The sequence below is a fragment of the Rhinatrema bivittatum genome, chromosome 13, assembly GCF_901001135.1.
Source record: "Rhinatrema bivittatum chromosome 13, aRhiBiv1.1, whole genome shotgun sequence".
Taxonomy (NCBI): Eukaryota; Metazoa; Chordata; class Amphibia; order Gymnophiona; family Rhinatrematidae; genus Rhinatrema; species Rhinatrema bivittatum.
In genome coordinates, this window is record NC_042627.1 from 2,733,756 (window position 1) to 3,310,471 (window position 576,716).

Consider the following 576,716-nt stretch of genomic DNA (forward strand, 5'->3'; position numbering starts at 1 on the left):
AGTAATTTTATTTGCGGGGGCAATGGAGGTGATACTTAGTTGAATACAAGCAGGGTCCAGGATGGTCTGTGGTGAGTCCTCCTCCTCCTCCGGCTGAGAAGTGCGAGAGAGGGCATCGGCCCGCACATTCTTCTCTGCTGGTCGAAACTTGAGGAGGAAATTAAAACGACTGAAGAAAAGTGACCATCTTGCTTGCCGCGGGTTTAGCCGTTGAGCTTGGGCTAAATACAATAAATTTTTGTGGTCCGTGTACACGGTTACCGGATGATTAGCCCCCTCTAGCCATTGCCTCCACTCCTCGAAGGCTAACTTGATGGCTAGGAGTTCTTTGTCCCCGATGCCGTAGTTACATTCGGCAGGTGAAAACTTTTTAGAAAAGTAGGAACATGGCATCAATTTGCCGGAAGCATCGTGTTGACTGAGAACGGCGCCGACAGCCAGGTTCGAGGCATCGACCTCCAAAATAAAGGGACGTTGTGGATCTGGGTGTCGTAGGCATGAGGCTGTTATGAAAGCTTGTTTTAACGCTTTAAAGGCCTCCGAGGCGGTAGTGGGCCAGTCATGAGCGTTAACTCCTTTGCGTGTAAGCGCAGTGAGGGGAGCTACCTTCTGGGAATAATGCGGTATGAAATGTCTGTAAAAGTTGGCAAAGCCAAGAAATCTTTGTAGAGCCTTCAGGCCAGACGGGCGAGGCCAGTTGGTAATGGCTGCCACCTTTTCTGGATCCATCTGGAAACCGGACGAGGAAACTATGTAACCCAAGAACGGAAGGGACTCACACTCAAACTGGCATTTTTCAAATTTAGCGTATAGATGATTGTCTCTTAACGCCTGCAAAACCCGTTTGACGTGTTGGCGATGGGAGGAGAGATCTTGGGAATAGATCAAGACATCATCGAGGTAAACAATGACAAAGGAATGAAGCATCTCCCGGAGAACCTCGTTCATAAGATTCTGGAAGACAGCTGGGGCATTACATAAGCCGAAAGGCATTACCAGATATTCGTAATGTCCATCTCGAGTGTTGAACGCTGTCTTCCATTCGTCACCCGGACGAATACGAACAAGGTTATAGGCCCCACGCAAGTCCAGCTTTGTAAAAATCTTAGCCCCTTGAAGTCTATCGAGTAACTCTGGGATTAGCGGCAAAGGATAGCGATCCTTCTTTGTGATGGAATTCAGGCCTCGATAGTCTATGCATGGCCTGAGGGAACCGTCTTTCTTGGATACAAAAAAGAACCCAGCTCCTGCAGGGGAATGTGAAGGGCGAATGAAGCCCTTAGCAAGGTTTTCCGTGATGTAATCCGACATTGCACGGGTCTCTGGCAGTGACAGAGGGTACACCCTACCCCGTGGTGGGGTGGAGCCTGGTAAGAGATCGATGGCACAGTCAAAAGGCCGATGGCATGGGAGGAGTTCGGCCTTTTGTTTAGAGAACACGTCAGAGTATTCTCGGTAAGGCTGAGGAAGTTCTAGGACTGAGTGAGAGAGTACTATCTCTGAACTTGGAAGAGGATCCAGGCAATTCTGGAAACAGTGAGAACTCCATTGCACAATCTGGAGGGAGTCCCAATGGATCACAGGAGCATGTTGTTGCAACCAGGGAAGTCCCAAGACCACAGGGTGCACAGATTTCTCAAGTAGTAAAAAAGAGATTGTCTCTGTGTGAAGCACACCAGTTCGTAAGGTGAGAGGCATCGTGATTTCAGAAATGTATCCCGGTAACGGGGTTCCCCGGATAGAGGTAACCCGTAATGGGGGTCTCCGGTGCTTAGTAGGTAGTCCGAGCTGGTGTACCAGTTCTTTCCAGATAAAATTCCCTCCGGCACCGGAATCAATCAAAGCTAGCGTCTGGAAGGAACCTCCAGGATACTCCAAGGTTATAGGAACTGTACATTGAGGAGCAGGATTAACACAGCCTAGGGGAATCTCCTCATTTCTCCCTAGACTCGACCATTTCCCGGTCTTGCAGGACATTGAGCAAGGAAATGACCCTTAGTACCGCAATATAGGCAAAGACCCTGGATGCGGCGTTGTTTCTTCTCTTCCTCGGTTAGAGGCGCCCTTCCAAGTTGCATAGGTTCCTCCGAGGAACTGCCGGTGGCCGATGATGTTTTGTGAGGTACTACCATAGACCTGGAGAAGGAAGGTGCCAAGGAAACGGGACGACGAAGCACTCGAGCCTCCTTGGTTCGTTGTTGCAAACGTCGGTCTATCCTCCCTGCTAAGTCTATTACCCCATTCAGGGTGAGGGGCAGGTCGCGAGCCATCAACTCGTCCTTGATACGACCTGCGAGTCCTTCCAGGAAAATACCCCGTAAGCAGTCATCCTGCCAACCGAGTTCCATTGCCAGAGTACGGAATTCAATAGCATATTCTGCTAGTGAGCGGGACCCTTGTCTTAGCTGCAGGATTTCAGTGGTAGCGGTAGCTGCACGAGCTGGCTCGTCAAATGTCTGTTTGAAATGAGTCACGAAATCCTGTAAGTTGTGCAGCATGGCGTCTTGTTTCTCCCACATGGGAGAGGCCCACAGCATGGCCCTCCCATCGAGTAAAGACAAAATGTAAGCTACCTTGACGGCATCGGACGGGAACTGCCCCGGTAATAAGGTGAAACGGATGAAGCATTGGTTCAAAAACGCCCTGCACGATCTGGCATCCCCGGAATAACGTGTAGGCGCTGGAAGCTGAGTCTGAGCGGGAATTTGAACTGCCGGTGGAGGCAGAGGTTGTGCCACCGATGGAGGATTGGCGTCCAAGCGGCTGGCTAAACGATCCACCGTAGCAGCCAAGACTTCTAGGCATTGCTGTTGCTGCTGGATTCTTTGAGCCATGCCAGGGATGGCCTGCACAGGAGAGGAGTCCGCCGAGTCCATGGCCTTTGCAAACTGTTATGTTGTGAAGAAAGTCAATAGTGGACCCTTGGGCCGGCTGATATGGACGACGTCCACAGTTGGTAATGAGCCGGGAGGCGGAGCTTAGCTGGAGCTGAAGGATGACGTCTTCACCCTGGAAACCCGAGACCCCCCCAGGAGGGGCCCGTAGGGGTCCGAGTCGCTGGGACTTAGGAGAATCGTGAAGAAATCCGAGGATCGTAGCTGGCTGAGGGTAAGGAGAATCGTGAAGAAGTCCGAGGATCGTGGCTGGCTGAAGGCAAGGAGAATCGTGAAGAAGTCCGAGGATCGTGGCTGGCTGAAGGCAAGGAGAATCGTGAAGAAGTCCGAGGGTCGTGGCTGGCTGAAGACAAGGAGAATCGTGAAGTCGGAGCTGGAGTCAAGGCGCAGCAGGAATGAGCTGGAACCTGAGCTGGAAGCAAGGCACGGCTGGAACAAGCAGGAACCAGAGCTGGAAGCAAGGCACGGCTGGAACAAGCAGGAACCAGAGCTGGAAGCAAGACACGGCTGGAACAAGCAGGAACCAGAGCTGGAAGCAAGGCACGGCTGGAACAAGCAGGAACCAGAGCTGGAAGCAAGGCACGGCTGGAACAAGCAGGAACAAGGCAACTAACCACTCAAAGAGCGACCACGTTGCAAAGGCAAGGTAAGGCAGTCAGACGCTGGTTTAAATAGCCAGCCAGCGTCTGACGTCAGGAACGGGGCGTTTCAGCACTTCCGGGTGCTGGACCTTTAAGAGCCCCCTCCTCGCGCGCGCGCGTGCCCAGGCAGTGGGAGGAGTCAGGCTCGGCCTTCGGCGGCGTCTCCACGTGGAGGGAGACGCTGCCATGCGGCCCTACAGGCCCCAGACGCGGCGGATCGCGGCAGCCCCGGGGGAGCCGGCAGAAAGGTAAGGACCCGGTCGCTAGCCTGGCGACCAGGACCGCAACAAGGGCTGCCAGACTGGAATTGGGACTTGGCTACAATGTCCCTGATAATCTCATCTATATTGCTGTCTGCCTCAGCTCCTCCAGGTCTGCCACTCTAGACTTCAGAGATCGGATTCATTCTCTGAGAGACAGAAGCTTTTTGCACCAGGTGCATGTATGCAATCTCTCACCAGTGGGTAAAAAATCATACATGTGATACTCAAGGCAAAAGACTGGAAGGCCCCCCTCTTGTTGCTGGACTATTGCCTTCATCTTAATTTTGTTCAGTTCCTAGTTAAGTTTAGGTTGCTATGGGAGTAGGAATGTGTACAATTAGAGTCTTGATAGTGACCTACAAGGGGATGATTAAACTCTTGCTAAGGCATGGGGAATTACTGAATTTAAGTTAAATGTTGATTAGTTTTTTTTTTAAAGTGTGAAAGTGGCACCTGCCTATAAATCAAAGGATGAGATAGGGGTGGGTGGGAGGGAGGGAAAGACAAATACACAAACTCCTGGTTTTAGCCTGCCCTGTGACTAGCTATTTAATACAGACACAAACACACCAAAATACCCATAAATATTTATGTTCTAACATTTCCCCAAGCCAGTACTTAGCGATTTTCTTCAGGTACCAGAAAGGTTATCCTCTCTTCTCAGTGCTCCCACTGGATTGTGGGATACTGAGCTCTCCCCCTGCAATATATATTGTGCTTCTAAGGTAAGTTAGTTCAAAACAATCCTTTTGGAGATTTTCATTACAGTTATCCTGAGTGACTCACTGCTGACAGGAAAGCCATAGTCAGTTTGTTCATTTTTAGATGTAAAGTGAAGATGTCATTCACAAAGTAGTAAAGAAAGCAAGAAGCATTGATCAAGATACTTTTTTTTTTAATTCATTTTGATAAATGCAGACTATATGGGCACAGGTTTTGTATACAGTCAAAAAATGATTATATAATTGTACCATGGGTCAAATTAATTTTTCAGGAGGTAATAAAACAAAGAAGTAAAATTAATTATTCATGATTTTCAGGATAAATGTATATATTACTATAGGATCAAGTAGCTCGACATACAAAAGATCATATACAAACTAACAAGTTGTTATGAGAACCTCCGTGCTCCAAGTTTAAGACCTTTACTGCAACAACAAATTGGAGAAGCCTGTAAAATGGCAACTAATGGACAGGATGTTTAGTGTTTATATCTGCCAGAAATCAGAATTTTCATAAACAGAGAATGTCCACAAATTCTTTAAAGGATGCAGAGTCTGTGAAGTGAAATTGGATTTAAAGTAAATGGAGGTTATACACAGCCTAGAGGCAAGATGACTGAAATCCAATAGAAGGTATTAAAATAGGACCTGTCAACTCATGGTCATCTTGTAAACCTGGTCCAAATCTTCTCTGGAGACACTCAAGCTTCTCCAGTGATCTGGATGAGTAACACCTCTCTCTGTACAGCCCAAACAAGCCTGCTACAAGTGCTAGTGGCAAGTGATGGTCACTACTGGGGCACAGGGAGGAACATTCTTGGTAATACAGTTCAAGAAGTTATTAGTTTAGTCTTAATTTAGCTTTAATTTTAACTTTACAGAAGTTTCATGATTTGGCATTGTCAGATTACATTTATAACTACTGTATTGTCATTACCTAGATCAGCCCACACCAAGAGAAAAACTAAAACCTGTACAGGCAGAGGGGGCTAGGGAGCAGGGAGACACCAGGAGAGCCTCAGGACTGTAAATAAAAACCTGGGGCACTGCATGCTCTGATACAGTCTTTCACCAGCTGATGGCCTCTTTATATGCAAACATAAAACTCCATGATCCTTGGTTTCAGATTTAGTCTAGATTTTGATTTGGGAAAACAGATTAGTTTAATTCTAATTGACTGATTACTAATGAATTCAAATCAGGCAGCATGTCTCCTCTGGTTCAGTGAGGCTGAAATGCAAACAGTCAATATAACATTTGTATCCTTGTCCTCTTCCTGATGGGAGGAGACTTTCTGGTCCATTTGGATCCACTTCATGGCAAGTTATGGGATGATACAAAGCTGTCCACTGTATCCCACTGGACACAGGCAGTTCCCCGAGGGCTGACAGGTCCCTCCATTCCTACACAGAGAGGTGCAGGTAGCTGTGAAGGGAGACAATGCAATTATATAGCCATATTTGAAAAGAAAGAGACTTCCTGAACTTAGAAAGTGTATCTGAAGCCCACACATTGATCACCTCTCACAGGAGCCTGGACATTCTGCTGATCTGCTATGATTCAAATTGATCACCTCTCACAGGAGCCTGGACATGCTGGTGATCTGCTATGATTCACTCCCAATACATGAGCCTGGGCTGGCATAGCTGCAGAGCTGTGTACTACCTGCAGGAAAACCCGGGTTTGATTGCTGGGCTCGGCTCCAGCTACTTTTACAACCACAGAGAAGGGAGTGGTAACCTTCACAAAACAGTGACACGGGCCATGGTCAAGGCCTTTCACTGCACTGGCTGAGTTGGGAGGGGAGGGGATAAAACTAGTGGAAAACCCCAGTTAGATGCAAATCAAGAGGCAATACACTGTAGCCCAATAGAGTCCAGTCCTGCTTCAGCGAGAAACCCAAAGAAGCAGGAGGGAACTGCTGGGCCCCCACTCCTTAATACATAGGTTTGTGTGTTTTGATATTATTTAGTTAGATGCTCCACAAGAAGATCACAACGCTTTACAGTAACAGCATATACTTTGCAAACTTGCAGGATGTGATGCTCTTACCGGATCTACATATGAATTATTCAGAGATGTTGCATAGTGCCAAATCAGTCTTTTCTTCAGATGTCAGTAAAGATGACGCTTCTGTATGGCAAAGCTCCTTCACATTGTTTGAATCCCGCAGTGTGACATTTTGGCATCCATATTTAAAATGGTGGCATATGTTGCTCTGAACTGTACAGGGCACAGCCTAATGCTTTCTACAGAATTCAAGGATGGTTAGCATCAGCCCCAGAAAAGGGTGGGACCACGGACCCTGAGCCGTCTGTCTTTGATAGTCTTCCAATCCATCAGGCTGGTGACAGTAGTCACTCCTATTCAATCTGGGATCTCTAACTCCACTCCTCACTCTAAATTGTCCTGAGAAAGCCATCATGAAAGACTGGACCTGACAATCTCTTGAAGCAGTAGCAAGAGCTAAAATTCCTCCAAGAGCGGATTCCAGTAAGACAAAAGAGCCCTTGGGAGAGACCTCATATATGCGAATAGAAGCCATAAGTGGCCAAGACCTGCAAATAATCCCACACTCTTGGTACCAAAAGGCACAAAAGACAATGGACCTGAGCCTACAACTTCGTCAACTTCTCCGCAGTGAGGAACACTCTTCTCAACCGGGTACCGAATGCGCCTCCAGATACTCCAGGGACTGAGAGGGAATAAGACTGCTCTTTGCTAGGTTTACCACCCAGTCTAGAGACTACAACTTCTGCATCTCCCACTGCACGGAATGATGAAACATGTTTCCTGGCTTTGCCTTCATGAATCAGTCATCCAGATAGGGGTGTACCAAGACCCCTTGTTTCTGCAAAGCCGCAGCTACCACTACCCATCACCTTTGGGAAGGTCCGAGGAGCCGTCGCCAACTCAAAGGTAAAGCCTGGAACAGTAAATACTTGCCTAGTATCTTAAATCATAGAGACTCCTGCCTGGCCTGATGGGTATATGCAGATAAGCCTCTGTCAAATCTAGCCAAGCCCAAAGATTCCCTTTTGTGAACCACTGCAATATTTCCAGGAGAAAGTGAGATATCCAGAGTGCCACATTGACCTTATTTAGATTCAGAATGGGGCGGAAAGTGCCTTCTTCCTATGGCACCCTGAGATAGCTTGAATATCTGCCTTTCCCCTGTTCTCCTGGAGAACAGGCACTATCGCTTCCAGACATTGTAAACACTCTACCATTTCGTGCATGGTGTCTCTTTACTCACAATGTTCAAGGGGAACTCCTGAAGACTTCTTGGACTGGATGAGCAAAATCAAAGACGTATCTATCTCTTATCCAATTCAGTACCCATTGGTCCAAAGCGACCTCGGACTACGCCTCGTAAACAAAGGGCCAATCTCCCTCCAACCACTTTTTGAGAAGAGTGGACCAGCCTCACTTCATTGTGAGGTCTTGCTGCCTCCGACCCCTTGACCTGAGCTATTCTGGGTGGATTTATGTGACTGCTGCCACCCTGATCCTTGCTTCTGAGATGAGAACGACCTTCTGTTTGAGTGATACCTTCTCATTTCTTGAAATCTAGATCAAGGTGGAAAACTCTTTCTGCTCCATTTTGGTTTATCTTCAGGCAACTCTAGCCCTTTGGTATTTCCCCAAAATGCTTTACTAGTTGCTCCAGATCTGCGCTGAACAATAACTGCCCCTTAAAGGAGAAATTACTGAGCTGGGACTTGGACCAGATGTCGACTGACCAATTGTGTAATCAGACAATACCACCGACACCATAATACTGGATGATGTCAGAATTGGATCATAGAGCGCGTCCACCACACAAGCCCTGGCTGTTTCCAGATGGAAAACCTGTCCTTTTGTCTGCAAGCTCTGCACCATCATAGATAGGCCCATTGCATACAACAGCTACAAACTGCTGCCCGTATGCTCAAGGCCAAAATCTCAAACATCCTTTTCAGGTGGATACTTCCGATCCTGAGCATCTGTTAGCAGAACTGAACCTGCCACCGGAATGGTAGCTTTCTTCAGTTCCACTTCTGGAGTATCCCACTCCCAGAGAACCAATTCTTTTTCTTTTGTTTTATTGTTCTATGGAAATTAAAGACTTAGGGCAGTCCTGCAGGCCTTCCATGACAGGGTCCACCCTTAATGGTTGGACCTCTCCTGAGAAATTTTTATTTCTAACTCTTCCAAACATGTGTGGGATCAAAGGCCACAGTCTGACCTTCCTGAACAACTTAATCACCTTAGGATTATCTTCGGCCACTGGAAGATCCTCCAGATCACAGACATCCTTATAAGTCCCCGAAGGGCTCTTCCAGGCCATCATCTAAACTCCCATCAGCAGCATCACTCATCCGATGAGCCCTAGGTCTATCAGAGAACATAAGAACATAAGAAAATGCCATACTGGGTCAGACCAAGGGTCCATCAAGCCCAGCATCCTGTTTCCAACAGAGGCCAATCCAGGCCATAAGAACCTGGCAAGTACCCAAAAACTAAGTCTATTCCATGTAACCATTGCTAATGGCAGTGGCTATTCTCTAAGTGAACTCAATAGCAGGTAATGGACTTCTCCTCCAAGAACTTATCCAATCCTTTTTTAAACACAGCTATACTAACTGCACTCACCACATCCTCTGGCAACAAATGCCAGAGTTTAATTGTGCGTTGAGATTGTGTCTTCTGTGGAAGAGCATGCTTGCCTACTGCTCCCCCCTTTTTTTGTTTGCTAAATAAACTTTATGCAATAATAGGACCAAGCCAGAGGAAAAACCTTCTAATCCTCTGGAATCTTTCCCATGGGCTCCTCAGCCTCATCACTGCTCTCTGGGTCCACAGGGAAATCACGAATGAGTGGCGATAAAGGGGGTGGGGAATCCCTCCCTTGCCCCTGTGCTTCCTGCTGTTTGCCACAAGGTAAGAAAATGAACGCTATTCCCGAGCTTGTCAATTGAGTTCTCTTGCCTGCTGCAATCGGCTGGGTAAACCTTTTGCCCCGTATTGCCTCAGCGGCTGTCCCTGGGCTTTCTTTTCCTCCCGAGGCACACTTGCCGCATAGCGCGTCTACTCTTAGGTGTGTACTCATCTCCCCACAGGCCTAGAAGCAGTAGCCGCATCTCACGGCCGCCGCTATTATGCACGCACCTCACGCTCGATAGGAACTTGCCTGCAAACAGCCCGCACTGAAGTCTCCCGACCCATGCACCCAGTGGGCCTCAACAGCTCGCTCTCTTTTTCCTCCCTCAGCTGCCTCAAGACCAGAATATCAGCAGCTGTCTCTTGTCGAATTTCTTTTTTTTTAATGACAACAGGCCTTCGAAAATACCCCCCAGAAAAAAGAAATGGAATACTTTCCCGATAGTGATTTTGACACCGGAGGGACAGAGAGAACTGTCCAAGGGGAAGAAAGGAGCCAGAGCACTGGCTTTCAGTCCCCTTGTTGACCTCAGGATGAGCCAAACCAGGGATACGAACCCCCTGCTCGCCCTGCTCCACACCTGAGGGATGGCCCATGCCTAACACTTCAGGGAGCTCACACAAGAACCATATTCTGTCTTTTTTTTTTTAAGAAATCTCCAGACTGCAGGTTTGCACTTCTACCACCTGCTGGAGACAGAGAAATACTGAGGGACTGCAAGTGGCATTGCGGCTTACATAGCAGTGTCAGAAAGGTTTTTTTGTTCATTGCCTCCATCTGCTGGTAGGGATGCAAAACCCACTTGTCTGGACTGATCTGGGATATGAACAAGAACTGCTCTTAAGTTGCTTAACCATGAACCCTTTGATGGTAATGGTAGCATAATCAAATTTCGGCTCACTACTCTGTAAAACTTACAGGTGCACGGCCCAATCAAATTGAATGTTTCAGATGTATAACACTGCTGCTCAATCCCATCAGCTGGAAGCAGAGAATCCTGCCTTTAGCTGTCACTGCAGCACACAAATGTAGTAATGATGGTACAGGATGAAAAAAATGTTCTCTGCCTCTGTCAATTGGATGAGGGACTAAACCCAATTGTTCTGGACTGGTGTAGCAGAAAAGCAAAAGAAGTTGCATTTTAACAGGAAAATGCTAAAAAGGAAACTAAGTGAAGAAGTAAAATATGAACTGGGAAACAGGTAAAATCCGTGGCCCCTTTATAGCTGCAAAAATTGGGGACATTGGTAGAATGATTAAAAGAACAAAAAGCTATTTATCCATTCACGCATCCTCCTGCTCCCTCACCTGTAGCGCAGTCTGCTCCCGTGTATCCGGTGTGGCAGGAGCACAGTCCCGGGGCGCTGCACCAGCCATTCCTGCAGGTTGTACTACACATTGCTGGGACAAAAGAAAACACAGCCAAGTTAGTCACTGTTAGTGCACACAATTAGCCTGCTGCCACACAATTTACAACCTCTCACTAGATCAACAAGCCTGTCCCCACCCTCTAATTAAACCATCTGAACACACACAGGTAAGGGGTTGAATTACCACAGGTTTGCAATGTGTGAGCAATAGCACCAAGGCCAAGGGTTTGAGCATCTGAAGAAAGCCACACCCTGCCTGTTTGCACTCTCTCTCGGCTCTCTGCTTCCTGCCCCAACCCTTTCCCTCACAGGCAATGTGCAGGGAAGGATGGGAGGGGATGAGGCTGAGGCCGGAGCAGACAGAGATGAGAAGAGCCACTCGGCTCCCTAATCCAGGCCCCATCCCCTCGTTTTTTCCTTTCCCTCCTACTGAATGGAATAGCAGGTGAAGAGGTGAAGCTGAGTGGACAGAGTGGTCAGCATGTTTGATCCCTCAAGATCTCTTAAGTCAAACCAAAGTCACTTTTGATATAATTCCTGGATAGAGTGATATCCCTTAAGATGTTACCTTTATACAAAAGGTTCTTGCACTTGAATGTCTGTAAAAGCCTCGAGAATGGCGCCACGCTCACAAGTTTCAGACCTGTGCTAATCCAACCCTTTTATATAAGAACATAAGAACCTGCCATACTGGGTCAGACCAAGGGTCCATCAAGCCCAGCATCCTGTTTCCAACAGTGGCCAATCCAGGCCATAAGAACCTGGCAAGTACCCAAAAACTAAGTCTATTCCATGTTACCATTGCTAATGGCAGTGGCTATTCTCTAAGTGAACTTAATAGCAGGTAATGGACTTCTCCTCCAAGAACTTATCCAATCCTTTTTTAAACACAGCTACACTAACTGCACTAACCACATCCTCTGGCAACAAATTCCAGAGTTTAATTGTGCGTTGAGTGAAAAAGAACTTTCTCCGATTAGTTTTAAATGTGCCCCATGCTAACTTCATGCCTCTCTGTTATCATGTATCCGATGATATATGCACACATACCATGCTGTGTCATTAATAGCATGGCACACTGCTGAAGCAGAGGGCATTTTCAGCCCACGTAAACTCATACATTCAGAAAGACATGGAGGACTTTCTCAAGAATGCATGAAAAAGGGTGGCTGCACTGTATTTCAAGGCAAAATAATAGTGACATTTCACAGTTAGGCAAATTTGGAAAGCTGTTACACATCGCAAAATTGCATATGTGTGTGTAACATGTAACATGTGTGTGGGTAACATGTAACGTGTGTGGGTAACATGTCGTAGAAAAAGATGGAAATATTATTGTAATTTGAAAAAATGCTCCAATGAAATAATTTTATAGCATTTGTTGTTTCATTGTCTATTTTTTATTTTTATTTTTTATTTTTTAATTTTTTGTTTTTAACTTATATTATAAATTTTTACTGTTTTTGTAATCTGAAGACAATAAAACTGCTTAATTATTATTGTGAAAGTGAACTGCATCAGCAAGCCAGTCGGCTTGCTGATGCAGTGGGTAACATGTAACATGTGTGTGGATAACATGTAATGGCGTACATGCTAGTTCTTAAACCTGGAAAGTATTTTCAGTTTTGGGCGCATATTTACTGGCACAAAAAAAAAGGCAGGCAAGGCGCGTTCTGGGACAGAGTCAAGAGGTATTTTATGAGATTTATGCGTTAGAGTATTTATTACCCGCCCCTCCAAAAAAGTCCAGGGCAAGGTACAAAACGCACATGCATAATAGAAATAAAAACAGAGAATTATAAAGACAAAATAAAATCCGCTCCGTGGGGTTTTGATAACGGAGCCCTCTACTTTTATATCTCAGTCTCTCCACCAGTTCGGGATGGCTTCATGGGATTAGGCTCTGATTAAACAGGAAATGGGAAGGGAAGAATTTGGGCAGCCTGAGGGGTGCTGAGGAGCTGGAGTTTTTATACCTGGCTGTTGAACTTCTTCACTTCCCGTTGTCCTGGAACATAATGGATACCCTCATCTAGGACTGGTGAAATTATACGATGATTTGCCAATAAGTAATCTGTCCTTACTTATTACGTCTTATGGCAAAAACGTGTCTCTCATACAGGGGATATCAGTACGGATCAAGTGCATCTGGTCTGACCAGCTGATAAGGACTGATCTCACACTACTGTGCACACCCAGGAATGCCTTATTGCAATTATTATTTTTGATTAATAAAGGTCCTTTTACAGCATTTGTATCCAACCTGCTGAGATATTGGTATAGGTCAGGAGCTTTTGCAGCCAAAATGCTTTGATTATAAAGATCCTAGCTGAAAGAGCTAATAAATGAAAGGCAGGTTAAGTGACGTGCTCGAGGTTGCACGATGAGTAGTATTAGGACATTGGAACCAATGTTCCCAGAATCCAAGCTCATTAACCACTATACTGCCCATCCCTTATTTACTTCTCATGAATGTCCTATGGATGCCCTTACGACCGTGCCCATTATCATCCACATATTAAGTAGGGTGATCAAGGGAATTTATTCATTCATGCTGGGAGTCCTCTGTTCTTCAATTCATTCTTTACAGCTATTGGGGGAATCTCAGAACTCACGGCTGTCGCAGAATCTCCCTGTGTAGCCCGCAGGGCACAGGCACTTTCCTGTGGATTGACAGGTCCCTCCATTCCTGCAGAGAGAGGCGCAGGTAGCTGCAAGAACAAACATAATTAGGTCCAGCGATGCGCATAAAGCCCCGGGATGCTCGTATGTCCCACATCTTCGAAAGAGGCGGGAAGGAGAGAGAGAGAGAGAGAGAGAGAGAGAGAGAGAGAGAGAGAGAGAGAGAGAGAGAGAGAGAGAGAGAGAGAGAGAGAGACTAGACATAATGCCATCACCCTAGATAAGTATTTATATCTCTGTGGGAGATCCACCTAGTAACTCAAGGTGAGGTTTAGGTATTAGTGTAGGGGGTTAGGGGCCACTTTCACATTCAATGTGAGACGTACAAACAGAACAGTGCTCTCTTGTGAAGATTTGATGACCCTCGGAGAGAGGAAACTCACCCAAAGCTGAGATTTGTGCAATGTTCTCTCAACCTAGCTTGATGTTATCAGGTAGAGAGTCCATCAAGCTAGGTTGAGAGAACAAGAACATTGCACAAATCTCTTTGCATAGGTATTAGTGCAAATTGCGATAAAGTGCCTATTACCATAAAACACGCCCCTTTTTCTATCGCAGGCGATATTTAGTGCATTTTGATAAATTCAGGCCTATAATAGTTATTAGTGGGGCGTGGGGGGAATATTTAAAGCAAAAGGATGACATTTCATAGTTAAATCACTTTTTAATATTTATTGAGTTGGCAAGGTCTTGCCAGTTAGTTACAGCAAGATAACTCTGCAACTCGTTTAACTGTTGGTCAACTTGTTTTCAACTGAACGGCTGATGCACTGACATTACATTTTAATGAAATCTTTACTATACATTCTTCCACTCTTTCTGTTGATGGAGAAAAGAAGGGATGAATCTTTGCTGTTATTGGAGAGAAGGATGGTAATGGGTGTAGGTATACAGGAAGAAGAAATCAAGTTACCCTACTAGCAGAGTAGGAGCAGGACGGTGTGGTGGAGGGGAACCGGTGAACTCACTTGTAGAGATAATGGGCAAATATTCAACAATGTTAAGCATGCAATTGGCCAAACTGTATTTGGTAATAGTCAACGGAGGAGTTTTGATCAGCAAACTAATAGGGGTATGCTCATGACTGCAAGCTGTTTAAGGTGCATCTTTCCTTGGCATTATATTGAGTACTATTATATTTGTGACTTACATTTTTCAAAATAAGTCTGAAATAAAGGAACATCTAAAATGAAATAGATGAGAAAGTATTGGGAGGGATTACTTGAGAGAGGTTTGGGGGCAGCATTTGTAGATGTTTTCAACATAGGATTATCTTTAAAGGGGCATCTACAAAGAATGATCAGTTTTAGTCCAACAACGTTTTTCTTTTCCTCTTAAATTATATATTTTAGATTGCAAAATGACCAATAGTGATTTAGATAAATGTAGAAGGGACACTGGCAGCAGGGTAGAAAGACACATCCCCTCTGCAGTCCACCACTAATAAAGAGAAGAAGAAATCTATAGTGTACGTGCTACCCCTACATTATGAAGACAGGATAACCAGGAGTCAGAATACAAAAGAGGCAAAGCTAAGGATTTGGCTTGACTTAGCAGCAGGGAGAGGAGGTGCTGTTTCTCTGGCTGACCTAGAGCTCAGGAACGTAGCTAAATGGGATGGTTCATAAAATACATACTTATTAGACTGACATTTAATCACATTCATAAGGGAAACTCAACCAAGATAACCCAGCAAGCTGCAGAGCCTTTAGTTAATGGCTGTTTATTTGTTGCATTTGCACCTGTTTTCATTTTTTTATATATGCGCTAATCTACTTTGTAATTATCCTTTACTTCCACCACTCTCCTTCCTTGGTTCTTCATGTAATGTGCTGGCAGTGCCCCTCTATACCTGGAATACATTTTTGACCACAGCGTTTTCAAGAACTCACGGCTGTCGCAGAACCTCCCCGTGTATCCTGCAGGACACAGGCAGCTCCCCCAGGACTGGCAGGTCCCGCCATTGTAACAGAGTGATGAGCACGTAGCTGTAAGCAGAAAGAAACGTTAAGCCTGCTTCATGATGAAGATGCTCGGTTTATTCTACATCTCAGAGTGCATTTCTTTCATTTGCCCGTGCACAGCTGTGGAATGGCAAAGAACTTGTGAGGTGACCCTTTATTTCTATCCATGAGAGCACAGCGTCTTAAAATATTTAAGGTTTAAAAGCTGAACGCGTGCCCATATCGGGAGAATGGAGCACATCCAGCAGCAGAGACCAGTTTCAATCCACTGAGCTGTGGGTTACGGGCACAGCTCACTCCCGCTGCACCATGCGAATACCTCGTATGGATTACATGTTTGTGCCTTTGTTTGTGGTGGTGCTTTTATTCATTTCAGAATGCACTAAAACAATGTAATACTTACTGAAATGATTTAGTGTGTGCTAAAACACCAGGCAACATGAAATTTCATGCGTCTTTTCCCTATAGTTTCATTTTCAAAATGACACAAAGCAATCATCATTAATGTTTCTGTTAAATAAAAGATGTAGAATGCTCTCACCTATACTTACTTAACTGTGATTATTCAAAATAATGTATCCAAGGAATAACGTAAGACCTAATGAAAACATTTCCACTGTATATATAGCGCATATTGCTTTAATCATAGATTATATTCTTTTTAAATAGACTTATCTTATGCAAGCATAAATGCTCGCTTGAATTCCCAGGACCGACTTAGGCCGTGTTTGGATGTTACCAAAAACATCTGCAATTTCATGCAGTTTACTTCAACAAATAAAAAAAATAAAAAAAACCCCCAGTGATTGATATTAAGAGATTTTCCACAAAGATTTTGTTTGTGTGACAAACAATATAAATGTTTCCACACACTTAGGTCTTAAGTTATTGTGCATTGATTGTACTATTTTACCTAAGCACAGTTAATAAGTTAGGCACAGTTGAGAACCAGCTTTTACTTACTTGTTTATATTAACATTTGTAATCTGCCTTTTCTGAATCAGCTCAGAGCACAACAGAAATAAATCATAATCATGGTAACAAAACAGTAAACCCAAGCTCATATAACATACACACAGTAAAATAAATAAGTAATAAAAACACCACAGTTATCCACCCAGCCAGTCCCTCCTGCTCCCTCACCTGTCCCACAGTCTGCTCCTGTGTATCCGGTGTAGCAGGAGCAGACTCCCGGGGAGCTGCACCAGCCATTCCTGCAGGACGGAGTGCAGATTGCTGGCATTGAAAAGACAAAAAGAAAAACAGACATAGTAACAGCCATCAGTGCATCTGTTTTTCTAATGAGCTTTGTTGACAGAACGCCATTCAAACAGAGCAGAATTCAGACCCCTTACCTCTTTCTGTCTGTATCAGTCATACACTAAGGACGTGCACTCATTTAAGAGGAGTTTGTTTGCATTGTGGATCTAGTCAGAGGGAACAATCTCCACACCCCCAAGCTGGCCTGCAGCTCCTCAGGATTCACTGCTTGCATAACTTCTAGAGGCAGCTCAGGCAAAAATGTCTTTCCTGCCAGTAGTCAGCACATAGCCTAGACGCATTCCCCATCACTACATTTTCCCACTCCAAGCCATTTCCATACTTGCTAAGATCCAGGCACTCACCAGTGTCACAGAATCTCCCCGTGTATCCTGCAGCACACAAGCAGTTTCCAGAGGACTGACAGGTCCCGCCATTCCTACAGAGGGATTCACAGGTAGCTGAAAAAATAAGTAAAAACACACAGCAAATATTAATTCCAAGACCTGAGGGGCATTTTCCTCATCTTAGACGAGAGTATGACTTATTGGTTATTGTTCCCCAAGATAACAATAGTCATCACCCTAATATGATCAGTTAGAAATATGAGGATTTCTTTTCTTTAAATTCTTTTAAAGAGAGGGAAAGCAATTTTCAAAGCTATGTGGGTAAAACGTGATTTGCCCGGGTTGACAGCCTCTGCAAATTGTCCACCTTGTAAAGGGGGGTGCAATCCCACACATGAGCGTTTACATGCATTTAACAGAGATATTCCAGGGACAGGGTTAGGTCAGGGGAGATGAAAATGCGTTTAGGGGGGAATTTTCAAAGGAGTTCTGCTCATAAAAGTAGCAATTTTCAAAAGCCCATTTACGCGCATAAATCTTTTTGAAAATTACCTCCTCAGCTTTCGATTTGTAAAACTCTGTATGCTGTTTTAATTGGAAAAAAAGTATTTTCAGAAGCAGCTGGTGCAACTCTCCCTGCAGGTGCTTTTTATCCAAGGCAATTCTCAAAGTAAAATGTCCTCACTTACTTTCCCTTTGAAAATTGGGGCAAAGACTGTGGGTAAAAGTAGCTTTGAACTTTACAGTAATGCAGGCAGTCAGAAAATTGCCCTCAGAATCCCTAAACTTTATTGTTTTTATTCTACAAGATTGTGTTCAATGAACGGTTTGATCCTTTCCCAAATACACAGAGCTCCATATTCAGAAAACCCGCTGACTGGGTACGGTATCCAGATAACTTTAGAACAGTTATTTGTCCAACTAGAGTTATTCGGTTAACTTTAGGATATCAGCGTTGACCAGTTAAAGTTTAACCATGTGCCAGGAATTCCCTCAGTGCCATCTCGTTTTATCTAGATACATTTTGTGTGGGCATCACTTTATTCAGACAAAATTTAGCCGTGAGCTGCAGGCACATTTGGGGGAGGCAAGGAACCGTCCAGTCTCCATAGCAGGCCCTATTTTATGGAACGCTAGGTCTCAACATCTATGCCTTAGAAGAGAGACAAAAGCATTTAAGAAAAATGTAAAGATATGGTTATTTAAAATGGTATTTGATGGTACAACATCTTAAGTTGCAGGGCAACCTTTCAAGACGGAAGCAGTCAGGTAAGATCATGTAGTCTCCTTTTAGTTTTTTTAGTCAATTAATTTTATTATGTTTTATATTTATATTTATTTCTATTCATTGTGCATTATTCATTCTCTGTAAAAAAAACTGTTTAGGGTTATGTTATTAGGTGCTTTTTGATTTTTATTGTGATAATTTGGTTGTTTTTTATTTTATAATGAGTTTGTGGTTTTATTGTGTTTGTCAATAACTTTATGAATGTTCAAATTGTAAACCACTATAACCTATGGAATAGCGGTTGAGAAATATTTTAACAAATAAATAAATTAAATAAAATAAATTAAATAATAAATAAATAAATAAATAATAAATAAAATAAATAAATAATAAATAAATAAATAATAAATAAATAAATAAATAATAAATAAATAATAAATAAATAAATAATAAATAAATAATAAATAATAAATAAATAATAAATAATAAATAAATAAATTAAATAAATAACAGGTTAAACCTAAAAGCATTCATAAATCAAACTACTAAGGACTGCTTCTATAAAATCCAAGTCTTAAAAAGAATAAGACCACTCTTCCATTTTCATGACTACAGAACTATTCTACAATCAATAATTTTTTCGAAACTAGATTACTGCAACTCTTTGCTATTAGGTCTTCCATCATCTCACACCAAACCCCTTCAGATGGTCCAAAACACGGCTGCTAGAATATTAACTAACACACGGAGAAGAGACCACATATCACCAATCCTCAAAGATCTGCACTGGCTGCCAATTCATTACAGAATCATATATAAGTCCATAACCATTATTTACAAAGCTATACATCTACACTCTCAGCTCACCCTTCAAATTCCTCTCAAAAAATTCACGTCCAAAAGACCAATCAGAGAATCCTATAGAGAAACCCTACAAGTACCACCCTCCAAATCTATGAGGCACATAACCGCCAGAGACAGGGCTTTCTCCACTGCAGGACCAACATTGTGGAACTCCATCCCACCAGATTTGCGACAGGAACCCTGCCTTCCTACATTTAGGAAAAGACTTAAAACGTGGCTATTCACGAAAGCCTTTCCGGAACTAAACTAAACCTATTCCATTATTACCTATTCGCTCAGACTTTGCCTTAATCATAATAATTAATATCCCTACCTCATAAGGGCAATTCTTCAACGCTATAAGCACATTGACTGACATATATGTTATATATATTTAAACCCCTGCTTCTTTTCTCTGATCCAAGTTATATTACTCCCTTGTTTTATTGTAACTGCATTCCTTAGCCTTCTCTTGTTTAACGTTTTTTACTACTATTACTATTATTTTATTATTATTATTACTTAGATCAATGTTATTTATTGCCTCTTGTTCCCTATCTACTTGTTAATTGTAAACCGACATGATGCGATTTTTATCGCGAATGCCGGTATAGAAAAACTTAAATTAAAAAAAAAAAAAAAAAGGGGAAAATTGTAAATGCTGAGGTTTGTCCAGGTAACTGCAAAAGGTAGCCCTCCACTCCTCATAAAAACAGACCAGTCTGCCCAAATGAGCCAGCCTACTGGTTTGTGGACTTGTGGGTCTGTGATGATCTCTCTCTCTCTCTGCCCTCCCCCCCCATTACTCTCCTGGAGATCTGTACCAGGTGCGCACCGCCCTCTCAGTGAGAGAGGATTTTCTCATGTTCCTCCCGAGCCTCCCTCCTGTCAGATTTTCAGAAGGCTCCCTTGCTCCTCGACTTTTCATTCTATTGGATGTGCTTCATTCTGCCACCTTATGAAGCAAACATTCACATATCTCCTCTTTCCTTTCTTTTTTAAAGAGAGGATGTGTTTACCTCCTTCAGTCAGATGGGCACTCTTTTACCTTCCCTGTGCATGACTAACAACACTGTGAGCCATACTCCATTCTGAGGCCTCCACCTTGTCAATGACCTTTTGTAGATGGGGTCTCTGGATCTGCACACAGAACTCAGTGTGGGGTCTCATCGTACATGGGTAATATTACTTCTCTCTTCTTACTACAAATATTTCTCATTATGCATTCAAGTGCATTATTAACTTTTCCGTAGGCACCGCCATGAAATCATCGGAGATGACCCCCAGGTGTCCCTTATATTTGGTGACTGCCAGCTTTTCCATCTTTTTGTCATTTTCAGAAATTATTCATTAGAATGAAAAGTGCTTAGATTTTTCGGCTTATCTGAAGTTTACTCCCTCTTCTGCTCCTCTCTAGTATATTAGCCATGGGACTTCCCTGGAATGGATCCGTCTTCTCAGCCCGCCCCAACCTCACCATCTTCTGCTGAGAGGGAGCAGCAGCAGTGAATTTAGCAAATTCCAGAACTCACCACTGACACAGAATCTCCCAGTGAAACCCACAGGACAAGAACAATTCCCCGAGGACTGGCAGGTCCCTCCATTCAAACACAGCGAGCTGCAGGCAACTTACAACAAAAAGAAGAACAATTGGTCATTTCTGTTTTCAGGGAAAAGCATTTCAGTTTTGTACCTCTGAACCCAAGATTATTTGGTTCAGGGAAGCGACTTAACAAGCTGTGCACAGAGAGTAAATTATTCCCAAACCACGATTTATCCAATAGAACTCCTCAGATTTGTATTCATCTTTTTTCTCTTTCTCCAATGAACGTATTCCCCCCTGCCCATCTCTTCTCTGATCTTACCTTTCTCGCAGTTTATTCCACTGTATCCATAATAGCAGGAACATATTTGTGGGGCACTGCACCATCCATTGACGCAGGACTTACTACAAGCAGCTGCAAAAAATAACACACGGATCTCACTTACAGCATCCATAATGTTCTGCCTGAGAAACAAATACCACACACAGCTGAAGGGAGTCCCTCTGCCAGACCAGACGCCACTTACAGTGGGAATAGAAATTACAAGGTGAGTTTTCAAAAGCCCGGAGCACGCCAGAACCAGGAGATGCGCAAATACGTCGGGCCGGCTCGGGCCGAGCAGATCTTAAAAGGCGGCCATGCACGCGTGCATCTCCCGCTACTGCACAAATGCAAAGCTCTGAGGAAGGGGCCTTCCTGGATTTCAACTTCCAATCTGTGTGTAAATGCCGACGCCCAGAGGAGCGAGACAGGGTCCCCTGCCCCGTAACTTTACTTCTGCTTTGCAGGACATGGAAGTAATAAAATAATGAAAAATAGTTCGGCAGGGTTTTAAAGGCAGGGGCTAAAAGGGGAAATGGGAGGTTATTAAACCAAGGAGGTTTGCAAGTCCTCTCCCGGGAAAACGCATGTCTGCTAAAATCCCCCCAACTTATGTGGTAGAAGTGGCATTTGCATGCACAGACGCTTGCCCATTTAAAACTGTGCGCACGCATGTGTGCAGCCAGGCTATTTTATATAGGTTAAGAAATGCCCACATCCCTGGACGCGGGCAGACGAACACCCGCACATGTGCACCCTTTTGCCAGTCTAAAAGTTACTGTCCTTTTGTCATATTTAAACCTAGTATACTAAAGGAAAATTGGTTCTTACCTGCTAATTTTCATTCCTGTAGTACCACAGATCAGTCCAGACACCTGGGTTTTGCCTCCCTGCCAGCAGATGGAGACAAAGTTTCACTGGCACTGTACATAACCCAGTGCGCCTCCTGTCGTCCCTCAGTACTGACCTGTACCCAAGCCAAGATGACAGAAACAACCATAAATTTCTAAGCAAACTCCTCCCCTCCAATGAGCTGGAAGAAGGTGAAGCTGCTCAAAAAGTCTATGGAAAACTCATTTCCCAAATTTAAGATAAGCAATCAGGATTGAAAACCTCCAACAACTCTGCACTATATACAAAGCAACAGTACGAGCAGCGGATTCTCCCCCCCAGAAAATGGGCGGGTCTCTGGATTGATCTGTGGTGCTACAGGATGAAAATTAGCAGGTAAGAACCAGTTTTCTTTTCCCTGTATGTACTCAGATCAGTGCAGACTCCTGGGATGGACCTAAGCTCCCATTAACTGAGGTGGGATGTGGAGAGTTCCGCTTGTAAAATCTCTCACTAAAGCACATGGAAGCTGGAGCCCTGTCATCCAAGCGATAATGTCTAGCAAAAGTGGGCAACGACTTCCCAGTGGCTGTGCACCAAATTTCATGGGGAGACACCTGCCATGACTCAGCCCAGGAAGTTGCCTGAGAATGCGTCAAGTGCACCCCTAAATTCCCTGGAAGTGGACGCCCTTTAGAAATGTAATTTGACTCGATCACTTCCTTCAGCCACCACACAATTGTAGCCTTAGATGACTTATTTCCCTTCTTTGGACCCCTCCACAGTACAAAGAGGCGATACAATCCACAAAGAGGTGATACGATCTATGGAAATCATAAGTGACCTTTAGATACCTCAGTAATGCATGCCTCCAATCTAGGAGCCTAAGCTCCCTGCATGAGGCATAGAGGAATCCAAATCCATTAAAGCTGGAAGCTCTACTGACTAAGTGTTATGCCCGTCAGTCGCAGACTGCTGCAACCTCTGTTGCTCACCTCCTTTTTGCTTGCACCAGAAATTCTCAGACAATTGGCGACCTCTGCCTCTGCATACCGCTCTCCTCAGTGTTCCTGGGACAGCGTGGGCAATCCCGTCCACCATCTTGAATCGGAGATTACCTAAGGCAAGCGTGCGCATGCCAGGCCCCATCTTATACACTTCATGGCGGGAACCTCGGGGGTGTCCCCTCCGCATGATGTCATCTGCCTGCGTGAATTTGAACCCGCTGGACTAAGCTACTTACAAGTTAGCAAGGACTTCCTTCCTGCTGAATTCCGCTCCTTTGGAGAAGCCTTTCTTTGCTATGCTGAACTCGTTCCTGACCCAGAGACTCGAATGCCTTAGGTACCCGCTCCTTGGGGGCCTTGTCACGTTCTGATTATCCACTCCTCGGAGGGCTTCCTGCCTGGAGTCTCTCTTCATTCTCTCTGGGCTTGTCTGGTTCAGCCTTGTGACTTCGCTACCTTCAGCTGACGGAACCTCCGGCGTACCCCGTGCTTCGGACCACTACCGTGTTCACCTCAGCAACCTTCCTTGCACACTTCAGAGTGAGTGTCATCTGCTATTCAGCTCTACTGACCTCCTGCTCTACTATCAACATTCTCCTATGATTCTTGGCATACCCTGCTCTGTGGGCCACTACCGGATCTAGACGGGTAGTGCCAGCAGGAGCCCTTCTGCTGGCAGCGTGGCCGAGCTCCGTGGAGTCAGCCACTTCTTATAAAGATGCAGCTGAGAAGCAGCAGGGAGGGTGAATTGGGATGCAGGGCCCACTTCTCCTTCTATTGGGTAGCAGGAAGCAGGGGAGGTGAGTTTAGGGCACTTTTTTCCCTGTCTATAGGAGGGTTCAGGGGAGGGATGCTGAGTGCCAGACTCAATGCTGCTATTGCAGGACCTAAAATGTGCCCAGCAAAGTTAGGTGATCAGCACACTGAAAATCAGCACTAGTCACTTAACTTAATCCCGCTCTTAGGGCCATCCTAGGAGCTAAATCTGTTTGCCTAGCACATTTAGGAAGTTAAAAATCGAGGAATTAGAGAGGATACCCCTGGTGGACAGAGCTATCCCTTCAGCTCCATAATACAGGCTCTGCCAGCAGCTCAGGCCACTGTTTTCTGATCATAATTAGTAGGATCTTTCTCCATACTCACCGATCTCGCAGAATCTCCCCGTGTATCCTGCAGGACACAGGCAGTTCCCCGAGGACTGGCACAGCCCTCCATTCCTGCAGAGAGAGCTGCAGGTTACTGTAAAACAAAGAAAACTGCAGCGTGAGAAAGGATCACGAGTGTAAGTTCTGCATCCCTCCATCTGCTTATTTAGGAAGTGAATATTCCCTCATTCGTTCTATGTGGTCAGACTAGAAGAATGCTCAGTCTTCATTCAAGTACCTGCGTCCCTCCGTCATTACAGGCAATTGTATATTTGAGCTTCTTAACCATGAGAGGTTATAGAAACATAGAAACATAGAAATGACGGCAGAAGAAGACCAAACGGCCCATCCAGTCTGCCCAGCAAGCTTCACACTTCTTTTTTCTCTCATACTTATCTGTTTCTCTTAGCTCTTGGTTCTATTTCCCTTCCACCCCCACCTTTAATGTAGAGAGCAGTGATGGAGCTGCATCCAAGTGAAATATCAAGCTTGATTAGTTAGGGGTAGTAGGGGTAGGTTAACCAGTTTAATTTCATTCGACAACTAAAACAGATCTCAGGGTAACTCTCCATCCTGTTTATTTCCCTCTGTCAGTGAAGACCCTGCAGGTACAAACGGGTGCTCCGGGTGCCCTGCGTGGCTCCTGTCTAACAGATTTATTATTCTAAATGGTCAATTTTCAGTAAACCGGCCAGCGACAAAGCTACGCAGATAACGTTAGCCAAATATTCAATGGGACAAGTCTCGCATCAATTACACTCGGCTAAAGTTGTTACCCAGATGAAGTTACCTGGGGAATTTTGATACTGAAAATTGGCTTAAAAATGTAAAAAGCAAGGGGCCGCCTCCCAATTCCCCCCCAAATAATTCCTTGCAGCAGGGCGAGCCAGCCCCCCCCCCCGCCCCCCAATCCACTCCCCGAACCTTCCAACCACTTCTCTTAACCCTGAAAAGTGCCTCTGAGGGACAGCGGCAGGAGGACCTGCTTTTTCCTTCTTCCACAGGCTGAGAGCCTCCTGCTCGCTCCCTTCACTCCCAGCTGTCAGAGAAGGGTGCGAGCCCCGTTGAGAACTCAAGTTCCCTGGGTAAGTTTAAGGCACATCCTCAGGACACCCTCAGGACGCTCCCATCCTGGTCCTTTTCCGTCCAGCTGAGTAATGACCCACACATGGCTAAAGCGTCCTTCTTCTGAAAACATGGGGTTTGTCCAGCTATGTCCTGAACTTAAGCTGCACAAAGCCCTTTGCATGTTGGCTTCTCTGTCTCTGCGTTTCCATAAACCGACTTCTACTCTCATCAAGAGCAACAAGTACCTAAGAATGTCAGAGGGACATTGTGCTCCTCCCGATCCCCTCAGGACTTACCACTGTCACAGAATCTCCCCGTGTAGCCGGCAGGACACAGGCAGTTCCCCGAGGACTGACACGTCCCGCCATTTTCACAGAGAGCGCTACAATTTGCTGCAAAAAAATTCACCCAAAAAAGTTTTAGGTTATTTCCAAAGGAAGAGCCATAGGCATAAGGGAAAAACCTGTTAGTACATCTGGCCAAGAGGCCTCCTTTAATACTGTGCCTCACCACGGTGAAATTTAATACTGTGCCTCACCACGTGAAATTTAATACTGTGCCTCACCACGTGTATTTTAATACTGTGCCTCACCACGTGAAATTTAATACTGTGCCTCACCACGTGTAATTTAATACTGTGCCTCACCACGTGAAATTTAATACTGTGCCTCACCACGTGACATTTAATACTGTGCCTCACCACGTGTAATTTAATACTGTGCCTCACCACGGTGAAATTTAATACTGTGCCTCACCACGTGAAATTTAATACTGTGCCTCACCACGTGTAATTTAATACTGTGCCTCACCACGTGACATTTAATACTGTGCCTCACCACGTGTAATTTAATACTGTGCCTCACCACGTGAAATTTAATACTGTGCCTCACCACGTGTATTTTAATACTGTACCTCACCACGTGTAATTTAATACTGTGCCTCACCACGTGACATTTAATACTGTGCCTCACCACGTGAAATTTAATACTGTGCCTCACCACGTGACATTTAATACTGTGCCTCACCACGTGAAATTTAATACTGTGCCTCACCACGTGACATTTAATACTGTGCCTCACCACGTGTAATTTAATACTGTGCCTCACCACGTGACATTTAATACTGTGCCTCACCACGTGTAATTTAATACTGTGCCTCACCACGTGAAATTTAATACTGTGCCTCACCACGTGTAATTTAATACTGTGCCTCACCACGTGACATTTAATACTGTGCCTCACCACGTGTAATTTAATACTGTGCCTCACCACGTGAAATTTAATACTGTGCCTCACCACCTGTAATTTAATACTGTGCCTCACCACGTGTAATTTAATACTGTGCCTCACCACGGTGAAATTTAATACTGTACCTCACCACGGTGAAATTTAATACTGTCCCTCACCACGTGTAATTTAATACTGTACCTCATCACCTGTAATTTAATACTGTGCCTCACCACGGTGAAATTTAATACTGTGCCTCACCACGGTGAAATTTAATACTGTACCTCACCACCTGTAATTTAATACTGTACCTCACCACGGTGAAATTTAATACTGTGCCTCACCACCTGTAATTTAATACTGTACCTCACCACGGTGAAATTTAATACTGTACCTCACCATGGTGAAATTTAATACCGTACCTCACCACGTGTAATTTAATACCGTGCCTCACCACGTGAAATTTAATACCGTACCTCACCACCTGTAATTTAATACCGTACCTCACCACGTGAAATTTAATACCGTACCTCACCACGGTGAAATTTAATACTGTACCTCATCACCTGTAATTTAATACTGTACCTCACCACGGTGAAATTTAATACTGTACCTCACCACCTGTAATTTAATACTGTGCCTCACCACGGTGAAATTTAATACTGTGCCTCACCACGTGTAATTTAATACTGTGTCTCACCACCTGTAATTTAATACTGTGCCTCACCACGTGAAATTTAATACTGTGCCTCACAACCTGTAATTTAATACTGTGCCTCACCACGTGAAATTTAATACTGTACCTCACCACGTGAAATTTAATACTGTGCCTCACCACCTGTAATTTAATACTGTGCCTCACCACGTGAAATTTAATACTGTTCCTCACCACCTGTAATTTAATACTGTACCTCACCACGTGTAATTTAATACTGTTCCTCACCACCTGTAATTTAACTGTTCCTCACCACGTGTAATTTAATACTGTACCTCACCACCTGTAATTTAATACTGTTCCTCACCACCTGTAATTTAATACTGTACCTCATCACGTGTAATTTAATACTGTGCCTCACCACCTGTAATTTAATACTGTACCTCACCATGTGTAATTTAATACTGTTCCTCACCACCTGTAATTTAATACTGTTCCTCACCACCTGTAATTTAATACTGTACCTCATCACGTGTAATTTAATACTGTGCCTCACCACCTGTAATTTAATACTGTACCTCACCATGTGTAATTTAATACTGTTCCTCACCACCTGTAATTTAATACTATGCCTCACCACCTGTAATTTAATACTATGCCTCACTATGTGTAATTTTCAGTGGCACACATGGCTGCAAAGTGTGGGTGCAAGCTTGAACTAAATTCTGACGGGAGAACTATGTGCTTAGTTTCCCTTATAAAACTGCCCACAAAAACAAAAGGATCCAAAGGCTTTGCACCTGCTTCTACTATGGGAATATTTAAATGGAAAACAACGTATACAGATCAGAAAATCCAATCTACATGCACTGTTTTCTAACCCTGCCCTAAACGCACCCCTCAATCCTGCTAAACAGACACCTGGCTGGATGCGCCTTCAGCGGGACTGAGTAAGGATAATTCTCAGACTGCCAGTTTATCCAGGGAAATGGCTTTGATAAAACTGTCTTCTGCATTTTTTCTTCTCTGTAAGGTGAAATGATGGTAACACTTTGGCCATATAAATTCATCATCAGTACAAGGCACATCCCTTGCTGCCGCCTCACCTGTCCCACAGTCTGCTCCGCTGTATCCTCTGTAGCAGGAGCACAGTCCTGGGGAGCCGCACCAGCCATTCAGACAGGTTTGGTTGCAGATCGCTAGGAAAAATAAACACAGCAGCCTTACGTCCTTGAGTGGTTAAAGACAATGTGACCATCAAAGAAGAGAGAGCTGGAGGAAGTGGTTTAGAGTAAGGGCTAGAGTTAAGTTATAGCCAAAAGATGTGAAACATCCCCTTCCCGTGCTCTTTCTGCAGTCTCACTATACTTTCCTGCTCGTTATAAAAGCACTGATACCAAAACAAATTCACCTTAGACAAGCACTGCCGTTCTCTATATTGTTGCTGCAAGCTATGTAAGAAAAACGTGCGAGATGACGCTTGCTTTGCTCTGCTTCTTTCACCTGCTCTCATTTATGCTCCACTGACGTTTCAAGCCGAGCACAGCAACCCTCATATCACATGGTTTTCTTATCAATACAGATGACTGCAATGGATTTCTAAGTATAGCATTGTTATAAAAGTGCAGCAGGGCTGCTTGATTTGCTGCTTCTGGGACATCTTCAGCTCTTCTTAACATGGCTGCCTCAGCCTGGTGTAGCCCTTTTTCAAAGAGAAGCTGGATCCCAAAGGGCCAGGAAAACATTTCTTAAATGGGGTTAGCTTCTCAGTTGCTTTCCCCTTCCTCTTGCCTCAAGGGGTGGATTCTTTCTGTTGGGGGGGGGGGGGGGGAGGATAACCTTCTAGGCCCAAGGCATAGATGAACTCGGGTGTGTGTGCGTGTGACAAAATAAGAACATAAGAAATTGCCATGCTGGGTCAGACCAAGGGTCCATCAAGCCCAGTATCCTGTTTCCAACAGTGGCCAATCCAGGCCATAAGAACCTGGCAAGTACCCAAACACTAAGAAGATCCCATGCTACTGATGCAATTAATAGCAGTGGCTATTCCCTAAGTATAATTGATTAATAGCCATTAATGGACTTCTCCTCCAAGAACTTATCCAAACCTTTTTTAAACCCAGCTACACTAACTGCACTAACCACATCCTCTGGCAACAAATTCCAAAGCTTTATTGTGCATTGAGTGAAAAAGAACTTTCTCCGATTAGTTTTAAATGTGCCCCATGCTAACTTCATGGAGTGCTCCCTAGTCTTTCTACTATCCGAAAGAGTAAATAACCGATTCACATCTACCCGTTCTAGACCTCTCATGATCTTAAACACCTCTATCATATCCCCCCTCAGTCGTCTCTTCTCCAAGCTGAAAAGTCCTAACCTCTTTAGTCTTTCCTCATAGGGGAGTTGTTCCATCCCCTTTATCATTTTGGTAGCCCTTCTCTGTACCTTCTCCATCGCAATTATATCTTTTTTGAGATGCGGCGACCAGAATTGTACACAGTATTCAAGGTGCGGTCTCACCATGGAGCGATACAGAGGCATTATGACATTTTCCGTTTTGTTCACCATTCCCTTCCTAATAATTCCTAACATTCTGTTTGCTTTTTTGACTGCCGCAGCACACTGAACCGACGATTTCAATGTGTTATCCACTATGACACCTAGATCTCTTTCTTGGGTTGTAGCACCTAATATGGAACCTAACATTGGGGCCGATGCAAAAACAAAAAACACAGAAAGCGGGCTCTAAAAGTCTTAACGCATGCATGGCACCTGCAAGGGGGTGCCATGCTATATTATAATTAGGGGGTCGCTTTAGCAAGGAAGCGATAGGGTTGCTTGGGCAACCCAAGTGCCTCCTTGTTAACGCGACCCCGCGGTTACCGGCGCTCTGCTGGTTATGAGCACCGAGCACATTGGCGTCGGTCTTCTTAATGCGGCCAGCTGAGTTTTTTTTTTTTACTTTTAAAAGAAGTACAGAAAAGCAGTTTTTTCTGCTTTTCTGTACTTCCTTTCAATGCGCTCAGCTATTAACACCTGCTCCAGGGATTCCCTTCCTAGCTGAAAACTAAAAGGCCATCTAGTACAGACTTCATAGCCTCAGACATGATTTTAAGAGCCGGTGGAGTACAGGGGAGGACGTCACTAATGAACAACAATTTCAAATCTACCCAGGTTTCTGGAATGCAGTTTTAGGGAACGGGACAGCAGAAGTGCTGCTTGTATCTCTGCCTTTCAGGAACGCTGTCCCCTGCTGGGAGTTTAACAGTGACTGGGCGGATTGGAGATTGGTGGGTGATTAACTCTAAGTCACCGGGAGACTCTACTCTCTGCTGAACCCATGTGCATGCTGCTGCCAGGTCCCTGGGATCTGAGAGTGGGGGGCGTTTGCTGCAGTCTACACATGGAAGACAAAGGTCCCACAGGGAAGCCCAGTATTTGGAGTTGTTTGGGGAGTGTGAGAAACACTTGCAGGGGAAGAGATCTGTATCTGGCTCCTGACCAATCAGTGAGGCATCAGCCTAACGCCCGTGAAATCCATCGCCATGTGAAAAACAGAGTTATTCCTCTGCACCAGGAACAAGCCCCTGGATGATAGTTACATCCAAGTTCTTTGTTGTTTATAATAATTTTAACCCTCTGCTGGTAGAGGGGCATAACCCACTGTTTCTGGATTCATCTGTCTGTCCTAAAGGAAAGGAAATTATCAGGTAAGTAGTAATTTCTCATTATTAAATTACCATCCCTAAGGCCCAAGGCAATGTATAGACACATTTTAAAACATGCATAGATATATATATATATATATATATATCAATAAAAACTGTTACTCTATTAATTATCTTAACGCCTATCAGACAAAATCTAAACAGCATAAAAGTTACATCGTGCTCCCAACCCTCTACACACAAAATATAAACAGTACAGTATTAGCCTTCCATCTCTTAAAAAGCTAAAGTTAACAGATAAGATTAGGGAGGATAATTTTCAAAGGCAATGAGCAGGCCAAAACACCATTTAACATGGCAGACAAATAATTTTAGCATTGGCACATGAAATGTCAGTCACACTACGTCAGAGGTAGCAGTGTGCATGGTAACCCCCACAAACCTGCCATGCATGAAACTACCATTTGATATCCCACTTGCTAACTACCTGAAGTAAATGGGCTTGTTAGCAGTGGCGATTTCTTCCTTCCTTCCTGAAACAAGATCAAGCCGCCATCCTCCTTCCTCCCACCATCATCAAGAAACCAACATCTCCCCCCCCCCCTCCCAATGTGATCACAGACTCCATCCTGGCAGAGAAAATGGCTACCAATGTCATCAAATTTCCTCCTCAATCTATCAACTCCCCATAGATGAACCCCGCAGAGTCATAAGCTCCACCCATAGCTGAAGGTCATTGGTCTTCATGGGCAGAAGGGACAGCAAGGCCTTCCTACCTGCAATGGTGAACTGCCCCTAGTGGCAACATTTGATATAGACTGGCACTGCAGGCGATTTGCCATCCATCCTGCCTGTAAGGGGCTCTCCAAAGTTCATCTTCCACAGGGGTACCAGAGAGGCTCGAGGTGTCAGAGAGGCTCGGGGCAGGGGCATTTCCTCTACTGCGGGTAATTGCCATGGGTGGATGGTTTCTTGCTGCGAGGGATTAGGGAGGGAATAACCCAGCAGGGGCTTGATCTTGCCATGGGAGAAAGGGAGGGAATCCCCACTGCTAACCGTCTCATTGAGTTTGGTATATTTAGCATGGGGGATTTTGAGTCTTGCTGTGCAGAGTAGCTAGTTAACACCAGATCCTAAATAGATATTAACTAGTGGTCAGTTACTAAGTGGAAGGTGAACATGCTTTATTTACCGAGCATTTAGTAAACCCCCAGCATATGACTCTCCATTTGCGTATGTTGGCTTGCAAATTTTAGTTTGTTCATACTATCTTCTTCTCATGACATGCACTGAGATCTATGCATGTGTGCACTGAGGTCTATGCATGTGTGCACTGAGGTCTATGCATGTGTGCACTGAGATCTATGCATGTGTGCACTGAGGTCTATGCATGTGTGCACTGAGATCTATGCATGTGTGCACTGAGGTCTATGCATGTGTGCACTGAGGTCTATGCATGTGTGCACTGAGGTCTATGCATGTGTGCACTGAGGACCTTAGCACACATGCATAGAACCTCTAAGAGGATTAAACGTTACTCCAATTATCTTAGTAGATTTGACTCAGATATTGTCAGATAGGAACTAGGTAAAAGGAGATTCATCTATCTGTAATACCAATAACACAAAATCAATATAGCAAAAGACAATAGTCATGAACGTTTTAAAGTCAAACATTGGAGGATATGGGGCTGATTTTGCTTCCTGTGTCACTTCCCTTCAATAAGTCGGTAAGCACATTACAGAATACAAAATAACCCTCTCTGTGTCATGTTTGGGACCTCAAGTCAGGAAAAAGATGCTTGAAAGGGGTAGCTAGAGTTGAAATGACAGTAATCTAATCCCTAACCAGTTCTAGATCTTGCCAAACTACTTTGCTGAATTGTCAGAACTCACGGCTGTCGCAGAATCTCCCCGTGTATCCTGCCGGACACAGGCAGTTCCCTGAGGACTGACACGTCCCGCCATTGTTACAGAGAGAGGCACAGGTAGCTGCAAAAGAAAGACAGAAACCAACGTGAGTCTACTCTGAGTCGCATCTTTGGGAATTATGCCAAAAAGATTTTCCAGTTCAGAGGGTTGAAAGTTTTTCCCCTAAGGTCAAAATGAGGTCAATAGTCATTGTTATTCCAATTACATTACAGGCCTACAGAAAATATAAGACTTTTAGGGAATACCAGAAGCAACTTGTACAGAAACAGGAAGCAATAAAATGTTTCAATGTTCCCAGGTCATTGAAAGCTTTAGTTGAAGAGAATCTTAAACAAATTATAAACTTGGCCCTTTCACATCCTTTTATACAACTTTCACGTGCAAATAGGTAAAGGTGTTGCATCCATCTCCTCAAGAAGGGAGAAGATGCCACATCCCAATCATATCAGTAAAACTGTTGGTTCTTAACATTGAATTTTCCTTTCATAACTTTTATTGCAGATGACATTCAGATAATAATCCCCTGGGTCTGGGAAAATAACAATGAGGTTGATATTCAAACGCGACTTAGCCGGGATAAGTAGGACTTATCAGGATAAGTGGCAGCCACTGGATATTTGTCTAAGTTCAGCAGCTGCCACTTAGCTGGATAAGTTTGGGCAGGCAGTGGAATAATGGGGTGGTGCTACTTAGCCAGATAAGTTTTGACACGTTACTCCCCATGCTTAAGCTGTATCCAAGTTTTTCTCTCCCCCTGTTCTATGTAAGACAACTTTGTCACTGTTTTTATGGTTGCAATGTAAACCGGAGTGATAATTAACTCTGTTATTTGAACTTCGGTATAGAAAAGTTATAATTAAATAAATAAGTTCTTGGTTAAGTAGTGATATTGAGACTTAGCTGGATAAGTTATTCATCTAGGTTAGTCGTGCTCAATAGCATTTGTAAACTTAAATGGATACAACTTATCCAGCTAAGTATTCAGATGTGCAGTTATCTGGCTAACTTGATATTCGACTAAGGAATTGATACAGGTTTACAAGTAATTCAAAATGCAGCAGTTTGTGTGATTTTTGGCCTTCGGCGGAATGACAGTGTTAATCTTCATTTGCAAGAGTTCACTGGCTACGTATTACTTGGAGAATAACATTTAAATCATTGCTTTTATTGCATAAGGCTATTTATGATGAAACCTTTTGCCTGCATGATAGAATCACTCGTTATGTTGCTAATCATCCGTTACGTTCTTCTAGGCAGTTAGTATTGTCTGTACCTTCAGTGAAGCTTTTTCTGTTATGGGCCCTGAGGTCTGGAATGCTGCCCCAGCTGAAATCCGTAGTGAAACCAATTATTTACGCTTTTGTAAAATGCTTAAAGCATTTCTTTTTATTCAAGCTTTTAATTCAATTTATGTAATTTTTAGGCTTTACAATCTTTTGTATTGTGTTGTTATATATGATTTATTATTTGCCTGTTGTTCTCTGCATTGAGCTTTGTCAGAATTGCGAATTATAAGATCTGTAAATAAAATATATATTTTGAATATTGACCCCATCGTTTACAATGAATCAGGGATGTGCATTTGTTTGAAACAAATTGGAAAATTTTAATGACATTTCCTGTTTCAATTAGTTTTTTGTGTTTAAACTTTTCAATCAAATACAATTTGACAAAGAACCCAAGAGCACATTTGTTTCTGATGCACTCTCGGTCTCTATAAACAGACATTTGGCATTGACAACATATTTCTTTTCTCCAACCCCCCCTCATTACAAACTTGAGCGATTAGAAAAGACAGAATGCCCCTAAAATCACAGATCCCCCTTTCTCCACACAATGTCTGTGTCATGGGTAGCAGGAACACTAACGTATTAGCATTCCGCTTATCTCAACTTTCCCTCTGCTCCTCAGAGATGGCCGACATACAACAAACCAACATTATTCTCCTCTCTTCACAGGGCAGGAGCAATCCCCTGCTGGGAGGTTTACCAGCCAAATCTATTCAGAGTATTCACCCGATTCCAAACCAGTGCAGTCAGGATTTTGAGTGGGTGTGGAAGGAGAGATGATATCGCCCTTGTTTGCTTTGATAGCCATTGGCTGCCTGGTTTGTGCCACACTCTGTAAAAATTTGATCCTGGCTTTTAAGGCCCTTTACATGAGGGGTCCAATGTATCTCCTTCACCTTTTGGTACTTTTACTCCCCTGCTAGACACATTAGGTCACCGCAGGCTGCTTCACCCAAGGCACACACTCTCGTCATCTACCTCTGGAATGGAAAAACTCTTCCTATAGAGAGGCCAAGCTTACAAGAAATTTTCATTTTAAGAAAATTGTCAAGACTTGGCTGTTTAAATCGGCCTTTGGGATATAAACTGTATAAATGAGATGATATGCTGTAGGGGTCAAAAGTTTCTTGTCTTGTTTGTAAGTGTGATATTACCATCTAAATTATCAGTAGTTTTGATTCATTTGCTGTTTGGCCAATTACATAGGTATGCACTAAATTTTATTTTTTCTATCTAATTTGTGATAAACTTATAGATAAATTAATGTTAGCTATGTTGGTGATTTTGACTGGTTGATATTTTGATGCAATATTTTATATTTATATTACTGTTGTTTTATTGACTGCATGAAATTTTGTTATTTTTCTACACTTGCTTTGTTTTGGTTTATATATTCTTTGTATTAATTTACTGATATTAGGTATTTTCCAGAATTTAACTTGTTGATTGCATTTTGTCTCTAGCATGAGTAGCGACTTGTTATGTAGTAATTAATAACTGCTAATATTCTCTTGTATTATTCATATTGTCCAGGTGAGCACCTTGCATTGGTAAGCAGTAATCCCGTCTCCTCCTTGCCTGGCGTTGTAATTACCACCAGTACTCAGTGGTGCTCTTCATTTCAGTGGCTCTCTCTGATGCCACAGACTGTTGGACGTTATGGACTCTCGGCGCTCTACCCCAGGACCATCCTGTATGATAACTGCTCTGGACACTTGATTATCTTATTTCATTTTTTCACTATAACTCAAAGCAGCAGTGATGCAAAAGGACTTTTTTTCCCCCCTAGGTAAATCAGTTTTCAGTTGATTTCAACTTTTCTTTCGTGAGGAGATCCTAGAACCCTATTGGTTCCTATTAAGAGGAATGTCCCATTACAGGGGGGACCACAAAAACAATAGTCTGTGTGTTTTAGCTTCCCCATGTGGAGGAGAGGAATGGCGGATCCCTGGCGTAAATAATCCCATGCTACCATTTTAGGTTGTGAACGTTTTAGTTATCCTTTGTTAGGACAACGTGTCTTTTGCTAGCTCCTTGTTTTCCTAAGGAAGGACCCTTGGGTCTCCAGAGTGGAGACTTGGGAACGAGAAAATAAAAAGGGAGCGGCAACAAATCTTATGAAGCTGCCCATCCTGTTCTGTAATTAGGGAAGTCGCTGGACTCGCTGCTCCTGGCCATAGCCAGAGATCTGTAGAACCTGCCCTTCTGCCTCTGTTGGGACCTTCCTGGCAATTTTCTAAACTTCTGGCTGCGCAGTGGAAAATCTGGCCTGGATTACCAGAGAAAGGGCTGTCATTTATTTTAACAGGTTTGCATCCTCTTACACCCTTTATAAGTATCTTTTATGAGGAGACTCCAGCAGGCATACGTACTGTGCTTTATTAAGTATGCATGCTTGTTTTATTGAATTATTTGTAAATGCATAAAATGATTTTATCATCTGTGTTGTATTTGTAAACCCCTGCGATCATCCTTTTAACGTAGTGATATGGTAGTAAACAAAAACATCCCCAGGTGTCACAGGAAACAGCACATCTTTCCATGGCACTGGCTGCCCGAGATTTCCACAGGAACCTGCAGCTTCTGAGTGGCCTTTGCGGAGCTTAAAAGCAGTCATACATTTGAGAATACACTCCCTGCTTACTCCTCTCCATACCATATTCTTATTTATTTATTTATTTATTTTTAGATTTTTATATACCGGTGTTCCTATATGAAATAAAGATCACATCGGTTTACATTGAAACAGAACATGAAAATTGCCAAAAGGCATTACATAGAACAAGGTTATGAAACTTGGAACAGTGTACATAAGTTCAAAATTTAACAATAACGTTGTAACATTGATGACCAAAAGATAAAGGATATTCTTAGGTTAGAAGATCACTACACCATGACTTACAGTTCTGACAAAATCTTCCACTGTAGCCCACAGAACAGGAGCAATTCCCAGAGGCCTGGCAGGTCCCTCCATTCATACAGAGAGAGGCACAGGTAGCTGCGAGGAAACAGAGAACAGACGAGCAGGTCACGTTTCCAAGAACAGGCAAAGCTTCTCCAAACATCTCAAAACAGATTTCTCAGCTCAAAGTCAAGGGTTTATCTTTGTGACTTACACCCTTCAGGTCACTGTAAGTGCACAACCAGATCCTCTGCAGATACCTGTACATCCCTTATTTATTTCACGTTCCTCTTTCTGTGTCTCTTAGTAGTTTTGCTCAGACTTTTTCCCTACTACTTTAGTAAACCATAGCGATCTCGTCATTTTCTTCCCGGCACAAAGATCTGTTGGCATTTCAATTCTCTTTTTCATTGCTGTCATTAAATAAAAACTTCTCTTTGGTTTTCCTCCTTTTTTTCTGTCTGTTTACATCTGTTCCCTCCCCGTCCCTAGCTCCTGTATGTTCTCTTTCACCCGTCTCAGGATCAATTGAGAAAAACTTCCTTTCTTGTTGCATCTCCTGCCTAGAATATCTTGGAATTTTCACTTCACAAATAACCTCCTCCTCCTGAAACCCCATCACAAAATGAGAATATTCTTCCTTAATTGTGAATGCTAGTTACGGAGTTAAATGCTTTTTTTTATTACATTGTCTTTTACAGTCTCTTTATTTGGGAATTAATATGTTTTCAAATAAATTTGTATGAATAATGCCAATGAGAATATATAACCCACCCACTGAAATCTCTGGTGCACAGGCAACGTCTGCCTCATGTTCATATTTTTGTATTGCATGTTAGGATGCCAGCCTGACATCTGTGCCCTGACCTGGGAGGGGTGTGACAGGAGATTTGTTTGCTCTTAGTAGAGTATATTTTATAATTCACTATTACCGTCACCGTTACCCCAGGGATGGTCATTTCTAGCCAAATCGGCGCATGGTCTGAAATTACCACATCTCCAATCCCCGCACCCATGATCTTAAAAAAACTATTAGTACTCACTAAGAAGTAATCTATTATATACCCTGGGGACTAATGCAGTAGGGACAGCAGCCAAGCTAAATGCAGCATTTGGCTAGGAAATGCTGGCGTTACCTGTTCTCTCCATCCATGCAGGTAATCTCACCTGTGCCACAGTTCGTTCCAGTGAATCCGGTATTACAGGCGCACACTCCGGGGCTTCTACACCAGCTGTTGATACAGCCTTGGTTGCAGATTGCTGAAACCACCCCCCCAAGGAACATAACAGTCTCAGTTATAAGCCTGACAGATTTCAGCAGAGAATCAGTACCATGAACTTCCAGAAAGAGGCGGCACTCAGTGTGGACTGAAGAACATTTCACTGCAGCTGCACCCAACCTTCGATGCAAGATTATATACTACACTGATCCTTCAAAACTGTCAACATTTTATATGATTACTTTCAGGTATTTATATATCAAATCCAGTGAAATTTGGAGATCGTATGTGTTAATAGGTTTGCATTATATTTTAAAGGGCATTTTTCCTATTCAGTTCAGCTTTTCTCAGTGAATGTCCTATGACAGCGGTTCTCAAACAGTGTGTCACCACACACCAGGGTGTCGCCAAGCACATGCAGGTGTGTCGCCAAGCACATGCAGGTGTGTCGCCACACATCAGGGTGTCACCACACACCAGGGTGTCGCCAAGCACATGCAGGTGTGTCGCCACACATCAGGGTGTCGCCAAGCACATGCAGGTGTGTCGCCAAGCACATGCAGGTGTGTCGCCAAGCACGTGCAGGTGTGTTGCCACACTTCCCAGTCCCCCGCTGGCCCAGGGGCTGCCCCTGCCCCAGCAAAATGGAAACTCTTCCTCTACCCGGGCGTACAGTGCTGATAGCCCAGGCGGAACGCAGCAGGAGAGCTGGAGCCAGCAACACCAGTGCGGTCTCGTCTTCCCGGCCCCACTGCCCGGAAGAGGACGTGGTGTGCAGCGGCTGTGCGCACGGGAAGAAGAGACCGTGCTGGTGAAGTGCGTGCAGCATCGGCCTGAAGAAGAGCAGTGCGGCCCGGAGCAGAAAGAGGAGCACTGCCAACCTCCGCGGCTGATGAGTAACCTTTCTCGAGGCTGCGAGGGCTGGAAGAGGAGGAGACTGTTGCTGCCTCTAGATATTCTTCGGGGGGGGGGGGTGTGGAGAGAGAGTGAGCGAGCATATGTGTTTGAGAGCGCATGCGTGTGTGTGAGACAGCATATATGTGAGTGATTGGGAACCTGTGTGTGACTGAGAAACAGCATGAATGTAAGTGTGTGATTGTAAACCTATGCGGTAGATTTTAAAAACATACGCACGTGTCCACGCCACCCGGTGCATGCATGCGTCGGCGCATGCATGTTATTAAATCCGTGGTAGCGCGCGTGAGGGGGGGGTAGAATTTTGCAAGTTTCACGCAGCGACGCATCACGGCCTTCCCCAGTTCCCTCCCTGTCCGCTCCAATTAAGGAGAGCCGGTGCCTCAAGCCCCGCCCCTTCCCACCCCTTTTCTTTGGCTTGTCACTTGTGCACATAACAAGGGTCACACGTGCGGCCAGGCATCTTCTAAAATGTGCGCAAGGCCTGGCTACACACGTAACCTGTTTTTTATGCGTGCCGGCCATTTAAAATCAGGCCGTATATGAGTGAGAGCGAGCATGTGTGTGAGAGAGAGAGAGCCTGTGTATAATTGTGTGATTGAGAGTCTGTGTGTGAGAGAGAGAGAGCCTGTGTATTATTGTGTGATTGAGAGTCTGTGTGTGAGAGAGAGAGAGCCTGTGTATAATTGTGTGATTGAGAGTCTGTGTGTGAGAGAGAGAGAGCCTGTGTATAATTGTGTGATTGAGAGTCTGTGTGTGAGAGAGAGAGCCTGTGTATAATTGTGTGATTGAGAGTCTGTGTGTGAGAGAGAGAGAGAGCCTGTGTATAATTGTGTGATTGAGAGTCTGTGTGTGAGAGAGAGAGAGCCTGTGTATAATTGTGTGATTGAGAGTTTGTGTGTGAGAGAGAGAGAGCCTGTGTATAATTGTGTGATTGAGAGCCTGTGTGTGAGAGAGAGAGAGCCTGTGTATAATTGTGTGATTGAGAGTCTGTGTGTGAGAGAGAGAGAGCCTGTGTATAATTGTGTGATTGAGAGCCTGTGTGTAATTGTGTGATTGAGAGTCTGTGTGTGTGAGAGAGAGAGAGCCTGTGTATAATTGTGTGATTGAGAGTCTGTGAGTGAGAGAGAGAGCGCCTGTGTATAATTGTGTGTTTGAGAGTCTGTGTGTGAGAGAGAGAGAGCCTGTGCGAGAGAGAGAGAGAGCCTGTGTATAATTGTGTGATTGAGAGCCTGTGTGTGAGAGAGAGAGAGCCTGTGTATAATTGTGTGATTGAGAGTCTGTGTGTGAGAGAGAGCCTGTGTATAATTGTGTGATTGAGAGCCTGTGTGTAATTGTGTGATTGAGAGTCTGTGTGTGTGAGAGAGAGAGAGCCTGTGTATAATTGTGTGATTGAGAGTCTGTGTGTGAGAGAGAGAGCGCTTGTGTATAATTGTGTGTTTGAGAGTCTGTGTGTGAGAGAGAGAGAGCCTGTGTATAATTGTGTGATTGAGAGCCTGTGTGAGAGAGCTTGTGTGTGACAGACAGAGAAGAAAGTTGCAAGCAAATGCCCTTCCTCCTCCTCCTAATTCACAACAATATCAGGGCACCTAGAAATCTAATGTTTCCAGGTATGGAGAGCAGAGCATTTTTTTATCCTTATTATTTTTAATTATTGAGTCTCTGTGTCGGCTGTTTTGAAATATTTTACTGGTGTTTAGAAATTATTTACATGGGTTTTTAATTATTGGATTTTCCATTCATCAGCTGTTTTGAAATAATCTGTTCCTTTTATTAGGGAAGAGTATAGTTTTACTGTTATCGATTTTATATTTCTTGCTTTACTTTATGAGGACTTGTGATTTCTCTTTTTCCTTTGTTGCACTGCATACAGAGTCTCTGGCTTGTTGCGGTTTCCAGTTCAGGTTTTGTCTGCATGTTTCTAATTATCCTTTATGGTCTCTTTATTCTTTGTTAGGAGTGGCTGTGCACGTGTGACTGAGGTGAGATTCTCTGCTGGCGTGTAGTTTCTGGGTAGGGCTCTATAGCAGTCTGGCTTGGTCCGTTTTCCTAATAGGAGATGTATTGGTGTCTTAAGGCTTTGTAATATTTTCAGAGTTGCCTTTTCTTAGTTAAGATGGTTACTGTTTGAGTGCTGGAAGTTGGTGATGTTCTGGTATGGGAGGTTTACCATTTATGTAATTTCTGTTCAGAGAGTGTACGCTTATCTTTCCCTTGTGTCATTATAAAAGTAATATGGGGCCTTATTTTATATTTCCACCGTAGACTGTAATAAGCAGTGTGTCATACATGTGAGCATTGTCCATCAGGTATGTCACGATGGGAAAAAGGTTGAGAACCACTGTCCTATGACATATAGTGCAGCTGCTATTCCCTGAGGTCAAGCAAGATGGCAGTCTTCACACATGGGTGACATCAATGGAGCCCGGCACAAACTTTTATGCCAAAGTTGCTAGAAGTTTGATTGTGGCTCACTGAGTGTGCCCGGTTGCCCACACATGCTAACATGTCATGGTTTATGTTTTTTATAAACCGTCACATCAGTAATAAAACCATCACAACGGTGTACAATTGGTAAAAAATAGAAATACAATAACATAATAAAATACAAATAGTAATAAGTTAATATCTACTAAAATAGATGTAGCTTAGATGGGCCTACAATAGCTCTGAAACATTAATAATAAAGATACAAATACAAGAGTCCACACAGGGACTCTTTCAATCTTTCTTTTTCCATGACAGCTCCGATCATGGTTTGTCTCAGTGCTCCTACTTTAGACCTCTTTATTTTATTTTATTTTTTTTAAAGCGGACCCTGCAGAACCGTTCCTGCCTTCTAATCCAGTAGTTTCCTTAGGTAGGTTTTTTGATCATTCTGTATTTTTCGTGGTTGACTCTGTGTCAGGTCAGTGTGAAGTTTGTGCCCAGAGTGCATCAATCGCTGAGATATCACAACTGCGCTACAATGATCTTAAAAGGACTATGGTCCTGACAGAAATCCAAAGTCCAAACAGCTGGAACAGCTCTCAGGTGGTAGATAGAGCTTCGCGCGGCAAGGGCAGTGAGCCCCTCCGCTGTCACCGCTAACTTTATAGTGAGTCGCCCTTAGTGCAATTGGCAATTATTGCCATCAGCAAGAAGGTAATCCCATCTCTGTACAGCTTTGATTGCCCAATTCATGCAGGGTTTGCATCATTCAAAGCCTCTCATTAGGCCTCCCATTGTCTTGGTACCTCAATGTGAATGATACTGACCAAGCTGATAAAAGCTCCCTTTGAGCCACTGCACTCCAGTGACCTAAAGTCCTTGATCTGGAAGGTCATATTTTTAGTGGTGGTCACTTCATCACGCAGGTACTATGAGCTCAAGGCTCTGGTAGCCTGTCCATTGTATACCAGATTTTATCATGATAGGGTGGTTCTGCACACCCATCCTAAGTTCTTGCCAGAATTCCATCTTAACCAGTCGATCATCCTAACATTTTTTCCCAGGCCACATGTCCACCAAGGTAAACAAGCATTGCACAGCTTAGACAGCAAAAGAGCTTTGGCCTTCCATCTGGAGTAGATTGATGCCCATAGAAAGTGCATTCAGCTTTTTGTTTCTTTTGATACCAACAAAGTGGGGATAGCCATTGCCAAACATTCTATCTCTAATTGGCTAGCAGACTGCATCTCCTTCTGTACGCCCAAGTGGGGCTGAATCTAGTGGGCCATGTCAAGGCTCACTCTGTGTAAGCCATGACAGTGCCAGTGGTTCATCTGCAATTGGTCCCTACGGAGGAGATCTGCAATGCTGCAACATAGCGCTCTCACCACATAGTCACATCCCATTACTGTTTGGATAGGGATGGCCAACATGCCAGCAGGTTTGAAGGGTCCCCGCATAGACGCAAGGCGTGTTAGCATGCACGGGCGGGCTCACGACTGAAGGGTCCCCGCATAGACGCAAGGCGTGTTGGCATGCACGGGCGGGCTCACGACTGAAGGGTCCCCCGCATAGACGCAAGGCGTGTTGGCATGCACGGGCGGGCTCACGACTGAAGGGTCCCCGCATAGACGCAAGGCGTGTTGGCATGCACGGGCGGGCTCACGACTGAAGGGTCCCCGCATAGACGCAAGGCGTGTTGGCATGCACGGGCGGGCTCACGACTGAAGGGTCCCCGCATAGACGCAAGGCGTGTTGGCATGCACGGGCGGGCTCACGACTGAAGGGTCCCGCATAGACGCAAGGCGTGTTGGCACGCACGGGCGGGCTCACGACTGAAGGGTCCCCGCATAGACGCAAGGCGTGTTGGCATGCACGGGCGGGCTCACGACTGAAGGGTCCCCGCATAGACGCAAGGCGTGTTGGCATGCACGGGCAGGCTCACGACTGAAGGGTCCCCGCATAGACGCAAGGCGTGTTGGCATGCATGGGTGGGCTCATGACTGAAGGGTCCCCGCATAGACGCAAGGCGTGTTAGCATGCATGGGTGGGCTCATGACTGAAGGGTCCCCGCATAGACGCAAGGCGTGTTAGCATGCATGGGCGGGCTCAGTGAGGCATGGTCAACGTTCTAGAAACTTTGACATAAATGTTCTGTGCCGGGTTCCATTGGATGATGTCATCCATGATTGAGGACTGCCATCCTGCTCTCCTTGGAGAGCATCTGTTACAACTAAGCAGCACTGCTATTCCTTTAGCTCCTGGCAGAGTGCCAGAAAGAGGAAATTGGATAATCCACCTTTTGGCTAGTTCTTCTGCGCAAAATACTGGATTTAGTACAGTAACATATTATCAGTCTTTGTACTCACGGCTGTCACAGAATCTCCCCGTGTATCCTGCAGGACACAGGCAGTTCCCTGAGGACTGACAGGTCCCTCCATTGCTACAGAGAGAGGTGCAGGTAGCTGCAAAGAAAGAAAAAAATAGCCCATAACTGGAGACCCAGACGATTGCTGAACAGTAGAATAGCATCTCCAACAATGGCAAACGTAAAGTTTTGAGAAGCAACCCAGCATACGCCAAACCCCCCTCCTCAGCTAAATGTCAATTGTAAACGGGGAGAAATTTCAAAAAAACACAGCGTATGCCCCTCATCTATACATCACCTGTGACTGACAGATATACAAAAGGCAAATGATATAATTGTAGCCCAGAATAAGGAGACTAAAGAAACATCAACTCAAAGATATCCTGATTTCCTTGCATAAGACAAGTCTAAATCTCCCCGTCATCATCCATATCTTCCTGTCTCAGATGGGGCCTACCTGGACCTGAGGGTAAGCATTATCTGTAAGAATAATCCAGAGATCTGTTTAACTTTGGGAAATTCTGTTTGAATGCATCTAACTAAATTGCAATAAAGATTGAGTTGTAATCTAGAGTTTTATTCTGTAATAAAACTTTAGTTTATTTAGATCATAAGAACATAAGAACATGCCATACTGGGTCAGACCAAGGGTCCATCAAGCCCAGCATCCTGTTTCCAACAGTGGCCAATCCAGGCCATAAGAACCTGGCAAGTACCCAAAAACTAAGTCTATTCCATGTAACCATTGCTAATGGCAGTGGCTATTCTCTAAGTGAACTTAATAGCAGGTAATGGACTTCTCCTCCAAGAACTTATCCAATCCTTTTTTAAACACAGCTATACTAACTGCATTAACCACATCCTCTGGCAACAAATTCCAGAGTTTAATTGTGCGTTGAGTGAAAAAGAACTTTCTCCGATTAGTTTTAAATGTGCCCCATGCTAACTTCATGGAGTGTCCCCTAGTCCTTCTACTATCCGAAAGAGTAAATAACCGATTCACATCTACCCGTTCTAGACCTCTCATGATTTTAAACACCTCTATCATATCCCCCCTCAGTCGTCCCCAACCCTGTCCTGGGGGCCCACCAGCCAGTCGGGTTTTCAGGATATCCACAATGAACATGCATGAGAGAAAATTTGCATGTAATTAGAAAACCATCTTTGGAGCTTACCAGTTTCACAGTATGTCCCCGTGTATCCTGCAGGACATGAACAGTTCCCTGACGACTGACACGTCCCGCCATTCTTACACAGAGAGGAACAAGGAGCTGTAACATACAACCATAACCAACAATTATATCCAAAGAAAAATTCACATTTATTATTGTAAGTTAGGAGTTGGAATAGGTTTATTCGTATTCCAACTACATGCCTTCCTAATCATGGGAACATAAGTGTCATGCTGGGTCAGATCATAGATCTATCAAAACTCAGCATCCGGTCTCTAACAGAGCTCAGGAACCCGGCAGATCCTAAAAAGTAAATCCATTCCTTGCTTACAAACCTCTATTATATCCCCTCTCAGTTGTCTTCTTGAAGATGAAGAGCTTAGCGGTTATTCTTACCTTATAGAGTCGTTCTATCCCCTTTATCATTTTTGTTGCCCTTGTCTGTACCTGTTCTATATCTGTTCTATATTATTTAAGATGGGGCAACCAGAACTGCACACAATCCTCAAGCTACGGTTGTACTATGGATCAGTACAAAGATAATACAATATTCTTAGTTTTGTTCTCTGTCTTTCTAAATAATTCCTAACATTCTATTTGCCTTTTTGGATGCCACCACACAATGAGTCGAAAATTTCAAGGTAGTATCCACACGGACTCTGAGCTCCTTTTCCTGAGTTGGGATTATTTTTCTCCATGCGCATTACTTCACCCATGACCACATTAAATTGCATCTACCCTTTAGAAGCCCAGTATCCTAGTCTCATAAGGCCCATCTGCAAAACATTTTGTGCCATCTGCAAATTTGGTTACCTCACTCGTTATTCCTTTCTCCAGATCATTTAAGAATATGCTAAATAGTTCAGGAGCCAATAGAGACCCCCTGGGGCATTCCACTAACAAATTTTCTCCATTTGGAAAACTGACCCCTGTCTTTCAATCAGTTCCCAAGTCACAGTAGGAAATTGCCTCCTAACCCGTCACTTTGTAATTTCCTAAGGCATCTCTCATGTGGGACTTTGTCGAATGCCTTCTGAAAATCCAAATACACTATGTCATCCATCTTATATTAATCTGCATACTTATTTATACCTTTAAAATAAAATCTAGTACATTAGCAAGGCAAGACTCCCCTTTGCACAAACCATGTTGACTCTCCTCCATTAAATCACATATATATGGTCAGTAATTTTGGTTTTGAAAATCGCTTCTACTATTTTGCCCAGCATCGATGTCAGCCTCATAAATCTATAGTTTCTTGGATCACTCCTAGGGCTCTTTTAAAAATAGGTGTCATATTGGCCACCCTCCAATCTTTAGGTACTGTGACTTTTAAACGATAAGTTTGCAAATCACCAGAAACAGGTCTGTAATTTCAAGGTCCATATTCAAAAGCCATGTTAAGTTATCTGTCTAAATGGCAAGATTTCAGATATTTAGTCTCTTATCTGGAGTGGATAGATAAGTAATTATCCAGCTAAAAATCTAGTGGGATGAAAAAGTGGCATTTCAGGAGCATTTCAGGGAGGAGTCAGGTTATCTGGCTAACCTAGCCAATTTTAAACTATAACTGGTTAGGTTAGTTGGATAACTTTAGACCTGATTCAGAGCTGGCCTAAAGTTATCTAGCCTCATGTAGCCAGATAACTAGCTACTTCATCGGATATGTTCAAAGATACACAAGTAGTACTATTTTTCCATTTTATACCTCTACTTAATTGGATATCTTTGAAGATATCCGATGAAGTAGCTAGTTATCTGATCACACTAGGCCAGATAACTTCACAATCTAACTAGCTACATTCAAACAGAGTGATTAGATTTTAAAGTTATCTGGCTACATGTAGTTGGATAACTTTAGGCAAGTATATTCAGCCGGATGTTTATCCCTTTGAATATACAGGGCAAGTATCCAGCTAACTGTAGTCTGATAACTTGTCCACGAACCGGCCTACTGAATATCGATCACTTTGTGTTAAATTCCTTCAGAATTCTGGGGTGAATACCATCCGGTTCTGGTGATTTGTTATTCTTTAGTCTTTATTACATCCTCCAGTTTCACAGCGATTTTGTTTAGTTGCTTAGAGTGATCACCATTAAAAATGTTTTTGGTGTGGGTAGCTCTCCAACATTCTCCTCAGTAAAGACAGAAGCAACAAACTAATTTTGTTTTTCTGCTATTTCTTTGTCATATAGGAGCACCCTTTTTACTCCCTCGATCATCTAGTGACCCCACTTACTTATAAGCTATTCAGAACAAAAGAACATAAGAAATTGCCATGCTGTATCAGAGCTAAGGTCTATCAAGCCCAGCATCCTGTTTCTAACAGTGGCCAATACAGGTCACAAGTACCTGGAAGGATTGCTATGTTTAATAGATTCCATGCTGCTTATCCCACGGACAAGCAGAGAATTTCCCCCAAGTCTACCTTAATGGTTTATGGACTTTTCTTCCAGGAACTTGTCCAAACCTTTCTTAAACCCAGCTTTTACTACATCCTCTTGTAATGAATTCTAGAGTTTAATTATATGTTTAACAAAAAAGTAAATGTATCACTAGTAACTTCATTGCATGCCCCCTAGCCTTTATACTTTTTTAAAGCATAAACAACCGATTCGCATTTACCCGTTCCCATCCACTCATTTTATAGACATCTATCATATCTCCCCTCAGCTGTCTCTTTTCCAAGCTGAAGAGCCATTCCCTCTTTAGCTTTTCTTCACAAGGGAATTATTCCATTTCCTTTATCATTTTGGTTGCCCTTCTCTGTACCTTTTCTAATTCTGCTATATCTTTTTTTGAAATGCAGGGACCAGAACTACACATAGTATTCAAGGTGTAACTGCACCCTAAAGCGATACAGAAGCATTATGTTACTATGTTTTATTCTCCACTCCTTCCCTAATAATTCCTAACTTCAAATGTATTTGAAAAAGTTAATTCTATTTGTTTTACTTCTATAGTAAGCTCCTTTTCAAATTCTCTCTGAGCATGTTTAATTACTTTTTTACATCTAACTTTTCAATGCTTACGCTCTTCCCTAATTTCCTCATTTAGGTCTGCTTTCTTTTTAAAGGTTGCCCTTGCAGCTTTAATTGCCTCTTTCACCTCACTATTAGACCACACTGGCAGTCATTTGGCTTTCTTTCAGCCATTTTTAATGCATGGAATACATTTTGTCTGGGCCTCAAGAATGGCAATTTTAAACAATGTCCATGTCTCCTTGTGAATTGCTCTTTTAAATTTTTTTCTAACAAATGTGCTCATTTTATCATAGTCTCTAATTTTTTATAGTTAAATGCTACTGCACTAGTTTACCTTAGTATTCGCTCTCCAGTGACTATGTCAAATTTAATTACATTATGATCACTGTTGTCAAGCATATCCAGTACCTTTATCTCTTCCACTAGATCTTGCATTCCTCTGAGAACTAGATCTAATATGGTTCCCCCTTTGGTTGGTTCCATGACCAACTACTGTATGAAACAGTCACTGATAGCATCTAGAAACTTTACCACCCTCGTATGTCCTGATGTGATATTTACTCAGTCAATACTCAGGTAACTTAAGTCTCCCATTATTATTGCATTGCCCATTTTACTAGCCAGTCTAATCTCTTTTAGCATTTTGAAGTCTGTTTCCTCATACTGCCCAGGCAGGCGGCAGTATATCCCATTATACTCTTTGCTTTTACCATTGGAATTTCTATCCATATGGACTCCAGAAAGCAGTTTGTTTCATGCACAAATTTTATCTTGCTTGACTCTATGCCATCCTTAACATATATTTCCACTCCTCCATCCATTGTTCCTGAAGACTGGAGGGTGGCCAATGTAACCCCAATATTTAAAAAGGGCTCCAGGGGCGATCTGGGAAGCTATAGACCAGTGAGCCTGACTTCAGTGCCAGGAAAAATAGTGGAAACTATTCTCAAGATCAAAATCACAGAACATATAGAAAGACATGGTTTAATGGGACACAGTCAGCATGGATAAAAAATCCCAGGTTGGCACTGCAAGAGGGGGTATAGTTAAGCAAATATGTGCAGCGACGCATCGGGGCCTTCCCCAGTTCCCAACCCCCTAGCATAACCTCCCTTCCCCTTCCCTGCCCTCCCCTTATACCTAAACTACCCCAGATTTTCTTGTTTTACATTTTGCTCCTGCTTTGAAGCAGGAGCAGGTTGTGTGCGCCAGCAGCCTGCCGGCCCGCGATCCCCTGGCACAGTGGCAAATGGTCGCTGTGCCAGGTGCCTCTAGCCCTGCCCTACCCCCAAGACCGTCACTTTTTTAAGCCCCAGGACTTACACGTGTCCCGGGGTTTATGCAGTGGCCTGGCAGTTTGAAAATTGGCCCGGCACGCGCAAGGCCCGACCATGCGCATAAATCCCGGGATTTACGCCGGGGTTTGAAAATCTACCCCTACAGTTCTTCCTGTCATTCTTCATAGGACAGTAAGTCCATTTGGGGATTCATTCTGTGTCCCACCCTACTCTCCAAAACAAAATTAGAAGAGCCATCCTGAGAACTTACCATTCTCACAGAACCTCCCCGTGTAACCCGCCGGACACAGGCAGCTCCCCCAGGACTGACAGGTCCCGCCATTCCTGCAGAGAGAGGCGCAGGTAGCTGCAAAGAAATTATCATGCCACGTTCGTTACGAAACATTGAGGAGCAAAGTGAGGAATTTCTGATTACGTTTATGAATCTTGATCAATGGACTGAGAAAAATCAACCTTATGTCATCCAGTTGAGCCCACACTAGCCTAGTGGTTAGAGCAGAAGGCTGCAAACCAGGGCTGAAATCTTGCTAACGCTCCTCGGTCACTTCACCCTCTACTGCCTCTGGTACAAGCTTTGAGGGTCATTTACTAAATCGTGGTATTTTTTCCCAGAGGAGAAAACCACCATGGGATTTGCTAAGATGCAATACTGAGTTGCTATAGCTTAGTAAACCCCGCGGTTGCTATCTGGTAAAAAGGGCACTAGTGGCCAGAATAATCTCCCCAGCCAGAAATGCCAGAATCCCTGGGAGCTTCTCAAGACCCCCTATACCCCCCTCCACCAGCACCACCACTACCATCATCATACCATGGGGTTTTAAATAGAATAAAGCCCTCGAGTGCAGGCTGCATCCCCTCCCCAAACCCTTCCGCTTTTATTAAAACCCTCCTTGGAGGTCACCCCAGTCAACCAACCCTCACAACGTCTCCCTGTCCTCCTTACCAACATATCCCTATTGTCCCCAAGGAAAAGGTCCTTGTGACAGCTGTGCCCAGAGCCATAGGGCGAGGTCCACAAGGGTTGCGCATCATTAAGGACTGAGGAAGTCAGGGGGTGGGTGAGCTCTGGGGGGAGGGGCTTGGAGAGGGGGTGTGGCCTGCACCTGGGGGATACTTCAGCTACCTCATGAGGTGGTGGTAGGGGAAGGACAGGAGGTTTTGAGGACTTAGTGGGCATTGTTTGGGTTTCTAGTTCCTTTAAATTACTGATTCGGGATGCGCATTCGAGTAAACGTTAGCTATAATCCCAGAGTTGTAGCTAACTCTCCAGAAAATAATATGGTTTGTGATTTTTCAGGCAAACTGTGTTTTAGTTATATGAAATTACCTAATAATGAGCTGCTTTGCATACAAAGCAGCTCATTTCCAGTTTTTGTATTATTAGGGGTATTTAAAATATCTCACATTATCACTGCATTAAGGCATTTACCATGTGGAAAATTCCTAATGCAGCTTATATCATTTTATATCTCTATTACAGATCTTGTTTCTTTATTCCTTTTTATATTTCATAATACAATATAAATTATCACGTCCATAAATTTTCTCATAAAAAAAGAAAGATAGAAGGAAAGAGAAGATGGGCTGTGGGGAGGGAGAAAAAGTTGTGGAGAAAGAGAAAAACGAGAGAGGGAAAAGCCATTAAGGTAGGGAGACAGGGCAGGAAAGAGGGAAAAAAGACGAATGAAATCATACAGACCAAAAAGGGAAGGCAGGAGAAAAAAAATCTGATACAGAAAGATTAGAAAATCCTTTTAGTTTGGTGACCTTATTTCTAAATTGCTACCTAGTGCTATACAAGTCTTGTCCTGTGGAGCAGCGAGTGCCACTCAGAACATCTGACAGAGAATATTTACCTCATTACAAAAAGGTAGAGGCCACAATATAAAAAAACACATTAAGAAATTAAAAAAAAATGTTAAAGTCTGGATTACACAAAAAAATCTAGAGAGAAACACAAGGTATCCGAGCATGAGTGCTCCACCTCTCCAAGCAGAAGAGCTAGGGAACAAAAGTATCAGTCACATTATATAAAACATGAAAGATCCTGCTCCTCAGAGTAAGGAAACCTTTGTAGCTTTAACAAAGCTGTGAGCAATGGAACCGAATGGATGGAATGCGGAACAAGATCTTTGTTTGTTTTTTTGTTAAATAATTTGACTGATAAAATTGTTTTCCTACCTCCGCTTGCTGATTGGCTGTTTTGCTGGCACTGGCAACCAATGAGTGAAGCAGCAGTGATGACCGTTTTCTCCCGTGGCTTTCACAATCAGTTAGTGATGTCCTCCCTGGATTCTCTGGGCATGCATTTTGAGAAGATGTGGACCTCGTGGCCACAGAAAGCTTGCTTTTTCCATTTGTGTTAGAAATCTTATGATTGTACCTTTAGCTTGCAGGCAGATTTTACCCCGACATAGCCAGATGCCGAAACAATAATCATCAATGTCAGGCTTGCAAATGAGCCTTTGAACGTTGAACATGGAGAGCTCTGAACTGCAAAGAGGGCCACGTGGAATAGCGTTCTCAACATTTGAAATGGACGTGTCCTGAGTTATGGTATTTCTGCTTGACCTTCCGGTTTGTTTACTTGAAGCTTCAAAATCACATTGATCAAGTTTATGAAGAGTGAGGTACTAGATATCAGTTACTGTGGAAGTTGGACTTTTAAGAGGGACCCACTGAAATGTATTGCACTGACATTTGCATTTTCCCATTTTGTAAATGAACATGAACTTTCAATAAAAGTATAAAAAATAGAAATAGAAATAAAAATCACGTGGGATAGATGGAGATATTAATGTCTGCCTCTCTCACATAAGGGAAAGGCCACTTCTGGATAAGATAGAACGCTGGTGCTCTGACACCCTGAGTTTTTCTTGTATTCTCTATTTTTACTTTTTTGCTTTAGTGCTGAGCGATTAAAAAAAAAAAAAAAATCTATTTCCTTCTTAGTGTTTTTTGATTTTGTCTTCCCTTCTTTTAATAATATTTTGATTCAGTTTCGAGTTTTGGACTTTAGTTATTTGATAAAACATTCCATGCTTGCGACTTATTTATACTCCATAAGTATCTCAATTGTTTCTCAAAACTAGCTGGATCAGACGTGAAACTCACCAGAGCTGCAGAATCTCCCCGTGTAGCCTGTTGGACACAGGCAGTTCCCTGAGGGCTGACAAGTCCCTCCGTAGTTACAGAGAGAGGTGCAATTAGCTGCAAAATAAGTGAGAATCTTAGTTCCAGGGTAATTTTTGTTCTGAATGTCACAGAATATATTTTTCACTCCATAAATGAAAGTATAATCCCACAGTTATCATTCCATAAAGTAATCTTAGCAGAACAGTCCATTTTATTTCAAGTATTGTCAATTTTCTGTTTTAAACTCTCCTCCTTATACAGATGCATGCATTCACAGCTCTCTCTTCCTTCAAGATTCGCACAAGTTATATAAGAACATAAGAATTTGCATTACTGTGTCAGATTGAGGGTTCATCTGTTTCCAACAGTGACCGATCCAGGTGACAAGTACCTGGCAGGATCCTAAGCAGCAGATAGATCCCATGCTGTAAACACCCAAGAGTAAGTAGTGGCTTTTCCCAAATCTATCTGCTTAACAACAGTTTATGGATTTCTCCTCCCGGAGCTTGTCTAAACTTTTTTTTTTAAACTCCGCTCTGCTAGCTCCTTTACTACAGTCATCCTGCTTACCTGTCCCGCAGTCTGCTCCTGTGTATCCAGTGTAACAGGAACAGACTCCCGGGGAGCTGCACCAGCCATTCCTGCAGGACGGAGTGCAGATTGCTAGGGGGGGAATCAGAACAGGCTTAATTAGCTGGTCATGTAACTTGTCTATATCGAACACAATATACTAGTGAAAAACAAAGCTGGTCCCTACCATCTATCCCACCACAGGGATTTTGCAATTTTCACACACCCCGCATAATGTTTGATGCAAATATGTACATAAGTCACACCAACTTTCAAAGCTGACTTATGTGCATGTTTGGCTATCCTCAAACCTTTGTGTACAGGAAGCAGTGACAGATGCAGTTATCTTCACAGCTCCAGCTTCCAGTCCCTATATACACAGCCAAGCCCATAGGGTGACACCATATATGTTCCGATCCAAAAGATAGGGATGAACACCTCAACGTTTACACAGAATCCTTCAAATAAAAAGGGTGCAACCTCAAAATCTTTTCAGGAAAGCGACATAAAACCTACAAGTCACCTCCCAGCACATTCCCAGGACCTTGCAGCTACTCCATTGGAAAGACATTCAATCTAAGGGGATCCTACCGTGACAAAGGTACCTGTCCACATGAGCATGTGTGTCTCTGGTGTGAGCAGCACAAGGACACTTGAGTGACGTAATGTTAATAATCTGCTTTTAAGTCCCAAACAAGGAAAATATCAATCAACTATGACAGCCCTTTACCGAGATAACTAGGATTAAAAGCAAATAAACCTGCAGAAAACTGCCTCCTCTCCCCTCCTGAGGACAGATGAGCTATGAAGCTGCAGGAAGTGTATTGGGACTTTAATTTCTGTGCTTCCTAAAATATACTCGTTAAGCATTCTCCATAATTATTACTCACGGCTGTCACAGAATCTCCCTGTGTAGCCCAGAGGACACAGGCAGTTGCCAGACGACTGACACGTCCCCCCATTCCTGCACAGAGAAGTGCAGTTAGCTGCAAATAAAGGATAAAAAGGAGTGTGAATGTTTTTTTCCTGACTTGTTATAGTACTTGTACTTTATCAGGTTTGCATCTTGGCTCAGCCTTTATAATGTCCCATATCCCATTCATACAGTTTATTGCATTGTGTGCACTGATGCCCAGGAACAATAAAGTTTACATACTACAGGTGCAGGATGTAATGATAATAAACCAGTAAAGTGAAGCTGCAATATCAAACAAGGAGCTCCAGTCCCACAAATCTTATAAATTACCGATGCAGGGTTACATATGGATAGGTCTTGATAAGAAGAATATGGACATTTATTTTATATATCTCTCTAAACATTTTCCAATATTGTATATGATTTATGCTACTGACATTTTTAGTGAAGATTTATATGCCATTTAGCCTATTATATGATGACTCCCATTTAAGATGAAGGAATATATACAATAAACTGTAGCATACTTATTAAGATCATCTTGTGCATGCTAAAAATGGCATGTTATGCAAGACGACCTTATTGTGCATGTTAAAGTGATCCTAGAAGACATTAGCAGGAGCACAGAAACATTTGTGAGCCCACGCATGCACGTGAAGGAATGCCACGTGCATGTTAGATCTTCCTCAGCTCACACTAAATAGCGTGGTATGCGCATCTTCCATGCTATTTTGTGAGTGCTTGGTAAATGGTTGCTATTTAAAACCTAACTCAAACTGCTATTAACTTGCTACGAGTGTTATTTATGGAGAGGGATCTAAATAGCGTTATCATGCTAAACTGAGCATGCTCAATTCTCTTTTCCTCTCGACTCCTCCTGCTGGCTGTCAAGGGGTATAACAAGTAAACCTGGAACATGGGGGATGCTTGTCAGTAAAGCGGGACGAAGTGGGAAACCTACTGCACCCGGGTGGGGTTCCCATGACAGCAGAGAGTTCCTGAAGAGGAAAATACTGCACCCGGCTGGGGATCCCATGACAGCAGAGAGTTCCTGAAGAGGAAAATCCAGAGCAAACACATACATGCCAAAGAGGTAAGAGAAGAGAAGGAAAGGGCAGCCCCTGAGAGAAACCTAGGTGCTAATTCTTCTTCTCCTCTTCCCTTTCTGTGCTTATCCTAGACCCACGCAACAAATGGGATGAATACATAGAATCTTTAGTTACAAAAAATAAAGAATTAGCAGCTGGGTCTCTCTAGCAGACTGCACTTCCTTCCTTTCCTCCTCTTTGAATTGAATACCGGTGCATGAGTATTTTGTTTTTTTTATTGGGAGGGGGCAGCCGACCTCTTGGCAAATCAGAAGTCAGGGGGCTTCCTCTCAGGGCTAGTGGCCAGCCATTGGGACACCCAGTCCTTCCTGTACTCTCCCTGCCCCCATCCAACGTGAAACAAGTTTTCACAGGGGGTAAGGAGAGAATGGAAGACAATTAATGGGGAGGAGGAGTATGACGGGGAAACACGCCGACACACAATTACGTCCAAAACAAAAGGCTAATGTATTTCCAAGCAAGAGGTTTTCAGAAGACAAAGGCCTTTGCTGATAGTAAAACTGTTATTGTAACTCAAGACCACTGTAAGTGTTCATTGACTGAGGCTGAAGAGTGACCCGAGCCTCATAAACTCTTCTGATCTGGATCACAAGAGGCTTTCCCACTTCTACCCTGATAAGGAAGCCTCGTGCACCAGGTCTAGTTGTAGACCCCTTGCAGGAATGAGAACTGAGCGTACCTTAATGTTTCATTTCATTTCAGATCTAATTTAGGATTTCTGTTCCATTTTTCATGGCTGGCCTTATTTCAAAGCAGCTCAGTGATTAATCTGGTTGGAAAGTATTACATGCAATTTACAGAACATAATAGGTCGCTACGTAACCTGCCAAAACATTGTTCACATTTGCATATTTTACAGGAAGTCTAATTTCTTAATTACGACATCTCCTAAGTACCGGACCCCATATTGCAGGGTTTTATATTACAGTATATTTCCGGCTGGTGCACAGCCATATTTTGGTTGGCACTGGAGGCAGGGAGGAAGGTGCCACACCTTTCAAAGCTCTATATTTTGCTTTTCTCATTTTGAGTGTTTTTAGGACTGGAGCACTCTGCTGTTTTTGACGATTGTAACCCCATCCTGAGGAGCTTACTATATGCAGATGGAGCATAAAAGATTTAGCAGTCTCTTTGGGGCTGGCGAGCTCTTACACAGTCTCTTTGGGGTTGGCGAGCTCTTACACAGTCTCTTTGGGGCTGGCGAGCTCTTACACAGTCTCTTTGGGGCTGGCGCGCTCTTACACAGTCTCTTTGGGGTTGGCGAGCTCTTATACAGTCTCTTTGGGGTTGGCGAGCTCCTCCATAGTCTCTTTGGGGTTGGCGAGCTCTTACACAGTCTCTTTGGGGCTGGCGAGCTCTTACACAGTCTCTTTGGGGTTGGTGAGCTCTTATACAGTCTCTTTGTGGTTGGTGAGCTCTTACACAGTCTCTTTGGGGCTGGCGAGCTCTTACACAGTCTCTTTGGGGCTGGCGAGCTCTTACACAGTCTCTTTGGGGTTGGCGAGCTCTTATACAGTCTCTTTGGGGTTGGCGAGCTCCTCCACAGTCTCTTTGGGGTTGGCGAGCTCTTACACAGTCTCTTTGGGGCTGGCGAGCTCTTACACAGTCTCTTTGGGGTTGGCGAGCTCTTACACAGTCTCTTTGGGGTTGGTGAGCTCCTCCACAGTCTCTTTGGGGTTGGCGAGCTCTTACACAGTCTCTTTGGGGCTGGCGAGCTCTTACACAGTCTCTTTCTCCCCCAGGGTCAGAATCCTTGTTGAGGGGGGGGGGGGGGAGATTTACTTTCAGGGACCCAGAATATTAGGAGTGACCTTTTCTTTGGAGTATTATCCATTGAGATTTGCTGTCGCCTTTTCTGACCCACGAAATTTGTGTGCTTCAGATCGCAAGGTGCAGAAACATAGCCAGGGAAAAAAGGACTTGGCCACAGGCATTTTCAGGGCAATTTTTGAAAATGTATTTAGCACTCACTGGGTAAACATATGCACACAGCTCTGGCCATACACCTGGCAGGCCATACACCTGGCAGGCCATACACCTGGCAGGCCGAAATCTAACCATTTACATTCAGATGATAAACTCGCCAGTTTGTTTTGCCTGAATATCTGGCTCCAGATAAGCAGCTACAATTTCTCCAGTATCTTACCCATTCAGCCGAGTTTTGAAAATACCTATAGTACCTGAAGGTAACTCGCCTTGAACAACCAATGAAAAGGCCTGAACTAAATCTAAAAATAAATAAATGGGCAGATGGGTCCCCATGATAGAGAATATGATGCACATAGTTACTGTTCCATGTAAAGGCAAGGCCTAAAAGTTCCAAGTTATTTGTAAACTGATACGATGTGCAAATGGATGTCGGTATATAAAAAATTTCTAAATAAAATAAAAAAAATAATGATGCAAGATGAGGATGAAAAGGCTCATCCCGTCTGCCCAATTTCATTCCTGCGGTAATGTTGTAGACCCTCAGCTGATCTCTGGCTTTGTCCTCACTCCCTGAAGAGAATCTAACTTTTTGTAGTCTAATTATCGGATTCCTGTTTAACTGTCTGCTTGTTTCTATGAAATGTTAATGAAATGTATTAGCCGGCTTTTGATTTGCATTATTTTACTCATGAAACAAAATCCATTTTGACATATTTTCTGATATTTATAATGCAACACTTTATGGCTTTATTCTTAGTCAATAATGTGAGAAAAGTCAGTCTTGTAAGTCCCTTTGGACTTCTCTTTTTACATTATTTGAATTTCCGACCTTTCCAGAAAGATTTGTCGGCTGCACACATTTCCCTCTTTTCCTCTGTTTGATAAAGGCCACTGCTCCCCACCCTGCCCCCTCACCTGTCCCGCAGTCGGCTCCTGTGTAGCCCCAGTAGCAGGAACAGACGCCCGGGGAGCTGCACCAGCCATTGACGCAGGCTGTGACACAGATTGCTGGAAAAGACAAACAAACAAAAAGGAGTTAGCAAGCTTCGTTACAAGGTCAGCAACGTTGACTGAGGGAAGCTAAATACCCCAGACAGATTCTCTCTCAACATCTGTGCTGTGCTCGGTGAGAAATACAGAGAGAGAGATTCCTTACTCAGGAAAAGAGAGGATGAACTGGGTCACTGTACCACTAACAACTGCATTAATACATACAAAGGGGACACTTTTTGGGAAACCTAAAGTAGCCACTTATCCGAGATTTCAACCTCATTTTCATCCAATACGAGCAACAAGTTATCTGTTAATATCCGTTAATGCATTGGTTTTCTGAGTTTTTTACATTCCATACATCAGACAGACCAATTAGAAAAATGCACCAGGCTAAGCTGTTCCAACGCTTAAACATATAAAATATGTCTCAACGAGAGAACGAACATTTACAATAGCTGGAATCAACCTGTGGAACAAAATACCCACTGATCTGCGCCAGGAACCCTGCCACAAGAAATTTAAACAGAACTTAAAAACATGGCTACAATTTGTGAACATTTCCCTTTAGATTAAAATATTTAATATGACATTTATATAATACTATCTATTCATACCAATCAGTTACTCTTCAATAGCGCTAAGCACACCATTGTGAACTATATACTTGCAATATTCTTAATATTGTAACTTATCTGTCAATTAATTCTGACCTTGTAAATATTTGTACTGTTAATATTGTACTATTAAATTAATCTTGATCCCCCGGCCCTATGCACCCCTGCTGAATTTAGTTTAGTATATATTAATTATTTTATAGTTTCATTGTTATCAGCTATGTATCATTATATAATTATGTTGGATTGTAAAGCTTGTTGCTAATTTAATGTTCATTGTAAACCGAGGTGATGTTTGCTAACGTGCCACGGTATATAAAAACCCTTAAATAAATAAATAAATAATATATAACAACTGCTTTACAGGGTAATTCTCAGAGGTAAAAGGGAGACTTTTGTTGTATAAAGCACACACAGACTTAACCCCAAATTTTCATAAAAGACTTATGTTCACTTTGAAAATTCCCTGCTGCGTATGTAATCCCGGGTTAGGGGCATTAGTCAGCTGTAAGGGGCCTTTTAGAGGCTAGGGGATGAGGGGGCCATGTTTCAAATGAGTAAAGGTTATGGGTGTTAGAGGGCAAGGGCGACATAAGAACAAAAGAACATGACTTGCCATACTGGGTCAGATCAAAGCTCCATCCTGCCCAATATTCTGTCAGTGGCCTATGCACTTCTTCTATCCTAAATTGATTACTGCAGCACCCTGTATCTGGGGTTATCAGGGAAACTGACACGGAAATGGCGGTCACTGGCAGGACTAGATGATCTCATGCGGGAATTTTATTGAAAAGCTTGCATTGGCTGCCAGTGTCGGCTCGTGGCAAATTCAAAAATTTGATTTTGGTTGGCCGATGTTTCCTACAAAGCCCAGTTGAGTTCTTTGCCTTTCAAAGGAAAGTTTCTCTTTGGAGAAGACTTGGAGCAGCTGATCAAGTCGCTGGGGGAGAACAAGGTTCACAAACTCCCTGAGGATAAACCTAAGTCTTCGAGAGGTTTCCCAAGCCTGGTCTCACTCCATTCAGGGCCATAGACCCTCTCGTGATGGCGGTCGGTTCTGCGCCCATTGGAGCCAAGTCCACTCAATGAGATGCGGTTGGCCTATTCCTCAGTTCCTCTGGTGGGCAGATGGCTGTCCAGTTTTTAAGACAAGTGGGTCAAGATAACCTCCGACCAGTGGGTTCTAAACATCATAGAACACAGCTATGCGATACAATTTGCTCGGCCTCTCCAAGTCCTCCACTAACTGCACTAACCACATTCTCTGGCAACAAATTCCAGAGTTTAATTGTGCGTTGAGTGAAAAAGAACTTTCTCCGATTGGTTTTAAATGTGCCACATGCTAACTTCATGGAGTGCCCCCTAGGTCTTTCTATTATCTGAAAGAGTAAATAACCGATTCACATCTACCTGTTCTAGACCTCTCATGATTTTAAACAGCTCTATCATATCCCCCCCCTCAGCCGTCTCTTCTCCAAGCCGAAAAGTCCTAACCTCTTCAGCCTTTCCTCATAGGGGAGCTGTTCCACCTCCTTTATCATTTTGGTCGCCCTTCTCTGTACCTTCTCCATCGCAGTTATATCTTTTTTGAGATGCAGCAACCAGAATTGTACACAGTATTCAAGGTGTGGTCTCACCATGGAGCAATACAGAGACATTATGACATTTTCCGTTTTATTCACCATTCCCTTTCTAATAATTCCCAACATTCTGTTTGCTTTTTTGACTGACGCAGCACACTGAACCGACGATTTCAATGTGTTATCCACTATGATGAGTAGATCTCTTTCTTGGGTGGTAACACCTAATATGGAACCCAACATTGTGTAATTATAGCATGGGTTATTTTTCCTCATGTGCATCACCTTGCACTTATCCACATTAAATTTCATCTGTCATTTGGATGCCCAATTTTCTAGTCTCACAAGGTCTTCCTGCAATTTATCACAAACCATATTTTTCATAAATAGCATGCTCATCCTCAGAACTTACGGCTGTCACAAAATCTCCCCGTGTAACCTGAAGGACACAGGCAGTTCCCTGAGGATTGACACGTCCCTCCGTTGTTACAGACAGCTGTACAGTTAGCTGAAAAACAGAAAATGAAAGGCAACATGAGTTTTATTGGCATGATATGTGTTTGTCATCATTCTGCACCTCATAAAATATAATCCTTTGAACAGAGTGTAGATTCATGTATAGTACCACCAACAGGAAGGCTAACAATCGTGGTCCATATTCAGCACATCCGTAGTGTCCTGTGTAATTTATTTGATTCACATCCATTTTTGCAGTAAATTGGCTGTTGTAGCCATATCATTCTCGATTTCACTCTCAACGAGCCATCTCCGGCAAGTCACTTAAAACCACTACAAGTACTGCAAAATGCCACAGCTAGACTATTGTCTGGAGTAAGGAAATATGAGCACATCACCCTTACAATAACGGCATTACATTGGCTCCCTCTACAACCAAGAATATATTATAAAGTTCTAACGAGAACATTCAATAATATTAACCCTCATGGGAACAACATTTAACCACACAATCCCCCACGAACTCTAAGATCAGAAAACAAAGGCCTCCTAGAAATACCCATTATAGGAAATTCTCATCTAACGCAAACTGGAGGCAGAGTGATATCAACTGCTGGCCCCAAACTATGGAGCTGCATGGCAGAGGAATCTCGAACTTTGTCAGACAAAAAGACATTTAAAAGTGGCTATTTAAAAATGCCTACTGCTTGACATAAACCTCCAGTTCACCATGTCCTGAAGAAGACCCGTCGCTCTCCACCCCCTATACTCCGGTTATGTTTCATTTTTGTACGTCTGCCAATGTATTACATCCTATAATTATGAATGTCTACCTTTTTTCATACTTGTATGTCTACCTTTGTAACATTATAAATCACCAGCCGAATTCTTTAACCTTTTCTTAACCTTTATGAGTCTCGCTACTTAATTGTTCTTGTTGATAACTATTCTCAGTACTCTCCAGTTATATTTTGATATCTTTCCTGTCTTCCAAAGCCCATGTTTTTGCTCCCTGTTTAATGTAACTTTATCTTCGATACAGTTGTTTAATGGTTTCCCCTTGTTCCATTGTAAACCGATACGATAAGACTTGGTCTTGAGCATCGGTATATTAAAAGAACTTAAATAAATAACTAAAATAAAATAAATATGGTATAATTATGAATGTTTAACCTGTAAACTGTTGTGTAACCTAGTGATTTTCACATGGAACGACAGTATCTAAACATCTAAATAAATAAATATCTTACTACAATCTTGCGTATGAAATCTCTCTCTCACCTGTCCCACAGTCCCCTCCAGTGTATCCTCTACTGCAGGAGCACAGTCCCGGGGAGCTGCACCAGCCATAGATACACGTCTGGTTGCAGATTGCTGGAAAAACACACAAAAGACAAAGTTTGAATCACAATATGAACACACGAGTATGAGACACTGTAAATACAAGTGGCAATCACAAAGATGCCCTGCAACTAATACTCTGCCTATCAGTCAAGGCTAACACACCTGATAATCCCATGTTACTGGCTGCAATTTATTCATGACTGCAGTTTTTCCCTTTGCATACTAAAGCCTGGATTTTCAAAGGCCTACGTGCGTAAAAACCGGGGTTTATGCCCGTGGCCGGGCCTTGCGCGCACCAGGTGCATTTTAAAGCCGGCCCAGACATGCGTGAAAATCCTGATAAACGTACAAGTTCCGGGCTTCTCCGAAGGGGCGGGACAGCGCCATCGTACGCTGTCCTGGGGAAGAGCGTGCCGACGCCTGCTGCTCCAGACGAGCAGTAAGTAATAAAATAAAAATTAAGGGAGGGGACGAGGAAGGAAGTTGAGGTAGGGGGGTAGGGAACTGGTGGAGGCTTGATTGCGTCACTGCGCACATTCAAGGAAAATTCGCGTGACCATCACATTTTCTAACATGCGTGCCAGCGCTGCGTGCTGTTTTTAAAACAGACCCTTTGATTGTTCATTACTGAATTTCTTTTATTACAGTAAAACAACTGACTAGTTTTTTATTTATTCTATTTTATCATTTCTCTTTGGGCTAAATTATATCTAAATTTTATTACTTATTTAACTGTTTAGATTAGGTATTACTTTATTTATATATTGTATTACCGTATTTGTTAGTTTTGTACACCACTTCGATGTTTTTAAAGGAACTATGATAACCAAGCAAGCAAACTGAACAAAACCATATCTGTGGTATCCTTACATGATTTAATCTATATAAATAAAAATGTAAATGTTCGTTTGTTCAAAATCTTAAATCTCTGAAAGTTCTTCACCGATTGCTTTGAAATTTTGACACAACAATGCATTCGAATACGCGTGTGTTTTTATATACCTATATTATATAGATGTCACACCTGGGAGACTGTCAGAACCTCTGCCGTTGAGAGTGACGTCTTTTTTTATAAACCTATAGAAAATTAAAGGAACAGAACCCCTTTAACTTCCTAACACCTCTAGCTTGACTCTATTTCCCTTCTCTTTTTATTTTTTTACACTCGGGTAATCAGAAGAGACTGTGGGTTTTGCACCTCCACCATCTGCTGGAGGCAAAGACTGATGGACTGTGGGTGGCACCTTGGTATATAGGGTAGGGTTGTTTGAAACTTCTCTGTCTCCATCTGCTGGAGGGGAGGCAAAACCCAGGTGTCTGGACTGATCCGGGTACGTACAGGGAAGCTATGTTTGATTTTAAACTGCTGTCATTTGTTTGTCATGGCGGTATACAAAATCTTATTAAACTTAAACTTATAGAGCAGACACTTAGGGACCTTTGACATAAACTTTCTTGCACACAGTAAGGCCAACAGCAGCAGCATGCAATGCAGGAAGGGTTTGCCAAGCGTATAACGGTGGTGCTAGGTGTTTGCACATGCTGTGAAAACGTTGTGTAAATACAGGCATGCCAGATAAAAATGAGGGCTTATGAGCTCATGCCAAATAGCACAGAGTGCTCACTGTCCACGCTGTTTAATGGTAGATCAGACGTTAAGGCCTAATTTAAGTACGCTACTTACAGACAGCAAGATAAATAGCCGGGCAGGCTACACGGCCTCCTTCTGGCTTGAAAGGGGAAAACACGTAAGCCTGGCATTTGGGACGGACTTGTCAGTGTAAAGGGAATTGGGAAAGCTGCTACAATCCAGGCAAGGAAGGCAATGGAAAGCAGAAAACCGACTCATAATCCTACATCGGACAGATACCGCTCTGTCGTTCATTAGAAGGACCAAAGAGGCAATCACTTCCCTGTCCAATCCTGCTTTTTGTGCATTTGGAAGAATGGTTTTCAGAACTCACGGCTGTCGCAGAACCTCCCCGTGTATCCTGCAGGACACAGGCAGTTCCCCGAGGACTGGCAGGTTCCTCCATTGTAACAGAGAGAGGCGCAGGTAGCTGCAAAACAAAACAAATCAAGCAGAGTGACCTTTATTGTCCTTTATGCAACTTACAAAATACGCTCTTGAAAGATGGCTTGAATTTTCACAAACTAAACTGAACTTTTTATTCTATTATATGGAGCACAGGTAAAATGTCCATGACCCAATCCAAAATCTCACAAACAACATAAATGGAAGAGAAAGAAAATTTCCAACAACACTAAAATTGCTAACAGGAGCAATATAAGACCAAGTTATTGCTGGGCATGAGCAGGAAAGTTGCTTTTCTTCGGGCATGATCTCAGTTTCAACCTCAATATCCTGAGCACTAGCTGTGGAGCAGCACTGCGCTTCTCTTCTTCGCTTCTAAACAGGCCTGAGCCTTCACTGGAGCTGAATAATGAACACAATTATGAAGACACATAGGGTCTCATTTACTAACCTTTTCCCCCATAGACACAGAATGGCAGGAAAGCCTTAGTAAATCAGGCTCAAAGTCTGTTGTATTGGTGAGATGCTGTTCTGTGCTGTTTACTCAGGCTAACAAAGAATAAGATATCTCCTACATGCAGACTGTCTATACATCTGGTGGAAAAAATATGGCAAGAAAGAATAGGAGCAAGAGCATCATGGAGGAATAGATTCAGATTCTCTAAAGGCAGATCAAGGAGACTTTCACTTGAATTCAAGCCACTGTGACAGAGTTGGAAGGTATTATATCCATCTTCAAATAAGTCAAAGAAGAGCCTTAGATCCATCTTCAAACAAATCAAAGAATATTAACCTCTGCAAACCATCATGTAACAAATAAGCAGCCGCTTTAAAAGAGAAAACAAATAAACTGAAAAAACAAGTCAACATTACCTACCCACATAAGACATCCAACAATACAATAAGTCCAACAGAAGAAACACATGGACATCATTTGAAAAAGTATCAAAATTGGAGATATGTAGAATCATCAACAAATTAAAACCTTCCATGCGTCCAAAAGACCCGATTCCAGCCAACTCCCTGAAGCAAATAAACCAAATAATTAACACGAACAATCACAAACCTAGTCCAGTCTCTCACTAACAGAAGGCCAGATACCTAAAGGATTAAAGCAAGCAGTTATAACACCAATAGTAAAAAAATAAAGATGGGAGAGTTGAAGACTGGGATAACTATCGACCAATATCAAACCTACCGTTCCTAGCAAAAATATTTGAAAAAACAGTACTCACCTAACTAGAGGAGCATTTAGATGATGATGAGATTCTATATCCAAATCAGTTCAGATACAGGAAAAAGCATTCAACAAAGACCCTTCTACTTTCATTAACTGACCCAATACTACGAGGTTTCGACTCTGGCAAATCATACTGCCTGGTACTCAAAGATCTTATAGCAGCATTCAACACAGTAGACCATAAACCATATGCCGACAGATAAAAAACTTTGGGATAGATGGAATGGTTTTAAAATGGTTCTCATTCATCCTAGATGAGAGAACATAGCAAGTAAAATTCGACAAACAGATATCTGACACCTTTTAATGTAACACTGGAGTGCCTCAGGCGATCAGCTCTATCGGCTACACTAATTAACATCTACATGCTACCTTTATGCGAGCTACTCTTAGTCCTTGTATTAAACTTCTTCCTCTATGTGGATGACCTACAATTTTATATTCCACTAACTGTTGCATGTGCTGGCCACTGTAGGCCCATGGCCAGGCCCTCTACCCTCTTCTGCCTGCTCCAGCATCTGACTCAACTTCCCTTGCAGCTGTGGGCCGCCATCTTAGACCTCGGCCCGTCCCCGGCACTCCTGTCTCCATGGCTGACTCCTGTGCTCCGCGGCGGGCCTCTCCGCGTGGTCCACGGAGAGACGCCACCATCCCATGCCACGTCCCTCCCTAGGCACGCACGCATGCATCTCTGTTCATTTTAAAGGGTCCGTGGCGGGAAGCCAACCTGCGGCCCCAGATGATGTCATCACTGAGCTCCGGTATATAAGGCCAGGCTCAGCTCCTGTTAGTCGTCTTTGCAACAGGTCTCCATGCTGGACATGTACTTCGCTGCCTCTTTGGTGATTTCCTCATGTTAATGGTTCCTGTTCCTTCCGTGTTCCTGATCCTGGTTTCGTCTTCTCCTGGTTCCTGTGCATCGTGCAACTCAGCTATTCCTATGGACTGATCATCTCCTAGTCCAGACCTCTGCTTTGCCTGACCATGCTCATCTCCTAGTCCAGACCTCTGCTTTACCTGACCACGCTACTGATCTTCTCCTAGTCCAGACCTCTGCTTTGCCTGACCACGCTACTGATCATCTCCTAGTCCAGACCTCTGCTTTGCCTGACCACGCTACTGATCATCTTCTAGTCCAGACCTCTGCTTTACCTGACCACGCTACTGATCATCTCCTAGTCCAGACCTCTGCTTTGCCTGACCACGCTACTGATCATCTCCTAGTCCAGACCTCTGCTTTGCCTGACCATGCTACTGATCATCTCCTAGTCCAGACCTCTGCTTTGCCTGACCACGCTACTGATCTTCTCCTAGTCCAGACCTCTGCTTTACCTGACCACGCTACCGATCATCTCCTAGTCCAGACCTCTGCTTTGCCTGACCACGCTACCGATCATCTCCTAGTCCAGACCTCTGCTTTGCCTGACCACGCTACTGATCATCTCCTAGTCCAGACCTCTGCTTTGCCTGACCACGCTACTGATCTTCTCCTAGTCCAGACCTCTGCTTTGCCTGACCACGCTACTGATCTTCTCCTAGTCCAGACCTCTGCTTTGCCTGACCACGCTACTGATCATCTCCTAGTCCAGACCTCTGCTTTGCCTGACCACGCTACTGATCATCTCCTAGTCCAGACCTCTGCTTTGCCTGACCACGCTACTGATCATCTCCTAGTCCAGACCTCTGCTTTGCCTGACCACGCTACTGATCATCTCCTAGTCCAGACCTCTGCTTTGCCTGACCACGCTACTGATCATCTCCTAGTCCAGACCTCTGCTTTGCCTGACCACGCTACTGATCATCTCCTAGTCCAGACCTCTGCTTTGCCTGACCACGCTACTGATCATCTCCTAGTCCAGACCTCTGCTTTGCCTGACCACGCTATTGATCATCTCCTAGTCCAGACCTCTGCTTTGCCTGACCACGCTACTGATCTTCTCCTAGCTCTGACCTCTGCTTTGCCTGACCACGCTACTGATCTTCTCCTAGCTCTGACCTCTGCTTTGTCTGACCACGCTACTGATCATCTCCTAGTCCAGACCTCTGCTTTGCCTGACCACGCTACTGATCTTCTCCTAGCTCTGACCTCTGCTTTGCCTGACCACGCTACTGATCTTCTCCTAGCTCTGACCTCTGCTTTGTCTGACCACGCTACTGATCATCTCCTAGTCCAGACCTCTGCTTTGCCTGACCACGCTACTGATCTTCTCCTAGCTCTGACCTCTGCTTTGCCTGACCACGCTACTGATCTTCTCCTAGCTCTGACCTCTGCTTTGTCTGACTATGCTTTTGGTTATCTCCTGGACCTGACCTCAGCCTTGCCACTGCTTCTTGCCAGCCACCTGCCCTGACTTCAGCCTGTTCCACGACGCTTCTACAGTCTTAGTCCTGGACTTGGCCTTTCAGGCTTTGGCCTGCTTACCCTCGGGCACCCCCTGTCTGACTCTTGTTCCTATTGGAGCCTGGGTCTCCGGGACTCCGCCTCGTCCAGTACAGACTCTCCAGTCCTGCTGTTGCTGTCCCCTGGCTGACCTCATCATCTTCTTGAAGACCTCGGATGGAGGGCCATCTAACTCCAGCCGGCCCCGGTACCCAAAGGCTCAACCCGCGGGGAACGAGGGCTGGTACTGGCGAAGCTCCAGCCGGCCTCCATCAGTCAGCCAGCTCCGCCTACCGGCGGTGGGGACCCATAGGGCCTCCCCTACAGGTAGCATCAACCCCACCTCAGCCCAAGGGTCCACCTCCTGCGCAACAGGTTGCAAAGGCCATGGACTCGGCGAAGCCGTGTGCCCTCCCGGCTATCCCTGGCCTGGCTTCTAAGGTACAAGAACAGCAATGCCTTTCTGACTACCTATTTAAAAGAAACACACATAAAATAAATAAAATAAAAAAATAAATAATATACCCCAATAGTTTACTTCTCCCCAATACTTTTAAGTTTTGAAAATGTCTCCGAGCAGTACTTACTGATACTTTCCAGCCACCAGCAAGGTGTTCCTCTCCTCTCAATGCTCCCACTGAGAGAAGAGGATCATTTACATTTCAGATTATAACTCTTAGTACACAGATGAGGACTAAACTTTGAGTTCATGAAATGAGAAACACGAACATTTCCAATTCTTAACTAGAGAAACACACCTGAAAGCTTCTTATTATTTCTAATTTACCAAACTACCTATCTCTTCCTCCATTCCTCCAACACTACCCACCCAGCCACTCCCTCCTGCTCCTCACCTGTCCCACAGTCAGCTCCCGTGTAGCCCCAGTTACAAGAGCAGATTCCCGGGGAGCTGCACCAGCCGTTCCTGCAGGAGGGAGTGCAGATTGCTGGAAAAGAGACACACAAAAGCTACTTCAGCCATTGCTTTCATAACTCTGCGTGAGATTAATGTGCAGTGCCCTTCCAAAACGTCCCCAGCTAATGCAATCAGGAAGCAAAGCCTTTGTGCTTGAAACGTTTTGCATTTCCAAACAGTTCATTTACTGGAAACGATTACATCAATTAATTCTACTAAGCAATGCAGAGCAGGGCTACGCATTCAATTTTAAACAAAATGAGAAAAATGCAGCAAAATATCTGTTTCATTTTATTTCATTGACTTATTTCAGAAAGTCAACAATGAAAGAAAAAATGGAGAGCTGTCAAGTCAGCAAACTTTACTGGGGCTTGCCCATAATCCTCCCGATCCACCCAGCGCTCTTACCCGCTCCCTGGGATCTGACAGCTCTGAGGCGGCTGGGCCCCCTTTTGTGATCCAAAGGCACCGAGGCTGCTATAACTTGGTTTACAGCCCTAAGCTTATACGGCTGCAAAACAAAATAGTACTGGCCTGAGGGCCTGCCGGAGCAGTCAGCGGGGAAGGACCCACACTGGATTGGTTCTGCCCCTTTCTGTTTCACAGACCCCAGGAAGGGGATAAGAGAACTTTCTGGGGTATGAACATGAGAAGTGCCATGCTCTGTCCATCATCCTGTCCCCAACAGTGCCATTCTGGATCTCTAGGAAGCACCTGGCATGTCCCCATTATTCATAGGGATAAGCCTTGGCTTTCCCCAGATCTATTTGCATATCAATTGCTTCTGGACTTTTCTTCCTGGAACTTGTCCAAACCCCTATGCTCGATACCTTCACCACTTTCTCTGACAAATTCCCTAAGCTCGATTGCACAGTGAGAGAAAAAACCTTTTCCCAGTTTGTTTTAAATCTGTTTCCCGGATAATTTCCTGGTGTTTGCAAAGCAGAGGGAGGCTTCTAGGGAAATCCCAGGAGGGGATTCATTTTAATGCTGAGCAGGTGGGGACAGGCAGCTTCTTTTTCATTTTTTGGATATTTTTTAGTTTAATGTTTATTTTGGTTCAGTAAATAAAAGGAACGGACTTAAACATTGCACAAATTGAAACACATTTAAAAACCACCAGAAATGTAATAATTTCCTCTGCGCACCCCAGACAAAGGCAGGGAAGCATCAAAATGGGATGAAATAAAATAGGCAGCACAATATATTCAAGATCTGTCTGAAGCCCAGCGATGTGAGGTTTCACGATTACCACATTAAATTTCCTAAGTTATCAATAAATTCAGTTTGACAAAGCAGAGAGCATTTAGATTCTAGAGAATTCCATCTACGTCGAGAAGACTGGAGACGGATTAATTGACCTTTAGGCCTGGCTCTTAACCTAGGCCTCTGGGTAGTTAGGGTCATAGAGGGAACACTTTCATTACGCATCTGAGCTCCAGGGACTTTGGATCAGTGCTGCATTTTTATGTAGGAGTTTTTAACAATTCTGTTCAGTTCTGTTCTGGGGAACATACGTTTTTGTGGTGTCATGGGCTTCTGTTCACTTTCCCTTGTGGTTTTTAGGATGTGATGAGATCCATTACTGCTTGATTTGTTTTGTCTGTAGTGAATTTTATAAGCATATTTATACTACTTATACTGCTTTGTAGTTAATCAAATTTAAATAAATAAAATTTGATGGCAATTTTGGATACCAATCCATGCAAAATAGGGGTAAACTCCCCATCATGATTTTCTAATATATTGCCCAAGACATCCTACATTGGACAGATACAGATCCCTTTCTATCATAATAAAGGGGAAATTGGGTTCAACTGGCAATCTCCTCCCTGTCTAGTGGTTCTTTTTGTGTAACCCACCCATCCCCAGTCCACCTGTTCATGGGGAAATCACCTTCAGAGGCTGCTGAGCACTAACCAACTCATTGCACCCCCTGGTAAATTGCACTGATGTATGAGGTGAGAGCAGGGTTCTTGCTGTGTGGCCCAGGGAATCACCAGAAACAAAACCAATCCACGCCAGGTGTCATATTCCAACCAGAAGTAAATTACTAAGGACAACAATGAAGTCAGCAGGTTCATACAAAGTAGGAAGACCCCACAAATTCAGTTCATGAAATAGCACAGGGCACAATCAGACGCTTCCCCAGATACCTCTCAGAGCTGAGGAACCTATTCCTCCATCTCAGTAAGATTTCTCAAATACCTTATTGATGAAAACTGCCCCCTGGATAAGCACCAATCCCGGGTTCTGGGGAAAGCAGATCCCACAGCCCCTCCTGGAGCTCCCTCCAATAACCAAGCAGATGGGAGAAACAATCTCCCAAGAGATAGGTAAGGTAAGGTCCTTTCCTTCACGTCCCCTCGCGTCTGCATTTAGAAAGATGGGATTCAGTACTCACGGCTGTCACAGAATCTCCCCGTGTAACCTGCCGGACACAGGCAGTTCCCTGAGGACTGACACGTCCCGCCATTGTAACAGAGAGAGGCACAAGTAGCTGTAAAACAAATCCAATTAAGCACAAGTAACCTTTATCAGCATTTCTGCAGCTGAAAAAGCAAATTCCTCACAGCTCAATATCATCTTCTGCCTCCTTATCCTGAGCACTAGCTGTGGAGTGGCGCTGTGATCCTTCTCTAATTCTCAACAGGCCCGAGCCATCCCTAGAGCTGAATAATAAAGGATTCTAACAAAACGTAGCCTGTTTATGTGAGATGAATTAATACCATCACTCTGTGCTGTTGCACACGCAATACGAAAGAGCAAGAGCTCCCATATGGAAGCTGCATCTTTATAGTAAAAGATACTGGCAGGCAAGGAAAGGCAGAAATGATTCCTGGAGGAGGGGATTCAGACTCCATAAACATAGGTTACGTTGGTTTCCCCACTTAGATTTGGAGGAACCTTAGAAGATCCAGATATTTTGGCCTGATAAATGCCTACTCCATGTATTTAATCCCAATCCTCCACTCCCTCCTGCCCCTCACCTGTCCCACAGTCCCCTCCAGTGTATCCAGTACTGCAGGAACATATTCCCGGGGAGCTGCACCAGCCATACACACAGGTTTGGTTGCAGATTGCTGGAAAATAGACAAACATACAGATACACACAAAATCACTTTTTGGTAAAGTTAATTAGAAACAATGGTAACTGCAATTACTGTGACCTTATTCTAAGGGGAAATATATTTTGTTTTTTCATTGCTGTGGTTTTGTTTTTCAAAAATGGATTTTATTTACATTGTTCTGTTTGAGTATTTTAAAGGTCTGCTTTAGGCTTTTTCCCTTCTGCTTTTAGATGTAGTAGATTAATGCAGGAGCAGAAAGCAGCGCATTCACTCTGTTAGTGTTAATTGTACCAGGCCCTGAGTTCTCCATACAGGTCAGACAACTAAAAGGAGCCATTACTAGAGAAGCTGAATTACATTTGGCCGCTGTTTGGCCTCTAAAATGTTCTAGAATGACCTCTTTGGCTTAAGACTGAGAATTCACAAAGGTTTCAGAAGTGTCCTCATGTGTTTATCTTAACATGGGGCTTCTTCTGGCATAGGAGGCTCTGAGAAAGTTCAAGCAGTGAATGTGAAATTCTGAGGGACAGGGTGACTCCTCCCAGAAAGGATTTGGAATATATAGGGAAGGATAAAATGTGCCTCCCGTTAGGCACAACCAGAGATGGAGGAGACTGAAGAAAGTTTACAGGTGGCTGAAGGAGTTTTTGCTGAAGAAGCTTGGAAGACCTGAGTATCTGTACTGGGAGACAGAGGAACAGCAAGGGGCTGGAGCCTGGCCTGGGTTTCCAGTTTATGGACTCAGTGGAAGACGAGCGAATACTTCTCCTGAGAGGTGAAGAAGGAACAGGGTCTCCATTTCACCAGCTGCTTGAGGTACAAGTACTTGGATATATTGCTGATATCAAGAGACTTATTTTGCATAAAACCAGAGCATTATTTATTTATTTTCTTTAAAGGCTTTTCTATACCGATGTTCATGTAATAGTACATATCGCGTCGGTTTACAGAGAACTCAAGTTAGAAATTACATCGAACATGAGAGATACATATAACGAGGCGTGCCTAAAAGCATTATAGATAAACCAAAAACTTAGTAATACATCTAATGTAGTAAGCATGAGAGATACATATAACAAGGTGAACGTAATAGGAATAATAGAATTAAACCACCAAGATTTTAACACAATTGTAAGAAAAATGTGATAATATAAGTGTATACCTGAAGAATAAAAGGACAAAAGTCCTAGTGATTTTTCTAGCCCTAGATCATGGTCCGGGAGTAGACTAGCACAGGATAAGGTTAAGGATGAGAGAAGAGCGACCAGAACAAAACTGATTTGATGGGGTTATTGAAGTCTTTAAGTGAAGGCTTTTGTGAATAGCCAAGTCTTAAGCTTTTTTTTAAAAGTTTGCCTACAAGTTTCTAGTCGAAGGTCCGTGGGGAGGGCATTCCAATGTGTGGGACCGGCTGTCGAGATAGCACGTTTCTTAAGCAATGACTTGGCTGGAGGTCTATAGAGTGTGCCTAAATAACTGGTTCTGATCGGTCTGGATGATGAGTGATGACGAACGGGGCAGTTTAGTTCTAGTGAGGTTTGGGAATGAATGGTCTTGTGGGTTATGGTTAGAACTTTGTACAAGATTCTGGATTTAATGGGGTGCCAATGTAGGTTTTTAAGGATTGGTGTGATGTGTTCTCCTCTGCTAGAATTGGTTAAGTTCCTGGCAGCGGAATTCTGTAACATTTGTTAGTGGTTTGGTGGTGATAGCTGGAATGCCGATTAGCAAAGAGTTGCAGTAATCAATTTTTGAGAATAAAATTGCTTGGAGAACTGTTCGAAAGTCCTGAAAATAGAGGAGAGGTTTCAGCTTTTTTAATATGTGAAGTTTATGAAAACATTCTTTTGTTGTATTGTTAACAAATTTTTTTAGGTTCAGCCTGTTGTCAATAATTACACCGAGGTCTCTTACGTGTGTTGAGGGGGTCGTTTAGGGTGTGTTGAGGTTGTTGACAACCTGCGTGTTGTCATCCTGAGTGATAATCATAAGTTCAGTTTTTGAAGTATTGAGTACTAAGTTAAGGCTGGTGAGGAAGGTGTTTATGGACTGTAGACAATTATTCCAGAAATTGATGGTGTTGGAGATTGAATCTGTGACTGGTATCAGGATCTGGACATCATCGGCGTAGATGAAGTGTGTAACCTTTAGACTTGTGAGAAGTTGACATAGGGGGAGTAGATAGATGTTAAATAAGGTGGGGGAGAGGGAGGATCCTTGAGGGACTCCATGTGTGGACTTGACTGGGTGAGACTCTTTGTTGCTTATTCTAACTTTGAAGCTCCTATTGTCAAGGAATGATTTGAACCAGTCAAGGGCCGTTCCTGAAATACCTATGTCTGAGAGCCGATTGATGAGGATGGAGTGCTTCACCGTGTCGAATGCTGCAGATATATCGAGACGTGCCAGAAGGCAGGGGGTCTTTTTCTCGAGGCCTGTGAGGATGTTGTCTGTCAGCGAGATTAGAAGGGATTCCGTATTGAGATGTTTGCGGAATCCGAATTGGGCAGGTGTTAAAATCTTGTGTTCCTCTAGGTATTCCGAGAGTTGTTTGTTAACTATCTTCTCCATGAGTTTGGCGACAAATGGTAGGTTGGCGATGGGGCGAAAATTGGCCAGGTATACAGGGTTCAGGTTGTATTTCTTGAGTAGAGGTTTGAGGGAGGCTAGTTTTAGCGAGACCGGTACTAATCCTTGCGTAAGTGAGCAATTGATGATCTCTGCTAATGGCTTAGTGATGGTGTTTGGGATGGTAAGCAGTAGTTTAGATGGAATGGAGTCCATCAGATGCATGGAGGGTTTCATCTTTTTGAGAATAGATTCAATTTCTAACGATGTGGTGGGTTCGAAGGATTCTAGGTTTCCTTTCTGGCTAGAGGGGGGAGTATAGTGTGATGAAGTTTCCATAATTGAGGTTGCCAGTGGAGCTATTAGTTTGTGGATTTTGTTTTCGAAGAATTGTGCAAGTTCTGAGCATTTGGATTGGGCTTGATCGTCAGGGATGACTGAACAAGTGGGTTTCATGAGCTCTGAGACATACGAGAACAGAGCTTTGGCATCGAAGGAGAAGTTGTGAATTTTGCTGACATAGAAATCTCTTTTAGTGTGAAGAATGATGTTTCCGTAACTGTGCATGAGGGTTTTGTACTCAGTTAATGTAGCATTGGAGGGTCTCTTTCGCCATATGTGTTCTGTGTGTCTCAATTCAAGTTTAAGGTTTTTTAGTTTTTGTGTGAACCAAGGTTTTTTGTGTTTCCTGGAAGGGTCTAGTTCTTTAGTTTTTAAGGGGCATATTTTTTCTGCGACCTTGTTTGTGATGTTGTGCCACGAAGTGAGGGCTGCCTCTGCATCGGAAAGATTAAGGTTAGCAAGTTCCGTTGATAGATGGGAGGTGAGGTCGTCCATGGAGCAGGAGTTCCTGTAGTGAATTGTGGTTTTGGCGATTGGTGTAACTGGGTTGTCCTTGACAGTTGTGATCATAAGAAGATCTGACCATGGGGTAGGGGAGCAATGAGGCGGGGAAGTTTGGGTGAGGCCTGAATTTATGAAAATAAGGTCCAAGGTATGCCCAGCTTTGTGCATGGGACTATTAATGATTTGTGTGAAGCCCATGGCCTTGAAGGAAGATAGCAGAGCTTCGCAGTGGGGGGGGGGGGGGGGGGGGGGGTCACATCGATGTGGAGGTTGAAATCTCCCATGATGATGGCTGGGGTGTCGTTTTTGATATGTTTGGCAATGAGCTCAATGAGCGGCGAAGAATCCGAGTTTAGGAGGCCGGGTGGAGCGTAAAGTAAACAGATTTGGAGCTGTTTAGAGCTGAACAGAGCGAGTTCCAGTCTGGAGGTATGTTTAGTGTTCTGTAGGGTTAGTCTTAACTCTTTTTTAGCTACTAAGCAGAGTCCATCCCCCCCTCTCTCTTTTTAAGTCTAGGAATTGAAAAGATATCGTAGAGAAGAAGGGGTAATTGATTAATTAGAGCTAAGTCTGTGTGTTTCAACCAGGTTTCTGTGATCGCACAGATGTCCGGTTGTGAGTCCAGGAGAAAGTCATTGACTATATGTGGTTTTTTTTGTAAGGGATTGGGCATTGAAGAGAGTTAATGAAAAAATGGAAAGCCCAAGGAATTGAGTGAATGGGGAGGTCATTATGGGTATCAAATGCTTGTGCTGGAGAATTGTAGGGTACGTGCGATTTTTGCGGTTATTGTAGAGGTTTTTGATGGTAGGGATGGGGTAAAAGAGCATGTTTGTGGCACAAAAAATATTAAAGTTGAGGGCAAGTTGAGGATGAATGGACGAGGCCTCAGGAGGTGGGAACTGCTGGCTGTGAGGGACGAGGCACTTAGTGGCTGCACAAAGGGGCACATTATGGAAATAAGTGAAAGATTTTGGGGACCGGATATGTATTTTCTATGGCCTGGACTTTGTTTTGAAACTACTTTTTGTAACTGCTGGACTTTACTATTTCTGCTGTGGACTGTTCTTTATTGTGGCTGAAACATTTCATTTTTCTAAGTAAACATTTGTTTGCTTGCAGCACCAAAGTTTTTGGACTATGTTTTTAGTATGAGGTCACATCTGCACAGGGGGGCCTTCCAGGAGAGCCTGCCCCCACTTTATGACCCAGAGGCGTTATTCCCCCACTCCAATTGAGTGCATTTAGTGCTTTCTGGGGCAGGGAGGGTATCCGACAGGTGAGGGGGTTACATACAAACAGAGGTCATTTTTCTGACTTGATTCAAGTGCCCTGACCTTATGAGGGAGATATTTTTCATCATTGGGTTTTTTAAGATTTATTTTGGAAAAAGGAATAGTGTTTACATTGCTTTTCTGGCTGCTGGGTATTATTACTGCTGAGGTTGCTAGAAAGGAATTTTAGAAGGTAAAAGACTGTTTTACTATTAGGCATTTTCTTTTCTGCTTTTAGTTCCTTCCTCCCTCCTCCCAATCTTCCTTTCTAAGTTTATAGTTCAGAGATTCCCAAACCTATCCTGGGGAACCCCCCTGCCACCACTTTCCAGTATAAATGTGACACTGCTCAGAACTCACGGCTGTCACAGAATCTCCCCGTGTATCCCGCCGGACACAGGCAGTTCCCTGAGGACTGACAGGTCCCTCCATTCCTGCAGAGGGAGGCACAGGTAGCTGCAAAGAAAGGACAGTAATGTAAGATTCATGCTCATTTACTGAAATTAGATGACAATGATTGATTCCTGCTTCGTCAATAGACCCCTCTCTCTCACCATTAATACAGATGTTTCCAGTGTATCCGCTGTAGCAGGTACAGACTCCCGGGGCGCTGCACCAGCCATTGTTACAGCTGGAGTTACAGATCGCTGCAAGAGAATCCAAAGATAAACCATTTCACGTTTCTGTGTATTTTCTTATGTACAGAGAAAAAAGGGATCTGGGAAGAGCTGTCTTACTAGCAGTTATCATACAATAGGAGGCAGTGCTGGTGGCCATCCTTCTAATGGACCTCTCTCTGCTCATCAACTTCACCCTCAATCCTCTGAACCCTTCTAACCCGATCATAGCAGGTAAAATGCTGCTCCTCCGTACCTTGCCACACTTTCAACCCTTCTGTGACACTGACTCTTATTTCTTTCTTTGTCAGGCTTTTATATACCGTTGTATTAGAGCAGCCTGCACAGCAGTTTACATAAATGTCAGTGCATACGCACATTGGAGTAATAATCTAAGAACAATAATAGAAATAATAATGAGACAGCAAGAGTTGCATCTATGTGCCATCCTCTTTAAGAGTCATCTACTTTCTGCTAAGAACTTCTTGTCTAAATAATCTGTAGAAATGGAGAAATTATCCTCAGGACTTACGGCTGTCACAGAATCTCCCCGTGTATCCTGCAGGACACAGGCAGTTCCCCGAGGACTGACAGGTCCCTCCATTGCTACAGAGAGAGGTGCAGGTAGCTGGGAGGGAAAGAAATACATTCAGTCTTACTTCCAAAAAGCTCATTTCATTAGCAATGCAGATTACAACTCTTGGTGCAGAGATGAGGATAAAACTATTTTGTTTTTTATTTCATGAGCTCAAACAAGAACTTCCAATCCTTTCCTAGAGAAACACTGCTGATAAACTTTCCCACTGACTGATTTCATTTCCTAATAACTTTCTAACCTGGCAGAGTTATTCCCGCACACATCCTTCCATCTCTTCCTCCATTCCTCCAACACTATCCACCCAGCCCCTCCCTCCTGCTCCCTCACCTGTCCCGCAGTCTGCTCCTGTGTATCCGGTGTAGCAGGAGCAGACTCCTGGGGAGCTGCACCAGCCATTCCTGCAGGAGGGAGTGCAGATTGCTGGAAAAGAAACACAAACACAACAACCTCAGCCATTGCTTTCATAATTCTGAGTGAGATTAATTGCAAAGTCCTAGAATGAGGCAAAGTCTTTCTGCCTCAAACGTTTTGCAGTTCCTGTATTAAAAAAGGGATTCATCCAAACATTTCATTCACTAGAATGGTTACATCAATGACAAATATAGAATAGGGATGTGTATTCTTTTTTAAACAAAATGAAAGTTGGAAAAAGAATATTTCATTTTGATTTAAAAGAAAATGAAATAAACTCATTGCACCCCCTGGTAAATTGCACTGATGTATGAGGTGAGAGCAGGGTTCTTGCTGTGTGGCCCAGGGAATCACCAGAAACAAAACCAATCCACGCCAGGTGTTATATTCCAACCAGAAGTAAATTACTAAGGACAACAATGAAGTCAGCAGGTTCATACAAAGTAGGAAGACCCCACAAATTCAGTTCATGAAATAGCACAGGGCACAATCAGACGCTTCCCCAGATACCTCTCAGAGCTGAGGAACCTATTCCTCCATCTCAGTAAGATTTCTCAAATACCTTATTCATGAAAACTGCCCCCTGGATAAGCACCAATCCCGGGTTCTGGGGAAAGCAGATCCCACAGCCCCTCCTGGAGCTCCCTCCAATAACCAAGCAGATGGGAGAAACAATCTCCCAAGAGATAGGTAAGGTAAGGTCCTTTCCTTCACGTCCCCTCGCGTCTGCATTTAGAAAGATGGGATTCAGTACTCACGGCTGTCACAGAATCTCCCCGTGTAACCTGCCGGGCACAGGCAGTTCCCTGAGGACTGACACGTCCCGCCATTGTAACAGAGAGAGGCACAAGTAGCTGTAAAACAAATCCAATTAAGCACAAGTAACCTTTATCAGCATTTCTGCAGCTGAAAAAGCAAATTCCTCACAGCTCAATATCATCTTCTGCCTCCTTATCCTGAGCACTAGCTGTGGAGTGGCGCTGTGATCCTTCTCTAATTCTCAACAGGCCCGAGCCATCCCTAGAGCTGAATAATAAAGGATTCTAACAAAACGTAGCCTGTTTATGTGAGATGAATTAATACCATCACTCTGTGCTGTTGCACACGCAATACGAAAGCGCAAGAGCTCCCATATGGAAGCTGCATCTTTATAGTAAAAGACACTGGCAGGCAAGGAAAGGCAGAAATGATTCCTGAAGGAGTGGATTCAGACTCCATAAACATAGGTTATGTTGGTTTCCCCACTTAGATTTGGAGGAACCTTAGAAGATCCAGATATTTTGGCCTGATAAATGCCTACTCCATGTATTTAATCCCAATCCTCCACTCCCTCCTGCCCCTCACCTGTCCCACAGTCCCCTCCAGTGTATCCAGTACTGCAGGAACATATTCCCGGAGAGCTGCACCAGCCATACACACAGGTTTGGTTGCAGATTGCTGGAAAATAGACAAACATACAGATACACACAAAATCACTTTTTGGTAAAGTTAATTAGAAACAATGGTAATTGTAATTACTGTGACCTTATTCTGAGGGGAAATATATTTTGTTTTTTCATTGCATCAACAGTTCAAAGGCTTATTTGGTAAGGGTAGTAACTGCCACACCGGCAAGATACCCCCCATGCCTTTTCATTCCCCTTCTCTTGCCTTTAGAGATCTACAGGGTTTATCCAATGCCCTTTTCAAATCTTTCAGCATTTTTGCATTCACCACCTCTCCTGGAAGGGCATTCCAGGCGTCCACCACCCTTTCCGTGAAGAAATATTTCTTGACGTTGATTCAGAATCGTCCTCCCCAGAGTATCATTTTATGACCTCCAGTTCTACTGGTTTCTTTCCAATGGAAAAGGTTTGTGTTGTGATTCATTAAAACCACTGAGGTGAGGCTAACTGGCCTGTAGTTTCCAGCCTCCTCTCTGCTCCCACTCTTCTGAAGCAGGACCACCACCGCTCTTCTCCATTCACTCGGCACCACTCCCGTTTCCAGGGATCTTTTGAAGAGGTCTCTCAGCAGACCCACCAGCACATCTCTGAGCTCCCTCAGTATCCTGGGATGAATCTCATCAGGCCCCATGGCTTTGTCCACTTTCAGTTTTCCTAGCTCTTCCCATACGTTCTCTTCTGTAAATGGAGTTTCATCAACTCCACCCCCATCCACAGCCTTGCTAACCAGTGATGGTCCTTCTCCAGGGTGTTCCTTACTATTTGTTTAATATTTCCGCCTTTTCTTCATCTCTTTCCACAAATTGATCCTTTTCACCTTTCAGTTTCACTATAGCACTTTGGACCTTTCTCTGTTGTATCTGAGAAACGTTTTGTAACCTCTCTCTACCTTGTTGGCAATCCTTCCTTCTGCCTGACTTTCTGCTTTCCTGATTACTTTCTTCATCTCTCTCAGATTAACCAGATATTCTTCCTTGTGTTCCTCTTTTTTGGATCCTTCTTGAATGTTGCTCTTTTTATGTTATCAGCCACCTCCTCTGAGAACCACATCAGTTTCTTATTTCTCTTGCTTCTGTTTACTTTTCTCACATATAGATTAGTTGCCTTTGCAATTGCTCTCTTTAGTTTGGCCACAGCTGTTCCACCGCTCCCGTTTTCTCCCAATCTTCAAGTTCCAGCTCCAGGAATTTCCCTGTTCCAGCAAAGTTCGTATTTTTGAAGTTCAAAACCTGGGTCTTCATGCGACTTCTCCGTATCCTATTTGCAATATCAAACCAAACCATTTGATGATCATTGTGGATATCCTGAAAACCTGACTGGGGGTGGGTTGGGGACCCAATATTTAGGGGTTGGACTACATAGAAAAGCTTGACAGCAGAGGAACAGAGGGAAGTAATCTGATAAATGTAAAGATTAGGGGAGCTTTATTTATAACATTATAATAAATAATTCAGGTACTTGCTTTTATGTATCCTAATATGAAATCTTTTTAGAGTACACAGCACATGAAAAGAAATATAAGTGTCAGACCAGAGAACGGCTACTAAACAATAGTCAGGGGTCTTCATTCTAAAGCCTATGGAGACAGATTTATAGAACTAAACATTTCTACCCCAGCACAAGGGGAGAAACCTTAGTGCTCAAGAGCCACAAAAAGTTTAGCTTTTCAGGATATCCACAAGGAGTATGCATTAGATACAGGTAGTCTCTGGGGAGGGGTGGGACTGTAATGCTGAATATTTGGGGTGAATGGGCAGACTAGATAGGCTATAATGGTCCTTTCCTGCCACAATGTTTCTGTCTTTCTGTCTGCACAGCACTTTCCAGTATAAATGTGACACTGCTCAGAACTCACGGCTGTCACAGAATTTCCCCGTGTAACCCGCCGGACACAGGCAGTTCCCTGAGGACTGACAGGTCCCTCCATTCCTGCAGAGAGAGGCACAGGTAGCTGCAAAGAAAGGACAGTAATGTAAGATTCATGCTCATTTTCTGAAATTAGATGACAATGATTGATTCCTGCTTCGTCAATAGACCCCTCTCTCTCACCATTAATACAGATGTTTCCAGTGTATCCGCTGTAGCAGGTACAGACTCCCGGGGCGCTGCAATAGCCATTGTTACAGCTGGAGTTACAGATCGCTGCAAGAGAATCCAAAGATAAACCATTTCACGTTTCTGTGTATTTTCTTATGTACAGAGAAAAAAGGGATCTGGGAAGAGCTGTCTTACTAGCAGTTAACATACAAAAGGAGGCAGTGCTGGTGGCCATCCTTCTAATGGACCTCTCTCTGCTCATCAACTTCACCCTCAATCCTCTGAACCCTTCTAACCCGATCATAGCAGGTAAAATGCTGCTCCTCCGTACCTTGCCACACTTTCAACACTTCTGTGACACTGACTCTTATTTCTTTATTTGTTAGGCTTTAATATACCGTTGTATTAGAGCAGCCTGCACAGCGGTTTACATAAATGTCAGTGCATACGCACATTGGAGTAATAATCTAAGAACAATAATAGAAATAATAATGAGACAGCAAGAGTTGCATCCATGTGCCATCCTCTTTAAGAGTCATCTACTTTCTGCTAAGAACTTCTTGTCTAAATAATCTGTAGAAATGGAGAAATTATCCTCAGGACTTACGGCTGTCACAGAATCTCCCCGTGTATCCTGCAGGACACAGGCAGTTCCCTGAGGACTGACAGGTCCCTCCATTCCTACAGAGAGAGGTGCAGGTAGCTGGGAGGGAAAGAAATGAATTCAGTCTTACTTCCAAAAACCTCATTTCATTAGCAATGCAGATTACAACTCTTGGTGCAGAGATGAGGATTAAACTATTTTGTTTTTTATTTCATGAGCTCAAACAAGAACTTCCAATCCTTTCCTAGAGAAACACTGCTGATAAACTTTCCCACTGACTGATTTCAATTCCTAATAACTTTCTAACCTGGCAGAGTTATTCCCGCACACATCCTTCCATCTCTTATTTATTTATTTATTTATTTATTTATTTATTTAAAATTTTTATATAACGACATTCATCCAGGATATCATATCGGTTCACATTGTAACGCAAAAACAAACGCACGGCATGGCGCTTTACATTGAACAGTAAAAACATGATAACAAGGCATTAACGAGAGGGGGGAACAATAATATGGGAAGTTTTGCAATAAAATTATAAACAAAATTTGCAATTATATACATATGTACAAAAGAAAGAAAACTGTGAGGTTAATTTTTCTCTTCCTCCATTCCTCCAACACTATCCACCCAGCCCTCCGTCCTGCTCCCTCACCTGTCCCACAGTCTGCTCCTGTGTATCCGGTGTAGCAGGAGCAGACTCCTGGGGAGCTGCACCAGCCATTCCTGCAGGAGGGAGTGCAGATTGCTGGAAAAGAAACACCAACACAACAACCTCAGCCATTGCTTTCATAATTCTGAGTGAGATTAATTGCAAAGTCATAGAATGAGGCAAAGTCTTTCTGCCTCAAACGTTTTGCAGTTCCTGTATTAAAAGAGGGATTCATCCACACATTTCATTCACTAGAATGGTTACATCAAAGGCTGATGTAGAATAGGGAAAATGGATAGCTGACAAAAACAGCCAACATTTACTTGGGGTTCCCCAGAATCCTCGCTATCCAGCCCGAGCTCTCACCCTTTCTTGGGGGGGTCTTAGCTCCAAAATGGCACCAGCCAGCTCAGAATCTTTCCTTCACATCCCCTCGCGTCTGCATTTAGAAAGATGGGATTCAGTACTTACAGCTCTCACAGAATCTCCCCGTGTAACCTGCCGGGCACAGGCAGTTCCCTGAGGACTGACACGTCCCGCCATTGTTACAGAGAGAGGCACAGGTAGCTGTAAAACAAATCCAATTAAGCACAAGTAACCTTTATCAGCATTTCTGCAGCTGAAAAAGCAAATTCCTCACAGCTCAATATCATCTTCTGCCTCCTTATCCTGAGCACTAGCTGTGGAGTGGCGCTGTGATCCTTCTCTAATTCTCAACAGGCCCGAGCCATCCCTAGAGCTGAATAATAAAGGATTCTAACAAAACGTAGCCTGTTTATGTGAAATGAATTAATACCATCACTCTGTGCTGTTGCACACGCAATACGAAAGAGCAAGAGCTCCCATATGGAAGCTGCATCTTTATAGTAAAAGATACTGGCAGGCTAGGAAAGGCAGAAATGATTCCTGAAGGAGTGGATTCAGACTCCATAAACATAGGTTAAGTTGGTTTCCCCACTTAGATTTGGAGGAACCTTAGAAGATCCAGATATTTTGGCCTGATAAATGCCTACTCCATGTATTTAATCCCAATCCTCCACTCCCTCCTGCCCCTCACCTGTCCCACAGTCCCCTCCAGTGTATCCAGTACTGCAGGAACATATTCCCGGGGAGCTGCACCAGCCATACACACAGGTTTGGTTGCAGATTGCTGGAAAATAGACAAACATACAGATACACACAAAATCACTTTTTGGTAAAGTTAATTAGAAACAATGGTAACTGCAATTACTGTGACCTTATTCTGAGGGGAAATATATTTTGTTTTTTCATTGCATCAACAGTTCAAAGGCTTATTTGATAAGGGTAGTAACTGCCACACCGGCAAGATACCCCCCATGCCTTTTCATTCCCCTTCTCTTGCCTTTAGAGATCTACAGGGTTTATCCAATGCCCTTTTCAAATCTTTCAGCATTTTTGCATTCACCACCTCTCCTGGAAGGGCATTCTAGGCATCCACCACCCTTTCCGTGAAGAAATATTTCTTGACGTTGATTCAGAATCGTCCTCCCCAGAGTATCATTTTATGACCTCCAGTTCTACTGGTTTCTTTCCAATGGAAAAGGTTTGTGTTGTGATTCATTAAAACCACTGAGGTGAGGCTAACTGGCCTGTAGTTTCCAGCCTCCTCTCTGCTCCCACTGTTGTCAAGCAGGACCACCACCGCTCTTCTCCATTCACTCGGCACCACTCCCGTTTCCAGGGAACCCCCCTGCCACCACTTTCCAGTATAAATGTGACACTGCTCAGAACTCACGGCTGTCACAGAATCTCCCCGTGTAACCCGCCGGACACAGGCAGTTCCCTGAGGACTGACAGGTCCCTCCATTCCTGCAGAGAGAGGCACAGGTAGCTGCAAAGAAAGGACAGTAATGTAAGATTCATGCTCATTTACTGAAATTAGATGACAATGATTGATTCCTGCTTCGTCAATAGACCCCTCTCTCTCACCATTAATACAGATGTTTCCAGTGTATCCGCTGTAGCAGGTACAGACTCCCGGGGCGCTGCACCAGCCATTGTTACAGCTGGAGTTACAGATCGCTGCAAGAGAATCCAAAGATAAACCATTTCACGTTTCTGTGTATTTTCTTATGTACAGAGAAAAAAGGGATCTGGGAAGAGCTGTCTTACTAGCAGTTAACATACAATAGGAGGCAGTGCTGGTGGCCATCCTTCTAATGGACCTCTCTCTGCTCATCAACTTCACCCCCAATCCTCTGAACCCTTCTAACCCGATCATAGCAGGTAAAATGCTGCTCCTCCGTACCTTGCCACACTTTCAACCCTTCTGTGACACTGACTCTTATTTCTTTATTTGTTAGGCTTTTATATACCGTTGTATTAGAGCAGCCTGCACAGCAGTTTACATAAATGTCAGTGCATACGCACATTGGAGTAATAATCTAAGAACAATAATAGAAATAATAATGAGACAGCAAGAGTTGCATCTATGTGCCATCCTCTTTAAGAGTCATCTACTTTCTGCTAAGAACTTCTTGTCTAAATAATCTGTAGAAATGGAGAAATTATCCTCAGGACTTACGGCTGTCACAGAATCTCCCCGTGTATCCTGCAGGACACAGGCAGTTCCCCGAGGACTGACAGGTCCCTCCATTCCTACAGAGAGAGGTGCAGGTAGCTGGGAGGGAAAGAAATACATTCAGTCTTACTTCCAAAAAGCTCATTTCATTAGCAATGCAGATTACAACTCTTGGTGCAGAGATGAGGATAAAACTATTTTGTTTTTTATTTCATGAGCTCAAACAAGAACTTCCAATCCTTTCCTAGAGAAACACTGCTGATAAACTTTCCCACTGACTGATTTCAATTCCTAATAACTTTCTAACCTGGCAGAGTTATTCCCGCACACATCCTTCCATCTCTTCCTCCATTCCTCCAACACTATCCACCCAGCCCCTCCCGCCTGCTCCCTCACCTGTCCCGCAGTCTGCTCCTGTGTATCCGGTGTAGCAGGAGCAGACTCCTGGGGAGCTGCACCAGCCATTCCTGCAGGAGGGAGTGCAGATTGCTGGAAAAGAAACACAAACACAACAACCTCAGCCATCGCTTTCATAATTCTGAGTGAGGCAAAGTCTTTCTGCCTCAAACGTTTTGCAGTTCCTGTATTAAAAGAGGAATTCATCAAATATTTCATTCACTAGAAATGGTTACATCAATGACTCATATAGAATAGGGATGTGTATTCTTTTTTAAACAAAATGAAAAATGCAAAAATATTTCATTTTGATTTAAAAGAAAATGAAACAAACTCTTCAAAATTTGTTTTATTTCTTTTCAAAAAGTCAACCATGAAAGAAAAATGGATAGCTGACAAAAACAGCAAAGATTTACTTGGGGTTCCCCAGAATCCTCTCTATGCACCCCGAGCTCTCACCCTGTCTTGGGGGGGTCTTAGCTCCAAAATGGCACCAGCCAGCTCCGAGTCTGGAACCATTTAGTCACATATGGGCAATGAGGCTGCTGCCATTTTGATTTTTGGCCATATGCTATATGACCATACACCTCATGTCTGAAAAACAAAATGGTGCTGGTCAGAGACTCAGCAGGGAAAGAGTGACCTTTCACAGACCCCAGGGAAGGGTCTAAGAGACCACTTTGGGGTGTGACCATGAGTAGTGCCAAGCTTATCCAGCCTAGGAGTCCATCTACCCCCATCATCCTCTCCCCAACAGAGGTTAATCAGGATTTCTAGGAAGTATCTCATAAATCCCAAACAGTAGATTCATTTCTTGTTGCCCATTCCTTGGGATAAGCCTTGGCTTTCCCCAAATCTACCTATTAATTGTTTCTGGACTTTTCTACCAGAATCTTGTCCTAACCCCTTTTGAACTCAGTTATGCCATAAACCTCCTACACATCTTCTGGCAACAAATCCCACAGCTTCATTCCACATTGATTGGGGGAATAAATACTTTCCCCCAATTTGTTTTTAATCTGTCACCCGTTAGTTTCATGGTGTTTCCAATGCACTTGGGGGATTATCAGGAAGGCCCCAAAGGGGATTAATTTTGCTGTTTTAGTTCCAGGGACATGGGGAGAGAGAGTTTCTTTATTCCTTTTGGATGTTTTTTAGTTTATTGATTATTTGGATCAGAAAACAAAATGAACTGCTGCTGAGCACTAACCAACTCATTGCACCCCCTGGTAAATTGCACTGATGTATGAGGTGAGAGCAGGGTTCTTGCTGTGAGGCCCAGGGAATCACCAGAAACAAAACCAATCCACGCCAGGTGTTATATTCCAACCAAAAGTAAATTACTAAGGACAACAATGAAGTCAGCAGGTTCATACAAAGTAGGAAGACCCCACAAATTCAGTTCATGAAATAGCACAGGGCACAATCAGACGCTTCCCCAGATACCTCTCAGAGCTGAGGAACCTATTCCTCCATCTCAGTAAGATTTCTCAAATACCTTATTCATGAAAACTGCCCCCTGGATAAGCACCAATCCCGGGTTCTGGGGAAAGCAGATCCCACAGCCCCTCCTGGAGCTCCCTCCAATAACCAAGCAGATGGGAGAAACAATCTCCCAAGAGATAGGTAAGGTAAGGTCCTTTCCTTCACGTCCCCTCGCGTCTGCATTTAGAAAGATGGGATTCAGTACTCACGGCTGTCACAGAATCTCCCCGTGTAACCTGCCGGGCACAGGCAGTTCCCTGAGGACTGACACGTCCCGCCATTGTTACAGAGAGAGGCACAGGTAGCTGTAAAACAAATCCAATTAAGCACAAGTAACCTTTATCAGCATTTCTGCAGCTGAAAAAGCAAATTCCTCACAGCTCAATATCATCTTCTGCCTCCTTATCCTGAGCACTAGCTGTGGAGTGGCGCTGTGATCCTTCTCTAATTCTCAACAGGCCCGAGCCATCCCTAGAGCTGAATAATAAAGGATTCTAACAAAACGTAGCCTGTTTATGTGAGATGAATTAATACCATCACTCTGTGCTGTTGCACAAGCAATACGAAAGAACAAGAGCTCCCATATGGAAGCTGCATCTTTATAGTAAAAGATACTGGCAGGCAAGGAAAGGCAGAAATGATTCCTGAAGGAGTGGATTCAGACTCCATAAACATAGGTTAAGTTGGTTTCCCCACTTAGATTTGGAGGAACCTTAGAAGATCCAGATATTTTGGCCTGATAAATGCCAACTCCATGTATTTAATCCCAATCCTCCACTCCCTCCTGCCCCTCACCTGTCCCACAGTCCCCTCCAGTGTATCCAGTACTGCAGGAACATATTCCCGGGGAGCTGCACCAGCCATACACACAGGTTTGGTTGCAGATTGCTGGGAAATAGACAAACATATAGATACACACAAAATCACTTTTTGGTAAAGTTAATTAGAAACAATGGTAATTGCAATTACTGTGACCTTATTCTGAGGGGAAATATTTTTGTTTTTTCATTGCTTTGGTTTTGTTTTTCAGAAATGGATTTTATTTACATTGTTCTGTTTGAGTATTTTAAAGGACTGCTTTGTTAGGCTTTTCCCTTCTGCTTTTAGATGTAGTAGATTAATGCAGGAGCTGAAAGCAGCGCATTCACTCTGTTAGTGTTAATTGTACCAGGCCCTGAGTTCTCCATACAGGTCAGACAACTAAAAGGAGCCATTACTAGAGAAGCTGAATTACATTTGGCCGCTGTTTGGCCTCTAAAATGTTCTAGAATGACCTCTTTGGCTTAAGACTGAGAATTCACAAAGGTTTCAGAAGTGTCCTCATGTGTTTATCTTAACATGGGGCTTCTTCTGGCATAGGAGGCTCTGAGAAAGTTCAAGCAGTGAATGTGAAATTCTGAGGGACAGGGTGACTCCTCCCAGAAAGGATTTGGAACATATAGGGAAGGATAAAATGTGCCTCCCGTTAGGCACAACCAGAGATGGAGGAGACTGAAGAAAGTTTACAGGTGGCTGAAGGAGTTTTTGCTGAAGAAGCTTGGAAGACCTGAGTATCTGTACTGGGAGACAGAGGAACAGCAAGGGGCCACCTCCTCTGAGAACCAGATCAGTTTCTTATTTCTCTTGCTTCTGTTTACTTTTCTCACATATAGATTAGTTGCCTTTGCAATTGCTCTCCTTAGTTTGGCCACAGCTGTTCCACCGCTCCCGTTTTCTCCCAATCTTCAAGTTCCACCTCCAGGAATTTCCCTGTTTCAGCAAAGTTCGTATTTTTGAAGTTCAAAACCTGGGTCTTCATGCGACTTCTCCGTATCCTATTTGCAATATCAAACCAAACCATTTGATGATCATTGTGGATATCCTGAAAACCTGACTGGGGGTTGGACTACATAGAATAACTTGACAGCAATAGGATATGGATTTATCCGGACGTCACCAAATCAACTCAGGATAAGCGTAGGAAATTTTTGCAAATGAGACAGGAAATTAACGCAAGGGGAGCAAAATTTATATTACGCTTTCCCTGTAAAAGTATTGTCATTCACCAAGAATCTAGGTATATATTTTTTGACCCCACGCAATTACGTGTGTATCTTGATTCACATTCCTGAATATGCCACAGTTTTTTGTAAAATAGAGGTTAATCATGGCTCCCTTCAAGGCGGTTAGCAAATTTTGTGTTTTGAATTTAATTTTCCTTTTTGACTGCCCAATACTAAATGGACTCCTCCATTTTCCTATGATATAAGAAATATAAAAATATAAAAAATATAAAAATATAAGAAATATAGAAATATAAAAAAAGTAATAATAGGAAATTGTTTCTTAATTTGTGATTGCTAAAATCTGTTTTCTGAGAATGTTGAATTCTGTAATATATGTTGAAATTGCAATAAAAATAAAATTTAAAAAAAAAAGAATAACTTGACAGCAGATAAATGGAGTCATTTGTGAAAACAGAAAACTTACGTAAAGATTAGGGGAGCTTAATAATTCAGGCACTTACTTTTAGTTAGCCTAATATGAAATCTTTTAGAGTACACACCAAATACAGAAAAGTTGTAAGTGTCAGACCAGAGAACGGCTACTAAACAATAGTCAGGGGTCTCAATCTAAAGCCTATGGAGACAGATTTATAGAACTAAACATTTCTACCCCAGAACAGGGGGAGCCAACTTTACCCCTCAAGAGCCACAAAAAGGTTAGAGCTTTTCAGGATATCCACAAGGAGTCTGCATTAGATACAGGTGATCTCTGGGGAGGGGTGGGACTGTAATGCTGAATATTTGGGGTGAATGGGCAGACTAGATAGGCTATAATGGTCCTTTTCTGCCACAATGTTTCTGTCTTTCTGTCTGCACAGCACTTTCCAGTATAAATGTGACACTGCTCAGAACTCACGGCTGTCACAGAATTTCCCCGTGTATCCCGCCGGACACAGGCAGTTCCCTGAGGACTGACAGGTCCCTCCATTCCTGCAGAGAGAGGCACAGGTAGCTGCAAAGAAAGGACAGTAATGTAAGATTCATGCTCATTTACTGAAATTAGATGACAATGATTGATTCCTGCTTCGTCAATAGACCCCTCTCTCTCACCATTAATACAGATGTTTCCAGTGTATCCGCTGTAGCAGGTACAGACTCCCGGGGCGCTGCACCAGCCATTGTTACAGCTGGAGTTACAGATCGCTGCAAGAGAATCCAAAGATAAACCATTTCACGTTTCTGTGTATTTTCTTATGTACAGAGAAAAAAGGGATCTGGGAAGAGCTGTCTTACTAGCAGTTAACATACAAAAGGAGGCAGTGCTGGTGGCCATCCTTCTAATGGACCTCTCTCTGCTCATCAACTTCACCCTCAATCCTCTGAACCCTTCTAACCCGATCATAGCAGGTAAAATGCTGCTCCTCCGTACCTTGCCACACTTTCAGCCCTTCTGTGACACTGACTCTTATTTCTTTCTTTGTTAGGCTTTAATATACCGTTGTATTAGAGCAGCCTGCACAGCAGTTTACATAAATGTCAGTGCATACGCACATTGGAGTAATAATCTAAGAACAATAATAGAAATAATAATGAGACAGCAAGAGTTGCATCTATGTGCCATCCTCTTTAAGAGTCATCTATTTTCTGCTAAGAACTTCTTGTCTAAATAATCTGTAGAAATGGAGAAATTATCCTCAGGACTTACGGCTGTCACAGAATCTCCCCGTGTATCCTGCAGGACACAGGCAGTTCCCTGAGGACTGACAGGTCCCTCCATTCCTACAGAGAGAGGTGCAGGTAGCTGGGAGGGAAAGAAATGAATTCAGTCTTACTTCCAAAAAGCTCATTTCATTAGCAATACAGATTACAACTCTTGGTGCAGAGATGAGGATTAAACTATTTTGTTTTTTATTTCATGAGCTCAAACAAGAACTTCCAATCCTTTCCTAGAGAAACACTGCTGATAAACTTTCCCACTGACTGATTTCAATTCCTAATAACTTTCTAACCTGGCAGAGTTATTCCCGCACACATCCTTCCATCTCTTCCTCCATTCCTCCAACACTATCCACCCAGCCCCTCCCTCCTGCTCCCTCACCTGTCCCGCAGTCTGCTCCTGTGTATCCGGTGTAGCAGGAGCAGACTCCTGGGGAGCTGCACCAGCCATTCCTGCAGGAGGGAGTGCAGATTGCTGGAAAAGAAACACAAACACAACAACCTCAGCCATCGCTTTCATAATTCTGAGTGAGATTTATTGCAAAGTCCTAGAATGAGGCAAAGTCTTTCTGCCTCAAACGTTTTGCAGTTCCTGTATTAAAAAAGGGATTCATCCAAACATTTCATTCACTAGAAATGGTTACATCAATGACTCATATAGAATAGGGATGTGTATTCTTTTTTAAACAAAATGAAAGTTGGAAAAAGAATTTTTCATTTTGATTTAAAAGAAAATGAAATAAACTCATTGCACCCCCTGGTAAATTGCACTGATGTATGAGGTGAGAGCAGGGCTCTTGCTGTGTGGCCCAGGGAATCACCAGAAACAAAACCAATCCACGCCAGGTGTCATATTCCAACCAGAAGTAAATTACTAAGGACAACAATGAAGTCAGCAGGTTCATACAAAGTAGGAAGACCCCACAAATTCAGTTCATGAAATAGCACAGGGCACAATCAGACGCTTCCCCAGATACCTCTCAGAGCTGAGGAACCTATTCCTCCATCTCAGTAAGATTTCTCAAATACCTTATTCATGAAAACTGCCCCCTGGATAAGCACCAATCCCGGGTTCTGGGGAAAGCAGATCCCACAGCCCCTCCTGGAGCTCCCTCCAATAACCAAGCAGATGGGAGAAACAATCTCCCAAGAGATAGGTAAGGTAAGGTCCTTTCCTTCACGTCCCCTCGCGTCTGCATTTAGAAAGATGGGATTCAGTACTCACGGCTGTCACAGAATCTCCCCGTGTAACCTGCCGGACACAGGCAGTTCCCTGAGGACTGACACGTCCCGCCATTGTAACAGAGAGAGGCACAGGTAGCTGTAAAACAAATCCAATTAAGCACAAGTAACCTTTATCAGCATTTCTGCAGCTGAAAAAGCAAATTCCTCACAGCTCAATATCATCTTCTGCCTCCTTATCCTGAGCACTAGCTGTGGAGTGGCGCTGTGATCCTTCTCTAATTCTCAACAGGCCCGAGCCATCCCTAGAGCTGAATAATAAAGGATTCTAACAAAACGTAGCCTGTTTATGTGAGATGAATTAATACCATCACTCTGTGCTGTTGCACACGCAATACGAAAGAGCAAGAGCTCCCATATGGAAGCTGCATCTTTATAGTATAAGATACTGGCAGGCAAGGAAAGGCAGAAAAGATTCCTGAAGGAGTGGATTCAGACTCCATAAACATAGGTTAAGTTGGTTTCCCCACTTAGATTTGGAGGAACCTTAGAAGATCCAGATATTTTGGCCTGATAAATGCCTACTCCATGTATTTAATCCCAATCCTCCACTCCCTCCTGCCCCTCACCTGTCCCACAGTCCCCTCCAGTGTATCCAGTACTGCAGGAACATATTCCCGGAGAGCTGCACCAGCCATACACACAGGTTTGGTTGCAGATTGCTGGAAAATAGACAAAAATACAGATACACACAAAATCACTTTTTGGTAAAGTTAATTAGAAACAATGGTAATTGCAATTACTGTGACCTTATTCTGAGGGGAAATATATTTTGTTTTTTCATTGCTTTGGCTTTGTTTTTCAAAAATGGATTTTATTTACATTGTTCTGTTTGAGTATTTTAAAGGTCTGCTTTGTTATGCTTTTTCCTTCTGCTTTTAGATGTAGTAGATTAATGCAGGAGTAGAAAGCAGCGCATTCACTCTGTTAGTGTTAATTGTACCAGGCCCTGAGTTCTCCATACAGGTCAGACAACTAAAAGGAGCCATTACTAGAGAAGCTGAATTACATTTGGCCCCTGTTTGGCCTCTAAAATGTTCTAGAATGACCTCTTTGGCTTAAGACTGAGAATTCACAAAGGTTTCAGAAGTGTCCTCATGTGTTTATCTTAACATGGGGCTTCTTCTGGCATAGGAGGCTCAGAGAAAGTTCAAGCAGTGAATGTGAAATTCTGAGGGACAGGGTGTTCCTCTAGGTATTCCGAGAGTTGTTTGTTAACTATCTTCTCCATGAGTTTGGCCACAAATGGTAGGTTGGCGATGGGGCGATGGGGAGAAAATTGGCCAGGTCTACAGGGTTCAGGTTGTATTTCTTGAGTAGAGGTTTGAGGGAGGCTAGTTTTAGCGAGACCGGTACTAATCCTTGGGTAAGTGAGCAATTGATGATCTCTGCTAATGGCTTAGCGATGGTGTTTGGGATGGTAAGCAGTAGTTTAGATGGAATGGAGTCCATTGGATGCATGGAGGGTTTCATCGTTTTGAGAATAAATTCAATTTCTAACGATGTGGTGGGTTCGAAGGATTCTAGGTTTCCTTTCTGGCTAGAGGGGGGAGTATAGTGTGATGTAGTTTCCATAATTGAGGTTGCCAGTGGAGCTATTAGTTTGTGGATTTTGTTTTCGAAGAATTGTGCAAGTTATGAGCATCTGGATTGGGCTTGATCGTCAGGGATGACTGAAGAAGTGGGTTTCATGAGCTCTGAGACATACGAGAACAGAGCTTTGGCATCGAAGGAGAAGTTGTGAATTTTGCGGGCATAGAAATCTCTTTTAGTGCGAAGAATGATGTTTCTGTAACTGTGCATGAGGGTTTTGTACTCAGTTAATGTAGCATTGGAGGGTCTCTTTCGCCATATGTGTTCTTTGTGTCTCAATTCAAGTTTAAGGTTTTTTAGTTCTTGTGTGAACCAAGGTTTTTTGTGTTTCCTGGAAGGGTCTAGTTCTTTAGTTTTTAAGGGGCATATTTTTTCTGCGACCTTGTTTGTGATGTTGTGTCACGAAGTGAGGGCTGCCTCTGCATCGGAAAGATTAAGGTTAGCAAGTTCCGTTGATAGATGAGAGCTGAGGTCGTCCATGGAGCAGGAGTTCCTGTAGTGAATTGTGGTTTTGGCGATTGGTGAAACTGGGTTGTCCTTGACAGTTGTAATCATAAGATGATCTGACCATGGGATAGGGGAGCAATGAGTCGGGGAAATTTGGGTGAGGCCTGAATTTATGAAAATAAGGTCCAAGGTATGCCCAGCTTTGTGCATGGGACTATTAATGATTTGTGTGAAGCCCATGGCCTTGAAGGAAGATAGCAGAGCTTCGCAGTTGGGAGGGTGGGGGGTCACATCGATGTGGAGGTTAAAATCTCCCATGATGATGGCTGGGGTGTCGTTTTTGATGTTTCGCAATGAGCGGCAAAGGATCCGAGTTTAGGAGGCCGGGTGGAGCGTAAAGTAAACAGATTTGGAGCTGTTTAGAGCTGAACAGAGCGAGTTCCAGTCTGGAGGTATGTTTAGTGTTCTGTAGGGTTAGTCTTAACTCTTTTTTAGCTGCTAAGCAGAGTCCCTCCCCCCCCCTCTCTTTTTAAGTCTAGGAATTGAAAAGATATCGTAGAGATGAAGGGGTAATTGATTAATTAGAGCTAAGTCTGTGTGTTTCAACCAGGTTTCCGTGATCGCACAGATGTCCGGTTGTGAGTCCAGGAGAAAGTCATTGACTATATGTGGTTTTTTTGTAAGGGATTGGGCATTGAAGAGAGTTAATGAAAAAATGGAAAGCCCAAGGAATTGAGTGAATGGGGAGGTCATTATGGGTAACAAATGCTTGTGCTGGAGAATTGTAGGGTAGGTGCGTTTTTTGCAGTTGTTGTAGAGGTTTTTGATGGTAGGGATAGGGTAAAGTTGAGGGCAAGTTGAGGATGAATGGACGAGGCCTCAGGAGGTGGGAACTGCTGGCTGTGAGGGACGAGGCACTTAGTGGCTGCACAAAGGGGCACATTATGGAAATAAGTGAAAGATTTTGGAGACCGGATAGGTATTTTCTATGGCCTGGACTTTGTTTTGAAACTACTTTTTGTAACTGCTGGACTTTACTATTTTTGCTGTGCTGTTCTTTATTGTGGCTGAAACATTTCATTTTTCTAAGTAAACAGTTGTTTGCTTGCTGCATCAACATTTTGAGGACTATGTTTTTAGTATGAGGTAACATCTGCACAGGGGGGCCTTACAGGAGAGCCTGCCCCCACTTTATGACCCAGAGGCGTTATTCCCCCACTCCAGTTGAGTGCATTTAGTGCTTTCTGGGGCAGGGAGGGTATCCGACAGGTGAGAGGGTTACATACAAACAGAGGTCATTTTTCTGGCTTGATTCAAGTGCCCTGACCTTATGAGGGAGATATTTTTCATCATTGGGTTTTTTAAGATTTATTTTGGAAAAAGGAATAGTGTTTACATTGCTTTTCTGGCTGCTGGGTATTATAACTGCTGAGGTTGCTAGAAAGGACTTTTAGAAGGTAAAAGACTGTTTTACTATTAGGCATTTTCATTTCTGCTTTTAGTTCCCTCCTCCCTCCTCCCAATCTTCCTTTCTAAGTTTATAGTTCAGAGATTCCCAAACCTATCCTGGGGAACCCCCCTGCCACCACTTTCCAGTATAAATGTGACACTGCTCAGAACTCACGGCTGTCACAGAATCTCCCCGTGTAACCCGCCGGACACAGGCAGCTCCCTGAGGACTGACAGGTCCCTCCATTCCTGCAGAGAGAGGCACAGGTAGCTGCAAAGAAAGGACAGTAATGTAAGATTCATGCTCATTTACTGAAATTAGATGACAATGATTGATTCCTGCTTTGTCAATAGACCCCTCTCTCTCACCATTAATACAGATGTTTCCAGTGTATCCGCTGTAGCAGGTACAGACTCCCGGGGCGCTGCACCAGCCATTGTTACAGCTGGAGTTACAGATCGCTGCAAGAGAATCCAAAGATAAACCATTTCACGTTTCTGTGTATTTTCTTATGTACAGAGAAAAAAGGGATCTGGGAAGAGCTGTCTTACTAGCAGTTATCATACAATAGGAGGCAGTGCTGATGGCCTTCCTTCTAATGAACCTCTCTCTGCTCATCAACTTCACCCCCAATCCTCTGAACCCTTCTAACCCGATCATAGCAGGTAAAATGCTGCTCCTCCGTGCCTTGCCACACTTTCAACCCTTCTGTGACACTGACTCTTATTTCTTTCTTTGTTAGGCTTTAATATACCGTTGTATTAGAGCAGCCTGCACAGCGGTTTACATAAATGTCAGTGCATACGCACATTGGAGTAATAATCTAAGAACAATAATAGAAATAATAATGAGACAGCAAGAGTTGCATCCATGTGCCATCCTCTTTAAGAGTCATCTACTTTCTGCTAAGAACTTCTTGTCTAAATAATCTGTAGAAATGGAGAAATTATCCTCAGGACTTACGGCTGTCACAGAATCTCCCCGTGTATCCTGCAGGACACAAGCAGTTCCCTGAGGACTGACAGGTCCCTCCATTGCTACAGAGAGAGGTGCAGGTAGCTGGGAGGGAAAGAAATACATTCAGTCTTACTTCCAAAAAGCTCATTTCGTTACCAATGCAGATTACAACTCTTGGTGCAGAGATGAGGATTAAACTATTTTGTTTTTTATTTCATGAGCTCAAACAAGAACTTCCAATCCTTTCCTAGAGAAACACTGCTGATAAACTTTCCCACTGACTGATTTCAATTCCTAATAACTTTCTAACCTGGCAGAGTTATTCCCGCACCCATCCTTCCATCTCTTCCTCCATTCCTCCAACACTATCCACCCACCCCCTCCCTCCTGCTCCCTCACCTGTCCCGCAGTCTGCTCCTGTGTATCCGGTGTAGCAGGAGCAGACTCCTGGGGAGCTGCACCAGCCATTCCTGCAGGAGGGAGTGCAGATTGCTGGAAAAGAAACACAAACACAACAACCTCAGCCATCGCTTTCATAATTCTGAGTGAGATTAATTGCAAAGTCCTAGAATGAGGCAAAGTCTTTCTGCCTCAAACGTTTTGCAGTTCCTGTATTAAAAAAGGGATTCATCCAAACATTTCATTCACTAGAATGGTTACATCAATGACTCATATAGAATAGGGATGTGTATTCTTTTTTAAACAAAATGAAAGTTGGAAAAAGAATTTTTCATTTTGATTTAAAAGAAAATGAAATAAACTCATTGCACCCCCTGGTAAATTGCACTGATGTATGAGGTGAGAGCAGGGTTCTTGCTGTGTGGCTCAGGGAATCACCAGAAACAAAACCAATCCACGCCAGGTGTCATATTCCAACCAGAAGTAAATTACTAAGGACAACAATGAAGTCAGCAGGTTCATACAAAGTAGGAAGACCCACAAATTCAGTTCATGAAATAGCACAGGGCACAATCAGACGCTTCCCCAGATACCTCTCAGAGCTGAGGAACCTATTCCTCCATCTCAGTAAGATTTCTCAAATACCTTATTCATGAAAACTGCCCCCTGGATAAGCACCAATCCCGGGTTCTGGGGAAAGCAGATCCCACAGCCCCTCCTGGAGCTCCCTCCAATAACCAAGCAGATGGGAGAAACAATCTCCCAAGAGATAGGTAAGGGAAGGTCCTTTCCTTCACGTCCCCTCCCGTCTGCATTTAGAAAGATGGGATTCAGTACTCACGGCTGTCACAGAATCTCCCCGTGTAACCTGCCGGACACAGGCAGTTCCCTGAGGACTGACACGTCCCGCCATTGTAACAGAGAGAGGCACAGGTAGCTGTAAAACAAATCCAATTAAGCACAAGTAACCTTTATCAGCATTTCTGCAGCTGAAAAAGCAAATTCCTCACAGCTCAATATCATCTTCTGCCTCCTTATCCTGAGCACTAGCTGTGGAGTGGCGCTGTGATCCTTCTCTAATTCTCAACAGGCCCGAGCCATCCCTAGAGCTGAATAATAAAGGATTCTAACAAAACGTAGCCTGTTTATGTGAGATGAATTAATACCATCACTCTGTGCTGTTGCACACGCAATACGAAAGAGCAAGAGCTCCCATATGGAAGCTGCATCTTTATAGTAAAAGACACTGGCAGGCAAGGAAAGGCAGAAAAGATTCCTGAAGGAGTGGATTCAGACTCCATAAACATAGGTTACGTTGGTTTCCCCACTTAGATTTGGAGGAACCTTAGAAGATCCAGATATTTTGGCCTGATAAATGCCTACTCCATGTATTTAATCCCAATCCTCCACTCCCTCCTGCCCCTCACCTGTCCCACAGTCCCCTCCAGTGTATCCAGTACTGCAGGAACATAATCCCGGGGAGCTGCACCAGCCATACACACAGGTTTGGTTGCAGATTGCTGGAAAATAGACAAACATACAGATACACACAAAATCACTTTTTGGTAAAGTTAATTAGAAACAATGGTAATTGCAATTACTGTGACCTTATTCTGAGGGGAAATATATTTTGTTTTTTCATTGCTTTGGCTTTGTTTTTCAAAAATGGATTTTATTTACATTGTTCTGTTTGAGTATTTTAAAGGTCTGCTTTGTTATGCTTTTTCCTTCTGCTTTTAGATGTAGTAGATTAATGCAGGAGTAGAAAGCAGCGCATTCACTCTGTTAGTGTTAATTGTACCAGGCCCTGAGTTCTCCATACAGGTCAGACAACTAAAAGGAGCCATTACTAGAGAAGCTGAATTACATTTGGCCCCTGTTTGGCCTCTAAAATGTTCTAGAATGACCTCTTTGGCTTAAGACTGAGAATTCACAAAGGTTTCAGAAGTGTCCTCATGTGTTTATCTTAACATGGGGCTTCTTCTGGCATAGGAGGCTCAGAGAAAGTTCAAGCAGTGAATGTGAAATTCTGAGGGACAGGGTGTTCCTCTAGGTATTCCGAGAGTTGTTTGTTAACTATCTTCTCCATGAGTTTGGCCACAAATGGTAGGTTGGCGATGGGGCGATGGGGAGAAAATTGGCCAGGTCTACAGGGTTCAGGTTGTATTTCTTGAGTAGAGGTTTGAGGGAGGCTAGTTTTAGCGAGACCGGTACTAATCCTTGGGTAAGTGAGCAATTGATGATCTCTGCTAATGGCTTAGCGATGGTGTTTGGGATGGTAAGCAGTAGTTTAGATGGAATGGAGTCCATTGGATGCATGGAGGGTTTCATCGTTTTGAGAATAAATTCAATTTCTAACGATGTGGTGGGTTCGAAGGATTCTAGGTTTCCTTTCTGGCTAGAGGGGGGAGTATAGTGTGATGTAGTTTCCATAATTGAGGTTGCCAGTGGAGCTATTAGTTTGTGGATTTTGTTTTCGAAGAATTGTGCAAGTTATGAGCATCTGGATTGGGCTTGATCGTCAGGGATGACTGAAGAAGTGGGTTTCATGAGCTCTGAGACATACGAGAACAGAGCTTTGGCATCGAAGGAGAAGTTGTGAATTTTGCGGGCATAGAAATCTCTTTTAGTGCGAAGAATGATGTTTCTGTAACTGTGCATGAGGGTTTTGTACTCAGTTAATGTAGCATTGGAGGGTCTCTTTCGCCATATGTGTTCTTTGTGTCTCAATTCAAGTTTAAGGTTTTTTAGTTCTTGTGTGAACCAAGGTTTTTTGTGTTTCCTGGAAGGGTCTAGTTCTTTAGTTTTTAAGGGGCATATTTTTTCTGCGACCTTGTTTGTGATGTTGTGTCACGAAGTGAGGGCTGCCTCTGCATCGGAAAGATTAAGGTTAGCAAGTTCCGTTGATAGATGAGAGCTGAGGTCGTCCATGGAGCAGGAGTTCCTGTAGTGAATTGTGGTTTTGGCGATTGGTGAAACTGGGTTGTCCTTGACAGTTGTAATCATAAGATGATCTGACCATGGGATAGGGGAGCAATGAGTCGGGGAAATTTGGGTGAGGCCTGAATTTATGAAAATAAGGTCCAAGGTATGCCCAGCTTTGTGCATGGGACTATTAATGATTTGTGTGAAGCCCATGGCCTTGAAGGAAGATAGCAGAGCTTCGCAGTTGGGAGGGTGGGGGGTCACATCGATGTGGAGGTTAAAATCTCCCATGATGATGGCTGGGGTGTCGTTTTTGATGTTTCGCAATGAGCGGCAAAGGATCCGAGTTTAGGAGGCCGGGTGGAGCGTAAAGTAAACAGATTTGGAGCTGTTTAGAGCTGAACAGAGCGAGTTCCAGTCTGGAGGTATGTTTAGTGTTCTGTAGGGTTAGTCTTAACTCTTTTTTAGCTGCTAAGCAGAGTCCCTCCCCCCCCCTCTCTTTTTAAGTCTAGGAATTGAAAAGATATCGTAGAGATGAAGGGGTAATTGATTAATTAGAGCTAAGTCTGTGTGTTTCAACCAGGTTTCCGTGATCGCACAGATGTCCGGTTGTGAGTCCAGGAGAAAGTCATTGACTATATGTGGTTTTTTTGTAAGGGATTGGGCATTGAAGAGAGTTAATGAAAAAATGGAAAGCCCAAGGAATTGAGTGAATGGGGAGGTCATTATGGGTAACAAATGCTTGTGCTGGAGAATTGTAGGGTAGGTGCGTTTTTTGCAGTTGTTGTAGAGGTTTTTGATGGTAGGGATAGGGTAAAGTTGAGGGCAAGTTGAGGATGAATGGACGAGGCCTCAGGAGGTGGGAACTGCTGGCTGTGAGGGACGAGGCACTTAGTGGCTGCACAAAGGGGCACATTATGGAAATAAGTGAAAGATTTTGGAGACCGGATAGGTATTTTCTATGGCCTGGACTTTGTTTTGAAACTACTTTTTGTAACTGCTGGACTTTACTATTTTTGCTGTGCTGTTCTTTATTGTGGCTGAAACATTTCATTTTTCTAAGTAAACAGTTGTTTGCTTGCTGCATCAACATTTTGAGGACTATGTTTTTAGTATGAGGTAACATCTGCACAGGGGGGCCTTACAGGAGAGCCTGCCCCCACTTTATGACCCAGAGGCGTTATTCCCCCACTCCAGTTGAGTGCATTTAGTGCTTTCTGGGGCAGGGAGGGTATCCGACAGGTGAGGGGGTTACATACAAACAGAGGTCATTTTTCTGGCTTGATTCAAGTGCCCTGACCTTATGAGGGAGATATTTTTCATCATTGGGTTTTTTAAGATTTATTTTGGAAAAAGGAATAGTGTTTACATTGCTTTTCTGGCTGCTGGGTATTATAACTGCTGAGGTTGCTAGAAAGGACTTTTAGAAGGTAAAAGACTGTTTTACTATTAGGCATTTTCATTTCTGCTTTTAGTTCCCTCCTCCCTCCTCCCAATCTTCCTTTCTAAGTTTATAGTTCAGAGATTCCCAAACCTATCCTGGGGAACCCCCCTGCCACCACTTTCCAGTATAAATGTGACACTGCTCAGAACTCACGGCTGTCACAGAATCTCCCCGTGTAACCCGCCGGACACAGGCAGCTCCCTGAGGACTGACAGGTCCCTCCATTCCTGCAGAGAGAGGCACAGGTAGCTGCAAAGAAAGGACAGTAATGTAAGATTCATGCTCATTTACTGAAATTAGATGACAATGATTAATTCCTGCTTCGTCAATAGACCCCTCTCTCTCACCATTAATACAGATGTTTCCAGTGTATCCGCTGTAGCAGGTACAGACTCCCGGGGCGCTGCACCAGCCATTGTTACAGCTGGAGTTACAGATCGCTGCAAGAGAATCCAAAGATAAACCATTTCACGTTTCTGTGTATTTTCTTATGTACAGAGAAAAAAGGGATCTGGGAAGAGCTGTCTTACTAGCAGTTATCATACAATAGGAGGCAGTGCTGATGGCCTTCCTTCTAATGAACCTCTCTCTGCTCATCAACTTCACCCCCAATCCTCTGAACCCTTCTAACCCGATCATAGCAGGTAAAATGCTGCTCCTCCGTGCCTTGCCACACTTTCAACCCTTCTGTGACACTGACTCTTATTTCTTTATTTGTTAGGCTTTAATATACCGTTGTATTAGAGCAGCCTGCACAGCGGTTTACATAAATGTCAGTGCATACGCACATTGGAGTAATAATCTAAGAACAATAATAGAAATAATAATGAGACAGCAAGAGTTGCATCCATGTGCCATCCTCTTTAAGAGTCATCTACTTTCTGCTAAGAACTTCTTGTCTAAATAATCTGTAGAAATGGAGAAATTATCCTCAGGACTTACGGCTGTCACAGAATCTCCCCGTGTATCCTGCAGGACACAAGCAGTTCCCTGAGGACTGACAGGTCCCTCCATTGCTACAGAGAGAGGTGCAGGTAGCTGGGAGGGAAAGAAATACATTCAGTCTTACTTCCAAAAAGCTCATTTCGTTACCAATGCAGATTACAACTCTTGGTGCAGAGATGAGGATTAAACTATTTTGTTTTTTATTTCATGAGCTCAAACAAGAACTTCCAATCCTTTCCTAGAGAAACACTGCTGATAAACTTTCCCACTGACTGATTTCAATTCCTAATAACTTTCTAACCTGGCAGAGTTATTCCCGCACCCATCCTTCCATCTCTTCCTCCATTCCTCCAACACTATCCACCCACCCCCTCCCTCCTGCTCCCTCACCTGTCCCGCAGTCTGCTCCTGTGTATCCGGTGTAGCAGGAGCAGACTCCTGGGGAGCTGCACCAGCCATTCCTGCAGGAGGGAGTGCAGATTGCTGGAAAAGAAACACAAACACAACAACCTCAGCCATCGCTTTCATAATTCTGAGTGAGATTAATTGCAAAGTCCTAGAATGAGGCAAAGTCTTTCTGCCTCAAACGTTTTGCAGTTCCTGTATTAAAAAAGGGATTCATCCAAACATTTCATTCACTAGAATGGTTACATCAATGACTCATATAGAATAGGGATGTGTATTCTTTTTTAAACAAAATGAAAGTTGGAAAAAGAATTTTTCATTTTGATTTAAAAGAAAATGAAATAAACTCATTGCACCCCCTGGTAAATTGCACTGATGTATGAGGTGAGAGCAGGGTTCTTGCTGTGTGGCTCAGGGAATCACCAGAAACAAAACCAATCCACGCCAGGTGTCATATTCCAACCAGAAGTAAATTACTAAGGACAACAATGAAGTCAGCAGGTTCATACAAAGTAGGAAGACCCCACAAATTCAGTTCATGAAATAGCACAGGGCACAATCAGACGCTTCCCCAGATACCTCTCAGAGCTGAGGAACCTATTCCTCCATCTCAGTAAGATTTCTCAAATACCTTATTCATGAAAACTGCCCCCTGGATAAGCACCAATCCCGGGTTCTGGGGAAAGCAGATCCCACAGCCCCTCCTGGAGCTCCCTCCAATAACCAAGCAGATGGGAGAAACAATCTCCCAAGAGATAGGTAAGGGAAGGTCCTTTCCTTCACGTCCCCTCCCGTCTGCATTTAGAAAGATGGGATTCAGTACTCACGGCTGTCACAGAATCTCCCCGTGTAACCTGCCGGGCACAGGCAGTTCCCTGAGGACTGACACGTCCCGCCATTGTAACAGAGAGAGGCACAGGTAGCTGTAAAACAAATCCAATTAAGCACAAGTAACCTTTATCAGCATTTCTGCAGCTGAAAAAGCAAATTCCTCACAGCTCAATATCATCTTCTGCCTCCTTATCCTGAGCACTAGCTGTGGAGTGGCGCTGTGATCCTTCTCTAATTCTCAACAGGCCCGAGCCATCCCTAGAGCTGAATAATAAAGGATTCTAACAAAACGTAGCCTGTTTATGTGAGATGAATTAATACCATCACTCTGTGCTGTTGCACACGCAATACGAAAGAGCAAGAGCTCCCATATGGAAGCTGCATCTTTATAGTAAAAGACACTGGCAGGCAAGGAAAGGCAGAAAAGATTCCTGAAGGAGTGGATTCAGACTCCATAAACATAGGTTACGTTGGTTTCCCCACTTAGATTTGGAGGAACCTTAGAAGATCCAGATATTTTGGCCTGATAAATGCCTACTCCATGTATTTAATCCCAATCCTCCACTCCCTCCTGCCCCTCACCTGTCCCACAGTCCCCTCCAGTGTATCCAGTACTGCAGGAACATAATCCCGGGGAGCTGCACCAGCCATACACACAGGTTTGGTTGCAGATTGCTGGAAAATAGACAAACATACAGATACACACAAAATCACTTTTTGGTAAAGTTAATTAGAAACAATGGTAATTGCAATTACTGTGACCTTATTCTGAGGGGAAATATATTTTGTTTTTTCATTGCATCAACAGTTCAAAGGCTTATTTGATAAGGGTAGTAACTGCCACACCGGCAAGATACCCCCCATGCCTTTTCATTCCCCTTCTCTTGCCTTTAGAGATCTACAGGGTTTATCCAATGCCCTTTTCAAATCTTTCAGCATTTTTGCATTCACCACCTCTCCTGGAAGGGCATTCTAGGCATCCACCACCCTTTCCGTGAAGAAATATTTCTTGACGTTGATTCAGAATCGTCCTCCCCAGAGTATCATTTTATGACCTCCAGTTCTACTGGTTTCTTTCCAATGGAAAAGGTTTGTGTTGTGATTCATTAAAACCACTAAGGTGAGGCTAACTGGCCTGTAGTTTCCAGCCTCCTCTCTGCTCCCACTCTTCTGAAGCAGGACCACCACCGCTCTTCTCCATTCACTCGGCACCACTCCCGTTTCCAGGGATCTTTTGAAGAGGTCTCTCAGCAGACCCACCAGCACATCTCTGAGCTCCCTCAGTATCCTGGGATGAATCTCATCAGGCCCCATGGCTTTGTCCACTTTCAGTTTTCCTAGCTCTTCCCATACGTTCTCTTCTGTAAATGGAGTTTCATCAACTCCACCCCCATCCACAGCCTTGCTAACCAGTGATGGTCCTTCTCCAGGGTGTTCCTTACTATTTGTTTAATATTTCCGCCTTTTCTTCATCTCTTTCCACAAATTGATCCTTTTCACCTTTCAGTTTCACTATAGCACTTTGGACCTTTCTCTGTTGTATCTGAGAAACGTTTTGTAACCTCTCTCTACCTTGTTGGCAATCCTTCCTTCTGCCTGACTTTCTGCTTTCCTGATTACTTTCTTCATCTCTCTCAGATTAACCAGATATTCTTCCTTGTGTTCCTCTTTTTTGGATCCTTCTTGAATGTTGCTCTTTTTATGTTATCAGCCACCTCCTCTGAGAACCACATCAGTTTCTTATTTCTCTTGCTTCTGTTTACTTTTCTCACATATAGATTAGTTGCCTTTGCAATTGCTCTCTTTAGTTTGGCCACAGCTGTTCCACCGCTCCCGTTTTCTCCCAATCTTCAAGTTCCAGCTCCAGGAATTTCCCTGTTCCAGCAAAGTTCGTATTTTTGAAGTTCAAAACCTGGGTCTTCATGCGACTTCTCCGTATCCTATTTGCAATATCAAACCAAACCATTTGATGATCATTGTGGATATCCTGAAAACCTGACTGGGGGTGGGTTGGGGACCCAATATTTAGGGGTTGGACTACATAGAAAAGCTTGACAGCAGAGGAACAGAGGGAAGTAATCTGATAAATGTAAAGATTAGGGGAGCTTTATTTATAACATTATAATAAATAATTCAGGTACTTGCTTTTATGTATCCTAATATGAAATCTTTTTAGAGTACACAGCACATGAAAAGAAATATAAGTGTCAGACCAGAGAACGGCTACTAAACAATAGTCAGGGGTCTTCATTCTAAAGCCTATGGAGACAGATTTATAGAACTAAACATTTCTACCCCAGCACAAGGGGAGAAACCTTAGTGCTCAAGAGCCACAAAAAGTTTAGCTTTTCAGGATATCCACAAGGAGTATGCATTAGATACAGGTAGTCTCTGGGGAGGGGTGGGACTGTAATGCTGAATATTTGGGGTGAATGGGCAGACTAGATAGGCTGCAATGGTCCTTTCCTGCCACAATGTTTCTGTCTTTCTGTCTGCACAGCACTTTCCAGTATAAATGTGACACTGCTCAGAACTCACGGCTGTCACAGAATCTCCCCGTGTAACCCGCCGGACACAGGCAGTTCCCTGAGGACTGACAGGTCCCTCCATTCCTGCAGAGAGAGGCACAGGTAGCTGCAAAGAAAGGACAGTAATGTAAGATTCATGCTCATTTTCTGAAATTAGATGACAATGATTGATTCCTGCTTCGTCAATAGACCCCTCTCTCTCACCATTAATACAGATGTTTCCAGTGTATCCGCTGTAGCAGGTACAGACTCCCGGGGCGCTGCAATAGCCATTGTTACAGCTGGAGTTACAGATCGCTGCAAGAGAATCCAAAGATAAACCATTTCACGTTTCTGTGTATTTTCTTATGTACAGAGAAAAAAGGGATCTGGGAAGAGCTGTCTTACTAGCAGTTAACATACAAAAGGAGGCAGTGTTCATGGTCTTCCTTCTAATGGACCTCTCTCTGCTCATCAACTTCACCCCCAATCCTCTGAACCCTTCTAACCCGATCATAGCAGGTAAAATGCTGCTCCTCCGTACCTTCTCACACTTTCAACCCTTCTGTGACACTGACTCTTATTTCTTTATTTGTTAGGCTTTTATATACCGTTGTATTAGAGCAGCCTGCACAGCAGTTTACATAAATGTCAGTGCATACGCACATTGGAGTAATAATCTAAGAACAATAATAGAAATAATAATGAGACAGCAAGAGTTGCATCCATGTGCCATCCTCTTTAAGAGTCATCTATTTTCTGCTAAGAACTTCTTGTCTAAATAATCTGTAGAAATGGAGAAATTATCCTCAGGACTTACGGCTGTCACAGAATCTCCCCGTGTATCCTGCAGGACACAGGCAGTTCCCTGAGGACTGACAGGTCCCTCCATTCCTACAGAGAGAGGTGCAGGTAGCTGGGAGGGAAAGAAATGAATTCAGTCTTACTTCCAAAAACCTCATTTCATTAGCAATGCAGATTACAACTCTTGGTGCAGAGATGAGGATTAAACTATTTTGTTTTTTATTTCATGAGCTCAAACAAGAACTTCCAATCCTTTCCTAGAGAAACACTGCTGATAAACTTTCCCACTGACTGATTTCAATTCCTAATAACTTTCTAACCTGGCAGAGTTATTCCCGCACACATCCTTCCATCTCTTATTTATTTATTTATTTATTTATTTATTTAAAATTTTTATATACCGACATTCATCCAGGATATCATATCGGTTCACATTGTAACGCAAAAACAAACGCACGGCATGGCGCTTTACATTGAACAGTAAAAACATGATAACAAGGCATTAACGAGAGGGGGGAACAATAATATGGGAAGTTTTGCAATAAAATTATAAACAAAATTTGCAATTATATACATATGTACAAAAGAAAGAAAACTGTGAGGTTAATTTTTCTCTTCCTCCATTCCTCCAACACTATCCACCCAGCCCTCCGTCCTGCTCCCTCACCTGTCCCACAGTCTGCTCCTGTGTATCCGGTGTAGCAGGAGCAGACTCCTGGGGAGCTGCACCAGCCATTCCTGCAGGAGGGAGTGCAGATTGCTGGAAAAGAAACACCAACACAACAACCTCAGCCATTGCTTTCATAATTCTGAGTGAGATTAATTGCAAAGTCCTAGAATGAGGCAAAGTCTTTCTGCCTCAAACGTTTTGCAGTTCCTGTATTAAAAAAGGGATTCATCCACACATTTCATTCACTAGAATGGTTACATCAAAGGCTGATGTAGAATAGGGAAAATGGATAGCTGACAAAAACAGCCAACATTTACTTGGGGTTCCCCAGAATCCTCGCTATCCAGCCCGAGCTCTCACCCTTTCTTGGGGGGGTCTTAGCTCCAAAATGGCACCAGCCAGCTCAGAATCTTTCCTTCACATCCCCTCGCGTCTGCATTTAGAAAGATGGGATTCAGTACTTACAGCTCTCACAGAATCTCCCCGTGTAACCTGCCGGACACAGGCAGTTCCCTGAGGACTGACACGTCCCGCCATTGTTACAGAGAGAGGCACAGGTAGCTGTAAAACAAATCCAATTAAGCACAAGTAACCTTTATCAGCATTTCTGCAGCTGAAAAAGCAAATTCCTCACAGCTCAATATCATCTTCTGCCTCCTTATCCTGAGCACTAGCTGTGGAGTGGCGCTGTGATCCTTCTCTAATTCTCAACAGGCCCGAGCCATCCCTAGAGCTGAATAATAAAGGATTCTAACAAAACGTAGCCTGTTTATGTGAAATGAATTAATACCATCACTCTGTGCTGTTGCACATGCAATACGAAAGAGCAAGAGCTCCCATATGGAAGCTGCATCTTTATAGTAAAAGACACTGGCAGGCAAGGAAAGGCAGAAATGATTCCTGAAGGAGTGGATTCAGACTCCATAAACATAGGTTATGTTGGTTTCCCCACTTAGATTTGGAGGAACCTTAGAAGATCCAGATATTTTGGCCTGATAAATGCCTACTCCATGTATTTAATCCCAATCCTCCACTCCCTCCTGCCCCTCACCTGTCCCACAGTCCCCTCCAGTGTATCCAGTACTGCAGGAACATATTCCCGGGGAGCTGCACCAGCCATACACACAGGTTTGGTTGCAGATTGCTGGAAAATAGACAAACATACAGATACACACAAAATCACTTTTTGGTAAAGTTAATTAGAAACAATGGTAACTGCAATTACTGTGACCTTATTCTGAGGGGAAATATATTTTGTTTTTTCATTGCATCAACAGTTCAAAGGCTTATTTGATAAGGGTAGTAACTGCCACACCGGCAAGATACCCCCCATGCCTTTTCATTCCCCTTCTCTTGCCTTTAGAGATCTACAGGGTTTATCCAATGCCCTTTTCAAATCTTTCAGCATTTTTGCATTCACCACCTCTCCTGGAAGGGCATTCCAGGCGTCCACCACCCTTTCCGTGAAGAAATATTTCTTGACGTTGATTCAGAATCGTCCTCCCCAGAGTATCATTTTATGACCTCCAGTTCTACTGGTTTCTTTCCAATGGAAAAGGTTTGTGTTGTGATTCATTAAAACCACTGAGGTGAGGCTAACTGGCCTGTAGTTTCCAGCCTCCTCTCAGCTCCCACTGTTGTCAAGCAGGACCACCACCGCTCTTCTCCATTCACTCAGCACCACTCCCGTTTCCAGGGATCTTTTGAAGAGGTCTCTCAGCAGACCCACCAGCACATCTCTGAGCTCCCTCAGTATCCTGGGATGAATCTCATCAGGCCCCATGGCTTTGTCCACTTTCAGTTTTCCTAGCTCTTCCCATACGTTCTCTTCTGTAAATGGAGTTTCATCAACTCCACCCCCATCCACAGCCTTGCTAACCAGTGATGGTCCTTCTCCAGGGTGTTCCTTACTATTTGTTTAATATTTCCGCCTTTTCTTCATCTCTTTCCACAAATTGATCCTTTTCACCTTTCAGTTTCACTATAGCACTTTGGACCTTTCTCTGTTGTATCTGAGAAACGTTTTGTAACCTCTCTCTACCTTGTTGGCAATCCTTCCTTCTGCCTGACTTTCTGCTTTCCTGATTACTTTCTTCATCTCTCTCAGATTAACCAGATATTCTTTCTAGTGTTCCTCTTTTTTGGATCCTTCTTGAATGTTGCTCTTTTATTTTATCAGCCACCTCCTCTGAGAACCAGATCAGTTTCTTATTTCTCTTGCTTCTGTTTACTTTTCTCACATATAGATTAGTTGCCTTTGCAATTGCTCTCTTTAGTTTGGCCACAGCTGTTCCACCTCTCCCATTTTCTCCCAATCTTCAAGTTCCACCTCCAGGAATTTCGCTGTTTCAGCAAAGTTCGTATTTTTGAAGTTCAAAACCTGGATCTTCATGCGACTTCTCCGTATCCTATTTGCAATATCAAACCAAACCATTTGATGATCATCGTGGATATCCTGAAAACCTGACTGGGGGTGGGTTGGGGACCCAATATTTAGGGGTTGGACTACATAGAAAAGCTTGACAGCAGAGGAACAGAGGGAAGTAATCTGATAAATGTAAAGATTAGGGGAGCTTTATTTGTAACATTATAATAAATAATTCAGGTACTTACTTTTAGTTAGCCTAATATGAAATCTTTTTAGAGTACACACCAAATACAGAAAAGTTGTAAGTGTCAGACCAGAGAACGGCTACTAAACAATAGTCAGGGGTCTTCATTCTAAATCCTATGGAGACAGATTTATACAACTAGACATTTGTACCCCAGAACAAGGGGAGCCAACTTTACCCCTCAAGAGCCACAAAAAGGTTAGAGCTTTTCAGGATATGCATAATGAGTCTGCATTAGATACAGGTGATCTCTGGGGAGGGGAAGGACTGTAATGCTGAATATTTGGGGTGAATGGGCAGACTAGATAGGCTGTAATGGTCCTTTCCTGCCACAATGTTTCTGTCTTTCTGTCTGCACAGCACTTTCCAGTATAAATGTGACACTGCTCAGAACTCACGGCTGTCACAGAATCTCCCCGTGTAACCCGCCGGACACAGGCAGTTCCCCGAGGACTGACACGTCCCGCCATTCCTGCAGAGAGAGGCGCAGGTAGCTGCAAAGAAACGACAGTAATGTAAGATTCACGCTCATTTTCTGAAATTAGATGACAATGATTGATTCCTGCTTCGTCAATAGACCCCTCTCTCTCACCATTAATACAGATGTTTCCAGTGTATCCGCTGTAGCAGGTACAGACTCCCGGGGCGCTGCAATAGCCATTGTTACAGCTGGAGTTACAGATCGCTGCAAGAGAATCCAAAGATAAACCATTTCACGTTTCTGTGTATTTTCTTATGTACAGAGAAAAAAGGGATCTGGGAAGAGCTGTCTTACTAGCAGTTATCATACAAAAGGAGGCAGTGCTGGTGGCCATCCTTCTAATGGACCTCTCTCTGCTCATCAACTTCACCCCCAATCCTCTGAACCCTTCTAACCCGATCATAGCAGGTAAAATGCTGCTCCTCCGTACCTTGCCACACTTTCAACACTTCTGTGACACTGACTCTTATTTATTTATTTATTAGGCTTTTATATACCGTTGTATTAGAGCAGCCTGCACAGCGGTTTACATAAATGTCAGTGCATACGCACATTGGAGTAAAAATCTAAGAACAATAATAGAAATAATAATGAGACAGCAAGAGTTGCATCCATGTGCCATCCTCTTTAAGAGTCATCTACTTTCTGCTAAGTACTGCTTTCCTAAATAATCTGTAGAAATGGAGAAATTATCCTCAGGACTTACGGCTGTAACAGAATCTCCCCGTGTATCCTGCAGGACACAGGCAGTTCCCTGAGGACTGACAGGTCCCTCCATTCCCACAGAGAGAGGCACAGGTAGCTGGGAGGCAAAGAAATACATTCAGTCTTACTTCCAAAAAGCTCATTTCATTAGCAATGCAGATTACAACTCTTGGTGCAGAGATGAGGATTAAACTATTTTGTTTTTTATTTCATGAGCTCAAACAAGAACTTCCAATCCTTTCCTAGAGAAACACTGCTGATAAACTTTCCTACTGACTGATTTCAATTCCTAATAACTTTCTAACCTGGCAGAGTTATTCCCACACACATCCTTCCATCTCTTCCTCCATTCCTCCAACACTATCCACCCAGCCCCTCCCGCCTGCTCCCTCACCTGTCCCGCAGTCTGCTCCTGTGTATCCGGTGTAGCAGGAGCAGACTCCTGGGGAGCTGCACCAGCCATTCCTGCAGGAGGGAGTGCAGATGGCTGGAAAAGAAACACAAACACAACAACCTTAGCCATTGCTTTCATAATTCTGAGTGAGATTGATTGCAAAGTCCTAAAATTTATTTATTTCTTTAAAATCTTTTCTATACCGTCATTTAGTAATGCACCATCACAACGGTTTACATATGGGCACATATATTTGGTTTGGTTATAGATGAATTTACAAAAGTGCCAGTACAATGTCGGTACATGCTCATATAAAATAATGTATAAGAAAAGTGGCATGGATCTCGTCCATGTATATGATTAATATGGTAATCATTCAAGGGTTATGACCCCAGGTAATGCATTCAGGAGGCAAAGTCTTTCTGCCTCTAACCTTTTGCAATTCATGTATTAAAAGTTATTCATCCACACATTTAATTTACTGGAAATGTTTATATCAATGAATCCTACTGATTCATTGATGTGGAGTAGGAATGTGCATTGATTTTTAAACAAAATGAAAAATGAAAATCCATGTTTCATTTTGATTGAAAAGAAAATGAAAAATATCCTGCAAAATTTATTTCATTCACTTTCATTTCAGAAAGTCAACAATGAAAGAAAAATGGAGAGCTGTCAAGTCAGCAAAATGGACTTGGGGCTTCCCTATAATCCTCCCTATCCACCCAGAGTTCTTACTCCCTTCAAAAATGACAATCAGCAATGAGCTGGCACCATTTTTGATCTACGGGCATTGAGACTCCCGCCATTTTGTTTTCTGGCCATATGCGATCAAATCTGACTTAATGACTGGAGGAAGGTCATTATGTAAATCCACAACTCTAGCATTAAACTTTCAAATGGGAGACTTTGATAAAATGAGGATTAGAAAAAACGGAAACGGTATAGCTACCACAGTTGAATGTTTATATCAGGTGTGGTCATTCTTTAAAAATGCCATCTTAGAAGCCCAGTTCAGATGTATTCCACACATTAAAACAGTGGAAGGAAACCCAAACTACTGCTCGCATGCTTAAAAGGTGAAGTAAAAAGCTATTTTAGTCAAAATAACTTTTTTTAAAAATTGGGAAAAAGGATCCATCTTAGGAAAATACGAAAGAGCATACGTATTGGCAAGTTAGATGTAAAACACTGATAAAGCGAGCTAAAAGAACTTGAAAAGAAGATGACCTTGAAGGCAAAAATGACAAGAGGTGGGTAGTATCTTATAGACTAACCAATTTATTGAAGCATGAGCTTTCGAAAGCAGAGTACATGTCTTCTGATACAGGCAAAAACTCATAAAGGTAAATAGTGGAGTGCCTCAGGGATCTGTACTGGGATAGCTGCTTTATAATATATTTATAAATGATCTGGAAAGGGGAACAGCAAGTGAAGTGATTAGATTTGCAGACACAAAATTATTCTTAGTTGTTAAATCACAAGTGGGTTGTGAAAAATTGCAGGAGGACCTTGCAAGACTGGAAGACTGGGCAGGAGCTTGCACAGGGCAGCAGAAAATCTAGCACCAGCCCTGCATATCTGGAACCCTGATTGCCGCTCCCTGAAAAGTTCATTGACAATCAAAGCTTGTTGCAAGGATTCCTGCACCAATGCAAGCTATGGTTTTTCCTGCACCTGCACTTTTATCCATCAGAACTCCTCAGGGTGAGATTTAGGATTAGCCTAGTTACAAAGAAGGCCCTAGTGTGGGTAAAGATATTTAAATTACAATGGGGTGCAAGTGTGACTCCCTTCATGAGAGAGCTGCATTGGCTTCCCATTGCACAAAGGGCTTAATTTAAGCTGCTAGCCATAACACAAAAAGCAGTATATGATGAAAATTTGTGTTTATCGGGAAGATTGCCAATCCGTAATTTACTCTCTCAAATAATTGCCAGGTTCTTGTGGCCTGGTTTGGCCTCTGTTGGAAACAGGATGCTGGGCTTGATGGACCCTTGGTCTGACCCAATATGGCAGGTTCTTATGTAACAGTAGGAGAAGGAATATGAAGTAACCCAGCTTGAGAAGAACATAATGTACTCAAAGGAATATAAGGAATTAATTTAGAAAAATATGGGGAAACAATACAAAGCACTTTAAACCGAATTCTATAAATGACCGGTAGCCAGTGTAATTGTTTGAAAGCTGGAGAAATATGGTCATATCTGCACCATCATTCTAGCACCCAAGGAGCCCCCTTCAATCATAGATCCCAGCCTCTAACAAAACCAGCAATGCCTTCAACCCAGTACGTTTTCCATGCTAGCAGAGTACCTCACCTGGGTCACAAATGCAAAACACAGAGACTCTCACCAAGTAAGAATAAGGTCATAAAGTATAAAACAGAAAGGTAGAGACAAACTAAACTGGAAACCACGACAAGCCAGTGCAATAATGCAAAAATAGAAATATTACCATTCCTCATAAAATAAAATCAATCATGATGTAATAAAAATATCTCAAAACAGATGAAGAATAGAACATAAAATAATTGATAAAAAATAAGATTAAACATTTCCCAAAAATCAATTAAATATTTCAAAACAGCAAACACCCAATAATTAAAACTAATACGGATAACCATTTCCCCCTCTCTATGCCTATGAACTTTTGATTTCCAGTCACCCTGATATTGTAGTGCATTAGTGGAGGAACACTCACTTCCTCCTCTTCTCACTTATATTCTCACTCACAAACCCCTCTCACTTCTCACTATCCTCTTCCACTTCCTTCCTCACCCTCCCTCTCAGTCATTCACTCTCCTTCCCTCCCCTCTCAGTCGGTCATTCACCGTCCCACTTAATCCACTCACCCTCTTCCCTTCCCTCTGTCATTCACTCTTCACTCCTCTTCTTTATGTCACTCACCCCTCCCTCCCATTCACTCCCTTCCCTCTGTCACTCACCCACCAAATCCCTTTCCCTTCCCTCTCAATCAGGCTCCTTCTCTCTCTCACTCCCATCTGTCAAGTTCCCTCCCCCCACTCTCTTCCCTCTGTCAGGCTTCCCCCCTCCCCCTACTCACTCCCTCCCCTCTCAGTAAAAGCTCCCCCCACTCCCTTTCCTCACATCACTCTCCCTCCTTACTCTCTCCCTTCTCTCCCACCACGTGACTTTTAACCCTGGGTTTAAAAACAAGTTTTGGGGGTTTTTTTTAATTAAAAATAAAACGACCCTGTGGCTGATGAAGGTGGTCCTAGCCCGTGCTTATAAAGCCAGTGAAGGAGTTGTGCTTGGGTGGCATCCGGGCCTGGGCTACAGCTACGGGAACGACAGGAGAGGATGGTCAAGCTGCCGTGGTCATTGTGGAGAAACGGGAGGAGAGGGATTACCTTTTCCGGGAATCACGAGGGTCCCCTGCCCCACCACTGTAGGGAAAGGGTCGGCAGCCTGTGTTTCCTGGTTGTGGTGGTGAAGAGCTGGGAGCTAGGAGAGGAGGTGGCGCTATCACCCCCCGATCGCGGGTGAACCTGGGACTGACTCACAGCAACTGATTTCTGCTGCTGCTGCCATCAAGAGCCATATTTCAATATTGTGATGTTCCTTCTGGCTGGGTGATGGAAGCCCGTCAGCAGGTTAAATTTGGACCCATCACTGTGCAGTGCCTCTTCTTGCTGGCGGGGGGGTCAGTGCACCGCACCGCTGCTGGCGGGGCATGGGAACCCCACTAACACATCACTGTATCGCGCCGCTCTTCTTCATGTTGGAGGGGACTGGGAACACCACTAACATCACTGTATCGCGCCGCTCTTCTTCATGTTGGCGGGGATTGGGAACCCCACTAACACATCACTGTATCGCGCCGCTCTTCTTCATGTTGGCGGGGACTGGGAACCCCACTAACACATCACTGTATCGCGCCGCTCTTCTTCATGTTGGCGGGGACTGGGAACCCCACTAACACATCACTGTATCGCGCCGCTCTTCTTCATGTTGGCGGGGACTGGGAACCCCACTAACACATCACTGTATCGCGCCGCTCTTCTTCATGTTGGCGGGGACTGGGAACCCCACTAACATCACTGTATCGCGCCGCTCTTCTTCATGTTGGCGGGGACTGGGAACCCCACTAACACATCACTGTATCGCGCCGCTCTTCTTCATGTTGGCGGGGACTGGGAACCCCACTAACACATCACTGTATCGCGCCGCTCTTCTTCATGTTGGCAGGGACTGGGAACCCCACTAACACATCACTGTATCACGCCGCTCTTCTTCATGTTGGCGGGGATTGGGATCCCCACTAACACATCACTGTATCGCGCCGCTCTTCTTCATGTTGGAGGGGACTGGGAACACCACTAACATCACTGTATCGTGCCGCTCTTCTTCATGTTGGCGGGGACTGGGAACCCCACTAACACATCACTGTATCACGCCGCTCTTCTTCATGTTGGCGGGGACTGGGAACCCCACTAACACATCACTGTATCGCGCCGCTCTTCTTCATGTTGGCGGGGACTGGGAACCCCACTAACACATCACTGTATCGCGCCACTCTTCTTCATGTTGGCGGGGACTGGGAACCCCACTAACACATCGCTGTATCGCGCCGCTCTTCTTCATGTTGGCGGGGACTGGGAACCCCACTAACACATCGCTGTATCGCGCCGCTCTTCTTCATGTTGGCGGGGACTGGGAACCCCGCTAGCATATCATTCCATGTCACCGCAGTGCCCGACGTGCTGCACAGACCACTATTAATGCAAATATTTTACCAACAGGAGGGCTGGATAAAACTTGGTGATGGGCTGTAGTTTGTTTTGAGAATCGAGCCCATACACACAATTACCCCAGTACAAACCACTTTCCAAAATTAATGATTTCTTGCCCAGAACTCACCGCTTTCACAGAATCTCCCTGTGTAACCTGCCGGGCACAGGCAGTTCCCTGAGGACTGACACGTCCCGCCATTGTTACAGAGAGAGGCACAGGTAGCTGCAAAAAAAGACAATAATATAACAGATATATGCTTTTTATTCTCTGAGATCAAATAAGGATTAATTCCTTTTTCATCCTAGTATTTTCAAACACTGATTCTTTTATTTTCTCTAATCATTTAGGGATCCTAGGACCCTTCTCTCTCACCATTAATACAGATGTCTCCAGTGTATCCGTTGTAGCAGCTACAGATTCCCGGGGCGCTGCACCAGCCATTATTACAGCTGGAGTTACAGATCGCTGCAAGAGAATCCAAACATTAAATATAAATATAGAGCTGTTTGTAAAGAATAAAACATTGAAAATTCCAAAAGGTCAATATTACAAACTGCCATCCTCTCTCATCTTTGTGAAAATGTATTGAATTAGTGGTGCTCTGTTAACTTTTGGACTTTATCAAAGATATCACCATCATTGAGTTTATCTTTAGGAGTGGATTCAGTACAGAAGTGTTACTGCTTTCAAATGCTGATACCATAATTCGAAGCTCTGGTATCAGTGAGGAATATGGTTAGGTTCTTTTGGACATAACTGCTGCTTTTGATATTTTGGATCGTGGAATAGTCCAAATACAGTTGCAGTCCTTTAGAATATCGGGTGTTCTAAAATAGTTCTCGCTCTCCAATTGTACCCAAAAAATTATAATTGGAAAAAGCAGGTTACATTGGTTTGCAGTGACCTCTGGTGTGCCGCAAGGCTCCTCCTTATCTGCCACTCATTTTAATCTCTCTCTCTTTGCTATGTAGGATGCTTGCGTATCTGCGTAATTTACAAAATTTACGCTGACATACAATTCTTTATTTCTTGCAGCTCTTAAAGAGAAACAGAACTGACGGCAGAAAAGGACCTAATGGCCCATCCAGTCTGCCCAGCAAACTCCCATAGAGACCAATGCAATACGGTGCGCTCAGCCGAGCGCACTGTTTAACCCGCAGATGGACCGTGGGCTGTGTAAGCGCGTGCACAGCCCCTTATAAGGGGATTAGCGCCTCCTCAACGCGCGTGCAACATGCTGAGAAACTAACAGCACTCATCACATGCAAATGCGCGTGAATGAGAGAATTATTCACTCCCAATGCAAAAAAAAATAAAGAAAAAAAGGTGTACGTCCAATACGCACATTTTTGTGTTCAGAAATTAACGCCTGCCTGGAGCAGGCGTTAATTTCAGAACACCCCAAAAAGTTGTACAGAAAAGCAGAAAATACCACTTTTCTGTAATCCTCTGACTTAATATCATGGGGATATCATGGGGATATTAAGTCATATATTAATATATGAATATATTATTATATTATATTAATATATTAAGATATTAATATCATGGGGATATTATGGGGATATTAAGTCATATATTAATATATGAATATATTATTATATTATATTAATATATTAAGATATTAATATCATGGGGATATCATGGGGATATTAAGTCATATTAATATATGAATATATTATATTATATTAATATATTAAGATATTAATATCATGGGGATATTATGGGGATACTAAGTCATATATTAATATATTAATATATTATTATATTATATTAATATATTAAGATATTAATATCATGGAGATATTATGGGGATATTAAGTTATATATTAATATATGAATATATTATTATATTATATTAATATATTAAGATATTAATATCATGGGGATATTAAGTCGGAGGAAGAAACGATTAAAACAATTTTTTTTTTAAAGTGCCGGCGGTCAGTTTCGGGAAACGGATGCTCAGTAAACAAGTATCCATTTCCCGAATCAGTGGCTGTGCGCCAATTAGGAAAACAGATACCGATAAATTCAGCTTCTCTTTTCTAAACCGGTGGAGAGCCGCAGAAAGCCGACCACGCACGAGTACCAGTTGTCAAGGAGGTGCTAGGGGCGCGCAATTGACCTTAGGGCACTTCCTTGACAATGCGACCCCTAATTTAAATATTGCATGGCGCCCCCAGCTTTCAGCACTTTTTTTTTTGCATCGGCCCCATAATTATCAGTTTCCCATACTTATCAGTTTCTTAGACTGTCAAAGTCAAGGTTCTTGTTGGTTACTGTTTGAGTCCAATTTCCTTCCCCCCCTGCCGTTGAAGCAGAGAGCAACGTTGGAGTTGCATCAGAAATGTATCAGGCTTTTTGGTTAAGGGTAGTAACTGCCACATCAAGCAAGTTACCTCCATTCTTATTTGTTTTCCCAGACTGTACAGTTCAATGTCCTTGTTGTTTGATGTCTGAATCCAATTCCTCTTTTCCCTCTGCTGTTGAAGCAGCGAGCATTGATGGAGCTGCATCAACAGTATGAAGCCGTATTTGTTAAGGGTAAGCTCTGCCACACTAGCAAGTTACCCCATGCAAAGGCTTATTTGTTAAGGGTAGTATCTGCCACACCAGCAAGTTACCCCCCATGCCTCTTATTTCGTTCCCCTCTCCCTTGCCTTTAGGGATCCACAGTGTTTATCCCATGCCCTTTTGAAATCTTGGATAGATACATTTGAGTTAGTGTCATTATGCTTAAATTCAGTGAAATGTTGGTTAACGCAACAGATTACAATTGAATGTAACAAAGACTGAAGTTTTGATACTCATGGCTGTTAAATGTCCTTCTTACGAAGTTCCAACTACCTTTAGATTTCAGGGTCACTGCGTACCAATTGCTCAAAAAGCAAAAAAAACTAAGACGATAACTTTCAAACCTGCACACGGGAACACTTCGGCATGTGTAAGTCGATGCGCACCCAGATATCTGGCCATTTTATAACTTGCACGCATATATGAGTGCATGTTATAAAATAGCCTGGATGTGTGCATATGTGCACCCACCGAGACACGCAAATCTGGAATTTACCACTTAAATTGGGGAATTTTAAAAGAGTGCACATCCACATTAGAGATGTGAATCGGTACTGGACTCGTTTCTGGTATCCTTTGTTTCCCGCGGTTCTGAGCATTTTTGTTTAGCTGTCCCGAGCCGAAGAAAAAACCCCCCACTCCGACCCTTTAAATTTAATTATTTAGAATCCCCCACCTTCCCGACCCCCCAAAACTTTTCTAAAGTACCTGATGGTCCAGCGGGGGTCCCAGGAGTGATCTCCCGCTCTCGGGCCGTCGGCTGCCAGTAAACAAAATGGCACCGATGGCCCTTATTTTATTTATTTATTTATTATTTTTGTTATACCGAGTTTCATGACTGGCATCACATCAACCCGGTTTACAAATAACAATGTGTGTAGAGCATAGCGTAATGTAATAAACAATATTCCCAATAAAAACTTTGAACTTTAAATACAGTGAATCAGTTAAAGGATGTGAGAAAGTTACAATAAAACAGGGAAAATTAACTTGGAACTGGAAGAGGGGAGAGATTGAACAAAGCAATATTTACATTTCAGCCAATTAATGTAATAGTAAAGCAAAGTGAATAAATAAGACTATGTGAATAAATGTGACGGTACATAAATATGAAATGGTAAATAAGTAACCAAGTGAATAAATATGACACAGTTGTGAATGGAAATGATATGATAAAAACTCAGCAGGTATTGATGAGTGTAAGTTTATGGTAGGTGGGTGGTCCCTTTGCGCTTAACATGTGACAGGGGCTATCAGTGCTATTGGATGGCCCCGTCACATGGTAGGAGCAATGGATGTCCTGCGCCATCTTTAAAAATCTCTTCTCCGGAGGGTCTCAGTATTCTTAAGATAAAGTAACAGATGTCTCTGTACATCCAAGGGATGCCACATTCAAAATATGTTTGCATGCACCGCCCCATCCAACAGCAGCAGCGATATGGAGAGATTATAAAGAAAGTTGGATACCAACTTGGACACAAAGGAAGGTAGAGTCCTAATCTGTACTGTGTCCAGTGTAAGCACCAGAAAAGAGAGAAGCTACCACAGAAGAATCCTGCAAACATCCGTTGGATGCCATTCAAGGAAGGTAGAGTCCTAATCTGTACTGTGTCCGGTGTAAGCACCAGAAAAGAGAGAAGCTACCACAGAAGAATCCTGCAAACATCCGTTGGATGCCATTCAAGGAAGGTAGAGTCCTAATCTGTACTGTGTCCGGTGTAAGCACCAGAAAAGAGAGAAGCTTCCACAGAAGAATCCTGCAAACATCCGTTGGATGCCATTCAAGGAAGGTAGAGTCCTAATCTGTACTGTGTCCGGTGTAAGCACCAGAAAAGAGAGAAGCTTCCACAGAAGAATCCTGCAAACATCCGTTGGATGCCATTCAAGGAAGGTAGAGTCCTAATCTGTACTGTGTCCAGTGTAAGCACCAGAAAAGAGAGAAGCTACCACAGAAGAATCCTGCAAACATCCGTTGGATGCCATTCAAGTCTCCTCCCTCAAACCAGTTGCTGATGTCATTGCTCCTTTAGTAAGGGACGTTGTTAATTGATCTATAAAGGAAGGGATATTTCCAGATATTCTGAAAAACGCCATGATAAAACCAACTCTAAAAAAGCCTAAATTGGATAATACACAACTGAATAATTTTAGACCCATCTCTAGTTTATCTTTTTTAGCAAAAATTTTAGAAAAAGTTATACAAAAACAGCTTGATGTATTTTTAGAATCCGACAATATTTTACTGCCCAACCAGTTCAGTTTTAGAAAAAATGTCAATACTGAAACACTTTTAATTGCTGTTATGGATAATGTTTTACGAGGTTCTGACGTGGGTCAAAGTTACTTTTTAGTGCTTTTAGATCTTTCCTCGGCCCTCCAAGAAGTTCAGGTCCCAAATCATACAGGTATCTGTAGTGGCAGCGCGCGCATGTTATAAAATCGGGCGCAGATTTGTTCGCACCGGGTTGAGCGAACAAATCTGCGCCCTCGCGTAAGTTGGTCTTTCAATCCTCTGATGGTTTTCCAGGCAAGAGCAGGGCAGCAAGAGACAGCAGGGCCTGACTAAGCCTAGTCCCAGTTCCCAGCACTTTATGACGCCCCCGGGGCAAAAAAAATGTACATCTTAAAATAAGCCTACCCTCTGTCTGCAGGAGCAATTAACCTTACAGAAACCATAGCAAAGTTTTGCAATGCAGGGTATGAAACAGAACATTTATTGCAAAATAATCAATGATTAAATTACACTGGCCCTCAACAGAGTACAAAATCCAAGATCAGAGCAAACAAAGAGACAGGATGCTCACCAAGAAACCCTTAAGTGTGTGTCAGGGTCATGTTTCCTTCAGGCATCCTCAGGAGCTAAATCTATTCCCCCTTCTACTTAAGAGTAAATTTACTCCCTGCCTAGAACCTGTGTCCAAATTACTTTGAATAACTGAAGGATTATCCTCAGGACTTACGGCTGTCACAGAATCTCCCCGTGTATCCTGCAGGACACAGGCAGTTCCCCGAGGACTGACAGGTCCCTCCATTGCTACAGAGAGAGGTGCAGGTAGCTGGGAGGGAAAGAAATACATTCAGTCTTACTTCCAGAGAAACTATTTCATATCTTTTACAATTCAGGTTGCAACTCCTAGTTTAGCAATGAAAGTTAAACTTTCTGTTTCTTATTACGTGCTCTGCAATTCTTTCCTAGTGAAACACTGTTTTAACTTATTACTATCTTTGTCTCAAATCTCCATGTACTAATTCATTCATCCACTACCTATATTAAAATATCCACCTCTAGCTCCATTCCTCCAATCACTCCCTCCTGCTCCCTCACCTGTCCCACAGTCGGCTCCTGTGTATCCGGTGTAGCAGGAGCAGATTCCTGGGGAGCTGCACCAGCCGTTCCTGCAGGACGGAGTGCAGATTGCTGGAAAAGAAATGCAAACGCAACTTTTGTAAACCGTTATGATCTTCATTTGGGACAACAGTATATAAAATGTCCAAATAAATAAATAAAATAAAAAGGGGAATTGGATTCAGAAGACAACCAACACAGGCCTCAACTTTTAAGGTCTGGGGTACTGATAAGCAGACATAAGGGGGAAAAGCCCAGGACTGCTTCTACGCCAAGTTCAAAAGCAAAGCACATCAAGCAGCACTGTCTGAATTTTCACAACTGCTCCTTACCCAGTAAAAATATTGCTTTGTTGATATATAAAACTTGGGGGTAAACTGCACGGAGCAGCAGTTACTACCCTTAATAGAAACATGGGGGTAACCTGCATGCAGTGGCAGTTGCTACCTTAGGTAACTTGCTGGGCAAACAGGATGGGCCATTTGGTCTTTTTCTGCCATCATTAATATGTTTCTATGTTAATAGATGACTTTATTTTCCTTATCATATTTAAGAAAATTATTTTACTCATGGAATAAAACTGTAGGGTGTTTGTTGCTTTTCTTAGAATTTAGCATATATAACAATTATTAGAATTGTCAGTTTTATTTTACGGGTTGAACTTATTGACTAGACAATTTTTAATCTGAGCAGGGTGGCTCAGTTTGAGAATCCAGTCTTTGCTCATTACTTCTCTTCCCTGAATCACTTTCCATAGTATGATTCTTACAACTTACGGCTCTCACAGAATCTCCCGGTGTATCCTGCCGGGCACAGGCAGCTCCCTGAGGACCGACAGGTCCCGCCGTTGTTACAGAGAGAGGCGCAGGTAGCTGCAAAATGAAAAGATGTGGGATCATTGTACAAGGGTAGATAAATCAGTAGATGGTTATAACAACATTAGGCATGTGAATTTCTATGTAATAAGCAGATCGTTAGTCTCCTCTTTCCAAAGGGATCCCAATGTTCGAGTCTGCCTCGTCACAGGTTTGAAAGAGTGGACACTGGGACCGCTGACTGACAAAGCCAAGGCATGGTACAGAGTAGAGAGGTCAGGCAGGCAAGGTCAAGGCATTTGGAGTCCATTCAGGGGCAGGTGACAAACAAGGATCAGAGCAGGTGGCAGACGGAAACAAGGTCAGGATCGAGGCCAGGTCTCAATCAGTAGTTTGAATCAGGAAAAGCCAGATACAGAGGAAGAAAGGATTAGGACCTGCTGCTTGTGTGTCTGCTGAGAGGAGGGAGCTTCCTTTTATGGTAGAGTAGTGCTGATGAGCACAGGAAACCGTGAGCCCTGGCCCTGTAAAGCTGGTGAATTGCTCTGGGCCCTTACTCAGAAGAGCAGGATGCGGGGAGGCCCCAGAAGGTCACAGGACACAGGATCGTGAGGTACAGGATGCTGACCATGCTGCAGCACTCTGTGGTCACTGTAATATCAGTTCAGTAATATCTGTTCGATATTACAGCAGAATCATAATTTCATGCATAATCTACTATTCTCTGGATTATTTTTGCTAAGCCTTTTCTTTATTACAACTTTTCTATTTAGTTTCCCTGCATATATTTAATTCTCCACCCCCTTATTGGGGACTAAAGTGTGTGAAGATGTGATTTATTTTTCCTTTTTGAAAATGTTTCTTTGTTTCTTGACAAGCGTGTTCTTGTTTATGTAACTTAAAAGCAAATTAAAAAAAATTAGCTGAATGTCAACCAATGGCAGGGTAGTATTGAAACATTTCAACAACATCACAATGTGCTCTGATTTCCTTTAGATTACATTTGAACGCAAATCAACTGGACTGTTTCCTTAGGTTACTCATTTAAACAAATTCCTGACTGTTGGGGCACAGTTTTCAGTTGTTGAGGAGCTCATGAAAACTATCAACTAGAGATCACTGGACGCTCTACTATTCGTGGCAGGTTTTTGAATGAAATTGGATAAATAGTTCAAAAGTTATCGGGGAAGGCAGAATTGACACTTATAGGGAGCTGGACAGATGCACAAACAGATGTGATAATTTTATATGGCCATTTTCCCAAAATAGGCTAATATGGCATAGTTTCATAATTCTTATTCTCTAAGGTTAGATGAGAATAGTTTTTCCCTGCTTCATCAACTTCTAACTCTATCATTCTCTTCATGAGGAGCTTTCATGCACTCATTCATCCATCAACACTACCATATCACTGATTATACAAAGGTCTACATTCAAATTTCTCATGTTTTTACTCTCTCACCAGTGATACAGATATCTCCAGTGTATCCAGTAGAACAGGAGCAGACTCCCGGGGCGCTGCACCAGCCATTGTTACAGCTGGAGTTACAGATCGCTGCAAGAAAAAAATATATAATGGCAATGCTCTGCAATTAAATCTTGATCATGTAGCATGGGATAACATTACAAATATCATACTATATATATATATATTTGTAGACCTACAAAGGGAATAGGCATTGAGGTTGCTACTCATGACGGCATCATTTCTTAGAGGCGGCCATTTGCAATTTCAGTTTATGGATTGGTAGGCCACATTTCCAACACTTAATGCAGCATACATAGCAACATTTAAAAACAATTATAAAAGACAAATAGCATGCAACATCATAAGTCAACAGTACTATATAGTATCTTAAAACATAATTGTAAGACCCGATTTATAAAATTTTCTCTGGCCTCGATGTAAATTACCACATTTTTGCGGAAGACATTCAATTGTAAATATCCATTAAAGGTTCTTTTTCGATAGCCTTAGAGAAAGTAAAAACTACCATTATGACTCTCAATCAATGACTAATAGAAAATAAATGAACCTTAAATATGAAAAAAAACTGAAATTATTTATTTAGCTAGGAATTCTGACCAACAAGTTCCAACTAATGTTACTATTAATGGGAGTACAATTGCCATTGTGGAACAAGCTCAAAATTTAGGAGTTTTCATGGATACTACTTTGTCTTTGCATCCTTTTGTGACCTTAGAGAATCCAGGCCTAAGTCATCAAAAGAGCAACCATAAAACAATAATGCATAGCTTCATCAAAAAACAATCCTAAATCATCAGAACAGCCGTAAAATAGCAGTCAAGATTAAATCAAACACTACATATATTAGGGATGTACTACCATTTGTTTCACTGCGTTTAGTGCACAGTCCTGACAGATTACCAACGGCGCCGATGGTGGGGGTGAAGAGCGTACTGGGGTTGGGCTGCTGGTGGGCAGTGCTGGGTCAGGTTGAAGGTGGGGGACTGCTGGGGTCAAGAGAGTGCTAGATTTGGGCTGAAGGGGAAATGCTGAAGAGAGAGAGCTGTGGAGATGTGTTCTTCTGTTCACCTTTCCCTAGACTTGAACAAGTGGAACTGGTATACTGGGATGGTACTCTCCCCCCCCACTACTAGCATGAGAAAAGGCAGCGCATAGGGGAAATCAATAAGACTCCCCAGTTCCAATCCCCATTGATTGACAAGGAACTGGTCTTCCCCAAGCACTTTATTCCCACTCTCATTTCAGCTTGAACAGCAAACTTGTACCCTGCTAATCCCCCATCTCCAGCTACCTTGCTCTGCCTCAGCAGCTGTCACTGTGGTGCCACCAGGGAGAGGTAATCATGCATGATGTGCTGGTTGATCCAGATGTTGCTGGTGAAATAGATGCCCCCCATTTCCACTTTGGCCAGCTATGCCAGCATGCGAACACAGGATGGGGATAGCTTGTTTCCTGAACACTATCCAGGCGGCCATTTTGCAATTGGAAGCTAAGAAGTGCAGCGTCAGCTTAAATCCTGTATTCTCCGTGACTGACCGGGGCGCTAGTCACCCAGAGAGATCATTTTCTCAATGGAGCATATCACTACCTTACTATGGGCTGTGATACGGTAAAACACCTTCATCTGCTCCATGGTGAATGTTAATGAGGGGATGTTTGGGCCTGCTTTCCGGCGACCTCAGGGGTCAGGGGGTCAGTTGGAAAGTAAAACGTCCCCTTTTCTTTGCCTTTTCTACTGCAACTGCTACTTTGCATGACAGATGGGATCTCCAGGCTAGAACTGGCAGTCTTCCCTGAAACCAATGCTCATTCAGTTTTTAAATTATGCTGCATGCCAGTGGTTAAAAGGTGGCCCAGTTCCTTTCCTCCACTGATGGCCTTATAACAGTGAATGCATTTTGCAAACTGCTGGTCCTCCCTAACTCTAAAGGACCTCCACACTTTTGGATTGCATTAACAACCAGTAAATTTAAAACAAATCATAGAAAGTATTTTTTTTTACTCAAGCACACAATCATACTGTGGAATCTGTTACCAGAGGACATGGTCATGCTGACTAGCATAGAGCGGATTAAAAGAGATTTCCTGGAGGAAAAGCCCATAATACATTAGCAAGGTAACTTAAAGCAAGCTACTGCTATCCCAGACAGTAAGTAAGATACAGGAATTAGATCCACTTCATGGGATCTGCCAGGTACTTGCAAACCCAGAGTGGCCCTTGTTGGAGACAGGATGCTGGGCTTGTTGGGCCATGGTTGACCCAGCTCGGCATTTTATATCTTTATGTAGAAATGTATACCACTGATGTGTTATTCTCCGGATCCTTTTGTTCTTTGGTGTCTTAGTTTTATCTGAGGGCTTGCAGTTAGTTTGTTTTAGTCATTTATATATGTATTTATTTATTTAAAAGTGTTTGTATACTGCTTTTACAATTGAAAAATTAATCAAACAGTTCACAATTTTAAAACATACATAATCTGTGGAAAATAATAAAAAGCATATAACATAGGGGTAAAACAGAAATAACACAAAACACTGTGGGCCAGATCTTAACACATGTGCGCGGGCGTAGATTTGTTCGCGCAACCCGGCGTGTATGTGCTGGTTGATCCAGATGTTGCTGGTGAAATAGATGCCCCCCCCCCTTTCCACTTTGGCCAGTTATGCTACAGAGAAGGCACTATTATGCATTATATGTAATCTGGCAAGTCTGTCGGATGTATATCCAAGAGGTTTTTTTGAGAAGGATCTTAGCTGTCTCGCTGGTTTGTATATACATAGAGAAGAACAAAGCCATGATGAAGAAGCGTTATGGATAAGAGCGTGGATAATGGACAAGACCTTGTATTGGACTCTGAAATTAATAGGCGACCAATGAAGTGACGATAAAACTGGAGTGATATGGGATCTGCGAGATATACCTGAGAGAATGCGGGCAGCCGAGTTTTGAATTAATTGCCAAGGGTGAATCATAGAATCAGGTAATCAGGAATTACAATAGTCCAGTTCTGAGAACACTATTGATGTAAAACTGTACGAAAATCACAAAAGAACAGCAGAGGTAGCGCACTAGATTATATGGCAGTGTCAGTGAAACATTCTGTCTCCATCTGCTGGCAGGGAGGCAAAACCCAGGAGTCTGGACTGATCTGGGATATGAACAGGAAAGTAGGAAATTATGAACCCCTTGACGTTTATAAGTGACCTACAGGGGGTACAGCATGCCGGAAGCCAAAAAGGCCACTGAAAATCATTCTTAGGCAAAGGAACATACAGTATGAATTGAAGAATCTATCAACCAATTTCTTCTCAAACATGAATGATTATTTTAATTAGTAGGAGACACCTCAACTTACGGCTGTCACAGAATCTCCCCGTGTATCCTGCAGGACACAGGCAGTTCCCCGAGGTTTGACACGTTCCTCCGTTCATGCAGAGTGAGGTGCAGGTAGCTGCAACAATGCATACAAGCGAAGTTAGTCTTATATACAAAAGCACGTCTCACAGAAAATACAGTATGAGCTATATTTCAGAAGCTTGCCCAGAAATTAGGCATTTAGAAGCCTATGAAAAACTTTAGTGTACATATTAGGTCCCTTGTGGGCCCACCAAAAATAGTAAAGCTGTGCAACAAGAACAACTCCAGAAAGACAGAGTCAACAACCTAAAATCGGTGTCTCTGCACCTATCAATGAAAGAATCATATGCAAATGAGGGTTTAGTGTGCACAAGGTAAAGTTTGCAGCATGTTCACTCTCCATGCTAATGGTACACTGTTTAATACCTGCCTTGGACTGGTGTTAATTTACTAACATGCAGGACTCCGCTAATGGCTTCAGATAGGAAAATTGGTTCTTACCTGCTAATTTTCATTCCTGGAATACCACAGATCAGGGTTTTGTATCTGTACCAGCAGAAGGAGGCAGAGAACTAAACACCACTTAACCAAGAGTGTCACTTGCAGGCTCTCAGTATTTATCTGTACCCAAGCCATGTAGAGCTCTATAAGAAAAAACTACTCCCTCTCAAGGCAAACATGCAATACTGGGTTGGAAACCCCTGAACCGATGCCCACCCATTCAACAGGATACAGAAGAAACCATTTATCAGCTCGAAGAAGCCAAACTATCCATAAAACTTAAGTTCTAAACACTATTGTCTTTCGGAAATAAGAGGATGGGCTCTGGATGGATCTGTGGTATTCCAGGAATGAAAATTAGCAGGTAAGAACCAATATTCTTTTCCTGTTCATATCCCAGATCAGTCCAGACAAATGCCATGTACCCAAGCTCCCCTGTACTGGATAAGAACCCAAAAGACCCACTTGCAGGACACTCACCAAAACTTGGCATCTTCGGTGCCTGCACAACCAAACAGTAATGTCTGGTGAAAAGTGTGAAGAGAAGACCACGTGGCCACCCTACAAATCTCCTGTGGCAACACCAACTGACATTCAGCTCAAGAAGCTGCTTGCAGCCTAGTTGAATGCGCCTGCAACCCCTCCGGGACCGTTTGATCCTTACACAGATAGGATGAAAATATCGTCTTCCTTTAACCAATGCACAATCGTAGATTTAGTTGCCTTAGCAGCTTTCTTACCCTCTGAACAAGACAAACAGATGATCTGTTAGTGACCTTAAGATAACGCAACAGAGTCCGCCACACATCCAATAAGTGAAATTCCCTTAAATGTTCCTCCTCCCCAGACAAATTCGAAAACACTGGAAATTCTACCATTTGACTGAGGTGGAGCAAAGAGAAAGCCTTCGGCAAAAAGGAGGGGATCGTACACCAAGACCCACCATCCTCCGAGATCCTCAGAAATGGCTCTCTACAGGATAAAGCCTGACACTCCGAAATTCTTCTGGCTGAACCAATCACCACCAAAAAGACCATTTTCAGTGTGAGGTCTTTCAATGATGCCTTCTACAATGGCTCAAATGAAGGACCTCAAAGCCCGCGCAATACCAAGTTAAGGTTCCAGGAAGGACAGACCCTATGGACAAAGTTTCAAATGCTCGGCTCCCTCCAGAAATCTTATAATATCTGAATGAGACACCAATGACTTGCCATTCACCCTCCTTTGGAGGGATCCCAAGGCCGACACCTGTACTTGCAGCGAATTATAGGCAAGACCCTTCATCAAACCCTGTAGAAAAAAGACCAAAATGTGTGGTATATTCACTTGCAATGGATCTAGTTCATGTTCCACACACCAGGACTCAAAAGCTCTCCACACTCTGACATATGCCAGAGAGGTAGCTGGCTTCCACGCCTGAAGCAGCATAGCAACAACCGACTCTGAATACCCTTTCAATCTTAAGCATCTCCTCTCAAAAGCCAAGCTTCGAGACAAAAGCGAACCACCTGATCTGGAAAAAATAGGATCTTGTTTTAGTAGTCCTTGAAGATGAGCTGATCTGATGGGTCCGGCAATGGTAAGACAAATTATATCCGCAAACCTTGGATGCTGTGGGCACTCTGGTGCCGCCAACACCACCCTGCCTGGATGTCACTCTATGCACCTCAGCACCCAACCTAAGAGAGGCCATGGTGGAAAAACATACAGTAGAATCCCCCTTGGTCATGGAAGAACCAGAGCATCAATCCCTTAGGCCCCTGCCTCTCTTCTATGACTGAAGAATCTGGTCTCTTTGGCATTGCAGCATGACAGCATCAGATCCAGGCAGGGAACACCCCACCTGTCCCGAATAAGGTTGAAGGCCTCCTCTGACAACTCCCATTCCCCTGGATTCAACTGTTGCCTAATGAGGAAATCCACCTGTATATTGTCCACTCCTGCTACATGTGAAGCAGCAATCCCCTCCAGGCACTGCTCTGCCAATGCAAATAATTCCCATGCTTCTAAGGCCACTGCTTGACTCTTTATCCTGACTTTATGATTAATATATTGTTGCATTGTCCAAGAACACTCTCACCATGTATCCCTGAAAAATCTGATAGAACCGAATGAAAGCTGGTCAGATCTGCAAAATCCACAGATCACTGCAAGCATCTTGCTGAAAGTTTAACTGTCACTAGAGGAATTGGTAGATTTGTCAGAATGAAACCTTTTCTATGACCCCTAACACAAATTCATCATCTAAAATATGCAAAACAAAATCTTGATAATCCTAAAATTTATTGGAACATATCCTAGAAGTCAATGTCCCACAGTCAGTGAAACACCTGAAACTGAAAAATGCTTGGATAAATATTTCAAGCAAGACAAGGACCTGAAACATACCTCAAAAATCAATCATGAAATGCTTACAAGAACAACGATGAAGGTTTTCCAAATGACCTTCACAGTCCAAAGACTGGAATAACATTGAAAATCTGTGAGGAGATCTCAGGCACGCAGTGCGTTCAAGGAGACCTAAGTATATTTCTGCACTAGAAAACGTATGCAGAGAAGAGAGGGAAAGACATGTCCAGTGGTAAAAAGAGAGACTCTGAGCTACAGGAAACATTCGGCAGCTGTTATTTTGGCCAAAAGAGGTTTTACAAAGTACTGACTGAAAGATATCCAAACTTTGGCACATTCCATAGTCACTTTTTTCAATCTATGAAAATCAGGGAGTTTAAACTTTTGCACACAACTGCAGTCTGGCCTCAACACTGCTGGCTTTCAGTGTTAGTGGTGGTCCAGGGGACTCATTCCAGGTGGGGCTCCCTCCTCCTTAACCAGTGAGCCTGCCAGTCCTTCCTCCTCTTTCAAATATACAAAGAAAACTTAACAGAAGACCAGCAAGATGGGGAGAAGGAGATGAGGGAGAAAAAGAGAAGGGATGGCATACGCTTCAGTGCTTCAGTACAAAAAGTCAAATCTGTCAGGTACAAAATTGGCTTGTAAGCCCTGTGAGGATAGGGAAATACCTGCAGTCCCTGAATGTGATCTGCTCTGACGTGCCGAAACCCTGGCTTCCCCTGACTGTGGAAGACAAGGGCAGAGGCAGATCAGGGATTACCCATCCCCTGCTGGTTTTTTATCTTCCTTATGATCCTCCATCTTCCTGTTCTTCCACATCCTGGTTTCTCTCATCCCTATTCATTTTTCTCACCTGTCACACAGTTCGATCCCATGTATCCAGTGTAGCAGGAGCAGACCCCCGGGGCACTGCACCAGCCATTGTTACAGCTGGAGTTACAGATCGCTGCAAGAAACAAACACGGGTCTCGGTTATATCAGAAATAATTCATTATCTTTAAACCTAGTCTTAATTATTTGTTTGCTTTTATATACCGACATTCGTTGGCATACATCACATCGGTTCACCTCATAAGAGCTGGAATAGTATGAGACTGGGGGTCGTACTGTTTGTACATTGTAACATTAAATTATACATTGTAACAATTAAACATTGAAACATTCCCATTGTAACTGTGAAGTAGATTGTTATAAGTTGTAACATTAACTTGAACTTTAGAGGGAAAAACATTAAACATATGGCAATAAACCTTGGAGAGAACAGTTTAATCAATGATATTGAAGGGTGTTGAAGGATGGTTGTTGTAGTTTAGGTTATAGAACTGGGCTGGGGTATCTGATGGGCGTTAACATTAAAAGATGTTAACAGAAAGTAATTGTTTTTGTTCACTAAAATCATCGAATATCTTCTGTGGTACATTCAGTGCTCAGTTCTAGAGACCACAAAAACAAAAGGGTATTGATATGAAGGAGGTAGTTCAAAGGAGGGTCATCAAAATAGTGCATAGCCTGCACTATAAGGAAAAGGAAGTAATATAAATGTGTGTTATTCTGCATTAGTCCATTAAATTAAACTAATACAGTAACACCTTTAAAAAGAGACTATTTATATATTTATCATTCTTATATTCTACTAATACCAATCACTGCAGATTCCCATATAAAAATACAAACACATTCAAGTACATAACACCCAATAAGTTAAACATTTACCTTGTAACATCTATTTCAAATCCCTAGCTATATGATTGCTTAAATAAAACTGCCTTAGCTTTTTTTTTTTTTTTCTAAAGAGTAAATAATCTCATTCCTCCCTTAGCTCCTTATCCAAGGAATTCCACAGTTTGGTTCCAGAAACAGAAAATGCCCTTCCATATATAAAACCTTATAAGAGGGCACGTTTTGACTCGTAGACAGGAGAATGTGCTCTGTTGCAGATGGATAGATCAAGCTAGCTAAACCTTTATTTTCATCATAGGCTGTTCTGTACATCAATGTCAGGGAGGAAGATAAGAGAAGAAGTAAGACTTGGGACAGTGCGAATGGGCAAGTTGTCCCTTCCTGCCAGCATGTCCTGTTTCTAAACTTTTCACAGATCCAAGACCTCGCTGAATCAGCAATATTTAAATCCAGTGCAACGGTGATGTTTCTCCACTGACTTGATGACGAGAGGATAACTCTTGAAAGCTCGTCACAGATGTATTTATTCCAATAAAAAGGCATCACCCCCCAACTTGTTTGATGACCCCCTAATTCCAGGAATCCCTGAACAATTTTTTTTCTTTCTTCTAAACTTACGGCTGTCGCAGAATCTCCCCGTGTATCCCGCCGGACACAGGCAGTTCCCCGAGGACTGGCACGAGCCTCCATTCCTGCAGAGATAGGTGCAGGTAGCTGCAAGAGAAAAATACATTCAGTCTCACTTCCAGAGAAACTCTTTGTAATTTCAAATCAAAATCTAATTCCAAGTACAAAGATGAAGCTTTTTGTAGCGAGGAGCAGGAAGCTGCCAAAATGCGCAGCGAGGGCCTTACTTTAAAGGATTGCGAGAGTTATTCTGTATCTCAGAGACGAGGGATACGTTTGTTCATTCCAGAACTTCTCTGTATTTTTCATCTCTGAACTACAGCATCAAATGCAGAATCATCCTCCGGGCCTCAGGCTCTGCTTCCTCTTCTCCTGATTTCCCAAACTGACTCCCCACCTCAGCCTCGGCCTCTCCTTTATCATTAAATTCTGTGCACCTCCTCTGGCTGCCCCCTACCCAATTCATCTTGGTCTCACCTCAACTCCTTTCCCACATTTCTCTGCGAGTGCAGAGGCCGTGGCTCTCCCTGCTTCCACCACACTCTGGTCCTCCTTCCATTCCTCCCCCCTTAGATATAACATCTCAGCAGTTTTATGCGCTTCTCAGGATACGTTCTTACAGTGTCCCTGGCCCCTTTGCTTTTCAGATTTTATCTTCACCTTATTCCGCTCCCCATACATTATCCGTGCTATGTAACTGATGGTACTTCTGATAATAAAGAGTTTTATCCCACCTTCATCCCCTCTATCCCTCACCTGTCCCATAGTTTGCCCCGCTATAGCCGGAGCTACAGGAACACCCCCTCTATCCCTCACCTGTCCCACAGTTTGCCCCGCTGTAGCCGGAGCTACAGGAACACCCCCTTTATCCCTCACCTGTCCCACAGTTTGCCCCGCTGTAGCCGGAGCTACAGGAACACCCCCTCTATCCCTCACCTGTCCCACAGTTTGCCCCACTGTAGCCGGTACTGCAGGAACACACGCCTGGGGAGCTGCACCAGCCATAGATACAGGATGGGCTACAGAGAGCTGGAAGAAAAATGACAAACACAGACTTGCTTAGCAAATGAGTCATTCCGTGAAAGATTAAAGATAACATGCGAGTGAGAAAAGTTTCATGTGTGTCTGGATTTTATCAAAATGTGCTTTTTGGTACCAGTTGGCTTGTGTGTATTCTGAATTCACTCTCTCTCTGAGGTTCAGGTGGCAATTGCACGACTAATGAGGCAGTAATGTAAGACACAAAGCAATCCTGCAAGGGCCTGCTCGGCATGAATTCGCTGGCTCCAGGTCATCCTCTACCTCTGAAAGTAACTTGCCTTGGAATAAGTTCTTCAAAGAAACATGAAGTTGGACTCTGACAAAGGAAAATTGGTTCTTACCTTCTAATTTTAGTTCCTGGAATACCACAGATCAGTCCCGTCTCCTGGGCTTTGCCTCCCTGCCAGCAGATGGAGACAGAGAAAAGCTTTGCTGACACTGCTACTTAACCTAAAGTGCCACTTGCAGTCCCTCAGTATGACCTGAACCCAAGCCAAGATGAGAATAACTAACAATAACTGAGACCCTCAACGAGCAGAAGGGATGCCGAGTCTCTATGGAAAACCAATTCCAATAACACTAAACAGGAGATCATGTAACTAAACTGCCATGACAAGCAGGCTTTACTGAATGGTCGGGGCTCTGGATTGATCTGGGTTTATTCCAGGAATGAAAATTAGCAGGTAAGAACCAATTTTCTTTTCCTGCTTATATCCCAGATCAATCCAGACTCCTGGGATGTACCCAAGCTCCCCTACACTGGGCAGGAATGGGATAGCCCCACTCACAATACACTCTACAAACTTCCCAGAGGCCGGATCCTGAACCCCGGACATCTAACTGATAATGTCTGGAGAAAGTGTGTAACTACTTCCAAGTTGATTCGGCCCATGAGGCTGCCTGAGCCCAAGCCGAGTGAGCCCTTAGACTCTCTGGCACCCAGAGATGCAGAACCTTAACAATCGCTGCATGTCCAACACACAAAGTTTCTTCGAGAATGGCACAGACGATCCAAATTCAGAAAGGCAGGAAGTTCCATTGTTTGACTAAGATGAAAGACTGAAAGAACAGGGCACAGTTTGCAAGGACACCACATTGTCTTTCTATAAGACAAAACCTGAAGCTCTGGAATTCTTCATGCCAAACAAATTACCACAAAAAACAACGGAAAAAACCCCCAAACACTTTCAGGATTAAATTATTTGGATTCATCCTCTGCAATAATTCAACGAAGCTTCATACAACACCTTCATCACCAAATTAAGATTCCACGAGAGAGACACTTTCTGCATTGGGGGCCCCAAGTGTTTTGCCCCTCGTAAAATATGACTCACAGCCAGATGCAAGGCAGGGATCCTCCCTGCACTTTACCCTGAAGACAACCTACAGCTGCCACTTGTACCCAAAGGAAATTATAGGCTAGACCCCTCACTAGACCAGGTCAAGGTATGGGAAATTGAAGCCGCTAAAACCTTGACACTCTTCTACTCTACTCTATTTTTTATTTATTTTTAACTTTCTATTTTAAACTTCACTGAGACAGGAGAAGTCAACAAGGATAATTCCCTTACCGAAGAGCTGCCAGACTTTAATTGCTCTCCTGGGCGGGAGGGGGGGGGGCAGAGGGAACTGGCCCCACCAGATATACACCCCTCGGCAGCGAAAGACAAAGACAGACAAGGGTCTCCGACCCCATGCTCGTTTTCTTTAATACCAGGAGGGATAGCTCCACTAGGGCCTAGCAACCTCCTGGGAGAGTAAATCAAATGAATTTTAATTCTCTGTCCCCCTTTTTGTTTTTTCATACTGCAGGGAGACAGAGAAATACTGAGGGACTGCAGGTGGCACCTCTACCATCCGCTGGAGGCAGAGAAATACTGAGGGACTGCAGGTGGCACCTCTACCATCCGCTGGAGACAGAGAAATACTGAGGGACTGCAGGTGGCACCTCTACCATCTGCTGGAGACAGAGAAATACTGAGGGACTGCAGGTGGAACCTCTACCATCCGCTGGAGACAGAGAAATAGTGAGGGACTGCAGGTGGCACCTCTACCATCCGCTGGAGACAGAGAAATACTGGGGGACTGCAGGTGGCACTCCGGGTTATAAGCCAGTGCAACTTTCTCTCCATCTGCTGGAAAGAAGGCATAATCCCAAGAGTCTGGACTGATCCGGGTATGAACAGAAATGTACCATAAGTTTGCCCTTCACACATCATGTTTGAATCGTACACATCAACATCAGGACACAGTTAAAGGATGAAACATTCCAGTTGTACTTAGCACAGCACAGAATTAACATAAAACAAAATGTTAATACTGATATCAGTGCCTGATACACTGCAAAGCCATTTACCACTTCCCACTAACTTTGGCAGACCTCGGGGGGCCGGTTTTTATTTCCCAGCCACGCGTAAAATCCCCGAGATGCGTGCGTGGCCACACGAGCGCCAGGCACATTTTCCATGCAGCTCGGCTACGCGCACATCTCGCGTTTGCGCCAAAGTGCCAGGTTGGGCCAGGGCCGGGACAGCGCCCAAAGTGAAGCGGGCGCCGGCAGCCGGTCGGATTAGGATTAGGGGTGGGGGAGGAAGGTAAGTGAGGGGTTTAGGGACGTTCCCTCCCAGTCTGCTCCTTTATTGAAATGGACTGAGAGGGACCTGGGGAAGGGCCTACGTGCGTCAATCCCCCCCCTCCCTTGTGCGTGTGGGTTGGCACCTGTCCACACGTGTGCATGTTATAAAATCGGCACATCCACGTGTGCGCGCCGGGAAGAGCCTGTGCCCATTTAAAAATCTCCCCGCAAGCTTCCAAGAGACAAATCAGTTTTAAAAATGGCAGAATTCAGGATTAACTTGGCTCTGCGCTGCTCTAGTGTTTCTCCTATGGATAATTTCCCAGGACAGTTCCCCCCCCCCCCCCACACACTCTCTCACCACTCCCCATCATCCCTTATCCCCTATCCTTTTGTTGGAGGGCAGATGGTTTGCGCTGAGTTATCAACTTCTGCATCATCTCTTCTTCAAACTCTTCCTCATCATCCTCAGAACTCACGGCTGTCGCAGAACCTCCCCGCGTAACCCGCCGGGCACAGGCAGCTCCCCGAGGGCTGGCAGGTCCCGCCGTTGTTACAGAGAGAGGTGCAGTTAGCTGTAAAGAAAGAAAAAAGGTTTATCTTACAAAAAACAAAGTTGTATTTCTCCTGCATCTCAGAGAATACATTTCTCACTTCAGGGATAGTAAGGATGATATGATTTCTTGTTTGATTTGCTGCTTCTAACCTATGAAGGGCTTCAGGCAGGACTGAGGAGAGGATCAAGAAAGGTCTGGTGCACTGTAAGGAGGAGACTGCTCCAGGGGCAGGAAGCACAAGGGTAAGAAGGGAGTGATCAGAAGGACACAGAGCAAGAAACAGGAAGGATTGAAGCACAAGGGGAGAACTGAGGAGCAGCAAGGGCTAGAAGAAAGCAGAGAGGAGGCTGAATTTCCAGCAGGAGAGGCAGAAGCAGCGAAGGGAGGTACAGGCAGGATCAGAGGCAAGAAAAGATGATTCCCGCTGCCTTATTCCGAATGCATTACAAGGAAACAGAGCGGGAGATGATCAGGGCACAGACTCGGCTTTCAGCTGCAGGAATGAGGAATGGATTCATCTTTGCTAAGATGCAGAGGACCCTGCAAGATTTGTCAGTGGAATTGCAGAGAGAAACGTGAGGTCTCCCAGGATTAAAGGAAGATAAGGAAGAGGAATGTAACAGATCAAGGCCTGTGGTGGTCATTGTGAGAATGGTCAAGATCTTTCCAAGCACAGGCCTTTGTCCTCTCTCTCAATTGCTCATTTAAATTATTCATCATTTCCTTCACTATTGCAGTTTCCTACACAATTCCTGTCCTCCATCCATTTCTTCTTCCCTGCCTCTCACCTGTGGCACAGTTTGCTCCTGTGTATCCGGTGTAGCAGGAACAGACTCCGGGGGAGCTGCACCAGCCATTGCCGCAGCTTTGACTGCAAATTGCTGCACAAAGAGCAAAAGAAAACGGAATTATATTTACAGCAGAGGCACAAAAAAATCCTGGCAACTTACCTCAGAATGGTTTATCCTAACCAGTCCTACTTATTCATGCAAAGAAGAAAGGAAAACCAAAAACATTTTGACCAATTTTCCTTAAATTCTTAATGAAGTTTAATTTCCCAAAATAGATATTTAAGAATTGTTCTAATCATTTTAAATATTTAAACCTTTCATTTAGAAACCCACATCATTTACAGACAATGAAACGTTTTCAACCATAGAAAACTGTTTGAACCCAAAATGGTTTTTTTTTAGAAAATTTAAAATATATATATATATTTTAAACCAATTTGAATGTGGAAAAATTAGTTATAAAGACTCAATCAATCAAAAAATGTGTTCATGCTGCTAATGGTAGCCCATAAATAATACTCTTGGGACAAAAAACCCACTCATTTGCAAATGCTTGAACGACGGGAGTTTAAATCGGAGCAGAGAAAGGCAAGCATTTCTTTAGCTGGATGGTAGTTTGAGTATTGCTGTTATGTGACTGGATGGTGGTGCTTGGGGGAAGAGCACAGAGTGAAAAAAGCTACTTAAACTTCAAAACGAAGCTTAGCATCTTTTAAACACTGGCCCATACATAAGAACTTCTGCAGCCTTGTAGAGTTGAGAGCACAATTTTCTGCAAAACTGTCCTAATTGGAAATCTCAGTTATTTAAACATGGAAGAGTGCTGGTTTGATACCTGACAACGATGCTCTAGATTAACTGAAGTGGAAAGTATGAAAATGATATAAGATGTCTTACAGTCAGGTCGATCCAGTAAAGTGTGCTCCGTCGGAGCGCACTGTCACCCTGCTCTGGACGCGTGTTTTCCCTTACCCCTTATTCAGTAAGGGGAGGAAAACACGCGGCCCACCCGCGGCACCTAATAGCGCCCTCAACATGCAAATGCATGTTGAGGGCCTTATTAGGTATGCCCGAGCGATCCAGTAAGTAAAATGTGCAGCCAAGCCGCACATTTTACTCTAAGAAATTAGCGCCGCCCAAAGGTCGGCGCTAATTTCTTCCGGCGCCAGGGAAGTGCACAGAAAAGCAGTAAAAACTGCTTTTCTGTGCACCCTCCGACTTAATATCATAGCGATATTAAGTCGGAGGTCCCCAAAAGTAAAAAAAAGTAAAAAAAAAAATAAATAAATTTTGAATTCGGCCCGCGGCTGTCGGGCCGAAAACCGGATGCTCAATTTTGCCGGCGTCCGGTTTCCAAGCCCGTGGCTGTCAGCGGGCTCGAGAACCGACGCCGGCAAAATTGAGCGTCGGCTGTCAAACCCGCTGACAGCCGCCGCTCCAGGCCAAAAGGAGGCGCTAGGGACGCGCTAGTGTCCCTAGCGCCTCCTTTTCCTCGTTTGCACCGCGTCGCCTAATTTAAATACTGGATCGCTCGCACCGGCGAGGGGCCGGTGCGCGCGCCGGGAGAGCGGGCGTTCGTCCGCTCTCCCACGGACTTTACTGTATCGGGCTGAGTGTTAACAAAACTTGACAGCATGAAAATGAGAGCAGTTTGGCACAAAAGTGTATTCCAAACAATGCAACAAAAACATCTTATGGGGCCGATGTAATAAAACTAAGTGGCCATAACAGGCACCATCGATAAATGTTTTCATGGATCTCAACTCCCTTCCTTATATATAATCATGGGTCACCTGCAATCCCCACAACATTTTTTAATATTTTCTTGCTTTTAAAAGGTTCACTTATCTTGAATAAATCTCCATTAAGGTCCAGAAAATATACAGAATGCTCCTATATTCGCCCACATATCCCAGAGCAGAGCAGCATAACCAAGTTAATCCAAAACGCTAGCATTTTCAATATTGATTTGAATCTTGGAAACTTAGGGTCTATCAAAGTTAGTGGCAAATGATTTTGCAGTGTTTCAAACACCGATATTAGTATTAACATTCAATATTTTATGTTGATTTTCTGCTGTGCTAAGTTTAGCTGGAATGTTCCATCCTTTAACTGTATCCTGATTCTGATACATATGATCCAAACATGACCGGTGTATAATGTATGAAGGGGCTATGTGGGCGACTACAGGAGATTTCCATACATTATCAATTTGATTCTTGGACCTTAATGGGGATTGATTCAAGATAAGTGAACCTTTTAATTACAAAAATATATAAAAAAAACCAAACAAACTATTTCTTGTGGGGATTGCAGGTGACCCATGATTATATATAAAGGCAGAGAGTTGAGATCTCTGAACACATTTTATCAATGATGCCTATTATGATGGTCACATTTGATTAAAACAAAGATATTGGAAGATTAGGAATTTAAGGAAGATTGACATTTCTGGTTACAAAAGCCAAATGTTTGCACAGGTTTTTAGGCACTAAACATACTCATGTATGTAATAAAAGTTTTTGCACCAAAACATGGGGACAGCTTAGCGTATGTCCGAAGCGATTACCTATTACCAGGCAATGCAGAGAGCTGCTCTAGCAATGAGAGCATGAGTGCGGATGTTTTCTGCATGGGTTTCTTGGTGCCTGCATCAGGCAGGAGTAAAAGTTAAAGAACCTGCCTGAGCCATGTCAGCTGCTACCAATTCTTCTACAGATGGGAGTGCAAATATTCCTGAGAACAAGCAATGCCAACTGCATCAATGCAAGAGTGATCATCAGTTTTGGCCCACGTCACTGAACAGCCAATAAAGGAAATCTGCAACATTTTTTTCATTAACGGCGATTTTAGAGTCAGTTTTTCCCCCACAGTTTTCTGCCTCTGAGCTGTAACATGGGTTTTTGCACTTTTTTGTTTTTTTTTTACACTAAATGGTAGATTTTAAAACATACGCGCGCCCGTCCATGTGTGCATGGACGCACCGATTTTATATCAGCGCGCATGTGCGGGCGAGGGCCGGCCCCCGCACAAGGCGGGGAATTTTCTTAAAACCGTGCAGCGACAAATAGGACCTTCCCCAGTTTCCTCCCAGTCCTCTCCAATAAAGGAGCAGACAAGGAGAGAACTTCCCGAACCCTACCCTGCCTCCCTCTTCCCCTACCTCTAAACACAACCTACCTAGCCTAATTTTTTTTTTCTAATTTACCTGCTCCTCCGGAGCGTAAGTAAGTTAGGCACACAGGCCCTGACACCGCCCCTCCCCCAGACCACACCCCTTTTGGAAATCCTGGCACTTCAGTACCTACTGGGAGATGCGTGCGTGGCTGAGCCACTTGAGAAACGCACAGCCTGGCCACGCGTGTATCTGCCGGGATCTGTGCCCGCCGGGGCTTTTAAAATCTGACCCTTAGCGCAGATTTTTATTGGAGGTTTTATTTGCATAAATCATAAAGCTCTTCCCCTCATAGCACTACACACACGAAAATAGACACGACGTGGTAAAAACAGACAGCCCCATGGGATGCAACACCGATGGCGTGCAAGTAAGACCAACATTGTAGACACTGCCAGTCCAAAGACCTTCATTGTCTTATAAATAAGCAGTTGGCATGATTTGTGCAAAATGTTTTGAATCTTTTTTTTAGTATGCATATAAAACTCATCTTGCTGAACGGGGCCACATCCCAACATGGTCCGCATTTCTAAACTATGTAGGGGTAATAGAGTTTATTAGGAATTTACGGGAAATTGGTCAAAATGCATTTAGTTTCCAACCATCAATAATTCTTTGTGAGGTTGAACGCTCTACCTAGCCAAGAAGAGATTCTTGGCCATATGATATATAGAAATGCTCCCACCGGGAATGGTCTCCAACACCTTCACAAGTTCTGAGAAGTCAGGAATCTTCATTAGCTGCCAAAGCTAATGTTCTCTGAAGATACCAGCCACATCACCTTCTAGCAAGAGGCAGGCATCTCTCTCTAAGGATTTATCATGTATAGACTTCCTGTACTAATCGATTGTACTTCTTTTCCATGGATGCTCTACCAGATATCCTCTCATTACCTTTTCCTAGTGTAAATTAAAATCTGAAAGGTTGGGCACCCACACCCTCAGCCATGCTCCACAGGGCCTGTTTAAAGCTTTGAAAACTCTGAATGACCAATAGAATATGATAGGTAAAGCTTTATATCTGGTTGAGTAAAATGTTGAATTGGTCCTCCAGACTAGAAGCATTTGAACTTACGGCTGTCACAGAATCTCCCCGTGTATCCCACCGGACACAGGCAGTTCCCGGAGGACTGACAGGTTCCTCCATTCCTACAGAGAGAGGTGCAGGTGGCTGAAAAGAGGAAGAAATTAAGTGTTTTAATTCCATGAATACCAATGATTTATCCCAGATAAACCCACTGGTCCTTCTACAATCCTAGTACAACTCATTTATTCAATCACCTAACTCTCTCTGTTCATGCATGTCAGGACCCTACTCTCACCAGTGATGCAGCTTTCTCCCGTGTATCCGGTGTAACAGGAGCAGACTCCCGGGGCGCTGCACCAGCCATTGTTACAGCTGGAGTTACAGATCGCTGTAAGGAAATACAAGACAAAAATAAAAGGGGATCAGTTAGAATCCAATTCAATCCACATATATATATACTGTTACTGGATCATGGGTCACCAATATAATCCTCTGTTAAGAAATTATTCATCTTTATTCAAATTCTCAATTCTAAAATAAATCTCTTGAATGGCTCCACCGGTGGAGCCCGGCACTGACTTGTTAAGCTAAGAAAACCAGAATGACGCTACAAGTTTCAGATAAGTGCCTTTTGCTGCATTAAATCAGCAGATACAGCAGCCATTCAAGAGAGGCTTGCATTGCTTTGGCTAGACATCAGCAATAAGTTTTGAGAATTTGTAACATGCCTCCTTGATACTTTGTAGCCGTTTCTTGCTGTTTTCAATTTAAATGTGTAGCAAGCTGATCGCTAAAAAAGAAACCACATCAAAGCAAGATTACAAAGGGCTCTCCTGCAACATCGGGCAAGTGTCAGTCAGTCAGATTCTGAAACCACTACACAGTTGTGCAAGCTATAAGATTTTGGGCTTACAATTTGGGATACAAGTTACCAATATGGACAGATGTTTTTGCATTCAGTGAGATATTTCTGTTATCATTGGTTAAGATACACAGAAGGGATTATTTGCATTATCCCCATTATAAAAACAAAATTCCAACAAAGAAAATTGATTTCACAGCAGTTTTGAGAATTTTTGAAAATTAAAACAATTTGCAATATTGGCATTTTATTGTAAAGTAGAAAAAGAGACTTACAAAATTGAGCCGGTGACTGAACTTACTGGTTTAACAATCTTAGGTCACAACCTAAGATACCAGTTCTGAGGCTCTGTCTCTTCATTATTTATTTATTTATTTATTTAAACATTTTTATATACCGGCATTAGTTGTGGACATCATGCCGGTTTACAGCAAAACTGGTTAAACTTGGAAATTACATTTTAACAGGGGAATCAAAACTGGGAGGAGGGTAACAAGAAGTAGAAGAGAAAAGAAATAACGGTAATATTAACATTAACATGGTTCATTATAAAAAAACATACAAAACAATTTAATTAAAAATAGTAAAATGAAAAACTGACATTTATTTTAGAATTGAGAATTTGAATAAAGATTAATAATTTCTTAACAGAGAATTATATTGGTGACCCATGATCCAGTAACAGTTAGTATATATATGTGGAGAAAATACAAGACAAAACATAACTGTAATGTAGAGTATTAGCATTCATTTTTATTATATATGGAGACAGAATGGAGTAATAAGGGTGTAGTTAGGGATCTCCAGCTAGCTCAGCTGGGGGAACTGCTTCTATACCATCACAGTTTTAGGTCCCAAGGACCCCAGTTAGACTGATACACTGATTTATGCACATAAATTGAAGCTTATGTGAATAAGTCCTACTTTATTTTCATATGTAAAATATGCATGCATATATTTTTAAAAGAAGTGGGTAAAGTTCATGTATTCAATGCATTTATATACAGTACATGGTTTCGATACACTGCATGTATTCCTGCGTAAGCACATATACAAGCATATGTTGAAGAGTAGATATATGTCTATTTAAAAAAAACTACATATATGATATGTGCATGTTATTAAAAAACTGTAGTAAATCTACGTGCAACCACATAAGCACATAGATGTCACCGCATGTAGCTTGAAAGTTATCCTGAGGCATGCTAAAAGCTGGGATCAGAGAAGCTTGTTTTTTGATACAAAGCTTGCAAAAACTGAGAATTTTGTGGAGTTGACTTACAGATGTGGCTGTGTACAATAGTTTATGTATATAGTACATTAGTTAAAATTGATGAAAGAGATTAGGACAGATATTTACAAGGGAACAAAAGAAAAATGCAGTGAGAAGGTGAGACTACAAAGTAATGAGCAGAATAAAAATAGGAGGTGATTAGTTTTATGGACTCTTTCCAATATAGAACATTATAGACAAGAAAATTAGTTCTTACCTGCTAATTTTCATTCCTGGAATACCTCAGATCAGTCCAGACAAGTGGGTTTTGCATCCCTACCAGCAGATGGAAGCAGAGAATAAAATCTTTTCAGGCACTGCTACTTAACCGAGAGTGCCACCTGCAGTCCCTCAGTATTGACCTGTACCCAAGCCAAGATCTCCACTCTAGAAAACCAACTAACGCCCCAACTAGGGAGAGCAAACACAGTTGGAGTACATACACGGGAAATGAAAACATCACGAGATCAGCATTCAGTATACAAAAGAGACAAAGGTCCAATCAGTAATGTTTGATAAAAGTGTGCAAAGAAGACTATGTCATTGCCCAACAGATTTCCTGTGGTGATACCAGTTGATACGCCACCCAGGAGGCTGCCTGTGCCCTAGTAGAATGTCCCCGCATCCCTCTGAAACTGTTTGACCCTTACAGAAATAAGTCGAAAAAATTGATTCCTTCAAACAGTGAGCAATCATGGCTTTGAAAGCCTTATTTCCCTTCTTTACTCCACTGAACAGGATAAACAGAAGATCTGACCGCCAAAAGTTGCTAGTCACTTTAAGACAATGCAACCCCATCTGGCAAACATCCAATGTGTAGCTCCTTTGCATGTGTCATATCTGACACCAAGTTAGGGAAGGCCGGTAGCTCCACCTTCTGGTTGAGATGAACTTCAGTAAAAAGGAAGGAATCATCCTTAATGAAATCCCTTCGTTCTCAATCTGCAGAAAAGAAGCTCTATCCGACAAAGCTTGAAGCTCCAAAAACTGCCTGGCCTAACAAATTGCCAAAGATGATGGTCTTCAAGGTGACGTCTTTGAAAGACGCCTGTCTTAATGGCTCAAAGGGAGGACCACACAGAACCCAACGCACCAGATTAAGGTTCCATGATGGACATCCTATGGACCCAGGAAGTGCAAATGCTTCTCTTCCTTAACACAATGAACTATGTCCTATTGGAAGGCCAACTGTATCCCTTGTAGCTTGCCTCAAAGACATCCTAAGGCTGCCACCTGAACTCAAAGTGAATTTTAGGCCAGATTCTTTGCCAAGTCCCTCTGCAAACATGGCTCAATGCACGATTGGATATGCATTTTGAATGCATGTCCTGATCCCCCGATGCAACATGGAAACAGCAGCATAGCAAACATTAAAAAGGCTCTATTATATGAAGGTCTCTAAATATTAAAACTTCAGAGTGCTTTATCATCTTCTTCTTTAGCAAGGTACAGTTTATTTTCTTTTAGAATATTAAAACATGCAAGAAATAAATAAATATTGGTTGCTTATATTAAAATGTACAATGTGGTGGTAGTTTTCTCTCACATTAGCTAAAGCTATTTAGAGCTGGAAAAACATCAGGTTGTGACCAGTTTTTCTTAGTTCTGATATCACATATTTCACTGGCTTTAAAGACTGTAAACTCAGGTATAGGACAATAAGTAGGAAGAGCTTCTATCTGAGCCCACTCACAAATGCCCCTGAATGCTTATGAGCTGCAAAGACCATGGATCTCAGTTCTGGCTTTTCCCAGCTCTTAAGTGATGCCTCTTACAGAGCCATAAAAAGAAGTCAGTCACAGAATGAAGTACAGTCAATCCAGAGTAAACTGAGCAAACTCTCTCTGCACAGACCTTTTCTTCTCTACATCATGTTGTTTCATCTCTAGCATTGTCTTAAGAGAACTCACCGCTTTCACAGAATCTCCCCGTGTAACCTGCAGGACACAGGCAGTTCCCTGAGGACTGACAGGTCCCGCCATTCATACAGAGGGATTCACAGGTTGCTGCAAAATACAATTGTAATGTAAGTCTTCCTGCAATCCATAGGTGCATGGTTATTCACCACAGTTTTGAAATAAAGTGGGCATTAAGCAAAGTCTATGCATACTTTTCACTCATGGTCTTTACATCAATTTTCAATGGAAAAGTATGCAAGGCTATGGGTGCATAGTATGTACCAAAACTTTTTTCTTTCTGTGCAGGCAGATTTTGGTGAAAATCATGCAGATAAAATTTGAAAATGTAATTTATGTGCAGATTTTTCATGCCCAGGTTAACACCTCCTCCCCATGTGGCTGAAACTATACACATTGTGGAACTGATGGACACATTTAGACATCAGATTTCTTCAGGTAAAATGCTTGGAAAATTGCCCTAAAAAATTCTAACTTGTGGCTTTCAGCCCATAAGAGCAGACTAGGAAAAAAAAGCACTAGCATCCAAAAAAATATCTAACATCTCTTTAATAGAACCATAAGAGAGATAGGGCTGGGACATCAATACGTCACCTCATTCAGCCCCTGCCTGTACCTAAACCATCCCAGACATATGTTCATCTAAATTAGTCTTAAAAAGAAAACCGTCCAGTGGCAGAGATTTCACCATCTTAGATGACTTGTCCCAGTGTTTAATGACTTCCACAGTAGAGTGTTCTTTCTATTGTCTAGCAAACCATTATTTTCTCTACTTTCCTTGAAGATGATCACTGCTCTCATACCTTCTCTTCATGTATCTGAAGACTGCTATCCAACCATCCTTCAATTTTGTCTTCTGCAGGTTAAATAAAAGCAGCTCCACCCTCCTAAGTTATACTACCTAGACTGCTAATTGCTTTGTGGCACCCTCTGGACGCTTCAAATCTCAAGCCAAGTTACATTTAAAGGGGGAAGTGAAAGTACAGAGAGGAACACGCCTTCCTACTTCTTCCTCTAACCTTTCTCACTCCCTCTTCCTCCCAATCCCCTCTGCTCTGCTTATCCATCCACCTTTTCCCTATCATTGTCCCACTTTGTTTTCACTTCCATCTCCACCATTTTATCTCCCTATGTTCACCATTTTGCACTTCACTTTTCTCTCACCCACTACATCTTCTCCCACCATGCACCTCTTTCCACCTTCATCACCTTCTCTCAGGCCATATTAGACAGAGTGGCAAGAGGCTGGTAATGCATAGACAAAGAAAGGCGAGATTCTTTTATCTGTTCTTTCCTCTCCCTCCCAGTTCCTATTTTTTAGAGCAAGTTTACCTCCAGTAAGGATGACAAGGGGCTATAAGGACCAGGAATGTGTGATGAGTGTCATTGGTGAGGTATGTGATGGGAGGTGCGTTACACATTCAACCCAACTTTGAACTCTGAATATATCACATCTGATTCCCCATTTATCTAGAAAATCTGTTAATCTGTCATAAATAGGTGAAACCCACCTCCCAAGGGAGATGGAGATTAAAGAGCAAGCTATCATTTAAGTGAACTTCAGCACAGAAAAAAAAAAAGAGGATAATGTAATATGAGCCACCAGCGCAGGAAACCCAGAATGAGATTGAAAAGGTTGCCAGACCCCCTTACTGTGAAGGTCTTTAAATGATCACTGAATAGCTGAGTCAGAGATGCAGGTAGAGGATTTTCATGTCACAGCCTGCTGGATTACTGTTGCTAACTTGCAGTGAAATATCACTTTAAATCAAAGGATAGCAAAATCCTAAATTACAGAACTGTGACTGGAAAAGTCCTACATTGGTGAATTCTGAATGAGAGAGGGATTTATGAGAACAACATACTGAAAAGCAGTCCTAGGAAGCAAACAGATTCTCACCCTGACTAACAAGGGGTCAGACCCTTGGGTACCCAGTTCTCAGACAACAAATAAAATCCAGGCAGGATGGAAGGGTGTGCACATATTCTCTTTCCATGGTCCTGCCTGGGTCTTGGCCTTTTGGCTGAGAGAAGGTGACCCATCCAGACTGGGTAACAGCGAATGACTGGCTATGAGCTTAGCAGAGCTTAAACCCAAGCCAGTGAAAACCCTGGAACTGGAAGAACTGGAAGTAGTCCCCCAGGAGGAAGGGGTCACCAGCAGCAGATTTGGAGGTGACCTTGGGTCACCCTAGAGCAAGGGGACCACAACAACAGATTTTGCAGTTCCCCAGGAGGGTGTGGACCCCAGTGGCAAATCGAGCATTCAACCAGGAGGAAGAGGACCCCAGTGGCAGATCTAGTGATCCCCCAGGAGGGTGTGGATCCCAGCAACATTCTAGGAGGTGGAGTCGGGTGTCCTAGGAGGGCATGGACCCAGGCAGTATTTCAGGAGGTGGAGTCGTCCCCCAGGAGAGTGTGGAATCCAGCAACAGACTGGGAGGCGGAGTCAGGTCCCCAGGAGGGCACGGACCCCAGTATTGGCACGGACCTTTCAGCAGAGCAGAAGCAGCACTGAGGAGATGGCAGTGATTTAGATACAATGGACCCCCCAAAACAATACCACCCACTAGCCCAGTTGAATCTTTTCATATGGGTGAGACTTGGGGAAAAAAGGGGAGGATAATAATAAAGCGGGAACTCAAAAGGTCACTTCTATTTTATTAGGTGGTATAATATGAGGGCCAACAATCCTAAATTGCAAAATATTAAATGTTCTTGCTACCTTGAAGAAATATATATAGTTATATAGTCCAATAAATCTGTGTATATTTGTACATCCTGCCAGCCTTGTTCACAGTCCCATTTGTGTTCCTGGAATAAAGGCAGGGAAATTCCACCCACGAACACCTTCTTCCCCAGTTGGAGGCACCAGGTGCCAAGAACGTGAGGACCGACAGAGTCTGCCCTAGGGGGGCTCCCGCCAGGTCGGTCCCAGACCTAGGAATGCCCCCCACGAGGTAAGTGGTCAAGGGGGCGATGCATAGGCTTGGCAAGCATTGTCTTAGCACATTGTTATCTTGATGCGCACAGACTGATATATAATTTGCTGTGCAGGTATTAAACTGAAACTTACCTATAAATTCCTTGGTCCTTTTTCCCTCTTTAAAGATAGGCCCTCGTGCTAGCACATTTCCAATTTTTGGAGACATTACCTGCCCACTACAAATTATCAAATAACTTTGTAATAACTTCAGGCGAGTTTTTTTTTTATTCTCTCCCAACAATAATTCATCCATCCACACTGTAATCTGGGCTTTCTGCCACATATTGAGATGTTTCTGAGCTTATTCAGCCATTCTCTCGCAGAGTCTCACCTGTCCCACAGCTGACTCCCGTGTATCCAATGCCACAGGAGCAGACTCCAGGGGAGCTGCACCAGCCATTCATGCAGGTTTGATTGCAGATTGCTGATGATAAACAAAATAAATCATTTACAATTACAGAATCAAAAAGTCCAGTGTAAAGTTAAATCCATCACCGTTCTGAAAAAGACCTTTCTCCTTTACTATGCAGGAAGAGTTTATTGCCTTTTTGCACATTTGCTATTATAATATATTTTCATGTCTTATGCTTGTATTACTTTTCTTATGGTTAATTTGCAGGGAAGTTCCTGATTTTGTAAATTTTTTTTACCAGATAAAACATTTGGTAAAGCAAGTCCATTGAGTTTAGGAAAAATTGTGGGTATCTTGTGCTGGAATTCGGAATTAAACATGTTAACAATTATGTAATCAAATTTAATTGTTTAAAAGAGAGGTAAAGTACTTTCTTTTGTACTTATTTTCCAAATTGTATATCTGTTCTATACGCCTGCTTCTGTACAGGCTGCAGGGAAGTAACTTGCCACAAATAAGGTTGCTATGCATTAAAGCTGTGCAGCAGCATAAAACAGCACGTGAACACCCCAACACACTTGCTAAACCAGCCTCTGACAACACCTGCATGCAAATAATACAATATAGGATGAAAATTATGATTTAGCAGGTACACATCAAATAATGTGTGCAGGAGACCAAACCATGCTATGTTGTGCATGCCTACTGAGGCCTAAAATTTAACACCTACCTCAGATTGACTATTAAATGATAGCAAGCAAGCAGCATATCAAAATCTCCTGTGCTATCCATCCCAAAGTGAAAAGGTCAGTTACCAAAGGTCAAACCCCCATCAAGACTGGCCCCACACCTGTTCAAGTCCTGATGCCTCTAAGCCTCCATTTCATCAATGCTTGAAAACCCTCAGAGACCTGACTCTCCCCCAGAAAATCGAGGCACCATCAAGGCTGGACTATGCCCGCCCATCATCAATGCCTGATTGCACTCAACGTGGAAGACAAAACCCCCCACGAGTTTTTATGCGAGCAACGCTTTTAAAATCGACCTGTTAATGCACCCTATGTTAAGTGGCATTTTAGTATGCGTACTGACATTTTTAGTGTGTGCAATGCATACAAGAAAAATAAAATTAGTGCGAGTGCTAGTGCATAGGTCCTATCTGGTAGAAGCCACATAACAGAAAAATATGCACTGCCTTTTAATCCTCTGCATGTATTAAACTTAAAGGCATTTCAAGACAAGCTTAACTAATAAGAACTTGAAAAACAATAAAGAGTTTGCTACACTGCTTCTACCATGTGGAAAAATCAGCAAGTCACCTTACTGGAATTTCCTTAGTGTAATGGATTGGAAGATGATTCCAAAATCACAAACTGCAAAAAAAGTAATCCATGTGTGGACATGCGAACATGAATCCAAGCTAGGAAAGCAGTCTAGCCTGAGCTGATGCTCCCACACAGAAATTAAAGAGCCCTGCAGCCCAGATCCCCTCCAACCGGGTAAAATACTCTCCCGGGGTTTACGCAGAGCCCTGCCGACCCCCACCCCACAGGAAAATAAATAGAAATAAAAGCTTTTAAGCCTGCATGCTGATACCACGCCCCTTCCCAAAACCTCAGAAATATATCCTCCCCCCCCCCCCGATGACTTTCTACCCCCTGCTCCCCCCAAGCCGTCCCCCAGACCCAGCCACACTTTATATAACAAGTCCCTGGTGTCTCGTGGCCCACCCTGGACCCTCCCCAATGCCTTGAGAAGGAATCCCCGTGTCTCATGAGGCAGGGAACACCCCCTAGGCACTTCACTCTCCTCCATAAAGGCAGACAATTACCTGGGTAATTATATTCCACCTCGACTTGCTCCTATCCAAATGATGTTTGAAGGTTTTTTTCCAACCTTATTTAAGGCGGATTATAAATTACAAGGTTAGGACTATCCTCAGAGCTCACCACTATCGCAGAACCTCCCCGTGTAACCTGCAGGACACAGGCAGCTCCCCGAGGACTGACAGGTCCCTCCGTTGTTACAGAGAAAGGCGCAGGTAGCTGTAACAGAAGAAGATAATTTGATTTTCAGAATCCTTACTCTCTACAATCAGAAAAACGAAAAAGAACAAGTACAACCATTTCACTCCATTTGATATTTCCACGGACGTTTCTTAGGCAGGGTTCATGAGTTTACATATTTTGCAATGTGCCCTGTCTGTATTTTGCTATTTCATCAATATCTAGTTATACAGTTCTTCTTCATGAAACTTTACCATTCCACTACTTCATGTACTGTTTGTATTATTCTTATCAGTTCTTTGTAAAGCATTTCCGCAGCGTATCCTGTTCTTTGTAAACCGATGTGATGTTCCCAACGAATGTCGGTGTGGAAAAATGTTAAATAAATAAATATCCATGTATTTCTAAGGCTTCTGGGAGAGCCAGGTTTCCAGCCAAAGTTTGCTATTTGAGTTTTGAATGCATCTGAGGGGACCCTCATTATAAGAGTCGGCCCCATCACCACAGCAGAAGGCAGGGAAATGTGGGCATCGGAAACCAGGTACAGAACTGAAAGTCACACAGGGCTTTTCTGTCAGGACTGAGCCTGTAAGAGGAAGGGAATCACTGCCACCGCTATTCAGTTCTTTATTTCCTTTCTCAGTTTTACTCCTCATTTCCCCCCAAAGTGTTTCTGGACTGTTTAGGGACAATGGATGCTGTTTCCAGGTTGTTCATTTCCATAAAACCGGGGGCTTTGGAAGTGCCAGCCTGGAACAAGCCTTGCAGTTGTGAAGCTGCTCAGTTCCAGATCCTTATTTGCTCTTACTTGACTTCACTGCACTTCCACAAACGCGCTGAGTGCCAGCCTCGGAGGGATGAGTTTCAGATCTGTGGGAGTCGGGGAACCGGAAGAGGGAAGCGTCCCTTCTTCTTGCAGTGCACAACGTGCATTATTTAGTCTGACTTTCTGCATAACTAAAGCTGAGGGCTGTAAGTAAAGTCAGCTGAAGAGGCTTGGACAAGAGCGACAATGCTTTAAGGAAAGAAAGCAGCAGCCCTCCTGTTTGCGTGCATCTGTCACGCAAACCCCAGGTCACGCGTATGTCCTGGGGCTTCGAAAAAGGAGCGTTCCGGGGGGGGGGGGGGGGGGGGGAGACGGACACCAAGGCCTCCGGAACAGCCGCCGTGCTGGGGGGTGGCGCGCCGGCAGCCAGCCAGCGTGTGCAAGTTACGCCTGCCCGGAGGCAGGCCTCATCACATATTGCATGGTTTTCCTCACCATTCATGCACGTGTCTCCCGTGTATCCGGTGTAACAGGAGCAGACTCCCGGGGCGCTGCACCAGCCATTGTTACAGCTTCTGTTGCAGATTGCTGCAAGAAAAGGCAGTTCATATCGTCATTTAATTCTGCTCCCTTTTCCTGCTAATTAATGATGTCATCTATCATATTAGGATGATGTATGCATACTGGAACATTCTAGACATCTGAAATGTGCCTGCACCCATATATTGCAAAATGCAAAGTATTAACTGAGCTGGGCAAGATCCCTAGTGTCATCTTTGTCCTTTCCTTGGTCCTCTAAATGAGACACACTTCTGATGAAATAATCCAGAGGCTGGGGAGCAAGTGGTCATCAAAACTGTTAGACTTTCTTTAAACAAAGAATTTATACCTGTCCCACAGTTCTGCATGCGTGATGTATCCCACGAATGTCGGTATATAAAAGGTCATGAAAGAATAAATAAATAAATAAATAAAATAAAATGCCTAAGCATACACGAAGATCCTGTGTACACCTTATTAGCAGCCTGCTTTCTGAAGGACAAGAAAGCCTCTAAGATCACGGTCTGTGTGCTTGTGAGTGTCACTTTAATATCTTAAATTCACATCAAATTCTGAGGTCATGTTAGGTGGAGGGGGAGCAGACGGGAGGACTGATAGGGTATGCCGAGGACTGGAAATGCATGCACTCTAAAAAACACTACATGCATCCTGGTTAAAGACATTTTGGAGTTGGTCATTTAAGATGACTGAGCCCTAATTGGTTCCCCAAAGGTTGTAAGTCAACACTGCAGGTACTGCGTGATGACTGCTTAGAATCTCCTCTCTCTTATTGTATGTTCCACTACATGAAAGTCATACTGCAATTCAATGCTTAGAATCTCCTCTCTCTTATTGTATGTTCCACTACATGAAAGTTATACTGCAATTCAATGCTTAGAATCTCCTCTCTCTTATTGTATGTTCCACTACATGAAAGTTATACTGCAATTCAATGCTTAGAATCTCCTCTCTCTTATTGTATGTTCCACTACATGAAAGTTATACTGCAATTCAATGCTTAGAATCTCCTCTCTCTTATTGTATGTTCCACTACATGAAAGTCATACTGCAATTCAATGCTTAGAATCTCCTCTCTCTTATTGTATGTTCCACTACATGAAAGTTATACTGCAATTCAATGCTTAGAATCTCCTCTCTCTTATTGAATGTTCCACTACATAAAAGTTATACTGCAATTCAATGCTTAGAATCTCCTCTCTCTTATTGTATGTTCCACTACATGAAAGTTATACTGCAATTCAATGCTTAGAATCTCCTCTCTCTTATTGTATGTTCCACTACATGAAAGTTATACTGCAATTCAATGCTTAGAATCTCCTCTCTCTTATTGAATGTTCCACTACATAAAAGTTATACTGCAATTCAATGCTTAGAATCTCCTCTCTCTTATTGTATGTTCCACTACATGAAAGTTATACTGCAATTCAATGCTTAGAATCTCCTCTCTCTTATTGAATGTTCCACTACATGAAAGTTATACTGCAATTCAATGCTTAGAATCTCCTCTCTCTTATTGTATGTTCCACTACATGAAAGTTATACTGCAATTCAATGCTTAGAATCTCCTCTCTCTTATTGAATGTTCCACTACATGAAAGTTATACTGCAATTCAATGCTTAGAATCTCCTCTCTCTTATTGAATGTTCCACTACATGAAAGTTATACTGCAATTCAATGCTTAGAATCTCCTCTCTCTTATTGTATGTTCCACTACATGAAAGTTATACTGCAATTCAATGCTTAGAATCTCCTCTCTCTTATTGTATGTTCCACTACATGAAAGTTATACTGCAATTCAATGCTTAGAATCTCCTCTCTCTTATTGTATGTTCCACTACATGAAAGTTATACTGCAATTCAATGCTTAGAATCTCCTCTCTCTTATTGTATGTTCCACTACATGAAAGTTATACTGCAATTCAATGCTTAGAATCTCCTCTCTCTTATTGTATGTTCCACTACATGAAAGTTATACTGCAATTCAATGCTTAGAATCTCCTCTCTCTTATTGTATGTTCCACTACATGAAAGTTATACTGCAATTCAATGCTTAGAATCTCCTCTCTCTTATTGAATGTTCCACTACATGAAAGTTATACTGCAATTCAATGCTTAGAATCTCCTCTCTCTTATTGTATGTTCCACTACATGAAAGTCATACTGCAATTCAATGCTTAGAATCTCCTCTCTCTTATTGTATGTTCCACTACATGAAAGTTATACTGCAATTCAATGCTTAGAATCTCCTCTCTCTTATTGTATGTTCCACTACATGAAAGTTATACTGCAATTCAATGCTTAGAATCTCCTCTCTCTTATTGAATGTTCCACTACATGAAAGTTATACTGCAATTCAATGCTTAGAATCTCCTCTCTCTTATTGTATGTTCCACTACATGAAAGTCATACTGCAATTCAATGCTTAGAATCTCCTCTCCCTTATTGTATGTTCCACTACATGAAAGTTATACTGCAATTCAATGCTTAGAATCTCCTCTCTCTTATTGTATGTTCCACTACATGAAAGTTATACTGCAATTCAATGCTTAGAATCTCCTCTCTCTTATTGTATGTTCCACTACATGAAAGTTATACTGCAATTCAATGCTTAGAATCTCCTCTCTCTTATTGAATGTTCCACTACATGAAAGTTATACTGCAATTCAATGAGCTCATCTTTCATTCTTCCAGAATTTGCCTCCAGTTTCCTATCTTCAGAAACTTGTAAATATAAAACTCAGAAGAATTCTGGTTCTCCATCCAGACCATGGCTATCGTAGGTGAAAGAGTCACTCCTTCTTTTACTCAGTGTACCTCTCCTTCCTATTTTATAAAATTAGAGAAATCAGACTTGAGTGGTTTTGTTTTCATTTCTATCTGAAAGGGAATAAGCTAAGCAGTCCAGACAACTAATTTTAAAAAAAATTAATTTACAGTATGACAAAACTAACATTGTGATCCTCAAATGGTCTTTTCATCAGAATTACAGAAAAAACATCAATATGCCAACTAAAACTGGCCAAAATCAGTCACCTCCAAATTATATAGATGCAGTTCACAAACAGAAGAAATAAAAGCTGTTAACTGGCCACTTACACTCAAACACTAATCTGAACAACTAATAAATCAGAACAAGCTAAACATGCTAGAGAATCAATTCCAGGTGCATCTATGTGTAGGTATCAAGGGTCGGTCAGGTATCCTTGTGACTTAGGGAATCTTCAGTACTCACCTTTCTCACAGAATCTGCCCATATAACCTGCCGGGCACAGGCAGCTCCCAGAGGACTGACACGTCCCGCCATTGTTACAGAGAGAGGCGCAGGTAGCTGCAAATGAAACAAAGCACAAGAGTTATAAAGCTGTTAAATAAAGAGTATTTATTTATTTATTTTTAATTTTTATATACCGAAGTTCTTGTAGGGACTACAAATCACTCCGGTTTACATAAAACAATGAACTGCCCAACAGAGAGCGGAGCTTTACATAGAACTGTAGAACATATGGAACAATATAACTAGATGACAATTTAACATAGTGATAAATAAATATTATAGTTTAACTGGTAATACTAGATGACAATTTAACTAGATGACAATTTAACCTAGTGATAAAATTATAGTTTAACTGGTAATACATAAAGATTATATTATTTAATATAAGCAGTATAACTATTTAATGTAGAATAAAGGCGTATTAACATATATAGAAATGAATTTTTTGAACTCAAAGATAGTTGTTCAGTTGCAGAGTCTTAAAATAGGACTTGGTGTGGTGTCCATGATTAGGAGATACCTAATATATAGGATGTCTGTCCGTCAGAGTAGAATTAAGCGTCTGGGAAGGCTTGTTTGAAAAGAAAGGTCTTATTGTGTATTGTGTTGAGTATTGTGTTAAAAAAACCCAAACAAACATAGTAATAGCAGGAGTAGAGAGCCTCACTTACCAAAGTACAAATGTAAACGAAGCAAAGTGAGGAAATAATTTAAATTCCAATGTAATCTTTTTGAGGCTCTGGTGCAATCATGAGAGTTCCAAATGTCAAGTTTGAAATAACATCTGTATTTGTTTCAGGATGATATTAGCGCTGTATCAGTTATTGAATTATTGTGCATTAAAGTGGCCCTTTTAAGCAGTAAAGTCCCCCGATACAGCCATGTTTCACCAGTCGGCTTCTTCGGGAGGGACCTCACTAGCCCCCAGCAAATAATTAAACATATGGGCCAAAGGTCATGGAAAGTCAAGGTTAAGCAAGCTTTTTTGTGCTGGGAGCACATTACAAGTTATTGAGCACGACACGGGCAATCTCTAGCAGCTGATCTTTAATCGATATCAGTCAATCTCCCAGAACCACTTTTGGAAATCTTCGCGTGACAGCATCTCCCTTCCCTGCAGCATGTGGTGCGCTTTCAGTGCTGAGCCCTGTTTCTGACACCTCATCTTCCATTAGCTGAGTGATGCTGTTTTTGCCACAAATCTTTTTTTTTTCCAGATGGATATGTTTGGTAAGTCCTTCTAATTATTGCAAAGATTATGGAGCAGTTCCAACAGTGCAAACCCATTCACAGATTTCCAATTGAAAGGGCATAAGTGGAGAGTTCAGTGCTTAAGCTTCCATTTGCTATGGTGGCATCACCTCCCCTTTGTCTACAGTACAATCCAAGGAGACCTCACATCATGAGGATGACTATCTACAATGTCCTTAAAATATTGAAGCTTACCCTAATGGAAGTTTTGTTCTTTCCCCAGCTGGAAGAAAAATGCTATCTGCAATGTGTTCTATCAATATCAACCTTCGAACTTTGAAAAGAAACTTTGGCTTATATTCCTGTGGATGTTTATTGCAATGCTACTTCTCCTAAAGTTTATAATCAGTCCCGTGGTTACAAGGAAAATCATCTGCTTCAGAGTTCCTGGATTTTCCAAACAGCACTTCACTTGACCATGACTGCCAAGTTCTTGCAGATTTCTGTGGATGGCCCAAAATCACAGAAATCCTCTTCAGGAGAAAATATGGCAAGTGAAACACCCCTATTTGTGCTACTGGACAAATAACTAATAACTGTAGGTGTTTTATCTGAATGGGAAAAGAGCTTTCAAAAGAACGTTATCATCATCTGACATTTCCCAAGTCATCCTTGGGTCCACCATAACCAACTTCTTCATCCATTATTATGTCAATGTTTCCATGATTACTTCTGTTTCCACTTATCCTGATATCTATCCCTATCACTGAGTGAAAAGAGGATGGCTAAATTCCAATAAACCCATCTGGCTGGCACAAATTTATGCATTAATTCACGACCTCAGAAGTAATTGTGAAAATTCTCCACAGTAGAGCAGATAACAAATGAAACCAGCAAAGAACTGGCAGGTCTTCAACAAGATGTTTTCTCACTTGCTAGGGTAGTCATGAATAGCAAAATAATTATGTACATACTATAGGTCGAGAAGGAGGAGATGTTTGTTAGCTGACATTTCCTTTTGCTGCCCCTTGGAACTTGTAAGATTGGAAACGTTATGTAGCTCATGATTCTTTACATCACTGCTGCCACATGGACCACTTGGCTGCCCCACATCCTCTGATAATCCTTGGGGCTTTACTTCTTGCAGATGCTTCATCAACTTGGAGTGGATGAAGACTTGACGTTCACTGAAAAGGAGCTTCGTCTTTGAAGGGCAGCTTGCTCAAATGAGACTTCAAGGCATTACCAGTTGACCAGTACCTCAACCATAGTAGCCTCCAAGGTGAATTTACATGACAGGTTTTGTTTTACTCCTATTTATTCATGCTCATCTATAGTACACCCCAGTCTCTCACCTTTATCACAGGTCACTCCAGCATATCCCATGTTGCAAGAGCACACTCCAGGAAAGCTGCAGTAGCCAGAGTTGCAGCTGGTGTTGCAGATGGCTGGGAAAAAAAAATGCAACAAAAATAATTGCTGTGATATAATTAGCAAGAATGTGCCGGATTTGTCAAAGCTTGATCTGTGGTTAAGATGATATGAGATTCAGAAAATGACGTTCAAGCATGGCTTTCATGTAGTTTGGGAATGATAGGATCGGACTGGATTATATATGGTCTTGTATTTAGCACGGGGTTAATTACTTGATGTAAAATACATTAGGAAGATGGGGTAATGTTTATAATGAAGGATTAGGTGGTTCGTATTGCATAGGAAAGGTATGGGATGTTTACCTGTGTAAGGTATAAGTTGTTTTAATTATGTATTTATATATTTTATACGGTTTATTGGTTTATTGTAGGTCACACTGAACTTTAAGATACATGTGATTCAAAAAGATAAAGAAATATGCAGGCTGCTTCATCTCCTTGGGAAAATCTTCCTAATCTGACATGGATTTAAAGTCATAGGCACGCTGCCATAAGAGACTTAAGGATTTTCAAAAACGATTTTCCAGGATTTAATAAATAATCTTCAGATAATGATTTTACTTCTGCTATAAACTCAGGTCATACTGTGTCATGGGTATAACAGTGGTCATGGTATCCATGGCTTGTACAAAAAACTGTTCTGGTCAATATTTTTCCATAAAGTAGTATAGGAATGGAGGAGAAAAATCACTAGAGAATTTGTGGATCTGATAAGCTTTGACCTTTTTCAAACCTCAATTGAATATTAGTTATCTTAGCATCCAATTCCAATATTACAATCAATCAGATATGAGAGGTTTCAGTCTGTTACTGGTATAGAAAGAGGGAAGTGTGTGTGTGTGTGTGACAGGAAGAGGGAAGTGTGTGTGTGTGTGACAGGAAGAGGGAAGTGAGTGTGTGTGACAGGAAGAGGGAAGTGTGTGTGTGTGTGACAGGAAGAGGGAAGTGAGTGTGTGTGACAGGAAGAGGGAAGTGTGTGTGTGTGTGACAGGAAGAGGGAAGTGAGTGTGACAGGAAGAGGGAAGTGAGTGTGACAGGAAGAGGGAAGTGTGTGTGTGTGACAGGAAGAGGGAAGTGAGTGTGACAGGAAGAGGGAAGTGAGTGTGTGAGACAGGAAGAGGGAAGTGGGTGTGTGACAGAATGAGTGAATGCATACAGAAAATAAAGAGGTTGCTTATAGTAGCTCCCAGAGCCGTAGCGAGCCTCTGGCTGATATGGCCTCAGAAATAGGCTCCATCAACCATCTCTCTCACAATTTAACTGATAAACTGCCTCCCCTCCACCCGATACACAGCGTTTTGGCAAGAACTATTGTGCCATTTTTGGAGACCCTCCTGCAATCAGAAGCAGAGCACCATCCGTCCCATCGAAAGATTAGTGTCCCCCCTCCCCGGCGTCAGCAGTCAGCCCATGGAGTTGCACCCATGCAGTAAGAAGCAGCGCAGCTGTGCAGCCCTCCCACCCCAGCAGTCAAGAGGGGGGTGTGGCTCACCAGGCTGAAAGAAACAGAATCAGCCTCGCACTCCCCCCCCCCTCCCCAACAGTCAGAAGAAGCACTGGCCTGAGGCCTCCCAACCCCCTTCCTCACCTCAGAGGTCAGAAGGAGCGTGGCCTGAGGCCTCCCAACCCCCTTCCTCACCTCAGAGGTCAGAAGCAGCACTGGCCTGAGGCCTCCCAACCCCCTTCCTCACCTCAGAGGTCAGAAGGAGCGCGGCCTGAGGCCTCCCAACATCCTTTCTCACCTCAGAGGTCAGAAGAAGCACTGGCCTGAGGCCTCCCAACCCCCTTCCTCACCTCAGAGGTCAGAAGGAGCGCGGCCTGAGGCCTCCCAACCCCCTTTCTCACCTCAGAGATCAGAAGGAGCGCGGCCTGAGGCCTCCCAACCCCCTTCCTCACCTCAGAGGTCAGAAGAAGCACTGGCCTGAGGCCTCCCAACCCCCTTTCTCACCTCAGAGGTCAGAAGAAGCACTGGCCTGAGGCCTCCCAACCCCCTTTCTCACCTCAGAGGTCAGAAGGAGCACTGGCCTGAGGCCTCCCAACCCCCTTTCTCACCTCAGAGGTCAGAAGGAGCACTGGCCTGAGGCCTCCAACCCCCTTCCTCACCTCAGAGGTCAGAAGGAGCGCGGCCTGCAAGAATCATTGCCCACCCCACCCCCTCCTGGCTGTTGCGAGCATGGATTATGGGAGGGGAGGGAAGGAAGCAGCATCAGCCTCCCACTCTCCCTCCCCACAATCTTAAGTAGGAGCAGCAAGGCCCAGAGTCTAAAAGCAAAAAGCAAGAGTCTCGTGGGTACCCGGGCTGCAGAGGGAGACGATGCTGCTGCTGCCCCTTGTTCTTTCAGGGGGGGGGGGGGAAGTGCAAGAGCATGAGCAGCAGAGCTCCTGTCTTTATGAGAGCAGGCAGGGCCGACGCCAGCTCATCTGCCACCCTGTGCAAGCACTTACTGTGCCGCCCACCGCCGCACCGTGCCCCCCCCCCCCATGACAGCAGCACTCTCTCCGTCTTCAGCCGCCAGAAGAGGCCTCCGGATATGAGCTCATATCCTCTTCCCACAGCCAAAGACTGAGAGAGCGCCACCGCTGGAAGAGGGTATGAGTGGCCTCTCCTGCTGCTGCTGCCCCGCCACCTCCCCGGGTATGCCACACCTCCCAGTCACGCCGGGCCTAAGAGCACGAGACAGCATGAGTGTCTGTGTGAGCACGAGACAGCATGAGTGTCTGTGTGAGCACGAGACAGCATGAGTGTCTGTGTGTGAGCACGAGACAGCATGAGTGTCTGTGTGTGAGCACGAGACAGCATGAGTGTCTGTGTGTGAGCACGAGACAGCATGAGTGTCTGTGTATGAGCACGAGACAGCATGAGTGTCTGTGTATGAGCACGAGACAGCATGAGTGTCTGTGTATGAGCACGAGGCAGCATGAGTGTCTGTGTGTGAGCACGAGACAGCATGAGTGTCTGTGTGAGCACGAGACAGCATGAGTGTCTGTGTATGAGCACGAGGCAGCATGAGTGTCTGTGTGTGAGCACAAGACAGCATGAGTGTCTGTGTGAGCACGAGACAGCATGAGTGTCTGTGTATGAGCACGAGGCAGCATGAGTGTCTGTGTGTGAGCACAAGACAGCATGAGTGTCTGTGTGTGAGCACAAGACAGCATGAGTGTCTGTGTGAGCACGAGACAGCATGAGTGTCTGTGTATGAGCACGAGGCAGCCTGAGTGTCTGTGTATGAGCATGAGGCAGCATGTGTGTGTGTGAATGTATGACTGAGCATGAGGCAGCATGTGTCTGTGTAATTGAGCGTGTGAAAGCATATGTGTGATTGGTCATGAAACTGTGTCTGTGTGTATGACTGATCATGAGACACAGCTGTGTATATGGATGTGAATGAGCATAAGAGAGCATGTGTCTGTGTATACGATTGAGCATTTGAGATAGAGGAGAAAGTTTGTATGCAACAACTCCTTATAAATCCGTAACAATCTCAGAGCATCTGGAAATAAAAAATTCCAGGTATGGAGACTTGGGGATTTTTTAATATCATCATTAGTTTTAATTTATTGGGTTTTATTTGATGTATCTAATGATTTGGAATATTTTATTCCCATTTGTAATATTTTTAGATGAGTTTCTAATTATTGGATGTTTTATTTGTCAGCTGTTTTGAAATATTTATTCTTTGTATTGGTTTAGTTAACTATTATGATTGATGGTTTACATTTCTTGATTTTATTGTTTGATGCTTTATGAGGTTCTGTTTTTCCATCGTTGACTGCATACATTGTCTGGCTCGTTGCGGTTTCCGGTTCAGGTTTTGCCTGCAGGTTTCTGTTTATACTTTATGCTCTCTTTATTCTGAATTTGGAGGTTCTATTTGTATTCTGTATGTATGAGCAAGGTGAGGTATTCTGCTAGCTTGTACTTTCTGTGTAGGGATCTGGTTTGTTCTGTTTTCCAAAGAGGACCAAAATGATTAGAAAAATAAAAAGACCAGCCAGCAAGGGTAGAAAAAAGATGTTATATTCAGTTTAGTGAATGGAATATGCCAATTTTGGGAATGTGAGGCTCATGATACTGTATTTTGCACAATACAGGAGGAAATATGTTTTTGTTTCTATTTCATAAAAATAGAAATGCATTTCATTAATAAATACATTTCTCTGGCGTTGCATGACATGCAACATCTGGCTTCTCAGGGTTTCCAGTTCAGTTTTTGAATAAAGGCTAATGGTGCCAGGATCGGACTGGTTCCAACTGAACTGGAAGCCCGAGAAGCAGGGGGAAACTGCTCAATGAAAATAAAGAGATAAAAGCCCCTTGCATTTAACAGTCTGTCTCCCAGCTTGTGGTGTTGTATGTTGGTTTCAGGGTGAGGGTGTACTTTTTCACTGCCCTAGGTGCCAAATAGCCTGGCTACAGCTCTGGCAGCTCCCAAGTATTTAACACATTCACCATTCTTATGATCAGATGTATTAACAATATCGATCCCTGTCATGAAATAATCAGGGATCTGCATTTGATGGTTTTTTTTATGTTTTATTTATGCATTTAAATCAAAAATCAAATATGAAACAAATGCAAAAAATACAATGAATGGAATGAACCAAAAATAGCCTCTGACAAAAATAAAAACGTGCCTGGCAGCCTGGTGCCACAGCTTAGTCTGAAGCTGGGTCCGGCATAGAGGCCTAGTCCTAGGCCAGAGTCACATCCTTGACAAGTGCATGGGCGGGAAAGCTCCCACTCCAGCCTCCCTTACCACCTTCGTGGCTCCAGTGTTTGGGGGGGTAGGAATGATGCTCAGTCACTCCTGCCCATGACCTGGTGCTTTAAAAAATGGCGCTGAAGTGATGTCACTTCTGCACCTTCCTCCAGTGCAGCTGGTACGATTTTGTTATAGGACCATAGAAATATATATTTGTGCAACAAAACGGCACCAGCCGCACAAGATATCACTTCAGTGCCACCCCCAGGCAGAGCGCACTATTTTTCAAGCAGCAGGACATGGACAGGAGTAACTTGGCATCATTACTGCCCCCAAAACTGACGTGCAGAAGGAAGAGCGGGGCCAGGTTGGGAACATCCTGGTCCCGGTACTTGTCAAGGGCCTGGTCCCAGCCACTGTGGACAGAACCTTAGGCTAACCCTCAACTCCAGGCCCAGCTCTGACCTAGGCCTCAATGGATTCAGGTCAAGGCCTCAACTCTGGGCCCAGCCCGGGGTAAAGCCCTGACAATGTGGTAGGCAATGGTTAGGCCTCCATGCCGAGGACCAAATCAGAGCAGTGTTTTGGCCCGGGAAGGCCAGTAAGGGTCACTGGATGCCCTTTTTAAATTTTATGTGATTTGGGATTTTTTGCTTGTTTTTATCAGTTTGAAAGACAAACAATTGGGAAAAAAAAAACCATTTAACGAACCAAATAAAAATGAAAAAAACCAAAACAAAATAATGAAATGAGCTGATTATTAAAGATGTGATCCCCAAAATTATCAAGGCTGAGACATTTGATAAAAGTAGGATCTTTGTGCTTCAATTAAACTCCGGACCTCTCTCTTGCCCTGTGCTTTTGAATGAGATCTATTCAGCCCATTATATACATTATATACATCCCCTGCTTGAAACTTCTAAAGTGATTTTTTTTTTAGTAGTCCACTGGAAATAAATCAAATAATCCAGAATGCAAATCAACTTGGAATTTTTTTTTTAGACAAACCAGATTGTTCAAATAATTCAAACCTTGTTAAAATTCAGGTGGAAACTGGCCATTACTGGGTTCAGGGGTAATACACTCTAATGTAATGCTTACTAACTCTGAAGTACAGGCCTTCTCCAAGGAAATTCAGTTTCTGCATTTTCTCTTTTGCCTCTTTGCTGAGTCAGACAATTTAGGCATCAGTCAATAGCAATGCTGGTACTACGAAAATAAATTGTCTTGACGTCTGATCTTACCTCGATCACTTGTTCAGAATTTTGTCAGCACTCACCTTTCTCACAGAATCTCCCCTGGTATCCTGCAGGACAATAGCAATTTCCTGAGGACTGACACGTCCCTCCGTTTCTACAAAGAGAGGTGCAGATAGCTAAAAAAAAATAAATCAGTTTTTAAGTCTTGGTGAAATTATATCGTAAGTGCAAGTTGAAATTTTACTAACAAGGGAGAGATTCCATGATGGCCGACCTAGCAAGACATGCCTTAAGTTGCTCCTTGAGCTTTCTAATTTTTTCCTGATATGCCTCATTCAGGCAGGAAGAGAAGGGCCAGAGAGCGGGAGCAACTCTCTGACACCCCCCCCCCCCCCCCCCACACACACACACTAATACTGTGTTTGGCCTGATGGACGCTCATGTCCGTAGGGGAAGCTTGGGTTGAGCTTGCTGGAGGAAGGCTGGGAAGAAGTAGCACTTGGCCCCCTCCCTAAGCTTTCGATCTCTTTATCTCCCCAGGAACGACTTCCTCCTGCTAATCCGGCGGAGACCCGAGCGTCGGAGCTGTCTCTGGTCGAGACATTGGCTGTGGAGGCCAGGGACGCCATGCTCCCTCGTGGGTCACTGAAAGCAACGCGTATGGCCCCCCCATGCCGACTGCAGGGGGCATCGAGGACGGCATCGCTGCTGGACATGGGGGAGTAGAGCTAGACCAGATGCCTGTGGTTCAGACCATTGAGCTGGTAAGACCAGTTGAATTTACTCTGGAAACTATTTGGGAGGCGCTCCAAGCTTTGAACATGAACATTTCTAACCAGATTAAGCCAGTCTTTAGTTATATGACTGATTTAGGTGGTCGAATGAAAGTAATGGAAACTGAGATCTCAACTAATAAAAAGAACTTTGAGTCTTTGAGGAAAGATTTTGATACAAGCACTGATTTGCAACATAATATTGTGAAAGAGAATAAATGGCTTACATCCAGACTAGAATACATGGAAAATCAAGTGAGAGGCAGGAACCTGCATTTCATTAATTCCCACAAATATCCACTTGTGGCACCAAACGAAATGTGGAAAAAATACTTGACTGAGATTTTGAAACTTCCTGAGCAGACACTTCCATTAATATCCAAGGTATATTATATATTTCCTTTCAGGAAGGGTATCATGGGTTGCAGACTCTCTCTCCTGTTGAGAAATCGTCTTTGGATCTAACAGCAGTATTGGAAACCTCTCAGAAGGACTTGGTAAAACCATCTACTCTGATTGTCTCTTTTCTTCTTGACTCTGATAGAGACTGGATTTTAAGGCTGTTTTTCTGTCACTGTACAGAACTTTTCCTCAATTTGAAGGTTTATGCTTATCCTGATCTCGCACGACAGACATGGTTAAAGTTAAGATGGCTGCCTCGAGGACTACACTTCCCAGGTTCCCTATCAACCAGAGGCTGTGAGAATTTCAGCAGGGAGGAGCTGAGACAGGGTAGAGTCAGCATTACAATATTAATAGGCTACCAGGTGCAATAAATGGGAGCATTTGCAGTAGCTAGACAGGATGGAAAAGAATACAGTTGCCAGCCATGGAAAAGGAGGCGACCCCTGAGGAGGAATTAGAGACTGGCCCTCGTGACCCCACAGATAGGGTTGCCAACTGGCTCCAAATTTTCAGGCCAGGTTGATCCAGTCCTGGTTTTATCCTATTGCATGCTGGGACTTTTTCTGATTTAGCTATTGCATTCCCTAAGAAAATCAAGACTATAAGTGACTTTCATGCAGGGGAAGTAAAACCAGAACTGGACCAACCTGGCCTGAAAATCTGGAGTGAGTTGGCAACCCTACCCACAGAGCCAGCGTTAAGTCAATCTATTTAAAGAGAGACCCATTTTCACAGGAACTTGAAACAGCAAAGACTGAGGCTGTCCTGAGATGTGTTTTTAATTCTAAGGATCTGAGCTGCTATAGCTTTTTTAAAGGCTGCACTTTTCCCTGCCAAAGAACTAAAACTGGTATTGGGGAAGCTATGTATTTAAATCCTAAAGAACTGAAGCTGTCTATCAGCGGTTTTGATTTTTAAAGAGCTGAACTGCTACAGATTGTGTTTACAGGCCGTATTTTTGCCCTCTAAAGAATGGTTAATTGACAGCAATGCAGTTGAATCCTTTTCATTTCATCATCCAGTTTTCTCCCCTTCCTTTGTGTTCATTAAACGACCTTCACTTTCTTACCTTTCTCGCAATTTGCTCCCGTGTATCCAGTCATGCAAGAGCACACTCCTGGTGCAGTGCACCATCCAAAGTTACAGCTTGAGTTACACATTCCTACATCGAATCGACACAAAAATTAATCATCATCCCAAGTACATCAACCACGAAGACTGGAGAAACAGAAATAAAGCAAGCCTAATGAATTTCAAAGTAATTGGTGTAGGGAGCCCTTTGGATCTCCACCAGTAGGTGCCCTAGAATGGGATGTGTAGGGAAGCAAGAGTTGACGTAGGCCACTTAGTTACAATGTCCCCCTCTGTGGCTGCAGGGATGAGCTCCGATCTGCTCAAGTGCAAGGGGCTGAGAGATCAATGTTTGGACACCGAAGTGAAAAGTTCTGTTTTATTTCTTCCCCCTGTCCCAGTGTGGTTGGGCCTTTTGTTTATTTATAATTTATTTTTATACTATACACTCCAAGAATCCTGGTGGTTCACAATGTAAACTTCCACGGAGAACAAATCCGTCGATATTAATAGTGACCATAACCAGAATTTAAAATGGGCCATCCTACTGAGCTCTCCTGGTCAAAAAGACCTTTGTTGCTCTACAAATAATCATTGGTCCTCAATGTTCAAAACATTTTTATATTTTTAAATGCACATAAAAATTGAAAAGCAACTTAACTTTTAGTCGCTGCTATCCAAATAGTAATTTACTATTAAATAGTATGGTCTTGTTGGACTCTATGCCATCCCGGACATAAAGCACCACACCACCTCCCGGATGTTCCTCTCTCTCATTGCGATATAATTTGTATCCCGGTATAGCACTGTCCCATTGGTTATCCTCTTTCCACCATGTCTCTGAGATGCCAATTAAGTCTATGTCATCATTCACTGCTATACACTCCAATTCTCCCATCTTACTTCTTAGACTTCTGGCATTAGCATACAAACATTTCAAAGTTTGTTTTTTGTTTGTATTTTCATTCTGCTTTTTAATTGATAGGGATAAGTTAGAATTTTTTTTAGCTCAGGTGAGTTTTTAGTTACAGGCACTTGGACTACTTTTCTTAGTATTGGAACCTCACTGTCGGGATGCCCTAAATCTAATGCATCATTAGTATCCTTTAAAGATACCTCTCTCCGAACCATGCGCTGCTGAGCGACTGTCGGCTTTCCCCTTTGTTCTAGTTTAAAAGCTGCTCTACCTCCTTTTTAAAGGTTAGCGCCAGCAGTCTGGTTCCACCCTGGTTAAGGTGGAGCCCATCCCTTCGGAAGAGACTCCCCCTTCCCCAAAAGGTTCCCCAGTTCCTATTAAAACTGAATCCTCTTCCTTGCACCATCGTCTCATCCACGCATTGAGACTCCGGAGCTCTGCCTGCCTCTGGTGACCTGCGTGTGGAACAGGGAGCATTTCAGAGAATGCTACCCTGGAGGTTCTGGATTTAAGCTTTCTACCTAAGAGCCTAAATTTGGCTTCCAGAACCTCGCTCCCACATTTTCCTATGTCGTTGGTGCCCACGTGTACCACGACAGCCGGCTCCTCCCCAGCACTGTCTAAAATCTTATCTAGGTGATGCGTGAGGTCCACCCCTAGTCCTGGCTCGGGAAGGGAAGCCCACGCCCTAGGAGGGATAGGAAGAGAGAAATCCCATTTCCCAGCTCACATCTAGTGGTTGGAGTTTGGCAATCTTTCTCTCTCTCTTTTTTTTTTTTAAGAAGCTTTTGGAGATTTTTGCCTTTTTGTTTGGAAAGAAATGTTTGTCCATCCTTTCTGCCCATGAGTAGGGAAGAGGAGTTTTATTCCTGCTGATCTTAATGGGATTTTCATCCACAAAGTTAAAGTAAAAGAGAAAAAAAAAAGAGTTGGGAGTGAAAACTCTTACAACTGTGTTCCCGAAGAGGAGTCTCTACCCCTGAAACAGAAAGGATGGAGAGACATGGAGTTGATAGTATCCGTCGCCTTGGGTATTATTTCTACCTTAAGAGGGAACCATTGTCAGCTCCCATACTGGGAGCCATGTTTTCCAAAGCCGGGAAAAAAGGTTAATCCTAATGCCTGCCACCCTAAGCAACGCAGAACTGAGAGTTTGGGTTAATCATGGATGTGCTAAGAGAAAAAGTGCTTGGTGACAGTTGATAACTAATGAAGACTTTCTACAGTAAACATTTATTTTGCAACACCCTACTCAGTAATACTTAAGGACCAAAACGAATAGCACTGAGAGTGGTTCCAGCAAGCAGCTCTCCTGACTACAAGAATTTACTGAGACCCTGACCTATAAATGGGAGGAACAGAGAAAATACAGGAAGCTGTGCATGATCACTGACAGCAGCTGGTTGAGGAATAAGAATAGAGGTTATGTAGGATTTTATTATTTATTTCACAATTTTTATATACTGCACAAAACAGCAAGCTGACCAAGGTCAGCTCCCTGGTGAAAATTAGATAGAAACAAGTAAAGTAAGGTTGAGCATGATACTTCCCTGTTGAATGTGACGGTAAGGAATACAGAGAAAGGCCATGCATGAAGAATCATGGGTGAGAAATGGATAAAAAAGCATAAGAGACCATCTATGGAAGAACATGCATACATTATGGATATGGATCCTCTTAGAACTCACCGCTGTCACAGAATCTCCCGTTATATCCTGCAGGACACAGGCAGTTCCCTGAGGGCTGACAGGTCCCTCCATTCCTGCAGAGAGAGGCGCAGGTAGCTGCAAAGTATACAACACAAGGAACCAGGGTCAGTCATATTTGAGTGGAGGCACTTCTATGCCTAACTTTGTTCACAAATATGATGATACTAAATATTAAAGGAATCCAGGAATTTAGTCAGTGTTATTGAATAGGTGTGTCCTAATGGCTACAACACCTATAGTACCTGAATATAAATACTAATAAACAAACACTGTTCAGAGCTGAGCACAGAATGCCCATTATTAATATCAGCCAATAAGAAGGCAACTATAACAGCATTTGAGATAAATCATGACATCTCTTGTGCTTCACTCAGATTCTCCTTGCAACAATGGTGTATATAGCACCCACTTTTTAATAATAGTGATATGGAAATTTTGCATTGACCTTTTCCTCAGTAAATCATCTCATTGCCTCAGTGATAGATGCCACACTGCCCTACAGTGCCCGTGTGCATAGCTACTATAGGACCATTCATTAGCAGCCAGCAAATGGCCGCAATACAAACACATCCAGCGCAGATATAATTATGCACACCGGGGCAGATTTTAAAAGCCCTGCGTGCGTAAATCCATCGTTCTGGGGTGGGGCCGGCCCGGGGGCATTCCGGGGGCGTGGCCGAGGCCTCCGAACCAGCCCCCGGGCCAGGGAATGGCGTGCCGACAGCCGCTCTGTATTCCTGTCTCAAACCCCTGAGCCATCCAGGCCAAAAGGTGAAACGTTTCCCAGAGCTGCGTCAGTCCCCTGAGCCATCCCCTGCTGGAGGTAAATGGCTCTGTATTCCTGTCGCGGTCCCTGACTCGTCCAGGCTCCGCCCCCCGATGCCGTCAGTCCGATGAATACATTTCTGCCTCTCACCTGTGGCACAGGATGCTCCGGTATACCCAGTGTAGCAGGAACACACTCCAGGGGAGCTGCACCAGCCAGAGTTACAGCTTGCGTTGCAGATTACTAGAGGGAAGCAGCAATATGTAAACAAACTCAGAGAACAAAGATATTCCCACACTTTTTTAACCATGACCTTTTTTTTTTTTTTTAAGTAACATCAAAATCATAGATTTCCTGGCTAAATGATCATGGTAGGATCTTATTCCCAAGATCTTGGGAACCCCTCACCCACAAAGGAAAGATGTTTACCTATAACCAAATATCTGCAAAGACAGCAGGATAAGTCAGCGATAACCGGTGATACCCTCCAATGGCGCCAAAACAGACTCAGCTCTCGGAGCTCGGAGGTGACTGAGCATACGGAAGAGTTCCCCTGCACGACCGACACCTCACGAGCCCGTTAGTCTCTTCCAGAGCTTTAAGCTCATGTTGAATAGTCTGCTCGCAAGGGAGGCAGGTATTAAATGCATGGCTGATTTATCCTGCGGCAACAGGAGGAAGTGGAGCTCAGTGCAAGCAACTTAGATAAATTAGAGAGTTTGCACTTAAAACTCTCCAACATTTGCAGATCTCCAACATTTAGAGGAATGGAGAGAAAAAGACTTCAGACAACCATTGTGGAGTCCAAAGGCTCTCGCTAACTGGGTGAAAACGGTAATAATGCCTACAAAAAAGTGTTTTTGCTTTACTTACGTTTCACTTGGAAAATTCTCTTTTTGAAAAATATTTTATACAGAAGGGTTTGCTTAGATATTGAAAATTTCAAGAATGAACTGGAAGTATCTTCCAATTTAATTCAGCAGGGATATCCTTGCAATGGAGACAGAGAAATACTGAGGGACTGCAGGTGGCACCTCAGTCTAAACTTCTCTGTCTCCATCTGCTGGAGAGAAGGCAAACCCAGCTATCTGGACTGATCACCTTTTTGTGTTGTTCGGGGACGTGAAGAAAGGAGATAAAGCTTCTAAAACCATGATCTCTTGGTGGCTAAAGACCATTTGCTCTGCTTATATTTGTAAGGGTCACAACATTCCAGTAGGCCTATGAGCGCATTCTACAAGGGCAGAGTGTAAGTTGGTGTCTCAGCAGGAAATATGTGGGGCTGTGGTGTGGTCCTAACTTCATATTTTCACCAAGCATTACCGATTGGACGTAGATGCAACTTTTGGTGAGAGTGTCCTATGAGCGCATCTTTCGGGTGCCCGCCCAGTCTAGGGGGGTGCTTGGGTATATCCCACTTGTCTGGACTGATCTGGCTATGAACAAGAAAGGAAAATTGGCTCTTACCCGCTAATTTTAATTCTGTAATACCACAGATCAGTCCAGAGATCCACCCCTTCACTGCTGAAAGACTGAATTTCCTGGTAGTTTGGTAAACCTTATTTCTGAAATTTTGCAAATTGTAAATATACGTTGAGAGTTTTTCTAGTTAAGAGTGGTTTCTTTATATGAAAGTACGAGAGGCTCCAGTTCAGGGGGTTCCAACCCCAAGTTCCCTGTTCACCCTGGAAAGGGAGTTAGTGTCTATTCTTGGGCTTGGTTACGGGTCAATGCTGAGGGACTGCAGGTGGCCTCTCAGTTATGTAGCAGGGCCTCAAAGTTTTGCTCTCTGACTCCACCTGCTGGTAGGGATGAATAAAACCCACTTGTCTGGATTGATCTGTGGTATTACAATAACGAAAATTAGTAGGTAAAAAACATTTTTCTTTCCTAAGTCTACTTGATTAACAGTTTATGGACTTCTCCTCCAGAGCCTTGTTCAAACTTTTAAACCCAGCAATTCCAACTGCCTTAACCATATCTTCCAGCAATTTATTTTAGAGCTTAATTGTGCACCGAATGAAAAGTATTTTTTCCGATTTGTTTTGAATGTCTACTTACTAACTGCATGGAATATATCTCCTAGTCTTTGTATTTTTTGAAAGAGTAAATAACCAATTTATATTTACCCGTTCTATTACACTCATGATTTTATAGACCTCTATCACATCCCCCGATATCCCTGCTCCAATCAACAACTGTTTGACTGGGAAGGCAGTTTTAGGAATAAATAGATGGTGTATAGTATAAATCCGATGCATGTTTGGTTCTAATGGAAATTCATCCCAAATACAGATGCTCCAGGATTACATAATGGGACCTGCCTCACTTTGGGAGCAATTGCTTTATCAGATTTATCCCTGGATCTTTCTGGAAGATACACAGGGTCTCTAAATTGGGATTATGTGTTTTGTTTATGAAATGTACACTTGATGTTGGCATTGGTTGCAGGGATAGGATTTGAAGCGATTTTTTTTAACTTATTGTAATCCACTTGTGGGTGCCTGATAAGGCAGACAATCAAATTTAATGAATTAAATATAATGGAAGAAGCTGGAATGGATCTGGGGGTATATGGTACCCACCAACTGCTAAAAGCTATAAGAACTACAGAAAGATGACTGGATCCAGCACTGGAAGTCTACATCAGATCCCGGCAGCCATGGCCTGAACAAGGACGACAAGGCCTGCTCAGACTGTGGCATCCTGCAAAATTCATGACTTCCATTATTATAAGAGCCCTTGTCAGCACTCACCATTCTCACAGAGTCTTCCACTGTAGCCTGGGGGACACAAACAACTCCCTGAGGGCTGACAAATCCCTCCATTACTGCAGGCAGAAGCACAGACAGCTGCAAAGAAAAATTAAAGTAAAATGAAAAAAAAATGTAAGCATGAGTCTTATTTCTCAGAAAATAGTCGAGAGGAATTGCCTCTGACGAAATGTGCCTACGCCTCCATCTAAGAAGAGTCAATGTGGCTTTATACTGGCGGGAGTCCAGCCTGCACCCCTCTCATGGCTGGAGTGGTTTGGTCTGCATCCCCCAAGTTGAAAATGGACGAGACATCTTATGGAACATCGTCCACAGAAAGGGACATGAAGGACCCCAGCCCAGAAAACGCCATCGCTGCAAACTGAACTTTGTCTGCCCCTAACTGAGGACCAAGAAGCTGACAAAGAGGGGAAGTCCTGCTTACCTGGGTAAAGGTGTGCAAAGTAAGACGTCACTGGATGTGGTGTCAGACAGCACCGAGTAAGAAGAACATAAGAAATGCCATACACTGGGTCAGGCTGAAGGTCCAAACCCAACATCCTGTTTCTGACAGGATCCTGAAGCAAGCATCATGGCGAGCTACTCAAGATGTATTGCATCTCTGCATTGCTTCCATTACATCATGGCTGCTTCATTCTACATTATTACTAAACCTCCATAAGGCAGAATTCTTTTGCACCGCGTACCTTTCGTTGACCCTCCATTTTTTTTTTTTTTGGTAGTACCACAATCCCAGTGAGAGTTCTAGGAAATCTTTTTCAAAATGAAAATGTTCAAGCCTCTTTTGCATGCTATTTTCATTCAGTATTACAGGCACTCATGTTAACTAGCATTAATTATTGTAATTCTCTTCTATTAGGTTTGCCTGTGTCTTTGTTGAAAGGCCTATGTTGAGCGTCCCGGCCGTGTCCGCTCCGCGGCCGGCCCTGTCCTCGAGCTCCGGCCTCTCCTCCTCCACAGCCGCAGCCAGTTCGCGGCATCCCCGGCTCCCCCGCTCTCAGCCTCCCATCCAGGCCTCACGGCGGAGCTACAGGCCAGTTAGTCTGACCTCTTTGATGAGCAAACTAATAGAATCTCTGCTAAAACAGAGGAGAGCGCAATTTTTGGAATCCAATGGATTACAAGATCCGAGGCAGCATGGATTTACCAGAGATAAATCTGGTCAGATGAATCTGATCAATTTCTTTAATTGGGTGACCAGGGAATTGGATCTAGATGTAGTGTGCTTGGATTTCAGTAAGGCATTTGACACTGAAGACTTGTAAATAAATTCAGCACCCTTGATATGGACCCTAGCGTGACTGACTGGGGTAGAAATTGGCTGAGTGGATAATGGTAAAAGGAGCTTTCACTGAAGAGAGGGGGCTGTTACTAGTGATGAGCCTCAGGGATCAGTCCTGGTTCTTTTTGACATTTTTGGGAGAGATAAACCAGAAGGATTGTTGGAAAATGTCTTTTTGCCAATGATACCAAAATCTGTAACAGGGTGGGTAAGCCAGGGTAGAAAACATAAGGAGGGAGGGATCTAGCGAAGCTCAAGGAATCATCTAAGGTCTGGCAGCTAATATTTAAGTGCAGAGTAATGCTTCTAGGATGCAAAATCCCAAGGGAAAATGACAGTATTGGAAGTGAAATTCTTCTGAGCACAAAGGAAAAAGCAGGATCTAGGGATGATTGTATCTGATGATCTTAAGGTGGTCGAACAGGTGGATAAAGTTGGGGCGAGTTCAAGATGGCGTCCTGAGCAGACATGCAACTTGAGCTCCTGCATTTTTCCCCCCGATTTCAATATTTTCTTATCTTTTTTCTCTTTTCCTTTTGGAGCTATGGGAAAGAGGAAAGGAACAGTTCGATCTTACTCCTCTGCAGGAGCGATTCGGCAGACCACCATGCCTGACTTTTCACCGGTACTGCCTTTTCTGACACCGATCAGTGACTTGGTTGGAAGGGCTGCACACCTATTGATGGCTGAGCCTTCACTCAGCCCGGATGATCGGTCTTCACCACATTTTCCTGGACCTGCTGTTTGTATGGGAGCTGTGTTGCCGGAGCAGGTCTGGATTTGCAGCGCTACCCCCTGCGTCAACGATCAGCGTTCACGTGCCAGCTGCTGCTGGTGGACTGCAGCGGGAATCAGCAGAGCAGTCTTTCCAGGAGTCAGGAAGTCTGGTTGATGGAGTGGGTTCTGGCGTCTTGGCAATTCGTGAGATCCCTTAAGCTGTCAAGGTCTCTGACGTTGGTCCACAGGAGATTTGAGATGCTATCAACTCTCTTCAGGTCAGACCTGCATTAACTAAACCTAATCAAGTGACTCTTGATAGTTTGTGGGGCGTTTTGGCCTCTGTCAATAAGTCTGTTTCATCTTTGGCTACAGTTACACTGGACATCCATTCTAAATTCTTGAATCAAGATTGTCGGATGTCAGCTTGTGAAGCAAGTATCTCTAACCTGGAGATTTCGGTCTCCAAGGTAAAAGACATACAAGCTAAACAAATAATGGCTTCTACCCTGGTTTCACGGAAACTTGAAAGTTTGGAGAATGCGTCAAAGAATTTGAATCTACGTATATTAACTTTTCCTCAAATATGATTACTTGCTCCTATTGAGATGTTTAAGCTCTGTATGAAAGAAGTTTTGCAAATCCAGGAGTTTGCCTATCCCCCGGTTCAAGAAATGTTCTATTTACCATCGATTAAGTAGAACTTGGATAATGAACAGCAAGCGATTTCTTTGAATTTGACTGAGGTTCTGGAGAACTCTGTTTTACAATCTCATAAGAGAGCCACCTGGCTGATTTCTTTTGTTTTCACAAGATAGAGATAATATTCTTCATTTGTTCTTCCGTAATCATGAAGTTTTATTTAAGGGGGAGAAGATCTGGATTTTTCCAGATCCAGCTAGGGCAACCAGGAGTGCAGAAGAACATTTTTGCTATGCGTTCAGAGGTGTTATCTTTGGGGGCCTCTTGTGTTGTTAGACATCCATGTAAATGCATAGTATTATTAAATGCAATTAGATACCTGTGCAACTGAAGGACTTTATCGAGGTTAGACACAATACACCCTCTCAACCTACTTAGCTGTGACTCAATATGAGCAGGCAGTTCTAGCTCAGGATGCTGCCTATTTATTTTATTTCTTGAATTGTATGGTCAATTTGCCAACCATTTTCTTCCCTCCCTCTCCCCCCCCCTGCTATATTTAGGTTTATTGTGAGGATACTGCTAATGTATTTCTTTTTTCCTTATTGTTATTGTCACTATCAGGAATATATCCTCTGTTTTTCTTTTCAAATATGTTTATATTTGAAATAATGTCAAACTTCAATAAAAAATAAAGTAAAAAAACAAAAAACAGGAGGATAAAGTGACGGAAAAAGCCAGAAAGATGCTTGGTTGCATGAGGAAAGGAATGGTCAGCAGAAACAGGGAGGTGATATTGCCCCTGTATAGGTCCCCGGTGAGACTTCACTTAGAATACTGTGCACAGTTCTAGAGACCCCACCTTCAAAGGGATATAAACAGGATGGAGTCGGTCCACAGGGAGCTACTAAAATGATCAGTGGTCTTTGCACTAAACCATATGGAAATAGACTAAAACATCTAAACAGGTATACCCCAGAAGAAAGACAAGATAGGGGAGATATGATAGAGACATTCAAATATCTCAAAGTTTCCATGCACAGAAGGTGAGCCTTTTTCAATGGAAAGGAGGGTCTAGAACGAGGGGGTCATGTGATGAGGTTAAAGGTGGTAGATTCAAGAGTAATCTTAGGAAATCTTTCCTTACAGTGAGGGTGGTGGATGCATGGAACAGCCTCTCAATGGAAGTGGTGGAGACAAAACCAGTATCTGAATTCAAGAAAGCATGGGGTAAATACAGGGGATCTCTAAGGAAGTGATGGGAATTATGATGCTAAATTAATTGGAGAGATGGGCAGACTAAATAATTCATATGGTCTTTTTCGGCCATCATGTTTATGTGTTTCTATTTGAAAATGAACTGCATGAATACATAGAGCTGAGTGATTTGTCCTAATAAGTCCAGCTCCTGCACTGCGAACTGCAGGAACATGTTGGCAATCCTGTATTGCAAGAGAAAGTATCACAGCTGCCTTGTCCAGTTTATATATATATTATATATATATATTATATATATATAACTCTACAGATGGAACGGATACATTTAAAGGGGCAGAGAAAAGTCCAACCAGTTAATGAGATCACATATTGTCTTTTCCGTCTATATTTCCTTTCTTGAGATGGCAAGAATAAGAATATCGCAAAGACAAAAATATACAACAAAGGTATTAACTGGAAAAATTGGAGCACTTTGCTTTTTGTCCTGTGGAGAAATAAGAAAGAAGAAGAAACGAGACAATGGTTTGCTCACTTGGCAGATGTCTGCGCAGGTTGAGAGTGGGTGGAATAACTGCTAGTCCAGGTGATTAAAGTATTTTGGTGACTGTTTACATGATGGGAAGTGACATCAGGGAATAAATGGACAAGGAGTTGCATGGGATCTTCTTAGTGTTTGGGTACTTGCCAGGTTCTTATGGCCTGGATTGGCCACTGTTGGAAACAGGATGCTGGGCTTGATGGACCCTTGGGCTGACCCAGTATGGCAGGTTCTTATGTTCTTATGCAGTGTTTGGCAGTCTCTGCTTATAGATTTGAGGAAGATTTAGGATCTCTCCCTTTACTTCTCTGATGAAGGTTATGAATTATATACACTCAATTTAAAATCCCCACAACAAGATGAGACATTCTGCTTTGACATTTCTTCAAAAAAGTCCTTGACGTGAGCCCGTTGGCAGTTCATTGTGTTTTGGGGAACTATAATTGTGTGTATGAACATTGTTGGTTAAAAAAAAGCCCCCTGGAGGTGCTGATGTACAGCGAAACAGTGACCTCTGTCGGGGTGGACTTTGGAACTGCTGTATGTTGTCATTGGATTTGTATTTGTGATACATTTTCATTTCTGATGGGATGTGTGGGAGTGTTGTAGGTAGACAAGCGTGGATGTCAAGTATCAATGTGATGGCTTTCTAACATTGTTTTGTGTATTCAAACAATTTTTGTATTTTAGGGCAGCTGGTCAGGTGTGTTTGATTTTTTGTATTGGTTTTTGTTAAACTATTTTTAACAATTATTGTTAAAAATGTTTTGGTCACATGTATAATAAAAGTGTTTTCATATTGAGTCCCTTGGATTTCAATATTAAGAATAAGAATATGTTATTTTAGTTCAGATTAATTTAAAAATGGTTTTCATTGTAATATTAATAAATATGATGTGATATTTCAATCCTAATTTAAACTATTATTTTGAACTGTGTCTACATCTTTCTAGATTAACTGTAGATGCATAAAATACCCTCTATCTATTGAGAAAATCCTTTGGGATGTTTCTGCAGCATGAATAGGTCCTCATACAGTCTGTTTCTCCCCAGGTCTCTGTGGTCACCCTGGATCCACCTTTCTGGTCTCTCACCTGTCTCGCAGGTTGCTCCTGTGTATCCAGAACTGCAGGAACACACTCCAGGGGCACTGCACCAGCCATTGGTACAACTTGAATTACAGATTGCTGGGAAGAAGAGACCAAACCAAGACATAAGCATCATCCTAATCATATTATCTAACCTATGTCAGATGTATAAGCACTAGAAAATAACCGATGTGATATCTCGATCGAACGTCGGTATATAAAAGAAATAAATAAATAAATAAATAAATAAAATGGGCCAGGAAAAAACCCAGCATTGCAATTTCTCAGGCAGCCTCATGTGACCACAAAATTAAAGACAAGTAGGTTTAATGAAAGGGCTTCATGGACTATTCAGCACCTCTGGAGGCCATCACCTGTATCAATCCAGTATTAGCCACTCTCAACTTCATCTGTACTGTGTACTGCAGGCGTGCAAGCCGATTTCAAAGGGAAATTCCTCCCAGTTTCCCTTAGAAAATGCTATAGGGATATTGCTACCCACATCTTCTGCAGGTGTAATGCGTTCAGTTTACAAAATGAACATAGTTCAGCCAAACTACCTCAGCCCTGCCCCTTGTAGACCCCTTTTCCCTGCAGAGGGGGGTGAAGGCAATTTTCAAAGTGGGGTTTTCCTGCAGGTCTACAACCATTTACCCATTCAAATCCCATTGAAAATTATCCCCTGAATATTTTAGAAATATAACATCACACCCCAGGGTGCGCATTAATGGGCTTTAATGCTTCTCTCCTAGTGCTGAACATAGCAAAGACGTGTCAAAATCCTTTATGCACACTGTTACTGACTGAACTGTGCTGTCCTACACCTACGGAGCGCCACATGGCTCAAACAGCCGCTGAATGAACTGTGCTGTCCTACACCTACGGAGCGCCACATGGCTCAAACAGCCGCTGAATGAACTGTGCTGTCCTACACCTACGGAGCGCCACATGGCTCAAACAGCCGCTGAATGAACTGTGCTGTCCTACACCTACGGAGCGCCACATGGCTCAAACAGCCGCTGAATGAACTGTGCTGTCCTACACCCACGGAGCGCCACATGGCTCAAACAGCCGCTGAATGAACTGTGCTGTCCTACACCTACGGAGCGCCACATGGCTCAAACAGCCGGTGAATGAACTGTGCTGTCCTACACCTACGGAGCGCCACATGGCTCAAACAGCCGCTGAATGAACTGTGCTGTCCTACACCTACGGAGCGCCACATGGCTCAAACAGCCGCTGAATGAACTGTGCTGTCCTACACCTATGGAGCGCCACATGGCTCAAACAGCCGCTGAATGAACTGTGCTGTCCTACACCTACGGAGCGCCACATGGCTCAAACAGCCGCTGAATGAACTGTGCTGTCCTACACCTACGGAGTGCCACATGGCTCAAACAGCCGCTGAATGAACTGTGCTGTCCTACACCTACGGAGCGCCACATGGCTCAAACAGCCGCTGAGTGAACTGTGCTGTCCTACACCTACGGAGCGCCACAAGGCTCAAACAGCCGCTGAGTGAACTGTGCTGTCCTACACCTACGGAGCGCTACATGGCTCAAACAGCCGCTGAATGAACTGTGCTGTCCTACACCTACGGAGCGCCACATGGCTCAAACAGCCGGTGAGTGAACCGTGCAGCCACAGCAGGAAGAGGAAAATGAGAGGCCATACTAAAAGCTATCAGAGCAGGAAGAGGCCAAGCCCTTTCTTACTGGCCTGCTGATGCTATAGCTCTGAGGAAGCCCCTGCCTTTTGCCAATGTAATTAGAAAAGGGTAAGGGTAGGCGGTAAGTTAGCAGGGTAAACGCACGGCAAAACGGCAGGGTAAATTAGCGATAGTCGGGGCGCACGTTACTGTATGGGAGGGAATAGCTAATCTGATCGTTTACATGTAATATACATTCCGCGGGCGGAAGGGGTTACCCGGTGATTTAAAGAGGCGGTAAGAATGGGTTAAAGGGGATAGTGTATCGCGGGTTGGACTAACGCGGCCAAAAAGTGAGTAGAAAGCGGGTTAAGAGCAGGATAACCGCGGCCGCACTTTACTGTATTGAGCTGCTAGTAGGGGTGTGCATTCGGATTGACCGCATTAGTAAAACGCAACTCATATTTTTTTTTTACTTAAAAAATTGATTCGACATAAACGATCGGATTTCCCACATATCGAACATAGATATGTTCGATATGTGGGAAATCGCGATTGTTGAGCCAAAATAAAAATATAAACCCCCTCACCCTCCTTAATCCCCCCCCCCCCCGACTTACCACAACTCCCTGGTGATGGAGCGAGGAGTGAGGACGCCATTTCTGCAATCCTTGGCGAGAAGCATGTGACGTCGGCGGCACGTCGAGTGACGCCGGCGTCACGTGATTCCCGGCTCGTTCGCGCCGGACGGCTCGTTCGGCCCAAAAAGAACTTTTGGCCAGCTTGGAGGCCCCCCCAAGCTGGCCAAAAGTTCTTTTTGGGCCGAACGAGCCGTCCGGCGCGAACGAGCCGGGAATCACGTGACGCCGCGTCACTCGACGTGCCACCGACGTCACATGCTTCTCGCCAAGGATTGCAGAAATGACGTCCTCACTCCTCGCTCCATCACCAGGGAGTTGTGGTAAGTCTGGGGGGGGGATTAAGGAGGGTGAGGGGGTTTAAATTTTTTTTTTTGCACATATGTACATATACCCAACTCATTGGATTTTTTTTATGTCCATATTGGCCGCAAGTGGGACCCCCTTTCGGACATAAAAAATATGAACATAAAATTTTGCTCTGCACATCCCTAGCTGCTAGTGCGCTTGTCCATGGGGAAATCTTTCACCCTAGCAATTACAGTCATGTTCACTAGAGGGCAGAGCAACTCAGATAAGACCACGGGCTACCAGCCATGGCACTGCCCCCCCTCCCTCCCCCCCATACTGTGGAGACAGGGGAGCAATTTAACATAGATAGGAATGATTTCTGTCCCCTTCAGAGGAATGAGTTGCATTGCTACCTCTATCTAAACCAACAAAAAAGACTGCAAAATGGTCCTCATGTCACCATTTGTCTTTTCCATGCCTCCCTGGCATTTTGGACTTCAAAAACAGGAAGCAAGCAGGAGACATCTCCTTTGTGATTTAATTTATCTTCTCCTGGCTTACATTTGTAAATGCCTTCCTCCTTCCTGTCTGTATGGGCGGACACAAACATGATGTTAAGGGCCTTGCATTATGAGCATGGCTGCTGCTGCAGGGCCTTGCATTATGAGCATGGCTGCTGCTGCAGGGCCTTGCATTATGAGCATGGCTGCTGCAGGGCCTTGCATTATGAGCATGGCTGCTGCTGCAGGGCCTTGCATTATGAGCATGGCTGCTGCAGGGCCTTGCATTATGAGCATGGCTGCTGCTGCAGGGCCTTGCATTATGAGCATGGCTGCTGCAGGGCCTTGCATTATGAGCATGGCTGCTGCAGGAGCACTAGGGCATCCTCTGTCAGTGGTTAGCAAATCTGTCCTGAAGGGGCCCCGGCCAGTCAGGTGCTCAGGACAGACACAAAAGGGTCTATTGTAAAAAGCATTGCTTCCACTAAAATGACCAAATACGTGTGAACACCACCGATTTGAAAAGCCATGATTTACGCACACACATCCACGTCTGAGCAGAACGTAAGGGGGTGGGGGAGGGACAGGGCATAGGCATTCAGTTACACGTATAACTCCGTATTTTAAAACCGGAGGCCGCAGCGCATGGTGGCTTGTTAGCCGTGTAACTTTACTACTGCCCCTGATGAGGGGCAAGCCTGCAGATCTCACGTTTTTGGGCTTACATGACAGGGTGAGAGGTGCAGGATGAAGAACCCGAGGGTCTGGCTGGCCTGGAGACTGTCTTGGCAAACTGATGGATTAACTGGAAAAGGTGGGAATCTCCCTCCTATGAGCAGGTTTTAAAATCCGCTTTCCTACTCGCGTTACAGCTGGCAAAGTCCTATGGAAGATACACAAAGCAGGTTTGCTCGAGCGAGCTTAAGATCAGGAACAGGTGAATTTTATATCATAAGCTTGCGCATCTCCACTTGTGTGTGAGACTTTGGGAGCTGCGGGAGGTTCTGTAGCTTTGAAGGCGGCTGTTGGTACCATCCTTTCCCAGCTCCTTCAGTTATTTTTTCTCTGGGCCAAAATGTTGGAAAGACAAGGGAGCACTTTCAGAAGAGAAAGCTGCTCAATATTCTGCAGCCTCTCCTTCCCATAAAAAACAATGGAGATTTATCGGAGGCAGCTTTTTCTGAAAATACTGATCTAATGTTTCTGGTTTTCAAACTCCTCTGAGATATCCACATTTTCTTCCAACATGCCAAATTTGATTTCCCAACCCTTTCTTGGAGAGATATTTTATGGACAGATGGACAGACAGCTAATCCCATTTATTCAATTCTCTCCATCATGTCCATACATTGTAAAGCATAAAACACAACTGGCTCATTTATTGCCCTAGAGTGTGATGCTCCTGTGCGAGCAGGAACTTAGGATAGCAATACTGAGAGAAGAGTCTATATGATGCTTCTGACGATCACACACACACACACACATACACACACACTCACACACATACATATATACACACACACATACACACTCACACACTCACACATACACTCATATACACACTCACATACACTCACATACACACACACATACACACACACATACACACACACACTCACATACACACACATATACACACTCATACTCATATATACACACACACACACACACACACACACACAGACACACACACATATATATACACCCCCGCCAACCTGGGTTTAAAGAGACAGTGAGAATGAAAACAGGGAGTAACTCTCAGGCACGTACAACTGTTCCTAGACTCACCGGTGTCACAGAGTCTGCCCGTGTAGCCTGCCGGACACAGGCAGTTTCCTGAGGACTGACAGGTCCCTCCATTGTTACAGGAAGATGCACAGGTGACTGCAAGGAAAAAACGAGAGGAGTTCCTTAATATCTCAGTGAGCAACAGGCAATAACCATATTTGCATCTTAAAGAATGTTTTATTTTTCAGGTCATGATTTTCCTTTAACAGGAACCATCCTGACCCAATTGCAAACTAAATGTTAACACTGGTAATAAAAGAATGTTAACTTTTGAAAATAAAAAAATTCTGAAAAGTTTAGATTTGTGTAATATAAATGTGGGACTGACTTTTTCGAGGTCCTTTCTCAAGAGAAATCTTAAGGTTACTTCAACTACATCAACCTTTGCAATATACAGTTTGTGCATCCCTCAAACGCCATCCATGGTGTCAAGAAGCGCTGCTGCTTTACTGCAGATTTCTATCCTGTTTGAGTAACCGGCGCGTTATGTGTACAAGTGAAAGAACGACTTGATAGCAGGGCTGGGCATCTGAAGGCACTATACAAATTTATTTATTTATTTAACAACTTTTCTATACCGACATTAAAATACACATCATATCGGTTTACATTGTAACAAAAGGTAGAAAATACAAATAACAGGGGGTGGGGTGGGGGGAAAACTAAGAACGTGGGGTCAGAGGGGAGACCCCAAACTAAGATAGGGAAGGGGAGAAGGCGATAGGAACAGTAACATGTTAATTAAATGCAAAGGAGCACAAGATATACTATAAATAATATACATAATATACAAATGGAGCCAGGAATCGAAAGGCCGATTCCTAGGGAGAGTTTAGAACTGATCAAAGACAGACTCCTATTAAAAGACTGCTGAGGTATTTATTAAGTAGAACTTAGGAGCATATTTTCTTAAACATGATGGCACCATTAGTGCCCCAGAAGCTCTCATCTGAAAATGCTGGCATCTTGCACTTCTGGCTTCTAGTTTGTCTTTCTAAGACCCCCTGACATCATCATAAAGGATCTGCACTTCTAAGAACACAAGAGATGGATCCCAAGCTCTGAAGGTTACCTAGAGCAGTGCTCCCCAACCCTGTCCCGGGGGCCCACCAGCCAGTCGGGTTTTCAGGATACCCACCATGAATATGCATGAGAGAAAATTTGCATGCACTGCCTCCAAAACATGCATATTCATGGTGGATATCCTGAAAACCCGACTGGCTGGGGACCACTGACCTAGAGCTTACATTTCATTTTCTCAGTTAAGAAAAGTCTGGTTTCCTTTCCATAATATTGATGTAGAATATCTAGGGCTGAAGATTTTCCAGAGCAGTTACCTTGTGAAGAATGGAGCCTGACTTGGGAGATGACATCCAAATAGGTATTGGTGTATAGGGTGACAGGATGCAAGGGACACATTTAAGGCCTCTGTGGCAGGTCGCTTGGCATTGGGGAACTGAGGAGGTTGCAGCTGATCTGCATTCTTCCCTAGCTGCCTTGGCTGTGGATAGCTAAGGACGTCGGCTTCCCTCACCCCTCACGTTCCTCTGAGCAATGGATAAGAAACACGCGGCAGGATCAACCCAACAACGAATTCCAATGACACTGGCTCAGTCTAAGAAGAACCTCTGACTACCTCACCCCAGCACCACTTCTCCCACTCCACTTTCCTGATTCTATCCTTCCCCAGTTTCCCACTGTTTCAAAAATAAAGTCCACCACCTCATTACTTTTGTGTCTTGGCCAGAGTTGTCGCCAGGACTATGTGCTCATGTTTTTTTCCTGGGAGCAACAATCTTTTATGACAGCAGTTTCTGAGTGCCAGTATTAGTGTTGCATTTCTGGCACGCAGCACAAAGAAATGTATGTGAGCAACGCTCCAAACTATCGGGCCCATACAGTAAGGACGCGTAAAAAAAAAGTGCGGCGGTGCCGGGCGCCCGCTCGTTTGACACGCACACATTTTGTTTCACAAGCCGCTCGATTCAGTATTCAAATTAGATGCAAATCCAAGCGGCGGCAAACGAGCGTCCAAAGCACATCAATGACGCGGTAGGCGTTCGCAAGCCATTTTACTGTATAGAGCGGTATACAGTGCCTATACAGTATCCAGGGTGCGCTGGTACCTGTCATTTCAAATGTCATTCCACCAGGTAAGTGGATGGTTCTTTTCTACAGACCCCCCGGACGTCCACGTCCCCACATGTCTGGACGTCCAAGGTTGGGGCTTCCGTTCATGGACCTTCCTGCCTCTATCCGGGCGTCCATGATCGGAGGCCCCGCTGCCTTCCAACGTCCATGGCCGGACATATAAATTATTTAAGAGTACATACATGGATCTGCAACACTGTGGATTCTCAAGTTTGTATTCTTAAATGAGCCTTGTGTTCCTAACTATAAGCTTTTAAACTTTTACTTTTCAGAAATGAGCTATGCGTTCACTACAATCAGCAGCCTCAGGGATGCCTAATTCTAGACGCAGGAGGAATGCTCCGTAAAGGCGTTCGCTGTCCGCTGTTTTTTTATGTGGAGGCAGCCAGCACTAGTGCACAGCATACTGTTCTACGGTACTGTGAGCAGGGATACAGTTAAACACTAACAGACAAAACAATACTGGCAGCCTGGTAAGACCTGTAGATTGTGGATTCCAGCTTTTAGTACCAAAAGTAAGTCATTGAGAAGACATCTTAAAGGCAGCCCAGCTAGTGAAGATAAATTGATTTTAACTGAACAAGATTTGGAAATATTGCAGGATTTAGTGCAGTCAGTATTAAATGCTCCTAGTTTGGCTCTGGTTGATTTAAAGTGTCCAGTTGATTTATGGGTCTATCAGGGTTTGAATGGTTGGACAGCAGCAGCATCTCAACATAATAACAGCACTCCCATCGCTTATTTTTCTGGCACTTTTGGAGTGGTAGAACAAGGATTTTCTGACTGTGAGCTAGGTATTGTTGCGTGTGCTGATGCTATAGGTAAATTGCAGTCACATGTGCCAGGTATTCCAATTATATTGCATACTTCTCATGCAGTTAAAACACTTATGGGAGATACTCATATTTCCTTTTCTGCTTCTAGGCTTGGGAAATATTCAATAATATAGCCTCTCGTCACGCTGAGTGTGCACTGCTCACCTCACTGCTGTCCAGAAACAGAAAAATCACTAGCACTGCTGAAACTCTGTCTCCTACCCTGACTCTCCCCCAGTGAAGAGAAGAATCAAAATCAGTAGCAGTGTGCCGCCTTTTCTTTCTGGCACAGCATAGAGAAGATTAGAAGCAGCCATTTACCAGTGCTAAATCCAAAATGTAACTCAGAGCTTCTACTAGCACTGTTCAGTTTCTCCTAGGAATTGATATTTGTACTGTTTATGCACTATTTAGTATCTCATAGGAGCTTACAGTTATACAAGTGCACTTTTTCTGTCTCACTTGTATAACTATGGAATTCATTTCCAATTGAGATCAGACTATGTGACTCGCTTACTCAATTTAAAAAAGACATTAAGACCTTTTTCTTTAATTTAGCCTATGGTTAAGTTTGTTTTTATCATCCATCTCTTGTGTTTATCAATTGTGTTAATTTAACTAAGACCCTTTTTCTCCAGGTAATAGCAGCAAGGACTGATGGAGCCTCATGTCAGGACAATCCAAGACCTAGGATCGCCCTCATCAGATGCTTGGGGCAAGGAAGCATTACATAGCCATGTTGATTTTAAGCATGTTTTTTGTAAGAAGTCTCCTATTTGACTTCTGTGTGTCTTGACTAGATTGTGAGCTCCATAGAGCAGGGACTGCTCTTCCATGTATCTGTACAGTGCTGCACGTGTTTAATAGCACAATGTAAATAATCATAAGCGATAGTAGTACTGTGACTGTTTCATAATTCTTTAACACACGAAGAAAGCAACTTTTTCTTTTTGCTGTATTCCTCTATTTCCTGTTAGATATTCGTTTCTCAGTTTTGTTAATGTTTCTGACTCATTCTTCTCATGCTCTTACTGTTCAGGCAGGAGTCTCCGGTGTATCCCCAGTAGCAGGAGCAGACCCCCGGGGTAATGCACCAGCCATTGTTACAGCTTCGGTTGCAGATTGCTATTAGGGAAAAAGCAGAGAGGTTAGACTTTCTGGATCAGAGATGGCAACTTAGTGCCTCATACGTCATCAGCTGCTCACCAGTCCATCCATTCCCAATTACTTTAAAACCCATTGGTAGACCCTTTGAATGAACACAGTGTGGGGCCAATTTTCAAAGACTTTAGGCACCTAACGTTAGGAGTTAGGTCTCTAAATTGGACTTTTGAAACTTTACTAGGGCTGAATTCCTACAGGTAGGCTCCTAATTTCATTGGACTAGGAATTCTAGGAGTCTAAAAAGTGGGCGGCTACAGGGGCAGAGAGAAAGTTAGGAGCTTAGCACTGATTTTCAGAACTAGGCATGTAATTTACGTTCCCAAATCTAGGAAAATAGCAGGCTTACATTTAGGAGCTCAGCTGTAAATTCAAAACTCTTATTTTACCAGACTGAGCATCCCGAGATCTCATTAAATAATCTGAGAGAGAAATTCACTTCAAGGTCTTTGGTCCTTATCTGCCCCCCTCTACTCCAACCTCCTGAGTACTGTTTCTTCCTTGCTTATAGAATAAGTCTCTTTATACAACATATGTTGGAAGCCAACAGGAGAATTTGCTTAAAGATTTTCCCCGCCAGCAGCCCCCCTTTCTCTTATCAAAAGGTTTATTTCTTAAGATGACCCGAGGATGAAGGATCTCCGATAACCTCAAGGTAGCCTCTCAGTAACCACACAGCTGGGAAAGTTAATAGCGTACTGGAGGGCATAAAGAGGAGTCACTGTTACAAAGAGGAAAGTAACATTTACGGGTCTCTGGTGAGACTCCATCTTTAGTATGGGGTTCAGTTCTGGAGACCCCCCGCGCCCCCATCTACAAGAAGCCATTGACAAAGCAGAAGGAATCCCGAGGGTGCATGCACCGTCCACCGAAGCTGTGCCCAGAGAAACGGAGCTCGAGATGTGCAAGAAAGTGAGGAGAACTAGAGATATGGTGCAAATATTCAAATCTCTAGCAGGCTCTGATAAAGAAAACATTCTCCATGGAATAAGAGGTTCATCAAATGTAGCTGAAGGGAGGGAATCTCACTGAAAGGGTGCTGGACAGCTAGGACAAGCTTCCAGTGAAGGTTAGAGGAATCAAGACAGTGGCAGAATTCAAGCATATATGGGACCTTGGTAGCGAGAGAGGACGACCACCGTCGAGGTAGGACCTGTGGCAGCACAGCAAGCAGCTGTAAACAGGGGTGACCAAAGGGTCCTTTGCTACCACTATTGTTCCTAAGAGCTGCCAGTGCCATGTTTAATTACAAAGAACTGCTCTATTGCATTAGAAGATACTTTCCTGTGGGCCCCTGCAGGAAATCCCCTCCACTCCCCCGTCATGCAATGCTGTGGCGCTCTCTCACGTCAGAGCCCCCCGCAGCAAGCTGTAAACTAACCTGCCAACGGGGGAATAACCAAGAATCCACTTTTCAAAGACAAAAACTGTCGGGGCTTCTCAGGGATCCCATTACCTCTTCCATCAAAAGGGAAAGCTGACCTGAGGGTGGTGTCAGGGGCTTTTAAAGCATGTTTGATATAACTGAGACCGACTACTACACTGTACAAGAATTAGTGCAAGCAAGGTTTGCTATACAGGAATGATAAATTTGTGTCCTTCATGGGGTACCAAGTTGTGCTTTCTAAGCCCGTTTTCCACCCCAATGAAAATAATTTCAACAGGGAGAAGAGATTTCCTTCTGAGGATGGGCAAATCCAGGGCATGAGAACAGAAAACGGGTTAGGAACCCCTTGTATTGGAATATGCACACTGTGTGACACATTCCCAAATAATCCATCCTCTATTCAGAGAAGAATGAGATTAGTTTTCATGTTGTGGTTAAGCTGAGATCCCGACCTGGCATGCCACGGCGTTGGCTGACCATCTTTGCTGTGGCATGGTGGGCTGTAAGCAGTCTTCCCATGTTTATACATCCCATGTTTATACGCCCCATGTTTATACATCCCATGTTTATACATCCCATGTTTATACGCCCTGTCTACAACTCACCATTCTCACAAAAGGATCCGGTGTAACCTGCAGGGCACAGGCAGTTCCCCGAAGACTGGCAGGTCCCTCCGTTACTGCAGGGAGATGCGCAACTCCCTGTAATTAAAACAAAACTGGGTACTCAAATATCACATTTGTCCTCTCCTCAGAATTATTTTGGCTCACCATTTCTTTCAGGATTCAGTGCAAAACTTCCATTCTCATCTGTAAAATACACCTGCGGTCCCTCATATACAGCTCTCCGTCTTCCACACGCTCCACGCCCATTTTCCCATGAATATGCTAGCACTTGTATGCAGAATAGTAAAACCAGTCCTGAAAACCTGGAGCCAGTTAGCAACCCTACTGACCCAGTAAAACCAGTCCTGAAAATCTGGAGCCAGTTAGCAACCCTACTGACCCAGTAAAACCAGTCCTGAAAATCTGGAGCCAGTTAGCAACCCTACTGACCCAGTAAAACCAGTCCTGAAAATCTGGAGCCAGTTAGCAACCCTACTGACCCAGTAAAACCAGTCCTGAAAATCTGGAGCCAGTTAGCAACCCTACTGACCCAGTAAAACCAGTCCTGAAAATCTGGAGCCAGTTAGCAACCCTACTGACCCAGTAAAACCAGTCCTGAAAATCTGGAGCCAGTTAGCAACCCTACTGACCCAGTAAAACCAGTCCTGAAAATCTGGAGCCAGTTAGCAACCCTACTGACCCAGTAAACCCAGTCCTGAAAATCTGGAGCCAGTTAGCAACCCTACTGACCCAGTAAAACCAGTCCTGAAAATCTGGAGCCAGTTAGCAACCCTACTGACCCAGTATGGCAACTTAAGGTTTTGCCTCTGCTGGGCCCTGGTGTTAAGCCCGGATCTTGGCCTCAGATGTGCTCCAGAGCCTGTCCTGGGCTTAGCTCCAGACCTCAGTGACAGGACCCAGCCTTGGGTCAGGCTGGTCCTGCCCGAGGCCTGTTTCAGTAACAGTGCACCTTCTTTGTTAATATGGCGCACTATTTCCCAAAAACAAAATAATTCATGAATTTGTTTTTCTGAAAAAAAATAAATTTGGTTCATTTGAAACATTTTTTCAATTTTATTTCAAACCAATGCACATCCCCCTACTGCGAGGCATGGCTATTTGAAGCTTTCCTGGACTGACTTGAAAATGTGTTTTTTTAATTTCTAGATCACTCTCACACTCCCTTCCTTCCATCCCATCTGATTATAATTCAAATTTGACACCACAGAAACTCTCCAATCCATGATACTTCTTCTCCCCTGCCCACTTAGTATTTGTAATTTGTTTTATATGTTGTACCCTGAACAGAGCACAAGTTTGATATTGTGGTATATAGAAACAATTAAATAAGCAATAAATATTAACTGACATGATTGACTGTGGTAAACTAATTAAGACCCACAATCAAGTAAAAAAAAAATACAATGAAAGAACCATGTGAAAAATACCTGATGTGGTTGTGTTTAGAGATCGCCGATAAACAAGGATATTTCTGTAAATGAATGAGTGCAACAAGATATTTGAAAAGTTATATAAAACTTTTTGAAAGAATGAGGAACAACTACAAAAACAATGGAGAAATTACTACTTACCTGATAGTTTTCTTTCCTCTATGGAAGGCAGGCCACGCCACACCAGTGCATTATACACTCCTACCAGCAGATGGAGATGGAGTAAAGCTGACATCGCTGACATCCAGCCCTGCCTGACCTCAGCCAGCCAAGTATCTCTAAAAAAATCCAAATGCTGGACAAACAGGTACAAAATTAGATTGTAAGCCCTGTGGGGATAGGGAAATACCTACAGTACCTGAATATAATCTGCTTTGATGTACACTTAGAAGTGCCGAAAAGCGGAATATAAAAATTTAAATAAATACAAAAATAAAAAACATGATTAACAGTCAACCACTCATGTTTCCAACCAACTGGGAAACACTGAGCTCAGCAAAAAAAAAGTTATCATCAACTAATCCTATGGGCTTGTTATGTGACCAGTCCTTGAAATGAATTAACAGAAATAACACTTCATCATCCACAGTTAAAAGGACGAAGTAAAAGCAAGTGTGGGCAGCCCAGGGTGGGCTGTGGATTGGCCCACTTTCCTTATCAAGTAAGTAGCAATTTCTCCTTCCTCTGCCCTCAAGGAGGCTAATCCCCAGGAATGAGGGTGTAGCAAATCTACTCCCAGAAAGGATGGGAGGCTGCTGTGCCCCGGAGATGCTGTTCTACCCCCTCCGACACCTGGTGGCTTCTGCTCCATCTTGACTGATGTAGGCCAATGTCTTGGCAGAGTCCTACACATCCTTACCACGCGAGCGTCCGGCTGCTCTGGGAACTGCACACGCTTCCAAACAAATGATGATCCCCTCAGCATCCCACCAACCCTGTGCTACCAAGACTTGATGATGAGCCCCCACTCCCAACCCAAAAGGCTCTCATCTGTCGTGAGCACAAGGAAACCCCCCCCCCCCCCCCCCTTCCTGAGATAATTTGCTTCTAACCAGCACTGCTTCTGGTCATTCACCTCCAATGGCAAATGGAGACTCACGATGTAAACCAGCGACTGGGAGAGCAACGCATGCTGAAGGAGCTGCATATGCACCCATGCCCAGGGAACTATGTCCAAGGTGGCTGCCTTTGATCCCAGGACGTGCAAGTAAGACCACACCATTGGGAGAATAGTCCATCTCAGAGCCTGAACTGAAGTAACTTCTGAATGCGACTCTGCCCTGCTCCGTACTGAACTGCATTTTGTCGCGTTTTGGGGGGGGGGGGGGGCGACGAAACGATAGGAAAACCCATGAAATTTTGTGTGGTTTTATCATCATTTTTGGGGAGGGGAGAAAGGGCACATAAAAAAAACACCTAAACCCATCTCAACCCTTCAAATTTAATTAATTGCAACCCCCCACCCTCCTGACCCCCCAAGACTTGTCTGACCCCCCCCCCCCCCCCACAAGATTTACCAAAAGTCCCTGGTGGTCCAGCGGGGTCCTGGGAACGACCTTCCCCTCTCGGGCCATCGGCTGCCACTAATCAAAATGGCGCCGATGGCCTTTTGCCCTTACCGTGTGACAGGGGCTATTGGTGACATTGGTCAGCCCCTGTCACAAAGTAGGAGCAATGGATGTCCTGCACCATTTTTTAAGATGGTGCCAGCCGTCCATTGCTCCTACCATGTGACAGACGCCGGCCAATGGCACCAATAGCCCCTGTCACACGGTAAGGGCAAAAGGCCATCGGCGCCATTTTGATTAGTGGCAGCCGATGGCCCGAGAGGGAGAGATTGCTCCTGGGACCCTGCTGGACCCCCAGGGACTTTCAGTAAGTCTTGGGGGGGGGGGGGAGTTGGGCAAGTCTTGGGGTTTGGGAGGGTGAGGGTTGCAATTAATTAAATTTGAAGGATTGGGGTGGATTTGGGGTTTTTTTTGTTTTTTTAAATCTGAAGGGTTTTTTTTAAATCTGAAGGGTTTGGCAGGTTTCGGCCCGAACCATGGGAAAACAAAATTTCCTGCGGCAGGCCGATAATGAAGGGCCGAATCACATCTCTACTGTAAACTGCTCTTGGCCAAGCTCACCACCCACCCTAGCTCTTGAAGCAAGGAGATCACCTTGCAAGATGCCAAGTGACTCTCATAGGCACTTTTGGCCCAAATGAACAAGTCACCCAAATACAGATGGTCCAGAATGTCCTTGATCTGGGAACAGGAATTACGTTCTTCAAATCCCACATCCTCCTTAACATAGTCTCCACTACCACTCTCTTCTGTAGAGAGTTGCATGGAGAGACCATAAATGCATCCAGAGCAATTTGGAAAAATTCTAGGGCATAGCCATCCCTTACCACACCAGGACCTACTGGTCTGTTGTAATCTGAGCCCACCTTTGATAAAAGCAAGATAGACGCCTGCCTATCTCCTGATCCAGTTGGTGGGTCCTCACACCATTGTGAAGATCGAGGTGCTTCAGCCATGGAGCCCACATCCTTATGAGGCTGCTTAGGCTGAAAGGACTGAGGTCTTCCAAAGGGACAAAACCTTTGAGTAGTTGCTCCTCTGCAAGGATGATACAGATGGGAATCCCAAGAGTGGCCCTTTCCCCCAAAAGGACGTGCTACTGTCTTCTTGTCCTCTGGCAATTGAGGAGCCTTGGATTTGCCCCAGCTATTTTCTATCTTCTCCAACTCACTTCTGAATAAAAGAGAACCCTTAAAGGGTAACCTTGTGAGATTGGACTTAGAAATAGTGTCTGCCGACCAATTTTGCAGCCACAACTGGTGCCTACTCCTAGCCATTATCACGGAAGCCACTTCAAGTCACAGCCCACATCAGCTAAGAATATGGCTCCTGGTTCCATCACCAATCCACCATCGTACCCTTCTCTTTGCGTCTCAAGAGAGACACAAACCAGCCCATGCCACCAGGAAGCAGCATGAAGCAATTTGCAAATTCATTGCCATGGCCTCAAAGGCCGGTTTAAGGTAGCCTCAATCCTCCTAACCTGAGCATCTTTTAGATCTGCTCCTCGTTCCACAGGGATGGGGGTTCACTTGATAACAGTGCATACACTTTGGGAATTGCATCCACCTTCGGAAATTGAAATGTTCCTTTGCCTTTGAATCCAAGGGGTACAAACTCACTAAAGTGTGCCCCCCCCCCCCCTTTAAAACTTGCCTCCAGGGCATTCCACTCAAGGTCAATTAACTCTTGAATTGGATCTAGGAGGGGAATGAAACAGGATGCTTTGCAAAAAATGACCAATATGGGATCTTTCTTTGTAAGCCCGTAGCGTCACCCCTGTCCACACTGAGCGCCTTCAGGGTCTGAGTTAAACAGACTCTGCAACTCATCTTTGTGAAAAAAATGGAAGAGTCCAATGTGGCTCCAATTCATGTGGAATTTCTCCCTCTTCTTGAGGGGAGAAATCCAAGTCCCCGTTGGAGTCATTCGATGTATCATGATCCACATTCCCCTGAACGCCTCCAGAGAGCCTCCCTACTGTATTTGCCCACAGTGGCTGACAGGTGGGAGTCCCAAGCACGTGGTCCCTTCTTAGTAGGTTGCTTTGCCTCCCCTGGGCACCGCTGCAGAAAAGCTTAGGAGAAGGATGGATCCATACCAGAGCCCACAGGACCAAACCTGGCTCTCTCCAGCCCCTATCTCGGAGATGCCTCTGCCTTCGGGAACAAGGGAGGAAGGGCACTGTCTGCTATTTTGCCTCCCACCCCACTCCCCTCTGGAGCCTCCATAGGCCGAGGGGATTTCCTAACATTGGTAAAATCTGTAGAAGCCAAATTGCGTTGTGCATCTGAACAGCACTGACACAGGTGTGGAAAGAGATGGCCGGATTACCCTTACATGGCAAGCTTCACAGAGAGCAAGGCACTAAACTGAGGGAGGGAGCAAAAGGGATGTCACCTCAGCTCAACAGGTCCCCACAAGGAAGATGCATGTCCACCTTCTGCTGGAGATGGAGAATACTGGCGGGCTGATGTCGGCGCAGGGCTGTATGTCAGTGAGGGAGTTTCACTCTGTCTCCATCTGCTGGTAGGAGTGCATAACCCCCTGGTGCGATGTGGCCTGCACAAGTGCAGAGGAAAAGGTTCTGCATTTCATCCTGATTGAGCAACAGCCAAAAGAAGATTTTCAGAAAAATAATAATGGAGGGTCAGCCTGGTGGCTTAGTGGGGGTACTGTTCATTGCCATGTGGATGGCTCGAGTTTGATTCTTGAGCCAGAGACCCAATTCTTGGGCCAATCAGTGCTCAGATGCTGCAGAGGCAGCACTAAGAGTCATTGCACAACAGCGACACCTAGTGGCCAGATTTAGGCCCATGCGTGCAGCGCTACAGATGGAATTAATGTATGACCCCATCTGAGGACTACCATTGCAAGGGCTGGTCTAGGGGTCATGGGAAGGGATATAAAACAGGAAGAAACTCCCCAGTTATTTGTCAAGGGAGATTCACGGTGCCATAGCCCAGTAGAGGGGGGGGGGGGGGCTCTGATTGAGCTGGAAGCCCAAATGAGCAGATAATAACTGCTGGGCCAAAATATCAAGGAAGTAATATAAAGAATGAGGAAACTACTACCTCAAAAATCAGAGAGGAGACAATGCAGGAGAGGCAGAGACGTGATACCGTGAGAAACACTGCTTCAAGGAAAGGTGTTAATATGGAAAGTAGGAAGCAGCAATTGCAGCAACTGAAAGATTGAAAAAAAGATACGAGGGAGAGAGGAGCAGAGAGAGAGAGAGGAGCAGAGAGAGAGAGAGAGAGGAGCAGAGAGAGAGAGAGAGGAGCAGAGAGAGAGAGAGAGAAAATGACAGTCAAAGATATAAACCAAAGAGAAATGAAGAGAAAAACTGAGGAATGAAAAAGATTCAAAGCTATAAAAGTAGATGATGGAAATGCAGCGAGCACAAGCAGTAAGCAGGCTCATTACCCATTCTGCCTCAGTTGCCAGGTTGGGACCCTGTTAAAAAAAAAAAAATAAGAGACAGAAAAGCAGAGTTAGGAGTGAATAATCAAGGGTACAGGTTTTCTCTCCTGTGAACATGAAACCTCTCAATTTCTATTTCCCTTTTTTCTCCCCAGGACTTCTCTTTTCTTTTTGGAGTGGAGGTAACAGTTTTGCATTCTGGCTCTTTATTTACCTAAATGGATGAATCTTTTTTGCCAGTGAAAGAAGCCGAGGTGCCGAGTCCTTGTTGAATCTAATGAAACTATTTTCTTTCCATACTGTCCTAATGTAAAAGGGTCACTGGTCCCTTCACTAAGGTCTCTGCTCCTCCAACCAGAAGACACGGTGAGCTTGTCAGAGTAGTGAGTGTGCAACCTTTTTCTGTGCTGGGGCCACATTACAAGTTACCGAGCACAAGGAGGGGCGGAGGGCGGGACAGGTCCTTGCACAGTACTCACGTCCCCAGCACGTGCTGCAGGCATTTCAGTATCCAGCACCCAAGGAGTCCCTTCAATCATGGAGCCCAGACTCTACCAAAATCAGAAAAACCTTCAACCCGACAGGCACAAGGTGTTTTCCCAGGTAGCAGACAACCTCACCTCCGTCACAAAAAGAATAAATAGGAGGATGCAGACAAAGAAAATGGACTGGAGACCTTAAAAGCCAGGTTCATATGCAGTGCAATAATGCAACAGAAACAAACATTCCTCAAAACAAAATCAAGAAATATAAATCAATCATAACAGTGAGGAAACCATAGTAACAAGAAGCATATTTCATAACAGCTGACAAATAGAACGTCTAATTAAAACTAAAGAGAAAAAACCTTTAAACAGTTGCCCCAAATCAAATCTTTCAAAACAGCAGACATATCAACCCCCCCATACCTAGGAACCTCATTTCCAGTCTCCCTGAGACTGTGGACTTGGATTAGTAGGGGGAAGGAGAGGAGGGAACACCCAAATTTCCTCCTCTCTCTCATTCGCACATTTCTTTCACACATACACTCGTGCACCTTTCTACCCTCCCTGCACTCCCCTCTACTACTTCCTCCCTTCCTATTCCCTTCCCTCTCATTCACCTTCAGTTCACCCTCCTCGCTCAGTCATGCAACTCCCTCACCCTCGTCTTCCACTCATCCTTCCATCACTCACTCATCCTCCCATTCATCCTTCCATCACTCATCCTCCCACTCATCCTTCCATCACTCATCCTCCCACTCATCCATCACTCACTCATCCTCCCACTCAATCCACTTACCTTCCCTGTCCCTCACTTCCGTCACCCACCCCTCATTCCCACTCACCCCATTTCCCTCCCTCCCATTCCTCCATCACTTTCTCCCATTCACTCCCCTGTCACTCACCCTCCCTCTCACCCACCCACTCATTCCCTTCCCTGACACTCACCACCTCCCTCTCAAACCCTCACCCTCTCCTTCCCACTCATTCATGTTCCTTCCATTTCACTTTCTCACCATCCTCACCACTTTCCTTTTTTCCTCTCCCATTACTCACAGTGGGGTCTCTCCTCGCCAGCACTGACACAGCGGGTCTTTCCTCTCCTTTCCCCCATACAAGTGTTATGATTTGGTCTTACAACAAATGTAAGCGCCAGTCGCAGCACTTACACAGGGGGAAGGCAGGCAGGCGAGCGTCTGTGCCTCGGGGCATCCTAAATGAAGATGCGATTGGGAGAAAAGCCTTAGTGAATCTGCTGCTTCCATTGTAAGCCCTCTAGGAATAGGGAAATCCCTCCAGTCCCTGAATGCAATCTGCTCTGAAATGCCATAAAGCAGAATAAAACCAAATAAAGACGAGGCTGTTTCTGAGGATCGGGCCATGCAGAGGAGGAAGTAAATCTCTCACTCTGGATCTGTCCTAGAGGAGAGAAGACTGATTTGAGTTGCAGAGCTGAACATTCATTTCTTGCTATTTCTGAACAGATGTATGTCAGGAGGAGGAAGGAGAGAAGTATAACAGCAGACAAAATTAGGTACCAAGAGGGTCCTTTAGGGAATCAGTGCATCCAAGGGAGAGTAATCCCAAGGGAAAATCAATAAAGGGATTCCCACGAGGGACACAAACAGGAGGAGAAACCACCATTCATTTGCCAATCAATACCTACTTTTGGATTTTCAGTACCAAAAGATTATCACTTGCAACTTACTAATCTGAGTATTCACTCAAGATTTATTTTTGGAACACTAAAATCTTTTCTTGTTATTATACCAACCTCGGAGGTTCACCCTTACCCTCATCCATCAATCCACACCAGGGCTTGGGAGAGAGAGTCAGGGACTCAGTCTTGGTGTAGAGCGGTGCCCTCCCAACAGTGGGACATATACAGTAATGGCTACTATTCATGTCCCAGAAGACAGGGAATAAAGGGTTAACTAAGAATCCATCTGAATAACTCTCTAGTCCTTCTATTCTGTTTTCTTTTTATTTTTTCTCTGTTCTCTTTCCTTCTTCAGATGTGTTTCACTTCTTTATATTCTTTCACTTCTGATTTTCAGGAACAAAACTTTCTAATCTTAATATCCTTCAGTCTTTGTTTCATTACAGTTTATTTTGGTGTTGCCTCCATCGTACTCTGATTTTCTCTCTGTTTTGAAATAACCCAACCAAGCAGCCTGATAACTGGATAGAAAATAATCAGAACATCTCAGATCTCTAGTCCCATTAAGCTAGAGGAAGGATCCTGGTAATTGACTGAAAGCTTCATTTTAAGACAACCTAAAAGGATCTCTAAGCATTTAATTTGTTGTTTCCCTTTAACAGATTTTCTCTCTCATTCCACATTATTACTTCTTAGTTTTAATGAGAAACAGTTTTTAATTCAATTAAAACCCTTACTCTAACCAGATTGTCTTAAAGTTACATCCTCAAATCCCAACCCTGTCTAAGTGCAACTTTCTATAAGCCTGCCTGATCCAGGTAAAGAAATAATCCTGCAGTCTTCCAAAGCCTCTCCAGACATGCAATGGTCATTCCTTCAAATTCTTCATAACCCATCTATTAAAAAGAAATAACCTGCAACGCCTGAAGCCTAATGACCCAGCAATGCAATGCAATGACGCCACAAGATAACAAAGCTTTCTTCCTCACCAAAAAAATGCAAAGAGCAAGATCCAGTCAGAAGGACCCATCCTTTCTCTGAGTCCTTCAGGCTGTCTGTCTGTCTCTTTATACCATTCTGGCTCCCTTTCTACTGATCCTGCCTCCTTTGATGAAATCAGGTGGATTACCTCACCCTCGAACGCATACCAAGATGCAGAGAGTTAGGTAACAGTCATATTACTCTACCCAGAAGCTTCTCCAGTCTGTTCACTATTGATATTCTTACGCAAATAATCCTCTAAGCACATGAAACTCGATTCTAACCAACTATTAGATTCTCCATTTCCTTGCTGGAAAGCAGTCGGTGGTGAATAGCTGTTTGAGATGGCCAATGAAAAAATAAGTTTGCTATTATTATGCTATCAGCGTTTCATTGCATCACTGCTCAGATGGTTAAATACATCTTTTTATGAATTAGCAGAAGCAGAATTCTGCTCTCCCAATACAAGAGTGGCCAGACAGCTCAGATATGCTTAAAGCTGGGCAAAGTAACATCAGAAAAGAGGAGGCAACGTGAAAAGGCGACCTGTCTGCCACTACAGGACACACACTATAGGGCACAAGAAAGCTGTCACAATACAGCAATCTCTTTAATAAAGAAGCAAAGGGAAAAAGGTACCTAGGAGGATTCTGCCTATGCAGCAAAGCAGCTCCTGTCATTATATTATGCACAATGCAGAGGTGTTTGGTGTTATACCTGTACCAGAGTCAGTACACAGAACTGTACAGACGTTTGTTTAGTAAGAGCACAACCACAGAAACAGATGCACCCACACCAACAGGCTAATGCTATAACCTGAGCTCAGGCTAGCACACAGGTTGGACGTGCGTTCTGCATGCATGTCCATAATCCCCGATGCAATAAAGGGATCGGGATCTTCAAAATGTGTGTCCAAGCCAGGGCGAAGCTAATGGCGCTCATCACAATAAGATTCCATGTTGATGAGGCTATTATCCACCCCCGATGGTAAAAATAAGCATGCACCCAATGCACACATCTTAACCCTCAAACATTAACACCAGCCCCAGGGCTGGCATTCAGTTTGAGGAGCCCCAAACGGTGAACAGAAAAGCATAAAACACTGGACCGCCACGATATTGTCGGAGAAAAGCAGCAACATGAAATAAACAAAAACAAAAAAAGTCTGGGTGGTCAGGTTAGGCAAACAGAAGCTCAATTTTCATGCGTCTGTTTTCCTAACCTGTGGCTGTGCAAGGGTCAGGGAAACAGGTGCTTGTAAAATCGAGTGCCTGTTCTCCTACCCCACTCCCAGCCAATTTTCCTGTGCGCGTGATGACGAGGAGGAGACGCTAGGGATGCACAATTACCCCTAGCGCATCCTATTTAATGCAGCAGCTCATCTGCCTGCTGCATCGCGCGCGCCCAGGAGAGGAGGATGGGTGCGCGTTAGGAAAGCGGGCGCTGGATCATGAGCACCCGTTTTTCCAGCAGGGATATTGCATCAGCCTGCGAGGATTACCACAGAGGCGGAGCCTGTGCATACTGTATAATATCAGAGGCTTCCTGCTCATGTTGGCAATTTTTCCCACCTAGAGAAGTAGCTTTCATTTGTCTCCTCAAATAGATTCAAACCAGCTCAGAGCAAGTGGAAGTCTGACCTGCCTCCCATTATTTCTTGTAAGAGGAATTTTCTTTTCGTTTCATGTGAACTCATGGGTGCTGGCCTCACTATACTTTAGCCTTTTATGCTAATTCCATTGGAATTAGAGAAAAGTTACCGAATCTCCATTTAGAACTGTTTCCGAAAGCTTCTAATGAAACCTCCAAGATCCTAGGTGCAATGTGCTGCAGTTATCTGTTGACAAGCTGCAGGTGAAAGAAGCTATTTTAGCCAAAAGATCTTCATTCAAAAATTGGAAGAAGGATCCAACAGAAGAAAATAGGATAAAGCATAAACGTTGGCAAGTTAAATGTAAGACATTGATAAGACAGGCTAAGAGAGAATTTGAAAAGAAGTTGGCTGTAGAGGCAAAAACTCACAGTAAAAACTTTTTTAAATATATCCCAAGCAGAAAGCCTGTGAGGGAGTCAGTTGGACCGTTAGATGATCGAGGGGTTAAAGGGGCACTTAGAGAAGATAAGGCCATCGCGGAAAGATTAAATGATTTCTTTGCTTCGGTGTTTACTGAAGAGGATATTGGGGAGGTACCCATGATAGAGAAGGTTTTCATGGTGTATACCATCCAGTCCAGGTGATTTACTACTCTTCAGTTTGTCAATCAGGTCTACCACATCTTCTAGGTTCACCGTGATTTGAGGTGTTCAACTGAAAAAAACCCATCTTAATAGGATGATCCAAAAAAGTTTTGTAAAAATAGCAAGAGAAAATAAGCAGGAAAACAATGGTTTCTGTGTCCATGGTGCACTGGTGAGCCACGACCCTTCCACTAACTTGCCCAATCTCCATTATCCCTGCCTCACAGAGGGTGAGATGATTTTCCCCTGTTAATGATTGAGGACCAACAAAAACCACAAACTTTCCAAAACAGCCATTTCAAAATAGTTCTCCAAATAGTTCTTTTCAACAATCAGCAGCTTCACCCGCTGTTTACTGATTAAAACAGCCAGCCCCCAATGTCCACAGCAATGGAAAACTGCCTTACTGCAAACACTGGTCTCAAACGTTGCCCCAAAAATCCTCACCCTTTGCTGTTAACTGGGTGCAAAGGTGAAAATCAGAGTCCCAGCCCTTTAGAAACAGGTTTGCATGTCTTTCAGAAGCTGGACCACAGAGTCAAAATCTAAACTTTTCCAAAGCTTCAACTTCTGTGCCAATCCACTGAGTAGCAGTAAAAAAAAACCCGCTTTGATCAATCTGCAAGGGATGCAGAGAGACCCTCCTGTTGATCAGTCCTCTCTGCTAGAGGCGAGAACCTTTGCTCACGTTCCAGGAAAGACACACAAAAACGTGGGGAAAAAGCAAGGGGAGAACCCCCAAAATGCAAAACCCTAAGAATGCTGAAAACAGGGCCAAAGAGTAGCAGGTGCTACATTCCTCCCCCACTAGACTAACAAAAAGGAATATGAAGCAGGAACTGGTCCTTTTTATTTTCTTTACTAGCAGCAATCTTAAACAGGAAACACTACAAAAAAAATATACTCACAAAAATGCAGGCGTAATTATATCCAATAACCAACTGGGGAAGCAGAAACCCATAGGAAAGCAAGCATCAACGTACTCAACTCACAAGTGAGAGCGAGAGAGATATCCTATCTCTCTCTCTCTCTCTATATATATATATCTTTATATCTGTATATCTAGCCCTGCTGAGCTACTCCCAGGGTCTTCAGGGCCCTGGTTCACTCCCTTCACACCTTCACTTGATGCAGCCACCCCCAGTGCATTTAAGAACCAATTCAGCTCCCGCTGAATGTAAACACCACAAGATTCTAGACAACCCCATCAAACTTTCTATATTCTCCTAAATAATAAATCTCTCTATTATGTTCTTTGGGAGAAACCACTCTTAAAATCGGCACTTTTGACCTCTTCCATTCGCTCGGCGTGGGGAACATTGGGCTCAAAGGTCCCTTCCACCTAGGACTACTCAACACCTGCTGGCAAGGAAGAGAGTGACCCGCACAGCAAGATCTCGCATCCCTGGCCCAGCAGGGAGCATTGCAGGCAAAAAACCTCAAGACATCAGAAACCATTCTCTCCTTGGGAAGAGAAAGAAACAAATTCTAGCATTGATCCCTTACCCTGACAATTCCAAGGAGAACGGCCCCAAAAGAATGCAGTCCAAGTGGAGCTCCCGCTGGGAACTTTTAGGCAGAAGCTATCTGCAGCCATGGATGGAAACAGAAAACACCACTGCATCACTAAACAGTAGAAAAAGGGCTCCAGGGGCGATCCGGGAAACTACAGACCGGTTAGCCTGACTTCAGTGCCAGGAAAAATAGTGGAAAGTGTTCTAAACATCAAACTCACAGAACATATAGAAAGTCAAAATATGCAGTACAGTTAGGGTTGCAAACTTTCTACTATGAAACTTCCTAAAACTTACACGGGCCGAGTAAACTTTTCACTGATGGTAACTTCTGCTTCCACGCACGTCTATTATTCCCCTCCTCATCCCCATTTTGGAAAAGATGCTTTTGTTTTGAAAGGAAACCAAAAATATTTCTCATTTATCAGGTCACATTTTCTAATCAATGTAAACTGATTTAAAAAATCTATTCTTTAGCCTGGATGGGTATTTTCTCCTTCTTTATTGACTTTCCAGTGTGCAAATAAATAACGTTTTCCGCTGTAAATACAGTTTTACACAATTTGTATACAAAAGCCTGTGCAGCCTTGTGTAACTTTTCACATTGTGCTGCCTAAAAGGAAACTTCAAAGTGTTTGAATATCATTTATGGCATTTTTTGGTTCAGCACTGTAAAGAGGAAAGAGTTTGGCATTACTAAGACACCGTCCATGAAATCTCCTGGAACATGCAATGTTTCATACAGAGGTTGCCACAACAAAATGTTTTCTAAATATGCACAGATGATAAACTCTTTTGGGGATTTCTCATATGTTTTAGGGCTTATTTGTCAGTCTCAGTGGCTAAGGACAATTTTTCTCCTTTCTTTCATTTACCTCATCACTGGTGCTAAACATTTTTTTATATTTGCAAATAAAGCCCTGAGCCTACTGACACTGGGGTAGATTTTAAGACATGCACGTGCTACCCGGTGCGCACACATGCGTGCATGTGTTATAAAATTGGGGCTCGGCGCGCGCAAGGGGGTGCACAATTGTGCACCTTGCGTGTGCCCAGCCCGCGCCGAGCTGCTCTGCCTTCCCCCGTTTCCTCCCAGGCCGCTCCGAAATCGGAGCAGTCTCAGAGGGAACTTCCCTACCCCTCCACCCCACCTTCCCTCCCCCACCCTGGGGATGAAGTAACTTGTGTGCGCCGATCCCTCGGACCCAGCCCCCTTTCCACAAGCCCCGGGACTTACACGCGTCCCGGGGTTTTATGCGCGTCGCCGGGCCTTTTGAAAACCCAGCCCATTATCTTTAGCTCAATGAAAGCCCTGGTTAAGGAAACTGCTGGGAAAGGCCACTTGAGGCCTAAGATTACTTTGAAAAACTCCAGAGATCTCCAGCTAAGAATGGGGAAATTGTTTACAGTTCAACAATTTCAAGACTGTTCCACAAACATGGCCTGTAAGGGAGGGCGGTAGATAAAAGAAAAGCCGTATCATGTGTCACACGTGCGTTTGCAAAAAGGAGATGCTGCATGCACGTGGCAGAAGGTTTTGTGGTCTAATGACACCAGACTGGAACTTTCTGGTCTCCGTGCAAGGCGACGTGTGGCCCAACACAGAGGCTGCACATTCCCCTGCTAACACCATTCCTACAGCAAAGCAAGATTATGATTCACGTTTCAGTCAGAAGAACGTGAACGTCATCGAGTCGCCCAGGCTAGTCCCTTTCCTGACTCCAACAGAAAACCTCTCTACAGATGATGCCCAACTGACCTGAAAGAACTTGAGGTTTTTTGCCAAGAAAAATGGAAGACTCTGTATCATCCCAATGTGCAAAGTTGGTAGACCTTTCTCCTAAATGACACGTGGATGTTATAATTGCAAAAGGGGTTTCCACCTTCCAGCAGTATTGAGAGAAGGGTTGTGAAGACTTTTGCAAGGCACTGCAGATCAGTAACCTGTGCTTGCTAACAGATAACACCTGCAACAGACAGTACAGTTCTTTAAGAATCATTAATCGAATGATTGCTACGGAGAGAGCAACTGTTCCTCCATGAACAAACTTTTATTCTCTCTCTCAGATGGAATAAGCAAAAAACAAATTGTAAAAGTACTTGAAGAAAAGGATCCTCTCAAAAAAGGCCATTTGAAAAGTTAATCTCCCTCTGAAATAGAAAATAAGTCTCAGCTATTCCTGTGGCAGAGAAATCTTGTTAGAATAGGAACTGCTTGGCCAGTTCTCAGTACAAATATTGCACCCCATTACTCTTGTTTATCCCTTGAGCCAGCAATCACCAGATTTTATGTTAATTGAAAGCAGCAAATAATCTACACTTGGTACACAAGGAAACATTAAGCTGTGGATTTAGACAATTGTAACAGGCAATAAGCTAACGTCTGTATAGTAAGAGATGTTGTTGGAAGACACTCACATGTAATGGGTCATGGAAACTGCCAGCACGATATAATTATGCCAGAATGAATGGTTATCAATGGCCAGAAGTGACACTATCCTCACAGCAGTACAGGTATCGCTACCTTAGCAAGACATTAACCACTAAAGAGGAAACAGAAGCAGCTCAAATCATTGTCCGGACTGCCTGGGATATAAAGGAGCCAGTTTTTCTTGTCCTTTAATCCACTTCTTGGCACCAACATGATCGGCACTAGAAGTGCAATGAGGAAAGCATGCTGCTATACCTGAAACAATGAAGAACACCTGCAGTGCCTTGCAAAAGTTTTCACTTCGTTTTACATTATTCACATTCTTGGAAAAAAAAGGTGCACATCAGAATGCATTTTTTGTAGGAGTAATTGGCAAACCTCTTTGTTGCTAAATTTGAAGAATCCATTGTATATACTTCGTCAGATTTTGCCAAAATAATACAATGGTCAAGATATATCGATGATATTTTCTTTATATGGACAGACACAGAAACATCACTTCTCTCGTTTCACTCATGGTTGAACCAATCACATCCTAACTTGAAATTTACGCTCACATATCATCCAGATACAATTTCTTATCTGGACATTCAAATTTGTAAACAGGGATCCATGTTGCAGACAACTTTGTTTAGAAAGCCCACAGACAGAAATAACTTCCTCCACTTTGATAGCCATCATCCCAGGAGATTCAAAGGAGGACTACCAGTGGGACAGTTCTTTTTGATTCGGCGATTATGTTCTGAAGAGGATGAGTTCCACCGCCAGGCATGCTCATTGTCATCTCGTTTTTTAGCTAGGGGATATCCCAAGCGTGTCATAAGTCAGGCATACAAAAGAGCAACATTTTCGGATAGAGATTCGCTCCTCCAATATAAAAACAAATCAGACAATATGGATTTAGTTTGTGTCCTGCAGCATTCACAATTAACGCCACAGATCAGAAAGATTCTTCTGAAATATTGGCATGTCTTAAGCCCACATCCAATATTTAATCAGACACCCACTTTTGTATACTCCAGAGGACAGAATATAAGACAACAGGTCATCAGGGCATTCCCTCCAGGACAAACCCCATGTGGCAAATGTGCCCTTTGTTCACAAGCACATCAAGGCACTGCATGGGTCCATCCAGTTACAGGTTTTCGTATTAAAATCAACAGCAATGTTAATTGCAATACAGATTTTGTGATTTATGCCCTTTATTGTCCGTGCCCCAAAGTTTATATAGGCCGAACCAAACGGAAGATCAGGCTACGCCTCACAGAGCATAAATGTAGGATAAATAACCATGATCAAAGGGCACCAATTGTACAACACTGCATTGACAGTGGTCACACTTTTGGCGATTTTAAATGGTCCATAATAGAGTATGTACCTCCATCACGGAGAGGAGGGGACCGAGTCAGTGCTTTAAACAGAAAAGAAAATTCATGGATTTATCATTTAAATACACTGGAACCTGTTGGATTGAACGACAAAATTGAATGCTTATCACTCATCTGAATGCCGATCCTTTTCCACGCCCAATTACGTCAGCCACCACATTCATACGTCACTTACAGCAGTCGGAGGGGTACCCCTTTAAATATGGCGCCACAACCGGCGTTTTCGCGCCAGCATAAGAAGAAGCCACTCGGCCAGCGAATGCAGCTGTTATCAAGTACAGTGAGTAACATCAGGATTCATCAGCGTTTTATTTATAAGCCACCTGTTTTACTGTTCACAGTGAATTGCATTGAGTAAAAAGGATTCAAATTTTGTTAAGAACTCTGTCAAGAATTTCTTTGTATTCATTTCTGACCGCAGAGATACCATAACAGAGCATAGTAGATAAAGAACTTTGTGTGCAAAGATACCAAATATCACCACATGTATGTATCATTTTCCAGAATTTTAGTGTCCAAATTAAGTGAACTTAGTTTCAATAATTAAAGGATGTCTCACATATGTTTCTCGCAGAGCTACCTGACCGCCGAGAGCAGCCGCAGTATACGGAGCTACACTGAATGCAGAGTCAGTAGCTCTCTGCCGTCGAGAGCAGCCGCAAATAATTCACCAACGATAATAAGATCGATTCTCCACGGAGCTCCTTTCACTGTCATTCAGCCGCACAGTGACTTAACAGTCTTTCTTGATCATGCTCAGCCCTTGAAGAAGGAGCAAGCCTCGGCTGCACAAGATTGACCACAATACTTCAGATAAGTGATTTCAAAGGCTTTTTTACATTTATTGGCTAGTTATTAATGCAATAAGTTCAGAAGTGGAAATGGACATTAAGTGTCATGCTTCAGTGGATATACAGTCACCACGAGTCATAAGTGACCACGTACCTAATGATTTTTGAAGTCCCGATCCCAGGGCTCACAGACATGATAGCTCAAGAAGGTTTATAGCATCGTATGAAGGTACATATGGTCACATATTGACATTCCTTATATAAAAGGTTATTATCAATTGTATTTAGTTACATGTTATATTATATTCAGGGTATTTGATTTATAGTAGTTTTTTGTAGGAGTGCCAACTCCAAATTAAAAAAAAAACCAAAAAACAGGGGTGGGTAAGAGTATGTAAAATTAACGGAGAGTAATGTATATCCCGCATAGCTCTCTGCTTCAACGGCAGGGGAGAAGAAAAACTGATACTTCACGCTTATCCAGCATAGCTCTCTGCTTCAACGGCAGGGGAGAAGAAAAACTGATACTTCACGCATATCCAGCATAGCTCTCTGCTTCAACGGCAGGGGAGAAGAAAAACTAATACTTCATGCATATCCAGCATAGCTCTCTGCTTCAACGGCAGGGGAGAAAGTCTGATACTTCACGCATATCCAGCATAGCTCTCTGCTTCAACGGCAGGGGAGAAAGTCTGATACTTCACGCATATCCAGCATAGCTCTCTGCTTCAACGGCAGGGGAGAAAGTCTGATACTTCACGCATATCCAGCATAGCTCTCTGCTTCAACGGCAGAGGAGAAGTAAAACTAATACTTCATGCATATCCAGCATAGCTCTCTGCTTCAACGGCAGGGGAGAAGTAAACTAATACTTCACGCATATCCAACATAGCTCTCTGCTTCAACGGCAGGGGAGAAAGTCTGATACTTCACGCATATCCAGCATAGCTCTCTGCTTCAACGGCAGGGGAGAAAGTCTGATACTTCACGCATATCCAGCATAGCTCTCTGCTTCAACGGCAGGGGAGAAGAAAAACTGATACTTCACGCATATCCAGCATAGCTCTCTGCTTCAACGGCAGGGGAGAAGAAAAACTAATACTTCACGCATATCCAGCATAGCTCTCTGCTTCAACGGCAGGGGAGAAGAAAAACTAATACTTCACGCTTATCCAGCATAGCTCTCTGCTTCAACGGCAGGGGAGAAAGTCTGATACTTCACGCATATCCAGCATAGCTCTCTGCTTCAACGGCAGGGGAGAAGAAAAACTGATACTTCACGCATATCCAGCATAGCTCTCTGCTTCAACGGCAGGGGAGAAGAAAAACTAATACTTCACGCATATCCAGCATAGCTCTCTGCTTCAACGGCAGGGGAGAAGAAAAACAACCAATAAGGGCTGAATAACATAGTCTGGGTAAACAAATAAGCATGGGTGTAGCTTGCTTGTTGCGGCGGTTACTACCCCTAACTAATCAAGCTTGATATTTCACTTGGATGCAGCTCCATCACTGCTCTCTGCATTAATGGTGGGGGTGGAAGGGAAATAGAACCAAGGGTTGCTAAGAGCCAAGAGAAACAGATAAGTATGAAAGGAAAGAAGTGTGAAGCTTGCTGGGCAGACTGGATGGGCCGATTGGTCTTCTTCTGCCGTCATTTCTATGTTTCTATGTAAGTTTGTTTTACTGATCTACATAACACTCTACACGCTATTGTGAGAAAATTATACAAATATTCCAAAAGATATAAGAGACCCCATGTAAGTCCAGCCGGCCCCGGCACCTGAGGGATCAACCTAAGGGGAACGTGAGCTGGTAGTGGTGAAGCTCCAGCAGGATCTCTGCTCCTCTACAGACTCGCCTGCCAAAGGTAGGGACTTGTGTGGTTTCTCCAGAGCTAGATATTCTACATGAGACTAGTAGTGAAAGATTTATCTGCAAACAGTGCTTCATTAAGCCTCCAAAATGTCAGTCTCAACTGCTCTCTCCCCACTCTAAGGCTCACCCAAACTGGGGCATGGTCAGACCACGTAATGTTGCCAATATCTGCCTGAATAACTACTACAACCTTATCTAAAATAAGATAATTAATCCTAGAGTAGACTAATGGGATTTAGAGTAGAAGGTATAGTCTTAATGTAGCAGGTTGAGACGTCAAGGAATTCCTACTCAGCAAAATTCCGAGGGGATCCCTCCCCCAACCCAGCAAAGTTCCGAGGGGGATCCCTCCCCCAACCCAGCAAAATTCCGAGGGGAGCCCTCCCCCAACCCAGCAAAATTCCGAGGGGAGCCCCGCTTTTTCAGATCCCACCTCACACCTTGGGGAAGGGGAGGGAGCTCTCTCATTCCTTGCCTCGGACCATCCCTGCAAATTGTATCTCAGCAGCCACAAGGAAACAAATCTGATACTCGCTCACTCTCTCTACAAGGAAGAGATTATCTGTTCCTTTTTAATCACATCTCTCCTGTCTTTACATGTGGTCAAGAGGATTATGTGGGCTTTTGTGCTCTCATTTTATGGTCATGGTTTGGAGTTATTTGTAAAGAAGAAACTAGTATTATATTTCTCAAAGAGTCACATTTGGCTATGGTTGAGAATCAGCAATGATTTAGAGATCGTGATACATATTTGTCTCATCTACTTAAAACCAAATACAAAAGTGTAGCTAAAATTCTAAGCAATAAGATCCCCTTTATATTGGTTATTAAGTATTCCGTATGGAAATACTCATGGGCAGATGTTTACATCAGTTAGCCTCTGTGCTTTTAGTGAAGGAAGTTAATAGTACTTAAAAAAAAAATCCTCAATCAAAATTAACAGAATTTTCCCATGGTTCTGTTATGGTGATAGGTAACCTAGGAATGTGCACACAAAATTTGGGATTGTGATACATTACAGGAGGACCTTGCAAGACTGGAAGTTTGGGCATCCAAATGGCAGAAGAAATTTTATGTGGACAAGTGCAAGGTGATGCATATAGGTGTTGCCTCAAAGACCTCAGTTTGCTCCTGACCTGCCTGCCGCCTGCCTCAAGACCTCAGCCTGCCTTTGACCTTGTCTGACCTCCAGAATCTGACCTCTGCTTCGTTGACCATTCCTTGGACTGACTACTGGACTCTGACCTCTGCCTGTTTGACTTCGTCTCCAGTCTGGCTCTGTTCCTAGCCTTGTCATCGCCTACACTATTCTGGTCCTTCTTGTGACACCTGACCTCCAGTCTCGAACTTGACCGCGCTCCCCTTCTGTCCGTGGGCACGCCAGACTTCCACTCTTCCAGGAGACCCTGTGAGGCCCTCTTAAGTCCAAGCGGCCCGGGTCCCTACGGGCTCCTCCTGGGGGGAACTCGGGCTTCCAGTGGTGACGTTCTTCATAGCCTCTGTCTCCTCCAGTGCTCCACCCCCCTGGGGGCAGTTCCCTCCTGGTCCCTACCAGGAGGTGGTTCTCCACTGCCTCAGGACAAGGGCCCACCCCCGAGCGCAACACATGATACACAATGGCTGTTGCAAATTACTTAAAAAGCCATTGCAGGGTGCAGTATATGGCATTATTTATCAATAAGAAAACAACTAGTAGGTCTCAGACCTGCATGCCTACAGCCCACCCATGTTAATCTTGTGCCCACCCAAAAAATCAATTCTGGCTACGCCATTGATCCACTTCACTTCATCCATACCACTCATACCTCATAAAAACACTAACAAACCTTACACTTGCATAATTGATACCCCTCATATATCATGAAATACTCCTCCATAGGCCTTCATATTGCTTATACAATTGCATAATGTTTCATAACTCACTAATATGCATCATGTGTAAGCTATAGTAGGGAGGGATGTGTATAATCGATGCGAGTCAGTTTAAATGAAGGTTCCAGGATGGGGCATATGGATGCGCCGGTCGAGATCCTGGATGTAGAATGTGTAAGTGTGAGTTAGTTTAAATGAATATTATGGTGGCTCTTGATGGATTGATAGGATAATAGCGTAAAATCGTCTTGTGTAATTCCCGGATGTATGACGTGCGGGTTAGCGGTGCGAGGAACAGTGTTATTGGACTGCGCTAGTTTAAAAGGACGTGTTACGTTACGGGACTACGTGAGCGTTTTTTGGGGGGCGGGCAGGCAATGCCGCAAGATCGTTGAATGTAAGTAGCTGCATTTTGGCTCCTGTGTTCCGGTTATGTGAAGATGAGAGAGTATGTTTGAATACGCTTTGAGTGAAAGCGTTTAAAGTTTGTGTGTGGAAGTTTGGTTGATATCGAAAGGGAGAGTATATAGTACAATTTATGAAGTACGGGTTAGTGTGGAAGCAGCTAAGTGCCGGTACGGGAGACGTTAAATGAGTCTGTGTTAATCCATAGATAATTGAAGGCTAACGCTGAATTATTAATTTAATACAGATACGGGAGTGTAACGTTATTTTAATGTTGTTTATAGAGTCCAGTGCTATGTGTTGAGATCATTTGCAATATAAACAAGCATTAGTGAAGATTGATCCCTCTTTTTGGTGTATGTGAAGAATATCCAGTGATAAATAAGGAGATAATCACCATTCCCTGAAGAAGCCCTTATGTATGGGCGAAACGAGAGCCTCGTCGGATCAATTTATTAATTATCAAAATAACTGTATGATGTTTATATTCAAAGGTTCAATTTATTAATCATCAAAACAATTGTAGGATGTTCATATTAAAACCATTGTATGATGCTCATATACAATGTATTAAGAGTTTATGATATCATTGTGGGATTAATCTATTAGTTATACATTACATATTAGTGAGTTATGAAACATTATGCAATTGTATATGCAATATGAAGGCCTATGGAGGAGTATTTCATGATATATGAGGGGTATCAATTATGCAAGTGTAAGGTTTGTTAGTGTTTTTATGAGGTATGAGTGGTATGGATGAAGTGAGTGGAGGGTAATGTATGTATGACTATGTTTTAATTATAGGCATGTGGTGTGGACACAAAGTGGGATTTTTGTAATATGTTTGTTAAACAATAAGAAAAATTTGTGTAAACAATAAAATGTGGGCATTATATGTTGCCGCGTTCCTCTGTATTGAGTGTATAGTTTATATATAAAACAGAGGTAGTGCACGTGTTGTGTTGACCTATTGATCCACCTCAGCCCTATCCTCTTTAGCCTTCCTCAGAGGGGAACTGTTCCATGCCCTTTATCATTTGGGTCTGCATTATCTGCATTTTCTCCTCTGCCACCATGTCTTTTCTGAGATATGGCAACCAGAACTGCATACAGTATTTAAGGTGCAGCCTCAGCATGGAGAGATACAGAAGGCATAACATCTTATGTCTTGTCATTCCCTTCTTAATAATTCCTAACACTGTTTGCTTTGACCACCACAGCCCCTGGGGAGAGGAAGCCTCAGCCATCACTCAGTGTTGACAACCATGGCCAGGCTTAAGGTCAATGTTTCCTGGCTTCTGAGGGAGGATTCCCACTGACGTAAAAGTATTATGCCAATAAAATTATTTGATTCTGAGGCAGAAGAATAATATAAAATAAGGGTAATGGTGCTTAATCCCATACAAGCTTGGTCTGACTGAGCTCTGAGCCCAGAATAGCAGGAGGAAGTTGCCTGGACAAAAACAAGTCAGTGGATGATTCCTCCCCCCATTCCCCCAAAGCGGAATGTGAGCTCTGAACAAACAATAAGACCTTACAGAAAATGTATAGCCCAACCTCTGAATGTTTGTGGGTGAGAACTGGATTTTAATCACTTGAACCACTGCTCACATTACAATGAAACTTGGCTTCCTGCCAATCCTAGACAGACACCCTTTAGAATAATTTTACCACTGATTTCCTCATACTGCTTAAGCAAACTCTTACAGGATCCTTACAAAGGATTCTGCAGTTTTCACTTTGCATGCAAATTGTGTGTATTTTAGGAGCCTCCTATTCAGACAAAGGATATTTTACTCTCACGCACAAAGAGATATAGGGCCAGGAGTAGTTGTATTAAAGTTGAAATGTGAGAGAATATCCCATTTTACCTCTCTCAAGGCACATTTCTTTTTTACACTCCTCCCCAATATCCCTGTGGCACCTGCTGCTGGGTAGGATTAGAGTTGGGTCATGGGGTACGTGCCCTGGATTGGTGCCGGTGGATAAAATTGCACGTTTATCTTATGGGCAAGGCTAGGACTAGGGAGGCAGCTGCTTTTATCTGTGCACATAAACAGAAGGCTACGTCTGAGGGACTATTGGTCAGCACCCGATTCTCAGGCAGCAGGGAGCACCACCCCTGCTTCCTGCAAGGAACAGGATGGGTAGAGAGGGAGTGAGCCTGGAGAAGACAGAGCACAGTGCAAAGCAGAGAGGGCTCCTCTTAACAAGTCTCTTACCCTTTACACTTAACCCCCTACATTTAATCACTCTACTCCTTATCTCTGTTATGAAATGGTCGCGGCACTCAACTGACACTGCTAGGCCGGACTGCAGCCTCAGCTTCTACTGCAGGCGCTGTCTGGAGCCTCAGTGCTGTTCCCGGGCAGCCCCCATGGTCGCTGCAGCAGCCCCCCCAGATCCTTCCTCCCCTTGGCAGCTGGACCAAGCCTTGCAGACCTTTTTGGGTTTTTTTTTAAACTGCAGATCTCTTCAGCAATCCCAGCCAGCAAGCCCCACTGGGTCCCAGGAAGGATGGAGCCAGACCACTGGCTTTCAATCCCTCCCCAGCTCCGAGCCACCCAGCCCTGCCAGGCACCTGAGCCACTGAACTCCCCAGACTGCATGTTTGCACCTCTGCCATCCGGTGCAGACAGAGAAAAACCTGCAAGACCGCAGGCAGCGCACGGTTACGTAGCAGCATCAGTGACGCTTTTATTCTCTGCCTCCATCTGCTGCTAGGGCTGAAGAAACCCCTGCGCCTGGGCTGATGTGGGGTATGAACAAGGTCACCTGTCGAGATTTCTGCAGGGATTTTTCCCATCAAAAACAATGCTTAGTTTTAAAAAGGTCTCATCCACCCTAAACCCACCTGGGAAGGGCTCCGCACCACTTTTACCCACAGGAAGGGGGAGCAATCTTCCAAACGACCCCTTTTACCCAGTCAAGTCAGCATTTGCTTTTGAAAATTGCCCTGCCCACGTACAACATGGTGAACAGGTCCTGTCCTGCAAGATCATTTGAGATCCTTGTCAAATTCTCTTTGTCCAAATATCCAATTTCATTACAGCTGAAATCTGGCAAAAAAGCTGAATAGCTTCAGCAATTTCTCATCTTTTGGCCAAACTATGTTGGGTGACTTGGACTGTCAGCTCCTAACTCCTTTACTTCAGTACTGGTGCCTCACCTGTCCCACCTCAGTGTGCAGCAAGGTGTTTGATTTTTTCCTTCTTACATCTGATACTTTGCTTGTGGTCTTGGGGAATTTTATCCTGCTTACTTCCATTTTCTTTTTGGATCATTTTTAATTTTAATCCTGTCCCTTGTCCACCCCCCCCAAGTGCCTGCAATTCCTCCCAACATGGTATGAGCCACATATTTTGTAAGTGCATTACCTGCGCCATCATCCAAGTCACAGACAGAACAGCATCAGACGCAAGCCCAGGTCTAAGCCCCATGGAACTCGTGTCACATGTGATCCCAAGCCAAGAACAAAAGCAAGGATTACAGGAAATGCAGAGCCACTCAGAGGTGCCGTCACAGCGCTGGGTGGCACCTGCCGGCTCACGGTCACAAGCTCTTACAGTCTCAGTCTGAACTTGGAGAGACCATAGGTGGGATGAGGCTCCAGGGCACCAGTACTTTCCTGGCCTCTGCTACACTGTCAGACTCTACTCTTATTTTTACAATTGCCAAAATATTTTTGCAAAGTGGATAGCTTAAGAAAGAAAAGGAAGGGCACGAGACTAACAGAAATCCAGTCTTCCAAAGCTGGGATAAATAAACTGCATGAACAATTAAAGGTGCGGAATTGATGTGCAAGAAAAGGACTCAGTGCATTTCAAGTAGTTTATGCTGAGTGACGTGCTGCAGCCACAGGGCCATGGAGAGCTCCTCCAGCTCACCCTGAATAATAGTGGGCAGGATGTGCCTATCACGGAACCAGGACGCCACAGGCTCCACGTCTTCCCAGTTCAGTGGCTGGTGAAAGCCATCCCCTCCGAAGCGGCTGTTGTACCGTTGATAATGGGTCTTCTCCAGCACCAATCCGAGGGCGGGCGCACTGGCAATTTTAAAAACCCGGTCCGGCTGCACCGACTCAGGTAGAACAGAATCTGGGAGCAGGCCCCGCGCTGTGCCTATCGCCAGCCCCATCATCTTGCGGATCTGGTGCAGCATGAAGCTCTGCCCTGTGACTTCCACGGCGATGAACTCGTGGCCATGGCGGACGAAGGGCTCCTGACAGGCAGTGCTGAGGATGCAGCGAGTAGCTCCAGGGTCCAGCGCCGCCCGCCTTCGTGTGAAGTTGTGGAATTTGCGGGTGCCCTGGTAGAAGGAGAGGAGCTGGCTGAAGCAGTGAAAGTCTTCCCGAGGGAGGCGGAAGCCGGGATCAGGCACGGCCTGGCAGCGGGACAGGGCGAAGGTGGGCAGGGTGTAGGAGTATGTCCGAGCATCGCAGAAAGTCTTTGAATTGAAGCTTCGGGTCATTCTGGTTACCCCTGGAATATAAATAACCACAGTGAACCACTGCTGCAATCGATGGGGAAAAAGCCTTAGCAAACTGGATCCTTCAAGAATAAAAGTGTCTACAGCTACAACATCTGAAATGAGCACAGGCTGTCCCTGCAGTTCCGTGAAACCCATGAGGATGCTCACCTCAGGGAATCCGGGATGTCTGCACTGCACCGTGAGATTCTGGGGCACACACAGCCCCCTAGGAGCGCCTGCACGTTACTTAGTGTTACCCTTTCCTTCTTCCTGTGCTGATCATCAGGTGAGAGCTCAGCTCCGTACCTAGGATGCGGATCTCTGCCGGCAGGTGAGCATTTATCTTTTCCACCATGTTCTGGTTTGTTGCTATGAGTTTTGTGGAGACCAACTGTCCCACCGCAGACACCCCCTGTCCGATGAAAAGGAAGAGAAGTGTTATTCAGACCAGGATCTACCAGCTAAGTCCTGCATCTCAGCATTCGCTAAATAAACGCCGGCGAGAGTAAAGATAAAGCTTGCGTACCTGTAAACAGGGCCTCCTATTGACAGTAGGATAACACAGCCATGACGTATAGGTGACTTCATCTGACCCATCTCTCATAGCTAAATACAAATTTACTGATGCAAAATGCTCAGTCCTGCCAGAGAACTTAACTTTAGCAAGGCCATCAACTCTCTAGGAAGGTGGCCGGGTAATAAGCATGGTTAATTAATCCTTCTGTCTACAGAGATCCCTGTTCACAGGAAAGCAAACCTGCTTCCTCCATCAACAAGAAGATGGAATTAGCTATCAAGTTAGAACCAATTTTCCTTTCCTGTTCATACCCCAGCTCAAGCTACCCTACCCTGGGCGTGGACCTGAAAGACTCACTGTGAAAGTGTGCATCCAAGACCAGGTCACCGCTCTGCAGATCTCCTGCGGGACCAGCAACTGACAACCTGCCCATCACATCGCTCAGGAATTAACGATGCTTCCCAGTAACAAGAGAAGAGAAAATGCAAGGACTTCCCTACAATGCTGGCCAACCAGCAGACCTGATGCGGGATTCAGTGGGTTCTCCTGGGGGAGAGGGAACTGGACCACCAGCTATCAGCTCCACAGAAGCAGAGCCAACAAGAGGGTCACCAACACCCTGCTCGACCATCTCAAACAAGGGAGGATGGCCCCAGCAGAACCTAACAACTCCTTGGGAGGAATCCTGAAGACTATTTTCCTCCTTTTTTCTATATACTCCAGACTGCAGGTTTTACACCTCTACCATCTGCTGGAGACAGAGAAATACTGAGAGACTGCAGGTAGCGCACCAGGTTATATGCAGAGTCAGTGAAACCTTTTCTCTGTCTCCATCTGCTGGCAGGGGGGGGGGGCAAAATCCAAGAGTCTGGACCGATCTGGGTATGAACAGGTACATGCAATGGGTGCATTCGGCACCAGTGCATGACATCCTCCACACATCATGGCTAATTCAGCCCTGCTTGTCAACAGAGAATTAATCATCACGCTCTTTGCAGATGGATGGAAGATACAGGAAAAAATATAGACATCCAAATAACAAATAAATATGTAAGTCAAACAACGGTCCACACTGAGATTAGAAAGATGAGCCGTTGATTACTAAAAAGATTTTTTAGAAAGACAGAAAAAAAAAATCAGAATTATCTTCAAAGGTTTGCTGTGTTAATTACTGAAAGCAGTGACAGAGTAACACAAATGTCTGTTTCACCTATTCCCAAATTCAGTGACTGCCCATGAGCACATTTCCGTATAAGATCAATCACAACCTTTTAAGATTCCTTCTCTGAAAAGTTTAGCATCTCAGTGAGCACGTGACACGTCACCGACTTCCTGAATGGTGAAGCTGCTCTCCAGCTGTCCCGGCTCTCTGCTTCAATATAAAACTGCAGGGCCAGCACTTAATATTGCCCAATCTTACATTGCAGGAGGACCTTGCAAGATTGGATCACAGTCTGCTTGTGATTTAACTACTCTGAATAATTTTGTATCTGCAATTTTGATAACCTCACTCGTCATATTCCTTTCCAGATCATTTCTAAATATATTGAAAAGCACCGGTCCAAGTACAGATCCCTGAGGCACTCCACTGTTTACCCTTTTCCACTGAGAAAATTGTCCATTTAATCCTACTCTCTGTTTCCTGTCTTTTAAGCAGTTTGTAATCCACGAAAGGACATCGCCTCCTATCCCATGACTTTTTACTTTTCCTAGAAGCCTCTCATGAGGAACTTTGTCAAACACTTTCTGAAAATCTGAATTCAGTACATCTACCGGTTCACCTTTATCCACGTGTTTATTAACCTCTTCAAAAAAATAAAGATTTGAGGCAAGACTTCCCTTGGGTAAATCTCTGTAAACCTCACCTTGTCTGTCCGAGAACAGCGCTGAAAGTGCAGCTCTCTGGGATCCATTGCAGAGCTCTCAGGCACACACTGAGCTTTTATAAGCGCAGAAAGCAGGATGTCCTCTATTGTTGGCAGGTCTGCTCTCCCGGGGTGTCTCTGAGGAAACAGGAACGAGAGCAAAAAATAACCAAATGAAGTACTCACATATCCCAACATGCACTGCCAGCCTACCCCAAACACCCACACCCCAATACTCAAACTCCCAACGTATCTTACCCTTCTTAACACTGTTCATTCCCAGTCCCTTCCCAAATATTTATTCCCAAACTGTGCTTTCACACCAGCCCGCTCCTAAAAAACATTTACCCCCAGCCCTCGCCCACCTTCCCTAACACTACACACTTCTAAACTGCAACTGTATAAAGGAAATGTGGTTCTTACCTAATTTTCCTTCCTGTAATACTACAAATCAGTCCAGACAAGTGGATTTTGCATCCCTACCTGCAGATGGAGGCAGAGAACAGAAGCTTTAAGGGACTGCTACATATCCGAGAGTGCAACCTGCAGTCCCTCAGTATTGACCTGTACTCAAGCCAGATATTGTCCCTTAAAAACCACCGACCAGAACATAAGAAGATGCCAAGCTGGGTCAGACCAAGGGTCCATCAAGCCCAGCATCCTGTTTCCAACAGTGGCCAATCCAAGTCACAAGAACCTGGCAATTACCCAAACACTAAGAAGATCCCATGCTACTGATGCAATTAATAGCAGTGGCTATTCCCTAAGTAAACTTGATTAACAGCAGGCAATGGACTTCTCCTCCAAGAACTTATCCAAACCAGGGCAAACAGGTAACCTGGGGTTGGAGTCCCCTGAAATGGAGCTACTCACACTTCCAGAGACTAAAAAGAATCTGATAACCAAAAAAACATTTACACTGACAAAGATCTCATTGAAAAAAAATAGTTCCCCAACTATCAGGAAACTCAGTCTTTCGGCAGCGCCAGGGTGGGTCTCTGGACTGATCCATTGTATTACAGGAACGAAAAGTATGCATTTATTTATTTATTTAAAGGCTTTTTTACACGGGTATTAGTGGGAAACATCTTGCCGGTTCACATTTTAACAGCAGGATTGAAAGTAAATCATAACAGGGAATTCAAGGGGTGGGAGCACGCAGGAAAGCGATAGAAGTACAGGGCAAACTGCAGGATAACATTCCTACACTTGAGTGATAGCAGTAATGACTAAAACAGATGATAGAAAGGGATCACATAACTAAAACTTAGCAGGCAAGAATCAGTTTTCCTTTCCTGTTCATACCCAGAAGAGTCCAGACAAGCGGGATGTGCCCAAGCACTCCTAAAGCGGGCAGGAACCCAAACGCCCCGCAGGGAGAACACTCAGGAGAAGATGCATCTTCCTGCGCCCGCTCATCCACATGGGAGAACCTGGTGACAGTACCAGAGAGGAGCCCACCGCAGCCCTACCTGTCTCCTGGGGAGACGCTGCCCAGGCCACCTGCGCTCTCAGAGAAGATGCATCTTCCTGCGCCCGCTCATCCACATGGGAGAAGCTGGTGACAGTACCGCAGCCCTACCTGTCTCCTGGGGAGACGCTGCCCAGGCCACCTGCACTCTCAGAGAAGATGCATCTTCCTGCGCCCACTCATCCACATGGGAGAAGCTGGTGACAGTACCGCAGCCCTACCTGTCTCCTGGGGAGACGCTGCCCAGGCCACCTGCGCTCTCAGAGAAGATGCATCTTCCTGCCCCCGCTCATCCACATGGGAGAAGCTGGTGACAGTACCAGAGAGGAGCCCACTGCAGCCCTACCTATGTCCTGGGGAGACGCTGCCCCGGAGGCCACCTGCACTCTCAGAGAAGGCGCCTTTAGACCCCTTGGGACTTCTCAACCCTTACAAATGGTCTCCTTCAGCCCATGAGAAACTGTCACTTTAGAGGCCTCATCCCCTTTCTTTGTTCCCCCTAACAACACAAAAAGGTGATCTGAAAGGCGAAAACTATTAGTGACTTTCAGATGCATCCAAAAGGTGCAGCTATTTATCCAGAGGGGAATCCTTCGAGCAATCCAGGACGGCTGCAAGTTGCACCGTCTGATTAGCATGAAACGAGGACACCACCTTCGGTAAATAGGAGGGAATCACACACAACGCCGCTCCTCTACTAGAAATGCGTAAAAAGGATCCCTGCAAGTCCGAAATCCTCCTGGCCGAACAAACGGCCACCACCAACACTGCCTTCAGAACCAAGTCCTTCCACGTCTCACCTCTCACTGACTCAGAGGGAGCCACAGAGAAGTCACAAAACTAAGACATAGCTTTAGGACCGGACGACGCAAATGCTTAAACCCTTTTAAGAAACCAAATTACATCCGGACGGGAGGCTAACGATCTCCCCCACAACTTGCCCCTAAGAGCGCCCAAGGCGGAAACTTGAACTCCGAGCGAGTTACATGCCAGACGTCTACAGAGCCCTTGCTGTAAAGAGGCTGGGATCTGAGACTCGTCCACCGACAAGGGATCCAGCCGCTGTTGCGAGACTACACCTCAAATTTCTCCGAGACCCTAACATAAGCCATGGACGTAGAGGGTCTTCCAACTGCAAGCCCAGAGGTAGCGAGCGCATTTCCCGTGCCTGTAACTTTGACAATCTGCCTGCAGTCAGGAACACCCTGCCTGTACGGGTATCAAATTGTGCCCCCAGATACTCCAATCACTGAGTCCTGACGAGGTGATTCTTCGCCACATTTATCACCCAAACCAGCGAACTCAAGGTGTCCATAAGTCGCATTTACCTGCATGCCATAATAGCCACCCCCATTATATGCCATCTGCAACGCAAACTTTCGCATCTTCTCTTTGACGAGTCCAGCAGGCATTCCCTCAGTGACAGCACCCTCAAGTTTCTCCTCGTAAGGAAACCCTTCTCCCCGGGACTCCTCAGCACAGACCGGGGACTGTGTTGGGCTCAGACACTAGGAACAAGACATAAAAGAGACTCCTGTCAGCATACGTGAGGAGGAGAAAAAGCACGGATGAATATGATGGCTCCACGTAGCACTGACACTTGTGTCACCTCTCTGGATACATGAACCCCAGCATCACACTTACTGCCACTGCCGGAGTATATGGGACACTCTCCCGTGAAAAACAAAATGAAAGCAGGATCCCTGCAGCCCTCAAGCATGGCCGCTTCTGCCCAGTACTATTTAATTTTTAAAGGTCCTGCTCTTCCATATGATGTGGAACTTGCTCCACAATGCCACGGAGACACATCAGATCACTGCTTCCGGTGGCTGAACTACCCAGGAGAATTTAAAATGGCCATTTCTGGAAGCCCCACGGGTTTCCCTCTGACTTATTTATAAGATCAAGGGAGCAGGATGCTGCAATATGCCCCACATTTCACCTGTATCCGACTGATCCACACTGAGTACGATTTCATAGGGAAGCCCAGAATGTCAGGTCTGCTGTCACAGGGTCCTGTGCCAACTAGGGATTTCCAACCAGCTCCATGTCAATAGGACAAGTTTTTAAATGCAATGGAGCAAATTAAGACCAACTCAGCTCTTCCCTGATGACCCAGAGCCAGTTCCTGCTGGTAGATGACCAGGGGGTGAGCGAAATGCACAGGGTGCAGCTATGAACCATGGGCATATTTTGAAGGGCTGCCTGGGTTCTGTTGGCATTTAGTGCTGGTCTCTCCTAGGAACACACCTGTGCCAATCAGGTGTATTCAAGATAACTCTTGCCCTCCACACCATCAGGGAAAATTTAGGGCCACAATGCAGTTTAATTCCTCTTCCAGCAAAGAGCAAAGGATGCGGGAGAGCTCTCTAGTACTGATGCACAAAGGTAAGTGGGGAGGAGGTCACACGTCAGAGAAATGTTTTACTTGCTGCCTGTAGATCTGTCCCTTCTCGATGGGGAGCACCGCTGCCGACTCCTGTGCTGAGCTCTGGAAAGCCAAGCCCCGACATGGCATCACCAGAGCCAATGACAGCCGCCGTGCGCCACTCATTCCCTGTGCCATGAGGGCAGGAAGTCCCTTGACCTACAACACAAAGAACAGGGGTCAGCTGGCAGTCTGAATACTCTGGGAACAAGACCTGGCTGAGGGTCATGGGAATGGAGTTTGGAACCACAGTGGTAAAATTTAGGGATGCGCATTTGGGAGGGTTTGTTTGTTTTTTTATTGCGTATTAAAGTGATTTAGTGTACATTAAAATGAAAATAAAATAAATAATAAAATGAAGCAAAAATAAAAAATAGTTTTTGGCTGTACAATCCCAGTAAAAGTCCAAGTTTGGGTAAAGAGGATTCAAAACCACATCACCCAGATGGCCATCGCAGAGTCCTGATATCAATACTACTGGGGATAACTCGCTTGTCCTGTGTTTGTCGTATTAGATGGTAAGCTCTATCGAACACGGGCTGTCTTTTTTGTGTGGTTTGTACAGCACCGTGCATGTTGTGTAACTATAGAAATGGAGTGCAAGTTTTGGTCTTACCTATGTTAGATTACTACAATGGGCTGTTGGTGGGTCGACTGGTAAAAAGTATTCAGCAGCTTCAGGTTATGCAAATAATGGCAGCGAGATTAATTTATTTAAAGTCCGAGAAGAATGAGTACAGCTCCACTTTTGAGACAGTTACACTGGCTGCCAGTTAGATCATGGATGCAGTTTAAACTATGCTTGATGTTTAAAGTGGTGTATGGAGAGGACACAAGGCATTTACATCATCCTGTTTGGCTGTATAGACCAAAGAGAAGTCTGTGATCAGCTATAGAAGGTCTATAGAGGTTAACGAGGTGAAGAAAACCTGTATTCGGAAAAGGCTTTTTCTGTAGCTGGTCCAGAGATTTGGAATTTAATTCTGCTGAAGTACATTTAGAGGATTATTTAATTTTTCGCAAACAGGTGAAATGCTGGTTTTTTCACCTTATTTGGTTTTATTTGGGTTGGGAAGGTAGCAATATGTAGTTTTTTGATGCAGTATTTATGTTTTATGTTACGTTTTATTTGATTTTATTTGTTTTATTGGAAGTACTATTGAAGATTTTGTATTAGATGATTATATTGAATTTCTAATGTTGTAAACCACACCTATCAGAACCATTCTGTGAAGTGATATATAAGAATGTAGAAACAAATAAAAAAATAAATAAAGTAGTAACAGAGCAGGGAACGAAGGGCCTCAAAAGATGCAAACACTGTTGTTTTTCAGGACATCCAAATTATAAAGTAACTGCGTTCCTGAATAAAAACCTACAAGTCCATTATGAATATTTATTGTGGAAATCCTAAAAACTAGACCTTCTTGTAACCCTGAAAGTTCATAGCCTGCCACTACTATATGAAAGCAACATCACAAGGCACACAACAAGAGAAAACAACAACACCATACCTAGCACAATGCCTGCCTCCAAGCGTTATGCATCGTTGAAGAACACAAGACACTATTTCCTTCAGGGCTCAAGTCATGTGGGTGTAGAAGCCAACTATAGCCCTGCTATTATTCATCAAAAAGGTTTCCCATTCACAAAGAAATGCACCACAAAACCCAGACCTGTGCATCGTTTCTCTGCCAATAAAGCAGGCTGGGCAGAATGATCAGGGTTTCTCTCACGCAACACAGTCCTACCCCATTTCTACCACTTAAACCTCAAAGCCTCCCACCTTAGCCTAGCGTTCTGTCCCTTTCCTCTTTCCGGGATCCCGCACCGCGTTCCACCAATTTGTCCAGTTCCCTACCGGCAGGCCTGGGCTAACATTTTAGGTCGCCCCGCTGCCTGAGGGGGATTTCTAGTCACAAAGAGACACAGAGGAGGGAAAGGGCTCCTGGCCAGATGGAGCAGGTAAGCGCCATGCCCCGAAGAGCGAAACACGGAAACGCTTCCGGCTTCCGGTTCCGCTGCTTACTCTCGCGCAGGACTCCCACACGCTGCTACGCACGCGCAGAGGCCCGTGCAGCACTGCCAGCTTGGGGGCGGGACGTTTCAGGAAAACCAGGACCGGAGGAGGCCGTCCCAACTTGGCCTCAGTCACCAGATAGCTGCGAAAGGAACCGGCTCCGGCCGACCTGCGCCCACTTCGGGTTTTGTAGTTTAGAAAGGAGCCCGAGCGGCACGCAGGACGTGTTTGCGTCACTGAGCCACCAAAAAAAAACAAAAAAAAAAACGAAGGGGGCGGGGCGTTCTACGGCCGGATGTAGCTTAAATAGCGCGTGGAAGCGCGGGAAAGGAAGATTTCCGCCGTACAGCAGACAAACCTTGTGGAGTTGGTTTGTTTCGCTGAAATAAAGTTGCTGCAGCTTCCTTTTCATAGTAACGTAGCAAGGAGCGCACAAAAAGACCCTCGTGCTTCCATTCTCTCTACCCCAGCAAGTGGTTAGAGTTGAAACTGCCTCTCCAGAAATGTTACAGCAAAGATTAACCCCAGGGCCGGTGCAAAGCCGACTGAAAGCCCTCCCCACACACAGACACACACACAATTGAAAATGATGCATTTATATACACTTTACATGGAAAATGACATTCAAAGTACAGTTTGGGATAAAAATACCACTATATGTATGTTATAGTTAGATGTACTGCTGTGGTGCCAACCAGAAAACCCTGCAGAAAAAAGGACACTTGGAGTTGGTATTGGGGCTTTTCTTAGCACCCAAACAAATTCAGGACAGGTGGGTTATGCACCTCTACCAGCAGATGGAGATGGGAGCAAAGCTGATGTCACAGAATATATATTCTGCAGTGACATCCGCCTGCCAGTATTCTCCGTCTCCAGCAGATGGTAGAGATGCATCTCCCTACTGGGATTTGCTTCAAATTTTAGAAGTTGAAATAAAAGGAGATTTAATTTGCCCCGCTTTCCTGTGGTGTTACCAAATGGTTCCTCCCTCAGCTGAGAATACTGAAGTGATTTCCGTGCTCCGTCACATGAGTGCCTTCGCCCAGGAGCTGGTTTTGTCAGTTGGTATGGACTTAGCTTTTATAAAAGCTGAAAGGCAGTGGGTGTAGGAAGCCGAGCGCAGCAGTGACAGTATATGCCCTCTACCCCCCACAGCCGGAGATCGTCTCTACTCTGTCAGAAAAGGCTGAGCTCAGGTAAAGTTTAAAAAAAAAAAAAAGAGAAAGACAGAGTAGAAGGGTCGTTTGTAAAGCCTTCCCCTTCTTCCGATCTCCGTGCTCGGCGTGCCGTTCTGACATTCGTACCCGCTCCCGAGGAAGGTTAAAGGACTTGGGCAGCTTGGCGGGTTGGGCTAGGCCCCGCTGTTAGACATTTCTCTGTGACCTGCATGATAAGCCATTGTGGCGTTTTTTGCACATTTTCCTGCGCGTTACACTGCCCAATTCAGGACCGTTGGTTTGTGCAGATGCGCCTGGCTCTGTGTCCAAGTTGTGCGCCCAGTTCTTGGACGCTTGGTCAGAATGCCTGCTTGAGCGCCCAGGTGATAGCAGCCGTGTTAGGCGCGCACTGTCTGTGCGCACAAAGTTGGGCCGCATTGGTTGTGTGCTTAAGTTGGGAAGGTGACAGTGCGTTTAGTTTTGCCTAACCTTAGAACACATAAATTTTACAGCTGGACGCACCCCCTCAGTCGCCATTAAGCGTACTGACAGACTGATGAAGCCTGTGACTAAGAAACCGAAGCGCCTTTCCCTCTGTGCTGTCTGTCACATTCGGGCACAGCCTGGCGTGTTCTCTAACTTGTGCCAGAGCTGCTTAGAGTCTCAGGGAAAATAATCTTCCTCTGATTTTTCTAAGCCTGGTTCTTCCCAGCCTGATGACCGACCTGGGTAGAGACGTCTCAGGAGGAGCTCCTGATTTTGGAACTCATTAACTAGTTCGTCAGCAGGTGACAGTACCTCAGTGGGCACAGCATAGGTGCCTTCTGGGTTTGGCATAGATCCTTCTACCTTTTCTCTGGTACAATTTTTTCAAGGATTGCAATCCTTTCTTCAGGCACAGTCATCCACCCCATCCAATCCTGTCAAGTCAGAGTCATAGGCGGTGACCCTCTCACTCGCATGATACAACTGTTAAGCATCGGAGAACACCTAGATTGGTAGCAGGTCCTCCCGATACGAATCCAGATGGTGCTAATGATGAGGCTGATCCTGACTCTCTGGAGGATGGGGAACTTCCTCCAGGACTGGAACCATATAAAGCTATGTTGATGTTCTTGCACAGAGATGAGCTACTGGCTCTGATTTCTAAGACGTTAAAGATGGAGTAGCTGGGGTAGATTCCATGTCTGAGTCAAAGAAAAAGCCATACTAAGTCAGACCAAGGGTCTATCAAGCCCAGCATCCTGTTTCCAATAGTGGCCAATTCAGATTACAAGTACCTGGAAAGTACCCAAACATTAAGTAGATCCCATGCTACTAATGCCAGTAATAGTAGTGGCTATTCTCTAAGCTTGATTAATAGCAGTCTATTGACTTCTCCTCCAAGAACTTGTCCAAACCTTTTTTAAACCCAGCTGCACTAACCACATCCTCTGGCAACAAATTCCAGAATTTAATTGTGCGTTTCTCCAATTTGTTTTAAATGTGCTACTTGCTAACTTCATGGAGTGCGTAAAGCCTCTTGTTTTTTCCCTGTTATGGAGGCCATTCAAGAATTGATTGATCTTGAGTGGGACTGCTCCGGAGGCCAATTTCAAAGGGGGTCGGGCCTTGAAAGGCCTGTATCCCCTGGATTCAATGGTGAGAGAGCGTTTGTGTATTCTGAAAGTGGATGTGCTTGTCTGTGCCGTCTCCAAGCGGATGACTGTCCCCGTGGAGGGAGGAGCGGCCTCGAAGGATGTGCATGATAAGAGGATTGAGGCCATCCTTAAGCAAGCATTTGAAGCAGTGGCAATGACCTTGCAAATAGCTTCTTGTTGTTCCCTGGTAGCTCGGTCTTGTTTACTTCTGTTTCAGGAGGTTGATGAACCTGGAGCGAATTCCAGGGCAGTTATGGAGCCAGCAGCCGCCGTTTTGGCAGATGCGGGTTGTGATTTGGTCCACACCTCAGCCAGAGGGGGGGCGTCGGTAATAGCACTAGACGTCAGTTATGGCTGAAAAATTGGTCGGCCGATGCAACCTTACAAAATTGCCCTGTAAAGGCTCGCTTGTTTGGGAACAATATGGAGAAAATGGTAAGTAAGTGGGATGAATCCCTGGTTCCTTACTTGCTGGAGGATAAGAAGCAGATACCACATTCCTTTGGCATGAGAGGTTGTGCCAGGGATCCAAGCATTTTCGACCCTACCCTTTCAGTCCTTTCATCCCAGACAGCCCAGATGGGGCGCAGGCTTGGCTAATTGGTATCTCCTGAGCTTCCCAATAAAGGTTTGCCGACCCACCCCGGGAACAGGAGATTAGGGGAATCCTCTCTTTCTTTCATCAGATGTGAGTCGAAATCACATTGGATCAGTGGGTTCTGGAGGTGATACGAGTGGGATATGCGCTGGAGTTTCACAGTGTTCCTCGGGACATGATCAGAAAAATCCAAAAAATACAGGCAAAATGTGAAGATACAACAGACCATTCAAGAAAATGAAATAACGTCACATTAACATTTTTACTCAATTGCATAATTGTAATTTCAAGGATGTCAACTCAAGGAGGTAAAAAGACCTCAGAGCCTCCGTTGTTGTGTTCCGCGCCCGTGGCCGTCCACGGGCGCGGCCCCCTATGTCACCCGCCGCAGCAACTCCTAGTCATGCCCCTGGGCCGGTGCCCGTCGCCCCGGCGCAGGTCCCCGGTCTGGCTGCCGGGTGGGGAGCCGTCCCCGCTCCTCCCTCGCGGCGTTCTGCAGGCTTTCCTCCGCGGAGGAAATCCAAGATGGCCGCCACCATCTTTAGGCACGAGGCCACGCCTCCTCCTCCACAGATTTAAAGGGGTCAGGCCCCTTAACTACTCACAGCTGTCTCTAATGGGCCAGAGTAGAGGAAGTATAAAGGGAAGCTTCCTCTGCCGATTCTTTGACTTGGCAACGTCCCACGTAGTCAGGTCTGCGTGCCTTGGTGAGTTCGTGTACTTCGGATCCTTGTTCCTGTCTTGTCTTGGTGTTCCTGGTTTCTGACTTCGGATCGGCAAGCGGTGATCCCTGGTGTGTGACTTCGGACTGGCAAGCGGTGAGAGAGAGCAGGAGGGTATGAGAGAGAGCATGGGAGGTAAGGGGGGGGGGGGGTACTTGAGTGTGGGTTTCAGAGAGAGGGAGCCTATATGAGGTGAAGGAGTGTGTTTGTGTGAGAGATTGGGAGCTCATGTGAATGAAAAGGGATTGTGTGTATGTGAGGGTGCTAGCCTGTGTGAAGGGATTGTGTATGTGTGAGACAGAGCCTGTGCGAAAGGGAGCGTGAGAGAGAGAGAGACATAGGTAGCCTGGGTGAGGATGTATGTGTGAGAGAGAAAGGGAGCTTGTGTGGGTGTGTATGCAAGAGAGAGGGCCCTGTAGGAGGGGATGTGTGTGTGTGTGCGAGAGTGAGGGAGCCTGTATGAGGGGGTGTGTATGTGTATTAGAGTTAGGGAGCATGTGTGTGACAGAGGGAGGGACTGAGGGAGCCTGTGTGAGGGGCAGTACTGAGAACGGGGTCAAACTCTAGGACTGGCAATAGAGTGGAAGGGGTTGACCCTAGAGGTGGAGGGGAGAGATACTGGCAGGTGGAGGAGTTGGCGGCTGAGAGGGCAAAGTGGCCAGGGAAGTAGGGAGAGCGAGTGGAAGGGACACTCTTACAGTGAATTTCTAGAGAAATTCTGCTCAAAATATTTAAAATTCTGCATCTTTAAGTAATAATTTTTTTCTGTATTAATTAAAAATGTCATAAAGACTGTCACGTAAATTGTGTTGTTTTGACCAATATAAAGTTTGCAGAATTTTAAGTTTTTGTGCACAGAATTCCCCCAGGAGTAGTTTAATCTGTTTCCTTTTTTCCAAAATGCTGTGATTGGACCAGCAGAGGGTGCTACACCTCCACAGGAACATGCCAGGACGGAGGTTTTTCCTTGAGGTGAATGTTTGTAACGGAGATTCTGATGTTAGAGAACTAATGATGTTGGACCCAGTCAGGCAGAATACACTTTGTGAAATGCAGCCCCGCCAAAGCACTCCCTGCTCTTCCAGAACTGAGACACCCCTCCATCACACACACACACACTCACAGCTCTGCCAATACATCTCAGTCCCAGCCAGCAATACCCCCTTGTATTCCAGCCCGGAGATCCACCCCCTACTGTTTCGAGAATGCAAACCACATACAGCTCTAACAAGGCACCTCTATCCTGGCATGTAGCAGCCCCTGCACCTGCAGTGCTAGGACAGACAAATGTGTTGTGAGCAATCTTATGGTCCTCTTCGATCAGCTGAGGATGAAAGCAAAGAATTCCCTTTGTTGAGCTGATAAACTGAAGTTCCCGAGGAGGAAGAGGAGAGCAGGTACACAGGGAGGTTCCTGCTGGGCTGGATGTGGTGAGTCAAACCTGCGACTTGGGACAGTGAATCTGCTCCTCTGCTGTGACTCTTCCTCTCCGCACCTCTAGAGTTGCCTTCCCTCTTTCTCTTCTCTCCATGAATGTGCAAAATGGACCTTGGGGAACTGCGCGTCCTTAAAGCTCCTTTGAAATAACAGCCACGTTTGCTTTCCTTCATTATAACTTGCTTTCAAAGAGCGGGAAATAACTGTTCCAGAAACTGACTGCCTTTAGTCCCTGTATCCAATTGCACATGAATTGGCACACACACATGCACAGATTTAGGCACAAATCACTGAGGCAGACTGTCACCCATGCACACTCATTCTCACAATCTCACTGGCGTGGCCATTCTCGCAGATACTTGAAATACTTGCACACTTAATCATACAAAGACACTCGGGCAAACACTCTTGTACACAGACATCTTATTCATTCAAACTGACTCACTTACTCATGGATACAGTCGAACACATGTGTACTCATGCATCCTTTTATTCATGCAAAAACTCTCATACACAGACATCTTATTCATTCAGACTGACTCACATACACACTCATGGATACAGTCGAACACATGTGTACTCATGCATCCTTTTATTCATGCAAAAACTCTCATACACAGACATCTTATTCATTCAGACTGACTCACATACACACTCATGGATACAGTCGAACACATGTGTACTCATGCCTCCTTTTATTCATGCAAAAACTCTCATACACAGACATCTTATTCATTCAGACTGACTCACATACACACTTACTCATGGACACATCCATACACATGTCTACTCACATCCTTTTATTCATGCAGACACTTTCATACAGACATACGCACTCCTATTGTCATTGTCCTCATGAAACCCGCCCGCCTTACCTGGGAGTTGGTTTCTCCATGAATGAGCTATATCATGGACTGAGGGACTCTGCCTAGGGGCAGGGGGATGACTACAGCTGCACATGCTCAGTAGGGCATGTTGAACATTCTAGATTCTCTGAGATCAAAGTTCCGTGCCGGGTTCCATCCGATGATGTCACCCATGTGTGAGGACTGACCTCCTGCTGTCCTAGGAGAACACCTGTAACAGGTAAGCAGCTCTGCTTTCTCCAAGGACAAGCAGGATGGTAGTCCTCACATGTGGGTGAATCCCTAGCTACAGGCTGTCTGAGCAGGACAAAGCAGGAAAGTGCACTGTGCAGAAGCACTACCAATCTCCCTTTTGCCTGTGAGACAACTCTGCTGATCTGTGGGTGGTTTCTGCCTTGCTAGCTGAATTGAGTGATAGCCTCCTGGTGTGTGCAGGCACCCGCGTGCAGGAAGGAGCTTTTATTCGCCTGGTGATTTACTTATGAGCTGTCCCAGTGCCTCATGTGGAGGCCTCCATTCAAGGGCAGTAACACAAGCTGGCAGAATCAGAGGCTCTTGGAGAGCGCGGGGGAAATGTTTGCATCTGACTGCAACGGTGGAGCATGCCAGTGCTGCTTGGGGAAACCGTTACAATTATTATTGCATTGTTTTTAAGCTGTGAATAGGAGCATTTGTAAGAACCACTACAGGGGACTGCTTGGAGCAATACAGAACCTTAGGGTCTGGAGTTATCCATCCATGGCGGTGACCTTGGATGAGTCAGAAAACCTCTTTTTTTTTATCGCCATGATTTTGCCCAGTCACTAAGACCGTGAGGATTCACAGCCTTGGCATCTGAGGTCTTTTCCTCTTAAATAAAAACAAAGCTCCTTGTAGATGGTGCGATTAAGGAAGTTTGGGTGCAGCATTTCATTGCTAGATATCCGTATATTGTATCCCAAGTCTCTTTTTTCTGTTTGGAAGATGTGAGCCTGAAGGGCTGGAGAGCCCATCGTCAGGACCTCCATGTGCAGGAGAGTTTAGACCCCAGGGAAGGCAGCTTGATCCATCAACCATTTGGAAGTAAGAGCGATTCGTTTGGCCTTTCTTGAATTCTCATCCTAATTGCTCGGGAAGATGGTGCGAGTGATGTCAGACAACAGCAAGGTAGGGGAATATATAAACCATTGAGGGGGTATCCCTGGGAATGGATCTCCTTCTCCCGTGGGTGGGTGGAGGAGAATCTTCTCGCTTTGTTGGCTTCCCACATAGTGGGAGTAGAAAACATGCAGGCCGATCATCTCGGCCACACGTTTTGCATCCCAGAGAATGGAGTCTCTCACGGGCAGCATTTGACCTCATCATTGGGAGGTGGGGGCTTACCATTCCTGGATCTGATGGCAACCAGCATGAATGCAAAAGTGTTTTGATTTTCTAGTCACAGGAGGGACTCACAAGAACAGGCAACAGATGCTCTGATACAGGATTGGCCAGAAGGGGAACCTCTTAGCCTAGGATAGGCAGGGTCCTGCGTCTGATCAACGGCCAGCCGTTACGGCTACCATTGCACAGAGACCTACTGCACATGGGGTCGATTCTTTACAAAAATCCAGATCAGTTTTGTCTTACGGTTTGGCCCTTGAAGCAGGGTTATTCTGAGGTGATGTTTGTCAATTAAAAAAAAAAAAAAATTCCAGGTCATTGGCATCCGTATGTTTATGGAGCATTTTTGAGCATTGGTATCTGGAGTGGCAGCGTGGCCCTGCCAGAGCAACCATTCCCTTGTTTCTGGAATTTCTGCAGGAAGGTTTGAGTAAGGGGCTGGCCCTTAATATGCTAAAGGAACAAGTGACAGCCTTGGCTTGCTACAGAGGCCAAATTCAAGCTAGATTATTTTCTTCGGCTCCAGATGTGTTAGCAGATCCACATTCCAGCCCCTCTGACAGCTTCCCCGGTGTTTGTTATAAAGGTGTTCTTTGTTGCCATATGGTCAGCCGTGGTGGAGTTGCAAGCTCTCTCTTGTCAAGAGCCTTTTCTGGTACTCATGCCGCGCAGGATGCAAATTAGAACTGTGCCTGCTTCTTGCCCAAGACTTGTATCAGATTTTCATTTGGATCAGTCCGTATATCGTTACCATCGTTGAATAGAGCTGTGGATGAAGACAAATTTCTGAGGTTGCATCCCTTGGAGGTGAGGAGACATCTTTTGCGCTATCTTAAGATGGCTGAACCCTTTCAAAGGACAGATTGTCACTTCATACTTCACAGGGGAGTGAAGAAGGGAAAAACATCTTCTCGTATCACAGTGGCATGTTGGATTAAGAATGTGGTCACAGTGGCCTATGTAGATGCAGATAAGTCATTGCCCAAATACATCAGGGCTCGTTCGACCAGAGCACAGGCAGTGTCTTGAGGAGAGTTACAGTTACCGTCTATAGAGCGGCAACGTGGTCTTCGCCGCATTCCTTCTCCAAGCACTATTGTTTGGATGTTAGGGTTCAGCAGAAGCATCTTTTGCCAGAGTGGTGTTGCAGGGAGCACAGGCAGCCTCCCACCAGACAAGGAGGTAGCTTTGCTACATCCCAATTGTGTGGACTGGCCTACCCCGATGAAGAAGAAGGTGAAATTACTACTGACCGATAATTTCCTCATGCTCATGCCCTATACTGCGTTGTGTCATACTTTGTCCCTATTAGAGACATTTGCAGAGGCAGAAATCGAATGTCGATGTGGATTTCCAGGTTGCCTTTATGATTATCGCATTTCCTTTTCCTCTGTGGCCTGTGCTTTTGCTCATGGGAAGTACAATAGAAAAAGAAGAAGGAAAGTAGTTTGTTTGGGGGAAGAAATGTATAGTGTTAAAGTTAAATTGTTATCTACGGGGTGGCCCATGGAAAAGTAGCCTGCCTGCGTGGCACTGGTATTGGAGGCGGGTTACTTTTCCATGGGCCACCCTTTAGATGTCCACAATTGGCTTTTCCAGGAATACTGGCAGGTTGATGTCAGTGCAGGGCTATCTGCGTAGGACATCAGCGAATCGGTGATCTCTGTTTCCATCTGCTGGTTGGCATTCATAACCCAATTGTGGACTGGCCTGCCTGTCCTAGAGGAAAGAAAATTATCAGGTAAGTAGTAATTTCACCTTAATGTGCGGAAAACATGCTTTTTATATGCAAAGCATGTTTCTGTGCAGAAAATTGTAACTACAGATCCCAGCACTGGAACAGCAGCTTCCGCCTGTAGACTAACATCAGCCCTGGAAACTTTACCCCTCAATCCAGTTAGTAAAGTTAGCCAGATAAACTTTGAAAGTGTAAACAGTAGTGCAGCTGCAGTGGTGAATATAGGCAGCTAACTTTAGGATGGTTTTTTTGGCCTGACAAGAAGTTAGGAGCTAGAATTTAGCCGGTTATGTGCCCACATATTAACTTTTGAGTAAGCCGGCTAAATGCTTTTGAATATGGACCTCTAAGTTTCCAGCGCTAATAAAACAGGGAGGAAACCAGCGCACCTATCTGCATTGGGAAATAATAGCTGACGCCTTCATTTGCATGGGATTTGCATGGGAGGGCACTAAGCAGTGTGTACAGTACTATACACATATTTTTCGTGTGCAAAACTTCTTGCTGCATTGGGAGTAAAATTTGTGTGCAAAAAATGTTCTCACAGCCGCGGGTAACACTGTGTGCTGCTGGGTTCGCCTTCTTACAGCCGGCCCTGAGGCTCTGTTTAAGCTGCCTGGGAGACTCTGCAGCTAGGAGGACAGGTTAATTCTGCACAGATTGTAGGAGGCAGACATGTGAGGGAGTGCCCTAGGGATAAAGTTTGTTAAAAGGTTGTTGAGCAGGCTCTGAAGAAGAAACTAGCTTTCCCATAGCTGTAAAAGATGAAAGCTGAAGTTGAAATGGTGTCGGTGATCCTGATGAATCAGAGTGGGCTAGTGCTGCTCTGGCCAAGACTTGTACAGGGATAATATTACCCCGCTTCTTACCAGTCAGACTTCTAGGCACTCTAGTATATTATTGGCTTTCCCAACTAGTTTATCATACTAGGTTGTCAGAGATGATGACCCTCACATCGCACCCATTTGACTGCTGTATCTGCTCCAAAATATGAAGGCCATCTCATTGTTAAACAAACAGGCTGACCCAGCCCTGGTTTTGCCCTGATCTGTGCATAGTTTTGCAGTTCTGAGTTTCCATTGATTTCCCTAAGAAAATCAGAATTGCCACAGGATAGGACAAACCTGCTCAGCCTGTTCGGTTGATCTAGGGCGAGGTGGCAAACTTATCTGAAAGGAAAAGAGCTAGCAGTCAGAAAGCAGAATAGGGGCCTGCAAACCTACTTCCAAATGGTATCTGGCCCTTGGATTTCTGTACTCCAGTTGCGATCCATTTGAAAAGGCTATTTCTGTGATTATAATGAATCCACAACAGGCCATAGGATTCACTTATTCTAGAACTATAGGCTGAGAAACCTGTTTAATGTATTAAGAAAGAAGAGTTTAACGGAAATGGGGAAAAAGTTCAAACTGGTCAGAATAACTGGAGAGTTTTTTTCCTGTGCCACAAAATTTGAAATAGTAACATTATAAAAGAAATGAAAACCGGGCTCTCTCAATTCTCTCTCAAAATTCCTAGTGGCAGAGCGACAATTCTCCTTAGCACTTCTGGAAGGTAGGGTTAGTTCTTCAGAGTCTGAATTTGAATATATATATATATTCTACGATATATTGACCTGTCTCAAATCTCTCATTTATTGGTAAAGTCATGGGGAAGGCAGTTTATGCTCAGTTGTTTTTGTATTTTGAGAATGCAGAGGCATTAGGTTCATTATAAGTGGGTTTCCGAAGAGGGCACAGGATGGAGTCAGTGTTGGTCTCTATAAGGGCTGCAGATAGGGGCAGAGGATCTTTGTCTGAGGCTTTCAGTACAATAGATCGCCCGTTGTTGGAGTGGAAGGGGTTGTTTGGGAATGGCTGAGATCATTTTTGGCAGCAAGAAGATAATCAGTATGTTGGGGATCTAGCAGAAGAGATCATGTAGAGGTGGAATCAGGGGTCCCTCAGGGGTCAATGCTGTCACCACTATTATTGAATATCTATGGGAGCCCTTGCATTTCGTATTATAGGGGAATTGAAATTGATTAGCAGCTTGGAATCTCTCTACCCCTTGGGATCCTGCCAGGTACCTGGGACCTGGATTGGCCACTGTTGGAAACAGGATGCTGAGCTTGATGGACCCTTGGTCTAAGCCAGTATGGCAAGTCTTATGTTCTTATGTAACACCACAGTAGCAATTGTCTGGTCAGCTTGGGTGATGGCCACATCCATGGAAGTTCCCAGCTGGACCAGTATTGGGAGTGTCTCCAAACTGAGGTCTGGATGTAAGGAGTTTTCATCTTTGCTGGTCCAACAGTCTCCTGAGGACTTCTTCTGAGGAAATGCTGCCTGACCGGTCCAGATGTATTTATTTATGTATTTAAAATGATTTATTACTTGCAATTTATGAAGATTGAAGCAAGACACAAATAAAACTTCCATAACATTTCAAACATACATAGTACACAAAACACATGTGCAACTAGAACAAAACAGAGTTGCAGATGTAAACTGACAATATCTAAGCCAAAAAGTAGAATAATGTCTAAATGTCTAACCACTAAAAAAAACCCCAAGTAGCCAAGAGAAAAGAAATGAATCTGCCAAGTCGAAGGCTTCATGGAAAAAATGAGTTTTGCGTTCCTTTTTAAATAATGTCAAGTCTGACATGAAAAGAAGAGCCTCAGACAAGGCATTCCTTATAGATGGGCCTGCAACCAAGAAAGCCCTACTATGAGTTTCAACTAAATGTGCTAAGTTTGGGGAGGGTATTTCTAGAAGCCCCCGATCTAGTAGGTTTGTAAATCTGTAATGCAGAGTCAATCGAAAGCGAGGAGGCATTATGCATCCTTCTCAGCTTGGAGAAGAGACGACTGAGGGAGGATATGATAGAGGTGTTTAAAATCATGAGAGGTCTAGAACGGGTAGATGTGACTCGGTTATTTACTCTTTCGGATAATAGAAAGACTAGGGGGCACTCCATGAAGTTAGCATGGGGCACATTTAAAACTAATCGGAGAAAGTTCTTTTTCACTCAACGCACAATTAAACTCTGGAATCTGTTGCCAGAGAATGTGGTTCGTGCAGTTAGTGTAGCTGTGTTTAAAAAAGGATTGGATAAGTTCTTGGAGGAGAAGTCCATTACCTGCTATTAAGTTCACTTAGAGAATAGCCACTGCCATTAGCAATGGTTACATGGAATAGACTTAGTTTTTGGGTACTTGCCAGGTTCTTGTGACCTGGATTGGCCACTGTTGGAAACAGGATGCTGGGCTTGATGGACCCTTGGTCTGACCCAGTATGGCAGGTTCTTATGTTCTTATGAAGCAATCCACACAAGATTTCCAGCTACACCAAGGCCTCCCGAAGCTTTGGTCTCCCCTTGAGATATCAGGGCCTGATTGTGGCCTGCACACTGAAGCTCAGGTTGCAGGGAACGGCCGCTGCATCAGGCTCCTCGCGGGGTGGACCACCTCCGTTCACATTTGGTCCCCTCTGGACTCCTTTCTTGCTCCTACTGGAATGGGACCCCCTGTGACATTGTCACACTGTGGTGAAGGTGCTTCTTTTAAAAGTTGTAAAGTAACATGAAGAACTGCTCTGGGAGGGCTATGAACTGGGGCAATCACCGTCAACCTCACACTGTGATCCCCTCCCTCCCCCTGCGGGCAGAAACAGGGCAGTGCTTCTTACCTGTAACTGACACTGCCTCTGCTGACTTGAATGTGAAGTCCGAACCTCGCTGAAGTCTAATGTGCATGGTTTGAGATGTGACAGATCCTCCTGGTCTGTCCCTGTCTCTCAGTCCCTCCCACCTGGAGAGTCCGGATTGCATGTCTGACCAGTATTTAGCCCAGCAATTTTATTACACAGTGGGATTTAGTTAGAGAGAAGTCGGAGAGCACGAAGTATTGTTTCCACACATGGATTTAGCCAAGGGAAGTTTTGCCTCACAAATGTGCTACATTTTTTGAGGGCATAAATAAACATGTGGATAAAAGCAAGCGAGTTGTTATAGTGTATCTGGATTAAGCATTTAACAGATCTACAGCAAAAGAGTTGAAAGTAATCAGCTCACCACGTATGGAACTGGATTCAAGCTTGTCTATCGCAAGACTAATGAATTTTCAGGACACCATGGTTTTAATAATTCTTCAGTAAGACTATGTCATAAAAGACAGACAATCCAAGGACTACTGTGACATCAGCGCACCTGGACCACCAGTATCAACCAAGGACACGCCCTCTACTATGACATCAAAGGACCTGGACTACTAAATGAAGAGCCAAGGACACGCCCTGTACTATGACATCAGCGTACCCAGAACACCAGATGCAGCCAAGGACACACCCTCTACTATCACAACAGCGCACCTGGACTACTGGTTGAACAGCTAAATGGACTAGGATAAGGCTGGCGGAGAAATGCGTTTTAACATTTAACATAAGAACATAAGATCATGCCATACTGGGTCAGACCAAGGGTCCATCAAGCCCAGTATCCTGTCTCCAATAGTGGCCAATCCAGGCCATAAGAACCTGGCAAGTACTTCTCCTCCAAGAACTTATCCAATCCTTTTTTAAACACAGCTATACTAACTGCACTAACCACATCCTCTGGCAACAGATTCCAGAGTTTAATTGTGCGTTGAGTAAAAAAGAACTTTCTCCGATTACTCTTAAATGTGCCCCATGGTAACTTCATGGAGTGCCCCCTAGTCTTTCTACTATCCGAAAGAGTAAATAACCGATTCACATCTACCCGTTCTAGACCTCTCATGATTTTAAACACCTCTATCATATCCCCCCTCAGTCGTCTCTTCTCCAAGCTGAAAAGTCCTAACCTCTTTAGTCTTTCCTCATAGGGGAGCTGTTCCATCCCCTTTATCATTTTGGTCGCCCTTCACTAATAGCCTCATGAAACATGTGATGAGCGCTATTAGTTTGAGTTGCGTTTGGACACACGTTATGGACGCGCTAAATACCTTATTGAATACAGGGTTGTGGACATGTATCGGCACCTGAGGCAATGGAGGATGAAGTGACTTGCCCAAGGTTTCAAGGAGTGTTGTCTGTTGACCTTTCTTTTTGTGTACATAGGTGGAAGAGGTGATGTTTGTATATTGTGGGTGTGCTGGTGATTTTGTATGTATATGTGAGAGACAGAAAACTGATTTTCGTGTGTGGATGTTAGGTTGTGTGTGTGTAAAAAATGCTTTTCATGGATGGGTGGGAGAGAGATTTTTGTGTCCAGGTGAGAGAATTTTTATACTTGACTTGTGTGAGATGATCTTTGGGTATGGGTATATGTGTTAGAAGCTTTGTAGAGGATTTTTGGGTGAGAGTATGCAATCATTATTACCTTTCTCTGTTTGTGAGAGATTCTAGTTAGTGAGTGTGTGTGCATGTGTGTGTGTTTGTGATTGTGTGTGTGTGTGTGTGAGTGTGTGTGTGTGTGTGTGTGTGCCTCTGGGTAAGGGTGTGCCTGATTTGTTTTTTTTGTCAATAGCTCTGTGGCTGATACCTGGCTCCAGCCCTGCAGAAGCCTAAATACCAAAAGCTTTCAAAGGATGCCACCGAGCAGAAGGGGTGGAGGGAGCCAGGGGGCCTGGCTGAGTGCTGGCCTCAGCCCCTCCCAGGAAACCTGCCTTTTAAATTGCTCAGGAGGGAGAGCTGTGGCAGAGAGTCTGTGTCAGCAGCCCAGACAGGCCTGTGTGAGTGTGAGTATCCGCCTGCTCCCGGCGCTTTTCCGCATTCTGCTCGCTCCTGCGCTCCCTTCTCTGCTGGGTTTTCTGCTCTGCAATGGCTTTTTTTCCCCTCCTCCTCCTCTCTCTCTCTTGGTTGCAGTTTTGTACAGATAAACTGCCGGTAACTGTAAAAACGAAAGAGGAGTTGAGAGGAACAAAGGTGAGGGATCATGTTTCAGTTGTTTTTAGAAGAGGAGAGATGAGACATAGGAAGAGGTAAGAGAGACAACGGATCTCAAGCGAGCCAGAAAAAAAAGGAAGGGATGTCAGTGGCAGAAATGTTGCATTCAGGACTTTTTTTTCTTACAGTGCAGAGCCTCCTCCTCCTTCTCCACATACGCAGTCCTCAGCTGTACAAAGGGCCAGATATCTGGAGTTAATTCTCCTCCTCTTGGTTCTGGCATGAAGATTTGCTCCTGTGCATAATATTTTGCACGCTTGGCAACTGTGTAGCCTTAGATGGCCAAGCAGTGAAGGCGAGAGGTTTCACAGGAAAGCAAAAACATTTCATGCACAGAGAAGACCAGAAACAGGAGGAAGAGACAGAGCGGGCGAGGGGAGAGCAAAGGAGGTGGAGAGCAGTCAGAAGAGAGGCAAGAGAGATGGAGGGCTGAGATCTGAGAGAGAGGGAGCAGCTGCGGCTTGGGCAGGAAATTGCCTCATTCCTGTTCTTGTAGCTGGCGTGGAAAACATTTAGAAATGTCTGGTTTGCCTTCCAGCGGGGAAGTTGTGCGTTTTGGGCAGAAGGAGGGGTGGGTGTGATGTATCCTATAACGCATTATTAGCCAGGGAGACTGAAGAGAGCTACTGCTGGCCCTGAGAGGGATCTAATCCATGGGATCTGCCAGGAATTGGCACCTGGATCGGCCACGCTTGGAGACAGGACGCTGGGCTCGATGGACCTTGCTCTGACCCAACATGGCAGTTGTTATGTTCTTATGCCAGTATGAGGAGAGTGGGGGCTCAGATCTTCCCCATCCTCTCCACCTCCCAAGGTGCAGAAAGCAGGTTATGAGGAAGTCAGGCCTGGCTTATTGCAGATCCCTGCCTCCTAATTAACATTCGGCAGCCTTTAGGAGTCATGTTAGCTGAGCATTTGGGGGAAATGGAAATGATTAATTTAGCTGAGTTAGTGGTAATTAAAATGATTTGAAGTTTTGAAAAAAAATATGTAATTCCTAGGGGATGTTAGGGTATTTTCACCTCCTCCTTAAGTTAAGTAAGGGGGGTGTAGCAGTGCTGTTCATCATCAGAACCCCCATGCAGGTATTGTACTGGTACACGTAAAGCAGAAGCACAGCACAGACGGCTGTAGGATGGATCTTCACCAGAATCCCATGCAGGTATATGTCAGGATGAATCCAGTCCAGACTGCTGAAAAGTGACTCTAACTCATCCTCGGAGCCCCATGCACTCATCTCGCTGATACAGCACAGACTTAGAAGGAGAGATTTGTAAAACAAGGGTGTAATTATGTAATAGAAGATACTCACCTTGAATTCCAAAATTGTGTAGAGACCAATGAAATATAAGTCAAAAAAGGAAGCTCTAGGGATAGGGGCATAGGAGGAAGTATCAGATGCAAGCAGCAGGTGAGATGTTTTTCTGAGCAGTCGAACCAGTCCTGCTGCCTCAAAGTGGCTGTGCTGGAAAGCTTTGCTGGAGGACAGTGTTCAGGGAAGAAAGACCCTGTTATTACTGTTGTGTGCAGCAGGGGTTCTCAGCCTCTCCTTGGGACACACCCGGCCAGACTCACAATGAGAATGCATGAGAGAGATCTGCAGGCACTGAATCAATCTCCTGCATATTCATTGTGGATATCCTGAACATCTAACTGGTTGGACGTGGCCCAAGGACGGTGAAAACCTGCTGCACAACACATATAGTGCACCCAGCACATATAGTGCACACAGCACATATAGTGCACCCAGCACCTTTACACGGTGAACAGATTCCTCACGCAGCACTGTAATGAATATCCATCGTGAGACAAAGGCACTAGGCAAAGGAGCTCGCTTCTGTGGAGAGCTTACAGTGCGATTCCTCAGGAATTTGGAAGGCAGGACTGGGTGTAAAGCTCTCAGCTGCTGGGGTCCCTGAAGACCTTGGAGAAAGCAAATCTTCTGGGGAGGGGCCAGAACCCACCTTGAGCGCTGTGCTCGCTTCTGGAGATGGTAAAGCATTTGAGGGAAGGCCTCCAACGTGGTGCATGGCCTGCACCATCAGCCATATCAAGGGGACTGGACGATATGATCCACACATTCAGATATCTAGGAGGCTTCAATAAGGAGGCAGAATGAAGCTCGTCCCATCATGAGAAGGGAGCTTCAGAAGGAATGTTTAAAGCTGAGCATTAAAACCAAGCACTGAAATCAAGTACACGATGTTTTAATGCTCAGCTACCCACATAGGCCTGGGAGGGAGGGAGAAGGCCACAGATCAGCTACCGTAAGACCTGTGAAAGTGCCACTGGGCAGACAGGGTGGGTAAGGGGTCTTTAATGCCACCATATTTTGTGTTTCCTGTTCTGTCCGCAGCAGTAAAAAGTGAGGAGAAGCAGAGTTAGACGGACGCTGTGCTACTCCAGTGCATGGACACAGAGGAGGAGGAGATCCTGTCGACCTCTGCTTCTCTCCTCCCGCTGCTCTGTGCCTGTGCTACGCCAGTGCATGGACACAGAGGAGGAGGAGGAGGAGGTCCTGTCGGCCTCTGCTTCTCTCCTCCCGCTGCTCTGTGCCTGTGCTACGCCAGTGCATGGACACAGAGGAGGAGGAGGTCCTGTCGGCCTCTGCTTCTCTCCTCCCGCTGCTCTGTGCCTGTGCTACGCCAGTGCATGGACACAGAGGAGGAGGAGGAGGAGGTCCTGTCAGCCTCTGCTTCTCTCCTCCCGCTGCTCTGTGCCTGTGCTACGCCAGTGCATGGACTCAGAGGAGGTCCTGTCGGCCTCTGCTTCTCCCCTCCCGCTGCTCTGTGCCTGTGCTATGCCAGTGCATGGACACAGAGGAGGAGGAGGTCCTGTCGGCCTCTGCTTCTCCCCTCCCGCTGCTCTGTGCCTGTGCTACGCCAGTGCATGGACACAGAGGAGGAGGAGGACCTGTCAGCCTCTGCTTCTCTCCTCCCGCTGCTCTGTGCCTGTGCTACGCCAGTGCATGGACACAGAGGAAGAGGAGGCCTGTCAGCCTCTGCTTCTCCCCTCCCGCTGCTCTGTGCCTGTGCTACGCCAGTGCATGGACACAGAGGAGGAGGAGGTCCTGTCGGCCTCTGCTTCTCTCCTCCCGCTGCTCTGTGCCTGTGCTACGCCAGTGCATGGACACAGAGGAGGAGGAGGTCCTGTCGGCCTCTGCTTCTCCCCTCCCGCTGCTCTGTGCCTGTGCTACGCCAGTGCATGGACACAGAGGAGGAGGAGGAGGTCCTGTCGGCCTCTGCTTCTCTCCCGCTGCTCTGTGCCTGTGCTACGCCAGTGCATGGACACAGAGGAGGAGGAGGTCCTGTCGGCCTCTGCTTCTCCCCTCCCGCTGCTCTGTGCCTGTGCTACGCCAGTGCATGGACACAGAGGAGAAGGAGGAGGTCCTGTCGGCCTCTGCTTCTCCCCTCCCGCTGCTCTGTGCCTGTGCTACGCCAGTGCATGGACACAGAGGAGGAGGAGGTCCTGTCGGCCTCTGCTTCTCCCCTCCCGCTGCTCTGTGCCTATGCTACGCCAGTGCATGGACACAGAGGAGGAGAAGGTCCTGTCAGCCTCTGCTTCCCTCCCGCTGCTCTGCGCCTGTGCTACGCCAGTGCATGGACACAGAGGAGGAGGAGGTCCTGTCAGCCTCTGCTTCCCTCCCGCTGCTCTGTGCCTGTGCTACGCCAGTGCATGGACACAGAGGAGGGGGAGGTCCTGTCAGCCTCTGCTTTTCTCCTACCGCTGCTCTGTGCCCGCTTCGGGTACCTTCGGCTTTGACGTAGTTTGTGTTGTTATGGAAAGCTGGGGATGGTGCCAGGGCGTGGTCTGTGGCTCTGTGTCAGACCCGAAGGGGTGCGCGCCAGTGTGGGGTGTGCAGGTAGTGTTAGGGGCTACAGGACCCGAGGTAGAAGATAAAATCTCCCTCCAGCCAGGTTAGACAAAACCCCACTGCTCTCATGGCTGCTGTCTGGGCATGGGGAGATCCTGCCCCCCCATTTTTCTGCTCCCCTGGGTGGAGATGATGAAGCACTGGTCTGTGTACGTCTTTTACTGTCGTTACGAGCACCCACCCACAGCTGTATTATATTTAGTGCTCTTTGAAACCTTTTGTTTAGTTTGTGGTTAAGCTGTTGTAACAGTGAGTGGGTGGGGAAGAGGAGACGACCGTGAAACCTACACAAGGAACTGATTGGACAGCGCACACTCTGTCATTTTTAATGTGTTTTTAAGTGCAGTTTGCATTGAGAGATGTGAGATCAGCCTCAAGCTCTTTCATATGGGGCTTTACAAGCTGAGGATGCATCTGTTACCAGAATCATTTTGTGTCTTTTTAGATGGGAGGCATTGCCAGCAGTCCTAGATCGGCTTTCACTGAGGAATCCGTCTTTCTTTCCACTGCATTCTGGGGGTTTTCCTATTTTAAAAAAGGAATCAGAATGCAATGGTCCAAGCCCTGCTGGGCTGACCCGCATCACATCAGGGGCTGTTGCATTGCCTGCCTGGTGTCTTTGTACAGTGCTCAGCCCTAGGCATTAGAACAGGGGACCCCTCTGCCAGCTAATCTTGTAGGTGTCCTATGATAAGTGCCCCTGGAAGTCTCTGAATTAATGGTGCTAATCTAGTAGGCGTCCTATGATAAGTGCCCCTGGAAGTCACTGAATTAATGGTGCTAATCTAGTAGGCGTCCTATGATAAGTGCTCCTGGAAGTCTCTGAATTAATGGTGCTAATCTAGTAGGCGTCCTATGATAAGTGCCCCTGGAAGTCACTGAATTAATGGTGCTAATCTGGTAGGCGTCCTGTGATAAGTGCCCCTGGAAGTCACTGAATTAATGGTGCTAATCTAGTAGGCATCCTATGATAAGTGCCCCTGGAAGTCACTGAATTAATGGTGCTAATCTAGTAGGCGTCCTATGATAAGTGCCCCTGGAAGTCTCTGAATTAATGGTGCTAATCTAGTAGGCGTCCTATGATAAGTGCTCCTGGAAGTCACTGAATTAATGGTGCTAATCTAGTAGGCGTCCTATGATAAGTGCTCCTGGAAGTCACTGAATTAATGGTGCTAATCTGGTAGGCATCCTATGATAAGTGCCCCTGGAAGTCACTGAATTAATGGTGCTAATCTAGTAGGCGTCCTATGATAAGTGCTCCTGGAAGTCACTGAATTAATGGTGCTAATCTAGTAGGCGTCCTATGATAAGTGCCCCTGGAAGTCACTGAATTAATGGTGCTAATCTAGTAGGCGTCCTATGATAAGTGCTCCTGGAAGTCACTGAATTAATGGTGCTAATCTAGTAGGCGTCCTATGATAAGTGCTCCTGGAAGTCACTGAATTAATGGTGCTAATCTGGTAGGCATCCTATGATAAGTGCCCCTGGAAGTCACTGAATTAATGGTGCTAATCTAGTAGGCGTCCTATGATAAGTGCTCCTGGAAGTCACTGAATTAATGGTGCTAATCTAGTAGGCGTCCTATGATAAGTGCCCCTGGAAGTCACTGAATTAATGGTGCTAATCTAGTAGGCGTCCTATGATAAGTGCCCCTGGAAGTCTCTGAATTAATGGTGCTAATCTAGTAGGTGTCCTATGATAAGTGCCCCTGGAAGTCTCTGAATTAATGGTGCTAATCTAGTAGGCGTCTTATGATAAGTGCCCCTGGAAGTCACTGAATTAATGGTGCTAATCTAGTAGGCGTCCTATGATAAGTGCCCCTGGAAGTCACTGAATTAATGGTTGCAGAGAGAGGCCTCAAGAAGTCAGTATTCAACGGATTTTCTCTGGATAACTTGTGACTTCGCTGGACAGACCCCGTGGTATAAATATCTGGTCCCGTGATTGGATTCATGTTATGCGGCTGAGTCATTAACAGGATACAATTAACCTGCATAAATTGGAGTTGTTCGAGTTACCGTAACTTAGCCAGATTAGCTATCGTGCTAACTCCGATATTCAGTTATTCAGCTATGTCTGGACATGCCTCAGAGCAGGGTCACTGCTATCCCGGTACATGTACCTCGAGAACTTTAGGCTTAACTGGCTCTATTCAAATTATATATTATATATTCAGATTATATATTATATATTCAAATTATATAATATATTCAGATTATATAGCCAGTTCAGTGCTGGCCCAGTGAAAAATCCTAGCGAGCCTGCCTGCCTGATCTTCCACCCCAGTGCCCAATCTCCCCCCTCCCCCTGAAGTCATCCAAAAGATTGTTAAAAATATATATGGCCTGTTCATCCAAGGAGCTTCTTCAACACCCCCCCCCCTCCCCCCCCGACATTTCATTAAAAAATGGGCCTGTGGGATTCTGGTTGCTGCAGTTCAAAAACGATATAGTGAAAGGTACAGAGAAGGGCAACCAAAATGATAAAAGTGAATGGGATGATTCCCCTTTGAGGAAAGGTTAAAGAGGTTAGGGCTCTTCAGCTTGGAGAAGAATTGGCTCACGTGGGATATGATAGAGGTCTATAAAATCATGAGTGGAGTGGAATGGATAAATGCAAATCGGTTGTTTAAAAAGACTAGAAGACATTCATGAAGTTACTAAGTAGTACATTTAAAACAAATCTGAGAATTTTTTTTTCACTCATATAATTAAGATGCAGAATTCATTGCTGGAGGATGTAATTAAGGCAGTTGGCAAAGCTGGGTTTAAAAAAGGCTTGGGCAAGTTCCTGGAGGAAAAGTTCATACATTTTTTTAATCAGGCAAGAAGGATTGGATCTATTCTTTGGGATACTGCCAGGTGCTTGTAACCTGATTTGACCATTGCAGAGATAGGATCCTGGGCTTGGTAACCCATGGTGTGACTCAATATAGCAGTTTTTATGTTATGAATGAAGGAGAACAATGAGGAAGGGATGGAAAAAGAGATTAGGTGGGGGCTGGAAAATAGCTAAGGCAATGATAGGGAAGGAGAAGAGAGATGAGGGAGGGAAAGAGGAGGGTGAAATAAGGGCGTGATGGGTGGAGAGATAGATGAGGATGGGGGAGATGGAGCGACAGAAGACGAGGTGTAGGAAGATGAGGGAAGATGGATGTGTGTGAGGAGAGCAGAGGGAGTGTGTGAGGAAGACAGGAGTCACACGTGTGTGTGTGTGTGTGTGTGTGTGTGTGAGAGTGTGCATGTGTATGTATGTGTGCGTGAGTGTGTGTGTGTGTGTGTGTGTGTGTGTGTGTGTATGAGTGTGTGTGTGTGTGAGAGTGTGTGTGTGTGTGAGAGAGAGAATGTCTGGTAAACTCTGGGGAATAGGAGAACGAGAAGCAAAAGAAAAAGAAAATGGAAACAGGCAGTGAATGCAGCAAGAGATGAAAGGGTCAGGATGGAAAAATGTAGAACAGACTGGATAATGGGCAAGAGACAAGGAAGATAGAAAACTGGAAATGAATGAAAAGAAAATGAAAGCCTGAAAAATCGAGAAAGATCAGGCGACGCGAGAGTCAGAAGGACTTGAAGAGTGGGTGAGATTTTAATCTCTGAAGTCGGTGTCAGCAGCTTACTGAAGATGTTTTTCTGGGAGGGGACGGGATCCTGGTGTGCCTTAGTGGCCGTAGCTTTCGTATGGTGTCTGTATGTCCGTCTGTGTCCTCTGGTCTGGGTGTTAATGTTCTGCAAGCCTGAGGATGAGCTCCCAGCTCCCTGCTGCCTGAGGCCAGGCTCATAGCTCTACGTCGGAGAGAGGATAACCCAGCGGCTATTCCTTCTCATCCCCAGGTCCAGCCCAGCACCTTTTCCTACTTTCTATTATGTGCTTCACCTTTTTCCTTTATAATCTTGTCACACCTTGCCTTGAATTTACGATCAGATAATCCTGAATGTTCAGAGGCTTAGAGAGTAGAAATGATACTGCATGAAATTAACATTTTTACCAAATGCCTCTTTCCTTCCTTATTATCTCCTTTCTGGCTCATGTTCTATAACTTTAGTCTTTATTGTTCAGTGTCTCTTTTCTCTGTTCTCATCTTTATTTCCCTTCACCTTTCCTCTCTGTGCTGCTTCTGAGTCTCCATAACTGATCTGTATGTGTAAGTATCACATTTATTCTTTTTAAAATGAGCTTGAATCTCAAATGGAAAGCATTTCAACCACTTGAGGAAGACTTTTCTGTATACTAGGGATGTGCATGAATTTCATTCATTATCGAGTTAGTGCTCACTGAAACAAAAACGAACAGAAAATGAAAACAAACCGAATAATAAAAATAAGCACAAGTGAAATAAAAACAAATACTTTCTGGCTGCACATCCCTGCTGTGTGCATACATGGATGTGATTACACACTGGGTTACTGTCTGTGTGACTGTGGTTGCCGCCCCAGCCATGAATACAAAGCGCAGCCAGAGCTAAGTGAGAGTCTGGGTCTGACTCAGCCTGGAAGAAATGAGAATATTCAGTGCCACTTCCTCACCCGGCAGGGCTGCGGCTGATACTCATTATAAGGCTCTTTTCTTAAAGTTTGGAATCTCGTGACTGTTTTAACTGAGGACTGTAGATGTTTTAGTCCAGATCCTAGAGTAGAAGTTGGTATTTTCAGAACAAAATGTCTGAAATTTAAAATTAGATTCTGATTCTTGAGTTTCTCCAAGAGTTTCAGGTCTTTTTACATCTGTCATCTTTAAATTAGGATGTACGTTCTCGGCTTTCCTTTCAAGAAAACATCAGTAGTGGCTGCTGAAAACGTTCGGCAGCAAGTGGACCCTTCTGCTTCAGTACTGGATCTGATTCCCTCTCTCTTGTTAATGGACAGGAGTTAGGCCTTGCTCTGTACGTATGCACAATAATGAATACCACTTTATATCGAGCTGCGTTACCTCCATTATTAAAAGAGGCCTTAATCCCATCTACACCGAAGAAACCAGGTCTTGATCTGTCAGCTATTGTTCACTATAGACCCGTGTCAAAGTCACTACTTTGGGAATGAACCTAGATTCAGAAAGTAAAATGTGCAGCCAAGCCGCACAATTTACTTTCAGAAATTAGCGCCTACCCAAAGGTAGGCGTTAATTTCTGCCGGCACCGGGAAAGTGCACAGAAAAGCAGTAAAAACTGTGCACCCTCTGACTTAATATCATGGTGATATTAAGTCGGAGGTCTCAGAAGTAAAAAATAATTAAAAAGAAAAAAAAGAAAATTTAAAATCAGCTCGCAGGTTGAAAACCAGACGCTCAATTTTGCTGGCGTCCGGTTTCCGAACCCGTGATTGTCAGCGGGCTTGAGAACAGACGCCGGCAAAATTGAGCATCGGTTGTCAAACTCGCTGACAGCCGCCGCTCCTGTCAAAAAAGAGGCACTAGAGACGCGCTAGTGTCCCTAGTGCCTCTTTTTACCGTGGGCCCTCATTTGCATACTAAATCGCGCGCACAGGAGAGCAGGCTCTGCCACGACTTTTACTGTATCGGCCTGTTTGGAAGTATATTCAATAGTGAAACCGCACTAACTTTAGGACAGCCCTTTGTCCCGAACAGACTTTGCCGACAAGTTATCCGGCTAACTCTGAATATTGTAGTTAGCTGGCTAACTCATCTCCTTCCAGTTTCCTCCCTTGGAATGCCCCTAACTTAGCCTGCTAAATTCTAGCCATCTAACTTATTAGGCAGCTCGAATTTAACCGGATATGTGCCAAAATATTCATTTAGCTGGCTAACTTCTGAGTTAGATGGCTAAAATCTTTTGAATATGGCCCTCTATATATCCAAGCTGCAAGTAAAGCACAGCATTCCCATGTGCACCTCCTGAATCCTTGCATGAAGGGGCTAAAACTCACATTATTGAGGCTTCCGTATGATAACCCTCCGTATCTTTCCTGATGCTTATGAACCGAAATAAGTGTTGCCATTAGAATACCAACGACGGCGCATCTTATATGATCAAAAAGACACATCTATCAGTAGATCTACCTAATTAACATGGTACAATGAATGCATTAGAAGAATGCTTATAATCAAATCATACAAGTGCTTCAATCTTCAAAGACCATGGGTCCGAAAAGTCTTAATAAGGGATGTCCTCACTGCTTAGCAGACTTGCTAGCAGCTTTTAATTCTACCCGTGCTTTGTGCTTTGATCAGCGTGAGTTATTTGTCGTTCCTGGACCTGGCTCGAGAGTAGATGTCGCTCCTCCTTTAGTTATTTAACACCACTGTTCTGGAATTCTATCCCTGTTGAATTGTGACTTTAATCTAATTTTCAAACATTTCACAAAGGGGTAAAAACCTGGCTGTTTAAAATCAAGCAGATGAGGCTAGATGAATTCTTTTTTTGTTTCTGTGCTGTTATTTAAGTTATTCGTATCTTTGAATTGGAATGTATTAACATTTTTGTTGATTTATTATGAGGAAACTTTTGTTCTTATTGATTCTGCTTTAAATTGCAATTCTATTTGTAATGTATCTTATATTGTGATTTATAGTAATTGGGTATTGATTAGGTTTTATGTGTTTCTGATATATTGTAAAGACTTTGCTATTTGTTTACTAGTGTCATATTGTATGCCGCTTTAATGTGACAAGGAATTGTGGTATTATTAAATAATAACTTACATTACCGTACACTCATTTGCATTGCTGAGATGTCTGGTGGCCCATTAGGGGCTTTGATTTTGGTTACGGATTTGATTGCCTGTCTTTCCAAACCTGTGTTCAAGATGACTTACAATTGAGAAACGGTAAGGAGCGAAAGTGCTTGGTCTTCCCTGGAAGCCAAAGGAAGAGAGAGGGGGGAGAGAGCTCCTCTCTATAGTTAATGAAGGGAACAGGGATTTTCCTTGGAGTAGGGAGAGGGATCCCTCCCTGGACAGAGAAATGAAAGGAGCAGGTCAATGTTCTAAAGAAAGGGTGATGGATGCATGGAAGAGTCTCCTTGTAGAGGAGGTGGCGATGAGGACCATATCAGAATTCAAGAGAACATGGGATGGGACTGTAAAGCTGAGCCAGAGCTGTGGATGCGTAGACTGGATGGGCCACATGGTCTTTATCTGCTGTCATGGTCTATTTCTACATCTGACGTTGAAGCTAACACTAGCCGGTGAAAAGAGCTAAATAAAATCTTAATGATCCAAACACTGGGTCTGTAAGTTAGCGCACAATATGAAAGCAGATCCCAAGTGAAGGAAGCTTAAGGCCCCTCCTATGGGCTATAGGAGGGAACAGTCCTACAGTCGTGGCAGAAAGATGTTCATTAGAACAAGAGGACCCTACGTGCAGAGATCTTTGGAGAGGGGGGTGCCTCTTTGTTTTACGGGATGCTGCTGTTCAGTATTGAAATGCATCCGTGTGGACAGTCAGCTTCCTAATGGAGGAGAACAACGCCAGAGGTGAAGAGATCCTTGAAGCCGACTGTTCAACTAAGGTCTACAGTGAAGAAGCACCTTTGGGTTTCATGCCTGTTGTTTCTCATTGGAAATACAGAGTGCCAGGACAGACGGCCTGCCCTCAAAAGGCGAGGAACGGAACGGCAAAAGATGATAGTGTTCAACATTGTTGAAAATATTTTTGCACTCATTTGAATTGTATTCAAATGTCCAGGAGCTGTTTGCTGTACTCAATTACTATTGCTACGGAAAGTGTGAAGTAAAAGTCCTTGGGAGTGACTGTCCCTATGAGAGTGCAGTTTTTGAATACGATGACAAGGAAAATGCCAGGCTCCCCTCCAGTGAGCTTAATGCTGACTTCATAGAACTGTGGGAATTTGGAGGCTGTAACATTTTAGAATGGAAACACCTATGATCAATACACAGAGATGGCCTTGTTCACTAGTTTGCTGCAGTGTTGCACGTGTGCACACACACTTTGTACCTGTGCATCGGGGAGCACATTTTCAAAGGGAAACTGCCCAATACAATATCAGTGGAGCACCAGCATCAGTACAGGTGTCAGTACATCACTAGGACCCGGCATGGTGCTGTTGGTACCCACCAGCACCAGGAAGGCACCTGCCCACACTCCCTGAGGAAATAGAGCCAGAATACCTTCTCTTCTTATGACGGAGGTTCTGCTACTACAACTTATCACTTCTGTAGCACTACTCAACATATGCAGCACTATACAGAAGAGCTTACAGCGTAACCAAGACAAACATACAGGGCAAGAGGGACATTGGGAATGTCATTTATTAAGAAAATAGTTAAAATTACTAAGGCTATGAGTAGGATAATCAGGCTTTAAGATTTAAAAGCAGCCTCAAAATGGTGGGTTTAGACTGGATTTGAATAAGACCAGAGAGGCGTATGGTAGAGGCATTGGAGTTGGGGGTTGCCAGTCTTGACTTTTCCCCATTGCATGCTGGGACTTTTTCTGATTTCCCTATTGCAGTGTTTAAGAAAATCAATACTATAAGTACTTGCATGCAGGGGTATAAAATCAGGTCTGGATCAACCTGTCCTGAAAGTCTGGAGCTAGTTGACAACCCTAATCGGAGTGTAGATTGTTTGTTTGTCTAGAAAGCAATCCAACATCTAAAACACCAACAGAAAAGAGCCTGGAAGATTCATGCCGAATGTAAACCACATCGGCTTAAAGTAATAGCTGTGCTGGCAATACCCAACTCTACCTTAAACCAATGAGGATACCAATATTATCGCAGTACCAGTGCACTGTGAACAGAGTTATAAATACCCTGCTGAGTTTGCACGCCTACCTTTGCTGATTCCTAGCAGGTCTGAAAACATGTCAGGCGATAATGTATTATCTGCACAGAGCTATCCTTGTACATAGCACTGTAAAGATAGCAATGATAATATGATTGATGTAGTTGCTCACAGCTTCCAATGGAAATTGGCCTGTTGAGTTTGCTTAATGTCACATGAGAGGCTGGTGCTACTGGTGGGATTAGGATCTGGATTCTAACAGCCGTGTGCCCTGGTTACTCTGCCAGCCCTATAGACCACATCCTTCCTGCCCTAAACCCGTCACTGCCACACTGGTGCTGCAGGAGCACTCAATGCAAAGCGACATTATCTACCAGCAGAGAGCTCTCAGGAAGCTGTGGGTTTCTGGGGTTTGCCAGTTGGCACGCAAGACACGACAGAGTGACGGGAGGCGTTGGGTCTCACTGAGTCACAGACCAGAGAGAGAAAATATATTCTAGAGTCCTGCGTTGTAGTAAAAAAGATTTTGGAAAAAATGAGGAATTAAAAAACAGAAGGGGCAGCCCGAGTGAGAGAGGAATAAGGGGTTTGTGGCATATGTATAAGAAAATAAAATTCCAGAAGCAGGGTGTGGCTGCAGTGCTGTCGCTCCTAAGCCATCTGCCTCCGGGGGCTACAAAACAGAGGAAAGCTGATAGCAGGTCATAAAATGTATAGACCCCCTGAAATAAACCATGAGAGAGAGACAGAACTGTCTTATTATTTACAGTATACGGCATTCATACACAATAATTCACCTGCCTTCAGTGTAAGGGTGGTGCGATGATTAGAACCCAGAGCTGGAGACCCTGCCCTGTTCCATCCCTTCCCCCATCCATCACGCACCATGTGTCTGAGAGTAAACTCTTTGGGGCAGGCATATTGTGACCACACGAATTCTCTTTCACATTCATGAAGCTGTATAAATAATATTATAGTAAAGCATTTGAAAGCAAAACCCACAGGAAGAGTCTGTGGGCCTGATCTCTTAAAGGTTTGATGAGAAGAAAAACTGATCCATTCGATTTGACTTCAAGTCCTGTGAGAATCTGAGCAGAGCCTCAGCTGCATCCACACGTCTGAATATGTTTTATTTCTCTTGCTTTTTCTCCACTCTTCCGACTCTTAAGCACTAAACTTTCTTCTCCTTTTCTATACAGGGACCACATTCAAGATGTCCGGTACAGATTGTAAAACGTAAGTCAGCTGCTGACGTGGGCAGTGCGCCTAACATCAGGGGGAAACGTTGAAAAGCGATGAAATGGAAGACAAAAGACGATCTGTGCTCCCTCCTCTCAGTCTCTGGACAATCTCTGTGCCTCCCTGGATATCTGTGCTACCTCCTCTCAGTCTCTGGACAATCTCTGTGCCTCCCTGGATATCTGTGCTACCTCCTCTCAGTCTCTGGACAATCTCTGTGCCTCCCTGGATATCTGTGCTCCCTCCTTATTTCTGTCTCTGCCTCCCTGGATATCTGTGCTCCCTCCTCTCAGTCTCTGGACAATCTCTGTGCCTCCCTGGATATCTGTGCTCCCTCCTTATTTCTGTCTCTGCCTCCCTGGATATCTGAGCTCTCTCCTCTCAGTCTCTGGACAATCTCTGTGCCTCCCTGGATATCTGTGCTCCCTCCTTATTTCTGTCTCTGCCTCCCTGGATATCTGAGCTCTCTCCTCTCAGTCTCTGGACAATCTCTGTGCCTCCCTGGATATCTGTGCTCCCTCCTTATTTCTGTCTCTGCCTCCCTGGATATCTGAGCGCCCTCCTCTCAGTCTCTGGACAATCTCTGTGCCTCCCTGGATATCTGTGCTCCCTCCTTATTTCTGTCTCTGCCTCCCTGGATATCTGAGCTCTCTCCTCTCAGTCTCTGGACAATCTCTGTGCCTCCCTGGATATCTGAGCTCTCTCCTCTCAGTCTCTGGACAATCTCTGTGCCTCCCTGGATATCTGTGCTCCCTCCTTATTTCTGTCTCTGCCTCCCTGGATATCTGAGCGCCCTCCTCTCAGTCTCTGGACAATCTCTGTGCCTCCCTGGATATCTGTGCTCCCTCCTTATTTCTGTCTCTGCCTCCCTGGATATCTGAGCTCTCTCCTCTCAGTCTCTGGACAATCTCTGTGCCTCCCTGGATATCTGTGCTCCCTCCTTATTTCTGTCTCTGCCTCCCTGGATATCTGAGCTCTCTCCTCTCAGTCTCTGGACAATCTCTGTGCCTCCCTGGATATCTGTGCTCCCTCCTTATTTCTGTCTCTGCCTCCCTGGATATCTGTGCTACCTCCTCTCAGTCTCTGTGCCTCCCTGGATATCTGTGCTCCCTCCTCTCAGTCTCTGGACAATCTCTGTGCCTCCCTGGATATCTGTGCTCCCTCCTTATTTCTGTCTCTGCCTCCCTGGATATCTGAGCTCTCTCCTCTCAGTCTCTGGACAATCTCTGTGCCTCCCTGGATATCTGTGCTCCCTCCTTATTTCTGTCTCTGCCTCCCTGGATATCTGAGCTCTCTCCTCTCAGTTTCTGGACAATCTCTGTGCCTCCCTGGATATTTGTGCTCCCTCCTTCTCTCTGTCTCTCTGATAATCTTGGTGCCTCCTGGTTTATCTGTGTTCTCTTCTTCTCTTAGAGGGCCACAGTTTGACCCCTGTGTACAGAAGCCTGGGCTGCACATCTTCCGCGTGGAGAAGATGAAGCTGGTGCCATTTCCCAAGGAGCAGACCGGCTGCTTCTTCTCTGGAGACTCCTACCTGCTCCTGTACAATGCTGCCGATGGCAAATCCAACTTGCACATGTGGTATGGTGAGGAAACCCCCTGTCACCCCCTCCTAACAAGCTGGAGCCTCTCCAAGGCCTGCACAGCTGCGGTTATACACCTCCCCCCCCTTACCACACCTCCTTTCATGTAAGACTGCTGAATGTAAACTCCTGACTGCATTGCATCCAATTATAATCTCTTCCCCCTCTAAAAGGCTCTCTGCTATACCACAGATACAAGGCTGGTCACCCCATTATTTACAATCCCTTTGATTTTAACACTTTTTCTGGTAGAAGACTGGAGTACATCAGTTCCAAACACCACTATAATACCAACCTCCACCCCATTATTGTTACTCTCTTATATGAGCTGCTCCTCTGCTCCTATCTCCATTAAACCCCACTATAAAACTCTTATCTCTAACATTGCTTTCCCTTAACTCCTCCCTCCATTGAAATCCTCCCTTTATAAAAGGCTCTGCTACAGCACTGGAATATAAGGCTGACACTCTCCCAGATGCTTTCCTGGGTTGTAGACCCTTCTGAGACCTTGAGAGCAGGGATCTGGGGTGAACCATCTTCATACGACTCTTCTAAAGACACCGTAACATAATAAATGATGGCAGAAAGGCTCAAATGGTCCATCCAGTCTGCCCAGCAAGTCATCGCCTCTCTGTAAAGGTTAATTCCAAGTAGAAATGTTACACCAAAAGTTACCCCATTTCTTCATGTTCATCCTCTACCATTAGGGATCCTCTCTATTTATCTCACACCCTTTTGAATTCCATTACCATTCTTGTCTTCACCACCTCTTCCATGAGGGCCTTCTGTGCATCCTCCAACCTTTCCATGAAAAAATATTTTCTGACTTCGTTCCCCTTGGAGTTTCATGTCATGACCCTTAGCTCTCCAGCTTCCTTTCCATTGGAAAAAGTTTGATTACCATGTATTATTAATACCTTACAAATAAAAGCCTGTATCATGTCTCTCCTCTCCTCCAGGCTGTACATATTTAGGTCCTCTAGTCTCATAAGTCTTTCACTGCAGAGCCAACACCATTTGATTGCCTTTCTCTGGACTGCTTCCATCCTGTCTCTATCCTTTTTGAGAAAAGGTCTCCAGAACTGTACTCCAAGTGAGGCCTCACCAAAGACCTGTACAGGGGCATTATTGCCTCCTTTACCCTGCTGGTTATACCTCTCTCAATGCAACCCAGCATCCCTTTTGTCTTTGTCACCACCTGGTCACTGAAATGGAAGTGAACTCTTATGGTTGGTGCAGTCTAGTAAGTGAACCCACTAGGTCCATGCTGACAGTTGGCAGATACTCCCTGGGCTAGGTCAGAGCTGTGGTATCATCTGTATAAGTCCCGTTCCCCGCAGGTTGAGCTCTTGGGTTCCAGGGGCAAGCAGAACTTAGATGATGGTCCCACAAGGCAAAGACGAAGACAGAATCTGGAGCTGAGCTTAGGTCAAGGCAGGCAGCAGTCAGAGAATCACCAGGTACAGACCAAAGGTCAGGGCAGGCAGCGAGAAGAGCACAATACAGGGCCAAAGCAATGGTCAGTGGCAGGCGGCGAGTAGTCCGTGTCCAAGGCAGTGGTCAATGTCAGGAATAAGGCCGAGGCAGACAGGACTGGGAAAAGACAAGAGACGGAGGACCAGAACAAGCAAAGCAGGGCAATAGAGGCAGGACTGCAGGACATCTATTGCATTTGTGGACCCTTGGGCCAAGGCAGGATTGATGCAACCTGCAGGGCGCGGCCATGCAGGAACCTATTGTTGGCCGGTGAACCTGGACGACGCAGAGATCTTGCTTTATTTGGGGTCACCAGTAGTGTCGCTGAAGCAATCTGAGGGTTCACACCCACCCAGGGTGACCTGCGACAAGTCATGGGCCCATTTCAACACTTTCTCATGGAGTCTGGAGGATATGACCATTTTCCCTAGAGGGATGGTTACCCTGGTAGCCAAAAGTATCCTGGCAGGGTCGATGATGCATCTGGGAGGTTCTGGAACATCCTCCGTCTGGAAGGAGCAAGAGAGAACATCTGCTGATGGTTCTTGTGTGCAGGGCGATACTGCAATTCAAAATCAAAGTGAGCAAAGAATAAGGACCAATGGGCCTGCCTTGTATTAAGCTGCTGAGCGTGATGCAAGCTCAAGACTGAGATGCTTTATTTGTCAAGGTTTCCATCAGGCAATATGCCCAAGCATAAGCTAATTAACTGAACGAAAATCATGATTTCACAGGAAGTATGTAATCTGGGCATTATTCTAGATACTAACTTGTCTTTCCATCCACAAATAAAACAAGTTGTGGGATCTTCTTACTTTAAAATACAAATGCTCAGAAGTTTATGTCCTTACCTTAATGAGAAGAATGACTTAAAAACTATTATATATTCTTTAATAAAGTCTACAGTCAATTATTACAATGCATTATACATTGGCCTGCCTTTAAATACAACATACGCACTCCAGTATGTTCAGAATTCGGCTGGAATTTCGATCAATCAACATGTGACACCTTACTTTAAAAAAAAGTATCATTGGTTATCTGTTGTCTGGAGAATCAAATTCAAAATGGCAATTTTAGCCTTTAAGAGCATTTAAAGGATTGGTCCCAAATAGTTTTAATTCAGTATTGAAATTGTACCAACCCATAATTTTGTTATCTAGCTTGCACATACTATTGGATGTACCATCTTTCAATGTAATTAGTTTGGATGAATCAAGAGAGAGATTGTTCTATGTTAGAAGATTGAAACTGGGCTTTTGAAGTTCAGGAAAATGGTAAAAGCCGTGTTCTTTCAGCAGGCATTCGGGTAATTGCTGAATGTAAAATCTGAAGCAATAGCACTTAGATTGTTGTATTCTGATTTTTTGTGTAAACATATGTATAGTTTGTGATGGTTTGACATACACGCGCTTTATTTATGGATGTTTTAATTGTAAACCACATAGAAGTGTTGATAGGCAGCTAATTGTTTTTTAAATAAATAAATATAGGTATTTGAGATTTTTGTGGGCCGTATATATTGTACCATGGTGTTGGGCAACTTCAAGGAGGGGACCCCACTCTTCGAGAACTAATTTGATGGCCAGAAGCTCTCTGTCTTCGATACTGTAATTGTCCACGGGAGAAAACTTCTTAGAAAAGAAGGAACATGGCCAGAGGACATCTTCTACAGAGTGCTGGGTCAGGCCAGCCCCTATGCCCAAAGAAGAGGCTTTGACTTCTAAGACGAAAAGTAATGCAGGATCCAGGTGATAAAGACAGGTTCAACTATAAAGGTGTTCTTTAACTTTTAAAATGCTTCTAAAGCCTCAGTGGCCAATCTCTGGTATTGGCACTCTTGCAAGTAAGGGGAGCTGCCATGGGTGAGTAGTTTGGGATAAACTGATGATGATAATTAGCAAATCCCAAGAACCTTTATAGAGGTTGGAGCCCCTCGGGATGAGATCAGTCCTTAATAGCTTTGACCTTGGCAGGATCCATGCAGAATCCATCACGGGAGACTAAGTGTCCTAGGAAGAGAAGTTCCTCCTGTTCAAAAAGGCCTTTTTCCAACTTGGTATAAAGATTGTTCTCTCGTAGACTTTATAGGATGATGCAGATATCTCCGTGGTGAGAGCTCAGAGTTTGGGAAACAAATCAACACGCCATCTAAATATTCGACAACACGTGTAGATAAGGTTACAAAAGATCTCATTGACTATTTTCTGGAAAACTACTGGAGCATTGCAAAGCCCAACGGGCTTGACTAAGTATTCGTAATGTCTGTCACAAGTGTTAAATGCAATTTTCCACTCATCATCAACTTTGATATGTATAAGGCTCCTCTGAGGTCCAGCTTTGTGAACATCTTAACATCTGTGATTTTGATGTTTAGAACACTCCACTATTTTTCCTGGCACTGAAATCATGCTAACTGGTCTGTAGTTTCTTGGATTTCCCCTGAAGCCCTTTTTAAATATTGGGTTTACATTGGCCACCCTTCAGTTTTCAGGTACAATGGATGATTTTAATGATAGGTTACACATTTTTACTAATAGATCTGAAATGTCATTTTTGAGTTCCTTCAGGTGATTTACTTCAGGTGATCCTTCAGGTGATCCTTCAGGTGATTTACTACTCTTCAATTTGTCAATCAGGCCTACCACATCTTCTAGGTTCACTGTGATTTGGTTCAATCCATCTGAATTATTACCCATGAAAACCTTCTCTGGAATGGGTACCTCCCCAACATCATCTTCAGTAAACACCAAAGCAAAGAAATTGTTTAATCTTTCCACGATGGCCTTATCTTCTCTAAGTGCCCCTTTAACCCCTCAGTCATCTAACTGTCCAACTGACTCCCCCACAGGCTTTCTGCTTCGGATGTATTTATCTCATTCCTATCCATACTCTTGCCAACGAGCAACGGTTCTCTTCCAAACTCTTCTTTAGTGTTTAATATTTCTCCTAGTTCCTCATCTTTCACAGCTGTAGCTCCAGGCACTGTACACACCTTTAATTGGATAATGGATAATAACACAGGTCTGCTGCCATTCTCCTCCATCAAACATACAATTAGCGGCAGCTTTCCAGGCTGTTCCATCCTGGCTCGGGTCTCCAGCATGCCTGATGTGTCATCCACATGCAGCACAGAAACTCCTAGGTGCTGGCCTCACTTATTGCAGTCCTGCTGGACTGAGGCCACATCTCTGGAGGGAGAGGGAGGAGTGTGCACTGCCCTGAGGAGACTCAGATTTACCTAAACATCTCTAAGTGTTCCCTATGCAGTGGAACCTTCCGTATTCCCCTTGCCACAGCACCAGTACACGGATAATATAGTGTTACCTCTGGAGTGATGCTGAACTGAAATACAGTATGAGGAAGTTACATTACTTTGATGATGAATAATGATTCTCCCTCTCCCTGCAGCGTACCCTGCCCTGGCTTTAACGCTGGGCGGGGACTCCCACAGTATCACTTCTCTCGCAGAAATGTCACGATACAAGTTTTTACTTTGGGACATTTTATTAGGGTGGGAAACAAGGCTGCTTGGTTTCGACAGGTTGTCAAAAACAGCAAGGTTAAAGGGACCAGGTGCCTGAAAATGTGGTACTTGTCTGGAAGCTCTCACCCCCCAGGCAAGCGCCAAACCAGTGCTGCTCAAACCTGTCCTTGGACCCAGCTGGGGATTTCAGGATCATCCCTAATGAACGTGCATGAGACAGATTTGCATGCAGTGGGGGCAGTGCGTGCAGATCTATCTCCTGCGTAGCCATTAGGCATATCCTGAAAACCCAACTGGCTTTGTGGAAGGGGGAGGCCTGACCCAAGACCCTCGGGGGGCCAGCTTACAATAGCCTGAGGCAGTCTGTGGTGCTGGGCGTGATTTCCAGGCCCTTGCGAAGGATAACATTGCCTTGCAGACAAATTACTCTGAAGTTTCTGCTTATCCCAGCCAGAGGCGCGGGCCACCGAGAAGGAGAAATGAAATCCCTGCACTGTCCCCCTCATTCTACCCGCTGGGTACAGTCTCAGGAGCTCTGGGCCCCAGAAACCTTTCCTTCCTCTCTTCCTCTTCCATAAACAACAATCGCTGCCAACAAACCCAAACGAGTCATTCCAGAAACCCGTTTTAAAAGCTATGAAAGCCTCCCCCCAGGCCCTTTCCGGGGGTTATACAGGCCGGCTGCCCTAATTCTCCCCCGTTGCGTGCTGGACTTGCTCCATTTATCACAATGAAAGTGAAACTCTAAAATCCAGAATATAATGGGAAGATCAGAATGTGTTTTCCCCATGGTATCTTCATGCACTCTTGTTGCCTTCCTATCCTACATCCTGGCCTTCCTATCCTATTCCCATCGGGCAGCAGCTGAAAGTGCAGCGCTGACAATTTGTTTTAAATAAGTGAAGTGAACGAGTTCTGCGAGGAGAAGCAGAAACAACAGCCCAAAGGCGGCGTCTGAGTGCTGTTCAGGGAGCGGCAGGTCGGACCTGTCTGGCCACATCTTCCTGCCAGCAGGACCGGAGTTAGCTCAGGCCCCAAACCCCTGCAGCTTGAGTGCACAGAAGACTTTTGCAAGGGGCAGGCAAGATAGGCCACAGCAAGCTTTTACGTGAGTCTCTGAGCCTGCACACGTAGGAGCCTGGGAGAGAAGGGCTAGCTCGGGGCATCGCTTTCTCCAGCCACTGCCCTGGCCACACACTGCAGATCTTTCTTAACAGGAGCGACCCAGCACCGTGGGAACGTCAGAAGCAAACGCCTTCATTTGTCTGTAGGGGTATTCATAACCTCCTCCCCCGAGGCTGCTCAGCAGCCCTGCCCTCCCTTTTAGCCCAAGTGACTCATCCCATCAGGAGCTGCCGCAGGACCTGACTCAAAGTTTCCAGGCCAACAGGAAAACAAAAGTAAAGAAAACAGATCTTGGGCAAACTGGGTTTATCCTGCAAAGAGGAGACACAATGCTGTGCTGCGGGTCATGACGTGGGTTAGCCAGTCTGAACGCAACACTCCTGAGAGCAGCATCCTGTATTTTACAGTGTAATATAACGCTGCAGAGTGATATCACATTCATACCTGTCACCCTGAAATTGTCATGGATTAGTGGGGTGGGGTGGGGGCTTAATTTGCACAGACTCTGTTATATATATATATATACAGAAACTCACATGCTCTCTCTCATACACGTTCATACTCATTCTCTCCCACACACAAACTCTCTCATACACATGCTCACTCACTTCTCTCCCTCTTCCACACACATGCTCACTCACACATAACCCAGGCTCACTCACATTCTCTCACACATTCGCCCAGACACATGTGCTCACTCACACTCTCTGGTCTCTCTTTCTCCCCCCAATACATACTATCACTCACATACATGCTCATTCATCCTCTGTCCCCATCCTGAACCCACCAGGATCAGCAGCTTCCTCCTCCTCCTTTGGGTTCCCGGTGCAGTAGCAGCTTGCTCCTCCTCCTCCTCCTCCTCCTTCAGGCCCATGGGGTGATGCAGCAGCCTCCTCCCTTGGGCCTGTGTGACTTAGAGAAAACTTCCTTCTGCTTGTGGCAGCGCGGGCTGTTGCTATCTCTGCTTCCTTGTTCTTCTGAGGTGGCCTTCTTTTGGCCACGTGACTGACTCGCCTTCTCCTTGTTGCTGCCCGTGCAGCCAGGAAGATGACACCTCTCTCAGCCCAGCTGCAGGCCGATGCATCAGAGCATGCTCAGCTGAGCGCAGGGTTTGACCCGGGCTTGGACGCGCACAATTTCCCCTAGCACCTCCTTTCTACTGCGGCAGCCCGTTTAAATATTGAATTGGGTGCCCGGAGAGGTGGATCGGCGTGCACTAGGAGAGCGGGTGCTCGATCACGAGCGCGCCAATATTGCATCAGCCTGCTGGAGGTTTTCCGTGTTGGCCTGGAGACCATGCGATAATCTCCGGATAATGCTGGCAATGATCATGTGATGCGTTTCTGTAGGGAGCAAGGTTGCCAACTGTCTGGTGTTTATTTGTCAGGCTCACTGCCTGCACAAATTCAAAACTGGCAATAGAAAAGCCAGAAATTAACAGAGACTGCCCCTCTTATTTATTTATTTATTTATTTATTTAAATTCTTTTAATATACCGATGCTCAAGACCAGGTCTTATCGTACCGGTTTACAATGAACTAGGGGGAAAAAACCAGTTAACAATGGAAGCAAGAAATTACATTATAACAGGGAATGTGGAACTTGGTTGTTAGAGAAAAGGATAGGTTAAACAATTTCTAACTCTTCTCTTCTCCCCGCGTGATGTTTCTTCCCCTAACTCAGGGCTGCTCAGCCAGGGAGAGGGGTGCGAGCAGGAGAGCTGCCCCAGACCACTGCCACCTCTGCATGCCTTTCTTCTGGAAACCTGGGACACGTGGCAGTGACCAGTAGCCACTAGTGCTCTCTGCTAGCCTCACTCATCCTCCCCCTCCCACTCATGACCTCTTGTTTTACAACTTCCTTTCGAATGAAAAATGCCTGTTCAGGTATCTGAGCGCCTCCATCATAACCCCCTGATTCTCCTGTCGCCACACTTCCTGGCCTCCCGCTGCCCCAGCAAGATGAGAACCCTTCCTCCGTCTGGACTTGAACTGCTGATATAGCCTGGGCGGATCGCGGCAGGAGAGCTGGAGCCAGCGGCACCAGCATGGTCTCTTCTTGCTGCCCTCCTCCCCCCATGGCCTGGAAGAGGAAGTGGTGCCCGTAGGAAGAAGGGACCATGCCAGGTACAAGTGCTGCGGCATCGGTCTGGAGCAACGTCAGCCCCTGCGGCCAATGGGACTCCTTCCTCGAGGCCGCGGGGGCTGGAAGACTAGGAGGCTATTGCTGCCACTAGTTGTTCGGTGGGAGAGAGAGAGAGTGAGTGAGTGATCCTATATGTTTGAGATCCTGTATATGCACGCGTGTGTGTGAGTGTATACGTAAGTGTGTGATTGAGAGCCTGCTTGTGTGAAAGAGAGCACACATCTCCAACATGGTTAACTATTCTCCTACTACTCCATGGTTAACCTTATCTTCTATCGTTTACCTGTGTGAATTATAACCTGTCCTTTCTCTTCCTTCTCAGCCAAGTTCTTATCACCCTGTTATATGTAACTGTCTTTTCCGCACCATTGTTATAGTTATGTTTACTATGCACCCCTGTTTTATGTGAACCAGCACGATGTGACTGCTGTCTCGAATGCCGGTATAAAAAAAATAAATCTGAAATAAATAAATAAATAACGTGTGTGATTGAGAGTCTGTGTGTGACTGAGACCCTTCGTGTGTGAGAATCAGCATGTATACAAGTGTTTGATTGAGAACTTGAATGTTTAAGTGAGAGAGAGCATGTGTACGTATGACTAAGAGCCTGTGTGTATAAGAGAAAGAGAGAGAGCATGTGTGTAACTGTGTAATTGAGAGCCTAAGTAAGTGAAAGAGAGAGAGAATGTGTATGTGTGTGATTGAGAGTGAGGAGAAAATTGTAACAACCCCCCCATTCACCACAATCTCAGGACACTTGGAAATTGAATGTTTCCAGGTTAGGAGAATAGAGCATTTTTTTTATATCCTTATTTTTAATTATTGGGTCTCTGTGTCAGCTGTTTTGAAATAGTTTATTGGTGTCTGGAAATTTTTGCTATGAGTTTTTAATTATTGGATATTCCATTCATCAGCTATTTTGAAATCTGTTCTTTTTGTTAGGATGGTTTTACTGCTGTTGATTTTATGTTTCTTGATATGTTTTATGAGGACTGGTGGTGATTCTCTTTTTTCCTTTGTTGCACTGCATACAGTCTCTCTGGCTTGTTGCGGTTTCCAGTTCAGGTTTTGTCTGCATGTTTCTAATTATCCTTTATGGTCTCTCTATTCTTTGTTAGGTGACTGAGGTGAGGTTCTCTGCTGGCTTGCAGATTCTGGGTAGGGCTCTATAGAAGCCTGGCTTGTTCCATTTTCCTAATTGGTGGTGTATTGGTGTTTTAAGGCCTGGTGTAATATTTTCAGAGTTGCATTTTCTTAGGTAAGGTGGATACTGTTTGAGTGCTAGAAGCTGATGCTGTTCTGGTATGGGAGGTTTACTATTTATGTAATTTCTGTTCAGAAAGAGTACTTATCTTTCCCTTCTGTCATACTTAACAATAAAAGTAATACTGGGCCTTTTTTAGAACTTTTGCTGTGGAATATAATGAATAGTATGCCACACATGTGAGCAGTGTATATATCAGGTGTGTCGCAATGGGAAAAAGGTTGAGAAACTGTGCTCTGTGGTCTACTTATTTAGATCTTTAAGTCTCATCTCATAGGGCTTTTGGTGCAGACCATGCATCACTTAGATAGCCTTTCTCTGGACCACCTCTATTCTGTCTAATTTCTTGAGGGGATATGATCTCCAGAATGCTAGACGAGGTCTCTCAGTGACCTGTGCAGTGGTCTAGAACGGGTAGATGTGAATCAGTATTTAGTCTTTCAGTTAATAGAAGGACTAGGGGGCACTCCATGAAGTTAGCATGGGGCACATTTAAAACTAATCGGAGAAAGTTCTTTGTCACTCAATGCACAATAAAGCTCTGGAATTTGTTGCTCCCCATCTCCTCTCTAACAATACGGAGGAATATTTGCCCTTCTGAGTGCCGGTGCCTAGGGTCACCTCCCGGTCTCTCCCCCCAGGATGTCAGGAGCCGGGAGACGCTCCCCATCTCCTCTCTAACAGAACCGAGGAATATTTGCCCTTCTGAGTGCCGGTGGCTAGGGACATCTCCCGGTCTCTCCTCAGACTCTGTAGCTAGGGGTAGCGCCGCCCTGACTCCCCGTCTGTCAGTGGCTGGGGGCAGCTTCTTTGCTCTCCTCACTCTCTTTCTCTCTGGGCAGGTAAGGACACCTCTGTGGACGAGCAGGGAGCGTGCGCTATGTTCGCCACACAGATGGACACATTTCTTGGGGGCCGACCGGTGCAATACAGGGAGGCCCAGGGACACGAGTCAGAGAAATTCATGAGCTACTTCCCTAAAGGCATCAAGTATCAGGTAAGGGAGTCAGGAATAGCCACAGCATGAACGACTCGCTTTCTGTTTTATCTTCTGCTCTTCTCTCGTGTCCGCTGCTGCCCACGACTCGCTTTCTGTTTTATCTTCTGCTCTGCTCTCGTGTCCGTTGCTGCTGCCCCTGCCCTCTTTGCCCTGCTCCTGTGCCTGCGCCGGCCTTTACCTAGCTCTTTGCCTGTCTCGGTGCTGCCTCTTCTGCGCCTGACTCCCTGCCGGCAGCTTTCCTCTTGTTGGCCATCACTCACGGAGCCGGGTCACTTCCCCTCAGGAGGGCGGTGTGGCTTCTGGACTGCGCAAGGTGCACAGCGATGCGGCCCAGGATCCAAAGCTCTACCTTGTGAAGGGAAAGAAAAACATCCGGGCCTCAGAGGTGAAAGTGAGCTGGGACAGCTTCAACAAGGGAGACTGCTTCATCCTGGACCTGGGAGCTGTGAGTCTAAGTGTGTGTGTGAGGCAGAGAGAGAGAGACAGCTACAGCACGAGAGAGAGGCAAGAAAAGACAGCTGCAGAAAGAGAGACAGGCAGAGAGGGACAGCTACAGCACGAGAGAGAGGCAAGAAAAGACAGCTGCAGAAAGAGAGACAGGAAGAGAGGGACAGCTACAACATGAGAGAGAGACAAGAAAAGACAGCTGCAGAAAGAGAGACAGGCAGAGAGGGACAGCTACAACACGAGAGAGGCAAGAAAAGACAGCTGCAGAAAGAGAGACAGGAAGAGAGGGACAGCTACAACACGAGAGAGGCAAGAAAAGACAGCTGCAGAAAGAGAGACAGGAAGAGAGGGACAGCTACAACATGAGAGAGAGACAAGAAAAGACAGCTGCAGAAAGAGAGACAGGCAGAGAGGGACAGCTACAACATGAGAGAGATGCAAGAAAAGACAGCTGCAGAAAGAGAGACAGGCAGAGAGGGACAGCTACAGCACGAGAGAGGCAAGAAAAGACAGCTGCAGTAAGGGATAGAGACAGGCAGAGAGGGACAGCTACAACACGAGAGAGGCAAGAAAAGACAGCTGCAGAAAGAGAAAGAGACAAGCAGAGAGGGACAGCTACAGCACGCGAGAGAGGCAAGAAAAGACAGCTGCAGTAAGGGATAGAGACAGGCAGAGAGGGACAGCTACAACACGAGAGAGGCAAGAAAAGACAGCTGCAGTAAGAGAGAGTCTTAGTTATTTTAGAAAGAGGAACGTCTTTATCATATTCTGGGATAAATGCAGGAATATATATCTGTCTGTCTTGTCCTGAGCACCGGGTCTGTTGGTGCCAGTATATAGATACACTGAAGAGTATACGCACACATTTGTGTGTCTGTGTGAATGCTCCTTAGTGTGTCTGTATATCTGGGTATCTGTGCCTTGGTCCGGTGTTTATCTAGATCTTAAGATGCATGTGAAAGCTGCCCAGAATTTCCCTTACAATATCTGTCTGTCTGTCTCTCTCCAGAAAATTATTACCTGGTCTGGGTCTCAGTCCAACATCCATGAGCGCAACAAAGCCAATGACCTGGCCAACCAGATCCGTGAAGGGGAGCGGAAGGGGAAGGCCACAGTGGAGATTGTGCAGGAGGGCGAAGAGCCCAGCGAGATGATCGAGGTCAGACTGGAGACAGGGCTAAAATGGGGGGGGAGGGGGAAAGGGAAGGGGAAGAGACAGAGTATGTGAAGTGGAGAGGAGATGGGGTTAAGGAACTTAAAAGTGAGAAGGAGGGAGCAGGCAACCCAATGCAAGGCGAGTTAAGCAATGGGCAAAAGGGGCAGTTGTCCAGGACCCACTGCTTGCGATCAGAAGCCTGTGTGTAGAGCATCTCGCCTAGCATAAACGTGGAGAGGAAGACCATCAGAGTTAAAGTTATGAAGCGTGTCATTGCTGGAGTTCAACGCAGGTCATGGCATTCGCACATAGGGGAATCATTGGCCAATGTGATTATTAAGGTCATAAGATACCAGTGGAGAATCTGCTCTTCAACGTGAGGGGGGCCTATCCTTCCCCTCTGGAAGCAAAGCAGGGACGGGGGCTGAGGCGAATGTGATTTGGGGAAGGGGAGAAGTCTGATGTTATGGCATGCATGAAAACAGGATGGAAGGAAGGTGTGGGGATACCAGAGCGATGGCTATCATGACTTTTTGCTTTTGCAGAAACTGGGTCCGAAGCCAGCTCTGAAGGATGGGAATCCCGAGGATGATAAAGTCGCAGACGTAAAACATTCCCAGGCTGCTGTACTGTACAAGGCAAGAACATCTTCCCCATCTCCCCCAACCCAGTATCCCCTCCCCTCCTCCAAAGTAATACCATCTCCATCCTCCCCCCACAGCATTCCTCAGACCCCTGGATTATTGCATTCCCCTCCCTCCAGATTATAGCGTTATCTCCTTCCCAGGTTACACCGTGACGGTGTCTCTCTGTCGGGGTTACCCTCTCTGCTCCCATACAAGGGACATGAAGTTCATGTCCCAGAATCACTGCCGCTCCAGTGCATAGTGTACACATCCATATTCTGTAACAATACTGCACGGAAATCTCTCTCTGCCATGTGATCTCGGAGTAGACCGCAGGATCTTTCTTGGATGACATCTGCCATGACTGTAGGCACTCTGTCACTCCACGCATCAATCCTCGGTATATGAGGTCCTCCCAGATATTTAAGTATATATATATATATATATTGGAAAGGATTTATGAATTATCAGCCCAGGCCATTCACTGTGCTCTGTTACTAGATATAGGATCAATGCACAGAAAGACCTGAAATGAAATGTGTCCTTACCTCCTGGCCCACGTCCCCTGAACACCCTCCGTGAGAATCTTCTGCCATATCATTATCCTCGCTCCCTGAGCCGGGCAGGCAGGCTTTTGGGACGTTCATCAGAGGAGATTATGCCAGAGGAATTCTCATCGCTAAGAGGGTGATGACACTGGAATCTGAGAAGGTGATGGATGTGGTTTGAAGCCATTTTGTCTTGCCTACATCTGATGGGCTTTCTAACCTTTTAAGTAGTCACATGACCCAGTAACCCCTCCTCCTAGTTCATGTGCAGCTGGAGAGATTTTCTGCCTCAAAAGCATAACCTTCAGTTTTTCTACAATGAGGTCCATTGGACTCCCTGTGCCTTCTCACCAAGCAGGTCTGGTTTTCAGGGTATCCTGCCAGCTCAGGAGCAGAGTTCCCTACTCCAGAGTTACAACATACAAGAGGGAAAGATCTAACCCAAATCAACCACATCAGTGCTTTAAAAGGCTTCAAAATCATGGGGTATCTAATTTCTGTTTTCTAAAATTATCAGGCCCCTTAGCAGTGGGTTTAATTGCCCTCAAGCCACCTGCTGTGGAATCTGCTCTCTTTAGTAGATATGGCAAACAAATCTATGTTAAGCTCTTCTGCATGGATTTTCTTCTCTACTGGTACAGATCTCGAGCAATGCCTAGCATAGGACTTACAGTAACAACCTATTGTATCTTTGGGGTATTTAATTGCTCTGGGTATCTTGTAAGCCCAAAATGCAAACATAAATGTTTACATGTGTCCTGCATAGGAGGCTAATGTAATCCTCTTGCTGGTGGATTAGATTAGAAACTGACTCAGTGGTAGATAACACAGGATAATGATGAATGGAGTTCACTCAGCGGAAAGAAGGTTGATGAGTGAACTGCCTCAGGGGTTGTATGTAGCCCCCCTTCCTGTTCAATGTAATTTCCACCTTTCTCTTACACTGTAAACAGATATGATGTCGCTACGAATATCGGTATAGAAAAGTTTATAAATTAAATAAATAAATAAATAAATATATCTTAATAACTCGGCCCTTAAACGAAGGACTCTGAAAGATCACTTTTTCCACTAGGCTGGGCAATTTTAGAATTCCGTTATGCACGTCTGAATTCGTGTTTCTAAGCTGAAGATAAGTTTAATCTGCAGGCGTTCCCACTATCTTGAAATTCTGCCCACTTAGGCCAAACCGTTGAATCTTCTCATATAACTTCTGGGGTCAAACAGCACAGAGTTTAGAGTACACCAACAAAGTTGTCAAGTCAGAGATTCGTTCACCCTCCCCTTTTCCTGAAAGGCCCATCACCTTCTTGAGACAATTATTGATTCAAAATTCCTCTTACCCTTTCTTTTACCCCAAGAATGTGGGGTTACTACCCCAAACCAAATAACCAAATTACTACCTCCACCTTCCTCTATTCCTGATGCCTTTCAACTAGATTGATCACTCCATTCTTATACTTCACTTTCAATGCATATCCAGCATAGTTCTCTGCTTCAACGGCAGGGGAGAAGAAAAAAGGGTTCGCACTCACAAAACGGGGAGTAGCTGGCTTGTTACGGTGGTTACTACCCCAAACCAAATGTGCCTGATACTTCACTCTCGACGCATATCCAGCATAGCTCTCTGCTTCAACGGCAGGGGAGAAAGACTGATACATCACGAATTTCCAGCATAGCTCTCTGCTTCAACGGCAGGGGAAAAGAAAAACTGATACTTCACGCATATCCAGCATAACTTCAACGGCAGGGGAGAAGAAAAAAGGATTCACACTCACAAAGCGGGGAGTAGCTGGCTTGTTACGGCGGTTACTACCCCAAACCAAATGTGCCTGATACTTCACTTTCGATGCATATCCAGCATAGCTCTCTGCTTCAACGGCAGGGGAGAAGAAAAAAACTGATACTTCACGCATATCCAGCATAGCTCCCGGCTTCAACAGCAGGGGAGAAGAAAAACAACCAATAAGGGCTGTATAACATAATCTGGGTAAAAACAAATAAGCATGGGTGTAGCTTGCTTATTGCGGCGGTTACTACCCCTACTACCTCTAACTAATCAAGCTAGATATTTCACTTGGATGCAGCTCCATCACCGCTCTCTACATTTATGGTGGGGGTGGAAGGGAAATAGAACCAAGAGCTAAGAGAAACAGATAAGTATGAGAGAAAAAATGAGTGAGGCTTGCTGGGCAGACTGGATGGGCCATTGGTCTTCTTCTGCCGTCATTTCTATGTTTCTATGTTTCTAAGAATACCATCCCCATTCTTTTCCTAGTTCCTTCTTTTCTAATTCAATCCAGTGTTGGCTACTGGAAGGGCAACCTTATTGAGATAAAATATTAAATAACGATGCCAAATACCTGTGGAAATCAGGTAGATTTATACCTCCTTAGGAAGCTGCAAAGTCTTCAAACTAATTCTAGCATATTTCTTTAACCTAATATAGCCTGTAATCATCTTATTAAGAATTCTAAAGAACTTGGATAGAAGTGCAGTTGGTATCATGGAAGATACAGGGTAGTCAGTTCATATGAATCACAACTGATGTACAATATCTTCCACTTAAGGCTATTTTCATTAAAACCTTTCAATAGCAAAGCATAATTTAGTTGATATAACTCCTCTAGTTGGGCAGATGAACCTATACCTAAATATTTTATGCATTCATTATTCCATCTAAAAGGATATGCAATATCCCTTGTCAACTGGGTTAAATTTTCTCTAGCGAGGGGCATAATTTCAGATTTTTTTTTATACTCTTGATATTTCCACAAAAGAGTATAACTTTTCTAGCAAGTCAGGAATTGAATATTCCAAATCAGTTAACTAAAGTAGAACGTTATCGGCCTTTTGTGCTCCATATCCAGTATCTTGATATCGTTGATCAGAGAAGAGCTCCTAATGTGTCCAGCAAGCGGCTCAATCACCAAAGCAAATAGTAGTGGGGAGAGAAGACACCCTCTTCTGGTATCTCTCTATAATCTAAAGTTCTCCGATGACGTACCATTGACTCTTACCTCCGCTCTGGGGCTTTTATATAATGCCTGTAGCCATTTCCTGAAGTTCTCCTCAAATCCAAATCTTGCATCATCCAATGTCTCCTTCATAAATCTCCACTCAGCCCATTCAAATGCTTTCTCCATTTCTTATCTTTGCAGTGCGGCGGTTCAGTCACCATCGGTATTCTCAACAAGCTGTCGCTTGAATGCTGCCCCTAAGAAGTCCCACCTGAATGTTTTCTCCATCAAGCGCTCAAGCCTCCTAGCCAGTATCTTAGCAAAGCTTTTCATGTCCACATTTGACAAGGAGATGGGTCAGTAGGATGCCCATTCTCATTTTAAGTTTTCCCTCCTCAGGGCTCATAGCAATGGAAGCAACATACATTGTGGCAGAAAGAGTCTCTGCCTCCAAAACATTGAAAGAAATGTTGAAAGATGGGTGCAACATGAACATCACATTTTTTTATAATACTCATCACTAAATCCCCAATTTTAATTTCTTTCTAGAATTAAGCACCCACAGAGGAGCCTCTAATCTTTCTGTATGAGCCTCCTCCAACTTGGGAAGGTTCGCATAAGTAAAAAATGTCTGAATCGTAACATTGCCCCAGCTCCTCCTGGAATCATCTAAAGGCCTCAGCCATGTCCTTGGCAGCGCACACCGGTTTCTTTTATCCCCTCAGCAACCCTTTCCCCTCTTCAATTGCCAGGCTAATACTCCTCCCCTTGCTCTGTTTCCTCTCTTCCAGTTTCTTATCCTGCGCCCTTAAACTCCGAGCTCTCTAGAGAGGTTCTCCCCACCCCCTTTCTTATGTTCTTCTTCCTTTTGCTGAATTAAGCTTTCAGCTGATTAGTTTTTACTTCTCTTGTATACAGAAACTGAAATAAAGTGCTCCCTCATTGCTTCCCGTACCACCCTTGATGTATCATTTTGGAACATAACATTCTCCCATTTGTCTATCATATTTTGGCAAACCTCAGAGTCCTCCAGAAGCGAGCCATTTAATCTCCATCTTCTTCCCATGATAACTTGCACCTCCCATGCCACACACATAACTGCTAGGGCATAATGAAGGGGTCATTACAGATACTGTAATGACCCCTTCATTACAAAGCTCTCCATATGTCCTCTCTCTGCTCATCACATATCAGTCCTAGCAGAAGATGTATGAGGGCCTGAGAAGCGTGTATAATCTATGATCTTGTGCCTTTATGACCATCGTGCTGTCTATATGTCCTCTCTCTGCTCATCACATATCAGTCCTAGCAGAAGATGTATGAGGGCCTGAGAAGCGTGTATAATCTATGATCTTGTGCCTTTATGACCATCGTGCTGTCTATATGTCCTCTCTCTACTCATCACATATCAGTCCTAGCAGAAGATGTATGAGGGCCTGAGAAGCGTGTATAATCTATGATCTTATGCCTTTATGACCATCGTGCTGTCTATATGTCCTCTCTCTGCTCATCACATATCAGTCCTAGCAGAAGATGTATGAGGGGCTGAGAAGCGTGTATAATCTATGATCTTATGCCTTTATGACCATCGTGCTGTCTATATGTCCTCTCTCTACTCATCACATATCAGTCCTAGCAGAAGATGTATGAGGGCCTGAGAAGCGTGTATAATCTATGATCTTGTGCCTTTATGACCATCGTGCTGTCTATATGTCCTCTCTCTACTCATCACATATCAGTCCTAGCAGAAGATGTATGAGGGCCTGAGAAGCGTGTATAATCTATGATCTTGTGCCTTTATGACCATCGTGCTGTCTATATGCTATTTCTGCAGACTATTTGCTGACTCTGCTGTATTTGCTCTGCTTCTCTGCAATAGCTTTTGACAGATATCTCTGCTCACTTTCCCTTCCACTCTCATAGGTTTCTGATGCCTCTGGCAAGATGAACTTGATCAAGGTGAGCGAAACCAGCCCCTTCACCAAGGACCTCCTGGCCAGCGACGACTGCTTCGTGCTGGACAATGCTAAAAATGGACAGCTCTTTGTCTGGAAAGGTGAGAAAGATCCAAAAGTGAGCTCCACTCGGGAACACGGCACTACATGCAGTGAGCTGCATCGGGTCTGTGCGTTTGGGACGTCGCTCACTGTAAGAACAGAGCTACTGGCTCTGGCAGCCTGACCTGCAGGGTATTTTGTCTTTGGTGCTATCTCATAGCATTTTCTCCAAAAGCCCCCACCTCATCCCAGGCAGCATGATAAGGTGGCAGAGAGCCTCACACTGATCTGAAGGTGACCCTCGTGCCACCTCCCTCCCTCCCCAGGCCTGAATGCACCACCTCCCGCAGGCAGCTGGCTCCTGTTGGATTCCTTCTGCACCTGGAACTGTGGTTGCCGTTTCTATTATGAGTAAATCATCTGTTCATACAGGAGGGACAAAGTGGAAGGGCGGTGCCTGTTTGCCCCTAGGATGGAGGAGACAAAGAATGTAAACAGATTAAACTAAGGCACAGCACCAAGGTCACACAATCGCTGGCAGAGTGGAGTCCTGAATTTAGGTGTTTTTTGCATGTGGACTTTGCTTTGCCTGATTTTCAAAGAGAAACGAGGTGGGCAGTTCATCTTTGAAAATGTACCTAAAATAAGGGGGCTAAAAGCACAGCAGCATCAGCTGTTTGAAGATTCACCCAATATGTCTTTTCTTCTAGAAGGGTCTGACACCCAGCAGAGGAAATTTACCGAAACTCTCCTACAATCTAGATTTAGCCAATTATCAAACTTCTGGTAATTCTGAAGGTGATTAAGTTCTTAAATGAAATAAGCCAGAAACAAGGCTGATTGATCACACATTTAATCTTAAATAAAGCATAACAGCCCTCAGTTTACAAAGAAATATACCAAAGTGACCGGCCTGGAAGCCTTCATCTGTGGGAGGGGCACATCAGTAACTCCGCCTCTCAGCTGTAGGGATTAAAGGGGGCAGGTGAGGCGCACCCACCCGAGGATGAGGAGCAGAAGAAAATTACCAAATATGACTATCACAAGTAATCTAAGAAAACTCAGTGCATGCACATTCACATTGCACATTCAAAGGTGAAGTTTCAAACCACGTGCATAGCAACATTATTACTTGTGCGCAGAAATTAGCGCATTCCCGAATACACGCTATTTTCAAAACTGCAACACACCGCGTACATCAGGGTCCGGGCGTAACTCTGCGAGGGTAAAAAAAAAGGGCAGGGCAAGAGTTTTCGGGGGCGGGGCCGACATTTACACGCACAAGTTGCTGTTTTACCACTTGTGCATATTTATTCCTGCTCAATGTCTGGTGTAAGTGATTGTAAACATCATAAAAGTGAAAATATGACTGGGTGGAGGGTCCGGGTGCAATGGGAGAACTTCAGGCTGAAGAGCCAGGAGGGTCTTCATGAGCTGCAGATGAATGGAGCGAACTGCTAGACTAATTGGTAAAATTTGATTGCCACACGCATGGTATAAAATCCATGTTAAAGCGTCAAATTAACGATAGTAAAATCTGCGTGCGTATCCTTTTAAAATTGGAAGCACAAATACACGAGTACCTCCTTTGTGCACATTTATCCAGCTAATTTCCAACTTATCCGGCTAAGAGGTACTAGGCCTACCTAGCCGAGTAAGTCTTCTCCTTCTACATGTTTTTATGTATGCAGCATCTGTGCACACATAGGCACTCGTATTTTATAACCTGTGTACATCGTTTCTGCGCAGGTTATAAAATGCAATATTAACTTTGCATGCAAGTAAATGGGCTCACGTGAGCGCTTTTGAAAATTATCCTGTCTGGGGTATATTTATTAAGCTGCATTAGGCATTTGTCGCACGGTAAACATCTTAACGCAGTGACAACGCACGGTATTTAAAATGCCCCAAATAAGGTCAAAATGGTAATGAGCTGCTTTGCTATGCAAATATGATGCAAATACATGCAAAGCAGCTAATTATTAGGCACTTTCATGGTAATAAAATAATGTGGCTTGCCTGAAAAATCACAAACCGTGGGAGCATTGGGATGTTAACATCCATCTCCATACTCGGGCAGTTTCTTAAAGGGCCCAAGTGACCTGAAAGAGTTAAAAAAACCCCAAAACTCTGGGGTCTTGTGAAACCCTCTATTCCAAGCCCCACTGCCTCTAAAGAAAGCCCCAAGGCACTAAAAGTAAATAAATAAAAGTTATGGGGTGAAGGACGCTCCCCTCAGGCCTCACAATCACTCCCTACCTCAGCCCACCCGGTCATACCCAGCAATCCTAGGGATAGTGGGGTCCGGAGCACCCCTAGGCTCTGGGCCATGCACCATCTGAAGACAAACGGCAGCGGCCTGCTGATTATTAGCATGTGATGGGGATCGGCCGGCCAGGGATTGCTGGGAGTGCTTCAGACTGGTTTGTGCTGGGTGCAGAAGTTACAGTCCGTGAAGGCAATCTCAACTTCACAGGCCAAGCGGCTGGAAGCCCTGGTGGCCTATGGGGAGGATGCTTTATACGATCTTATCCGGAGGCATCCTCCAGTACTACGGTGTCTGCAGTCTCTGCCAGGCAACTCCTCTGGTTAGGGAACTGGTCGGCAAACGTGTGGTCTAAGTCTTAATTACAGGCGTTACCTTTTAAAGGGAAGCTCCTTTGTGGAGAAGACTTAGAGGAGCTGGTGAAGCTTTTAGGCAAGAACAGAGGTCACAAGTTACCAGAGGATAAGCCGAGGGTCAGCAAGAGTTCCTCCTCCCTGCAGACTCGCTTTCAGACGAATCAGCATTTTCTGCAAAATAGAGCTTTGGAAGGAGCTCAGAGACAAAGCACAGGGAAGCAACAGTTTTGGAGTCAGTCCTTTCAAGGCCGGAGGCCAAATAGAGATGGCTCCAGCCAGGGGGCGCCGGGATCTAAGTCCGCTTAATGAAGCGTGGGCCAAAATCACCACAGATATGATAAGTCAAGGTTACGCTTTAGAGTTTGCTCATCCCTGTAAGACTTGTTTCTGGGGTCCCCTTATGCCTGCACAGATAAAGGACAGGAGGTTCAGGAGACCATCAACCATTTAAGGATGCTGAAAGCCATTGTACCCGTCCTCATGGAGGAACGGGGAACGGGAAGGTATTCCATTTATTTTGTGGTCCTGAAAATGGAGGGGACTTTCCGACCAATCCGAGATCTGAAAAGGGTGAATGTGGCACTCAAGGTTCCTTGTTTTTGGATGGAGCCTGCATGCTGCTGGGAATCACCTTTCATCCTCCTCCTCAGGCCCAAAAGCGAGAAGCCTGCATGCTGCTGGGAATCACCTTTCATCCTCCTCCTCAGGCCCAAAAGCGAGAAGCCTGCATGCTGCTGGGAATCACCTTTCATCCACCTCCTCAGGCCCAAAAGCGAGGAGCCTGCATGCTGCTGGGAATCACCTTTCATCCTCCTCCTCAGGCCCAAAAGCGAGGAGCCTGCATGCTGCTGGGAATCTCCTTTCATCCTCCTCCTCAGGCCCAAAAGCGAGGAGCCTGCATGCTGCTGGGAATCTCCTTTCATCAGGCTTCTGGCTCAGGCGATCACTGGGAACCAAAGAAGGAAAATCCATTCCTGGAGTCAAAGCTTACTGCCGTTGTCACACCCACGCGGCACAGGAGTCAAAGGGAGCCCAGCAGCCGAAGGAGGAATGGGCTATGAAACAGGAAAAGCAGAGTTAACTTCTCACTTCTTCTGCTAGCTTTCCTTCTGACATTTATTGCCTCAGGCACCCACTTAGTTTGCTTTGCATTAGGGTCTGATTGTACCTGAAAAATGTTATAAATCACCTTGAGCTAAAATTAAAAAGGTGGACTCTTCATTAATTAAAAAAAAAATCAAAAACAATCACCAACATTCCAAATGTCAGGAAAGAAACGAGCTCCTTCTATTGCCATCTATGCCACTTCTTCATTCGACTTATACATTTATTTATTTATTTTATTTAACAGTTTTTTTTATACCAACATTAGTGGGCACATCATATCGGTTTACAAACAAAACATTGGGAATTATTAGAAAGAGAATGGTGAATAAAACGGAAAATGTCATAATGCCTCTGTATCGCTCCATGGTGAGACCGCACCTTGAATACTGTGTACAATTCTGGTCGCAGCATCTCAAAAAAGATATAATTGCGATGGAGAAGGTACAGAGAAGGGCGACCAAAATGATAAGGGGAATGGAACAACTCTCCTATGAGGAAAGACTAAAGAGGTTAGGACTTTTCAGCTTGGAGAAGAGACGACTGAGGGGGGATATGATAGAGGTGTTTAAAATCATGAGAGGTCTAGAACGGGTAGATGTGAATCGGTTATTTGCTCTTTCGGATAATAGAAAGACTAGGGGGCACTCCATGAAGTTAGCATGGGGCACATTTAAAACTAATCGGAGAAAGTTCTTTTTTACTCATCGCACAATTAAACTCTGGAATTTGTTGCCAGAGGACATGGTTAGTGCAGTTAGTATAGCTGTGTTTAAAAAAGGATTGGATAAGTTCTTGGAGGAGAAGTCCATTACCTGCTATTAAGTTCACTTAGAGAATAGCCACTGCCATTAGCAATGGTAACATGGAATAGACTTAGTTTTTGGGTACATGCCAGGTTCTTATGGCCTGGATTGGCCACTGTTGGAAACAGGATGCTGGGCTTGATGGACCCTTGGTCTGACCCAGTATGGCCTGTTCTTATGCTCTTATGTTCTTAATGTGCAAAGTACAGTAATGTGACTTCATGGCTACTAATGGTCCAAATGATTGTTCTTCTGCAGGTCACAAGGCCAACAGTGAGGAGCGCAAGGCAGCTATGAAAGTGGCCAATGAGGTCATTGCACGTATGCAGTACTGCTCAAAAACACAGGTGAGGGGAACAGAGCATACCCAAAGACATCGCAGGCAGCACAGCCACAGGCATCACAGCGCCTTCACACTGATGTCACAGGCAGTGCACCTGGAGACACCTTTATGCAGACATCACAGGCAGCACAGCCACAGGCATCACACGGACATCACAGCACCTTCACACTGATGTCACAGGCAGTGCACCTGGACACCTTTATGCAGACATCACAGGCAGTAGCCACAGGCATCACACAGACATCACAGCGCCTTCACACTGATGTCACAGGCAGTGCACCTGGACACCTTTATGCAGACATCACAGGCAGTAGCCACAGGCATCACACGGACATCACAGCACCTTCACACTGATGTCACAGGCAGTGCACCTGGAGACCTTTATGCAGACATCACAGGCAGCACAGCCACAGGCATCACACGGACATCACAGCACCTTCACACTGATGTCACAGGCAGTGCACCTGGACACCTTTATGCAGACATCACAGGCAGTAGCCACAGGCATCACACAGACATCACAGCGCCTTCACACTGATGTCACAGGCAGTGCACCTGGACACCTTTATGCAGACATCACAGGCAGTAGCCACAGGCATCACACGGACATCACAGCACCTTCACACTGATGTCACAGGCAGTGCACCTGGAGACCTTTATGCAGACATCACAGGCAGCACAGCCACAGGCATCACACGGACATCACAGCACCTTCACACTGATGTCACAGGCAGTGCACCTGGAGACACCTTTATGCAGACATCACAGGCAGTAGCCACAGGCATCACACGGACATCACAGCACCTTCACACTGATGTCACAGGCAGTGCACCTGGAGACACCTTTATGCAGACATCACAGGCAGTAGCCACAGGCATCACACGGACATCACAGCACCTTCACACTGATGTCACAGGCAGTGCGCACCTGGACACCTTTATGCAGACATCACAGGCAGCACAGCCACAGGCATCACACGGACATCACAGCATCTTCACACTGATGTCACAGGCAGTGCACCTGGACACCTTTATACAGACATCACAGGCAGTAGCCACAGGCATCACATGGACATCACAGCACCTTCACACTGATGTCACAGGCAGTGCACCTGGACATCTTTTATGCAGACATCACAGGCAGCACAGCCACAGACATCACACAGACATCACAGCACCTTCACACTGATGTCACAGGCAGTGCACTTGGACACAGGCTTCACTGAGCACTGAACAAAGACTAGGAAACTATCTAAATCAGCCACCTGTACCTGGTGCATGAAATGTTATTTACCAGCATGGGAGGGTAGCCAAGCAGTCTGCCTGCTTGATGAATTTAAAGTGTGCAAACGTTGCCATGAATGGTTCCTGGCACCTGAGGAAGTGTGAAATGAAAACGCTGAATAGCCAGGCGTAACTTGCAGGGAAGGCTTGGCTTGTGCCGTGGTTCAGTGGTAGGACTGGCTGAGCTCCCACTGTCGCTGTGTAATTTATGTGGTTACATACGTGGCTTCGGATCGGTTCAGAAGAATTGCATTATGGCTCACAGGACATGAGCCCTGTATCGCCAGGGGATTTCAGCCCGCAGCCCTGCACTCCCCACCAGTGGCGTAGCCAGAAATGAATTTTTGGCTGGGCACTAAAAGTCTGAGCCATGGAATTCATATTCTTATTGATAAATACTTTCACACACACACCTGACAATAGATTTCTAAATAATCTGCTACAGCTGTTATACTTTTAATATTTTAAACTCAATTACTTCAAGCAGCTATCAGTGCTAAACCTAATATATAGTTATGAAAGCATTTCAATTATACTTAGAGAGATCTCAAGTGGCAGTATCTCATAACTTACAAAGAACCATATACTAGTCTACTATAAAGACAAATATCTCATCATGCATCACAGTATTCTGTGAGATGTTTTAAAACCCTCTGGAATGTTGTACCAAAATATTTCTACTTGAAAAAAGCTCAGAAAGGCAATGTACTTTTAAGATGGAACTAGGTTCAAACTAATTACAAATTCAATGATGAAGGAACCCTCTTTCCTTAAACTTATCAAACGCAGTAATTCATGACCATCATAATAGGCATCATTGTGTGGTAAAGTATACCCTTGTCACTCTGCCTTATGCTTAATCATAGGTCAGTCCATATTTTTAAGTGTTTTTGTTGCTTAATTCACCCCAGTGATATACTCCAAATTTCTAGCAATAATCTTGTGTTACATCAATTCAAGGTTACTTTTGTTGAAAATTATGAACCAAACTTATCTGGATAATACGATGTTATTACTTCTTCTTAACCACCATCAACTTTGAGCTTGATGCCACGCCAAGATACGCCATGCTGTGGAATATATTACGCCCTTGAAGAAGGACTTGATGCTAGTCTGAAACATTGTGCAATGTTGGGCATAGAAGAGCAATATAGTTAATTCTCATATTGCTGACAGTTTGAGGGCATCGAGCTCAAAGTCGATGGTGGTTAAGAAGAAGTAATAACATTGTATTATCCAGATAAGTTTGGTTCATAATTTTCAACAAAAGTAACCTTGAATTGATGTAACACAAGATTATTGCTAGAAATTTGGAGTATATCACTGGGGTGAATTAAGCAACAAAAACACTTAAAAATATGGACTGACCTATGATTAAGCATAAGGCAGAGTGACAAAGGTATACTTTACCACACAATGATGCCTATTATGATGGTCATGAATTACTGCGTTTGATAAGTTTAAGAAAATAGGAAAGAGGGTTCCTTCATCATTGAATTTGTACCAAAATATTTACCATAATTGAGCAAATGCCTTATTAATCTGTATCAATAAAACAGATAAATATCTTTGAAGATTTCTTTTCCTTTCCTATGACTCAACTATTTAGTTTTAGTCTTCCTCTGATGCTGACATTTGCTGAATCGAGTCCAGGGGCTCCTGACATTCATCCCCATTTCTTTACAAAGGAAGAACAGAAAAAAGACTGTTCTGGATAAAGAGAGGTCTTGAAGGTGGTCACACCCTTTGGCTGACAGCTGGGATGTATCCTTAGCAGTGTGGAGAGGATAACTGGGTAGACAGGAGAAAAAGGCTCTCCAGCCCTGTCATTTACTAAGCTATCATCATGTAAACATACACTCTGCATCCACAAATAAGATTGATACAAATGCCTACATGCTAGTAAAATACCTCACCTCAGGCACACACACAGAACCGACCTTCACCAAAGAACAGAAGGACCACACATTATAAATATGGAGATAGAAACTGGAATGGAAAACCAAAAAAAGCCACTCTGCATGCAGTGCAAACCTAGAGAAATGGAAAGAGAAATATAGCACCTAATACAGTCCCAGGATCTGCAATAATACACAGAAACTAATATGCACAAAGTTACACCTGCATTATGGAACATATAACAACCCTATCTATGAAAAGGCAACACTACAAATATTAAATCAGGTCCTAAACACTAATACACCTCCTATTAGGAAAACAGAACAAACCAAGCTGCTACAGATCCCCACACAGAAATAACTGTACAACTATATTAATAAATGTTTCAAAACAGCTGCTGAACAGAATAACATCCAACAAAACTCATAAAAATTATTAAACATTGTCCAAACATCAATAAAATATTTCAAAACAGCAGACACATCACATAATACTCAATAATTAAAATGGCAGTCAATCAAGAAAAATAAACTTAAAATGCCACCTTTACTTACCCTCTCCAGCAAATCTCCTACTCCTTTCCCTTGAAAGCACAGACCAGGAGCAGCAGTGGCTGCTGAAGCTCTGTCCTTACGGTCTTCTTCTTTAGGGCCCACAAGTCACACACACAGGGCCGGTGCAAGAGTATTTGGCACCCTAGGCGAACCTTCAGTAATGCAACCCCTCCCCTGGATTACGTATTGGCAGCAGTTCCGGCACAGCACCCCCTCCTCTGGTATTGGATTTGTTGCAGGAGTTTGCCACCCCCCAAAAAAAAAATTGTGGTGCCCTAGGCCACCACCTACTTTGCCTAATGGAAGCACCGGCCCTGCGCGCACACACACCAATTAAACCCTACGATCAGTCTCTGTCTCTCACACACACCCCAGTCACCTCCCTGCCCAGTCTCTGTCTCTCACACACACCCCAGTCTCCTCCCTGCCCTGCATTTCCAGCCCGTGACTTGAACACTGCCACTCCTCCCAACCTGATGCCCCCCCTTCTTCCTGCCCCACCGGCCAATCAGAGGCTTCCTCCTTCCACTGGCAGGAAGAAGGCTTCCGATTGGCCCGCGGGGGAAGGAAGAATGGAGGAGGTTTCCCATTGGCCCACGGGGGCAGGAAGAATGGAGGAGGTTTCCCATTGGCCCACGGGGGCAGGAAGAAGGTAAAGGGAAGTATTACTGGGGCCGTGAGACACCGGGAGCACACACCAGCTGATTTTATTTATTTTTTCTCTCCCTTGGGTGCCTGCTGATGCTGCCTGCTTTTATTGGGTGCAGTGTCTTGCAAAGAAATTTGGGTGGGCCTGCTCCCCACTGCTCTGCATGCACTGACTGTCAATGTTTGAGCCGCTGGCATGGTAATAATATAAATGCTGAGCTGCTCTCCTTTCTCGTCTGTGGTTCTCACTAAACCCCCCCTGCAGGGTGGGGAGCAGGACACTCCCCGGACCGGTTCTCCCCTGGTAAAGGCTTTTGTTTGCGTCTCTTTCCTGCAGGTGCAGATTGTCTCGGATGGGAACGAGAGCGGCCTCTTCAAGCAGTTCTTCAAGGCCTGGGCGTAGGTGAAGTCGCGGGCTGGGCCCGGCCCCACCCGACCCGCTGCTGCCATTGGATCTGCTCCTGTTAATACGGCGGAAGAAATTACATTTATGCAACTCGTAGCTCGTGCGCGCTTCGCCGCTGGGGACCCTCTCTAGTGGGGTTTGTAAAGCAGGAATGACTCCTATAGTTATTAATTAAAAAGCAGCCCTGTCCCCTGGCTCTGCCGTGCAGTTATTCCTCATGTCACACGCATCTCTGAGGAAAGTGGAGCACTTCCTAGCAGAGGCTGGAGAGTTTGATTATTGGACTGAGACGCTAAACGCCTTGAGGGCAGGAGTCGTAGGAATTTGTCTGGATAACTGTCGAGCCGGACAGAGACCCCAAGGTTTCATCTGGTTCCTTTAACGGGCTACATTTTATCAGGCTGACATTAAAATGTCTCCAGATACACTGCAGGCCTCCGCAACAGATTTCACTTCCACAAATAACCCTTCCAGCTAACTACACTATCCTGAGTTAACCAAATCATTTATTTGGCGAAATCTGGACATGCATGAGAGCAGGGTTAAAGTTATCTGGAAACAGACTGGGTTCAAAGGATGCAGCCAGTTGTGCTGACAAAAACATTTTTAAAAAAAGAAAGTTTGCAAACCCACATTGCACTAAATGCTTGAGAGTTATGTCAGCCCTGGTGCCCGATCTCCCCCTCCCCTGCCCAAAAGGTAGTAATACAATTACAGGCCTATTGACCTGAGAGTCACCCCATCCTCCGCCACTCACGCTTCCACAAAATATACGAACCTTCCTGTCCCCTCCTGCCCCACCCAGCACCCCCAAGACTCCCACAGGTCACCAGGATTTTGCTGCGATTTCTGGCGACATCAAGACTTCCTGTGAGAGGAGCAGTCTGACCACACTGCTGGATGGCACCGCGAAGGCTACGGTTGTACCGCACTCCCATGCTTTAGAGGTGCTGGCTGGCATGGGAGGGTCGGGGTCTGATTTGGAAGTTCATATATTTTGTGACAGCATGAGGGGGATGGGAGGGTCGGGGTGGCTCTTGGGTTAATAGTTCCATAACTTGAACACATTGTGGCCTTGATGAGAGGGGAGATCAGGTGTAGGACCCTCTTACCTGGTTCTATGTAAGAACATGGAGATCAGCCAGGACACGAACATCATCCATTGTACCTGAAGACTGGAGGTGGCTAATGTAACCCCAATATTTAAAAAGGGCTCCAGGGGCGATCCGGGAAACTACAGACTGGTTAGCCTGACTTCAGTGCCAGGAAAAATAGTGGAAAGTGTTCTAAACATCAAAATCACAGAACATATAGAAAGACATGGTTTAATGGAACAAAGTCAGCATGGCTTTACCCAGGGCAAGTCTTGCCTCACAAATCTGCTTCACTTTTTTGAAGGAGTTAATAAACATGTGGATAAAGGTGAACCGGTAGATGTAGTATACTTGGATTTTCAGAAGGCATTTGACAAAGTTCCTCATGAGAGGCTTCTAGGAAAAGTGAAAAGTCATGGGATAGGTGGCGATGTCCTTTCGTGGATTGCAAACTGGCTAAAAGACAGGAAACAGAGAGTAGGATTAAATGGACAATTTTCTCAGTGGAAGGGAGTGGACAGTGGAGTGCCTCAGGGATCTGTATTGGGACCCTTACTGTTCAATATATTTATAAATGATCTGGAAAGAAATACGACAAGTGAGATAATCAAATTTGCAGATGACAAAATTATTCAGAGTAGTTAAATCACAAGCAGATTGTGATAAATTGCAGGAAGACCTTGACAGACTGCAAAATTGGGCATCCAAATGGCAGATGAAATTTAATGTGGATAAGTGCAAGGTGATGCATATAGGGAAAAATAACCCATGCTATAGTTATACAATGTTAGGTTCCATATTAGATGCTACAACCCAAGAAAGAGATCGAGGTGTCATAGTGGATAACACATTGAAATCGTCGGTTCAGTGTGCTGCGGCAGTCAAAAAAGCAAACAGAATGTTGGGAATTATTAGAAAGGGAATGGTGAATAAAACGGAAAACGTCATAATGCCTCTGTATCGCTCCATGGTGAGACCGCACCTTGAATACAGGAGAACATGCTGGGAACCACAACAGGAGTTTGCCGCCTGACCTTCTGCCACTGATGGGGAACAACACTACAACAAGAAAAAACACACACTGCACTTCTTTTTATTTTTAAACTTTACAAAACAGACAGCCAGCAAGCTTATCTGAAGGATGGCAGTGTCCTGGACCACCAGTTTTCACTCCCAGCGTGGATCAGCAAGCCCTCAAGGGTCCCCAACCCCTGCTCGTCCTCCTCTAAAACCAGGAGGGATGGTCCCAACATGACCTGCAAACCTCCTGGGAGGGAATTCCTTTTACTTTTCTCCTTAGGTACAGAACTACAGGTTTTTTACCTCCATCTGCTGGAGATAGAGAAATACTGAGGAGCTGCAGGTGGCACACCAGGTTAAGAGGTGGTGCCTGCAAAACTTTCTCTGTCTCCATCTGCTGGAAGGGAGGCACAACCCAGGAGTCTGGACTGATCTGGGTACCTACAGGGAACAGAATATTATCTTTGCACAGTTCTGGGCGCCCCCTGGTGGCCACCGACAACTATGACAGCGGAACTGACCGACCAACACACAACCTGCTTTCTACATCAAGATTTTAGTTTCTTGCCAAACATTTGCAAGTTGGTTCTCTTGCACAATTTTGAAACAGCAGATCTTTTCTCCAAGGACCTGAATTTTCTGCAGCTTCAGGAAGGGAACATATTCCACAGGAAAAAAAAAATCATACAAACAGAATCTGCAAAAAGCACTATGGGATGGTTGCCAATTTCTTTATTAAAACAAAAAAAAAAAAGGCACCACTTTTGCAGCTTTTGTTTGCATGAGAGTGAAAGATGAGTGACAGAGCAATGACCAGGCCCGGGGAGAACCCCTCCAATGAGGGGGGTGGGATGGTGGGAGGGGGGCGAACATCTGCAGCAGTTAAAGGGAGCCTGTGCAGTGCCCACGCCCAACCCCTGGCCTCAGTGCAGTCACACTGCCTCCCCCTCCCCCCTCTCTTGCCACTGTTAAAGTTGGGCTCTGCGCTTCCTTGCTTAGCTCTCCCCAGTCCCTACTCTCAAGAGAATTCCTGCTAATGTCACAGGAATGTGTTTCTATTCTGTTTGCAAACGCCTTTCCTGAGCTCCACCCTGCTCCTACCCTCCAGGGCTCCAGGCCTGAGCGGCTGAGCTGTGCACCGCTGCCTCTCCCTCACCTGCCTCCTTGCAAAGAAATTATCCTGAAGGCAGAGAGAGGCAAGCGTCCAATGCGCAGTGACACCCAGGGCCTGTCAGAGCAGTCTCCAGCTCAGGTTTAGCAGTTCGGATTCCCTGCAGAGGTTTAGATGTACCTGGGCAAGGGCTTGTGAGTTACACAGCAGCAGGCAGGTTTGCATCCCCACCCCCTACCCGAATCCTGCTCCTCTTTCCCTCCACCCTGATTCCCAGGCCTCTTTCCTTCTCTCCAACCCGGATGGTAGGAGGAGCAGGCGCTCTTCTTGGCTTTTCATCTGCTGCTGGCCCACGCTTGCATTTCATTATTTTACCCTGAAGGGGCTTTGCACCCCGGGCAGCTCCTCTTCTCGAGGACAGGATGGATAGTACCAAGAGCAATGACAGCAAAACCTAAGCTTTCTGAACCCAGAGATGTAACTTCAACCCCTATCTCATTCAGACTGGGGGCTGATGATTGGATCCCGTCTGTTACTGTGTATAATGTCTGTGTCCGACTGTGTGCTCAGGGAGAGGTCATAAGCTTGTAACATAGTAGATGACAGCAGAAAAAGACCCCCCCAGTCCATCCAGTTTCCCCAGGTTTTCCTATTCACATGGCCAGGGATATATGCCAGCTCTTAGCCTCAGGCATACCTGGGAGCTCACTGGGTTTCACCCAGAGTCTCAGAGGATTTGCATCAATTGCCGGGTCTCTGGGGAAACCCTCTCTGTTTCTAGCTCCAGCCACGCCCCTCCCTCAGTAACCCTGCAGAGAACAGCTACGGATGCAATTAATAGCAGTGGCTATTCACTAAGTACACTCGATTATTAGCAGGTAATGGACTTCTCCTCCAAGAACTTATCCAATCCTTTTTTTAAACACAGCTATACTAACTGCACTAACCACATCCTCTGGCAACAAATTCCAGATTTTAATTGTGCGTTGAGTGAAAAAGAACTTTCTCCGATTAGTTTTAAATGTGCCCCATGCTAACTTCATGGAGTGACCCCTAGTCCTTCTACTATCCGAAAGAGTAAATAACCGATTCACATCTACCCGTTCTAGACCTCTCATGATTTTAAACACCTCTATCATATCCCCCCTCAGCCGTCTCTTCTCCAAGCTGAAAAGTCCTAACCTCTTTAGTCTTTCCTCATAGGGGAGTTGTTCCATTCCCCTTATCATTTTGGTCGCCCTTCTCTGTACCTTCTCCATCGCAATTATATCTTTTTTGAGATGTGGCGACCAGAATTGTACACAGGGGTAGATTTTCAAAGGGGTACACGCGTAGGATATGCACGTACCCCCCGAAAACCTACCCCAATCCCCCTGCGCGCGCCGAGCCTGGAAACCCCAACCTATCTGCACCCTTTCCCATACAAACCACAGTCCAACATCGAGCACAAACTGACGGACACAGCATCCCTCCTATACTCCGAATCATGGGAATTTCTCCTTACCTGACTTTCCCCTCTCCTATATAGACTCAGAATAGTGGGAATAATCACCAGAACGGATCCGTGAATCTGATTTTGCATGTTTGATTTATTATTACTTTTTCTTTGGACAAATATTTACACCTCATTGTTTGTTATTGTCCAGTGAATCTGCACGTGCAGAAATGGTGATTCTCACGTGGCTCCTGCTGAAAGTGCAAGCAATGTGCTGAGAGCACAGATCACCGCTGATGGTAAAGTCCTTCTGGTACCAGAACCAGTCCTGGAGTTATAACACACGCACCTCTCTATTTCTAGCTCGGGTCCCCCAGTATCTTGCTGGGGTTTGGCACCCAAAGAGGGACCTGAAGTGACGATTTGCGTTGCAATTGAATCCTCTGTGCAGTCCATCCAGTCTTTAGCGATAGTGCGAGGGTAGCCGGTCTCCAGCTGCAGGGACTCACTGTCAAACTTCCAGTACTCCAGGCCCTTGAAGACGTAAACCTCTCCTATAGAGACAAGAAGATCAGGATTCAGTGTTCAATTATCACTCCTTCCTGTCAGAGGTAACAGCAAGATTTTTTTCCTGCCTTTGCATAAATGGACAGTGATGTTATAGCATTTGGGGACCCAGTTGCAGAGGTCTGAGGCTGTCAGAAGTTCTGTTCAGAGTTTTCCTGAATAGCCACAAATAGTTGCCTATGCCTGAAGACAGACTGAAGTTGGTAGACCTCATGCATCACCTGGTGTGAAATGAGTATTTGTTAATAATGTGTGCTATTTCCTGAAAACAAACAAAAAATAACCCATGAAAAAAATAACCCCATAATAGCAAGTGGCACCAGCATGCACACAAGCCATTAGCCAAGTCAGAGGTAAGTTTGTGTAAAGAATTAACCCTGTGTGTAGTTTGAGTGTATAATTATTTGCTGGGCAGTAGGCTGAGAGCTTGAATTAATCCTGTGTGAACTTTATGGTTGAATTTCATTTTGAATGTTATTGAGTTTTCTGAGAAGTAAACTGAAAGCTTAAATGAATCCTTTGAGCAGTTTAAGATTTGAGTTTAATTTGGAGTGTATGAATAATTGTGTATGCTGGGAAGTAGACTGAGAATTTGCTAAGGGTACTTGCTTGAGAAGGTATGAGATCTGGTTCCTGGATAAGAAATCACTGGTGTTTCATTCTCACCCACCTCCCCATCCCCTGCCTACCCCAGTAACATTTTGTGATATATATATAAATTGTTACCCCCATTAAGAGGAACACATTCAAAATAAGAATCAATTAGGGATTTAAAGCATCGTGCAAGTATCTATAGTTTTAGTAATTTACTAATTTTAGACCCTGTTACTGATTATTGACAAACTAACATAAAACACACTTAATTTAAGGGTTGTTAAATGTGATTAAACATACCTGTTTCTTAAACACTTTAACAGCTCAACAAAATTAAGATACAGACAGAAGTTCAGGATCAAGATGGAGGCAATCCATTCTTTTGCACCGAGTGCGATATGTATGATTATTTACCTGTTGATTAGAGGTTGTATGTTTGTTCCTAGAAAAAAGAGCTTCTGGCTCTCAGAGAACGAGTCCAAGCTCTGGAAACCAAAGTGGCAGACCTGCATAGGCTGAGGCAGACAGAGAAATATATAAAGGGGACCTTCAAGGACATAGTAGAGTGGTCCCAACTCCAGTCAAGTAGACCCTATGTTGCTTTGGAGGAGCAAAGTTGCCTTGAAGGAGAGCATCACCCTGGGTGACAAGAAATGATCCTATAGCTAGGACCTGCCCTACAGGTCCTAGCTATAGGACCTGTAGGGCAGTATCCTCTCACTCATATGATGTGTCTCCAGGAGTAGGTACCCAGGAAGGAAGGATTAGGATAGCATTTGAAATTAGCAATTCAATCACTAGGAATGTAGATAGCTGGGTAGCTGCTGGGCATAAGAATTGCTTGGTAACTTGTCTGCCTGGAGTGAAGGTGGCAGACCTTAGCATCATCTACTGTAAAATGATAATAATGTGCACTATTTCCTGAAAACAAAAAAAGAAAAAACTCCCCAGAAATAAAAAAAATGAACAGAAAATCTCCAAAAAGCTGGGAGGACTAGGATAAGCTTCTAATCCTTTTCTCTCTTCTTTTTTTTTTTTTTTTTTTTTACTCCAGACTGCAGGTGGAACCTCTACCATCTGCTGGAGACAGAAAATACTGAGGGACTGCAGGTGGCACCTCTACCATCTGCTGGAGACAGAGAAATACTGAGGGACTGCAGGTGGCACCTCTACCATCTGCTGGAGACAGAGAAATACTGAGGGACTGCAGGTGGAACCTCTACCATCTGCTGGAGACAGAGAAATACTGAGGGACTGCAGGTTGCACTCTGGGTTACGTAGCAGTGTCAGTGAAACATTTTCTGTCTTTATCTGCTGGCAGGGATACAAACCTTAGAGTCAGGACTGATCTGGGGTATGAACAGGAACGGGAGATTTCAATTACCGTAAATAAATATATTGGGTAAGAGACTACTGCCCCCCAAATATATATCTCAATACCACATTAGGGGGAGTATACAGTCAATTTCCAAAACAGAAATTGTACTTATTTAAACACCTTATTAGACTGAGTCAAATCAATTATATTTCGTTCACAACTCTAAAGAAATTTACCTGTATATTGCATGTATATCAAAAACATACAGAACATAAATATTTTTTAAAAAATCAGTCACCACCCATACATACCACACACACACACATATATAAAACAAAATAAAGAATATCCAGTGACGAACACTGTAACTCTTCCTAATACAAATCCAGGGAGAGGTACAGGTTCTTAATTGTTTCACATACTAAAGGAATCTTCCTGGAAAAAACAAAAAGGTTTTTAGATCACCACATACTAATTCTTCAACACCATTTAAATCTTTAATTGAATGATCAAATGGATGTGTAAGTTCCTCTTAAAGGAAAGATCTAATCTTTAAAACACAGACGATCAGGTCTTCAATCTACCCCAGAAAACTTTGTGTGGGAGATTGTCCCTGAATATATATGCTGAAGATAAATTCTGTACTGAAACCAAAAATCCTGACAAGGGCCCAGGTTTCAGCTCCAAAAAGAGGCTGCTTCAGGGGAACAACTGGCAGGAACCTTATACAGGCCAAAAACCAAGGAAAACGTCTAAACCCAATCAAACAGAAAGCATTTTAAATGCCATTTTACACCATTTCTCAGTTTCATGCCAATTGTTTAAATATTTATGTTCTGTATGTTTTTGATATTCATAAAATATACAGGTAAATTTCTTTAGAGTTGTGTACGCATATAATTGATTTGACTCAGTCTAATAAGGTGTTTAAATAAATAAAATACATTTCTGATGATTGTATATTATTTGATGTTTTTGAAATTGACTATACTCCCCCTCATGTGGTATTGTGATTTCAATTACCCCAATATTGATAGGGACACGTTAGGGAGGTAAAGTTTCCACATGCCATAAATGATTGTTTTATGGAGCAGCTGGTTCTGGAACAGACGAGAGGGATATTACTCTAGATCTAATCCTCACTGCAATGCAGGATCTGGTGCAAGAGATAACAGTGGTGGGACTGCTAGGCAATAGTAATTATAATGTAATCAAATTTAACATAACCACTGAAGTGAGGACATTAAGGAAAATTACTGCAGTAGCATTTATTTATTTAAAGATATTTACAATCCTTCCCATACACGGTTCAAGGTGGGGAACGTGATAAAATTTACATAAAAATCAATTAACTTTAGGAAGGGAGTCTATGATAAAATGAAGAAATTAGATATAAACTAAAAGAATCAGTTGCAAAGATGAAAAGTTTGCATGCAGCATGGATGTTGTTTAAAAACACTATCTTGGAAGCCCAGACTAAATGTATTCCATGCATTAAAAAAATGTAGAAGGAAGATCAAACAACTATCTGTATGGTTAAATGGTGAGGTATAAGAGGCTATTAAAGCCAAAAGGACATCTTTCAAAAACTGGGAGGTGGAGCCGAATGAAGAAAATAGGAATGAGCATAAGCACTAGCAAATTAAATTTAAAGCATTAATAAGGCATGTCAAAAGGGATTTTAAAAAGAAGCTTGCCAGAGAGCAAAAACTCAAAACAAAATATTTTCCAAGTGCATTCAAAGCAAGAATCTAGTGAGGGATTGGTACAAGAGGTGAGGCGACAGTGATCATAATGCTATCAGATTTGGCTTAAATGGAGGATATTAAGAAAAACTACTGCTCTAGCTTTTAACTTTCAAAAGGGACGCTTTGAGAAAATGAGAAAAATAAATAGTTAGAAAAAAAAACTGAAAAGTACAGCTGCAAATGTTAAGAATTTACATCAGGCATAGAAACATAGAAATGACCAAATGACCCACCCAGTCTGCCCAGCAAGCTTATGCCAGTATCTGCTGCACTGTGCAGGTTACCCTCATGCTTCTCAGTTTCCCTGACCGTAAAAGTCAGGGCCCTCGGATGCTGTCTGAATCCATTTTCCCTTAACCCTTGCCATGGAGGCAGAGAGCAATGTTGGAGATGCATCAAAAGTATCAGGCTTAGGGGCAGATTTTCAAAGGGTTAAGCGCGTAACCCCGAAAACCTGTCCCTGCACGCGCCGAGCCTATTTTACATAGACTCACGACGCGCACAATCCCCGGGATGCGCGTCTGTCTCGGGGCTTTGAAAAAGGGGTGGGAAGGGGGCGGGGTCGTGGGCGGAACGCTGGTCCGTGGGTGTGGGGGGGTTCTGGTCCGGGGGCAGGACTGAGGGCTCCGCAGGCAGGCGTAAATTCGAAAACAAAGGTGGGGGGGGGGGGGGGGGGAGGTAGCCCGTTTGAAAAATTTGAGTTACTTTGGCCATCCTTCAATTTTCAGGTACAAATTACTAATAATAGATCCGCAATTTCATTTTTTAGTTCTTTCAGAACTTTGATGTGTTTATCATCTGATCCAGGTGATTAGCTACTCCTTAGTTTGTCATTTTGCTCTATTATATCTTCCAGATGCAGTGAACCAAATCTCCCAGAACACACCACGTCTTGCCCAGTCAAAGGTGACAACATTTCTGCTAGCTAATATATAACTTACGTAACGTAAGTAACTCATTAATGCAGTTTTTCTCTAGAGCTGCCAGATCACATATTGTATAAAAAGAATAGCAATATAACATAAAAATACTGTGAAGACTACACAATATTCAGTAATGGAAACTTGGAGAATGAGCAAGGTCACTAGTGAAATCCTGAGGAATGAGTGTGGTCAGCAATGGAAGCTTGGAAGATGAATGTGATCAATAGAGGAAGCTTGGAGAAGAGAGTGTCCAGTAATAGAAGCCTGGAAGATGAGAGTGGTCAGTAGGAGAAGATGGAAAGTGAATATGGTCAGCAGAGAAAGCCTTGATAATGAATGTAGGAACCAAGAGAATCCAGGAGAATGGTCATAGACAGCAAGAGAATTCTACAGATTGTTTGAATGTGTTCAGAAAGGGAAGCCTAGAGAATGAGCTTGATCAGTGGTGGAAGCTTGAAAAATATGTGTGGTCAGTAATGCAAGTCTGGAGAGCGAGTGTGGAAGCAATGGAGAAAGAGTGGGGAAGGCTTTCTCCCACCACTTCTTATGCTATTCTTGGGTACAGGAAGACAGAGGCTAAGAGATGTAAAGAAAGGGCCTGAGACTGAGGGGAAGGAAGAGAAAAGCAGAGGCAAAGGGGATGAGAGGAAATGAAATGAAGGAGGAGCGACAGAAGAATAGAGAAACTGGCAGGTGGAGAAGACAAGATGTAGAGAAGAAAGGAATTTGAAAAGGAACTGGGAGAAAGTTAGGAGGGCAGAGGCATTGATTGGTATAGGATAATGGCCCCTTAGGAATAGAAAGAAGGCAGAAGACTACTCACCATCCACCCCGCTAGTGACATCATCTACTGGGCTAGGGAGGTGGAGCCAGACTGAGTTTTCCTCAGGATACCCAGCATCCATTTTTTTCATAACCTCGTCGTAGCGCCAGTGCCTCCCGTCCTTGAAGAAATAGGTCTTGCTTTCCTGGGGGTGTGAGAAAGCTCCATCTACTCCTGCCTCCGGTAAGCCAAAGTCGGTCACTGGGCGAGGGTATCCCTCCTCCACACCGTTGTCCTTAAATACCCAGTACTGCCATCCTGGAAGGGACAGAGGGAGGAGGAAGAGGAGGAGGTGGTAACACATGTACAAATTGTCATTCCAATAAAGTTTTCTGAATCTAAGAGAAAGGGGACAGGAAGAAGAGGAGGAAGAGGGAGAGAAGGAGAATTTTAACTTCTAAAAATTATTTAAATAAAATCGATTTAAAGTATTTACAAAAGCCCAATACGGGATAGATTTTTCTGTAGCATGTCTAACGGCAAAGTTGCGTGTGCACACACAAAAGAGCCTGGCTCTCAAACACATGCATCTATCTGCATAAAGTGAGTTTGAACGTGTGGCTTAATACATGCGCTTAAGCTCAGCCATTTGAAAGCGATGGGGTAATGTTCTGTGCATGATCCATGTGCTGGTGACATGCATATGTTTTGGAAATGTCAGTTGTGTACACACGTTCATTACCTGCCCTGTGTTTTATGTGGACAAATGTATGTGCATGATGAACTTCCGTGCTGAAGATCCAGATAAGCATGTTCCATCTACTTGCATAATTTCAACTAAGCTTTTGAATATTTACCCAACAGAGGGCATTTTCACGGCGAGTCAGATAGCAGGCCACATTTTAAGTGGCTTAGGCGTACACATTTGTGGCCAAGTCTAGGTGCGTAAATCTAGTGGGTCAAAATCTGGCCAGCGAGGACTAGGCCGGCCATTGCAGTCCTAAGCCATCTGCAGCTGAAACTCAGTGCTTGCCGGCAAGCTTCCTTCTGTCACTCTAATGCAGCCTCTGGAAATGCTTCAGTTTAGAACAGCTAAAGTTCAAAGATGCTGATCCAGTCCCTTACCTTCAATGTTGACCCACAGTGTCTAACATGAATATTTGTATTGTAACCCGGGTCTCTTTCCGGGTTACCGGTTAGCCCTGCGTATCAAATGTCAAATAGATCTAGTGCAGGATGATAGTGAGGGAGGATTCATTCAAATACGGGCTCTGGAATGACCAATCCTCTAGTGAGCTTTTAAAAGTAGGACTCTGGCTACTGCTAGAGAGGCAGTCCTTTGAGTTGTGAACAGCATTCAGAGGAAGATAGGCGCTTAGTCGGGAGGGGTTTTGTCTATCCAGCACACAACCTGTCTGGGGGAAACTCTCCCTCTGGGTACATTTTTTAGAATTTAACCTTTTAAGTAGTGGGAGCCTTACTGGAGCCTGTTCAGCTCCTGGGCAGATTAGGGACGACCTGCCCCCATACATCCTCAGTGAGGTTGGGGGTGTCAGTGAACTGCTGTAGGGGTACAATCCGGTGGTATCTTCATTTTTGCTGAAGATTACCTTCGAGACCCAAGAGGAAGTTTTGACTGCCCTTCCTCCTGACTGGAGCACCAAGAGACCTGATCCAGGGGATCCCTCCCATCAGGAATTCAAAGAAAAGAACGAAGGACTGATTGCATTAGAGCAAGAAGGTCTGAGTGATCTAACAGTGAGAAAAGGCAAAGGACGTCCATCCAGTGACTCTTCTTACCCTGGGGACAATAGAGAAAGTTTCTCTCTCTGGACAGAGACAGTAACCTTGTATCCTTGTCAGTTGGAAGGGGTGGATCTGCCCATCAAAAGGACACCCTGACCTCCTGGGCCCCTATTTTTCCAAGCTCTGGAGGGTCGGAATTCCACTGGCTGGTCTTAGACATTCCTGCACAGATCGAGGTACCCTGTGTGCTGCTGTGGATAAAGAGCTGTGCCATTTTCACATATTACTTATCAGTAAAGAATTGTTTTGTTCACGTGTCTGCTAGCCTGTTAAAATCCCAACAGTGGAAAATATTTAGTTTTATTTGGAAAAGAAGGCCTCCCAGGGTTTGGCGGAGCCTCATGTACAAACCTAAACGTGATGGAGGCCTAGGTGAACCGAATATTTTGTAGTACTTTGTGGCTGCTCAGCTTCCCTCGGTGGTTGATTGGCATTATTCCAGCCACCCCAAGCATTGGGTTTTGATTGAGCAGTCTTGGGTGGCCTCTGTGCCCCTCTCGGCTACCCTTTGGCACGGTTGTCTTGATATGGCACAGACTACACGCAACACGTTCAGTCTTTGGAAGAGATGGTGCCGTCACTTAGTGGGAATTCAGGATTACTTCCTTCTCATTTGTTTCATAATGTCTCTTTTCCTCCTTGGGTTCCCCTTCACGCCTTTAAACTCTGGAAGGATTGTGGTATTTCCGCATGGTTTCTTTTGATACTTTGTGCCTGTGGCATGGCCTCCCTCTTTCAGAGTTTCTTTCTTATCAGCAGCTCTCTCATTTCTTGCCTGGTATCCAAATTAGCTCTCAGTTATTACCTGGGAAATCTCTATTTAAGGGTTATTGTAATAAGGGAAGTTTATTGAAGGGTTTAATTTCCAAAATTTGTGTGTTGCTGAATTCTCAACCGGATGGTAACGCCTTTGAATATTCAAGCTTGGGAGATAGATCTGGGTCGTTCTCTTTCAGGGGAGGAATGGGATGTTATTTTTCTTAAAATCAACAAATCGTCTCTCTCTCTCTTCCTTAATTTTGGAAAATAGTTATAAACTATTGTATCTCTGGTATTATACACCTGACAAGTTCTACCCCACTGTTACTAACTTGGGTTGGAGGGGTTGTGATTCTGTGGGATCCTTTTCCCATATTTGGTGGGCAGATAATGACCCTTCTTGCAGAGATATTACAAGATGTTCTTACATTGTTGGTGGAGACTGGACTTCTGAATTGTTCCCCGGACAGTTCGGGTACTGCTTCCCATCTCTTGGTACAACAGGTTTGTCTCGAGGCCAGGATTGAGATTGCGAGTTTTTGGAGACAGAAACAAGCTCCGCCTCTGCATAAGCTCCTGTCTAGACTTCATACAGTGTGTACGTTTACAGCTGTTAAATGGCATAATTTACGGAAGTTTCACTCCATAAGGGGTCCTTATATGTCCTGGAGGGAACGCATATTTCTTTGTTATGTTATTCCTTTGATTTGTTGCTTAATTTCACAGTATATTGCAAAAAGGGGCTGTAGCACTTGTATATTTGCAGACAGTTTGGGGGATCATATTTGTAAACTTATTGTTGTTCTCAAGCGCTTCATTTGTACCTATCTCTTTGCTTTTCTTTCTGTTCATAATATAGAGCTGTTATTCTTCTTTGATTGACAATAAAGTGTTATTAAAAAAAAAATAAGAATTGTTTTGGACCCTAGCACAGTGACTCCAGTGACTCCAGCACGCATTGGGACAGACTTACACTGCTATTAATCAAGTTTACTTAGGGAATAGCCACTGCTATTAATTGCATCAGTAGCATGGGATCTTCTTAGTGTTTGGGTAATTGCCAGGTTCTTGTGGCCTGGATTGGCCACTGTTGGAAACAGGATGCTGGGCTTGATAGACCCTTGGTCTGACCCAGCATGGCAATTTCTTATGTTCTTACATAGGGACAGACACACGGAGCCACCCTTAGCAGTTGGGGGCCTTGGGTGTCATCTTCCCTCCCCCCCCCAACTCGACAAAGGATGCAGGCCCTGCAATAAAGAGACTGTGCCAAGCTGGCCCGGGAAGGTTCCTGCCCCAAAGAGTACAGCAAATTCTTTTATGGCCACATCCGGGGATGGAGTTACAGTATGTAGCAGTTAAACAAAATAGGGAATGAGACCTTTTCTTCAGAAATGAAGGTTGGGAATTACTGTTTTCTACAGAGAGAGAGATGGGGCGAGAGAGAGGGAGAAGATAATGGGAGAAATAGGGAAATAGGAGAGAAAAAGGGGGAGGAGAATACAGAGGGGGAGAGACAAAAACAGTCTGAGAAAGGTTGATATAATGGGGAACAGAAAAATGTGATAGAGAGAGAAAGTATAAAATCAGGAGAAAGAGAGAATGGAGCAGAGCTGCTCATGGACTGGAGGACGGAGAGATGGAGCCAGAGCTCCGATCCCCAGAGTCGGCGCTCACCACTGAAGAAGAGAATGCGGTGGTCCAGGGGCCTCTCGTACACAGCATCCACCTTCTCCAGGCTCCCTGGGAAGCCCCGCCAGAACCCCTGAATCAGTGTTGGGCGCAGGGAGGTTAAGTGTCGAGCTGCAGTCAGGCGCCAAAAATACTGACCTGGGAGGAGAGGGAGGAAGCTGAGAAAGAAGGACCCTGCCCAAAAAAACTCTAGAAGGAGCCATTTTTTGTGAACAAGAAATTCACGTGACTCCTCGACAAAGAACGGTGAAACTCGTTGCACACATTAAGCAGACCTTTGAAGAAGAAGATCTCCCCTCTGATCTGAGTGACGGCATCGACGCCCAGCGCGCAACGATCAGGGATCTTCCTCCCATACCTAAAGCAAACAGAAAACTCTCAGAGAGTAAAGGGAGAAAGAAAGGACGCAAACAGAAAAAAACTCCAATGGAGACGTAAACAGAGGTGGAAAATGAAACCAAAACAGAGAAAGCGAGAGCATGAGAGAGAGAGAAAGAGAGAGAGAATGTGTCGTTGCATTGCAGAGTCTTTTCATTCTCCCAGGGACCGTCTCCGACTCTCTCTCATCCACCCTTTATCTGCTTCACTCTTTTCCCCTGTTTCCATTAACCTCCTTCTATTTCTCTGCTGGTTCCAGTTCACTTGACTTTCCCCATCTGATTCAGTTCTTCCCTCTCTCAGTCTGTCTGCATCTATTTCTGTTCTTCGAAACGTACAGAGGTGGAAGCTGATGTTCCGGCCCTCCCTCTGTCTTTCTGCCCCTCTCTTCACTGCAATCAGAATGTGAATCGTGGGGTAGGGCTGTAGCCCCTGCACCACATGGTGTGTCCCAGAGAAGCGTGACCACCCCCCCCCCTTGTATTTGGATCCCTAATGGTTGCGCCTCTGAGAGTGCTGCCGGCATTGGGTCCGGAGGGCGCAGTTGGGTGTGGGAAGCCACATGTGCGGACAACGGCTGAGCTTTCAAAATTGCCCTCCCCAGAGAGTCACCACCTACCATGCACACAAGGAGGAAGAGTGACAGGAGCTGCCACGGAGGGGGAGGAGGGAAGATAGACATTGCCTGAAGTGGAGAAAGGGAGGAATAATAGCAGGAGAAGGAGGAGGGAATAGCGGCAGGGCCATGATCCTTCCAAACACCAAGGAGAGAGAGAAGCAGCATGCAGGAGCTGAGGAGAGGGATGGAGTGAGAGGAGCATGAGAAGGGGGGAAAGAAATGTGAAATGGCAGTGGAGAGAGCGAGGCAGACCTTCTTCCTATCACTCTCACACCTTTCTAATTTTCTGCTTCCTTTTTTCCCCTGTTCTCTCGCTGCTTCTGTCTTGTTGTCTGTATCCCTCACTCTGTTGGTTTCCCTGCTTGTCTCACCTTTCTCCCTCCCTTCCTGTCTCTCCCATATCTTCCTCTCTCTCTTTCACCCTCCCTCTCCACCTGTCTCTCTTTTGCCCTCTTTGTCTTTCCCTCTCTCTTTCACCCTTTCTCTCCACCCCTCCCTCTTCATCTCTTCCACCAAGCCTCTCTTCCCCTCTCTCTCCCACAGTCCTTCTCTTACTCTCCCTCCCAGTCTTGCTCTCACCTGAACGCAGGAATCTCTCGAGGGGAGGGCGACAGCTCTGCCAGCTCAGAGGTCACGGCCGGTGACTCTGTTGAGTGAAGATCTTGGCTGCCTTAGACCCAGAAAACAGACAAATCATGGTCATTTCTACCTGTGCCTCCCTGTCTCCTAGGGTGGCCACAATCCAGGACATCCCCTTGGGAGAAGCCATACCTGAGCTCACCTTCCTCCTCCCTGGGCAGTCAGATCAGCGTCAGGGCGATGGCAGACCAGCCCCATGGGAAGGTAGCACCCACGCGCCCCCAGCGGCTGCTCCTCCCCTTCCTGTGCTCTCGGATTACACAGGAAGAGGGGACACACACTCGCCATGTCCCCGCCCTTCGTGCTGCGCCCCAAGAAACAGAGAGGACCCTGGAGGAATGGGGAGATGGGAGACGACCCCGAGGAAAATCGGGGAAGGGCACGATGGTGAGGAGACCAGAGGTAAAGAAGAAACCCAAGGGCAAGTTATGTTGCACAACGCTTAGTCCTTCCTTGGTGTATAAGGGATACATAAATCTTAATCAAGATAATAAAGAAGAAGAGGATCCTGGTGGCGGGGGGAGGAGGAGATGGAAGGGAACCTGAGAGGAATATCAGGAGGAAGGGGATGATAAGGGGAGGGAGAAGGAACCTAAGGGAAAGGACCCTGGGGAGAGAGGAAGAGGAGTTTAAGGGTAGGTGGAGATGAAGAATAACCTGGGGGAAAGAAGTAGGAGGAAAAGGAGAGAAACATGAGGGGAACGAGAAGGAGGAAATGGAGAGGAACCAGAGGAATGGGGACAAACTGGAGAGGAAGATGGATAAGCGCTGGGGTGGGGGAGTAAGATGGAGGGAAATGGAGGGTTAGTGGTGGATCCTGGAGAGGCAGAGGTGAAGCGGAACCTGTGGACGGGAGAAGAGCACAAGGCGGGACAGGAAGTGAGAGAGAACAAGGAACAGAAGAATGAGGATGCATCTCCCCATCCGTGTCTCCTTCCTAAATCCTACATCTGCCCATGCGTCCCATGCACATTTCTTCTTCTGTGTACAACCAGACCGAAAAGCCGGGTAACTGTCGGTCTTGTTCTTGCTTAAGCAGGAGACCGAGCCACCCTTCTTCCATCGCCTAACCAGGCGCTCTTCACCTGCCGACCCACAGGTGAGCTCTCTGCTCTCTTTCCATGAAATACGACTCTATAATACCCCCTTATATTCTTCCTCTCTCTCCCTCTCTCTGTCCCCCTTATCTCTCATTTTCCCTTTCCTCGGGTTTCTGAATAACTTGCTCTCTCTCCCTCTCTCTCTCCCCCTTATCTCTCATTTTCCCTTTCCTCAGGTTTCTGAATAACTTGCTCTCTCTCTCTTTCAGGAGATAAGCAGAGGTTTGCTCCCAGCCTGCGCAACGCCTGCAACCTTAGTACGTCACCATAAATCCTCTGTATCTCCGCTCGGTCGTCGGCGTTCAGCTGGTACTGCAGGGGGTCCCCCACGGGACCCTGGTAATAGGGACGCATGATGGAGCGCTTCAGGGAGGAGTGAGCCAGGCCCAGGCTGTGCCCGAACTCGTGGACGGCCACTGCGAAGAGATCCATCCCAAAGTCCTCTGGGAAAGCAGAGAAAAAGACAGGAATGAGTGCACGGCAGAGTGAACGAGGGACAAGTGAAAGAAACAGACAGACACACAGAGGGAGAGAAAGAGAGACACACACACACCGAAAAAAAGCAAGAGGATGCAACAGAGAGAGCCAGAAAGTACATTTAGGAACACGGGGGATAAACAGATAAAGCTTTAGGTTCTGTCCTGCACTCTGGTCTCATCCTCAAACCAGGGCAGTGCCCCAGGTCCTGCATATCAGGGGGGCTCACTGCACCATCACACAGGGCTCTGCCCCGCTGACTCTACTGACCAGTGCTCGGTCTCAGGCAGCAGAGAGCAGCCCCTCCCCCTCCCAGGCAACCTGCAGGATAACCGGGGCAGACAGTGCATAGAGCAGGGCAAAGATGAGCCACTCTGCTTCCTGCCCCAGCACCTGCCCCTCCCAGGCAACCTGCAGGATAACCGGGGCAAACAGTGCATAGAGCAGGGCAAAGATGAGCCCCTCTGCTTCCTGCCCCAGCCCCTCCCAGCCAACCTGCAGGATAACCGGGGCAAACAGTGCATAGAGCAGGGCAAAGATGAGCCCCTCTGCTTCCTGCCCCAGCCCCTCCCAGGCAACCTGCAGGATAACCGGGGCAAACAGTGCATAGAGCAGGGCAAAGATGAGCCCCTCTGCTTCCTGCCCCAGCCCCTCCCAGGCAACCTGCAGGATAACCGGGGCAGACAGTGCATAGAGCAGGGCAAAGATGAGCCACTCTGCTTCCTGCCCCAGCACCTGCCCCTCCCAGGCAACCTGCAGGATAACCGGGGCAGACAGTGCATGAAGCAGGGCAAAGATGAGCCCCTCTGCTTCCTGCCCCAGCACCTGCCCCTCCCAGGCAACCTGCAGGATAACCGGGGCAGACAGTGCATGAAGCAGTGCAAAGATGAGCCACTCTGCTTCCTGCCCCAGCCCCTCCCAGGCAACCTGCAGGATAACCGGGGCAGACAGTGCATAGAGCAGGGCAAAGATGAGCCCCTCTGCTTCCTGCCCCAGCACCTGCCCCTCCCAGCCAACCTGCAGGATAACCGGGGCAGACAGTGCATAGAGCAGGGCAAAGATGAGCCCCTCTGCTTCCTGCCCCAGCACCTGCCCCTCCCAGGCAACCTGCAGGATAACCGGGGCAGACAGTGCATAGAGCAGGGCAAAGATGAGCCCCTCTGCTTCCTGCCCCAGCACCTGCCCCTCCCAGCCAACCTGCAGGATAACCGGGGCAGACAGTGCATAGAGCAGGGCAAAGATGAGCCCCTCTGCTTCCTGTCCCTTCCCCTCCCAGGCAACCTGCAGGATAACTGGGGCAGACAGTGCATAGAGCAGGGCAAAGATGAGCCCCCCTGCTTCCTAATCCAGCCCTTCATCTCTTTTCGTTCCCCTCCTAATATCTACAGGGAACGGAAGGGGTGGGGGTGAAGCCGGAGGGGCACCAGAGCACATAAAAATCCCATTTTTTATTGCGTATTTTGATATATAATTTGTGGCCACTTGCTCTGTATTTGGTGAGGGTCTATGTTCTGCACGTGTGACGGAGATAAGGAATTCTGCCAATCTGCAGGTCCTGCGCAGGGATCTGTAGCAGTCCAGATTGTTCTGTTATCCCAGTAGGAGGTATATTGGTGTTTTAGGGCCCGGTAGAATATTTTGCATAAAGGGTTCTTGCTGTTTGAGAGCTGGGAGTTTGTACTGTTGCGGCAAGTTTGCTAAATGGGTTCTGAGTGACATTTCTGCAGGGTTTTATGTTATTTCACAAACTGTCTGATAATGGAGGGACGTTGTGTCATTGCTGCTGAGGTGACAACAGAATTTGAATTTATAAAACTTGTCCTAAAAATCTTTAACATGCAAGTCAATAGAAAAGTAACATGCACGTTAAAATTCCATTTAAGAGAGCATGCAATACGTTTTAGGGTAAGCATGGCAAGACCACATTATTATTCTGTTAACTCAAAACAGGGATGAGGGATGCGGAGCCTGGGATAAATAAGCCCGAGTGAAGCCCCCAGAGGTTGAAGGGGAGGGAAGGGGTGTCAATGGTTTCCCTCCCTCTCCCCCTTGGAAGAGGGGTCCAGTTGCAGGCTGCTAACCTGTTAGTGTCCATCAGGTCATAAGAACCATAAGAAATTGCCATGCTGGGTCAGACCAAGGGTCCATCAAGCCCAGCATCCTGTTTCCAACAGAGGCCAATCCAGGTCACAAGAACCTGGCAATTACCCAAACACTAAGAAGATCCCATGCTACTGATGCAATTAATAGCAGTGGCTATTCCCTAAGTAAACTTGATTAATAGCCATTAATGGACTTCTCCTCCAAGAACTTATCCAAACCTTTTTTGAACCCAGCTACACTAACTGCACTAACCACATCCTCTGGCAACAAATTCCAGAGCTTTATTGTGCGTTGAGTGAAAAAGAATTTTCTCCGATTAGTCTTAAATGTGCCCCATGCTAACTTCATGGAGTGTCCCCTAGACTTCTATTATCCGTAACTGTAAATAACCGAGTCACATCTACTCATTCAAGATGTCTTGATTTTAAACACCTCTATCATATCCCCCCCTCAGCCGTCTCTTCTCCAAGCTGAACAGCCTTAACCTCTTCAGCCTTTCCTCATAAGGAAGCTGTTCCATTCCCCTTATCATTTTGGTTGCCCTTCTCTGTACCTTCTCCATCACAATTATATCTTATTTGAGATGCGGTAACCAGAATTGTACACAGTATTCAAGGTGCGGTCTCACCATGGAGCGATACAGAGGCATTATGAATTTTCTGTTTTATTAACCATTTCCTTCCTCACATTAAATTTCATCTGCCATTTGGATGCCCAATCTTTCAGTCTTGCAAGGTCCTCCTGTAATGTATCACAGTCTGCCTGTGATTTAAGTACTCTGAATAATTTGATAACCTCACTCGTCGTATTCCTTTCCAGATCATTTAAAAATATATTGAAAAGCACCGGTCCAAGTACAGATCCCTGAGGCACTCCACTGTTTACCCTTTTCCACTGAGAAAATTGACCATTTAATCCTGCTCTCTGTTTCCTGTCCTTTAACCAGTTTGTAATCCACGAAAGAACATCACCACTGAAGGACAAGGAGGGGATCTGGGTGTGTGCCCAGGCGCCTAAATATTAATGTGTTCATCTCTGGTTCACGCCCCAAAATGCCCATTCCCTGCCCCTTTTTCAAACACTTTGCAGATGTGTGCACTGCGGGAGTTAAGCACGCCTCTCGGCCGCTTTTAAAATCTGCTCGGCGCGCACAAGCCCGACTTGTGTGAGTTTCCCCTAATTGATGCTTGCACCGGGCTTTTAAAATTCACCTTAAAGGCTTTGCTTCTTGCACTAGCAAGCTCTTGTAGAGAGCAATAACCGGCCTCAACGTGCACAAGCCCCTTACTGCAGCCGGGAGCTGTAAGCTGACTGTAATGACTCCACCACTCGAGCTCTATGCAGTAAAGCCCTTAGCAGAATTGTTCGAATTACCCGATCAGTCAACAAATTCTTGTCTATACAGGAGGTGTGGAATCTGGGGCCCAACGATAGGGTTACCAACTGCCTGAACTTTCTCTGGACAGTACGGATATTCAGGGAAATGCCTAGAAGCAGGGAGGAGGCTGTAAAATGACCAGCAAATGTCCAGATTTTAGTCCTCCAGTCCTACTGCAGTCCCAGCCAGCTGATTATCCGCAACCCCATGCATGGCTCGTCATCTTGGCTACCTACGCTAGCAAAGCCGGTGCCTCTTCTGCCGCATGCAATTCCACTGTCATCTGACACTGCAGGAGGGACAGAAGAGAACTCTATCCTGGAGCTAAAAACTCCAAGGCACAATAGGGAATCTACCCTCTAGGGTAGACAATGCATGACTGCACTCAAGACGTGGAGAGGATGCACAGCCACGCGTGGAAAGACACTGTTGGCACAGATTTTACTCAGCTTGCAAGTGTTCAGAGTTTTCATACTTGAAAGTTGGCAGCCCTACCCAACGATAACCCAAAACTGAAAACAGAAATGCATTTCCTCGTGTACAGGTGGCGCAGACCCCTGCCTAAGGGAGACTTCTCTTCCATCCTAGCTGCACTTTCTCATCAGCACCACCCAGCCTGAGTGGCACGGTCCCATCGGACCCACTCTCTTAAAGGCGCAGGGACTGGTAGTGTCATTCAGAGCCCTCTAGTCACCCGGCCTGCCTCTGTGCCTTTAAGGAGTCAGGACCCATAGGACACCGATGGTCAGGCTGAACGGTGCAGAGGAGGAGGAGCCATCCATCTCAGCGCTGCATGGGTGTGAAGGAAGCCCCCTCCCCAAAAAAAACCTCCCCTAACCCACCGCCACTCCCTTATCATTGGAAGGGGCCTCCCCTTGCCTGTTCCTGTACCTAGGAGTGCCTAAGAGGTAAATCTGCTGCTGCTCCTGTCCTGTGCCAAATGCAAAAATACCAAAAAGCTTCCTACAAAAAATGAGCAGAATCCTTAGGAAAAGAGTAAAAGCAGCAGCAAAATCTGTGGTGTCCCGTCAGCAGGGCCAGGAATGAAGCTGAAGGAAGGGGGCTCCGGGGTGGTCTCGGGGAGGTGAAGACGCCCCCTCACCTGCTGATCGGAATGTCCAGTTTTCATCGCTGTCAAAATGGACGTTGCCAGCCCTGAGGGGGTCACCGGGGAAGAAGGCGTGAGCGACCATTCCCCCCGTCCCATCGAAGGGGTATCCGTCCTGGTGCTCCCTCTGCAGGAACTCCACCACAATGTCGGGGTTGCGGGCTCTCACCTCGTGGAAGGTCAAGGGCGCGGCGTCGCTCCACACTTTCAGCGCATAGTGCATGAGCACCCGCATGGTCTCCCGGCTGAGGAGCGAGTGCCGTGGGTACAGTTTCATCCTACGTGGGGGGAGTGACAGAGAGAGACAAGAGCGATGAGGACAGAAAAAGAGAGAGAGAGAAGGTAGGCGATGAGAGAGACACAGAGAGAGTACAAGAGACAACGTTAGTAAGGCTGCAGGGTCCATGCCACCTTAAAGCAGCTTAAAATATCAGTTTATCTGTCTCAGGTCTTTTTACATTTATTTTTTACCACAAAATTATTTATTTATTTTTCTAAAAAAAAATGGTGTGCACCAAAAATATGGAGCTGGGTGCCACGACCTATACCTTGCTACCTGACTTTCAGGAAGAAAGCCAAGGTAAGGTTCTTCAGCCAGGCCTTCCCTGCCCCCAGTGCATTCACCCCCCCCCCCCCCCCCCCGTCTCAGCTCCTCGTTCCGATTAAGGACTGAAGTTATACACCGTGCACTCCCAATGCTTTTCCCACCGTAAATCTGAACACCAGTGTAAATTATCTCATTTACAATTTATCTGCTCCTAAATGTGATTGTAATCTGCCTTGGGGGCCATTCTTGGTGAAAGGCAGGATATCAATGTTTGTAAATGATTATGTCCACCCCGCCTATAGTTTAAAACATGTTGCTTGAGATTCCAATGCATTTACTGGTTTCTCAGCTGTTGTAGTGCACCAGAGAGATCTGCCGAGTGTCAAAATGCTGGAGAACCTGTGCTGGGGTAAATCTGTGAGAGAGCAATGTGAGCAATGAGCCCCCTCTAGTGGTCACAGTTAAAAGTGAAGCTTCTGCTTCTTGGCCATTAGTTTAAGGTTTACTTGTTGTGCAGACCCCATGGGGTTCACGGCGAGATGGCTCGTTTTGATTATTGCCCCCATTAGGAACACATCCCTGATCTCTGAACCGATGACAGGCAGTCCTGCTCAGCACCAGCTCTGTCCCTCGCTGCAGCGATTTTCAAATTATTCTTACTATTATCTAGTTTCCTTATTATTTTTTCACAGCATCGGGGGTGATTTTATAAATACCTGTATTGGTGCAAAGTCTGTAAACAACTTTTACCCACAGACTACTCTCATTTTGAAAATAAAAGTACTTTCCTTTTGAAAACTATCCCAAAAAATGATTCGCACACATTGACACCTTCTAATCTGTGCAGGTAGTGTCAAACACACGCGTGTCAAACTCTTCCCCAGCCCTGATCCTGCAAATGCCTCTTCACACTGCAGAAAAATGCTTGCACATAGAGACTTTCATGCATGCATGGAGTTTTATGTACATATAAGATGGGCAATTTTCTAAAAGCCTACTACTTGGACTACCGACTTCAACATCAGACCACTCCAAATCCGAAAACATAGCTGCCAGAATCCTAACAGGCACAAAAAAACACGAACATATAACCCCTATCCTTATATCTCTACACTGGCTCCCAATAAAATTCCAAATAGAATACAAGTCACTGACCATCATACACAAAATATTACATAAGGAACAATCGGACTGGTCAGGCAAAAACATCAGTCTCCATACTCCTCAACGAAACCTCCAATCAAACAATAAAGGCCTCTTGACAATTCCTTGCGTCCGAACAGCACAACTCACAACAATCCGAGAAAGAGAATTCTCCCTCGCTGACCCCAAAATATGGAATACACTTCCGACTGAACTAAGACTACAGCCCAACTTAAAAACATTCAAGAAAGATTTGAAAACATGGCTTTTCACCAAAGCCTACCAAGACACCCAATGACAACCTTACAACCCCCACACAACAGACCTCCTATCTGGAACTAGACACAAACATATCCCTCAAACAACATAACACCTCGAACACTTAGCTTTGTTATACTTTAACTTAACTGTTCCCCTGAAATGTTAACTGTTATCTTCCCTTTCTCTCCCCGAACATGTTCTCCCCTGAACTTATACTTTTACCTGACTTTGGTTATGATCATTGTACTACCTCTTTATAATGTCTTACACCAATCAAAATTCTCCTTCCAAAATCCGAAGCAATCCCCATAGGGCGATGCACATCTACCATCTGCTGGAGACTGAGAATACTGGCAAGCTGGGGTCACTGCAGAGTTATATATACTGTGACAACAGCTTGATCTGTCTCCATCTGCTGGCAGGGAAGCATAACCACTGGTCCTGAGTCCATCTGTCTACATGTTAGGAAATTGTCTGTTTTTATCTTCCCTTAATCTCTTCTCCACAGATAGAAAATCAGAGAAGAAAACATTTGCAGATGAGGAAGAGGCACAAGAAGGACAGACAAAGAGAGGCACAGAGAAATACAAGCGACAACCAGAGGACAAAAGAGACAATGAAGTGTAGAAGTGAGACTCAGTCCTACTCACTTCCAGGAAATGTTCCTCTTGGCCCAGGAAGTCCCCACACTGTGCTCTCTTCTCTTTTTGCTTCTCCGTTTTCTCTTCCTCTTCTCCAGAGGGACAGGGTTGATATCAGGTAGCGAGCAGCGCGGTGTCCGGATAAGTGCCAGGGTGGCATCATCTGGGGCAAGAAAATAAAACAGAATTGCTTGGGCACCTGAGGCGAGCGGTGGGGAGGGCAGCTGCCTGTGACCTGGAGTGGGATTCAGGTCTCGGATATTCCTAGTATAGACTTCTATATTTGATATTGATCCTAGATGTGATACCTTTTAGTGGACTGTTGGAATGAGCAGTGATTCCCACAGTCTTGGAGACGAAATTAGTCTGACTCCAGCCTCTCTTAAAACCCTTATCTTTATTACAGCTTCACAAACATACAACAGTAGACTGTCTTCCCTTCAGAGCAGTGTACTTAATTACTCACAGTTCAGCTTCATCTCTGCTCAGTGTTTGGACAGCAAAATTCTACAGGAGCTGCCTTCCTCCTGGAGACCTGGGCCTGGTCTGGTTATCCCCACCTGGATCCCTCTGCCTCTAATTCTCCTCCAGTGCTACATGGCTCTGCGTACTGTGATGTGCATGGTGCTGGTCAGGCTGGTGCATGATCAGAAAGTCTGACCCAGCACTGCACACCTCACAACAAACACAAAGGAGGCTTAGAAAGTCAGTAGCATTATAGCGAGAAAGCTGAGATCTAGAAGGAGAAGAGGGTGGCAAGATTGTATGTGTCAAGTAGCAGTAAAGAAGTGATAAGTAGTAGGATTAGAAGTTGATGGTGGATGTCCTGGCCAGGATCTTGGAATGGGAAGAGAAGAGCAAGGCTTAACATGTGGGGGAACAGGGTAGAACACAATTCTGGCACCTTCTTTTCAGGCTTAAGAGGCAAGCAGCAGGGGTGTTCTGCTCCAGCCCCTCCCCTCCAGGCAGCCTGCAGGGAAGAGAAGAGGAGGGGCTGAGCCTGAAGCACACAGAGAAGAGAACAGCCACTCTGCTCTCCAACCCAGCTCCTCCTCTTGTTCCCTCTCCCCCCACTTTTCCTCCTGTATTGCAGGGAATAGAAGGGGAAGGGGTGATGTTGAAGCAGACACCGCAGATCAAAGAACAGGCACAAAAAGAATTAGTACAGGTTTGAAAATGGTAAGCAGTAATGCCATTTGTTAAGGTTTCAACCCTGGTTTTGATGAATGGCATCATTACTCAATTTTCAATGTTATGCTAATTCAATCCCTTTTTGTGTCCATTACGGAGGGCTTAATATCTGGCAGAATAATCTAGAAGGGCATTCTGCCACCTTTCTTTGGGGACCCAAGAAAGCGGAGCAGAGCCGGTAGTGTATATCAGTTATGGCTTCCCTGAGGAAACAGTTGCATGGATCACTTATGGCTCCCCGGTCCTTGGAGGAAGCAGAGCTGCTTATTCTCAGACAAGGGCAGCCACAAGGAGTGAGTCAGAGAGTTCACACCTGGCCCCAGCACCTTCCATCTCATCCCCTCCACAGTTCCACTTCCTTTCTGTCTACAAATTAAACCCTGGAGGAGAGGCTATATTCTGCAATTGCACAACTAAGGACAAATTATGTGACAATTATTGCAGCTCTGGAATCATGGGAAACTATGGTCTGTGCAAGTAACTAGTAAAATCTTGAAAGGTCTAGAATGGGTAAATATGAATCTGTTATTTACGCTTTCAGATAATAGAAAGACTAGGGGCAACTCCATGAAGTTAGCAAGAAGCACATTTCAAACAAATCTGAGAAATGTATTTTTCACTCAATGCACAATTAAGCTCTAGAATTTGTTGCTGGAGGATGTGATTAGAGAAGTTAGTGTAGCTGGGTTTAAAAATGTTTGGATAAGTTGCTGGAAGAGAAGTCCAGAAACTGCTATTAATCCAGCCCCTGCCCTGACACCACCCCTCCCCCTTCTCTTCATTCCACAGGACTTATTATGTTTATAATCGCCGAGGATAAATCTATGTTTTTGTCTCGCTACTCTACTGTTCTTCGTTGATTATTTTATCACTCTCTAGTTGTTACCTTTTAAAATCTTTCCTGTCTTCCATCTTCCAGGTTTTCGCTCCCTGTTTAATGTAACTTTACCTTCTTCTTAAATTGTCAATTTGGTTTCCCCCCTGTTCCATTGTAAACCGTTACGATAAGACCTTCGTCTTGAGTATCGGTATAGTAAAAGAATTTAAATAAATAAATAAAGTTGACTTAGGGAATAGCCACAGTTATTACTTGCATTAGTAGCTTTGGATCTATTTAATGTTTGGGTACTTGGCAGGTACTTGTAGCCTGGATTGGCCACTGTTGGAAACAGGATGCTGGGCTTGCTTGATGGACCCTTGGTCTGACCCAGCATGGAAATTTCTTATGTTCTTATGACTGACTTGCAGGGAAGCTTAAACATGGACTGGAAGTTTGATGATTTCCCTCCATCTCCTTCCTTTGCTCTGTGAGTTTCATACCCAGAATTCCTGTCTCAGCAATGCCCGCAAAGCGCTGCATGGTCCTCATTGCAGTGGTCACCGCCTCCCAGGTCTGCAGCTTGCCTGTGATTGGATCAGGTAGAGGGAGATAACCATAGTGGGTCAGCCAGTCCTGAACAAGAGATAACAGGTAAGGCATTTATGAATCACATGATTGTGGAACCCTTTTAGTTCTTATATTAAGCATGAAGCACTGCAGTGACATCATTAAACTGTTACAAAAAAAAAATGGCTGAGGTCTGTTTCAACGCAACCAATGGAAATGTGTATGAGATTCTAATCAGCCAACCCCAGCCAATCAGAAGCCAACTTTCAGGTAAGACTAAAAGCCCTAAAGGGGGTTTTAAATTCTATGAAAGCTTAGAGTACCTGAATGTAAACCGATGTGATAGCTCAGATCAAATGTCGGTATAAAAAAAAAAAAAAAGCTGTAGAAGTTATTTAAAAAATGTTTTGGATGTTCTGAAAAACATTTTAGGCAAGTTACCAAGCTCTAAACACTTATAAAATATATATTGTTTTTCTCAAAGGATTTTCTGTGAAAGAGAACCTTTTCAGAATGGCATCACGTGGCAGCCATGGGCAAGGTCCTGGCATCCCACATATGCTGGCATGATGACTGCACAGGCAGCTGCCACACCCCAGGGATGCTGATTGCTGAGGGCTCTTCCAACCAGCCAGAGATTTTGGAACAGAGCTACAGATAAAGTGAGGTTTTGCTATTGCTTAGAGGCTGTGGAAGGGTTGGGGAGAATGGGAGAGTTCGTCTGTAAGTTAGAGGCTGTGGAAGGGTTAACGCCTTCCCCGAGAAGATCCATAGATGTGGTAAGATACTGGGAAGGGGGGGGGGGGGGGAATCAAAGAGATTAGGGGAGAGGGCACCTGGTCTACTTTTATCTTTATTGTGTAAGTTCAACTTGTTTGTTTCTTTGTTTTATTTCATTGATCTAACACTATTGTAACCTACTTTACATTTATTGTAATCTGCTTTGAGGCCATTTAAGGTAAAAAGTAAAATATCAAATACCAATCAATAAATACAATTTGTTTTTCATTTTCCAGTAAATAAATGAAATGTTTTATTTAAAATTATTTGTATACTGCCTTATGGTCCTAAGACCAATCAAACTAAATTAACAAAACAAAGAAAAAGAAACAACAAAACAAATTAAAACTTTTTGCAGTGCACACCCTTACAGACTACAAGCAGCAGAGTGCACCCTTGGTATCTTATAGCGGATGAAAGTTGTGATTATGCATTGTGCTTCATGATATCCGCTTGATGGTATTATGTATTATTATTATGTATGATAGTATTATGCTTGATGTATTATGCATTGCATTTCATGTAAGATATCCGCTTGATGGTGCGCATGAAGGAAATACAGAATCCCCATGGTTTGGATGGACTTCAACACGATATACTCACCACAATTTCACTGCTGTCATCAGCTGCTGTGGGAGCAGGAGTGGTCTGGACGGGCAGGAATGATGCCAGCCAATGGATAAGCAGCAGCAGCACAGTCGTCATCCAGATCCAGTCTCCAGCCATCCTCTAAGCCAAACCTGGATAGCACTGGCCCATGGAGTGAGAAGGTGCACAGTAAGATGTTCCCTATCAAAGGCTGGTGAGGAAATGCCACCTGGCTGGGAGCTGCTCTGTATTGCATTAATCCAGTGGCACAAGCTGAAATTAAAAAAAATAAATAAATAAAACAAAAGTCCAGGATTCCCCTAGACACAATCCTACACTCCTTCCTAAGTGCTGAGAGACTCCGCCAGACACACCCCTCCACTTCTATCCTTCTCTCCTCAGTGCTGAGAGACTCCGCCAGACACACCCCTCCACTTCTATCCTTCTCTCCTCAGTGCTGAGAGACTCTGCCAGACATATCCCTCCACTTCTATCCTTCTCTAAGTGCTGAGAGACTCCCTCAGATACACCCCTCCACTTCTATCCTCTCCTCAGTGCTGAGAGAGTCTCCCAGTCGTACCCCTCCACTTCTATCCTTCTCTAAGTGCTGAGACTCCGCCAGACACACCCCTCCACTTCTATCCTTGTCTCCTCAGTGCTGAGAGACTCCCCCAGACATATCCCTCCACTTCTATCCTTGTCTCCTCAGTGCTGAGAGACTCCCCCAGACATATCCCTCCACTTCTATCCTTCTCTAAGTGCTGAGAGACTCCCCCAGACACACCCCTCCACTTCTACCCTTGTCTCCTCAGTGCTGAGAGACTCCCTCAGACATATCCCTCCACTTCTATCCTTCTCTAAGTGCTGAGAGACTCCCCCAGACACACCCCTCCACTTCTATCCTTGTCTCCTCAGTGCTGAGAGACTCCCCCAGACATATCCCTCCACTTCTATCCTTCTCTAAGTGCTGAGAGACTCCCCCAGATACACCCCTCCACTTCTACCCTTGTCTCCTCAGTGCTGAGAGACTCCGCCAGACACACTGCTCCACGTCTATCCTCTCCTAAGTGCTGAGACTACCCAGACATACCCCTCCACTTCTCTCCTTCTCTCCTCAGTGCTGACTCTCCCAGGCATACGTCTTTCTCCTTTACCCCTTGTCCCTCAATGCTGGGTAGCTCCCCTAGGCACACTACTTGTCTTCCTTTCCTTTCACTCCTTTATGCTGGGTGACACCCTTAGACACAGCCCTCCACCTTTACCCTTTGCCCCTCAGCAACAGGTGACTCCCTTAGGCCCATCCCTCCACTTATACCCCTCTCACCTTACTGCTTTTCCCATAATCTCATTACTCCTTACATTTGCAGTCCAAATTTTACAGTTTTCAGAGTTGACTTTAGGTGGAATGGGAACTACTTAACCCCACTCCTGGTCTCACTGCACTAAAGGGGATTACCCCAGAGGACAGCACTGCACTAGAAGGGTGTCCCTTCTGCCAATTTTGTCTTCTTTCTGTTTATAGTCTCTGAGTGGTGCCCGATGATTCTTCCACTCACTCTGCGTATCCTAGATCTCATACCTGGGCAAGATCTCTCTCTTCAGCAGGATTCTGCCATAGACAGGAGTTAAAAGAGGTCATATTGTTGTTAAAAAGTTTTGAAATTGCTGGTCCTTGTTTGTAACTACAGAGTGATAAGTCTTAGATGCAGGGGCTAGCTGCTCCTTCTTCCTCCAGCTGTGAGCCTCCGTCCCAACATCTGTTCTCTTTATTCCAACTGTATTCCTGGGAGACAGATGGGGAGGAGGAGAAAGAGAGAGAAGGTAATTTATTCAGTCTCATGAATGCTTGCGTGTAGGACAGACTCCAGCTCTAGGATAAAAGGGGGTTGGTGTAGTCTTAATCTTACAATGAGAAATGAGAGAGAGAAAAAAAACTGTGAAAGAGAAAATATTAGAAAATGCCCACAATTGACAACTTGAATATTGAGATCAGGAACTTAAAGCTTCATAAAAAGCAATGTAGATTGAATTCATCATTTATAACAGAGGTGATCAACTTCAATCCTCAAGAGCCTCAAGCAGGCCTGGTTTTCAGGATATCTACAATGAATATGCATGAGATAGGTTTGCATGCAGTGCCTCCATTCTTATGCATATTTGTTATAGATTTCCTGAAATCCAGGCCTGTCTGTGGCTATTGAATATCAGAGTTAGCCACCCCTGATTTATAAATATCTGGTGCCAAAGCCTGGTGGCAATCTGGATTTGTATCTGATTCAGCATGACCAACCCATGGACTCCTAGACTCAAGGCTTTGGCACCAGATATTTATAAATCAGGGGTGGCTAACTCTGATATTCAATCCCCACTAGGCAGTGACATTAAAATCCATGATGTCAGGGAAAGGTACAGGTCAAGTAATTGGGACTGGCAGAGGAGGCACTTCAAAAGGCAGTTCCTCCTTTAAAGTTAAAAAGGGGCCTGTTCCAATCCAAAATCTCTGGAGGGGCAGGCAATTCCAGCCAGAAAAAAACTTAAATTTAAAGATGATGCACCGCCACCACCTGTTTCTGACCCCAGGGAAGGGGAGGCTGAGCCATCCAAGGCAATTGGGGCAGTGGAGAAAGCAAAAGAGTAAGACTCAAAAGCAGCAGTGTGACAGCATACTCTAGTTAGCGCTGACAGTGTAGCGCAGTCACTGTTTGCTTCTGATTCCAATGAAGAATCATCTTGTATGGGATTCCCTTCATCAGAAATGGAAGTCACAATAGCTGAAGAAGGTTTAGAAGGATTAGTTAGTTCCGTCTTAGCCTCCAATTCAGTGCTGGAGGAGAGAGAGGAAACTGATGATGAGGAGGAGGAAGAGCAGTCAGTGCAGGCACAGAGTGTGACTGATGCCCCTGACATTGCTTCTCAGGGTCCACCCACTACTTCAACTCCAGTACCAGCATCCACCCCGAAGACTATAGAGAAGGGATCACAAAAGAAATCTGTGATCTGGAGCCACTTTAAAGTGAGGAAGGACCCACTTTTTGCTCAGTGTAATTACTGTGCCAGGGCTATTAGCAGAGGCAAGAAAGTGAGCCATCTAACCAATTCTGGAATGATGCATCATATGCAGAAGCAACACCCAACAGTACTGCCATCTGGGGATGGTGGCAGTACCAGTCAGGGGACCTCTTTTTCCAGGCAGCATAAAGTGGTTGAAAAGGAGCAGAGTCACCCCACGTCCTCAGCCCCTTCTAGTAGTCAGGTGGCAGGCCAGCAGCCCCCTGCCATGTGTCAGAAGCGAAAACTCACCATGGAGGAAATGGGGTGGTGTTAGGTAGCACTATCCTGGGGAAGGAGGCAAGTACCCTCAAAATTTGTAACCAGGAGCATAGGGAAATGATTGCCCTTGATAACCAGCCCCTGCAGATAGTGGAGAATGTAGGACTAGACCAACCTTGCTCAAATATTGATTTTATTTATTAAATTGTAACCGAATTTTATTGGCACCTGTTAGAATGTACAATAACCTACATTACATACCTTAGCCTATGTGCCTATTTGTAAACCGTTGCGATGGTATATAACTTAGCGACGGTATAGAAACATTTTTAAATAAATAAATAAATTGCAGTCCCCTCCAGAACCACATTTAGCAGAAAGGTCATCCCCAGCCTATACAACCAGTGTCGCAATTGCATCCCGGCGCTGCTAGCTAAGGCAGAGGGGAGTGTGCATTTCACCTGCAATATCTGGACCACCATGAACGCTTCACACTCTTACCTCTCCCTGACAGCACACTGGTGGGACCTGGCTGAAGCAGGGGCAGGCAGCAGCTCTATTAGTGAACAAGTATCAGGGTGCAGGTGGGCTTTACTGCACAGCCACCTGATGGACGAGGCCCATACCTCAGCCAATATTCTATCATGCATCAGAGACATGCTGAGGGCTGAAAACTACACCAGCGAGACAGGAATATTCAGGCAGGGTTCTTTGTCACAGACAATGGTGCAAACATGGTAAAGGCATAATATGACGGGCGCTTTCAGAGCATCCGATGTTTGCACACACTCTGCACCTGGCAGTGAAGTCAGCTCTGGGGTTGGACTCCAATTACCAAGAGAATGAATACCTGCGTAGGTTAATACAGAAGTGCAGGAACATAGCAGCGCACTTCCACAGAAGTGTGAAGGCGGGGCAGGTTCTCCAACAAAAGCAGACTGATTTGGAGATGCCTCACAAGCGTCTCATTCAAGACCTTGCCACCCGGTGGAATTCCACCTTTATGATGCTGCAGAGGTTACTGGAGCTGCAGACACCCCTTCATGAACTTTCTGGTTCAACGGACATAGGTGTGCAGAATCCCCTAGGGCATCATGATTGGTTAGTTATGAGTCAGCTGGTAAAAATCCTGCAGCCCTTCAAGGATGCCACGGAGGAGCTGAGTTCCAGAAGTGCCACCTTGGCTGACATCATCCCTATAGTTAATATTCTGGAGGAAAATTTGGAGGCCTTTAAACAGGAAGAGAGAATGACTGCTGAGGTGCTGCGTTCTCTGGACTTTTTGCAGAAGTAGGTGCAAGAGAGATTAGGACCTTTAACAAAACACCACACATACATGCTCACCACAGTCTGTGATCCCCGTGTGAAAGGGAAACTCACCCTACAGTCCGATTGTCTCCTATTGGTGAAGGACCTGCTGTTAGTAAATGTCTGTGAACAGGAACATAGGCAGAGACAGATTAGGCATGAAGCAGAGGAGGAAACAGCGGGCACTTCAGAGAGTAGTGCAAGCCGAAGCAGGAGCAGCACTGTGTCAGCGACAGCTACTACCTCCTCCTCCTCCACTTCTGGGCACAAATAACTTATCCAGCTAACTCTGATAAGTGAACTCCAGCCAGAATGACTTACCTGGATAAAATTTAGCCGGATAAGTGACAGCAATATTCAAATGTCAGCATTTATCTGGATAACTATCTGCAATTATACGGATAAATGTCCTCAGATATCGATCTTATTGGATCCTCACAGTCGCATATAGACAGGTACTCGATGCTCGACACATTCACAGGGCGACTTTCAGCCCAGGAGGGTTTGGTCTCCAACAGGTAAATTTTATCTGGATATGTTTTCCATTATCTGGCTCAGCTCGTTCCCACTCCTGCCCTAGCAATTTCACCTCTGGGTATGTGGTTTTTATTTGTCTCCCTGTACAGCTTTACTCTGAGAGTCCAAGAGAGTCTGGCCGGCCTCACATTATTTCCTAGGAGAGGGAAAATTAATGTTAATTGTTTTTTTCCTTCCATGGAAATTCTTGGGAGCTGAACTGGGATATGCAAGTGTTGGAGACTGAGAAGCGACAATGGCAACCGCCACCTACTGCACCCCACCCATTCACAGTCACTCCCTGCAGCCCTACGCCTGAGGTGAGCGAGCTGTAGCAACTCCCACTCTCTGCATGGCTCCGGTTCCTCTGCTCCCCGGTCTCCCACCCATTCACAGTCACTCCCTGCAGCCCTCTGCCTCCAGGACCTCCCGCTCTCTGCATGGCTCCGGTTCCTCTGCTCCTCGGTCTCCCACCCATTCACAGTCACTCCCTGCAGTCCTCTGCCTCCAGGACCTCCCGCTCTCTGCATGGCTCCGGTTCCTCTGCTCCCCGGTCTCCCACCCATTTACGGTCACTCCCTGCAGCCCTCTGCCTCCAGGACCTCCCGCTCTCTGCATGGCTCCGGTTCCTCTGCTCCCCGGTCTCCCACCCATTCACAGTCACTCCCTGCAGCCCTACGCCTGAGGTGAGCGAGCTGTAGCAACTCCCGCTCTCTGCATGGCTCCGGTTCCTCTGCTCCTGGTCTCCCACCCATTCACAGTCACTCCCTGCAGCCCTCTGCCTCCAGGACCTCCCGCTCTCTGCATGGCTCCGGTTCTTCTGCTCCTGGTCTCCCACCCATTCACAGTCACTCCCTGCAGCCCTCTGCCTCCAGGACCTCCTGCTCTCTGCATGGCTCCGCTTCCTCTGCTCCCCGGTCTCCCACCCATTCACAGTCACTCCCTGCAGCCCTCTGCCTCCAGGACCTCCCGCTCTCTGCATGGCTCCGGTTCCTCTGCTCCCCGGTCTCCCACCCATTCACAGTCACTCCCTGCAGCCCTACGCCTGAGGTGAGCGAGCTGTAGCAACTCCCGCTCTCTGCATGGCTCCGGTTCCTCTGCTCCTGGTCTCCCACCCATTCACAGTCACTCCCTGCAGCCCTCTGCCTCCAGGACCTCCCGCTCTCTGCATGGCTCCGGTTCCTCTGCTCCCCGGTTTCCCACCCATTCACAGTCACTCCCTGCAGCCCTACGCCTGAGGTGAGCGAGCTGTAGCAACTCCCGCTCTCTGCATGGCTCCGGTTCCTCTGCTCCTGGTCTCCCACCCATTCACAGTCACTCCCTGCAGCCCTCTGCCTCCAGGACCTCCCACTCTCTGCATGGCTCCGGTTCTTCTGCTCCCTGGTCTCCCACCCATTCACAGTCACTCCCTGCAGCCCTCTGCCTCCAGGACCTCCCGCTCTCTGCATGGCTCCGGTTCCTCTGCTCCCGGTCTCCCACCCATTCACAGTCACTCCCTGCAGCCCTCTGCCTCCAGGACCTCCCGCTCTCTGCATGGCTCCGGTTCCTCTGCTCCCGGTCTCCCACCCATTCACAGTCACTCCCTGCAGCCCTCTGCCTCCAGGACCTCCCGCTCTCTGCATGGCTCCGGTTCCTCTGCTCCCGGTCTCCCACCCATTCACAGTCACTCCCTGCAGCCCTCTGCCTCCAGGACCTCCCGCTCTCTGCATGGCTCCGGTTCCTCTGCTCCCCGGTCTCCCACCGAATCACAGTCACTCCCTGCAGCCCTCTGCCTCCAGGACCTCCCGCTCTCTGCATGGCTCCGGTTCCTCTGCTCCTGGTCTCCCACCCATTCACAGTCACTCCCTGCAGCCCTCTGCCTCCAGGACCTCCCGCTCTCTGCATGGCTCTGGTTCCTCTGCTCCTGGTCTCCCACCCATTCACAGTCACTCCCTGCAGCCCTCTGCCTCCAGGACCTCCCGCTCTCTGCATGGCTCCGGTTCCTCTGCTCCCCGGTCTCCCACCCATTCACAGTCACTCCCTGCAGCCCTCTGCCTCCAGGACCTCCCGCTCTCTGCATGGCTCCGGTTCCTCTGCTCCTGGTCTCCCACCCATTCACAGTCACTCCCTGCAGCCCTCTGCCTCCAGGACCTCCCGCTCTCTGCATGGCTCCGGTTCCTCTGCTCCTGGTCTCCCACCCATTCACAGTCACTCCCTGCAGCCCTCTGCCTCCAGGACCTCCCGCTCTCTGCATGGCTCCGGTTCCTTTGTTTCTCAGGGAAGTGTCCTGTGATGGGAGCCTGTTGTCATCCTGTATTCCAGGAATTTGCCCCTGAGCTGGGACCTGTCTCACGCATTCTTCACTTCCATCTCCACAGCTTTTCATTCTCAGGTTTCCTGGCCATATTCGCTCCCCTCCCTCTCTTGCACCCTTTTATTTCTCTCTCTCTTGCTCCTTTCATTTTTACATTCTTTCAAATGTTAAGATACTTTCTTAGCCTGCCAATCTGAAGGTGGATTGTGCAAAGTGGTTGCTGTTTATTGCCTATGGACACATGTAATTAAGGCTCAGGAAGCAGGTTGAGGTATAGGTGATGCCTTCTTATTAGGCTAACGTAATGCATGTGTGAGAAGCTTGGGAGATTTGTCCCTTCCTCAGGTGGGAGAAGAAACAGAGCAGTTACACTGGATAAACAGTGCCGAGTCAGGGAAGTCGTAGGCTGCCTGCAGCTGGATAAAGGGACGGCAGAGGCAATGAGAGGGTAAAGCTTTACAGCTGGATAAAGGGACGGCAGAGGCAAAGAGAGGGTAAAGCTTTGCAGCTGGATAAAGGGACGGCAGAGGCAATGAGAGGGTAAAGCTTTGCAGCTGGATAAAGGGACGGCAGAGGCAATGAGAGGGTAAAGCTTTGCAGCTGGATAAAGGGACGGCAGAGGCAATGAGAGGGTAAAGCTTTGCAGCTGGATAAAGGGACGGCAGAGGGAATGAGAGGGTAAAGCTTTACAGCTGGATAAAGGGACGGCAGAGGCAATGAGAGGGTAAAGCTTTGCAGCTGAAGGGCTCTTTGCATGATCAGGGCTAAGAAAGCCACTGTTCTCATTAAGTCATTTTGTGTCTGCTTCAAAGTATTTGAAATGTCTCCCGTTCCTGTGCGTTTCTAAAGTCCCCTGACTGTGAGGTCCTTAAGGGAAAGGTCTTCCTTGGGGAAGTGTCCGGTACTGAGCTGCCTCTCTCTCTGTAACGTTTTATCTTGGGTCTAGGAAGAGGGAGTCTTAATGTACAAAGTGGAAAAAGTCTGGAAGAGAAATAGTTCCCTACTTCTGACAATTCTCACACTCGCACACTCTCTCATTGTCTCTCTCCTTCTCTTTATTCCCCTCTTACCTGTTCTTATCCTCTGGATTGAAATTCTGTTTTCTCTTTCTCTTAATTCCTGGCCTCCTCAGACTCCCAAAAATGCAAAACCGCGAGCCCTTTGCTGTTTGTGACCTTCTCTGCCCATCCAGGGACTGAGAGACTCCACCCTCGGGCTCTGCCTCTCATTCACTGGCTCTGCCCCTCCCCTCATCCACTCATTCTGTCCTCTCCCTTCTCTCTCTGATGCATTTACTCAGTCCCCTCCCTTCCCTCTCATCTCTTCCCTTCCCTTTCTCATCCACTAGCTCTGTCCCTCCACTCCTCTCTCTCTCATTCACTGGCTCTGCCCCTTCCCCCTCCTCTCGCGCTCTCTCTCTCTCATTCACTCGCTCTGCCCCCCCCCCAATCCACTCACTCTGTCCCTCCCCCTTTCTCTCTCATCCACTCTCTCTGACCCTCTCCCCCTCTCTTCCACTCGCTCTGTCCCTTTCATCCTTTGCTCTGTACCCTCCCGTCTCTCTCATTCACTTGTTCTGTCCCCCATTTTCTCTTTCACTCACTCTGTCCTCTCCCTTCTTTCTCTCTTCCACTCACTTTGAACTTCTCCCCTCAACTCTCTCATCCACTTGCTCTGTCCCCTCTCACCTCCTCTCTCACTCTCTCTCTCTGTCCTCTCCTTGCTCTCAGATTCAGGAAGCTGTATTGGCATGACAATCTGCACCTGTTGCCAAAATAATACATAATGTGGTTAAAAATAAAAGAAAATGTAAAATTCCGTCACTTTGTCTCCTCCTCCCGTTCTTTTTCTCTGCCCTTCACCCTCTCCCCAGCTCTCTATTTGCTTGGAAATTGGGCAGAGAGCAGATGGGTCGTATGTCCCTTACCTGCCGTCACAGTCTAGGATTTCTTTCTGCTCATTGTCTGTTAGACTCTGCTTTTTACAGTTTACATGTGTAAGTGCTTTCCAGAGGCCTCTCCCCCCGGTTCTGACAGCGACAAGGCCCAGGACAGAGAGACCATGCTGGGTCCTGCTGCAGGATACATTATGTATTATATATTGTGCTGCTCCAGGGGTTGCACCATCTCCTCTCTCTCTCTCTCTCCTCCTTTTAATTCCTGTAAGTGTTCACAGTAAATGGCTTTCTTTTCAATAAACCCCTGGCTGCCCCCACTCAGAGCTAATTAAATTCTACAATTCCCCTCCACTTTCCAGAGCTGCCAATCTTCCTGCTTCCGCTTGCCCTTGCTTTCTCTCTCCCTGGCCATCCTTCTCCATGTTTCTTGGGCCACTGAACATGCATTAAATTTGCGTTTGTTATTTATGGTGCTGGTCTTCTTAGCTTTCCCCTTTCTCTTCCCTAGGGCCAATCTCTGCTTATTCCCTCCTTCCCCTCAGAGGAACTGAAACCTCCCCCTGCTCCCCACCTCTCTCATTCCCCAGCACCTACTTAATACTCCAGTTATTAGTTTAAAGCATGGTATGTCCCCTGCCTCACCTCGCTGACCTGAATATCGCAGTTACTGTTGCCTGCAGTCACTTTATTTCTACGTATTACTTACTACATTATTATTATTGCCAACCCAGTCCACGAAAAAACTTGTCATCAACCAGCACCAAGCAAACCCTTCTCATTCAAAAATGATTTTATTCTGGACTATAAAAAAGATTAACTTTACGTTTATAACATGTATCCTGTTATACCCTTAATTCACAATTGTTAAGAAAATACCTTTTGAATCTTGTAAACCGTTGTGATGGCTTCACCGAATGACGGTGTATATAAAACCCAGGTGCTAGTGCTGAATTAAACTCCTTTATTTATTTAGTTTTTCTATACCGTGTTGGTACATACCTTCACACCGGTTAACAATATTTCTTAAAATAACATAAAAAGAAAATACATTAAATTTCGTAAAAAACAATCATAAAAATAGTAATACATAGATAAAATTCATAAAACAAATTTGAATAATAGAACGAAACAAAAATAAAACCAAATATTTCCTGGTTACGCATTCCTTCTGCCCCCTCCAGCCCCACTGTGGTACACCAGGCCCTGGCAGGGCAGGGGTAGCCACTAGCCCGGGTCGTCCAGTCAATGCCATGACCACATCCGAGGAGAAGGTCGACTCCATCAGAAGGGAGAGTGGAGCCCTTCAGGAACGTTTCCCAGTTCTCCTCCCGTTCGGTCAGTCTGACTGCCAATGCAGGTATCGGGACGGTGCAGATTTGGGTGTGGAAGACTTTCAGCCACCCCCTCCCCCCTCTCTCTGAGAAGGAACAGGCTCTCCTCTCAAAAGAAACCTATAAAGCTGAGGGTGGCAGCAGTTTTTTTTCTTTTCCTCAGAGAAGCAAAGTTTATGGCTGATTGCTTCCCCATTCACCAAATTTTCTAACCTTGATTAAATTAGACAACAATTTACTTGTCCCAGAGTCACTGTAACTGCTCCTGCCTTACAGGATTTGTATCAGATTTCACTCTTTCCACACGCAGACCTCCCTTCAGATAGCCTAAGGGTCAGTGTTTACCGTATTTGTCTCCTTATGACAATTTCTCTGACCTCTTTAGACCTCTTGTTAGGCAAACGTTTTTGTGTCCTCTTTCCTCTCAGTCTTCTCCAAGCTTTCTAACTTTAACCGACTTGTATAAAAGGAACGTGTGATGTACGGGTATTACTCTACCGCTGACACCAAATGAAGTCCCACTCCAGCCAACAGCTGGACCTTTCACCTCTCCCAGCTCCCTGCTGGAGGTGATCACAGTCAGGACGTCATTTTGATTTATGGTTGGTTATCTTGTGCCCCTGGAACTGTCTCAGACCCAGGGCAGCACGAGCTTGCTTGCTTCAGGTTCACAGCAACCTGCAAAAGAGTTTCTTGCATGGGGAGAACGGGACCTGGAACCCTGCCAGTAAATATTTCTGCAGTGAAAGAGGCACAGAGAGCTCGGGATAAGCATGGAGCAGTCTCGCCTGCGGGAGACTGTCTAGACCAGTGGTTCCCAACCCTGTCCTGGGAACCCCCCAGCCAGTCAGGTTTCAGGATATCCACAATGAATATGCATGAGAGAGAATCTGCATGTTATCTGAAAACCCGACTGGCTGGGGGTCCCCGGGACAGGGTTCGGGGAACCACTGGTTTAGGGGGTTGTGCTTCCCAGAGATGGGCCCAGCAGGCTTTCTCTGCTGTCACAGTCCAGACCTCCACGGAACGGGGTGTCGGGATCCCTCGGATTACTGTGTTGTGTTTGAGTATTCGTTTTAATCTTATATTTTATTTGACCTATTTTACTTTTACTGCTTTTAATAACTAACTTATTTCATACTTTTAACAGAGTTAGTTATTACTATTTATAAATGTATTGTATTTATTATATGTTTTATACTCTGTAAACCGTTGTGAAGGCACGTCTGATGTGAGGGTATAGAAATACAATAAACTAAACTAAACTGTGTGAATGAAACGTGTGTGCCAGGGGGTCTGCTCTCTCTCTCTCTCTTCTCTAGCACAGGCTCATTCCCCCAGTGCAAAAGGGGTTAACTATGAAAGGATGATTTTTTTTTTTCTCCTCTGCGTCCTCGTCTTTGATTTATTATAGGCCTGATCTAAGACCACTTTCACTAATTGAAAGCTTAGTCTCCTGGGAGGGATAACTGCAAGTACTGACGACCACTTCCCATCCCTCCAACATCTCTCCCCCCGCCCCCCTTCCTAGTCTCTCTGTCCTGTTCCTTCACCGGGTCTTTCAATGCTCCTCTCTCTGCTTTTCTTCCCTGCCTCTCTTTCTCGCTTCTGTTTCTACCTCCCCTCTCACTCTCTGGTTCTTTGCCTCTCTTCTGATAGCCCCTTTTATTCCTAAGCCGGGTCCTCTCCTGTGCTGAAGGTGACAGCTGGAGAACTCTTCCATCCATTCAGTACCTGCAGGGAATGCGGTTTTCTCTGGAACAGGTCTGTGATTCCTCGGGGATCTGTGATTCCTCGTGGATTAGGCTACCCTCTCCCCCACGGTCATTACCTCTTGCCTGGCCAGGGACCTCAGGAGGTTGCAACTGTAAGGACTCCTAAAATTCTCTTGCTAGATACCTACATGTGGGAGGTGTAATGAATAGGGGAGTTTTCATTTTGTTTTATTTGTTTCTTTCATTTGAGATCAGGTCCTTCCAGCTTTCTAGGCCTCTTTTAATGATCTTCAGAGTTGCTTTATGGACAGACTGGGAATACTGTTGCTAGATTTATTCTTGACTAATTGCATTAGTGCCCGGAAGGAAACTTTGAGAGAAATGAGGAAAAGAAGGATTCATAAGACGGAGTAAAGCAGAGACAGACTCATATTTTTCGGAGAGACTGTATTCCATAATATCTATCCCCTATTCCCCTGGGCCCCCCATGACGACCTTGGATTGTATAAGATTCTAGCAAAGATGCAAGTGCATTGGGGCCACCCAGTGAGCAGACAGAGATCGACTTCGTCACTGTGTGCTCCTAGGACATTGCCTTCACGTCAAGGAATCGGTGGGAGGAGACCCTGCAGGGCACTGCTTTCACCCGCCAAGAATAAGGTGAGAGAGAATAGAGGGGGAAACATAGGTACAAATTCCCTTTTCCATTGAGCCTCAGTCATTCATCTTCTCACACCCTGCCCAAGACTCTTACTCATGCCTTCTATAACCAACCTCACCCACACTGCAGCTGTGAGAATCATTTCACAGTCGTCCTCTTCTATTGTGGTCTGTGAACTTCACGGCCCACTCCTTTCCAGCCCTCAGACCTCAGCCATGAATAGTGATTCAGCAGGTTCTGTGGTTTATGGCACAGTCTATGTATTGTGTCCTAGAACAGATTGCCTTTAGAAGCTCAATGGGTCTAGGAAGCCGATGACATGAAAACAGAATTTCTGGCCCTTTCTATTTTTGGAGATGATGATTTTATGGCCCTGTAGCTCCTTTTAGACACTGCTCTGAACAATAAGCCTATTACACTCATGTGTGTGGCTATTTCTCCGAGGCTAGGCCCGAGGTCATCTCTCTGGCAACCATAGACTATAAAACATTTGTTTCTTAGGGGATTTTGACAAAACAGCTCGCATAAAATAGGAATGGAGAATTGTGAACAAAACCTGACAAAACAAGAGGCAGAGAAAAGCAGAGACCATTCCAAAGATGCTGGGTTATATCACCATGGAAATACAGAGCAGGCCCACCATCACCTGGGGCTCTGCGTGTGTTTACAGAGAAGAGGGCTTCCCTCATCCCAGAAGCAAGAAGTCCCTAAGGTTCCAGTGAAGGAGAGGTGTGCGTGAGGAAATGCAGAAGCTCACGAGTGGGATAAACAAGGAGAAAAAATGTCCCACTAAGGAGGCAGGAGATGTTCTCCAGAGGCTTTCATTCAAATGGTACAAGCTAGGTTGAGAGAACCTTGCCCAAATCTCATCTTTGAGTGAGTTTCCTCACTCCGAAGGCCAGCAAATCTTCACAAGAGACCACTGTTCTGTTCGTAGGTGTCACGTAGAATGTCAAAGTGGCCCCTAACCCCCTACACTCTTACCTAATCCCCACCTCGAGTTACTAGGTGGGCCTCCCATAGGGATACAAATACCTACCTATGGGCCATGACATTATGGCCTCTCTCTCTCACTCTCATATGTCTAGGACCATGGTATCGCAATTTGCACTAACTTAGCTCTTTGCACAGGTAATTAGTGCAAAATGCGACAAATGCTATATTAGCATAAAACACACCCCTTTTGCTATCACATGCGGTACTTACCGCATTTTGATAACTCCACCCCTTTGCTTCTTAGCATTGTGAGCATCTTTTGCCAAATGATCTGCACACCCCTTGCTGCCTGCCCATTTACAGGTGAGGTAAACTTACCGGCTGCAGCTCGTGTGGCGTCCAGCTGCTCAGCCATGCCCTCGAAGACATCCGGTCCCAGCCTTTGCATGAGTCTGTCCTCCATGGGGGTCAGGGCAATGGGACAAGGGGCTCCTCCTCCGGCCCGCCATATGTATTTATTTCTGGCTGCACCTTGATGTCTCTGTACCTGTGAGTCACCTGCTCCCTGCTTCGTTGTACTCCACTGCGCGTTGTGATGTACTGGGCTATGTTGTGCCAGATCTGGCCCTTGCCTGCTTTCAAGGGCTTGGCTGCACGGTTGCCAAGGAGCACGGCATAATGCAAGGACCATCTCGTGCTCCTGGATGCTGAACTTACGAGCCCTGATATAAGGGTGTCCTGCTGCCTGGCTGCCAGAAGGGGGTGCCATTTCCAGAGAGGTGTCCTCCCTTTCCTCACTCTCACTCCCCCTCTCACCTCTCTCTCTATCCTTTTGCTTGCTGAACTCTCTCCATCCTCACCTGCCTATCCCCTTCTCCTGCCTCTCTCTACTCCTGTCCCTGACATTACTCATACTCCTCCTTCCCCTAGCACTCCTGCCCTCATCCTCCTGCCTTCTTTCCTCCCGCCTCTCACACTCCATTCTCCTCACTCCTGTACAACTCTTGCACCACCACTCCTCCACACCAAAAGACAGACAAACTACAGTAACAAACAAAAACTTTCACTACAACAAAGAAGACAAACAACCAAGGTAAAGGGATCAGATGGCAACAAAAAACAAGATAACGCACTCAGTAGTCACTATAAAGAGCTTCCAACTAGCCACCAACACCTACCTACCTCCCCTCTCCCATGCCTGACACACCCTCAAAGAGCAGCTGCAGGAAGCCATGCACCAATTTGTCCGCTGCGTAAAATGATGCACAATACGCTGACGCAGCGCCACGTGCATTATTTACCTATATGATGCGGGAGGCTGCAAATTATCCTAACCACGCCTTTTTTATCACAGGCACTATTTTAGCTATATTTATAGCAATTTGATGACGCTAGGCCTTGGGTAGTCTTTAGATTAAGACCTGCCTTCACAAGTGCCTGGGGCTCAGGAGGATATAATAATGGGTTAACATGAATTACGTGAGCGGGTATATCAACCAAATAAGACATTACGCATTTCTCTAAATATGTATATTGAATGACATCATCTAGATATATTGTCTTCCGTGGTTTACTAGGGACTTGTCCTGGGATCCATTCACCATCCTCACTCTCACTCATACAGGTTCATCCTTTCACATCCAGCCAGATGGATATATTGAAACCCACTTCACATTCAATTCACAAACAAGCTCATTATTTCATTTTATCCTAAAATGGCTGCTAGCTCTTTCTGTCTTTATGTTACAAGGACCTATAGTTATCCATGGAATCTATCCTTGGATTCTTGGGGTAATAATCTTTGGTGGATGAGCTGGAAATATTCGGCTAACTCAGCTCCTCCCTGGAACGCCTACCTCCCGTCCCAGGAACGTTCTCAACTTACCCAGCTAAATTTGAGCCGCTTAATTTGTTATCCGGATAGAATTTTGCTGGAGAAGCATTAAAAAAATGCAGCTAAGCCATTTAGATGGATAACTTTCCCATTGTCCATCTAAATGGCTTTTGAATATGTAAACCTAGGTGTCTGAACATTCTGCAACCAAGTGGCTAGATGTTCTTCCTTATGTACATATAAGAATCTGTCTCCCTCTTGTCGTGTATATGACGTTGTGAATAACGAATAAAGATTGTTTTAAGAAAGGCTGGAGTCACATGAATTTCTGCCTGCAGGCCTATGGGAATCACTGCTTCTTCTCATAGAGAGAAATTTAGAAATGCAAGGGAAACAACTTCAATATATCAGAGCTTGAGAAAAAGTTGGGCTGATTCTCATGAAATTTTAGATCCAAGCATTGGCTACAGTGATCCTCAATTGGATCGATGGGAATGTCCCTAGCTCCTTAGGTACTAACTGTTTGTTTACATGACAATGTGTGGTTTCAATCCCTGTCATTCTCCTAATCTTTCCTTGTGCTTCGGTTTGTAATCAGCGCTAGCCGAGGCCTCATCAGTACTGACCGTGCACAGCATAATTAGACTGGAAAGGAAGGGGTATCTTGTTTGTCAGAATAAACGACGGTGCTGTATGTAATGTATGCCAGAACATAGTCTGAGATGGCTTCACATATGTCTTGCTTGATGTATCGGGTGCATACAAATAGAAAGGAGGCTCTGAAGAACGTTACCCTTCCTATGGATGTTTTGATGTCAGTATTTCCACTGCACTTTGACGAGCAGTACTGGCTGTGGATCTTCTTGACTTTTTCCCCCCTTTTTATTATTTCCATGCAGCAGTTCAAGAAGCAGAGCCCAGGGCCTGGAAGCCAGAAGTTGCAGCTGTTTGACCTCGGGAGGCCGCATGTCTGATTTTCCTTCTCCTCTCTGTCTCTTCACCTCAGTCCCACTGGCTCAGCCTTGCTTTTTTTCCTGTTTGTATCAGTCTTATTTATAGCTTTGTTTTCTTCCTCCTCCTATGTAATTAACCCTCTCTCTCCCCCTTTTCTTCTTTCTATAGCTGCTAAGCAGGGACACTTACAGACGCTGCTAGGAGATTCTGTCAGTAGCTCCTTAATCCTAGCAAAGAGGCGGAGAGAGGGCCTAGAGAGGAAAGGTTATTCATATCACAGGGCCGATGCCCCCTGCTTATTCTCCAGGATGAGAAAATCAGTATCCCATCCCTCTCCAGGGAGTGGAGGATTACAGAGGATGGAAGGAAAGCAGGGAGGTAAAATTTAAAAAAAAGAAAAATCTAGTTGAAGTTGATGAGCCTCTTTCTGTTTGCAATGCGCTCGCCTCTTTCCAGATGTTTGCAGATTCCTTTCACAAGCTGTGACAGTGTCTTGCTAAATCCATGCGTTATCTGTAAGTTTGTACATGGGCAGAGGTAGCGGAGTTGGGGGTTGTATGCTCATGCGTGGATGATGCTGGTTCTCAGCAGGGATTCCTGCACCTGATCCTGATAAAAGGACTGGGTGAGTTGTGATCTCATGCACCAGTTCCAGGAAATTCTAGTTCTGCAGCTGTTAGTTCCCCCGTTGTACTCTCCTGGCCACCGGCTGCAGGGTGATGGTAGCCAGACAGCCCACGTTTGCACCCCTGCAGTCAGGGGGATGGAGAAGAAGAAATCATAGTGAGACCCAGCCCTGAACACGGTGCCAAAAATATCAGGTGCTGCTGGTAAGAGTTCAACGTGCTCGGTTAAAGGTTTGTTTGTACATTAATGACCTTCCAAGGACACATCTAGATGTGGTCCAAATTCTGAGACACAAAATGTTTTGGGTTTTTTTTGGGAAGTCAAACATTTGCACAGTATCTCTTGAGGCAATTCAGCCTTCCAGATTACTTTTTCAGGTATAACTTTGATTCTTGCACTAAGCATAAGACAGCTGTATAAGCAGGGGATTTTCCTAGGTCCAGAAGACTTAACACAAAGTTTGCTTGCCAAGTAGTATTAAATTCTCTCTTATTAAAGAGCCTTTTAATTTAATTTTTTTTTTAAATAGAGCCAGTAATAGAATAACAGAATTTGAAACACTTAATATAGAAATACCATTATTTATATTCTGCCTTTCAGACATTTTAAGGTGGCTTACATTCAGGTACTGGAAATATTTCCCTGTCCCCAGCGGGTCATGTGTTAAGCTGCAATAAATGCTTATCACATGTAAATAAGTTTTTGCATGGGAAAAATGCTGTTTCCTCAGCATTCAGGCAGGCCAATCTTAGCGAGCGGTTTATGCACCGCTGCCAGCAGATGGAGCAAAAGCTGACGTCGCGTCTGTACGGTCCCACCGTGACTTGGGCCTGCCTATAGTCTCAGATTCCAGCAGATGGGGGATGTGCATTTCCCTTAGAGGGGGTATTGCCTGTGAGTAAGAAGAAGAAAGGAGATATTGGAAAGACGAGACGAGATGTCTCTGTATCACCGCTTGCCTCCTGAGGTGATACTGGCGTGGGCCTAAGCTCGAATTAGTGGCTGCAGGCAGAGAGAGGCTCAGGGCTGAAGGCTTTACTCCTCTCCCCCTCGAGCCAGGATCCCTTCCTGCTCTCAGCCAAGGAGGACTGAGCTCAGATAAAAGTTTTTTGCTTAAGGAAGAAAGCAGAAGGATCTGTTTCCTTGGTGTTGAGCTGGTCCACTCACCTCTTTGGGGAGCTCAGTGAGGTAAGGAAATGGTGCAGGCACAGGGGGGTGCTGCCGCCATTCAGCTAGGCCCTGCTTCCAGGCCTCTTCCATTTTGGCGCATGGTAGGCCACGGGGTAGTTTTGCACATTTTTTGCTGCAGGCCATCGACATGAGGGGTGTCCACTCTCATCTGTGGGTCCAGTTTGGGCGTTCTTCCTTCTGGATGCACATCTTGTGCGTCCAGCTTAGGCGTCAGTACTGGGCATCCAGTTGGATGAGCAGCCTAGGCGTGTGGACTTGGACACTGTTTTGGGCGTCTGTTTTGGACGCGGCTTATATGAGCTGGTAATCTAGGCAGGGGTCTATCGTCTGCATGCTTACAGCAGGGCACGCGTGGCGAAGAAGTCTAAGTGCCTATCTAGGATGCGGCAATCCAAATACACAACATCTACCGCTTCACCTTTATCCACATGTTTATTAACCCCTTCCAAAAATGAAGCAGATTTGTGAGGCAAGACTTGCCCTGGGTAAATCCATCTGATGAGCCCTTAAACTTAGGAAGTTTTTTTAATCTGATTTTATTTATGATTTGTCTGTTAACATTCATAAAACATTTCCAACATATAAAAACAACATCTTGTATCTTGCCTAAGCCTTTTAGAGTTAGTGATTCATAAATCTTGAATGTAAGTGTAAACCCAGCTATGCTAGGTACATTGATCACAGGTGGCAGATTCCACAGCTTGAGAGCACAAGGAAGGAAAAAGTATTTTCTACTATCTGTTTTGAATCTGGTGCTAGTTGTTTCATACAACATTCCCTTGGGTTAGTATTTGAAATAACTGTCCTTTTATAAACCCATGAATGGCATGGAACAGGTAAATAAACTTCTATGTCCCATTCTCAGCTCTCTCTCTTCCAAGCTGAAAAACCCCAGCATGCAGTGTCTGTTTCCTAATGCAGTCACCATTTAAATTTTATCACCACCTCTGCCTCTTTCCTAGTTCCACTATCTAAGATGTGGAGACAAGACCTGCACACAGTACACTCAGGATGCAGTCATAGCATAGTTCAATAGAGACTGATATTTTCTATTTTATTCTCCACTCCTCTTCAGATCATGCCTAACAAGCCCTTTGCTTTTTTGACCTGTACAATGTCCAAATCCTCTGCATTGCCGTGAAGGACAATAGCTCTTTTCTTGTGGTAGTGACTCCCAATACAGCACTAGGATTATTTATCCCACACTTACTGTCTCCATCAGCTGGAGAAAGACAAATGGCTGGCATACAACAGTAGGACCAGCTCTAGCAGAGCACATGACCATGCCCAATTTTATTCAGGCAGCACTTAAATGAGCCCAGCCCCTGCCCTAGTGGTCAGAAGTTGCCTACTAGCAAACAGTGCCTTAGCATAAAGTTCCTAAAATATACTCAGGGCATCATTTAAGTTGCCTTTTAATACCCACATTCCTGCTATGATCTAATGGCCTAGCCACCAAGTCTAATCTCATTCTTCCATTTCTCTCTTTGGGTGCCACAGAACATGTGGGCCTTAAACAAGTATGGAATAAGTTCTGCAGAAAGATATTCCATTTTCAAGAGATTAACACCATCAAACCCTATCTAATCTGCAAGTTATGATAAACTAAGTAGCTTTATATTTCCTGCTGTCCTTGTTTAGATCATGGTTTTAAATGACTGCATGCAGGTCTCTTCCTAAAGTCTCAGATACCACCAATTGGCTAGAATTAATAAGACTTGCTTGAAATACTTTCAGCAACTTACCAGACAATTGTAATGTTAATGCAGAAACGTCCAAGTTGCAGTCTATCCGTGGGCTCAATTTCCATGTTCTAGGTTTTAACATCTTTGAGGCAGAAACAGGGTAGTTACCCCAGACCACTACTTGCTCACTCCTGTATCAGCAGCAATAGCAGAAAAGCGCTATAATTGTAAATCCAATTCCAGTTTGTAGTAAACAGCAAAATGTGTTTTTAACGAGTCATACCTCTACTCCCTAATCTTACAGGAACTTTAGATAGATTTTAAAAGAAGCTGTCTATTGATATTACTCCAGTTAATGTATCAGAATTGCCAAATTTACTTTAAGACATTCTAAAATGAGACTACGCAATTTAGGAAATATCCTTTTGTTGTAAACCTGAAATAGTTTAGTCTTTTTTTTTTTGTAAGATAAATATTTAATAGGAAATTTATCATAAATTGAACAAGGAACGCTGATTGGCTCTTCCAGCCTGTGCCATTTTTCTATACAAAAGATGGGACTAACTTTTTTTTTTTTTCTCTAAAGTGTGGGATTGTTTCCTCGGCTTCTTTTTTTTGTATTCAAGATTTTTATTGAACCAACAAGCATGTACAAACCAAACTTCACATGCAAGTGTACACATATTATGCACTCGTAAATGGAATTAACACAGGGAACAGCCTGTACCTAATATGGTAAACAATAACATAGTACAACATAATCCATACCGGCCTTCCCCTCCCACTGTCTATACATGGTTCATTTGACTATTATACCCCTCCCCCCCCTGCTTCACATGTACACAAAGACAAAGATCAAGGAGATAATCAAATGAGGCATATGCCAGAAGAATGCAAAAAATCAACTCAAGATATCCTGGATCGACAGATCGAGATTTGAGCCATTCCGGGGGTCAAAACACTATTCAGGTCCCCATTGCCCCCGACACCTTGGTATACCATTTTTGGTAGGGAAGCCAAGTTCGCTCGAAGTGGGACACACTCTTATTTTTATAAGCTGTAATTTGAGATAACCTATAAATCTTCCGGACTTTACTCTGAATGTCCTCGATTGTAGGAGGGGAAGGGGATTTCCACAATCGCGCTATCTCACAGCGGCTGGCTGTGAAGACATACTGGGCTAACTGATTAGATGACTGTGACAGGCCAGAAATCGCCTGACCTAATAGCCCAGATGCAGGAGTGAAAACAGGCATGCCAGGAAAGATTGCACGGAGCCATTGATGCACCCGCCCCCAAACCCCTTGGACATGGGAGCAGGTCCACCACATGTGGAAAAATGTGCCCTCCTCCGCACAGCCTCGCCAACATGTATCTGGATAAAGAGGTGTAAATTTATGTAATTGGGAAGGACACCTGTACCATCGATTCGATATAGCAGCTTATAGGAGTTTTCAATAAGAGAAGCCACAATATATCCCCTGCCGAGCCGCTGAAATATCGACTTCCAAATTTGGGGGGACCAGCTAACCTGGAGGTCCTGCTCCCAAGCCCTCTGGAATGGGAAAATAGTGGTATCCTGCAACCCTAACATTCGATACAGCCGGGATAAAATTCGAGTACAACCATGCGCCCTTTCACACAGTTTTTCAAAATCCGACTCGCCCTGGACCAAATGTGTAGCAAGTAGGTTAGACTTAGCAAAGTGCACTAATTGAGCATAGGAGTATCTGGCCGACTCCGGTAAGTCATAAACCCGCTGGAGATCAGCAAAAGGGCGTAAAGAGGAGGAGCCCCAAACATGACCCCATATCCTGATGCCCCTTCTCCTCCAGTCTGAAAAAGCTTTACTCTCAAAGCCCGGGCGAAAATCCTTATTAAAATGAATATGCGTATTGACATGATATGCCCTAGTTCCGACTAAGGAAGCACCGTACCGGTGCCATAACCGAAACATAAGTGTAGAAGGGGGCAACACGGAATCCAGGTCTACCAGCCATGTGTGTTTAGGTTGCCAAATAAAACTACTAAGTGGTATATCCCCGATAGTTTACAGTCCTTTCTAAAAGTGGCTCAATGGACAGAACGAAAAAAAGATCCTAATGGGTACTGATGTACATTTAAGCATCACAAGATAGTGGGACATTTATGTACGTTTTTATAGAGGGTAATAGGCAGAGGTATGAAAAAGCCTCTGGCTGGAAGCAGCAGTAGAGTGAGGCAGGTAGGTACAAGCTGGACCGTCCTGGCCAATAAAGACATACCACAGGATAAGAGAAAAGCTTTTATTTCCAAGATAGTTACAAAAGTCTAACTCTGCCTTCCTCAAATGAGGGATTGCTTGCATCTGTACCACAGCGCTGCCACAGAAAAGATAGCCACTGCCACAAAAGCTGCTATAAGGGTCCAGAAGATAGTGTGGTCCACCTGTGAATGATGGAGAAATCCTGCTGGAAGGACAGAGAGAGGTCATTCAAACAGCAGCCTGCAATGGACTCATTTCAGCTTTATGCTCAAGTCTATGGCACCCCAACAGATCACCTGCCCGTGCGCTATCATCCACCTAGAGAGTGTCCATCATTGCAAGATCCCATCCCACCTCCACAAAGAGGCCTCTGCTCATTTTGGGTCTATAAACCCTTTTCCTAATAGTTACCATTTGTTAGTTGATGAAATTTGGAGAAATTATATACTTTCCTTGAATCCTGCTATGCCAGTTCAGATACACGAGTTCTCCACCTATTGGCAGATGGGCCCAGAGGATGTGTGACATTGTTACCATGGTGCTGCTCCAGCAAAAGTCAGTATTATGTCAAGGTCATGAAGGATAGATTCAAACAGCTTGCAAACCTGAAATACAATGCCTAAAAGGGATCCTTCATGAAAATACCATCTAAAATTTGTATGAGGAACAAGAAAAAGGTAACAAGTAAATCTCTGGTTTTCCTCTAGATGAGATCAATTTCTGTAAACCAAGGTACACCCCCCCCAGGGGGGTCTGGACTGGTGTAGCAGGATTCAAGGAAAGGAAGTCAGGAAAGTTATTCTTCCCCTACCCTCCTTCAGACCCCATGTGACAGGGGCTGACCAATGGCACCGGTAGCCCCTGTGACATAGTAGGTCAAAGGCTATAGGTGCCATTTTGAATACCGGCAGCAGAGGGTTGAGTGCAGGAGAAGGGTCCCGGACTCCCCGCTGGACCACTAGGGAGTTTTGGTAATTTTGGGGGTGGTCAGGAGGGTGGGGGGTTTGTTTAAATTCACTCTTTTAGGTGGCCGAATAATTCGGCAAAGATTCATTGTATTCGTGGGGAATCATGATATGTTTCACTTCCCCTCGAATACAACGAATATGGCCCTATATGTTGCAGATTGCCAATTTGTAGGGAACGAATGCACACCCCTAACAGCCAGTGTCACGGAGGTGTCCTTTCTCCGCTCTGGACTGGTATAGCAGGAAGGAATACAAGTTCTGGGAATGAGTTACACTGAAAGACAATCTCCTTAGTACACATCCCTCGCTCCCAGACCCTAACAGGAGCCTCACCCTTTTCTTGTGCTCTCTCAGAGTTGATCTCAGATTCCTGGAAGATTACAGATCCTGGGGAGCTCACCAGATCCAGAGATTCATTCAAGAGCTGGGGCGACCAACGCAGGAACCTCCGTTGCCCTGGAGAAGGGAGAGACTTAGATATGGATGTTGGATTACACAAACCTAATAGTTTTATATATTTCCTTCATTTTCATTTGCTGACATCCTAGACCTAAATCCCAGTATGACCAACATCTAAAGGGTTATTCAACCAGCATGTAAGCTACAGCATTTCACTGTACTCTGCCCTACCCACTGTAGTCCTTCCCACCAGTCTGGTCTCACTTCTGTACCCAGGACAAGCTACCTGACACCCCCCCCCCCCCCCCAATGCTCTGACATCAGAAAGTTAGTGCCAAGCCACAGTTCATTGTGACATCAGTATTAAAATGCAATAGCTGTAGGCTCCTTTTCCCAGGAGATAAGTGATTCATACGTACAGAAGCCAAATGACAGCCCCTACGACTGCAGAGAAGGATGAAGCTGCTGAGCACTTACGTGAGTTATGACACCCTGGCATGCATGGCTCCATGACAGAACAGGTAGCGACACTGCAGAAAAAATAAACCTGGAAAAGAAAGTATTCAAATGACTGCCATCCTACCTCCATTTACACCCCGAAGGCAGGAGACCCTCATACAAAAGAAATGGATTGCATTAGTGAGTGGGCATATTGCCGTTACACGGGGCTGTTACTGAGTCAGTGACGGCTGAAATGAGCTGAGTCATGGGGCAAGAGATTAAGACTGCTAATCTTATGAGTCCCCCTTGCCCCTCAGTATGCAAATAAATCTTAACATAACATAAGATTTGCTATACTCCGACAGACCAAAAGGGCAATCAAGCAATAACCTGTTTCCAACAGTGGCCAATCCAGGTCACAAGTACCCAGCAGGATCTCAAGGGGCAGATACTGTGGATTCCGAGTTTATCACAGGGATAAGCAGTGCATTTCTGCAGCTCCACCTTAATGGTTTATGGACTTTTCTTCAAGGAAAGTATCCCAGCTTTTTTTTTTTTTTAAAGGCAACTACATTAACAAGTTGATTTTAGAAGGCCTGTGTGCACAAATGCTGGGGTTACATGCAGAGGAGCTAGGCGGGCCGGTATGGTGCCCCAGGGAAGCACGTGCCAGCAACTGGGCAGCACATGGAGTTTACTTCTGCTCCGGAAGAGCAAGTATTAAAATTGGGGATAGGTTTAGTTTAGGGGTTGGAAGGAAAGGGGAATAGGGAGGAAGTAAAGGAAGTTCCCTTCCAGTCCACTCCTGTGTTGGAGGGGACTGGGTAAAAGCCCAATCATACTGCCGTGCAATTCTTTTAAAATCCCCTCCCCCGCACATGGAGGCCACCTGCCTGCACATGCATGCAGACAAAAGCCGGTGCATGTGTGCAAAGGAACTGTGTTTTATAAAAATGTGCATGCCGACACGTGCAAGTTAGAATAGCCACGTCCATGTGTGCACGCCAGGTCCATGTATGCACATGGATGCATGTGTGGGCTTCTTAAAATCTACCCCTACACTTCCACCACATCCTCTGGCAATTAATTCTAGAGCTTAATTATGCATTGAGTAAAAAAATATTCTCTTAATTTTAAGTGCATCATCTAGTAGCTTCATTGTGTCCACGCATCTTTTTCCTTTTGAAAGCGTAAACATGTGTTTACCCATGCCACTCATTTTATAGACTGCTATCCTATCTCCCCTCCTTTGTCTTCTCTAAGCTAAAGATCTCTAACCTTTTCACCCCCTTTCATTTTGGGGATTCTCCATACCTTTTTGAATTCTGCTGAGATGACTAGAACTGCAGTTGCATCATGGAGCAACAGAGGGATTATGATGCTCTCTACACCTTTCCTAATTCCTATCATTCTATTTGCTTTCTTGGCCATAGCCACACACTGAGCAGAATATTAAGTTATCCATGATGCTGAGATCTTTTTCCTGGGTGGTGACTCCCAATGTGGAACCTTGTATTGTGTAGTTATAGTTTGGGTTGCTCTTCCCTAAATGCATTACTTTGCATTTTGCCACATTAAATGGAAATCCATCTATTTACATGCCCAGTCTCCCAGTCTTAAAGATACTCTTGCAATTTCACAGTCCTCTTGGGATTTAACTCCTTTGAATCACTTTGTTAGCAGCAAATGTGATCACTTCATTCATTATTCCTAACTTTACATCATTTATGAATGTTAAAAATCAGGAGTCCTATTACAGAATCCTAGGACACTCCACTATTCACTTCTCTATTTAGCCCTACTGTTTTCTCTATCCAGTTCAGTCCACAATAGAACATTGAGAAACTCAAGGAAACTGAAAATCCAGATATACTATGAACTGATTTTTTCCACATGATTATTCATGTCTTCAAAAAAATGTTAAGAGATTGGTGAGGCAAGACTTCCCTTGGCTAAATCCAGGTTGACTTCGCCCCATTGAACTATGTCCATCTGTCTAACCAAACATCAGTATCAAATCCTTTACACTGTGAAGAACAGTGGGGCATAAAAATATAATTGCCCTACTTCAAACTGAGGATCCATCAAGCCCAAAATCCTCAGGTCACAAGCACCTGACAATCCCAAATAGATCAATCCCATGCTGCCAATATCCAGGGATAAACTGTGGCTTTGGCCATGTCTACCTAGTTAATGGTTCATAGACTTGCTCCAGAACTAGTCCAAAACTTTAAAACTGAGCTACATTAACTGCCTTTACCATATCCTCCGGCAATGAATTCCAGGAGGGCAGGTAGAGATTTAACCACCTCCAAGGAATAAATGCACAGGAGGCAAAGTCAACAGAAAGGAGGCTCTGGAATAAGAGGGTGAAAGGGGATATACAAGCGTAAATAAGGAAAATTTCTTCATAGGAAAGGTGGTGGATACATGAAGCAGCCTTTGTGGAGGTGGAGATGAAGGCCTATAAGGAAATAAGACTTTCTACCACTATATGCAACCAAATATGAATATTGACCTGCACAAGAGGGATGCCGACAGGTTTCAGTAGAAAAGCAAGAAGTGACCAGAATACGTGCCCAGGTTATCTGATCTGCCTCCAACATAAGGGCTATTGCTTTTCTCTGCAAACAATGAAGTAAGCTGCCCAGGTCAGGGACAGGTTGCAGACTCAGACAGCCCAAATCTGCCTGGGGACAGAAGACAGACAGGATGGCTCACAGAAAAGCCACACTGTAGGGCAGCTTTGCTGGTCAAGAGATTACAGGACCGAGATCAGAGCTTGTGTTCTGGAGTTGCCCCTCCCCCCATGGGAAAAGGGGGCCAGACGTCTGAAATGAAGTGACCCCCATCCATCCTGCTGCTTGACCATGCATGAGCTTACATATTAATTAATTAATGCGTTACCTGTAAAGGCAGCCAGGGAGAGGGCTCAAGGTAACACCGGAGCGCACCCCCCATATGAGCTCTGGTGTCCTGGAAGGATGCACGCAGGCACTCAGTCCTGCTCTTACCTGCCTTTCCTTTTCCAGACCATTACTAAACCTCCCAAGCAATAGTGCCAAGAACACAAGCTCCCCTCAGGTAATCTAAAGATAAGGGGGTCGTTAGCTTCGATAATTTACCCAAGCTAGTCAGTCTGATATGTTTAAGTTCATTAATGGTGAACTTTACTCAGTATAAGCTTATGCTGAGAAGCAAAACCTGCACAGGCCTGCGTTGTCTATTTTATTCTAATTTCTAAACCTGAAAAGTCTGAAATAAGTGAGGAAGACTCCATGGTCTCTCTTGGTGCATCTGGATTACATATGTATAGGAGTTTATCGAGGTACCAGTCTGTGAAGCTGCCTGTCCTGACAGGTGTATGTGGGGGGACAGAAGGACGTGTGCAGTATCAGACGGGTCACAGAACATCCTTATGGGAAGGGCAGGCTGGACAGAGCGCTAGGCTGCCCAGTATAGTGTGGGTACCAGGCCAGACCTCAGGGGGTGACTGTGAAGCTGCCTGTCCTGACAGGTGTATGTGGGGGGACAGAAGGACGTGTGCAGTATCAGACGGGTCACAGAACATCCTTATGGGAAGGGCAGGCTGGACAGAGCGCTATGCGGCCCAGTATAGTGTGGGTACCAGGCCAGACCTCAGGGGGGGGCTGTGGAGCTGCCTGTCCTGACAGGTGTATGGGGGGGGGGGGGGACAGAAGGACATGTCCAGTATCAGACGGGTCACAGAACATCCTTATGGGAAGGGCAGGCTGGACAGAGCGCTAGGCTGCCCAGTATAGTGTGGGTACCAGGCCAGACCTCAGGGGGGGGCTGTGGAGATGACTTCTAGGTGCAGGGAGGCACCGAGGCTGAAGGGAAAGGAGGAATTCAGGGAAGTTTCGGGTAGGAGAAGCCACTTGGTGTGTCGCATTCGTCAGGAAGCTGCATCCCTCCAACCCATGTCTATGTTGTGGTTGGGGTGTTGCCCGAGCCAGATTAAGGTTTTCAGAAGTACACTTTGTGGTTTGCTGGCTCGACAGTACGGTGAGCTTGGGAAACGCTTTCCTTGCTGGTCTATGGTGGTGGCTTGGAGCTGCCAGCAGCCTGCAGGGTGGTGTGTCCATCTCACTGGGCATGGCGGATGACCCTGGGCTGGTTGATATGTTTGTTATTAAAGCTGCAGCCTATTTGATTCCCAAGCTAGCGTCTGTGGAGTGGTTATTGTAAAAGGGAGGATGCAGGGAGAGGTCTGGGTCCTGTTACCCATGATATATTACTGACCATATCAGAATTCAAGGAAACATGGGACAAACGGAAGATGAGGCTATAAAGCTGAACAGGAGCTGTGGATGGGCTGTATATTGACTGTTTGCTGTCATGTCCGACTGTGCTGGGCTGCTTGGTAAAGAGGGGACACAGTATTTTCACATTTGGTGTTTGGAGGAGCCCTAGGAGGTCAAGAGGATGGAAAGGTCAACAAGGAGTTTTCCCATCTGTTGAGAAGAAAGGAAGAAGCAGTTTGTCTAGGGCAGCCCAACCCTGTACATTTCCAAAATGTCATCTTAGGAGAGGAAAGTCACGTGTGAGATGCAGGTACAAAAAAAGGAAGCCAAGAGTCAAGGAGTAGCCTGAAGGGGTCAAGGAGGCCCCTGCATGCGACTTTCTAACTGCTAAATTGGTATCAGAAGAAAGTGTTTTCAGTCAGCTTTTTCCTGAAGTAAAGCTTCCCTCCCCGAGGAAGCACAGGGAGCAGTATCAGATGTGTAATGACCCAGCAGTCCCTAGAATTGCCCCTGTGACTAGCGAGGTATTGGAAGGGAAGCTGCACAGAATATCGGATGTGAGAGGAAGCGACCATGCTTAGCCGCTAGAAAGTAACACTTGCCACATCTGGGTTTGGACAGATGTTTCTTTTCCTAAAGCAGGAGATCTTGTGGTCTGGGAAGCTCAGGACAAGTCTTCCAAGGATAGTGTGGAGGGATCACCCCTACACTAAGCAGAAGGAAATGCGTTGAGGATTTCTGTTCAGCATCAATAGACATTTTTCTAGTTTAATAAAACTACTGTCCTGTGAGCTTCCTACCTCAGAATCAATGCAAGCCATTGGGAACCCAGCCTGGTGTTTTAAGAACTTCCTTGAAGGTCCCATGTTCCCTGCCAGTTCAACCCCTCCATGATCCCTTAAAAAGGGACCGTGCATGCCCCCTTCACCCATTTAACTGGGACAGGATGAGCTACACTGTGCTCAGCAAGAAACCCAGTCAGTGTCCGTCCTCCTCCGTGCCTGTGCAGGAAGCAGTTTGCATCCAGAGGTAAATGCACCATCTCTTTCCCTTCCATGCCCTGAGCACAGCGTAGCCCTGCAATCACTCATCAGTGCACCTCACTGCTTTCCAGAGTGCACATATCTGCTTTTTCTAGTCACAGGTTATGAAGGACATGCACAGGGTTTATTTCCCTTATATTACTGAGGTGTTGGGCAATTACATTGGACTGTGATCGCCAGTCTCCATTTAACCTATTGAAAATGGACTCAAAAAGTAACACTTAAACAATGGAAATAGAGAAGCATCTTAGAAACAGGATGTTGCAGGCTAAGACACCAGCTAGAGCAACTAATCCCCAGTCTGACTAGAGCAGCTCTGTAGGTGGGACCAGATTAAGGCAGAAATCCAGTTCAAGCCCATCTTCAGCTTATTCATTGGGGTAAGCAGTAATGAGAGCTGAAGTGGCACTGGTCGGACGGACGATTGGGCCGCGATTGGGCTGGTGTCAGTAAGAGGGGAGGGAACGGCTATGGCCTAGGTGATAAAGACCAGAGAATTTGGGACATTGCTCTTACCTGTCCCCCAAGGGCTTTCTGCTGTGTGGCATCCAGGAAGGCAAAAGTGGCAACAGAGAAGCGCTGATGATGTGAAGGGAATGGCAGTGCAGGGCCCACGGTCAGAGGCAGGGTACGGTAGTTGTCTCCAGAAAAAGGACACCTTTGGGAAAAGAAATGCAGAGATGATCGGAGGCAGCGTATGAGGCACAAGTTGAGCCGGTCCTGGTTTCACCCCATTACTTCTGAATTTAATTCCATAGATGGACCAGGACCGGCTCAGACAGCAGGACCACCAGCCCGGCTCAATGCAGACCTTCCCCAGGCTTTAAAGTAAGATGCCTTACAGAATCAGGATTCAGCCTGAGCCCCCAGAGATCATAGCAGCTCCCATCGCTAAAGGGGCAAACAGTATAGGCTCAGATTGCTCTACCATTCCCCAGAATTTAAACTGCAGATTTTTTTTATTATTTGCGTCTCTTCTGCCCTCTAGTGATCTCTAATCAGAATACAGATACAGAATTCCCCTCCGGTACAGACGGGTGTGGTGGGCCAGAAAGAATAGCACGGGGGTCAGTTGGAAATGAGAAAGGAGCAGTGGTGGACTGGCCTAAGTGGACCAGAAAAAGTTGGAGTCTGCATTGGTCCATGCAGGGTAGAAGAGCCAAGCCTGCTGTGTGCAGCGGCAGATTATGGGAAAATATCATCCTGGGGGACTTTTATCCCTACTGGTCCATGGGGATACAATTTCACATGGAAAACGTTTATACAGTGTTCACACACCTCTTGACCACTTAAGTATAAGTTTGGAATAAAAGAAAAATATAGAAAGTTCCAACATGATATAGTGCAAATTTTAAATACTTAATATCAAAATTTCAGAAAGCACTTTCAATCAACAAGAATCCTACTATTTGAGTACATTTTCTATTTTCAATAGAAAAGCAGGCAGCAATACAATGCAGTGTTTTAGTCAGTGGCAGCTGGAGTTGAGGGGCTTAATCCAGGAGTCAGAAAAAACTGCTGAACTAAGACATTTCTCCTTCATTCACCATACAAAAATAAATATTGAAATGCTGATGTCATCTCATTAACAGCAATTCCCTCCACTACCGGGATCATTGCATAATCCAAAACCCTGCAAAAAAGTACTCCTGCCACAACATACTAACTACCAGACTCAAATAGTAACAGCCCTACACATAAAAAAGCAAAACTGGAAATATAACAGACCCTAAGACACCAATACACCTTCTGCTATAGCTCCATACACAGAAGCTACATGTTAGCTGAACACCTCATCTTGGTCACACATGCAGAATTAAAAAGTCAACCATACTAATAAGAAATTAAAAATAGCTGATATTTAGAACATCCAAAGTAAAAAGCTCATTAAAATTTTTAAAAATTTACCAAAAATAGAATTTTAAAATTGCAGACAAATGCTTCCCAATAATTAAAGCTAAGATGAAAAATCCTCTGCCATGCATATCTGGGAACTGATTTCCAATCACCCTGAAATTGTCATGGATTAGAGAAGGAGGAGGTGGGTGAACAAAGTATCTTCTCTCACACACGTTCATTCTCTCAAACACAATTGTACTGTGTACATGTTCTCTCATACACAGGCTCTCCTACTCACACATTCACAGGCTCTCAAACACAATTGTACTGTGTACATGTTCTCTCATACACAGGCTCTCCTACTCACACACATTCACAGGCTCTCAATCCAGGCCTCCTCCTGCTGCAGGTGCCAGAGGATGTGCAGAGAGTTTGTATTAAGCAACTGCTGAGAGGGTTGTGCCGGCTCAGATAGGCCTCTGTGGGTGGGGGCAACAGTGTCAGCAGCCCTGCAAGCCCTTGTAATTAAAAATTCTTGTGGGAGGGGCATGCCAACCCCATCCTGCTAAACTACTTCAGCCCCGCTGGTTCCTTCTTTCTTCTGCCACAGATGGGAAGGCTTTTGCCGGCAGCCCCACTGGCAGGAGAGTTAGTGTCAGTGCCAATCCTTTCTGGAATTCTTCTATTGCTTGTTTGCAGGCTGAGAGCCAGGGATGGTTTCTGCTGGCACTGCCTTGCAGTTTTGCACCATGCCTGGCCTGTGATTCTACAGTTAGGCAGAGGCAGAGCAAGATGCAAATCTGCCCCTGGCTCTCGCAGCCTGCAAACTCCCTGGTGCCTGCAGTCTGGCGGTCTGTAAAAAAAATAGGCTGGGCAGGAGCTGTGGGAGACCACGTGACCAGGCAGACCAGCCCCCAGGGACATGCCCAATCTGCCCCTGCCTGTGTGGCCCAAAGGAGGGTCCAGTGAGCAAGGTAGAAAGTGAGGTTGGGAGAGGAAGGGCTGGCAGAAAGCTGGGGTGAGAAGCAGTGTCTGCACCCCTCCAAGGAGAGGCAAACAAAGGTCTTACTAAGGTGAGGAGAGTGCAGAGGGTGGGTTCAGCCTGGTGAGGCAGAGAAATCTGGTGGAGAGCAAGGTATGGGGAGAAGGGGGGGGGGAGGTAGAAAGTGAACCAGGTGATTGAGCCGGGGGGAGGAGAGATCAAGTCATATGGGGTAACAGCTGGGGGAGGGCAATTGAGCCTACAGAAAGAGCAATCTGGAGGGGCCGTGCCTTATGATAGAAAAACCCTACATCTGAGTAATTCATTGTACAATACAGAAAAAAGTTTAATTACTTCATGATTATCTTGTTTTATTGAAGAAAAGTCTGAAGAATTTTAAAATACTGTGCAGGAGTTTTTTTTAAATATTGAAATATGATTTTAGGACTTTGACAAGTCTTTATATTAATTGCAGTTCACTATTACTTGGATTGCCAGCAGGTACAAGCAGAGCACGGCAGCTGCTGCTAAATGCCACGGCACGAGCTCTGTCAGGAAGTCACAGCATTGGCTACTGGTCAGATTCAGAGTAGACTACAAAGTCTTATGTATTCTTCATAATGTGATCAACCAAAATACCACCGACTGGCTAAGTGCAACATTACACTTACACTGCCCAGCAAAATCTACGAGCAGCTAACGTCGGATCCCATCAGTGCACTCTGCTCATTTAGGTAAGGTGAGGGACAGAGCAACCTTGTTAGCTGGAATTGGATGCCAATCGAACTACATGTTCACAAAAAGCACTTCAAGAAAGATTTAAAAACTTGGCTATTTGGTCTTGTATACATCAGAAGTAAGACAAGTCAGAAATAAGGGGTTTAATGCTGGGAAAGTTATGTATAACGACATTGTCATTAGCAATTGTAAGCTTCTGATATTTTGTAAATATTGCACTTTTGTTTTTAGTGATGATTTTGTGAATCACAGAGATTGTTTCTGGAATGACTGTATATAAATATTTTTTGCACAGAATTTAAACAGGGGAAGAGGGTCTCCAAGCCCTCAGATGCCCGGCTGAGCCCCAGACCTATCCCAGTTTCCCACATGCTAAAGAAACCGCCACCTCTAAGGTTTGTAGGCTTTAGGGGCTGCATGAGAGCTTGCACAAGAATAAACATTATGTGCCCTGGTAAATGAGGTCATCTCTGAAGTTAGTGCCAAAGCTGGGATTTGAACCCAGTTCTCAATTCCAATCAGGCCCCAGTAACCACCAGAGCTCTTGTGATCAGCTTCTGCCTTACTACTCTGTATAATCTCCCAAGGCAAGCAGGAAGATGATCAAAGGTGCAAGATTTTAGGGTCCCTGGCACCTGTAAGGCTAGGCTGCTTCAACTGAAAGCAAGTTTGCATGAAGAAGTCATTTTTGATGTCCATTTCCTTACCCGTCCACCAGGATTGGCCACTGTGGCCTCTGCATGGGGTTGGAGGTGGGAGCAGCCCAGCACTGCTGCAGGACCAGCACCAGGTGTGGATCGGTTCTGTGCAGTATTTGGACCTCCATGTATACTGGCTCCCTGAGGACTTTGCTCACTGGATATTCTGCCTCAGTATAATAAGAGCTGTACTGAGCATCTGCAGGTTGGGAACAAAAAAAGTGGTTACTCAGTGGCTCACTGTCTACCTCCTTTACACCGAGGTTTTGCTGGTACAGAAAGGAGCTGCTTTACCTCTGGCAATCCTCATCTCGAAGTGCAGTGGCCCAGCCTCGGACACAGCAGGGAAAGGGGGCGGTGTGAAGACTTCTACTTTGAGAGGCAGGAAGTCACTGGCAGAGTAGCTACAACGCACAGTAAGGCTGGAAACGAAACAAAAGTCAGAATGGCTTCCCTTCTGGTTGTGCACATTAAATTATAATTAATCACACCCTAGGGTCCTGACAGCGCTGCATTGCTGGGTACCTTGCTCTGGAGAATCACTTTCTCCACAGGGAGGGGGCAGGACCAGATGAAAAGAGCATTTTAAAAACCCTCCGTCCCTTCCAGACCTGGGCAAGAAACATAAAAGCCCTGGATCAGGGGGTTGGGCCCAAGCTGGAGCCATGGCACCTCTACTTCTCCAAAATGCCCCTGCCCCTCGTGCATCGCTGCTTCTAAAGGAGTTAAAGCTGTGCAATCCAGGGAAGGCTCTCAGGCTGTCAGCAAGCTACCATTCCTGCCTAATCTAACACAGGGCTTAAAGCTAGGCTCAGTTCAGCTAAAGCATCCCTACATCATTTTAGAATTTGAGAACTACCAATTCCAATATTTGCCCATCTTAATTGGAACAGGATACAATCTCAGTGCATCATAACAAAATGTTTAGAAAATACATTTAACAAGGGTACAACATGGTAGGGCAGGGTGCATGCATAAAGGCATAGAAAAAATAGCACAACTGGCAAAAAAGTCTATTATATAGACTGAACTGAATAAAGATGGGATGTTGCTTTACTTCCCCTCCACCATCCCAGCAGAAGATAGGATTTAGTGCAATTTGTAGTTTAAAGTGGTAGTGAAAGATCACTGGCAGGTGCCGTGCTATTACCTAGCACTGTACTAGATTGCCAGGGGTAACAATAGCAGTAACACTGGACGGCATCATTGAAGTATCACAAAGTCCCTGTTAAATGCAAGTTTATGCAGCACAACAGGCAGGAGAAGGAGCTGCCGGTACCAAGGCTCATTCTCACCCGAAGGCCTCCTCCAGTTTTGTATTCAGTGTTTCAGATCAAACTGAAATATAAGCTCAGCAGACTGAAATCTGGAAAACTGATGCCATTCAGATTTATAGCACAGTGTGATTTGTCTGTCTTACCAAGGTGGGAGATGGGTAGGAAAGATCCCTGGGAGCAGCGGTGCACACTCCCCTCACGTTCAGCCCACTCCAGCACAGTGTGCATGAGGTCGTCTCTGTAGGTGCCGTGCGCAGCTAAGAGCAGATGTGCGTAGGGCAGACGGTGTCGCGTTTCTGGTGTTACCTCTCAGCACGTGGGGAAAGTTGAGGTCACAGACTTAACATGTTGTAGGACTTACGTGAAAGCAACATCCCTGGTGATGGAGCCATCGGGTCCGTCCTGCACATGGATACTGGAGCTCAGTGTAGTCTCATACACCAGCTTGTCACCCACGAGCTGCATGAGACCAACAAGAGTGATTCAGCAGTTGTGTGCAGGGTCACTGGCATGCATGGCAAAGTCGGGGAAAAAACACTAAGTACCCGACAAGGACTTCAGAAGCCACCACCCCAATCCTGCTTCTCCATAGCAGTCCAGAGCTCTGCCAAACACCGCCAAAGGCGAGACGATCATGACCATTAGAGGCTTATCCGGGCAAACCCTGGCATAGAGAGGTTATTTGCATACAAACTGCTAACCCACTGCAGACCTGCACTGAAGCTGCAAGCTCCCCTCCAAAATGGAGAAAGCAACTTGCCCAAAGTCTCAGGTCTAGTGGCAGGGTGGTCAGACGGTCAGAGGGCCCCTCCCATTGGTCTCCATGTGCCACCAACACATCACTGACCCTGAATGTTGCACCACACCGAGTCAGCGGGAACCGGAAGAGAAGGAAGGCGTCCGTCTTCACTGAAGGGCGACAAGCTGGGCTGGAGTCCAGGAAGTGCACGGTGTCCAGGAGGATGGGGAAATCCAACATGTCCCGGGAGATGACCACAAGAAAGGACCCATCCGAGGTGCACTGAGCTGTAGCTGGAGACAGGAGGGGTGAGCAGTCTGAATGACGGAAAGTAGAGATAGGACTGACACAGAGGCAGAGGAAGATGAAAAACGAGCCATAAAGAAGTCGTCTTAGCTTGTAAATTAAGCTACGCTAAATCCAAAGCACTCTGGTAGAGATGATCCCTAAGGACGCTGCTTCAGAAGGCTCTGTAAATGTTTATATTTAATCAGGGTCACTTCCCAGCCCTGGGGAGAAGTGGGGTGACTGCCAGGGTGGGGTGCACTCGAGCTGTAGGCTGGGGACAGGCTCTCTTGCAGGGTCAGACTGGGTTAAACACAAAAAGCTTCATGCTGCAGTGTTCTCCAGGCTTACTGTGTAAATGTCTCAGGTCAGGACAAGAGGGCAGAGAAGCAATCACCGCTCTTAGCCAGAACTAAAGTTTCAGTGAATGGCTCAGAAGAGAAAAGTCCACTTTCCCCACAGCCCCAGTCTGATCTAAAGCCCCAGATAGTGTCTGCCCGGTTACGTTTCTCAAAGTCTGCTGCTCACAAAACCTCTTGGATGAGGGGAAGAGAGCTCATCCCCTCTTCTGCAGGAGGGACGCATTCCCCCCAGCCCTGCACAGAGGATCCAAGGCAGCCACGGGTCTCCTCCATGCTGCTCCGTTTCCTCTCTCTCACTCCAGACTCGAGTCTTACCTCTCAGGCAGGCACCCCCACACCTTACTTTTCCCCTTCCGAAACTCCCGGGGGGGGGGGGGGGGGGAGGGCCAGTGGTACCTGCTACGTCCCCTCCTCAGCCCCCCCAGACAGCCCCGAAGCACGAGGGAGGCCCCGGGGGCTGAACCACCCGGTCCACACTGCAAGCTTACACCCCTCATCCCTTGGTTGAACTTCCTCAGGAACCTCCCCTAGGGAAACCTCTTCTCGTTACAGGACTCAGAGCAGTGCACTCTCTTGCTGGCATCCAGGGGCCACATCTCTATAAAAACAATAATGTTAGTTTATATAGGAGGAAGCTGCTCTCACTTCACTGGTTTAATTATAACTAAAAATTAACACAAGAGAAGAGAATCTCTTAAAAGGAAATCCACGAAACTGGAAACGTTTCCTGACCAAGGAACAGAAAGGAGAATTGACCGACTCCCATCCACATCCAAGAACCAGGAAAGGGCTGCAGTGCTCTTGGAATGAGTGGGGATAAGAGAAAGGGGAAATAGACGCTAAGTTTTGCCACATCTTGTTAGTGTGGTTCACTATTAAACTCTTTAACTAGCAGGTAATATCATAAAGCAGCGCGTCCGTGCTGCCAGGGTGGATCGCCTGCGGTTTTAAGCCTCGGATGCTTTTCTGAGAGGAGACTGTTAAAGTTGGTGCTGTGATAGTTTGATATCAGAGAAACAGCTGCGTGAGGACGGATCACACACACAGGATCCTCAGATCTGACTGAGAAAGGCAACTCATGTTTAACTGAAGCTTGTTACTCTGAAAATCCCTCTCACTTTGCCTAATGTATTATACTTTAACATTTTTGCTCACTGAATGTCCTTAAGCTTTGTAATTCGCTCTACTACATTTGTAACTGAGTAATAACCCAAGTAAACAAGTTGCTATATGATCCAAGATTTTTAGTAAGTGCTCTGAATGCCTCGGAACTGACTTGCCTTTGGCATATGCAAGCGTGTGAAGAGATTTTTTGCTATTATGCTCCTCTATCCCTCTGGTTTCTCTTCCCTAAACTTATTTCGTTGTTTGAGCAGGAGGACAGAAGCTCGAGTTCTGCCCTGCCATGATGGCACGGCCAAGGATAGAGGGAAAGTAGCCATAAAGGAACACAGCAGCATGAAACCTTGACAGAAACGCCTCCTTTCCCATGGCATTCAGAAAGGGCCTGCACAAGCCCATTTGGCACCCTAGGCAAACCTTTGGTCATACACCCCCCCTCCCCCAGCTTACCTATTGATAGCAGCTCAGCACAGTGCTCCCTTCTGATCTGTGGCAGTGGCCCTAGCACAGCATTAACGTCTTTAGTATTGGCTCTAATATAACCCCCCTTTGGGCCTTGTGCTACCAGGATTTCGTTGCCCCCATAATTATGGCATTAAGCAGCCACCTTGTTTGCTTAAGGGAAGCAGTGCTCCAGCTCCCAGAGTGCTTTGCAGCAGGAACTTGAGTTGTATGGCCAGCGACAGCTCTCACCTTCATTGCCATAGTAACAGGGCATGGCCAGGTCAGAGGGGTTGTAGCAGCAGCCAACATTGTGGCAGGACTCCCGGCTGATCCCAGCATGTCCACAGAGTATGTTCCCAGGGCTCACCTGGCACCGCCTGACGTAGCTACCTGAAAGCACCAGGGCAGAAGAAAATAATTGAGGCCATCAATGCCTTGAATGCAACAATAACTTCCCCTCCTGATCATGTCGAGTCTTCAAAATAATTTCGTCTACCCTACCATGTGTTAACAGGGCTGTTGCAAGGGTGGTAAGCACCCTAGACAACCTTCTGCCTTGCACCCACCCATCACGCCATCCCCTACCAGCTTGAGTCGAACCAGTAGGGCGACCTATCTCTCGTCACCCAACCCATCTCGAGCCAGTCATCTGGATGGGTGAGGACAGACGGGTCGCTTGTCAATCAGCAGCAAGATAGAGTCTCTGGCACGGCAGCTGGCTCTTCTCTCCCTGCAGTGGTTGCTGCCCCTGGCACTCTAGACTCCCACCTAGTGCTTCTGCCAGCCCTGTGTGCTCGTGTGTCCTCCCTGCACAGTCACCTTCCCTATTCCTGCCTACCCTTCTCACAGTCACTCATCCAGCTCTTATGAGGGAAGGGCCTGCAGATCTCCAGAAACCTGCCTAACACTGCTGTCCCCTAACTCAAGGAGTGCAGGCTAATTTATAAACAAGCCCATCTTCAAAGGCAAAGGCCCTATTGGTTCCCTTTGAAAATGCTATGGCCCGTGCTGGCCAGTTTTCCCTGTCCACTTTTTCTCATATAGGGTGGGAGGGAAGAAGAGGCAACAGCAATTTCTAATGAGATTTTTTCCACTGTAGAATCTCCTTTGAAAATCACCTAAATAATATATTTTTAATCTCTAGATACAATATTAACTCATACAAGAACTACAAAGGCAAGTTAGATGGGTCCTTCTGCTCTTATTTCCTCTGTTCGTTATTGAAGACTACCTTCACAGCCAGAGATCCTTTACTTACCCCAGGCTCCCATTTTACTCCTCCATGAGTCCCTACCATGATTATAAATCCCCTTCCTGAGCAGCTGTGGAAGTCTTGTGTACCATCGGCCATATTTGTTTTATTCTACTCCAGAACACTGCTGACCTCCAGCTATTAGAGCTTACTTAAAACTGGTTTATTCACTGCTTCAAGGGCAGTTGATACACAGCAGTATTTGCACATCCAATAGTTATGAAGTCTTTTTAAGGGCTCAAAAGTCACATGACCACAGGATGTCCAACGACTTTAAAGACAGTGACAAGAAATGCCACAGCTAGCCTTATCTGGATGGAGGACAGGCCCCTGCAGGCTGGACAAGGAGACAGACTCATACTGGATCCAAAAGATAAACACTTACGGACTGGTCTGGAGACAAACAGGCGTCTGAAAGGCTTGGGCGTCTTCCACACGTCAATGACAGTAGGTGGTTGGGTGACCTTGGCATCAGAGCGGGAATCAGGTTTGGGACACACCATGGCGACATCCTCGGAGTACGTCACCTCCTGAGATGCTGTTACCAGCTCCACACGGACCTTCAGCTGGAAGCTACGTGCCTGAGCGGAGAGAAAGGGGCATATTATTCATCCAAGGGGCAAAGAGGTACCTACCCAACCATTCACACCAGGGCAATGAGAAAGGTACCCCTACCCTGTGGGGATGGTTCAAGCTCTGTTTCTTAGGGGCAAGTGCACTCTGGGGGACACTCAGTTTACCAAAATCTATATTCTCTGCAAGCACAGACATCCTAATGTACTTTAGTGTGCTATCTGCACACATGTGGGTACAGGATATTCAGTGCATACAAGGAAGGACTCAGCTTCATCCCATCAAAAACTCCAGAGTGATGAGAAGAAAGAAAATCTGCACCTTATGCAGCACATGGCAGCCGTGGTACCCTGTAGAGAAGATGAACGTCGTGTTGCCTAGCCGGGTTAGGAAGTGGTGACACTCTGAGCAATCTTTGACTTCAAATAGGTTACCAAACTCATCTGGAAAAGAAAAACATAACAGAAGGATCTCCAATATGGCCCATTTGATAGGCATTACATTAGCTAACAGACTCTAGAAATACAAGACTGTGTACATGCAGTAAAGAGACCACAAGAGGATGCTACAAAGCTATCATAAAGAGTACTCGGACAGGAGCACCAGCAAGCCATGAATAAAAGTTAGATCAACCGTCCTCAAATGCTAGGAGAGCCTATGCTGGAACAGCAAGGGTCCTGTATACCAAAACGGAGGTGCATTGGCAGAGCTTTGTGCTGTCTCAGTGCGGACGTAGCTGGTATTGCTAAAGGGCAGGGCTCACGTGCATTGGTAGGGGTGTGAGGGATTTAAGCACTGACTAGCACAGGGGGCAGGCATGGTGGTGGATATTTTAGTAGTGGAATAGCAGGGGTGGTGGTGGATGGTTTAGTAGTGGAATAACAGGAGGTGCTGCAGAGCAGGAGTGAGGTGCATTGGTAGAGCTGCATGGGAGCCTCAGTACCAAGGCAGCAGGATGTAGAAGTAGAAGCCATAGGTTTATTTTTTTAAACTCCTGGTTCAAAACAAGTCACTTTTTTGAATACATTCATTACTGAAACTACACCAGTCTTGTTAAAGGCTTAAATTATGATCTCAAAGGCCTAATTCATTTGCTTGTGTCCATCAGCATCTTTCTTCTAGCGTCTTGTAATTCACTTCCTTACCCTGGACTCTGGATTTATTAAGTGCATTGTATATCTCTGAAGTTTGGGAGTTATCCATCATCAGACCTCCCCCATACAATACAGACAAAACCGCACCACATTACAGCAACTCTTCTGCCTCAAAAGCAGATCACAAAAACCTGTTGGGAGATTGCATTTGAGGTACTCTGGTTTTCTACCTACAACCTCTGAAGGATCTGACAACCTGGGCAAGATCTATACCCTAACTACCTTCAGAGCTGTCCCAGGGTCTCTCATCTCCCCTCAGAGAGAGGGCTGTCTCGCCAGAGAGAAGACTTACCAAAGATCTTGAACAGGACCGTGTGTGGCAGCCTGGACCCCACCACCAGCAGCTGCATGCTGTGCTCACCACACTCATAGCTGAGCTCTATGGAGGAAGCACCCCTACAGCAAGGGACCCCAAAGAACAGCAGGAAAACCAGCCAGAGCCCACCCATGGTCCCCACTCCCTAAACAGAGCAAGCACCTGGAGGAAGACTTAATATAACCAAGTGCAGGCCCTAATGAACTCTCTACAGGACTCACCTGTGTGAGCTCTCCCTTCCAGGGCTCGGGGGAAAATTACCTTTCCACGTTAGAGAGCAATGATCCCCCAGTAAACTTTCGGTTTTCAACACTGCAGAGCTGCCAAGTAGCTCTGGTGGGAAGGGAGCCCTTTAACCAGTCCTGGTTTTTCAGTTTGCATCCCAGTGCATTGTAGATTTATAGTCATCTCTGCCATTTTCAGTTCGTGTTGCAGGAGGGGATGCTGTCGCAGGCAGGCAAGATAGCGCAGTGGCCAAGGCTAAGATCCTTGAGGGCTGCAGCCAGGGTAACCAAAATATGCAAATCAACCTGCCTGCAAAATCAAATAAATGCAAACATACTTTATGACTATGTAAGTACCCTGAAAAGCAGACTTGTACTATAACCCTTCCCTTAACTAGTGTAGGCATATTTTACCACCTCCCTTAGCAAATGTTAAGGCAAACAGAAGCACAAACTGGACTAGTGAAAGAAAAGCAGAGGTGCCGCAGGGCAGGAGTGAGGTGCACTGACAGAACAGGGTGTGGGTCTCAGTACTGGTACAGCCTGGGGGTGCCGCAGGGCAGGAGTGAGGTGCACTGACAGAACAGGGTGTGGGTCTCAGTACTGGTACAGCCTGGGGGTGCTGCAGGGCAGGAGTGAGGTGCACTGACAGAACAGGGTGTGGGTCTCAGTACTGGTACAGCCTGGGGGTGCTGCAGGGCAGGAGTGAGGTGCACTGACAGAACAGGGTGTGGGTCTCAGTACTGGTACAGCCTGGGGGTGCCGCAGGGCAGGAGTGAGGTGCACTGACAGAACAGGGTGTGGGTCTCAGTACTGGTACAGCCTGGGGGTGCCGCAGGGCAGGAGTGAGGTGCACTGACAGAACAGGGTGTGGGTCTCAGTACTGGTACAGCCTGGGGGTGCTGCAGGGCAGGAGTGAGGTGCACTGACAGAACAGGGTGTGGGTCTCAGTACTGGTACAGGCTGGGGGTGCCGCAGGGCAGGAGTGAGGTGCACTGACAGAACAGGGTGTGGGTCTCAGTACTGGTACAGCCTGGGGGTGCCGCAGGGCAGGAGTGAGGTGCACTGACAGAACAGGGTGTGGGTCTCAGTACTGGTACAGCCTGGGGGTGCCGCAGGGCAGGAGTGAGGTGCACTGACAGAACAGGGTGTGGGTCTCAGTACTGGTACAGCCTGGGGGTGCCGCAGGGCAGGAGTGAGGTGCACTGACAGAACAGGGTGTGGGTCTCAGTACTGGTACAGGCTGGGGGTGCCGCAGGGCAGGAGTGAGGTGCACTGACAGAACAGGGTGTGGGTCTCAGTACTGGTACAGGCTGGGGGTGCTGCAGGGCAGGAGTGAGGTGCACTGACAGAACAGGGTGTGGGTCTCAGTACTGGTACAGCCTGGGGGTGCTGCAGGGCAGGAGTGAGGTGCACTGACAGAACAGGGTGTGGGTCTCAGTACTGGTACAGGCTGGGGGTGCTGCAGGGCAGGAGTGAGGTGCACTGACAGAACAGGGTGTGGGTCTCAGTACTGGTACAGCCTGGGGGTGCTGCAGGGCAGGAGTGAGGTGCACTGACAGAGCTGGGTGTGGGTCTCAGTACTGGTACAGCCTGGGGGTGCCGCAGGGCAGGAGTGAGGTGCACTGACAGAACAGGGTGTGGGTCTCAGTACTGGTACAGCCTGGGGGTGCCGCAGGGCAGGAGTGAGGTGCACTGACAGAACAGGGTGTGGGTCTCAGTACTGGTACAGCCTGGGGGTGCTGCAGGGCAGGAGTGAGGTGCACTGACAGAACAGGGTGTGGGTCTCAGTACTGGTACAGCCTGGGGGTGCTGCAGGGCAGGAGTGAGGTGCACTGACAGAACAGGGTGTGGGTCTCAGTACTGGTACAGGCTGGGGGTGCCGCAGGGCAGGAGTGAGGTGCACTGACAGAACAGGGTGTGGGTCTCAGTACTGGTACAGGCTGGGGGTGCCGCAGGGCAGGAGTGAGGTGCACTGACAGAACAGGGTGTGGGTCTCAGTACTGGTACAGGCTGGGGGTGCTGCAGGGCAGGAGTGAGGTGCACTGACAGAACAGGGTGTGGGTCTCAGTACTGGTACAGCCTGGGGGTGCTGCAGGGCAGGAGTGAGGTGCACTGACAGAACAGGGTGTGGGTCTCAGTACTGGTACAGCCTGGGGGTGCTGCAGGGCAGGAGTGAGGTGCACTGACAGAACAGGGTGTGGGTCTCAGTACTGGTACAGCCTGGGGGTGCTGCAGGGCAGGAGTGAGGTGCACTGACAGAACAGGGTGTGGGTCTCAGTACTGGTACAGCCTGGGGGTGCTGCAGGGCAGGAGTGAGGTGCACTGGAAGAACTGTATATAGTGGGGAAGGGAAAAGGACCAGTTCATTCATTACTGGAACAGTGATGGGAGTGGAGATATTTTATGTTTATTTGGTGTTAATTCTGTAATCTGTATTGATTTCTAAGAGTAATGGAGTTCTCCGTGGTTTCCTCATTTATTCATATTTATACTCCATAGTCTCCAAGTAAGTTCAGTGAGGATTACAAAACGCTTGCCTCTCATATTGCATTATTTTGATTGGTATTCCACCTTTCTGGAGGTCTCAAAGCAGATTACATTTGGGTAGTGGAGGTAATTCCCTGTCCACAGAAAACTCACAAGCTGTGGCGATAGAGGGATCAGTGCCTTGCCCAGGTCACCACGAGCAGCAGTGGGATCAGTGACTTGCCCAGGTCACCAGGAGCAGCAGTGGGATCAGTGCCTTGCCCAGGTCACCAGGAGCAGCAGTGGGATCAGTGCCTTGCCCAGGTCACCAGGAGCAGCAGTGGGATCAGTGCCTTGCCCAGGTCACCAGGAGCAGCAGTGGGATCAGTGCCTTGCCCAGGTCACCAGGAGCAGCAGTGGGATCAGTGCTTTGCCCAGGTCACCACGAGCAGCAGTGGGATCAGTGCCTTGCCCAGGTCACCACGAGCAGCAGTGGGATCAGTGCCTTGCCCAGGTCACCACGAGCAGCAGTGGGATCAGTGCCTTGCCCAGGTCACCAGGAGCAGCAGTGGGATCAGTGCCTTGCCCAGGTCACCACGAGCAGCAGTGGGATCAGTGCCTTGCCCAGGTCACCAGGAGCAGCAGTGGGATCAGTGCCTTGCCCAGGTCACCACGAGCAGCAGTGGGATCAGTGCCTTGCCCAGGTCACCACGAGCAGCAGTGGGATTAGTAACCTGGCTTCCCTGCTGCTCCTGCACCCGACCTTACACAACTGTGCAATAAGAACAAGCAGTAAAGCATGTGCAGTCCGGGCCTGGGACATTAGTAAAGCACGTGCAGTCCGTGCCTGGGCATATATATATATGTGTGTGTTGGGTGTGTGTATATATATATATATATATATTATATATATATATAGATATATATATATATATATATATATATATCTATATATATATATATATATATATTATATATATATGTGTGTGTGTGTGTGTGTGTATATATATATATATATATATTTATATATATATATATATATATATATATATCTATATATATATTACACATATATACCGGTATGTATGTATATATATATATATATATATATACACACATATATACCGGTATATATATATATATATGTTAAGCTGTCTAAAAAGTTTGCTTTTACATTTTTAATTCTAGATGTTCTATGTATCCGACTAAGGAATTATATTTCCTGCTTGTTCAGTTTGCAATGTAAACCAGCCTGATTTGCATTTTATGCAAGAAGGTCGGTATATAAAAATTAAAAATAAATAAATAAATAAATATATACCGGTATATATGTGTATATATATATATATATATATATACACACACACACATATATATATATATATATATATATATATATATAGTTACCTGCTGCTCATTTTCTCCTGCACAGTTTTTCTTTTTCTGGAAACCAGACAGGAAAAAGATTTCCACTCACTGATTTTAGATCACATTGCAGAAAGATCTACATATACTCTGCCTCCTCCTGGGGCTGTTGATAGCATTTCAGATTAATCCTTACTGTAGAGCTGCTGATAAATTGAACTGTTACAGAAGGAAGGACTCAGTTATTTACACTTTCAAATAATAGAAGGACTAGGGGGAATTCCATGAAGTTAGCAAGTAGCACATTTAAGACTAATCGGAAAAAATTCTTTTTCACTCAACACACAATAAAGCTCTGGAATTTGTTGCCAGAGGAGGTGGTTAGTGCAGTTAGTGTAGCTGGGTTCAAAAAAGGTTTGGATAAGTTCTTGGAGGAGAAGTCCATTAATGGCTATTAATCAAGTTTACTTAGGGAATAGCCACTGCTATTAATTGCATCAGTAGCATGGGATCTTCTTAGTGTTTGGGTAATTGCCAGGTTCTTGCGGCCTGGTTTGGCCTCTGTTGGAAACAGGATGCTGGGCTTGATGGACCCTTGGTCTGACCCAGCATGGTAATTTCTTATGTTCTTATTATTTGGGTTCCTCCTGCAGTGATCGACTACATACAGATGAACCCAGGCTTCTCATTGGGCCAGGGGCAAGCCTCTTTATCTGACTTCCTTTGAACCCCCTGAAGTTTGTGCATCATTAGCCTCCCTCACGGCTGCATCGCAGTGCTTTCGTATTTCACTCCCTGTGTGTGTTTGTGCATCACAGTGCTTTTGTATTTCACTGTGTGTGTGTGTGTGTTTGTGTGAGAGTATATATTCAAAGCCTCTTTCTTCTTACTGGCTGACATGCTGCCATATGTAACTCCAACACCCAGGGCTTTATTTACTATTCTGCATTTCTGTACTTTGCAAATAAATCTTTTTTATTTTTTGTCTCGAGATGCAACATTTATAGTAATCCACATTCCATGATAATCCCCTGAACTCGGGCTAGAGTCTGAACACATTTAAACAACTCCTTGCAGCTCCCTGCTGCCCCCTTGTGTACACACTCTTGAAATGCAATGGAGTCTCTGACTTAACCACTTTCTCCTGATAATTAATGGAAGTGTTGAACAGAATTACCACTCAAAGGTGAATTTTAAAAGACCCACACGCGCCAAAACCAGGAGATACGTGCACAGGTTGGGCCGGCAGGTGCCGAGTGTATTTTAAAAGGCACCCGAGGAAGCGCATATCTCCTGCAGTGCGCACGAGTAACAGGTTTCCGAAAAGGGGTGGAGTGTGGGCATGGTCTGGTGGGGCGTGTTGGGGCTGGCCAGGAAATGTACGTTTAAGTATTTACGCGTCTTTGCATGCGCCGGATCCTCTATTGCACATTTCCTCTACGGATGGCGTGTAAGTAGTAAAACCAAAAAAGAAGGGAGGCTGTTAAACTAGGTGGGTTTGGAAGTCCTATCCTTGAACTGGGAAAAGTAGCTATGGTGTCGGCACACATCCCTTGTAAAATCCCCCTACTTACGTGGTAGATGCGGCATTTGTGTGCACAGGCACACGTACATTTAAAATTGCGCAGATATGTAAGTGCATCCAGTCTGTTTTATAATATGGGTGCACAGACGCGGGTCAGTGAATGCACGCATATGTGCGATCTCGCGCGCCTGTTTGAAAGTTACCGTCTCGGTGCTTCTTATACTCACCTTCCTGTTCTTCTCCATTGCAGGATCTTCATAGTTTTTCAGAACACATGGCACAGGAGAAAAGGATTTGTAGTGGTTTGACGATTTCTACAGTTATTAGCGGATTCAGGTTGGACAAATGTATCTTCCTATGGAACAACTGCAGGAAAGAAATCTATGCAGCAGTTGGGAATTGATTCAGGTTGCGTACATGTAGCTGCATGTAGAACATTTGCAAAAGAAGAATACTGTCAACCGATTCAGATAAGACAGATATAGTTGCTTGTATAACAGTCCTAGAAGAGGAATATGCACCATGATTGTTAACTGATGCAGGTAGGGGCAGGTGTAACAGCCTGGGGGAATATTTGCAGGAGGATTGAGATCTTCAGTGGCTTGGGCAGATGGTGTTGGCCATGTACAAGAGTGTGGTACAAAGTGCATACCTAGGTAAAGAGGCATGGGAGAAATGCACACATAACTGAGAAACTTCAAAGGAAGCAAATAGTCAACAAAAAAATGTGCATAACAACTCTAAAAAAAATCCTAAAACAAATGTCTATATGCAAAAATAAAAAGATAAAATTAAAAATGGTCTGAATATGTTAACTAACATGATGGAACAGGAATTTCTCTCATTCATCTTCAATCACAGTGCATTATGATTAAATTGGAATCCTTAGCTGATTTTTGTAGCTTGAATTAACAAAATAAAATAATGAGAAACATCCCATGAAAAGCAAGGAAATGTATTTGGTATCAATTTTATCAACATCCTAGTTGATATTTTTATATATGAATTTTTATATACTTTTAATTTTGTAAATTTTTATATTTTAATTTTTTGGTTTCATGTTTTTATTTTTATTTTCTGTTTTCAGTGTTATGTATTTTATTTGTATATTTTTTCTGCCATTTTAGTTTTTATATAGTTTTAAAATTTGTTGTAATTTGGTTTCAAAATTTTGCTTTTTATATTATCTATGTACACATTTCATTTCAAGTAAGATTGGTACAGTTTTAATATTTAAATATTATATTAGCTACTTATGGACTTGTTATAGTCTTAATAAATTTTAAAGTTATACATATTTATTTATTTAAAATTTTTTGGAGTGGTGGGGGGGGTCTCGTGTAGTTGGGGGGGGGGGGCTGTTGCACGAGAGGGCCAAAGAGCTGGGGGGGGGGGCTAATACTCAAGGCCAAAGCTTGCCCTCGCCGGGGCGAGATGGGGTGAGGAAAGAGGAAGGGGGAAGGATTGCTTTACCACTGGATGAAGATGGTGGAGGTACAGGGAGGTGGACGAAGGGGGAGTGGCTTCTTTTTGAATTGTTAAAGTTAACAGTGGTTACATGTTGTAGGGCTCGGGTTAATTCAATAAACTGCGGCCTGTTTACGTACGCCAAATATGTGAAGTTGTTTCATTGGAGGGAGGAAGGTCTCGCCCCCCTGTGTTAATCAGATGTTTGTCTGCTCCTTTGCCTTCATAACCCTGCCCTCCTATGCAAATATCAGCTATAGGCGGATGATAAAATAGTTACTGAAAAGACTTCTGGGTTACTTACTGGAAGGCACTGTCCTGCAGCCACTCTCTGGCCACGTCGAGAGATGATATACAACAGGTGATTTCACTTTGTACCACACTCGTACAGGTTTTGGATACGAGTAGTAATGTGCAGTGTTCTTTATTATCTTTCAGGTGCTGTGGTGACTGTGTTTACTTTTCTGTTGCTGTTACCTTTGCCATATTTTATAGTAATGCTGTTATTGTTGTAACCCACCTATCTGTTTTCTGATGTGACTATACCAGAGGCAGGCAATCTTGTCAAACATGGCCAGGTCAGGTTCTGATTGATATTTTTATACATTTTATTCATTTGTTTAATAAAGTGAGTTTCATTATCATTTATTTGTTCATTATTTAATTAATTATTCATTAGTAGCCTGATTTTAAAAAGCATTTAGATACATAAAACTGGGTTTTACTCCAGTAAATGCACTATACTCAAGTAGGCTTTAGAAAATTGCTACCATAAATGCTATTGAATTGACCATAATATTTAATCGCCTAAATGCACGTTAATCGAGTAAATAGCTTTTGAAAATTTCTACAATAGTTATGTTACATTTATGCACTTAAGGGCTAATTTTAAAAGCCCTGCACGCGGTGAATCGAGAGCTGCGCGTGTGGCTGGGACGCGTGCACGTCGCGTGGATTTTCAGAGGCCCACATTCACGCGTGTATCTCCTGGTACGTACATTGCGAAGGATTTTTTTTAAAAAGAGGCGGGCGGGATCTGGGCGGGGCACGGGCGGGCCCGGACAGCGCCATCCGCACACACAAGTGCGCGCCAGGATCCGAGAAACACGTAACCTGCTGTTGCTGTGGACTGCGGGTGAGTATGAAAACAAAAAATCTAGGGTAGTCAGCGGGGTTCTAGGGTAAAAGGGAGGCAGGTTAGGTAGGGGGGTTTAGGAAGTTTGCTCTTTTACAGGGGTGAGCTGGGAGGGAACTGGGGCTACTAAAATTCCCCCCTTAGGCGATCGAGACGGGATTGGTGCGCACATGCACATGGGAGCTGATTTATTACGTGCGCACATGTTATAAAATCGGCGTGTCTGTGCACCCACGCAGTGGTTTAAAAGTTACCACCCCTTTGAAAATTGTCTTTGGAGGTGATTTTCAAAGGAGTTATGAGTGTAAATGTAACATACTAAGGGCCTGATTTTATAAAGCATTTAATTAAGTAGAACTGGATTTTACGCAAGTAAATGCACTTTACTCAAGTGGGCTTTTGAAAATTGCTACAAAATATGTCAATGAATTGTCTGTAGGATTTACCTGTGTAAGTGCACTTTACGCGAGTAAGTGACTTTTGAAAATTGCTATAATAGTTACATTTATACACGCATGACTCCTTTTGAAAATTACCCCCTATGATAGAAAATTTAGGCCTGGATTTATCAAAATACGATAAGTATCGCATGCAATAGCAAAAGGGGTGTGGTTTATGCTAATAGACAGTTTATCGCAATTTGCACTAATTACCTATGTGAAGAGCTAAGTTAACACGAATTGGGATAACGTTTCAGACTTTGCGATAAGTGCCAGACCTGTTGTATTTTCTGCATACAACCACTGGGGAGACTATGTTTGAGAGAGACAGCGAGCGAGCCTAGCCATAAGAGAGAAAGAGACAGCCTAGCCATAATGTCCTCTCCCTAGATAGGTATTTGTATCCCTGTGGGAAGCCCACCTAGTAACTCGAGGTGAGGTTTAGGTATTAGTGTAGGGGGTTAGGGGCCACTTTGACATTCAACGTGAGACATATGAACAGAACAGTGCTCTCTTGTGAAGATTTGATGACCTTCAGAGTGAGGAAACTCACCCAAAGATGATATTTATGCAAGGTTCTCTCAACCTAGCTTGATGGACACTCTACCTTGGGTAACATCAAGCTAGGTGGAGAGAACATTGCACAAATCTTATCTTTGGGTGAGTTTCCTCTCTCCGTAGGCTAACCTTTACATGAATTCATTTGAAGAACAGTGGCTCACCTGTCATCCTTTCAAAATCATCTTGTAGTCTGGAAACGATACATTGATGATGTCTTTATTCTATGGCGACGTGACGAGGAAAGAGTTATGAAGACCGCCAGTAAACTCGGCAGACTGGCAGGTTATGAAAACTGAGGCAGAGGGGGGATATGATAGAGGTGTTTAAGATCATGAGAGGTCTAGAACGGGTAGATGTGAATCTGTTATTTACTCTTTCGGATAGTAGAAAGACTAGGGGGCACTCCATGAAGTTAGCATGGGGCACATTTAAAACTAATCGGAGAAAGTTCTTTTTTATTCAACGCACAATTAAACTCTGGAATTTGTTGCCAGAGGATGTGGTTAGTGCAGTTAGTATAGCTGTGTTTAAAAAAAGGATTGGATAAGTTCTTGGAGGAGAAGTCCATTACCTGCTATTAAGTTCACTTAGAGAATAGCCACTGCCATTAGCAATGGTTACATGGAATGGACTTAGTTTTTGGGTACTTGCCAGGTTCTTATGGCCTGGATTGGCCACTGTTGGAAACAGGATGCTGGGCTTGATGGACCCTTGGTCTGACCCAGTATGGCATTTTCTTATGTTCTTATTTGCTGGTTTGCTGAGTTATTTTATTTTTTTTTACTTTAAAAAAATACAGAAAAGCATTCACTCCACGTCTGACGCGTGTTAAATAGATGCTAATCCTATTGCATTAAGGAGTGGATTAGTAATAGTGCCTACTTAACCAGCGTCTGACAGCGGGTTAAACAGTGCGCTTGGCTGAGCGCACTGTATTGCATAGTCCCCTTTGGAAGGGCGGGATGGTGACGTTGAAAACATCATGAACCAGCTACTTCATTTTTTATCCCCGTCTGTCTGCTTCTGTTGCCTTGGGCCAATTTGCTATAATGGTGGGGGGGGTTGGAATGGGGGTGCTGGCTAGTGATCTAACACTTAGAATAGTTTCCCATAGAAAGCAATGGGGACTTTTATTTTGCAGACTCGGTTCTTGGAAAATACTAATTCAGTGTTTCTGGTTTTCAAACTCCTCTGCGCCCCCAATTTGGTTAATTTCTGTCCTGTTTTGGACAGACAGACCGATGTCGATTCCATATGTTGGAAAGCATAAAAATGTAGACTAGGCAGTTGTATTCCCACCTTGGCTGTTTTATTAACAAAGTCCATCAAATGTGATGTTAACGGGGTTCAGTACTCTCATCATCCTTCTAACCGAAATTCTATCTGTGCACAATACTCACAGCAGGGTAAGTGATCAGTCTGTGCACCTTTTGAGGAAACGGTGCTTTCATTATTGCCTATGGAAACATTACAGGCAGAGATTCGTGCTTGCTTTTTCCATCGGAAACAGTGTCCATGGTTTTGTATAATCAAACCTAAGTGCATTGTTGCAGTCTCCACCCCCAGGGCTGCCTCATTCAGTCCATGGTTAAAAGCAGGAGGGTTGGGACTTCCGGCGATGACGTGCAGGAGGCGGAAGTGAACGGGGATAGCTCCGTGGCCTCGCTCCCCAGAATCGGTAAAGAAAATCTACAAAATTAATTGTAATCGCTGCCGGACTTAAGGACAGGCTGCAGGAGTCCCTGCTGCGGATTTTTGGCCCTGACTGGCCCGTGGGGGATGCGCAGATCGAGCGTCCGAGGGAAATCTGAACGCCGCCTGCATCGCCCGCGTGCGGCCAAGATGGCCGCGGCAGCTCAGTCTGGGGAACCTGTGCTGGCGTCTGTGAACGAAGAGGCCCTGCAAAAAATATCGCAGCGGGTGACGGAAGCGCTAGATGGCCGGCTGTACAAGCTCCAGACCGCGATGGAAGATATAAAAGCGGCGGTTGAAGGCCATGCTAAGCGACTGGATACTGCGGAGGGGATTATATCTGATCTGGGAGACCGGCTGGTGACCTTAGAAAGGACCATAGTGGACCTCCAAAATAGACAACACGAGATCCTTGCTAAGGTGGAGGAACAGGAGGACAGGGGATGTCGGAATAACCTCAAAATTATAGGCCTGCCGGAGGAGGTGAAGGAAGGGGACTTACGAGATCTGGTGGAGAACTGGCTCCCTCAGCAGGTAGGCCTCCTCCTTGCGGGAGACCAGCTACAATGTGAACGGGTGCACCGTGTGGGACCCATGCGAGAGGGCCTTGGACGGCCGAGGCCAGTTATGGCCAAGATCCTTAATTGGGACCATAAGACTAGGCTTTTGCGGTCCTACCGCCAAAAAAATGAGGTGATCTACAATGGTCACAGACTACTGTTGTTTAATGACTTCTCGGCTAGCACGGCTGCGCAGCGGAAGGCCATGGCCCCGGCTTGCACCGCACTACACAACCGAGGCATACGATTCGCCCTCCTCTATCCGGCGAAACTGCGCGTCCAGCATGAAAATAAAACCCTCTTTTTTAATTCCAAGGAGGAAGCGGAGCGGTTTGTGGCGAGCCTTCCACGGCTGGCCGGGGATTGAAGAGCGGACTTTTTGGTGGCCTGATACTCTGTTCTTGGTTTATTATCTTTTGCCAACCACAGTTCCTGTTTACCTGCGTGCCTCGGGGCGAGTTTGACTCCCTTACTGTGTTCGGAGGAACCTGGTTTTTTTTGTGTTTTTGTTTCCTTCTCCTCCTTTGAGGGGGCACTGCTGGAGAGTTTGCTCTGCTACCTTGGGGCCACCCTCGGGGACTGGCGTTCCCTGTTCTCATGTTTCATGTTTTTATTGGACTTTGCTAACCAGATGTGCAAGTTCTGCATCCTATTTGAGACTGATTGTTTTTTTTTTTTTTTTTGAGGTTTCCTTTTCTGTACGTGGGACATTGCGTCAGCTTACTGTTGGCTTCTTGTTACTCTAGATGCCTCTGTTGAATCTGTTCTGGCAGTGACTGGGGGAGATGAGGTTGGAGAAGGGGAGGTAACGATTGGTGTGCTATACTTCTGGAGCTCGGTAAATTGAGCACCATGGGGTATGGGGGGGGACTTTTGCTGATAGTATGGATGTGCTGTGTGGTTGTGGGTATGTGTGTTAGTAAGCTGGGGTGGGTAGGGGGGATGACCTTACAGTTTCCTTTAGAGACCGGTGTAACACCAGTACTATTTCTCACTGGGCCTAGGCTGGGAGGCCTGGAGGGATTTTTCGTGAGTAGGGTCCGAGGTCCAAGGGGCCCCGGTCACATATTGTTTTTTGCAGCCAGTATTCCCTTCATGTGATGGCGCCTGTTAAAGTTGTTACTATGAATGTGGATGGCATCCACTCCCCAATTAAACGGACTAAATTATTTACTTTATTTAAACGTATGAAAACGCAAGTAGCGCTTTTGCAAGAGACCCATTTGGGAGATGGGGAACATGCTAAATTAAAAAGAGACTGGGTGGGTCAGGCCTATTACTCGTCTTATAATAGGAGACAACGGGGAGTGGCCATCCTTATTCACAAAAATTTACCGTTCCAGCTTGAACGCCTTTGCCAAGATGAGGAAGGTAGATATGTTTTGGTGGCGGGCTCTTTGTATCAACAACGTATTGTGTTTTGTGCCATTTATGCGCCCAACGTATACTCCCATGGTTTTTTTGCTTCTTTGGCCACTCTTTTGGCCGATTTTTCTAACTATAGTTTGGTACTGGGTGGTGACTTTAATATTGTTGCAAGCCGCCAACTTGATTATGCACCCCCTAAGCTAGCCTCCCGGACGGAGGGGGGGGAGGGCGTAAACCTCCTGTGTCAGGAACTTGGGTTGCTGGACATTTGGCGGATTTTACACCCGCAGGAGCGTGATTTTACCTTTTTTTCACACCCTCACAATGTTTATTCTCGGCTTGATTATTTGCTAATCTCTGATCAATGCTTCGCTAAGGTACAAGACGCCACTATAGGGACCATCTCAGTATCCGACCATGCCCCAGTATCTATGGTTCTACAATGGGGTTTGGGGGCCCGGCCCTTGCACTCTTGGCGCATGAGACCTGATCTTTATTTAGATAAAGAGTTTCATGGGTATCTGCAGGCATGTTGGAAGGATTATGTTGAGCTTAATACTACTGTGGGTGTTTCCCCCTCGACTGTATGGGAGGCCGGGAAGGCGGTAATGCGAGGGGCGGTTATTGCCTATGTTGCTAAGAAAAACCGCCGTTGCAATGCAGAAATTTTAAGACTGACGGGAATTCTCAAAGCTGCTCAGGGGGCTCACATGGGGGGTTTGTCCCACGATGCTAAGGCCCTTGTAGATCGGGCGCGGGGAGACTTTAAATAATTTGTTGCATCAACGGGCTTCCAAATCCCTCCGCTATTACCGCTATCACCTGTATAAATATGGTAATCGGGCAGGTCGACTTATGCCGCACCTAGTTCGGCCCCGTGGTCAACGAGCCTCGATTGTTGGTATCCGAGACAATAACGGGGTGCATCAGACCACTCCTACTGCCATAGCAAACCGGTTCTTAGAGTATTTCCGGACTCTCTATTCTTCCCAGCCTATGCATCAGGACCTGGCTAATCAGATGTTTGCAGCCTTCCCATGGCCTCAGCTAACATCAGAGCATTTGGAGAAGTTAAATTGTCCCATTTCTACCCCGGAAATTTATGCAGTGATTAAGGCGCTGCGGCTTGGGAAGGCGGCGGGGCAGGATGGATTTGGCTCTGAGTATTATAAGATCCTCAACTTTGGGGTGCTTGCCCCGTTGCAAGCTTATTATGCTGACTTACTGCATGTCGACGCTCTTTCACCCGCCTCCAATCAGTCTGTTATAGTCGTCCTTCCCAAGCCGGGGAAGGATCCTTTGGAGGTGGGATCCTATCGCCCCATCTCGCTACTAAATGTAGACATAAAGATACTTGCTTCTATCTTAGCGGCTCGAGTGTCTGATATTTTGCCAACCCTAATTCATGAGGATCAGACTGGTTTTATTAAGGGACGACAAGGGGTGCGGAATGTTCGGAGATTGCTGGCCACACTGAATTACCAGACCGAAGCTGAAGCATTGATCTTAAGCCTAGACGCTGAAAAAGCGTTCGATTCTATTTCATGGGAGTATATGTTCTGGGTATTACAACGGTATGGGTTCTCCGGGGCTTATTTACAATGGTTACATATTCTGTACAAAAACCCCAGTGCCACTCTTTTACTTAATGGGATACCTACCGAGGCTTTTCCTATCTCACGGGGTGTTCGCCAAGGGTGCCCCCTATCCCCTCTGTTATTTATTATGGCACTAGAGCCCTTGGCCACATGCCTTAGACGTGAGAGAACTATTAGTGGGCTCAGTTTGGATGGTCACCCCCTAAAACTGGCTATGTTTGCCGATGACCTCCTTCTATTTGTGGGGAAGCCGCGCACCAGTGTACCGGCCATTATTACTCTGTTTGACCGCTTCCATTTGATAACCGGTCTAAAAATAAATTATGATAAATCCGAGGCTCTGGCCTTGCGGGCTGATCTCCCAGCTACGTGGGATGGAGTGTTTCCTTTTCGGTGGGCCTCGGACAAGCTCAAGTACCTGGGAGTCTGGATTCCGAGGGACTTGAAGAAGTTGTATTCCTTAAATATAGCTCCCTGTGTTGCCAAATTTCAGGCGCAACTAGTTATGTGGAAACAGCTACCGTTGTCACTCTTTGGTAGGGGCGCCCTTGTCAAAATGGTGTTGGTCCCCAAACTATTATATCTCCTTCATATGCTCCCCTGCTGGCTGACAGTGGCTGATGTCCGTCGCTTACGCTCCAGCATTCAACGTTTTCTGTGGCGGGAGAAACGCGCCCGTTTAGCCTATAGAACTATGGAATATCCGAGGGAGTGGGGAGGGCTTAATTTGCCGGATTTCCGGTTGTATAATGTAGCCTGCCAAATGCGGTTTATAGGAGAATGGTTGACGGGCACTTATCGCTACTGTGAAGAAGGACTGTTGGGCTGTATGTCATCCCCGGGGTCACCTCTAAGCCTTATACAAGTGCGGGCTGAACAACGTCGCCGTGCTTATTATCCCAAGGTTTTTTTAGCGCCCTGTATCCGCGCTTGGCGATGGATGCGGAAAAAACATAATTTATCGGGAGGGCGGTCCCTGTTGCTGCCTTTTCTGAAAAATGTAGAATTTCTCCCGGGTCGGGAGAGTGGCTTGGTGTTTCGCACTTGGGCGGACCATGGGGTGCTGTTTGCATTTCACATGTATGACTCTCTTTCAGGTGTGCTATTGGACTTTGCCACGCTGGCACGCACCTTCCAATTGCCCGTGAAGCACTTTTACGCTTTTCTTCAAGCTCGCCATTACTTAACTGCTTGTGCCTGGACGAAGTCGGAGTTGGAGGCGGAACTGAAATTTGCCAATTCCATCTTTGATACTGCCTACTTGCGAAACACTATTACCTGCTGGAAAAAACTTGGCCAGAAATTAGGCGGTGCTGCGCCAATTCGTAGCCTGGCTGATCGATGGTCCACTGTTTTGGGATCTCCTGTTACTGAGCGACAGATGGCGAGCTGGTGTCGCAACCTATATAAGCTATTACCTGACTTGGGATTACGTGAGCTTCAGTTTAAGCTTTTTCACTGTCTGTATTACGACGACGTCCGTCGGTTTCGCATGAAGTTGGCTCCATCTCCTGACTGCACTAAGTGTGGGAATGCTGCAGGCACGTTGCTCCACAGGTTGATCGACTGCCCATTGCTTCGACCCTTTTGGCAGGCCGTGTTGACGGTGGTGGGCACGTGCACAGGAGAACCCATCCGTCTCACCGGCTGGTTGCTACTTACCTGTACTGCACCTCGCCGTTTGCCGGGCAGTGGTTCTAAGGCCCGCTTTGAGCGCGTAGCTGTTTTGATGGCTTGTCGCACCATTCTTGCGGTTTGGACAGAACCTTTGGCGATGCCTACGCTTGCCGCTTGGTATGGACGAATGGCCTCCCTGGCACATATGGAGAGACTGGACTACATGGCTGGCAGGAGGCGGCCTGATAATCATTATTGTACTTGTTGGGATGTTTGGTTTAACAATCTTCCTAAATCTCTTCAAGAGTACTTACGACATACTGGGTACACTACGCAATGGTCATCTAAAGATAGGGGGGCAGGGAAAGGGGGGGTTAAGGTATGAATGGGAATGTATGTGATGTATGAGGGAGGATAGGGGATTGGGACGGGGAACGGATATTGGGGTGAAAACACAAAAATATGGTGGGAAGTCTGTTGTGGCTATGGTTGTACTATGTTATTTTTGCTATTATGGTTCTATTTTGTACTTTACTCGTGCTTGGGTGGCGGAGGCCACTTCCCACCTGTTAATAAAAAGTATTTTGACAAAAAAAAAAAAAAAAGCAGGAGGGTTGTTGAGCAACATGTGCTGGTCAGTGATCAAAGCCCTGATTTCTGCAGGTAAAATGCTCTTTTACCCATGGAAAAGATTTTGAATATTGCCCTCAATAGGGCTTCCTTCCTCAGCCATAGGAGGTGTCTGACTTCCAGTATCATAGACGCTTCCCCAGCCTGCGACACCTGCAGTAACGGGCACCACTGCAGCACCCCAGGTTTCTCCCGGCGATCTTTTTCCAGACCTGGCTTTCTTCACACACTGAGGATGTTTTATCATTGTTATTATTACTGTTCATCAGTAGCTATAAGCATAACTTTGCACAGTTATCCACTATCTGTCAACCAGAATGTAAAGATGATATCGCATCAGCGATCCTCGGCATGGAAAGCCTTCTCTCCCACTGCCGTAGAAGGCTCTGAATTCAGCTCTCCAGCGTGCTGCTAGGTTAAGTGTTTCTGTGTGGTGAAACCAGACGTTCTCCAGCACCAGAAACCTCTCGACAGCTGTGGCTGTGTACATCCAGTAGAAGTGATAGATAGTAGGAGTGGCAGTGATAGAAACAAAGCCCCAGAGAGGGCAGCGGGAGAGTGCATCTCTAACCCAGGACTGAAGACCTGAGGGATGCAGTTCTAAAGGGGAACAAATTCTAAATTACAGAGATTGCCAGGGCAGTTTCACCGTGGATTTCAGTGACATGAACATGAAAATATCTTCCAGTTATCAGCTATTTAAAATAATCATTCCTCTGCGTCTCTTAGTAGTGAAGTGTTGATATCATCTTTGAACACTCCCAGACGAGCATCTGCTTATCACCTTCACAGCTTTTGCGGCCTAGCATCTCTATACAGTTTTTGTTTATCCTTTAACACCATGAAAATGAGTGCAATATACAAATGAGATCACAGGCAATATGCAAATGGCCCTGTAAAGAGAGTGCCCTCTCTGCTCTGCCGGTCTCCACCCCTCGGCCTCGCTCGACCACACACTTCCATTTGAAGACCTGCCTAGCCTCGCACAGATACCATCTGTACTCAACTGCTATGTTGTCTTTCATTAAACAAATTGATTTTTGGCTAGCTAAAACAGAAATACGTCCCTGCAATAATGCAGACAGGTAGAGGTTTGTGTGTTCATTTCCTGCTAATGATATTGTAAATATATTTCTTGATCACAATTAGACTGTAAATCATTTGTGCTTTCCCTCACTATTGTGTATAAGTTGGCATGAGGTGCCCTTGCACAGATGTGAATGTAGGGACTCTGCTGGATGCTACGAGGCAGGAGTGAGGTATAATGGGAGAGTGGCCTGGGGGTGTCTGGTAGGACAGAGATGCTGATAACCTTGTATGATTGCCTCACTATTGTGTATAAGTTGGCGTGAGGTGCCCTTGCACAGATGTGAATGTAGGGACTCTGCTGGATGCTCCGAGGCAAGACTGAGGTATAATGGGAGAGTGGCCTGGGGGTGTCTGGTAGGACAGAGATGCTGATAAAGTTATCTGATTGCCTCCTATAACGCTGAATCCCAGCAGTGGATATTCACAGTTGAGTAGAATGATAGGGCTTTGGCAGAATCAAAGTGGTAAAACAAATTGCAATGAATTTTCTTCCTCAGCTCCATCAGCAATGTGAATATTTGCACTGGAAAAGCCCTGAATGTAGACCCTTTCTCTGCAAAAGGGCAACCTCACACCTCCTTCACAGTTTCATACTTTTTCATCTAACCCTGCTCATTTAAACGTGCCGGCAGGTTCTGTTCACATCCATCGAGCGGTCATCGGGGATTCATAGTGCATAACCTATCACCTTTCTCCATTCCATCCGCTCACAAGCCAGGGTCAGTGAGTGCATCAGGGATTCATAGTGCGTAACCTATCACCTTTCTCCATTCCATCCTCCTTCCCATCTGCTCACAAGCCAGGGTCCGTGAGTGCATCTCTCCTACAATGTTTCTGCAGAGAAGCTCAATCTGCACTGCAGGAAAGGATACTGCATGATATGGAGCCCATGTACATTTAGTTGATTATGTAAACAAGATTGGCGATTTTCCTTAAAGTACTGTTTAAACCAATTAGATGCCTTGTATGTTTTTATTCAGTGCAGATTGTGAACTTGTCCTTGGAGAGTTTATTCTTTTGGAAGTGTGGAATTAAGGGGTCAACGAGCAAGTTATAGGTGACACCTTGTTATTGGACTAACTTTACACATCTGTGGTGAGTTTTAGAGTTATCCTCCTTTCATCGGGTCGGTGAAGAAACGGCGCAGTTATACTGGGTTTAACTAGAACGGAGTCAGCTCAATCATGGAAAGGGGGAGGAGAAGGCCAGAGGTGATGAGGCAGTAAAACTTTGCAGTGGAAGGAGTCTATACTTGATCATTGGTGTAAGAAAACCAGAGCCATTAAGTCCTGAAGAACATTGGCTTTCTCACCCATGACCAGATAAAGAAGACCCCTTCAGCTGCATGATTTTACTGTCGCACCCACCTTCCACCTTTATGCCCCCACCTTCCTTTATTGAGCTGCAGTGACAGATGCAGACAGGCTAACGCCTCGCTGACTCTACTTAAACCCCCTGTAACTGCGCTGTTTCTTCACCAAACTGACGAAGGGAGGATAACTCTTGAAAGCTTGTCTCAGATACATTAAGTTAGTCCAATAAAGAGATCTCATCTACAGCTACAACCTGCTTGTTGATCCTTAATTCCAGGTATCCACTTGCACTACCACAGCAACCACAATTCTTTTGTGCATCCTCCTTGTACCGGTCCTTGGTGAGGCCTCACCTGGAGTACTGTGCTCAGTGCTGGAGTCCGTATCTCCGAAAGGACAGAGACAGGATGGAGGCAGTGTGAGGTCTCTTTCAGAAGACCTACGAGGAGAGGCTGAAGGATCTATACCCTGGAGGAGAGGAGGTGCAGGGGAGATGTGGTGCAGACCTTCACAGATCTGACAGGTATGAATGATGCATAAACTTCAAACCTTTTCCACTGCAAAAAAGATCAGTAGAACTAGGGGTCAGAATATGAAACTGCAGGGAGGATGGCTCAGAACCAACGTCAGGAAATATTTCTTTATGGAGAGGGTGGTGGATGCCTGGAAGGCCCTACCAGAAGAGATGGTGAAGACGAGAATAGTTAATGAAGTCAAAAGGGCATGGGACAAGCACTGCAGGTCCCTAAAGTCTTAGAAAGGGATGGTGTAACATTTCTGCAGGGGGGTAGCCTGCTTATGTAGGAACAGCAGTTTCTCCCATAAGCAAATTGCTGGGCAGACTAGATGGACCATTTGGTCTTTTTCTGCCGTCTACTATGTTACTATGTTTTTCCCTCGCGACAGTCAGCATTGGATAAATCGCAGTCTGGACTGTGTTGAGACTTCTGTTTGACTGCTTCAGTCTAAGAAGATATTTCAGGATTTCATCTGTCAAAGATTTTTGGACTCTTCTGGGTTGTCTTTGCTTCTGTAGGGTTTGCTAGGTTATCTTTTTCATTTATCTTTCTTGTTTTTAAATTATGACTTTGTATACATTTATTGTTTAGTATGGTTTTTGGTTCCTAGAAATATTTTGATTGTTATAACCGATGGTCGCAGATGGCTGCGACTGCTATTACTCACTTTGTGTGTCATTGCCCTCTTTCCTCTGGGAAGACTTGCGGCGGTGGCTAGCCGCCTCCGACCCTCATGGCTCTGTCTCAGGATGCCCCAAGCCGGCGAGGACACCGCCGACAGCCATGTCTCTCCTGGGCCTTCCTAGGCGCACGTGCGCACTCCATGGCCCTCCTTTAAGGATGCCAGGACGGGAACCTCAAGGGCGTCTCCCCTTGATGACATCACTAGCCCTGGACTCTTAAGCACCATCGGGGCCTGGCTCTAATCGATTCCTTGCTGAATTCTGCTGATCTCTCTACGGACGTCTGTTCCTGGTTCCTGCTCCTCCTGGCATGAGACACTCTTGGGTACCCACTCCTCAGGGGCCCTGCTCCTGTCTTTGGCTATCTGCTCCTCGGAGGGCGCCTACCAGCTCCCCTGCTCCTTGGGGCTGCTTCCGGAACTGCTCTACTCGTGGAGATTCAACATCGGAGTATCCCGCTCCGCAGGCCATTGCCGTTCTACTCTACTCGTGGAGACTGAGCGTGGTGTACCCCGCTCCGTGGGCCATTGCCTTACTACGCTGCTTCGTGGAGACCCAACATAGGTGTACCCTGCTCTGCGGGCCATTGCCTTCACTTGTGACTTGAGTCGTGCCCCCCTCTCCTCGGGGCAATGTGTTGTGTACTTTGTGACTGTGCTGCGCTTCCACGCTCCTCGGGGCTACGCCTTGAGTATTCTTGTGACTGCGTCTCACCCCTGCTCCTCGGGGTAGTGTCCTGCTGTAACTTTGAGACTGAACCATACTCCCCTGCTTCTCAGGATAGTGTCCTCTTACACTGCCAGAGATCCCTGGGGCTTCCCTGCTCCTCGGGCAAGTCTACGTCATTCCTCCCGTGCTGACTCTCTCTGTGGCTCCATCCCCTGTGGTCGCTGCCTCAGCACTCCTCCATACCCTGCCTGCATTCCCCGCTCCTCGGGCAAGTCTACGTCATTCCTCCCGTGCTGACTCTCTCTGTGGCTCCATCCCCTGTGGTCGCTGCCTCAGCACTCCTCCATACCCTGCCTGCATTTCCCGATCCTCGGGCAAGTCTACGTCATTCCTCCCGTGCTGACTCTCTCTGTGGCTCCATCCCCTGTGGTCGCTGCCTCAGCACTCCTCCATACCCTGCCTGCATTCCCCCCTCCTCGGGGCCTGCTCAGCATTCCACCACTAGGGGGACCTATTCTGGCAGTCGTATCCACACCCCAGTCTCCTGCTCTCTTTGTACTCTCTGGGCTGTGCCACCTATTGCTACAGACGGTAGGCCCAGTGGGGCTCCTCCCCGAGGGCGGTACCATCTCTCACCTCGGGCCCACTAACCCACGAATCCTAACATCGATTTCTTTTAATCCATTATCTCAGCTATCATTTCATTAGATTATTCTAGAAAAATAATTAGAGAGATCTAATGAAACGATAGCTATGGAAATAGATTTAAAAAACCAAAAAAGTATTCTATTTTGTATTTGGACATCTATATTCTATCTTGAAACTTTGTCTGAAGACTTTAATGGGATTCTTTGCCAGCTATGAGACCTCCAATAAAGGTTATGACAGTCCTGGCTCTAGTGCTGCTCTTCAGGTTAATAGGAAGGTCTCTCACAATGACGCTGCACTTCAGCTTGGGGGTAGCTTTAATGCTTCTTTATCTCTCATCAGTTGGGTTTTAAGTTGACTGAATGCAAACTATTTCTCAATCCCCTCCCTCTCCCTCCCTTTCGTCTTACTCAGCCTCTCTTTCCTGTTCAGCTCACTGTCCTGCAAAGAGCCTCTGTCCCAGAGAAGGAAGAAACACTGCCGCTGCTATTTCCATTGGAAGACTGAAATTTCTACTTCTGACAGCAAAGAAAACCAGCAAGAGGTGAGAGAGTATGAGAGACTCCCAAAGCTGTAAGATTGGAAGTCTCATCCATGGTTCATTGCAGCAGAAGGTGGACACCCGGTGTAAGAGATGCTTCATTGTTCAGGAACTTATACTCATGCATTAGCAATAACGACTCCTTCCCAAGTGCCGATGCACCTCCAAGGTGCAAAGGCTATCAAGGATTTTATGGAAACTTAACGGCAGGCAGGAGCTGTTCTGTGCTTCTGAGCCCTGAGATCTGGTTATAATTATGTAAGTACAGTGGCATTTCAAAATGAGATGAGTTGTGTCCCTAACAAGTTGAAAAAAAAAAGAAATGTTACTTTCTGTATCAGACATCAGGTTGGAGAAGCTGGAGAATATCTCCTGTAACGCAGCTCTTCCTTTATTGTGGATTCCTGTGAATGCATTTCGCTGTTTCTGGAGTGGTTTGGGTCTGGGACAATTTTCCTTAACAGGGTTCTTCTTTTATCAGGGATTCCCATAAAAGAGCTTCATTGTGTTTCTAGATGGGTTTGGAGACTAGAAGATTATCTAAGGTCAGAAGAAGTTGATACTTTTTTTTGTGTGTGTGAACTGTTTGAACAAGCCACCCAGGCACTGCTTGACACAGCTGGATCTGCAGATGCTGAATCACATCTGCAGTCTTGGGAGACATGGCTGTGGCGGCTGCTTTTAAAACCCAGCAGTGCATCTAATCCATCGCACAGCATGCCATCCGCTCTTCCAGGCTGCTCTGCTCTGTGTTCTCTCTCTGAACTCTCTGGCTGGCTAAACTGCTGGGAGTTGGCTTACCCTTACAGAGGCAGATATAATAAAGTGCACGCAGTAGTGTGCACAGATAAAGCAACAGTTGTAAACATTTGTTGTGCACAAATTTTACTGCCGATGAAGCAAGAGGTTTTGCACACACAAATGTGCATACAGGGTAGCGCCATCTCATGCAAATCCCATGTTAATCATCTATTGATTATACCAACTACAACAATATTCCGTTATGACTGTTTATTACATTCTATCATTACTTGAATCTGTAAGCTATTTTTTTCTTTAAATCCATTGATTAAAATTAAAAAAAAATTTGTTAAGGAGAAGGTGGAATATTTCATACATTTTCTTAAACACTACTACAGTGTATCTGATTTTTTTAATCATGAACTCTCCACCTCCCTCCCTATAATTTTTGTACTATTTTTTTTGTGCGCATATGTGAATTAAAATAAATATTTTTCATTGCCAATTATTATAGCTATCATTGTCCAAATTCTCAATATTAAACTGGCTTGTTTAAACTCAATGTCAATGTTTGAACCTAGAATAAAACGAAACCGACTTATCTTGGACAGGTGTCATCATCCACCCGTAATTGTGCTCCCCGACAAGGCCTTGTTTCAGATCCGGCAGGGTCTTCCTTCAGGAGGTGTATATTCCTGCTAGATGGTCGGTGAATATTTTAAAGGCCGCAAACCGGTCAACTTCTTCGATCCATGTTTGTATTGGACGATGTGCTATACTTTTCTTTCAAGATGGTCTTCCAATCAGTTTTTTTAAAGATGATGGCAAGCCGAAAATGTTTCTCTATCTTTTTGAGCCGTGGTTTCTGTGCTTCTCACATTTGAGAAACCACGGCACATTTTCTTTAGGTTTCTAAATTTATTGTGTTATATGAATTATTGCTTGTCATTTTTTGATGTTTTTATTGTTAGCCGCTTTGATGTAACTCTAAAGGCAGTATGTTAAATAAAGTAACTAACTCTGGGCCTGATGTAAGAAGGAGCATGGTGAAACTGCACTGAAATTCAGTGCAACCCGCACCATAAAAAAAACAAACTCCCAAAGCAGTATATAAATGATATGCTAATGCGTCAGGAGTTAAAAAGAGCACAAACTTGAGTTAAAATATGCGCCCAACCTTTTGCATAGGTTGAGTGCACATTTTAACTCCAGCGGGAAGTGGAGTTCCTTGGACTTATTCATGATTTACGCAGTCATAAAACAAGCACTTATATGCACACAAGTCTTATTTGCAGAAACCATGCTTTCTGTGCATAAAATCTCACCTCAGGTCCTGGCACCAGAACTTCAGCTTCCTCCCATTGATTAGCCTTCCCTGCAAGGCCCAAGGGAAGCCAGTGCACCTCTCTGTATTGGGGGGGTAATAGCTAATGTCATCAATAGATGATTAACCTAAATACCTTGCACCTTCAGACTCAATCAATTGACTATACCACGTACAACAATATTCCTTAAGGAAATCTCCCCAGGCGAAGTGGGGACTCCTAACCCGCATTAGTCAGCGGGGTTTGCCACTCCCGATGGCAGGGGTGCGGTTAGCTCAGGGATAGTTCTCTGCCCAGATGGAAGAGAAGGCGCTGAGGGAAACACTCGCACCTTCCCATTGCGTTTAGGGGGTATCGAAGAAGAAGAACGAGCCAAACATCGGGCGATCGACTTGTCGCCATCTTGTCTCCTACCCCAAACCTTTTTTAAATCCAGTTACACTAACTGCTATAAATACATCCTCTGGCAATGAATTCCAGAGTTTAACTATGTGCTGAGTACTTCTTATTCTCCGCACAGGATTTCTCTGTTGAAAAAGGCACGATCTTGGACCCTCACTGTGGCGGGATGAGGCCTCAACGGAATCACTGTGTGAAAAGATGGCTCCTAGCCCGTCTGCGGACTGATTCCAGCAAACACCGGGACATTCCCTCTTGAGGGGGAAAGGCACTTTCAAGCACCCTCTCTGAAGAAAGACACTGACTCCCCTGCACTCCTGTGAGCCCGGGTGTTTTGTTAAACCTAGGACATCTCCCCCTGGGGAGTGTCTAACCTCTCCTCTCTGATACCACTCACAGTGGCAGGGTACGTTGAGATCCTACACTACTGGCACACCAGGTCCCTGAAGACTGTATTAGTAATTTGAAAATTGGGGAGGGGGGGTTCCTTATACACCCCAATAGGGACAGCAATCTGGAAGTCAATATCAAAGTACCTCTTCAATCCAAAGTTGCAAAGTTATCTACCTAATGTCCACATAAAGATGTTAAATAAGTGTGAAACTTGTGCAGGGGTGGCCGTTTCATGCACCAACAGTGAAGAAATCAGAATGCACAGTACCAAAGAGCCTTATCTTTTCAAGAGAAGGGAGAGTCCCCTTTGAGGAGCATAAGCCACCGTCAGGAGTGGCGAGCTAGAGGGGCATCACACTGTCCTTTAGAGTTGGTCTGTGAGCACCCAAAGGGGAAGAGAGTGCCAAAAGCAACCCTTGGCCGGTGTGCCATTTTGTCCAGAGTTGCCTTGCAAGGGAGGCCCTAATGGGGATGCCCCTTCCCCTCATCCCTACCAGTATCTCTCTCTCTTTCAACACCCCGACTCATTTCCAAACCACTCTCTCTCTCTCACCCACTCAATCCCCTCACCTTGGCCCCTACAGTCACTGACCAGCATTTTCCTCTCCCCTCCATACTCTGCTCAATATCTAGAACTTTCTCATTCTATTCCCATCTGTCTCTTTTTCAGCAGCCCCAGCAAAACATCCCTCACCTCTCAATGATGAGGTCTCAGCTGCCCCAACATAACACCTGCAATTCCCCTCTCTCCTCACTCTCTGTCAGCACCAATATCCCCCCTCACAACTTCTCTTTTCCCCTGCCCCAACCCCTTCTATTTGTCTCTCTCCCCCCCCCCCCCTCCACCTCCTTAAACAACTCTGGCTCTGTCACTATCTTCTGTATTTGCCACCTCTGACTCGCTCTCACGCAAACTTTCACTAACCCTTCTGCCCCACTCTGACAACATTTCTGCCTCTATCACCCCCATTATGATCTCTTTGTGTTTTCACACACACCCTCTCCTTCTGTTTTTTTCGCACCGCTCTATTGCCCCTGTATGCGAATACTTTGTTTCTATACAAAGATGTTAAAAGCTTTGTCATTATCTTGAAATTAATAAAAATTAAATTAAAAAAAGTTTGAATAAGTTCCTAGAGGAAAAATCCAAAAACTGCTCTTAATTAATAAGCAATAGTAGCTTGAGATTTATTTAATCTTTGGGTACTTGTGACTTGGATTGGCCACTGTTGGAAGCAGGATGCTGGGCTTGTTGACCCTTGCTCTGACCCAGTATGGCAGGTTCTTGTGTTCTTATGTAAGTGGTTGCAGAAATTGGTTCCACTCGGCCCTCAGTCCCTATTGAAAACGTGTTAACAGAATTTTTGAATTGCTATTGCCAAGTGGCCTAAGACTACTAGAATTGGGGAGCCATTGTCCGTGTTTTCTTTAACAATGTCTTTGCAAGGTTGCATAGACATTGTTGCTTGCATGGTATCTATCAGTGCACTGCCCAATCACAGCCCACATAGGTTTGGACTAGTTTGGTACATTAAGGATTATTAAGCAGCCAAGCATGGAGAATCACCATCACGTACTTCTGGGAGTGAACAACAAGGAAAGGATTACCCCATTAGGATCTGCTGGGTATTTCCAAGTGACCCAGATTGTATTGGACATCACAGAATAAAAGAGTGTGTATATAAATAAATAAACAATCCACTATCATTAGATACAGACGCTGGGTTCGATGGACCATTGGGATGACCCGGCATGGCACAGCTTAAGTTTTTAAAACATTAGCTAGTCTTTCTCGCTCACCCTCCATGAACTGCACTGGTTTCCATTTACACAGAGGTTGCAGTGCATTATCTGGACAAAAATCAAACTGGTTTTTCTTACTGGTAGTCTTTATCTGTGAGATTCTGAGCACTGATCATTGATCAAAGCAAATCTGATCAGGTAGTTTTGCTCTGAGTATTGCCCCAGGAAGGTGTACCTACAAAGACTTGTATCTGCTTTCTCTTTGGAGACTTTTTCCAGCCAAAACAATTCACGTAGTTTTCAAAATGCAAAAATGTGCAAGTTCTTGGATCCCTCTGACTTAACACTTCCTGTGAGAACAGCACCAGTCAGTGCAGGTAACGTTACACATGGGTAAACCACTGTTTTATAATTTGATTTTCATGTTAATGTTGGCATAGTGCTGATTTGGTGCCTTTATTCTTATTTTGTGTAATGCCTATTGTTAGTGTTGTACATCTCCTTAGGAAGCGTGTGCTGTGAAGGTGATTATATGAATTATTAAATTAAATTTATCCACAGAAATGGCTTTGAATAATGCCCTCACCGTATAGGAAGCTTACGTGTGCTACAAGAACAAGGAATGTATTGCTGGGCCATCCGCCCCACAGTCGGAGCGTGTATGTCTCTGAAGCACTAGTAAACTTATAAAGTAAACAGCAATTCTGCATGGATGAAATTTGCTTTAGAGATTGTATTTGTTTCTCTTGCTCTTATGTTTCAGACCCTGTAGTTGAACGGTTCTGTCACTGGGTGCTGGTGCACACCATCCTTCTCAATATCTGTTTGTAAATTCTTGTGCCCTGCCTTTAGCCTCTGGTGACATGGCAGTGCAGAAATGTGCAAAATGCCTTTAAAGCAATGATTACTGTGCCCGGGACTCTGGGATCCCTCTTTGGAAGGAGGCATTTAGAGTAGAACTAGGAAATATATGGCAAGGTTGATGACAAAGGTGAAGAAATGCTGAGGGAGCTAAGATGGTCACAGGTGGCAGGATTACTGATGGAGCAGCAAGTGCATCGATCATACAACAGCTCTGTACTGATAGCAGAAAGACAGAAGGGCATCACTGGAACATGAAATACAAGTCACTGAATTTTATTCTACAAGAGTAGTGTTGTGATAGAAGAGTGATGAAGATCTCAGATCTTTTGCCTCTTGATGTGATGCAAGCACTATTGATGGATGAGTTCAGATGCAAAGCAAGGCATTCAAGCCCTGAGCAGCTAGGAGCATTCGGAAAAGGCAATCTTTGGTTAAGCTGTGTCTGAACCTGCCCTCAGATCTCTGCATATAATTATGTAGCCCTCCTCCTGGACAGGGCCCATAAAGCATGAGAGGATCTGGTGCCAGTCTGACAGTACAGGGCCAGTGTCCTGGATGTGGTGAAAACTGTTAGTGTGTCTGGGTTTAAAAACGGTTTAGACAAGTTCCTGGAAGAAAAGACCTTAAACCATTTTTAAGGTGGACATGGGGAAATCCACTGCTTATCCCTGTGGTAAGCAGCATAAAATCTACTGACCTTCTGGGATCCTGCCAGATCCTTGTGACCTGGATTGGCCACTGTTGGAAACAGGATACGGGGTTTGATGGATCTTTTGTCTGACCCAGTATGGCAAATCGTATTTATTTAAAATGTTCTTACGAGTTCAATGCAAGTTGGGTCAAGAAGACAGTGTCGTGGACACAGGCACCAAGGCAAGGGTGATTTTTTCCCCTTGAGCTGGACAAGTTCTCCCCTCTATGAATCCCTTTAACTGCTTTCTCCATGATGTCCCCAGATTCTCCCACTAGTGGATAAAATGAAAGACTCACTTCCATGTATACCCAAACCAACAACCTTTATTTTCTGAGGTTAGCAGCAGTCAAAGTTTACAAAAAGTGTTTAAAAGACATTGAATAAAATCAGGAGTTCATAGACTCCTACAGCTAGGCCAAGGCAGCATCGACTTCAAAAACGAGCTTAGGATTACAACTCGTTCTTCCAGTTTGGCAGAGCCAATTTGTTTTCCCCATCCTCTGTCCTATTTATTACTCCAAGAACTCTTCACACAATGTATAACTTTCACTTTCACGTCCCACAATTCCCAAAATACCAATGTCAAATTAAGATCTTAAATTCTTAACACCTTTTGAGTTTTCACTTAATCTTCCCAGGCCAACACAGGAACCCACCTCATGACCCTAAGCTGGAATTCCCCAGTTCCCCCATCTTGAGCCCCACTTATCTTTACCTTCTGGTCTTCCATGAATGATGGGACCTAATATCACTCTCCCCTCCTTCAGGACTCTGGAAAGCCCCTGCAGAGTTGTCTCCTTGTAGAGAGGGACTCCAGGCACCTCACCCTTAGGTGACCCCCCTGAAATCTCCCTGCTACGCCTCCCACCAAACTTCAGACTCAGGATTACAACCCCAATACTACTCTCTCTAGAGGATCTTCTTCCCCAACCCTCTTAAAGGAGTCACATCTCCCGAATTCAACCTGCAACTCTCAGTGTCATGCGTTGTGTAATTTTACCAGACATAGTGCCACCTAGTGGTGGTTCAGTGAACTCACCTGATAAATAGTTCACAACAGGCAACAGCGAGTCAAACCATTTACAAGTACCCAGGAAGGGTGTAAGTGAACTCACTACTCAGAGTAGTAAGATTCCGGTACCACAAGCGCAATTTAGGGGGCCCGTCACAGTTAAGTAGAACCAGGAATTACAAAACATTTGGTAAAGAACAAAGCATTCTCTGTATTTGTAGAAATATTACAATATCCACATTGTAACTTATCTGCTTGCAAATATCTAAATGAGATAAAAGAAGAAAAGAAAAAAACAGGAAGCACTAGGTTTAGAAACTGTGTTGCACACACTGCTGAGTGCTAATGCTGTTGGCAGTAGCCCGCTGCCATGGGGCTGTGCCTGTCCATGCCTGGATGACTTGCAGAAGTCATTGTACGTAATCCATTTGTGCTAAGACAGCAGGAAGAGTTGCAACATCAGGTTTCAGAGAAAATACCCACAGAATGTATTCCTCAGTAGAACACCACAGAGAAAAGGAGAGCAAACTTTTCACAGGAAAACTCGAAGCTTCTCAAGCTCCGTTTCTCCTAAGATTGTGCAACAGATAGAAGGGCAGGAAAGGCTGCATTTACACGGGTAATGGGAACCTGCTATTGTGTCCCAGGGGATATGGCACGTGTAGCCTTCAAATCATTCTTCCCACGGGGGCCATGCAAAGAGGCATCTGCTACAAAGTTTCTCCACTGTTGCAGACATAAGAACGTGCCATACTGGGTCTGACCAAGGGTCCATCAAGCCCAGCATCCTGTTTCCAACAGTGGCCAATCCAAGTCACAAGTGCCTGGCAAGTACCCAAATACTAAGTCTATTCCATGTTACAGTTGCTAGTAACAGCGGTGGTTATTATCCAAGTCAACTTAATTAATAGCAGGCAATGGACTTCTCCTCCAAGAACTTATCCAATCCTTTTTTAAACACAGCTATACTAACTGCACGAACCACATCCTCTGGCAACAAATTCCAGAGTTTAATTGTGCGTTGAGTAAAAAAGAACTTTCTCCGATTAGTTTTAAATGTGCCCCATGCTAACTTCATGGAGTGCCCCCTAGTCTTTCTACTATCCGAAAGAGTAAATAACCGATTCACATCTACCCGTTCTAGACCTCTCATGATTTTAAACACCTCTATCATATCCCCCCTCAGCAGTCTCTTCTCCAAGCTGAAAAGTCCTAACCTCTTCAGCCTTTCCTCATAGGGGAGCTGTTCCATTCCCCTTATCATTTTGGTCGCCCTTCTCTGTACCTTCTCCATCGCAATTATATCTTTATTGAGATGCGGTGACCAGAACTGTACACAGTATTCAAGGTGCGGTCTTACCATGGAGCGATACAGAGGCATTATGACATTTTCCATTTTATTCACCATTCCCTTTCTAATAATTCCCAGGATGCTGGACTGTTGATCTGATTCTTATGTAATATGGGTAGCCAGGATTTACGCTTCTTCCATACCCATCCCTTCACAGAGAACCACACAATAAAATATACATACAATATAGTGGGGTCAAAACAGGCCTCAGCTTTATTGCCAGTAACCACCAGGAGCCCGAGCCAGATAACAATCAACCCACAGCATCCATCCGCCACCGACCAGCAAGATGGACATCACCAGGTAACCCAGCCTGAATGTTAATATTATTAACAATAAACATACCCTCAACCCTGCCCCCATCCAGCAAGGAGCCAAATGCGGAACAACTGCACCCAGTTGTTCCCCCAGGAATCACTGAAATGACCACCGTCAAGTCAGATAACCAATCAACACCAGACAGAAACTACCTGTGACCCCGAAAGATGCAGCCAGGACCCCATAAATAATGACTTCCAAGGCCTCCTGTATTGTACTAAAAAATAATCGGCTTGCAAATAAGGACTGGTGAACACCTTCCCCCCTAAACAAACCCATCGTCAGGTCCCATGACCAATCATGTCTAATTTGGTAACCACCCATTGCCACCAGCCAAGAGCCAATCTGCTGTTTGGCCTTAGCTCGGCTACGGCGCCATATTTTCTTTTCAATCTCAGCAGGCCTTGGAATTATGTCAGACCAGCAAATTACAGAAGTAGGCAAAAAATTAGAAATAGACATCAAGGCCTTTCTAACCGTACTGATGAACATCTGGCTAGACATCCTGCTCCAGTCATTACCCCCAAGACGTATAATCACCATATGTGAGTGTCCAAAACAGACGAGTCGTCGAGGTAGGCAAGGAATCAGCTCATACCATCGCATCCCCTTCCCCCTCCACCCCAACCATAACACAGTCACACCATACCCCCCCACCCTTCCCAAGTCCAACTGCATTCCATAAGGAGGCCCACAGGCATACAAATAGGCCAACACGACGAATGAATGGCCTACTATCCATGCAAAGATCCCCAAGCATGCAGAACCTGCAAAGAGAAAACAAATTAGTAGGGATGTGAATCGTGTGCCCAATCATTTTAACGATCAGGTTCGGCTGGGGGGAATTGTTAGAGATGTGAATTGGGATCGGTTCCGATTCCAATTCACATCACTAATTTTTTTTTAGTGAGGCCCACGCCGATAAAAAAAACAACCCCACCCGACCCTTTAAAATTACCCCCTTAGCCTCCCCCACTCTCCCGACCCCCCCCCCCAAAATGTTTTACACATACCTGGTGGTCCAGGGGGGCCACGGGGAGCGATCTCCCGTTCCCAGGCCATCAGCTGCGCTAAAAGAAAATGGCGCCGATGGCCCTTTGCCCTTACCATGTGACAGGGTATCCGTGCCATTGGCCGGCCCCTGTCACATGGTAGGAGCACTGGATGGCCGGGGCCATCTTTAAAGCATCGGCCCTGAGAAAAAAAAATTACACCAAATAACACTAAGCTGCAATTTAAATTTCAAACAGCTAATATTAACCTTAGTTCTACTGTTAGAGATCTAGGAATCTGGTTGGACCTCGAATTTAATTTTAAAACTTATTACAAATTATTAATCCTTAGAAGACTCAAACCATTTCTAGAGACAAATACCTTTAGAACAGTTTTGCAAACACTAATTTTTACCTCCACAGACTATTGTAATTCTCTTTATTTGGAATTACCTTACTCGACTTTACGCCCTTTGCAGTTATTGCAAAATTCAGTAGCAAGGATATTATCAAAGACGAGCAGAAAAGATCATATTACACCAGTGCTAAGAGATCTTCATTGGCTGCCAACTGAGCAGCGAGTACAATATAAAGCCCTTTGCATTTTGATTAAAAGCAATTCACAACGAAAATGTCGAGTGGCTAAATGCAGCTATAAGATTACATGATATAATACAGACTTTCAGATACTTGAAAGGTTTTAATGATCCAAAGACAACAACAAACCTTTTCCGTCAGAAAAAAATCAACAGAACCAGAGGTCACGATTTTAAGCTCCAGGGAGGAAGACTCAGAACCAATGTCAGGAAGTATTTCTTCACGGAGAGGGTGGTGGATGCCTGGAATGCCCTTCCGGAGGAAGTGGTGAAGACCAGAACTGTGAAGGATTTCAAAGGGGCGTGGGATAAACACTGTGGATCCATAAAGTCAAGAGGCCGTCAGTGAAGAGTGGGTGGCTCGCCAGAATGACGGCTACTGCCTGGAGATAATACCCTTATTCAATAAACATACACATGCTTACTGTGACTCCAACATCGCTCTAAGCTTCAACAGCAAGAGGAAATGTGGAAAAAAGGATTTGCACTCACAAAGCGGGGAGTAGCTGGCTTGTTACGGCAGTTACTACCCCAAACCAAATGTGCCTGATACTTCACTTTCGATGCATATCCGGCATAGCTCTCTGCTTCAACAGCATGGGAGAAGACTGATACTTCACGCATATCCAGCATAGCTCTCTGCTTCAATGGCAGGGGAGAAGAAAAACAACCAATAAGGGCTGTATAACATAGTCTGGGTAAAACAAATAAGCATGGGTGTAGCTTGCTTATTGCGGCGGTTACTACCCCTACTACCCCTAACTAATCAAGCTTGATATTTCACTTGGATGCAGCTCCATCACTGCTCTCTCCATTAATGGTGGGGGTGGAAGGGAAATAGAACCAAAGAACTAAGAGAAACAGATAAGTATGAGAAAAAAATTGTGTGAAGCTTGCTGGGCAGACTGGATGGGCTGTTTGGTCTTCTTCTGTCGTCATTTCTATGTCATTTCATTTCTATATGTATCGCAGAAAAACCTGAGATGTGTTAACAAAGGTCTTCTGTCCATTCAATCCTTAGTATCTGCAAAACTAATTTCCGTGAGAGAAAGAGCCCTGTCGTTAGCCGGACCAACGATTTGGAACAATTTATCAATTGATCTAAGACTAGAGCTGAATACAGCACAATTTAAAACAAGACACGGTTATATCAGCAAGCTTTGGCACAAAAAAGGATGAAAAATAATAGTAAGAATTAAATTGGAGCAAGAACAAGCAATCAGTATTTACTAAGTAATGAAACGAATGATTAAATGAATGCATGCGTGTTTTATTCTTTTCCTGTAATTTTTAATTTAAAAATTTTAAGATAATAAGAGTGGAAATATGGTCATTGGAGACATTGTTTGTTTTTACTTTGCACATTTGTAAAATTGTAAACCGTTAAGATGGTTATATCCAAATAGCGGTATATAAATGTTTTTAAATAAATAAAATAAGTTATAGGGCTGTGCATTTGTGTGTCCGTTAGTTTGATTGGTTTTGCGGTGACGTGCGTATCTAAGCAATGGATGAATGGACACACAAAACAAAGGGTGGGCACCCATAGATGAAAGCCACACCATTCATTTTGTGCATCCAGCATCCATTAGATTACTTAGCGGCGAAACTGACTCAAACAAATGGATGCACGAATGCACATTCCTAGTACTAGTTCCAAAAGAAAATGTGTGATGACAGTCAGAAGCTGCAAAGTGCTACAAAATACACTTGAGGTGTTTCTCTGGAAGGCGTTTATTCATAACACTTCAGAGCAGAGAGGCATTTGATGAATCATCTCTTTGCATTGAATAAACAACTTCCAGAGAAACTCCTCAAGCGTTCTTTGTAACCCTGGACAGCTTCTAACTGTCATTACACATTTTCTTTTGGAACTCGAAAGGTCCATAAACCATTATTAAGATGCACTTTGAGGAATCCACTGCGCATCCCTTAGCATAAACAGCATGGACTCTATCAACCCTTTGGGACCTGGATTGGCCACTACTGCAAACAGGATACTGGGCTCTATGGACTTTTGGCCTGATCCAGTAAGGTAACTCTTACATTCTTATGTTTTCAACTGACGTTTTGCTTAAAATTTGTTTCCTTTTGTTCGGAGTTCCCTAAAAAGAGAACATTTAAGAAGATGTCTTCAGCAGCTACCACTGGGAAAAGGTAAGTGCTGTGCAGCAGCCGCTCCAGGTAAGAAGAGAAGAGCAGCCCTTTCCTCAGTCCTGCCTGGCTGGGATTCCTGTAGGCCCAGAACTTCCCCTCTCTTCCATGCCCCTTCGTTGGCCATTTGCACAGCCTGAGCTCAAGCCACGGACTTCCTTCACCAAGCCTGTTTGATAACACTTGTTGATTTGTTTGGCCTGTGGTCAGTTGTTGTCTCTGCTTTCGGACGTTCTGTAATCTGTGGGTTAGTTCAGCAGATCCATTGTCTGTTTTCTGTAATTTTTGGCTGCCCACCAAGTGGGCCAAGGGACTCTCACCAGTAGCTATGTTTTATTTAACTGCAATAATCCGTGGTTTGTTTTTGACTGCATTCATTTTATTTTACTTAAGTTAGTTAAATTTACCGGAAGTAATTAGTTCCTTTAGATTTGATTGAGACATATAAATTCATGATTGACTGCCTCGTATGATAAAGCTTTCCATGAAACAAGTTTCCTTATCTATTTGCATGCATTCCTGCCTCGTATGATAAAGCTTTCCATGAAACAATGTTTCCTTATCTATTTGCATGCATTCCTGCCTCATATGATAAAGCTTTCCATGAAACAAGTTTCCTTATCTATTTGCATGCATTCCTGCCTCGTATGATAAAGCTTTCCATGAAACAAGTTTCCTTATCTATTTGCATGCATTCCTGCCTCGTATGATAAAGCTTTCCATGAAACAAGTTTCCTTATCTATTTGCATGCATTCCTGCCTCGTATGATAAAGCTTTCCATGAAATAAGTTTCCTTATCTATTTGCATGCACTCCTGCCTCGTATGATAAAGCTTTCCATGAAACAAGTTTCCTTATCTATTTGCATGCATTCCTGCCTCGTATGATAAAGCTCTCCATGAAACACGTTTCTGTATCTATTTGCATGCATTCCTGCCTCATATGATAAAGCTTTCCATGAAACACTGTTCCTTATCTATTTGCATGCATTTCTGCCTCGTTGTAATGTTCAGAAGTCCCCAGCCTTTTTCATTCATAACCGACTTTTGAAGGTTAATAAAATCATGGAACTTATCAATGGATGGAATAGTTAAAAAGCTATGCCAAATCATAACAAGGCATTTCTCTCAGCTTTAACACCCTACATGTGATCCTGGATGCTGAAAACCCTTTACAAGCTGCCATCTTGTCGTCCTGACTCTTAATCCTCACTGGAGGACTGTCCCTATAAGCCTTGTTCTCAAGAACAACAGTTTGAAATCTATTGGTACCGTTCAACTGAAATGAAATTCCAAGTTGCCTGTAGGCCAATTGAACAAGGACTGTGTTACACCGTGAGCGGTCTTGGGTTAGCCAGAGAACAGATTCAAGCTTGACGCTGCCTGATCTCTCATAAACTTCTTTATTAATAACAAAAAGTGAAACAGAAGCAGCTCTGCTTACCTTTGTAGTTCACAAAATAAGGCAGCACTATGACTCACAGATCAGCAGTACTGACCTTCCCTAAGCTTCCTTCTCTTCCCTGAGGCCTCTCCTACAGAGAATTCCCTTCCTAGGGTTTTAAGAAGGATCTAAACATAGCACTATGTATATGCCGACGATATTCAAATTTTAATTCCGATCAATAATTCAATTGAGCCAACTTTTTAATTGACTGCAGTGTATTCATCCATGATTAAACAACCATTAACAAACATGGAATTAATTCTGAATGTTGATAAAACCGAAATCATATTGTTGGACAGGAGATCATACTATACCAAACCCCCAAACTTGATACTAGAAGATAAAAAGACTAATCCTGTAATAGGGAATAATGCTCGTGATTTAGGAGTTATTATTGACTCCAAATTTAATCTAAAAAAACACATTGCCAACAAATTGAAAGAAGGTTATAATAAACTACATACACTCAAACGTTTAAAACCCTTACTAGAACAAAATAATTTTAGAACAGTGCTCCAAACTTTGTTTTCCAGTATTGATTACTATAATGCACTACTATTAGGTCTCACACAATCAACAATTTGTTCTTTACAAGTCCTTCAAAATAGAGCAGCAAGGATCTTAAATACAAAACAATATCACCACATTATACCTGTGCTGGTCTCATCACACTGGCTACCGATAAACTATCGTATAGAATGTAAATCTCTCTGTTTCATACATAAAATATTCTATGGTGAAGAAACAGAATGGTTCAATGCAACTATCAGACTACAGGTTCTTATGGCCTGGATTGGCCACTGTTGGAAACAGGATACTGGGCTTGATGGACCCTTGGTCTGACCCAGTAAGGCATGTTCTTATGTTCTTACATCCACCACAGAGGAAGCTAAGATCTTTTATCCATTCCAACAGTACAACTGGCACATCTAACGCAGGTTAGAAACAGAGCGATCTCCCTTGCTGGTCCAAAAATTTGGAACGCCCTACCAATAGAATTAAGATTGCACCAGAACCCGAAAACATTTAAAAGAGAATTAAAAACATGGCTGTTTTGCAGAGCCTATGACAAAAATGACCGAAACCAGTAACATTTTAAGAAAGTTACTGTGAACTTTAGTCTTATTTTATTTTACCTTGCTGATCATTTTTACTATTTTGTATTCCTAAGTGTTATTATGCTCAATGTATTTTATAGTACCTTTATTTTATACTGTGTCATTATATTATACTGTGTTATTATTTAACTTTATATTATTCTTTTTATCATTTTTATTTCTATTTATTTGTTCATGTAAATCATTGTGATGGTACCCTCCATCGACGGTACATAAAATAAAAAATGCACTCATAAATAAATAAATAAATATAGGTAATTTCAGTAACAATTACATATTTTGTTAAGTATAATTAAATATTTTTGCATGTGACAGACATTTTCCAGTCATATGTGAGTGGCTCATATAGATTGATGTTTGAGAAATATTTGCTCCCAATAGACTATTGGACTATGGAAAAAGGTTATTGATATAAACTCAAGGTTCTTAGATTTCAGATTAACCCAGATAAACTGATGTTTAATAGAGGCAGATGGTCAGCATAGCCATATGTTGCATAAAGAAAAAACTAGCCATATTCAGAAATGTCCTTTTACCTTCATTCCTGCATCTCATGAGCGTCTCTCCTTTGGCTCTCTCCCTTCCAGGAAAGATGGATAATGTCTCCCATCTGTGCCCCATCATTCAGAACATGGTCCTTCTCCCTTCCCACCTGCGGAATTCCACAGTCCGCTACATAGATTACGCCAGTGTCACTGTGCATGGGCTGGCCTCTGTCTTCGGCGTGCTGGAGAATGCGCTCATCATCTTCATCATTGGCTTTAAGATGAGAAGGACAGTCATCACCACCTGGATCCTGAATCTGGCACTCTCAGACTTCATGACCACTCTGTCCCTTCCGTTCTTTACCTACTTTCTAGCCAAGGGCCACACTTGGGAGCTGGGGACCTTCTTCTGCCGTGTCCACTCCTCGGTTTTCTTCCTCAACATGTTCATCAGCAGCTTCATCCTCGGCGCCATCAGTCTGGACCGCTGCCTCCTTGTCCTCTACCCAGTTTGGGCACAAAACCACCGCACGGTTCCTATGGCCACTGCCATCTGTGTGATCCTGTGGATACTGGGAATCCTCAACACGGTGCCTTATTATCTCTTCCGGGATACAATTCCACGTCAGGATGGGCGCATCATGTGTTACTACAATTTTCTGCTCTACAGTGACCCCACCAGCAACAATCAAAATAATTTTGTGCTGTGCAGCCAACGTCAGTATGCAATGGCAGTGAGCAAGTTCCTCATCAGTTTCCTGATGCCCCTGCTCCTAATTGGGGTCTGTTATACCGCTGTGAGCCTGAAGATCCGGCGTCGGCACCACCGTCACTCTGGCCGCTTCTTTAAACTGATGGTGGCTATCATTCTGACATTCGTCCTTTGCTGGTTCCCCTATCATGTCTTCAGTCTAATGGAGGCACAGGCCCATCACCAGAAGGAGCTGAGGCCAGTGGTCTGGAAAGGTCTGCCCTTTGTCACCAGCCTGGCATTTATTAACAGCATCCTGAACCCATGCTTGTACGTCTTCACCTGTCCGGATTTCCTCTCCAAGATCCGGCACTCGCTGAAGTCCGTGTTGGAGAGTGTGCTGGTGGAAGATACAGATATCTTCCAGAGAAGAGGCACCCTCCGCTCCACCTCGTCCTTCTCCGGTGGCTCTCTCTTCCTCAACAGCCGCTGGTTCTCAAAGCGCAACAGGAAGTGCAGCGGTAGGTGTGAACCTGACGTGGTCACCCAGCTGAATTGACTTACTGAAATCTCAGCAACTGCTGTGTAATCATTTACATTGGGTGGAAGAATCTCATCCCAGTTTTATCTCTCCTAGTTCTTCCTTTCAGGTTAGTGAGTTAGCTTCTCCCTTTCTATTTTTAAAGACAGCAGCTTGTCAGCGTGCAATTCTCATACCAGCGGTATTGCCCTTCTTTTATGCTCTCTGTTTTCACAGATGCTCTTCCCTAGAGATTTGTCTTCCTTTGCATTCAGAATCTAAGTGGTGATCTAAATAATTTGGGACTAGCGTGTTATTTCCGCGTTCCAACCCCACTTTGCTACTGATTATCAGTGTGAATTTGTCCAAATCACTTTATTTCTCTGCAGAATATGAGCATAGGGGACCTTAGTGCGCAGTGGTGCACAGGCACCACCAACTTAAAAAACAAATATTTGCTCTATATCAAAGACACGTGGATCCAGGGCAAGCTAGGGATAGAGAAAATGAGGATCTTTGAAGTACAGCCCAGCAGAGGTGGGAAGCTGGTACTACTTTTCCTTAGTCACTGCAAGAAAGGCTTCGAGCTTGCAAACTCCCCTTCCATTCCCTGCTGACCTGTGACCAGGGGCGTAGGCAGAACTTAATTCTTTTTTTGGGGGGCCCCTAGATTAACATAGAGGGTTGCTGTGGCCAGTCCCCCCGTCCTGCCCCCATCCTGTATGGATCAGCAATTACAACCCTAAACACTTTGCTGGGCAGATTGGACTTTTCTATGTTATTATGTGGATCTTCGTGGCAATGGCTACAAAACCCTTTTAATTTCTAGCAAACTCTATAGGTCCTGTCTCTTCACTGTCTCTCTGGCCCACAGCTGCTGTTTCTCACTCTCTCTGTAGTTATTAATCTCTCAGACTGCTGTGTACAGGTTTCCAACCAGCCCGGGCATTCCTGGACTTTGAAGAGACTGAAAAGAGGGGCTGGGGAGGAGATAAATAATTACCAAAAGAAAGCAAAGACTTTGATGGTCTCAAACCTTTACACATCTAGCTCAAGGGCCGTGGTGTTTCTCTGTCAAGTGATCCTCCTTAAAGATCCAGGGGATCCTGGTGTGCCAGCGATTCCCATGCCTCCAGGCCCTCTAACTGCTGCTCCCTTTAAGGAGCTGACTCAGAGGTGGGGGCCGGAGCCAAAATTGGGGCGTAGGTCCCTGAGGCCCACCCATGGCCATGGGAAATCTCAGGGGGTCGAATCCTCCCCTTCCGTTCTCTTTCAGTTTCCGGGTTGGAGAAGGGGGAAGGAGGAGTCACAGGAGGAATGGGTCTAAATTAGAGAAAAGTTGCTACAGCAGCAAATATATTGTGTCCTGCCACCAGGCCAGAAACTTCATCTGAGCAGGGACAAAAGACAAACCACAGAACCTGGGAGCTGTCCTTGTGCTCCCTGTAGTTTTATCTTATTGTTCTGATCACGGTTTGGTAAATAAATGTGTTCCCTGTTGTTTTAACAACTTTATGCATCACTGTGCCAACACACGTGCAAACTATCAAGCCAATAAAGTTATCTGAATCTGACTGCTGCAGCCTTCTGTGAGGAACTCCCCCCTTGTGCAGACAAACATTTCTCAGAGCCGCCCTTCAGTGTCCAGGATCTCAAGCAGGTTTCATATCAGCCTCTCTGGGAGCACTGGGGGTTCATCCAGTGGAGAGGAGGTTCAACCTCTCGGGCCCCTGCTGCAGTAGCAGGTAACAGAGGTCCTCCCATGCGCACTCAGATCAATCACTGTCACTGAATACTCACAGTGGAAGAGTTCTCAGTAACTGGAGGGGCACACAAAGGCAGCTGGGATACGAATGATGGTGTTCAAATGAAAAAAAAAAAATGTTTACGGAAGTTTGAAAATTAAAATCCCCGCCAACATAGCAAAAATCATAAATAGCATCAGGAAAATCATAATAAAAAAAGCCATAGTCTCTTTATCCATGATGCTCTCCCTTCTGACTCTGATTCTTCCCTCTGAATCAGTGTCCAGACAAGCAACCTTCCCCAGAAAGAGTGGGAAAATTATCTTCTTCCTCTAGCATGAACTAGAAGAGAAAAAAAAATCTCCAAAGCCCTTCTTATTAAAACTCGATGACAAAAATGTCTTCCAAAAATTAGGAGTCTTTGCCCACTGCTAACTGATTGTGGGACAAAGCAGTTAACTTCCAACTTCTCCAGCAAGGTTATTCTGGCCTAGCTGTTAGACCTGGTCACAAAAACCTCTTTATCAATAATCTTCACCTTCAGCAGTTTCTAACTTGCTGCTGCCAGGTTACAAGCAAAACCCTCAGAGAACAAATCCAGTCCTTCTAGGGAGGGGGTGACAGGTATAACACTGTAACATGACATTTGTGTTATAGTGTTGCAGTTGTTTGTATAGACAGTCAGACGCTATAAGCTAGATAAAGATGCTAAGTTACAAGGTTGTAGAACCTTTTGAACTGATATGAGATTATTTGACATTCCATCTAAAAACAGGGACGAGGTCAGTTTACATTCCATCTAAGATTATAGAAAACATTCTTAGAACAAATACAAGGTTCCTAATGCTGGCAAATTCCATTTGAGACAACAATTAAATTACCATACAGACACTAACCAAGTGGCTCCAGAATATTTTTTTCTGCTCTCATTGTACCCACATCAAGGACCAACATCCTCCCCAGGGGAAACACAAGGGAATGTGTAAAGAAGTCACCCCCATCACACTGGGACCAGAAAGGACCTCTTTCTTCCCCCAGTCCACAGAATCCACCCCTCAGGAAGTGAGGGAGATAGAAGAGCATGCCAGTGATAAGTTCCAGACCCAAAGAGTAACAAAAACACAAAAGTATGTACCCACCCGTGTAGAACACGCTTACCGGGGTGGGGGTTACACTAGTTTAGGGGTTGGAAATATACAACTGTAATTCTAGTTAATGTTGTGTTATCAGTAAAATCATTTGAGAAGGAGTTTTTGCTAGTGTATTGCGTGTCACTCTGCCTCTCCATAATGTACCTTATTAAATAATGTTTAAGACTTATATTATTTTATAGAATTTTAATAAAAAAATCATTTCTCTACAGCTAGTGGCTTTAAGCATTCTTTTTTCAGAGTACTGATCAAAAATAACTCCAAAATGTCTCAGAAATCTCCAACTAAGCAGACCGTGAGGCCCGCTCAAAATCTCCTCCTCTAGAGAGTCTCAACTGCCTCTTGTTCAAGCCACAAGAGAGCAGAAAGACCTTTGTACATGCTCCAATCATTCTTTATATGATGGAGTTGATCAATCCCAAAGGAGACTGGGCCATAAACACAGAAGAGGATCTCTAGATGCAAACTTTCCTCAAAACGATCTTACCAGGAAAAAGATTAGTGGCAGTGACAAAGCCCTGCTACATTTGCATGCTGCTTGAGAGGAGAGGGCTGTGCCTGCTGTGTGATAAGCCTAGGAAGCGGGAGAACACATAGGGGTCAGTGAGAGCACAGAGGAGAGGATCACCTTGCTGGTGGCTGAAAGGCATCAGTAAGTTTTGCTTGGGAAAATGTTTTTAAAGTATTGGGGAGAAGTAAACTATTGGGGTATATTATTTTGTGTGTCTGTGCTTTTTTATAGTCAGTAAGGCAGCTAATAAACAGAAGTTAGTGTGTTTATTTTTAATACTCGCATAGGTATTAAAATCCAGCCCTGTGTCATATTTTTTTTAAGACTTTTTCCGACATTGCATATTAAAATAAAGTTTAAACTGCCATCTTAAATACTTTCCAAATGTACAAAGGAGGATACTTAAGTCATTCCTGCTTATGCACTCGCCCGCTCGAATTTGTAAATGCAACATAGCCGTGTTTCAAAACCTAATCTGTTACTTTTTCCTATCCCAATCTCATGATACAATGTAAACTTTACAATGTTATGAAGCCTCAATGTCTGCCCGCGTATCACACTTAAGTTCCAAACTGTTACCTAAGTTACTGTTACAATGTAATAAGCTGAGTTTTTTTTACTGTTACAATGTAATAATAATAAGACACCTTAGTCTTATTGTTCTCCGAGTTATTATGTAAACCGATAAAAAAAAAAAATCAGCCTTTTCACTTCACGAATTCCCCACACCTTATTGAGAGTTTGATCATTCCCCTGTAGGCCACTACCAGACATATAGTGAATAGTGAAGAGGGGGGCCTCCCAGTCTTTAGCATCGAGTGTCACATGTATGATTTTTTACCCGCCGGTGAGAAGTTGTACATGTGCATGCGATGCAAAGAGCTCCTGGCTCTCAGAGAACAAGTCCGATCTCTGGAGGCTAGAGTGGCAGACCTGGAGGAGCTGAGGCAGACAAAGAGGTATATAGATGAGACCTTCAGGGACATAGTAGTCAAGTTCCAACTTCAGACTGGCAGCCCTGGTGCTGACTTGGAGGAAGAAGGTCTCATGATGGGAGAGCACCAACCAGGTGTAGCAGGAAAGGATCCTGTAGCAAGGACCTGCTTTCCAGGTGATGCATTGTCCTTTCGCACTGAGGATATCTCCCCAAGGCCTACTGCCCATGAGGGAAGGGTTAGGTTGGCCATCATAGTTGGTGATTCGATTATTAGGAATGTAGATAGCTGGGTGGCTGGTGGGCGTGAGGATCGCCTGGTGACTTGCCTACCTGGTGCGAAGGTGGCGGACCTCATGCGTCACCTAGATAGGATTTTAGACAGTGCTGGGGAGGAGCCGGCTGTCGTGGTACATGTGGGTACTAACGACATAGGAAAATGTGGGAGGGAGGTTCTGGAAGCCAAATTTAGGCTCTTAGGTAGAAAGATTAAATCCAGAACCTCCAGGATAGCGTTCTCTGAAATGCTCCCTGTTCCATGCGCAGGTCCCCAGAGGCAGGCAGAGCTCCGGAGTCTCAATGCGTGGATGAGACGATGGTGCAAGGAAGAGGGATTCAGTTTTATTAGGAACTGGGAACCTTTTGAGGAAGGGGGAGTCTCTTCCGAAGGGATGGGCTCCTCCTTAACCAGGGTGGAACCAGACTGCTGGCGCTAACCTTTAAAAAGGTGCTAGAGCAGCTTTTAAACTAGATCAAAGGGGAAAGCCGACAGTCGCTCAGCAGCGCATGGTTCGGAGAGAGGTATCTTTAAAGGATACTAATGATGCATTAGAGTTAGGGCATCCCGACAGTGAGGTTCCAATAATTAGAAAAGTAGTCCAAGTGCCTGTAACTAAAAACTCACCTGAGCTAAGAAAATTCTAACTTATCCCTATCAATTAAAAAGCAGAATGGTCCCATGGTCAGACCTCTCCCTTATTGAAACCGCACTCTCCATTAAGACACGCATTGAACAAAAGCCTGTTAATACCACCATTACCTACAGAAAATCCTGCCCTAGTGAAGATTTGACCTCTGCCTTCTCCAAAGCTCTGCCTAACCTTAATTGTACCAACCCCAATACTGCCCTTACGACATGGAACAATCTGACCCTTGAAATTGCAAATATTTAAAAAGGGCTCCGGGGGCGATCCGGGAAACTACAGACCGGTTAGCCTGACTTCAGTGCCAGGAAAAATAGTGGAAAGTGTTCTAAACATCAAAATCACAGAACATATAGAAAGACATGGTTTAATGGAACAAAGTCAGCTTGGCTTTACCCAGGGCAAGTCTTGCCTCACAAATCTGCTTCACTTTTTTGAAGGAGTTAATAAACATGTGGATAAAGGTGAACCGGTAGATATAGTATACTTGGATTTTCAGAAGGCATTTGACAAAGTTCCTCATGAGAGGCTTCTAGGAAAAGTAAAAAGTCATGGGATAGGTGGCGATGTCCTTTCGTGGATTGCAAACTGGCTAAAAGACATGATAGAGGTGTTTAAAATCATGAGAGGTCTAGAACGGGTAGATGTGAATCGGTTTTTTACTCTTTCGGATAATAGAAAGACTAGGGGGCACTCCGTGAAGTTAGCATGGGGCACATTTAAAACTAATCGGAGAAAGTTCTTTGTCACTCAGTGCACAATTAAACTCTGGAAATTGTTGCCAGGGGATGTGGTTAGTGCAGTTAGTCTTGCTGGGTTTAAAAAAGATTAAGATAAGTTCTTGGAGGAGAAGTCCATTACCTGCTATTAATTGACTTAGAAAATAGCCATGCTACTACTATTACTATTATTAGCATCAGTAGCATGGGATAGACTGTTTTTGGGTACTTGCCAGATTTTTATAGCCTGGATTGGTTATTATTGGAAACAGGATGTTGGGCTTGATGGACCTTTGGTCTGACCCAGTATGGCATGTTCTTATGTTCTTACTGGGGGGGTCAGGCTTGGGAATTTGGAGAGCCTGCTGAGGTCACCCCTTACTGGGGGAGGCGAGAGAGAGAGAGAGAGAGAGAAATGCATGAGAGAGAGCCTGTGGGCAGCCACCTCCTGCACACTGCAGCTCAGAGTGACCACAACTGGCACCTGGCATCGTGTCTGCATGTTAACGACTTGCAGAGGTCTCTGCTGGCTGCTGAGAAGGGGGAGCTCCAGAGCTGCCTGCTGATTGCCACTGCTGCTGGGGGAGCCTTGCTCGATCTGTGCTGAGAGCATCACTGGCAGGAGGACTGGGAACGAGAGAGTACGATAGACGAGTCAGTCTGGGAGGAAGGAAAGATGATGGGGCTGCCAGCAGCAGAGATTGCCCAGCATCTCCTGTGCTCTCAATCTGAGCAGAGGGTGGGGAGGGGAGAGATGCTGGGCAGTGGCTGAAAATCTAAAAAAAAACTGGACAGAGAGTGAGGGGAGAGGGTGAGACTTAATAATAGCTAACAGTTTTATACGGATGTGCACTGGTGCTAAGTATTCGGGCAGGATAAATCCCTTCCCTAAGGAGCTGAGCAGAGGGGGACACAGACAGCTGGGAGCTAGGGCTGGGAGGCAACGAGAGAGAGGCAGAGGAAGATAGGATTGGCCTCTCCCCCAGGTCAGTTTCTCTACTCCCACCCCGTTGCTTGAGGTGGATTGCAGTTCTGATTTTCCCATTGACTTTCTTAATGGGGCAAAAAACCAGCAGTGGATCCACCTGTTTGGTTGATCTGAGGTGAGCTTGGCAACCCCAGGAAAAGAATATTTTGATGATATGATTTGGGGATAGTTTAGGTGATTTTGTATGTATTTGTCAGAATTGTTCAGGGTTGTTGGAAGGGGGCGGGTGAAAGGGCCTGGCCAGGGCCTGATTCAAGCTGTGATACCTGGCAGCGCTGTCTTTATGTTATTACTCTGGGTCCTGCAGTATTCAGCAGGTGAGCTGGGTCACTTCGGCCCTGGGGGAACGGGGGTGCTGCGTGTATACCCTGTAACCGTCGCGCCTTTTCCCTGCCCATCTCCCTAAAACCCATAATCCAACCTCGGGCTGCCTGTGCCATGGCCACCCACCCCCTGAAACCTCCCCCTTCCCTTGCCCACCCCTGCCAGAGTGGGGCCCAGCTCGTCCCAGCTTCACGCTCCCCCCTGCACGAGATGGCTGGGAGCTGGCGTGACCGCGACCCTGCTGGGCTTTATAGGAGGTGAGCGCCTCTCTGTCTGCCTGGAACGGAGCAAGGGTGATCAGGGGGGACTTGGGGGGTGGGCAGGCTTCTAATCTTCATGCTGTGTTAGGGCGTAACGGGGGTGTTGGGGGGGTCAGTGGGGGTTTATTGTGTCATGAAGGAGGGCATCAGACGGCCTTTCAGTGTGAGGGGTTAATACTGTGACCCTGTCATGCAGGGCTGGGAGGTAAAACATTCCCTGAGCACTACCCCCACCCAAGTGCTGTTAACTTTCTCTGAGCTGCATGGCCGCCCCCTGGGAAAGTGAATATGAACTTCAATAGTCCTGGAGTCACCTGGCAGTAGCAAATTTTCGGGTGCACCAGCACCACCAGTTCAAGTAGCCACCCATGGCCCCTGCTGCACCCTCTCTACCACATGCCAGCGCCATTATTTCAGTAGCCAGAATGTGTGGTTAAGTCCGGGACCGGTTTATATATCCAGCAGCATGGTCCGAAATCCCCGATCACTTTTTGCTTTTACCCCATGCCCTCTCCGGACAGAGTCCCTGCAGTTAGGAAATGCTTGGCTGCTCCTAAAGATTTCTTTGCCCGATTCCTGTCGATATCGGCTGTAAACTGTCCCACAGAGCCCCAGGGCAGATCTGCCACCCACTCCCAGGGAAAGTTTCAACAGATCATGTTTGTAAAGCAGCTCTCGGGGGCCCCTTCCTCGTTTTCAAAAGGCCCTGCTCTTAAGGCACACTGGCACCTTCTGTACATCCTCACCATGCTCACAGCTGCTTCAGAAATTTCACAAAGGCCTTCTCAGTTTATGCATTTAGCTTCTGTGGCTTGCTGATGGACAGCGTGCGGGTTTTGTACCGGAGCAGCTGCGTCTTCCCCTAATCTACCTTATTGTTTATGAAAGTGAGAGACAGATAACGCTAACCACATCCCAACAGCTAGCACAGCACATATCTGCAGCTATGGAACAACCTGCACAGCACACTGCACACAGCAACCTGCTATTCCATTACTGAGCCTCCTATCCCTAACAGGCCTGCTTCTCCAACCTGCCCTGCACGACTCCCCTGCTATTACAGTATCGAGACTACCCCTCTCCCCTGCTATTACAGTATCGAGACTACCCCTCCCCCCCTCATTCCCAACCTGCAGTACCCTCTGCTAGTTCAGTACTGAGATCCATACACCCAGCTCTGCCAGAGCACCCTCAGTCCTGCCCTGCAGTACCCTCTGCTATTCCAGTACCGAGATCCACATCTGGCTCTGCCAGTGCACCTCACTCCTGCACTGCAGCACTCCCTGTTATACCAGTACAAAGATCCACACCCATCTTTGCCAGTGCACCCTCAGACCTGCCCTGCAGTAGCCCCTGCTATTCCAGTACCGAGTCCCACACCCAGCTCTGCCAGTGCAGCTCACTCCTGCCCTGCAGCACTCCCTGTTATACTAGTACTGAGACTCATTCCTAGCTCTGCCAGTGCACCTCACTCCTGCCCTGAAGCACTTCCTGCTATACCAGTACTGAGACTCATTCCTAGCTCTGCCAGTGCACCTCACTCCTGCACTTCCTGCTATACCAGTACCCATACCCTGTTCTGCCAGTGCACTTCACTCCTGCCCTGCAGCTCTCCCTGCTATACCAGTACTGAGACTCACTCCCAGCTCTGCCACTGCAGCTCACTCCTGCCCTGAAGCACTCCCTGTTATACCAGTACCAAGACCCACACCCAGCTCTGCCAGTGCACCTCACTCCTGCACTGCAGCACTCCCTGCTATACCAGTACAAGTTTTCACTGTTATCTGGAAAAACCAGTTTCAATCTCCCTTAGTTAAGTTTATTGGCAGCTCTCCCCTCTTCCTGCGGCGAGAATGCTACAAGTTGCAAGATGCACTTCTCACCAAAAAACATCTCACCAATATGTCTCTGTGTGTGTATATGTGTGTGTGTGTATACGTGACAGGCTTTTTCAAAAAGCATTTTCAACCTGATCAATCGATTTATCGTCCAATCTCAACTTAAGTATTTTTCACTCTCTCTTTTTCCTCTATCATTTTTATTTCATTTTCCTCATTATGTTTATTCTTTTCATCTTATTACAATGTAACATTTCTAACTTTTTGTTATCTGTACACCGACGTGATGACTTTTGTTGAATATAGATATATAAAAAACAAACAAATAAATGATTTCCCCAGAGGGGTCACAAATGAAAAAAAGAGGACATTCATGCAACATTTACAAAGGTTGCACCAATCGGAAGCTATAACACCAGTGCCAGAAGGTCAAAGGGAGGAGGGGTGTTATTCCCTATATTTTGTGGTGCCAAATAAAACGTACCATTTGTCTGGTACTAGATCTGAAGAGGGTAAACAGGCACCTAAGGATCCCCATGTTCAGGGTGGAAACTTTAAGATAAGTTATGGGATCAGAATTCCTTACCTGCTTAGATCTATCAGAGGCATATTTATCCATCTCAATGAGGGAGACTCATCAGACATATTTGAGGTTTGCAGTCTTAAGCAGTCATTTTCAGTTCAAAGCACTGCGATTTGGCTGGCAAGACACCGCATGAATTTACCAAGGTCATGATGGTGATGGAGACCTTTCTGAGAAAGCAAAGAGTATTGGTTCGCTCAGTCCTTGCTGACTGGCTGATCTGAGCCAGGACTCACCAGGAAAACAACTTTTCAACATCAATAGTCAGACAACTGCTAGAGAGACTGGGCTGGGTAATAAACTAGTGTATTTAGGAGCCCGATTCAATATACAGGTAGGGAAGGTCTTCATGGCCCAAAAGAGGATCTCAAAGCTACAAGGCCAGGTGAAGGGCCTGTTATGAGTGAGGTAGCCCAGGATCAGATCATATCTGCAGTGGTTAGGGTCAATGGCAGCAGCCATACACTTAGTCCCGTGGGCAGGAGAGCACGTGCGCCCCCTTCAGGCAACCTTATTAGCAAGATGGTGCCCTGCTTACCTCCATCATGGAGCACAACCAAGCGATCAGACTTCTGAACAGCTTTAGACATCTTCAAGTACCGCAATAAATGATGATTGACGTCCAAGAAATGCAAAAGCTCCATCTCTGTCCTTGTTCAATGCGGGCAGAGAAAAGGACTAATTTAAAACGAAACCCTGAAAGGAGGGCACAGTCCGAAGCTGAAGCACAGCCGGAGTCATACAGAGAAAAGGTTCATGGCAGGAAAGAGCCTGCAGCTCAGAGACCCAATGTACCAACCAGACAGCTACCAGAAAAACCGTCTTCAAGGTAAGCCGCTGCAAAGAAAGAGTACACAGTGATCGAAAAATTGGACCATCCAAAAACTCGAGGACCAAGTTAACATCCCGAATAGGTACCGGCAGCCGCAACGGGGGCAAAGAGCTAAACTCCCTACAAAAACCGGGGCACATCCAGATGGGAAGACAAAGGTCCTCCATTGATGCTCCCCCTAAAACAAGCCAGGGCTGCAACTTGAACTTTCAAGGTGTTAAGGGTCAAACCCGTCCTGTAAAAATTCCAAAATCAAACAAATATCCACCTTGAGTGGTCGAATACCTTGCTTGGAACACCAGGCCTCAAAGCCCCTTCAAACTCCAAAATAGGCTATAGAAGTAGAAAGTTTCTGGGCCCGAAGAAGAATGTAAATTACCGCAGGTGAAAAAACGAGCTTCAGCAACCGAGCCCATTCAATGGCCAGACTGCAAGACAGAATCGACGCAGATCCTTGTGCAGAATGGGTCCCTGATGTAACACTTCCATCCAAGATGGTAGCCTGAGGGGACTACACACCAGAAGGCTCTGGAGATCGATAGTCTTTGACAGAGAGCTCCGCCACCTAGTGGCACGGAGGACGTACCCATACAGCATGGCTAATTCAGCTGCTTCTCTACGTGAAAATAATCTTTTCTTGGCCAAAGCCAAGTTAAGGGTGCCTTAGCTGCTACCCCAGCTAATAGCCTCCCTACTATCATTGCAGTAATAGATCCTGGCTTTGGGGCCGATGCAATAAAGGCGCGTAGAAAGCGGGCACTGAACAGTCAGCGCCCGCTCTTTTAATGCGCGCATGGTGCCCCAAAGGTGGGGCAACATGCAATATTTAAATTAAAAGCCTCATTCACATGCATTTGCATATGATGAGTGCTAACTCATTCACTCTGCGTTAGATGCACGTTAAATAGGCGCCAATCCCCTTATTGCATTGGGGGATTGATTAGCGCCTATTTTACCCACGTCTACAGTGCGATCGGCATATTGTATCTGCCCCTGTGTAGGGGGTCTCCTCTAGGTTCAGGTCTTGGGCTAATGCCCCCTTCCTTCCCCCTTAATCTGTCACTAACCATGGGCAATAACTAAACTTACAACGTGTATGCACCCAGTTGATAGTGGGTGGATTTCAAACTTCTTCTCTGGTAACTGGATTCTTAAAATAATGGTCAAGACGTTCTCGAAGGGGGACTGGGCCCAAGGTGATTCTTGCACTGAGCAGGATGGTGGAGGTGTGAAATAACCCTCTTCCCTCATCAGTTTAGATACTGCCCTCTCTCTTCCAGCACTTTATTCATCAGAACCCAAAGCCTGGATGAATAAAGTGCATATGGACATATGCAATAGGTGATACTTCCAAGACGACAATGTATTTACAAGAAAGCAGCCACCAAAATCAATTTCTTAAACAATATCCATAGTCACAGGCTTCATAGTGGAGGGGCTAAAGAAGTTAGGGCTGTTCAGTTTGGAGAAGAGATGATGGAGGGGAGGATATGATAGAGGTACAGAAAATCATGAAAGGACTTGAACAAGTTAATGTAAATCGGTTATTTACTCTCAAGGACCAGGGGACACTCCATGAAGTTAGCAAGTAGCTCATTTAAAAAAAATTAAGAAAATTCTTTTTCACTCAGCGCATAGTTCAAGCTCTGGAATTCATTGCCAGAGGATATGGTTACAGCACTTAGTATAACTGGGTTTAAACAATTTTTGGCTAAGTTCTTAGAGGATAAATCCATAAACTGATATGACAGTAATTAATAAGCAAGATTAGCTTGTGATCTATCTAATGTTTGGGTACTTGCCAGGTATTTGTGACTTGGATTGGCCACTGTTGGAAACAGGATGCTGGGCTTGATGGACCCTTGCTCTGACCCAGTATGGCAGGTTCTTATGTTCTTAGAGCAGCAAAAACTCCTCAGTGAAGTTCCTCCGCGGTTCACTGGTTGGGAATTTCTGCCTGAGTGTTTGTAGTGCTCTGTCCTTGCGGTAGGATTTAAGGTTTTGGCACATAGGCAAGGGACTAAGGGTGGGTGTTTTAACCCCTGGCAATCAGAAAGCAGCAGGAGTCATCCCAATTTTTGGGTGTCCTCAGAATCTGATGTTCTAGGCACAGGCCCCTCTTGCCTGTTCCTAAATCCACTGCCATCCCTCCCCTCCCCTGATCCTAGAGCCTCTGCCATCCCTCCCCTTCCCTGATCCCTAGAGCCACTGCAGCCCATCTCCTTCCCTCCTGTCCAGAGCCACTACGGCCTCTCCCCTCCCCTGACCACCATTTCCGCCTCTGCCCTCTCTCTCCCATCCCCTGGCCTCCAGAGCCACTGCCACCTCTCCCTCCCTCCTGCCCCTGCTACTTCTCCCCTCGCCTGCCTCAGAGAGCCGCAGCCGCCTCTCCCCTTCCCTTTCTCCCCCCTGCCCGGGAGTGCCCCCTCCCCTTCGCCTGCGACCCATTGCCGACCCCCTCCTCTTTCACCTCCCCCCCTTCTCCCAGAGCGACTGCCGCGCCGCCCCTCCTGCCCCGGGAACGGGAGTGGCGGCGCGGGACCCGGGCCCCTCCGCCGACGATGGGAAGAGGCTCCCGGAAGGCCCGGTGGATGCTCCTGCGATGCAGCGGGGGCGGGATTAAAGGCAGGGAATGGAACAGGGGGCGGGGTCAAAGGCCGGGCGGGAAGCAGGGGGGCGGGGTTACCCCACACCCGGAAATAGGTAGGGGTGATCCTGCTTTCGGCTGCAGGAGGAGGTGCGGAGGGGGCGTGGCTAGAGCGCGAGGACTTTAATCGCTCCTACCTGGGGCCGCGCGGGGTGGAGCGTGCGGAAGGGCAGCCCCGCGCGCTGCGCTCGGCTCTGCATCTGGGGGGAAGCGCCGCGGCCCGCGCGAAAGCCCAAAGCAACCTAGCGCGCCTTTTATGGCCCGAGTGCTAGGGAGGGAAGGCGATGCCGCTGGAGAGCAGAGTCCGGGCTTCGGAAGAGGAGGAGGAGGAGGAGATGGTCCGGATTGTCCTGGAGGACAGAGCCTTCCAGGTCAGCAAGCGCAAACTGATGGAAAAGAGCGACTACTTCCGCGCCTTGTACCGCTCGGGCATGAAGGAGTGCGGCGAGGACTCGCAGCAGCTGCACGGCCTGAGCCCCCAGGGCCTGGAGCTGGTGATCGGCTTCATCGACTCCTCCCAGCTCAGCTTCCCGGACGAGAGCCTGCAGGAGCTCATCGAGGCGGCCTCCTTCCTGCAGGTCACGCGCCTGCTGGAGCTGCTGCGGGCCCAGGTCCGGCTGGAGAACTGCGTGCGGCTGCATCAGCTGGCCCAGACCTACGGCGTGGGCGAGCTGCAGGCCACGGCCGCCGGCTTCATGGCTGACCACTACCACCAGATGCTCAGGCGGGCAGACTTCCAGCTCTTCCCGGCCGCTTTCAGGGCCCACATCCGCGAGAAGAGGATGCGGGGCACCGCCACCCTCCTGGCTGTTGGCAACTTCCTTGACAGCGCTGTGAATCTGGCACACGAGGACAAGCCCTGGGCCATGCTGAAGTACGATGAAGCAAGTCAGAGATGGCAGGCCTTGACCAACAATCTGCCCCCGGCCATGGTGAATGTGCGAGGCTATGGGTCAGTGGTTCTGGACAATTACCTGTTCATAGTTGGAGGTTACAGGGTGACCATCCAAGAGATATCTGCTGCCCACTGCTATAATCCCTGCAGGAACGAATGGAGCCAGATTGTGCCCATGAACCAGAAGAGGTCCAACTTCAAGCTGCTGGCTGTGAATGGGAATCTCTACGCCATAGGGGGACAATCCCTTTCCAACGTGGAATGCTACAGCCCCGAGCACGACACCTGGACCCTTGTGGCACCTCTGCCAGGCCCGCTTGCAGAGTTCTCCGCCTGCGAGTGCCAGGGGAAAATTTATGTCGTGGGTGGGTACACCACAAGAGGCAGGAATCTGAGCATCCTGCAGTACTGCCCCACCGCCAACGCGTGGACTGTTCTCGGACTGTGCGGTTTCCACATTCGCAAACAGCAGATGCTTTCGCTGGAGGACACAATCTTCCTCGTAGGGGGGTGCATCCATTACCTGGAACCTAACCAGGAGCCTACCCAGCGAGAAAACATACTGACATTGCAGTCTTACAACACAGCCACCCAGGAATGGGTCTGTCTTAAGGAGAACACATCCAAGTCCGGGCTGAACTTGACTTGCACACTGCACAATGATGGCATCTATATCATGAGCAGAGATGTCACCACCTCCACTAGCCTCGAGCACAGGGTGTACCTCAAATATAACATATTCACAAACGCCTGGGAGTCCTTCAGACGGATTAAATTCATTGGACAAAACATGGCAGTGTGTTCTCTGTATCTGCCTAATGATTTGGAAATGTAAGCCCTGTTCCCGATTAATGTGTTGAAGAAACAGGATCCCTTTCAGTTTCTTATGGTCAAAGATACCATTCCACACACCAACCTGGCAGTGCCGTACCATGAATGATAATGTGATTTAGATAAAGGCATTCATGCTCTTAATATTCAGGATTAATGTTGATTGAATATGTTAAATATGTAGTACAAAAAGACCAAATAGCAACAGAACAAAAAGCTCCACCTAACACCCCCGGGCCAAGAAGGTGACAAGGTTCATCTGACTGAGGCCTTTACTTAGCGCTGGATTTTACAACTCCCTCCTTTTCCCCTCTCATGGCAGCAGCTCATAAAACTTTGCTTTCGACGGAGACAGAGAATCAACTGACCAGAAGAGTCAGGGCATCCCAAGCTCTGATCCAAAATGAATATTTCTCCTGTAACTGGGTCAGCCCCCAGGCTGTGTCTTTTTTTTCTTGCTTCTTTTTGAAAATTGTTCATGTTACATAATTAATATTTTTGTATTATTTTGGCCATGTTGGTAGGTTCAAAATTTTGCAAATGTTTTAAAGAATGAAAAATATTTCAGTCAAAAAATGTAGTTCTGTTTTGGAAGAAATCAGGCTCCCAGAAAGAAAAGAATTGTTCCTACAACAGCAAATCAATTCAGAGGTAAAGTGCAGAGGTCTGGAATGGTAAAAAAGATTTTTGAAAAGCCTGATAACATGACACCCTAAAGAAAACATGCTAACCCAGCAAAGTGCGACTGTATGGCTACAGCATTGGCTATAGGTGCTTTGGGTATTTGCACCACCCCCTGGACTGTCATGTAGATTGTCCTCTTGGTCAGCTGGCTATGAGATCAGGGGTTAATGGTTTGGCCTGGCTGGGGATATTGCAGCATCTTGCACAACAGTGACATCTAATGGCCAGACTCATGGTGCACGCAGATTGGGCCTCACTGGGCAAGGGCTGTCACTACCCTGGTTGTACTGGAAGAGAGGACGGTGTGGACCAGCACACGGGAAATACAGTCGGATAGAAATATCCTCAATGAAGATGCATGATATAGATTTGCATACAGTGGAGGCAGTGCATGCAATTCTCTCTCATACATATTCCTTAGGGATATCCTGAAAACTTGGTCTGTTTGTGGCTCTTGAGGACTGGAGTTGGCCACCCCTGCTCTAAGCTGAGAGGCAGCGGGAGGAGAAGGATCAACTCAGGATGACTTTTTTTTTTTTAAAGGTGAGAGGCAGGGATTTCTTCTCTCTCGGTTGGGGAGGGAAGACTTGACTGAAGGCAGACTAGGCCTTACATCCACTGGGGATGGGGTAATTTTTTCTATACAGGGTTAGTGGCCATATGGGACCAATCAGGAGGCAGCAAACTTTTTTTTTTTTTTTTTTGCAAGGTTTGGCATGCAAATAGACCAGGAGTAAAAAAAAAAAAGTGCACATTTTTGCAGTTTAGTGCTTACTTATGGATCTGACATTGAAAATGGTCTTCCTCGTGACTTATCTCCTCAGCGCGGCACGTGTTGGAGCTTCGGGCCTTATCTTGCAGGGAGCCCGTCCTACGGATTAGAGGCAGGGCTCCTCCTTTCATGTGAATCAGTCTGTGGAGCTCCCTTCCTTTGCAGACCTGGATTCTTCTACTTCCGAGTCTAGGGACCTAAGGAAGTTGGACGTGAAACGAGTGCTGTTGCGTTGCTTGGAGGTTACGAACAGTTTCCGTCTCTCGGACCATCTTTTCGTCCTGTGGAGTGGCCCCAGGAGGGGTTAAAAAGCTTTAAGGGCCACTATTGCGTGCTGGCTAAAGGAAGCCATTGTGTCTCCATACCTAGCTCAGGGCCGTCCGATCCCGCTGGGTCTTTGGGCTCATTCTACTCGATTGTAAGTGGCCTTGGGGGCAGAATGTCAACAGGGGTCGCCGCAGGAAATTTGCAGGGCGGCTACTTGGCAATCTACACACACATTTTGCCTGGACGCCCGGGCCCCAGAGCCCAGTTCCTTCGGGACCAGTGTGATTCTCTCACTCCCACCCCAGTTAGGGGAAGCTTTGGTACATCCCAGGCGTCTGGACTGATCCAGGTGCTTACAGGGAAAGGAAAATTGGTCCTTGCCTGCTAATTTTCATTCCTGATCAGGCCAGAGTCCCACCCAGTTCAGAGTTGGGGGGAAACGGAGAGTCCGCTCGGTCATTAGTTATTTCATAGTCTGCAGGTTTATCAAATGTTCTTAGTGTCTGACCCCCTTACAGGGTGTGAGTATGGCTCCATTACAGGTTGTGTGATAGTGGAAGTCATGGTTTAAGCTTTCTGCTTGGGTTCAGTGTAATACTGACAGACTCCAGGTGGCACCTCAGGGATATAGGACGGTGTCCGTTAAAACTTCTCTGTCTCCATCTGCTGGAGGAGAGGCAAAACCCAGGAGTCTGGACTGATCCGTGCTACTACAGGGACAAAAATTAGCAGGTAAGGACCAGTCTTCCTATAAGTTAATCGACTAATTAGTAAGACTTTACATACTGGTTAACTGTTTTAATATTTTTCATACCCGCCCTTAAGAGCAGACTGCTAGAACTTGTTTTCAAACACAAGCAGTGTCAAAACACCACAAGGGCAAGCGGCCATGGAGTAGTTCACCCACTAGTGGCGTGTGGGCCAACCAAAATATGCAAATTGGTCTGTAACTTGACCACATGCCTAGAGATCGTCTGAACTTTCCCTGTGAATAGTCTGAAAACAAGATCTGTAAAGGGAGAGCCAAGATCCGGATCAGAGGCCCAGGTTTTAGAGGGGGCCTCACAGCTGACCAGGACCAGTGCTCACACCTCAAGCCATTCCTTCCCCTCCCAGCTCCCGAGACCGCACTTCAAAAGGTTTTCTCCTCTCTATTCCCAGCCCTACTATAAGCAACCCACTCCTTGGTGTCTGGGTAGGAGGAACAAGCACATGAAATAAAGGCAGAAGAGGACATAGTGCAGGACAGAGCTTCCTAGCGGGTACCAAAAAGCCTTCTGGCGGTTTTCTATTCACTGCCATGATGGCAGAGGGCTGAGTGCGCATGTGGTAGGGCAGCCATACTTGCATTTTCCACCCCCATAGGAGGAGGAATGGTGGTGCTGTATTAGGCCACTTAAACATACAGAAATCCACCAGCCCTAGCGCTGAACATTTAAAGAAAATAAATTATGGCAATGCCACGGGGGCTGCAGTGAACAAACAACTCGGGAAAGGAGGCTGTGAAAGTGTGAAGAATCTACCACCGCTGGCTCCAGGGCAACTCAACAGACTAAGGTTGTCTCTGCTGCAAGGCTGCGCGCCGGTTATGGGCGATGGTAGCAGGTACAGCCCACGCTATCTCCCCTTAGGTTACCCTATTCATGCCACTACGAGCTTACAAGCCCAATGTACTTCAAGAGCAAGGCAGAGCCTTTCCAAAATCTCCAGTCCACATCCAAACACTCCACTCATGCATTAGAACGACCTTTTTATTAATCAGGAGTGGGGTGTGCTTCGAACCTTCCCCATCTTCTTCTGCAGTAGCGCACGCAGCGTCGCTGTCCTGTCAGCCTGGGATTCACTACATCCTGTTCCTGGGATGCAGGCTCGTAGGAGGGAGGCCTTGGGGCTGCACCGCTGCATCGGTTCACCTTCTGCAACAGGCACACACCCTCGGTGATTGAGTGTCTCAGGCTGTTTTATTTCAGTCTAAGGAGCAGAAAGGAAGAATAATCTGCAAAGTCAGTCTCTAAAGGAAAGTGGGGGTCTTCTCGTGCAGATTCCTTTGCAGTGTCAGGGGGGTGGCAACGCTTCCCCCATATGCAGGCAGGTGGTCTGCTGTCTGTTCTCTCTGCCACATGCCAGTGCGGGTCACTCGGGCCCCGGGTCAGTGCCTTTGCCCCTGGCAGAGCCACTCTGCACCCGCTGCACCAGCTTCAGCGTGTCCCGTTTCTCAATGCCACGCAGCTGCTTCTTCTTGGCTCGCTTCAGCCTGGAGGGATTCCGGATCTGCAGGAGGGAAAAAATAAGCCCAACTAAGCAGCAAGCAATGGCTCAAAGGAAAACCACAGTGAATCGTGCAGCGTGAGAAAAATACCAATTCTGCTGCTTACTGAGACGCTGAGTGACTGTCCCGCTGTGTGTTTGATGCGTACTCCTGAGGGAAACGGGCAAGTTTATCTAAAAAATAACACCTCAGTCTGAGGAGTAAATAATTTAAACTTCAAAAGAGAAGGAAGTTGTTATCCCGCCATGAAGCATGTTTTAAGTTTCTGGTGCAGGAGTCCAGGGCATCATAACTGGGCTTCTGGTGCTCCAGGGTTTTACTTTACGTAGCAAGCCAGAGGCCAAGGGGCTGTGCTGACATCTTACAGCTCTCAGTACGTACGGTAACGCAGCAGCATCCATGGCTGTTGCTAACAATGCCAACACCTGCTTGAAGCTCTCATCAGGCTTGGGGTATTGCCAAATGTAAATTCCCAAAATGCAAGCCCTATGTGTAAGGCAGCTGACTACCCTCTCCCTTCCCCAGCTTACATTCTCCCCCCCCCCCCCCCCCACAACATACTCCTCCCATATCAACTCTCTCCCCTCCAATCTCATGCTCTCTTCTTCACCTCCCATGCTTGGCTCATATCTCCCAGCTCAGTCACCCCTCTCCCAAACACAAATTCTGTTATCCTCAGCTTGTCTCCTCTACCACCCCGCCAATTTGTTTCTCCCCAGCACATCTGCTTCCCTCTCCCAATACACTTCCCCTCCCCAGCCCATTTGCTCTTACACTCACACTCTCAAATTATGTATGGTAGGGGAATGCTATGTTGTATTTGTTTCCCACCATAGAAAACTAAACTGAAATAGTGAGAGATAAGAGCAGAAAGACTGGAAGTACTCAAAAAACACAGCAATGTTCCCTGGCCAGAGCATCAGTGCTCGGTGCATGGTCTTTCAGTTACTAAACCAGCACTGGAGCGGTGCACAACGCACAGAGAGGGATCCCGCTAGCGGGTGAAAGGAGAGCGATGCAGGGGCAGTGCATGAGGCAGCAATCACATATCAGAGAGTAAGGGAAGCCAGAGGGAACTGGATGCTACCAGCAGGTACCGGGGTTGTAATGCACAATGCAGAGCGGGATGCAACTGTCAGGTAAGTGGTATGTGAGTTACAGGGGGGCGGATTCTGTCTTGCTCTTACCACTTGCACGATCTCTGCCTTCCTCTCATTCTCCAGGCGCCGTTTCAGATTCTCCTGCCTGCGCTGCTTTTTCTCCTGAGGGGGGAAGCAAAAAATGTTTCAGGTGAGACCTCACAAGCACTTCCCTTCCAAGGATAAAAGCCTTTCCGTCCACTTGTTTGTCATCCACACAAGTCTCAGAGGACAGCTCTTATTTATCTATTTAAAACGATGTTATATTTCATCACAAGTTGTTCTAGGAGGATTACAGTTAAATACATGCATGTTAATTCACATTTAAAAAAAACCATTAAAACTATCCCTGAGCATATCAGCAAACAGGCTCTCAGGGAGCAGACCACGATACCTAATGGAGTAAGACTGCTGGTAGAAAGGAAAGCTGGTACTTACCTGCTAATTTTCATTCCTGACGTACCACAGATCAGTGCAGACGAGCGGGTTCCGCATCCTCACCAGCAGATGGAGACAGAGAACAAAAACAGAGGTACTGCTCCATAACAGAGTGCCACCTGCAGACCCTTAGTACTGACCTGTACCCAAGCCAAACTATAGTGAAAAATTAAATTATCCCCTGACTTCCTAGGGTGAACATCAAATGTCAAGTTGGAGCCCCATTTCAGTCCCAAGGAAACCAACCAAACCTGGTCATCCTATAGTCTCTGAATATATACATACTTAAAATCTGATCAGATTGTCAATGTAGCCAAAACGATTTTCCCAGATAAGGGGCTGGGTCTCTGGATTGATCTGTGGTACTTCAGGAACAGAAATTAGCAGGTAAGAACCAAATTTTCCTTTCCTGTTCATAGTCCAGATCAGTCTAGACATAGGGATGCACCAAACACCCCTACATTGGGTGGGCATCTGAAAGACCTGCTCTCAACACGCTTGCCAAACATCTGCTCCCCTGGCATGAGAACATATAACCGATAATGCCGGGAGAAAGTGTGCAGTGAAGACCATGTAGCCCTACAGATCTCCTGTGGAGACACCAACTGACACGCAGCCCAGGAGGCTGCCTGCGCCCTAGTAGAATATGCTTTCACAATCCCTCTAGAACCTTCCGACCTTTGCAAACATAGGTGGAAAAAACAACTTCCTTCAACCAATCAGCAATTGTGTCTTTAGAAGCTTTACTTCCCTTCTTCGCTCCTCCAAACAATACAGATGATCCGACCGCGAAAAACTGTTGGTAACCTTCAGATACTGCAACAGTACCCATTGTACGTCCAACAAATTAAGCTCTCGCTTAATTCAAAAGTGGGAAGCTCCACCTTCTAATTAAGGTGGAACGAGGAAACTACCTTGGGTAGAAATGAGGGCATCTTATGCAACGTTACTCCATCATCCGTAATCCTGAAAAACAGCTCTCTACAGGACAAAACTTGTAGCTCTGAAATTTGCCTGGCCGAACAAATCGCCACCAGAAAAATCACTTTCAAGCAGGCCGATACAGTACAGCGCGCTCCAACGGAGCGCACTGTTAGCCTGTTCTTGGACGCGCATTTTCCCTTACCCCTTATTCAGTAAGGGGAGGAAAACGCGCGTCCAACCCGCGGCACCTAATAGCGCCCTCAACATGCAAATGCATGTTGATGGCCCTATTAGGTATGCGCGTGGGATACAGAAAGTAAAATATGCAGCCAAGCCGCACATTTTACTTTCAGAAATTAGCACCGACCCAAAGGTCGGCGCTAATTTCTTCCGGTGCCGGGAAAGTGCACAGAAAAGCAGTAAAAACTGCTTTTCTGTGCACCCTCCAACTTAATATCATAGCGATATTAAGTCGGAGGTTCCAAAAAGTAAAAAAAAAAAAAAAATTTGAATTCAGCCCACGGCTGTCGGGCCGAAAATCGGACCCTCAATTTTGCCGGCGTCCGGTTTCTGAGCCCATGGCTGTAGTCGGATTGCACAGTGTCCACTAGAAGAATCCTCATTCTGATCCAGTATAGCAATTCTTATGACAAATGGTGCTACATTGATTTTCTAATTAATATTAAGTCAATCCCTGGTTCTGACAAAACATCCATTCCTCAACCATCTCACTTCCTTCCCAGTTCAAACCTCCTCATCCCTGGGACTACATTTGCCACCTCTCACCTCTTTCTGACGCTGTTTTTCTGCTTGTAAATGCTGTGCAAAGTCCTTCATTAGTCGTTTCTCTTGGCGTGCCTTCATCTTCTGTTCCCAGGAAGTGCGCAGGGGCCGGTCCTTTACCATGGCAGAGAACCTGACAAGGAGACAAAATAGCCTACATGGAGGAACAGCACACAGCAATGGATTGGGGCTGAGGGAGGAGAGAAAAAGAAAGCATCTGAACCAGAAAAATAAGTGGAAACGTGAGACAAATACCACAGGAAGAGAAAGAGAAATGATGGCATGAGAAAGATAGGAGAAAGGGAGGCAAGTGCAAGAAAGGGAAGAGGGCACATGGGCTTTCCAGCCCACCTAGGTTTCTCGCTCAGGAAGTCCCCCAGATTCATATACATCATTTGCTATCTACAACCTGCAAGCTCCCTCACCAGGACCAACCTAGTTACTCCAAACTACTGCAATTGGGGAATAAATTGCACGTCTGGCGTGCTGAGTCCGAAGAAAAACCAATATTGGAATTGGTAGGCAAAGCTCATGTAGCAGCCAAAGAAAGCTCAAGTTACTGAGAGCCCTGAGGGGGCTCCGGAATGAGCCTCAGGGGCAAAGAGACCAAGCCATTGAAGGGGCTTCAAGGAGAGTTTCACAGAGACTCGGGCCACAGACATTGCCCAGATTATCACCCCCGCCCTGGTTCCCTTCTGAGTGCATCCCTCCACCGGCCACGCCGCACAGAGATCTGACGCAGAAAGATGAGGTCACGGCAGCGCACGGGTGACTCATGGGAGAGCAGCAGTCGCACGCTGACGTCACGGCCTCTTACTCCGAGTCCTCGCCCTTATTATTATTATTATTATTTTATTTTTATTTTTTTTACCGTTTCTTGTTCGGATCTTTCCAGATTCGGCCGGACTTGGGTCTTCCTCGCGGGATCTGGTCCCCAGGCTGCCCTCTTCCTCCATGCGTGTCCCCGGAGCTCTGGGTGCTGCCGTCCCCCGTGGATACCTCCGGGTCCTCCTCGGCGTCGGCACCCCGAGGCCCTTCCTGGCCCTCCCTGTCCATGATAACCAAATTAACCGAGGACAGACTCCACCGCTCCCACGTGCAAATCCCTCCTCACCGATCCGGGCCCCGGCGCGCTCTGAAAACGTCACCTCTCGGCGACTTCCTGCTTCGATGGCGACGTCATGGGCAGCGCCACCATGGTTGTTCGGGGCAACAGCGCTCCGGCGCCGGTTATAAGCGGGGCAGGCCCTGTGCATTTTATGTCCTATGAGACAGTATTCCGTAAGGATGATCTGATCAGAGACCGGACCGAGCATCCCCGGAAGCCGGGAGACAGCCTTATCATTTTGTAACCGTCTCTAATAGTCAGAAAGGAGGCCCAGACAAGTGATCCGTAAAGATAGACTTTTATTGCCAGCAAGATGCAGCTAAGACAAAGGCTCAGTACAACTCGGTTACAATTTCGCTTCTGTACTTTTGTGAATTACAAAATGTTGCTATATGTATTGCTTTGGCAACAAGCAGAAAGTGCAAAATCAGTATTGTTTTTAGAAACCGAATCCTGCATCTGTTTACAAGTCTCACATGGTTGATGTCAACATACTCAGAAGGATCACTTTGCCCAACCTGTCTGCACAGTTAACTTGCCCCTGCTCGTGTATCTCTTAGCAATCAGATATGCAAATTTCACTGCCTGCCTTTTACTTTATTAAGAACATAAGAACATGCCATACTGGGTCAGACCACGGGTCCATCAAGCCCAGCATCCTGTTTCCAACAGTGGCCAATCCAGCCATAAGAACCTGGCAAGTACCCAAAAACTAAGTCCGGTCCATGCTTGGGAACTTTATTTATTTATTTGGATTTACTGCCCATCTTTTTGAACAAAAAAATTCACTCAAGGCAGATATAAACATATTACAATAATAACATTCTGTAAAACCAGAAACCAAAAGATATAGCAACCTAAGATTTCTAGTCTGAACAAGAATGGATAGAAGGAGTCATACTAAAATAATTCAACAATAGGACTAATACACATCTCAGTAAAACAATAAGTTGGATCAACAAAGAGAGTGGCACTGAGATCCTAATGGTCTCCTTGCTTGATACCTTTAGAAGATGGATGAATAATGATAACAGCTATATCTTGGTCCTGCTGGACATATCATCAGCTTTTGATACCATCAACCATGACATCTTGTTTTTATGCTTGATAGAGACTGAGATTTCTGGGACCGTCTTACAATGGTTTAAATCTTACTTGACAGAGTGCACAGCTCACAAGTGAAAGTGGCTAATAGCAAATCCCAGCCAACGGCCCTTCTTATTGGTGTTCCACAAGATTCTTCATTGTCATCCCTCCTTTTCAACATCTATCTCCAATTTGCAAATTTCTCACCACTTTATGTGATGAATATAGAATTTGTGCAGACTATATTCAATTTTTCATACATGTGCAATGTTAACTGGTGTCACACTCAAGGAAGAAGCCCTTGGGCCGCTGCAGAGTTGGTACTGCCTGATCCATGAGGACACAGAATAGGCCCTGTAGGTAGCAGCAGAGATACCCTTGGATGGGGTCAGGTGGTCCAAAGACTGAACTGACTCTTCCTCCACAGGTTGAGCTCTTGGAGAGACTCACTAGGGTCGTGACTGGAGTATGGCAGTGAGACAGACCAGGCAAAGGTCAGGGCAGGGAGCAAACAAGCAAGGCAAAGTCCAAAGGTGGACCAGGTCAGCAACAAGGAGGCTGTCTGAGATGGAAGGACAAGAAGGCAAGGCAGGGATCCGAGGATCGTTGGGAAGCCGGGAACACAGAGAGACATGGCAGGGCAGGCTGGAGGCCACAGAGGAACATGGCAGGGCAGGCTGGAGGCCACAGAGAGACGTGGCAGGGCAGGCTGGAGGCCACAGAGGAACATGGCAGGGCAGGCTGGAGGCCACAGAGACATGGCAGGGCAGGCTGGAGGCCACAGAGGAACATGGCAGGGCAGGCTGGAGGCCACAGAGAGACGTGGCAGGGCAGGCTGGAGGCCACAGAGAGACATGGCAGGGCAGGCTGGAGGCCACAGAGGAACATGGCAGGGCAGGCTGGAGGCCACAGAGAGACATGGCAGGGCAGGCTGGAGGCCACAGAGGAACATGGCAGGGCAGGCTGGAGGCCACAGAGGAACATGGCAGGGTAGGCTGGAGGCCACAGAGGAACATGGCAGGGCAGGCTGGAGGCCACAGAGAGACATGGCAGGGCAGGCTGGAGACAGAGGAGCAACTAGAACCACCAAGCAGCATAGGACACCTGTTGCTGAGGTGCCCCAGGAAGTCCTGGTTTCAGGACATATAAGAGGAGCTCCTGCATGCAAGAAGTGCTATATAAGGCCCTTGGCTGCTGCATGGAGTGGGATGCTATGCTGGAAGTGCTTGGAGGTAAGGGGTGTTACAACTGGGCTGATACTGAGAAATTGATTGAAATCTGTTTGTCTCCCATAAAACAATGGCTGCTGCACAATACATTGGCAAAACTGAATTCATAGCCATATAATGGTCTTACAGTAAATCCCTTCCTGCTACTATTACTTTAAACAATACAACTTTTTCCATCCCTCCCTATGTTAAAACCTTAGGAAGATTCAAGCCTATCGTTCCATCACCACATTAAAACAGTCATCAAAACTGAGTTCCTTAAATTGTAGGTTTTGTACAGTCTCAAACATTTTCTTGATTACTTCAGTTTTTGTCTAGTAGTTCAGGCTGTAATGTTTCCCTCATTAAGAACATAAGATCTGCCACACTGGGTCAGACCAAGGGTCCATCAAGCCCAGCATCCTGTTTCCAACAGAGGCCAATCCAAGTCGCAAGTACCTGTCAAATACCCAAACATTAGATAGAGCCCATGCTACTAATGCAGGTAACAAGCAGCGGCTTTCCCTATTGATTAATAGCAGTTTATGGACTTCCCCTCCAAGAATTTATTCAAATCTTTTTTAAACCCAGCTACAATAACTGCTCTAATTACATTCTCTGGCAATGAATGCTGTTTATTTGAGTTTTATTTATTTATTTATTTAAAAAATTTTCTATACCGTCATTAAGTTAAATACCATCACAACGGTTTACAGAAGGGCGCGATAAAGAGAAATATGGGTGGTATAGATTACAAATTACTCGTGTGCCATCATAGTACGGTAACAATTTAAAATAATAAACTAGGTGTGTAAATTAAACCTGATTGTTAGGAACAAATTGGGCAGCTTGATTTTAACATTAATATGCTTATGTAGGTTACTAAAAACTTCTAGCTTGGTGCATCCTTATCGCTCAACTATTTTTCTCCTTTTCTTTATCTTTATAAAATGCTTGTTTCCAGGCTACATATCGTAATTACCCTAATAGGTTAACGCATATATTATGTACCATAGTTTTCCTAATCTAATGGCAGTGCCACGTTGCATCCTTTCAATATATTACACTGCTCACTGACTGCTGCAGACTTCACTGCTGGAAGGGGCGTAGGGTTGCCATGCTGAGGGAATCCCTCCCACCACATGCATATATTCTTCTCTCATCACCTTACCCTCTTCCCTAGCCGCAAGTATTAATCTCCCTCTTCCTTATTATCCCTTCCTTGCTCTCCTCCCAGCTTTCACCCCCTCTCCTCTACCTTTCAGGCCCTTGTGACTTGTCACCCCTGTCAGCACTCAATCTTTTCTCATCAGCTCTCTGCCCCGGTGCACTCTCCTCTCCTCACTATCCAGAATTCATCCTGTCCTTATCACTATCTTCTCCCTCCTCCCTGCATTTGGTGTAGTTTAGTTTATTTCTTGATTAATCACATTTTTTTTTTTCAATTATAAATCAAAGCGATGTGCACCACTTAACCCGCTTTCTGCCTTCTGCCCTGTCCCACATCATTCATTTTGCCTGGTGCTGAGGCTCCTGCAGCCAAGAAGTCCATGATGAGCCGAGCTGTCACGGTCTCTGCAGCCCCTCCCTCCCCTGTCCCCATGCAAGCCGGTAACGTGTAAGATGGAGGGAAGAGGGGAGAACTCAGTTCTTGGGTCCTCTGCCTCCAATCTGATCCGCTGTGGTCCAGCTGCCTCCTGGCTGTCCAGCTGAGGGAAGCAGTTCTAAATTGGTCTTTTGCCGACAGCTAGCCCGGACAGATACAAACTGGTCAAACTGACTTAATATCGGTAAGTTGGCAAGCCTGGCAGGAAAAGGGTGGGAGGCTGGAAGAGCTCTCCCAGAGTAATGAATGTGATATATTGAGGGAAGGCTTTACTATAGGCCTCATACTGCCTCCTATTAGCAACTCAACAAGTGCTAGCCACTTGGCAACCCTGAGAGACACTTTCTCAGTCTCTGCTAGTGTACACAAGTGCCGGTCTTAGTTCCTGACTAAAGTTATGTTGTTATATTTTCTGCTCCCCTCGCTTACTAGGCAGATACTCACCTTTTAGTCTTGTTATTTATTTTTCTATACAGTTGTTTAGTAATGCACCATCACAACGGTTTACAGTGAGGCACGTACATTTACATTTGGTTGAACTCTTACTAACAATGTGCCAGAACATTTATCGGTAACATGTATTCACAATATAAGGTATATGTTGTGTGATCTGGATCTTCTCCTTTTCTATGATTAATATGAAAAACCATACAATAATTGTACTTTATACTGCAGTTCTCTTAAATTATTCTATTATAATGTTGAGTAAAAAAAGATATAATATACAGGTGCAGTACTTGATGACTTTAGCTTTGAGTAGATGTTTGTTTTTTTTTTGCTTGTTCATTTAAACTTCAAATTCTCCATTCTCATTGTAAAATGCTTTTTTGAAAAGCCATGTTTTTCAACTTTTTTTTAAAGAGTTTTAAATCTCTCTGTAATCTTGTTTCGAGTGGCAATGAATTCCATAGTCCTGGTCCGGCTAATGATAGGCCTCGTTCTTGTCACTTCTGCTGTGAGCTACTTGCTGTTTCAAAGGAAAGAGAATCCAGCAGATAAATACCAAGCAACGTTTGGCTCTGTGTCACCTTTGAACAATATATAATGCAAACAGGGTCCTTAGCAATGGGGAAGTGAGGGGGAAGTGGTGTCAGATAGTCGGTGGTGTTGAGGTAGGAAGGTAGGGTAGGCCTGGAAGTCGTTTTCTGTTGTTAAATTGCTCCATGACTCTTTTCACACACTACAAATAAATGTATACACCAGGATATGAATGAAATAGAGTTTTAATTTCTACAGAATCTTTCATATAAAGGTTAATAAAGGCTTTATACTCCTAGTAAATGAGACAGGATACAGTGCATAATAGGTTAGGAGGCATGAGGTTGAAGAGACGGTCTTGGGGTGTGGAGGCAGGAGGTCTTGAGATACTGCAGGCCTGGTTTGCTTCACTCTTCATGAACTCATATTTTAAAATCCCAGCTAAAATCTGCACCGACTGGGCCAGTTCTGGTGCTGCCCATATTGTTGTGACATTTATACAGTGCTCTGAGCTAGGACCTATCCAACAACACTTATAGGTACAATGAATCCCTGCCTCCGAGAGCTTACAATCTACATTGGTATCTAAGGCAATGGAAGATAGAGTGACCTGCCCGAGGCAGAGCCAAAAACAGGTCTCTGGATCCTACGTCCATTACTCTGCTCACTCCCTTTCAGCACTGTCCAGTCAGTCAGACTGGGATTTCTGGTTGCCAGCTGATTCTTTTCTGGTTACCCCACCGCGTGCACAGAATCCCTGGTTTTCATAGGGAAATTTGAACTACTTCCAGGAAGCAATGGGGCAAAACCAGGAGCGCCTGAGCCCGGGAGGAAATGGAGCCAGTCAGTAGTCCTACTGGGGTCCCAGCTGGCTGGAATCATTTCCGTCATCGAACGGTCTGGGCACCTGTGGGTCCAGGTTGGGTAGCGCAGTTCATGCTCCTCACAGGCAGTGCACAGCCTCACCACCCATCACTGGATGCAAAACCCAGATTGCTTCCTTTTCCTTAATATATAAAAGGCTATACTGGGAGTGGCTATATACCTTTCACGGGAAGTCACTCAGCTTGTTTGGTGCCACCTAAAGTGGAATGGAAGTGAAGCACAGGTCGAGGCCTTCCGTAAAGCAGCAGGAACGTCACAGCTGGAAGAGGAAAGCAAGAAGATGTTAGGGCTTAGAGACAAAGCAACTCAAGGCACTCATGTTGTGTCAATACAGGAAAATCTAGAATCACTGAGCCGGTGAGGGGACAAGTTATCCAGATATTCAGCAGGATAAACATCCCTCTGAGTCCACTCACCTAAAGTTAATGATTAGGTGATCCAGCCTTGTATGGATGAGTAACTTGCTACTTAATTGGATATCTTCAAAGATTAAGTAGCACAGTAAAAAACTAGTCCTTCTATTACTAAATCTAATACTAAATTACTAAATTTAGTAAATTACTAAATTACTAAATTACTAAATTTACTAAATTACTAAATACTAAATTACTAAATTACTAAATCTAATACTAATTACTAAATCTAATACTAAACTCTTCAAAAAGTGAACTCCTCCTAATCTCTTCTGAAAACAGTAACTTTGACACAAATCCTCCACCCAATTTACAAACGCCACAAGTAAGAAACTTAGGAGCCATCGTGGATAACAGGTTAAACCTAAAAGCATTCATAAATCAAACTACTAAGGACTGTTTCTATAAACTCCAAGTCCTAAAAAGAATAAGACCACTCTTCCATTTTCATGACTACAGAACTATTCTACAATCTATAATATTTGCTAAACTAGATTACTGCAACTCTTTACTATTAGGTCTTCCTTCATCTCACACTAAACCCCTTCAGATGGTCCAAAACACGGCTGCGAGAATATTAACAAACACACGGAGAAGAGACCACATATCACCAATCCTCAAAGACCTGCACTGGCTGCCAATTCACTACAGAATCATATATAAGTCCATAACCACTATTTTCAAAGCTATACATCAACAATCTCAGCTCAACCTTCAAATTCCTCTCAAAAAATTCACGTCCAAAAGACCAATCAGAGAGTCCTATAGAGAAACCCTACAAATACCACACTCCAAAACCATGAAGCACATAACCGCCAGAGACAGGGCATTCTCCACTGCAGGACCAACTCTGTGGAACTCTATCCCACCAGATTTGCGACAGGAACCATGCCTTCCTACTTTTAGGAAAAGACTTAAAACGTGGCTATTCATGAAAGCTTTTCCTGAACTAAACTGAACTTATTACATTATCAACCAGTCGCCCAGACTTTGCCTTAATCATGGTAATTAACATCCCTACCTCATAAGGGCAATTCATCAATGCTATAAGCACATTGACTGGCATATATATTCTTTTAATTTAAACCCCTGCTTCTTTTCTCAGATCCAAGTTATTTTATTCCCTTGTTTTATTGTAACTGCATTCCTTAGCCTTCTCTTGATCTATGTTTTTTACTACTATTATTATTATTATTATTTATTACTAAATGTTATTTTTTGATTTTGTTCCTATCCACTTGTTAATTGTGAACCGACATGATGCGATATTTATCGCGAATGCCGGTATAGAAAAACTTAAAATAAATAAATAAATAAATTATCCGAAAGAGTAAATAACCAATTCACATCTACTCGTTCAAGATCTCTCATAATCTTAAACATCTCTATCATATCCCCCCTCAGCCGTCTCTTCTCCAAGCTGAAAAGTCCTAACCTCTTCAGCCTTTCCTCATAGGGGAGCTGTTCCATTCCCCTTATCATCTTGGTTGCCCTTCTCTGCACCTTCTCCATCGCAATTATATCTTTTTTGAGATGCTGCGACCAGAATTAAGAACATAAGAACATAAGAAATTGCCATGCTGGGTCAGACCGTACACAGTATTCAAGGTGCGGTCTCACCATGGAGCGATACAGAGGCATTATGACATTTTCCATTTTATTCACCATTCCCTTTCTAATAATTCCCAACATTCTGTTTGCTTTTTTGACTGCCGCAGCACACTGAGCTGACTATTTCAATGTGTTATCCACTATGACACCTAGATCTCTTTCTTGGGTTGTAGCACCTAATATGGAACCCAACATTGTGTAACTACAGCATGGGTTATTTTTCCCTATATGCATCACCTTGCACTTATCCACATTAAATTTCATCTGCCATTTGGATGCCCAATTTTCCAGTCTCACAAGGTCTTCCTGCAATTTATCACAATCTGCTTGTGATTTAACTACTCTGAACAATTTTGTATCATCTGCAAATTTGATTCCCTCTCTCGCTGTATTCCTTTCCAGATCATTTATAAATATATTGAAAAGTAAGGGTCCCAATACAGATCCCTGAGGCACTCCACTGTCCACTCCCTTCCACTGAGAAAATTGCCCATTTAATCCTACTCTCTGTTTCCTGTCTTTTAACCAGTTTGTATCCCATGACTTTTTACTTTTCCTAGAAGCCTCTCATGAGGAACTTTGTCAAACGCCTTCTGAAAATCCAAGTACACTACATCTACCAGTTCACCTTTAACTACGTTTATTAACCCCTTCAAAAAAAGTGAAGCAGATTTGTGAGGCAAGACTTGCCTCACAAATCCATTAAACCATGTCTTTCTATATGTTCTGTGTCATACGGACATAGTGAGGGCAAAAGTACCGCCGGCGCCATTTTGAATATTGGCAATACGGCCCGAGTGCAGGAGGTCGCTCCCGGACCCCCGCTGGACTTTTGGCAAGTCTTGTGGGGGTCAGGAGGCCCCCCCAAGCTGGCCAAAAGTCCCTGGGGGTCCAGCGGGGGTCCGGGAGCGATCTCCTGCACTCGTGACGTCGGGTGAGAGGAATCAAAATGGCGCCGCCGCTACCTTTGCCCTGTCACATGGTAAGGGCAAAGGGCCACCGGCGCCATTTCTATTAACGCAGCCGTGGCCCGAGAGCGGGAGATCGCGCCGGGACCCCCCCACTGGACCCCAGGTAATTTAAAACATTTTGGGGGGGTTCGGGAGGGTGGGGGATTTGTTTTAAAGGGTCGGGGTGGGTTTTAGGGTTGTTTTGGTGTGCCGGTTTTCCCGCCCTCCCCCCTCCCACGATTTACGATTTTTTGACGATAAATCGGGGGAATTGCTATTGTATTGAGGCTCTAATGATTTTTGACGATTTAAAATATATCCGACGATTGTTTTAAATCGTCAAAAAACGATTCACATCCCCAATAAATATGTATAGATATAGATCTATGAGAGAGAGAGGAGAAAGTTTATGCATCCCTCTCCCACTAATCCACAACACTCTCAGTGATTGGAAATCAAAAGTTTCCAGGTATGGAAGGTGTGAATTATTTTATCCTTATTAGTTTTAAGTTTTGGATGCTGTTTGATGTGTCTGTTGTTTTGAAATATTTTATTAGTGTTTATACCTACTCCAAGGCACATGTTTATTTTTAGGCCTTAGCAGGCACATGGAGGCAGAATGCATAGCACTCTATTGTGTTACTCGTTTGTAATCCATCTAGCATGGGTTCCCAGTATAGGTGGGATAAAAATTGTTGGAAATAAATACATATTCTGCATGCCTGTTAAGGCCTCATTTAAATATGGGTCTACCCCAAGTGTAATACACACTTGCTAGCATGGGTGGGGTGCTATATTGTTAGTGCAGGCCGATCCTGAAAGTGCTCTCCGTTAGTGCACAGGCCCCTAAGTTTCTCTTGACAGCTACAGCTGGAGCCTTACCATCTGAGTGTATCTGTCTTCTTTGAGTGCCTTCCAGGCAAAGGCAACAATGCAGGCCGCAATGGCAATCTCCAGGAGCAGGAAAAGCAGGATGATGGCATTGATTCCAAAATCCAGGATCTGTAGAGTGAAACAGGAGACCCAGACTGTCAGGAACAGACCAGAAATCCATTTTGCTAACAGATGTTAGTATTTTATTTATTTATTTATTTATTTATTTATTTATTTATTTAAGATCTTTTCTGTACCGTCACAACGGTTAACAATAAGGCACATAAATTAATGTTACAAAATATATTGAGTTATACCTATTAAACAGGTGCCATAAAGGTTCGGTAACATAGCTTTATAATTATTATAATTTGTTAAATGTGATAAATCATGTCTAGATCTATCTGTATCCATTTTGAAAACAGTCATAGCTTGATAATTGAATCTTATCCTTTAGTGGAGCGAGAGAAAATAAAAATATGAAGACACATCTTGATTACGGAGATGTGTGTGGGAGTTTTAGTGTCCGCTCCCTGTACTATCCTGGTTTCTAATCTTCATTCTCCTTGTTATAAGCTTGTTTAAAGAGCCAGGTTTTTAAACTTTTTCTAAAGGTTTTGATGTCTCTTTGTAATCTGATCTCTAAAGGCCATGGTGTTCCATAGTATGGGTCCTGCTAAGGATAGTGCCCTTTCTCTTACTTGGACAGGCCCAAAAAGACCGGGGGGAGTAGCCGGAGGGCTACACCATTACAATAGATAGATAGATATCTCGGATTATCAGGTGATACCTTGTTATTGGCTATCTAAATACATTTCTTGACTAGATTTTGAAAGCTAAACTCTCTTCTTCAGGTGAGAATTCAAATGAACAACAGATGATATTTACCAGGAATTATAAATTGGTGTGGCTGCCATAAGTGAAGCATAAAAAGCATTCTAGTGATAAGGGGAAGGGGAAAAGTTAAAATGATCAGACACTTTAGAACTGACAAAAAGACTCCGAGAACTACGGCATTATGAGCCATAAAATTGTAACTACCTTCATCTTCTGATCACCCATCAAACTCTCCTTCCCCTTCCCACTCAACCCTTCCCCCTATCATCAGAAGGCCTTTTATGGTTTATTATGGCAGCCACACTACTGTATTTCCCTGGTAATGTCATCTTTGGCTCATTTGAATTTTGACCTGAAGAAGAGAGAATTTGATCTTGATAGCTACTCAACAACTGTAATAAGTTAGTCCAATAAAAAGGTATCACCCTTGGTTCATTGTAAACCGATCTGATATGACTCTTGTCATGAAGGTCGGTATATAAAATAAATAAATAAATAAATATGTATATGTAAAATACTATTGGACTTAAAGTGAATTTTTGTGTGCATGTTTGATTGTTTTGAACATTGAATTGTTTTATTTGCAATTTAAAAATCACTAAAAGTATGGTTAGATGTTTTGTGGGTCCAATGATTAAAAACTTTGAATTGAGAAGCAAGATGTTTTTTCATAGCTGCGATCCTGTTCTCCGAGTGCCCCTTATCAAATATTACGTAAAGTAGGGTTGTTGCCATGTTAGTCTACTTGAATGCACAGAGATAAAGGTTAACAAAAAATAAGAAGGCAAAAAATATTGTGCACTTAGCTTTTATGTTGCGTAACCCATTGTCAAACAAATGCCTTACACGGGCCTGAAATTAATGACCAGTCTTTAACCACATGAGTTTAACTGGATCTAAACTGCTCTGTGTCAGTCAAGTTAAGTTCCTGTCTCCCCTGCTTACATGGAATCTTTCTAATTCATGTCTTAGAGGGTGAGTGCATGTGTTGGACTGGGACGGGGCAGAGGACAGGTCACAGACAGGATGGAAAGGTTGCTATTACTGGAGTCTCACAGTCCCTACATGTAGCCAAATGAATTAAGTTATCCTAATAAAAAGGTATCACCTTATTGGATGGGGGGTTAGGGTAAGCAAAATACACAAATTAGCCTATCAAATGTATGCAAATATGTCATGGATAGTCATTGTGGACAGCCTGTTTGAGGGCTTAATGAACTGTATTTGAGAACCACTCATCTCATCACAGTGGCTTAGTCCTGCCTTCAGATTAGAAGAGGACTCTAGGCCATCGAGGCCTCCTTGATTACACATGTGGACCTTTAGCCCTGCTTTCCATGTTACCATATAGATAGTGGAAGAGAGCTGGAACTGACTCACTCGATGCCTGACAAGCACGGCGCCTGCAGGAAGTGAACTCTACTTACATAAACCATGGAACTACAGTCTAGGTAGAACCAAGTGTCATCTTCCGCTGTCATGCACACCCCAAGAGCTGCATTAATTGTCACAGAGAAGATGATCATAGCAACCAGTCCAGCGACGAGGCTCAGTAGATTGGATCCCAGACTCGCTTTCACCTAAAGCAATCATGTCAGTCAGTAAATCCTTCTTAGTCAGGTAAGAGACAAAGAATCAGATTAGGAACAGGTAAAAGGGTTTGGTGAAACTTCACTTGGTCAACACAGGAAGAATATGGAGAATACTGAGACAATTCGCAGAGTTGCCAACTGGCTCCAGATTTTCAGGACAGGCCGATCCAGTGCTGGTTTTACCCCATTGCCTGCAGGGACTTGTAGTCTTCACTTTCCTTAGGGACTGCAAGAGGGACGCCAGAACTACAGGTCCCTGAAGGCCGTGAGGTAAACCCTGCGAGTGAGAGGGATTTCACTATTTGGCATATTCACTTCTGGAAATAGAGGTTAAGCGGGACTGCAGTAACAACGCGTAGTTATTTGAGAGGAGAACATCTTGATTTATGCAGTGCATTCAATGCCAGAACTAGCAAACCAGAGGGCAAAAAATGATTTAAGTTACATTTACCTTAAAATGAGGAGTCTGTTTTCTAAGTCACGGTAATTTCCCCAGAGGTAAAACAGCATCAGAAAAATACTGTGGCTTAGCTGAACCCCAGCCTCAGTGCACGAGGACGTCCTCCCATCCCAAGGCTGCTGTGTTTTACAGGGCCCGAGTGGCCCAGGCAGTGCCCCCCACCCCCCCCATCTCCCTCAAGCGCCGGCCTTCAAGGATGGCAAAATAAAAATACAAAGTTCTCAGTTTCCTGCCCCCGTCTTCCTTTCTGAATCTCCCCGCACCTCCGCTCTTAGCCCAGGGGGTCCAGTGGAGCCAGGATGCCCCCTAGGGCTCTGGGCTAAGTGAATGCAGGCCCCCAGCGCAGGATCACAGGATATTTACTCAAGGGCAGGAAAGAAATAGCAAAATCAATGAGAATTAGAAGTTAAGGAAGCAGGACTTGACCTGGCAGAATGCATTCTTCTGATTTAGGGCCATGATGTGCAGGGTTAACAGTTAGGACAGCTTTCTCTTGCATATCCATCTCTGCTCATTTGCTTGCAAAACCCCGCACATCTGGGTGCAATGGCCCAGATGTGCAAGGGCGCTCATAGGTGTAAAGGCAATTAACAGCAGACTGTAGGGAAGGTCAGCGCATGCCTTCACTTGGAGCCAGGGATGTGGTTATGGTCCACACAGGGAGAATATGGAGACAATTCAAAGAAGTTATTCCCATCCAAGCCACCTGCATGCATTTCCTCCTCTGCACATAAAGTGTAAACCCTTCCCTAGCTCTGCTGTCACCTGTACAGGCCCCGTGCACGCAGACGGGCAGGCTTGTTAAAGGCCTGGAAAGTTCACCTGCCTGAGGCGAGGACATGCGAGGGAGCAGTTCAAAGAATAAGTAAAAAGGATTGCACATAATCACCAGAAAAATATTTTCTTTTTTCTCCACTGTGACAGAAAGGCTTCCTGAAATAAGGAGCTGTCAGAAAGAGAAGAGAGAAAATCCGTTAGCATTCGTGGAAATGAGCTGAAACCCGGAGACGCTCCTCAGAGGCCCCCATTCACTGCCCTCCTCCCCAGACCAATCCCAGCACTCAGTCCACCTCTTCCCTTCCACCCCCCCCTCCACTGACTAACCCCAGCGCACTCCAATGGAAATGACATTGGATAAAGACCAAAACTCTCCATCCAGTGTGTGCAGCAAGGCTGCTCTGTGCAGGTTACCCCCATGCCTCCTATTCAGGGTTGTAACGGCTGCTCCCATGCAGAAACGTTACACCTAAGCTAGGGATCCTCTGTGTTTATCTCACGCCCTTTTGAATTCCATTGCCACTGTTGTCTTCACCACCTCTTCCTGAGTCTGCCTCCTTGGAGTTTCATATTATGACCCCTAGTTCTACGGCCTCTTAAGCGGTTTGATTCTTTGTGGGATTTAGAAGTCTGTATCATATCCCTCCTGCCTCTTCTCGCCTCTGGGGTTTACATATTTAGGCCCTTCCTATGGCTTTTGGTGCAGATCTTAGGCCATTTTGGTTGCCCTTCTCTGGACCTCTTCAGTCCTGTCCTTATACATTTTGAGATATGGTCTCCAGAACTGAACACAGTACTCCAGGTGAGGCCTTAACAAATTCAGAGGCATTATCACCTCTATTTTCCTGCTGATTATTCCTCTCTTCATGCAGCCTAGCATCTCTCTGATCCAAGATACCGCCTTGTCACATTTCTTCTCTACCTTCAGATCATCAGACACTATTACCCTGAATTCTTTCACCCAATCTATGCCCATCAGTGTCTTGCTCCCCATCACATATATGTTTGTTTGATTATGGCACCCCGAATGTGTGACTTAGCTGCCAAACCTTCAACCACTTCTCACTTTTCACTCTCTCTACTCCTTCACGGTTACCTCTCTGTTGTAGACATTAGGGTCATTTGCAAAAAGACAAACTTTTCCTTCTGACTCCCGCAATATCTCTCACAAAGATATTGAATAGAACTGGTCTCAGAACTGATCCTTGAGGCACTCCACTTCTTTCCTCAGAGTGAGTCCCATTTACCACTGCGCACGGTCTTCTGTCAACCAATCAATTTCTAATCCATTCCACCACCTTGGGAGCTACTCCCAGGCTGCTGAGATGGATGGTAATACACCCCCTTTACTATTTTATTCCCTTTTTCACCTGTAATTTCTATCCAAAAAGATTCAACATTGCATTTTGTTTCCTGCAGAACTTTTATCCTGTTTGATTCAATGCTCTCTTTAACATATAGTGCCAGCCCTCCACCAATTTGATCCATCCTATATAATTTGTACCCTGGTATCAGTGTCCCATTGGTTATCCTCCTTCCACCAGGACTCTGAGATGCCAATTATATATATATATATATACCTTTTTGTCCAGTGCTATACACTCCAACTCTCCCATCTTATTTTTTAGACTTCTAGCATTTGTAAAAAGACATTTCAAAGTATCTTTTTTTTAATTTTTATTAACAACCTGATAAACTGTTGCTTGAAAAACAGAAATTTCTCACAGAGGCTCATCCAGTTTTTTTTTTCAAAGGAAAATGATACAGCTTAATGCTATTATAGAAGTGTGCTTTAGTTTTTCAATAAAACTGGACCTGGGCATTTGGTAAATGATTATACTGATGTGCACAGCGCTATATAAAGAGAGTGCAATTTACACAATAAGATATGATACCGACTAATAGCCTCTAAGTGATGTATATATATAGAGTCGAGTTAGGTGTGATTTGGATTCAACCATTGTTTTTGTTAAACAAAAAAATCAACATATTATAGGAAAGAAGAATCCTGTAAATATTGCTGATGGTGGGTGATTCAGGACCATTCACTTAAAATATACTTCAACAAATCTTTTCTAAATAAGCAGGCATACATTTACTCACCAGAAATCCTGTCCAGAAGTATACTCCGCTGGATGCAGTCAGGAGGGTCTCATCTGCTGTTGTTATAATGATTCCAAACAAGATGTGCGTCATTCCAAGGAAGATCTGTATAGTCTGGAAGAAAAGAAGGCATGGGCATCCAGCGGTTACTAGAGTACAGTTTTCCAGCCTCTTGATTCCAAAAACATTGCTAGCATCCCCATAAACACTAGCTTGTCAGACTCAACGTCATTCCTGGTATTATCCCAACCATCCTCTTTGCTTATGTGTGGCTTTCCCTACCATTAATCATTCTCTGCTTCTTTATTGCTTACAAGAGATTGCACTGACTCCGCTCTTTCCTGGTTTAGATCATATTCGGGTACTCGTTTCTTCCAGGTTGAGTGGGACTCTCAGTTGTCTCTATGCCTCTTCTCTTAGGAGTATCGCAAGGCTCTCTGCTTGCTCTCCTTCTTTTCAATATCTTTCCATCTCCTTTGGTCACGCTACTTCAAGGCCTTGACTTCAGACCATCTACTTATGCAGATGATATTCAAATCACTGCATTTATCAGTCCTAAAACGTTCATCTCGCTTATTGATCTTAATAACTGTATCGATCAGGTGGCCCGTTGCTTACATACCCATACAGTTAATCCATCTGCGGATTAGTACTTCGGCCACAGATAAGTTTTGATCTTGGGTACCCCTATTGCTCTAAAAAATTGTTGTTACCTTATGGTACTGATAAAAGGTCGCCCATAAGTTTGGGTAGAGTTGAGCCATTGAATAAGAGTTTAAGTATTTCAGAAATTTTAGATGTCTCAGAGCTACTTTATTAGTGACATTTAATTCTAAAGCTGCTAAACATATGACATTAAGACTTTTCTTTAGACTAAAAGATACTTATTTCTTAGGACATAAAATTGCCATATTTCCTGATGTTGGTGTGTGGTGCATAAAGCACACAGAGGAACAACATTTATCTATAGATCTACATCTATCTATATATCTACATATCTATATATATATATTGCATAAGGCTAATGCAAAGATTAAAAATGTTTGTTTGTGTTTTGTGTGAGATTTCCCTGCTCATTTCTTGCTATGAGATCTTTCTGCCTGTTTCCCTGCAGTTACTAAGACAAGAACTGAGAAAAAGCCTTTTTGTGTTGAAAGCTGTGACTCTTTCTGCTTGCTCCCTGCTAAGATTAGTGCTTCCTACTGCTCTGAAACTCTGTGTAAAAGTGCATGGCTAGGAGTAGCATAAACAAATCCAGGCGCAGTGCTGCTGTGAGCAAATGAGCAGGAGAGTAAGACTTCATCTTTTATAATTCTATTACTTTCTATATTGCTGGAAATAGAATAGATAGTGTAAAGTGTGTGCACCGGAAAAGAATAAAATGGTGAAGCCAGGAAATAAAACTGAAAGGCAGATGGGGAAGCCACAGACAGTCAGGAAAAGAAGGGCATGGATATTATTGTGTCAGCATCAATAAGAGGGGAGAAGTAGGGACCGAAATGTTTCTTCTTCCCCGATGATGATAAGAGGTTGATTGGTTGCACGGTCGCTGGCACCCCCCTCCTTGTCGTTACCTGGGGTGGATTGCCCTCTTTGCTCCACCCTTAGCATGCTCTGGATCTGGGGAAAGGCCATTACCAAAAGGGTACAGGGATCACACCATTCACTCTCACAAAATAGCCAAAAATCTTAATTAATTCTCTATAAAAGGGAGGCAGATCCTCACAGGCAGGGAATATACTGTTGGAATCTCCTCGGTGACAGACATTTTGAGGGGCTTGAGTAGGCCTCACTCAAACCCAGGAGAAATATAAACTAGCTCCTCACTCCGATGCTAACTCATACTGACCACATCTGCTTCTAGCCTAGCCCTTCCAAGTGGACTGAGACCACCAATCACAGACAAGCTCAAGGGGAGGCGTATGCCAATGGATGGTGTCCCACCTAACTTATTACATTTCCTAATGGGCAAGGATCTAGGGCTATCTAGTGACCAACCAGGTGGTCACCACACAGTAATTAGGCTGGTAGATGTGGGAAAGCTGGTGCTTATCCCTGGAAGTGATACAAGAAATAGATCAACTGTTCGGGATTTGCCGGGTACTTGTGACCTGGCTGGCCACTGTCAGAGACAGAAGGCTGGGCTCACTGGACCATGGTGTGTCCTAGCATGGCACGTCTTATGTCTGACCTGAGGACAACGACAGCTCTCCCAATCACTTCCTCCTGCATCACTTACTTTTGAGTCAGGAGGGGCAGGGGATCCTGCAGGAGGCTATTAGCACCAATACATTTTCTTGGGGGTGAGAGGGATGACAGCAGGGGCCTGGCAGCCTTCTGCAGTACTTGGAATGTGGGTATGTGAGAGAGGACTAAGCCTCTGATTTTCAGCATTAGTGAGCATCCCTACATCGAGCCAGATGAATTAGCTAGATTTAGGGAAATTTTCAGCTGAAAACCTAGTCGGTTGGGTTCAGCTAAAAATTCTCCTTAAGAAAATGTGCTAAAATTATCCCATTATCTTCACCATTCACCAGATCTTTGAATATCTTCTAATTTGCTCTCTCCAGCATCGACATCGCCACTCTCTATGTTCTGCCACTCAGCCAGTTCCTCACCCAATTTATAGCTTTGTGCTCTATTCCCAGTCATTCAGCTTGCTTACTACTCTTTCATGTTGAAGCCTTGAATATTTAAACTAAAAAACTCCACGTACATCCGATTGTGGGTGGAGAAAGGTGGAACAATAGCAATCACTCAGAGATATACCAACAAATCTCAGCGAATCAATTATGAATAAAGACACACTACATTATAATGACCATCATACTAGGTATCATCGTGAGTGAAACCACTTTCTGACTCAACCTTATAGATAATCATGGGTCATAAAGAAATCCGATATTTCAATCCAAGGTTGCATATTTTTTTTCAAGAATTTTTTGTTGCAAATAAAATGTTAATTACAAAAAAGAATGTGATGTTGTGGTGTACAATAGTTCACTTTCAGCAAACTGCGGAAATGAACACTGGGCTGTATACGCTATATGCTACGTTAAAATATAGCGCACTTCTTTGCCCCTTGAAGTAGAACAGCATGTCCGAAACATGGTCCCATGTCGGGCGATAGACTTTGGGCATTAGCAGAGACGTTCTATGGAGAACATTTGGCCGTGAACGTTGAAGATAATATCGCATTTTGCTGAAAGTGAACTATTGTACATCACAACAGCATCACCCTTCGCTGAAAGTGAACCATTATGCACCATAATATCTAGAGATAAGCGGTTATATATCTTTTATAGCACATTCTTTTTGGTAATTACTATTTTATGTACAATGAAAAATTCTTGAAAAAAATATGCAACCTTGGATTGAAATATCGGATTTCTTTATGACCTATGATTATATATAAGGTTGAGTCAGAAAGTGGTTTCACTCACGATGATACCTAGTATGATGGTCATTATAATTCAGTGTGACTTTATTCATTATTGATTTGTTGAGATTTGGTGGTATATCTCTGAGTGAAGCCTTGAATATTGGCATTGCTGCTCACAAGTTTCAAACCTGTGCTTATTTAGCCTCGTTTTGTTTCAGCCTCCTATGTGGAACAGTGTCAGAAGTCTTACTGAAGTTCAGATAGACAATGTCTACTGCACCTCATTAAAGAATTCGATCAGATTTGCTTTGTGAAACCGTGCAGTCTGGTGTCCGCTAATATATTTGTTTCAAAGTGCTGCATTATCTTTTTCTTGTAGTATTGTTTCCATAGTTTTGCTGACTAGTGAAGTTAAGCTATCAGCTCTGCAGTTTCCTGCTTCCTCTTTGCTCCTGCTTTTGTGTTGTGGGACTTCATCCACTCTCTCCCAGTCACTCAGAAAATCAGAGTGCAAGCAGATTTTTATAATCAAATCAGGGTATCGTCATATTTCCTCCAAGCATGCACGGAAGACGTTACAGCAGGAGAAGGGACAGATTTATTTGTTCACTATTTTGTATGTTCTGCTCAGTGGCAGTCAAGTTTGTGGGAAGGAAAAATAAGCTTACCCCTAATACAATGGGCTGGCTTTTCTTAAATATCTTGATTGCATGAGGGACGAAGCGCTGTTCAGGAGGTGGTCGGATATTCTGGCTGAGCTGGACTAACCGAGGGTCATTCTGTGAGAGAACTTGTGTGATCACTTGCACGTTCTCTGCATTTGCTGCGTTGGCCATTTCTTCTCTCTTTGTCTCTCTCCTTCTGGAAAAAACACACAGGATATGCAACTGAGTTCTGAAAAGGGATGGCTCGTCTGTCAGTACAGCAATCAGTTTTGGCGTTGATAAAGTGAATAAATGGATATCCAAGTGCCAGTGCTTGTCACCTGTACCAGCACTTATATATTCAGCCTCTTAGACGAGAGCTCCTCCTGCTGGAGGCTTTTGGGGGTTGGGAGTAGGGGGAACTTCTGGGTATGACATACACTATAGACCTGATATCAAGCGGGCAATGAAGGTCCAAAAATGTGGTCTGCATTATAAGTGAGCTTCTGTTATATCGAGTTTATATATTTTCTTCTAATAGATAAGAAAGATGTTATAATTTTTACATTGCATAAAAAAATGAAATAAAAATTAGCTTTAAAAAAAAAGGTCATCCCTGGTTCTAAGCTCCCCTGGTTGAAAGCCCCTCCCAAGAGATTCAAGCCCCCCTCCCCCACCACCCTTAGAATACGTTCCTGCTGGTCTGGTGGCCCCTCCATCCCTCGCCCATATCTTACAATAGCTCCCTGCTGTCTAGTTGGGCCCGAAGCGATGTGATGGGCCACAGGCCAGTCAGTGCCATTTTGTAAGGTGGTGGGAAATGGCCGGAAGGCTAGGGCTGCTCTGGGCCCCTCTAGACTAGCAGGGACCAATTCTAAAGTATAGGGGAGTGCAGAAGGTGGGTGGTGGGGCCATCGGCAGGGACTTATTGTAATGAAGGGTGGGTCTGGGGAGCGGGGGAGGAGAACTGAGAGGGAGTTTGGGAAGGGGCTGGGGCGTCGCCCTATGACTTTTTTTATTTTTATTTCTTTACTCTTGGCCCTGCTGGGCTGTCTTGACCGGTGGCAGGGGGTGGGTTGCCTTACAGATGTAGCTGGTTCTTGAAGATGATGACAGCCTTTGAGCACAATCTGAATGATCTTGCATTATATCTGCTCGGCAGTGTACATTTTTTAAAACTTCTTGGCAGGCAGGGGAATGGCCTGCCTGCCAAGAATAGAAAAATGACTTAAAATAAAAATCCAAAAAGAAAGAAGGCAGGAGGTTTTCCCTGGCTTCTAAAAAGTTTGGCTGGCATCCTTGGAAAAATGTTCAAGCCCTGATTCAAATTCTGGGGTCAGCTTAGTCACAGCAATGCAAACTCCTCCACTACTAGGCACTTAGGGCCTGATCCACTAAGGCTTTTGTCCTGTTTGTGATAGGGGAAAAGACCCCTTAGTGAAATAACACAAAACCCTGCAGAAAGCACCGATGAGGGAGATTTACCAATCCTACCCAGGAAAGGAGAGCACTGCAAACATAGCCACCTGCCCTAGAGCATCAATATACCTCCTACTGGCATCCCTGGGAACTCTCCGGATTTAGCCCGGAGACTCCGGAAATTTCGACAAATTTCCAGAGTCTCCGGGGCAGGAAGGTAAAATCTCCGGGCCGCCGCTATTTACACATCTCTCGCGCTGTCGACGGCTTCAATGAGAAAGAGAGGAAGAGAACTAATAAAGGCAAACACGGTGACCGTGTGTACAGCACAGTAAGAGCCCACGTGCAACTCAGGCTGGGCAGGGTTTCACTGGTCTGATGATTAACATTAAATATTGATACTGCTTATATGGATTGAATAACAGTGATGAACTGGTGATTAAAGCAATGGCTATGAATATGTAAATGATAATTAATGATGGTGAGATCCCCCCTCCCCCAGCTAATCTTGAGAAACCTCAGGGTGAGCAGAATTCAAATGTTCCCAGGTATGGCGACTGGGAAAACGGAGCAAGCCGCTCTGCTACAAAGCCCTGCGCAGAAACTACCTCACTTGGGTCACACGGGCAGAACCGGGGCCTTCAGCTAACACAGGACAAGGGACCGCAAATTAGAAATGGAAACCCCAAGAAGCCGCAGTCTGCACGCAGTGCAACCCTGGACGTCCAGAAACAGAAATGCATTTCTTCCAGCAGTGACCAAAGCACAAAGAGAAGAGAACTCCCAACTCCCTACAAAAAAACGAGCAGGGGAAAACTCTGTATGAGCCAGCAGAATAAATAGTAACCTATCATCAGAACAGAATCGTAATCGGACCGGCACCAGAACCCGGGCACTTCTCTTCTGGACTTTGTCAGTCTTTCCTTATTCATTACTCGCTGATCCAAAGAAAAGAATGCTGGTAGCAGATTACATAATTTGGATAATATCACAGGGACAGGAACACAGACCCAATAAATACTTAACCAAAGGCAGGCCGGACCAGCCACCACAATACAATATAAAACTGCAATTGCTCGTTATTATCTGACAGGCTCAATCCCGAAACCACCAGCCCAGCTCATTGTTTTAAACTCTCTGCCTCCTGATGGATATCCAGTGGCAAAGCATTGCAGAGCAAATTTGGCGGCATCTCCAACTCTGTCGTGCTAAGGAAGCCTCGTGAATTGAGAGAAAGTTTCACAGAGACAGTGCAGTGGTTTTATTGGTGCTGGAATGTGCTTCGGAGCGAGAACAGTACCTGAATGCAATCCACTCTGAAGTGCTGAAAAAGGTGTGAAAAGTGGAATATAAAATGAAAACTTTACAGCAAACAGAGCCAACATGTAGCATCTCCTCTTCTCCTCTCCCCCAGCTCTGCCCTCCCCGGAGCTCTCGCCCACTTTATTGTAGTAATACGGCGTAGCAAAGGGACTGGCGGCCAGCACCTCTCTTATATTTGCAGAGATGGAGGTAAATACTGGGCACAGTTGGCTTTGGAGGACATTAGCAGGGTACAGTATAAGCAGGATGCATCATAAAGATAGTTCCCAGTGAGAATACGAACCAGTAGCAGGTTCCCATTTACTCCAGAGGGTCTGAAAGCTGCTATAGGAAATAAATGAATGGCAATCTTTGTATAAAAAGACAAAACATGTTCATCTCAAATTACTAATTGATGGAATTTAGGGCCCAGCCAGAACTTTTGAGTAAAACGCAAGACCATTACTCTCCCTCTCAACTCGCGCCAAAGATTAACAGTGCAGGCCCCTCAGTGGGGAGTTAGTGGTGTCCTGGTGCTCAGGAGAGCTCCCTGGCTTACCTTCCTCACTCCTCTGCTCTCCCCTTCTTGACAGCACGGGCTGTTTACTGCTCTCCTCCGCTTTCCCCTTGCTCGTACTGGGAAGGATTTGGTGCTCAGCCAAGAAGAGGAGGAGGGGGAGAAGGAACCAGCACCAATCTTCTGCCTCTTGTGCCTGAAAAGAGTCGTTTCCTGTCAGCAGTTTTTGCTGGAAGAGGAAACGCTGATTCTGTGCTCACGAGACTTCCCTGGTGCATTACCAAAGACAGTTTTTTTTATTTATTTCTATTGAGCAATGTTTCTCAATTTGCCTGAATGTGTCCAGGCGCTTTCCTGTAAGCACAGGAAAAACTGGCACGCTGTGCTTGCCAACCTTTGTATGAAAGACGTCAGTAGATGATGGCAAATCTTGCAGAACTGTCCCAGGACGCTGGAGATGCCCTTTCTAATGACGGGCAAATCTTCAGAGATATGGGATATCAGGATACAGAAACACGTGTGGCCATCATTTTCGCTAGCTTATTAGCCCCTGATGAAGGAAGATTTTTTCGAAACAGGAATCGTGTCGGGCGATTGGGCTGCCTGTTTTCAGAAAGGCTTGTAATATGGGCGCATTTTAAAGAACTCCAAGATAACCGTCTGCATTAAAACTTTTTTCATTGAAGGCTTTAAATGTATTAATCAAAAAAAAATATAAAAGAGAGCAATGATTGCCAACAAATCGAGTTTTGGTCACTTTAATGGTTTAAGTGAATAAGATAATGCCTCACTAACCAAACCTAAGTGATTTCCATTCCATCCTGACTTTATAAGAGGGTCTCAAGAAAAGAACCAAGAACCTTGTCTTCTGTCTGATCAGCCCTGTTGTATGTGGTTTTTGTTCTATATAAATCCATTCTCTGATGAAGCACTTTGTTCTATATAAATCCATTCTCTGATGAAGCACTTTGTCAGAGTTGTAAAGGCCTAGCCGATTGAGGCAGGGGAACTCATAACTGGGCAGGCTTGCTGCAGCCAACTCGGGGAGGGGGGCCATGCAGCCAGTGGGGCTCCCCGGCTAATTTAAATCCATAATCAAATAACGAGCCCAAAACACCTCGGAATTCTCAGGACAAGTAAATAATATATATATCGCCGAAAGCCCTCAGTAATATATTTTTTACATTTTCTAACAGGTGATTTGTAGGACCTTTGTGACCGCAACTTGTCAATCCTAACAAGCTGCATAGACCTTTGGTCCAACTTTATTTTAATTTCAATATAGTGCTCACTCGGAGTCAAATATTTTTTCTCAATTTTCAAAACATTTTCTTTAAAAAGTCATATCAGGTCCAACGGGGTAGGGAGATTCTCATAAACAATTCTTTATCCTGATACAGGAGTTGAACAATACACAGTACTTAGCTTTATGTCACGATCTGTACATCACCCCGACATGGCCATGTTTCAAGCGTATTCTGCATCAGGGGGTCTTCTCATCAATTTTCTGGTTGCTCCTGATAACTTTTTTTATGACTTCCTTGTCTCCATAAATCCTCGACACTTTTACCTGTATAGTTTAACTGATTATATAGAAAAACTCTCAAAATGGCGTCAGTCTCACTCTCAATTCATGACGTCAATCTGACGTCAGTCCTTCAAATCAAAGAGTACCAATTAATGACTTCATTCACCTTTAGGTGCAGTCATATCTAACTTAAAAATCCAAAACTGTTCCTTCTTATTTAGAAATGCAGATATATCACCTCCTCGAGGAGGGATCTTCATTTGTTCTAAAATGAGCCAACACAGATCACTAAACTGATGATTCTCTTCACAACAATGAGCCGCTAGTGGAGCAGTTAGTTTCTGTGTTTTAATACAGCTTTTGTGTTCCACAAGTCTAGTCCGAATTTTTCTCTTAGTCCAACCCACATATATTTTTTCACAAGGGCACTGTATCGCATACACTACATTTACAGAATTGCAATTTGTGGTATGATGTAAAATGATATCATGATTCGAACCAGGGGCTCGCCAGGTTGATCCCTTTAAACAGAGAGCACACATCTCGCATGTACCACAAGGCAAAGTTCCTAAATGTTGCTCCTGAGTTGTGTCAACTGTCTGGGATGATACCACTGCTCGGACTATTTTATCACGTAGATTTCAGTGTCTCGAGAATGAAATATGGGGAACAGCTTGTAATCTTTGGTGCAGAGCTACAACTTCCCAATGTCTACAGATAATGTTCACCACCTCCTGTACTTTATTACTATATTGAAGGACATAATGTCATCACAGTCACTAGTCGATTTATACCCCAAAAGGAGATCTCGATTAGAAAACAAAGCACGTTTGTATGCTTGTTTTACCACACCACGGGGATATCCTCATTTCTCAAATCTTATCCACATCAATTTAGCTTGAGTCTTGAATTCTTCAACTGTAGAGCATAGCCTTCTTAATCTTAAGAACTGGCTAATCGGCAGACTATCTTTGAGATGTCTTGGATGGCAGCTGGAGTATTTCAAAAACTGATTTTGATCCGTTTTCTTTCTATATAGAGTTGTGGATAAACTATCTCCACACTTGGATATCATAATATCCAGAAAAGCCACCGAATGAGCACTAAACTGTGCTGCAAATTTCAAATGAGGATTTTGTTCATTCAGCCATTCGATAAATTTTTTTAAATCTGCACCAGATCCCAACCAAATAAAGAAAATATCGTCAATGTATCGACGCCACAATTTTATGTTTTTAAACCAATCTGAAGGGTAAATTACTCTTACTTCAAAATCTGCCACAAACAGGTTTGCTATATCAGGAGCAACAGTGGCCCCCATTGCTACACCCTTTACTTGAATATAGAATTTGCCATCAAAACTGTACCAGTAATTCAATTTCTTCAGTATGAAGGGGGCCAGTACAAAGTTGAACTGGCTCTGTGGTCAGGAATATTTGACCGGGTAGCGGTTCTCCATGGATGAAAGCAATGCACAAGGAGGTCTCCAGATGACAGGTTTTTATACCCAGAAGTTGAACTAGATCCTTGAGGATAAAATTGCCTCCTGCTCCGGAATCCACCAGAGCAAGAACTAGAAAGGACCGGGAGTCCCAGATCAAAGTGACAGGTATGGATTCCTGAGGGGCCGGTGACATTGCGCCCAAGTTCAGGACCCCAATTGAACTTAGGCCGGGAAGTTTCCCGGACGGACTGGGCAGACCTGTAGATGATGGCCAAGTGCTCCGCAATACAGACACAGGCCTGTTTGTCTCCACCGGAGGCGCTCTTCCGTGGACAGCTGCCCAAGACCCAGCTGCCTGGGTTCTTCCATCTTGGCCACGATAGAGACCCTACTGAAGGCAGGGCTGGTGGTGAATGGGAACGAACCCGAGAGGCATCCGATTCTCCCGGTGACGCTCTTGGAGACGATGGTCAATTCGGCCTGTAAGGTCGATAAGGTCCTCAAGAGAGGAGGGGAGCTCCCGCTCTGCCTTTCACCTGCGGGGAAAGTCCATCCAGGTAGATAGCTCGGAGGCAGTCTTCCTGCCAAGCAAGTTCAGAAGCTAAAGCAGATGGGGGCCAATATTCAAAATAAAGCTGAATTTCTAAATTTGAATATTAAAGTTAGCCAGTTAACTCTCAGATATTCCCCCAAAGAACACCCATAAAATATCCAGCTAAATTCTAGTCACCTATTTTATTAGCCGGCTAGAATTAAGCCAGATAAGTGCCCAAATATTAATTTAGCTGGCTAACTTCTGAGCTATTAGCTATGGCCTGGAGAAATTTAAAATCTCAAAAAATAGCATGACTTGGGGCCCATGGGTAATATTCTGTTTAGTATTTTCCCATCAGTAATAACCAATAAAAATGTGAAAATGCTATGAAGCAGACCAATGAAAAGGAGAGTTCTTAAACCAATTACAGCTGCTAGAGAAAGGAAAAAAAGAGAGAGATCAAAGAATATAGAATAGAAGAACTAAGAAAGCCATGGAAGCACATAGACTTACATGTGCAAATGAAGAGCGCAAAAGAGAAGAACGTCAGAGAGAAAAAAGGAAGTGCATTGTAAGGGTAATTTTAGAAAGGATTCCATCATAAAATTGGAAATTGTAAATGCAAGCAAGTAGCATTTTGGGAAATCCTGAAATATGCAGATCCTACTAGGTACTTCTGACTGGATTGGCCATTGTCAGAGACTGGATGCTGGGCTTGATGGACCCTTTGGTCTGACCCACCCTGATGGCTAGGGCAATCAGGCCTTCTAGTGAAGGCCTGATATCATGGCCTGCTAGATCATCTTTGATTTACCCAGAGATACCAAAAGATGGCAACCTAGCTCTGAGGACAAGGTTCGGAATTGCAGCATGTATATCACCTTTCTGTGGTCAGAGGGAAAGAGAGCCGCCTGGAGTTTGAAATAAATTTTGCATTGGTTTATAAAGCCCCTGCACTCCTTAGGGTTCCCAAGGTATCTGGAAGGCAGTAGAAGTTGTGGCAGGGGTCCTGGGGGCCAAGCAGGCCTTGGTGAAGTCATAGCCATGGGAATTGGTACCGGAGCCGATATCACTAGGTGGGCCTGCATCACGTCTATCTGTGCCCCAGTCCTTCGAGTAGTCCAGTCACTTGATCCAACATATCCTGTTGCTGCTGGATACACTGGGCTAGATCAGATATGGTCTGGAGTGCGGACGAGTCCACTGGGTCCATGGCCTCAGCAAACTTATGCTGTGGCATGGTTGATACAGCTTAGTAGGTGAATCTACTAGACCCATGCTGACAACTGATGAACGCACCCTGGACTGGGACAACGTTGGACCTTCACCTGTACCAGTCCCCTTCCCTGTGGGTTGAGCCTTTGGGTTGCAGAGGCCGGCAGGACTTAGATGAGAGTCCCACATGGCTGGGCCATGGTCAGCATGGCAAGCGGTCAGGCAATTACCAGGAACAAGCCAAGGGTTAGGACAGGCAGCAAGCAAGGCATAGACAAGATCTGCAGCAGAGGTCAGTGGCAGGCGGCAGGCAAGAGAGTAGTCTAAGTCTGTAGCAGAGGTCAGGGAAAAGTGGCATGCAAGTGAGTAGTGTGGATCTGAAGCAGAGGTCAGTACCGGGCAGACAGGCGAGAAACTGGCATGAAACAAAGCTGGAGGCAGGACAGAGCAGGACGGACTGACAGAGCAAGGCAGGCTGGATGAAGCAGGGCAGGCTGGACAAGGCAAGGCAGGCTGGGTGAGGTAAGGCAAGGTGGGATCAAGAATGCAGAAACAACACAGGATAAGGAACGCTGGAGCAACACACATTGCAGGAAGCAGGAAGACCTGTTGCTGAGGCAAGGCTTAGGAACACAGCTGGGCCTTATATACCCAACCGCAAGACATTATCAGAGCACTCCGATAATCCTATTTCCTGCTGTGGGGCATTTAAGTGGCTTCACTCATTCAAGACCTCTATCATATCCCCCCTCAGCTGTTTCTTCTCCAGGCTGAACAGAATATAGCCAGCTATCTTAAAACTAGCTGGCTAACTATAGTTGCTTTAAGATAGCCAGCTATATTCAATAGTGTGGCTGCACTACTGAATATATCTCCAAAGTTAGACGGCTAACTTTGCTATCCACTCACTACCTGGCTGCAATCAAGCTAGGTAGAGAGTACATTAGAACATAAGAACATAAGAACATGCCATACTGGGTCAGACCAAGGGTCCATCAAGCCCAGCATCCTGTTTCCAACAGTGGCCAATCCAGGCCATAAGAACCCGGCAAGTACCCAAAAACTAAGTCTATTCCATGTAACCATTGCTAATGGCAGTGGCTATTCTCTAAGTGAACTTAATAGCAGGTAATGGACTTCTCCTCCAAGAACCTATCCAATCCTTTTTTAAACCGACCTACACTAACTGCACTAACCACATCCTCTGGCAACAAATTCCAGAGTTTAATTGTGCGTTGAGTAAAAAAGAACTTTCTCCGATTAGTTTTAAATGTGCCCCATGCTAACTTCATGGAATGGCCCCTAGTCTTTCTACTATCCGAAAGCAACTCCTCTTTTACCTTTTATCACTCCAAATGTTAGAAAATCTTCACTGATGTCAACTTTGCTGTTTATACCTCTGTCTGTGTATGTAAAACTGCCCCCCAAAACCCACCCCATCCCCCCCACCCAGAGTTAATAGTGTCCCCTCTTACAGTGGTATAAATAGTAAACTCTCTACAGTCTCTCTCTAGGTCCAAGTTAGGTGCTGAATTTAGGTTCCCAAAGTTTTCAGGTGAAAATTCACATCAATTTAGGTTTTTAAAAGTTGGGAGCCTAAACTTAGGCCTGCTATACAGTTGCCCAGATTTAGGATCCTAAATTAGATGCCTAGCTGTGAAAATCAGTGCTAAGCTCCTAACTTTGTTTCTCTGCCCTAACTCCGCTTCTGTAGCCACCCACTCTTTAGGAATCTAAATTAGGCACTCAGTCCAACTCAATTTTCAAAAGAGCCAATTTAGGAGCCTAACTCCAAAAGTTAGGAGCCTAAACCCTGTATAAATTGACCCCGTGATAAACAGAGCCAGACATTTGTGAATGATATATGTAGATAAGCATTTATTTAGTATAGTGTGAAGAATAGTTTCACAGAATAAGTATTCTAGCATTCATTAGTCCGGGTGTGATATCTTCTCTTGAGATAACAAAAGAATTTTGCAAAGACCAGTGACGTTCCTCCCTCAAATGTGACAGCCAGGATCATGGAAAGGAAGATATATAGCCCAAAGGGATGTAAGGTGCTGAATTATGAGTGGATTAATTTAGTTTTTGAACTGTTTGCAATTATTTTTGTGATCATCAGTTTTGTTCTCTGGCGTTATGTATTGTACTTAATACATAGGACAGGGTTCCAGCTACATAATTCTATAGGCTGACAACTCCAGCTCATTTCTGTAAGGACTGTAAAGTGCTGACTGCTGCAAACTGTCTACAACTCCTGGGTGAATATTCAGCACTGGCAATGTGCAGACATTGCAAGGGCCCCACCAAAGCAATTGGAAAATCATCTGCTAATGAAGGCACAACAACTTCTAAGTAGAAAGAGTGACTGTACACATAATGTGACCCAGGTGATGTGACCTGTGATTGGAAGGAGCACACTGCTGAAAAGGTGCACATTAAGTCATGAGACAAGACAATGAAACATCAGAGTTGTCATCATCATGAAAGCCTGGGTCCAGGATCTCCTCGGCCATCTGTTCTACAAGTTGCACTTTGGCCAAGCTTCAAGAGTGAGTCTTATTGTCGTACCTGCAAGGGTACTTAACAGAACCTTGCTTCTTGTTTGCATATTCTCTCTAAATTCCAAATGAATGCAAATATCTAAATTTCTGTATGGAAATACACTACAATCTGATTAGTAGTGAAATGTTCGTCATTATAATAAAATATTAATTTTTGGGGGCGATGTTCTATTCTCCAGGAATCGTTGGGTTTTATTTATGTCTTATTTTTTATTTTTGGCATTGCTACCACTCTTATTGCTAATTCCTCTCACAAACTGGCAACATTAGGACATATCCAATGACTAATCTTTTGCCAATTAATGCTAATCAACTCACTAAGCAGCAGCATCTGAAGAACTTGCTGCAACATGTGGCAGGACTACTAGGATCTCAGAAACCCATGTACACCATTATTGCATGATTTTCGAGTTGGTACAACCCTTCTACTTTTCATCTCCGCTACCATCCTTCTCACATCTTCAACCTTACGCTCCAGCTGAGTGTCAACAGCAGAATGAGCAGGTGCAGTGGCATCACTAGGCAAGCAAGAGATGTTTTCTCCCAAGGCAATCCATCATCCCATGTGTGCATCTGGTTCAGAAAGGGATGGCGTAGAACAGGAGCGAGAATGGTGGCCATGGGAACCATAAGCATGTGCCTTTCTTCCTGCTCATGTGCTGTTATTCTGCTCTAGAGGTGTCAATCCTAGTTCATTTGGAGGAGAGGGTGGGGTAGGGTGGCAAGAAGCTGACCCTAATTTTGAGGGAGTGGGCATTTCCCACGCCTGCACCCATGACATATTAAAATTGTTGCAAAAGAAGGAAGAAAATGCAATTGCCTTGTTAATAAGAAATCAGATTCCAACCAGCAATCATTATCATTCACAGGCTGCTTGAAGTGACAGTTTGCAATCTCCTAAATAAATGGTTTCCAGCTCATTAGCAAGTAATTTTACACTCTAGCTAGAACTCTTTAATAATCATTTAGCAACTCATTCACAACTCTTTAGAGACCTTAATCATAACCCAGATTGACATTGACATCTCAAGTCATCTCTTCCAATGTATTGTAGGGAAAGCCCATTAAGAAGTGAAGTTATCAGAAATAACTGGATGGATACACAGAAGAAAAGCGATTTGCAGTTGAATTAATCTCTTGTTTCAAAGAAGAAAACCTTTAAAAAATGTGTGATGCTTTTTAGAGGAGAAAGACACACTTGTTATGATACTGTCTGGACTTGTCACAATATTTGTAAACTTGTTATGATCCTGGGTTGCAGGGCTTCCACGGGGATATCATAGAATAACATGCAGCACAGTGTGTGAAACTGTGAATCAGCACTCAGTGATACCTTGATGACTTATGTAAAATAGGTTTTATACAACCTTTAGATTCCTTCAGTAAAAATCAGTAAATGCTAATTGTGTTGATTCTCTTTCTATATAAAGAGGGCAATTTTCAAAGAAGCTGATAATCAAAAAAAGCTGAGCAGCCTAACTTAGGTACCTAGTTATTTTTCTATTTAATAAAATGTGTGATCACTTTCCTGATTTAAAATTAAAATCACTCAAAGCGACGTACAAAATCATAAAATACAATTTAAGACAATAAAACCAAAAATAAAGCCGCTTCTCCTCACATCTTTTCAGCCAAACATTGAATCCTAAGGTTTCTGCTGAAAATTCACCTAAAGCTTAGAGTGCAGATTTTCAAGGGCTATAGGCTCTTAGCTTTTGGAGATAGGCTCTGAAATTGTCCCTTTTAAAAATGTACTAGTATTTAGGGCCTAAATTTAGGAGTCTAAAAGGGTGGAGTAAGGGTAGGGAAAAAGTTAAGAGCTGAACACGAGGCTCACAGCTTAGAAGCCTAAAGACAGGAAAATGAATAGCAGGCCTACATTTAGGCACCTAAGTTTCACTGAAAAATAAACACCTCATTTAGTGGCTGATTTACTAAGCTTTTTTTTTGCCATATAGAGAATTTAAATCAGGTCCTTAGCTTCCTAAATTTAGGAGCTTTTTTTTTTTTTTTTAATATTGGCCTCTTGGAACTAAAATGTGGGACTCCTATTCAATTGTCTAGATCTACGGTCCTGGAGTACCACAAACAGGTCTGGTTTTCAGGACATCTGCAAGGAATATGCATGAGATAGATTTGCATACAATGGAGGCAGTGCGTGCAAATATTCTTCATGCATATTCATTGTAGATATCCTAAAAACCAGACCTGTTTGTGGTACTCCAGGACCAGAGTTGCCCTTCCCCTAGGAGCCAAGGTTAGGTGCCCAGTGCTGAAAATCCAGGCTAAGCACTTATCTTATTTTGCCTGCCTCGTCCATCCATTTTTTAGGCCTCAGACCCAATACATTTTCAAAAGGGCCAGTTTAGGAGCCTAACTCCCAAAGATAGGCACATAAATATATTGAAAATTTGCCTCGAAGCTATTTCCAGGGGTAAAATGTGTTTTACCCCCAGAAACTGACTGTCTAAAAATTGCCCAGCCTGTATGAGGATCAAAGTGCTTGTGTAGTTGCACAATGTGCATAGTTTTACTTGCATTGCAGTGGGGTCATTCCTAGGGCAGAATTGCATTGGGGAGAAAACAACGCACATAGGTTTGCATTTTCAAAATTACGTGTGTTTGGATTGTAAAAAGTATCTGGAGAAAGAGCCAATGCAAATCTCTGTGGGGTGCTTTTTCCTTTCTCAATATGAAAGTGTACACATACGTTCCCTTTCAGAACTGGGGTCAAAAGTATTTGTGGACATTGTAGCAATGCAGGAGGTTTGGAAATTTACTCTGTTAATAAGCAAATTCTACTTCTAAGTATTGTATATTCTGTCCCTGTCCCCTCCCTCACCATCTTCTCTCTCAGGGGAATCCATTTTGCTCATTATTATTGGGAATCAGTGGTGCCACAGGGGGAGGGTTGGCTTGAGGTCTGTATGGATCAATTTCATTATACATTGGTGCTGCCATAACTGAAAGGTTGCCTTCAGGTCTGTATTGATTGCTTTCATTATACATCGGTGCTGGCACGGATGGATATCTAGCTTCTGGTCTGTAGTGATCCTTTTCATTATACATTGGTGGGGCCATAGGCCTGATGTTCATCTCTGGTCTGGATTCATTTTGCAGGATGACAATCGGTTGCTAAGGGAAAGACAACATTATGGTCAAGTTTACTGTTAATATAACGAATGTCTCTATATTGTACCTTTGTCTTTGTTACTATTCTCTACTTCATCATTATGTATAACTATTTCTATCTCTGTTATCTTCATTATCATCATCAGCATAATTCTCACCATCAAACCCACCACCATTGCTCTTATCATCAACGCTAGTATCAACATAATATAAATATAAACATTAATATCAGCATCATCACCACCAGCAGTAGTATTTCTATTCGCACCATTGCAATGATGATCACCCCAGCCACCATCAATTTCATAAAAATCATCAGGATCACAACCATTACCACCATCATTACCATAATCAGCATTATCACCGTTAATGTTAACATCAATATCCTTCCCATTATTATCAACTTCACTACCATAACTGTCATCCCATGCACCATTCTTGGCGGGAGCAGCCAGTTGGATGTATCTGGAGAAGTAGCATGGCAGCAGTAGGAAGAGGTGACAGTAGGGATTTGATTCGTTTTCAAAAGTAATTTTTTGACCCAGCAGTTTCCTTGTTCACTTCCAGCTCAGTTGGAAACATGACTAGGATCTGGAGCCATAGGCTTACATTCATAATCACATGGGCATTTTTCCCCTCAAACAAAATGTTATGCCTATCACAGCCCCAGGCCCCTGCCAAAAAAACCCTGTGCCTTCTAAAAAAAAGTTCTCCCTGGACTTGTGACCTGCCCCCAGTCTCCTCCCCATGCCACGTCTCCCTCTTCCTACCCCCATCTATGGGTCTGCAGAAGCTATCTCCAGTCACTACTGCCTCACTGGCTGACCCAAGGCCAGTGCCAACTTGAAGTTTTGCCATACAACAACATGGCATCGGCTTTGAGGTTGGCTGGTTCATAGGTGGCATGAGTACATGATTCCTGTGTTTGGGATTGCTGGCTCCTGTCTGGCTCTCTCATTCAGTATCTGATCTCTGGGATTTCCAGATAGAGGGTAGGAAGCATCATGTACAGCTGTGGCCCCAGGACTTAGGAGCTGCTGAGACACTGGGTATGCACATGGACTATGCTGGCATAGGGCTGCCACTGGCCTGCAGTCTGTGAATACTGAGAGAAGTGCTGTAGGGAAGCAGGAGCTACCAGAGAACAGAGATGTATCTGAGCTTTGAGAGGGCAGGAAGGAGGTTAACCTAAGCCTGTGGGGAAAGGGAAATCACAAATTGAGAGGTGAGGTGGATCTAGCCTACTGAGGAGGAATGAGGGGTGGCAAGCAATGAAGCAATGGGCGAGCCAAAACATCAGAGGAGGGAAGGGGGAATATATTGGGGCATGCAGGGATAGTGAGAGTAACTGGGAGGGCAACCGAGCAGTTGGGTCAAGAGGTTGTGAAGAGCAGGATTAAGATGTGGGTGTGAAGCAGGCAGAGGGATATTAAATCCTCTGCTCCCAAAATTTAAAAGTCAACCTATGCCTATATGGGAGAGAGAGAAGAGGAGGGGAAAATAGGATAAGGCAAGGGAAAGAAGAGATTAGGGGAAAGAGAGAGAAGGGGATAAGTGCCTATCTTGGTGCTTAAAAACCTGGGCAGGCCTGGGACAGGATTAGATCAGAGAAATGAAGTTAGGTGACTGGCACTCATTTCAGGGCCGGATTAAGGCCAACTGTTGCTCTAAGCAGGTCCAACAATGGTATCCCCTTGGTACTTCCATGCTTAATTGACAAGACAATAAGACTCAATAAGTGCTGAAGATGAAATAAGAGATTAAAATTGAAGGGGCAGATATTCATCCGTGGAGTGGCTAGGTAAGTTAGCTGGATAAGTTACGGCGCGACAAGAGTTAGCTGCACAACTTATGCGGCTAAGTCTGCTCTGCCTGGAAATGCCTTCTACCTGCCCATTATGCAGCTAGAATTTAGTCACATACAACTTCGAATATAGCTAGGTAGCCATTTAAATGGATAACTTTTCAGTTATCCGTCTAGATGGCTTTTTAATATTGACCTCTGTGTTTTCTTCTAGGCCATCTCCCAGGCCAGACTCAACGACTATATTAAATATAAACTTTTTTTAAGACTAAATAGCAGTAAGCAATATAAGCAAATGATTTACTTATAACTAGGGGGCAACAGAAAAAAAAATGCACATTTTCAACATTCTGTGGTGTCCCCCCCCCATGCTTATTTTGCTTCATGGTTAATCCAGGTTTGACTAAGTTTTAGTGCTAGCTGCCTACCTTGGCTTATCAAATTTAGGAATTGCCATAGCAGCTCATCTAGAATCCCTGCCTCCTATGATGTCTAAAATGTCCTAATGGAAGCCACCAGCATCATCATCAGAGCAACTGGGAATAGCAAGCTGAGAGGAAGTAGCACTGTAACCTTCTTCTGCCTTGGCTTTGAGAGGATGGAGTCGGGGGGCATGGTGGCTCCCCCCACAGAAGAATTGTAGACATTACAGAAGGGAGAAGAGATATTGCAAGACTGCTGGCACCTCCCCAGCAGGACATTCTAGACATTGCAGAGGTAGGGAAAATGCAGGGGGCTGACAGCATTAGGCCGCCTTTTCCAGCCAAGACTGAGCTTCTAAATCTAGAAGTTAGGTGGAGCCTGAGAACTCCAGCTCTGTTAGTCTGACCTTGGTGGAGAGTAATTAAAAGAATCATTGCTAAACAGTTTCTGGAACACAATGGATTACAGGATCCAAGTTTAATGGTTTTCTAGAGGTAGGTCTTATGTCAAATGAATCTAATCAATTTCTTTGACTGAATGACTAGAGAGTTAGATTAGAGAAGAGAGCTAGATGTGGTGTATTTGAAAATCAGGTGATTTATATACAAACTGCCCTAAAAGTATGACCTTAAAGTGACTGACTGGGTTAGAAACTGGTTGAGTGAAAAGTGACAAAGTAAATGGATTTCACACCAAGGAAAGAGGGTTTGTTTATCAGTGGTGTGCTACAGAAATCAATGGATGGACTATCAAGAAAGTTTTCCATTTTACTAGATTATAACTAAATCTGCAGCAAGGTAAACATTCTGGAAGGGGTGAAAAACATGAAGGATCTAGTAAAATTTGAAGAATGACAGCTAAAATTTAATATTAAAAATACATGGTTATGCATTTGGGTTGCAAAACCTAAGAGAGTAGTATGGTATGGGGCTGAAGTTCTTATGTGCATGTGATGTAGTGCAGCCCGGCCGCAAGCTATCATAAGAACAACGGTAATACCAGAACCAGACAGCAGGGGGCACAGGAGAAGAGGAAAAAACTACAAATCCCAGGTTCCCTGAAACCCCACCAGACCAGGGAGGAGAGCTTGAGGGCGAACAGGTGGCAGACATAGAGATTAACGAGGTGGACAGCAGTGAGCCCATGGAGGTGGAGGAAGAGGGTGTGCCACCGTGGTGGAGCTGGCCACAAAAGCCCGGCTCTTCACAGTCAGAGGAGGAGGAGATGGAGGTAGGTTCAGGGGGAGAGGAATCCTCCAGTTCATACATGGAAACTGAGTAGCCTAAGAAGGGTGATGTATAACGTTTTTCTTAGAGAAGGGCTCTAGAGGTGTCTGTGGTGTTTGATGTGCTAATAGCGCTGATTAGAGGCAACACAGAGAGAGAGCTAGTTCCTTCAAAGTAGTTTATAAAGTAACAGCGGGTTGTATTACATGGGGTTTGCCCCCTCTAGCCTTGTCTCTACCTAATGAATCAAGGCTTGCTGCAGCTTGGCCCTCCAGTCCTCTTACAAGCAGTGCTATTACAGACACCTCTCCCCAGTGAGTATAGAAGGGCTCTGACAGCTAAGCTGGCTCTACAGGAGCTTTAAACATGACCCCCCAGTGCCTATTCCCATAAAACACACCCCTTTTCCCATTGCATGTGATATTTAGTGCATTTTGATAAATCCAGGCCTTAGATGGGCTTGGCGACATTATGAATAATATGAATTGTACACCGAATGATGCGTTTGTTGCCTCTGTCGAAAGAGGTAGTCATCCTTTTATCAGAGCCTAGTATAATAGTAATTAATAAAGTTTCATTGCACATCCATCATGGAGGGCCTAAGACTTAGCTCCTCCTCCTCCAGTACATATAGAACAATTTGCTAAAGTTGGGGCTAGGGTAATGCCCCCTGTATCAGCTCCACAAGCCATCACAGGGACTGACCTAGTTGTCCAGATCTTATCCCATTTCAGAGGATATCAGCAGGTCCTTGGGCTACAGAAAGGGGAAGCATTTCCTGCACTGAGTCACGGCACTATGGCTAGTGCTTCTCCGTGTAACCTTCCACATCACTGTTCACCTCTGGTCCACTAAACCCCTTGGAATAATCTGCCCTTCCTCTCCCTCAGATTTCATGTCAAACAAGACAGTTGCTCGCCCTCATCCGTTTAGAAATAGGAATCAAGCAGTGAAAAGAAAGGTAGGACATTGAGGTAGTAGGGGGTGTGCTTAGGAAAAAGCTGACAGTTTAGTTTGTTTGTTTGGTTCATTTGCTGAGTCCACATTTGTTTTGTTTGAGGCCATAAAAAGTATTTGTTTTTTTCATGTCATTTGGCCATTCCTTGGCCTTTAAAGTCAGTGGGGGAACCAGTGTATTCTATTTTGACTTTAAAATTGGGGTTTTCTAACCAGATTTTATTGTAACTTGTAGGCGGACATCATCAGCAGAAGAGCAATCAAAGACACCAAGAATGACCGTGACAAGGCAGAGCTGCCTAACCAAAGGCATTGTGAGAGGAGCAAAGCCACACCGGACAGATCTCATTCAAAAATGGAGAAGCCATGAATATGACTTTTAAATAAATAAAGTAAGAACACACCAAGGCTGCAAAAGAGGGGTAAAGGGCACCAGCAACAGTGGCGTGAGCAGCCCATGGTCCCAAAAGAGCAGCAAAGCTGCACCAGCAGTGGCAGAAATAGCCCAAGCAACCACGAGAGACAAGAAAGTAGCAGCGACAATGGCAGGAACACTCCAAGGCACCATGGAAGGGGGAAAATAGCAGGAAATGTGACGGGAATCCCCCAAGCTACTGATAGAGAGAGTGGCAAGAAAGATCCGAGGCTCCAGAGGAGCAGAAAAGCAGCACCAACAGTAGCAATGCGAGAGGGGGAAAGCAGGATTAGCACAGGCAACAGCTCTGAGAGACAGCGTGAGAAAGCCAGGAGCAGGCTGGGCAGTAACAGTGGCAGAAGGATTCAACAGGGCACTGAAGCAGGAGAGAGGCACAGCAGAAGGAATAGACTGGAGCACAAGAAAAGCACTGAAGCAGGAGACAGGTGGGGAAAGAGGACTGGGCAGAGCAGCAGGAGCGGAAGATTTCTCTTTTCTTCTCATCAGGACTCGTATCATCTGCACCCAGGGCAGATTGTCCTATCAACAGGCCAGTCAGATCAGGTATGATGGCAGCGACCCCACGCCTGCAGAGTCACTGCGGTCAGTTCTTTTGGTAGAACGGGGGCTGCCCTGAGGCTCTCTGCTCACTTCTATATGTTTGTTTTGTGCGGCTGGAGCTGTGGCTCCATGGGTCTGCACCTCCTTCCCCCCCCCCCTCCATGGGCCTGCCTTTTTTTTAAATCCTGTGGCATCGCTGAGATACAATGCAACTGATCCCCTCGTCCCCTCATCACCGCGGCGGCGGGAAACGCTCTCACCGTCTCTCTTCACATCTTAGCTGCAGGAAGCCTCTCCTTGATCTCTGCCACTGACCGGGCCGGCCACCCTTACATTTGGGCCATTGGAAAACATAACTTTTCCCCAGCTTCCTGTCCATCTTTTCCCATACCAGGACCATCATCGGGTGTCTCTGCCCAGATTCCCCCTGAGCACCAATGTAAGTAAAAATGTTTTTTATATATTTAGAGGCAGCAAGGGGGGAAAGTGAGAGAGAGTATATCATTGAGTGAGTGTGTATATGTGTGCATGAGAAGGAACATGTATGTGTGTGTGCCAGTATGTGCAATGGGTTTGCGTGTTTCAGCTGTCAGCATGTGCGATGAAAGCGTACATGTGTAAGCATGTGTGAGGGAGTGTGAGTGTTTCAGCTGGGTATGTGTGTCAGCATGCGGAAAAGAGAGTGTGTGTGTGTGTGTGTGTGTGTGACAGAGATCCCTAAGGAGCATGCGAATGTCAGAGACAAGAAAGTTTGTGCACTCCCCTACCTCCACTAATCCACAACAATCTCAGAATGACTGGAAATTAAAAGTTCCCATGTATATAAAGTGGGGGAGTTTGAATTGTTATTGGTTTTAATTATTGGGAGTTACTTGATGTGTCTGCATTTTAAAATACAAGCCGTTAAGCCCGTTAAAATGGGCTACATCCCTCTGTCTCTCACCCCTCCCTCTTCACCACCCCCCTACCTCCCTCCCTCCCTCACTCCCTCCCCACCCTCCCTCTCCTCTCACTCAGTCCCTCCCTCCCACTCAGTCTCTCCCACTCACTCCCTCCCCCCTCTCTCCCTCCCTCTCACTCACTCAGTCCCACTCCCTCCGTCCTCTCCCTCAGTCCCACTCCCTCCCTCCCTCTCTCTCCCCCAGTCCCACTCACTCCCCCTCACTCAATCCCTCCCTCTCACTCAGTCACTCCCTCCCCCCTCTCTCCCTCCCTCTCACTCACCCAGTCCCACTCCCTCCCTCAGTCCCACTCCCCCTCACTCAATCCCTCCCTCCCACTCTCTCTCTCCGTCCCTCCCTCCCTCTCTCTTCTCCCTCCCTCGCTACTGGCCGCTACCGCCGCCCCGCTACCGCCGTCGCTACTGCCGCCCGCTGCTGCCACTGGACGCCGCCCGCTACCGCCGCCGCCACCCGCTACTGTCGCCGCCGCTCGCTATCGCCCGCTGCCGGTACCGCCGCCGCTCGCTACCGCCGTCGCTGCCCGCTGCTGCCACTGGACGCCGCCATTTTTTTTCTTTCTGACGCTGGCTCAGACGGACGTGCTCGCCCGCACATGTGCGGTAGAGCTGGTCTCTACTGCGCATTTGCGGCACGACGGTCAAGCTTCGTTTATCTAGTAAGATTTTGATGATGTTTGGTGAAATTTTAAAAAAATTATATTTGTTTTTAATTATTGGATATTCTATTCACAGCTGTTTTGAAACATTTATTCTTTTGTTATTATGGTTTCACTATTACTGATTTATATTTTTTGATTTCATTGTTTTATGTTATAAGGAATGGTGATGCTATTGTTTTTCTATTATTGCACTGCATATAGGGTCTGACTTGTTGAGGTTTCCAGTTCAGTTTTTGTCTGCACATTTCTATTTCTATTTTCTGGTCTCTTTATTTGGTATTTAGTGAAGGTCTATCTGTGTTTTGCATGTTTGCCTAAGGTGAGGTAATTTGCTTAGTATGGTGTTTCTATTTAGTGATTTATAATATCCTGGCTTGTTCTCTTTTTCAAATAGGAGGTGTATTGGTGTTTTAGGGCCTGGTGTAATATTTGCAGTGTTGCCTGTTTGAATTCTGACATTTAGTGCCTTTTTGCTGTAGGAGGCTTACCATATTGTAATTGTAATTCAGTTTACCCAAGAATGTGTGAGAGCCAAGCTCACCCTGAATGTGCAAGCTTTATTTATTTATGTTTTGCGGGGTTTTCCGGTTGGCACTATAGCAGTGCATGTAAATATGATGTATATGTTATAAATTATATTTTTACATTATTAATGTACTTTGAATGTCCTTTTTGATGTAAAATCTATTGTCATAAATGCATAATATTATATTATAGATGGAGAGGGAGGGGCTGGGAGGTGCAAGGCTGTAAGGTTCACCTATGGCACCTAATCCCCGTGCACTGGGAAAGCAGGGTTCTGGAGCTGCGCTGCTTTGGGCTCTGTGACTATGGCACCTAATCCCCGTGCAGTGGGAAAGCAGGGTTCTGGAGCTGCGCTGCTTTGGGCTCTGTGACTCTGGCACCTAATCCCCGTGCAGTGGGAAAGCAGGGTTCTGGAGCTGCGCTGCTTTGGGCTCTGTGACTGTGGCACCTAATCCCCGTGCACTGGGAAAGCAGGGTTCTGGAGCTGCGCTGCTTTGGGCTCTGTGACTCTGGCACCTAATCCCCGTGCACTGGGAAAGCAGGGTTCTGGAGCTGCGCTGCTTTGGGCTCTGTGACTGTGGCACCTAATCCCCGTGCACTGGGAAAGCAGGGTTCTGGAGCTGCGCTGCTTTGGGCTCTGTGACTGTGGCACCTAATCCCCGTGCACTGGGAAAGCAGGGTTCTGGAGCTGCGCTGCTTTGGGCTCTGTGACTGTGGCACCTAATCCCCGTGCAGTGGGAAAGCAGGGTTCTGGAGCTGCGCTGCTTTGGGCTCTGTGACTGTGGCACCTAATCCCCGTGCAGTGGGAAAGCAGGGTTCTGGAGCTGCGCTGCTTTGGGCTCTCTGACTGTGGCACCTAATCCCCGTGCACTGGGAAAGCAGGGTTCTGGAGCTGCGCTGCTTTGGGCTCTGTGACTGTGGCACCTAATCCCCGTGCACTGGGAAAGCAGGGTTCTGGAGCTGCGCTGCTTTGGGCTCTGTGACTGTGGCACCTAATCCCCGTGCACTGGGAAAGCAGGGTTCTGGAGCTGCGCTGCTTTGGGCTCTGTGACTGTGGCACCTAATCCCCGTGCACTGGGAAAGCAGGGTTCTGGAGCTGCGCTGCTTTGGGCTCTCTGACTGTGGCACCTAATCCCCGTGCACTGGGAAAGCAGGGTTCTGGAGCTGCGCTGCTTTGGGCTCTGTGACTGTGGCGCCTAATCCCTGTGCAGTGGGAAAGCAGGGTTCTGGAGCTGCGCTGCTTTGGGCTCTCTGACTGTGGCACCTAATCCCCGTGCAGTGGGAAAGCAGGGTTCTGGAGCTGCGCTGCTTTGGGCTCTCTGACTGTGGCACCTAATCCCCGTGCAGTGGGAAAGCAGGGTTCTGGAGCTGCGCTGCTTTGGGCTCTGTGACTATGGCACCTAATCCCCGTGCACTGGGAAAGCAGGGTTCTGGAGCTGCGCTGCTTTGGGCTCTGTGACTATGGAACCTAATCCCCGTGCACTGGGAAAGCAGGGTTCTGGAGCTGCGCTGCTTTGGGCTCTGTGACTATGGCACCTAATCCCCGTGCACTGGGAAAGCAGGGTTCTGGAGCTGCGCTGCTTTGGGCTCTGTGACTATGGCACCTAATCCCCGTGCACTGGGAAAGCAGGGTTCTGGAGCTGCGCTGCTTTGGGCTCTGTGACTATGGAACCTAATCCCCGTGCACTGGGAAAGCAGGGTTCTGGAGCTGCGCTGCTTTGGGCTCTGTGACTATGGCACCTAATCCCCGTGCACTGGGAAAGCAGGGTTCTGGAGCTGCGCTGCTTTGGGCTTATTAGCTTCCTTACTGACTGACTATTTAAAAATAAACACACTAACTTCTGCTTATTAGCTGCCTTACTGACTATTACAAGCACAAACACACTAAATAATATACCCTAATAGTTTACTTCTCCCCAATACATTGGCTGTTGTATATATTTATTTTCTTGCTTTTACTATCTGCTGTCTTGTGGATTTTTGTTTTTAATTGTACATGTAGTTTTATGTAGTTTTTTGTAGGCAGTTTAATTGGCTTTATGCTTTACTTTTCTCTGCATGGAGTACATATGCTAAGCTGTACTACCTGCAGTCCTGTGGGTACAATGTAATTGCAGGACTACAAGCTTGCTTTCTAATTGGGACGGCTGAAGGACTCCACCTTTTGGCTTGTACATTTGCACCTACTTTGGAGCAAGTACAAAAATATGTCTGTTGTATGTAAGAACGGGGCTTTCCAAATGAAAGCTCTGCTTGCAATCTGCTTCCCTGGAACTCTGCTCTCCCTGTCTCCTCCACCTTTATCAGGCAGGTCAAGGTCTCTGCATGCTAAGCGGGCATGGACATTTTGTTAATGGGATTTTAGGTGGTTACAACCCCCTTTACTCATAATAATCCATGTGAAAATTGTCCTCTGCATTCTTCCTCTGGTATTCCTAAAAAATCCAATAAAAATAAGGAAAAGCAGTGGACAAAGTGCCTGAGGGCCTGAGTGTGATTACTGCATATTATTGGACGGCACGGAGCTGGTTTTCTTTTTACTGGCAAATCCCTGGACGCGCGTGAGCCATGGGTTTGCTTTTCACTAACACACGACACTGGTGTGCCTCGGTTCTTCTGGTGTTTTACAGCTTCATGTTACCTGCTGGACTGGGTATTGCTGCTGTCCTGTTTGTCCTTCTGCAGGAACCTGAAATATCCAAAATATCAACACAGCATGAACAGCTGACCTCAGGGGTTGAGACTACAGCATCCTGAGACCCCCAAAGAATGAACAGAGCACGAACAGCCGGAGAGATCTCAGGACTGATCTGTAAAATTCAGATGCTACAATGTAATAATACAGATTGGAAAAAGTTAAAGAAATCCCACGGGCAGAGAGTGAGTCTGGAATCAAAGAGCGAGTTCCTAGCCTGATTGAACAGTTGTTGCACTTACCATGTTGGAGTTGCAGCACGCAGCTTTGCAGCCAAATGCAGATGTGGATATTGAGATGCAGAACTCCAGGATCATCAGAAGCAGGAGTGTGACTTTAATCCCCTGGACCACCACCTATGGACAAGACAAGGGAAGGGAGAAGCCATTATTTTTCAGCCTTTTTATTGGTTTCTCCAAACTGCTTTGCAATCCAGATGTGGGCCTTTCATACATCAGCTGTGAATCTGACCTGCTGGATACGTATCAGTGAGGCTGCACTGTTAAAACATCTCTTTAATTGTTACAGTTTAGTTTTAAGCACATTTTTAGGTTAAATCACTGTAAAAATACCAGGGAAGGGGGAGAGGGGTCCCTATACTCTAACAGGGGGGAAGGGGGATGGGAGAACCTGCCGGTACTTGGTTTTTTGACAAGGGGGATGGGGGATACATAAAGCCATATTTCTGTATCTATGGTGAAAGAGTTGGGGGGGGGGGGGCGGGGGTAATGGGGGCCATCATTGTGCAATTTTTTAAATTTGGGCTACTTTTTTCCACCCATGGGTTGTCCCTTTAAATCTAACACAGGATCCTCAGGACCAGCGCTAAGGTCTCGATCCTCTCATATTAGATTAATGTTTTCCCAAGAGCTGTAGCTAAACTAATGTGGCTGACAACTTTCAAAGTCGGCCATGTTCATTTATTTAGATGGGATTAACTTTACACGAGCTGCTTGGCATGGATTTGCAAAATTCATGCATGCAAATCCTTTGCAAAGCAGCTCATTGCTATTGGGGATGAGAGTCTAGGGGAAAGTATGTAAAATATCGTGAATATCATGATAGTGCCAGGATAGGGCTGTATTGTGTGATATATGCTGTTTAACGCACATTATGGTCCTACTGTGGCTTGATGCATCACCCTGTTCCCTTTTAGCCTGCACCAATCAACCTGATCTTAATACACAAACTATCATTATAGTCTGCATTTGTGACGGTTACGTGTACCGGATCTGCCTTCCTACCCCTGAGTGACACCTGCCACTCTGCTTCCCTGGGCAATTCCTTATTCAGCTAGATCAGTGTAAGTTACTGAATGGGGGAGGTTACCATTCGGTACAGTCCCTCCCTTTCAGGGAGCTGGCATGGCCATCCCCTGAGCAAGGTTTTATAAGCAGCTCTTCCCTGAGAGCTCGGGGGGCAGTGTGACTTGGGTTTGAAGGTTTAGGAGGATTGTAGGAGATTTTGCCTATTTTGGATTTTTGGGCCTACAGCAAACTTTGCTGAGAGTTTATGAGCTAGGTCAGTCTGCCCTGCTTCTCCATTCACGGGTGGGTAGGGTTTGCATCCTGGGATATTTTGGGCTTTCTGAAGGACTTTAATTTGTAGGAAGCCGGACACTGCTTGGGGAGAGGGCATGGGGGAACCCTCCCTTTAGGATTCCCAGGTTAGGGAAGACCTGCCCTTTTGCACCTCAGTGACCCAGTGCCAGGATTTTCTGGTGTTTTCCCTGAGTTTGGGGAAAAGCAGAAATTATTTTGCGAAGATCAGGGAGGAAGCGTTTGGCTGCCCCGCGTCCTGTCCAGCAGAAGGAACAACTAGAGCTGCTTGTTCCAGATTAGATCCCTGCCATCGGGGATACATTGAGAGATAAAGAGAGTAAAGGACTAACGGAGAACACGGGACACCAATCGGGAGTCTTCATCCTGGGGAGCGAGAGGTTTTGGACTCTCTGTGCGAAGGCAGTAGTTTTACCTTTTTACTGGTTTTTGGAAGGGGTTTTTCCTGCCCAACTAAAGGATAACTTGCCCCCCCTGGGAGCTCCATTTAGCCAAACCCTGGAGGGTGGATGATTCCTTGTCCTGGTAACAGAGACACTTGCACAGACAGAGGGCAAGAACTGTAACAAAAGAGACCTCTGTGGTGCAATGGATTGAGTTTAATTGTAAATCAAAAGAGAGGAAACATGGCACTGATATTCCGGTGCTCACAAGACAGAGGCACATTCCCAGGATGAGTTGCATATTTATTGCAAGAGACTCCTACTGTCAAAATAATAGGCCTTGAAAATGTTATTGTCCCCAATGCGGTCCCGTGTTTGAAACGAAGGCTGTGTCGGAAGGGACAGAATATACGGTAGCTTAAATTTGTTACAAGAAAGAAGGTAGAAAGGTCACTCTGGGTCCTGAAAGAGCAATCTTTCCCCCCACCAGCAAATAATCCAGACCTTGGGGGAAAGAAAGCAGTCTTCGAGCTGGCCAGTAGTGGTTCCAGCCCTGAAGAGGCCTTACATTCTTTTATGGCCCCATCAGAACGCCTGGGGATGCACCTGGGGATGGAGTTACATAGAAATTTAGTCTTACCTGCTAATTTCCTTTCCTTGAGTTCTACCAGACCTGTCCAAACATCTGAGTTTGTTTCACTAATAGATGGAAACAGAGAACAACTAGTTTGCTGACATCATTGTATATAGGGCCCTGCCCTGACATCAGCTTGCCCATATTCTTTATGATAAGCTAAACATTTAACTCCTCGTTATTCATCCCTTAATCGGGGGGCTTCCAAGAAAGACAGCCAGCACCGATCCTCCCATAAGAGGTTATCTAAATGAACCAGCCCAATTATGGCCAGAAACGCAATATTATAGGACTTTTAGTCACTTAATAGATCAGGTATTATTGTAAACCTATAAAGGAAAAGCAAATTATGGCAGTCCGGAAGAGTCCTGGACTGGTCTGGCAGGCCTCAAGAAAAGGCAATTAGGAAGTAAAACTAAATTTCTGCTTCCTCTTCATTCAGCCAAACCATCCCTCAGACTGGGTGTGACACTATCAGCCCCGTACCAATATGCCTGAGCCAAATGTGGTGTTCTTTCCGACTTGAACATCCAAATAATATGCTTTGTGAAAGAATACAAATAGCCACTGTGCTGATTTCCATCGGGGACCCCAAGTGTTCTGCCCTGGTTGAATGCAACTGAAGACCTCTGGGAAACAGGAAACCCTTAGTGATATTCACTGACCTCATTACCTCCTTCATCCAATGGACTATTGAAGCTTTAAAGACTACCTCACACCTCAATTGGCCACGGAAAAGGATGACTAAATGGTCTTACCTTTTAAAACAGGGGTCCCCAAACATTTTAAATGAAGAGCTGCTTGCAACACTCCCAATAAATTTGAGGGGTGGGGGGAGTACCTTATCAGAGTTCTGATGATCAGGGGGGGGGGGAGTGTCCCCCCCACTGGTAATCTGAAATGCAGGGTAATGTGTTTGTAGCATCCTCTCTTCCACTCATACCCCCTCCAAACACTCTTGCTCTCATGTCTTCCCTCCCCTTTCTCATTCCTCCTCTCGCTCTCCTCCTCTCACTCCTTTTCCCTCCTCTTACAACCCTTCTCTCCTTTTACTCCCCCCCTCCTCAGTTACGCAAGATCCCCTCACCTCAGTCAGGACTCCTAATGGTGGGAGTGGGGATTTCAACAGCACTGGCCATTTCTCCCACAGATAAAAACTGAACTGACACAGCAGGAAGCTGGACTGTATGCAGTGCAACAATGGATGGCGCCGTCCGTCCATTGCTCCTACCATGTGACAGGGGCCGACCAATGGCACTGGTAGCCCCTGTGACATAGTAAGGGCAAAGGCTATCGGCGCCATTTTGAATACTGGCAGCGATGACCCGAGTGCAGGAGATCGCTCCAGGACCCCTGCTGGACCACCAGGGACTTTTGGCAAGTCTTGGGGGGGGTCAGGAGGGTGGGGGGTTTTATTCGTTAGTGATAAATTGCATTCGTGGAGATTCGCCATACGTTTCGGAACCCCACGAATGCAATGAATAGGGACCTATACATTGCGGATTGCGCATTCGTTCAAAACGAATGCACATCCCTATAAGGTGGTTGATCAGATTTGATGTAATAACTGGAGGGAGTACATTAAGGAAAACTATTGCTCTAGCATTTAACTTTCAAAAGGGAGACTTTCATAAAATGAGGAAAATAAAGAAAAAATCCTAAAATATGCAGCTGCAAAGGTTACGAGTTACTCCCCGGGGTGGTGGGCAGGTTTTGTCCTCAGAGAACAGCTGTTACAGGTAAGCAACTCTGCTTTCTCCTCCACGTGAACACTTTTTAAAAATGCCAGTTTAGAAGCCCAGACCAGATGAATTCAATGCATTAAAAAAGGTGGAAGGAAGGTAAACTGACTGCCAGCATGGTTAAAGAGTGAGGTGAAAGAGGCTATTTTTAGCAAATCAAACTTTTCAAAAAATGAAAATAGGATCCAACTGGGGAAAATAGGAAAAAGCAAAAGTATTGGCAAGTTAGAAGAAAAACATTGATACAGTAGACAAAAAGATAATTTGAAAAAAAGCTGGTCATACAGGTAAAATTCAAAATATACTTTATCACAAGCATCTAAAGCAGGAAGCCTGCAAGGGAGATGGTTGGGCCATTAGATGATCAAGGGATTAAAGGGGGATTTAGGGAAGGCCAAGCCATAGCAAAAAACTAAGGTGGTCATTTACTAAAGCTAGCGCACTCGAAAAGGATGTTTCACACGTGAAAAGTCCCTTTTCGCATGCGATAGCTAAAAAGGGGCGGAGTCAGGGTGGCGTCTGCCCCGGAAGAGGAGGAGTTGGGTCGGACGCCACGAAGACTGCGCTGACAGCGAAACGGTAAGTATTTTCGTATTGCTGCCTAATTCGTGTCGAATAACTACACCGCGGAGGTGCGATTGCTGCCAGCTGTCATAGGACGGCCCCCCCCCCCCCCCCCCCCCCCCCCCGTCTGTGACCTTAGAAAATCCAGGCCTAAATGATTTCTTTGCTTTGGTATTTATTAAGGGGGATATCCATGCCAGAAAAGGTATTTAATGGTGATGATTCAGAGGAAAGGAAATAAATCACGGTGAATCTGAAAGATGTATTAGTGCAGACTGACAAACAAAAGAATAGCAAATCACTTGAACCGGATGGTATACACATTACAGTTCTGAAAAAACCCCAAACTGAAATTGCAGATCTATTAATAGTAATTTGCAACCTATCATTAAAATTGTCTGTTGTATTTTTCCACCACGCTCAGAGGTGGTGATGACTCTTGAGGCCAGGCTTCAGGAGTTGCTTTAAAGCTCTTAATGCCAAGATGGATCTTTTCTCTAGTAATTGCCACCATAAATCATCAGGACTACAGGAGCGCAAGTATCTGAAATGAATGCAAACATTTCTAAAGTTGAAGACAAGTTCAGCTAATTCAGGAGTTTAATGCCGTCATGGTGTTCCAGATGTATTGAATTTTTGAAGAATAATATGAACTTGCATATCAATGTAAATTCATAAAAGAATGACCATCATGCCAAGTCTTTGATAGGCTTATCATGCTATGTTGCAAGGCCAGGCGACGTGCGTATCGCCCTGATTTTATGCTTGCACACCTTTTAAAATCTACTTGTAAGCAAACATGAGCTGAAAGTCCCAGGGTTACCTCATAAAGGCAACTTAAATCTCATTTTCATGTAAAAGGTTTTTTTTTTCAGCTTAGGAAGGTTAAGGATCATTATCACTGTGAGCAACATGGTCTGGAAATGACCATTATTTATTAACAAGTATCACTGTCTGACAGAAAACTTACCAGCAAGGCTCCTCTAAACATCAAGCAGTTGTCTGAATAATAACCCATTCCATGATGATGGTCATCATTGCCGTATGAACTGCAGCTGTTGTAGCCATAGAAATAGTTAAAGCTTATATCGAGGGCAAAAATAATGATTCCAATAAATGCAGCAATGGCGCTGATAATATTCATCCCCAAGCTGCCCTTCACCTGCCAAACAAGCAACACGAGAACATCAGGTTGTTATCGTTTTATTACTACTGAACATGTGCAGAGAAGCAGAACAAGGATTCTCCCATCTTTCTTCATCTGTCTTTTTGTTACTTTCTCTCAGGTTCTTTAATTTAACTTCTCTTTTCACTGCCATATTCATCACCATCATAAATATCCCCATATTATCACCATTACCTGTATTACCCTGACAGCAGGACCTGCAGCTATGCCAGACTGGCCTGTGATCCTGTAAGATCTCATGAGCCAAAACAGGTCCTGGATGGACCATTAAGTGGATGAGAGAACTCCAAGGAATGCTGGGTACCTTAATAAGGCTCATTAGAGCAGTGTTTCTCAACCTTTTCATGCCCAAGGCAAACCTACATTAACAAAAATGTTGTGTGGCACAGCAACCTCCGCAGTGCAGGTTATGGAGACGCATATGGGCAAAAAATAGCCCCACCAATCTGTCTTCCAAATTTTAAAACAAAGGGCAATGGGGGCAGAAATTCATATGAAGCCATCCTGATGAACCAGCTCCCTCTTTATACAAATGTAGGATCAGGGAAAAGTCGGTGTGATGTTAGCTGCCAGCTCAATTAGTTCCCTTGGCTGCCACGTGTGCCTGCCACGTGTGGCTGCCAGGGCTCCTTCAATGCTGCTATTTCCAATACTCAGAGTCGGTCACGTTCAGTGCTCAGTGCAAGCTTTGCCCATCTCACTCAGTTTGGGGACAGGGCAGAGGCTGGAAGGACATAGATGAGAAATCTTAGCACCGGGAAGATAATTTGGGGATGTTGACCTAACTCGGGCGGCCTGTACCAGAATTTTTATGGCCTCTGTGTATTTATGTTCAAATTCAGAGAAAATCATCCTCTCAGATCTGCTAGGACTGTGTTTTCCAGCCCTCTCTTTCTGCACCCCTACACGTTTGGCGTTCAGGAGTTTTACAATGAGAATGCATGAGATAGATTTGCATACCCTGGGTTTCCAGTGCATGCCAATATATCTCATACATATTCATTATGGATACCCGGAAAAGCCAAGTGGTTGCCTCCAGAAGAGGGCTGGGAAACAATGAGGTTGCATTGGGTAGAAGACATAGGAAGTTGAGTTTTGGATTTATAGACACTTACCAAACACATGTTTGCCTTATTCTGTGCTGAGACAGACAGGGATCCTGAAATGATGAACTGTTAAAGAACAAGGAAATGAATGTCATTAACCACAAGAACTGGAAATTTAAAAGGTTTGCAGAACCAGTTTCTCTAGTGATAAACCAGAAAATTCAGGTTTTTTCAGTTGTGGGTGAATTCTATTTTAACAAAACTCATTTTTCAGGTTCACAAATGAATGTTTATAGATTTTTACAATAAAATAAACAATAGTAATTTCAAAGATTAGACTGCAGCAAATTTAATTCTAAGAAGGGAAGTTAAGAGACCCAATTGTGTGACTGAGAGTTTATTTAAAAGATTATCCCACACCATCTGCCATTCTAGGCAGGTTTAGGCCACATGTGTTTTTTGACACCCTCTCCTGTTGTATTCTGGTACTTGTTGTGTTGCTTTAAAATGGAAGATGTAGAACTACAAATCCCAAAATGCTCTGCAATGTAAGGTCAAAAACTAGAACCAGCCAAACCCTCTCCCTCCAGCAGTGTGATCTCATGACACCTTCATCTAAGTGCAAATTAAACTCTTAGAGGTCCATATTCAAAGGGATATTTCCAGCTAAGTGCCCACTTAGCTGGATAAGCCCCAGAGTTTTGAAATTCCCACCTGTCTGACCACCCCTGAGTTATTTGATTAATTCATTAGCCAGTTAACAACTTAGACAAATAAGGTGGAAGGTGATCTGGGGGTGTTCTGGGGTGGAAAAATATTAACAAATAATGCCAGCTAAGTTATCTGGCTAACTTTAAGCCTCAGAGCAGTCTTAAAGTTATTTGGTACATGTACCCAGATATTTAAACCATTATCTGGCTATATTTAAAATATAGGCTAAGTCCAAAAATTGGTAGCATACACTATCAGCACTGCTGTTATATAATATTCCAATAGCTTTTACTATCAGCACTGCCGTCATATAATACTCTGGTAGCATACACTATCAGCACTGCTTTCAGGGCAATGCTGGATGCTGCTGGAGTGATATGAATTTATTGCACTACTGATGGCCTTGGGGGTTTCAGAGAGCTTCGGTTGGGTTGGGAGATTTCGGTTAAGGGTTGCTGATGGGAGGGGAGAATTGGGGTTAGGAATAGGGCCCATAGCTTGTGGGTTTGCAAGATTGAGAGAAGGGGACAGGGAGGCTCCTCAAGCTTTTATTTTGGGGGGATTTGAGTGTGTATGGCATTAGGTGCTATGCCCAACATCACTTTTAGTTATTATGGGGGACTGAGATCTTTTTTTTTTCTTTATTTTTGGACTTTACAGTCTATATTTTGAATATAGCTGGTTAAAGTTATCTAAGTATGTACCCAGATAACTTTATATAGCCGGTTATTCAGGTAATGTTCTGTGAATATCTTTAGCTGGGTTTATCAGCAGGAGGCTTCTGGTGCTGAATATCCAGTTGCCTGGCTAACCTCAGCTGGATAACTTGCCCCCTCAGTGCGTACTGAACATAGACCTCTTCCAGTCTCGCACCGCTACTATCTTGCTGGATCATGTGCCGGTATCGCGTGCGATAGGGCCTTATTGCATGGCGGTGGTACAATGCAAATTAGGGGATGGGGGAGGGGTTTTGGCAGAATTATGTCCCGGCAGCGCTGTGGGTGACAATGTTTCCTGCATTATTGCCGGCAGCACCGTGGGAAATAGCTACACCTTTTCCCGTGGTGCAATGGGTGTGAAACCGTGATGCGGCCGGCTGCAGCCGCGCAGGGCGGAAACGCACCGCCGTGATGCGGCCGGCTGCAGCCGCGCAGGGCGGAAACGCACCGCCGTGATGCGGCCGGCTGCAGCCGCGCAGGGCGGAAACGCACCGCCGGGATGCGGCCGGCTGCAGCCGCGCAGGGCGGAAACGCACCGCCGTGATGCGGCCGGCTGCAGCCGCGCAGGGCGGAAACGCACCGTCGTGATGCGGCCGGCTGCAGCCGCGCAGGGCGGAAACGCACCGTCGTGATGCGGCCGGCTGCAGCCGCGCAGGGCGGAAACGCACCGTCGTGATGCGGCCGGCTGCAGCCGCGCAGGGCGGAAACGCACCGTCGTGATGCGGCCGGCTGCAGCCGCGCAGGGCGGAAACGCACCGTCGTGATGCGGCCGGCTGCAGCCGCGCAGGGCGGAAACGCACCGTCGTGATGCGGCCGGCTGCAACCACGCAGGGCGGAAATGCACCATCGTGATGCGGCCGGCTGCACAGTTTCGCCCTCCCCATCCCTTTTCTTTGTGCAGCTCATCATTCTGCAGGACGATGAATCCAGGCCTTGCTCTCAATGTCAAAACAGCTTTGCCAAAGGTGTAGAACAGCAGAAATCTGTTTGAAAATAAGTCTTTAAATAACATGGATATATTTCCAATGTACTTTAATTCTCCTAAGAATAAATCGTTTTTTCCTATAATTTAAAAAAATTACTTTACAAAGTTTAGTTAAAAATACAATGATGTCAGCACTAAAAAAAAGTAATGAGACCAGTATTCAAAAAGCTAAGGTTAGGTAGGATAAACGTCCTGCTGAATATTCCCTTCAGTTGGGTAACTTTAAACCTAACCAACTATCTTAAGGTTAAAGTTATGCAATCTCATGTGGCTGAATAACTTCATTTTTAACTAGCCATGTTCTTAAGAATACAACACAGGAGGTGCTTGGGCCTATTGACCCCATTCCCAGCCCCTCCCATTCATTGTGGAAAAAGTGTGCCCTGCCGGGCCAAGCCCCATCGCACCGCCTCATCTATCCCCTCCGAGCCCTGGTCTGCCAAACTCCCACCCCTCCTTCACAACTGCTACCTCTAGAACTGCCTTTCGGGGCTGGGATCCTGGGGCCTAACAGCATGAGAACCCCTGCTTTCATTACAGGTACTTTTGTTCATGAAAAATGAGGGGTGTGGAGCTGAAAGTGCAGTCTACACGCATGATTTTCACATCACACCCAAAGCATGTCCCCCAGGAGCAGCTCCTGCAGATATGTTGTGCTTTCAGCCCAGCTTACGCCCGTACATGCACTCTTCCGTGGGACAATAAGAGTGAAATACTCCAGGTACTTACAAACAGACCGCCCCAGAAAGGGACTCCGATGTACACAGATATGACTGAGACGGCAGGGATGGCAGTAGCCAGAATGATGGCCAGGATGATCTGGATCAGGCCTATCAGGATCTGGGTGACCTGGCGATGAAACAGTACATTAGGACATTCGCGTATTTATTTATTTCCGTTGTTAAATTTTAATTCAGAGCTTCTGAATATCAACAGGGAGAATGGTGCGAGCAGGAGAAGGCCCTGGAGGTGGGAAGGGTCTCTCCGGACGGGTTTGCGTCACAGAGTGCAGCGCAGAGTCATAAATTATCTTAAAAGTGAGAAAATTTCATATTGGCAATGGTACATGAGAGGGACTCAGAGAGGAGAAGGTGAGCAGAAGAAATCTACAAGATCTGAGGGGATTAAGGTAGATTTGTGGCTGGCAGGCCGGCGGTGAAGGAAACGAGGAAAAGAACACAGGAACCAAAAGAGATAAGAACACAACTTTTCAGATATTGAACAGCTGGAAGCTGAGAGGTGAACAAAGACAGCGCCAGTCGCAGCTTTTCCTGCAGCTGGAGCCTGTGCTCTCCCCCTTGATTTACCAGTGCTTGCTCCACCATAGTGGCAGCGCTATCTCAGCAAAGCATCCCCCTCATCCCTTCTCCAGTATCATCTGCCTTTCTCTTTCACCCCCTACCCACTCGTCATGCATCCCTCTCTCCTCCTTCTCTCCTTGTCCAGCAGCATCCGTTCTCCATCTCTCTCACCCATTCTTTGTCCAGCAGTATCTCTCCTCTCTCCCACCCACCTGTCCTCTTCTCCCCCCTGCCCAGCAGCAGTCTCTCCTCTCTCCTCTTTTGCCCAGTAATAGAAATGTCTCCCACATTAACTCCCTGCCCAGGAGCAGCAGACTGCAAACTCCCCTGCCCCTCAGTAAAGGCCCAATCAGAAGAAATTCATACTGTATTGGTTGAAGGTAAATTGAAATGGCCGACTGGGCTGAACTGGGATGCTTCCCCTTACTACTCACCATATTTCAGTAACAACGCACAAAGTGCCTGAAGAAAATCTCTTCGGTTACATTTTCCAGGGGCAATTTTCAGAGAATAAATATGCATCTACTTTACTGAAGTGAAAATATGCAGGTAAAATCTTCCAGCCCACTGGGGACAGGGAAGTACCTACAGTACCTGATTACAGTTCGCTTTGAAGTGGCTGACCAGTCACAAAAAAGGTGGAATATAAATAGAATAAAAAACTAAATAGCCAGATACCAGGTGAAGTAACACACACCCCTGCAAAAAAGCCATTTAGAGGCCATAGAGCAAACCTGCCATACCAAAATGGCAATAACTCCCAGAATGCAAAGGCAACACCTCAAATATTTCACCCGGCCCTAAAACACCGAGACATCTTCTATTGGGAAAGAAGAAGGAGCTGGACTGGTACAGAGCCTGCCTGCTAGTGATACCTCACCTCTGCCACACACGCAGGACACAGACACTCGCCCAGTACAGAACAAGGGATCACAAACTGCAAATAGAATTCTTCTTTGTTGCTTTACCCCCTCCCCTCCTGCTCTTCCCTGCAGAAAGGGAGGGGGTAGCGAGAGGAGAAGAAAAGCTTTGAACTGTGTTCTGTCTGCTCCAGGCTCCCTCCTTGCTGGAGCAAGAAGCAGAGCGCGGTTCTCTGTTGCCTCAGGTTCGGGGCACAGTCACTGGAGTGAGCACCCTGCTATGCCCACAGGTAAATGCAGCCCTACTGATGATACCCCCTTGGGCCTGACCTCTGGGGCAAATGCCATCCCCACCCCCCCGTCTTCCACCACCCCAGTTCTGGCACTGAATGTAAATAGAGAGAGAGTATGGAATAGATGGAGAGACTGAATTTTTAAATAGAAGAAAAAGAGGAAGGAGTAGTGAAGCCAAGCTGAGTCAGAAAGCTTAGCCGAGATATAGAGCATGAGCTGCCTGGAGTTCATCCTGGTAGTAATTGTGGAAAGACAGGAAGAGGGAAGGAGACATTCAAGTAAAAGGGAAACATCTTAAAAAGATCTACAATCATTAACATAACCATGATAGTGACAGTTAAAAGAGGAACTAGGAGAGTCAAGATCAGTCAGACAGATGGAAAAGAAAAGGAAACCCACAATAGCGTTGCTGGACGCCAAATGCAAGAGAAGGATCAGAAAAAGAATAGGCATAGGCCCATATTTTCATTCAGTTTATTCATTTTGTAAGTCACAATCATTAATTTGCTTCATTTCAAACAATTTATTTTCATTTATTTGCTTCATTCATTCATAAAAGTCAACGGGGAAAGCAATGCAGCCTATTTTGGGCTCCCAGATTGGGGCTTTTTAAATCACTTCTAATGAAGCTTGAAGGTAGACGTCATCAGAAGGGTGAAGGCACTCCAGTGCATCAAGACTATGTCAATGTGTCACCCAACGTGGCCTGAAGAGCCAAGGACCTGCAATGGGCCAAACACTGCCAGCAGTGGCAGGAGTTCTCCAAAGCACTGTCAGAGGAGCAAAGGGCACCAACAGCAGAATCATCAAGCCCCAAGGCTGCATGAGAGGGGAAAAGTGGCACCATGTGGCATGAGCAACTTAAGGCACCAAGATGGGAGAAGAGAACAACAATAGCAGCTGAAAAAGTGACACGATGAGCCCAAAGCATAATGAGAGGCACAAAGTGGCAATAACATCCCAAGCTACAAATGAGGGTCAAAGGGCACCAACCAAATTGGTACAAAGCTCTACACAGGAAGAAGATAGAGGAAATTCCTGGAGGAGGCCTGATGCCATTTCTGTACAGATTATTAGGGGAAGGAGCTGGCTGTTCAGGCTTGCAATTGTTCTTTCCCTTTATTGTGTATAATCTCCGCCATGCTAGTATCATCTGCCTCATCCACCTCCTCTCTGCTACCTCACATAGGCAAGAGTTGGTTACTATAGTTACCATCTAATCTCTTCAGCTTTCTCTCTACAACACTTTTCAATGTGCCATAGACTTGAAAGGGAAACATAAATAAAACAACAATTTTCTTTTAAATTCAGGGGCACCCTCCCTTTGTTTTGGGGATCTGTCAGTGAAACAAAAATAGTCTCATTTTTTGCATTTTATGCATTTGTTGTAAATGAATGTGCATCCCTAGAAAAGGATTTAGCAAGAGCAGAGAAAGAATGATTAGACAACTAAGATGTCATTCACTAAAGGGCTCTCCCAGTATTCCCAAGAAGGAAATGGTATCTCGCAAGAGAAAGTGTTCTGTTGTGTAAAAAACAGATGATAGGTCTAGTAGGATCAGAACTGTAGAAAACCAGATAAGCAACAAGGAAAAAGATGATGAACCAAGTGAACAAGAACAGTCTTAGTAAAGTGAAAGGGATTATACAGAGACTAAAATAGATCGAGAGCAGAAGAGGATGAGCTGGTGGTGGACTGCATGCTCCATAACCTGAGAAAGGCATGAAGGAAGAGAAACAGAGTGATAGGCTTTAAAAAGGAGAAGTAAGGAACCAGAAGCAAGATAAGAAAAGAGAACAACAAGAGCTGAAGGAAGATAAATATCAACTACGGCTAGTTAGACAGAAGCTGGAACACTGCATTGAGGATGGGCTTTGCTGTTTACCTACATAAATGGATTTGAACGTTGCCCTCTTAATGGTGGAATGAAATCAGAAATGCGACATTCAAAAGAAGAAAAACAGGGAATAGTGGAGGTGAAGAAAAGGGAAGGGAAAAGCCAGGAAACCATCACCACCATGAGCAGAGATTCAGAGGGTGTTTGAGAATACTGAAAGAGAAGAAGGAGAGAGAGAGAGAGAGAGCCAGCAACAATCAATTTAAAGAAAGACAAATGTCAAGAGTGGCAGCCGATTTGTCATCAAAGGAGTGAGCATTTTAGAGAGCAGCTTGGGAAGAAAATACAGAGAGGATTTTAAAAGGAGAAAAAGAAACCAGATTGGAAGAAATTCTAAGGAAAAAGGGGAGGAAAAGTAAAAGGAAGAAAACCAAAATAAAACGTTAGAAATAATAAGAGAGCAGCAGCACCTCACGCACTTTCCTCAGTGTGGTCATTACGAACATTGTCATTCCTGTCCGATGTCAATATTCATGGATTTAAACTATTCAAAGTAGTCATCACAAATCTTTGAGCACACATGCACATACACATGTGTCACATGCAATACACATGCACAGATCTTTGTCATCTGCGTCTGAAGGACCTGAACTGGGCAGATACCAGATGAGCCACGTCAAGAAAAATCCACATGAGTAGCAAATTGGTTTGCAATTATCTCATTTTGACTCTGATTATTGAAACTCTCCAGTTTAGATTTATTCCGAACTGGTTTGTCCACTTGTCATGAGGATGATACTGATAAATAGACCAGTTGTGCAGTGCCCTCATGGGCATGCTTTCAGGACGTTGCTCTAATTGGGCCGATTTCTGGGTAAGACAGAACAGACTTACTCCTAAAGCCTTCGGTTCTCCTTTGAAGAACTTCTTCAGAGCCTCTGGGACCTGGCACAGGGCATTTTGAAGGGCATTGGGTCCCACCTGTAGAATTTGTTGGCCATTTGGTGGGATAACCTGAGTGATTACTACCACCCCGCTGCTTCCAGTTACTGTCGGATTCATCGCTCACAATCTGCAGGAAACAGAAAAGTGAAACAAAATATATAATCAAATAATTATCGTCTGGACTTATGTGCTATCCAAATGGTACATTATTAGAGTACATTCCACCATTTAAGATATAGTTTCAAAAATAAACCCCCCCCCCCCCACAACTCAATGCAAAATACATTTATCAGCTCCTACATTTTATTGCACAGATCTTGCTTTGCATCAAGGAAGTCACATTCGTGTTGGAAAGTTTATAAAACAATATTTAGGATGTATCCATGTAAAACTTTATACAGAAAACACATAATCAATGCTATACATAAATACCAGCAGACCATGTAAATGCTACTTATGAATGCATATATTCTATTTACATAAAATAAGGTTTTAACTATTCACAGAATGCATCCAAATAATGGTATCAGTTCAGCTAAATTGCACAGTGTCCTTAATAACCACACATTACAGGACTAAATAAATATTTGGCATGAGATTTCTATATAACATACCATAATCACTAGTGAGAACCCAATGGCTTCTGCCATAGCATTACAACCCTGTCAGTGATGCACAAAATCATTTTTCTTATAATATTGTTTTAATGTACATACCCCAAAACATTCCAGACTCAAAAAGACCATCAAAAAAGCTTCATCTCAAAGGCTTACAAACATTTACAGCTATCAAAAACCCTTAACTGAATCATATGATGCCAGTGGCCCAATCAGAAGTCTTTCTCAACTAGACCAACCTGTTCAAAATACAGAATTCTGATGACCCAATTAAAATACCTCTTCAGTCTGACCGAAATATCCTGTGATCAATTATAATACTAAAAATTCATTCACTCACACTACTAACTTGGAAAACAGAGGACCAAGTCTAAACCTTCATAGATTTATCAATCAAAAGAGTCTTCCATTCAATCTCTGTGTATAAAATTTTCGGATTAAGTAGATCCATTACATAGATCTATTTCTTTTCGGATTAAGTAGATCCATTACATAGATCTATTTCTTTTCTTTTTTGTAACAAAAGAGTTGTATGATGACCTCCTTTAGAAAGGGATAATATTTTAATTATGTAGAAATGCAAGTCCTTCACCTCATAAGGCTGCAGGCCAGCAGCAAGAGAGGGGCTTTCCAGTCTTTTACATTGAGTGTCACATGTATGATTTTTTACCCGCCGATGAGAGAATAAGAACATGCCATTCTGAGTCAGACCAAGGGTCCATCAAGCCCAGCATCCTGTTTCTAACAGTGGCCAATACAGGCCATAACAACCTGGCAAGTACCCCAAAACTAAGTCTATTACCATTGCTAATGGCAGTGGCTATTTTCTAAGTGAACTTAATAACAGGTAATGGACTTCTCCTCCAAGAACTTATTCAACCCTTTCTTAAACCCAGCTATACTAACTGCACTAACCACATCCTCTGGCAACAAATTCCAGCGTTTAATTGTGCGTTGAGTGAAAAAGAACTTACATAAGAACATAAGAAAATGCCATACTGGGTCAGACCAAGGGTCCATCAAGCCCAGCATCCTGCTTCCAACCATGGCCAATCCAGGCCACAATGAAATCAAGGATAACAAATAGGCATGGGGGCCTTTACAGTGAACAGTAATGTATGGAGCTATAAATTAAAAATAAACAAAAAGGATTAAAAGAGACTGGGTGAGTAAAACTTATGTAGATGAAAGGGAAGGGTAAAATTGTTGACTCTTCTCCTATGCCCCCTATCGGGCCTATGGATTATCACGTCATGTGATTATCAGTGGATGAGAAAGTAGAGGCCTCTTTTTTTTCTTCTGGGGCTTCCCTTAGCCCAAGCTCAGCTTTACCACTTCTGCAACCCTTGAGGGTGGCTTTGGATGGAGAGACTCTGGCCCTAGTGAAGAAAGGGACGGCACTGCTGGTGAAGAGGCTCTGGCTAGAGAAGGCTAGACTTTTGCTGTTAGTTTAAATGCCTCACTAGATTTTGCTCCATCTCCTTTTTGCCATCTGACTGAATCAGCTGATGACTTTGTTGTTCCTAATGATATCTCCCTAGGGGATATTTGGAGATCTATCTATTAAAAATGGAAAGAATGATGTCCCAATCTACTACACAGATGTGCACATTGTTTGAAGAGTCTCAGTTGAAATTTCACGATCATGAAAACCATTTTGAAATCTCTTGAAAGTAATGTTTCTGTGCTGAAGTCTCAGTTAGCTCCAGAACAATCTTTAAAATCTTCACCGGCTGAAGATAATTTCGCTGCTTCATGGTACGCTGCAGGCCAGTGAAAACAGAGAGGGAGGAAGCCGGGATTCTTAAACTTCCCTGTCACTAGGTTGTGGTCACCAACTGAATTGTTTAAAAAAAATAGTTATGGGAGAAGTTGGGTTCCTCTGAAAACCAAGCAGCTCTGGCCAAGATTTATCATCTTTCAAAAAGAAGGCGACAGTTCATTGTGAGTGGGGGAGAAGGGACGCTGCTACTTTCTAATAGTCCAGACCTGCCTGCTGACGATATTCCTGTAAGAGGATGCTTCTAGTGACTTTCTGCGCTGAAGGTGACAAAGATATGGTTTTTCTAAAATACTCAAAATACTTTTCAAATAAAAACGACCAGTTTTGTGGCCAGAAGGTATGCGTTTTTCCCAGATGTTGCTGATGTTACTCAGTGCAGAAGAAAGTGGTTTTTCTCCTTCGGGCAGAAGTTTTTGTCCTTAGGGGTGACCTGCTTTCTCAAGTTTCCATGTAAATGCTTAATATTGTACCCAAAGAATACTTTTTTTGGGTGTAAAACTGCTCAATGATTTCCTGTCTCTTCCCTCTAGAATAGTTGCACAAATGTGGTAATTAAAGAGATATGTTCTCTCTACCTTGTGGAAATGTTTCTATTAATTGTTTTCCTCCTTTTGCAAGTCGTCCTTGAGTGATGTGAGCCAGTTGATATAATTACTGATTATTCTGTGATACGTTTTCTTTTTTTTTTTTTTAGCATATGTTATATCATTTTCCGTTTTATATTCATTTGATGTTAATGATATAAAGCTAATAAAGAGGTTTGGACAAGTCCCTAGAGGAAACGTTTTTAGCGAGGTAGATTAAAGAAAGTTATTGCCCTCCCAGAGAGTGAGTTACAGGAGCGATGTCTCCTTCCCAGGACCTGCCTAGAACTTGTGACCTGGACTGGCCTCTGATGGAGACAGGATGCCGAGTCTGAAGGGCCTTGATTTAACCCAGCATGGCTTTTATTATATTCCTTGAAATTTTTTTTTTTTTTTTTTGGTGGGGGGTTGTCTCAAATTCACTTTATGTTTCAATCTATATTACATATTGTGAGGATCCCCCCAGCAATTCTGACCTAAGAAAGCAGAGGTGGAGGTGGCCCGGAGTCCCGTTGACGTATTCAGCCTCTCATAATGGAAACATTGCTTCGAGGGATCTGCTTTTCCTCCGCTCCATGACAACAGCACGTTTTACTCATGGGAAGGCAAGGCCTTGCTGCTTTCACTTTGTGCAGGGTGCACAAAATAGCTTTTACTCTTTTTAAGACAGAAAACTGAATATAAACTCCTGGTTGCATTATTACAGTACAGTATGTTATTAAAATATCTTGTTACAGGTAACGTTTTATATGAAGAGATTACGGTGCCAAAGTAGGAATGCAAATATTAGAAGAAACTAATCCTTGTGTGCCTCTTTCATACATAAAGATGAATTTCCGTATCTGAATGTTCAAAAAATAGTTTAACCTGTAAGGTTAATAATGAAACAGATTCTTTCTACACCTGTGCTTTCCAACTTTTCCAGGCTAAGGCATACCTGAACATGAATAAAAAAAGCTTTTCTGCAATATTTCTCCCATTCTCAATGAATTTCAGATTCTAAAATGTATCTTCCTCGGCCACAGAATCGTTAACACGATGGCAGAAGAAGTCTGTCCATTTCTACAATCCATTCCCTACCTTCCCTCAGAGATCACCTGTGTTTGTCCCTTGCTTTCTTGAACTCCACCACCTTCCCTGTATCTGCCTTGCTCTCTGTAAAGGAGCAGATTGCTCCTGAGTCTAATCCTTTCACCTTCATCCCGTGACGTATCATTCCAGAGTCTCCTTTCCTTTGAAAGAGGTGTGCCTGCTGTACATTGATACATTACAGGTTTCTAATTGCCTCTATCATATCTTCCTTATCAGGCCTTTCCTCTAAGGTCAGGTCAGGCAGAACAGTGGTGTTCAGCTCTGGCTTTACCGCTTGTGATGGTTACATGCTTTCTTTGGAATCTTTTCACTTTTAGTCTTAATTAGAATTTATCCCAATTATTTAAATCCATTCTCTGCCAGTTAGGACCCATGACTTGCCAACTAAAGTTGCCACCCATGCTGTGGATACACGTGTTTCATGTATCGCTCCTAAAGCCCTTGATACTTTCCTGGCCTTCAAGAACACCACCTAAAGCTCAAGAAATGACTTCCAAAGACAGCACAGTATATGAGGTAAAGGAGATTCTGGACTCTAGGCATCGGGGAAAGAGATGGGAGTACTTCATCTCATGGAAGGGGTACAGGCCTAAGAAGAACACATGGGAACCCGCTTCCAAAATTCTGGATGCTAATCTTCTAAGAAGTAAGAACATAAAAAGTTGCCATATTGGGTCAGAGCAACAGTGGCTAATCCAGGTTAGTGGCAAGTAACCAAAACATTAAGTAGATCCCATGCTATTAATGCCAGTAATAGCAGTGGCTATTCCCTAAGTCAAAGGAGTTTCACACCCTTTATCCCAAAAAACCGAGACCTTCAGGTAGGGGGTTTGAGAGAGAGCTTGCAGGAGGAGCTTGCAAGCTTCTACACTTATCCCGACTGCAGGATTCCACTGCCCTTCTCTGATGCTGGGCCACCCTTCCTAATGGGAAGCCGCACCACAACATGGCAGGATGCCGCTGATACCACTGGGTCCTGCTCCTTAAGGTGTGTGTGCACTGACTTCACCTAATTTAAAGGGCCAGTGGTGGGAAGACTCACGCTCCTGAGCCACATATAAGGCCCTTGCAGATGTCTCTCCTGTACCTTGGCAATGGGTTGTCTACCTCGTTGGCAAAGCAAGTTGCCTCTGTGTGTTCCTGCTGTCCTTGTTCCTGGTTTTCATTCCTGGTCTTCATCTTGTCAGCCCTGGTCCTCATTCCCGAGTTCCATTGTCTAGTCCTGTGGTCAGTCTTCAGTTCTTCAGTATCTTCTCTGCCTGTGCTGTTTTTTGCCTCCTTGTCTGCCCATCCACCCTGTCTTCCCTCGGACAGATCTCTGATTCTGACCTTGGCTTGCTGATTACAACTCTTATTGAACTCTGCGTGCCACTGACCACTGCCTGCCTCTCTCTCAGCTATGATAGAACTCTGCTGGCCACTGACCAGTGCCTTCATTAACTATGATCAAACTCTGTCTACCTTGACCACTGCCTGACTCTGATCAGCCTAAATGCCACCTGCCCTGACAGCGGCCTGCCTCTGACTCTGCCTGCATTCAGCCTGCCCTGAACCCTGGCTTGTGACTCAACTACCGACCATCACCTCATCATTAGAGGCCTATGCCTAAATCCTGTCAACTCCTGCACCTGAGGGGAACGTGGGCTAGAATAGGTGAAGCTCCAGTTGGGCCTCTGTCACAGCCGATCCGCCAGTCGATGATGGGGCCCTACAGGGTCCATGTCCACAACAGATTTACTCTCTGTGCCATAGACTTTTACCATTTTTATCAGCTTGGAAGGGGTTTTTGACCAGTCTAAAGAGGCTCTGTCCAACTGGGAGCTCCACTTTATCTAATCCAAGAGATTGGATATTTCCCTGGCCCTGCACAGATAGAAAGGAACCGAGAATTCTGTGGTGCTGCAGTTTGAGTTATTGTGCCATTTATCATCAGTGTTTAAACAGTGAAGACTAATTTTAGACACTAAATCAGTAACTCCAGTGTATTTCTTTTATTTATTTAGTGCTTTTTTATACCGACATTCATGATACAGATCATATCATATCAGTTTACAAGGAACAATGGGGCAATAACGTTAACATAAACAAATATAGCGAAAAGTTACAATAAAACAGGGGGTACTCGGAGGAGGAAGAGCCAGAGGCATGAGTAACTAAGAACTAAATAATATCAGGTCATATACAATGTTAGAATTGGGGTACATCGACTAGAGGACCTTGGAGTGGGGAGGTCACAGATCAGGGGAAGGCTAGTAGAAATAGCCAAGTCTTGAGTTTTTTTTCTGAACGTGAGTAGACACTCACTGCACTCATTTCAAGGACAAGTATCCTCCCCAGGGGAACACCAAGGAAAAAAGAATGTGTAAAACGGTCACCCCCGGAGGGCGCAGAGAAAAGAACAGACCAGCCACCTGAGGCTGTTGAGAACGGGGCAGGGAATCCCCTTGCCGGCCGTGAGCTCCAGCTGACCCGCCGACGCCGCGACGTGAGGGGCGGACCCTGAGGCGGATCCCGGAGGTTGCCCTCTTAAGCGGGGCTTCCGAGTTCTTGAACCGAGGGCGCAGAGAAAAGAACAGACCAGCCACCTGAGGCTGTTGAGAACGGGGCAGGGAATCCCCTTGCCGGCCGTGAGCTCCAGCTGACCCGCCGACGCCGCGACGTGAGGGGCGGACCCTGAGGCGGATCCCGGAAGTTACCCTTTAGGGGAGCTTAGCAGCGGCGCGCAGCAGAGCCGGCGCGCTGCTGAAGCCGCGCGTGCTAAAGGGGCGCGCGGCGAGACGGCTTTGCCCGGCTTCGCCCGGAATCGCCGGATGACGGCAAACATCTGTTGGGTGTAACCAGGTACTGTTTTTCGTTTGTTTTGCTTGTTAAAATAGTATCTTCTCTGCTTACCAACAATTGCACACAAAGTTTGGCGTCATAAACTGTGTGAATCTGCTATTACTAAAGCAAAATGCCTCCAAAAAGGAAGGGCAAGGTGCGAGTGTTTCCACCACTTCCCTTGCCGTCTCCAATTCAGCAGGAGATAAGCAGATTTCTCCTTTCACCTGCGCTGAATGAAATGAAGTCCAAAGACTTTGATGTGCCTCTCAGTCAGGGAGGGCTGAGTGGGCCTACAAACGAGGCTTCATTAAGCCCTAACATCGGCATGCCCCCTGCACAAAGACTGGCGGACAGTACCCAGGAGGGTATTGTAGAGAACATCGTAGAGGGGGCGGCTGCTATCTTGGACTCAACTTCAGGAAGTGGAATAGGTGACCTGAGGTTGGAAAATCCTGAGGGAGGGAATTTAGATCAAAAGCTCCGAGATATCAGTATTATTGACCTCCCTACCCGCCCAACAGTGGTAACCCTAGATTCACTTTGGGGGATGATGGAAGGAATGCTTTTGAATATTAAAGGGTTAGAAAAGAAAGTGGATAGTTTAATAACAGGAACTCAACAGGACACGCTACAAACACAGAAACAAATTAAAGAGTTGGTTGACAGGACCAAAGAGTTGGAGAATTCCCAAAAGAAAAATATAGAATTCCAAGTAGCTGTTGTCAAAGACAGAGAAATAATCTCTAGAAGGCTTGAATCTCTAGAAAACACAGCCAAGAAATATAATTTGAGAATCATGAATTTTCCCAGAGTAATTGGGGAAATACCCCATATTACTTTAAAAAATTTGCTTAAGGAAATACTTGGCTCTGTTGCTGGAGATAAAATCATTGTACTTAATTGTTATTTTATACCAAAAAAAAGAATTCCAGAAGATAGATTAGAACAACCCTTTCAGGGTGATCTAACAAATTTTCTTGAGTCTAGTAACCAGGTAATTGATTGGGGGACTCTTTTGGCCAATTTCTCCATATTAGAGGATATAAGCTTGATAATGAAAAATTATTTCCAAAAATATCCAGTCAACTATATGGGAAAACAGATAAAGATATTCCCTGATCTTGCTTTCTCAACACAATTACGTAGGAAAGCCTTCCTGGCCTTACGCCAGGAGGTAACTGATATGGGATTTATTTTCACCTTAAGATTTCCGTGTAAGTGTGTCCTGAGAAAACAAAATGATGTATTTATTTTTTTCTCCCCTGACCAACTTAAAGATTTTTTAGAACAGAGGAAAATTCCAGCCTCATCCCCAATAATGAATTAAGGAATAAAGGAATATAAAACAGGCAGGTATTATGGGCCCTTTTGTTTATAAATTGAAGTAAAAATACTCCCAATGATTTCTGTATGTAGTGCAATGTCCCCTCAAATGTGATTAATACTGAATGAACATGGCTGTGGTAAAATGTCAGTAGTGCTTTACAATGGAGATAAGAGCCCATTGAAATTACCATTATAGATTTTCTTTATTATTTATGTACCGCAATCAGATCATGTATTTCCTATTGCAAACATTGTTTGTATATATTGAAAATGATAAATAAAGGATTAAAAAAAAAAAACGGTCACCCCCGTCACACTGTACCCTGGAAGTAAATCTTCCCTCCCACCTACAAAGCATCTGGCCCTGGGAGTAGGAGCTTGAGAGGTTCCAGCCCCAGAGAGCCCCACCCATGCAGGATAGGCACACTGGGATGGGTAACATTATGAAAGTAGTTGGTAACCTGTCTAGAATAGTGGATAGGTGGTAAATAAATATTTTCAACATAAATAAATGCATGATCTTTAATTTTATGTTGTGAAGAATTGGGGTAGGGCGGCAGGAAGGCAACAAGGCTTGTAAGGGTCATCTAGAGCACCTAAGAGCCGTGTACTATATATATATATATATATATATATATATATATATATATATATATATATATACACCCCCATCAATCATTCACATCCATCCCAAGGTGCAGATGCCAGGGTAGGGTAGGAGACAATGGTTGGGTTTCCAGCCTTCTCCATTCAGTTCGTCCCTAACCAGTGGCTGCTCAGTTCACCACTGGGATAGAAGTACATTATTCATTACATTTTGGAACAATGAACTAAACTGCGCTAAAACACGTGTCTTAAAATGTAATGTTTACTACTGATGTAGCAACATAATGATGCTCACTAATGTAATAACAGGCACAAAGGAAAATGCAGTAAGAAGGGGAAAGGGGGCACGAAAACGTTTTTTGAGTTGGGGGTGGGGTGGGGTCTGAGGTCTTGCAGGTATCTGGTACAGGAACTTCAAACCCAGGAACTTCAAACCCAGGATACAGTCCAGCAATCCCTGGATCTGGAGACCTATGGACCCACCCAGAACCAGGAACCCTGGGATCCTCTGACTTGAAATCTCTGGGCCAGAGCCAGCAGCTTGAGTCCTGGGTCCCGGGACCCCTGGATCCCTGGACCTCAGATCCACCCACTAAACCCCTCCCACTCAAGATATCTGCATCCAATGCAAGAGCCCCCTACACAAATCATCCCCTGCCGTAATCCAACCCCCTCGCACAAGACCTCCTTACCCCCTCTTCCCATGGATTTCTGTCGGTGGTCACCTTGGTCACATTCAGTCTCAGGTCTCCTGGCTGGCTGGGGATTGCTTACCTCACTTTGGTTAAGGTGACCTGGATAGTAATGCAAGGCGGTTCAGACTCCCTGAGCACAGAAGCTCAGGTTTCCCTTGCCTACCAAGAAGGGGCAGTGGAGGAGAGATGGAAGATGTTTCTAGTGGAATTGTCATCCTAATGTTTTAGTCTCAAAGCAACGATTAGTTCTTTTCTTACATCTATAGAATCCTAAATCATTTCCAGGTCATCAGCTTCATGCTCTGCGCCATTTTGCACCAGAGCATGTGACTTTTCACCGCCAGAGGAGAAATTTACGTTCCACATGTTCTCAAGAAGCAGGAAGCTACCTTCCGATTTATGCAGCTCCCACCTGACCTGTGATCTTTGGCAGTAATCTTACAAGAACAAGAGATCACCTGGTTTAAGGAGGAGAACTGGGTCAGGCTTGGTTCGGATTCTGGCAGATTGTTTCAGACTGTGATCTGCTCCATTTTGGAGGTGGCTTGGCCAGCTCTGACCCAGAAGAAGCCACTAGCCACAGGAGCTTCCCACAGCAGGAGAGACGTAAGCTCTCAGCACAAATAAGAACTGTATTATGTGAGCAGATGCTTTTCTTTCTTTTTAAATATAGAGTTTCTTACCTTGTGATGCGTCAGTCTAATTTTCCTCCCTCTGGCTCTCTACTTCTGTCTTCAGTTCTCTCTTTCTTATTCAGGACCGTCCCTCAGGCTGCGTTTTCTGTGTACACCTGTCCCTGCCTATAGATCAGTCTGTCTCTTTCCTTTTGGTTCTTCCTACCTGTCTCTCTGCTTCTCTTGCCTCTTGGTAGACCTCACAACACTGTATAGCTCGCTCTCTCTCTATTTATGATTTCTATGACTGTTGGCGCCAGGCTCTGCGTGAATCTCTCGCTCTCACTGCGAGTGCCACAGTGCATTCAGCAATCTGAGCTGTAAACAAGTGGGAAGGGGGTGTGCAATCCTGTCTGATGCTCACTGGCGTCAGCAGCTTTCCAGGTGCACAGGTGGGGCTGCGAGGAGGCAGAGCGTGAGGTTCGGTGCAGCAGGGCATGCTTTCTCTCTCTCTCTCTGCCCAGCAATTATTTATGTGGCCGCCAGAGAACAAACACCGTCTCAGGTAACATGCTGGAAAAGGAGAAGGAACAGGTTATAGGAAGACAGCAGAACGAAGTCTTCCCTTCAAGCCTGCTAACAACAAAATCCTTCTTCTATCCTTTCCTGGCTCTTTTGATCCTCTCGTGTTCTGTTTCTTTCTCTTTTCCTCCCTATCTTTCTCTCTCCGCACCCGTCTCATATCCTTTTTTCTCTGTTGGCAAACAGGATGATAACCCAGACAGGTAGGTAATGTCAGCTGACAGCGCCAATGCGGAAAGCTCTCTTAGAGCCTAGAAAAGCCGAGAAGCCTTTTTTGAGCACTCCTCGCTGAGCCTCCTCAGTCATTTTCTGCCTGTTCATCTCTCTTTTCTTCTTGCGCTAGTTTCTGCTGAAAAGACTCCTTTTTGCTTCACACATCTTCAGTTGCTTCATTAGCTTACTACTTAGGTCACTTTCTACAATTTTTTTCCTCTTCTGCTGTTGCAGCTGCTCTGGGGCCATTTCCCATCACTGTTGAGCTTTAGTGGCTCCAGAGTGGCCTCTGTTTTTGAAAGCGGAGCCGCAGCTTCAAGCAGTGCCCAGTCAGAAAAAGCCCATCATGGACTATACCAGGGATTGCATAAGGTGCTGTTTCCCAACCAGTGAGCCATGGAAATCTTATTTGTCACCACTCATGGGGTCTAAAGTCCAATTTGATTTTCCCGCCAAGCAGACTCAGAAAGTTTCTTTTGCCTCAAACAGGCCTGGGTCGACAAAGAAAACTGAATGGTTTACCTGTACCTCCATAGACAGTGGGATAATCAGCCACACATCAGACCCCCTCCCTCCCTCCCTACACCCCTTCGGAGCTGATCCTTCAGCTTGAATATATGATAATATATGATAATGAGCCACACATCAGACCCCCCTCCCTCCCTACAACCCCTTCAGAGCTGATCCTTCAGCTTGTATATATGATAATATATGATAATGAGCCACACATCAGACCCCCTCCCTCCCTACACCCCTTCAGAGCTGATCCTTCAGCTTGTATATATGATAATATATGATAATGAGCCACACATCAGACCCCCTCCCCTCCCTACACACCCCTTCAGAGCTGATCCTTCAGCTTGTATATATGATAATATATGATAATGAGCCACACATCAGACCCCCTCCCTCCCCTACACCCCTTCAGAGCTGATCCTTCAGCTTGTATATATGATAATATATGATAATGAGCCACACATCAGACCCCCTCCCTCCTACAACCCCTTCAGAGCTGATCCTTCAGCTTGTATATATGATAATATATGATAATGAGCCACACATCAGACCCCCTCCCTCCCTACACCCCTTCAGAGCTGATCCTTCAGCTTGTATATATGATAATATATGATAATGAGCCACACATCAGACCCCCTCCCTCCCTACACCCCTTCAGAGCTGATCCTTCAGCTTGTATATATGATAATATATGATAATGAGCCACACATCAGACCCCCTCCCTCCCTACACCCCTTCAGAGCTGATCCTTCAGCTTGTATATATGATAATATATGATAATGAGCCACACATCAGACCCCCTCCCTCCCTACACCCCTTCAGAGCTGATCCTTCAGCTTGTATATATGATAATATATGATAATATATGATAATCAGCCACACATCAGACCCCCTCCCTCCCTCCCTACACCCCTTCGGAGCTGATCCTTCAGCTTGAATATATGATAATATATGATAATGAGCCACACATCAGACCCCCTCCCTCCCTACCACCCCTTCAGAGCTGATCCTTCAGCTTGAATATATGATAATATATGATAATGAGCCACACATCAGACCCCCTCCCTCCCTCCCTACACCCCTTCAGAGCTGATCCTTCAGCTTGAATATATGATAATATATGATAATGAGCCACACATCAGACCCCCTCCCTCCCTCCCTACACCCCTTCGGAGCTGATCCTTCAGCTTGTATATATGATAATATATGATAATGAGCCACACATCAGACCCCCTCCCTCCCTCCCGACACCCCTTCAGAGCTGATCCTTCAGCTTGTATATATGATAATATATGATAATGAGCCACACATCAGACCCCCCTCCCTCCCTACACCCCTTCAGAGCTGATCCTTCAGCTTGAATATATGATAATATATGATAATGAGCCACACATCAGACCCCCTCCCTCCCTCCCTACACCCCTTCGGAGCTGATCCTTCAGCTTGTATATATGATAATATATGATAATGAGCCACACATCAGACCCCCTCCCTCCCTCCCTACACCCCTTCAGAGCTGATCCTTCAGCTTGAATATATGATAATATATGATAATGAGCCACACATCAGACCCCCTCCCTCCCTCCCTACACCCCTTCGGAGCTGATCCTTCAGCTTGTATATATGATAATATATGATAATGAGCCACACATCAGACCCCCTCCCTCCCTACACCCCTTCAGAGCTGATCCTTCAGCTTGTATATATGATAATATATGATAATGAGCCACACATCAGACCCCCTCCCTCCCTCCCTACACCCCTTCGGAGCTGATCCTTCAGCTTGAATATATGATAATATATGATAATGAGCCACACATCAGACCCCCTCCCTCCCTCCCGACACCCCTTCAGAGCTGATCCTTCAGCTTGAATATATGATAATATATGATAATGAGCCACACATCAGACCCCCTCCCTCCCTACACCCCTTCGGAGCTGATCCTTCAGCTTGTATATATGATAATATATGATAATGAGCCACACATCAGACCCCCTCCCTCCCTACACCCCTTCAGAGCTGATCCTTCAGCTTGAATATATGATAATATATGATAATGAGCCACACATCAGACCCCCTCCCTCCCTCCCTACACCCCTTCAGAGCTGATCCTTCAGCTTGTATATATGATAATATATGATAATGAGCCACACATCAGACCCCCTCCCTCCCTCCCGACACCCCTTCAGAGCTGATCCTTCAGCTTGAATATATGATAATATATGATAATGAGCCACACATCAGACCCCCTCCCTCCCTACACCCCTTCGGAGCTGATCCTTCAGCTTGTATATATGATAATATATGATAATGAGCCACACATCAGACCCCCTCCCTCCCTACACCCCTTCAGAGCTGATCCTTCAGCTTGTATATATGATAATATATGATAATGAGCCACACATCAGACCCCCTCCCTCCCTCCCGACACCCCTTCAGAGCTGATCCTTCAGCTTGTATATATGATAATATATGATAATGAGCCACACATCAGACCCCCTCCCTCCCTCCCGACACCCCTTCAGAGCTGATCCTTCAGCTTGTATATATGATAATATATGATAATGAGCCACACATCAGACCCCCTCCCTCCCTACACCCCTTCAGAGCTGATCCTTCAGCTTGTATATATGATAATATATGATAATGAGCCACACATCAGACCCCCTCCCTCCCTCCCTACACCCCTTCGGAGCTGATCCTTCAGCTTGTATATATGATAATATATGATAATGAGCCACACATCAGACCCCCTCCCTCCCTCCCTACACCCCTTCGGAGCTGATCCTTCAGCTTGTATATATGATAATATATGATAATGAGCCACACATCAGACCCCCTCCCTCCCTACACCCCTTCAGAGCTGATCCTTCAGCTTGTATATATGATAATATATGATAATGAGCCACACATCAGACCCCCTCCCTCCCTCCCGACACCCCTTCAGAGCTGATCCTTCAGCTTGTATATATGATAATATATGATAATGAGCCACACATCAGACCCCCTCCCTCCCTCCCGACACCCCTTCAGAGCTGATCCTTCAGCTTGTATATATGATAATATATGATAATGAGCCACACATCAGACCCCCTCCCTCCCTACACCCCTTCGGAGCTGATCCTTCAGCTTGTATATATGATAATATATGATAATGAGCCACACATCAGACCCCCTCCCTCCCTCCCGACACCCCTTCGGAGCTGATCCTTCAGCTTGTATATATGATAATATATGATAATGAGCCACACATCAGACCCCCTCCCTCCCTCCCGACACCCCTTCGGAGCTGATCCTTCAGCTTGTATATATGATAATATATGATAATGAGCCACACATCAGACCCCCTCCCTCCCTCCCTACACCCCTTCGGAGCTGATCCTTCAGCTTGTATATATGATAATATATGATAATGAGCCACACATCAGACCCCCTCCCTCCCTCCCTACACCCCTTCGGAGCTGATCCTTCAGCTTGTATATATGATAATATATGATAATGAGCCACACATCAGACCCCCTCCCTCCCTACACCCCTTCAGAGCTGATCCTTCAGCTTGTATATATGATAATATATGATAATGAGCCACACATCAGACCCCCTCCCTCCCTCCCGACACCCCTTCGGAGCTGATCCTTCAGCTTGTATATATGATAATATATGATAATGAGCCACACATCAGACCCCCTCCCTCCCTCCCGACACCCCTTCAGAGCTGATCCTTCAGCTTGTATATATGATAATATATGATAATGAGCCACACATCAGACCCCCTCCCTCCCTCCCGACACCCCTTCAGAGCTGATCCTTCAGCTTGTATATATGATAATATATGATAATGAGCCACACATCAGACCCCCTCCCTCCCTACACCCCTTCGGAGCTGATCCTTCAGCTTGTATATATGATAATATATGATAATGAGCCACACATCAGACCCCCTCCCTCCCTCCCTACACCCCTTCAGAGCTGATCCTTCAGCTTGTATATATGATAATATATGATAATGAGCCACACATCAGACCCCCTCCCTCCCTCCCTACACCCCTTCGGAGCTGATCCTTCAGCTTGTATATATGATAATATATGATAATGAGCCACACATCAGACCCCCTCCCTCCCTCCCGACACCCCTTCGGAGCTGATCCTTCAGCTTGTATATATGATAATATATGATAATGAGCCACACATCAGACCCCCTCCCTCCCTCCCGACACCCCTTCGGAGCTGATCCTTCAGCTTGTATATATGATAATATATGATAATGAGCCACACATCAGACCCCCTCCCTCCCTCCCTACACCCCTTCGGAGCTGATCCTTCAGCTTGTATATATGATAATATATGATAATGAGCCACACATCAGACCCCCTCCCTCCCTCCCGACACCCCTTCGGAGCTGATCCTTCAGCTTGTATATATGATAATATATGATAATGAGCCACACATCAGACCCCCTCCCTCCCTCCCTACACCCCTTCGGAGCTGATCCTTCAGCTTGTATATATGATAATATATGATAATGAGCCACACATCAGACCCCCTCCCTCCCTACACCCCTTCAGAGCTGATCCTTCAGCTTGTATATATGATAATATATGATAATGAGCCACACATCAGACCCCCTCCCTCCCTCCCGACACCCCTTCAGAGCTGATCCTTCAGCTTGTATATATGATAATATATGATAATGAGCCACACATCAGACCCCCTCCCTCCCTCCCGACACCCCTTCAGAGCTGATCCTTCAGCTTGTATATATGATCATATATGATAATGAGCCACACATCAGACCCCCTCCCCCCCTCCCGACACCCCTTCAGAGCTGATCCTTCAGCTTGTATATATGATAATATATGATAATGAGCCACACATCAGACCCCCTCCCTCCCTACACCCCTTCGGAGCTGATCCTTCAGCTTGTATATATGATAATATATGATAATGAGCCACACATCAGACCCCCTCCCTCCCTCCCTACACCCCTTCGGAGCTGATCCTTCAGCTTGTATATATGATAATATATGATAATGAGCCACACATCAGACCCCCTCCCTCCCTCCCTACACCCCTTCGGAGCTGATCCTTCAGCTTGTATATATGATAATATATGATAATGAGCCACACATCAGACCCCCTCCCTCCCTCCCGACACCCCTTCGGAGCTGATCCTTCAGCTTGTATATATGATAATATATGATAATGAGCCACACATCAGACCCCCCTCCCTCCCTACACCCCTTCAGAGCTGATCCTTCAGCTTGTATATATGATAATATATGATAATGAGCCACACATCAGACCCCCTCCCTCCCGACACCCCTTCAGAGCTGATCCTTCAGCTTGTATATATGATAATATATGATAATGAGCCACACATCAGACCCCCTCCCTCCCTACACCCCTTCAGAGCTGATCCTTCAGCTTGTATATATGATAATATATGATAATGAGCCACACATCAGACCCCCTCCCTCCCTCCCTACACCCCTTCGGAGCTGATCCTTCAGCTTGTATATATGATAATATATGATAATGAGCCACACATCAGACCCCCTCCCTCCCTCCCGACACCCCTTCGGAGCTGATCCTTCAGCTTGTATATATGATAATATATGATAATGAGCCACACATCAGACCCCCTCCCTCCCTACACCCCTTCAGAGCTGATCCTTCAGCTTGTATATATGATAATATATGATAATGAGCCACACATCAGACCCCCTCCCTCCCGACACCCCTTCAGAGCTGATCCTTCAGCTTGTATATATGATAATATATGATAATGAGCCACACATCAGACCCCCTCCCTCCCTACACCCCTTCAGAGCTGATCCTTCAGCTTGTATATATGATAATATATGATAATGAGCCACACATCAGACCCCCTCCCTCCCTACACCCCTTCAGAGCTGATCCTTCAGCTTGAATATATGATAATATATGATAATGAGCCACACATCAGACCCCCTCCCTCCCTACACCCCTTCAGAGCTGATCCTTCAGCTTGTATATATGATAATATATGATAATGAGCCACACATCAGACCCCCTCCCTCCCTACACCCCTTCAGAGCTGATCCTTCAGCTTGTATATATGATAATATATGATAATGAGCCACACATCAGACCCCCCTCCCTCCCTACACCCCTTCAGAGCTGATCCTTCAGCTTGTATATATGATAATATATGATAATGAGCCACACATCAGACCCCCTCCCTCCCTCCCTACACCCCTTCAGAGCTGATCCTTCAGCTTGTATATATGATAATATATGATAATGAGCCACACATCAGACCCCCTCCCTCCCTCCCTACACCCCTTCAGAGCTGATCCTTCAGCTTGTATATATGATAATATATGATAATGAGCCACACATCAGACCCCCTCCCTCCCTCCCGACACCCCTTCAGAGCTGATCCTTCAGCTTGTATATATGATAATATATGATAATGAGCCACACATCAGACCCCCTCCCTCCCTCCCGACACCCCTTCGGAGCTGATCCTTCAGCTTGTATATATGATAATATATGATAATGAGCCACACATCAGACCCCCTCCCTCCCTCCCTACACCCCTTCAGAGCTGATCCTTCAGCTTGTATATATGATAATATATGATAATGAGCCACACATCAGACCCCCACCCTCCCTCCCGACACCCCTTCAGAGCTGATCCTTCAGCTTGTATATATGATAATATATGATAATGAGCCACACATCAGACCCCCTCCCTCCCTCCCGACACCCCTTCGGAGCTGATCCTTCAGCTTGTATATATGATAATATATGATAATGAGCCACACATCAGACCCCCTCCCTCCCTCCCGACACCCCTTCAGAGCTGATCCTTCAGCTTGTATATATGATAATATATGATAATGAGCCACACATCAGACCCCCTCCCTCCCTCCCGACACCCCTTCGGAGCTGATCCTTCAGCTTGTATATATGATAATATATGATAATGAGCCACACATCAGACCCCCTCCCTCCCTCCCGACACCCCTTCGGAGCTGATCCTTCAGCTTGTATATATGATAATATATGATAATGAGCCACACATCAGACCCCCTCCCTCCCTCCCTACACCCCTTCGGAGCTGATCCTTCAGCTTGTATATATGATAATATATGATAATGAGCCACACATCAGACCCCCTCCCTCCCTACACCCCTTCAGAGCTGATCCTTCAGCTTGTATATATGATAATATATGATAATGAGCCACACATCAGACCCCCTCCCGACACCCCTTCGGAGCTGATCCTTCAGCTTGTATATATGATAATATATGATAATGAGCCACACATCAGACCCCCTCCCTCCCTCCCGACACCCCTTCGGAGCTGATCCTTCAGCTTGTATATATGATAATATATGATAATGAGCCACACATCAGACCCCCTCCCTCCCTCCCTACACCCCTTCAGAGCTGATCCTTCAGCTTGAATATATGATAATATATGATAATGGGCCACACATCAGACCCCCTCCCGACACCCCTTCGGAGCTGATCCTTCAGCTTGTATATATGATAATATATGATAATGGGCCACACATCAGACCCCCTCCCGACACCCCTTCGGAGCTGATCCTTCAGCTTGTATATATGATAATATATGATAATGAGCCACACATCAGACCCCCTCCCGACACCCCTTCGGAGCTGATCCTTCAGCTTGTATATATGATAATATATGATAATGAGCCACACATCAGACCCCCTCCCTCCCTCCCTACACCCCTTCGGAGCTGATCCTTCAGCTTGAATATATGATAATATATGATAATGAACCACACATCAGACCCCCCTCCCTCCCGACACCCCTTCGGAGCTGATCCTTCAGCTTGTATATATGATAATGAGCCACACATCAGACCCCCTCCCTCCCTCCCGACACCCCTTCAGAGCTGATCCTTCAGCTTGTATATATGATAATGAGCCACACATCAGACCCCCTCCCTCCCTCCCGACACCCCTTCAGAGCTGATCCTTCAGCTTGTATATATGATAATATATGATAATGAGCCACACATCAGACCCCCTCCCTCCCTCCCGACACCCCTTCAGAGCTGATCCTTCAGCTTGTATATATGATAATATATGATAATGAGCCACACATCAGACCCCCTCCCCCCCTCCCGACACCCCTTCGGAGCTGATCCTTCAGCTTGTATATATGATAATATATGATAATGAGCCACACATCAGACCCCCTCCCGACACCCCTTCGGAGCTGATCCTTCAGCTTGTATATGATAATATATGATAATGAGCCACACATCAGACCCCCTCCCTCCCTCCCTACACCCCTTCGGAGCTGATCCTTCAGCTTGAATATATGATAATATATGATAATGAACCACACATCAGACCCCCCTCCCTCCCGACACCCCTTCGGAGCTGATCCTTCAGCTTGTATATATGATAATATATGATAATGAGCCACACATCAGACCCCCTCCCTCCCTACACCCCTTCAGAGCTGATCCTTCAGCTTGTATATATGATAATGAGCCACACATCAGACCCCCTCCCTCCCGACACCCCTTCGGAGCTGATCCTTCAGCTTGTATATATGATAATATATGATAATGAGCCACACATCAGACCCCCTCCCTCCCTCCCGATACCCCTTCGGAGCTGATCCTTCAGCTTGTATATATGATAATATATGATAATGAGCCACACATCAGACCCCCCTCCCTCCCGACACCCCTTCGGAGCTGATCCTTCAGCTTGTATATATGATAATATATGATAATGAGCCACACATCAGACCCCCTCCCTCCCTCCCGACACCCCTTCGGAGCTGATCCTTCAGCTTGTATATATGATAATATATGATAATGAGCCACACATCAGACCCCCTCCCTCCCTCCCGACACCCCTTCGGAGCTGATCCTTCAGCTTGTATATATGATAATATATGATAATGAGCCACACATCAGACCCCCTCTCTCCCTCCCGACACCCCTTCGGAGCTGATCCTTCAGCTTGTATATATGATAATGAGCCACACATCAGACCCCCTCCCTCCCTCCCGACACCCCTTCGGAGCTGATCCTTCAGCTTGTATATATGATAATATATGATAATGAGCCACACATCAGACCCCCTCCCTCCCTCCCGACACCCCTTCGGAGCTGATCCTTCAGCTTGTATATATGATAATATATGATAATGAGCCACACATCAGACCCCCTCCCTCCCTCCCGACACCCCTTCGGAGCTGATCCTTCAGCTTGTATATATGATAATATATGATAATGAGCCACACATCAGACCCCCTCTCTCCCTCCCGACACCCCTTCAGAGCTGATCCTTCAGCTTGTATATATGATAATGAGCCACACATCAGACCCCCTCCCTCCCTCCCGACACCCCTTCGGAGCTGATCCTTCAGCTTGTATATATGATAATATATGATAATGAGCCACACATCAGACCCCCTCCCTCCCGACACCCCTTCGGAGCTGATCCTTCAGCTTGTATATATGATAATATATGATAATGAGCCACACATCAGACCCCCTCCCTCCCTCCCGACACCCCTTCAGAGCTGATCCTTCAGCTTGTATATATGATAATATATGATAATGAGCCACACATCAGACCCCCTCCCTCCCTACACCCCTTCAGAGCTGATCCTTCAGCTTGTATATATGATAATATATGATAATGAGCCACACATCAGACCCCCTCCCTCCCTCCCGACACCCTTCAGAGCTGATCCTTCAGCTTGTATATATGATAATATATGATAATGAGCCACACATCAGACCCCCCTCCCTCCCTACACCCCTTCGGAGCTGATCCTTCAGCTTGTATATATGATAATATATGATAATGAGCCACACATCAGACCCCCTCCCTCCCTCCCTACACCCCTTCAGAGCTGATCCTTCAGCTTGAATATATGATAATATATGATAATGAGCCACACATCAGACCCCCTCCCTCCCTCCCTACACCCCTTCAGAGCTGATCCTTCAGCTTGTATATATGATAATATATGATAATGAGGCACACATCAGACCCCCTCCCTCCCTCCCTACACCCCTTCAGAGCTGATCCTTCAGCTTGTATATTATGATAATATATGATAATGAGCCACACATCAGACCCCCTCCCTCCCTCCCTACACCCCTTCAGAGCTGATCCTTCAGCTTGTATATATGATAATATATGATAATGAGGCACACATCAGACCCCCTCCCTCCCTCCCTACACCCCTTCAGAGCTGATCCTTCAGCTTGTATATATGATAATATATGATAATGAGCCACACATCAGACCCCCTCCCTCCCTACACCCCTTCGGAGCTGATCCTTCAGCTTGTATATATGATAATATATGATAATGAGCCACACATCAGACCCCCTCCCTCCCTCCCGACACCCCTTCAGAGCTGATCCTTCAGCTTGTATATTATGATTGAAGAGGCACAGGACCAGCCACAGGTGTTCAGAAAAGCTTTCTTGGCTTTTCTGGGCTTCTCTCGGAATAGTGTCTCCAAATGGGTTTATTTTGGGCTCACCTCAGCAGGAATTAACTTCATTCCTATGCCGAGGTATATTAGGAGTAATCTGAATCCCTTAAATGCACTGCTAATGCTCTTCATAATGGTTGCCAAAGAGAGCGAGTATCAAGGTGTGCCTGGAAGAGTCGAGAGCTAAGTGACTCTGCTTTTTCTTACTTAACATTTTCTCTGTCTTTGTTTTCTCTCTTGTTCTTCTCTTTCTCTCTCTCTCGCTGCCTCTTCTGCTCCTAGCCATTCTTTTCTACACAGGATATTTGTGCCAAGCCAGGCTTCTGCTCATTTCTCAGGTTACAGGAAATCGTAAACTGTGTTGCAATAGAAAGCTCCTGCTGTACAGTTATTACCAGTTCACTGAACATTCACATTCTTCCTGGAACGGTAGGGGAGAGCCCACGAGTGAATAATGCGACACACATCACAGCATTGGGAAGAACATTCACATTCTTCCTGGAACGGTAGGGGAGAGCCCACAAGTGAATAATGCGACACACATCACAGCATTGGGAAGAACATTCACATTCTTCCTGGAACGGTAGGGGAGAGCCCACGAGTGAATAATGCGACACACATCACAGCATTGGGAAGAACATTCACATTCTTCCTGGAACGGTAGGGGAGAGCCCACGAGTGAATAATGCGACACACATCACAGCATTGGGAAGAACATTCACATTCTTCCTGGAACGGTAGGGGAGAGCCCACGAGTGAATAATGCGACACACATCACAGCATTGGGAAGAACATTCACATTCTTCCTGGAACGGTAGGGGAGAGCCCACAAGTGAATAATGCGACACACATCACAGCATTGGGAAGAACATTCACATTCTTCCTGGAACGGTAGGGGAGAGCCCACGAGTGAATAATGCGACACACATCACAGCATTGGGAAGAACATTCACATTCTTCCTGGAACGGTAGGGGAGAGCCCACGAGTGAATAATGCGACACACATCACAGCATTGGGAAGAACATTCACATTCTTCCTGGAACGGTAGGGGAGAGCCCACAAGTGAATAATGCGACACACATCACAGCATTGGGAAGAACATTCACAGGCGACTTTCCTATTGTTAGATATTTTACCAAAGCACATTTAGAGTCAATTATAAAAAAAAAAAAAAAAGGTCCAATGTAAAGGGTAAACCAATGTCAGAGCCAGGACTGAAACTTACTAGTACAGGCAAACCGTGGTAAGATATGTCACTAATCCTCACAAAATCACACAACGTGCCATGGCATGGGCCATCCATTGCTGCTACCATGTGACCGGCTGAGAGGAGGTGATCACAACCAGGCCCCCTGCTGGACCACCAGGGTCTTTCAGTTAGTCTTCGGGGGGATCGGGTGGGTGGGGGGGCATTGCATTTAATTAAACGGGGGCAGGTTTTTGGATGTTTTTATTTTCTAGGTGTGCAATTTTGGGGGGGGGAAAAAACTCAAGGAAATCCACACGAAATTTCATGGGTTTTCCTTTTGGTTTTTTCCCTTCCCGAAATGCAACGAAATAGGAAATATCATCTTTATTTCCTATTTTGTTGCAAATTAATTACTAAGAACAACTGTAAAAACACTTATTCACCAACAGGTATGTGGATTGCCTTCTCCTGTATTTGGGGATAAGCAATAGGGAAGGACTTCCAAGTATTTCCACTTGGATTGGCCACTCTCAGAATCAAGATGTTGGGCTCAATGGAACATTGATCTGATCTAGCATGGCACATCATTTTCTTATGGCACTTGCTATGTTCTTACGAGATCGAGTAGTCCTGGATTCTTCCCACAATAATACATGGATTACATACAGTAATCAAATGACTTCTAACATGACATATGTTTCATGGTTGGCCAGACTAGCATGCATGAAATGCACAACATTAACACCCCCTGGTTCAGCTTTATAATCCTTTCCTCTCTATCAGAGATCCTCCATGCTTGTCTGGGTTTTCTTGAATTCTGACACTGCTCTCGTCTCCAGTACCTCTAGAAGTAGGCTCTACTATGCATCCACTGCTCTTTCTATAAAGAATGTGGCCCTGAATCAAATGTTTAATAAGAGAGATTTTCCTCCTAAGAGAAGGTATGGTGCAGGGGATCAGTCTAAGGCATACAGCCCCACTGGGCATGGTTAAGGGAGGTAATAAAAACCCTGCTTATCAGTGGACTGGGGCTTCTCCAGAGTCATAGACCAACAAGGAGGAAGTAGCTGTTACCTCTTCCAGGCTGGAAGAAGCAGGAGTAGCTGTTACCTCTTTTCCAGGTGGGAGAAGCAGGAGTTAGGTGGGGAAGCTCTCTAAGAGTTCCGGTGGGAACTCTCCGGATTTGGCCTGGAGACTCTGGAATTCTAAAGGAATTGCTGGGTCTCTGGGCCAACATCAGAAAACTCTGGGTCCTGCTGCAGAAGCAGACCCTGGAAAAAAAAAGTCACCCGGTGTGCGGCTGAAGGGAGATCTATCGGGGCTGTTCAACCTGAAAGGAGGAGGAGTGTGGGCCCGGTGCTGGAAGGAAGAGACCCGTCGAGCCATATGCATGAGGAGGAGGAGCATGGGCTCCACGCCGGAATGAAGATGGGCTGCAAGTGAACACGTGCAGAAGAGCAAGGAGCACTTCCCTTCCCCAACCCCTGAAAAAGGAAGAGATCCATTGCCAATGCAGCTGCAAGGAGGAGGCAGCATGTAGGAAAGAGGAGGAGCTACATTGGGCCCATGCAAGGGAAGTTGCTTGAAGGAGCTCTGTCCACTCTGGAAGAGGAGGCTGCTGTCATTGGTAGGTTTGGGGTGAGGACCGTGTGGAAGAAGGAGAGGAGTGAGTGCATGTGTGAGAGTGCATGTATGTGTGTGGAAGAAGAAGAGAAGTGAATGTGCATGTGTGTGTGTGAGAGTGCACATATGCATATGATAGAGGGAGAGAAGTGTGTGTGGAAAAGGAAGAGAAGTGAGTGTGCATGTGTGGGAGTGCATGTGTATGATAGAGGCAGAGAAGTGTGTGTGTATGTGAGAAAGTGCATGTATGTGTGTGAGTGAACATGTGAGTGTGCTCTTGTGAGAGAGTCTGTGCTACTACTGCCGACAATCTCAGGGTGACAGGAAATCAAAAGTTCCCAGGTATGTCTCAGAAAGCCTGCAAGAAAAGGAAAGCCGAGAACTGAGAATATCGATTTGAGGAGAGTTTTCAATATCTGTAGTGAGAAGTTGCAGGAGCAGGAGACAAACTGTGCCTAGCTGGACCTTGCCATGGGGCTGGGAGGATCTCATTGCTAAAAGACAAAGTAGTGAATCTTCCCTGGGCTGTTCAAGATATTTGTGAGAACCCAAAACAGATTGTCTGGAGACTGAGTGGGCCTGGGTTGGCCGGAGTGGATTTATTAAGTGCACTGAGAATTTCCTTGATTTTATGAGGATAGTGTATGGGCTTTGTGTTTTTTCTCTACTTCTGCCTTGTTTCATTAGGGACTACTGAAAAACATTTATAATAAATCTGTCTTTTGTTTGGAGTACACTTTTGGAATGGATATTTAATTTTTGCTTGAGAGTGAGAGTGTCTGACCCAATTTGGCTCTGCAGAGTATCCTGCCCCCAGTCCAGAACCCAGGAGAGAGCTGTTCCTCACTTTGGAGGAGTTCCCAAGGTAGAAAAGGTGACTGCTTGGAAAAAGGGTTACATAAATGGTGCCCAATGTGCTCCAGATGTTTTTGTAAAAGATGGAAAATCGTAGTGATTCTCAGATCAATGCAGTATAAATTGGTTGAATTAAAATATGACAAAACAGCTAAAAAAATATTTTTTCCTTTTTGCCGTGAAAGTAAAAAATAGCCACATTTCCTGTGAGCTTGCGGTGACCTCTGGACTCCTCTCCCGGGGGATGCTGGGAGCAGTATGCAGATATGCCTTCCGGTATAATGTTATAATCTTTTTCATGCATGTGTACTAAAATGCAAAGCTAAAAGTAATACATGTGAGTTCACAGGTGAATAACAAATTTAATAGGGCACACATGTAATAGCACATACTACCTAGACTTTTATTCCCTCCTCTGCGCACATAGCAAATAACTATTAAAAAGAAGTCACTTTTTTATATCGTACCAAGCAACCAGCCTTCCCCATATGTCCCTTCTTCAGTGAATTGCTGGGCTAGTGCTGACTCTGCCAGGACGAAAGAATCATGGCTACTACCAGGGAATTTTGCCACCACGCTGAGAATCCTCTGTTCAGCATTTCACACCACGTGCACATTGAGGAAGTGGTAATGCTTTTGATTCCGGTATTGCCATCTCTCTTCCATGAGGGGAATGAGAGCCATATGGATGTAGTCAATAGCTCCCATCACATTTGGCATACAGGCTATGTCTAAAAATGCTCTCTTCATTTGCTGCCACTCCCAAAGCTGCTGTGGGTATCTGATGTACTGCTTGACCCTCTTCATCATGGCCCTCAATACCTGGGTGAAGTGACAGGAGAACGTGCATTGCTGCATGCCGCTGTGTTCTGGAAAGAACCATTGGCAAGAAATTGAAGGGCTCTGAGCAGCTTCACCAGGCCTGGGATGGCATGTCCACGTTCTGTGAGGGGATCAATGTCCTCTCCGAGCTCTTAATTTAGGCCCATGATAGCCCTGGAGCTCACTCTCTGGGTCCTGATGGCATCTGAGTCCATCAGCACGGTCTGAGGTGAAATATCCGCTCCCTCTGGAAGAGCCTGCTCCTCACGATCCCTCCTCTCTGCCTGCTCCTGCTACAATCTCTGTCACCTGCCAAGCCTTTGGCGAACCCGCAGGATATACCTCAGCATCAGGAACAGCTGGACACAATCAGAAACCTCCATCGTAGAAATCACACCAGAGCTGCACCGACACAAATTCATACCATACCAATTCAAGCAATGGAATAAAATGGCCCCCGTGTCGACGCTGACACTTAACTTGTGCCCTGACTGTGGCGGTAAAAAACCCACATTAAAAAAACAATATTAGTATTAGCTTGGCTCCCTGCATTGCCAATGATTAGGTACCGTATTTCCACGACAATAACCCGCCCACGTATATAACCCGCCCACACACATAACCCGCAGGTTTTCAAGATTTATGAAAAAAAGTTTTAATATACCCCGCCTCCTCATATAACCCGCAATTCAAAAAAAAAATAAATTTTTAAATACCTGTCGGAGGGCCGCGTGGGTCCAGGCGGGCGGCGGGAGCCGGGTGGTCGCGTGTTAAATCTAGGCCGCGGGCGGGTGGGCGCTTGTTCCAGGGGGGGCGGGTGGACGCGCGTTAGTTCGAGACGGCCGGCGGGTGGTCGCGTGTTAAATCTAGGCCGGGTCGCACAGGCGCGCATTCATTCACTGCCGGTGGGGGCTGCGGCAGCCCCCACCGGCAGTGAATGAATGCGCGCCGAAAGCAGCTTGTTCCAGGCGGCGGTGGCGGGTGGACGCGCGTTAGTTCGAGGCGGGTGGTCGCGTGTTAAATCTAGGCCGGGTCGCTCAAGGCAATCTAGGCCGGGTCGCTCAAGGCAGTCACATGCCGTGACGTCACGGCATGTGACTGCCTTGAGCATCGAATCGCAGGGGTCGCATTCATTCATCCAGGCGGAGGAGCCGGCTGCTTTCGCCGCTACTGCCTTGAGCGCCGAAAGCAGCCGGCAGCGGCAGCTGAAAGCAGCCGGCTCCTCCGCCTGGATGAATGAATTCATTCACTGCCGGTGGGGGCTGCCCCAGCCCCCACCGGCAGTGAATGAATGCGACCCCTGCGATTCGATGCTCAAGGCAGTCACATGCCGTGACGTCACGGCATGTGACTGCCTTGAGCGACCCGGCCTAGATTGCCTTGAGCGACCCGGCCTAGATTTAACACGCGACCACCCGCCTCGAACTAACGCGCGTCCACCCGCCACCGCCGCCTGGAACAAGCTGCTTTCGGCGCGCATTCATTCACTGCCGGTGGGGGCTGCCCCCACCGGCAGTGAATGAATGCGCGCCTGTGCGACCCGGCCTAGATTTAACACGCGACCACCCGCCGGCCGTCTCGAACTAACGCGCGTCCACCCGCCCCCGCCGCCGCCTGGAACAAGCGCCCACCCGCCTGCGGCCTAGATTTAACACGCGACCAATCAGGAAGCGGCCGGGCGCAGGGATAGGACGGACTCCTCTCAGCTGCAGCCTATTCAGAGTCGGGAAACTTTATTGGTTGTAAAATTTTTTCTGGATAACCCGCCCACGTTTATACCCCGCGGGGGGCATGCGGGGTAGGTAAAAACGCACATTACCCGCGGGTTATATGCGTGGAAATACGGTAATCACCTCCTTTGCATGCCATTAGCAAGCATTCGCGCAGAAAAAAACCGCCGGTCAGTAAGCACGTTCGTACGCGCTTTTTTTCCCGTGCCCACATAGGGCTTTGTGCGGGAAAACTCAAGTACAAACACACATGCATGCATGCACAAACATGCATGCATGTGTGTGCATGCATGCACACATGCATGCACGCACATGCATGCACGCACATGCATGCACGCACATGCATGCACACACACGCATGCATGCACAAACACGCATGCATGCACAAACACGCATGCACGCACAAACCCACGGCAGCTTCAGCGCACCTTATTATGAAAGGTAAAGAAATGTTCCACCTGCCTGGTCGCTCCAGTCTATCTGTCTTTTTGCCAGCCTACAAGAACCAGGAGGGTAGACCACTCCTGCAGACAATCTGGTTATTCAGGGAAAGATAGTTGCCAAGAAGCATAGAAACATAATGGCAGAAAAAAAACCCATATGGCCCATCCAGTTTGCCCATCCATCCAGTTAATTTAGCATTATAATTCTCAACACTTCCTTAGAGATCCCCTGTATTTATCCCATGCTTTCTTGAATTCAGATAATGTTTTTGTCTCCAACTCTTCCATTGGGAGGCCTTTCCACACATCCACCACCCTCCCTGTAAGGAAATATTTCCTAAGATTGCTCCTGAGTCTACCCCCTTTCAACCTCATCTCATGACCTCTTTTTCTAGAGCCTCCTTTCCATTGAAAAAGGCTCACATTCTATTCATGGAAACCTTTGAGATATTTGAATTTCTCTATAATATCTCCCCTACCTCACCTTTCCTCTAGGGTATACATGTTTAGATATTTAAGTTTATTCCCGTATGCTTATGTTAGGACAGTGGACCCTTGAGCCAAGGCGAAGTTGTTGCTAGCCCCAGGGGGTGGACCCTGGAGGTCCTCATCGTTGGTGAGGCGGTACTGAGGAGGAAGGTCCAACAGGAGCTTCACCTATACCAACTCTTGTTCCCCGCAGGTTGAGCCCTTGGGTACCGGGACTGGCAGGACTTAGGCACGTGCCTTTCCGGCGATGCCAGTAGGCGAGGAGAGGTGGTGTCAGAGAGGTCCAGGTGAAGAGGCCGGCAGCGGTCAGATAGAGTAAGGCGGCAGGCAACAGGCAAGGAGTCAGAACCGAGAAAGCAATCCAGGAGACGAGGAGCAAGGCAGGAACGGGAGGCAGGAACAGGAACGCTGGTACTGAGGATCAGGAACGAGGCATGGTGGAGGCAGGAACACAGGAAACAGGAATGCAGACAACTCACACTCTACAGGAGGGCAGGATCCATTGCCGAGGCGAATTGAGAGCGGAAAGGCAGGGTTTAAATACCTAGCTAACCTGACAGCCCGGGCCACAGGGAACTTTCCCACTGCTGGCCCTTTAAATCCTGTGACTCAGCACGTACGTGCACCTAGGGGGACAACCACGTGGAGCAGGAGTCGGCGGCATTCAGGGCGCCACAAGAGTAGGCCGCAAGTGGAGTCTGTGGCCGGGAGCGGCGGCCGAGCCGGGCCTCCGGCTCGTACAGGTGAGGTGCTGGGGTTCCTAACAGCTTTGAAGACCACTGACCATTTTAATGCTCATCCTCTGGACTGACTCCATCCTGTTTATATCCTATAGAAGGTACCAAGTGAGGTTCTCACCAGGGACCTATACAAGAGCAATATCACTTCCCTTTTTCTGCTGAATATTCATCTCCTTAAGCAGCCAAGCATCTTTCTGGCTTTTATTGTCACTTTATTCACCTGTTTGGCAACCTTAAGATCATCAAATACAATTACCCCAGATCCTGCTTTTCCTTTGTGCTTAGAAGAATTTCACATTCAATATTGTACTATTCATAAACTACCATAGATCGCAGAAAGAGGAAGATAGGTGACAACAACTGGAAAAATTAAGAGAAGCTGGGAAAGTAGTCAGGAATGCAAAAATTCAAATAGAAGAAAAAATAGCAAATAAGATAAAACATGAGGACAAGGCTTTTTTTTTAGATATGTTACTGATACAAGGAAGTGCAAAGTAGCATTGTGAGACTCAGAAGTGAAGGGGAGGAACATGTACATTTTGAACAGCTATTTCAGTGGAGAAAGAACTGTTCAGGTTTCAGTTCATATCATTTGTTAAATCAAAATAAAACCTCACAGCCCCCTGGACCATGCTTTACCCCTGTGCAGTTCAGCATCTCCTTTCAAAACTGACCTCCTATAGGTTAATTTTGAAAGGGTTTAGGAGTAGGAATCCTAATCAGCTCTGGACTAGATTATGGTTTAGGCCTGAGTTAGGGTAGAGGAAAAAGTTTGAGCTCAGATTCTCAGTACTAGGGCCCTAAATCCAGACCATTTTAATACAGGAGGTGCCATTCATGCACATAACACATAGGGTTATATATGTAAATGAGTTTTTATAAAATTGTCCAGGGTTTGTACACATAAAAAAGTCTGTGGGTAACCCCCCTTGAGTGCATAGTTTTATGGGCACAGAAGATAGTAGGGGTGTGCATATTTGTTTTTTAAATGTGTTTCATTATAATTTAGTGAATAGTAAGGGTATGCAAATATCTCATGCATATTCATTGTGGCTATCCTGAATACCAGAACTGGCTGTGGCACTCAAGGGCTTGAGTGGCCTACCCAGATGTAAAATATATATCCTAAAGAAGCAGAAATCTTCTGGTCCAGGGATAGATAGGCAGCTCCGGTTCTTGAGTGCTGCAAGTTGCTCGGGTTTTCAGGATAGTCAGCCAAGGCAATACTTGTAAATGAATGTTTCAAGTCTGACAGGCATGTGGCACTTGAGGATTGATTAATGGAGGGGTGGCTTTAGTTTAGGCCACTTTACCCAACATGAAGTTCACTTTCAATACTTTTCAATGGGCCACCCATTTGATTGCGTTCACGGGCCTCTCCTTGGCTTTTCATGTCTCCTGCTGTAACTGATCAGGAAGCTTTGATGTGCCCTGGGCATTCTGTGAGGGCACTGCTTAGAGACTGCTTATCTTAAGTGGTACATCAAACCAAATACCTATGGAAAGAAATCTTGCCTGTGAAGATCTGCCTATTTCTTATGCTCTGGTGCCACCTTGCGGTTATTAGTGTTATTAGTGTTGAATGGTTGGCTGAAAATCACATCTCAAATTAAGAGTCCAGGCCTTAACAATCAGCTGCAATGGATTTGTGTGGCACTTGGTTTGGAAAGGGAATGCATTTTCAACTCATGCAAGGGGAAGCTAAGGGAGGAGGCTGATCTGTAAGTTTAACTTATTTTTATTTAATTTATATTCTGCTTTTTCAGGTATTTCAAAGTGGATTGCAGTCAAATACTGTGGGTATTTTTCTGTCCCTACAGGGCTTACAATCTAACTTTATACCTAAAGCAATAGAGTAAGGTGCAGGAACAGCAGTGGGATTTGAGGCCTGGCTTCTCTGGTGCTTAGCTTCTTGTGCTAACCACTAGGCTATTCCTCCATGTCTAATGTATTCCTTACAGGCCACAAAGTAAACCAGGTTTTAGACTTTTAGGGATCTTTAACCACAACAAATGAGAATAGAGAACAACTAAGTATCAATCAAATGCTTTTTATTATCTGTCTGTAGCATCCCTTACTCAAGGTACACATCTACATTTAGATTGGGGAGGAAGGGCACCATGCAAAACCAGGGCTTAGTCCTAACTCAGTCCTGCAAACCCTGGTGTGGATTCTCTGTGGAGGCTGGGACAGGGAGAAATACCTTCAGGAACTAATGCGTATAGCTGATACTAGTTTCAAGGACACATTTAACACATTTTTGGATGTTCCAAAATATGTCTGTACTGGGAATTGTAACAATCTTTGATGAGATTTTCCCAGTATACTGAGGATATCTGATCCTTCCTGGCACATTTTTCCAGCACATCTTCACTTTACTTCTCTACAGCGCCAGAAGCTCCCTTTGGACTGGTGCTGGCCTCCCACTCTCCCCAAACGCCCATGTAGTACCTTTTTCTCCAGGCACTTGAATCTCCTCTTTTTGTACCTTCAAGAACTTAGCAAGAGGGGCTCGCAGCGTACTCAACAATTTGGAGGTCATTTGGTCAACATCCACAATCCCTTTCACCAACAATAGGGCAGCTTCAAGCCGCAAACTGCCGTCTTCCCCAACTGAGACAGACTCTTCCCACGTTGGAGGCCAGCATTCTGCAGGGCTCAAAGATGCATCCAACCCAGGCTGGTCAGACTCTACATTCATCGAGCCAGCAGTGGGTATATTCTCCAGAGTTATGGCTACGCGCGTATCTTATAAAATCTGGCGTACTTTTGTTCGCGTGCGCTCTCGCTCTTTTTTAAAATGTACCTCAATGAGTACACCCTTGAGAGAGAAAGTGTGAGCAAATATATTGCAAGGGAAGAGCTCAGTAACCCACAATCCAGTGGGAGCACTGGATTGAGAGGATCACCTTGCTGGAGGCTGAAATCAGTAAGTTTCGCTTAGGATATTTGCAAATGACTTTTAATTCTTACAAAAAAAGAGACCATGTTGAAATTGCCAAATTATTAACCCAAAAGAATTGCACTTCTTATTGGGTAAACATTCTGCCAATATTTTCTCAATCAGTTCACTGTAGCATAATAAACCTGTTCAAAACACCTGAAAACATGTAGAAATTGCAAATCATTTACCCAAAAGAAGCACTTTCTAGATACATTTCTAATACATTTCAATGAATTTTTATTCTCGGGGTCCTTGCATCAGATATGCTTCTCTTTTGAATGCAGAATTCTATCACAGGTTGCTTTCCATTGATGCTCTAGATTTTCTTGGATCTCCCTGCAAAATGTGTTCAGAACTTGGGAGAAAATATGCTGTAGTGTCCAAGGAGCTCATACAAGAATGGAAATGGTACTTGAAGAATAATCCCTCAAATAAAAAGGACAGGAGGAAAGGACTTGTTCCCTTGTAGTTCTGAACTTCTCTTGCCAAGATATAGGACCCTAATGGGGTTTTCCATTAATTAGGGTGTATGAGTCACATCCTGTAGCTGTGAATAGCCTAGAAGAGCTGTGAATAGCCTAGAAGAGCTGTGAATAGCCTAGAAGACCTGTGAAATCTTTTCTAAAGAAGTTAATTAAGCCTAAAAGAATGGACAAAATCTCATGCACCTGAGTAACTAAATATACAGAAAATTGTTCAGTGTATTCACCATAATTTGTCTTTGAGTATCACCTAGAAATTGAACATCAATTGAAATCATATCTTTCTATAACTAAATCATGTATATATATATGTATATTTTTATTCAATACAATTACATAAAGTTCAAAACGGGATTAATACTGGTTATATCTTCATTGATTTGCTGAATTTGGTCAAATTGTTCACTTGAGAAGAAAGTACTTTCATGAATTCCCTGAAAGAATCTGCTTCTTCTCAGGTGAACATTCTGATCAGGCTCTCTGAAACAAATATGTCAGTAATAAAAATATATCAATACCAACATATAAGATGCTAGAATAAATATATCAACTTCAAACCTCGAGAGCATAATTGCCAATGTCTTTTAATTCTTACAAAAAAGAGACATGTTGAAATTGTCAGATTATTAACCCAAAAGAAGCACTTTCTAGATTTCATAAAAGAATTGCACTTCTTCTTGGACAAACATTCTGCCAATATTTTCTCAATCAGTTCACTGTAGCAGAAGAAACCTGTTCAAAACACATGAAAACATGTGGAAATTGTCAAATTATTAACCCAAAAGAAGCACTTTCTAGATTTCATAAAAGAATTGCACTTCTTCTTGGACAAACATTCTGCCAATATTTTCTCAATCAGTTCACTGTAGCAGAATAAACCTGTTCAAAACACCTGAAAACATGTAGAAATTGCAATTTCTACATGTTTTCAGGTGTTTTCAACAGGTAAACATTCTGTCAATATTTTGCCAATTAGATCACTGTAGCAGAATACAACTGTTCAAAACACCTGAAAACATGTAGAAATTGCAAATCATTTACCCAAAAGAAGCACTTTCTAGATTATATGAAAGAATGGTACTTCTTCTTGGGTAAACATTCTGTCAATATTTTCTGAATCAGTTCACTGCAGCAGAAGAAACCTGTTCAAAACACCTGAAAACATGTAGAAATTGCAAATCATTTACCCAAAAGAAGCACTTTCTAGATTATATGAAAGAATGGTACTTCTTCTTGGGTAAACATTCTGTCAATACTTTGCCAATCAGTTCACTGTAGCAGAATAAACCTGTTCAAAACACCTGAAAACATGTAGAAATTGCAATACGTTTACCCAAAAGAAGCACTTTCTAGATTATATGAAAGAATGGTACTTCTTCTTGGGTAAACATTCTGTCAATATTTGCCAGCCAGATGACTGTAGCAGAAAAAGATCCTATTCAAAACACATGAAAACATGTAGAATCTGCCAAATTACTTACCCAAAAGAAGCACTATCTAGATTGTATGAAAGAATGGTACTTCTTCTTGGGTAAACATTCTGTCAAAATTTTCTGAATCAGTTCACTGTAGCAGAATAAACCTGTTCAAAACACCTGAAAACATGTAGAAATTTCCAAATTATTAACCCAAAAGAAGCACTTTCTAGATTTCATAAAAGAATTGCACTTCTTCTTGGGTAAACATTCTGTCAATATTTTGCCAATTAGATCACTGTAGCAGAATACAACTGTTCAAAACACCTGAAAACATGTAGAAATTGCAAATCATTTACCCAAAAGAAGCACTTTCTAGATTATATGAAAGAATGGTACTTCTTCTTGGGTAAACATTCTGTCAATATTTTCTGAATCAGTTCACTGCAGCAGAAGAAACCTGTTCAAAACACCTGAAAACATGTAGAAATTGCAAATCGTTTACCCAAAAGAAGCACTTTCTAGATTATATGAAAGAATGGTACTTCTTCTTGGGTAAACATTCTGTCAATACTTTGCCAATCAGTTCACTGTAGCACAAATAAACCTGTTCAAAACACCTGAAAACATGTAGAAATTGCCAAATTATTTACCCAAAAGAAGCACTTTCTAGATTATATTAAAAATGGTACTTCTTCTTGGGTAAACATTCTGTCAAAATTTTCTGAATCAGTTCACTGTAGCAGAATAAACCTGTTCAAAACACCTGAAAACATGTAGAAATTGCAAATCATTTACCCAAAAGAAGCACTTTCTAGATTATATGAAAGAATGGTACGTCTTCTTGGGTAAGCATTCTGTCAATATTTGCCAGCCAGATGACTGTAGCAGAAAAAGATCCTGTTCAAAACACATGAAAACATGTAGAATCTGCCAAATTACTTACCCAAAAGAAGCACTATCTAGATTGTATGAAAGAATGGTACTTCTTCTTGGGTAAACATTCTGTCAATACTTTGCCAATCAGTTCACTGTGGCAGAATAAAACTGTTCAAAAAATACATGAAAACATGTAGAAATTGCAAATCATTTACCCAAAAGAAGCACTTTCTAGATTATATGAAAGAATGGTACTTCTTCTTGGGCAAACATTCTGCCAATATTTTCTCAATCAGTTCACTGTAGCAGAAGAAACCTGTTCAAAACACATGAAAACATGTGGAAATTGCCAAATTATTAACCCAAAAGAAGCACTTTCTAGATTTCATAAAAGAATTGCACTTCTTCTTGGGCATTCTGCCAATATTTTCTCAATCAGTTCACTGTAGCAGAAGAAACCTGTTCAAAACACCTGAAAACATGTAGAAATTGCAAATCATTTACCCAAAAGAAGCACTTTCTAGATTATATGAAAGAATGGTACTTCTTCTTGGGTAAACATTCTGTCAATATTTTGCCAATTAGATCACTGTAGCAGAATACAACTGTTCAAAACACCTGAAAACATGTGGAAATTGCCAAATTATTAACCCAAAAGAAGCACTTTCTAGATTTCATAAAAGAATTGCACCACTTCTTGGGTAAACATTCTGTCAATATTTTGCCAATTAGATCACTGTAGCAGAAGAAACCTGTTCAAAACACATGAAAACATGTGGAAATTGCCAAATTATTAACCCAAAAGAAGCACTTTCTAGATTTCATAAAAGAATTGCACTTCTTCTTGGGCAAATATTCTGCTAATATTTTCTCAATCAGTTCACTGTAGCAGAAGAAACCTGTTCAAAACACCTGAAAACATGTTGAAATTGCAAATCATTTTATACTTCTTCTTGGGAAAACATTCTGCCAATACTTTGCCAACCAGGTCATAAAGTTTCTCTTCAAAAATCATCATAATATTGTGTAATCATAACAGTAAAAGTTCATGAATTCTGTTGGGAAATCAGAACCCTATCTACTGAAGAGTGAAGTCAGGTATTCAAAGAAAATAATACATTTCAATGAATTTTTATTCTTGGGGTCCTTGCATCAGATATGCTTCTCTTTTGAATGCAGAATTCTATCACAGGATGCTTTCCATTGATGCTCTAGATTTTCTTGGATCTCCCTGCAAAATGTGTTCAGAACTTGGGAGAAAATATCCTGTAGTGTCCAAGGAGCTCATACAAGAATGGAAATGGTACTTGAAGAATAATCCCTCAAATAAAAAGGACAGGAGGAAAGGACTTGTTCCCTTGTAGTTCTGAACTTCTCTTGCCAAGATATAGGACCCTAATGGGGTTTTCCATTAATTAGGGTGTATGAGTCACATCCTGTAGCTCAGAAGATCCTTGAAGAGCTGTGAATAGCCTAGAAGAGCTGTGAATAGCCTCAAAGACCTGTGAAATCTTTTCTAAAGAAGTTAATTAAGCCTAAAAGAATGGACAAAATATCATGCACCTAAGTAACTAAATATACAGAAAATTGTTCAGTGTATTCACCATAATTTGTCTTTGAGTATCACCTAGAAATTGAACATCAATTGAAATCATATCTTTCTATAACTAAATCATGTATATATATGTATATTTTTATTCAATAGAATTACATAAAGTTCAAAACGGGATTAATACTGGTTATATCTTCATTGATTTGCTGAATTTGGTCAAATTGTTCACTTGAGAAGAAAGTACTTTCATGAATTCCCTGAAAGAATCTGCTTCTTCTCAGGTGAACATTCTGATAAGGCTCTCTGAAACAAATGTCAGTAATAAAAATATATCAATACCAACATTTAAGATGCTTGAATAAATATATCAACTTCAAACCTCAAGAGCATAATTGCCAATGTCTTTTAATTCTTACAAAAAAGAGACATGTTGAAATTGCCAAATCATTTACCCAAAGGAAGCACTTTCTAGATTATATGAAAGAATGGTACTTCTTCTTGGGTAAACATTCTGTCAATATTTTCTGAATCAGTTCACTGTAGCAGAATAAACCTGTTCAAAACACCTGAAAACATGTAGAAATTGCCAAATTATTTACCCAAAAGAAGCACTTTCTAGATTATATTAAAAATGGTACTTCTTCTTGGGTAAACATTCTGTCAAAATTTTCTGAATCAGTTCACTGTAGCAGAATAAACCTGTTCAAAACACCTGAAAACATGTAGAAATTGCAAATCATTTACCCAAAAGAAGCACTTTCTAGATTATATGAAAGAATGGTACGTCTTCTTGGGTAAGCATTCTGTCAATATTTGCCAGCTAGATGACTGTAGCAGAAAAAGATCCTGTTCAAAACACATGAAAACATGTAGAATCTGCCAAATTACTTACCCAAAAGAAGCACTATCTAGATTGTATGAAAGAATGGTACTTCTTCTTGGGTAAACATTCTGTCAATACTTTGCCAATCAGTTCACTGTGGCAGAATAAAACTGTTCAAAAAATACATGAAAACATGTAGAAATTGCAAATCATTTACCCAAAAGAAGCACTTTCTAGATTTCATAAAAGAATTGCACTTCTTCTTGGGCAAATATTCTGCTAATATTTTCTCAATCAGTTCACTGTAGGAGAAGAAACCTGTTCACAACACATGAAAACATGTGGAAATTGCCAAATTATTAACCCAAAAGAAGCACTTTCTAGATTTCATAAAAGAATTGCACTTCTTCTTGGGCAAACATTCTGCCAATATTTTCTCAATCAGTTCACTGTAGCAGAAGAAACCTGTTCAAAACACCTGAAAACATGTAGAAATTGCAAATCATTTACCCAAAAGAAGCACTTTCTAGATTATATGAAAGAATGGTACTTCTTCTTGGGTAAACATTCTGTCAATATTTTGCCAATCAGTTCACTGTAGCACAAATAAACCTGTTCAAAACACCTGAAAACATGTAGAAATTGCAAATCATTTTATACTTCTTCTTGGGAAAACATTCTGCCAATACTTTGCCAACCAGGTCATAAAGTTTCTCTTCAAAAATCATCATAATATTGTGTAATCATAACAGTAAAAGTTCATGAATTCTGTTGGGAAATCAGAACCCTATCTACTGAAGAGTGAAGTCAGGTATTCAAAGAAAATAATACATTTCAATGAATTTTTATTCTTGGGGTCCTTGCATCAGATATGCTTCTCTTTTGAATGCAGAATTCTATCACAGGATGCTTTCCATTGATGCTCTAGATTTTCTTGGATCTCCCTGCAAAATGTGTTCAGAACTTGGGAGAAAATATCCTGTAGTGTCCAAGGAGCTCATACAAGAATGGAAATGGTACTTGAAGAATAATCCCTCAAATAAAAAGGACAGGAGGAAAGGACTTGTTCCCTTGTAGTTCTGAACTTCTCTTGCCAAGATATAGGACCCTAATGGGGTTTTCCATTAATTAGGGTGTATGAGTCACATCCTGTAGCTCAGAAGATCCTTGAAGAGCTGTGAATAGCCTAGAAGAGCTGTGAATAGCCTCAAAGACCTGTGAAATCTTTTCTAAAGAAGTTAATTAAGCCTAAAAGAATGGACAAAATATCATGCACCTAAGTAACTAAATATACAGAAAATTGTTCAGTGTATTCACCATAATTTGTCTTTGAGTATCACCTAGAAATTGAACATCAATTGAAATCATATCTTTCTATAACTAAATCATGTATATATATGTATATTTTTATTCAATAGAATTACATAAAGTTCAAAACGGGATTAATACTGGTTATATCTTCATTGATTTGCTGAATTTGGTCAAATTGTTCACTTGAGAAGAAAGTACTTTCATGAATTCCCTGAAAGAATCTGCTTCTTCTCAGGTGAACATTCTGATAAGGCTCTCTGAAACAAATGTCAGTAATAAAAATATATCAATACCAACATTTAAGATGCTTGAATAAATATATCAACTTCAAACCTCAAGAGCATAATTGCCAATGTCTTTTAATTCTTACAAAAAAGAGACATGTTGAAATTGCCAAATCATTTACCCAAAGGAAGCACTTTCTAGATTATATGAAAGAATGGTACTTCTTCTTGGGTAAACATTCTGTCAATATTTTCTGAATCAGTTCACTGTAGCAGAATAAACCTGTTCAAAACACCTGAAAACATGTAGAAATTGCCAAATTATTTACCCAAAAGAAGCACTTTCTAGATTATATTAAAAATGGTACTTCTTCTTGGGTAAACATTCTGTCAAAATTTTCTGAATCAGTTCACTGTAGCAGAATAAACCTGTTCAAAACACCTGAAAACATGTAGAAATTGCAAATCATTTACCCAAAAGAAGCACTTTCTAGATTATATGAAAGAATGGTACGTCTTCTTGGGTAAGCATTCTGTCAATATTTGCCAGCCAGATGACTGTAGCAGAAAAAGATCCTGTTCAAAACACATGAAAACATGTAGAATCTGCCAAATTACTTACCCAAAAGAAGCACTATCTAGATTGTATGAAAGAATGGTACTTCTTCTTGGGTAAACATTCTGTCAATACTTTGCCAATCAGTTCACTGTGGCAAAATAAAACTGTTCAAAAAATACATGAAAACATGTAGAAATTGCAAATCATTTACCCAAAAGAAGCACTTTCTAGATTATATGAAAGAATGGTACTTCTTCTTGGGCAAACATTCTGCCAATATTTTCTCAATCAGTTCACTGTAGCAGAAGAAACCTGTTCAAAACACATGAAAACATGTAGAAATTGCAAATCATTTACCCAAAAGAAGCACTTTCTAGATTATATGAAAGAATGGTACGTGTTCTTGGGTAAGCATTCTGTCAATATTTGCCAGCCAGATGACTGTAGCAGAAAAAGATCCTGTTCAAAACACATGAAAACATGTAGAATCTGCCAAATTACTTACCCAAAAGAAGCACTATCTAGATTGTATGAAAGAATGGTACTTCTTCTTGGGCAAACATTCTGCCAATATTTTCTCAATCAGTTCACTGTAGCAGAAGAAACCTGTTCAAAACACATGAAAACATGTGGAAATTGCCAAATTATTAACCCAAAAGAAGCACTTTCTAGATTTCATAAAAGAATTGCACTTCTTCTTGGGCAAACATTCTGCCAATATTTTCTCAATCAGTTCACTGTAGCAGAATAAACCTGTTCAAAACAGCTGAAAACATGTAGAAATTGCAAATCATTTACCCAAAAGAAGCACTTTCTAGATTATATGAAAGAATGGTACTTCTTCTTGGGCAAACATTCTGCCAATATTTTCTCAATCAGTTCACTGTAGCAGAAGAAACCTGTTCAAAACACATGAAAACATGTGGAAATTGCCAAATTATTAACCCAAAAGAAGCACTTTCTAGATTTCATAAAAGAATTGCACTTCTTCTTGGGCAAATATTCTGCCAATATTTTCTCAATCAGTTCACTGTAGGAGAAGAAACCTGTTCAAAACACATGAAAACATGTGGAAATTGCCAAATTATTAACCCAAAAGAAGCACTTTCTAGATTTTATAAAAGAATTGCACTTCTTCTTGGGTAAACATTCTGTCAATATTTTCTGAATCAGTTCACTGCAGCAGAATAAACCTGTTCAAAACACCTGAAAACATGTAGAAATTGCCAAATTATTTACCCAAAAGAAGCACTTTCTAGATTATATTAAAAATGGTACTTCTTCTTGGGTAAACATTCTGTCAATATTTGCCAGCCAGATGACTGTAGCAGAAAAAGATCCTGTTCAAAACACATGAAAACATGTAGAATCTGCCAAATTATTAACCCAAAAGAAGCACTTTCTAGATTTTATAAAAGAATTGCACTTCTTCTTGGGTAAACATTCTGTCAATATTTTCTGAATCAGTTCACTGCAGCAGAATAAACCTGTTCAAAACACCTGAAAACATGTAGAAATTGCCAAATTATTTACCCAAAAGAAGCACTTTCTAGATTATATTAAAAATGGTACTTCTTCTTGGGTAAACATTCTGTCAAAATTTTCTGAATCAGTTCACTGTAGCAGAATAAACCTGTTCAAAACACCTGAAAACATGTAGAAATTGCAAATCATTTACCCAAAAGAAGCACTTTCTAGATTATATGAAAGAATGGTACTTCTTCTTGGGCAAACATTCTGCCAATATTTTCTCAATCAGTTCACTGTAGCAGAAGAAACCTGTTCAAAACACATGAAAACATGTGGAAATTGCCAAATTATTAACCCAAAAGAAGCACTTTCTAGATTTCATAAAAGAATTGCACTTCTTCTTGGGCAAACATTCTGCCAATATTTTCTCAATCAGTTCACTGTAGCAGAAGAAACCTGTTCAAAACACATGAAAACATGTGGAAATTGCCAAATTATTAACCCAAAAGAAGCACTTTCTAGATTTCATAAAAGAATTGCACTTCTTCTTGGGTAAAGATTCTGTCAATATTTTGCCAATTAGATCACTGTAGCAGAATACAACTGTTCAAAACACCTGAAAACATGTGGAAATTGCCAAATTATTAACCCTAAAGAAGCACTTTCTAGATTTCATAAAAGAATTGCACCACTTCTTGGGTAAACATTATGGGGTAGATTTTAAAAGAAGCGCGATCAGCCTACTTTTGCTTGCGCATCAGACTCAAGCAAAAGTACGCTGGATTTTAGTAGATACGCGCGGAGCCGCGCGTATCCACTAAAATCCTGGATCGGCGCGCGCAAGGCTATCGATTTTGTATAGCCTGCGCGCGCCGAGCCGCGCTGCCTCCCCCCGTTCCCTCCAAGGCCGCTCCGAAATCGGAGCGGCCTTGGAGGGAACTTTCCTTTGCCCTCCCCTCACCTTCCCCTCCCTTCCCCTACCTAACCCACCCGCCCGGCCCTGTCTACACCCCCCCCTTACCTTTGTCGGGGGATTTACGCCTCCCAGAGGGAGGCGTAAATCCCCGCGCGCCAGCGGGCCTGCTGCGCGCCGGGCCGCGACCTGGGGGCAGGTACGGAGGGCGCGGCCACGCCCCCGGGCCGTAGCCACGCCCCGTACCCGCCCCCAAAACGCTGCCGACACGCCCCCGGAACGCCGCGACGACCGGGCCCGCCCCCCGACACGCCCCCCTCCGAGAACCCCGGGACTTACGCGAGTCCCGGGGCTCTGCGCGCGCCGGGAGGCCTATGTAAAATAGGCTTCCCGGCGCGCAGGGCCCTGCTCGCCTAAATCCGCCCGGTTTTGGGCGGATTTAGGCGAGCAGGGCTCTGAAAATCTACCCCTAAGTCAATATTTTGCCAATTAGATCACTGTAGCAGAAGAAACCTGTTCAAAACACATGAAAACATGTGGAAATTGCCAAATTATTAACCCAAAAGAAGCACTTTCTAGATTTCATAAAAGAATTGCACTTCTTCTTGGGCAAATATTCTGCCAATATTTTCTCAATCAGTTCACTGTAGGAGAAGAAACCTGTTCAAAACACCTGAAAACAGGTAGAAATTGCAAATCATTTACCCAAAAGAAGCACTTTCTAGATTATATGAAAGAATGGTACTTCTTCTTGGGTAAACATTCTGTCAATATTTGCCAGCCAGATGACTGTAGCAGAAAAAGATCCTGTTCAAAACACATGAAAACATGTAGAATCTGCCAAATCATTTACCCAAAAGAAGCACTTTCTAGATTATATGAAAGAATGGTACTTCTTCTTGGGTAAACATTCTGTCAATACTTTGCCAATCAGTTCACTGTAGCACAAATAAACCTGTTCAAAACACCTGAAAACATGTAGAAATTGCAAATCATTTACCCAAAAGAAGCACTTTCTAGATAGATTTCTAATACATTTCAATGAATTTTTATTCTCGGGGTCCTTGCATCAGATATGCTTCTCTTTTTAATGCAGAATTCTATCACAGGTTGCTTTCCATTGATGCTCTAGATTTTCTTGGATCTCCCTGCAAAATGTGTTCAGAACTTGGGAGAAAATATGCTGTAGTGTCCAAGGAGCTCATACAAGAATGGAAATGGTACTTGAAGAATAATCCCTCAAATAAAAAGGACAGGAGGAAAGGACTTGTTCCCTTGTAGTTCTGAACTTCTCTTGCCAAGATATAGGACCCTAATGAGGTTTTCCATTAATTAGGGTGTATGAGTCACATCCTGTAGCTGAGAAGATCCTTGAACAGCTGTGAATAGCCTAGAAGAGCTGTGAATAGCCTAGAAGAGCTGTGAATAGCCTAGAAGACCTGTGAAATCTTTTCTAAAGAAGTTAATTAAGCCTAAAAGAATGGACAAAATATCATGCATCTAAGTAACTAAATATACAGAAAATTGTTCAGTGTATTCACCATAATTTGTCTTTGAGTATCACCTAGAAATTGAACATCAATTGAAATCATATCTTTCTATAACTAAATCATGTATATATATGTATATTTTTATTCAATACAATTACATAAAGTTCAAAACGGGATTAATACTGGTTACATCTTCATTGATTTGCTGAATTTGGTCAAATTGTTCACTTGAGAAGAAAGTACTTTCATGAATTCCCTGAAAGAATCTGCTTCTTCTCAGGTGAACATTCTGATAAGGCTCTCTGAAACAAATGTCAGTAATAAAAATATATCAATACCAACATTTAAGATGCTTGAATAAATATATCAACTTCAAACCTCACGAGCATAATTGCCAATGTCTTTTAATTCTTACAAAAAAGAGACATGTTGAAATTGTCAGATTATTAACCGAAAAGAAGCACTTTCTAGATTTCATAAAAGAATTGCACTTCTTCTTGGGCAAACATTCTGCCAATATTTTCTCAATCAGTTAACTGTAGCAGAAGAAACCTGTTCAAAACACATGAAAACATGTGGAAATTGCCAAATTATTAACCCAAAAGAAGCACTTTCTAGATTTCATAAAAGAATTGCACCTCTTCTTGGGTAAACATTCTGTCAATATTTTGCCAATTAGATCACTGTAGCAGAATACAACTGTTCAAAACACCTGAAAACATGTAGAAATTGCAAATCATTTACCCAAAAGAAGCACTTTCTAGATTATATGAAAGAATGGTACTTCTTCTTGGGTAAACATTCTGTCAATATTTTCTGAATCTGTTCACTGTAGCAGAATAAACCTGTTCAAAACACCTGAAAACATGTAGAAATTGCAAATCGTTTACCCAAAAGACGCACTTTCTAGATTATATGAAAGAATGGTACTTCTTCTTGGGTAAACATTCTGTCAATACTTTGCCAATCAGTTCACTGTAGCAGAATAAACCTGTTCAAAACACCTGAAAACATGTAGAAATTGCAAATCGTTTACCCAAAAGAAGCACTTTCTAGATTATATGAAAGAATGGTACTTCTTCTTGGGTTAACATTCTGTCAATACTTTGCCAATCAGTTCACTGTAGCACAAATAAACCTGTTCAAAACACCTGAAAACATGTAGAAATTGCAAATCATTTACCCAAAAGAAGCACTTTCTAGATACATTTCTAATACATTTCAATGAATTTTTATTCTCGGGGTCCTTGCATCAGATATGCTTCTCTTTTGAATGCAGAATTCTATCACAGGTTGCTTTCAATTGATGCTCTAGATTTTCTTGGATCTCCCTGCAAAATGTGTTCAGAACTTGGGAGAAAATATGCTGTAGTGTCCAAGGAGCTCATACAAGAATGGAAATGGTACTTGAAGAATAATCCCTCAAATAAAAAGGACAGGAGGAAAGGACTTGTTCCCTTGTAGTTCTGAACTTCTCTTGCCAAGATATAGGACCCTAATGAGGTTTTCCATTAATTAGGGTGTATGAGTCACATCCTGTAGCTGAGAAGATCCTTGAACAGCTGTGAATAGCCTAGAAGAGCTGTGAATAGCCTAGAAGAGCTGTGAATAGCCTAGAAGACCTGTGAAATCTTTTCTAAAGAAGATAATTAAGCCTAAAAGAATGGACAAAATATCATGCATCTAAGTAACTAAATATACAGAAAATTGTTCAGTGTATTCACCATAATTTGTCTTTGAGTATCACCTAGAAATTGAACATCAATTGAAATCATATCTTTCTATAACTAAATCATGTATGTATATGTATATTTTTATTCAATACAATTACATAAAGTTCAAAACAGGATTAATACTGGTTATATCTTCATTGATTTGCTGAATTTGGTCAAATTGTTCACTTGAGAAGAAAGTACTTTCATGAATTCCCTGAAAGAATCTGCTTCTTCTCAGGTGAACATTCTGATAAGGCTCTCTGAAACAAATGTCATTAATAAAAATATATCGATACCAACATTTAAGATGCTTAGAATAAATATATCAACTTCAAACCTCGAGAGCATAATTGCCAATGTCTTTTAATTCTTACAAAAAAGAGACATGTTGAAATTGTCAGATTATTAACCCAAAAGAAGCACTTTCTAGATTTCATAAAAGAATTGCACTTCTTCTTGGGCAAACATTCTGCCAATATTTTCTCAATCAGTTCACTGTAGCAGAAGAAACCTGTTCAAAACACATGAAAACATGTGGAAATTGCCAAATTATTAACCCAAAAGAAGCACTTTCTAGATTTCATAAAAGAATTGCACCTCTTCTTGGGTAAACATTCTGTCAATATTTTCTCAATCAGTTCACTGTAGGAGAAGAAACCTGTTCAAAACACATGAAAACATGTAGAAATTGCAAATCATTTACCCAAAAGAAGCACTTTCTAGATTATATGAAAGAATTGTACTTCTTCTTGGGTAAACATTCTGTCAATACTTTGCCAATCAGTTCACTGTAGCACAAATAAACCTGTTCAAAACACCTGAAAACATGTAGAAATTGCAAATCATTTACCCAAAAGAAGCACTTTCTAGATTTCATAAAAGAATTGCACTTCTTCTTGGACAAACATTCTGCCAATATTTTCTCAATCAGTTCACTGTAGCAGAAGAAACCTGTTCAAAACACATGAAAACATGTGGAAATTGCCAAATTATTAACCCAAAAGAAGCACTTTCTAGATTTCATAAAAGAATTGCACTTCTTCTTGGGTAAAGATTCTGTCAATATTTTGCCAATTAGATCACTGTAGCAGAATACAACTGTTCAAAACACCTGAAAACATGTAGAAATTGCAAATCATTTACCCAAAAGAAGCACTTTCTAGATTATATGAAAGAATGGTACTTCTTCTTGGGTAAACATTCTGTCAATATTTGCCAGCCAGATGACTGTAGCAGAAAAAGATCCTGTTCAAAACACATGAAAACATGTGGAAATTGCCAAATTATTAACCCAAAAGAAGCACTTTCTAGATTTCATAAAAGAATTGCACTTCTTCTTGGGCAAATATTCTGCCAATATTTTCTCAATCAGTTCACTGTAGGAGAAGAAACCTGTTCAAAACACATGAAAACATGTGGAAATTGCCAAATTATTAACCCAAAAGAAGCACTTTCTAGATTTTATAAAAGAATTGCACTTCTTCTTGGGTAAACATTCTGTCAATATTTTCTGAATCAGTTCACTGCAGCAGAATAAACCTGTTCAAAACACCTGAAAACATGTAGAATCTGCCAAATTATTTACCCAAAAGAAGCACTATCTAGATTGTATGAAAGAATGGTACTTCTTCTTGGGTAAACATTCTGTCAATATTTTGCCAATTAGATCACTGTAGCAGAATACAACTGTTCAAAACACCTGAAAACATGTAGAAATTGCAAATCATTTACCCAAAAGAAGCACTTTCTAGATTATATGAAAGAATGGTACTTCTTCTTGGGTAAACATTCTGTCAATATTTTCTGAATCAGTTCACTGCAGCAGAAGAAACCTGTTCAAAACACCTGAAAACATGTAGAAATTGCAAATCGTTTACCCAAAAGAAGCACTTTCTAGATTATATGAAAGAATGGTACTTCTTCTTGGGTAAACATTCTGTCAATATTTGCCAGCCAGATGACTGTAGCAGAAAAAGATCCTGTTCAAAACACATGAAAACATGTAGAATCTGCCAAATTATTTACCCAAAAGAAGCACTATCTAGATTGTATGAAAGAATTGTACATCTTCTTGGGTAAACATTCTGTCAATACTTTGCCAATCAGTTCACTGTGGCAGAAAAAAACTGTTCAAAAAATACATGAAAACATGTAGAAATTGCAAATCATTTACCCAAAAGAAGCACTTTCTAGATTATATGAAAGAATGGTACTTCTTCTTGGGTAAACATTCTGTCAATACTTTGCCAATCAGTTCACTGTGGCAGAAAAAAACTGTTCAAAAAATACATGAAAACATGTAGAAATTGCAAATCATTTACCCAAAAGAAGCACTTTCTAGATTATATGAAAGAATGGTACTTCTTCTTGGGTAAACATTCTGTCAATATTTTGCCAATCAGTTCACTGTAGCAGAATAAACCTGTTCAAAACACCTGAAAACATGTAGAAATTGCAAATCATTTCCCCAAAAGAAGCACTTTCTAGATTTCATAAAAGAATTGCACTTGTTCTTGGACAAACATTCTGCCAATATTTTCTCAATCAGTTCTCTGTAGCAGAAGAAACCTGTTCAAAACACATGAAAACATGTGGAAATTGCCAAATTATTAACCCAAAAGAAGCACTTTCTAGATTTCATAAAAGAATTGCACTTCTTCTTGTGTAAACATTCTGTCAATATTTTGCCAATTAGATCACTGTAGCAGAATACAACTGTTCAAAACACCTGAAAACATGTAGAAATTGCAAATCATTTACCCAAAAGAAGCACTTTCTAGATTATATGAAAGAATGGTACTTCTTCTTGGGTAAACATTCTGTCAATATTTTCTGAATCTGTTCACTGTAGCAGAATAAACCTGTTCAAAACACCTGAAAACATGTAGAAATTGCAAATCATTTACCCAAAAGAAGCACTTTCTAGATTATATGAAAGAATGGTACTTCTTCTTGGGTAAACATTCTGTCAGTACTTTGCCAATCAGTTCACTGTAGCACAAATAAACCTGTTCAAAACACCTGAAAACATGTAGAAATTGCAAATCATTTACCCAAAAGAAGCACTTTCTAGATACATTTCTAATACATTTCAATGAATTTTTATTCTCGGGGTCCTTGCATCAGATATGCTTCTCTTTTGAATGCAGAATTCTATCACAGGTTGCTTTCAATTGATGCTCTAGATTTTCTTGGATCTCCCTGCAAAATGTGTTCAGAACTTGGGAGAAAATATGCTGTAGTGTTCAAGGAGCTCATACAAGAATGGAAATGGTACTTGAAGAATAATCCCTCAAATAAAAAGGACAGGAGGAAAGGACTTGTTCCCTTGTAGTTCTGAACTTCTCTTGCCAAGATATAGGACCCTAATGAGGTTTTCCATTAATTAGGGTGTATGAGTCACATCCTGTAGCTGAGAAGATCCTTGAACAGCTGTGAATAGCCTAGAAGAGCTGTGAATAGCCTAGAAGACCTGTGAAATCTTTTCTAAAGAAGTTAATTAAGCCTAAAAGAATGGACAAAATATCATGCATCTAAGTAACTAAATATACAGAAAATTGTTCAGTGTATTCACCATAATTTGTCTTTGAGTATCACCTAGAAATTGAACATCAATTGAAATCATATCTTTCTATAACTAAATCATGTATATATATGTATATTTTTATTCAATACAATTACATAAAGTTCAAAACGGGATTAATACTGGTTATATCTTCATTGATTTGCTGAATTTGGTCAAATTGTTCACTTGAGAAGAAAGTACTTTCATGAATTCCCTGAAAGAATCTGCTTCTTCTCAGGTGAACATTCTGATCAGGCTCTCTGAAACAAATATGTCAGTAATAAAAATATATCAGTACCAACATATAAGATGCTAGAATAAATATATCAACTTCAAACCTCGAGAGCATAATTGCCAATGTCTTTTAATTCTTACAAAAAAGAGACATGTTGAAATTGTCAGATTATTAACCCAAAAGAAGCACTTTCTAGATTTCATAAAAGAATTGCACTTCTTCTTGGGCAAACATTCTGCCAATATTTTCTCAATCAGTTCACTGTAGCAGAATAAACCTGTTCAAAACACCTGAAAACATGTAGAAATTGCAAATCATTTACCCAAAAGAAGCACTATCTAGATTGTATGAAAGAATTGTACATCTTCTTGGGTAAACATTCTGTCAATACTTTGCCAATCAGTTCACTGTGGCAGAAAAAAAACTGTTCAAAAATACATGAAAACATGTAGAAATTGCAAATCATTTACCCAAAAGAAGCACTTTCTAGATTATATGAAAGAATGGTACTTCTTCTTGGGTAAACATTCTGTCAATATTTTGCCAATCAGTTCACTGTAGCAGAATAAACCTGTTCAAAACACCTGAAAACATGTAGAAATTGCAAATCATTTCCCCAAAAGAAGCACTTTCTAGATTTCATAAAAGAATTGCACTTCTTCTTGGACAAACATTCTGCCAATATTTTCTCAATCAGTTCACTGTAGCAGAAGAAACCTGTTCAAAACACATGAAAACATGTGGAAATTGCCAAATTATTAACCCAAAAGAAGCACTTTCTAGATTTCATAAAAGAATTGCACTTCTTCTTGGGTAAACATTCTGTCAATATTTTGCCAATTAGATCACTGTAGCAGAATACAACTGTTCAAAACACCTGAAAACATGTAGAAATTGCAAATCATTTACCCAAAAGAAGCACTTTCTAGATTATATGAAAGAATGGTACTTCTTCTTGGGTAAACATTCTGTCAATATTTTCTGAATCAGTTCACTGCAGCAGAAGAAACCTGTTCAAAACACCTGAAAACATGTAGAAATTGCAAATCATTTACCCAAAAGAAGCACTTTCTAGATTATATGAAAGAATGGTACTTCTTCTTGGGTAAACATTCTGTCAATACTTTGCCAATCAGTTCACTGTAGCAGAATAAACCTGTTCAAAACACCTGAAAACATGTAGAAATTGCAAATCGTTTACCCAAAAGAAGCACTTTCTAGATTATATGAAAGAATGGTACTTCTTCTTGGGTAAACATTCTGTCAATACTTTGCCAATCAGTTCACTGTAGCACAAATAAACCTGTTCAAAACACCTGAAAACATGTAGAAATTGCAAATCGTTTACCCAAAAGAAGCACTTTCTAGATTATATGAAAGAATGGTACTTCTTCTTGGGTAGCCACGCCCCCGTACCCGCCCCCAAAACGCTGCCGACACGCCCCCGGAACGCCGCGACGACCGGGCCCGCCCCCCGACACGCCCCCCTCCGAGAACCCCGGGACTTACGCGAGTCCCGGGGCTCTGCGCGCGCCGGGAGGCCTATGTAAAATAGGCTTCCCGGCGCGCAGGGCCCTGCTCGCCTAAATCCGCCCGGTTTTGGGCGGATTTAGGCGAGCAGGGCTCTGAAAATCTACCCCTAAGTCAATATTTTGCCAATTAGATCACTGTAGCAGAAGAAACCTGTTCAAAACACATGAAAACATGTGGAAATTGCCAAATTATTAACCCAAAAGAAGCACTTTCTAGATTTCATAAAAGAATTGCACTTCTTCTTGGGCAAATATTCTGCCAATATTTTCTCAATCAGTTCACTGTAGAAGAAACCTGTTCAAAACACCTGAAAACAGGTAGAAATTGCAAATCATTTACCCAAAAGAAGCACTTTCTAGATTATATGAAAGAATGGTACTTCTTCTTGGGTAAACATTCTGTCAATATTTGCCAGCCAGATGACTGTAGCAGAAAAAGATCCTGTTCAAAACACATGAAAACATGTAGAATCTGCCAAATCATTTACCCAAAAGAAGCACTTTCTAGATTATATGAAAGAATGGTACTTCTTCTTGGGTAAACATTCTGTCAATACTTTGCCAATCAGTTCACTGTAGCACAAATAAACCTGTTCAAAACACCTGAAAACATGTAGAAATTGCAAATCATTTACCCAAAAGAAGCACTTTCTAGATAGATTTCTAATACATTTCAATGAATTTTTATTCTCGGGGTCCTTGCATCAGATATGCTTCTCTTTTTAATGCAGAATTCTATCACAGGTTGCTTTCCATTGATGCTCTAGATTTTCTTGGATCTCCCTGCAAAATGTGTTCAGAACTTGGTAGAAAATATGCTGTAATGTCCAAGGAGCTCATACAAGAATGGAAATGGTACTTGAAGAATAATCCCTCAAATAAAAAGGACAGGAGGAAAGGACTTGTTCCCTTGTAGTTCTGAACTTCTCTTGCCAAGATATAGGACCCTAATGAGGTTTTCCATTAATTAGGGTGCATGAGTCACATCCTGTAGCTGAGAAGATCCTTGAACAGCTGTGAATAGCCTAGAAGAGCTGTGAATAGCCTAGAAGAGCTGTGAATAGCCTAGAAGACCTGTGAAATCTTTTCTAAAGAAGTTAATTAAGCCTAAAAGAATGGACAAAATATCATGCACCTAAGTAACTAAATATACAGAAAATTGTTCAGTGTATTCACCATAATTTGTCTTTGAGTATCACCTAGAAATTGAACATCAATTGAAATCATATCTTTCTATAACTAAATCATGTATATATATGTATATTTTTATTCAATACAATTACATAAAGTTCAAAACGGGATTAATACTGGTTATATCTTCATTGATTTGCTGAATTTGGTCAAATTGTTCACTTGAGAAGAAAGTACTTTCATGAATTCCCTGAAAGAATCTGCTTCTTCTCAGGTGAACATTCTGATAAGGCTCTCTGAAACAAATGTCAGTAATAAAAATATATCAATACCAACATTTAAGATGCTTGAATAAATATATCAACTTCAAACCTCAAGAGCATAATTGCCAATGTCTTTTAATTCTTACAAAAAAGAGACATGTTGAAATTGTCAGATTATTAACCAAAAAGAAGCACTTTCTAGATTTCATAAAAGAATTGCACTTCTTCTTGGGCAAACATTCTGCCAATATTTTCTCAATCAGTTAACTGTAGCAGAAGAAACCTGTTCAAAACACATGAAAACATGTGGAAATTGCCAAATTATTAACCCAAAAGAAGCACTTTCTAGATTTCATAAAAGAATTGCACCTCTTCTTGGGTAAACATTCTGTCAATATTTTGCCAATTAGATCACTGTAGCAGAATACAACTGTTCAAAACACCTGAAAACATGTAGAAATTGCAAATCATTTACCCAAAAGAAGCACTTTCTAGATTATATGAAAGAATGGTACTTCTTCTTGGGTAAACATTCTGTCAATATTTTCTGAATCTGTTCACTGTAGCAGAATAAACCTGTTCAAAACACCTGAAAACATGTAGAAATTGCAAATCGTTTACCCAAAAGAAGCACTTTCTAGATTATATGAAAGAATGGTACTTCTTCTTGGGTAAACATTCTGTCAATACTTTGCCAATCAGTTCACTGTAGCACAAATAAACCTGTTCAAAACACCTGAAAACATGTAGAAATTGCAAATCGTTTACCCAAAAGAAGCACTTTCTAGATTATATGAAAGAATGGTACTTCTTCTTGGGTAAACATTCTGTCAATACTTTGCCAATCAGTTCACTGTAGCAGAATAAACCTGTTCAAAACACCTGAAAACATGTAGAAATTGCAAATCGTTTACCCAAAAGAAGCACTTTCTAGATTATATGAAAGAATGGTACTTCTTCTTGGGCAAACATTCTGCCAATATTTTCTCAATCAGTTCACTGTAGCAGAAGAAACCTGTTCAAAACACATGAAAACATGTGGAAATTGCCAAATTATTAACCCAAAAGAAGCACTTTCTAGATTTCATAAAAGAATTGCACTTCTTCTTGGGCAAATATTCTGCCAATATTTTCTCAATCAGTTCACTGTAGGAGAAGAAACCTGTTCAAAACACATGAAAACATGTGGAAATTGCCAAATTATTAACCCAAAAGAAGCACTTTCTAGATTTTATAAAAGAATTGCACTTCTTCTTGGGTAAACATTCTGTCAATATTTTCTGAATCAGTTCACTGCAGCAGAATAAACCTGTTCAAAACACCTGAAAACATGTAGAAATTGCAAATCATTTACCCAAAAGAAGCACTTTCTAGATTATATGAAAGAATGGTACTTCTTCTTGGGTAAACATTCTGTCAATATTTTCTGAATCAGTTCACTGCAGCAGAAGAAACCTGTTCAAAACACATGAAAACATGTGGAAATTGCCAAATTATTAACCCAAAAGAAGCACTTTCTAGATTTCATAAAAGAATTGCACTTCTTCTTGGGCAAACATTCTGCCAATATTTTCTCAATCAGTTCACTGTAGCAGAAGAAACCTGTTCAAAACACATGAAAACATGTGGAAATTGCCAAATTATTAACCCAAAAGAAGCACTTTCTAGATTTCATAAAAGAATTGCACTTCTTCTTGGGTAAAGATTCTGTCAATATTTTGCCAATTAGATCACTGTAGCAGAATACAACTGTTCAAAACACCTGAAAACATGTGGAAATTGCCAAATTATTAACCCTAAAGAAGCACTTTCTAGATTTCATAAAAGAATTGCACCACTTCTTGGGTAAACATTATGGGGTAGATTTTAAAAGAAGCGCGATCAGCCTACTTTTGCTTGCGCATCAGACTCAAGCAAAAGTACGCTGGATTTTAGTAGATACGCGCGGAGCCGCGCGTATCCACTAAAATCCTGGATCGGCGCGCGCAAGGCTATCGATTTTGTATAGCCTGCGCGCGCCGAGCCGCGCTGCCTCCCCCCGTTCCCTCCAAGGCCGCTCCGAAATCGGAGCGGCCTTGGAGGGAACTTTCCTTTGCCCTCCCCTCACCTTCCCCTCCCTTCCCCTACCTAACCCACCCGCCCGGCCCTGTCTACACCCCCCCCTTACCTTTGTCGGGGGATTTACGCCTCCCAGAGGGAGGCGTAAATCCCCGCGCGCCAGCGGGCCTGCTGCGCGCCGGGCCGCGACCTGGGGGCAGGTACGGAGGGCGCGGCCACGCCCCCGGGCCGTAGCCACGCCCCCGTACCCGCCCCCAAAACGCTGCCGACACGCCCCCGGAACGCCGCGACGACCGGGCCCGCCCCCCGACACGCCCCCCTCCGAGAACCCCGGGACTTACGCGAGTCCCGGGGCTCTGCGCGCGCCGGGAGGCCTATGTAAAATAGGCTTCCCGGCGCGCAGGGCCCTGCTCGCCTAAATCCGCCCGGTTTTGGGCGGATTTAGGCGAGCAGGGCTCTGAAAATCTACCCCTAAGTCAATATTTTGCCAATTAGATCACTGTAGCAGAAGAAACCTGTTCAAAACACATGAAAACATGTGGAAATTGCCAAATTATTAACCCAAAAGAAGCACTTTCTAGATTTCATAAAAGAATTGCACTTCTTCTTGGGCAAATATTCTGCCAATATTTTCTCAATCAGATTCACTGTAGAAGAAACCTGTTCAAAACACCTGAAAACAGGTAGAAATTGCAAATCATTTACCCAAAAGAAGCACTTTCTAGATTATATGAAAGAATGGTACTTCTTCTTGGGTAAACATTCTGTCAATATTTGCCAGCCAGATGACTGTAGCAGAAAAAGATCCTGTTCAAAACACATGAAAACATGTAGAATCTGCCAAATCATTTACCCAAAAGAAGCACTTTCTAGATTATATGAAAGAATGGTACTTCTTCTTGGGTAAACATTCTGTCAATACTTTGCCAATCAGTTCACTGTAGCACAAATAAACCTGTTCAAAACACCTGAAAACATGTAGAAATTGCAAATCATTTACCCAAAAGAAGCACTTTCTAGATAGCATTTCTAATACATTTCAATGAATTTTTATTCTCGGGGTCCTTGCATCAGATATGCTTCTCTTTTTAATGCAGAATTCTATCACAGGTTGCTTTCCATTGATGCTCTAGATTTTCTTGGATCTCCCTGCAAAATGTGCTCAGAACTTGGGAGAAAATATGCTGTAGTGTCCAAGGAGCTCATACAAGAATGGAAATGGTACTTGAAGAATAATCCCTCAAATAAAAAGGACAGGAGGAAAGGACTTGTTCCCTTGTAGTTCTGAACTTCTCTTGCCAAGATATAGGACCCTAATGAGGTTTTCCATTAATTAGGGTGTATGAGTCACATCCTGTAGCTGAGAAGATCCTTGAACAGCTGTGAATAGCCTAGAAGAGCTGTGAATAGCCTAGAAGAGCCTGTGAATAGCCTAAAAGACCTGTGAAATCTTTTCTAAAGAAGTTAATTAAGCCTAAAAGAATGGACAAAATATCATGCACCTAAGTAACTAAATATACAGAAAATTGTTCAGTGTATTCACCATAATTTGTCTTTGAGTATCACCTAGAAATTGAACATCAATTGAAATCATATCTTTCTATAACTAAATCATGTATATATATGTATATTTTTATTCAATACAATTACATAAAGTTCAAAACGGGATTAATACTGGTTACATCTTCATTGATTTGCTGAATTTGGTCAAATTGTTCACTTGAGAAGAAAGTACTTTCATGAATTCCCTGAAAGAATCTGCTTCTTCTCAGGTGAACATTCTGATAAGGCTCTCTGAAACAAATGTCAGTAATAAAAATATATCAATACCAACATTTAAGATGCTTGAATAAATATATCAACTTCAAACCTCACGAGCATAATTGCCAATGTCTTTTAATTCTTACAAAAAAGAGACATGTTGAAATTGTCAGATTATTAACCGAAAAGAAGCACTTTCTAGATTTCATAAAAGAATTGCACTTCTTCTTGGGCAAACATTCTGCCAATATTTTCTCAATCAGTTAACTGTAGCAGAAGAAACCTGTTCAAAACACATGAAAACATGTGGAAATTGCCAAATTATTAACCCAAAAGAAGCACTTTCTAGATTTCATAAAAGAATTGCACCTCTTCTTGGGTAAACATTCTGTCAATATTTTGCCAATTAGATCACTGTAGCAGAATACAACTGTTCAAAACACCTGAAAACATGTAGAAATTGCAAATCATTTACCCAAAAGAAGCACTTTCTAGATTATATGAAAGAATGGTACTTCTTCTTGGGTAAACATTCTGTCAATATTTTCTGAATCAGTTCACTGCAGCAGAAGAAACCTGTTCAAAACACCTGAAAACATGTAGAAATTGCAAATCGTTTACCCAAAAGCAGCACTTTCTAGATTATATGAAAGAATGGTACTTCTTCTTGGGTAAACATTCTGTCAATACTTTGCCAATCAGTTCACTGTAGCAGAATAAACCTGTTCAAAACACCTGAAAACATGTAGAAATTGCAAATCGTTTACCCAAAAGAAGCACTTTCTAGATTATATGAAAGAATGGTACTTCTTCTTGGGTAACATTCTGTCAATACGTTTGCCAATCAGTTCACTGTAGCACAAATAAACCTGTTCAAAACACCTGAAAACATGTAGAAATTGCAAATCATTTACCCAAAAGAAGCACTTTCTAGATACATTTCTAATACATTTCAATGAATTTTTATTCTCGGGGTCCTTGCATCAGATATGCTTCTCTTTTGAATGCAGAATTCTATCACAGGTTGCTTTCAATTGATGCTCTAGATTTTCTTGGATCTCCCTGCAAAATGTGTTCAGAACTTGGGAGAAAATATGCTGTAGTGTCCAAGGAGCTCATACAAGAATGGAAATGGTACTTGAAGAATAATCCCTCAAATAAAAAGGACAGGAGGAAAGGACTTGTTCCCTTGTAGTTCTGAACTTCTCTTGCCAAGATATAGGACCCTAATGAGGTTTTCCATTAATTAGGGTGTATGAGTCACATCCTGTAGCTGAGAAGATCCTTGAACAGCTGTGAATAGCCTAGAAGAGCTGTGAATAGCCTAGAAGACCTGTGAATAGCCTTAAAGACCTGTGAAATCTTTTCTAAAGAAGTTAATTAAGCCTAAAAGAATGGACAAAATATCATGCACCTAAGTAACTAAATATACAGAAAATTGTTCAGTGTATTCACCATAATTTGTCTTTGAGTATCAACTAGAAATTGAACATCAATTGAAATCATATCTTTCTATAACTAAATCATGTATATATATGTATATTTTTATTCAATACAATTACATAAAGTTCAAAACGGGATTAATACTGGTTATATCTTCATTGATTTGCTGAATTTGGTCAAATTGTTCACTTGAGAAGAAAGTACTTTCATGAATTCCCTGAAAGAATCTGCTTCTTCTCAGGTGAACATTCTGATAAGGCTCTCTGAAACAAATGTCAGTAATAAAAATATATCAATACCAACATTTAAGATGCTTAGAATAAATATATCAACTTCAAACCTCAAGAGCATAATTGCCAATGTCTTTTAATTCTTACAAAAAAGAGACATGTTGAAATTGCCAAATCATTTACCCAAAGGAAGCACTTTCTAGATTATATGAAAGAATGGTACTTCTTCTTGGGTAAACATTCTGTCCAATATTTTCTCAATCAGTTCACTGTAGCAGAATAAACCTGTTCAAAACACATGAAAACATGTGGAAATTGCCAAATTATTAACCCAAAAGAAGCACTTTCTAGATTATCATTAAAGAATTGCACTTCTTATTGGGTAAACATTCTGTCAATATTTTCTCAATCAGTTCACTGTAGCAGAATAAACCTGTTCAAAACACCTGAAAACATGTAGAAATTGCAAATCATTTACCCAAAAGAAGCACTTTCTAGATTATATGAAAGAATGGTACTTCTTCTTGGGTAACATTCTGTCAATATTTGCCAAGCCAGATGACTGTAGCAGAAAAAGATCCTGTTCAAAACACATGAAAACATGTAGAATCTGCCAAATTATTTACCCAAAAGAAGCACTATCTAGATTGTATGAAAGAATTGTACTTCTTCTTGGGTAAACATTCTGTCAATATTTTCTCAATCAGTTCACTGTAGCAGAAGAAACCTGTTCAAAACACATGAAAACATGTGGAAATTGCCAAATTATTAACCCAAAAGAAGCACTTTCTAGATTTCATAAAAGAATTGCACTTCTTCTTGGGTAAAGATTCTGTCAATATTTTGCCAATTAGATCACTGTAGCAGAATACAACTGTTCAAAACACCTGAAAACATGTAGAAATTGCAAATCATTTACCCAAAAGAAGCACTTTCTAGATTATATGAAAGAATGGTACTTCTTCTTGGGTAAACATTCTGTCAATATTTGCCAGCCAGATGACTGTAGCAGAAAAAGATCCTGTTCAAAACACATGAAAACATGTGGAAATTGCCAAATTATTAACCCAAAAGAAGCACTTTCTAGATTTCATAAAAGAATTGCACTTCTTCTTGGGCAAATATTCTGCCAATATTTTCTCAATCAGTTCACTGTAGGAGAAGAAACCTGTTCAAAACACATGAAAACATGTGGAAATTGCCAAATTATTAACCCAAAAGAAGCACTTTCTAGATTTTATAAAAGAATTGCACTTCTTCTTGGGTAAACATTCTGTCAATATTTTCTGAATCAGTTCACTGCAGCAGAATAAACCTGTTCAAAACACCTGAAAACATGTAGAATCTGCCAAATTATTTACCCAAAAGAAGCACTATCTAGATTGTATGAAAGAATGGTACTTCTTCTTGGGTAAACATTCTGTCAATATTTTGCCAATTAGATCACTGTAGCAGAATACAACTGTTCAAAACACCTGAAAACATGTAGAAATTGCAAATCATTTACCCAAAAGAAGCACTTTCTAGATTATATGAAAGAATGGTACTTCTTCTTGGGTAAACATTCTGTCAATATTTTCTGAATCAGTTCACTGCAGCAGAAGAAACCTGTTCAAAACACCTGAAAACATGTAGAAATTGCAAATCGTTTACCCAAAAGAAGCACTTTCTAGATTATATGAAAGAATGGTACTTCTTCTTGGGTAAACATTCTGTCAATATTTGCCAGCCAGATGACTGTAGCAGAAAAAGATCCTGTTCAAAACACATGAAAACATGTAGAATCTGCCAAATTATTTACCCAAAAGAAGCACTATCTAGATTGTATGAAAGAATTGTACATCTTCTTGGGTAAACATTCTGTCAATACTTTGCCAATCAGTTCACTGTGGCAGAAAAAAACTGTTCAAAAAATACATGAAAACATGTAGAAATTGCAAATCATTTACCCAAAAGAAGCACTTTCTAGATTATATGAAAGAATGGTACTTCTTCTTGGGTAAACATTCTGTCAATACTTTGCCAATCAGTTCACTGTGGCAGAAAAAAACTGTTCAAAAAATACATGAAAACATGTAGAAATTGCAAATCATTTACCCAAAAGAAGCACTTTCTAGATTATATGAAAGAATGGTACTTCTTCTTGGGTAAACATTCTGTCAATATTTTGCCAATCAGTTCACTGTAGCAGAATAAACCTGTTCAAAACACCTGAAAACATGTAGAAATTGCAAATCATTTCCCCAAAAGAAGCACTTTCTAGATTTCATAAAAGAATTGCACTTGTTCTTGGACAAACATTCTGCCAATATTTTCTCAATCAGTTCTCTGTAGCAGAAGAAACCTGTTCAAAACACATGAAAACATGTGGAAATTGCCAAATTATTAACCCAAAAGAAGCACTTTCTAGATTTCATAAAAGAATTGCACTTCTTCTTGGGCAAATATTCTGCTAATATTTTCTCAATCAGTTCACTGTAGGAGAAGAAACCTGTTCAAAACACATGAAAACATGTGGAAATTGCCAAATTATTAACCCAAAAGAAGCACTTTCTAGATTTCATAAAAGAATTGCACTTCTTCTTGGGCAAACATTCTGCCAGTATTTCTTCTTGGGTAAACATTCTGTCAATACTTTGCCAATCAGTTCACTGTGGCAGAATAAAACTGTTCAAAAAATACATGAAAACATGTAGAAATTGCAAATCATTTACCCAAAAGAAGCACTTTCTAGATTATATGAAAGAATGGTACTTCTTCTTGGGTAAACATTCTGTCAATATTTTGCCAATCAGTTCACTGTAGCACAAATAAACCTGTTCAAAACACCTGAAAACATGTAGAAATTGCAAATCATTTACCCAAAAGAAGCACTTTCTAGATACATTTCTAATACATTTCAATGAATTTTTATTCTCGGGGTCCTTGCATCAGATATGCTTCTCTTTTGAATGTAGAATTCTATCACAGGTTGCTTTCAATTGATGCTCTAGATTTTCTTGGATCTCCCTGCAAAATGTGTTCAGAACTTGGGAGAAAATATGCTGTAGTGTCCAAGGAGCTCATACAAGAATGGAAATGGTACTTGAAGAATAATCCCTCAAATAAAAAGGACAGGAGGAAAGGACTTGTTCCCTTGTAGTTCTGAACTTCTCTTGCCAAGATATAGGACCCTAATGAGGTTTTCCATTAATTAGGGTGTATGAGTCACATCCTGTAGCTAAGAAGATCCTTGAACAGCTGTGAATAGCCTAGAAGACCTGTGAAATCTTTTCTAAAGAAGTTAATTAAGCCTAAAAGAATGGACAAAATATCATGCATCTAAGTAACTAAATATACAGAAAATTGTTCAGTGTATTCACCATAATTTGTCTTTGAGTATCACCTAGAAATTGAACATCAATTGAAATCATATCTTTCTATAACTAAATCATGTATATATATGTATATTTTTATTCAATACAATTACATAAAGTTCAAAACGGGATTAATACTGGTTATATCTTCATTGATTTGCTGAATTTGGTCAAATTGTTCACTTGAGAAGAAAGTACTTTCATGAATTCCCTGAAAGAATCTGCTTCTTCTCAGGTGAACATTCTGATAAGGCTCTCTGAAACAAATGTCAGTAATAAAAATATATCAATACCAACATTTAAGATGCTTGAATAAATATATCAACTTCAAACCTCAAGAGCATAATTGCCAATGTCTTTTAATTCTTACAAAAAAGAGACATGTTGAAATTGCCAAATCATTTACCCAAAGGAAGCACTTTCTAGATTATATGAAAGAATGGTACTTCTTCTTGGGTAAACATTCTGTCAAATTTTCTGAATCAGTTCACTGTAGCAGAATAAACCTGTTCAAAACACCTGAAAACATGTAGAAATTGCCAAATTATTTACCCAAAAGAAGCACTTTCTAGATTATATTAAAGAATGGTACTTCTTCTTGGGTAAACATTCTGTCAAAATTTTCTGAATCAGTTCACTGTAGCAGAATAAACCTGTTCAAAACACCTGAAAACATGTAGAAATTGCCAAATTATTTACCCAAAAGAAGCACTTTCTAGATTATATGAAAGAATGGTACGTCTTCTTGGGTAAGCATTCTGTCAATATTTGCCAGCTAGATGACTGTAGCAGAAAAAGATCCTGTTCAAAACACATGAAAACATGTAGAATCTGCCAAATTACTTACCCAAAAGAAGCACTATCTAGATTGTATGAAAGAATGGTACTTCTTCTTGGGTAAACATTCTGTCAATACTTTGCCAATCAGTTCACTGTGGCAGAATAAAACTGTTCAAAAAATACATGAAAACATGTAGAAATTGCAAATCATTTACCCAAAAGAAGCACTTTCTAGATTTCATAAAAGAATTGCACTTCTTCTTGGGCAAATATTCTGCTAATATTTTCTCAATCAGTTCACTGTAGGAGAAGAAACCTGTTCACAACACATGAAAACATGTGGAAATTGCCAAATTATTAACCCAAAATAAGCACTTTCTAGATTTCATAAAAGAATTGCACTTCTTCTTGGGCAAACATTCTGCCAATATTTTCTCAATCAGTTCACTGTAGCAGAAGAAACCTGTTCAAAACACCTGAAAACATGTAGAAATTGCAAATCATTTACCCAAAAGAAGCACTTTCTAGATTATATGAAAGAATGGTACTTCTTCTTGGGTAAACATTCTGTCAATATTTTGCCAATTAGATCACTGTAGCAGAATACAACTGTTCAAAACACCTGAAAACATGTGGAAATTGCCAAATTATTAACCCAAAAGAAGCACTTTCTAGATTTCATAAAAGAATTGCACCACTTCTTGGGTAAACATTTTGTCAATATTTTGCCAATTAGATCACTGTAGCAGAAGAAACCTGTTCAAAACACATGAAAACATGTGGAAATTGCCAAATTATTAACCCAAAAGAAGCACTTTCTAGATTTCTTAAAAGAATTCCACTTCTTCTTGGGCAAATATTCTGCTAATATTTTCTCAATCAGTTCACTGTAGGAGAAGAAACCTGTTCAAAACACCTGAAAACATGTAGAAATTGCAAATCATTTACCCAAAAGAAGCACTTTCTAGATTATATGAAAGAATGGTACTTCTTCTTGGGTAAACATTCTGTCAATATTTTCTGAATCAGTTCACTGCAGCAGAGGAAACCTGTTCAAAACACCTGAAAACATGTAGAAATTGCAAATCGTTTACCCAAAAGAAGCACTTTCTAGATTATATGAAAGAATGGTACTTCTTCTTGGGTAAACATTCTGTCAATATTTTCTGAATCAGTTCACTGCAGCCGAAGAAACCTGTTCAAAACACCTGAAAACATGTAGAAATTGCAAATCGTTTACCCAAAAGAAGCACTTTCTAGATTATATGAAAGAATGGTTCTTCTTCTTGGGTAAACATTCTGTCAATATTTGCCAGCCAGATGACTGTAGCAGAAAAAGATCCTGTTCAAAACACATGAAAACATGTAGAATCTGCCAAATTATTTACCCAAAAGAAGCACTATCTAGATTGTATGAAAGAATTGTACATCTTCTTGGGTAAACATTCTGTCAATACTTTGCCAATCAGTTCACTGTGGCAGAATAAAACTGTTCAAAAAATACATGAAAACATGTAGAAATTGCAAATCATTTACCCAAAAGAAGCACTTTCTAGATTATATGAAAGAATGGTACTTCTTCTTGGGTAAACATTCTGTCAATACTTTGCCAATCAGTTCACTGTAGCACAAATAAACCTGTTCAAAACACCTGAAAACATGTAGAAATTGCAAATCATTTACCCAAAAGAAGCACTTTCTAGATTATATGAAAGAATGGTACTTCTTCTTGGGTAAACATTCTGTCAATATTTTGCCAATCAGTTCACTGTAGCACAAATAAACCTGTTCAAAACACCTGAAAACATGTAGAAATTGCAAATCATTTTATACTTCTTCTTGGGAAAACATTCTGCCAATACTTTGCCAACCAGGTCATAAAGTTTCTCTTCAAAAATCATCATAATATTGTGTAATCATAACAGTAAAAGTTCATGAATTCTGTTGGGAAATCAGAACCCTATCTACTGAAGAGTGAAGTCAGGTATTCTAATACATTTCAATGAATTTTTATTCTCGGGGTCCTTGCATCAGATATGCTTCTCTTTTGAATGCAGAATTCTATCACAGGTTGCTTTCCATTGATGCTCTAGATTTTCTTGGATCTCCCTGCAAAATGTGTTCAGAACTTGGGAGAAAATATCCTGTAGTGTCCAAGGAGCTCATACAAGAATGGAAATGGTACTTGAAGAATAATCCCTCAAATAAAAAGGACAGGAGGAAAGGACTTGTTCCCTTGTAGTTCTGAACTTCTCTTGCCAAGATATAGGACCCTAATGGGGTTTTCCATTAATTAGGGTGTATGAGTCACATCCTGTAGCTGAGAAGATCCTTGAAGAGCTGTGAATAGCCTAGAAGACCTGTGAATAGCCTAGAAGACCTGTGAAATCTTTTCTAAAGAAGTTAATTAAGCCTAAAAGAATGGACAAAATATCATGCACCTAAGTAACTAAATATACAGAAAATTGTTCAGTGTATTCACCATAATTTGTCTTTGAGTATCACCTAGAAATTGAACATCAATTGAAATCATATCTTTCTATAACTAAATCATGTATATATATGTATATTTTTATTCAATACAATTACATAAAGTTCAAAACGGGATTAATACTGGTTATATCTTCATTGATTTGCTGAATTTGGTCAAATTGTTCACTTGAGAAGAAAGTACTTTCATGAATTCCCTGAAAGAATCTGCTTCTTCTCAGGTGAACATTCTGATAAGGCTCTCTGAAACAAATGTCAGTAATAAAAATATATCAATACCAACATTTAAGATGCTTGAATAAATATATCAACTTCAAACCTCAAGAGCATAATTGCCAATGTCTTTTAATTCTTACAAAAAAGAGACATGTTGAAATTGCCAAATCATTTACCCAAAGGAAGCACTTTCTAGATTATATGAAAGAATGGTACTTCTTCTTGGGTAAACATTCTGTCAATATTTTCTGAATCAGTTCACTGTAGCAGAATAAACCTGTTCAAAACACCTGAAAACATGTAGAAATTGCCAAATTATTTACCCAAAAGAAGCACTTTCTAGATTATATTAAAGAATGGTACTTCTTCTTGGGTAAACATTCTGTCAAAATTTTCTGAATCAGTTCACTGTAGCAGAATAAACCTGTTCAAAACACCTGAAAACATGTAGAAATTGCAAATCATTTACCCAAAAGAAGCACTTTCTAGATTATATGAAAGAATGGTACGTCTTCTTGGGTAAGCATTCTGTCAATATTTGCCAGCCAGATGACTGTAGCAGAAAAAGATCCTGTTCAAAACACATGAAAACATGTAGAATCTGCCAAATTACTTACCCAAAAGAAGCACTATCTAGATTGTATGAAAGAATGGTACTTCTTCTTGGGTAAACATTCTGTCAATACTTTGCCAATCAGTTCACTGTGGCAGAATAAAACTGTTCAAAAATACATGAAAACATGTAGAAATTGCAAATCATTTACCCAAAAGAAGCACTTTCTAGATTATATGAAAGAATGGTACTTCTTCTTGGGCAAACATTCTGCCAATATTTTCTCAATCAGTTCACTGTAGCAGAAGAAACCTGTTCAAAACACATGAAAACATGTAGAAATTGCAAATCATTTACCCAAAAGAAGCACTTTCTAGATTATATGAAAGAATGGTACGTGTTCTTGGGTAAGCATTCTGTCAATATTTGCCAGCCAGATGACTGTAGCAGAAAAAGATCCTGTTCAAAACACATGAAAACATGTAGAATCTGCCAAATTACTTACCCAAAAGAAGCACTATCTAGATTGTATGAAAGAATGGTACTTCTTCTTGGGCAAACATTCTGCCAATATTTTCTCAATCAGTTCACTGTAGCAGAAGAAACCTGTTCAAAACACATGAAAACATGTGGAAATTGCCAAATTATTAACCCAAAAGAAGCACTTTCTAGATTTCATAAAAGAATTGCACTTCTTCTTGGGCAAACATTCTGCCAATATTTTCTCAATCAGTTCACTGTAGCAGAATAAACCTGTTCAAAACAGCTGAAAACATGTAGAAATTGCAAATCATTTACCCAAAGAAGCACTTTCTAGATTATATGAAAGAATGGTACTTCTTCTTGGGCAAACATTCTGCCAATATTTTCTCAATCAGTTCACTGTAGCAGAAGAAACCTGTTCAAAACACATGAAAACATGTGGAAATTGCCAAATTATTAACCCAAAAGAAGCACTTTCTAGATTTCATAAAAGAATTGCACTTCTTCTTGGGCAAATATTCTGCCAATATTTTCTCAATCAGTTCACTGTAGGAGAAGAAACCTGTTCAAAACACATGAAAACATGTGGAAATTGCCAAATTATTAACCCAAAAGAAGCACTTTCTAGATTTTATAAAAGAATTGCACTTCTTCTTGGGTAAACATTCTGTCAATATTTTCTGAATCAGTTCACTGCAGCAGAATAAACCTGTTCAAAACACCTGAAAACATGTAGAAATTGCCAAATTATTTACCCAAAAGAAGCACTTTCTAGATTATATTAAAGAATGGTACTTCTTCTTGGGTAAACATTCTGTCAATATTTTGCCAGCCAGATTACTGTAGCAGAAAAGATCCTGTTCAAAACACCTGAAAACATGTAGAAATTGCCAAATCATTAACCCAAAAGAAGCACTTTCTAGATTATATGAAAGAATGGAACGTCTTCTTGGGTAAGCATTCTGTCAATATTTTGCCAGCCAGATGACTGTCAGCAGAATAAAGATCCTGTCAAAACACATGAAAACATGTAGAAATCTGCCAAATTACTTACCCAAAAGAAGCACTATCTAGATTAGTATGAAGAATGGTACTTCTTCTTGGGTAAACATTCTGTCAAAATTTTCTGAATCAGTTCACTGTAGCAGAATAAACCTGTTCAAAACACCTGAAAACATGTAGAAATTGCAAATCATTTACCCAAAAGAAGCACTTTCTAGATTATATGAAAGAATGGTACTTCTTCTTGGGTAAACATTCTGTCAGTATTTTGCCAATGAGATCACTGTAGCAGAATAGACCTGTTTGAAAACACCTGAAAACATGTAGAAATTGCCAAATCATTTACCCAAAAGAAGCACTTTCTAGATTATATGAAAGAATGGTACTTCTTCTTGGGTAAACATTATGTCAATATTTTCTGAATCAGTTCACTGTATCAGAATAAACCTGTTCAAAACACCTGAAAACATGTAGAAATTGCAAATCATTTACCCAAAAGAAGCACTTTCTAGATTATATGAAAGAATGGTACTTCTTCTTGGGTAAACATTCTGTCAATATTTGCCAGCCAGATGACTGTAGCAGAAAAAGATCCTGTTCAAAACACATGAAAACATGTAGAATCTGCCAAATTATTTACCCAAAGAAGCACTATCTAGATTGTATGAAAGAATGGTACTTCTTCTTGGGTAAACATTCTGTCAATATTTTGCCAATGAGATCACTGTAGCAGAATAACCTGTTTCAAAACACCTGAAAACATGTAGAAATTGCCAAATTATTTACCCAAAAGAAGCACTATCTAGATTGTATGAAAGAATGGTACTTCTTCTTGGGTAAACATTCTGTCAGTATTTTGCCAATGAGATCACTGTAGCAGAATAGACCTGTTTGAAAACACCTGAAAACATGTAGAAATTGCCAAATCATTTACCCAAAAGAAGCACTTTCTAGATTTCATAAAAGAATTGCACTTCTTCTTGGGTAAACATTCTGTCAATATTTTGCCAATTAGATCACTGTAGCAGAATAAACCTGTTCAAAAAATACATGAAAACATGTAGAAATTGAAAATCATTTACCGAAAAGAAGCACTTTCTAGATTATATGAAAGAATGGTACTTCTTCTTGGGTAAACATTATGTCAATATTTTCTGAATCAGTTCACTGTAGCAGAATAAACCTGTTGAAAAACACCTGAAAACATGTAGAAATTGCAAATCATTTACCCAAAAGAAGCACTTTCTAGATTATATGAAAGAATGGTACTTCTTCTTGGGTAAACATTCTGTCAATATTTGCCAGCCAGATGACTGTAGCAGAAAAAGATCCTGTTCAAAACACATGAAAACATGTAGAATCTGCCAAATTATTTACCCAAAGAAGCACTATCTAGATTGTATGAAAGAATGGTACTTCTTCTTGGGTAAACATTCTGTCAATATTTTGCCAATCAGTTCACTGTAGCAGAATAAACCTGTTCAAAACACCTGAAAACATGTAGAAATTGCAAATCATTTACCCAAAAGAAGCACTTTCTAGATTATATGAAAGAATGGTACTTCTTCTTGGGTAAACATTCTGTCAATATTTTGCCAATGAGATCACTGTAGCAGAATAAACCTGTTCAAAATACCTGAAAACATGTAGAAATTGCAAATTATTTACCAAAAAGAAGCACTTTCTAGATTATATGAAAGAATGGTACTTCTTCTTGGGTAAACATTCTGTCAATATTTTGCCAATGAGATCACTGTAGCAGAATAGACCTGTTCAAAACAACTGAAAACATGTAGAAATTTCCAAATCATTTACTTCTTCCTGGGTAAACATTCTGTCAGTATTCTGTCAGTATTTTGCCAATCTGTAGCAGAATAAACATGTTCAAAACTCCTGAAAACATGTAGAAATTGCAAATCATTTACCCAAAAGAAGCACTTTCTAGATTATATGAAAGAATGGTACTTCTTCTTGGGTAAACATTCTGTCAATATTTTGCCAATGAGATCACTGTAGCAGAATAAACCTGTTCAAAAAATACATGAAAACATGTAGAAATTGGAAAATTATTTACCCAAAAGAAGCACTTTCTAGATTATATGAAAGAATGGTACTTCTTCTTGGGTAAACATTCTGTCAATATTTTGCCAATCAGTTCACTGTAGCAGAATAAACCTGTTCAAAACAACTGAAAACATGTAGAAATTGCCAAATCATTTACCCAAAAGAAGCACTTTCTAGATTATATGAAAGAATGGTACTTCTTCTTGGGTAAACATTCTGTCAATATTTTGCCAATGAGATCACTGTAGCAGAATAAACCTGTTCAAAACACCTGAAAACATGTAGGAATTGCCAAATTATTAACCCAAAAGAAGCACTTTCTAGATTTCATAAAAGAATTGCACTTCTTCTTGGGTAAACATTATGTCAATATTTTCTGAATCAGTTCACTGTAGCAGAATAAACCTGTTCAAAACACATGAAAACATGTGGAAATTGCCAAATTATTAACCCAAAAGAAGCACTTTCTAGATTTCATAAAAGAATTGCACTTCTTCTTGGGTAAACATTCTGTCAATATTTTGCCAATTAGATCACTGTAGCAGAATAAACCTGTTCAAAAAATACATGAAAACATGTAGAAATTGCAAATCATTTACCCAAAAGAAGCACTTTCTAGATTATATGAAAGAATGGTACTTCTTCTCGGGTAAACATTCTGTCAATATTTTGCCAATGAGATCACTGTAGGAGAATAAACCTGTTCAAAACACCTGAAAACATGTAGAAATTGCAAATCATTTACCCAAAAGAAGCACTTTCTAGATTATATGAAAGAATGGTACTTCTTCTTGGGTAAACATTCTGTCAATATTTGCCAGCCAGATGACTGTAGCAGAAACAAGCAAGGAGAGACTAAACAAATATCATTAGAAATGCTATGGTCTGCAATAATGACTTTGCAAAAGAATATTGAAATTATGAATGTGAATATTAAGGATGTACAAAACACATTGTTGAATCTGAGTCCAATTGTAGTAAATAATGGGTTGACCCTTAAGAAGGTGGAAACAGAAATTGTTAATATAAAAGATGTGCAAACATCTTTAATAAAAGGCGAAAAAAGAGACATGTTGAAATTGCCAGATTATTAACCAAAAAGAAGCACTTTCTAGATTTCATAAAAGAATTGCACTTCTTCTTGGGCAAACATTCTGCCAATATTTTCTCAATCAGTTCACTGTAGCAGAAGAAAACTGTTCAAAACACATGAAAAGATGTGGAAATTGCCAAATTATTAACCCAAAAGAAGCACTTTCTAGATTTCATAAAAGAATTGCACTTCTTCTTGGGCAAACATTCTGCCAATATTTTCTCAATCAGTTCACTGTAGCAGAAGAAACCTGTTCAAAACACATGAAAACATGGAAATTGCCAAATTATTAACCCAAAAGAAGCACTTTCTAGATTTCATAAAAGAATTGCACTTCTTCTTGGGTAAACATTCTGTCAGTACTTTGCCAATCAGTTCACTGTAGCAGAATAAACCTGTTCAAAACACCTGAAAACATGTAGAAATTGCAAATCATTTACCCAAAAGAAGCACTTTCTAGATTATATGAAAGAATGGTACTTCATCTTGGGTAAACATTCTGTCAATATTTGCCAGCCAGATGACTGTAGCAGAAAAAGATCCTGTTCAAAACACATGAAAACATGTAGAATCTGCCAAATTATTTACCCAAAAGAAGCACTTTCTAGATTATATGAAAGAATGGTACTTCTTCTTGGGTAAACATTATGTCAATATTTTCTGAATCAGTTCACTGTAGCAGAATAAACCTGTTCAAAACACCTGAAAACATGTAGAAATTGCAAATCATTTACCCAAAAGAAGCACTTTCTAGATTATATGAAAGAATGGTACTTCTTCTTGGGTACACATTCTGTCAAAATTTTCTGAATCAGTTCACTGTAGCAGAATAAACCAGTTCAAAACACCTGAAAACATGTAGAAATTGCAAATCATTTACCCAAAAGAAGCACTTTCTAGATTATATGAAAAAATGGTACTTCTTCTTGGGTAAACATTCTGTCAATATTTTGCCAATGAGATCACTGTAGCAGAATAAACCAGTTCAAAACACCTGAAAACATGTAGAAATTGCAAATCATTTACCCAAAAGAAGCACTTTCTAGATTATATGAAAAAATGGTACTTCTTCTTGGGTAAACATTCTGCCAATACTTTGCCAACCAGGTCATAAAGTTTCTCTTCAAAAATCATCATAATATTGTGTAATCATAACAGTAAAAGTTCATGAATTCTGTTGGGAAATCAGAACCCTATCTACTGAAGAGTGAAGTCAGGTATTCAAAGAAAATAATACATTTCAATGAATTTTTATTCTCGGGGTCCTTGCATCAGATATGCTTCTCTTTTGAATGCAGAATTCTATCACAGGTTGCTTTCCATTGATGCTCTAGATTTTCTTGCATCTCCCTGCAAAATGTGTTCAGAACTAGGGAGAAAATATCTTGTAGTGTCCAAGGAGCTCATACAAGAATGGAAATGGTACTTGAAGAATAATCCCTGAAATAAAAAGGACAGGAGGAAAGGACTAGTTCCCTTGTAGTTCTGAACTTCCCTTGCCAAGATATAGGACCCTAATGGGGTTTTCCATTAATTAGGGTGTATGAGTCACACCCTGTAGCTGAGAAGATCCTTGAAGAGGTGTGAATAGCCTAGAAGACCTGTGAAATCTTTTCTAAAGAAGTTAATTAAGCCTAAAAGAATGGACAAAATATCATGCACCTAAGTAACTAAATATACAGAAAATTGTTCAGTGTATTCACCATAATTTGTCTTTGAGTATCACCTAGAAATTGAACATCAATTGAAATCATATCTTTCTATAACTAAATCATGTATATATATGTATATTTTTATTCAATACAATTACATAAAGTTCAAAACCGGATTAATACTGGTTATATCTTAATTGATTTGCTGAATTTGGTCAAATTGTTCACTTGAGAAGAAAGTACTTTCATGAATTCCCTGAAAGAATCTGCTTCTTCTCAGGTGAACATTCTGATCAGGCTCTCTGAAACAAATGTCATTAATAAAAATATATCAATACCAACATTTAAGATGCTAGAATAAATATATCAACTTCAAACCTCAAGAGCATAATTGCCAATGTCTTTTAATTCTTACAAAAAAGAGACATGTTGAAATTGCCAGATTATTAACCCAAAAGAAGCACTTTCTAGATTTCATAAAAGAATTGCACTTCTTCTTGGGTAAACATTCTGTAAATATTTGCCAGCCAGATGACTGTAGCAGAAAAAGATCCTGTTCAAAACACATGAAAACATGTAGAATCTGCCAAATTATTTACCCAAAAGAAGCACTTTCTAGATTTTATAAAAGAATTGCACTTCTCTTGGGTAAACATTCTGTCAATATTTTGCCAATTAGATCACTGTAGCAGAATAAAACTGTTCAAAAAATACATGAAAATATGTAGAAATTGCAAATCATTTACCCAAAAGAAGCACTTTCTAGATTATATGAAAGAATGGTACTTCTTCTTGGGTAAACATTCTGCCAATACTTTGCCAACCAGGTCATAAAGTTTCTCTTCAAAAATCATCATAATATTGTGTAATCATAATAGTAAAAGTTCATGAATTCTGTTGGGAAATCAGAACCCTATCTACTGAAGAGTGAAGTCAGGTATTCAAAGAAAATAATACATTTCAATGAATTTTTATTCTTGGGGTCCTTGCATCAGATATGCTTCTCTTTTGAATGCAGAATTCTATCACAGGTTGCTTTCCATTGATGCTCTAGATTTTCTTGGATCTCCCTGAAAAATGTGTTCAGAACTAGGGAGAAAATATCCTGTAGTGTCCAAGGAGCTCATACAAGAATGGAAATGGTACTTGAAGAATAATCCCTGAAATAAAAAGGACAGGAGGAAAGGACTAGTTCCCTTGTAGTTCTGAACTTCTCTTGCCAAGATATAGGACCCTAATGGGGTTTTCCATTAATTAGGGTGTATGAGTCACACCCTGTAGCTGAGAAGATCCTTGAAGAGCTGTGAATAGCCTAGAAGAGTTGTGAATAGCCTAGAAGACCTGTGAAATCTTTTCTAAAGAAGTTAATTAAGCCTAAAAGAATGGACAAAAAATCATGCACCTAAGTAACTAAATATACAGAAAATTGTTCAGTGTATTCACCATAATTTGTTTTTGAGTATCACCTAGAAATTGAACGTCAATTGAAATCATATCTTTCTATAACTAAATCATGTATATATATGTATATTTTTATTCAATACAATTACATAAAGTTCAAAACGGGATTAATACTGGTTATATCTTAATTGATTTGCTGAATTTGGTCAAATTGTTCACTTGAGAAGAAAGTACTTTCATGAATTCCCTGAAAGAATCTGCTTCTTCTCAGGTGAACATTCTGATCAGGCTCTCTGAAACAAATGTCATTAATAAAAATATATCGATACCAACATTTAAGATGCTAGAATAAATATATCAACTTCAAACCTCAAGAGCATAATTGCCAATGTCTTTTAATTCTTACAAAAAAGAGACATGTTGAAATTGCCAGATTATTAACCCAAAAGAAGCACTTTCTAGATTTCATAAAAGAATTGCACTTCTTCTTGGGTAAACATTCTGTCAATATTTTGCCAATTAGATCACTGTAGCAGAATAAACCTGTTCAAAAAATACATGAAAACATGTAGAAATTGAAAATCATTTACCGAAAAGAAGCACTTTCTAGATTATATGAAAGAATGGTACTTCTTCTTGGGTAAACATTATGTCAATAATTTTCTGAATCAGTTCACTGTAGCAGAATAAACCTGTTCAAAACACCTGAAAACATGTAGAAATTGCCAAATTATTTACCCAAAGAAGCACTTTCTAGATTATTAAAAGAATGGTACTTCTTCTTGGGTAAACATTCTGTCAATAATTTGCCAATCAGATTCACTGTAGCAGAATAAACCTGTTCAAAACACCTGAAAACATGTAGAAATTGCCAAATCATTTACCCAAAAGAAGCACTTTCTAGATTATATGAAAGAATGGTACTTCTTCTTGGGTAAACATTCTGTCAATATTTTGCAATCAGTTCACTGTAGCAGAATAAAACCTGTTCAAAACACCTGAAAACATGTAGAAATTGCAAATCATTTACCCAAAAGAAGCACTTTCTAGATTATATGAAAGAATGGTACTTCTTCTTGGGTAAACATTCTGTCAATATTTGCCAGCCAGATGACTGTAGCAGAAAAGATCCTGTTCACAACACATGAAAACATGTAGAATCTGCCAAATTATTTACCCAAAAGAAGTACGTTCTAGATTATATGAAAGAATGGTACTTCTTCTTGGGTAAACATTCTGTCAAAATTTTCTGAATCAGTTCACTGTAGCAGAATAAACCAGTTCAAAACACCTGAAAACATGTAGAAATTGCAAATCATTTACCCAAAAGAAGCACTTTCTAGATTATATGAAAAATGGTACTTCTTCTTGGGTAAACATTCTGTCAATATTTTGCCAATGAGATCACTGTAGCAGAATAAACTGTTCAAAACACCTGAAAACATGTAGAAATTGGAAATCATTTACCCAAAAGAATCACTTTCTAGATTATATGAAAGAATGGTACTTCTTCTTGGGTACACATTCTGTCAATATTTGCCAGCCAGATGACTGTAGCAGAAAAAGATCCTGTTCACAACACATGAAAACATGTAGAATCTGCCAAATTATTTACCCAAAAGAAGCACGTTCTAGATTATATGAAAGAATGGTACTTCTTCTTGGGTAAACATTATGTCAATATTTTCTGAATCAGTTCACTGTATCAGAATAAACTGTTCAAAACACCTGAAAACATGTAGAAATTGCAAATCATTTACCCAAAAGAAGCACTTTCTAGATTATATGAAAGAATGGTACTTCTTCTTGGGTAAACATTCTGTCAATATTTTGCCAATGAGATCACTGTAGCAGAATAAACTGTTCAAAACACATGAAAACATGTAGAATCTGCCAAATTATTTACCCAAAGAAGCACTATCTAGATTGTATGAAAAATGGTACTTCTTCTTGGGTAAACATTCTGTCAATATTTTCTGAATCAGTTCACTGTAGCAGAATAAACCTGTTCAAAACACCTGAAAACATGCAGAGAAATTGCAAATCATTTACCCAAAAGAAGCGCTTTCTAGATTATATGAAAGAATTGCACTTCTTTTTGGTTAAACATTTTGCAAATATTTTCTCAATCAGTTCACTGTAAAAAAAGAAATCTGTGATGCAAAATAAATGACATCTGCTTTTAATTGTTGCCTGTTAAGTGCTCCATTATTTTCAGTATTCACTCACGGTAGTAAGGAAAAATAAAAATAACATAGAATTCCTGTTCAAAAAACAAGAAAACAAGTGCCAATTTGTTTACCCAAAAGAAGCACGATCTAGATTATATGAAAGAATGGTACGTCTTCTTGGGTAAACATTCTGTCAATATTTTGCCAATCAGTTCACTGTAGCAGAATAAACCTGTTCAAAACACCTGAAAACATGTAGAAATTGCCAAATTATTTACCCAAAAGAAGCACTTTCTAGATTTTATAAAAGAATTGTACTTCTTCTTGGGTAAACATTCTGCCAATACTTTGCCAACCAGGTCATAAAGTTTCTCTTCAAAAATCATCATAATATTGTGTAATCATAACAGTAAAAGTTCATGAATTCTGTTGGGAAATCAGAACCCTATCTACTGAAGAGTGAAGTCAGGTATTCAAAGAAAATAATACATTTCAATGAATTTTTATTCTCGGGGTCCTTGCATCAGATATGCTTCTCTTTTGAATGCAGAATTCTATCACAGGTTGCTTTCCATTGATGCTCTAGATTTTCTTGGATCTCCCTGCAAAATGTGTTCAGAACTTGGGAGAAAATATCTGTAGTGTCCAAGGAGCTCATACAAGAATGGAAATGGTACTTGAAGAATAATCCCTCAAATAAAAAGGACAGGAGGAAAGGACTTGTTCCCTTGTAGTTCTGAACTTCTCTTGCCAAGATATAGGACCCTAATGAGGTTTTCCATTAATTAGGGTGTATGAGTCACATCCTGTAGCTGAGAAGATCCTTGAAGAGCTGTGAATAGCCTAGAAGACCTGTGAAATCTTTTCTAAAGAAGTTAATTAAGCCTAAAAGAATGGACAAAATATCATGCACCTAAGTAACTAAATATACAGAAAATTGTTCAGTGTATTCACCATAATTTGTCTTTGAGTAATCACCTAGAAATTGAACATCAATTGAAATCATATCTTTCTATAACTAAATCATGTATATATATGTATATTTTTATTCAATACAATTACATAAAGTTCAAAACGGGATTAATACTGGTTATATCTTCATTGATTTGCTGAATTTGGTCAAATTGTTCACTTGAGAAGAAAGTACTTTCATGAATTCCCTGAAAGAATCTGCTTCTTCTCAGGTGAACATTCTGATCAGGCTCTCTGAAATAAATGTCATTAATAAAAATATATCAATACCAACATTTAAGATGCTAGAATAAATATATCAACTTCAAACCTCAAGAGCATAATTGCCAATGTCTTTTAATTCTTACAAAAAAGAGACATGTTGAAATTGCCAGATTATTAACCCAAAAGAAGCACTTTCTAGATTTCATAAAAGAATTGCACTTCTTCTTGGGTAAACATTCTGTCAAAATTTTCTGAATCAGTTCACTGTAGCAGAAAAAGACCTGTTCAAAACACATGAAAACATGTGGAAATCTGCCAAATTATTACCCAAAAGAAGCACTTTCTAGATTTTATAAAAGAATTGCACTTCTTCTTGGGTAAACATTCTGTCAATATTTTGCCAATTAGATCACTGTAGCAGAATAAACCTGTTCAAAAATACATGAAAACATGTAGAAATTGAAAATCATTTACCCAAAAGAAGCACTTTCTAGATTATATGAAAGAATGGTACTTCTTCTTGGGTAAACATTCTGTCAATATTTTCTGAATCAGTTCACTGTAGCAGAAGAAACCTGTTCAAAACACATGAAAACATGGAAATTGCCAAATTATTAACCCAAAAGAAGCACTTTCTAGATTTCATAAAAGAATTGCACTTCTTCTTGGGTCAAACATTCTGTCAATATTTGCTCAATCAGTTCACTGTAGCAGAATAAACCTGTTCAAAACACCTGAAAACATGTAGAAATTGCAAATGATTTACCCAAAAGAAGCACTTTCTAGATTATATGAAAGAATGGTACTTCTTCTTGGGTAAACATTCTGTCAATATTTGCCAGCCAGATGACTGTGGCAGAAAAAGATCCTGTTCAAAACACATGAAAACATGTAGAATCTGCCAAATTATTTACCCAAAAGAAGCACTTTCTAGATTATATGAAAGAATGGTACTTCTTCTTGGGTAAACATTATGTCAATATTTTCTGAATCAGTTCACTGTAGCAGAATAAACCTGTTCAAAACACCTGAAAACATGTAGAAATTGCAAATCATTTACCCAAAAGAAGCACTTTCTAGATTATATGAAAGAATGGTACTTCTTCTTGGGTAAACATTCTGTCAATATTTGCCAGCCAGATGCACTGTAGCAGAAAAGATCCTGTTCAAAACACATGAAAACATGTAGAATCTGCCAAATTATTTACCCAAAAGAAGCACTTTCTAGATTAAATTGAAAGAATGGCACTTCTTCTTGGGCAAACATTCTGCCAATATTTTCTCAATCAGTTCACTGTAGCAGAAGAAACCTGTTCAAAACACCTGAAAACATGTAGAAATTGCAAATGATTTACCCAAAAGAAGCACTTTCTAGATTAGATGAAAGAATGGTACTTCTTCTTGGGTAAACATTCTGTCAATATTTGCCAGCCAGATGACTGTGGCAGAAAAAGATCCTGTTCAAAACACATGAAAACATGTAGAATCTGCCAAATTATTTACCCAAAAGAAGCACTTTCTAGATTATATGAAAGAATGGTACTTCTTCTTGGATAAACATTGTGTCAATATTTTGCCAATGAGATCACTGTAGCAGAATAGACCTGTTCAAAACAAGTGAAAACATGTAGAAATTTCCAAATCATTTACTTCTTCCTGGGTAAACATTCTGTCAGTATTCTGTCAGTATTTTGCCAATCTGTAGCAGAATAAACCTGTTCAAAACACCTGAAAACATGTAGAAATTGCAAATCATTTACCCAAAAGAAGCACTTTCTAGATTATATGAAAGAATGGTACTTCTTCTTGGGTAAACATTTTGCAAATATTTTGCCAATGAGATCACTGTAGCAGAATAAAACTGTTCAAAAAATACATGAAAACATGTAGAAATTGCAAATCATTTACCCAAAAGAAGCACTTTCTAGATACATTTCTAATACATTTGAATGCATTTTTATTCTCGGGGTCCTTGCATCAGATATGCTTCTCTTTTGAATGCAGATTTCTATCACAGGTTGCTTTCCATTGATGCTCTAGATTTTCTTGGATCTCCCTGCAAAATGTGTTCAGAACTTGGGAGAAAATATCCTGTAGTGTCCAAGGAGCTCATACAAGAATGGAAATGGTACTTGAAGAATAATCCCTCAAATAAAAAGGACAGGAGGAAAGGACTTGTTCCCTTGTAGTTCTGAACTTCTCTTGCTAAGATATAGGACTCTAATGAGGTTTTCCATTAATTAGGGTGTATGAGTCACATCCTGTAGCTGAGAAGATCCTTGAAGAGCTGTGAATAGCCTAGAAGACCTGTGAAATCTTTTCTAAAGAAGTTAATTAAGCCTAAAAGAATGGACAAAATATCATGCACCTAAGTAACTAAATATACAGAAAATTGTTCAGTGTATTCACCATAATTTGTCTTTGAGTATCAACTAGAAATTGAACATCAATTGAAATCATATCTTTCTATAACTAAATCATGTATATATATGTATATTTTTATTCAATACAATTACATAAAGTTCAAAACGGGATTAATACTGGTTATATCTTCATTGATTTGCTGAATTTGGTCAAATTGTTCACTTGAGAAGAAAGTACTTTCATGAATTCCCTGAAAGAATCTGCTTCTTCTCAGGTGAACATTCTGATAAGGCTCTCTGAAACAAATGTCAGTAATAAAAATATATCAATACCAACATTTAAGATGCTTGAATAAATATATCAACTTCAAACCTCAAGAGCATAATTGCCAATGTCTTTTAATTCTTACAAAAAAGAGACATGTTGAAATTGCCAAATCATTTACCCAAAGGAAGCACTTTCTAGATTATATGAAAGAATGGTACTTCTTCTTGGGTAAACATTCTGTCAATATTTTCTGAATCAGTTCACTGTAGCAGAATAGACCTGTTTGAAAACACCTGAAAACATGTGGAAATTGCCAAATTATTAACCCAAAAGAAGCACTTTCTAGATTTCATAAAAGAATTGCACTTCTTCTTGGCAAATCATTCTGCCAATATTTTCTCAATCAGTTCACTGTAGGCAGAAGAAACCTGTTCAAAACACATGAAAACATGTGGAAATTGCCAAATTATTAACCCAAAAGAAGCACTTTCTAGATTTCATAAAAGAATTGCACTTCTTCTTGGGTAAACATTCTGTCAATATTTTCTCAATTCAGTTCACTGTAGCAGAATACAACCTGTTCAAAACACCTGAAAACATGTAGAAATTGCAAATCATTTACCCAAAAGAAGCACTTTCTAGATTATATGAAAGAATGGTACTTCTTCTTGGGTAAACATTCTGTCAATATTTTCTGAATCAGTTCACTGCAGGCAGAAGAAAACCTGTTCAAAACACCTGAAAACATGTAGAATTGCAAATCGATTTACCCAAAAGAAGCACTTTCTAGATTATATGAAAGAATGGTACTTCTTCTTGGGTAAACATTCTGTCAATATTTGCCAATCAGTTCACTGTAGCAGAATAAACCTGTTCAAAAACACATGAAAACATGTAGAAATTGCAAATCATTTACCCAAAAGAAGCACTTTCTAGATTATATGAAAGAATGGTACTTCTTCTTGGGTAAACATTCTGTCAATATTTTGCCAATCAGTTCACTGTAGCAGAATAAACCTGTTCAAAACACCTGAAAACATGTAGAAATTGCAAATCATTTACCCAAAAGAAGCACTTTCTAGATACATTTCTAATACATTTCAATGAATTTTTATTCTCGGGGTCCTTGCATCAGATATGCTTCTCTTTTGAATGCAGAATTCTATCACAGGTTGCTTTCCATTGATGCTCTAGATTTTCTTGGATGTCCCTGCAAAATGTGTTCAGAACTTGGGAGAAAATATCCTGTAGTGTCCAAGGAGCTCATACAAGAATGGAAATGGTACTTGAAGAATAATCCCTCAAATAAAAAGGACAGGAGGAAAGGACTTGTTCCCTTGTAGTTCTGAACTTCTCTTGCCAAGATATAGGACCCTAATGAGGTTTTCCATTAATTAGGGTGTATGAGTCACATCCTGTAGCTGAGAAGATCCTTGAACAGCTGTGAATAGCCTAGAAGAGCTGTGAATAGCCTAGAAGACCTGTGAATAGCCTAGAAGACCTGTGAAATCTTTTCTAAAGAAGTTAATTAAGCTTAAAAGAATGGACAAAATATCATGCACCTAAGTAACTAAATATACAGAAAATTGTTCAGTGTATTCACCATAATTTGTCTTTGAGTATCACCTAGAAATTGAACATCAATTGAAATCATATCTTTCTATAAGTAAATCATGTATATATATGTATATTTTTATTCAATACAATTACATAAAGTTCAAAACTGGATTAATACTGGTTATATCTTCATTGATTTGCTGAATTTGGTCAAATTGTTCACTTGAGAAGAAAGTACTTTCATGAATTCCCTGAAAGAATCTGCTTCTTCTCAGGTGAACATTCTGATAAGGCTCTCTGAAACAAATGTCATCAATAAAAATATATCAATACCAACATTTAAGATGCTTGAATAAATATATCAACTTCAAACCTCAAGAGCATAATTGCCAATGTCTTTTAATTCTTACAAAAAAGAGACATGTTGAAATTGCCAGATTATTAACCCAAAGAAGCACTTTCTAGATTATATGAAAGAATTGCACTTCTTCTTGGGTAAACATTCTGTCCAATATTTTCTCAATCAGTTCACTGTAGCAGAAGAAACCTGTTCAAAACACATGAAAACATGTTGAAATTGTCAGATTATTAACCAAAAAGAAGCACTTTCTAGATTTCATAAAAGAATTGCACTTCTTCTTGGGTAAACATTCTGTCAATATTTTGCCAATTAGATCACTGTAGCAGAATACAACTGTTCAAAACACCTGAAAACATGTAGAAATTGCCAAATCATTTACCCAAAAGAAGCACTTTCTAGATTATATGAAAGAATGGTACTTCTTCTTGGGTAAACATTATGTCAATATTTTCTGAATCAGTTCACTGTAGCAGAATAAACCTGTTCAAAACACCTGAAAACATGTAGAAATTGCAAATCATTTACCCAAAAGAAGCACTTTCTAGATTATATGAAAGAATGGTACTTCTTCTTGGGTAAACATTCTGTCAATATTTTGCCAATGAGATCACTGTAGCAGTATAGACCTGTTCAAAACACCTGAAAACATGTAGAAATTGCCAAATCATTTACCCAAAAGAAGCACTTTCTAGATTATATGAAAGAATGGTACTTCTTCTTGGGTAAACATTCTGTCAATATTTTCTGAATCAGTTCACTGTAGCAGAATAAACCTGTTCAAAACACCTGAAAACATGTAGAAATTGCCAAATTATTTACCCAAAAGAAGCACTTTCTAGATTATATTAAAGAATGGTACTTCTTCTTGGGTAAACATTCTGTCCATACTTTGCCAATGAGTTCACTGTGGCAGAGTAAACCTGTTCAAAACACCTGAAAACATGTAGAAATTGCAAATCATTTACCCAAAAGAAGCACTTTCTAGATTATATGAAAGAATGGTACTTCTTCTTGGGTAAACATTCTGTCAATATTTTGCCAATGAGATCACTGTAGCAGAATAAACCTGTTCAAAACACCTGAAAACATGTAGAAATTGCAAATCATTTACCCAAAAGAAGCACTTTCTAGATTATTTGAAAGAATGGTACTTCTTCTTGGGTAAACATTCTGTCAATATTTGCCAGCCAGATGACTGTAGCAGAAAAAGATCCTGTTCAAAACACATGAAAATATGTAGAATCTGCCAAATTATTTACCCAAAAGAAGCACTTTCTAGATTATATGAAAGAATGGTACTTCTTCTTGGGTAAACATTCTGTCAATATTTTCTGAATCAGTTCACTGTAGCAGAATAAACCTGTTCAAAACACCTGAAAACATGTATAAATTGCAAATCATTTACCCAAAAGAAGCACTTTCTAGATTATATGAAAGAATGGTACTTCTTGTTGGGTAAACATTATGTCAATATTTTCTGAATCAGTTCACTGTAGCAGAATAAACCTGTTCAAAACACCTGAACACATGTAGAAATTGCAAATCATTTACCCAAAAGAAGCACTTTCTAGATTATATGAAAGAATGGTTCTTCTTCTTGCGTAAACATTCTGTCAATATTTTCTGAATCAGTTCACTGTAGCAGAAGAAACCTGTTCAAAACACCTGAAAACATGTAGAAATTGCAAATCATTTACCCAAAAGAAGCACTTTCTAGATTATTCACTGTAGCAGAATAAACCTGTTCAAAACACCTGAACACATGTAGAAATTGCAAATCATTTACCCAAAAGAAGCACTTTCTAGATTATATGAAAGAATGGTACTTCTTCTTGCGTAAACATTCTGTCAATATTTTCTGAATCAGTTCACTGTAGCAGAAGAAACCTGTTCAAAACACCTGAAAACATGTAGAAATTGCAAATCATTTACCCAAAAGAAGCACTTTCTAGATTATATGAAAGAATGGTACTTCTTCTTGGGTAAACATTCTGTCAATATTTGCCAGCCAGATGACTGTAGCAGAAAAGATCCTGTTCAAAACACATGAAAACATGTAGAATCTGCCAAATTATTTACCCAAAAGAAGCACTTTCTAGATTAAATTGAAAGAATGGTACTTCTTCTTGGGTAAACAATTCTGTCAATACTTTGCCAATCAGTTCACTGTAGCACAAATAAACCTGTTCAAAACACCTGAAAACATGTAGAAATTGCAAATCATTTACCCAAAAGAAGCACTTTCTAGATACATTTCTAATACATTTCAATGAATTTTTATTCTCGGGGTCCTTGCATCAGATATGCTTCTCTTTTGAATGCAGAATTCTATCACAGGTTGCTTTCAATTGATGCTCTAGATTTTCTTGGATCTCCCTGCAAAATATGTTCAGAACTTGGGAGAAAATATGCTGTAGTGTCCAAGGAGCTCATACAAGAATGGAAATGGTACTTGAAGAATAATCCCTCAAATAAAAAGGACAGGAGGAAAGGACTTGTTCCCTTGTAGTTCTGAACTTCTCTTGCCAAGATATAGGACCCTAATGAGGTTTTCCATTAATTATTGTGTATGAGTCACATCCTGTAGCTGAGAAGATCCTTGAACAGCTGTGAATAGCCTAGAAGAGCTGTGAATAGCCTAGAAGACCTGTGAAATCTTTTCTAAAGAAGTTAATTAAGCCTAAAAGAATGGACAAAATATCATGCATCTAAGTAACTAAATATACAGAAAATTGTTCAGTGTATTCACCATAATTTGTCTTTGAGTATCACCTAGAAATTGAACATCAATTGAAATCATATCTTTCTATAACTAAATCATGTATATATATGTATATTTTTATTCAATACAATTACATAAAGTTCAAAACGGGATTAATACTGGTTATATCTTCATTGATTTGCTGAATTTGGTCAAATTGTTCACTTGAGAAGAAAGTACTTTCATGAATTCCCTGAAAGAATCTGCTTCTTCTCAGGTGAACATTCTGATAAGGCTCTCTGAAACAAATGTCAGTAATAAAAATATATCAATACCAACATTTAAGATGCTTGAATAAATATATCAACTTCAAACCTCAAGAGCATAATTGCCAATGTCTTTTAATTCTTACAAAAAAGAGACATGTTGAAATTGTCAGATTATTAACCCAAAAGAAGCACTTTCTAGATTTCATAAAAGAATTGCACTTCTTCTTGGGCAAACATTCTGCCAATATTTTCTCAATCAGTTCACTGTAGCAGAAGAAACCTGTTCAAAACACATGAAAACATGTGGAAATTGCCAAATTATTAACCCAAAAGAAGCACTTTCTAGATTTCATAAAAGAATTGCACTTCTTCTTGGGTAAATATTCTGTCAATATTTTGCCAATTCAGATCACTGTAGCAGAATACAACCTGTTCAAAACACCTGAAAACATGTAGAAATTGCAAATCATTTACCCAAAAGAAGCACTTTCTAGATTATATGAAAGAATGGTACTTCTTCTTGGGTAAACATTCTGTCAATATTTGCCAGCCAGATGACTGTAGCAGAAAAAGATCCTGTTCAAAACACATGAAAACATGTAGAATCTGCCAAATTATTTACCCAAAAGAAGCACTTTCTAGATTATATGAAAGAATGGTATTTCTTCTTGGGTAAACATTCTGTCAATACTTTGCCAATCAGTTCACTGTAGCACAAATAAACCTGTTCAAAACACCTGAAAACATGTAGAAATTGCAAATCATTTACCCAAAAGAAGCACTTTCTAGATACATTTCTAATACATTTCAATGAATTTTTATTCTCGGGGTCCTTGCATCAGATATGCTTCTCTTTTGAATGCAGAATTCTATCACAGGTTGCTTTCAATTGATGCTCTAGATTTTCTTGGATCTCCCTGCAAAATGTGTTCAGAACTTGGGAGAAAATATGCTGTAGTGTCCAAGGAGCTCATACAAGAATGGAAATGGTACTTGAAGAATAATCCCTCAAATAAAAAGGACAGGAGGAAAGGACTTGTTCCCTTGTAGTTCTGAACTTCTCTTGCCAAGATATAGGACCCTAATGAGGTTTTCCATTAATTAGGGTGTATGAGTCACATCCTGTAGCTGAGAAGATCCTTGAACAGCTGTGAATAGCCTAGAAGAGCTGTGAATAGCCTAGAAGACCTGTGAAATCTTTTCTAAAGAAGTTAATTAAGCCTAAAAGAATGGACAAAATATCATGCACCTAAGTAACTAAATATACAGAAAATTGTTCAGTGTATTCACCATAATTTGTCTTTGAGTATCACCTAGAAATTGAACATCAATTGAAATCATATCTTTCTATAACTAAATCATGTATATATATGTATATTTTTATTCAATACAATTACATAAAGTTCAAAACGGGATTAATACTGGTTATATCTTCATTGATTTGCTGAATTTGGTCAAATTGTTCACTTGAGAAGAAAGTACTTTCATGAATTCCCTGAAAGAATCTGCTTCTTCTCAGGTGAACATTCTGATCAGGCTCTCTGAAACAAATATGTCAGTAATAAAAATATATCAATACCAACATATAAGATGCTAGAATAAATATATCAACTTCAAACCTCGAGAGTATAATTGCCAATGTCTTTTAATTCTTACAAAAAAGAGACATGTTGAAATTGCCAGATTATTAACCAAAAAGAAGCACTTTCTAGATTATATGAAAGAATGGTACTTCTTCTTGGGTAAACATTCTGTCCAATATTTTCTCAATCAGTTCACTGTAGCAGAAGAAACCTGTTCAAAACACCTGAAAACATGTAGAAATTGCCAAATTATTTACCCAAAAGAAGCACTTTCTAGATTATATGAAAGAATGGTACTTCTTCTTGGGTAAACATTCTGTCAATATTTTGCCAATCAGTTCACTGTAGGAGAAGAAACCTGTTCAAAACACATGAAAACATGTAGAAATTGCCAAATTATTACCCAAAAGAAGCACTTTCTAGATTTCATAAAAGAATTGCACTTCTTCTTGGGCAAACATTCTGCCAATATTTTCTCAATCAGTTCACTGTAGCAGAAGAAACCTGTTCAAAACACCTGAAAACATGTAGAAATTGCAAATCATTTACCCAAAAGAAGCACTTTCTAGATACATTTCTAATACATTTCAATGAATTTTTATTCTCGGGGTCCTTTCATCAGATATGCTTCTCTTTTGAATGCAGAATTCTATCACAGGTTGCTTTCAATTGATGCTCTAGATTTTCTTGGATCTCCCTGCAAAATATGTTCAGAACTTGGGAGAAAATATGCTGTAGTGTCCAAGGAGCTCATACAAGAATGGAAATGGTACTTGAAGAATAATCCCTCAAATAAAAAGGACAGGAGGAAAGGACTTGTTCCCTTGTAGTTCTGAACTTCTCTTGCCAAGATATAGGACCCTAATGAGGTTTTCCATTAATTAGGGTGTATGAGTCACATCCTGTAGCTGAGAAGATCCTTGAACAGCTGTGAATAGCCTAGAAGAGCTGTGAATAGCCTAGAAGACCTGTGAAATCTTTTCTAAAGAAGTTAATTAAGCCTAAAAGAATGGACAAAATATCATGCATCTAAGTAACTAAATATACAGAAAATTGTTCAGTGTATTCACCATAATTTGTCTTTGAGTATCACCTAGAAATTGAACATCAATTGAAATCATATCTTTCTATAACTAAATCATGTATATATATGTATATTTTTATTCAATACAATTACATAAAGTTCAAAACGGGATTAATACTGGTTATATCTTCATTGATTTGCTGAATTTTTTCAAATTGTTCACTTGAGAAGAAAGTACTTTCATGAATTCCCTGAAAGAATCTGCTTCTTCTCAGGTGAACATTCTGATAAGGCTCTCTGAAACAAATGTCATTAATAAAAATATATCGATACCAACATTTAAGATGCTAGAATAAATATATCAACTTCAAACCTCGAGAGCATAATTGCCAATGTCTTTTAATTCTTACAAAAAAGAGACATGTTGAAATTGTCAGATTATTAACCCAAAAGAAGCACTTTCTAGATTTCATAAAAGAATTGCACTTCTTCTTGGGCAAACATTCTGCCAATATTTTCTCAATCAGTTCACTGTAGCAGAAGAACCTGTTCAAAACACATGAAAACATGTGGAAATTGCCAAATTATTAACCCAAAAGAAGCACTTTCTAGATTTCATAAAAGAATTGCACTTCTTCTTGGGTAAACATTCTGTCAATATTTTGCCAATTAGATCACTGTAGCAGAATACAACTGTTCAAAACACCTGAAAACATGTAAAATTGCAAATCATTTACCCAAAAGAAGCACTTTCTAGATTATATGAAAGAATGGTACTTCTTCTTGGGTAAACATTCTGTCAATATTTGCCAATCAGTTCACTGTAGCAGAATAAACCTGTTCAAAACACCTGAAAACATGTAGAAATTGCAAATCATTTACCCAAAAGAAGCACTTTCTAGATTATATGAAAGAATGGTACTTCTTCTTGGGTAAACATTCTGTCCATACTTTGCCAATCAGTTCACTGTGGCAGAATAAACCTGTTCAAAACACCTGAAAACATGTAGAAATTGCAAATCATTTACCCAAAAGAAGCACTTTCTAGATTATATGAAAGAATGGTACTTCTTCTTGGGTAAACATTCTGTCAATATTTTGCCAGTGAGATCACTGTAGCAGAATAAACCTGTTCAAAACACCTGAAAACATGTAGAAATTGCAAATCATTTACCCAAAAGAAGCACTTTCTAGATTATTTGAAAGAATGGTACTTCTTCTTGGGTAAACATTCTGTCAATATTTGCCAGCCAGATGACTGAAGCAGAAAAAGAGCCTGTTCAAAACACATGAAAATATGTAGAATCTGCCAAATTATTTACCCAAAAGAAGCACTTTCTAGATTATATGAAAGAATGGTACTTCTTCTTGGGTAAACATTCTGTCAATATTTTGCCAATTAGATCACTGTAGCAGAATACAACTGTTCAAAAAATACATGAAAACATGTAGAAATTGCCAATCATTTACCCAAAAGCAGCACTTTCTAGATTATATGAAAGAATGGTACTTCTTCTTGGGTAAACATTCTGTCAATATTTTGCCAATGAGATCACTGTAGCAGAATAGACCTGTTCAAAACACCTGAAAACATGTAGAAATTGCCAAATCATTTACCCAAAAGAAGCACTTTCTAGATTATATGAAAGAATGGTACTTCTTCTTGGGTAAACATTATGTCAATATTTTCTGAATCAGTTCACTGTAGCAGAATAAACCTGTTCAAAACACCTGAAAACATGTAGAAATTGCCAAATTATTTACCCAAAAGAAGCACTTTCTAGATTATATTAAAGAATGGTACTTCTTCTTGGGTAAACATTCTGTCCATACTTTGCCAATCAGTTCACTGTGGCAGAATAAACCTGTTCAAAACACCTGAAAACATGTAGAAATTGCAAATCATTTACCCAAAAGAAGCACTTTCTAGATTATATTAAAGAATGGTACTTCTTCTTGGGTAAACATTCTGTCAATATTTTGCCAATGAGATCACTGTAGCAGAATAAACCTGTTCATAACACCTGAAAACATGTAGAAATTGCAAATCATTTACCCAAAAGAAGCACTTTCTAGATTATTTGAAAGAATGGTACTTCTTCTTGGGTAAACATTCTGTCAATATTTGCCAGCCAGATGACTGTAGCAGAAAAAGATCCTGTTCAAAACACATGAAAATATGTAGAATCTGCCAAATTATTTACCCAAAAGAAGCACTTTCTAGATTATATGAAAGAATGGTACTTCTTCTTGGGTAAACATTCTGTCAATATTTTCTGAATCAGTTCACTGTAGCAGAATAAACCTGTTCAAAACACCTGAAAACATGTATAAATTGCAAATCATTTACCCAAAAGAAGCACTTTCTAGATTATATGAAAGAATGGTACTTCTTGTTGGGTAAACATTCTGTCAATATTTTCTGAATCAGTTCACTGTAGCAGAATAAACCTGTTCAAAACACCTGAACACATGTAGAAATTGCAAATCATTTACCCAAAAGAAGCACTTTCTAGATTATATGAAAGAATGGTACTTCTTGTTGGGTAAACATTCTGTCAATATTTTCTGAATCAGTTCACTGTAGCAGAATAAACCTGTTCAAAACACCTGAACACATGTAGAAATTGCAAATCATTTACCCAAAAGAAGCACTTTCTAGATTATATGAAAGAATGGTACTTCTTCTTGGGTAAACATTCTGTCAATACTTTGCCAGCCAGATGACTGTAGCAGAAAAAGATCCTGTTCAAAACAGATGAAAACATGTAGAATCTGCCAAATTATTTACCCAAAAGAAGCACTATCTAGATTGTATGAAAGAATTGTACTTCTTCTTGGGTAAACATTCTGTCAATATTTTCTGAATCAGTTCACTGTAGCAGAATAAACCTGTTCAAAACACCTGAAAACATGTAGAAATTGCAAATCATTTACCCAAAAGAAGCACTTTCTAGATTATATGAAAGAATGGTACTTCTTCTTGGGTAAACATTATGTCAATATTTTCTGATTCAGTTCACTGTGGCAGAATAAAACTGTTCAAAAAATACATGAAAACATGTAGAAATTGCAAATCATTTACCCAAAAGAAGCACTTTCTAGATACATTTCTAATACATTTCAATGAATTTTTATTCTCGGGGTCCTTGCATCAGATATGCTTCTCTTTTGAATGCAGAATTCTATCACAGGTTGCTTACAATTGATGCTCTAGATTTTCTTGGATCTCCCTGCAAAATGTGTTCAGAACTTGGGAGAAAATATCCTGTAGTGTCCAAGGAGCTCATACAAGAATGGAAATGGTACTTGAAGAATAATCCCTCAAATAAAAAGGACAGGAGGAAAGGACTTGTTCCCTTGTAGTTCTGAACTTCTCTTGCCAAGATATAGGACCCTAATGAGGTTTTCCATTAATTAGGGTGTATGAGTCACATCCTGTAGCTGAGAAGATCCTTGAACAGCTGTGAATAGCCTAGAAGAGCTGTGAATAGCCTAGAAGAGCTGTGAATAGCCTAGAAGACCTGTGAAATCTTTTCTAAAGAAGTTAATTAAGCCTAAAAGAATGGACAAAATATCATGCATCCTAAGTAACTAAATATACAGAAAATTGTTCAGTGTATTCACCATAATTTGTCTTTGAGTATCACCTAGAAATTGAACATCAATTGAAATCATATCTTTCTATAACTAAATCATGTATATATATGTATATTTTTATTCAATACAATTACATAAAGTTCAAAACGGGATTAATACTGGTTATATCTTCATTGATTTGCTGAATTTGGTCAAATTGTTCACTTGAGAAGAAAGTACTTTCATGAATTCCCTGAAAGAATCTGCTTCTTCTCAGGTGAACATTCTGATCAGGCTCTCTGAAACAAATATGTCAGTAATAAAAATATATCAATACCCACATATAAGATGCTAGAATAAATATATCAACTTCAAACCTCGAGAGTATAATTGCCAATGTCTTTTAATTCTTACAAAAAAGAGACATGACATGTTGAAATTGCCAGATTATTAACCAAAAAGAAGCACTTTCTAGATTATATGAAAGAATGGTACTTCTTCTTGGGTAAACATTATGTCAATATTTTCTGAATCAGTTCACTGCAGCAGAATAAACCTGTTCAAAACACCTGAAAACATGTAGAAATTGCAAATCATTTACCCAAAAGAAGCACTTTCTAGATTATATGAAAGAATGGTACTTCTTCTTGAGTAAACATTCTGTCAATACTTTGCCAATCAGTTCACTGTAGTAGAATAAACCTGTTCAAAACACCTGAAAACATGTAGAAATTGCAAATCGATTACCCAAAAGAAGCACTTTCTAGATTATATGAAAGAATGGTACTTCTTCTTGGGTAAACATTCTGTCAATAGTTTGCCAATCAGTTCACTGTAGCACAAATAACCTGTTCAAAACACCTGAAAACATGTAGAAATTGCAAATCATTTACCCAAAAGAAGCACTTTCTAGATACATTTCTAATACATTTCAATGAATTTTTATTCTCGGGGTCCTTGCATCAGATATGCTTCTCTTTTGAATGCAGAATTCTATCACAGGTTGCTTTCAATTGATGCTCTAGATTTTCTTGGATCTCCCTGCAAAATGTGTTCAGAACTTGGGAGAAAATATGCTGTAGTGTCCAAGGAGCTCATACAAGAATGGAAATGGTACTTGAAGAATAATCCCTCAAATAAAAAGGACAGGAGGAAAGGACTTGTTCCCTTGTAGTTCTGAACTTCTCTTGCCAAGATATAGGACCCTAATGAGGTTTTCCATTAATTAGGGTGTATGAGTCACATCCTGTAGCTGAGAAGATCCTTGAACAGCTGTGAATAGCCTAGAAGAGCTGTGAATAGCCTAGAAGACCTGTGAATAGCCTAAAAGACCTGTGAAATCTTTTCTAAAGAAGTTAATTAAGCCTAAAAGAATGGACAAAATATCATGCACCTAAGTAACTAAATATACAGAAAATTGTTCAGTGTATTCACCATAATTTGTCTTTGAGTATCAACTAGAAATTGAACATCAATTGAAATCATATCTTTCTATAACTAAATCATGTATATATATGTATATTTTTATTCAATACAATTACATAAAGTTCAAAACGGGATTAATACTGGTTATATCTTCATTGATTTGCTGAATTTGGTCAAATTGTTCACTTGAGAAGAAAGTACTTTCATGAATTCCCTGAAAGAATCTGCTTCTTCTCAGGTGAACATTCTGATAAGGCTCTCTGAAACAAATGTCAGTAATAAAAATATATCAATACCAACATTTAAGATGCTTGAATAAATATATCAACTTCAAACCTCAAGAGCATAATTGCCAATGTCTTTTAATTCTTACAAAAAAGAGACATGTTGAAATTGTCAGATTATTAACCCAAAGGAAGCACTTTCTAGATTATATGAAAGAATTGTACTTCTTCTTGGGTAAACATTCTGTCAATATTTCTGCAATTAGATCACTGTAGCAGAATACAACCTGTTCAAAACACCTGAAAACATGTAGAAATTGCCAAATCATTTACCCAAAAGAAGCACTTTCTAGATTATATGAAAGAATGGTACTTCTTCTTGGGTAAACATTCTGTCAATATTTGCCAGCCAGATGACTGTAGCAGAAAAAGATCCTGTTCAAAACACATGAAAACATGTAGAATCTGCCAAATTATTTACCCAAAAGAAGCACTTTCTAGATTATATGAAAGAATTGTACATCTTCTTGGGTAAACATTCTGTCAATATTTTGCCAATTAGATCACTGTAGCAGAATACAACTGTTCAAAACACCTGAAAACATGTAGAAATTGCAAATCATTTACCCAAAAGAAGCACTTTCTAGATTATATGAAAGAATGGTACTTCTTCTTGGGTAAACATTCTGTCAATATTTTCTGAATCAGTTCACTGCAGCAGAAGAAACCTGTTCAAACACCTGAAAACATGTAGAAATTGCAAATCGTTTACCCAAAAGCAGCACTTTCTAGATTATATGAAAGAATGGTACTTCTTCTTGGGTAAACATTCTGTCAATACTTTGCCAATCAGTTCACTGTAGCAGAATAAACCTGTTCAAAACACCTGAAAACATGTAGAAATTGCAAATCGTTTACCCAAAAGAAGCACTTTCTAGATTATATGAAAGAATGGTACTTCTTCTTGGGTAAACATTCTGTCAATAGTTTGCCAATCAGTTCACTGTAGCAGAATAAACCTGTTCAAAACACCTGAAAACATGTAGAAATTGCAAATCATTTACCCAAAAGAAGCACTTTCTAGATACATTTCTAATACATTTCAATGAATTTTTATTCTCGGGGTCCTTGCATCAGATATGCTTCTCTTTTGAATGCAGAATTCTATCACAGGTTGCTTTCCATTGATGCTCTAGATTTTCTTGGATCTCCCTGCAAAATGTGTTCAGAACTTGGGAGAAAATATCCTGTAGTGTCCAAGGAGCTCATACAAGAATGGAAATGGTACTTGAAGAATAATCCCTCAAATAAAAAGGACAGGAGGAAAGGACTTGTTCCCTTGTAGTTCTGAACTTCTCTTGCCAAGATATAGGACCCTAATGAGGTTTTCCATTAATTAGGGTGTATGAGTCACATCCTGTAGCTGAGAAGATCCTTGAACAGCTGTGAATAGCCTAGAAGAGCTGTGAATAGCCTAGAAGACCTGTGAATAGCCTAAAAGACCTGTGAAATCTTTTCTAAAGAAGTTAATTAAGCCTAAAAGAATGGACAAAATATCATGCACCTAAGTAACTAAATATACAGAAAATTGTTCAGTGTATTCACCATAATTTGTCTTTGAGTATCAACTAGAAATTGAACATCAATTGAAATCATATCTTTCTATAACTAAATCATGTATATATATGTATATTTTTATTCAATACAATTACATAAAGTTCAAAACGGGATTAATACTGGTTATATCTTCATTGATTTGCTGAATTTGGTCAAATTGTTCACTTGAGAAGAAAGTACTTTCATGAATTCCCTGAAAGAATCTGCTTCTTCTCAGGTGAACATTCTGATAAGGCTCTCTGAAACAATATGTCAGTAATAAAAATATATCAATACCAACATTAAGATGCTAGAATAAATATATCAACTTCAAACCTCGAGAGTATAATTGCCAATGTCTTTTAATTCTTACAAAAAGAGACATGTTGAAATTGCCAGATTCATTACCCAAAAGAAGCACTTTCTAGATTATATGAAAGAATTGCACTTCTTCTTGGGCAAATATTCTGCCAATATTTTCTCAATCAGTTCACTGTAGCAGAAGAAACCTGTTCAAAACACATGAAAACATGTGGAAATTGCCAAATTATTAACCCAAAAGAAGCACTTTCTAGATTTCATAAAAGAATTGCACTTCTTCTTGGGCAAACATTCTGCCAATATTTTCTCAATCAGTTCACTGTAGCAGAAGAAACCTGTTCAAAACACATGAAAACATGTGGAAATTGCCAAATTATTAACCCAAAAGAAGCACTTTCTAGATTTCATAAAAGAATTGCACTTCTTCTTGGGCAAACATTCTGCCAATATTTTCTCAATCAGTTCACTGTAGCAGAAGAAACCTGTTCAAAACACCTGAAAACATGTAGAAATTGCAAATCATTTACCCAAAAGAAGCACTTTCTAGATTATATGAAAGAATGGTACTTCTTCTTGGGTAAACATTCTGTCAATATTTGCCAGCCAGATGACTGTAGCAGAAAAAGATCCTGTTCAAAACACATGAAAATATGTAGAATCTGCCAAATTATTTACCCAAAAGAAGCACTTTCTAGATTATATGAAAGAATGGTACTTCTGCCAAATTATTTACCCAAAAGAAGCACTATCTAGATTGTATGAAAGAATGGTACTTCTTCCTGGGTAAACATTCTGTCAATATTTTCTGAATCAGTTCACTGTAGCAGAATAAACCTGTTCAAAACACCTGAAAACATGTAGAAATTGCAAATCATTTACCCAAAAGAAGCACTTTCTAGATTATATGAAAGAATTGTACTTCTTCTTGGGTAAACATTCTGTCAATATTTTCTGAATCAGTTCACTGCAGCAGAATAAACCTGTTCAAAAAACACATGAAAACATGTAGAAATTGCAAATCATTTACCGAAAAGAAGCACTTTCTAGATTATATGAAAGAATGGTACTTCTTCTTGGGTAAACATTCTGTCAATACTTTGCCATTCAGTTCACTGTAGCAGAATAAACCTATTCAAAACACCTGAAAACATGTAGAAATTGCAAATCATTTACCCAAAAGAAGCACTTTCTAGATTGTATGAAAGAATGGTACTTCTTCTTGGGTAAACATTCTGTCAATATTTGCCAGCCAGATGACTGTAGCAGAAAAAGATCCTGTTCAAAACACATGAAAATATGTAGAATCTGCCAAATTATTTACCCAAAAGAAGCACTTTCTAGATTATATGAAAGAATTGTACATCTTCTTGGGTAAACATTCTGTCAACATTTTGCCAATCAGTTCACTGTGGCAGAATAAAACTGTTCAAAAAACACATGAAAACATGTAGAAATTGCAAATCATTTACCCAAATGAAGCACTTTCTAGATTATATGAAAGAATGGTACTTCTTCTTGGGTAAACATTCTGTCAATATTTGCCAGCCAGATGACTGTATTAGAAAAAGATCCTGTTCAAAACACATGAAAATATGTAGAATCTGCCAAATTATTTACCCAAAAAAAGCACTTTCCAAATTATATGAAAGAATGGTACTTCTGCCAAATTATTTACCCAAAAGAAGCACTATCTAGATTGTATGAAAGAATGGTACTTCTTCCTGGGTAAACATTCTGTCAATATTTTCTGAATCAGTTCACTGTAGCAGAATAAACCTGTTCAAAACACCTGAAAACATGTAGAAATTGCAAATCATTTACCCAAAAGAAGCACTTTCTAGATTATATGAAAGAATTGTACTTCTTCTTGGGTAAACATTCTGTCAATACTTTGCCAATCAGTTCACTCTAGCAGATTAAACCTGTTCAAAACACCTGAAAACATGTAGAAATTGCAAATCATTTACCCAAAAGAAGCACTTTCTAGATTATATGAAAGAATTGTACATCTTCTTGGGTAAACATTCTGTCAATATTTTGCCAATCTGTTCACTGTGGTAGAATAAAACTGTTCAAAAAATACATGAAAACATGTAGAAATTGCAAATCATTTACCCAAAAGAAGCACTTTCTAGATTATATGAAAGAATTGTACTTCTTCTTGGGTAAACATTCTGTCAATACTTTGCCAATCAGTTCACTCTAGCAGATTAAACCTCTTGAAAACACCTGAAAACATGTAGAAATTGCAAATCATTTACGCAAAAGAAGCACTTTCTAGATACATTTCTAGTACATTTCAATGCATTTTTATTCTCGGGGTCCTTGCATCAGATATGCTTCTCTTTTGAATGCAGAATTCTATCACAGGTTGCTTTCCATTGATGCTTTAGATTTTCTTGGATCTCCCTGCAAAATGTGTTCAGAACTTGGGAGAAAATATCCTGTAGTGTCCAAGGAGCTCATACAAGAATGGAAATGGTACTTGAAGAATAATCCCTCAAATAAAAAGGACAGGAGGAAAGGACTTGTTCCCTTGTAGTTCTGAACTTCTCTTGCCAAGATATAGGACCCTAATGAGGTTTTCCATTAATTAGGGTGTATGAGTCACATCCTGTAGCTGAGAAGATCCTTGAACAGCTGTGAATAGCCTAGAAGAGCTGTGAATAGCCTAGAAGACCTGTGAAATCTTTTCTAAAGAAGTTAATTAAGCCTAAAAGAATGGACAAAATATCATGCACCTAAGTAACTAAATATACAGAAAATTGTTCAGTGTATTCACCATAATTTGTCTTTGAGTATCACCTAGAAATTGAACATCAATTGAAATCATATCTTTCTATAACTAAATCATGTATATATATGTATATTTTTATTCTAATACAATTACATAAAGTTCAAAACGGGATTAATACTGGTTATATCTTCATTGATTTGCTGAATTTGGTCAAATTGTTCACTTGAGAAGAAAGTACTTTCATGAATTCCCTGAAAGAATCTGCTTCTTCTCAGGTGAACATTCTGATCAGGCTCTCTGAAACAAATATGTCAGTAATAAAAATATATCAATACCCACATATAAGATGCTAGAATAAATATATCAACTTCAAACCTCGAGAGTATAATTGCCAATGTCTTTTAATTCTTAGAAAAAAAAGAGATGTTGAAATTGCCAGATTATTAACCAAAAAGAAGCACTTTCTAGATTTCATAAAAGAATTGCACTTCTTCTTGGGCAAATATTCTGCCAATATTTTCTCAATCAGTTCACTGTAGCAGAAGAAACCTGTTCAAAACACATGAAAACATGTGGAAATTGCCAAATTATTAACCCAAAAGAAGCACTTTCTAGATTATATGAAAGAATGGTACGTCTTCTTGGGTAAACATTCTGTCAATATTTGCCCGCCAGATGACTGTGGCAGAAAAAGATCCTGTTCAAAACACATGAAAACATGTAGAATCTGCCAAATTATTTACCCAAAAGAAGCACTTTCTAGATTATATGAAAGAATGATACTTCTTCTTGGGTATACATTCTGTCAATATTTTCTGAATCAGTTCACTGTAGCAGAATAAACCTGTTCAAAACTCCTGAAAACATGTAGAAATTGCAAATCATTTTGTACTTCTTCTTGGGTAAACATTCTGCCAATACTTTGCCAACCAGGTCATAAAGTTTCTCTTCAAAAATCATCATAATATTGTGTAATCATAACAGTAAAAGTTCATGAATTCTGTTGGGAAATCAGAACCCTATCTACTGAAGAGTGAAGTCAGGTATTCAAAGAAAATAATACATTTCAATGAATTTTTATTCTCGGGGTCCTTGCATCAGATATGCTTTTCTTTTGAATGCAGAATTCTATCACGGGTTGCTTTCCATTGATGCTCTAGATTTTCTTGGATCTCCCTGCAAAATGTGTTCAGAACTTGGGAGAAAATATCCTGTAGTGTCCAAGGAGCTCATACAAGAATGGAAATGGTACTTGAAGAATAATCCCTCAAATAAAAAGGACAGGAGGAAAGGACTTGTTCCCTTGTAGTTCTGAACTTCTCTTGCCAAGATATAGGACCCTAATGGGGTTTTCCATTAATTAGGGTGTGTGAGTCACATCCTGTAGCTGAGAAGATCCTTGAAGAGCTGTGAATAGCCTAGAAGAGCTGTGAATTGCCTAGAAGAGCTGTGAAGAGCTGTGAATAGCCTAGAAGAGCTGTGAATAGCTTAGAAGAGCTGTGAATAGCCTAGAAGACCTGTGAAATCTTTTCTAAAGAAGTTAATTAAGCCTAAAAGAATGGACAAAATATCATGCACCTAAGTAACTAAATATACAGAAAATTGTTCAGTGTATTCACCATAATTTGTCTTTGAGTATCACCTAGAAATTGAACATCAATTGAAATCATATCTTTCTATAACGAAATCATATATATATATATATATTTTTATTCAATACAATTACATAAAGTTCAAAACGGGATTAATACTGGTTATATCTTCATTGATTTGCTGAATTTGGTCAAATTGTTCACTTGAGAAGAAAGTACTTTCATGAATTCCCTGAAAGAATCTGCTTCTTCTCAGGTGAACATTCTGATAAGGCTCTCTGAAACAAATGTCAGTAATAAAAATATATCAATACCAACATTTAAGATGCTTGAATAAATATATCAACTTCAAACCTGAAGAGCATAATTGCCAATGTCTTTTAATTCTTACAAAAAAGAGACATGTTGAAATTGTCAGATTATTAACCCAAAAGAAGCACTTTCTAGATTTCATAAAAGAATTGCACTTCTTCTTGGGCAAACATTCTGCCAATATTTTCTCAATCAGTTCACTGTAGCAGAAGAAACCTGTTCAAAACACATGAAAACATGTGGAAATTGCCAAATTATTAACCCAAAAGAAGCACTTTCTATATTTCATAAAAGAATTGCACTTCTGCTTGGGTAAACATTCTGTCACTATTTTGCCAATTAGATCACTGTAGCAGAATACAACAGTTCACAAAATACATGAAAACATGTAGAAATTGCCAAATCATTTACCCAAAAGAAGCACTTTCTAGATTATATGAAAGAATGGTACTTCTTCTTGGGTAAACATTATGTCAATATTTTCTGAATCAGTTCACTGTAGCAGAATAAACCTGTTCAAAACACCTGAAAACATGTAGAAATTGCAAATCATTTACCCAAAAGAAGCACTTTCTAGATTATATGAAAGAATGGTACTTCTTCTTGGGTAAACATTCTGTCAATATTTTGCCAATGAGATCACTGTTGCAGAATAAACCTGTTCAAAACACCTGAAAACATGTAGAAATTGCAAATCATTTACCCAAAAGAAGCACTTTCTAGATTATATGAAAGAATGGTACTTCTTCTTGGGTAAGCATTCTGTCAATATTTGCCAGCCAGATGACTGTAGCAGAAAAAGATCCTGTTCAAAACACATGAAAACATGTAGAAATTGCAAATCATTTACCCAAAAGAAGCACTTTCTAGATTATATGAAAGAATGGTCCTTCTTCTTGGGTAAACATTGTGTCAATATTTTGCCAATCAGTTCACTGTAGCAGAATAAAACTGTTCAAACATTACATGAAAACATGTAGAAATTTCCAATCATTTACCTAAAAGCAGCACTTTCTAGATTATATGAAAGAATGGTACTTCTTCTTGGGTAAACATTCTGTCAATATTTTGCCAATGAGATCACTGTAGCAGAATAGACCTGTTCAAAACACCTGAAAACATGTAGAAATTGCCAAATCATTTACCCAAAAGAAGCACTTTCTAGATTATATGAAAGAATGGTACTTCTTCTTGGGTAAACATTATGTCAATATTTTCTGAATCAGTTCACTGTAGCAGAATAAACCTGTTCAAAACACCTGAAAACATGTAGAAATTGCCAAATTATTTACCCAAAAGAAGCACTTTCTAGATTATATTAAAGAATGGTACTTCTTCTTGGGTAAACATTCTGTCCATACTTTGCCAATCAGTTCACTGTGGCAGAATAAACCTGTTCAAAACACCTGAAAAGATGTAGAAATTGCAAATCATTTACCCAAAAGAAGCACTTTCTAGATTATATGAAAGAATGGTACTTCTTCTTGGGTAAACATTCTGTCAATATTTTGCCAATGAGATCACTGTAGCAGAATAAACCTGTTCAAAACACCTGAAAACATGTAGAAATTGCAAATCATTTACCCAAAAGAAGCACTTTCTAGATTATTTGAAAGAATGGTACTTCTTCTTGGGTAAACATTCTGTCAATATTTGCCAGCCAGATGACTGTAGCAGAAAAAGATCCTGTTCAAAACACATGAAAATATGTAGAATCTGCCAAATTATTTACCCAAAAGAAGCACTTTCTAGATTATATGAAAGAATGGTACTTCTTCTTGGGTAAACATTCTGTCAATATTTTCTGAATCAGTTCACTGTAGCAGAATAAACCTGTTCAAAACACCTGAAAACATGTATAAATTGCAAATCATTTACCCAAAAGAAGCACTTTCTAGATTATATGAAAGAATGGTACTTCTTGTTGGGTAAACATTATGTCAATATTTTCTGAATCAGTTCACTGTAGCAGAATAAACCTGTTCAAAACACCTGAACACATGTAGAAATTGCCAAATTATTTACCCAAAAGAAGCACTTTCTAGATTATATTAAAGAATGGTACTTCTTCTTGGGTAAGCATTCTGTCAATACTTTGCCAACCAGGTCATACAGTTTCTCTTCAAAAATCATCATAATATTGAGAAATCATAACAGTAAACGTTCATGAATTCTGTTGGGAAATCAGAACCCTATCTACTGAAGAGTGAAGTCAGGTATTCAAAGAAAATAATACATTTCAATGAATTTTTATTCTCGGGGTCCTTGCATCAGATATGCTTCTCTTTTGAATGCAGAATTCTATCACAGGTTGCTTTCCATTGATGCTCTAGATTTTCTTGGATCTCCCTGCAAAATGTGTTCAGAACTTGGGAGAAAATATCCTGGAGTGTCCAAGGAGCTCATACAAGAATGGAAATGGTACTTGAAGAATAATCCCTCAAATAAAAAGGACAGGAGGAAAGGACTTGTTCCCTTGAAGTTCTGAACTTCTCTTGCCAAGATATAGGACCCTAATGGGGTTTTCCATTAATTAGGGTGTATGAGTCACATCCTGTAGCTGAGAAGATCCTTGAAGAGCTGTGAATAGCCTAGAAGAGCTGTGAAATCTTTTCTAAAGAAGTTAATTAAGCCTAAAAGAATGGACAAAATATCATGCACCTAAGTAACTAAATATACAGAAAATTGTTCAGTGTATTCACCATAATTTGTCTTTGAGAATCACCTAGAAATTGAACATCAATTGAAATCATATCATTGTAAAACTAAATCATGGATATATATGTATATTTTTATTCAATAGAATTACATAAAGTTGAAAACGGGATTAATACTGGTTATATCTTCATTGATTTGCTGAATTTGGTCAAATTGTTCACATGAGAAGTAAGTACTTTCATGAATTCCCTGAAAGAATCTGCTTCTTCTCAGGTGAACATTCTGATCAGGCTCTCTGAAACAGATATGTCAGTAATAAAAATATATCAATACCAACATTTAAGATGCTATTATAAATATATCAACTTCAAACCTTGAGAGATTAAATGCCAATGTCTTTTAATTCTTACTAAAAAGAGACCATGTTGAAATTGCCAAATTATTGACCCAATAGAAGCACTTTCTAGATTATATGAAAGAATTGTACTTTTTTTTGGGTAAACATTCTGTCAATATTTTGCGAATCCGATCACTGTAGCATAAGAAACCTGTTCAAAAGACATGAAAATATGTAGAAATTGCCATTATATATATATATATAAAAAGGGGTCGATTTTCCCATACTCATTTCCTCTATATAAACAAATGGTCGGTTTTCCCATACACACGTCCACTTGCCAACATGTTTCTATAATCTTCCCATGCCAAGGAATAGCTTTTATGTACCCATCTGTCTTTAGCCATTGCCAATTCTTTCTCTAAATGAATGATGGACTTGTTCAACCTTTTATTCCTGGCAGTAAGATATGTTAGTTTCCCAGAAAAGAGCTGGAGGTTTTTTGTGTTGAACATTGAGATTTTGAAATTCTTTCCACTTTTTACAAAGAAATTCCTGGAATGCAACATCATTTTTTCACCAGCTAGAGGTCTTCTACAATGTCTCTTTAAATTCTGCATCTTCCCCCCCCCCCTCCAATCAATCCATATTAGCAAATGATCTGAAATAATTGGATTTCCTATATCTGCCATCACAATATTAGGAAACACTCCTTGGAATATAAAGAACTAATCAATTCTAGATAATGAATAATGGGCTCGTGAGATATGTGTGAATTCCCTGACCCCAGGATGAAGTATCCACCATACTTCTAGGAGTTGTAATTCTTATCATAGGAAATCTATTCCCTTGCCTTTCATTATCCTTGTGCTGGAAGGTACCGTGGATTTATATAGTTGAGGATCTTGTACACAATTAAAATCCCCCATTTAGAAGAGATGCCCCTTAACATGTGATATTAAATTATCAGCTAAAGTGACAAATAAAAATTGTGATTATAGACATTTGGGGCATATAAACTACAGATTGTGACCTATTTTGTTGCTCTCGGGGGTGGACCCCTGTCCTGTGGCAGTACAGGGACTGGCCACAGGGGGGCAAAGCATGGCAGGAGACAGAGGCATGTAAATCTTCACCCCTGGAAGCCCAATCAAATGTGCTTCAACAGGATGCCATCTCCCATACCACACTGACTTGCTGCTATAATCCTCTTGCTACACCTTCGGGATCTTTGTGCCTCTCTACCTTGCTGTCTTGTCCAGCCTTTGTACCTTGTAGTTCTTTCTGCCACTGTGCCCTGCCGCCGTACCCCAGACCTAACAACTTGCGTTATTCTTGCCAGTCTGCTGCTGTGCACCCCTCAAGTTGTTCTGAAGGCTGGATACCACTCTTTCT

General features: G+C 43.7%; 10 protein-coding genes and 1 long non-coding RNA gene across 26 annotated transcripts; 3 read left to right on the forward strand and 8 right to left on the reverse strand.

Annotated features, from left to right (window-relative positions):
• Positions 1-4,690: 4,690 nt before the first annotated feature.
• Positions 4,691-149,261, reverse strand: LOC115075294 (fibrillin-3-like). The gene is made up of 84 exons (XM_029575587.1): positions 149,186-149,261; positions 142,354-142,446; positions 142,107-142,202; positions 131,440-131,532; positions 127,732-127,827; positions 124,349-124,441; positions 122,848-122,943; positions 122,051-122,143; positions 121,686-121,781; positions 116,521-116,613; positions 116,275-116,370; positions 111,392-111,484; positions 110,999-111,094; positions 110,404-110,496; positions 110,210-110,305; positions 108,251-108,343; positions 107,665-107,760; positions 107,197-107,289; positions 106,546-106,641; positions 105,951-106,043; positions 105,757-105,852; positions 103,801-103,893; positions 103,215-103,310; positions 102,373-102,465; positions 101,980-102,075; positions 101,385-101,477; positions 101,191-101,286; positions 98,096-98,188; positions 97,510-97,605; positions 96,669-96,761; positions 96,276-96,371; positions 95,681-95,773; positions 95,487-95,582; positions 92,392-92,484; positions 91,806-91,901; positions 90,963-91,055; positions 90,570-90,665; positions 89,975-90,067; positions 89,781-89,876; positions 87,675-87,767; positions 87,089-87,184; positions 85,395-85,487; positions 85,002-85,097; positions 84,407-84,499; positions 84,213-84,308; positions 83,514-83,606; positions 82,928-83,023; positions 82,460-82,552; positions 81,805-81,900; positions 81,210-81,302; positions 81,016-81,111; positions 79,060-79,152; positions 78,474-78,569; positions 77,632-77,724; positions 77,239-77,334; positions 76,644-76,736; positions 76,450-76,545; positions 71,321-71,413; positions 70,735-70,830; positions 68,269-68,361; positions 63,724-63,819; positions 61,697-61,789; positions 60,372-60,467; positions 57,688-57,780; positions 53,709-53,804; positions 52,819-52,911; positions 52,228-52,323; positions 49,364-49,459; positions 44,834-44,929; positions 43,660-43,755; positions 37,893-37,985; positions 36,726-36,821; positions 32,499-32,594; positions 28,042-28,134; positions 25,351-25,446; positions 23,985-24,080; positions 21,004-21,096; positions 20,671-20,766; positions 17,086-17,181; positions 16,604-16,696; positions 15,389-15,484; positions 13,430-13,525; positions 10,753-10,845; positions 4,691-5,945 (listed from the first exon to the last, which is right to left on the reverse strand). Exons 1-84 carry the CDS (start codon positions 149,259-149,261, stop codon positions 5,845-5,847), a joined length of 7,935 nt encoding a protein of 2,644 aa, XP_029431447.1. The 3' UTR covers positions 4,691-5,844.
• Positions 149,262-178,493: 29,232 nt separating this feature from the next.
• LOC115075520 lies at positions 178,494-190,957 on the reverse strand. The gene is made up of 5 exons (XR_003852544.1): positions 190,913-190,957; positions 189,465-189,560; positions 187,344-187,436; positions 183,346-183,441; positions 178,494-178,579 (listed from the first exon to the last, which is right to left on the reverse strand). It is a non-coding gene; the product is annotated as an uncharacterized LOC115075520 (long non-coding RNA).
• A 21,310-nt stretch (positions 190,958-212,267) lies between these two features.
• On the reverse strand, positions 212,268-237,945 carry LOC115075107 (tRNA pseudouridine synthase A-like). 6 transcript variants are annotated; one of them, XM_029575306.1, is made up of 6 exons: positions 237,897-237,945; positions 222,301-222,459; positions 221,201-221,380; positions 218,402-218,539; positions 216,326-216,431; positions 212,268-216,030 (listed from the first exon to the last, which is right to left on the reverse strand). In XM_029575306.1, the coding sequence occupies exons 2-6, from the start codon at positions 222,436-222,438 to the stop codon at positions 215,363-215,365; spliced, it is 1,230 nt and encodes a 409-aa protein (XP_029431166.1). In that variant the 5' UTR covers positions 222,439-222,459; positions 237,897-237,945; the 3' UTR covers positions 212,268-215,362. The 6 variants fall into 6 exon arrangements, with proteins under 6 accessions (XP_029431166.1, XP_029431164.1, XP_029431163.1 ...); XM_029575304.1 differs by lacking the exon at positions 237,897-237,945 and adding an exon at positions 224,162-224,357; XM_029575303.1 differs by lacking the exon at positions 237,897-237,945 and adding an exon at positions 224,087-224,357.
• Positions 237,946-239,342: 1,397 nt separating this feature from the next.
• Positions 239,343-283,231, forward strand: CAPG (capping actin protein, gelsolin like). 2 transcript variants are annotated; one of them, XM_029574717.1, is made up of 10 exons: positions 239,343-239,538; positions 253,519-253,555; positions 254,972-255,144; positions 265,481-265,635; positions 265,922-266,083; positions 267,095-267,244; positions 267,787-267,879; positions 273,299-273,431; positions 278,163-278,251; positions 282,969-283,231. In XM_029574717.1, the coding sequence occupies exons 2-10, from the start codon at positions 253,533-253,535 to the stop codon at positions 283,032-283,034; spliced, it is 1,044 nt and encodes a 347-aa protein (XP_029430577.1). In that variant the 5' UTR covers positions 239,343-239,538; positions 253,519-253,532; the 3' UTR covers positions 283,035-283,231. The 2 variants fall into 2 exon arrangements, with proteins under 2 accessions (XP_029430577.1, XP_029430578.1); XM_029574718.1 differs by having other exon boundaries at positions 239,343-239,532.
• Positions 283,232-287,831: 4,600 nt separating this feature from the next.
• LOC115075181 (matrix metalloproteinase-17-like) lies at positions 287,832-320,858 on the reverse strand. 7 transcript variants are annotated; one of them, XM_029575413.1, is made up of 14 exons: positions 320,665-320,858; positions 317,107-317,458; positions 316,858-316,908; positions 313,787-313,990; positions 312,223-312,480; positions 310,773-310,905; positions 308,271-308,424; positions 305,664-305,947; positions 300,870-301,046; positions 299,444-299,534; positions 298,143-298,225; positions 297,853-298,005; positions 293,671-293,928; positions 287,832-288,251 (listed from the first exon to the last, which is right to left on the reverse strand). In XM_029575413.1, the coding sequence occupies exons 5-14, from the start codon at positions 312,343-312,345 to the stop codon at positions 287,938-287,940; spliced, it is 1,770 nt and encodes a 589-aa protein (XP_029431273.1). In that variant the 5' UTR covers positions 312,346-312,480; positions 313,787-313,990; positions 316,858-316,908; positions 317,107-317,458; positions 320,665-320,858; the 3' UTR covers positions 287,832-287,937. The 7 variants fall into 7 exon arrangements, with proteins under 7 accessions (XP_029431273.1, XP_029431270.1, XP_029431276.1 ...); XM_029575410.1 differs by having other exon boundaries at positions 316,822-316,908; XM_029575416.1 differs by lacking the exon at positions 317,107-317,458.
• Positions 320,859-334,696: 13,838 nt separating this feature from the next.
• ZP1 (zona pellucida glycoprotein 1) lies at positions 334,697-353,727 on the reverse strand. Of its 2 annotated transcripts, none has more exons than XM_029575080.1 (12): positions 353,544-353,727; positions 352,419-352,540; positions 351,910-352,105; positions 350,522-350,662; positions 348,168-348,352; positions 347,682-347,779; positions 346,338-346,465; positions 346,053-346,242; positions 342,303-342,444; positions 336,515-336,584; positions 335,972-336,094; positions 334,697-334,872 (listed from the first exon to the last, which is right to left on the reverse strand). In XM_029575080.1, exons 1-12 carry the CDS (start codon positions 353,698-353,700, stop codon positions 334,751-334,753), a joined length of 1,674 nt encoding a protein of 557 aa, XP_029430940.1. In that variant the 5' UTR covers positions 353,701-353,727; the 3' UTR covers positions 334,697-334,750. The 2 variants fall into 2 exon arrangements, with proteins under 2 accessions (XP_029430940.1, XP_029430939.1); XM_029575079.1 differs by having other exon boundaries at positions 334,697-334,875.
• A 21,838-nt stretch (positions 353,728-375,565) lies between these two features.
• Positions 375,566-395,612, forward strand: PTGDR2 (prostaglandin D2 receptor 2). Its single transcript, XM_029575081.1, has 2 exons — positions 375,566-375,682; positions 391,413-395,612. The coding sequence occupies exon 2, from the start codon at positions 391,418-391,420 to the stop codon at positions 392,558-392,560; it is 1,143 nt and encodes a 380-aa protein (XP_029430941.1). The 5' UTR covers positions 375,566-375,682; positions 391,413-391,417; the 3' UTR covers positions 392,561-395,612.
• A 10,436-nt stretch (positions 395,613-406,048) lies between these two features.
• On the forward strand, positions 406,049-408,868 carry KLHL42 (kelch like family member 42). Its single transcript, XM_029575316.1, has one exon. The coding sequence runs from the start codon at positions 406,261-406,263 to the stop codon at positions 407,704-407,706; it is 1,446 nt and encodes a 481-aa protein (XP_029431176.1). The 5' UTR covers positions 406,049-406,260; the 3' UTR covers positions 407,707-408,868.
• A 2,290-nt stretch (positions 408,869-411,158) lies between these two features.
• Positions 411,159-416,184, reverse strand: CCDC86 (coiled-coil domain containing 86). The gene is made up of 4 exons (XM_029575317.1): positions 415,850-416,184; positions 414,982-415,111; positions 412,882-412,956; positions 411,159-411,696 (listed from the first exon to the last, which is right to left on the reverse strand). The coding sequence occupies exons 1-4, from the start codon at positions 416,032-416,034 to the stop codon at positions 411,559-411,561; spliced, it is 528 nt and encodes a 175-aa protein (XP_029431177.1). The 5' UTR covers positions 416,035-416,184; the 3' UTR covers positions 411,159-411,558.
• A 5,007-nt stretch (positions 416,185-421,191) lies between these two features.
• LOC115075244 (membrane-spanning 4-domains subfamily A member 15-like) lies at positions 421,192-438,952 on the reverse strand. Of its 2 annotated transcripts, none has more exons than XM_029575537.1 (7): positions 438,772-438,952; positions 435,516-435,705; positions 431,466-431,579; positions 429,475-429,531; positions 427,961-428,113; positions 425,706-425,825; positions 421,192-422,108 (listed from the first exon to the last, which is right to left on the reverse strand). In XM_029575537.1, exons 2-7 carry the CDS (start codon positions 435,681-435,683, stop codon positions 422,103-422,105), a joined length of 618 nt encoding a protein of 205 aa, XP_029431397.1. In that variant the 5' UTR covers positions 435,684-435,705; positions 438,772-438,952; the 3' UTR covers positions 421,192-422,102. The 2 variants fall into 2 exon arrangements, with proteins under 2 accessions (XP_029431397.1, XP_029431396.1); XM_029575536.1 differs by having other exon boundaries at positions 435,516-435,708; positions 438,772-438,951.
• Positions 438,953-447,933: 8,981 nt separating this feature from the next.
• LOC115075112 (membrane-spanning 4-domains subfamily A member 4A-like) lies at positions 447,934-484,692 on the reverse strand. Of its 2 annotated transcripts, XM_029575311.1 has the most exons (8): positions 484,350-484,692; positions 474,090-474,267; positions 469,632-469,751; positions 466,557-466,613; positions 465,226-465,417; positions 459,616-459,729; positions 459,320-459,367; positions 447,934-449,150 (listed from the first exon to the last, which is right to left on the reverse strand). In XM_029575311.1, exons 2-8 carry the CDS (start codon positions 474,255-474,257, stop codon positions 448,869-448,871), a joined length of 981 nt encoding a protein of 326 aa, XP_029431171.1. In that variant the 5' UTR covers positions 474,258-474,267; positions 484,350-484,692; the 3' UTR covers positions 447,934-448,868. The 2 variants fall into 2 exon arrangements, with proteins under 2 accessions (XP_029431171.1, XP_029431172.1); XM_029575312.1 differs by lacking the exon at positions 459,320-459,367 and having other exon boundaries at positions 484,350-484,689.
• Between the last annotated feature and the right edge of the window lie 92,024 nt (positions 484,693-576,716).

Excerpts from the sequence above, each read along its gene's own strand:
- LOC115075294 (XM_029575587.1), bottom strand. The coding sequence starts at position 149,261 with ATGTCTCCAAAAATTGGAAATGTGCTAGCACGAGGGCCTATCTTTAAA. Across the intron at positions 142,203-142,353 it reads GGGAGAAAGCTGCATCACTG|CCACCTGCACCTCTCTCTGT; the intron begins GTGAGAGTAGGG and ends TCCTCTTTTCAG. Across the intron at positions 81,901-82,459 it reads AGGAGCAGACTGTGGGACAG|CTACCTGCACCTCTCTCTGT; the intron begins GTGAGGGAGCAG and ends TTTCCCTCCCAG.
- LOC115075107 (XM_029575306.1), bottom strand. The coding sequence starts at position 222,438 with ATGGCACAGGGAATGAGTGGCGCACGGCGGCTGTCATTGGCTCTGGTG. Across the intron at positions 221,381-222,300 it reads GACAGATCTACAGGCAGCAA|TGTCTGAGCCCAACACAGTC; the intron begins GTAAAACATTTC and ends TCTTGTTCCTAG. Across the intron at positions 218,540-221,200 it reads GTGGCTATTATGGCATGCAG|AGACACCCCGGGAGAGCAGA; the intron begins GTAAATGCGACT and ends CTGTTTCCTCAG.
- CAPG (XM_029574717.1), top strand. The coding sequence starts at position 253,533 with ATGTCCGGTACAGATTGTAAAAC. Across the intron at positions 266,084-267,094 it reads TCATCCTGGACCTGGGAGCT|AAAATTATTACCTGGTCTGG; the intron begins GTGAGTCTAAGT and ends GTCTCTCTCCAG. Across the intron at positions 267,880-273,298 it reads AGGCTGCTGTACTGTACAAG|GTTTCTGATGCCTCTGGCAA; the intron begins GCAAGAACATCT and ends CCACTCTCATAG.
- LOC115075181 (XM_029575414.1), bottom strand. The coding sequence starts at position 312,345 with ATGGCTGGAGACTGGATCTGGATGACGACTGTGCTGCTGCTGCTTATC. Across the intron at positions 310,906-312,222 it reads ATGACAGCAGTGAAATTGTG|GACTGGCTGACCCACTATGG; the intron begins GTGAGTATATCG and ends TCTCTTGTTCAG. Across the intron at positions 298,006-298,142 it reads GGAGATCTTCTTCTTCAAAG|GTCAGTATTTTTGGCGCCTG; the intron begins GTCTGCTTAATG and ends CTCTCCTCCCAG.
- ZP1 (XM_029575079.1), bottom strand. The coding sequence starts at position 353,700 with ATGGGTGGGCTCTGGCTGGTTTTCCTGCTGTTCTTTGGGGTCCCTTGC. Across the intron at positions 347,780-348,167 it reads GGTGTGGTGCAACATTCAGG|CTCGTGGGTGACAAGCTGGT; the intron begins GTCAGTGATGTG and ends GGTCTCATGCAG. Across the intron at positions 336,095-336,514 it reads GCCAGGGTGTCATAACTCAC|GGCAACGGAGGTTCCTGCGT; the intron begins GTAAGTGCTCAG and ends TCCCTTCTCCAG.
- PTGDR2 (XM_029575081.1), top strand. The coding sequence starts at position 391,418 with ATGGATAATGTCTCCCATCTGTGCCCCATCATTCAGAACATGGTCCTT.
- KLHL42 (XM_029575316.1), top strand. The coding sequence starts at position 406,261 with ATGCCGCTGGAGAGCAGAGTCCGGGCTTCGGAAGAGGAGGAGGAGGAG.
- CCDC86 (XM_029575317.1), bottom strand. The coding sequence starts at position 416,034 with ATGGACAGGGAGGGCCAGGAAGGGCCTCGGGGTGCCGACGCCGAGGAG. Across the intron at positions 412,957-414,981 it reads AAAAACAGCGTCAGAAAGAG|GAGAAAAAGCAGCGCAGGCA; the intron begins GTGAGAGGTGGC and ends TTCCCCCCTCAG. Across the intron at positions 411,697-412,881 it reads AGGCAGAGATCGTGCAAGTG|ATCCGGAATCCCTCCAGGCT; the intron begins GTAAGAGCAAGA and ends TCCCTCCTGCAG.
- LOC115075244 (XM_029575537.1), bottom strand. The coding sequence starts at position 435,683 with ATGGCCAACGCAGCAAATGCAGAGAACGTGCAAGTGATCACACAAGTT. Across the intron at positions 428,114-429,474 it reads AAAAAGAAAATATTTTTCTG|GTGAAAGCGAGTCTGGGATC; the intron begins GTGATTATGTGC and ends TGATTGCTTTAG. Across the intron at positions 425,826-427,960 it reads ACTGTAGTTCCATGGTTTAT|ATCCTGGATTTTGGAATCAA; the intron begins GTAAGTAGAGTT and ends TTCACTCTACAG.
- LOC115075112 (XM_029575311.1), bottom strand. The coding sequence starts at position 474,257 with ATGAATCCGACAGTAACTGGAAGCAGCGGGGTGGTAGTAATCACTCAG. Across the intron at positions 466,614-469,631 it reads CTTTCTGGGGCGGTCTGTTT|TTCATCATTTCAGGATCCCT; the intron begins GTAAGTACCTGG and ends GTTCTTTAACAG. Across the intron at positions 449,151-459,319 it reads AGCAATACCCAGTCCAGCAG|CAACCGATTGTCATCCTGCA; the intron begins GTAACATGAAGC and ends TCTTTCCCTTAG.